At 40.6% G+C, this 576,716-nt stretch overlaps 15 protein-coding genes and 1 pseudogene across 35 annotated transcripts; 9 read left to right on the forward strand and 7 right to left on the reverse strand.

Annotated features, from left to right (window-relative positions):
• Window positions 1–966: 966 nt before the first annotated feature.
• htr5ab (5-hydroxytryptamine (serotonin) receptor 5A, genome duplicate b) lies at window positions 967–8,070 on the reverse strand. The gene is made up of 3 exons (XM_063484031.1): window positions 7,957–8,070; window positions 3,840–4,614; window positions 967–1,652 (listed from the first exon to the last, which is right to left on the reverse strand). The coding sequence occupies exons 2-3, from the start codon at window positions 4,545–4,547 to the stop codon at window positions 1,320–1,322; spliced, it is 1,041 nt and encodes a 346-aa protein (XP_063340101.1). The 5' UTR covers window positions 4,548–4,614; window positions 7,957–8,070; the 3' UTR covers window positions 967–1,319.
• Window positions 8,071–39,094: 31,024 nt separating this feature from the next.
• Window positions 39,095–134,776, forward strand: dlgap1b (discs, large (Drosophila) homolog-associated protein 1b). 5 transcript variants are annotated; one of them, XM_063483518.1, is made up of 13 exons: window positions 39,095–39,276; window positions 71,184–71,269; window positions 86,899–88,014; window positions 91,207–91,421; window positions 98,541–98,718; window positions 99,375–99,500; window positions 100,701–100,956; window positions 124,194–124,579; window positions 124,669–124,748; window positions 128,867–129,282; window positions 130,426–130,517; window positions 131,257–131,409; window positions 131,963–134,776. In XM_063483518.1, exons 3-13 carry the CDS (start codon window positions 86,956–86,958, stop codon window positions 132,176–132,178), a joined length of 3,177 nt encoding a protein of 1,058 aa, XP_063339588.1. In that variant the 5' UTR covers window positions 39,095–39,276; window positions 71,184–71,269; window positions 86,899–86,955; the 3' UTR covers window positions 132,179–134,776. The 5 variants fall into 5 exon arrangements, with proteins under 5 accessions (XP_063339588.1, XP_063339591.1, XP_063339589.1 ...); XM_063483521.1 differs by having other exon boundaries at window positions 133,148–134,776; XM_063483519.1 differs by having other exon boundaries at window positions 86,899–87,918.
• Window positions 134,777–136,054: 1,278 nt separating this feature from the next.
• tgif1 (TGFB-induced factor homeobox 1) lies at window positions 136,055–140,867 on the reverse strand. Its single transcript, XM_063483501.1, has 3 exons — window positions 140,549–140,867; window positions 138,512–138,741; window positions 136,055–137,731 (listed from the first exon to the last, which is right to left on the reverse strand). Exons 1-3 carry the CDS (start codon window positions 140,562–140,564, stop codon window positions 137,054–137,056), a joined length of 924 nt encoding a protein of 307 aa, XP_063339571.1. The 5' UTR covers window positions 140,565–140,867; the 3' UTR covers window positions 136,055–137,053.
• A 3,863-nt stretch (window positions 140,868–144,730) lies between these two features.
• LOC134634583 (OTU domain-containing protein 1) lies at window positions 144,731–146,820 on the forward strand. The gene has a single exon (XM_063483867.1). It carries the CDS (start codon window positions 144,949–144,951, stop codon window positions 146,308–146,310), a length of 1,362 nt encoding a protein of 453 aa, XP_063339937.1. The 5' UTR covers window positions 144,731–144,948; the 3' UTR covers window positions 146,311–146,820.
• A 2,409-nt stretch (window positions 146,821–149,229) lies between these two features.
• Window positions 149,230–266,231, forward strand: si:ch211-285f17.1 (sickle tail protein). 11 transcript variants are annotated; one of them, XM_063483528.1, is made up of 22 exons: window positions 173,382–174,809; window positions 219,944–220,230; window positions 238,374–238,569; window positions 241,687–241,885; window positions 243,178–243,271; window positions 247,431–248,221; window positions 249,746–249,850; window positions 250,371–250,420; window positions 252,757–252,896; window positions 253,061–253,236; window positions 256,020–256,150; window positions 256,376–256,523; window positions 257,146–257,629; window positions 257,843–258,038; window positions 258,129–258,418; window positions 258,720–258,863; window positions 259,187–259,309; window positions 261,003–261,083; window positions 261,192–261,296; window positions 263,365–263,496; window positions 264,596–264,881; window positions 265,005–266,231. In XM_063483528.1, exons 1-22 carry the CDS (start codon window positions 174,467–174,469, stop codon window positions 265,118–265,120), a joined length of 4,617 nt encoding a protein of 1,538 aa, XP_063339598.1. In that variant the 5' UTR covers window positions 173,382–174,466; the 3' UTR covers window positions 265,121–266,231. The 11 variants fall into 11 exon arrangements, with proteins under 11 accessions (XP_063339600.1, XP_063339598.1, XP_063339596.1 ...); XM_063483530.1 differs by lacking the exon at window positions 173,382–174,809 and adding an exon at window positions 149,230–149,427 and having other exon boundaries at window positions 264,596–266,230; XM_063483526.1 differs by having other exon boundaries at window positions 173,383–174,809; window positions 258,132–258,418; window positions 264,596–266,231.
• Window positions 266,232–266,391: 160 nt separating this feature from the next.
• si:dkey-96n2.3 (uracil nucleotide/cysteinyl leukotriene receptor) lies at window positions 266,392–269,721 on the forward strand. Its single transcript, XM_063483536.1, has 2 exons — window positions 266,392–266,452; window positions 267,136–269,721. The coding sequence occupies exon 2, from the start codon at window positions 267,158–267,160 to the stop codon at window positions 268,070–268,072; it is 915 nt and encodes a 304-aa protein (XP_063339606.1). The 5' UTR covers window positions 266,392–266,452; window positions 267,136–267,157; the 3' UTR covers window positions 268,073–269,721.
• A 1,762-nt stretch (window positions 269,722–271,483) lies between these two features.
• Window positions 271,484–307,784, forward strand: nphp3 (nephronophthisis 3). 2 transcript variants are annotated; one of them, XM_063483543.1, is made up of 47 exons: window positions 271,484–271,532; window positions 271,998–272,382; window positions 272,494–272,619; window positions 273,376–273,526; window positions 273,703–273,855; window positions 274,121–274,254; window positions 274,761–274,921; window positions 275,039–275,195; window positions 275,373–275,447; window positions 275,568–275,738; window positions 275,838–275,941; window positions 276,359–276,473; window positions 276,572–276,715; window positions 276,823–276,920; window positions 276,998–277,100; window positions 277,210–277,292; window positions 277,526–277,661; window positions 277,848–278,012; window positions 278,124–278,218; window positions 278,296–278,418; window positions 278,525–278,714; window positions 278,905–279,146; window positions 279,349–279,424; window positions 279,512–279,639; window positions 279,819–280,059; window positions 280,145–280,270; window positions 281,573–281,688; window positions 281,786–281,950; window positions 287,456–287,555; window positions 289,265–289,390; window positions 289,603–289,764; window positions 289,870–290,034; window positions 290,117–290,258; window positions 290,434–290,555; window positions 290,751–290,857; window positions 291,113–291,224; window positions 291,576–291,653; window positions 292,048–292,186; window positions 292,552–292,659; window positions 294,265–294,363; window positions 304,435–304,504; window positions 305,043–305,128; window positions 305,238–305,309; window positions 305,457–305,611; window positions 305,974–306,090; window positions 307,286–307,395; window positions 307,476–307,784. In XM_063483543.1, the coding sequence occupies exons 2-47, from the start codon at window positions 272,059–272,061 to the stop codon at window positions 307,588–307,590; spliced, it is 6,087 nt and encodes a 2,028-aa protein (XP_063339613.1). In that variant the 5' UTR covers window positions 271,484–271,532; window positions 271,998–272,058; the 3' UTR covers window positions 307,591–307,784. The 2 variants fall into 2 exon arrangements, with proteins under 2 accessions (XP_063339613.1, XP_063339612.1); XM_063483542.1 differs by lacking the exons at window positions 271,484–271,532; window positions 271,998–272,382; window positions 272,494–272,619; ... (23 more) ...; window positions 281,573–281,688; window positions 281,786–281,950 and adding an exon at window positions 287,135–287,351 and having other exon boundaries at window positions 307,476–307,777.
• Window positions 281,951–286,925, reverse strand: uba5 (ubiquitin-like modifier activating enzyme 5). Its single transcript, XM_063483545.1, has 12 exons — window positions 286,634–286,925; window positions 286,452–286,497; window positions 285,438–285,527; window positions 285,216–285,325; window positions 285,042–285,128; window positions 284,872–284,956; window positions 284,672–284,776; window positions 284,435–284,562; window positions 284,208–284,343; window positions 284,015–284,090; window positions 283,806–283,912; window positions 281,951–283,458 (listed from the first exon to the last, which is right to left on the reverse strand). The coding sequence occupies exons 1-12, from the start codon at window positions 286,795–286,797 to the stop codon at window positions 283,381–283,383; spliced, it is 1,212 nt and encodes a 403-aa protein (XP_063339615.1). The 5' UTR covers window positions 286,798–286,925; the 3' UTR covers window positions 281,951–283,380.
• ackr4b (atypical chemokine receptor 4b) lies at window positions 299,109–302,875 on the reverse strand. Its single transcript, XM_063483546.1, has 2 exons — window positions 302,741–302,875; window positions 299,109–300,398 (listed from the first exon to the last, which is right to left on the reverse strand). The coding sequence occupies exon 2, from the start codon at window positions 300,389–300,391 to the stop codon at window positions 299,285–299,287; it is 1,107 nt and encodes a 368-aa protein (XP_063339616.1). The 5' UTR covers window positions 300,392–300,398; window positions 302,741–302,875; the 3' UTR covers window positions 299,109–299,284.
• A 59-nt stretch (window positions 307,785–307,843) lies between the features above and the next one.
• Window positions 307,844–317,360, reverse strand: u2surp (U2 snRNP-associated SURP domain containing). 4 transcript variants are annotated; one of them, XM_063483539.1, is made up of 26 exons: window positions 317,278–317,360; window positions 316,404–316,502; window positions 316,183–316,297; window positions 315,912–316,036; window positions 315,761–315,831; window positions 315,532–315,620; window positions 315,355–315,390; window positions 315,162–315,244; window positions 314,828–314,993; window positions 314,510–314,721; window positions 314,126–314,169; window positions 312,408–312,512; window positions 312,244–312,310; window positions 311,972–312,135; window positions 310,900–311,062; window positions 310,712–310,791; window positions 310,522–310,609; window positions 310,265–310,402; window positions 309,950–310,139; window positions 309,770–309,850; window positions 309,607–309,658; window positions 309,345–309,489; window positions 309,127–309,237; window positions 308,847–308,974; window positions 308,528–308,713; window positions 307,844–308,333 (listed from the first exon to the last, which is right to left on the reverse strand). In XM_063483539.1, the coding sequence occupies exons 1-26, from the start codon at window positions 317,320–317,322 to the stop codon at window positions 308,195–308,197; spliced, it is 2,922 nt and encodes a 973-aa protein (XP_063339609.1). In that variant the 5' UTR covers window positions 317,323–317,360; the 3' UTR covers window positions 307,844–308,194. The 4 variants fall into 4 exon arrangements, with proteins under 4 accessions (XP_063339609.1, XP_063339608.1, XP_063339610.1 ...); XM_063483538.1 differs by having other exon boundaries at window positions 308,528–308,737; XM_063483540.1 differs by lacking the exon at window positions 315,355–315,390 and having other exon boundaries at window positions 308,528–308,737.
• A 1,280-nt stretch (window positions 317,361–318,640) lies between these two features.
• On the forward strand, window positions 318,641–329,148 carry pcolce2b (procollagen C-endopeptidase enhancer 2b). Its single transcript, XM_063483544.1, has 9 exons — window positions 318,641–318,857; window positions 319,135–319,243; window positions 319,628–319,883; window positions 320,844–320,968; window positions 321,780–321,916; window positions 322,017–322,180; window positions 323,142–323,225; window positions 326,010–326,177; window positions 326,542–329,148. The coding sequence occupies exons 1-9, from the start codon at window positions 318,724–318,726 to the stop codon at window positions 326,670–326,672; spliced, it is 1,308 nt and encodes a 435-aa protein (XP_063339614.1). The 5' UTR covers window positions 318,641–318,723; the 3' UTR covers window positions 326,673–329,148.
• A 334-nt stretch (window positions 329,149–329,482) lies between these two features.
• Window positions 329,483–345,847, reverse strand: trpc1 (transient receptor potential cation channel, subfamily C, member 1). Its single transcript, XM_063483547.1, has 13 exons — window positions 345,304–345,847; window positions 344,333–344,487; window positions 344,149–344,250; window positions 343,819–344,021; window positions 342,882–343,013; window positions 342,517–342,712; window positions 341,201–341,537; window positions 339,189–339,328; window positions 338,214–338,360; window positions 333,994–334,178; window positions 330,670–330,871; window positions 330,096–330,290; window positions 329,483–330,004 (listed from the first exon to the last, which is right to left on the reverse strand). The coding sequence occupies exons 1-13, from the start codon at window positions 345,467–345,469 to the stop codon at window positions 329,777–329,779; spliced, it is 2,388 nt and encodes a 795-aa protein (XP_063339617.1). The 5' UTR covers window positions 345,470–345,847; the 3' UTR covers window positions 329,483–329,776.
• Window positions 345,848–348,639: 2,792 nt separating this feature from the next.
• On the forward strand, window positions 348,640–352,145 carry chst2b (carbohydrate (N-acetylglucosamine-6-O) sulfotransferase 2b). Its single transcript, XM_063483566.1, has one exon. The coding sequence runs from the start codon at window positions 349,162–349,164 to the stop codon at window positions 350,566–350,568; it is 1,407 nt and encodes a 468-aa protein (XP_063339636.1). The 5' UTR covers window positions 348,640–349,161; the 3' UTR covers window positions 350,569–352,145.
• Window positions 352,146–352,260: 115 nt separating this feature from the next.
• Window positions 352,261–421,017, reverse strand: LOC134634141 (sodium/hydrogen exchanger 9-like). Its single transcript, XM_063483206.2, has 16 exons — window positions 420,915–421,017; window positions 420,347–420,519; window positions 414,452–414,529; window positions 414,171–414,247; window positions 411,791–411,906; window positions 396,622–396,727; window positions 394,342–394,480; window positions 393,238–393,343; window positions 390,272–390,360; window positions 388,832–388,945; window positions 385,841–385,952; window positions 384,826–384,979; window positions 364,058–364,103; window positions 362,585–362,640; window positions 354,155–354,260; window positions 352,261–354,077 (listed from the first exon to the last, which is right to left on the reverse strand). The coding sequence occupies exons 1-16, from the start codon at window positions 420,922–420,924 to the stop codon at window positions 353,883–353,885; spliced, it is 1,677 nt and encodes a 558-aa protein (XP_063339276.2). The 5' UTR covers window positions 420,925–421,017; the 3' UTR covers window positions 352,261–353,882.
• A 1,138-nt stretch (window positions 421,018–422,155) lies between these two features.
• Window positions 422,156–448,127, forward strand: dipk2ab (divergent protein kinase domain 2Ab). Of its 3 annotated transcripts, none has more exons than XM_063483549.1 (4): window positions 422,170–422,652; window positions 428,896–429,779; window positions 441,798–442,101; window positions 445,676–448,127. In XM_063483549.1, exons 2-4 carry the CDS (start codon window positions 429,126–429,128, stop codon window positions 446,020–446,022), a joined length of 1,305 nt encoding a protein of 434 aa, XP_063339619.1. In that variant the 5' UTR covers window positions 422,170–422,652; window positions 428,896–429,125; the 3' UTR covers window positions 446,023–448,127. The 3 variants fall into 3 exon arrangements, with proteins under 3 accessions (XP_063339622.1, XP_063339619.1, XP_063339621.1); XM_063483551.1 differs by having other exon boundaries at window positions 422,170–422,564; XM_063483552.1 differs by lacking the exons at window positions 441,798–442,101; window positions 445,676–448,127 and adding an exon at window positions 434,237–435,320 and having other exon boundaries at window positions 422,156–422,652.
• A 7,150-nt stretch (window positions 448,128–455,277) lies between these two features.
• Window positions 455,278–457,606, forward strand: LOC135933551 (uncharacterized; annotated as a pseudogene).
• Window positions 457,607–576,716: the final 119,110 nt, after the last annotated feature.

The raw sequence follows: 576,716 nt of genomic DNA on the forward strand, positions 1-576,716 counted from the left end.
CAGCGCCGTACCTGCTGCTGCCGCCGCAGCACAACCAATTTATTTTCCTTCTTGCAGACATATTAGCTCAGTCCAGCTGTGAGGTTACTTTCTCTAATAGACAGACCAAAAAAACTGAAAGACTTTTCTTTTTTTTTCTTCCAAACACACTTTCTGGTTATCATTATAGACTACATAAAAATAGATGGGACCTCTGGGTTTTTATGACTCATTTATGCTTGCCAGATTGGTCTCTTTGCACAAAAAGAGTGATGTCGCTACAGCTCCTTACCATCTATGGAGGCAGTATGCTCACCGTAACCTTTAGTGTTTTGCCATTGCCGCAAAATCGTCATACGGCAAGCATAAACGGATGCGGCTGTGCGATTCCTGCCAGTACACAAAGTGACCAATGTGGCAGGTATAATGGGGCCCTTATATAAGTGCTGAGGGCACAAGTACTCGCTGCAGTGTTCTCCTGAACAACAGGTGTCGGCCTTCAGACAGAACCTCCACTTCAGTGCTAGTATAAGAGGAGAGGTCAAAACCAGAAGCAAAGAAGCCTCTCTCTGTAAAATCTGTGAATCGCCAAGCTTCTGTACTTATATATCATTAAAATGCTGCTAAAAGACTGATTTGTGTCTTGACCCTGGCTGCGGCACCTGGTTACAAAAACCCAGAGGTACTCGAACAGCTGAAACAACACCAAAGGGTGTGTCAGCACTGATGATGACACTTTTGGCCCATGGTGCCATTCGTGGCTGTGAGAACTATGTCTAAATGCGCTCTCATAGTGTTTAAATTCCTTAAACCTGCATCTTTCCTACTGGCCAGCAGCGAACAACTTCTCTGGTTGTGACAAGTAGTCAGACTGTACAGCACTCCATGAGAACCCACCCACCCCCACCCAATGTACACTTGAGATACAGCCTCAGTAAACATTTCGCTACTGAGTTCTTGGTCTCTAATGCTATTTTTAAATCCTCTCCAAAGCAGCATGGTGTTCATTTTGAAAATTGTGGTCCCATTTATAGCAAAAATAGACAATAATGCTGGGTACGGTTTTGGGCACTGCTTGCATAGCGTCCTGGGGTTCAGGAGTCCCATCCAACACTTCTGCCACTTCTGGTTTCCAAAAACCAAACTTGCAGTCACCAAAACACTGAACTCCCGGCTTCAAAACATTAGTCTACAGCCCATTATGGTGACTGTTATATACAGTGTTAGGCTACCATCCACCTGATAGTGATGGAGTAGCCGACACAGATTCGTCATGAGAAGTAGGCTAACACTGTGGAGCAGATGCTGGTGTAGCGTGTCGGCTAAGCTTGCAGAACGGCTTATCGCTGCCTGGAAAAGAGGTTCCTCAGGGCATTGTTGTAGTTCTTATTAAATGCGGTGTATATAAGTGGGTTAAAGAAGGAATTGGAGTAGCCCAGCCACAAGAAGATGCTCTTCCAGATAGGTGGGATGTCGCAGGAACACAGCGGGACGATGAGCTCGGTGATGAAGAAGGGGATCCAGCAGAGCACAAACACGCCAATCAGAATGCCTACCATCAGCGCAGCCTTCTTCTCCTTCTGCTCGCGCCACGTGTCCCCATCTGTCTGGAAGGTCACGGTGGCGTGGCGCACAGTAAACACCATCTGGGGCTGCTGTGTCTCCTCCTTTACCTAGGAGACAGCCGATCAGGAAATAAATCACTTAACCCATTGATTTATTAATCAATCTGGGAAATCTGATTAGCTCTTAAATAAGCAAAGCAATTCTTTTACAAAGCAAGCCAGAGATAAGCAAATGCGGAAGTGAAAATGCTGAGGCTGCTCAGCAGAAGATGGATATTAGGCTGGTGGGGAAATGGTGTGTGGATCAACTGGTTGATCAACAAGCCAAAGCTTATTCTTTCATTTTACACGCGCGCACACACACACACACTGAGAATATAAAGCCAGAGCCGTGTTTTAATCTGCAGTTTCCAGAAGCCCATTTTCTCCATTTTCTCCACACAAGCACAGCCAGGAAGAGAAATGTCAACATTTATCCTCTGACTTTCTCCTCTCTTACTGTCGCCTGGTGGATCTCAAGGCCGATGTTATTTCTTGTTCATCCGGTTAAGTTCAGGTCGCAGCATTTATAAAGACAAACTATCTGTCGAAATGTGTTGGAAGAAAAGCAGAAAGGACAACAGTCTACACTGTTGTGTCCTGTACAACATTTAAGCAAGAACCTGCACTCCGGTACAGGAACTTTTACTCTCTGGAGTAAATTTAGTTGAATCAATACAAGTCACTGTACAATATAACGGATGAGATAGACGAAGCAAATCCTTTTACAGCAGAGGCCAGGAGTTAAAAGCATATTGCCACTGGCATGGGGGCTTATAATTTAAGAAATGGTTCAATATAATAGTAAAAGATGCAGCTGCTAAAATGGGCACTTATATAACTGCAAGTATGCCTTTATATACAGCAGGTGAAGGAGTCTAAGATGTGTAAAAAGTTCAAGTTTTTAAGCATTTAATCCAATGATTAATCCTTAGGTAAGTTTAAGCGATTGCATGAGGTAAATATCAGCGTATTAGTTTAGAATCTGTTTCGTGAATGCACAGGGACAAGAAGCTGGCTTACAGCTAATGTTTGTGCAGTTATTTTATGTTTGGGCTAAAATATAAAATGCTGTCAACACAGTTTGACAGTAAATTTTTACTGAAAGCTTGAACACAGTCCAAAAGACTGATGCATTAGGATTTGTGGAGTCATTCAAGCCATTTTCTGGAGCCAAATGATATGGCTTTTGGCATCCTCAAGTTATCTGTGCAACTAGGTCAGGAATCTTACCTCAGTGAACTCTATTTCTGGTGCATTGTGTGTTTATGTATGTGTGTGAGTGGGTGTTTTTAATGGCTCAGTGTAGGAAGTTTATTATCTTGGATGCTGATGCCACTGCTCACATCATACATCGGTGCAGGTACACTGGAGGGCTCGGTGTATGCTTGGAAATGATTAGAGTAAACTTTGGCGAAATACTGAGAGACATAAAACGTAACCAGTGGTGGATATGTCTGTGGAAAACAAAAATCACAAATTAGACATATTCCGCGTTGTATAATTGCTATAGCTAGATGAATGATTGTCTGTGTAATGAAACTTGACACGAATGTTCATCAAAGCAATAACAGATGTGGATAATTTACTGGGTGATCGGCCCTCCTTGACCAAGAGTTAATAATTTTGTCACATTTGCATAACAAATGTGCATTTTGAGGAATTGGGGAAATTATGGACATTACATAAAAGACATTAATAAATGACATAAATAAAATCCCAAAACTTTGCTTTTTTGTTTTGTTTTTACCTCTGTGGCTGCTTGCTAAGGCATGAGAATCCCTGGGTGCTAAATGACTTTATAAGTAGCCTTTCACAGTTTAAGGAAAAGGATCGTTTTTGTAAGACTGTAAAAGTAGCATAATCTATCACTGATGTGTTATAAATCTAAGTGAAAAGAAAAGTTCCCTGATTAAATGTTTGCTTAATGGAGACCTTTTGTATCTGCTGATTATAATAACACCAAAGCCAGATGCATGTTTCATGAAAGATGCCAGAGGTAGTATTTATAGTTTTCTACCTTCTTCCTACGCACATTAACAGTCTGATGGTGATGAGCAGGATGGTTTTATGCTCACACACCGGATACTTATGTTTCCCTGATCACATCAGAGTAATTTATCAGCCAATATAAAAAATAACTGCACAGCAATCCATATTTGCAGGTCAGGGGCAATAGCTGGTTGATGAAGGAAAGGGAGAGCAGTGATACTGTAACCTACGTGAGGAGTTATTATATAAAATTAAAGTAATTACCTCAGCCATGGGTGTGATTGTGTTGGACTTGCGGGAGCCAATCCGAAACTTGGCAGCCTTGTAGATCTTCCAATAAACAAAGAGAACCACACAAAGAGGGAGGTAAAATGCCCCAAAGGTGGAGAAAATGGTGTAGGAAGGTTCCTGGCTCACCTGGCACTTCATCCCCTCTGAGTAAGTCTCTCCCCAGCCGAAGAGCGGTGACAAGGAGATGATAGAGGACAGCAGCCAAGTGAGCGCTATCATCACATTGGAGATCTTTTTGCGTGTCTTGAGTGTGTACTCCAGGTGCCTGGTGATGGACCAGTAGCGGTCCAGCGCAATGGCCGTCACGTTCCAGATGCTGGCTGTGCAGCAGAGCACGTCGAATGAGATCCACACCTGGCACAGGACGCGCCCCAGTTTCCACAGTCTGCCGTTCAGCTCGTGGACTAGGCTTAGGGGCATGACCAGAGCAGCCACCATCACATCTGAGATGGCCATCGAAGCCACCAGGTTGTGGGGCACTCGGTGAAACGTTCTCACCCTCAGGATGGTGACCAGCACCAGCAAGTTCCACACGAAGGTGGCCACCACCAGCATCGCCAGTAAAGTGAGAGTGAGAACGCTGAAGACAGAAAAGGGGCGGTAGATGTTTCCTCCGGAGTCATGGCCGTCCAAAGCTCCAGTGAAGTTGACTGTGAGCGTGCTGGTGTTAGGGTACGTCATGGTAGCTGCTCACAGCCCTGCAGCCAAAGACGATTCAGCGACAGCGTCTGCAGACAGCTCATGCATTCTGCAGCAGGGTGAGAGAAAAAGACACAGATTCAAACCTTAACAGTGCACTAGACACCAAAGGTTAAAGATGCAGTGCTCAAATAATTAGTAGCTTTTACTTCTGGGTTTGCACGAGTGTGCAAATGCACCAGTCTGCACCTATGTGTCATTGACCAAAGAGGTAGTTCAGTGATTTGTTCACAATAGTAAAAGGCACTTGAGCTCCTCATTTCAGTTGTCGAGCAACCTGCCTACAACTTTCAAGTGCAATTTCATCTGCTGTTAAAAAGGCTCAAAAGTACTCGGGGACATCTCTGGTTCAGGAAAAGGCCATAAATATTCAGTTTTATCATCCCACTGCTGTCCTTTGATTTCCATCAAAGTCAGGCCTGTTGCACAATGGACAGTTTTAAGTGGAGTCTTTGTTGCAGACTCATTTGGGAAGATCTCGTTTTCATTTTTAATTGAGAGATCCCACCGTTAAGCATTGCGGAGCTGTGTGCTTTCTGTTGTCGCAGGGAGGGGAATCTGTTTCACTTTGAACGAGACTGTGTGGTTGAGAGACCCTCTGCATTACCATACAACTGTCTCAGTTTCAAGCTCGGAATGAAAAGATTTGACATGCCAGCTCTATCAATAGATTCACAGGAGAGGCTCGGCGAGCTGCTCTACACAATTTTCAACAGTGCAGAAACAATGAATCCTAAAACACCAGCCACTTCAACTCTGACAGCTGGCTGTTTGTAAAGTATTGATCTGTACAGCTCGCAACTACTGTAAACACTCTGAAGAGACCAACTCCCTCACCAGAGAAAAAGTTCGATAAATCGCCACATTACCAACAAACTTTAAAAATATACAAACGCATTTGCCCAACATTAAAAATCTATACTGGTTTGTTTATCCACAGGACTCTGGTATGATAGCCAATACACATCTGACTCACAGGAGCCTCATTTTTAGCAGCATCTCTCGGGGCAATAATGATTTCATGCATCATGTTTTGGGACACATATTCACACAAACCTAATTTAGCAATGTTAATTTTAGTCATTAATCATAAGTCCTTATTTATACATTCACAGTTTAAATTACTCTTCCTGCTTTAGCATATTCCTATGACTTATTCTGTCTTTCGGGAATCCTCCCAAGCTTTTTAAAAGCACAGATCACAGTTTCTGAGCTTGACCCAGTGTACCGGAGCCATTTAAAGCAGATTTGTACCCGTGATGTGGAATATTGAATAAAATCATTCATTTTGCATGGCTCTCCTTCTAGCTCTGGTTTTTTTTTTACAAGGTCTTGAAGCAAAGTGTCGATAATGACCACAACTAATGCACATAATACAGCTGAAATAATTGGCTGTGACTGAGTTTTTTATTAATTTCTTTTTAATTACAGAATTTAATCAGTAGGATGAAGGTTTTCTGGCTGTTTGGCTGCATTACTTTTGGCTATATTATGAAACAATCAATATGATAAATAAGCTAAAGTTTGCCCAAATTCTACCTTTTTTCCTGTAGTACAACCAACCAAGAAGGGTAACTAAAATAAACTCTGTGAAATGCTTCATTCATGCTTCTACACCCAAGGGGCCGTGTCAGATTGAGTTACCTTTTATCAATCACTGGGCTTTATGAGTAAGGCCCAATGGGTAATAACAACACAGGCCACGTCTCTATCAGTTTCTATACATAAGTGACATGTGACACTGTCTCTTAGCATCACAATCCATCCCCTCTAATCAAAGGTTCCACCTCAAGCACACCAATGGGCTCTGTGCTCTCTCTTCTCCCCGCTCCTATTAACAAGCCTAATAGCCATGAAATTGGACAACTGTTATGAAAGGAAGAGGCAATCAAAACATGCGGCATTCGGCAAAGCAATGCTGCAGTTTCTCCAGGGACATCACAGGCCAGGTGTCTCAAAAGACGGCTGCCACTCACTCAAAGTCTGAGACACAGGGCAGAAAGAATAAAAAAGACAACAAATGCAATTGTATGTGTAAGCATATGGGAGAAGAGCGAAGTGGGAGACACTGGCAGAAAAGTCTAAGATAGCAAAATCAAAGCATGAGAGCTGAATAGATCTCGTTTTTAATGTTATTCCACACAGCTGTGTTGGGAAAATGTCAGTTCAGGTCAGATGTTGTCTTAATACTTGTGCCAGCTGGTTCACTGAGCATATTCGCTTGCCATCCTTTTGGGGATTTTACTTGAGAAAAGATCTGTCTGAGAAGATCTGTACACAGCGTACTTTGTGGTAGGAGGACCAAAGTGAAATGATATTTATAACCGTGACGAATTTTCATGATCCTGACAGACCTGCGGAAGATAATGCAGTTCAAATGAACAAATCTATCTGCATTTGAAATCTGTTTCTGAACTTCAGACTCTTTTGAAGGATAACCACACTGCAGCCAATACTGCAGCAATCAAGAAGCCATTCCTTTATTTGATTGGGGGCAGCAAAAATAGGAGAATGCCTTTTTTACGTTTGCTAAGATTGCTTTTTATTGTTGCACTTATTTCTGACCTCCTGCTGTAAAAGGGAAAGAGTTTTGCTTGCCCTTTATTTATGCTGCTTCTGATTATATATGTTTTTTTAATACTACTGCAATCAGCTTGCAATTTTAAACAATATATTCCCTGAATTGCTCCACAAACAGAGTCAGGTAAGAAAGGAATTTGTTTTTTGTTTTGTTTTTTCATCTTTGTGTCCAAAAGCACTTCCACAGCCTTTTGAGTAAATCTGCATGAGTGTGAATGACATACTGGTTGTGTTAAGCTCGCCACTCTGAAACTGTTGTATATTCATTTGTTATACAATTTTCCCCATGGGGAATCTCGGAGCTGACATTTGGAGGTGTATGGAGGGGAGCTATGTAGATGTGTCCTCTGACTTGAGTGATAATAAAAGCACAAGGCAGCATAAAGCAAACCTCTAAATCTCTTGTGCGTTCAGCAGCTCTACCATGATTTCATACCAGTTTAATCTCTCTTTCTCTGTGGGTCTCCTTTTTTCCAAATCCTCGGATCACATGGTCTTTACAACTCTTTATGTGGTTCTGTGAAATTTAATTTCAATTTGACAAAAACAATCAAACTTTAACATTTTAATAGTCAGAAATCTCATCTCAGTGGAGATCACTTGTCCCGTGAGGTTTCCTATCTGCGCTCGTCTCTGCTTGCAAACGATAATTAAGCCAAGACACTTGTTACACATCACCTCACAAAACGCGTCCCCACTTTTGAACTCCAGTGTAAAAAGAAATTATAGCCCCGTTGCTTGTTAGAAAAGAAGAAAGGGAAAAAAAAACCCTGGGCGGCCAATGATTCGTATCAATTCATTGTTAACTCACCCCGTTGCCAGATACGCGTCCAGCACAAGACCAGCTCTGCTCGCTCTCCATCGTATTTCACTTTGCTGCTCTGTCAGAGGAGTGATTGAACCGCCTCGCTCAGTGCGGATGACAGCAGAAGCACACCTCGCACTGAGGATACAGAGGCGCTGGAATGAACCACACTGGTGGTCTGGAGGGGGAACTGAGTGCACTCAAATGATAAGCACTGGCTTTCCGGGCGTGCGAGAGACGTGCGCGCGCGCGTGTTTTTACGAGGGAAGCGCTTTATTTTGAGATTCGCGTGGTGCGCGAGGAGACGACGTCTCGGGCCCGTCAGAGTTTTCATCCTGCTCAGAAAACATTCCCTCTCGCTAATTAGTCTTACTCTGCAGGGATCAGATGTGGCTTGAGGAGACACGGCTCATGCTGCTTTATGATGGATGATATTCGTGCCACCACCTCTCCCGTGGCATTTCCTCTAACCCACACCATCTTGATTAATCCATATTTCGCGGAATGTAATTCAGATCCAATTTGTGTGCAGGATCGCGGCTGTGTACAACTTGTAATCGAGTTTTTCTCGACTGGGCTTTGTGGAATACCCACTGGGAAACTTCATTTGTCCCGCGAAAATGGCCTGAGAAAATGATTAATTTAATTAAATCATCACAGTCAGCACCAGAACACTGCGAGGCTGTTTAGCCGGCCATCTGTCACTTAAGAATCTATTGGTGATGGTTCCATTCGGATACAAAACAACTTTTCTTCTTAATGGTGATTGCCTGCGAAAAAATAATAGAGCTGTAGGTGGACAGAGAAAGGTGCTCCCGTCAGATTTTATAATGTCAGGCTGTGAATGAGACTGACATCAAGCTATCGAGAAATATATTAGAAGTCGTCTGAGCAATGCCTTAGCTATAAAAAGACCAGCAGTCCCTACAGTGACTGATAATAGGTGTACCCATATAAAAATTGTGGTTTCAGCACCATGGTCAGCAACATCACCCCCACATTTATTTATTTATTTATTTTTAGAAAACAATATAGCATCATAAATAAATTCAGTTTGTTTCAGTACAAGATTCAGCAGCTTACAGGTAACACTTACCTCCTCCTAATCCTTGGGATTAGTTTGAAAATGCTCGAGCAGAGTAAGTGTGGTCTATCACTAACCCTGAAATATGCAGCTGTTTACAGCCAGAGGCACTCTTGGAGGTGTTTTTTTTTTTTTTTTAATCACACCATCTTCTGCTCAAGGAAAACATTTATGTGACTCTACTACGTCCCTGCCTCCTACCCAATCACCCCCTCCTCCCCCTCCCTCTCCTTCCTCCTTAACAGCCCCATACAGGTGACGCTGAGGCAGAAAATCAAATCAGCTTAGCGGTGGCTTCCGCAGTCACTGCTGAATAACCTGTTTTGCAAAATTGTATCTTGCTAATTATAGAGCTACGAAGGCATTAATGCAGCCCACTTAAAGTGACACTGCAATGTGCTCCTCATTAGAACAGATGATATACTTGCACTTCCAGCTGTTTAGTTTCAAGCTGATGAAAATACACCGCAGTTAATAAAAAAAAAAAGAGCGCAGGATGGGTCTCGCATCATGCAGTGTAGTCTGTTCTACAGTTATTTTCATAACTGAAATGTGCTTTTGAGCGTGTCACTGGATGAACTACACTGCATCCTGTTCTGAGCTGCTGTGATTCACCTTAAATGTAAACATCAAACTTCCTCCGCTCTCTGTTCCCTCTTATCTGAGGCAATGGGTCCCCTTTTTATTCTCTTTATTCTCCAGGCACTGTCCTGCAAATCACATCTCTGACCTTGTTACGCCAGACTGCTCCCATCCCCATAAATAGCCAGTCATCAATTATTCCCATTACTAAAAGAATTTTATGCTCCCAGTAACTATAACTTTAGGTTGTGGAAAACGGCCAGGGAGAAATTATGATATGGCCTTGGGACAGAGGCTTTGCTGTTAAATCACAGGCTGTGCCTGTGTGTCTGGTTTGCAGTTATTGTGCAGTGAGTGATGGAATGGTATATACAGAATAGACATACAGATAAACATAGAATTTCATTTTAGAGCAACTTCCCTTTGCTATATGATCCTACAGAGTCACATGTGGGTCATTTGTGTCAATGTATTATATATAATAAAAGTGGAACTGCTCAACTGAAGCAGTGAAATGATTTATTGAGCCTTTCAGAGGGTCATAAATGTAATATAGGAGTCCACGTCCCCAACCATCATATTAATAGCTATTCATTGGCTACTCAGTACTTTTGACACTTTCGCATAACTTAACATGCTATAGAAAGGCGAATGTGCAGAATGTCCTTGCCTTTTGCACTGGGGGGGGGGGGGGGGGGGGGGGGGGGGGTGTTCAGCACACTTCCATAGGTGACACTAAATGATGTGACGGGCTAAATATACTGGTGAATGTAAAATACTAAACTTACACACCTGTACACTGTCAAGATTCAGTGCCAGCTCTCCTTTAAAGTTAAAGCTAAAGGTCTGCACTGTAACACCCACACCTAATTAAAGCATCTGTATGTCAGTAGCTGGCGAAGCAGGACTGGGTTCAGACAGGCAAGGTGTTCAGCTACGATGTGCTGAGGCGAGCAGCAAGGACCACTAGATGAAGGAAAGGAAGAAGTGATTCAATACATCAAGAAGATGAAGAAGTGGCGGTTCTCTTTCGACAGGCTGTTGGCACAGTACACAGGGAGCAGAAATTGCTGCTCATGAACAATGGTCCCAGCTTGTACTAAAAATACAGCCACGGTAAAACGAAAGTGCACGCTCCTCCTCTCGGGTTTTACATACCCGGATATGATAAAAAATATATAAAATCTGTAGGTGAGTACAACTTGGCAACACATGCCATATTACATAGTGCTGTTGTTTATTTAACAAAATCCAAGCCAAACTTCAGAAGGAGCCCAAACCATCACCCCTCCGCCACTGTGCTTTGCAGTTTGTATGAGGTGTTTGTGCTAATATGCTGTGTTTAGTTTTTGCCACATGTGGTGAGCAAATATCTCCAGTTTGGTTGCATCCATCCAGTGAGCATTATTCGAGAAGGTTAGCGGTTTGTTCCAAATTTGCTGCCAAAGTCTTTTTAGAGAGAAGACGCTTTATCCTGGCAGCTCTTTTAAACAAGTCATACTTCTGCAGTGTTTTTTCTAATTGTGATGTCATGAATTTTAACATATCAGCTGAGGTGTGTAGAGCCTGAGATGTCACTCCTGGGTTTTGTTGACCAAGGTGCATCTCTTTTGCATTATGACAGCTGCGATAGACTCCGGCACCCCCGCAACTCTGAAATGGATAAGCAGAAGGAAATGGATGCATGTCATAATACAGTCTGACCTTGTGATGGATTTGCTGGGATGTCCTCTCCTGGGAAGATTGACAACTGTCTTGAATGGTTTCTACTTGTGAATAACCTTTCTGACTCTAGAAAGATGGACTTCAAATTGCTTGGGCATGGCATTGTAACCCTTCCTAGATTGATGAGCAGCATCAGTTGCTTCTTTAAGATCATAGCTGATGTCTTTCTTCCATGGCATCCATCCATCTTAATTTTTCTGAAAGCACTAAGGGTGCACTTTGGTTTTCCACACACTGCATTTTGACTTAATTTGTGTTACATAAATAATGACATGCTGTAACATTTAAAAGGTCGTATTTTTACACAGTTGTAGCCTAAAGCTGTTTGAATTTTGCGACATGTTTAACTGAGAAAAAGATTTGTCATTATTAAAAAGCTGCCCTCTAAAAGTAGGTGTAGATGTAAGAGTGGATGCTTGCACGTCTCCCTGCTTTGACCCTGTGACTGACATGTTCAGGTTTATCCCACTTATTTCCTTATTACAGCCAAAATAGGTTCCAATCTCCTTCGAGTCTTCATTCATCTTCATCATGATTAGTGTGTGCTGATCATTGTAGTGACTTCATTTCTTGATTTGTTTGGATCTTTGTGTTTTCTGTCTAATCTTGGATGTAAAGTGTTTTTATTTATAACCTTGTGTCTGCGTCAGTGCAATTTTATTCTGTCTTTGTTTTATAATAGCTTGTTGTCATTAAGGCCCCCAAAGGAATGGCTGTGATATATCATCTAAGCCATCGAATTCAGACAATCACATTTTATTTTATTTCATTTTTTAGATTTTGGTTGTTATGGTTGTTTACATATCTGTGCATCTAGCATTGAATTTTAAGTTGTTATTGACACACTACCTTTTTTATTCCATCTATATGATCTTCTCTGAAATATTTGGTTGCTTGTTAGGCATTGCACATACCGTGGTGGACCGAGGTGTCCTTATTGTACAGCAATCATCATGATAAATTACTCTGACCCTGTGTAGAGCTAGACTAGAAATCCTGTAACACACTCCTATGTTATGAGAATTTCAAGCTGCTGCAAATGACAGAATGAGGCTTTTCTTTTCTACAAATGCAATTTTCAGGGTAATATGATATAAGAGGAATGTTCATATTTATACATTATGACTCCATGCAAGCTAACCATGTAAATCTGACCCCTTTATGCTTTCACAGCTTGTTTTCAAGGGAATAAATATGCACTAAACTGTTGTTTCCCCTCGTGGTTGCTACTAATATATTTCACTTTATATTTAGATCTTACAAAAGGCAGTAAAGAGATTTAGTATATGTCAGTCAGGAAAGGAGTTTTGAAGCGCCACAATGCAGATGATATTCAGCCTTATTCACACATTTAGAGAGATGACACACGGAGTGCAGTGCATTTCAAAACACAATGAGTCAGTGCGAGAACTGTGCATCCTCGGTCACTTAACTCCTCGAGTAAACGGCATTATAGATAGCTGTCAAAAAACGAACCCACATGTCTTCTCTCCAAAAGCAAACCCAGTTTCTCATTCATAGCTTTCAGCTGAGAAACCGATTGTTCCAGCACAGTTTATCCTCTTTGTGAATAAGACTTCTAATTCAAGTGGTTAAATGCCAGTTTGAGTGAAGCATTTTCAAAGCATCTCCACTTCACAATCGGATTATTCCGCAAGACAATCTCTCCTGCGTTTATCTTTTTAAAGTCCTATCTGTAATCCAGCATGGAGGTATTATGCATCCACTTTTTTCCCCCTGAACGATCCTGACACGATTGGATGCTAACCAGACTTTTGTCACCAAAGATCTTAAATAATTCCAACCTTTTGACTAATTGAAAGGGAAGCTTGCACATAAAGCAACGAGGCTAATTTGATAATTGTAATTTAACTATTCTTCAGCAAAAAAAAAAAAAAAAAAAAAAATAGTAATTAAAGCAGTTAATGAACTGTTTAAGTCTTTTTAACTGGAAATTGTCTAATTTGAGATTTAATGCCTCAAGTGATCCCCTGACTCATCTTTTAGGTGAATAGCCCGAGGTCTTGCCCTAAAATAATAAGGAAATTAATAAAGCACTCAAGGTCATGTGCCACGAAAGCATGAGAGAAGCCATCCATACTGCTCCCAGGGACCATCCAAGGTAAAACAGGCTGAAGCTTCATATTATTTTAAAATCACATTAGCATTTTTGAACAGAAGCTTGGGAAACGCTGTGGTTCGGACTTCCACCAGCTCATCTGATATTGTTTTGCTGCAGCCAGGAAATTCATTAAACATATTCTTTGAGGAGGCATCCTTGCACTGCTTAGCGGCTGAGGCACATGCATGCAGTTTGCTGTCAGGGCATAATTATTTCCCTTCATTTTATGTATCTGACACATTGGCTGCTTCACTCGAATCCCCCCGTCACCTTGCTTGGTAAAAAAAATAAATAGTGGGAGGAAGAACTAAAGCCCGCTGCCCTCCAACAAGACACACACTCTGATACACACCCCAACCCTGCCCAGTGCATCACATGTCATCACAGACATCAGCCAGTGTGTCTGGAGCACTTGTGTAACAGTATGAAGGACCCTTTAAGCTGTAATTTGCTGCAATCAGAGACCCTGGACCTTTGGGGTACAGTGAGTCATATACTTGAAATTGATCCCTTGCTTCTGTTGCCAGACACCATACAACGAGGGTATACTGTCCTATTTTTTGCCTCCCTCTATAAGCTCCTTGCCTTGCCTTGTCGGTAGGCTTAATATGTAGTCACCAATGACACATCTAATTTAGAAAGATGAGCCGGTCTTCTTTCCCAGCATTTCTTACGGCCTCTAGTACAGGTCTCGATCCCGTGAGCCTGTAATTTTCACCCTACATTAATCTTACAGAAATTTAAATTAAATTATGCACCACACTGACACAGCTCAGAGCCCTATTTCAAACCAGCATCCACTGAGCCCATGAAAATCGCTATTTACCATAATTCTCCCAGCTAAAGGAATATTTCCCTCGACATTAAAATTCATTTTCAACGCGTAAAACAATAGTGACTGTAGCGGAAATCCATTTCACTTGTAAATTAAGCGGCCGCTTCAACACAATCAGAGAAACTTGCCATATTTGGTTGGACAAACAAAATTTACATTAAGGAAATGTTCCTGCTAAATCAGAAACAAATCCTGCGTTGGTGAAACGAAATGAAACGGAAAAGAGTGAACGTTCACACAAACGCTTTACCTGAACTGGCTTCAATGGAAATGTGTGTCCTTGGTGGCAGATAGGGCTGTTGAGATGCTATCACTTGAGTACTAGATGCTTTTGCAAATATGGCACTGTAATTAATCGTCTTGTGCATAACATGAATAACAATGGGCTACTGGCTGTTAGATTGCTCATGTACCTTATTCTCTGCTAGATGCTCATTTCCTGCTATTTTTAGTGTTTGCTGACTTGGGTTTACCATTTACACTGAAACAGTTACTTGGATTTATTTTATCTTTGTTTCTTTCAGTTTGAAAGAAACCTATTCCAGCAGGTGGTGCCTGGTTCTTCCTGTTAAAAGGGAGTTTGTCCTTCCCACTTTCGCCAAGTGCTTGCTTTGAGGGCATCTAATTGTTGGAGTTTTGTATGTTTTCTCTCTATTATTGTACGGTCTCTATCTTATAATATTAAGCGACTTGAGGCAACTGTTGTTATGATTTGGCACTATATAAATAAACTGAATTCAACTGAATTGGTGTCTGCTTTGATGATGATGATGACCAGAATGCTCAGTTTCACAAACCAGCGGCTGACATCACAGTGGCTACATCCATATTTTATACAACATATCAGCATGTAATTTTCTGCATTCGTTTTTCTACATATTTTTCTGTATGATATTTAAAAGGGTTGCCTATAGTAGAGAATAAGACATAATGGTTGAAGGTATGTAAAGGATGGTTTTATTGCCTACATAGGACATTTTGCTGAAATTTCCCAATTACAGTGGCTTCTAAACAGAAACAATGTATTCATCTGACAGCTTGATTTACTATTCCTAGAATCACAATAACATTAGAGGCCCCATTTTGGCTGCAGTAAGTAATGAAGGTCATCTAAGCCAACTTGTGCCAACATTTCATTAGACAGAAATGACCTCTACGGCTGTGGCATTTGGGGGACTTTAATATTCAAGTATGCAGCATGTGCTGAGGTTATAAGAGAGCAAAGATATTTTTCTAAAAAAAATAAGTACACCCCATGATTCAATAGCTTGGAGAACCAGCTTTATCAACAATAAGTTAAAGTAACTGTTTTCTGTATGAATTTCAAAATATAATGAATGGGGCCATAAAAGACATCAGCTAATCAAAAAGTGACATATAAAAACTTAAATACCCACAAAGTTTACACAACTAAACTCACAATCTCACCTAAACACAAAGACACAGGAGGGTAACCTTTATAGTGGTTTGGCCAAATCATTTATTCACAATAGGGGACAGAACAAACACCAATACTAACTATACTAACTATGTGTGCACTTCATAATATCACTGTTAGGTTTAAGCAGAGAAATTAATGAATTATCTTACTGAAATGCATGTTTAACTGCAAACTAACTAATGTGGTGAATGTGTGGACTGATTTTACCCATGTGTGGCTAAGGCCATCACACCCAGTCTTCTTTATAATGTTGCTTCAGTTCATTAAGTCTTGCAGACATTAATTTATTCACAGCTCTCTTCAGGTCCCACTAGAGCATTTTAGTCAGGTTGAGGTCTAGACTCTGACACGTTTTACACCCTGATTTTTTTCTTTTTCAACCATTCAGTTGTACATTTGCTGCTGTGCTTGTGATCATTTCTTGTTCTATGACCCAGTTTCCAATAAACTTTGGTTGTGCATTATGCCATGCCATGTTCTTTCTCCTGGCCACCTTTCCAAACAACTGTCATCATGATTTACTGTCATGCTTTACTGTCATGAGCTACATCTCAGACTATGTAGGCATCTGAGATGTAGTGTTTGGGTTTTTTGCAGTTTCCCTGAGGATAGCATGCATGCACATTCTGACCTGTCCAGGGTATGCCCCTCTTGCCCTGTGATAGCTGCGACAGATTGCAGCGCCCCTAAAAACCTGACATGGATATGTAAAAGAAAATGGATGCATGGCACAATGCAGTCTGTCCAATCCTGGGTGACTGACAACTGTCTTGAATGTTTTCCACTTGTGAATAACCTTTCTATTTATGAAAAGCTGGACTTCAAATTGTTTGAAAACGGCCTTATAACCCTTCCCAGATTGATGGGCAGCAATAATTGCTTCTCTAAGATCATTGTTGATGTCTTTCTTCCTTGCTAAATGATCAAAACATCTGCTTTCATAGAAATGGCCACACTTTCTGAAGATCAATTAATCAAAGTCAATTTCATCAGCAGCACCTGCCTGCTAATTATCCTCTTAATTACTATGAAAGAAGTAAGGCTATGCTAGTTTTTCACACACTGCTTCTGCATTTTGGCTTATTTTTGATAACAGTATTAAACAATGACACGATGTAATATCGCATTTGTTGCTATTCACCTGAGGTCTTATCTGATTTTAAGAACAGCTAAGAGCCTGATTACTGTTTATTTTGCCTGTTTATATAAAGTCTTAGACTTATAAGAGGGTTTATTTTCTCTTTTACACGAAGGTCACACAACAACAAAAATTATTGACCCCTGCAAGAAAGTTAACAATTCAAGTTAGCAATTCAATCAAACTGTAGATTTTTCTTTTCAGTAGAGTTAAATTTTATCATAGACTTCACATAATAAACCTTACAAAATACTGGCATGCACTTATAATTGCATCACTTCAGCATTATTGGGAATTTAGGCCCAGTTTTGCTAACTTAAAGGGATTCCATCACCATAATGATGATTTTCTAAACAGTGACACATTAAAGTGGTTTGTATTTTGACATAACTTCAACAATTTCAACCCATTCAACAAATTTAGTCAACCATCCAGTTTTGCATGGAAGCAATGTGATAATGAGCAGATTATACTGAAATCAGAGTTGAGGAAAGCATATAAACACATAACAGCATAATTGTCAGCTCTTCAGCACTTTAGACGCTTTATAATGAATGAATTACATTTCTGTCTTTTTAAAGTCATTTAAAGACCACTAGAGAACCATGTTCACTATAATTATTACCCTCTTAATTACAACTGTAAATTAAATCTATATCTTTTGATTAACATCAACATGCTCCTTGTTGGTTTGCCTGCGTCCTAGAAGACATCTGTCAATGCTCATTTGCACAGACAGAGAAGTGATGCCGCTAATTAGCCAGATCTATTTTTTTTAAACCCATTCATTTAAAGGAATAATTATTCCTACAGATTTCACACTTTGGTGTGTGCTGTCCCCATATCTGGACTGAGTGGGTTTATCTTGAGTATGGAGCAATCAGAGTCAAGGATTACCAGCTAATTAGTGCATCCTCGTCATGGGATTAATTAATTCATAGCATTTACACATATATTCTAATTGTCTAATTGGCAAGGTAATTGGCATTACCATGTTCAGTTTTAATACTGAGATCTGGTGAAATTTGTTTGCTTCCAGCAAAAGCCAACATGGCAACCTAATGCAGAGAGTCATGTGTTCAAAGTTTGATCTTTACAGCTTTAGGTTAGGCCCAGTAATTTCAGTAAGGTGCCATAATTACTGCAATAAAAGCAGAACATATAGCGTATTATTATGTTGTTTGCATTGTGCTAATATTATACTGAGCACTGCTAGACTATAATACTGCTAAGAAGTGAGTAGATATATTTAATGTTTGGTCTCAGTTGTACAAAATAAATATAAAAATCATTTTAGTCATAAGTTATTTAATGACTCACAAAAGAACTCATAAAAGTGAGTTTCTGACTGATGAATTTAACTTTATTCTCATTAATAGCAAGCACCAAACAGAAAAAAATTATATAAGCTAACAATGGCTAAAATTTGAATGATTTCTAAAGGCAGCTGAGCTCATAATATTTTGATCTTATACTAATTATCTTTTTAGACTATAAATAAATCATGCAGAGCAGGAATAAAACACTTTCACATGGTTCTCAAAAAGTGTATTATTTCCATAAACTGTATGTAAAAGAGGGAATTAGCTTCCAGGTAAGACAAGTGAAGGTAATCTGGAAATGTTGCTAAATATTTGTATAATTGCAAGGAAGAACAGCTGCTTCTATGACCTTAGAACACTTTACTGCTGAGTTTATGGGCTCAATCTAGTTTCAAGTCTTACTGAATACAACATGGAGTTCAATTTGTAAATGATGGCACCAGCTAAAGTCAGTAAGTCCAGTAAAGCACAGCATTATAAAGGCAGGTCTACTTTGTGATTGATGACCTGCTAACTCATGAACATGAAATGAAATCCACCCTTTGCTTACCATGTCCAGTTTCAAAATGATTTGATCAAATCTTTAAGATGGGACTACACTAACCAGTGGGTGATGGCAAGGAGATCACATCCATCTCATATATACAGTCTACGGTTTCTTTCTCATCCTGTAGCCATCTTTAAACTCCCATCCCTTTTATCAGTTAGAGTCCATTAAACTTTTTAAGGGGTTTTTAAACTGAACTTTGATGGCAAAGCAACAAAATTTAGCAGTAGTACACTGCAGTAAAATCAGCTCAAATAGGCCTCTATGAAGTTGCAAATTAAAAATGGAGCATTAATAAATGCTGAACATAGGGTCACGGGTCGTGTTTGTGCATTCAGTCACTGCATTTAAACTTGCGCTTTTATTGATTTCTACCACCAGCTCACCGTTTGTTGATTGCAAATGCTGAAGACCACTCATTAAAATGTTAGCGATAATTGATGCTCATCTGTGTAGCCGAGCATGCTTCAGTATTCCGAGCTAATTTAGCTGTACCCTGCAGAGCGAGGGGGCTTGAGTGGGAGGACAACTTGGCACAAGGTGCGACTTCTTTTCCAACCCAATCTCTTTTCTCTGCATAATTATGTGAATTAAATTAATTGGGAATGCACATTTGCATATCTAGGTTATTTCTCTTATGGAGAAAAGGGTCTTTAGAGATTATAGAAACAATTACAAGGCAGTCAGACAGTAAAATACCTCCATTTCTTGCTTCACATCTACCATTTCCACTCAGTGTTTTACTCCAGGGAGGATTTGGCCTCTGGAGGAAAGATGCGATAACGTCACTTTGCAATATGTGCAGGAGTCAGAGGCATGAAGCAATTTAATGGACTTCACCTGACATCTTTAAATTACTCGTAGGTATTTATAATTTGTTTTGCCCAGGAGGGAACAGTTGAAATTAAGTTCTAAAGAAAATTTGATTGGAACTGTCTGATCTGATACTGGCTCATAAATGCTGGGAGAAAGACTTTTGTAAGAACACTGGGCTAAAAGCCAGAGCTTTCTAATCATCTAAGGTGGTACATTAGGCTGTCAGAGGCGAATCGACTACTGGAACATGCTGCTCGAAAGGAAGTAACTTATTATTTTAAGTTACTTATATTTTTGTATTGAAAATTGCTCCAGTAGATGTCTGGAGACAGTCACAGAAATGTTTCTTTTTGAGAAACAGTTATTATATCTCACCACAAAAAGGCAATTTTCACTGTACTAATATGAGCATTTTTCTAATTCATTTTGCCTCCATTCTTGCAAAAGTGATTCAGCAACTGCAGACACAACCAGTAGAGACTATAAAAACCGCCGCTCAGCTTCTGGGTCTGAAATGTGAAGCTAGTGTGGAAGTGCACGGTGTGTGACTCCTGTGTTTGCCAAAGGACTTCCCACCTCCCTTGCTCTGTGACCTCAGTAAAGTCTTTTTTTTATGGGCTCAATCACTAGTTTCAAGCCATACTGAATAAAACATGAAGTTAATTTGGGTAAATTATTTGTCATAATTAGCATAAAAAATAAGGATTAATCAGGGTATGCTGATAGACCCCTGATTGAAAAGTTATTAACCAGTAAGCATCTGATCATCCATGCACTCTGCTCACAGCGGGTTTCAAAGCACCAAGGGTACGATCGCATAGTCCAAATATCACCTCCTACCTAATCACTCTCCTTGACCTCAGTGGAGCTTAAGTAATCCTTACCCGTGTTTCTGGTTGTCTACCATATTAAAACTAGAACTAGATGCGCATCTAATTTCACTCCGTGTTTTGTCATACACGCAGAATTTGACTGCCACATCCCAAGATGGCCAAAAAATGCAGTGTGAGGCTTCACTAAACAATGGCTAGACTATAAGAAGTCATAGAGTGGTAATAACTCTGGAGTATAACATGTAAAAAATATTATATATATTTAAAAAAAACTCAAGCCAATGGTCCACAATATATTCTGTTTCCAATCACAGAAACGTGGGAAAAAAAGCTCACAGCTGTAGCTGGAAACAAAGGCCATTGATTGAATGATTAGTCCCAATTAATCTCAAGAGCTAATCAGTTAAGTGACTGTCACTGCTCTACAAAGCTTTCTCAAAGACTTCCTTACGGTAGTAAAGAGGTTCAAACCTCAGTGGTAAGCTTCCTGTGAGCCGCACCGTCGTTATTGCAGGCCTCTACCAATCAATGCTTTTGGAAATAGATTAATTACTCAAACATCCACGCAAAGCTATTGCAGTGGTGTGTCTTCTAATTAGTGATTTTCCAGTTCTCTGTGCTCTAACACAAGCTCCACGTACAATGACCCTGAAAGCGAATCGGTTCTGCTTTATGATGCCAGAGAAAACAATGTTCTGCAGAGCTTTCTCCAAACGAGGCAGCCAAATAAATTGCCACTGTGAGTTTATGATCAGGGTCACAGATGTCCACCCACCACAGAAGGCGGTTTTGCAATTTAATGGCAGTCTGTAAACACCAAAATAACCCTTCACCAAGAGCAGTGAAAAAAAATTACAATTTCAGTAGTTTGTTAAATAATCAAGAAAATGTTTCAAGGACGTACTATTTCTGCCTCTTACACAGAATATATGAAAATAAACAAACAATCGGCATTTTGCGTTTCTTTCTTTCTTTCTTTTCTTTTTTTTTTTTGTCCCACCAAACAAAAACCATGCTGCAGATGGAGATAAATACGCTCAGCTGCGTGGTCATCGTTGTCCACCCATGGCCACATTCATTGTATCCCCATTGTCTTTTTTCCACCCCGTTGCTTTCATGTGATGTTCAGCTCCATTCAGCTCAGCCACCTCATCAAAGGTCGTGCTGCACTTCCCCGCAGCCAGCGAGCATGTTTGATATTCTGTTCTTTAAGCTGCGTCAAGAAAGAGGGCACTTAAAAACTTGAGCGTGTGTGTGATTATCTCTGTGCTCTCACATCACAGACACAATAATACACTCAGATGAAGAAAAAAAAGGAGGGTATGGATTTGGGTTTAAACACACAACCACACAAAACAGAGAGAGCGAGGGAGTGAGCTATGATGTTATTATCTTCTTCCAGGTTATGCTTTGATTTTAAGGTTTAATGTTTTGAGCAAAGGCTGAGATCAAATTTGTCCTAACCCCCCACCCAACATAGTTAGTATGACCCACACTGTAGTATGATTTGTATTGTATTGGGTAAGTGTGTTTTTTTATTTATTCAATTCAGTTTCCTATCTTATGCTGAGAGTTGAGAAAGCTTGAACCAAGGTGCCATCTCTTGGTGCGACACAGTAATCTACCATTTCACGTGAAATAAGTGAATGCTGCCCCCTTTTGGTGACAAATATAAACTGTACAGTTTTGGAAAAAACACAAGAGCAATGTGCTGACTGTAAAATAGAATTTTGTTATAAGTATTAATGACTGAGTTAATAGCCTTTAAAAAAAATCAGATTCAGTTTGGGTCTTTGTATCTGATATTTAATTTAAAAAACTGTAAGTAAGTTAGAGTGCTTGGGTGGATGCTTTAAAAAAAAAAAATTAAATCATCTTTATTGCAACACATATTTGATCCTCAACTGTCCTCCATTCTTGCTGAAAGAGGTTGAATTTCTACAAGAAACTTTTAGCTGCGCTTCCTTGACTCTCCTTGACCAGCATGGAGAGTCAAGGCTTTAACAGCTTAAGCTCATGATGGTTATCAGAAGCAAAATGAAACCTAAAGGTGATAGAATCCAGAATGGTTCCACATCATTTTTTAAAAAGACATAAAGATCAATAAACTTTTATCGATGACACATAGCGGACCGTGTTTGCAGTGAGGTCATGGACCCAATAACTTCAGCTGAACATTGAACTGAAAAACACCCATAAACAGTGAATATGTAGCACACTTACATATTAACGACGAGAACAGGATGAACCTGTGTGGCGCAACGTGTGTTTTCAAGCTTCCTATAAGAAAAAATTCCCCTATATCAAATTTTGCCTTTACCGGTTGTTATAACCGCACCGCAGTTATTACAGTACAGAAACACTTTTAGCCTGCTCTGTTAGAGTGGGAGAAAAGTATAGCCATAGACCTGGGGTTAGGAAAGAACATGGATAGCATGAATATTACTGGTTCAGGCCAGAAGTTTAAGTATATTATTTGTTGTTTTTCAGAATCTCTTACCCGAGACAACAGGGATAGATGGGGGACATGACAGCAACACAGCTGAGTGCATTTCTTTCCATCTCCATCATGGTTTTTGTTCAGTGGGACAAATAAGGAAGTTATATGCAAAATGATTATTACTTGTTTATTTTCATATAGTCTTTGTAATAGGCAAAAATAGTATATCCTTGAAACATTTTATTGATTACTAATCTCTCTCTCTCTCTCTCTCTCTCTCTCTCTCACTCTCTCTCTCTCTCACACACACACACACACAAAACTTGTGTATGTATTTTTTCCATAACTCATTAAATAGAACACATAATCAGTCAAAAGTTTTTAATGTATATTTTATGTTTTGGTATATACATTTTATTTATACTTACAAGAAAATTAAATAGAAGAAAATGTTCATTCCATTAAAAAAGACAAATAAATACAGTGAATTATGTCATGATAGTCTTATCCCTCTTCCTTGTTAATATTCCTTATAATGAGTTTAGCATATTATTCATTTATTTCCGTTTTCATTCATCATTAAAAAACAGCACAATCCAATTATTTATTCATGTTCTACATTTTTAAATCTAAAATTGTTTACAATTCAGTTTTAAAAAATATCAAATGACATTTTCCAGGAAAAACATTAGCACAAACGTAAACACCAACACAACACTTGAACACAAACATTGTAACTATTCAAGCTAGTATTCATAGAAAGATTTTTCTTTGTCTCAAGGCTATTTCAACCGGTGACATAGTCGGTTCGCTGTCTTTGTAAAGTGGAACTTTGTGATGCCTCCATGTGACAAGAGCAATACGAATCACAAACATGATACAGGAAGCACTCAGGATCACAGCTGAGAAGAGAAGAGGAGATCAAATATTTTAATATGAATAATTAACAGTGTGCAGAAAAAGCTTTCTTCTTCAAAAATCAAGAATGCTAATTTCACCTCAGTGCAAACTTTACCTGCAAAGATGTAAATGAAACTTCCCTGAGATTCTGAGTTGTTCAGGGTGCCTGTTAACCACAGGATTACCACAGGGTAGCATGTCACGACATAACGCACGTGCTTCTCCAAGTAGAAGTTCTCTAACAGAAACCTGAACGCAAAGGAGGACAGAAACAAAGGATTGTCCTCTGGTGCCCTCTGCTCATGCCAGAAACACCACTGGTGAAATTACAGAACACAGCGAGGAGGCACACTCACCAGACCAGCAGCTCCATCAGAAGCAGCGTCAGTGCCAGCATTGAACAGTCACATCTCGCTGTTTCGGCCTGATACTGCAAATATATTGTCAGGTTCAGCAAGGCAGAGAGGGTCCCCCATGTTGCACACACTGCCACTCCATTTTGAACCTTGTACAATACAATGAATAAGTATTATACTGCTCACCAAAGCCAGTGCATGTTAATGCTCAATAGAATTATCCATAGCAGCCTGCGTCTAAATCCAAAGAGTATCATAAAAGCTAATAGTGCAAGCAATAATTAAGAGCAATTTCCAAAAGTGATTTATTGTCATTGGTTGGCTAGTCTGTACAATCTCAGAAAGTAATGCAATATGACCATCGCTGTATTGAACCAGGTGTATATGGATTTTTTTTACTTGATGAATACTACTTTATTATCAAATTTGTTGTCAGTCATTTTTTTTTACTGATAGAGTCATCATTTCAGAATTATAAGCAGCCAGTTTGGAAGTTGTGACCTGCTTCAGTGGTTGATCTTGAAGCGCTCGTAAGACTCTAGAAATTTCTCACGTGTGACACTTTTAACATGTTCATAGATAAACACAAGAAAGGAAGCAGATTTATGTTTTGTTTGTTTGTTTTCGGCTGACTTTATTCATTAAATGTCACACCGCTGTCGCTATTTGCGCAGACACCACACAGCCAATAGGACTTATTTATGAGGATTTATGAATATGGTGTTGGCACAGCCAGCAGCTTTTATGGATGAGTGACTGTGAATGGAAAGCTACTGATACATTTATAAAACACGTACAGGTGTTACAGTCTTATATAAAGTGCTGTCTTTACCTCTACTCTGACATAGACTACCTTGGACTGTTTTTAGCCCTTTATATGAAGAACTTTCTGGAATTTACTACTGCTTTTAAATTCTACCTACTTCCATCCTGGATTATGTTACTAGCTCACGTGAATACTGAATGGCGGTGAGTACAACCATATAAAAATAGCTTTTTATAGGTATCATATTTTTTTTAGATAAACAATGACAGGTGACATATTGCACTGTCATTATTTATTTCACAAAATTAGGACAAAATATAGTAGTAGTGTGTAAAAAGCTAAGTACACCCCATGATTCACAAGCTTGTAGGACCACCTTTAGCTGCAAGTTCAAAAAAAAAGTTCTGTTTGACTTTTTCAGTCTCTATTATGGTTGTAGAGGAATTTTGGCATTATTTTTTCTGAATTTAGGTGATGGCATCAATACACACCTAAATGCTTTCAGACCAACAAACAACCAAAAGTGATGATCGATTAATATTAATCAAATGCATTTCATTAGCAACACCTGGCTGCCACTTAACCCTCTTAATTCCAGTGGGAGTAGTAAGGCTGCCCTTAGCTTTTCACTGGACTGTATATATAGTTTTACCAGGATTCTGAAGAGCCAGAGGTCTGTGATGTGGTATTTGTTCAACCAGGCTCCATAGATCTTCAGACCATGACAGGAGAAAAATAGGATAATGTAATCGGTGAGCATCATCAATACTGAGGTTATCAGTGTTGGCAGCAACAATCTATACACACAAACACACAGACACACAGAAAACAGACATTTAAACTGGCCCAAATGACAGTAAATGATACAGCTGATAATCTTGTTTAGAGAATTGGATAACTGTGCTCGTTCACTTACTCTCTGTCATAAAGAAACAGCCATGTAATGTTCAAACAAAGGCTGATTATAATAGAGACATGAAATCCATAGGGTAGCACTGCTGGCATGGTGTACATCCAGTCATAAGCATTCCTGTGGGGAGCATGGATAACATTGTTAGATAGGGAGAAAGAGTGCAGAAAGAGTGCCTGTGGGGAAACAATCAGACTCATAATACAGCGTGAGAACAATCTGCAATATCTAAAGAGAAAATGACTCCACAGAGGCAGTTTAAATTGTCTCTGGACCAGGTGGGATGATTTTCCACATGCAATTTCTCATATATGAGATAAAAGAATACAAAAATAGAATCATTTCTGGAGTGTGATGCAGTTGCCAAACATTGCAGTCTCATGTGAATTGTATGTGTAAATACAACAAATGGGACATACCTTCTGCAGAGTGCAAGTAAAAAGTATATATACATGGTCAAAACCCAAAAGTATGTGAAATCCCACACAAAAAAAGTCCACTGAGCAGGAGTTATCTGTGTTGTATACTTAAGTGTCACATCCTCTATGCTCTGCTTGAATACAACTGTAGGGAGATAAGCATTGCACTGTTGTAAGCAGTTTATTATTTTCCCAGTACTATAATTGAGTTCTTTTTACATGATTGAATTCTTCTGGAAATATTTACCTGATCTGGAACCAAATCTTGAAAGCGAGTTGAACGTGATGGATGCTAAAAAGGTACACAATCCAACCAACATGAGCACCACACGGGCTGGGTTTTGATTTGCCATGCTGTTTTGCTGGAGGGTAAAAGTCCACAAGAGGATAATTGGTCAATTATAAATAATTAGCAATGAAATATATATATATTCTCAAATATTTTTTTAAGTAGCCAAATCTACACTTGTGTAGTCTTTCCCATTCCTTCAACAAATGCAGTTAATGTCCTACAGGTCAGAAAATGCCACAAAATAACAGCTTGCCTTGGGTTGATATATATTGTGTCATATCTTTTTATGATGCCGCAGTGAGCGGCAGGTTATCTGTACCTATCATAAAGAGATTGCTGTTAAAGCAGTTAAAAGCAGGTTAAAGAGTAGCGAACAGCTTGTGAAAAGAATGTGCAAGCATAATTGAGGAGAGAGAGATTTTGCGAGTAAAAACAAACAGCGTTAACCTACCTACAAGAAAAAAGCTTGTAAGCATGGATTACAAGCAAACTACAAACACTGGGCTCAATAACATGTTTTCTATGATATGGTATTTGATATTATAACATGATTTTCATTATTCAAACATATGTTTATGCAGATTACATATATTTTTTAAATTATTTTTTATTTATATGATTTTTTAATAAACTACACTTCCACTGATTATTTTTTATTACAGTGAGAGTATTTTTTCCATATATAAGTCACTTTAAAGATAAATCAGTGCAGGTTTTGTGTGTGCAGCTTGCTTCCACACAGTGGCACCATTGCATGATACTGTGGCAGTGTTTGACTGCATACTGTATAGAAGTGACAGTAACACTATAGCTCATCAGCACATTGTATATGTAATTAATCTGTAATTGTACCATTTTAAAGGAAAGTACATTTTGGGGTTATGATGCTGTTTTCATTCCTACTAGAGAAGTGATCCTAAAATTATGACTTTGGTTGAGGTACGGTGCATGGTAGGGTGTAGATGACCAAACTGAGTTAAAAATAAGCAAGCGATCATGGTGACTGCAGTTTTATTATTGATTAAAAGTGTGGGGCATAAATTATTTTATACTATCAAAATGGGACAGATAACAGGATGAGAGCCACTGGAAAACTGTAACAGGCTATACACAGTCTATGTGAAGTCCGTTGAACTGATTCTTATGTAGCGCTTTTCTACTCTCCCGGAGTACTCAAAGCGCTGTATACAACATGCCTCATTCACCCCCACTCATACAAGCACTTCTAAACACAAGTGCAAACTAATCTACATTCACACTCCGATGAACACATCGGAGGGCAACTCCTCGCCCAAGGATATTTGACATGCAGACTGGGGAAGCCAAGGATCGAACTGCCAACCTTCCAATCAGTAGCTGATCTGCTCTACCACCTGAGCCACAGCCACCCCATAAAATTCAGTTTAGTTAGGCGACTCTTTTGCACCTCGAATACGACAGTTTTCTACCAGCCAAAGCAACACACAAAGTTATTTGACAATTTTTAAAAACTGTCAAATACACTTTGTGTGTTGCTTTGGTTGTGTGTTGACAATTGTAAAGATTTGTAAAAATTGTCAAAAACAGTTTGATATATTCCTTAACTTGTGTGTCATTTTGTGACTGGTGAACGGGTTTACGTTGTTAATTCTGTATTTTAAGCTACTAAGACTTCAGAAAAGAGCAGTCACTTATCCAACTGCAATAGCATGGTTGGAACCGATGCCAATTAACACTGAGTGAGTGGTAGTGGGTACACCTTGGACAGATTACCAGTGTCTCACAGGTCTACTGTACCTGAATTCACAGGTTAACCTAACATGCATGCCTTTGAACTGTGGGAGGAAACCAGCGTAATAGTAAGACTATAGCTGGTAAAATCATATAAAACATGGGTGTTTGTGTCTTTCTGTGTCATTTTTTCGATGATATAATTATTCTGCTGCCAAGGATTGAGATCGTGGGCAGCCGGACTGTGACACGGCAGCACAGCTGAGGTTAAAGGGAGCACTCAATCCAGGAAAACTCCCCCACCAGATTCCTCACCCGGCACCAGCTGTTGTCTAGTGGTGTGTTCCACTTAATGCTCTGCAATAATTAACGCTGAGTTCCCCCAGCGGAACTTGGATTGCGGGCTTTTATGGACAAACACGTGGAATCATAAACACAGGTATGCTATTATATATGGAAGACTCACATTTTTTTGATGCTCATGAATACTAATATGACTATCAAGTCCGCAGGCTCTTTGTTAAGACACTAAATATACAACTATACTACTTTTTTATGATGCTGTTATCCCACAGTGGGTCTGGATGATTCTTTCAAGTTGACTGACTGATTGCTGTGACCCGTACTGCTGGCAGAGGACAAGGTCCAATTTGTCGGCTGCTCATCATCTAATGAATGAAATCATATCCAATTACACGCCCGCCATCTTTGATCACTTACATTATGAGAGATATGTGCATGATGGGTTTTATTAAAGATCACTGTCAGCTTGGTAATACATTATGATTCACTTTATGACTCATGTACGTCTTGGCAACAGTGAATTTTCACCCCCTTCTGAATCACACAGCGATTACATCCAAATACCGCTAAATATTAACATACTGTCAACATTTTTTGGGGGGTGCCAGCATGAAAAGCAATTACCTTGGACAGACAGGGAATCAGATAAAAAGAACAGAACAGTTTGTTGCTAGAATTCGTGATCAATCACAGCAAGAAAAAGAAAAAAGTGTGTTTGAAAAGATCTTAAAATTACAGCTATGCATGACAACAGCTTCCCCAGCATCATTTCTGTTCAAACTAGATTGGACAATTGGGACATTTCTACATGAACCGTTTGGTAATTAGGGACCGTGACTAACAAGCTCTGTGTGTTTGGACCGTTTATCTTCTCGCAGCCCAGGCTATGTGACTTTCACGCTGTATTTATGGACGACATTTGTGGATCCCTCTGGAACCAAGGCGCCTAATGTCACTATTACACTGCCATGACCAATAGTGGTGACTGTGCCAACTAGATTACAAATGAGGATGGCAAAGGACAGCAAAGGTGAGAGTGGAGGATATTAGCCTCCAGATTTAATCAAGACTTACTCAGAGTCCCAGAACTGTAATTTAGCCCTTTATTAGAGAAGTGTTAAAACTGTACACACCATTGAATCTTTAGGAAAGAAAAATAAGATGTTTAAGTCTCTAAAGCACAGGCTTAAACAAAAACATTGAGTTACGCCCCAGTGGGGTTTCTTAGGAATCTAAAAATTACTCACTCCTTTTGACCAAGCAGTAGACTCCATGTTTTCTCTGATATAGTTTTCACATGTATCACATTCAGTGTGATAACCCTGCTTTTTCTCACTCACATAAGTCATACGAGAACAGAAACTGAAATGAAATCATTTTGTTCTGGTGGAGTCTGTTCAAATAAAATTTTCACTCTTTTAAAACTATGCTAGCTACTGTTGTTTACTGTAAGCCTGCATTATCAGTGAAGATCAAGTTTGGACACAGATAAAACTCAGGTTGCTTACAGAATAGACTTACAACCTTTCTAAATGCCGCAGGTTGTCTGCGCTGCAAGTGCAGTGTGAAAATATTAGATGGCTATCAGGCAAGCCATGTGACGGTGTGCTAAATTTGATTTTAAAGATTAAATCTTCTCAGCTTGACCTAGAACTACAATTGGTACAACAACAAAAATAATAGATCACCCTCAAATAAACGTTCTTGTATGAAATATGAAAAGGTTTTATTGTTGTGTTGATAGTTCAGTGGCATACTTGCCATGTAAGTAATGAAAGGTAGAGTTTATGCAGCAGAAAACTGAGAGATGACATGGCTTCATGGACAACTTGCAATCAGAGTGTAACAGCTCTGGTTCTCAGAAATGTTGGTCACCAAAGCAAGATGAATCAGAGAGGCTGAGAGACAAAACCCTGGGGGGAAAAGTACATAAAACACCACTTGTTGCCATTCTAATATATCTCAGACTGTTTGATTGATTGCCATGAAATGTGACGCAAACGTACATCTTTTTTTGAGGTTATCTGATTGAAGAAATTAGATTGTACACATAAATATACATTGATTAGTGTGTAACTGATTCATTTTCATAAAATTTGAATTGATAAAAAAAAATACATTGCAGCAGGTGCCAGTTTGTGGAAGCTGTCCTGTTGCCCCATCATCTTTAATACAGATGGACATCCCTGTTCTGCCTAGGCATGTTTTATGTATGTTGCTAGAGCCTGACTGCATAACTAGTATACCAAAGGCAGAGGAGAAGAGAACTCGTGGGCGTTTGCGGCAAATTTTAATTTACATCTGCATCTACACACTCGTGATATGAATGATCATACCTATGTGTTATCATTTCATCATGAGATATTATTATGATCCCTTTTACCAAAGAAGCAAACATGCAAAGGAAAGAGACGCGACTGGAACTGGATTAAACGTTATCCTCTTCCTCTTCACATCAAGCCTCACCTCCTGAACTGAAGTGGGGGCTCCAAAACATGAAAACATTAATAAACAGGCTCATTTATATTGTTGCAGGTACTTATTGTCAGCAGATTAGACACACGACCCTCCCGTCTTTGGAAAGCTGACAAGAGCACATTATGCCAGCTACTTTTGGGCTTGAGTGTCCTACAAAATTACACCTTTCCTCTGATAAACAGTTTGATTACCTTCTTACATCACATGAGAGCTTATTTGCTAAGTCCAACAGTGTTACATCTACTTCAAAGAAAGTTTCACTGGCACCAGCTAACAGAGGGTAACAACAGCAAGTACCGTCAGAAAAGTTCATCAGATCCTCAACACCTCACCTTATTATTGCTGTCTTTAGACAGGAGGGAGCTACATTGACTTATAAACTCATATTACTCCTTTAACAAAGTTTTACAGCCTCTTCCAAAGTTAGCAGACATGAACACATATTGACAGCTAAGGTAAACAGCAGACTGACAACCCACACTTACCACAGATTCATAAACCAGAGTTGTTTGTCCTAAAGGCCACTTAGCTATGATGTAAAAAAAAAAAAAAAAAAAAAACACACAACTCAGTTCTGCAATCTACAGAGATCTAGTGGTGAAATTTACACACTGTAGGTTTGCGGTATATTTATTCACACAGGTTTTCCTTTATCAGTTACTCAATGAAAATTTTTGACAATATGACTAAATCTGTGCAAAACAATCAAAACTGATATAAGTCTAAGCTTTGTGGTCAGTGCTAATTTGCAAATATTAGTAGCCTATGCCAAATCACTGAATAAAGATGCCGTTAGCATGATCAGTATTTAACTTGTTTCATTGTAAACTATTGTCTTAATTTATCTTCATCTTTAAATCTATTCAGAAAAAACGAGAATGTCACAACCAACAGCGTATGTAACCAAGATGAAGGATGACAAGCAGACATTTCTTTGTCTTTAAAGACGACAGGCTAAAAACAAATCCTAATTTGTTTGACTGAATTCTTTACCACTATCACCCAATCACCCAATTAAGGACCATCTCTCACTCTGTCAGACCTCTGTATGGGTGCTGTCATATTCATGACTGCCCACATATTGAAGTTGACTTAAAGATTTCATTGCTGTCATATAAATCTATTCCTTGCTCTCACAAAAAACATAAACAGTTTTCCTCAAATTACCCATCGTGTCCAAGAAATAATGCATAATTGAACCAAAAGAAAAGCTAATGGAAGGTAAAGTGAACATTTAATATGCAGAAGATTAATTGGTGCCCCCCCCCCCCACCCAAAGGGGACAAATCTATGAAAAGCAGTCACTGCAGAGAGATCCATATCAAGAGAAATAAGATGATGTGTGCTTTGGTATGGCTTGGCTCCTCTGGTCTGTGTCATGATTAATTATACTTCTGTAGAGGTTGTATCTCATTAAGTTACTGATAGTGTAACTGTGGTTACTCTAGAGTAATGATCCTGCACCGATACCCCAGCGTCAAAGCTTTCCTTTTGCAAACTAACATTTAACAGCGCATGTCTTCCCGCAGCAGCATGTCTCTCATTCACCAGCTTTCTTTCTATCCATCATCCATGATTTACTTTCATATCCACCCACCCCCGCTCTTTCATCTCTGAATCCAATACTGTCGGAGCTATAAACTCCCAGCAGCAGAATACACGGTGGTTTAGTGGCATTGTTAGAGTGTTTCAAATGTGAAACTGCTTGATTCCAGGGAAGGTTTGCATGGATTTGTTTCTCACAAAGACATTTTTCCCTGAAACTAGAAAAACTCCATTCTTGGTGCTTTACATTGTATTATCCATTTGCATTATTCTGTGCTGAAATGTTGTAATTACCATGCCATGTCTAATTCTGCTGCAGTTAGTTATCCATGTATTTCCCAGTATCCTGCAGAAATAGAACTGTACTTGTTGCATCTGGGTAATTTGGAGAGTACAGCAGTAGCAATAACAAATCATTTTTCCAATATGTAAAGTTAGTGCCATTTAAAATTTGTAGCTGCAAGAAATCTACACTTTGCAATCTGTAAACCACAGCTTTCAGTCCCTGAATTTGCGCCCTTTTGTTGAAATTAAGTGATGCACTGACAGGTACAACATCATGACAGAATTTTTTAACAAAATAATTTCAATATAAACTCAAAAATACAGCAAATGTACACTGCATTTCTGCTCCTATAGTTTAATAGCTTAACTTACATGAGCATATTTAGGTTTTGTTTTTGTTTTTTGGACTAGTTTGGGCAATAGAGAGAACTCCTGATAGATGTGACACAAACTGACCCTTTTTCAAGGTCGTAGTCTTTAGTCAATATGAGAGAAGGTCTTCTGACATCTGTCATTTCAGTTTGGCCCAGAATCATAGGAAAAGGAAGAAGAGAGAAGGAAAGGGCATAGAGCATGAAAAGGAAACAGAAAGCAGTGCAGTGAAGCAAGGATAATGTAGTCCCTGTTTGGTTCTGTCAGCACCTTCTTACCTGTCAGTGAACAGTTCAGGCAGGAATTGCTCCAGTCTGTCTCAACCAGAAGGACATGGTAGCTACACGGTGACAGAAGGTAACAACACAATGCTATGGTACCAATAGTAAGAGCTTATGCCCAAGAGTAGGACTTTCTTTCAAATGAAAGAAAAGATCTTGTGTAATGAAAGCCCACTGGAATGTATGAAATATGTAGTGTCAAGACTGCTCTATGGTTATTAGAGAGACTATCCCATGGCTTCCCCAGGACTGAAGGGTCAGCGCTTCAGTTTGTGCACCATGCTGTGTATTCATCTGGACAGTTGTCTTCTGTCCTGTCAAGATGTTTCTCAGCAAGCTTGCTTGAGTTAGACACTCACAGCTCAACAGTGAAAATGTAAAATGTAGTCCAGCAATGGTAAGTACAGTTTAAAAGGAAGGGGCAACTTGCTACTCTGGGTCCTCATATTAACATGCTTTTACGTGTCTGTGTTTTCCTGTTTTATGCTATGTAATATCTGGTTTGTGCTGATTTTCACACCACAGGACATATCTGTGGTTTCCCCTTCTCATATCATAGGTTAAGTTATCAATTCTTTAGACTGAGAATTTGCAGAGAATTTAAGAAACTCGAATGATCACAAACAAGGCATACTGAGAAACTGACTCAGTAGTAAGCTCCACTGCCTCACAGTAAGAGAGTCCACATGGGGCCAGGGTTTTACTGTGTTTACATGATCTCCTAGTCAGTCCTCATGCAGGGATATGCTGGTGGACTACTACTCCAAGCTTTCAGGATGGGTTAAAAATGGAGATCAATAACAGATATTTTTATTCTCATCTTATCTCTTCCTTTTTGCTCTGGTGTAGGGAGGGCTTTAGTCTTTTTCCTTTACCCATGAATCTTGTTCTTTCCTACTCATCCCCTGTACTGACAGATGACCGCTGTTACACTCTTACTGGTACTGTTCAATATTTAATACTTCCCCATGAATTTCTTTTGTAAAGTTTAGCTAAGTGTGAAAAGCAAAAGTCCCGTAGAGGGGAATGAGAGGCTAAGCATGAATGGCAGAGGGCAGCCGCGTGAATGTGAGAAGTAAAAAAGTGTAAATGTCGCCTATTCTGTTCTGAAAGATGAGGAGTTTGATTCTTTTTTTAAATCCAGTGGTTTAGAGTGTTGGAAGTAAGGCCAGAGGTACAAAAGAGACTTTTACCAATTTGGTTTTAGTGGTATGTGTTAACTATTTTATGATAATCCTTAATACATGAACTCAATCAATACATCCTAAATGGATCAATATGATACAATTCCAAGATCCGATTTGTTCATCCTGATCTGAAATAATGTTTACCTAATGATTTAATATGTACACACACAAATCACTCACAGCATTGTGATTTTATAATATCAGCATTTCCAGGGCTTGTAATTTTTTAGTTTTTGAAAAACTCATTTTGTATTCCACCCCCTACATCTGAATTATTTAGCTCCAGTGCCATTTCTATTCTTAGTATTTTTTACTAGTGTTTAGATGGCTGCAGAAGAAGACTTAGCATGCAGTAAACACAATAAGCAGCATATTGTGTATGTTCATACAGATCATAAACAAATTCCTCTGGTTTGTGCATCACCTCAGTTCTTTCTTGTGAATATGAATGTTTAGTTATGTGCATGAGGACTTGTAATGAGTTATCATTTCCTTGGGCTAAAAGATGTGCAACATTAACTATGAAATTAGAAAATGCAACATGTTCGTTCTATCTTTAACTTCAGACCTTCACACACAGCATCTGCCATTGTAGTACACTGTATGTGTGCACACTTAAGTTCAAAACTACTGAAAGGTTTAAATTAGATAGTAATGTTTACCTGTTATTTTCCAGCCTGGAATGAATTTTCTCCAAGACAAAGAGGCTTGGGTTAAATCAAGCTGGAAAGCAACAGTCTTGAAGGGAACATCAAAGGTTTTCACATATCCCTCGGGTCTGTTCCACGAGCACCGATCGAAAATGCTGGGTGGGAATGTGCTTACAGTCTCCTATCCAGTGAAACTGATTTCATCCAGCCACGCCTCGTAGCCGAGAACTGCTAATCTCTCAAGTCTGAAATCGTTCTGAGAGAAGCAGCAGAAGAAGGACGAGTGGCAGTAGAGAAAAGGATTGGAAGGTAGAACTGAAATTGGCTGACATCTGGTGCATACTACTGCTGCAATCAATAAGCTGTCACAGATGAAAATATATATTTGTTTTGTTAATTTTTTACAATTTCAGTTGCTATGCAGTCCAGATTCCTTTTACTTTTATTCACCCAATATATTTATCTCTGCAAGCAAATTACTCTTTTAAAAGTTCAGCTATTTGATGCTTTGATCTCATTTTTAAACAGACTCATTAGGATTTACACTGTTATGCTGTCATTGCTGTGGCAGCATCAGCAGAATTTTTAATGAATGATTAATAATTTACATGAATATGGCTTGTGCTTCATCTCCAAGCATCATAAATATGATTAATCAAATAAACTGAAATGTAATCATGAGCCACCAGATTATTCTGTTGACAGAGTCAATACTTAAATTCACATTAAAATACTGAACATTACTAATATTGAATTACAGAAAGGCAAATGAAAAGCAAGACATGTATTCTTAATTTTCAAAATAGCATCTTGGAGTTCTTTGAGAGCTGAAGAGTCTGTGATTCCTGACAGACTATCAAGATGTCATTTTAGGGTAATTGTGATAACAGAACAATCTAACAGTTACTTTTCACTTTCTGTCATTTTTTATATGTTTGCAAACCTCCTTTGGACTGAATTATTGATAAATAGCTGGCTGTTGCATGCTGAGTCTGAGAGAAGGGTAAAACATGGTCCGGATTCTTTCATAGACCGGCTACACAAATGCATACACCAAGAGTAGCTGTTCAGCACAAATTCATTGAAAAATGTCTTCAAACACTGCTCTCTTTTTAAAAAATACAATATTAAATATTTTCCATTTTGCTGATTTGGTTAAGTAAGCGTCATGGATTTTGTTTTTCTTGGCGAATTTTGAAGAAACCAAGCCTCATAACACACTTTAATATGTGGGCCTAGGTAAGCGTCATTGGTCTTCTGCTCATCCGAGATACTGTGATGCAAATCGGACAACACATTCCTCCTCAGGGACTAAAAGCATCAGCACAAGTTCCCTTGAAGACATCACATACACACTCACGCACACACACAGTCCAAGTACAATGCATACACACACACGCTCCTGCGTGTAGATCTCTGCCCTTGTTGTTCTTGAAGGACAGCTCTGAGAGATTTACTGCTGTCAGCTTCGAGGGAGAATTTAGTTTTCCCTTCAGAAAAAAAGTCTGTCATCGCACTGGGATCAGGCAGGCTTGAATCATTACACCCATAATGAACATCAAATGGAGTGAAATGAGAAACAAAAACTGGCTAGTGTGATTTGTACAAATTTCACCTCAGTTCATTCTTAATGCTTCACTAGCAACGTAAATAATCAATCTTATTTGCATACAGAGCAAGTGTGACAACTCATTATAGCTCTATTTATTTATTTTTTCCTCCCTCCCTCTCAGGCTCCGGGTTGTGAGTTGGGTCACAGAAATATTGATTTCACCCACACTTTCAGGGAACGCCTTTATTGACTGACTGCCACCAATAAATTGTTGATCGCTTGTTGATGAAAAGCCTTTGGGCTACAGTAAATCCTCCTAATAATGTGTCAATGCAGCTATTTTCTTGTGCGCTGTCAAAGCCAAAGCACAGCCATGTATCACATTCTACATGCATAAGTGATTTGGTAAACCCCGATCTTTCAAAATCCAACACCAGTCTTTGGTGCTGCTGCTGTTGTTACCAGGGTTTTGCCATTGAAGTATGCAACCTTGTTATCAGATTCAGGCTGCCTGGCAGGCATAAAACACTGGCTGGCATGCTTTGTTGGTTCTTGTTGTTTTTTTAACTAGCGAAGTAGCCTCCAGTCATTCAGCAGTGTCACTGGCAGAGAGAGAGCGTAATGGGAGAAGTATGCATTATGTGACACAGTTATGAATTTTTTTTGTGTATGTGTGTGATTAATTATTACGGGGGGGGGTTTTCTAGACAGATCTATCCAAGAGGACAACAGAAATCGCAACAAATTTGATATAACAGCTCTATAAATAAGTCTGGATTAATTATAATGCAGAACACAGAGTAGATGCAGTAATAAAGACTCATGAGAATGTTTGCAAAACAGTAGTTTTCTTTAATATGTATAAATTTAGCACAAAAAGTAAGGCAATTTGTGTTTGGTTCAATATTTCATTCTTGTAACAATGCTCCTTGCAAATTAATCTTATATCATTGGAAAACCTGTTTATGTCTCCTTTAAATGATGCCACATTTGTAAGAAAAATGCATTTTTGGGTTGAGCAGCATAGCTAAGTAAATGGACTGGGCCCCTGAAAAACAGATTTTCTCTGCCAAATGCATTTTCCTTACAAATGAGATGACATCCACAGTGGTGCATGACCTGTACGACACCTGCTGCGACCGGGCCATATTTCACCCACGCTTAAAATTCGTATTATTTTATTTATCACGTAAGATCTTTTGATATAAGTTGGCTTAAGAACTGAGGCTAAAATGCAGTTCTTGATTCCTTTGGTAAGATGGGAATTGAAAACTTTAGCTTAAATGAGCTGTGTTAGGTTAAATCATTTATCCCTAATATTTTGGAGAACTTCCCTCTCAGATTACTGGCTTAACTGTGGTTCCTAGGATATTTAAAAGTAGAATGGGAGGCAGAGAATTCAGCTTCCAGGTCCCTCTTCTGTAGAACCAGCTCCCAGTTTGGACACCCTCTCTACTTTAAAAATTGGTCTTAAAACTTTCCTTTTTGATAAAGCATGCAGTTATGGCTGGATCAGGTGACCCTGAATCCTCCCTTAATTATGCTGCAATAGGTCTAGGCTGCTTGGGGCTTCCCATGATGCACTGTGTCTTCTCCTCTCACCTTTAAACACCACTCTGCATTTAGTCATTAGCTACTATTAGGCTAATATTGGCTCTCTTTCAGTGTGTCTTTTGTGCTGTCTTCCTCCCCTCACCCCCAGTGGAAAAATGGCTGCCCCTCCTTTAGCCTGCTGGAGGTTTCTTCCTGTCAAAAGGGAGTTTTTCCTTCCCAATAGCGCCAAGTGTTTGTTCGTAGGGGCGGTGCTTGTCTGGGTGTTTGGGTTTTCCTGGTATTACTGTAGGGTCTTTGCCTTACGATATTAAGTGCTTTGAAGCCGCTATTGTTGTTATTAGGCATACCTGTCAATAACTCCTTGTACAGTCTCAGTATTCCTGTTGTTCAGGTAAATGTTGAGTTATGGCAATATTAGCTTCTAGCTGTTAGTAATTAACCTTTAACCTAGCCTGTAAAGTAGCTAATTAAATGCAGCTGTGAGTATATTTATATCTTCCCGCCTTATGCTTATAACAACCTAAGCTTAAGTGTTAATTCAAATGACATCGTAAGAATTTTACAGCTGGTCTCGAATATGTTTCGTGAGCCAAAACCGGACGACTCTACCGCGGAGGAATCCAGGCAGCAGGCTCCATGTCGGACTTTCCCTTTCTCCGTTCGTGTGAAGCGCTGTTTCATACGTTCAGTGATGCCTCTGCAGCTCACAGACGGAGCGATACAGGAAGATACTACAGTCAGTGGGACCTTATCATCCAAGTGACGTCGTATATGATCAATCCCGACTTGTAATAATCTCAAAGCAAAGAAGCAATTTCAGCCGAATTCCCAGGACTACTCTGGAGGCATCTGTGGGACGGTCAGTCTACTGTGTTGACAAGGTAGGGCAACTGCGCAAATTGTTTTTTCCCCCCGTTTCATTCATTCTGCAGTGAGTATTTGTTTGCACCTGTCGTGACTTAAAAACAATCCTCTCTTTGATCAAGTAGTGTTTCGACATCTACTTTTATTAAAACATGCAAACCTGGGATACAATACTGTTTTTTCTCATGTTGTCAGATTATTTTTTTCACGATTTACTGTTTAGATTTTTTTTTACAAGTTTCTTTAAAACATGGGGCAACTAAAAAGGGGGGGAAAAAACAAAAACACAAAACGCCTCATATTTGGGCAAAGTTATTGGGCTGGACGTTCCCCTGTAGCACGTTGACAGCTGTCCCTACCACTTGCCGCAAGTGATAATGAGGCAAAAATATCCAATCACCATTTCCGTGCGCCTTGACGGAACAACCGCGTCTGCAATTGCGTATTTGGGATTTTAATATGACGACAAACTGCAGAATTTCTCTTTTACAAAAACACAGTAAACAGTGATTCTTCTAATGAATGCTTGGGGGGGGGGGGGATCAGAACATGATACTGCCACTTGTTAGACGAGGATGCAGCAGTGACCATGAGAACATGTGCCATGACTCTCCACGTCCAGAGGTTTGGGGGTAGCATTCTGGTCACTTCTTAATATCCAACGCTAAAGCCTTGCAGATGGTGCGAGCTCTACTGGATATTGGGGGTTAAATTCCTTATTTCTATATCCACGTAAAGCTGCTCTGTGGGTTTATTCAGACTATTCTTTGGTCACCCAGTCTCCTTGGAAATTGGCTTTGGTGTTGAATGTATTCTGCACTTCTTCCAGCCTGAATGTGTGATTCCAGTCATTAAAACACTGCCTCGAGTAGTAGCCTGTGTAATTCAGCCAGTACAAATGAACAACGCTACATCTGTAAATTACTCTCTGGACTAACTCCAGATGTGATGTGAATGGATCACTTGTCTGATGTAAAAATGCACAAGGAGTTTGTCTGCGAAAATAAGGCTGCATTAATGGCTCATTATAGATGGGAATGATACACTCAGTAATTATTGCGTGTGTGGAGGGGCACTGATATATACTACAAGGTAACAGAATTCAAGAATGACAGGAAGGGATCAAGGCTAAGAGGTTAACGAACTATGAAGAAGCCATTAATAGACTCCCAAAATGAATTAAGCACTTAACACACACAGAAATGGGACTATTGACTGAAAGCTGCAGCTCATGCAGATCTGCACATTTTGAGGTCATGTGCTACAGAAGAAGAAGCATATTTAATGATTCCCCCCCCCCTCTCCCCGTGTTATCTTCCTCTTTATATTCCTACAGAAATTGAAAGGCATTGCACGGCAGACTTTTTTTTTTCCCCCCCAAGCGCATTCTCTTATCTCAAAGAAGCAGGGAACAATCCCTCAATCTGTTGATCTTCCCTCGGCACATGTGTCACTTCCTTAAACTATAATCATGCACGCTTTCCTTGTTAAACACAAGGGCCCTACATCTGCTCACCTTTCCAACCCAGTCCTCCTTTAGAGACCCTCTGCATCTCATATTACTGACTGCAGTGGCTTCATACCACCATGGAGGAGGAGGAGTGTCTAGTGATCATTAGCAGCATTTCGTCTTTGCCTGTCAGTTAATGATGGACTCGGGGCTGAACTCTAAACCCTATCCTTCATTAGCTTCCCTTTTGTCTTGATGCTGTTATCAGCTCTAGTAGCATCCCCTTGTGTCATTTCCACATATTCAGCAAAGTCACAGAAAATGTGAGAACTGACTGAATTGGGGATGATTTGTGGCCATCACTTTGTCCACATCAGTAATCGAGTGGCTTGTCCTGGGTCCGACTGTATTTTTGTTGATCCTGTTTAGTTAAAATCGCGATGATATCTGCTCTGCTACAAAAAAATACGTTTAAACACTTCCTCGGTCACTGCTTTCTGGGTGCTGCCAGTGGAATATTAAGAATGCTTTCGAGGTGAGATAATGGATGCTGAATATCTGTACTTTTCACACTTCTTCCTTCCTCACCAAGTCTCACTCAATCATGCAAATAATGCTGTCCAGATGTAAATGTATCATCATCGCAGGCAGGCCAAACAAGCTTGCTTTCTCTTCTGCATGAGATTGCCTCTTAAGCCACGGAAGCCTGAAATTAAAGTGCAATTATTAAAGGGGTCATCAGATTTGAGAAGCCTGGGGGGCAGAAGGGAGGCTTGGACTAGCAGTGGGACAAATATTGCTTTCTGACACCTCAAGGGTTTACAATAAAATTAAGGCACGATGACGGCAAAGAAGATTTCGCAAAGCACAGTGATGACATAGCTGTTACTCATGACTTGTCGCCCCTCAGGTTTTATTAGTGAAGACCAGAAGTCACAGTCATATCATAATGATGGTTGTGGATGACAGCAATGATGAGTCAGCTATTGCTGGATTCTCTGATGTGCTATAAATCCAGGCTGTGTTCTTTTTTTCTTTCTTGAATTTTAATTACACTGCACTGTTCAGCAGCGCCGAGCCCTGTCGGATCTCACTACGTCTTGTTGCTCGTCTGTGGTTCACTTATGAGAACAGGACATCTTCTGTTTCTGAGGTTTCACTCTGGCAATAAGAAGACTTACTAGTTTGGCTTGAGGGGACTCTTCAAGCACTCCTGCTCTACCCGTCTAATCTCAGCCTGCGCACTTTCTGGTGCTGCTTAGATTGGTCGTATGGGAGCTGTCAGCAGGCCAATTTAATTTCTTCAGCTTTTCTCCTGTGAATCTTTTTTAAAGCAGGAGAAAAAGCTGTGTGTTAGCTCAGAGAAGCTAAAGAAAGTTATTTTTTAGGATCAAAACTATGAATTTAATAAAGCTGGTTTCTACTAGAGACCGTGCACAGGGCCTCGTGAAGAATTGGTGTGCCATCACCGGTGAAACGGGGGACACTGTGCCTGATGCTGAATGAACGTATACTTGGTGCACGGCAACCTGTACTAATACTACACTTCTGAGATTGTCTGTCTTTTGGCAGGGGTTAAGCCACAAAACGCTTTCTGCTTCCTAGGATTTGCTTGTAATAGCATCTCTGATATTGTACATTTTTTCTATATTCTTGAATGCCATAATTCGTTCGTTTATCTGAGACAGTCACTCAGCTGACAAATATAATTAATTTGTGGGGACCCTGATATCAGACTGCAGCTAAAGCATGAGGCAAAGTATACTGACACTGATAATGTCACTTTGGTGGATATACAGTGCTCCGCTGTGGGATTTCTGTGTGTGCAGCAGCTTTTGAGTCACTGATGAGGAGCATTGTTTGCCATTACAGCTTCCCTTCATGCCTGCTAATGCCTGCAGGTCACACTACAGTCTAAGCCCCGGGCTGCCTTTCTTTCTCACTGTTGACAGCATGCGTCTCTATACACATTTAAAAACACAAAGTAGCGTACAGTGTATCTTTTTACATCCAATCTGCAGTCCAAGGCTTTTATGTTTAAATGCTGTGACTTTGCATCTTTTTTTATTAATTGGGAGTTGCAAAACACAGAAGTTCTTATGTATGTATGTGTGTGTGTGTGTGTGTATATATATATATATATATATATATATATATATATATATATATATATATATATATATATATATATATATATATATATATATATATATATATATATATATATATATATATATATATATATATATATATATATATACACACACACTGTGGGGTGATTGCCTGCTTTTCTGTTTTCCTCACACCACAAACTAGAGCACACATTTGTTAGTATAAAGACATACATTAGACCTGCTTTTGCCAGGGAACAATGTCAATTCTGGTGGGAGAGTGAGAGAAATGGGGAGAGAGTCATGGTCGTTTGCCTTCCAGCTATTGCAGCATGCTCCAACTGTGAAAGGCCACTGCCATTGTTGGGTAACATAATCCACCAGGGAGGCCTTCAGCCAGACACTGGGGAGGACTACCTATACACACTCTCCCTCTCTTTCTCTCTAAGTAAAGATGCATATCCCTTTCAGTGGTGGAATCAGCTGCTGAATGCTAAGCAATTCTGAAGTGTTACCGAACTTGTGTGTGAGGTTACAGCACACACATCCCATTATTGTTGCCATTCTGAGCAGAAACACTCCGCTTGCTACTTGCCTCATTTAAACTGTCTTTTGATAGTGGTAGATCCTGATACTCTCCGGTGATGGCGAGCTGAGGGCCTGGATTAAGAAATACAGACATGCAAATGTCTCCTCTGTGAAAATGTACCCCATAGATAACTGTCTGGATGGTTTTAATCAAGTGTTGTGGAGTGTGTGGTCACCTACTGAATGGATGCCAACAATAATGTGTCTGTGAGAAACAGATTTGTGGTTTAATAGTGGAAGCAGTAGCTCACAATGGATCACATATAGACTCGTGCTCATGAGTATTGGGTTGCTTGCAATCTAATTAGTATGAATGTTTTCCCATCATAGAGGCTACATACTCTGGATGCATATGCACATTAGACAGAGGATGCATTTGATATGCACTTGAGGGAGGTATGCGTGATTCAAACTGCCTGATTAAAGTATTATTTATCTATCCGTACACAATTTAATCCTTTATCAGAAGATAAACAGAAAATGTAGGTGGCTAACTACTTTGATTTCATTAAAAATAGATAATCAAATTCTTTGGTTTCAGTTTTCAATTTCATTCTTAATGCATGCCATAAAGCAATGGAAACATTATGTTATGACCTCAGTGGTACTAGATTTGAGAAGCTGAATCCACTATATGACTGCCTGTACTGGAGAAGGACATTAAATTTGATTCTCCTTAGCTCTGGGTGTGTGTAAACCAAATGTAAGAAGGTTTAACAACCGTGTAGTCTCAGGGAAAAAAAACACAAAACAACAACTGCTACACAGCTGTTATGCTTTCTGTAAATATAATGTGTAAATCTATGCCAAAAAGGAGTCTATTGAGGGAATCCTTCTTGTATTATGTATTCCAACTCGCAAATGTAATTATGTATTTTTTTTTACAGTGCCTAAAGAATGCCCATTGATCCTAAATTCATATTGAATATAATGACTCAAAACATTTTAAATTGGTAGATTAGATTTCTCCACAGGTAAACATGAATCGGGAATTTGAGTAATTGTTACATTTAACCACCGAAGTAGAACATTTAAAAAAGTGGTCCAGGATGACTTGATACATCCACATGGCCTGATTTGAAATTCCTCCACTTTAACATTAGCTGGATTATTTAAAAAAGCCAAATACCAATCGTGTTGTTCCTGAAAAGGTTTACAAATTTGCTTTTCTCACTTACAGCTCCATGGTGTTTTTTCTATGTGTGTGAAAAGCCCCTTACAGCTAAGTGAAGTCCCTAAATGCCCCAGTTGCGAGGTGGGTTAGTAGGTTAGTAGACATGTGTCTCACATGCATGAGAAGTGGCATTATGCCATTGTTATTTAAACAGGATTTCACCCTATAATTCCAAACAACACTGACTGACTAAAATCTGAAAAGCCAGCGGCAGCATTGATGCTATTTTTTTTTTTTTTTTTTTTTTTTGCACCAAAGTCTGTAAGCATGTGTGCACAGTAAAGCCAGGGGCTTTCATTTGCATGCATACTGAAGCTTTAGGAAAGTCTAAATAGCTTGTCTCCCAGACTGACAGTAATGAGAGGAGAGGATTGACGCCTCCTTGAGAAGATTTTGACAAGATCTTGCTGTTTTGGCAGGAGGCATTAAAGATTATGGTATCGATAGAACAGTGAAAGGTAATCCTGAGCAGTGCTTTATTTTAAGCCCATAATAGTGTGTGCACATGTCCATTTTTGCTACATTTTGTCATTTTTGCTAAAACGGGGGTCATTTTTTTTGTATCCAAACAATCCAAAAATATTTTATAACATATATATAGCCTGTTATTGAATAAATAAAATCTGATGACCGTCTGACAGAAGCCTAGCAGCTGTTTTTAATGTGGGTCCTGTTGCTGCAGCACCCATGTTTTCATGGCAATCATCCTCATGAAACCCTAACCACCTGCGTAGGATGATTAGTAGGATCACAATCAGTGTCATGTCAAACTATTTGACCGTCAAATAGCACAGGTGTCACATCTCTGCGGTAATAAATTAATGTGACATTTTCACCGTTGCCTCATACTGATGGAGGATTTTCCAATCCAAGCCTGATGCACAAGTGTGTCCGTGTTGCACCTTTGGGAAGGGAGCGGGAATTTAAGAGGCATTTAAGAAGAAAAGCCGGAGCCTGCTTAGGCATGTTATTGGACCATCAGTTCCTGAAGAAGTTTTGATGTGGGGGCAAACATATTGCACACAGCTTAAACTGTTGTTGTTGTTGTTATTATTATTATTTTTCTTCTTCTTATTATTATTATTATTCATATTGCGCTATAAGGAAAATTTTGTTTTTAACACAGGCTAATGTCATTACTAATGACATTTTTGGATTTTCTCTTTATAGCAAGGACAGAAACTCTCCTGTTTGGATATGTAGCCGACAGAACATCTAATCTTTTTTTTTTTTTTTTCATTTACTTTCAGTAATATTGAAAACTGATCTGCTGTCAGAAGCTGTTACGGGTAGAATTAACTTCTGGGACAAAAGTACTGCATTTGCTGTAACTGCTTCACAATAAAAGCCACTCCATGTTTTACTAGTTGGTTGTTTTTGATGTGAAGCGACAGCAGTAGACAATATTCAGCTTGCCTTCAACTAATGCAGGTCTGATATGGTTATGGAGTCGGCTGTTAACACTGGGGCTTATCTAACTCGGGACATGTTGCTTTTGTCAGTATACTTTTATTTAAAGGATGTCAACCATTAATGACACCATAAATAGCATCAACAGTATCGATAACAGCATTTGATGAAGTTTAAGCCTTCAAGATTAAAGCTTTAAAGAAAATTCCACTTTCTTTTACTTTCATATGTCAAACTATCTTTATCGTTTCAGTTTTTATTGGTTTCCATCAAGGATTTCCCTCTTTTCCCCAGATATCATACAATTGTATTACTCTGCATACTAGTTTTCTGAGGAGTGGCTTAAAGGAACAATAGGGAGGGGGGTGGGGGGGCTTTTCTTGACCAGCCAGCATCCCTTCGTGCCCCAGCTTTCTGCAGTGCCCTCTAGCAGCCGGCCTGGCCGCCTCTCACTAGCTGTGACAGGAGAAGGAGGAAGATGATGAATCAGGGACATGACGAAGATATCCCCAGCATCGACTTCTCCGTGAGTTGCTGGGCAGTGTCACGCAGGGAGAAAGTGTGATCACAGTTTTATTTATCCAGTTTAAAGCTCATGGGCAAGTGTGGTTCCTCAGCCTTGGCAGACTGTTTAATAAGGCCCATGTGTATGTCTCTTATTAGTTTCTGGTTAATGACAGAGCACTTTGCAGTCTCCCTAATAATGGTGTTTTAGTGAATTTTGGAATTCACTTAACTTGCTATATATTCAGTCTTTTTAAAGAATCTCCTCCTTTTGCAGAACGCTCAGCAGTGGGCATTAGCATGTCACGTGCCTGTCAGTCTCCATGGGAGGTCCAGACTGTCATGTGATCTTACGTCGAGGAAAGCCTCCATGAGCAAGGCTCTTGTGTATTTAAAGCAAGGAGATTTATTTAAGAGCCCATTACACAAGATAAGCTGCAAAAGGTACAGCTCTAAATGGAATAGAGGAGCCTATTTGTAAATGTCCGCAAGTGCCTGACTTTAAGTGCATGGCGGGGAGATGAATGGAAACGATAAGCAATAGAGGGTAATTTTAACAATGGGTATTTGAAAGGGTAGATATTTTGTGATGACAGCCTTTAATTGATCTCATCACTTTTGAATGGGGTTTTTATTGAGCTCATCTAAAGGCTGACAGCGCTAGCTAGAAGGATAGCTCTCGTGTCCTGAATGTCGTACAGGAATTCTGATGCATTTTTCCCCCCTTTTTTTTAAATCCTGCGCAGTACACATGCTTATTTTCATCCAATCCTTGATAACAAAAGCCTGCATGAGACTGTCAAAGGCAGGACTGACTGCCCAGGGAGGTTTGACACAGTTGTTTTAGATCCAGAATGGCATCAGTGCAGGCTGAAAGCTAGTTAAAGCATTAAAAGGATGCACCCAGTATAGTAGTTTGTGGTGCTAAACCAAAGTCATATAATCAACTGTTAAATAACTTAGGGTAAAAAAGGTAGCGCATGCGGGGCTTCAGGACAAAGTAGACTTAACTCAATTTCACTAATTAATCCAGCCCTGTCAACAAACATGCTAACATTTCGGCCTACTGGCCTCCATCAACGCGTCAGCGCAGCCTGAAAGCCCCTTTGTGTTTTGGATTTTAATTGAGAGAGTGGCCCTCAAGTATAGTACCAATCTTCCCAGTAAACCCTACAGGGAGCTTTTCCTGCTGTGAAAAGTTGAAATACCCACTGACTTTCAGTGGCAGCTTACAGTATTTTCAGCTCTTCTAGCTTCTCTTATTGGAACAGAGCGTAAGCCGATGTAAATTCAAAATTACACGATTGATATTTGAGTAGTTAGAAATGAGGCTTACAAGTGTCCATCACTGGGTAGACATGAAGTGTATTTGTCCTATTTTGTATACAGTACATGAATACAACATGGGGTAATCTTGATATGGTTGCATGATTCATAGGATTAGTTTGGATTAGCGAAGCTAACTTTCACATGACAGCAGTAATAATCTGTTCTCGAACTAATAACAATAATCAGGTTGGGAACTAATTCCCACTTGAAACTGACTGCAACACTGCAGCACATTTGACACTTAAATAATTGATAAAGAGAGGAGGCAGAGGGTGGGGGTCTAGATGTAATCATAACATGTGCTGGAGTTTCATATAGGACCTACGTACTGTGGAATATCCATGTGAGAAAAGGCAGGGCCCTAAAACTCTGCCAGATTTCATTTCACGCTCCGCAGAGCACAGCCTCTGAGACGGTGACATTTACATGGCCCTCTATACCACTGCCAGTTGCTGCAGGCCCAAGGCACTGGCTAAATCAGGCACAAGGGCCAATGAATGAGGAGGCAATGCGAGCGGGAGAACAAGGAGGAGATGGCTAATGTGCTGTGCAGAAGAGTCAAACAAGAGAGCATGATTTCATGAGTTGTTAAAAGGAGTGTATCACGTCACGACCGTCCTTAAATTAAAATACTTTTCTTTGGAGGTAGATGCAGATGTGAAATCTATTACTTGTGCAGTGCTAATGCATCATGTTTGCTCCTGTTATACATTATTGGGAGTGCTTCCAGTATGACCAAGACCTCTGTAAATGATTCTGGTCTCTTTGTGGGAGTTGTGTTTTGCACAAACATAATAAAGGAGTTCATTTAGGGAAAACTCATTAAACAAATAAATGGCACTGCATGTGCATCACCGGGGTTGAACATTTGTGTGTGAGTAGATGGGTAGCATCGGGGACAGGATTGTTCAGTCCAGTCCGGCTTTTCCAAGGATTATCTGCTTCAACGACCACCTGGTTCTCTCTTAACCAGGAGGTCGTCGGGCTAGTTTGAATTTAAGTCAACCCCCTCCTCCTACTTAACTTTGTCCCTGACTAATCTAATTTGGTTTCCACCCATAGTAGCTTCCCATTTCACTCTAGCCAGTAAGAGTAGCTCAGTCTGTACTGAGCTCTCTGTCACATTTTTTTTTTTTTTAAATAACACTTCCCATGAGAGGTTTCCCAGTTGGTTGAAATAAAAATTCACAGCAGCTGCAAACACTGAGGTTTGTCTGTCTGCTTTCAAAAGAAACCCTTTGGCAATAGGAGAATCTTTCTTTGCCTAAAATCATTCTAGGCTCCTTTTAAAGATCTTCTAGTAAGTCCCCCCAAAAACGGTATAAAGACAATGCACATTTAACTTATATAATCATAGATGCACTGGGCAGTTTCTCATGCTGTATCCTCTCAGGGATTTCTGCTATGGAGCCAATTTGGCACAAATTCTCTCCTCATTTTGGTCTTCAAATCTTGGCGTTTGCTTTTGTTTTTGTTCCCTGGCAAGTCACTTTGCTCTGATATTTCTTTTTTTCCCAGGTGGCGTGAAACTATCGATGTGTTTGTGTAAACACATCAGTCAGCATGTTTTGAATGGAGCCAGTTCAACTCTGAAAGCTGTTGTACATGACAGCCTTTCATTGTGTGCAACAATGCCTTATTGAAGTCTGAACATAATGTTGAGCGGTAACCATTACTGCAGGATTATCAGATGTAGAAGAAGACAAGGCAGATGGATATAATGATGGGAGTAGTTTGAGACAGGTGGAGGTCAACATTGCTACCACGCAGTCTCACTGGTCCTGTTTGTCACGGAACAGTGAATCAATACAATTGTCAAGTGGATGAGTCCACACTGCTAGTTCATTACAAAGTGTTAAATCTAGCAATGGTGCTTACTAACTGCCATAATGAGGTGGTAACAAAGTTATGGAATGATTAGTGAGCATGTGTCCCAGCAGGACGGCGAGGGAGAGCAAGCTTGGGGAGGTTACAGTATGACAGATGGTGACTGTATGTGTGTGTCACAGTGTGAATACGTGAACGCTACTGCTTTGGAGTTGTTTTTGCTCACAAACAAGTGAAAAAAATAACTAAATATTTCATTGAACTTGATGATATTGATGCTAGCAGGGATTTGGACTTACAGGCAGTTTTGATTTCATTCCAGTGTGATTCATGAGCAGGGTCAGCTTTGACAGCAATGCTTTTTCAATATTGTTTTCAGTTTAGTTGATTATAAATTAGTTGTGCTAAGAACAGTATTGTCAGTGTTTGTTTGGCAAAAAAGGATGGTTATTTTTAGCATCCTGTGTTAAAAGTTGTTTTGATGTGTCAAACTATCTTTATTTTATTCTATTTGCAGAATATATTATCTTACCTTTATGCTTTTTATCCAGATTCAAGGCTTCCTTAACAATATCTTAAATAGAAGTAATCCTTTTTGCATTAATTCCTGGATTATTTTGTGCTTTATTGGGACAGTCATTTGTAAATTCAAGTCTATACAGATTAGAGGCCAACAAACACGCTGACCATTATCAGGCTTGTTTTCAGGATTTCACATGATGCTACTACACGAATCTGTAAAACATGCCAGAAGGGGTGTAAAATAAACGCAACTCCGCGTGTGGTGTTTTTAGGTTCTGCCGTAAATCACCATGTTGCACGTTGACTGCAAGAGAAGGAAAGAGAACGAGTGGAGGCAGGGAGGGAGGGGCTGAATCTGTGGTACAAAGCCAAAACACGACCAATGCCAAGGTGGCAGGCACGGAAGGAGGTGGAAGAGAGTGAGAGGGAGAAGATGAGAAGGGAAAACCTTCTTCTCAATCTAATAAGCTGCATGTATAGGCACTGAAGGACAAACCCCTATTTATAACCAGTCATCTAGATTGCCCCCTTTCACGCAACTAGCATTTTCAGGGGTGTTAGGGGTTATTTTTCTACATACACGAGAGGCCATTTTCTTCCATTTCTTTTTGCAACGTGTTTAACGGGCTTGAAAATGGCTCAAACTACATAACAGACCACAGTAAGCGAGTTGTGACAATTTTGGGGCACATGCATCATGCATTTGCTCACTGTTAGTCATTTCACACCCACAGGAAGAAGACAAATTGGTCACATCCATTTCTTTCTTGTGTTTTTTTTTCTCTTTTGTTATGTTTTCTTTACTGGGGCACCATTAAAATCCACCTAAATAGTGACTGTTAAAATTCATTGCATGGGATGTACACTAAATGCAGAGAGAAAAAAAAAGAATATTAATTGAAGATCCACACCCACATCCTGTCAACTCTTTAGTGACTGAGACATTTAGAGGCTAGATTTATTTGTAATTTAATTAGCGGGGGAGAAAAAAAGGTCACACATGCTGAGATCTGTGCACATGGGTGACGGGGAGAGTTCTTTGCTAATTGACCACAAAATGGACTGACAGCTGGAGGTCAGGCATCAGTCTGGCCCTGTGGCCTGGGCGATGGGGCTGATGTGGAATTAGCTGGTTTCTCGTCCTGTTATTGGTGCTTTTTTTTTTTTTTTTTTCCAGGTCACCAGCTACGCCTGCATTCTCGTTGAGCCTTTTCAGGGACATGCCACTTTTAGTATAGATAATCTAGATGTACATAATAAAAGTGGTTTTGGATTGAGTTCAGGACAGCAGATTTGCAGGGAGATCAAAATATGTTTTTGGCTGAAACTAAGTGATGGTGTCTGTGTGTGTGTGTGTGTGTGTGTCTGCATGTGTATTTTTGTGTGTGAGTGAGACAGAGACATAGTGGAAAAGGAAGAGGGAGAGATGAATGAATGTCCCTGACTGAGAGCAAGCTAGTGCAGCTTGGAGGAATGACTTCAGCACCACGGACAGAGTCTCATGCTCCAGGCACATCACAATACTCTTTTATCTGTATCACTACACGCCATCTGTTCACACAGACACACGCACCGATTGAAAAGTGAATGCACGTTTATAGATTAATGAACATTGCAATTCTGCAAAGATCTGAGGGGCAACTTTCTGTGACAAGCTCAGCGAACTCAAAATTGCAGCCTGCGAAAGGAACCGAGCTGAGCATTACCTGATATATTTATCTGCTTTTTTTTCTTTCTTTTTTTTAAGCTTACACATTTAAGGAAATGTAGTTAGATAAATGCAGGCAAACACTCATGGTTCTCGCATGGCATTGCACAAAAGAAGAAAGCATCAGAATAGAGAATACCAATCCTAAAATCACAATTTCTAGTAGTTTCTGGACACAATCTGAAACAACAGCTTGGTTTCAGAACCTTCTATACGAAAGCATATTTGTTCATTTTAGCCTCCAGTGTGTCTTGGCTGGTAGAAACATATTTGTTTCAAAAGGATGACTGCTTGAGTTTGTGTGATGTTCAGCTTCTATGTACAGTAGGCACTGCCTGACATCGCACAGATGAGATAGATCAAACTAGTTTCCTGCCTAACAGTGTCGAGAGGATCTGGGGACACATCTCCAAGCTGTTTCATCCCCACCGTACTTGAATATTCATTTCCGTCTAACTTACTTCCTTGACTCCGTTTAGACAGGCATTTCATTGAACATTCTAGTCTGGGCAAGATGGCTCTCGTCTGAATTACACTTAAAAGTTCTTAAAAGTTCTTTTCTTGTCTTGTGTTTGCACTTGGCACATCAAAAAGAAGATCAAGTGGAAAATACAGACAGACACCTATTTACGCTCTAATTTGAGGTCATGAAGCAAATCAATTAGAATGCATTGTCCCATTTTTGGAATGAGATGTGTCCAATGCATTATGAACGGCAAGCAAGGCTTTGTAGCATAATTAGCAAGTTGTCTAGAAGAGGATACAGATTTTTTTTTTTTCTCTTCACTAAACACTTTCCACGCTCCCAGGCAGACAGGCAGTAAGAGCCTGCATGTCAAAGGCATGAAATACTGGCATTTGTGAGGACACCAAAATCTCTTTGGCTGTTCTGGCAGAGAGAGAGACAAGTGCACAGGCAGCAGAAAATGGCTTAGTCAGGGTCATCACTAGCCAATAGCTTTGGATAGCTGTGACAAGCCAGGGCATTTTCTCAGGCTCCAATAAACCGAGTGAGAAAAGATCTTCTTGGTGCAACTTTGCCAACAAACCATTTTCTCACGGTATTTACTTGGAGTAGTTATCATACATTTGATGGAGTAGTGTGAATGGTGGGGCCACCATGAGTAGAAAATACTTAAAAAATTGTACCTTTTAAAAAAAGAATTGTATGTCACAGGTGTATATGTTTTTTTTATAATTATTTTAACTCTACAAACCTCAATCACAAGTGGTGATTGTATTTTTTTCTAATCTGCATGAACAGCCACATCAGAAAGGGAAAGCTTCAGTATGTCTGGAGTCATCTGAGTCACAATGCCTCTGTTTCCTGCTGGGATTATTCTTTCCATGTCAAAGTGCCTTTTTCTCTTCTGCATCTGTCTTTTCACTGCAGATGCATGTAATCATATATTGTTGTTGAAGTTCAGTGGCCCGCAGAACAACAGATGTACTGTACTTCCTGCCACGCAAGCCATGTCTCTTAAGCTTTTGTTAAGTGGGATGAAAGTCCACTGAAATCTCCTAGCTAAGGGTAAAGGTTCATCATGTTCTGTAGACACTTTGTTTGTTTTATCATAATGTCTTTTTAAAAAAGAAAAAAAATATTAGGTCTTATTTATAGCTCTGAAATGTACAGGTAAACACAATTGCCCCAAAACAGAGTGGGAGATACTGTATTGGCAAAGTACATCCATTTTATGCACATGCACAAAAACACACATACTTGATGATGTCATTTGTATAATCTGATGGAATCTGGGCCAGCTTTGACGAGGAGGCAGCCGGAGGGATGAGCAGTCACTGTCATAATGATTTGGTGTGTAGGAGGGGAGGTATGGGGAAAAGAGAAGTGTGTGTGTGTGTGTGTGTGTGTGTGTGTGTGTGTGTTGTATTGGAAAGGGGTGTCACCAAACACACTATTTTCTTCCTTGTTCACTGGGGGTTTTTGCTTCATACGCAGGCTGCAAAAAACACAATGTACCGATCTGTGAGTCATTACACTTCGTGATGTTGTAATTTATGCAGTCACTTAAATTAAAAGGAAATGGTTCTGCTTCATGTGAACCATTAAGCTATTACTCATTTATTTTTGGCTGATGTGAACAGGTGAGCTGAGGAAAATGTGTAAAACACGAGATAAGAACAAGGGGAGATCATTACTGGTTCGGTGCTTTTGAAGGTTTGTTGGTAAATGCTGCAATTATCGTGCTTACACCCAACTGTGATAAATGGCAGATTTCCTTCAAGCCTAAACACACACATTCCACATTTTTTCCTGTGTTCATCCTTTAAATGTTGGCTTTGCTTTTGGAATACCTCATGTTTCCAAATGGCACACAATTTGGGGCAACATCTTTACACAGTTTGATAGGAAGGGAAAAAAAGCTCAAACAAAAACATTGCGTTTGGTTGCAAGCCATACAATAAATTCTTGGAACAAATCCTGTTGAAGTCACACCAGGCATTTAGATTTCTAATTAAGCTATTGTTTCTTGCCAACCGTTAATTCTGATATTTTTATTCTCTTGATAGTCAAAAATGGAATAAATTAATTGAATGTTTACACGGCAAATGAGGACGCCAATGTCATTAACACATTAAAAGAACACCATTCACCATATTTAACCTTTTTACAGCAACCTGCAAAACATCTGCCAACTGGACAGCTAACGTAATAGGATAGCTAACAATCAATGTGTGTCTATTGATTTAAGCACAGCCCCAATATAGCCAGACCACACAGTAGTGATGCATCAACATCCTCTGATTGCCCTTAAGCAAATGTCAATAAAAATAATTAACTGACTATTCTGTATTAGTCAAGAAGAAGAAGAAATGCACTACATCTGTTGTTATTAGACACTTTAATCTGCTGTTTAAGTAAAATAATGGCCTACTTTTTAAATTTTATAGCCTAATTTTTATATCTTTTTGGGTTTGGTTTTTCTCATAAAGGGAAATCATTTTCTAAGGCTTTTATTTTGATAAGCATTTCAGACAAGCTCTGGCAGACAGTATACAGACTTACTGCGACAATCATTACATGGGATCATCGGATAAAATATATGCTTCCGTCTTAAATTTCATCTTGCACTGCAGTTTTGTTTTTTTGCGTGTCCTTAATGATGATTTTCAGGATCATATTGTGTGTTGCAGTCGGATCAGCCCGCTTTCCTGGTTCCATTTCAAGTGATCGGTTACTGAAGGTTATATTCTATACTCTTTATTCTGTGTCTTTTGCACATCTAGTCAGCATTTCTATGCATATTTAATCATTTACTTGAATCTTTGTGTTGTTCTTTGATGGGAATCCTGTAAGCCCGATGCAGGATAGTGGGGAACTAGACATGTTTGTGTCCAGTTTAGTCGACATTTAGATCAGCAAATAACTGTCAGGCAGTGGAAGCATTCCTGCTTGTCAGTGTAATGCTGCTGGCTCCTGGGACCACGGTCTACTCAGGTGATGGCACTTACTATAAGTCCGATGATATAACTGCCACACTTGCTGCCAACTATAACCTACACTCGACCCATCTCGACTCCTCTCTCAGCTTCTTTGGCACAGCTGGGCATGAGGAGAGTGGATAGCATAGAAGAGTTGGACACTGAGTCATCAAAATTTAAGTGCAGTCAAACACGTTCATGTTGGCATATTATAAAAAGACACACAAGGCCTGTAGAAGTCCAGTTCTGAAGTCTTTAAAAGGCTTAATCTAACAGCTATTGCTTGAATTTTTATTGAATTATTCATCTGAGGACTATTTAATCTCTAACTATGCGGTCTATATAGCAGTTAATATAATTACAGATTTCTAGAACCGACTGATGGGTCTATGGAAAAATAACATCAGTCAATAACATGACTGAGACATGGAGACATGCACTGCCTTTTTGTAAATGTTATATGTATGAGCTTATGCACCTGGTTGTGTAGTATTCTCGCTAAGCCTTAGTTTGTTCAGCATGTGTAATCCCCTTAAAGTCCCCACTGATAGCCTGACTACTTTCACTTCAGATTAGCTGAGGTAGAGATCAAGAAGTGCCCCTCTCACCAGCATCTAGGACGACACATGGTTCCTTACAATGAAACTAGCTTCACGTAGTGTGCAGCTATAGAATTGGATAGGGAATACAAAATAGATGCAGAATATAAAATTCATATGCTGTGTATGGTTGTGTTTATAATTATTCCTTGAAGTCAGTTCCGGTGCACATCTGTATTCATTCTCACACACACTGGAATCTGCTTTGCATTCTTGCATTTGGTCTGTTTGGACATATAAGTATACTTTTCATATCGCAAAAAATAGTTATATAGGCATGATAAAAAAGATGTTTTTCCTTAAAGAAGCCCAAGCATCTTTTCTGATGAGCTATGTTTTTTTTTTGTCGTTTTTTTTTCAGTATACCTAAGTGTGATCCCACGCTGCATTAATTGTGTAACTCGCAGAGAGTTGTGAACAATTATACACGAGCTAACAAGTTAATGGGAGGTAGAATATAGTGTGTACACACTGATTTAATGACTTTATATGCTTCTTATGGGATTGTCTAGCGAGAGAGCGCTAGCGAGTGGAAGCCAGATGGAGGGTTGAGTGTTAGTCTGCAGGTCTGTGATTCACTCTCTGCACACAAATGCTAATGTTTGGGTTCACTGCATGTTTAAATAGACATTATCTGTTATTTATCTGGTTGGACTGATGGAGGGATGTTTAGGCTAATGAGGTTCCATAGTGAAACATTAGAATTACACCTGTTGTTGTCATGATCCCCAGGTTTTAGACCATAAGCTTTTTTTTTCTTTTTTTTTTAGTTCATTCTTTTAGGTTTTGAGAATCATTTGCATTTGGGGTTTGTTCCTTTTTTCTTTTGTAACATAGGTTATATTGTTTATATTTTTCCTGTATGCCATTTATATTTTCTAGCAGTCTCTGTTTGTATTTCTTCCTCTAAGTCCTACATGTTAGGTTATGATTGGGATGGATCTCTAATATTTAGCTATTTAGTTCTAGTCTTGTCTCTGTATTTGTCTTTTTGTCTCTCTTGTCTCCCTGTTTAGTTGTCAGGTTGTTTTTTGTTTTGTTTTGTTTTTTTACTCATTCAGTTGTGTCTCCCTTCCTGTTTTATTTTGATAACTGTTCTTTTATCTCGTGTTAGGTTTTACTTCCTTTGTCTCCTTGTCTTGATTAGTTTAAGTTAATCCTCCCAGGTGTTTCCACCTGTTTCCTCTCCTCCTGGTATCTGGGATGCATGTAATTGTCTTAGCTTTCCCTTGTCTTTTCACATTGTCCCCCATATCTGTGTGTCATCTTGCCCAATGCTTTCTAAGATTTCTGCTATTTGGATTACCTGCGCTGCAAATGTTTTACACTATTTGTATTCCTTTCTCCTAACAGTATTAAAGCCGATTTTTTTTTTTTCAGTGTATTCCTGTCTCCCACTTCATGCATTTGGGTCCATAATCTGTAAAATATATAGTTAAATTATTTCATTTGTTACTTGTGTTAATTTGTAGATTTATTGTCACAAGCTAAGCATTTTTAATTCACTTGATCATAAATTCTAAACTGTTTTTCCCCAAATTTGTCAATCCAATTTATTAGTATTAGTAAGCGAAAGTTGAGTTTGGGCAACAAACAACAAAAGCAGTGATTCAAGTACCTGGGGAAGAAAAAAATCCTGAAGGACTCCTAGACATGTTTACCATCCATCTGTTAGTCAATATCTTATGATAACATAAAGTGAGTGGTGCTGTTATGTCTTGTTGGTTGTCTGTCCTCTTGAGGTCACTTTGTATTACTTTTTTCAGAAGTGCTGCTCTGTTATTTCAAGAGCTTTATTGAAATTAAAAATTGAGTTCATTTTAATTAAGAATTAGATTAGAGAATTAATAAGAATTAAATTTAATTAATTTACTTTAATTTTAATTCAGCAAATATTGTTAGTACAGTTTATCTAGACTTGTCCTGTGGTATGTTGGTTGGTATTATGTTCTCTGGTATTAGAAAAGACAGTTGCAGTGCTGTGAGTGTTGTACTTTACTCTTTGTGACGCCCACAGCCAATACCAGGAATGATTTTATATTTGTATTAATACACACATTAATATGGACAGTATTGCCTCAGCAGTCTCCATCATGGTGGTCCATTGTTAGCTACACTCAACACCACACTTAGTCAAACAGACAAGAAAACACTGGAGCCCATATCATAAATTAACAATAATATTGAGGGACCCAAACAAAATAATTACAATAACTGTTATAACACTGTAATTTAACACACTAACATCCACACGAACAATGCCAGTCTTTGCACGAGTTGCCCCTCCCCTCGGGCCACTACAGTACTTTTCATTTTTTAAAATGCTTTCTTAATCGCTTCATTGTCAAGACTCATAATCAAGACAGAAAAAGTAATAACTCATAACAGTTCAGCTGCGCCTCCCATGCCTCTGAATGGCTAAGCTAAGCTACCTGCACCTGGCTCTGGTAATTAACACAGAGACCTGGGATTAGTTTTAATGCTTTCATCAAACTCAGCAGCAAGAAGGAATATAAACATATTTTTCAAAATATAGAACTATTTCTTTTAAGCATACCTAAACATTAACTAGCATAAAAGGTAATATAAGGAAGAGCAGAAAAATATAGCCTATAGCGTTTTATTCAAACAAGTAAATTACAGTTTGCTCAGATGGTGGCAGTCCACCGGTGCACTGGGGCACAGTAATATTAATGTGCAAGGTAGTTGCAGGAAATTTAAGAGATAACTGAGGAAAGTGGAGCGGGAGTATGAACGTAGTGCCTGAAGCCAAATGAGCTACTGTACAAGGACGTGTGCAGAGTAGTGCAAAATTATGCAAACAGTGTTGCATAATTATTGCAGTTTATCACAGTGAGAGAACAGGTTTTAATGTTTTATTAATCTGCTTAGTTGACAATGGTGTGATGGGCTTTTTTTTCTTTTTCTTTTTTTTTAAAGCAAGAATGTTGGTCATATTGTGATACTCTTATTTATTCAATCACTGTTAATTGAACTATTATGTTAAATTGATGTTTGGGTTGATTATTATTATCTTTCTGAGAACATTGTAAACAAACCTTGTCTCACCTGGCTTCCTCTGCTATAACAAGTCAGAATGAAAAAGGTCCATTGTATTCAATTAGCTAACTGCAGTGCTGCACAAATGACACCATGATTGTAGTTGATCTAAAATGATGGCTGAAAACAATAGGAGCATATTGTTATTTTACATATGGGACTCACAATGTGTTATCACATAGATTGTACAGCAGTAAAGTGCCACTGTTGTCTCTAGTCTTTCATTGCAAAATGAGTCCATAAAATGCAGGAAATTCATAATTTTACAGTTTATTATTATTGACATCTATTTGCATAGAATGCCAAGTTTGCATGATGGTACTGAGACCAGATATGTTGTATCGGTTGCACACAGTGCTGCTGAAATAAAGTGACTGAAAAAAAAGGACCTGGGATTAGTATTGGGAGTGGGAGTGGCAACAAAGGACAGGATTAGTAATGAGTACATCAGAGGGGCAGCTCATGTTCGACAGTTCAAGGATAAAGGGTTGAGATTTAGTTGCTTTGGACACGTGCTAAAGAAACATAATAGATATGCTGGACAAGAGTGAAAGCGGTAGTTTATGGAAGTAGTGAGGGAGCAGTAGGTGTGCAGGAGGTAAAGTATAAAAGGACATAAATTGTAGCTTTTCTTATGAGGAAATTCTCCCTTACATAAAAGTTTAAAGTTGGCTTCTTGGTTTTATGTGTTTTTAAGATCTATTTATCCATTCATCCATTTCCCTTTCACTTGTCCAGTTCAGGGGCACAGAGAGGCTGGAGCCTATCACAGCCCCATCACAACAGTCTCACATTTATACCTACAGCCAAACTAGCATTTTTCCTTTTTTTTTCTTCTTTGTACCGGTGGAGGAAGATAGAGTGCCCAGAGAGATTCCACCCAAACATACAAATCCCAGCCTGGATTTGGACCCAGGACCTTGTTGCTGTGAGGCAACAATGCTAACTGCTGCATCACTGAGCTGCCCTGATGCTTTCATTATAGTAGGGGGAGGAAGAAAACAAGCAAGATGTTTGTTCTTGATGATGTTTTGTTCTCGTGGTTATTGATGCTTTTGTGTTTGGGTTGTAAAGGTTACGTCTGTGTGGTGAGGAAGCCACGGGATTCTCGAGAGACAATAAGTGTGTACTACAGGGCATGCTATGCTTTATTACACTGTATTCAGCCTGCCAGCGAGAGCAAAGCTGTGTCAGAGAAATGTGATTACATGTAACAGAGTACTCGAGCCAAACGAATTGTAGCTTTTCTGCGGCATTTAATACCTTGTCTCATAACAGTGCAAAATTACTCAGTGCTTGCTTGATGTTATATTGCTTGGGTATAAAAAACAAAAACACACATTATTATGCTCTCTCATTTTTCATGTGGTCTTTCAATTTTGCTGAAGATTATAAAACTCTGGCTTTCTCAAATGCCGACCTATATCCCTGACAGACCGTGTTTTGTGTCCAATAGTTTCCCTTTTTTTGATCTAATCTGTTTGTTCCTTTGTGGGCCCTCTGACCTGTATGATACATCTGTCTCTCAGCTGTAACTCATCCAAGTGGCAGTCTAGATGCTCATTCAGTCCCACTTTGCTTGCTGCGGATGACATGAGGGTTTTTCGCTCTCACTCTCTCTGCCAGGCTCACTCCATGTCAGAGTTTAACAGTGTGGTTAAAGATATGCTATGCTTGCTGCCCTACAGTGTAGATAGAGCTTTGCACTTTTACACAGGCTCAGTGATGTGATGTTTACTTCCTTCAGCTTGGTACGTCTGTGTGAGAACTGTCTATCTGTATCTTTCTTTCATCCAATCAGTTTATTCAAAACAGCAGAAACGCTGAGTTGCGTAACCTTAAAAAGTCAAGGAAATATCAGTGAATTATACTTCTCAAGAGGATGTTGCAGTTATGCAAGCACTTTTATGAATTCAAAGGATTAAGTGTTTTTTCAAATAACCGTTCTCTCTCAATTTATGTTTGGGCAATACATGAAAAACAAAACAAAACAGTACAGCACAGAACACTTTGGCACAATTAAATAAACAGCTTCTGACAATCAAACACCTTCTGTTGTTTGGTAGCATGTGTGTGCATGTGTGTGCATGTGTGTGCATGTGTGTGCATGTGTGTGCATGTGTGTGCATGTGTGTGCATGTGTGTGCATGTGCGTGCGTGTCAATAATCCAGCCTGGCAAAGACGTCCCAGAGTTACTTATCACTTTGCTCTTTGTGGTCTGCTCTGGCCACAAAAGCATTAGCTCAAGATGCAAAGCATTTCAAGTCATCTCTGCAATGGAGTGACATTTCTCAGAATATTTGACTCATGAACGCACCACCTTCTGGGTTGCGACTGGTGTTTACCTCTGATGTTGCTGACCAGACAAATTGAATAATGTACAATATAGTCAGACATAAAAATGTTAATTGTGGTCGATTTAGTGGTAAAATACGGAGTTTTAATAGTTTACATTATGGAGGTAATGGTTATTGTGAAAACATACTCTAACTGGTTAGTTCATTAGGCACATCTGTTCAATTTCTTTTTAACACAAATATCTAATCAGCCAGTCAATTCCCCTTTGCAGTAGCAGCAATTTATTACATATAGGCATGGAGACATGGTCAAAATGACCTACTGAATTCAAACTGAGCATCAGAATAGGTAAGAAATGTCATTTAAGTGTCTTTGAATGTGGTCTGGTTGATGCTGACAGACAGGCTGGTTTGAGTATTTCTGAAATTGCTGATCTACAACAGTTCTCTGTAGTTCTCTAGGTAAAAAATACCTTGTTGATACCAGAGGTCAGAGGACAATGACCAGACTGCTTTGAGCTTATAGAACGGTATCAGTAACTTAGATAACCACTTTTTACAACAAAGGCATGCACAAGGACATCTCTAAACCCACATTACATTCAACCTTCAAGCAGATGGGAAACACCGGGTGCTACTCCTGTCGACTAAGAACAGGAAACACAGTGTACCCATCTTCTAATAGCCAGATCAAAGCTTAGATCATCTCAATGGGTTTTTTGAACCTGACAGTGAGTCACAGTACACAAATTGGTCTCCACAGTCATAAGATCTCAAGAGCACTTTTGGCATGTGGTGGAATAAAAAGGTTCAGTCATTTCCTAAAACAAATGAGCACTTGTAACGTGTAAACAGTAGATTTTAAGTAATAATTTCCCTTTGCAGAAATGAGGCCCATTACTTTGATATTAATTTTCTGACTAGGATTCATGATGTTATTGTATTCAAATACAAGCTTTTCCATTTTTTACAGAGCCTTAGTTCAATGTACTCCTGCTTTCAACCCACCCATTTTCTGATTATAGACCTTGGACAAGGAATAATTTGCCATAAGGTCTTTACTTAGGTACAATTACACCCATTAATGATGGACATCATAATGGATGTGGTGAAGGAGGATTTTTTTTTGATAGCCCACTGCTCTTTTTGTTGTAGATTTGTGTATATCAGGTTGCATATCCTGCATTTAAATATGTTATGTAATTGTACAGCTGCTACCTTGACCAGATATCTCTTGTAAACAATATTTCAATCTCACTGGGACTTTCCGGTAAAACAAAGGTAAAATAAACAATGAAGACATTATTCAGTTTCTGCTTACAACCAGTGCTTAGCAGCTGTACAACACTGAACATAGCAGAGCCCTTGTTGTGATATCTAACCCTTTATCTCACAGTGCCAGGAGCTACTTTTAACCACCACAAATTGTTAAAGAGATTTTCACAACAAAGAAGTTTATATTCTGGAAAATTGTGCTATCATAGTCACCATCTCTTTTTCACGTCCCCTACTGTCTCTTGCTCTTGGCAAAAAAAAAAAAAAAAAAAAATCCACCCTGAGTTTCTTGCATGTGTCTACTTCAGAAAATGTTGTATTTTCTTGTGGTGTGAGGAGGAGAGGGCACCTTTGTGCACATACTTCTTAATATGCAGTAAAAGGCTAGAAATGAGAAAGGGGCAGGCTTTTACAAAGAGATAAAAGAAAACCTAGCAAAGAGAGGCTAATCAGGGTGAAGAAAAAGTATCATCACACCACCACCACCATCTCACTTATCCTCACCATTCCCATTTTGCTCCATTTATCATCTCTTCAAAGCACTGCAGAGTCTTGAGCTATGGGTAGATACATTAAAATGCATCAAAATCAATGTATTTCCTGAATACCAAGAGATCTGTCTGTGAAGAGTAAAAAACCTCACATCGCTGTGTTCTTTCACTTTTCTGGCATGTGTCCAGGACTTTCAATCAATTCCTTCACAGCAAGGACTCTGAAAGAAATTAAATTAGGTCCTGGGCATTGAACCACAGTTTCTCAATTGGTACAGAATTAGTTCACATTGATTTGGCCTGATTGGAGTCCCAGGCTTGTGTTTCCACTTAATCACTGAGCACGCCCATCTCTCGAACCACTATTTGCATGCACCCTTCCCCTCAGCTCATGTCAGTCATTCGCAGCCCATGGTAACCTCGGGAATTTGCATGAACTCACTGGCCTGGACTGTTGCTGATCCACTATGGCAGCTTCCGTTGCTGCAGCACAAATGTAATAATCAGATTTTGTTGTGTTATTATTATTATTATTACAGTGTCTTGTTAGAGTTAGCAATAGGCTGATGCTCTGCCAGGTCCAAAATTGTCCTCTGGTTACAAAAAAAAAAAGTTCTGATAGATCGCTGCTGTTATTCTGACTGAGCACTGGCAAGTGATAGAGTGAAAAAAGAAGAAGCTTGGGAAAGACAGACAAAATTGTCTCCAGGGAAAGTAAAGTGAGGACAGGAAAGAACACAGATTATGCATGAGAGCGAACAAAAGAGTGGAAGAAAGTAGGGAAAAAAAGATTGCGAATAAGGTTGTGGGGGCAATAAGCTTGGAAAACGAGCGACAGAAAGAAGATAAGAGAAACGGTTATGAATGGAGAGGCAGAGACGAGTGGAGAGCTATGACAAAACAGCTTTTTCCGCTCCCTCTACTTCTGTCTCTCAAAGCTAAGGCCTTGGAGGCAAGTCCAGTTTATTTATAATTTTTCTTTTTGTCTGTTGAATTAATGCTGAATTTATTGGAAATGTGCAACATTTTATAGACCTTCACTTGACCTTTCGGAATTTGATTAAAGCATCACAGATTAAGCATTTATATAACATATGTAAGGACACATAAGGTGTAAGGAAGTGTATGTACTAGCATTCAGAATGTGTCCCTGACTCATGGGCAATAATTGGATTTGATTAAAGGGCATCACTACAGGTGTGCATATCTCACACAGGAGAACTGAACGCTCAGTCTTTGACAATTTGGGAAAAAAAATGTGGGCTGTTCAAATTTCTTAATTCTGTCAGAGTTGCCAAGGGGAGACTGAAAGATCAAGCTGATCAGAGCTCATATGGAGATTTTTAAAAATTCCTTCCTTGTGTCTGATGTCTGACCCAAGAGGTACACCTTGGACTCTAAAGGCCTCAATCAGCATGTTAAATATCAAAGTTTGTGACAGTACAATTAGAAAAAGACTTAAAAAGTAGGGCTTGTTTGGAAGGCTTCCCTGTAGAAAGTCTCTCTGAAACGAGCATGGCAGGTTAGCATGTTCTTGTTTAAAAAGTGGCATCTGAACAAGACTTCTGGAAAATTATGGGTAGACATGTTCATTATGGTCTCGTCTGTCCGTATTCTATAGTCGGAGAAAACCAAACAAAGCATATCAGTACAAACGCCTCATACCAGCTATCAAGCATGGTGGTGGAGCTGTGATGATTTGGACTTCTTTTATAGCCACAGGACCTGTCAATCATGAACTCAAAGTATTCTAGGGCCAAATGTGAGGGCATCTATCTGACAGCGAAAAACTTGGGGACGATGAGCCCAAGCACAGTATCAAAACTTTAACAAAATGGTTCATACAGAAAAGGATCAAGGTATTGCAATGGCCCAGTAAAAGTCCAGACTGCAATCCAGTAGAACCTCAATCCACCCTGCTGTGGTGAGACCTTAAGAGAGCTGTGCGTAAACATGTGACAAGAAACCTCAATGTTGCCATGGTGAAACACTGTAAAGAAGAGTGGGCCAAAATCTTTCATGAATGATGAAGTCATACACAAAACAGTTTATACCAAGTTATTGGTGCTAAAGGTGATTCTACATGCTACTGAATCGTGTAGTGTACTTAATGTTTCACATGACTGTACGTGTTGTGCGCCACATTAACTGTATGAAATTGTTTAACAGTGGAAATAGTAACACTTACCTAAAGGCAAAGAGAAAGAAATAGTCCGCAGGGCTGTTTTATGCTACCAATCACCATCTACTCAGTCAGACTGTAAGGTGGAGAACTGTGATAGAGTGATTGGTGCTTTATGCTTTTCTCTATCACAGTGGCGTTCACTTTACTTTAAGACTCATTACACTTACACAGTCAGGAATAATGCACCATATGTTCTCTTTATGCTTCCGCTAGATTTCAGCTGCAGTTCATAGCGGATCGTTTTGGAAACTCTTCCTGCTTTGGATGCTGTTTTGGATGTTTTAGGATTTATCCCATAATATGTTTTGACATAAACTCACAAAGATGTCAAAAATAATAACAGGTATAGACAGATGATAACAACAAAAGATAGCACATCTATTTTTATACCTACAGCATGCTTTCCCCCGTGTAGTCAAAGATACATTCATGCTTGGATCTATCAAGAATCAACAGTTGGATAAGGAAGCAATCTTAAATCTAATTTTTCAACTCTACTCTTCTCTCTGGATAGTTTTAAGAGAGGTACTAAATTTAAAACTAGTTGCATAAATATGGTGACATCTGCTGGAATCTGTTGAAATATTGGTGTTACAGATAAGAATATAAAGAAGTAATTTTAAAAAAGAGATTTAGTAAGTTTCGTGCAATATGACACAAATAACCTCCAGCTGTAAAATAAAACTTCTGTCACTTGTAAATAAGCTTGTATCATTCATGGTAAATAAGCTTGTTATCTCAGAAGGCACACAACAAAAGCTTCAAACATTGTCTTGATTCTCCGTCCTGTATTCCATGCATCTTCACACATACTGATGCACGCACAAACACACACGCACAAACGCCTGCTTTTTAATAAATGACTACCTGTCATCAGTGTGCGGTTCTCACATTACAGCACTGTGAATTCATTAAGTGTGCCCTTTGGAAGTCCAACGAGCCAGGTGGGGTGCCGTCAAGCCTCCCGCCTTGCCTCAGAATCACGCCCAGCATTTCAATTGCAAATACTGTACACATCTCAGTGCCCTTGTAAAAACACACATTCACAGTCATGCACATGCGTCTATACATCTAGCCATGCTTCATGTTTAACCCACATCAAAATATTTACCCTGCATCTGTCTCACTGGACAGTAGTGATAACACAGGCTTGTCTATATTTCAGAGCTGTATTTTTGTATGCACCTTAAAATGTTTTCTGATGAGCAGGGAAAAAATGACTGAAACTTTAACCTTGAAAGATGCATCCTGGTTAGTTTAGTCATTCCCTCGATTAATTCAGAATCTGGAATTATTTTAATCACACAGAGATTTGGTTGTATTTTGAATCGGATTAGTTTGTTTTCCTGCAGATAGATGAGATTCTACAAGTTCCCGTCTGACTCTCTATCATTCTTTCTTTCATTATGTAATGCATGGCCCTCAGGACTTTGAGAGATGCTTACTGTATGTGCATACATGACTGGGTTTGCAGCGTTAGGGTAAGCGCTGATAGAAAAGATTGGGTCAGAGCAAACCACTGCTTGGAATAAGTTTCCTGAGCAATGTCAGTTCAAAGTGACCTGACACGGTCTTACTGAGTCATCGCTAGTTTATGTGTAAGTGGTTGTACATGGAGGGGAGAGGGGAGGAGTTAGAGGCACTTGCGGACTGGCAAAGCTAAATCTAAATCCCCCTCTTTTCTGTCAATAATTCTCAGCTTTTTCACAACCCCCTCTAATCCTCTTTCTGACGTGAATCACCTCTATTTAGTGTCTGCACATGCTTTAAACAATCGGGCACAAGTGCACTAGCAGTTTGCTTGTGTGTATTTTTATGTGCTTCCATGCGTGTAAGTGTGACTTTCAATCTGTGCCGATCTTGATCTTCAGCATGATAATGGTCCTTGCTTTTATTTATGTGTTTCTGTGCGCTGTGTGCTTGCAGATAAGAAATACCGCAATGATTTCAGGTTGATGTCATGAGCTCTTGCTCCACAAATTCCATCATTGTCCAAAATGAGCATCAACATCAGATCTGTAGCTGACTGGTGAGAAGTCATGCTGCTGTGAAAATGTAATAAAGCAAAGAGATAATCACTGCTGAAGTTTGAATGATGGCTTTCTGTAGTGGATCTGTGCTACACTATAGTGTAGAGATTATGCACCATGCTGGCCAGGCAGGGAGCCTGCCGCTGCTGCTGACTCAGTGCAGGCATAGCTGGGGCTTGGGGGGTTAATGCAGCAGGGCCACGGGCTGATCCACAGTCCATCCTCATCTGCCAAAACTTCAAAGGATGCCCCAACAGAGTCTAAATCGCCATCTCCTCCAGTCCAGGCTCTGCAGAACACTCTCCCCTCCCCCTCAGTGCACAGGTCAAACTCAGCCTCATCTTTTATGTATTGCTTACCCCATTGATTGTGCTCTTAAGAGATTCATGAATACAGAGGGGCCTATTTCCGTATCACACTCCAGCATATGAAGGTTTTTTCTTTAACAAGAGAGGAGTTTTTCTCTCATTTGTTCATTTTTTTTGGTTTGTTTCTATCGGTTCTCTTCCCCGTCTATGCAACCCTCTTCCAACTTCCGCCTATTTTTGCAGGCAAGGTCGTAGTCATTTTTACTTTTGACAGACGAGTTTTGCCTATTTAACTATTTATCCTGCATACATGAATTATTCACAGTGCAGGTAGTGAATACTGTAAAATGGAGAGCTGCAGTTTACTTACAGAAAGATTAAAGGAGATGTTTAGTTGAAGTCAAATGCGTCATTTAGGTTAAATAATATAATAAATATAACAAAGGTTATGTCGGTAACTTTTCAATGCATGTATATGGTCTTTAGGTCTTTTCTTGTGTCTAATGTATTCATTTATGTTCATCCCTTGCCTGTTTACTCATTCATGAATACATATGTTGCTCCATTTTTAACAAGCCAACCCTCCCCCCATCTGTCTGTTTGTGTACCTGTGTTTTAGTGATGTGTGTGTTATGCACCCCAGCAGAGTGTGAAATTGAAATTCCCATCTTTTCTGACAGAGAAGAGAGGGCACAGAAGATGTGAAATCTCATCTTTGACTTAAGTTTTTGCTATAATGGTTTTTTAGTGGCACAGTATTCATACCAAAAAACATTATTGTGTGGTTGAGAAGGATAAGTTCCTTCATAAACATTTCATATTATAAATGTGTTACTATAAAAATTGTAGCGTATCTATGTCTGTTCCCTAACTCCTCGTAGATACGTTAATCAATCTGGAAGAAATTTATAGCGTAAACTACCAGGATACCAGGATTATCAATATGTATATAAGGTGCCACTTTAGCTCAGTAGGGTGAGCAGGGGGCCATTGCTGCATATCTTCTGCCTGTCTCTCTCCACACTATCCTGTCTCTCTTCACTGCTTCACTGTCTATCAACAGCAAAGAAATGCCAAAACAATAATCTTAAAATAGAATCTTTATAGAAACTAAGTATACATGTAGTAGCTCATCTCAAAATGAACAGTGACATTGTACGTGTCATTACGTCTACGTATACGTTGCTCTTGGTAAATAAATGTCGCTAAACCATTTTTAGCACAGTGGCTCTGGAATTTGTTGTTATGCATATCTGTAAATAAGTGTCCATTACGCACTGACACTAATACTAACAGTTTAAGACTTTGTCTCATATATGAATAAGTAGCTTACAAAAAAGAGCAAAAAAATTATACTTTAATTGTTAATTTGTTTGGTGTTTCTGAACAGCTGTTTTTGATGTCTCACTGTTTGCATTTATGTAATGAGGATAAAAGAATATTATGATAAATTAGTCTGCTTTTTCATATATGAACATGGTGAACAAGCAGACATTTAAATATAGTTTTTATGTCCTACATGGAAAAACATTTAATAAAATACTTCATGGTTTGAATTTGGTGTTCAAGATCATTTTACGTGTGGATAATTCCATCTAATTCTAAACACTCATTTAGCACCAGACCTCAGAATTAGTCTATGATTGGAGCTAAAATGTTTGACAAGCACAGCTTGTTCAGCTGGTTTTATAGGTCAGGTTCTTGATTAGCTTTTATCATACCTGAAGGGCAGAAGTTTTTTTTGTTTCCATTAGTAGTTTTAGATCTGCAGAAATAAAAATTAAATCAGGGGTTGATCAAGGGTTAGTTCTTGGTCTGTTATTCTTTAACCATTACATGCTCCTGGTTGGTACTATCATAAACAATCATGACATTAACTTGTGGATGTCTAGAAACCTTTTTGTAACTCAACAGAGACCAAATGGAAATATTTGTTATTTGTTCAAAAAAGTTACAGATTGACAGTTTGGTGATATTTATCATTCCTAATGTAGTAAACAAATCAGGAACCTTGGCATTGTTTTGGTTAATGGTTTCAGTTTTGATAGCCATTATAATAAGATTACCAGAACTGCTTTCTAACATTTAAACATATCAAAAGTTGGAGAATTATTATCTCCAACTTACTTTTGTTCAAAACAGAATTACCATTAAAACCCTTCTCTTATGTCATGAAGCTCCCAGTGGTTTGGCCCTCGCCAGTAGGTCTCTGAATTGCTCAGTGTACACCAACCAGACCTCTCAGGTCATCAAGTGCAGATCTTTTAGCTGTTCCTAGAATTAGATCTCAGTGTGCTGAGGATGCTTTCAGTTGTTTTGCTCCAGTTTGTTGGAGGAAGCTGCCCGCTGACCTGAGGTCAGTTAGAACTGTCTATTCAAAAACAAACTTAAAACCTTTTTTATTCTCACAGACTTGTATTTAATTACACTGTGTGTTTGTGTGTTGTGCTATGAAATGTGCTACATACATGCGATATCATATAGCTAAGTTATTTAATTTCCTTTTTTAACTTAGCTGTCTGGCATGGTAGAAATAATCTTTTCTGCATTCAGGCAAGTCAAAAATGACCTTCTATACACTTATTTAGCATTTGTTTAAGCTCGTGAATCCCTTGGTCATCTACCAACACAAAAAACCTCAATGAAGAGAATATGATTTATTCCACTTCTGCACCAAATTCTAATGAACTTTTCATTACCACCCTGTTTGGAGTATCCACACATCCTTGTCATGTAAAGCAGACCTAAAGCCCACTGGAGTGTTGGTGCCCTCGCCCTGACCTGTGTCTGTGCGAGTGGGTGTATGTCCAGCCTGTCCAAACCAAGTCCCACCTGGCGAGCGTCAGACAGACCACCATCTGTTCCATGCCCTCGCAATGAACTACCTGCCACATCCTCTTCATCACCTTCACGAATATCAGAAAAGAGATGCTTTCTAGAAACCTAATTTGCAAAAGCTTTGTTGATTCTCAAACGCATAGTGACTCTAGTTTGACAGGATATTACAAGCAAAAACACATCTCACAGTTGTTGTTGTTTTTTTTTCGTACATAAACCTTTCTTTAAAACTTTTCAGAAGCTGAAAAAGAGTGTAGGTGCTCTGCACACTATGCTTTTCAATATGTGAGAGTAGTTACCCTGAAACAAAGACTGTTTTCACCCTCCCTCAAAAGACCTCAAGGACTTAACACACTAGATTAAATAAGCACAAATAGGCTTAAAATGAATTCTGCATATCTCCTCCCTCTTTCCTGAAACACAGCTCCCCAAAAGACGAGTTCTAGGATGAAAACAAGCATGTTAGTGCAGCCAAACAACACGGGGCTTAGCTGATTATGCACACAGTCATTTAATGTCTTAAGCCAACCACTCTGTCCAAAGAAGACTAGAGTTTTCTTATTGGTTCTACAAAAAGGGGGAATGATTTGTGTATTAATTTAATTTTTTATTACATTATTTGTTGTATATCTGAAGTGAACCTAGAAAAAGAGCAGAAAGCAGCAGCACAGCATGAGCACATGGCACAGGGACCAGCATGTTAGCCAACAGAGCACCACAGGAGTGTTTTCATATGTTATAAATTCATTCTGACTCTCTTTATTCACTTCAAGGTGGAGAAATGTGCATACACAGACAACAAGGGGTGTGGAATTAAGCACAGGAGAGAAAAGATGCCGAAGATGAAGCAGTAAAGAAGGTGAGTTACATTCTAAATGTTTGTTCTCCACTGAATCATTATATTGAACAAAGTGCTGCTATAAGCAGCTTTGGATGCACCTTTATTATTGCACCATGGCCAGTGACCACTTAGAAAGTGGCTAAAGTAGTATAAAGAAACACCTTAACATATATAATATCAACTTTATTAAAGCTCCTTCTCAAAGCACCTGCACATTCATAATTCACGCTTGACCTTTTGCAATCACTCTTCTGCACAGCAGATATAACCTTTTAGTGCATCCTTAGTGGAAACACATCTGTCAAGATTGACAGCCTACCATCAGTGACAGCAAAAACAGAAAGAGACACAAACACAGCACAGAGTGGCTGTGGGGTGAGTGGCAGGAAAAAAGGGGGATGATAGAAAGATGCGTAGGTGAGATGAATGGGTAAAAAAGAAAAAAGGTTTCTCTCGGGCTGCGGGATGAAAGTGTTTTTTTCCCTCTTTGTGTGATGATAAGTTGTTACCGAGTGGATGGTGGTGGTGAGATAAACAGTTTTTTAAAAAGTGTGTGAAAATGCTTAATAGTGGGTAAAAGTGCTGAACATGTTTACTCTGCCAGCATAAGCACTCTAGCGATGTGGTGGAGACAACAAACAGACAGGAGGCCAAAGGATTTCCAAGGAGAAAAAATAAAAATGCTAATCCCAGCATTAAGATTAACAACCCCACCTGATCATTTTCTTTTACTTTATGTTGTGATCCATCCTGCTCATGAATTTGACATTTTTGTGCTTAAAAACACAACTATATAGCGTAAAATACAAACAAAGATCTAGCATAGTGCTCGGTGGTATGCCTCATGCATTATATCCAAGTCCCAGTTCTAAGGATTTTATGTCCTAAAAATAATACTAATAATAAATAATACCAAACAATCTGGCAAACCTGTAGCTGTGCCCAGAAAGTACTTCAGTTTGTGTTGCGCACACAAAATTTATTACTGATACATCAGCCAATATTCAGTAGAGTACTTGTTTTGTGATATAAAACTTCATATACCCCAGACTTGTTTTAGTAATTGTTTCAGTTAATTCTGTTATTAATATTAACATTGTGTAAGTGAACATGCAGTAGTTGAAGCTGTAAGATCACGAGTATAAAATTTTAGCTTTCTATATTCACCAGGCATCTTAAAAAGTCAGTCTCCATGCAGTCAGTCGACACATTTATCAAATGTGTCTGTAATTTGATTGGCATGACAAAGCCAATGGACTGGACAAACCTTAGAAACACACACCTGTTTATTCATATATGTTCTTACAGTCCACACTGCATGTCAGCAAAAAAACTTTGAGAAAAACTTTGGAACAAATAGGACTCTTATTCAAATAAACCCTTCATGAAGCTCATCCAATCAAACTCAGGGAGTGGGCATGCAGAGAATACGATTTTCTAGGCTGATGAGTCAAAGGCTGAGTTCTTTGGGCAGATCTCAAACCAACATATTCTGAAAACATGAATTAATGCTAGCTAATTGCTAGTGATGACTTAAGTGAAGCATGTTGGCGGTAGCATCATGCTATGGGGCTTGCTTCTAAGTAGCAGGGACATGGAGAGAAGTCAAAAGTGAAGAAAGGATAAGTGTAGCCAAATCCAAAAACCTGCTGCAGTGCCAAAACCTGACATTGGTGAAGTGGTATGACACTCAACCTGAAGGCAGGAGTGGCAGAGAAGTATGTGAGGCTGGTGCAGGACATCTATGAGATGTACGTATGATCCCTGCTGTGGAGGCCTCTAAAGGAAGCAGCCGGAAGAAGAAGAAGGAGGAATGAGTTCATGTATATGGCCAAGAAGAGCCTTGGCCATGTATATATACATTTACATGAACTCATTCCTCCTCCTTCCTTCTTTCAAAACAAGTCTCTGGTTGTTCTTGATGGGAGCCTAGACCTAAACTCCACAGAAACATCTTTAGAGAGACCTGATGATCACGACTCCTAATCCAATCTGACATGAGTTTGGGAAGATCAGAAAGAATGGGATAAAATCCACAAAGATGTGCAAAGTTTATGGAGACTTGCCAAAGAAACCTTGGGTGTGCACTTTCTGCCAAAGGAGCTTCTACAAATTACTAAAACAGGGTTCTGAATACAGAATCTGAAACCATAGTTTTTGATATTTTTTTTTTCACAAAATTTATAAAAAAAAAAACCATATTATCACTTTTTACTGAGGTTACTGAGTGTAGCTAGATGGGAAACAGTGCAATAATGTAATAAGAAGTGTTTTTCAGAAACTTGTGTTTTTTCATTTTTCCAGTATAAAAAGTGTGTTCTGCAGCTGAATTAGATAGGAACTAGTCCATCATCATTTAGTGGTTAATACAGAATCATGCATGGGATGACATTTTTGGCTCAGCTCTTTTACACAAGCCAACCATGAACCCTAAGGTCTGGGGATACTGCCAAAAAGCTGGATTTACAGCAAGCGCAGCTTACCATTTGAAAACATATCATTGTATTGGCATGGGTCAACATATGAATCTATTTGAAAAGAAGTAATGTTCTTTACCAACAGACTCTAAGCCAAAGTACTGTGAATCCCAGGGAAGCCTGAAAAGGAAGTGAAGGAAACTGTAGCCAGAGGCAGAAATGGGTCGGTGGCTGAGGCTATATCTAAGAATTCCTGCTGTGCAGCTACACTTTTCAATTCACAATTTTGAAAATGCTAAAATCTTGATGTTTTCCTGTGGAAATGACACATTTGGTATCGAGCATCGAGAGGCTTCTTTAGACTGTGTTTGTGGAGATTATGTAGCAAATGAGGACCTAATTAGATGAAGTCAATCTTGGCCAGTGGGAGGAGAGCCATGATGCTGATACTAGCAATCACAGCAGAACAGAATGAACACCTGGGGTTGGGAATATGGAGGAGGAAGAAGAAGAATTGGGAAAGGTTATAAGTAAGGCAATGAGTAGGGAGAGTGCTTGGAAGTAAATGACTGGACATCCAGATGGATATTTTATACACCACTGACAGTGTGTAAATGAGATCTTTTCTTCATGCCACATTCACTCAAATGTGCTTGTCAACGATACTCAGAGATTAACAGAAAACAGCAAGGATGAGATTATCTGCTCAAGTCTCATTAGAAGTAGCACATTTGTTCTGCTAGGAGGCTTCAGTCGTGATTCACTGCTTTTTTTCTTACATAAGTAGGCTGCAGTAGAGACTAGTTGTGAGATTAAGTGTAAGAAATCAGTAGTAAATGATTTAAATAGTAGCACTGTACACATAATAAATTAAGTATACAAGCCCATTGAGTAAAAACAGGGTGCAATTCATATAGACAACAATCTTAATTGAAAATAGTACAAAGAAAAAAAACTGAGAGATGTTACTGTATTTAATTGCATTATGTTTTTATCTACATTTTACACAGCATCACAACTTTTCTGGAAGCTTTCAGTAAATCAGCCTTAATCTACTGTCTGTCAGACAGAGAAGTAGAAACTGGCTTGAACATCTCACTTTTGTAGTTCACAATAAGACATATTTAAACTTTTTCCTGCAAAAATGATTCCTCCCATGATAACATCTGAAATGTAAGTGATTATTAATGTGCTTGTTTGTTACCTCAGTATACAGTACCGGTAAGTTGGAGGCTGTTATCTGTCGGTACCTAAGCAATTTATGAAATGGGAAGCTAATTTAACTTGCTCAATGAACTGCACATTTCACACTTCATTTAGCTGTTCATAAAAGACTCAACAGCAAAGCATTATCAACACTTAATGCTTTGTTTCTAATAAAAACCCTTGACAGTAAAGGACCAACTTAAGAAATACTTCTATAAATGTGTTCTTAGCTCATTGTAAAAATGGAAAAAAATAAAAATCAGTGACTAAGCATAATTAGGTGATATGATTTACATGATACCGTAGTCCTGATATCTGTGAAAATAGATAGTATTCAGCCTCACGCTTGAAACTAAATATTGTAGTTTGGCTCAAGAGCAGCAGTAGTAGATAACTTTTTAAAATTTGCAAGTCACTTACTTGTATTGAAACTTTCTTTAATGGAAAAGAACATTGTGAGCAGAGCAGAATATTCTGAACATTGCTTAATGCATCTCATTGAAGCAAGTAGAGAGGTGACCCTGAAAAATCCCTGAATCGTGCAAAGGGAGGTTTACGTATGCAGAAATACTGATTAAGATGGCCCTATGTGCACAAAAAACACGCAAATTATTAAACTGGGAGTTATTTTGCTTTTAGGATATTGGCTCAAGTAATTCTATCAAAGAGGATAAGATCATGCATCTGGAAAATGGTGCAGTTCTGTTCTGTTCTAATTGTTTGTTATTGATTATAGATGTCGTTGAACATCTGCACAGAGTGACATATGAAGGTGACCACTATCTTATGCAGCTGCCAGCTGCTGAGTCTCGACTAAGGTTGAGTTGGCAGGAGATGCTTTTTCGGTGACATGAGCCTTGTGGATGCTATTTAGTTGGGAATTTGCATGCCCTCTCCGTGCCGCCAGGTTTTGATGCGAGGTCACATGCTACCTGTCAGTGCACAGTACTCACCTGGTCTGACACCTGCTCTCTGTGCAGGCAGCATGTTTGGTTGAGGATCAATTCTCCACAGTGTGCAGGGAGAGCTGGAAGAATGCCTCCTAGCCTCTGTGTGAGTGTGTGTCCAGCATGTTTATTCACTGGCTAGTATCTGTTTTTACGATTGCTTGCCTTGTGCATGTATGTGACACATTGGATTTGCATCCACCAGCACTCATACGAATAGGCAGTGGGTTAGACCCCCCCATCCTCCCCTCTTGCTCAGTTGGATCACACTCCCAGATCTGTCAAGCATCTGTTGACGTGTCCTGGATGTGACATGCCACCCACTGCAAAGGAGAGACACAAATTGCCAAGATTTTTCTTAGAGGTGTTGCACAGGTAGGACTTAAAGATGAACTAAAAGATTCAGAGCAGCATTCTGACACCTTCAATTAATAAGTAATTAAATCTAATAGGCAGGTTAATGCATTTTAGTGTTGAATGAGTTAACTTTTCACGTGCGGCATCCTGGCCTTGCGTCCAGTGGCAGCAGGGAGACACTTGCTCAGTAATAAGAAAATAATGACATCCCAAGGCCCACTTACAGCCTCAACATCCCTTTTACTTTCAGTGTGATGCGTTGCATTGTGCAGATGTAAAGTTATAGTCACAGTACTTGTGCATCTACCTAGCTACAGAACAGGAGCTGACATTAAGTATTAATATTTTGAAGTGGCAAGAAATTTCAGAAGCAACAAAAAAAGCAAATGCACCAACTGTTTCTGTGTGTTGTCACAAAAAAAAATGTGTGAGGGAAATGTACAGCTGCTTTGTTTCCCAGTGGAATAAAAATCATCAGTGTGTAAGAAAGAGGGGAAAGGAGAGGAAGGGAAATTTTATAGGCTGGAAATTTAAAACTTACATATAATGTCCTAATTCATTTTTTAATTTTTAAATCAGACATTGTGGACATTGGATCTCTATTTGGTGTGTTGCTGAACTATATTTTCAACAAATTGAAGTTTACTAATTTTGTGTTATTTAAAGATTGCATGAAAATAATGGCCAGTTTCATCCAGGATAAACTGGCTCATTTGGCTCATTTGCAATATTGGGATAAATTCCTGTGTTTGATTGGTTACATCTTAGGCACTGTTACTAGGTCAAATCAAGGTTAGCAGTCATTAATTTATATTTAAGATGATAATGCTGAGTCAGTGAAGGAATCTAATACTAGCTTTATGGTGTTTAGGGGTTGGAAATCAGTCATAATAGCTCATGAAACATCTGCTTATTGTTGAATTCAGATGGCTAAATCCACAAAGAGCAGTGAATATTGGAGTAGTGACAAAGGCCAGCTGATAACAGCCTTTACACAAAGAAAAATCTACTGGAGCTTACAAAACAAGTTATTCTTTTCCCCATGTTGCACTGCTGCACTCCTGTGTACAGGTAATCTCGCAAAAGGCCTCAGTCAGCTGCCAGCCCTTAATGGAAAGTGTCTACCAAACAGAAACAGATGTTAAAATTAATGCTTTTGCAGGGGCTTTTTTCAGGATGTTTTAAGCTGTTCATGTTATTTCATTATAGAATTACAATATTTGCAAATCACATGTCATTGTTTGGCATTAGGCCTCATATGTTTTCTTTTTGTTTTTTGCAAACTTCAGAGTACTATATTAGCTAAAAGCATATATACACATAGCTATGTGCACTTTATGCCAGCTTTGTTTTCTGACATTTAATTAGCTGTAGAGTCAGTTGCTCGAAGTCACGTGACACTGTGCATGCCTCTGGCAATACTGTGATGCTAATCTTGCCTGACAGTAGCAAGTGACTATATTGTGCATACTGTACAAGCAAAGTGCATGCGCATAACCTGATTTTTACTGCAGTGAATGTGGGTCTATATGCCTTTTCACATCACAAATGCTTTTACAATATGAATGAAGTCACGCACCATGTGGCATCACAGTGTTGGATAACAAGAAGAAAAATCAGAAGGCAGTCTAATATACCCCCCATTTAATGCTTGTTTTAAATGCCCTTCTTCAGTTTATATGTGCTGCTCTGAAGCGTTTGCATCACTTAAATTAGCGGTAACAATGAAGCAGCGTTTGGCTACAAGTGTATTAACACAGCAAAAATGCCACAAGGAGGAAAGAGTTGCAAGCCGTACATTAACATCAGCAGCATTAGCAACTTTTTCACATGTGGGTCATACATGCGCTTGATGGATGAGGGTACAAAGAGTTATGTAGCACATGCACACAGATGCACATGCACATAGATCCTGACTCTCCACGTTTCGATTTAGCTTTCACCGTCATCACTACACCACTTCCACGTAGTCCCGAATTAGGCGCCCCAGATTTCATAGCTCTTAAGAGACAATAAAAGCACAAACATTACTATTGTGTGAGATTGTGTGACACAGGCTATACTTTTTACCTTCTGCTTTATGAGTTTGTGCGTTGGCAGGCTCGAAATAGCTTTTTGAATGTTACAGCGTCCCACTTAGAGGAATTGTTGCAAAATGCAAATTAAGGAGAATGATTGAAGCTCTTCATTTTTCATGCCATAGAAATATATAAATAAACGATGTGTTTTGGTCATTGTAGTGCAAAATCATAAACAAAAATGAAATAATTTGGGTTTTTATTCATTCATCATGTTAAATTAGACGTTTCTTCAGGAACAAAAATAAATAGGTCAGAACTGTTTTTGTCACCACTCAGAAATTCTTCCCTCTAAATGTAGATGATAAGTCTGAGGTTCACACATTTTTCACAGTTTCCCTGCATGCCCTGGGGACACATGAAGATATAAAGCACAAAAAATGGTGACTCCTGTTGCTGTCCGCATGTATGATCCCAAAGCGGTTGGTACATATGAGTTGTCATTAGCTGAGCTGAAAACACATTGTTTTCCACCAGAAAATCCATTTGTTTCCATGGCGATGCTGTCCTCCCTTGTCCAATTTCCTTGACTGCTTTTTATGGATAGCTTTATTGAACTTTATTAAAAAAAGGAATTGAGAGAGGGAGGAGAAAGAAAATAGTAATTTGTCACACTAATATAATATCAAGGTTTGTGAAGGTGGATTATTTGGAACAGGTCAAAGTGACCTTTTATTCTTATAGCCTTATTATCCTCTAAAATTGCTTTTGGGCAACACACATACCCCCCGTAATCAGTTCTTCTTGTTTGTGCACCTGTGTTGTTGCTTTGTATTAAGTTTAATGTTCTAGTCTACATTGAGGATTTTGGACCGAACCCTAATAGCCTATTCTATATTGTTTTACAAAACTAAACTAAAGTTTTAATTTATCAGGGAAATATTTCATCAGCAGTTTTGGCGTTACCGACAGCTTTGTTTAGGACAGCTGCACTGATATAATGTAGCCTGTAGAGTATTTCATAAATCACCATTGCTGGTGTATAAGTCTGTTGGTTTATTGTGCTTATATACTGCGTATATTCAAACAATCTGAGTTTTAATATTATTAGAAAAACTTGCCCTCGGGGCGGTTTTTGGCAGGCCCCCAGCACTTTTTCACTGTGCTCGTGTGTGGCGCAGAGTTGTATTGTTAATTTATCTTGTTCTTCTTTATGTCTTCATCAAACCACAAAAAACAGATGACAGAAGTTGTTTGTTTCTAAACACTTAACAAAAAATTCATATATGAATGAGAATACATATATATAAGAATAATATATATGTACTTTTTCTTAGCAAGCTACAAAGTCAAGCGACATATAAATCTTTTCAGTTTTAAAGGGAAGCAAAACCTTGGGTTTAATGTTTGCGTGGAATACAATAATGTTGGTATAGCCAGACATAATCACCAAATAAACTTACATTTTTTGCCTCTAATTGTAAAAGACCCATTTAAGAAACATAATACACAGTAATATTTAACCTTAAACTTCTGCTTTAATAGTAAATCATTTATATTTTAATTCATTTATATTATAAATCTATTTATAACACATTTAAATAGATTTTATAACACATGTTTTAGAAGATAAAGATGTTAATATCTGCTCTGTGTTTGTGCAAGTTTCATTCAGATTGGCCCTCCCTTAAGGAGGAGATGGGGTACATACAGAGATACATATATACACATTTGCTACAGTCATCATAGAAGATATTTTATAGTAGATATCTTTAAAAAAAAAAAAAAGAGAGAAAAAAAAAAAGGAAAAAGCTGTACCCAAAATAGATATGGGGTTGTTAAAGTTGTTAAAATTACAAATAGCAAGCTGAAGAAGTACCCTTACAGATCACATGACTGCCTTATAAAACTGATTTTATCATATCTGACTACAAACTTACCCTTTAAAAAGAAAGTGGCATCTAGAAGCTGCATCTTCGTCCTTTATTCTTACAGTATATCTATGATAGATTCAACCTGAAGCCATACAACTGCAATCTCAGCGGAGTCATGGCCTTTTGTTATGGAGGCAAAGCAGTGTCAGAGCTACTCGAGCCCCTTTTCTTTAAAGACCAAAAGCTTCCTGAATGAATACATTATTTAAAAGAAATGTCAAGAATCCTATTCAGCATGGGAGCTTTATAGTACTTTTCTATTTTTATATTATATCTTTTTTGTTGTTTCTGTTCATAATGTTTAACGGGTGAAATTCACTTAGAATAGGAGAGTAACAGTTGCAGGACAAAGGTGTTGAACAACACCCTGCTGCACAGTATAAGTGTAGTTTTTCCCACATATAACCCAAAGATAAATCGCAACTAATTCTCAACAAATTAAACATTTCTGTCAACTATTACGTTGTTCAGGCTTTAAAGTGTTAAAAATTCAAGGAGTAAACTTTGAAAAACAACTATTATTATATTTTTATAGCACCTTTTACAGAAGTCGACTTTAATGTTAACAGTAGTAAACTTTAATGTTCCTCCAAAATCTATTTTTTTAGGTTTGGTTGTACCTTAACTGAATTTTACAGAAGGTTTTTGGAAAAAACAAACACGTAAAAACACCAGTTGAACATTTTAATTTATACCTGACACAGAAACAAAAATAGAAGAAAGGTTGAATTAAATATAAATGAGCAAATCAAAAAGTTACACAGAAATGCACTCGCACAATCTACAGTCACTGACATAACATTAAAATGACCTCTGAATCGCTTGCGTAGTTGCCTCCGTTGGGGCATTGTGTACATTAGCTTGTGTTATTGAATTTCTTTGAACATCCTGCAATGACAGCTCTGCCTGACACCAACAACACCAGGCTTTTTCTAAAGTTAATGCATGCGTTAATTTGTTTACCTTCATCAAATAGACCTCATCACCAGAGGAATTTGTCTCTGATGGGTCCTGAGCTATAACTCAACACAGTCACTCCATTTGTCAGAGGGAGCCCTGACAGTCAGCCTAATTAGTTTGGTTGTGACAAAGGAGCTGTCTTGTGGAAACCAGGAACATCAATCCATCCATGACGGCATGCAGGTTTATAATGCAGCCAATACAGGGAAACGCGCTTATTAGACGTCAGGTGAAACTACCTCAATCAGAAGGTAAAAGAATCTGTTAAGCAAAAGAAAAAAAATGCTTTAAAGCTGTGCCTTAAATATGTGTTTATTTGTCAAGTTTTTTAACATGTTTTGATAAGATGCCAGCAGCATATTTCATTCCTAAGTGTTTTGAATAAAGCCCACTAACAAACACAAATTACGGTGGAAACACGTTGCGTAAGCTGTCATTTATTTATATGGTAAAGATATACTGCTTCCTTATCTTCTTGGTGTAACGTCAAGCGTTCTGGGTTGGAAATGAGATGGCATGCTGAAAGCGTGCTATTTCTGTCAATTTACCTTTTTGTGTGACTCCTATCATGTCTGATATTGCTTGTGCAGACATATGTTTAATGAAGAATATCTCATAAACCAGAAGCAATCATGTGCAGCTTTTGTTCAGAGTGTTGTCTTGGTGCAGTCAGTGAGGACAGTCATTCAAGACAGTCATCTATCATTTAAGAGCCATTTTAACAGCAAGACATTAAAGTTAGTGGTACCCAGCCTCTCCTGGCATTCCTAAAAGCCACTTTTACATAATCACAGAAAAAAAAATACCATTTTCCTCAATTTTTTTTTCTTTTTTGGCCCCTGGCTGTCTTAAAAATGTTCTACAACATCGTTCTCTGTGGGATTTTGTTTTTTTCTAAGACACTGTTCACACATTCAGGATGAGAATATCCTCTCTGTCACTGTTGTTTCACTGGCAGCTGCAGCTCTCTCATGGGTGTCTTTCAAGTACATTTAAAAATGTGGGTGAGTTTTGTTGAAGTTGTTAGTGTGTGGCTAAAGTGGCTCCACAGAATTTCTCAATAAACCTTGTATGTATTTGTGTCTGAGGCAAGGTAGAGAATTTAGTACTTTTTAAAATACTCGATATTTTGCAGGCAGCATTTTACTTTCCGTTTCATTGTTGATCTGTTCACTCAGAAAAGCATGACTGTAATTATATTGTTCATCTATGATCCTCAGTAGTCTTTTTATGCTATTTAATGGCTTACTTCACAAAAACAAACTATACTGGATACTTAGTTAGTTACTCATAGTTATTGGATATCAGCTACTCTCAGGATTTTATTGTTGAGGTGTTAAAGGCAATTTATTAGGTTCAAACCTGCAGGTTTTGTTGACTTCTACATTGACTGCTGATTCTAATTGGCCTTAGGTGTGAACGTGACTGACCCGCACCACCTTCTCGAGTAAGAAAAGCCATAAGAAAATGTATGTTATGTTTCGGTTTAAAAACTCCAGCAAGATCTATGGATCGTTCAAATTAACCAGAGCTTTATTTACAGAGAGACACTTTATTTTAAATTGCTTGACATTAAAGTTAAGCTTTTCAAATGTCATCTCTAGAGGCACCACAGCCTTTTGCCTGCTGGTGAAGTGCAGTGGCAGCACAAGTCTCAGAGCTCAGAAACAGATGTTAAAACCAGAGAAAATGAAACCAAAGCTATTACCATGGCTTCATATGTGGGCACACCAGGTCATGCGTGCACGAATACTGACCTGAAAAAAGAGCAGAGCAGGATAGCCCATTAAACCAAAACAAATATGTATTTTGCATTCAAATTTTTATGAAAATGCAGAGCACAGTGTACAGTATCGCCTTACCTTTGCAACATGTAAGTATGCATGCAGGTAATCAAAGTATTGGGAGACAAATATGTCATATTTGAAATGTCAAGAAAATCTTATTTGCCTATTTTGTCATAAACATATTGAATTCTGAATCATTTGGCATGTAGGAGTAAATATTTGTCTTTTTGAGAAGCATGTACACTGCAGTAATTGGGATCAACTGACACATCTAGGGTCAGCGTTACACTTTTTCACACGTTGTCTCATGTAATGAGTCACATAATCAATAGTGGGTCAACCATCGTCTTAAGGGACAACTCCTACTAGGGCTTACATACCTGGGTCTCTCCACCATTTGGTCTTAGAACTGATAAAGCTTCTTGGATGAGAGTGAAGCGTCTTCAAAAAACTTAAAGAAGTCCCATTGCTCTTCTTTCCAAGCTCCTTAGATTACCTTGACCTGGATGACTGAGAACCTACACAGACATACATTGCGGTAGAAAATCACATGGGTAAAGACTTATTGCCCTTTTATGTCTTACACATGGAAAGCAATAAAAAAATATATTTTCTGTGTCTATAGCATCTTCACCTTTACATCCTCTCTGGTCAGTAATATTATGCAGTATGCCTAACTGCAAACATTTGCACGATCAAAGGACAACTTTACTGGACCTGAAAACTGGAGGTAAAGCGCTGAACTCTTTCTTTTGATTAGAAACAAGCACAGACACATACACGCACACACACACAAACACACACGTTTGAGCCAGATTTGCTGTGGTGATTTGATCTCCTGTGGAGAGGAGATTGGTAATGTTCTTTTTTTCTTTGGAGACAGCATTACCCAGGCTCAAGAGGGAAGTGAAGACTGTCTGTAGCCTTGCAGCCTCTAAAGGCTTCATGGAGGCTCTCTAAGCCCCGAGCTCCATCCAGCAACTAGTTTTCAGTGTTGATTGAGGAAGATAGACTGTCTGCTGTCTGTACAGCGGCTTTGTATTTTTTCACCAGCAGAAGCTGCAGTAGTCTTCTCACTCTAATGCTTATTGATTCCAACACTTCCTAAGATGGTGTGCTGTAAGTCAGTGCTGCTTTGCATTTCCATGCCACTTTTTTTTAATTTGTTTAAGTGTGACTCACTAATGGTGAGGTAGAAGAAAATTAAGAGTAGATTTTGCCACTGTGACGCTGCGTCCTTGCCTGCTTACGCTGTTAGATGATGAGGAAAAATCTATTTTACATTCATCTCATCTAACCCCAAAGAAAGCTGGCATCCAAATAGATTTTTTTTCCACTGTGCTGATGCAGCACAGGTGTTAATGAACATTAACATTCATAGCCTGGCTTGTTTTATCTACTCCTGCATTTTGTTTGCACACCTTGCTGTTCAGCAATCACTTTAAATGTAATGAACTCTCTGTGGTTTTTAGAGGCTGTTTACACAAAGTAGAAGGAACAAGTTCTCTCAAATTTCTTGATGTTCTTTTGTTTGCTTGTTGCTTTTTGTGCTGTGGAAGCCATGATTTTAAGCACCCCTTCTCACTGGAAGACCCAAAGCAGCAACTCTACACTCATAGCTAAGCCTTCATCAAGCTTTACATTTCTTTACATATTGATGATTACTGGTCCTGTAATTAGAACAACAGAACATCTGCTATGTAATATTTGCACACTGTGAGGAGTGATGAAGGAGCTTGCACTTTGGTGACTCCCGTCTTTTAGTGTGTGCAAAAATAAAAGAGAAGCTACATGTGCTATGAAACCGTGTGGCCATAAAGACCCCTACTCCACGGTTCAGTTGACACTACAATTAACTCCTGAAGTTGATTCACTCAATTTGCTCAATTAGCTAGTTAACTGTATTTAATAAAATCAAATATTATGAGTTAAATCTGCTACAAAAATCATTACTTCAGTATTTAACTGAAAATTTTTATTACTTTCTTGTTTTGGGGGGGGTTGGCACACAAAATTGTGGTTGGTTACCCAGACAGGTAGACATAACTGGGTCAGTCACCTCCAGTGGACATACAGCATAATACATAACCACAGGTGTCTTTGAGCGCTTATAACTGAAGGCCATACCTGACAAACCCGTTACAACCACGTCCTTTGTGTTGTTGATAAACTGCTCTTTACGAGCGAGCAGCATCAAACTTCTGCATGTATATGCAGTCTGTCAGGTTAACGTGTGTGTGTGTGTGTGTGTGTGTGTGTGTGTGTGTGTGTGTGTGTGCGCGCATGTGTGTGTGTGCATGGGTATTTGTTGCTAGCAGGCAGATAGCCAACATGACCCAACTTCAGCTTTTCAGCTTTAGCGCAGCTCTGTAGACAGCTGTGCCACAAACACGCTGCTGTGGATCACCGCGAGGGCCTTTTATTTAGGTCACATTCTGTGCTTCAGTGGCCAACAGAAGAGATCTCTGTCAGCTGCAATGAATACCTTTAGTTGGACACAGCCCACTTTTTAAGTGCTCTGCAAGAAGCGGACACTGTGCATGTCTTTGTTGTACGCGGTGGGTGCCGCATGTGAATTCACTCTTGTGAGTGCGTTGCGGATGGTGGGTGGGGGTGGGGACTGACCACTGTGGATTTTCCATTTTCACTCATACAATAAGAGAAATCTATTTGCTTAATTCTCTCCCTGAATGATTTAATCCTCTGGTTTAGCGGAGACAAGGAAATTGCATGAATTATTCCCCTAGTTTTTCAATTAATGTAGCACCTAGTTTACAGTCAAAGAAAATAATAAATCTCTCAACAGTACAGCCATTCACTTAACTGCACCTCACATGCACCCAACACCATGTCCTCAAGTGAAGTAAACGCTTGGCATGATATTTAATTCTGCTGCTCGGCCTCCATCATTTTGTTTGTCCTATGTTCATTTCTCCCACCCTAACTCCCAGCCCTTTTTTTCCCTTTTTTTTTTAAATAAAATATACCTTAGTGGCCTTTGGTACTGCATTGTAAATCAGTGTAATGAATTGCCTGCTGAGGCTAAGCCTCACTGCTGTCGCTGTGCTACCCTGAGGTGCGTGGGCTCCGATTATTGTCTTGTTAGCTATACCTCCAGTCCACTGGAAACAGTGTGGGTTCACCGACCAGCCAGCCACAGCCCCACATGGGTAAGGAAGGCAGTTTAAGGGTGCTGATGTATGCCGCTCTTTTCTACTCACCCTGTAAGGGCAAAGCCGTTTATTGCAGTCGCCTCAACCAGCCCAGAAGCTGTCAGCTGGGTTTTACTGGCCAATTGGTTTCCCCCTAGAAGACCTAGAGGTATAGAGGGGATATGTGATCACTGATTGTATTTGTGGGTGTGGGGATGTGCATATTTATTCAGCGAGCAGGTAAGCTGTAAAGCAAAAATAGATGTTTTCTTTTTTGTTTTAGTGCTACCCAAACATGAAAGCACTGGATTAAATTTGTGAGACAGGGGACAGTTGTGGTATTGTCGCTGCATTCCCATCCCTAATTTCTTGTATCTTTGACTTCCATTGAAGTTTCATTTTACAGTAGCCTTGAACAAATTTAGCACACACTTGAAATAGATTTGATCTCTTCTTGCTACCTTTTCTTGCTTTAGTTCTCTCTGTTTCCTTGATTCACTGTCATTTTTTTTTGTTCACTGAAATGTAGTAGACTAAACAGAGAAATGGAGGAAGAGGCTTGAGGACAGATCTGGGTGTCTGGGACAACATGCCAAACGGCTGCTATATTTAGAAATCCTCCTTTTGAAGTTTTGAAGGGCAAAAATCAAAGACTTTGAGGCAAGAATAGGTCCAAGGCCTGTCAACATCAGATTTTCTCAACTGTGAAGGACTGCCAAAAATCATCTTCCTCAAATAAAATCAGATGAAAACATTAAATTGTGCTTTTAAGTGTGTGCAAATAGAAGATATTTATAATTCTGTTTTCTGTCTCTCTCTGTTCTTGTTTGTTTGTCTGTTCTTCCCCATGGCTGTGTATTTCTTTGCAGAGCTAGTTTCTGGGCCTTTGCAGACTTCCTGCGGCAGCAGTTGAAGACCTGGCCACGATGACAATGAAAGGTCTGTCCAGCAGTCGCAGTCACCATCACACAGTGACCTGCGACCCTTCTTACGACTCGATGACCCTGGGACACTCAGATCGTCGGTCCTACTTCCTAAACTCTGGGGAATCTCATCCTGCTGACCACCCTTGCTATACCCAAAGGAACTCCTTCCAGTCTGAGTGCAGTACCTATCCTGATCTGGCCAGCTGCACTTTCCCTCGCAGACATTACAGCTCTCACCATGAGCTAAAGGAGGAGTGTGGTGCTTTGGTGCCTTACACCGGGCCGAGCAGTAAGGGAGGTGCAGGAGGAAACAACAATCGCATCCCCTCTAACCTGCTAGAGCAGTTTGAGAGCCAGGCACCATTGCGGCGTGAAGGCTACCACACACTGCAGTATAAGCGCACTGCTGTGGAGCACCAACGCAGCGACAGCCCCGGTCGAATCCGCCACCTCGTTCACTCTGTCCAGAAGCTTTTCACCAAGTCACACTCCCTGGAGGGGCCCTCAGGGTCTGGTGGGGGAGGAAGTGGGAGGATGAATGGCAGCAAATCCAGTCCTGATGATCCACCATCATCCTCTGGCACCTTAAAGCACAGCAAGCGCAGTAAGAGCAAAGACCGCTCCAAGTCGGAGCCTAAGATGCGCTCTGCCATCTCAGGCTACTGGAGCTCAGATGACACGCTTGACCGGGAGGTGTGCCTCTACCATCATCAACATGGGGGCAGCAGTGGAGGCCTGCCCTCTGGGGTCATGACTATGGGGCGTCATCCAGAAAAATCCCAGTCGCAGTACTTCATGGAGTCCTATAACACTATCAGCGCCCAGTCTCTCAAGACGTCACGTAGCAACAACGATGTGAAGTGCTCAACGTGTTCGGGGGGCAGCGGTGGAGGGCTGCCGCTGATGAGTGCGCTCGATGGCCAAGTTCAGCTGAAGAAGAGCTCATGGTCTTCTACTCTGACGGTGAGCAGAGCAAGAGAAGTCTACCAGAAGGCCTCAGTCAACTTAGATAAAGCTCTGGTGAAAGCCGAGCAGGGACGCACTTGCCACTTCCTTCAGGTAGGACTGTTAACAACAGCCCCACCTCTAATGTGTCAAGCTTCATGCATCATCTGGTGTGATCCGCTCCTCCATGTTTCTGTTTTTATGCACAAAATCTGCATTTGTTTGCTTGCATGCGTCATTGTGATTTAGAGAGAGAGAGATGGAGAGGGACTAATCAGGGTCGCAGCGACCCAGACTCGTTCATCTCATTCCCCTGAGCTTTGATCTCTTGTTGAATTTATTCTTGATATAATCATAAACATTTTTCAGACTCATCACATGCCATCTAATCCTCTGTGGTTGTGGCTGAATGCACTGAAATATTTACAATATTTATAATTATATGGCTGAGGTTTAAGGGCTTAATTCCCCTGTAATTCAAATTACGATGTAATTATATTGAAATACAAATTCTTAAAGGCAGGTAATTTATAATAAAGCTGTAACAAGTTAGATTTTTACAGGAAGCAAAATTTAAGTATGTAAGTAAATTTAAGTAAATTGAAGTACTTAAAATTACTTATGCAGTTACAATTACTTAAGAATTGCATAATTTCCTGGTAATTTCGCAGAAAATTTCCCCATCGTAAATACGCTGTACTTTTCAGGGCACGGGCCTTATTATTAAGTGGATTAATTTAGCCTTTTTACAGCTTTATTTTGTTACATCGTTAATTAATCTTCATTATGTTGATGAATTTTTTATTATTTAATCATCCTTTTTAACTTATACTGTAAGTAATCTTAAGTACAACATAATATGTGTCTCCTTTCCAGTAAAACACTCCATAATACAGCCCTCACCCCAGAAAGTACAGTGTACTTACATTGTAAGCTCAGAAAATATTATTTGTTTTTCCACTAAATTACCAGAAATTGTGAAGTAATTAAAATTACTTATGCACAACTTACATTTACTTTCCATATAATTATTTCTTTGTTCAGTGTAAAAACCTGACTGGTTACCCCCTTATTTTAGTGCAACTACCTTAAAGTAATTGCATGTAAATCTAATTACATTGGAAATGAAAAAAGAATACACTGAAATTAATGTAAATACATTTTACAGTATAAAACTGCTGGTAAAAGAAGACATGAAACACAAATCTAGTCTGTTTGTGGAGCATTAATGACACCTTGCAGCATGGAACTACATTAGTACAGCTGTCAACATTATAATTGCATTGGTCATAGCAGGATTGGCGGGTATATGGTTGTAAATGTCTGAATATATCCTATTTACAAAGAAAAAGTGTGGTGCTACTATGAGATCAGAGGTTAGCAGACAAAGAATGAAGAGAAAACCACTCTACTTCCTAAGCATGGTGGTTACACACGCTCAAAAATACACAGGGACACATGCACACAGGGACCCGATCATGCTTCAGTTTCCTGGGAAAAGATAAGTGTTTCAGATTTCATGCATTTTCATGCATTGAGCTGAGCTGCAAATTTAGGCCCAAGGAAAGAAATGGAGAGACAAGCCAGAGAGAATAGACGAAAGCATGTGTATGTGTGTGCACTATGTGTGTGTGGGGTGTTTTTTTTTGGGGGGGGGGGGATAAGGGCAACAGAAGAGTGCATGAATGGAGAATAGGGAAACATAAAAGATAAAGTTCTGTATGGCCATGCATTTTAACATCCTGAAAAACGGAGTGAGCAGATCAAGGAAGGATGTTGTCACTGCAGTGTGGCAACAATTCTTCTAGCCTAAAAGAGCCATTGCTTTTTCTCCAGAGAGCGAGACGGAAGGGAAAAGTGGCTTTCAAGGAGAGCAGCCTGACAAGTTAGTCTCCAGACACTTTTTGAATGCTTAAAACAAAAAGACATGCTATTTGCATCACCTAGTGGGATGGGATTTTGTAATCTGGTGTTTGATGTTCACACACTCATTTAATTGACCCTTTTCATGAAACATTCAGAGGTTACATCCACATATTAAAATGGGGATGATGTCATCAACTGGTTTCTGAAGTTTTGGCTGACAGGGTAGTAAGTTAACGTCTAACACTAGCACACCTGGTTATCAAGCAGGAGTCATGAATTGCAGTCTGCTAATTAGTTAATAGTAGTAAAAGAATTTGAGTAATCAAAACAGAAGCACAAACTTCTGGGATGGGCCCTACCTCATAGCATGCAATAAATCTTCCAGTAACTGCATTAAAAATGCTCAGAAGACCAAATCCAAAAGGGTGAGTTATAAAAAGTCATCCTTACCTCATCAGTTGTTAAGAGTAACATTGACTACAGAGACCATAAATAGTTTTTTGAGTATGCTGTTCGTTTAAGAGCTGAAGATGACTCGCTTTTGGAGCCAAGCCTCAAGTGGCCGTTAGAAGAACTGCAGTTTTGCCACTTCAGAGTTGGTGTCCTTTTTCCAACCCAGAGGGAGCTGCCTACACCATCCTCCATACTCTTATGCTCCATCAAAAAGCTGATTAAAGCAAAATTAATACCCTTTTTAAAAAAAAAAAAAAATCATTTCGTCTTTTTCACTCTGTGTTAGAATAATTCACTTTTGATGTCCCCATCCACCCCACTGTTGCTGAGATGTTAACACAGTCTGTAGTTACCCCTGACATCAAGGTCAGCTTGGTTTCCTAGCTACACACGAGTCTATTGAATGATCCTTGTGAACTTTTTTCTCGCTCTGTATCTCATTTCTTTCACTTCAGAGCTGGTGCCCTAACAGCCACTCACGTTAGGACTGCAGTGGTTCTGTTGAACAAAACCCCCTTTGTTTCCCCCCACCCTCTCTCTCTCCATGTCTGCTGTCTTTGACTCCCTCTCTTTTAGATTAGGGCTAGAAGATAGCTTTACCTCCTTTTATTTTTTACCTTCATTAGTGTCTGTGAAAAGGCAGGAGTGCACACAGAAGCCGAGGTACTGCAACATTTTGTCAAAACAATTAATTCCCTGAATTTGATATGCAGCATGCATCACAGGACAGACAAAAGAAGGCAACTGGCACTGGCAGGCTTATGGTATGATCAAGGCAGACTTTGCATTGATGCTGTTACTACTGAATCTTTTCAGGTATAAAGTTCAGTGCAGACAACTGAGAAAATATTGGGTTTGGGTTTTTTTTTTTTTTGTTTTTTTGAGTCTGCTCGCGATTCATGTGTAAGTATGTCTGCAGGGGCTCTGAAGTGCAGAGGGTGACATGTATACAATACCTCTTTTCCTAATCTCACCTCATCTCTACAGGTGCCTCAGGATGAGTGGAGCAATTTCTCTCCGCTGGGGAAAGATGACGAGATTCCATGCCGGCGGATGCGCAGTGGCAGCTATATCAAGGCCATGGCTGAGGAGGACAGCGGCGACTCGGACTGCAGCCCCAAACCCTCGCCCAAGGTCCAGGCACGACGAGCCAGCTACCTGAAGGCCACGCAGCCGTCTCTCACAGAGATGACTACGCTCAAGTGAGTGTGTATCAGGGCGCAAATTATTACTTGAAATTACTCGTTGTAAAGATTTGGATTTTTCTTAATTAAATAAATCTGAAAGGTAAGAAAAATGCCAGGCATAAATTAAAGCTGTTTACACAAGAACACAGAGTTGCCCTTTCTTTAATGTAGCATGCAAAAGATTTTAAAAAATCAAATTGGCTCATCTGAAGCAGCAGCTGTGAGTGGTTTTGTGTTTTGACTGTTTGTTGTTAATCTGTGGGAAAAAATCTTGATTACATTTCTGTCCTGGGTTTGAGCCCTAATACACTAATCATTTTTCCCCTGTTTGTGCATAGTATAACTTTAGACCTACCTCTGTATTATAAATGAGCATATGCTACTGAATGAAATGTGTTAAGTGTGCCGAAAGCCTGGAGTCACTCTGCACAGTGTCAGTGAAGCAGACTGGAGAGATGAAGGGAATGAGAGTGAAAGAGAAAAGTCAACAAACAACTGAGATGGAGGCAGTCAGTGTTAGTCAGCGTACTCCCAGCAGCAGTTTGGCTTATGTGTAAGTTCCTGGCTCTTGGTGATCACAGATTAATTACCTTTTCTGTGTTTACAACAATAAAGACATGCCTCTATTTTCATAGCTGGCATACAAATACACAAACACACTGAACTGAGAGCGACTGAGCCCTAATTTGAAATCCACGATGCCAGCTCACCTACTGAAATCTCTTTAAATAAGTAAGTGCTGTGTTCTTCAGAAATGCATTGTGAGTTGAGAACATCATCAGCTATTTCTCTCTCCCTCTCTTTTGAAGCAATTCTTTTCGAATGATCTGAGGTTAAAAGCTGAGCTTCATTATTTGAAGAGTTTCAAGCTGTTGTTTCTTGTTATATAGGGCATTCTCTGCTCTGCAGTCTATTTTTTCACAGCATGAGTTTATAAAGTATTCAGCAGTAACAGAGTCCATCAAGATTTTTATTTATTTATATTTTATCTAGTCCACACTGTCAAGCCCAATGGCAGAACTGAATCTCTTTGTAAACAAGTGGAACATTCAATTTTTGGAATTTCAAATTGATTGAAATTGTATTCATTTTAATTTCATACCACTTTTGTAGTTTTGGCCAGCATTCCTATAATATTAAAACACTGTGCTAATGTTCATGGTAAAGAAGCATGGTGGGAGGTCATCAATTACATTTTGCTGTCCAACCCTTCTTGGCATAATTGTGAACACGCATACACAGATTTGCTCTGCAGTGTGGGAGTTCTATCTGCAACTTTAGTGTAGTCGCTTTAATTTTTCCTCCAAGTGCAGTGGTGTAGGTTATCTATTGGCTTATTTACAACCTGTCTGATTGTCTCTGACAGCTCGTGTTTTTTGCTTCCCCAGCTCCACTGTAGCAATGTCATCCTGTTCCCTGTTACTTCTGGGAGTACCAGTTATTGTAATATCACAGAAAGGACCAAAAACATAAAAACCTGAGTTGTAGTATAGCAGAAATTGCCTTTTTAATCCATTGCCCTGTTATGTACAGTCAGTCAGTGAGTCTAAGGTTTTACATATCATTTCATCGTTAAAAAAAAATCTAATCATTGACAGGTCTTTAAATTAGATGAATGTGACCGCAGATGAACAATAAATCACATTACACATTATTCATTACTTAATGAAAACTAAACCAAAATATAGTCATGTGGAAAACTAAGTGCACCTCAATTGCTTGTAGTCTTTAGCAGCAATAACGTGGAGTAACTTGAGGTAATGACTTTCTGCATGACTATCAGTCTCTTCTATTATTCTAACGTTGTTTCACTTCGTGGAGCTTTGTGGATTTACAATTGGATTTAGCACTTAAAATCCCATTACAATATTTCAGTTAGAGGTCTAAACTTTGAGTCATCCCCTTGAATATTTTCTTTTTCTGCCATTCTGTTGTAGATTTGCTGATGTGCTTCTGATCATTGTCCTGTTGCATAATGCATTTTGGCCAAGCTTTAGCTGTTGGACAGCTATCGGCCTCACCTTTGATATATTTGATATTTTGGATTTTGGTATCCAAAGACATTTGTGGTCAGCGCAGTTGGTGCACAGGTCCTTTGGCTTTAAAACAATCCCAAATCATCACCTACTCTACCACCGCACTTCATAGCTGCTATGAGGTGTTTGTGCTGAGATGCTGTGAGCATTATGGCTTAACATCTTTTGGTCTTGTCTGCCCAAATAACATTGTACCCGACATTTTGTGGTTAGTTAAGATGCAAATGTAAGCTAGTCTGCCTTGTTCTTTTTTCTGGTAACCCTTCCAAACAAGCCATACTTGTTCAGTCTTTTTCTAATTGTACTGTCGCCCTAACTTTAACATTTAACATGCTAACAGAGGCCTGTAGCATCTGAGGTTTTTTTTTTTTTTTTAGTTTCTCTGTACTTTGCACGGCCTGGGCTCTCGGTGAATTTCCACTCCTCAGAAGATTGGTAACTGTCTTGAATCTTTCTCACTGTAGAATAATGGACTTTAAATTGTTTGGAAATGGCCTTATAACCCTTTCCAGACTGATGGGCAGCAACTATTGCTTCTGTAAGCTCATCACTGATGTCTTGCCTCCTTGACAGTGTGCTAACACACCTGAATGCCCCAGACAAGCTGCCAAAACTTGTGATTTTATGGAGGTGCTCACACTTGCCTACAATCAGTTAAAGTGCATTTGATTAGCAACACATGGCTGATGCTTTCCCTCTTAATTCCAATGGAAGGAGTGTGCTTGGCTTTTCACACACTGTTTCTGCATTATCACTTTAGTTTTTATGAAATAAATAATGAAAGTATGTAATTGTTGTTGTTGTTCATTTGAGGGTGTCCTTTCTTTATACCACCACTCTGTATAACAACACATGATCTGACCATTGGAGATATCTTACGTCATACTGCACTGAAACAGTTAAAGAACTGAGGACAGTCTGATGGCGCTGCACGAGGCTGTGACTGATTAGCTGTGTAATATACAGAGATGAGAAGAACACCAGTGGGTGCTCCGTCATTGTTACTGGTTTCACAAACACACACAACCACACATACCCTTACATAAGTGCAAGTGGCACAGCTTGGGGCCCACTAATGACTTGAATTTGGCCCCGGGAACGCCATCATCATCTGATGGAACCCAGTGGAACAAACCAAACTGCAGTGCTGCACATTGGAGATAGAGAATGAGGCGGGAGCAGCTGACATCTTGTTTTCACATGGTGCTTTTGGGAGCTGGCACAAGTCTGTTACACTCCGCAATGATTTAATAATCAGCTTTGTTGTTCCATATGTTTTAGAGCTCATTCTGTGGCCATTGTGTCCTTGACTAGTCGGGAATTGCTCCTAAGAAGTTGTGAAATTTGCTAATTCTCGTCCAATTGCAACCTCCTCCTTTATTAAAACACAAGGCATGCAGATAAAGAGTGTATATGAATGGTTGGGATTATTTCTGACAGACAACAACAAGCTCAGGAGAAAATTACATCCTTTCTTGTTTCGCTCACTCACAAACTCCAAGCTTTCTTTTTGCCATAAACATTTATTTGTGGCCTAGATTTTATCATGTTTACTGTGTGTCTCTAAGACACACCCTTCCATCCCTCCAACCACCGTGTTTAGGCTCTTTATTTAGATATACTAAGAGGGGAAAGCAAGGGAAGGATGAAAGCGGAGAAGGTAAAAGCAGTTAGACTGAGAAATCTTGTCACGCGGAGAGGCAGGGGAACTGGTTGGGAAAAAAACATTTGAAGCAAAACGCAAAAAAAGACATGATGTGAAGATAAAAAACATAGAAAAGAAGAATTATGTAGAATTATGAGAAAAGAACAAGAAATGTGGAGGAAATCGGCAGACGACAGACAGATTCCTGACGTAATGTCTTCATTTATGTCACTTGTTTCATAGTGGAACAGCTTGCAATATGCTGAACTCCCCCCAATCCTTAACTGGTCCTGATTACTGGCTGGGTCTGCAATTTAAGTGGCCACAATAGACATCATTGGTTCTATAATCAGCCCCACAGGGAAATCAAGAGGAGATGTGGATAGAAAAATGATGTGGGTAGATTCTTCCTTGACTTGATTCCTCTGTGAATCACCCACAGCCACAGACACAAGGTGGCTGATATGAATGAGTCACACCAGTTTCGCTTTCTTGGTTTTAGAATATGTACCGTTTCAATTCTATAATCAAGTGAACCATTGCAGTACTGTAGGCAGTGCTGCATAGGGAAGGTAGGAGTACAAACTTTATATTTACTCTCTGTAACATTTATTGAATTGTTTTGTCACATTTTCACTGCAACCATGAATTACACTGACTGGTCGGAAATTTTGGAAAAGAGAGCAAAATTTAAAGCCTGAAAAGTCTCTTCGGAAGCAACAGAGGTTGTGTATGTTGGTGTTGAAGGTTAAATCGCCTGACTGTAACATGGGAGATTGTTGTTTATCTCCTGTAAACTACAGGCTATGATCTTTTAACCATTTTAACCACTTTTTCTTTTCCTTAAAAATATCTAAAATTAATCAAATAACCACCATAATGCTTGATTAGGAAACTGATTGATTTGAAAGTTGGAGTTCTGATAGTAGTGGCAGTATCAGAAGGTGTTCATGTGGAGTGCATGGGTTGTTTAATTTGATAGTTATTTGAATATCTCTGAAAAAGTCTATCATGCATCATATGGAGCAATCATTCAAATGACCTGGAAGCTTGAGGGTCCTGCACAGTATCTTTGCTGTGTACTGTTCTGGACAGAGATCTCAGATGTCATTCCTGGGATCTCCTGGAGCCACTCGCCCAGTTTGGGGGTCACTGCTCCAAGTGCTCGGATTACCACGGGGACCACTATACGCATCCTATTTTGACCTAAGGATAAAGGGCATACTCAGCACAGATGTATGCCCTGCCTGCCAGCATCTTGCACTCTGCTGTTACGTGTTGGATTGCCTTAGGGGCCATAGCCCCCACAGCCACGATTAGTGCCTCTGTGCTGTCTTTCAGTCCAGCTTTGACCAGCCATTGGTAGGATTTCTTTATCAGCTACTTTCTCTTCCGGACAGAGACCTCTGATGTTGTGCCTGGAATCTGCCAGCTTCCTGGTCACAGCTCCTAATGCATCTGTTACCACTGGAACCACTTTGGACTTACACATCTGCTCCAGTTGTTTTTTCAGTCCCTGGTACTTGTTGCTGTCTGCTGGGATTAGCACGTCTATCACAACTCTGGTCTTCTGCTCCTTGGAAACCACCCCTATGCCTGGCTGATTTAGCAGCTACTGCTTGTCTGTACCACAGGACATTAGCTCTGTTGTTCTCAACCACCTTTCGTGGCATCTCCCATCAGGACTTGGGGATTCCTAGTCAATGTGCATATTTTCCTGTACACTATCCCAGCCTCTTGATTGGGCCTGTTAGTCTATGCTGTCCCAGCTTGGATCTTAGATCCTGCTACTATGTGTTGGATAGTCTCTTGGGTGCTTTTATACACTCTGCAACTTGGATTCTGTCAGTTTCAGTCGACTCCTGCTTCTATGGACCTGGTGCTCAAGGCTTGTGCTGTTTTTAACCTGGCCTTTTGTAGCTATTGGAAGGATTTCTTTATGTCAGCCAGTTCCTCTATCTGTCGATGGTACATCCCAAGGATGGACTTGGTTGTCTGTGATAGTTGCTGTTTAATTGACTCTGTCTATGAATTCTCTGTTCAGTTCTGAGATCACCCATTACCACTATATGTTACTCCCAGGCAAGATATAGCTGTGTTGAGTTTGTTTTCTCAATCAAATTCATTTAGCTTTAATAATACAAAAGACATAATAAAACATGACATTTGGCTCAAAAAATTATTTGGTGATTCAGATACACCAGATTCCTCTTTTCCTGTCACCTGGTGGAAAAACAGATTTTCCTTAAAAATACAGTGGAACTATTGGAAAACATTGATGGAAGACCTCAAAATGATCAATTGTGTTGATCAAACAAAGCAGCAGCATAACTAACTCATGAATTTTTCTGTGTCTGTGGAGTAGCTTCTAATATATTATTCTCAATATTAAAGAGCCAGGAGGACAGTCGGGCTAAATGGAGACATGTTTTAAAATTAATAACTGTCCATTCGACACACTTATTCTTATCTCAGTAGTTTATCTATTCTTCCACTTCACCTCGCCTTTCCAATCTTCCATCCAAGAATGAGTAATCTAGTTTGCTTTGCTGTGGTAACCGCGCTCTATTTTAAGGCAGAAATGCATAATTAAAGCTGACCTGACATGAAGGCAGAGACTAAGAGTTGTATAAGCAAAGTATCTATATGCGGATGCTCTTATGTGTGTGGAATAAGAGAGGCTACAAAAAGATGCTGGGCCTGTGGCTCTCACCGTTAATTTTAGAATTTATATATAATCTGTGATGTATTCTTTCCTCACTTGGTTTAGTAGACCACCATGTTCCTCAAGAATGAAGTGAGTCTGCTTTTTAGGTTTTATTTGCTGTGATTAATTAGTTGTTTAGCTTGCATCCAATTGCTATTTAACCTAAACAGCAAGCACCCTTTTTTGCGGGCACGCAAATGCACACGTGCACATAGATGTGAAGCATGCTAAGCAATCAGGCTGAAAGCAGGTGACAATTAATGAGACACCTATTCATACCTTTCATACAGGATGTGTATCAAATATATTTCTGTGTTTTTATGTCACAGTCTCTAAATTAGGTATACCTCACAGGCATACAGAAACAGACGTTCATATCCCTATATACAAGAGTTCTCATGATTAAGCGTTTTAGAAAGTGCTTACAAGGAGCTTCAAGGACAAACTATCTAAGCTACTGTGAGCGGTTCTCAATAGAACTACGCTGTTTGATTAGATAATGGTGTATCCTGAAGCAATTGTGGATTGATCCATATCTTTGGGTTCACACACTTCCAAGTACTTGAAATTGCCTTCTCTTGCATTCTTTTCATCGCGTTATCTCCCCCTCTTTACCTCTGCTCTTTTTCTGCCTTTATCGTCCTTGGTTTTTCACCTTTTTACTAATCTCTTGCTTTTCCTGTTTTGACTTTTTTTGTTTGTTTTTTACCCCTTCCTTTTTTCTTTCTTTCCCTCCCTTATGGCAGGATTTCCACAGAGCACTCACCCAAACTGCAGATCCGGAGTCACAGCTATCTGCGGGCGGTGAGTGAGGTTTCCATCAATAGGAGTCTGGACAGCTTGGACCCAGCAGGGCTGCTGGCTTCGCCTAAATTCCGCTCCCGAAACGAGAGCTACATGAGAGCAATGAGCACCATCAGCCAGGTTGGTGGCACTCTGGGTCCCATGCCTGTTTTTTGTTAGCCTCTACGGCCCTCGTACCTCTACTGTTACATCCGATAAGGCTGTGCAGTGGGAGGAAATCCTATCGGTAGCCATTCTAAGACCTAAATTAGCAATCAGGTCACCATCCGGCAAATTATGAAAAATATGAAAACCCCCAATCTCCTAATTAGTGTGTACGTGTGCATGCTGTTTTCTGGAGCTCAGATGATACCGGTATTTTCAGATTGGCTAATTAAACAGGAGGGGATGCAGACCTCCCTCAGTTCCCTCTTTTGCCATAATACGCTCTTTCTGCATCAGCATATTTTGCGAACCAAAATGACAAGCTTAAACTGTTCTACTCATTTAACATGCAGCAATGTGATTTTTATGAATAATTCAAAGTCGGATAGGTTCCAAATAATAACGGGCATTTGAGGTGATGTGACAGTTATTGAACATATTGAAGAATTGGCCAGGAAACAAGACACACACTAGCCTGGTGGAGGTCTGTTAATGTATTGGCAGCTGCAAAATAAGATGTTAGTCATTTGGGATTTTGAGCAGTGCTTGATACATTGCATTATTTGTAATGACAGGGGAACTTAGTTTACCTTTTTGCCTGGGGTAATGGGAATATGTACTCCCCTCTAAAGCCCAGGGGCAACAGTTTGCCTCACCATCTGAATGATGGACCCCCGAGACATCCCTTCAAGTCCTGGCATGGAGCAGGCCAAGAAGAGAATGTCACACTGGACCTGGCATCAACAAAAAGAATAAAGGTGCTGCTTAGGTTCTCTATTTCACTGTTTGCATCTAGTGTCAGCTGGTGTCAATAGACTGAATCGAGGTCCACAAACCTTCCTGATTCCCAACTCTACAAATGTGCACTTACACCTCTGACTCTACACTCTGCTTACCAAGTCCTGCTACTTTCATTTGTGTCACTCCCTGTGAAGATATCCTGGGAACTTTCCTATTATCTGCCCTCACATAACCCAGTCTGTCCCACACACCCATCTTGCAAGTCTGTCGCAAGTTTTCTGAGTTTGTTTGCTTTAGAGCCTGTTTTGAAGCTGCACTAGCTAATGATGTAGGTGTAATTAGATGTCCTTGAGTCACATTTCAAATCCCAGTAGTCTTAGCTTTGACACTTCCCATTCTCACCTTTAATAACACGTGTAGTATTTCACTGTGTTGTATGGCCCTTTGAAGTTTTATCCTACAGGGATTCTTCCCCCTCTGCACCCCTTGGATAGTCTTTTATTTTTCTCCAATGTATTTCTATTTTAAGTGGGCTATATGTAAATTCCTATAAATGGCTTAAAGCTTCATAAGACGGCGTGGAGGTAAAAGCAGTGACAAAAATGAATTGCTGTACTCTGTACTGACATGGAAATTCTGTGATTTGATGTGCTAAAAAAAAAAAGCTTGAATAGTCTATGATGCGTTACCAAAAGGCACAGAATTGTAGAACATAATTCACTGCAAGCGAATATTTCGATGGCTGGATTTCAGTCAAAAGATTTGAAAAATGCTTTGTTAAAAGTACTTTTGCGGTTTTGATTATTTCTCCTTGGCAGAGATGCATTTATACAAAACAAAAATCTTTTTTTTCTCTCTTTTTTTTTTTTTTTTTTGACCAAATGTGGTGAATCTGCCTGCCATAAATTATGGGAAACGCTGAAACCCCAATGTTATGTTGCAGCACCCAATTTGCACTTTAACTGTGTTTGTATATAAAACTCCTGCCTGGTGAAGCTTTGAGCAGTAGAGTAGTACAGTAACAGCAATTCTTGCAGCACTAAAAGATGTTTCTCTGGCTTTTGCTACTGTAATATATTGTCCATTCACCTTTCTCTTATACTGTGCTGTTATGCACCTGTGCATTGTTATTTTTCAAGGTGTTCTCTTTTTCCTCTATGTGGATGTTTGTGTGCACATACTGTATGTATGTCTGTCTGTTTCCCCCTCCTCCACAGGTGAGCGAGGTGGAGGTGAATGGGCAGATCGAGGCGGTGTGTGAGTCAGTGTTCAGTGAGATGGAGTCACAAGCAGTGGATGCCCTAGACCTGCCCATGCCTGGGTGTTTCCGTATGCGGAGCCACAGCTACGTGCGTGCCATCGAGAAAGGCTGCTCACAGGAAGAGGAAGAGGGGAGCGTCACAGCGGGAAGCAGGAGGACCAACTCACCCCCACGCACCACCACCACTGTTAGAACCATCCAGAGCAGCACAGGTGGGTGGGAACATGTGCTTAAAGCATGCATACTCATGTGCTCATGACTTAGTGAACATACATAACCTATTATAAATTCATATGAGCTTAGAAAGTATATTTTATGGATGCACTCTGATTTCTGAATGAATATCTTAATACTGCACTTTACTTGCTTACTTCACTGGAAAGTTTATCCATAAACATGCAATACACACATGATTGATGGTCATCAAGTCAAATCTTCTCCTTTCTTTCCCTCTTCTGCAGAAACCCAGTCTTGGTTATTTCCATAAAAAAGAGCTGACTCGGTTAGCCAGCTGCAGACTAGTTTCACTTTGCAAACACAGACCCAGACCCTCTATATTATTATCTATCTGACCCAGTTTTCTTCTCTGATACAATAAGATGAATGCCGGACTGTTTTTTCTCCCGCATAAGAGCTTATTTGAGCTGTAAAGCTCACTGACTGCTGGATCTTATTTTAGCCCTCTTGTGTGCCTCATGGTCTGGAGTGCTTAGTTTTCCAGCATTTCTGCATGCAGTATTGATGCTGAGTGGTGCTGGCATCCAGCACTGGGTGCTTCTATGCTTCCCGCTGCAAATCCAAACGTCATTCCCTTACACGGTGCACGTTGAGTCACCATAGCCTGACGCACATTGGTGTTCGCTTCCATTATTATTTAATTATGCCAATTAAAAGACAGCATTTCCCCAAACCAGGTTGACAAAGGTTACAGCCAGCTAATTAAACACATTAACTGCAAATTGGAAGAATTGCAAAACTTGTTCAGTGAATTAAAAGGGCTTACTACTGACTCTGAGCAAACATTTATTTAAGGCTCTTTAAAAACTGCTCCAACTGACTTCTTTGCAGACTATCATTTCCTGCTCCAGTTAGTGAAATTAGACAAAATATGAATTTGCACCCCACTGTTTCTATGATTATATATCAAAGAAGAGGCCAAGTTAGGAATGCAATTAAAGGCAATGGAGGATTCATTTGATTGTTCTGTTGTTTGGTAGTACTTATTGATCTATAAAACGGAGAGAGTGATAAGAGGAAGACATTCAAAGCTCCCTCCTCGGAGGAAGGAAGAGATAATGAAGATCATCTATCAGGTGAAGTGTTGTAGGGACTAAAATGGGGTTTTCATCCTAGACAGCTGCTACACGTGGTACAGGAAGTCTCTATTTCTCTGGCTGTCTCACACACGCCTTGCAGGGCTCGCTCTTGATCTGTAACACAAAGGCAACACCTTTAAACATTTGTCAGGTGACTGGTGACTAAGCAGAGATTTCTTTGCTGTAGCACATAATTTAGAAGCGGTTGCCTCATAGCTGTTGGCATTTTAATGAACATCCTTGTGATGCCTTAGTTGGACAGATGATGGACAGATATTTTATTTTTTGGAATTTCAAAGATGAGATAATAGCCTGGTGTATGGTACTGATGAGGCAACATAACACAACTCCTTCCAGTTGACGGCAATATTCTGTCTCGGGTTTGTGTCATACTTTGTCGACCTCTTGTTACCCTTGACCCTTATTTCCCACCGACCTCCTGGTATCTCAAAATCAGTTGCAACTAAGATTTAAGCACGCAACATGGGTCATTAGAACAGTGATATATTACAAGGTGATGTGGAAAGCATTTAACTGTGATTGGTACTAAAGGTAGGGGATTGCTTCAGATTACTGTCATAACTATACTACTGTACACTTCATCACCTCAGATCTTCACCACAAATTCATCAGTCACTGTAATTAATTATCTGAACCTCTCCTTTGTCTCCCACCGGGGCGAGACTGCGATTAAGAGTAAAAGAAGAGATGGAGACTGGAGAGAGGAGGGAAAAGTCTCTATGTGTTTGCATTTTGAATGGATGACTTTTTTAATGCGATCATCCAGTTAAAGTTAGGTAGGAGTTGTTCTCCTAATGCAGTGTGTAAAGTACAGGGATGGCAGATGGTTTCGAACCACTGAAACAACACCCCCCACATCTTAACACTCCTTAAAATCCTGATAATCAGATTTTACAGAGGTTACGAAGATTTCTGTTTTTCTTCTCAACTATTGAAGGATATTATAAATATCTTTCTAACTGCTGTTTTTGGAAATGAACTGGAAATCTCAACATTTTAGTCATTTCAGTAAATTACTGGCAAATAAACACGGGAGGGGGGATATTCAGAGAAGCAGAAGAAGGTGGGGATATGGTGCTGTTTGGGATTAGAAACAATCAAAAGGCTAGAATGTGTTTCAGCCGTCAAAGGCAGCATATGCGGTAGCTGTAAACCTTGCCTCCTGTCCATATTAATGTAGGTAACATGTGGACATAATGGGGATTTGCTGTAAAATCATTGTAGGCTGGCATTTTACAGCACTCAGTACTCAAAGTACCCTTTACCCACGGGAAAATACAGCAAACAATATGCATTTTATAATTTCATATTCATAACAGACATTTGACATTTGCAGTCTCTCGCTCTCTCTCTCTCTCTCTCAGCTCTCACATAGTAGGCTATAAAGAACATATAACTGTCGGCACGGTGACGTCCTCCTAAGAAAACATTCACAGCTTTTACAGTTTAGTTTATTTCTGTTGTTTCACGATGTGAACGCTCACACGAGCAAACACACGCACACGCACATTAATACAGTTCACAGGAAATCGTCTGGGAGCCCAAAGCGAGAAATGAAGACGTTGTTGTGGTGAATATTGCATGATGTTTCTGAAGGCTGGTTCAAGCACCGGTTCCAGAAAAACAGCCCGCACTTATGGTTTTCAGCTCCCACTTGTCCCCACGGCAAAAAGCCAAAATATCACACACACACGCACAGACACACAGCAGGCAAGAGACCTATCAGCTTCCGCTCATGCTTCTCTCCGGTTTGCCCACTGCACTGCTCCAGCCCATTATTATTGATGATCTTTTTAATCCCGAGGAAGGAGACCGAAGTAAAGGGTTGTCCTTTGATCTCTTCTCTTTGAACGTGAAGTAGCTGTGGCTGCTGTTGCCTGCGTCCGTGCCCACTTAAACTGGCACATACACGCACACACACGTTAACCTGCAAACTCACTAATGCAGACATACTGCTATTGCCTCGAACAGACGCGTTGGCCAAGACATCAGGTCCTTTGGATCGGTTTAACAAAATCTGGAGCAGATCCTCTTTCTAAAGCTTCGGAAAATCCATAGCAATCGGTTAATGTGAGGATTTTACTGCCTTTAAGCCCTGGCTCCTTCACCCCCACGTCATCTCCAGTTAACATATTCATCACCTCCTCACCCCTGCTTTGTCTTGTCCTCCCTTGCCTTCTTGCTCAACAACTAGAGCCGCTTCCTTTATACGAGCGAAGCTAGGTGTGTGGGTAAATCAACCTGTTGTGGCACTTCTTCAGGAAGAATAAATGACCTTGTATTAGAAACCGTACACATGCATATCTTAAGTCTGGGAATTTTGCCATAGCTTCTTATAGTTTCTCTTTCTCTCCCCCTTGTTTCCCATGCTTGCTGACCTACTGTCATTTATCCAACCTCACATTTCCCAGCATCTATTTTTCAGAGGTGCCAAAGGATTTGGTTTAAAAAAAGAAAAAGAAAAAGAAAAAAAGAAAAAGGTATTCACGCCCTAGCTCCATGTAATCAGTTATAGGACAATATTTGATTTAATGGCTGTGAATTTTTTACAGCCCCTACCAGAGGCATTGTGCTGAATAAAGCATTCCTTAAGTAAGCATTTAAGGCTTGCTTGTGTTCCATATTGCCAATGGTCTTGCAAACACTCAAGGGAAAACAACGTCTTCGTTTAGTTCTCTTATGCAGCTTCTAGCATACTTTTTCTATCTGCTTGCACTGCACAAGAGCAATTAAAAACATTTAATATTAATAAAATACTTGTCATATATAACTGTAGTTTAGATTGGCCGCTTTTGTTAAAAAATGTTTTAGTGTAAGTAAAAGACAAAAGAATAATTAAACATGCAAATTAATATAAAGGTTTAGTTGCTCAGAAAGAGAACGGCCGAGTTGCTTTATGTGCTGCATTTAAAAAAAAAATGCAGCACATAAACTGAGAAAGGATTAAGAATTTTTTCATTTGATTAGGTTTGTTCTTAATTACTTCTCTACCACTTTCTAAAGACCTTTGCACACCAAATGTGGTCTTGCTGGGAGTAAGTGTAGGCTAACTTCTCGTAACCAGATCAAATATCTAATACACTCTGCTAAGAAAACCTCTGTAAATTTGGTATTTGCACCAAAAGTCAATAGGGGATCTCATAAAAAGCACGGTATAAATGACAGGGAATCTTATTTCCTGTAAGAAAAGGTTTAATGCTTGAGGAAATATGCTTATTGGCTTTATTTGTTTTTTAAATCTTACTAATAAGCATAGCTTAATTAAAAACACAATTTTTGCATCAGTAGTAAATATTTGTAATTTACAGATATAAGCTCTGAATGGACCAAATATCTAATACCAATGTGTATGAGGGATTTCTGGGAGATTAGAATATAATAACATCTGTGCGCTTACTGTAGTGGCAGTTAATCACAGTAGGAGTTAGTGGAAAGGTGTCACCAGAGGAAATGACAGAAACCTTGTTGGTTTTGGTATTTCCTATTAGTTACAGACAGCAGCATTTCCCACATTTGGTCTTCTGTGTTTAAAAACACTCAACATACTGGTCTGAGTGTGGAACACTAAACTTACTGCGATGTTTTCAGGCTTTACTCTGTCGAAATCACTAGCCCTGCCTGTGTATTCCAAACTCTGCATTACAGTAGAGAACTGCAGGCTGAGATAAATCCTGTACAACACTGCCCCCAGGGGCTCAGTGAAACACAGCACCACACCTCTGCTCTTTCTTCCTTCAGAAGCTCCATGAGTGGGCGGATGGAAAAACTACAAGACAGCTTGACCCAATTAAAAACAATCACTGCCATCACTGGCTTTTTTCCAGGAGCTCTGTTCTGAGAGAGCTTGTGCGAATAAATATCTCTAGATGTGCTAAATATATATGGCTGGGATACAGACCGCTGAAGTCTGGCCGAATCAAGATCAAGCCAAGCATTGGGCCAGATTTCCCCTCACACCTCCACCAGCCCACGCAAATATCCCAGAGCAAGGCAGAATTTTGTGTGTCATATGTCAGGGTGACTCATATGTTATAAAAGGGAAGAAAAATGCCACTTTGGCTCTCTTTGTGTGTCCTCCTATGTTTTTTGTTTTTTTTTTCTCTCTCAAGGTGCGTTTAAGGAGGAATACAGGTGAAAGGCCTTTGTGGCAGCATTAAGTTTGATAGATCCATCAGTCGCGTGAACAATGACCACAGAGTAGGTTTTCTCAGCTTCAGGCTGCGGTAGTCAGTTACTGTGGATTTGGCCATCTGCTTGCCGGTTGTGTCCGTTGATGAGTGATGAGATCAGAGCAAGGTCAGGACTGAAAATGTAGGGCAATCAACTTATTTTTTATTGTGTCGTTGCCATGTATTCTGACTGGTGGCCAATTCTGCAAGTTCATTTTCAATATAAAATGAAAGGGATTAGATATAGACAGATGTTGGGGAGAAAAAAAGATTGTATTTTATATAATCTGCATACAAGAAGATCATAACTTCAACAATCCCACAACCCCCATAGGAACTGTGTGCAATAACAAAGGCTAACCCTCCAATAAAATTGCTGCCACTTGGGTTTAGGAACAGCTTAGTGCAAAGGGACACTTTTTTTTATTATTAAACCACAAGGTGGCAGTCATCACACTGAGTTTATGAATCACATCCTCTGTTTGGCTATTTTTGTGCTTTCAAGTTTTCACATTAAAGGAACTCCAGTTGTATATGTAGGGATGTCAGTGGTGTTGCTTTCAAATTTGGTTGTCAAACGAAGTTCTCAACTTTTGGCACACCATCTCACATAAGGATAGCTAGAATGGGAAGACTTCTAATTGGCTTCCAGTAGGAGCATGAAATTTATTTCCCACTATATTGTCTGGCTATTGTACATATTCTAAGTATTTCCACATTTTTAAGGGATCTCCTGTGGTTTAGGGATTAAATCTCCAAACATATGACTATTTTAAAAAGAAGAAAAAAGGGAAGTGTAACTGGATAAAAGATAACTGTTTTAAAAAAAATGCAACAGTTGTTTTATATATATATGTACAGTACTGTGGAAAAGTCTTGAGCCATCCCTAATTTCTTTTTGTTTTGCTTCCAAGGTGATTTTTTTTTCTGTAATTTTTTTTTCTCAAGCGCTCCGGGCTTTCTGAAGGCCTTTCAAGGTTTTTATTTGGACATGGACTGATTTTTCACTCATTTTTGGTTTATTCCTTGTACCTGACCATTTTCAGAGGAATGCTTTATGTGTGTTTGTATGCTATGCCCTTAACACTGAACTATGAACCATTTAAGCATAAAATAGGCAACTAATTCAAGGGATGAATCAGTGCTGTGTGTGCACATAACAGACAACCCATTTTAAACTGTATATTTAGGACGTTTGTTACTAGTAGCCCATCACAGTAACACAGTTTGACAGATTTAAAATAGCTTTTTTTTTTTTTTGCTTTTTTAATGGGCAAGGTGAGCTATTAGTCAGACGCATATCTTGGCATGGTGTGCAGTGCATTCTTAGAAATTTTGAGGAAACTGGAGAAGTGGAGAACAAAAGAAGAATAGGCAGGTCTAAAAACTAATTAGAAACCCAGTGGTGGGGGCAGGATGCATCAAAAATGTGACACAGGACCTGACAGATGCATCTGGCCCTTCAGTTTATGCAGCTACTGTCTCAAAAGCGTCTGATTGGCAATGGCTTAATTTTTCAGCATGGCAGTGATCCAAACACACTGCCAAGGCAGTAAAAGCATACCTGAATAGAAAAACAGACAATGGGATGCTATCAGTCACAGGGACATCAACATTACTGAAGTAGTGTGGGGTTTGAATGTCCTTCAAGAAGCCTGGAGAACTATTCCTGAAAACTACTTAAAGAGATTAGAAGTAAGCTTGCCTAAGAGAGTTCAGGTTGTGTTGAAGAACAAAAGTGGTCACACCAAACATTGACTTTAAAGCAAATTGGAATTATACACTCTCTTTTTCACCTTATGCTGTAGTTTCTTTAAGTTAGTCACACTATATCCAGTTTTCCTAGCAAAATATAAAAAGATGAGTGGCTCGATACTTTATGCGCAATTGTCGTATAGATAAGTTCTGCAACATATGTACAAGTTAAAAATGAAGCAATAGTGGTGCCAATTTAGGATTTAAAAAGCGATACGTATTTGAATATCTGAGTAAATCCCTGAGCAACAGGGGCATTTATGAAGAGAGAGGGGGGATTTTTATTAGCGTAAAGTTTTCACTGTGACCGTACGTGGGACTGTCCCACCCTTGAATGACTTATTAAGTTTGCTTGCACGGGGCGGAGGGGGCGAAATCAAGGCGCGTCTACATCCTGACAGAAGATCCAATATCGTCAGAGTGAAAGAGGAAAACCGGGAGAGAAGATTCATCTCAGCACAGTTCTGCCGATTGACCCTTCACATGCCGTTACTTCAGTGTTTGTACAGCGCGCTGGTGGCCATGTGTGACTACTGGATACACCTTTGTGAGTACAAACTGTTGTTGTGTTTGTCTGTCGCTTGCGAGCGAGGTGAGACCGAAGGCGAGCTGCGGCAAGAAGCGGGGAAGATGAGCGATGGCACCTTCAAAATAAAAGCATGCGCAGCGAAATGTGAACCCGTAACGCGCTGAAATTGTGTTAGACTATTTGAATAATTCGGATAAGGATATTTAAAGGGTCGAAGTGGTGTCCACAGTAGAAATATTGTACGTAAAACCTACCTGTCAAATACAGGAAGTTATACTTTTTAATTTTAAAGTGCGTCAGTGGCATTTTACTGTGAAGGTCCAGAGCGGAAATTTTATTGTGACACTCTTTACACTGAGATCATCCGTGCCCATCCCGTTCTTTCTGCTTATTCACGCTTCTAATAAAATGACTTTTTAAAACAAACAATAAAATATAACGATGACCAAAATGCTTCATTTAATGTTAATGGAGAATAAAATTAAGTGATGCAATCTTTAATTTTAAGAAAGTACATTCTTACCTTCCAAGGTATTTTTAAACCTTATAAAATCAACTGAAATCTAAAAGTTTTAACAGTTTCTGCTGAGTCATCTGTGTAAAATGCTGTTAAATTAACTTTCAGGCCCTCTGCAGCTACTTTCCCTCCAAACTGAACTCCATTTGAACATCTCCCCTGTGAGATTAGCCACGAGTTACATGCCTTCAGCCTCCGCTCATAAAAGCCCAGAAATGTTGATCGTGTTCCAGCTCCTGGTTTATTTTGGTATATGTCTGATGGGGCTGGGAACAGGTGTGGCCTGAATGGCGCAGAGTAAGCCCTGGCACAGCATCACAACAGTCATCTGCAAGGTCTAGTTATTTAGGTCAGACCAGGGGCGATTCTAAGTTCACATTTTTAGGGGGGGCTCAACTCCCGATCTTAATGAGATGCATGCAGTGCTTTGTAGTTAATATTAATGGAATATGCTGTTTGCAAATGTAATCAGCCCCTTTTCACATTTGCAAACCTCAATTCAGTTGGATACACATTAAAATGTATCCCTCAAAGGCAACCTAATTAGTTATATGACCTATTGTAGTGTCTTTCAGTAAATCAGAGTGAAAATCAGAAATTTCAATATAATGCACTGGTTTTAGGGTGGAGCCTTTAGCTATAAAACTCAAGGCAAAGTCCCAGTCGTTAAAGAAGTTTAATAAGTGTTTGTTGTAGAAACATGCACAACATTATATCCAGTGTTGGGAAGGTTACTTTTAAAATGTATTCCATTACAGATTACAGAATACATGCCCCAAAATGTATTCTGTAACGTATTCCGTTACGTTACTCAATGAGAGTAACGTATTCTGAATACTTTGGATTACTTAATGTATTATCATGCTTTTTACAACTACGTGAATGTACTATTGCTGTGTGATTTATTACTATTACTGAAGGTCCGCGGCTCCGAACCGTAGTAAAGGGACCTCTGGCTAATAAGTCTGGTTCGTGTCGGGCTCGTAGCGGAAAACTAGCTTTACTTTGTTGTCTGGGTCAAGTTTGCTAGCGAGAGACAGAGAGAGGCGTTGAAAGACTGCTCCAACGGAACTTATTGTTTCGGAGGAAAACAGGAACACAGTGTACAGTCGAGTCTTAATAGCTTACTTACAACTGGGCTCGTCAGGCACTCTTCTTGGCTGCAGTGGTTATTATTATATTTACATGCTTCCAGCTCCCATTTCTGCTCGATGTTAACTCGTACTTTTCCACTCTCCTTTTTCTCCCTCCTCGCGCTCACAGACACATAACGGGTATGGCAGTCGATTCTCCCTGCAGCACGGACTACACTGCCCATGAGGCTATATTCTTTAGAGCTATACCTGTAGCATTCTGCCTATTAGCTTAGCACAACAACAACAACAAAAAGGCGCTCTCTCACCCGGGAAACACACAGTCGCAGAGAGAGAGAGCGTCGCCCTACAACCATGGCAACCGTAACGCTGCCCTACTGGAACAACAGAACATAGCTGTCAAACAAAACCCAAACAGTCCTGACCCGCGACAATATGAAACAGGAAAGTATCGCCGTGTAATCCATTTATTTCAACAAAGTAACTGTATTCTAAATACCACCTTTTTAAACGGTAACTGTAACGGAATACAGTTACTCATATTTTGTATTTTAAATACGTAACGGCGGTACATGTATTCCGTTACTCCCCAACACTGATTATATCTCGACCACATAGAGGCAGTTCACCAAATCATCAAGCACTTAAAGTAGCATTATTCAGTACAGACATAGGAAAATCAACCTGCCACTCCACAGACATGTACACGAAGCAAACTGGTTATAGAGTTGTTTTATATTAAAGTTCATGAATTCATACAAAGCCTCCCTTTATTATGCAGTCTCAGCACAGAGCGTCATGTACCCCTATTTCACAAGTGGAGAATAGATTTGTAGTCCATCACATCAGTGTAGTGGCATTTTTTTTAACTTGTTGTCACCTGGATCTGTAGCTGTGCTGTAAACAAACACAGAAGCCTAATTCTACCAGAACAGGAATAAACATTTTTAACACCGGCTCCTGGGCTAGGACACCGCAATGTCACTGCATCATCACAACAGCTTGAACTTTGGCTATATTTCAGTTAAAGCGTGTTTTGAATCTGCATCACTGATTTGTGGCATGAGATTATCTCTGCATCCTTTTTCTGACGCAGCAACGAAAGTTATTATTAGGCTATTAATGACAAACCTGCATCAGAAGCAGCAACACCTCTGTGTGAGCACACTGTAATATCATGATATCAGCAACACTGGACATAAAATCTGTTTGCACTCTAGCCTGTACAGTTTTTAATAGACATGTTAGGAAAATATAACAAATGAAGATAATTCCAGAAAATAACGCTAAAATACGCTGTTATTACTTCTATTAATATAGTTATTTTTAGGGGTGCTCAGGAGTTCATGACAGACTTCTGTGCGTGTTAAAGTGAGCATCCAGAGGGCATAGGAGAACCATGCTGAGCCCCACAGTGAGGAATATCACTGGTGCTACTTACCAGTCCAAGGCCTCGGAGGATAGATGGAGGGCTGCTAAGTCCCCACTGCTTGACAGATGAGCAGTCTGTGGCCCCATGTTTCTTTCCAACCATCTGTGTTTGAGTGAGTCATGCACAGGGTTGCCAGCTATGCTGCCTGCCTGCTCACCTACCATCTTTCGCCGTTCTATTTTCAGATGAGGCTCAGTGTCCCTCCTGAGCGCAACATGCTCTGGACACATGCACATGTACATTACACACATGGCTCCAGTGATCCAACTAGGCCATGGTCATGTGAGATTATGTTGCTATCATGTAAATGAAAGAGGGCATCCTGAATATGAGCTAATGAGAATTCACCTGCTGACATATTATAATCCATAAAGGCCTTCATCACAGGAACACCAGATTATCAGGTCATAAATAACTCAGTTCGTAAAGGCTAATATTTATTTATATGTTAAGCTTGGATTTGACAGTTATTCTGCCACTTTAGTTTTAATCAACACCTCTGCTACACTCTTCTTGTTTTTATTTCTTATCTCAAATATTGCTTTTTCCCTCATACTGTACGGTTTGTGCAAACTGTACCCAAAGGGATCATTTCTATCCATCAGTTTTATTCAATCAATTGTTCCAAGTCATCAGCAGTAACTCAAAATTTGCCCAGAAAATTCTTTCTTCTTGGGAAAAGTTTCACCACTATAAGTTTTTAAATGGCAGTTCTTCAAATGTATTGCCATTTAAACTGATGCAGTGTGATACAAGTTTATTGTTCCCATAAAGTAAGTTAACTTTAAACAGCAGAGTTACAGGATAATGCTTCTCTACCACATTTTCTTGTTTTTATCAGCTCCTCTACAGCTCACTGTAATACCATGTGTTTTATGCTAGATATCTCTTGGAGCATAGGCATAATACTTTATTGCTTCAAGCTGTATGTTCAAAGCTGCTGCTGCAGATTTGTTGGTTGCACATCCATGATGGGATTCTCCCATTAAAGATTAAGATGAGCTTCGAGGTTTGATGTGTTGTGTGTTTAGAGATGCTCTTCTGCATTCCTTGGTTGTTTGAGTTATTGTTACCTTCCTATCAGCTTGAAGCAGTCTGTCCATTCTCCTCTGACATAAACAAGACCACTCTGTAAATCTTCTGGCACCAGCAACCATGCCAAAATCTAAATCCCTTAAATTACCTTTCTGTCCCATTCTGACACTCAGTTTGAACTTAAGCAGTTTTTGTTGAGCATGTCTACAAGCCCGAGTTGCTGCCATGTGATTAGCTGATTAGAAATTTTTGTTATTGAACAGTTGAACAGGTGTACCTAACAAAGTGGCCGGTGAGTCTCTTGTTCTATTTTATGAGTTTGGGCAGAGTTAGGAGTGGTTTAGTGTATTGGATACAAAGCTGCCTCAGGTGTTTTGGGGTGTGTGCGCATCTGTGTGACTAACAGATTCAGTCACGCTTTCTTTTTTCTCTCTCTCTCCTTTTTTACCTTTCAATTCAGTCCTCAGAGAAGCTATTATTAGTCCGCACTGAGTTTGGGTTAGAGACTTAATGAGGGGTTGCATCATGAATGTACACTCAAGGAAAATTAAAAAGTAGAAGCTATGACCTCACTAAAAATTTACTGAGTCATTCACCTGCAGCATTTGTTTAGTAGAGCAACTGACATGTCTTTGGATGCGATGTGCCAGAATTAACCTTCACTTTTAGGTGTTCTTGCTGAGGTTTTCTTAACTCGCTTTCAACTTTTCCCCTTTCATCAGCCTGCTGATTCCTCTGCACTGTGGTTAAAGTTAATTCCAGATTTCTGGTAATCCACTCGAAGAGCTGAAATGAGAATAAAGAACAAAGATAAAGAGGTCAGGTGAAAATGTTGTTAATTAAAACAGCTAAGCACTAAGCCATGAAGCTCTATTGGAGCTCTGCAGAGCAGACAGAGCTAGCCAACTTCTTACCAACACATGATTATTTTTTGGGTTTCGGAGTAGAACTGCATGTTTTAAAAAAATCTCCAATTATTTGGAAAAAGTTGAAAATGCTGTACAAGATTATTTTTACTCTGGTATCTGCTATTTACAACTCTTTGGGTTTCAGAAGATGTTTATACCTCTCTGATTTATGATGCAGTATTTAATAATGAATGTGTATTAGTTAGTAAAGCAGGCTTTTTTGGTGCCTTTTTGAACATCAGCATTCAAAAATATGTATTTTTCTTATTACTCACATTATTCCAGTTTCAAATAAACAGGAAAAAAACTGCAACTCGTCTTCTGTATCTTTGAACTGGAACATTAAACAAGTCAAAGTCTTGCACACCATCTACTTTCAAGATTTAGTAAAATTATGTCTCACAAATGGCAAATACATTTTTAAAAACTGTGAACTTTCTACCATATTTATAGAAATAAACAAAATATATGAGCACATGGCAAGATTTTTTGCATAAAACAGGCTAATACGTTTATGCTAATTATTTTAATGTAATTTCTCTGAAATGTAAATTATATATGAAGCTGATATGTAGAGGATATTAAATAAAAATAGATTTTTGTTTATTTTTATCTTACTTGTAAACAGAAAAACAACACAGGGCAGTGTTTCTAATGAAATGATCATTCTTTCAGTCCTAGCTGGTCACCACTAGAGGGAGCCGAATTCCTAGTCGTAGAATAATTCCTTTTGGTGTTTTACCACAACAGTAGGTTGTGTATGTGAGGCAAGTCATAAGTTCTCCTCTCAGATTACTGTCAGATATTATTTTTGGTGGAGTTTCTGCCTCATCAATGCTACCGGTGTGTTTTTCTGTGTGTGTAACATACACAGGGACTGGGAGAGAGGAATTAGTCATCAATATGAGTTGCTGTACCCCTGAGTGATGACTGACATTCATGCTATCCTTGATGTATATATGCCTCCAAGACACTGACATCAAACAGTGTTTGCTGAGGACGCTGTACAGGAATGCACCTTTGAGCTCCATCAATCCTCCGAACCATGCCTGTTCCTCGGTAACGCACAAACACATATAGTATTCTCTGAATCCTGCTCTGGCCGTTAATTATAGGGATAGATAAAGCCCTGTGTTAGCAACCTCTGTATGTGAACTACACCTGTGTGTCAGTGGATCAAAGGTGCCATCCTCTAAGGTGGAATTATTATTCAAAGAGGGATGTAAATTAAACAGTACTCTGGTGTCATCTGTCTCTGATTCTCTCTTCTGCACCCTCTCTCTCTCTCTCTCACACACGCACACACACACACACCTGCATAATGCTGTCATTCTACTTGCTTTGATGGTTCGAGTAGGTGTGTTTGACAGGAAACAAGGGCTGGGTCAAGGCATGTAGTGACACACTAGCACAGGCGCAGCACACATGTGGGATAAAAAGGAGAAAGACGCCATTCTCAGTTGCGGTTGGCAGCTGTAACTCGATGGGGTTTTTTTGAGCATCAGGGTGTGTGTACGCATGCGACGGTGTCAAAGTGTTTGTGTGTGGCTTCTCCATTTGCAGCTGCGGGATCAAGCCCAAACTGGGAGCTCAATGTGGGTAAACTGTGATTTGGCTATCTCTCTTCCTGGAGAAGATAAATCCTAGCCATGCTGGTGTGTCAGCCGCTCAGTAATTACTTCATCCTGTCACGACTGTCTGAGAATGCAAGCCAGTGGGAACTTGCACTGTCGCTCTTTCACTGACTTGAGTGGAAAACACTGAGCATCTCTTTCACAGTGACAGCTTAAGAGTGTTAGTCACAAGATAAATAGATCCAGAGGAATTGAATTTAGTTCAAAAGTTTTACATCTGTGGATCTGCTTTTCTAGCTTTCCCAGCTCTGTTTTAAATGTATCATCGATGTGCTGGACCGTATACCTTCCTTCCTAATTTTTTTCCGTCAGATGTCTAAAAGAAAATTCAATTTGAAGGAAATACAGCTCTTGTGATTCTGATGTAGCAAAGTAAAGACATGCAATATGAAATCTTTCACTAGATGTCATCATAGTCTCACCTGCTTTGAAGTGTTTTGCCAGTTCAATTTGGCAGTCTGGACCAACTTATAAGTGTTGTCCCATATAATGCACAACCTAAGGTCTGATGCAATGTGATCGTAAGTAACCTTTGATTAAAAGTTGGATCTGCAGGCCCTTTGCTATAACATAGCATCAATCAGGTTTAATTATTATGTGTTTCCATGACCTGAATCATCAGTGATTTCCTGCCTCAACATGCTCTGGAGCAGAATAAAAGTGAATAGGATAAATCTGCAGGACTTAAAGCTTTTTAGGTGGCTGCTGGGTGTCTATATTTACTTACGACTTAATTGGTCCCTGCTTGTTACGGCTTGGAATGCTTTGATTATAGCCGTTTAAGGAGGAAGAGTGGTGCTTTTGACACAGGAAACACAAGCAAAGAGAATGTCATTCATTCCTCTCGTCCTGCCATTGGTTTGGAAAAAAGTTAAGCGAGCGGGGGAAAATGAGAAAGGGGCGCGGGGAGGAGTTGACAGGGCTACTGCAAACACAAAGAATGGCTGCGGCAGTGCACCCCTGCTGTCTCCACTCTGCAGAAAGTGCACATACAACAGTTTCCTGTTAATGTGAGGAATTCACTATTTTACTTTGAGGATTACTTAAAAAGAGTAAACCGCTCATTTGGTGTGTTAGATCAGGTGGATAGGGGCTCCACTGTCAGGTAGGGACTATCCCACTCCCCATTTTTGCTCTTCCTGTCTGTGTTTTGGCATCAGGGGCAAAGGAAAAGCAAAGCCCTGAAAGGATTTCCTTACTGTTGACTATGGATGATCCTCGTGGCTCCTGAATGCTAAAGCTGGGCAGGGCAGGGCCTGCAAACTTAAAGCCCTCAGGGAATGAAAACATAAGAGGGAGTGGGATATATAGTTAAATCTCTTCCAAAGGAGATGGGAGTTTTTTTGAAGAGCAGAAAAACATGTTGTTATTGTTTTTTGCCTTATTATCTTTACAGAATGTTGAAAGTTTTTACTTTAATTGACTGCAAAATTATGTGGTTGAGAGTTCTTGTTGCTTTCACTGTTCTGGAGAGGGGAGAGAATATGTTGGAGCAAGTCAGAGGAAGGGTGCATGGCTGTAAGTGGGTGGTTTGGGCTGTGCAGTGTGGGAGGCCAGGCCCCAGTGCAAATTAAAGACTTCTCTGTGAAAGTCCCAGACTCAGCTACAGTAATGTGTGCGTGTGTGTGTGTATGCCTTAGTAACTGAGCCTGTGTGCAAGCGGCCGGCAGGGAAGACACCCAGCCCTCCTTCTTTTTTTCTTTTTTTTTACCAGTCATTAAAAATAAGCCGCAACTCACCGCTGGTGCATACTGAGAGACAGCAAGCGGGAGAGAAAGAATGCATCTCCTCTTTCTCCTCCCTTTCTTAAAGCTTTGCTGCTTCACTAACCAAGTAAAACAGAGAGGAAAGAGGAGGAGGGGGGAGGCTGTGTCGAAGGGGACTGATTTGACTCAGATTTTTGAGACACATGCTCAGAGCCCTCCCCCTTGTAAAAAGTAAAAAAAAAAAAAAAAAAAAGTAGCAGGAGTTTTTTTTCCAGGAGGGAAGAGAGAGAAAGAGATGAATGGGAAAAGGAATGCAGGAGACAAACGGGTGCTCTCAGCAGGAGAGTGGGAATGCTGGAGAGACCATTGTTCCTCCCCCATAAGATTCGGCAGGGAGTGCATGTAAACACACAGGAAGAAGGGAGAGAGGGGTGTGAAAAGTCACACCTGAGAGAGACACCCAGAGCTCTGTATCATCTTCATAGGTTTTCATATTTGTCCTTGATTCATGCTCGTTGCATTCACATTCCTTTTGGGCGCACATAGATGCCTATAGCGGGAATCTCATCTTTCGTTCTGCCCCCCCCGACCCCGTCAACAGGATGTATAGGGTCAGAAGGTCAGGAATGAAAACCACAAAAGACTGTGCACTAGTGTTGCCTGGTTCTTGTTCCAAATCCCCCCTTTAGCCTCTCTTGTACCTCCTGCCTTCCTTTTTCCTTCGTTTTCCCCTTCCTCTCTCTTAACTTTCCATGTACCCCCCCTCCCAGTTTCTCCTCTCATATAGGAGAAACAGAAGGCCAAACGTTTGGTTTTGGGCCCAGATGGCTTTAGTGTGCCTCTGGCAGTGGATTAGGCCGCCAGTGTCTCCTTTCCCCTCCATGTGCAAGTGGTCAGGACAAAGAACGTCAAAGAGGGGGAAAGGGGGAAGGAATGCGAGGAGAAAAAACCCCAGTGCTGTGAAACAACACCCGACACTGATGTTTCATGGCATTCCTGGAAGAGTAAACTCAAACGCTTGTAAAAACAGCAAGCCAGCTTTCCTTTTACTTTTTGTGCCCGGTCATTTTATGAATCAAGTTTTGACTTTTTTCTTTTTCTTTTTTTGGGGGGGACTTTTAGAGTAACTCCACAGGAAGCTTGTAGCATGCCTTTTCTTGTTGGAGGAAAGAAGAAGTGAACTTTTGACCACATTCTGCTGCATTTATATGTAAATAACAACTGCAGCAAGCAGTGATCCTTCATGTAATGACATGACATCGGTATTGTGTTTCAGGCCCCGAAGCTGATGCCTCTGTGCACGCAAGCGTGCGTGTGTGTTTGCGTATCAGCCTCTTGTGTTTTTTGTCGCCTTTGTGTTTGCTGTTTATGCCCAGTGAGCATTATTCCCAAGGCTTGTGGTTCTATTTTTCTGTGCTTGGCTGTAATTCCACAGGCTTTCAGTTCTAGAGGACAGTCATGTTTTATCTGAACTGTATTCAGCACTTGGAGACAGTGTGGTGGCAACACTGGTGTGTTGTGTGTATTTTTAGTTTAAAAGCCACTGGCCTAAGTGGCTTGTGTTATCCACTTAGCAAGACAAAAAGACCACATCAAGACTTCTCTCTTCTTCTTTAAAAAGAATTGAACAAGTGTCATATTCTTAGACACTGCTCAATCACAAATATAACTTCACGTAATGACTTTTCTGAATTCCCCCTCAGCTACATGATTCTGTTTTTTGGTATGCTAGACTTGTTACAGTTGCCCATGCTGTCATTGCCAGCACATCTGATGTGTCACTGCGCACACTGAGCTAGTCTGCTCTTAAAGTATCAGTCACTCTGTGAGCAATGCTGTGGGAAATGAGTGCAGTGAAAGCATGCGTGAGATGTGTGGGTGTGCTAACGTTTGTGTTTGAGCTAATACTCAGGTTTATGGCCCACAAAGCTGCTGGAATGTACAGTAAGTGAAGTAAACGGCATGGCACACTTTGTCCCATCTCACTTCCCTTTCTGTTATTTTATCTTTATCTCTCTCTCACGCTCTTCTAATTCTCCCCCTTATGTTGAGTGACTATATGCTTGCTTTCAGCCCCTGCAGGCAGGTCTTTTGGACAGAAAGAAAAGGCTGATGTATTTCTTCGTGTGTCTGTTGGCTCATCAGGCCGAGGAGAAGGGGAGAAAAAAAAATATGGCCTGGAGCCATCACAGGGCAGGTCTAACAAGAAAGCCCCTTGATTTAAAACAACAAAAATGTGGGCTTGTCTGAAGAAGACAAGCCCACATGCTTCACTACAGGGAGGAACTTTGAGAGTACATATTTATGTGAAATCCTGGTTGATTATACCTGTCAGTGCAACAAGTGTCATCTAGCATGCATTTACAGTGTTGATGTTGGCAATTACACTATTGTTAGAGTAATTGTTAGTCATTTGATGATTTTTATATACATGTATAAAACAATCAGCTGCGTAGTTCAAGAGTGATGTGATCCTAAAACATTAGATCTACACCTAAAATGAAAAGCTTAATGTGAACTTTCAGTTTTTATTGTTTTTCCCCTTTAGTTTTTAACGTCTCAGTCCACATTGTATCTGCCCACACCTGTCACTGATTGACAGGGCGAGGAGAGCATCAAGCCATAAAAGAGGAATCCAGGTAACCAGGCTTTCTATTTGAACTTGGAACACAGGAAAGTAGGTTAAGTGAAATAAATCTATTGCCTAACAGGGAGCAGCTGCCTGCCAGATTTAGCGGTGGCTGACAGTTGTAAACAAACTCTTATCTAGTGATTCAGGAGACACAAGCCTGCCAGGGCAGTTACCCACTGTTGACACGGGTTTCTGTCAGTAGGGGCACGCTGAGAACACAACTTTGTTGATAGCACTGCTGGTGTGAGGACACTAGAGGCATATTTGACACATGTTTCATACTGATATGCATCCTTATGATAACGTAAAAAAAAATACATTTAAATCAGCAGTTTGTTCAGGATGTTTACAACTTTGGCACCATTTGCACTAAAGACTACCACCCCCAAAAGCACTCACACATGCTAAATATACTCCTTTAAAGGGCAGTCGCAGACCGCCACCTTCCCCTCCTTCTCACATATACGCATAGGCACACACAGTGAGCTATTGTTACTGAGTGCTCAGGCATCTGGAGAGCAGAAACCCTTTCTGCTGACCTTTGACCTCTGGTGGCTGGGAGCTGCAGACTGACTTCGAAGTCTCATAGAAACTTTTAGGTGACTCACAGGCCTGTCAGAAACGTTCATGTTTCATTGTATATCATGTGCCGTGTTTGTTGTGTCTGTAATACTAACTTAACAGTGATAAGTAACAAACAGCTAATCTGCTATCTTAAGTTTTGTTTTTAGCATGTAGAAAATGTTAAAGGACAAGGCTTCTCGTAAACTCTTTCTGTTTCTTTCAGTTTAAAGTAGCCTTCTAGAGGCAGTGTTGAGTCAGGATTGGTATTAGTGCTGCACTGTTGTTCAGAACAGCAGTGAAACGTCATACGGTCTGAACCTTTCAAGTGCTTGTCATCCAATAACACTGTCCCTGAAACACAATGACAAGCCTTTTTGAAAACAGTCCAAGAAAAACTGGTTGGTAGACTTTAGCATTCAGCTGTACAAAGGCAGCTCTTCGAGGCAAAAAAGAAACAAAACACTCTGGGATATTTATTTACAGCGCAGGAGCGCTCAGCTGCCGTGCCTCTGCTGATATTCTGCTTTTTGTTTCACTTTTTCACTTCAGCTTTTAAGTTTTCCTGTTGACTGGTGTAACCTGTCAGAGTAAACAAATGACCAGTGGAAGCTCTTTCTCTGCTTGCTGGTGGTAAAATACCAGGCCTCCCAGCAAACTTCATGTTGCTATGTGATGCCATGGTGACGCTATCACAAAGGACTCCAGCTGGGCCTCTGTGTGAGTGAGTGTGCTTGATGGGGAGTGAGACGGACAAATGGACAAAGTGAGCAGAAGGAGTCGGGCAGTAACTCTGTGATTTACCCGGGTCCCTCCTCCTCCGTCTTGTTCGACTCTTCTTCTGTGTTCGCTCTTCTCTCCCCTCTGGCAGACCCTGATCCCAAACATAGTGCAGCTGGACGCAGCTGTCAATATTCCCCCATACCGACCGCCCCTCATCCCAGTCTTTGTATTTCTTTGGATGGTGGTGGATTTGCCCTTGGCCCCCGCACGGGGGAGCTCATTCCTGTTAGCTAGCCTCTTAAACCAAACCGTCTGCTCTTTGAAGTGGCCTATCCCACAGATATACAGATTGGAGATTACAAGGCAGCTGCCTGCCTTCAATCTGTCTAGTAACATGAACACGGTGATTAAATAAAGGAAACAGCATACACCTATGCAGGCACACAAATGGGGCGCAGTCAAAAAAAAGAAAAGGAAAAAAAAGAGGTGGCTAGCGAGTCTGTTTTTGTTCCTAAGGCCGGAGAAATGAATGGAGACTTGCTTTGTCTCAGGGGAGGGAAGAGGGCTTTCTTTGATATTATCAAGCCCACGGGTGGGGAGAGTGCCCTGCCAAGAAGAACTGCTATTCACACCAACTTGTCTGCATGGGACTTTTGAAGCGTTCGTCAAAAGAGGATTTGGCAGAGAGCCACTAAAGTTTTGTCATTCACAAACTCCTCTCCTCTTGGAGATGACAATGCTTGCAGCAGGCTGCACCTACCTCTCCGTGGGAAGAGAGATAAAATTCCACATTCTTCTTTCCATTAAGCGAGGAAGTTAGTCCTGTTTTGGTTTTGGTTTTTTGCACACAAGAGAATATGAACTTTCTTTACTCTTTGATCAAGGCTGCACTGACCTGATATTATAAAGTGACAGACAAACCTCTCTGTGTGCTCGTCACTGTTTATCTGTGGTTAGTAAAGAGAGGTTTTCACATTCCTTTCTAAGGGTTTGATGGAGTCCTGCATCACATTCCTGCTTTACTCTGTCCTTGAATGCTTGCGAGTGTGGGAGGTCCAGGGCAGTATAGCTGTCTAATGCTTTCATGGCTGTAAGGGGGTCGAGCTATTTTCTTATCAGCTATGTGGAAACTGGAAACTTGGTCTCAGTCTAATCCGGGAAGTTGTTTTGGTCAGATGTTTTTGGCTAATTTTTCTGTATATACAGGCTAAAGTTAAAGGATTCACTTGTTTAATTTCATTATAATTGAAAGTTTTTTCAACATAAAACTAAAATCCTTTATTTTGTTAAATGCTTGACTTCACATCCTTTCACAGTTTGCATACGAGTCACTGGTACAGGCTGGTACGCTGCTGACAACAGTTCCTGATGGATAGAGAGCATATCATTGGCAGGAAGTGTGCGGTCTGCCTTGATGTGGAGAAGCTGAAATGTTAAGCAGGGTTGTGTCAATGTTATTTGTGTGCCTCTCCAGGCCTGTGTGCGCGTACTTGTGCGTGGGCATGTTCAGACTCCCGAGTGTTTACTTAACCTGTCTTGGCATTTGAAACCCCTGTCATTCTCCACTGTGTCTGGCTCTCACAGTGACAGCTAGGGTGGGACACAGCGCGTCGTCTCCAGTTTCATGCAGTCTTTTTCTTCTTTTTTTTCCTTTGAGCAGATGAAAACCCTTTTTAACCCTTCTGTAGGCTTGAGAGGAGTTCACACACAAATACAGTCATCCAACATGTGCACATACACACACATGTGACTTTTAGATGACTTCAGGGAATAGAAACTGAAAGATGATGCATGCTCTCCTTTGAAACCCCATGGTTGATAGGGGCAGGACCTCGCCCTCTCTCTCTGTGTGAGTGCATGCGTGTGTGCGATGTACATTTTTTTGTTCTTATGGGTTTGTACTGTGTGACCTTTCTGAAGATTAGACCTGGATGTCGACCATTTTCCCTAGAAAACTGTTAGAACGAGACAACAGTGCAAATATGGCACACTTAGATAAGTTTGTTTGGTTTTGGCAGTAATTCCCATACATACACTATCTGTAAAGAATTACATATGGTATTTAGCTTCAGAAGGAAATCCAGTAAATCATCCTTTTTTCCCTTTATTGTGGTTTGTTTTGCCATCATCAAAGACACTCACAAGCTGTGATCTCCACTCAGTGCAGCACTCATCTTATCTGAATACTTTCCAGCTTGTCAAAAGGCTCAAATCTTCACTAGGAGGAGGAGGAGGAGGACGAGTACAAACTAATGACTCTGACAAACCAAAAGGATGAAGTCAGCCCCACTGCTCACCTCCAGTATGTTAAGGCCTCTCTGTAGCTGTCAGCGAGATGGCAAGACACAAAGCAAACAAGAGCTCTCCCTGTAATAGTTATATACAGCGCTGCGTGTGCTGGGTGTGGTTGGCAACAGTTGTGTGCCGCGCACAGACTCACGATCTCACCATGGTAGGATGTTTGTCTTTTGTAGGGATTAAAAAGGGATCCAGGAAACCTGCCGTCCTAGTTTTGCCACAGAACGCAGAAAGGGCGACCTACTTTTGATAGTAGCACCAAGCCAGGAAGGAGACTCCAAATCATAATATAGTTAGGAGGTGGCTGTTTATATCTTCCCTCACACAGGCTATGCTTCTTGTCTTTTGGCATGTTTCTAAGGCTTCTGACTCAGAGTGAGTGTGTGTGTGTGTGTGTGTGTGTGTGTGTGTGTGTGTGTGTGTGTGTGTGTGTGTGTGTGTGTGTGTGTGTGTGTGTCAGAGAGGCTCCATTGTCTGCACACAACCTGTAGCTGTAACATGAGAGGGTGAGAATGCTGACAGCAAGAGGAAGACAGTTACTGGGAAAAGCAATGATGATTTTTGTTTTTTCATACATACTTGCTTGCATTTAACACAAAGCCTCGGGGGTGCATGCAGCTCTGTAGCTGGCTTCAGCAGTGTCATTTACCTTCTGTCACATAAGGACACATAAGCAGGGAGAGCTATATTTGGCACAATCACATTGCTCTGGATGTGTACAGTCAGTGCGTATAGAGCTTAACCATCTAGATCAGTGGGTCAAGTGGCTGACATACTAATCCTATTACTAGATGCAGCTTTGATTTGTCAAAGTTGGCTCTAATCTACTGCACATTTTGACTGCAGCACAGAAGTCTAAGACCTCTGGGTGAACTGCCATCAATCTACATATATGTAAAAAATTAATTTCAATGGCGGTTACTGTATGTTTGATGTCCTTCATCTACTTTACATTTACTTCTTTAAATGTCTATTAAATTATTATTGTACTTGCATTTAAGTGGACCCTGCTTCACAAATATCCACTTCTCTCAAACCTCGCACCTTTAGGTTCTAACACAGACTCAAGCACCAAGATATTTCTGACGTCTGTCTTTTTTGTGTGCGTCTTCTTTGCAGTGTCATCATGCATCACCACCTACAAAAAGACCCCTCCTCCGGTCCCACCACGAACTACCCCATCCAAACCTTTTATATCGATCACAGCCCAAAGCAGCACCGAGTCCGCCCAGGATGCGTACATGGACGGGGGTCCCGGCACACGAACGGGTATCAGTTCCCAGCCGGGCCTGTCCAACTCTACAGAGAGCATCGATAGCATGAAGGCCCTGACGGCGGCCATAGAGGCAGCTAACGCTCAGGTGCACGGCCCTGCGAGCCAGCACGTCACCAACAGCACCATCACCATCACTGCCACCGCCACCACCTCCGCAGTTGCACACGTTTCTGCGGACACCAAGGCGCAGAGAGAAGCTCTCCGCAAGTGCCTGTCCATAGGGATCCAGGTTTGTAAATGAGACTGGGTTTCAGTCAGAGTTCTAATCCAGTTTTTCTGGCATGCAGACAGTTTGAGAATTTCTCCCCCTTCTCTTAGGTGGACCCAGAAGAAGGAGGGCCCACAGAGGAGCAGTCTAAATTCCAGTCGATAGGAATTCAGGTGGAGGACGAGCGATGGTGAGTAGAAACAAAAAAGGGAGTAGATGTTCTTAAAGTGAAACTGGATAAGTCTAAGGAGAGAGATGAAACAGGGATATCAGAAAGAGGGTATCCCTGTTTTTTGAAACCAGGGTAGGTTGATAATGTGTGTTACAGGCTCCTCCCCCCCCCCCCGGCTTCCCTACAGCAGCTGTCCACAGTTGAGGGGTGGCTGGCGTCAGAGCCCCCTCAACTAAGGGCCCCAAATGACAGCTGGGCCAGAGGATGTGGTATAGGGAGATTGGAAAGCTGAGGGGGTGAGTTGACAGCCATCTGTTGCTCCAGTCATTGTGATTCAGGCTGTTTGGGGCTGCGTGTTTGTGTATGTGTGGGAGGGAGTGAGGGAGGGAGAAGAGGAGGGAGTTTTATTGAGTTTGTTTAGGTCTGAGAGACCGCTGCGCTGTCAGCTAGCCTTTCATTCTGTTGCATGTTCCCAGTTTGAGGAGAAGAGCCTAGTGTGCTCGCTGTTTCATTAGCTCACATTGCACCACACTCCTTTAAGTTCTCTGGTGGGACACTCAGCCATTTGTAGCCTATTTGTCTGCTTTCATTCCCACACCATCACCACCACCACCACTTTTGTTATTTTTAAGGAACCTTCTGTTTAGTTAGGAAAGCTAGTCCGTTTAGCCAGTTTCTGGTTTTTGCAACTCATTGAAGGGATGCTTCTAAAATTCAAAGCGACATAAGCTTTTATCAAAGGTCACAGAGAGGGCCACGTCCAGCACTTCAAAATGTGCTGGACGTGGAATGTTAGGGGATTTCTGAAAGGAGGAGGTCTCAGCTGATCAACCAAGCTCTGAGTTCCTGGATACGCCAAGCCAAATATTAACTCATCCAGATAGGCTGTAGTCTACCTAGGTTTGGACTTGTTGTTATGCTGGACTGCAGCTAATGCATTTTTCTGGTTAATGTTTGGTGTTGGTTGGCATGTATTTTTGTTGATACATGCATGACTGTTTACCTGTTGGCATTCATCTGTAATGGTGTGTGTGTGGGTGTGTATGAGTGCACACCTGGGAGGTCTGGGCATGCTGCCCCCTACATTAGATTCCCAGACAGTGAGAGTGCCAGACTCCTACGGCCTTCTTCAGTGTGTCTGTAGGTGTGTGTGTGGGTGTGAGTGTCTGTGTGTTTTTATGCAGCAGTCATAGGTCATAACCTCAGCTTGCTGTTTGAACTAGGATTAACTGACGGGGAGTGGAAAGAGATGTAAAAGTGTTGGAAAGAACAAATAACATGCTTGTCTTTAGACAAACATCTTCCTTCTCTCTTTTACCTCTTTTTTTTAATATGATAATATTTGTATATGAAGCATTTACTTAAATGCAAACTGAACAGGATGACTTATTTGATGTAGGTTGGTCTTTTACGGCCCCACAAGTTAAATTTAGGGTATGTTGGACACTGTACAGATTCTTTCCTAATCTCACCACGAAGGCTAGTGCCAGCCCTGATTTTTCCCGTTACTACCTGTCACCAGCAAGAGGAGAAATTAACACTGCTATGGTTTTATGAAGGACTCTCTCTGTATTTGTGTGCTTGTGTGTATTCTTCGCTTTCTTCACCAAACATTCATCTGATGTACTTCATACTCGGCAGATGTTTTGCTCTGAACCTCGTGTTCCAGAAGTCCAGTGTCTAATATGAAGTTGTTTAGACAAGTGTTCCTCATGTTTTGGCTAAAAATTCTTTTCTGACACACTTTCACCACGGTATGTTTTCAGCAGCTTCCTGCCTTTGTCATCAGAGGCTTTAACAGTGTAAAGATGTAACCACGGTGATGTCACTTACTGGTTTGTGGACCGCATTTTAAAGCCCCAAAGTTGACGTTTTAGCGGCCACCATGTTTTTTATGGCCAGAAGAGACCATATTTGGATGAGGGGGTGGAGCAGTAAGTTATCAGCTAGTGGTAGCAAGGGAAGTTAGCAAGCTGCTGCTTAGATGCATCACACAGACCAAGAAACCTGCTAGTTTGGGTTATTAATGTACTACATAACATGTCACTCACCAAAAATGAAGCAGAATTTCCTTAGATGGGCTGTAAATCACATCAAACCAAACTATTTCTCAGATGATTACATTTTAAAAGTCTCCAAATGGCAAAAGTAATGCAAACAATGTACAGAGGTTCAGTTCAGTGACTCGGGTTAGCTGAGGTGAGGCCTAGCAGACACCTCATGTTATGTTTGTATGAAGAAGAAAATTAGCCACAGAGACAAAACTGTTTTCAGTGTTTATTAATTAAAAACTGCAATTTTTGATACTTTTTGACACACTTCATTTCTCAGCCATGGAATTTACCATTTGGCTGATAGCCCGTCAAACTGCAATGCCTTTGTTACACACAGGCACTGCACTAGTCCTGAAAACTTAAAATAAGGGATAATTAGCAATGTTAGCCTTTTTGTTTTTGTCCTAGCTGACTGAAGGCTTTCATTAGACATTAAATCCAAATAAGGCATGTTTCTTTTTTTTAGGGCCATTTCCTCTTGCTTTTAAGTGTAAACCAAGTATCTGCAGATGACAGGAAAATGAAGAAAACGTAGGACCTTCTGGTTCAGAGCAGCAGCAGCATATGGAATGCAAAACACCATCTCTGTGGTGATTTATCACTTTCCATTACTTGAATGTAGGAAGAGGAAAGATTTTCTGTGATTTTTATTAGCTCTTGCATACCTTACTTGTGTTTTATAGTTTTTTTCCTCTTTCACATTAACTTTTATCCTTTAAAACGCCCTAGTTCTTTTTGTTCTTCTGCCTCTTGTCTGTTGATCTAACCGTCTGTCTGTCTGGGCAGTGTTTGGCTTTGCCTGTTTCTGCTCCTGCAGGAAGTTGTTAGCAGCCTGATAGAAAGCAGGCTGTGGTCATTAGATCTGAACACCTGCTTGGAGGAGTTATTCTTTAACTGCTCTTCACACTCGCACAAACATACACGCACACGAAGGGCTGCTGGCATGTACACGTAAAGCGCATACACGCTGTTTGATCTACCCGACGCCACTCCCATCATGCTTTCTTTTTTTTTGTGTTCACAGAAGAGGGGAGATGAATGAGAAAAAGGGGGAAGTAAAGATGAATGGGTAGAGTTCAGGAGGAGTGTGTGTCCGGAGATGGGCTGAGCGAGAGGTGATCATTTGTGTGTCATGCTGCAGGCAGGTCAGGTTGAGGTTTCATGTGTGAGAGGACTGTGGGCAGTTTTTGGTTTAGAGTAAAGCTAACAGGCCTGGTGGAGAGGGTCTATTGACAGGACAATTGCAATCCCATATATGTCTCACAGTAGGATAATGGATTTTTGAATGGGGGCATTTGTGTTGAACTGAAATGAGCACTAATACCCAGTTATTTTCTTTTATCCTTAGAGCCCATGTCCATGAGGGCTTTTATGCCTTTTCATCAAAGTGTATCACTTATTTTTAAAGTGTCTCAATGACCACCACTCTGCTACATTTTTGTATATGTTATTAAATTATGTGCTTTACGTCTTGAGCTGTAATCAATTATTAGACTAATGGCTTGTCCAATCACTGTGAAGTTAGCCTGCCAGTTCCCTCCCCCTCCTCTCCTCCCCCAACACCCGCATCCCTCTAACATCCCATTTATCTCTTGGGTGGTGAGCTGCTCTATAGAACATCGCCAGCTCTGTGTGTGTGTATGTGTGTGCATGTCTCTGCTGTTGCACATAGTGTGGAGAGACTTGGCAGAGGCTGCCCGACAGCGGCACAAAGCCTCTGAGTCAAATGCGACATGGCACGCCCAGCTGTAGAGAAGGGTTCCAGGTGTGAGTGTGTGTGCATGTATGTTTTTGTGCTACCACTATTTGTGTATGCGCAGCGGTCCCACAGCAGGGCTTGCGGTGTGACAGAGGCCTGTACACACTGTTGCTATTGAATGAGCCAGGTGACAAAACATACACGCACACTCACACACAAAAGATGTTCCACAATACAAAAGCTATTCATCGCTAAAATCATTGTGATGATAATTGCTGCTAAAAGGAAGGCTATAAAAATAAACTAATCAGATGTTTAACAGGTGAAGAATCAATAATACCTTTGTGTGTCCCACGTAAACTTATTCTTACATCTTCTCCTAGTCACCGCAGAATGACCCGCTCCAACAGTGTAACCACAGCTGTGCAGGCTGACCTCGACGACCCATCAGACGCTCCGGAGCTGCCGCTGCGTCTCTGCGCCACCATGCCGCGCCAGCACTCACGCGATGCTGCCACTTCCACCGTCAGCATCCAGGGCTCTGGGAACCACTACCACGCTTGTGCCGGAGATGACTACGGGGAGGTGGGCTTTGACCCGTCCATCCTGCCTCCTCCTGACCCCTGGATGGACAACGTACCTGAACCAGAGGGTGAGGCTCTGGAGGCGGTTGGGCGATCGGTGTGCCCGCGTGACGGCCGCTGGTTCCTCAAGTTGCTGCAGGCTGAGACAGAGCGTATGGAGGGCTGGTGTAAACAGATGGAGCAGGACGAGATGGAGAATGAGCTGCCTGAAGAGAGTGAGTTGATTCATTATGTTTAGATGTCATGATAAATTCTACTCTGTTATACAGTGATATTAGGTCTATTTTTCATCCTTTCCTCCTCTCCTCTTTTGATTTGGAGGGTGCTGGTATTTGTGGTATTGGACCACAATAGCTGCTTGTTCCTGTCTCAGGCCCTTTGGCCTCCACAGACATACCGTGCATACTTATCAATAGGCCACTGCTGGGCCCAGCCACGCTTGTGTCCTCTGGATACACTGCATAATGATCTCTCACACAGGGTTTGCCGAGTGCCCCTTCAAGGCAACTATTTCATCTTGATGTAACACACAGAACAGCGCTCGCCTGTATGCACACATCTAAATATGTTTTACACACGTACACTCAAACAGACATACCAGACTGAGTAAACAAGCCGCAGACTGTAAGCACTGTATTCGTACCTGTCCTTACTGCGCAGCTGATTTCATGTTGTACTGAAAATGCCATTGCGTATGCAGCTAGTGTTTTGGTTCCAGGCAAGAGATTTTCTCACAGAACATGGATAACAGGGAGGCTGTCTCAAGGTCATATTTTCCCTGATCCCAGACTACAATGCACACGTGCACACACAGACACACTCGCACGCATCCTGAAGGGGTTGAAGTCTTTGTCTGCAGCACAGGTTCATTACTCACCCTCTCAGTTTCTAATAGCACTAGCCTTATGTACTAGCAGTTGCCTAGCAGTTGAGTCCATATCACTGATCAGTGACATTTAAATTAGTTGTGTAGTCTTTTTTATCTTATGCATGAGGCTGCTGGAAAGTGATTGTAAGAAAAATAAAAGGTTGCTGTTGAGACCAGGTGCTTGATTTGACCATGCTTAAAACATGCAGCGTTTTGCATTGTGTGTTTAATGATTTTGTGTTTTTGGAAAAAGAATTGTGGAATATAATTGGATTTCTGTCATTCTCATCTGATGTTCACAGATGTTTTGTATTTTGAAATGCTCGTATGAAGCAGGTTTCTAGTCCATCCTTTTTTGTTGCATTACTAATGCAGCCCCTCTGTTAGTGGTGCAACATGCCTGCAGTATGCAGTCCTGTGAGTAATTGCATTGTGTGGGTGTGCGTGTGGGTGTGTGTGTGCATGCATGTGCGTCTGTGTCTTTCTGCAGTCCTGGGTAAGATCCGCAGTGCAGTGGGGAGTGCCCAGCTGCTGATGTCCCAGAAGTTCCAGCAGTTCCGGGAGCTGTGTGAGGAGAATCTGGTATGTGTCACCTCATCCTCTGCATGCTCCCCTCAGCCCTCCCCCACACTGACATCATCCTGCACAAATCACTCTGACAGGCCAGGCCAGAACTCGTTTACTATGCATCTACTATAGACATCACATCTTTGCAGTCACTCACAGATGAAAGGAAAGAGCATGGCTGTGTGGATATCTGAATACTGATCCCAGGATTTACATATCTTCATTAAAACCCAGAGATTTGTTTTTTGTGCCTTTTGTTAAAAATGTAAAATTCTATGTTGCATTATTTATAGATTATTTAACAAACATTTAAGCTATTTAAAAACAGCAAGATTTATTTAACTAAAAAATAATTTTTGTCTTTTACTGAGAAAAAAATCCAAAAATATACAATTGGAATACTGCTGTGTTTGTGTTTATGTAGCAATGGATCGCTTAACCTTCTTAAATGAAGGATGACAAGACAGATTAACAAACTGTTTTTTAATCACAGCAGATCTATGATTCAGACCAACTCCAGTACTCCCACTTATCACAATATGATGCAACTGTCTCACCTGATTTATAGAAAATCTGTTCCATTGCAGTTCTAAAAATTGTTTGGCTAAACAGTTAAAGCCAATTTTGTGATTCCTCTAACTCCTATTAAATATTATAGAGCAATAGCATTTTTTCGAAAAAGTGTGTGATAATCTTATAAACCGTATTAATTTTTTTATGTGTGGTTTCCATGCATGCGATGTTTGTGTATCAGAATCCAAATGCGCACCCGCGGCCCGTCTCTCAGGACTTGGCTGGATTCTGGGACATGCTCCAGCTGTCCATCGAGAACATTAGCCTGAAGTTTGATGAACTCCACCAACTGAAAGCCAACAACTGGAAACCTCTGACTCCTCCAGAAATTCAGGTGCTGACACATACAGCAAATATGAGCTTCAACCAACTCCATTTTAAATAATCAAATGACCTAACTTCAGTATTGTTTTGGAATGCTCCACTAACCCGCATGCTATCTTCTGTCATTACTGTATACTTTGAATTGTAAGTCCTAATGATTTACAGTTAAGCTTTGTTGTAGCATGCTTACATGTGTTGCTTACTGTCATGTCGGCTGCCTGACGCCATCACTTGTACTTGTGTGTTTTGTTCTGTCTTGTCGACAGTGAGCCGCTTTTGAGAAGCCACTCTACCTGCCATGCACCGTTGGGGCCTGTCCATCTCCAATGGTCTTTTACCTCACGCAATGGCCACCATCGTGCTGTCTTTCCCCACACAAATGGCTGCCACTGTGAACCATAACCTCATTAAAAATTGCATGCTTATGCCGGCAACAGCCACACCGCTCTTGCTAACCCTCATGCAAACCGGCTGCAGTCGTGTCGCTCGTCCATGTGTTTACCTGCAGCTTGCCATAAGGACTCTCTGATCTGTCTTTAAGACTATTTGTCATTCCTGTCCAGGAGAGAAGGATGCCTCCTCCTGTGCCAAAGAAGCCCCAGAAGGGCCACCCTCCCCTGGCTAGGGACCGCTCCCTGGAGAGCTCTGAGCGCCAGCGTCTGGAGGCTCGCAAACGCCTGCTAGCTGCCAAACGCGCCGCGTCAGTTCGGCAGAGCTCTGCTACCGAGAGCGCAGACAGTATCGAGATCTATATTCCTGAGGCTCAGACCAGACTATGAGACACACAAAGTCATATAACAACACACAGGTCTAGTACACTGTCCCATAAACACAATAGCACTGAATGGTAAAGCTACGGTGCTAACATAATCACATTTTTTGCAGACTTCCCAGATCACTGTGAAGTCAGTTGCTATGGAAGCTGGTTGAAGAAGTAATGTACACTTACAATATTTATTTATTAATTAATTTATTTATCTTTCTGTCTCTTCTTCCCTTCATTTCCTTCTCCCAGCTTTGATGTAGCACTCCCTCTGTTCCTTGTACCTCCACCTGCTCGTTGCTCCCAAAGAATTATCTCACTAATCCCCACGTTTTAAGTGACCTGATATTACAAAGATAAGCCTGGTGTAGCACAGCAGTGTTGCTTCACACGGATATGTTTCAGGAGCCGAGGACGCAATAACATGGTGGAGGGATTCTGCGCGTGTGTAGGTGCTTATATGTCTATACGTGCAAACACACAGGCAGTTGTAAGTGATGTATTTAATCTATCAGATCAACTGAAGAGACCAGACCAGAATCATTCTTGATATTTATTATGTTATATTTTCTATTAAAAAAAATCTAGTTTTTAAAAAGAAATCAATATCTGACTCTAAGAGTACTACAGCCACAAAAGTCTGTGTTTTGTCTATTGAGGTCACATTTTAAAACGTAATATTAAAAAGCGTGCGTATAGAGACAGCTGGTAACACAGTTCACCTTCTGCCTGAAAGTGGGTCCTTCCAGTTGCAGGAGGGCGACTCTATAGGAAAGGTCAAGAGGTTAGATTTTGCTCCTCCAGGTTCAGCAAAGTGGCTCCTCAGACAGTAGGAGTTAGGTTTTTGGCCTCTGCAAAGAGTGCAGTACCCTGAAAGGTTCCCAAAAAATGCCACAAACCGAATATGTGTTGTATGTGTGACAGGATGAGTGTGTGCGTGTTTTGGTTAACTTGTTTGTTTCAAAAGTGCTTCCTATTTTTCTAGGTCTAAAGGGTCCTAGCTGTAATTGAAGATTAAGGTAGCAGCATCAGCAGACTGTAAAACAAATCACCCGTCTTGTCTGAATTGAGACTGAGCAGAACAAGTTTGTATAAAGGATATATAATGACATGAAGTGCATGCTTACACACAAGGTAACTGATATTTTTGTCTTTTTTAACAGATTTATTCCTTACTCACACCATGTTTAAACTCTTCAGTGTAACAGACTAAGCTAAAGGACTCATATGTGGTACAATACTGGTAGTTGTACGATATTTTATTATGTCATTTTTAGACAAGAAGAGTTTATGGACAGAATTGAGACTACGGGACTGAGAAGGGACTATTTCTCCTCACTGTGTGTGCACTCCCTCTGCCTCTAAATGAAGCAATTATTTGAAGGTCATAAAGAAAAAAAAAATCCAGTTTCTAATATTTTGTATTAGTGTTTAATTTATTGATTAGGAGAACAATGACTGTTTATTGCCATTGTTATTATATTATTATTATTATGCACTGAAAACAAGGCCCTTATACTGTGTTTGTGTTTTATTTATGTTCTCCAGCATGACAGGCGCCTTTTTTGTCTTTTCCGTTTCAGTGATCAGCCTTAATTTCTATCGCGCTAGTCGAGCACAACTGCAGTCTCAGGGGAAGACGTGTGTGTGTGTGTGTGTGTGTGTGTGTGTGTGTGTGTGTGTGTGTGTGTGAGTGAGTGTGTGTTTGCGAGGTTCAGAGAGAGAGTGTGACTGACTTCATCTGACTGTATATGACCCATATTGTTGTCTCTTATTGTACATAATTCCTGCCAGCAGGATAGGCCATGATCTTAATAAAGCAACCAGTGTCCATACCATATTCTCAATTATGTTTCTACTGAGCATCTCAACCCAGCTTACTGCAGTAAAACAAGGTACTTCTGTCAGCTGCTTGAATGTGGAGACAATCCCGAGTCGGTTTATGGTCACTTAATTCTTCACAGACTAGCAGAATTTGGTGTGTAGTCCAATTTTCTGTATTGATCTGATAAAGTTGTGTGCCATTGGATAACTATAGGAAACACGGTATATTCCTGTTATTTGTCCCACAATGTTGAACTACTACCTGAGCTTTTCATCGAGAGATGTGTGAAGAAACTCAACAGATGATGTAACCATACAGTATGATTTGTAACTCCTTTAGTTGGTCAATAAATATTTTTAGAGAGGGTGCTTATAAGTATAGTTCAAACTTCATGCCATTTAATATAGACAAAGCTCATTTTAGTACTTTTTCTTTGGAACTTGTTTTAAGTCAAACTGTCTGTCGAATAAACAATTCTTTTATTTATGTTTATTATATTAACATATCAATATAACCCTCCTGGTATAGCAGGGAGTTAGAAACCAGAATGTTGGATTGTGCTTTAATTGCTAAACTCACTCCAGCAGTCCTGGCAAATCTGAAACTTGTGATGTAGTTATATTAAGAGAAAAACCTTCAAATAAACATTTGTACATACATGAATGTTTCCCTATTTAAATGTAAACTAAAAGAACAAAACAACATATTACAAGCAGATATACATTTTGTAATTAATGTTATTACACTCTTGATGTTATGGCACGTGTATGAGCTCTTATCAGCATTAAAAAACCTCATTGCCATAATTTTGTTGTGTTCATTTCTTTGCTGTCACATGTGTTCTCAATTAGAATATAATTAAACCGATTACAAGGCCAGCGTGGTGTGTTTTTAGGGCATTTCCCATCCGCAGGGGCGGATCCCCATAATTAGACGCCGCTTTTGGCCTCGGCTTAGCCTTGACGTTTCTGTACGTGCAGCTTCTGGTGATTTGTCATTCACACATCAGTCGTGCTGAGGCGAGGCGTGCTGGCTGCGGTGGCTAGAGTTAGGGTAAAGGGTTGTGGGGGTGTTGTCTCTGTGTATGGCCTGCCCTGGGTCAATCTACCCATCATATGGTCTACTATGGTGGGCTGCATCTGCCTACTTGTGTGCCTGGAGGTCTGTTTAAACCCTTAGTGATTACATCATTTAGATTAGACCCAACCTCTGCCACAACCGCTGTCACCTCTGACAGGAACCAACAAAAGGTTCAAAAGGAATCCTGCCTGTTCTACCTATTATGCTATTAAATGAGTTAATGTTTCATCAGTTGATCAAAAGTTAGTCTATCAGATATGATAATGCAGCATGTATATAAAATTATCAGGTTGGCGTAGAAACTACAATATTCTCCCTTTAACAATATCAAGGTTGAAGTATAAATGCTGAATTTGTCAGTGCTACATGGTATTAACTGCAGTTCAATTGCATTCAACCCCTAATCTGAGTGGTTAGATATCATAGCCAGCTAGTTAGTGAACAGGTAACTTGCTGATTATCATTTTAATGAAGATGTTTTTAAAAAGATCCCCTTAAAATCCTAAAAGTAAACTGCTGTTCAGCTTAAAAGACAGGTATAATAATAAAAACAGTAAGGTGTACCTGCCTGACCTAATACAGAGAACAACAGAGAAGCATTGCCAGATGGGAACAGCTGTACTCATATGTAAGCTTCCTTACACTGACTTTATTGGCACGTGTAAAACCCTGTCAGCGAGAAAGTGTTGACGTCTGCTGTTTCCCCGTTTTAATTTATACAGGATTATGCTAATGCATGGGAGCTGTTTTAAAGCATTCGCACACACAGGACTGCCTCCTGTAGAAAGACAGGAATGCTACACTTGTTTTCTCATATTCCCTTCTTTTATATACACTGAACAATTAAACTAAACACACTACTCCCAACATTAAGGGATAAATGTGTGCAGTCGAGTTAAGTGATCTGAATGATCCAAAGCAGGGCAAAATACTTGAATAAAAATAATCAACTCTGAGATGTAGAAAAAACAAAACTTTATTTGAATCCCATGTGACCCCTAGTTGCCACAAACATTGCACAGTATGAAAAGAAATCACATCATTGGGCATCATGTCACATTAACTATACACATGGTCCTATTATACAAGGAAATGTTTTTTGGTGATTTTTTTTAAAAAAGGGCTGTTTTTTGTCAGGTTGTAAAACAGCAAATGCAGAAAAACATATGTAGTGTTTAATTTTTCCAGTCCACTGGCCGTCATTTTTCGCTGAGTGATGGGATAAAGGCTCATGCTAAGAACCTGCTACATTGGTCTTATGAAATACCCCTCGGTGACAAAAAGAAAAGTTAAAAAAAAGAAAAGAAGCATAAAGGTTTTTTCCTTTTAAAAATAGCTAAAAGTAAATAACAAAAATCAAAAACTATACTTATGAAAACAAACATTTACTACAGTAGTGAATAAGTTTGTCATAGATGCCAAGAGCAAAGTATTTTTAAGACACTGAGATGACCTTCCTCTGCCTTTAGTGTGCAAACAAACAAGGCAGACCAATCATGAACTGATCTCTGAAATGTTGAACAATAATAATAATAATAATTAAAGAAAAAAAATTTAAAACGTGTGGGTGCGACCAATCAGTCTGACCGATCTGTGAAGGAGGACTGATTCTTGCTCTTGCTCCGTTTACTACAATACAGTATAATGGAAAGACATAAAGACAGGCAGCATTGTTCTGATAACATTTTTGGTCCCTGTGTGCAAATAAAATACACATGTAGATACATAAAGATACATGTATATGAAATGTATAAACAACTTACAGCCAAGGCACCTCGATACGGTTTTTCTTTTCTTTTTTTTGTTCAATAAGAAAGAAAAAAAGCATCCATGTCAATTTGATTGGTATACCAAAAATAGAAATGGTCAGGCTTTCGTGTGGATTTTGTTCTTTGTTACGTGCAGACGAGTCACTGAAACGAAGAGTTCCACAGCTGAGATGCAAAGTCAGTCTCTAGTTCCTCCTCTTCTGTCAACTTTCCTCATTTAAGCGACCAGCTGTTTGGCCTGCAGCTCCATCTCTGCAGCCCGTTTGAGGGCCACATCCACCAGGAGCTGGAAACCGCTGAAGTCTTGTGTGAGGTCTGGAGGGGTGGGGGGAGGGGTGTTGAACAGCCCACTGCGGGGGCTAAGGTTGCCTTCTATGCTGGTGCTGCTGAGGATGGTGGTAGTGGGGGTGGCGTTGGGTAGTGGCTGACTGCCTGGCCCCTCTTCCCGGCACCTAAGCAGCGCTTGAGCCTGCACAGCATGCAACAACTCAGCTGCCCTGTCACAGTTCATGCCGGGCGCGCTGGGGTGGGAAGCTGTTGGGCTGGTTTGCATTGCTGTGGTGACAGTAGTGTGACAGATGACAGAAGGCCGGGTGGGCACGAGCCCAGGAGACGGGGACGCGGAGGTCGGAGAGGGCACGGTGGGGGACACCGCTTTTCTCAGGACGCTGGGCACGGCGGGCTCGAAGCTAGACGGGTGCAGGACCCGTTTGTCGTAGCTCTCTTCTGTGGCTGCCGCTGGGCTGCTGTGTTTCGGGGACTGGGAGCTGTCAGAGAAGCTGTCGCCAGCTTTGCTACCTTTCCTGGATATGGTGAACTGGTTGGGATCTTTGCCATCTTTCCTCAGCATCTCCGGGAGAAGTCTCCGGCGTGCGTTAATGAACCAGTTGCACACCTGCAGAAGACGATAACAACAACAACCCACACAGTCAGAAAGGCGCGTCACATGGCTCGCTTCCATTCTGCCTTGCGCTTTGAAAGAAAATCTGCTGGTACATTTATCCCCAGGTGCAGTCTGCACATGTTAGTAGAGAAATCGAGTGAAAGGTAAACCCCACCTATCACATGCTGACATTTCACACACCGCAACCATTTCCTGTTTTAATCATTTCACCACTGCAGAAATGACAAAAGACACCTCTGATTATAAGCTAACCCCTTTTTAATAAAGGTCAGTTTAGATTTAGAAATCCTGTCTTGAAAATAGTTTTGAATAAAAAAATAAATCTCTTTTGTAATAGCAGCATTCACAGTTCACTCCACTCTCTTTTTCTCAGTCCTCCAGGCTAGTCGTAACTGGCTTAGGGAGCCTTTCAGCTCTAACTATGTAAATGACTCCGCATTGTTCCCAGACAGCTGGGATAGAAAAGGGGCTAGAGGGAGGGAAATTCCTGTCCAAGTGCCTCGGCCAAGCCCACAGCACACAGGGAGTAAGTTTACTCACTTTGTCTCAGACTTTTATGTTGCAACATCAAGCTGATCTGGATGACCTTCAATTCACAGTGTGTATGTGTCATGATTTGTTTGTGATCCAGACAGGAAATGATTCAGTCAAGCTGACACTTGTTTCCTCTTGACTTTTACAGTGGTCTATTTACACTCTCTGGGCTTAATGGCAGAAAAAAAGGAGCTTCAGATGGTACTATCTTTTTTCCGTCAGAATCTGTGCCCGTACCTGCAGTGTAGAGAGCTGGGTCTGCTTGGACAAAAGGGCTTTCTCCTGTTCAGAGGGGTAGGCGTTGTAACGGTGCTCATACAACCAGTCCCTGAGGATCTGAACAGACTCCTTGGGCAGATTTCCCCGCCGTTTTCTCTTCCCACTGCTCCCCGCGGTGGACGACAGATCCAGAGGGGCGTCCACGCTGTCCTCATCGTCAGTCTCGCTGCCTGACAGCATCATCAAACCTAAAAATCACGAGCGAGTGCAAGAGAGGGACAAAAAAAAAGAGCGTGTGAGGCCAGGACAAAGAAGAATTTATATCCTCTAATGTCAAGCCACCCCGTTGTCAGAGCGGCTCTGCCACAGCCGCTCAAGCTGTCTGGGAGGCAGCTGATGTGTCAGAAGCAAGCTGTCAAGTTCAGCCATGTGATTCATATAAGGAGCCAGGGAGGGTGTGAGGAGGAGGAAGAGGGGGAGGGTGGATGTAGAAAGGGGGGGACGTCACAAAGGCTAGCCTGATGCTGTGTCAGTTATAAAACCTGCCTCAACAAATACAAGCCAGGTCTATTCTAGACAGGCTGATAGCTAGCACAGGAACAACCGGCGTGTAAAAGGGGAGATTTTGTTTTGAAGAACAGGAGCGCTGGAATCTGAAAGATTACAGAGTCTGTATTTTTTGTTTTGTTTTTTAAATGGGAGGCTTAGGATCTAATCAAAGTCAATCATGATCAAAGGAAGTGCTCTGAATTGCTCTGAATGTGAAGAATACAGCCCAGGCAAACTGACGTGCTTTTAAATTTGTCCCATTTTCCATCTGGCATATTATATATTACATTTTTAGTCCCATTTAGTATCTAACCAATACAAAACCTAATATGCGTCCCTCCTCTTTAAGATAAAAACACACTGAGGTTTATTAAAGACTGGCTCCTGTGATTTTAGGTCAATATTTACACCTGGACACCAGCACCTAGGCTACTGTACGGGAAGCCAAGCGGTCATAGCGAATAAAACAGGCCAGGATATTTATTGTACAACCGTGAGCTCCCGGGCAAACTAGTGGGAAAGAAGTAAGAAAGTTCCCAAGTCAAGAGTGGCCAACAGGATGAGGTAATTACGTAGGTTGGAGAGGCGAAGGGGGAGGGGAGACCTGTTGCAAATAAGCGTCTCCAGACTAAACAAAAGAATCCAGGGCTGCCTGCTCCTTTGTACGCGTTTCAAAAGTTTCTGCTCGCAAACAGCGACTTTGGCGCAAACTTTCCACCAGCCGAAATACGTAGCTTCCACAGAAAGGCCAGAAAAAAGACATTTTAACCCGAGAAACACGACAGTTTTTCTAAGTTTGAACAACTTGTAAGAGGGTTCTTTTGTGTGTGTGCGTGCGCGAGCGAGCTGCACCACGAGGTCCATGAATGTAACAAGGCAACAGCAAGTTCCCACAATGAGGTCAGGATGAACATTAGCCTACATTTGGATTTTGGTCATATTTTAAAGGCGCTGGGGGCTGTTTCCGTTCGCTGTTCGTGACAAAAAAGATACAAAATACCGAGGGTTTTTTTTAAAGCTTACAGGCTGCCAAAATGTAACAACCCCTGAAGTCACAACAGTCGCACAACTTTTGACTTCTATCGACTATCACCACTTATCAAGAAACAAAAAACTTCTTCACAAATGTATCTTATGAGGTTTCCACCCAAACAGAAAAAAGCGTCTTTTAAATCATTCTGAAAGTTGTCCCAGTTTATACCGCGACTAGGAAAACAACACACATGGCGACACAGTCGTGCGTTAGCCTATTGTGTGAAAACTTGAATAAAGCACATTTCGATAACCTAAAACGGTGGCTAAACCTTGCTATTGTCGACTTTGACATCGCGCCAACACATGGCAGAAAAAGCCCCCCTGTCATGTCTGGAAAGGAAACAATAGACTGCATGGTTTGCATATGAGGGAAACGGTTCTGTTACTCATTCTTTAACGCCGTCTCCGTCTAAAGTCGTTTCTTTTTTCTTCCCTTCTACTTTAATGTTATTAAAAGAAAATCCCACCTACCCTTTTTGGTCTTCATCTTGAAAAATGCCCGCTTATTCCTCGGCAAGTGGAGAAGACAAATTCTCTGTCAGAGCTGTGTTTTCCCCCCTAGATATCCCCAGCGTGTATCCGAAATCTCGAAAATCCTTGTTCATTAAAAAATGCTTCTTTTCTCCCGTTTTAGATGTTCTTCTCTCTTCTAGTCGTCCTTCTTTGGAGACTTGAGGTGGCAGGAGAGGGGGGGGGATTGTGGGTTACCTGAGATCTCTGCGTCCCTTTCTGCTCAAAGCCCCTTTTCTCATTGACTGTGTGTTTGATCCTGAAACTGGGTGACAGCTATCTTTGACAGCTGCGTGACTAAACGCAAAGATCCTCCCACCACCAGTGGAGAACAGGAAAAATCTCTGACATCAGCATGGCTTGTTCCACTGACATGAATACAGTCTTGCTGAGCTTTAACTGCTGCAGACCCTACTAATAAAGTGAATATATAGATATAGATATAATATGCAGAAAGCGTTGTTTAGGCGGGCAATCAGAATGACAACAATAGCAGACTGGGGGAAAGCACTGCGGACCTCGTGGTAACACCTACAGATTAAAAATAACTAAACTAACCACAGTAATTTAAAACATATATATAGCACATTATTGCTACAGGCTATGCCGCATATTTCCGAATGAGCGTCGGTGTGTTTTTGTGGTGCAAGCTTCATCGCCTTATCACAGTCTGTGGTTTATCACCTTTCGTATCGCTTGTTTACATCGTGAAGAATTACCTTCACGTACTTCCAACAATAATTCTTCTGCGTGCGAGTGCTTTTTAACAATGTGGCTTCGTATAGGCTGCTGCAGTGTGTTACAATAGGGGGCTCGTGTTGTGCTTATGGTAATAGCAGCAAATCTCGTGTTTGTACTACTGTGCATCCCCCTCCTCCTCCTCCCGTGTTGTCACTGTAGTAGCCCATTCTTCTGTATCCCTATAGATACGCGTGAAACGTGTTTCTTATGCGCTATCGATGTCACCCCGATTGAATTGTAAACATTATATAAGGAGAAGCTGCTGTAATTTCTCACAGGAATGAGGAAGTGCTTAAAAAATACAGTGTGGACATGGGTGTAGCTGCGGGATATATTGATCTAACCTTGCAGCAGCTGGAGGTTAGTGCACCAGCTCGGCTTACTAAAGACAACAGCAGCACTGCGAAGGAAACGATCAATGCCTTCATTTGTATGCGGTGCACAACCATGCGACAGCTGCTGTAGCATCGTTTCTTTGCATGCATTTGTTCCAGACATGCGTCCAAGTGCTCTTTGCGGAAGCTAAATGTCGCCTCCGCGTGCGCACAAGCGGAACTGTACGTGAATGCAACGCAGCGTGCAGACACGAGGTCCTCGGGGTCCCTCTGGTGGTGATTTAATTGCACTGCAATTCAGGCGAAAATAAGGAAGGAAAGAAATTGCTTTAAATGTGAAAATGTTATATAGTCCAAAAAAATATTAAGAATTAACTGAACAGATTATGATGAACTGCCCTTTTTTTCTTTTTTTCTTTTTTTTACAATGAAATAGTATGGTAACACTTTATAGCACGGCCCACGACTAAGAGTGCAATTCTGCTCGAATTAAATGGAATTTCCACTGATTTTACCATAAAGACAATGTACTTATATTTACCTACAAATAATTAGCAGTAGATACTCTAGAATAAGGGTGTGATAATTAAAAGCTTTTACAAAAGAGAAGAAATAATTTTAATGTAAACAATTTTAAGTATTTCTGGGTGTTTTAGTGGAAAAACCAACCAAATTTCCACATTACATCGTAAATACGCTGTACTTTTAGGCAAGCAGGCCGTATTGTGTAGGGGCTTTACTTTGCCTTGTTACATTTCTATTATGCATTACACTGGTGTGCATCATGGATGTTCCACTATTCGACAAGTCCTCTTGTATTACATGTGACAATGTGATGAAGACTATTTCTCCCTTTCCTAATTAAAATTAAACACTAGCAAACACTGCAGGACCTCTGCCCATGTGATCTTATAATGATGAAGCAAAATCAAACCTTATCTTTTTTCTTGGAAATAATGTTCAACATACAACCAGAACTTTCAAAAGGACTGTGAGAACACAAAACAAAACAAAAACATTTATTAATGTGAAAGAAGAAAGACTCCCAAAGAATAATTTGGGTTTTATTTATATTAAACACAAGAGAAATGACAATAAACGTTTCTTATTAGCTATGAACACTTTTATTTATACTTTTCTGTTTTATTTCTCTTTGGCTCTTTTTCTTATTTTCTCTTTTCTGGTTTTTTGCCCTTTATGATGAAGATGAGGAGAAAGAGGACAGATCATTGGCCCTTCTCTGAGGCATCTTAAAATACCTGGAAATTATGCACTACGTAAAATTACTTAGAGTATAATTTGTGTCTCATTTCCTGTTGAATACACTAGTCAAAATGAATGTATAATGTGTAATGATAGTATAATGATTGATGTAAATACTTGAATTATTACCTCCTTAATCTGTTGTATTTGTAGGTTAATGCAATTACATTGTAATTTCAGGTCAAATATATGGAAAGTCAAGGGGAATATCACCTTTAGTCACAGGGCGTATTAGAAAGTGTTATTATGTTTCAGTATACTATTACAGCATATTAAAACAAAACAAAAATAAACAGTCAACTTTACTGATTATTAATGTTAATGGGGTTTTTTGTTTTTGCTGCTATAAATGTACACCCACTCACTGAAGTAATATCTTTATTAAGCACTCACATTCTTATCAAACACAAACAGCGTGAGTGTGTTTTCCAGCTCAGTCACTGTTAAAAATAGAGACGAGTAAGTTTGGCAGGCCAAAGCCAGCTACTGCCAGATTAGACAGACATTAAAATAGATCAAATGATTTCAAAACAATATTTATTGATTGGCTGATTTTTGTAATTAATAATAGCAGTAATATCAATAGTCATTTAGTGTGATAGACTAGCTGTACTAATGACTAATTTTGAACATTGAGCATTTCATGCTTTCTGTATAATCAACACATTTGGTGAGCTTTTTTGAGTCATTTCTTTTATTAATATTTACACTTACTATGATGGGAATTCAGTGGTGATGTAAGACGACAAATAAAGCTCAGTGTTTGTTTTATATCTGAGATAACACTTCACTTGTTTAATGAATGTTTTTATGTTTATTTTGAAGGATTAATAACAAGAGCCACATAAGTCTGTTTAGAGGGAAAACGAATGTAAAACGCTTTGTTTAAAGAATAGACACGATAATTATCTGAGCGGTAGCTCTGCTGCTTTACTGTTGTGTCACTCGACTCATTTGACTGTGACGCATCAAATCCTTCACATTTGTCCACGAGCGTCGCGGCTTCAATCAGGACGACCGTGGAGAGCTGTGTGAAGTTACAGACAGCCACAACTGTACAGGAAACTGGTGGGTTTTTTCTTTCAAAATAAGATTGTTGTGGTTCAAATATCAGAATCAGAATCAGAATACTTTATGGTTCACAAAATGATGAGGTTCATTTTGTAATCTGGTAAATTGTTCCCATTTATTTGTTTCAGTTCATTCGCAATAAATCAATAAATAAAAATCACAGGCCTAATTACACTAAAACTGAGCTTTACGAACATCTGCTTTAATTAACGCTTTGCTATTCTAAAGCGAGTAATTGGATGTGCTGTTTTTATTTAGATTACCATGTTATTTGAAGTGCTCATTTCATTTCAAGTCATCATGTTAGTAAAGAGGAAGAAAGTGTATTTGATGATTAGGTGGCTATTTGAATGAAAGCAACACCACAATGGACTTTTTTGAAAGCAAATTAAAACCCAGTAAACATGTGGTATTCCTAGTGAACTAGTTATGACACTTCTTAAAACATAAAAATAAAAAACTTCACTATTTTGTAAGGATTTTTTTGCACTTTAAAGTTAAAGCATCATTTCCTGTTTATCAGCATGAAAACATTTTTTAAAAGTTTGCTTTTTTTTAAAGAAACTTTTGCTCATTGCTCTAAGGCAGTAAAGCATGATCGCTCATAACGAAGGCGCACGTGTGCGTAAACCATGAATTTTATTTTGAAATAATTCAACTGAAAAGTGTTTTTTGGCTTTATTTCGTCGGACTTGATTCTGTCGAAGAGGACTGGGTCCTGTTACAGTTTGGAGTCTAAAATTAGGGAGGCACCCCAACTGCAAATGACGCAAGAGGGCTAAACTGGACAGTCTAGTCGTCTCTGTGTGTCAATGACAGCGGGACTCAGGGCCATGGAGACCTTCCCTACAACTTTGCTGTTGTTGATGACATGGAGAGTATTTTTAGCTATTGTTGTCATCTTTCCGTAACAGCCCAGCCGCGCCGTTCAGTATAAAGGACTCTTTCAAAATGCAGTTGTACAACAGTGTGCTGACACACTACCCGAGGTCGTCTCGCAAAGTTACAATAACTTTGTCGACCGCTTCTGCGCGCTTGAACGGGGCAAGTTCCTCTGAGGCTGACAGGCCGGGATTTACTCAACCAGACGCAACTTCGGCGACCAACGGTGATCCGGTGAGCGAGTCTGTGTCTTCCGCAAACATGCCTGCCTTGTCGTGTTACGAAGCTTCAACCATGAGGCCAATTTACTTCACTTCGACTGCTGAAATTTTAATCCGGAGACCTGATGGAGTGGAGAGGTCTGTGCCTGTGCATGTTATGAGGGAATCCAAAGTCAAACCACCTTCCCCAGACTCTCATAACGGTGAAACTTTACTCTGTAATGACTGCGACCCTGATGTGATAGTGGACTTGATAGATCAATTGAGCAATGGGACAGATGAGCTTTTCCCAGACTGCCCAGAACTCACTGGAAATCAGCTTACCAACAGCAACAACACCAGTGGACCCAGAATAGAAGAATACAAGAGGATGGTGGAAACTTCAGGTGGGGATGATGGAATTTCACTGACTATTACCCCCTTCAGAAGCAAGACGTGGGCCTCATTGAAAGACGAGGAGCTGGTTCCCCCCAAGGCAGTACAGCCTAAGGGTCTCATAAAAGAAGACTTTAGTTTAATGAGCACGGCCAAAGCTGCTCCAGCATCAGATGAGAGACGGGCTTTTGAGCTCAGTGTTCTGCAGGAGTCCCCTCCACAGAGAGTCCAGGAGAGAGGGGAGATCAACGACAAAGTCGCCCGATACCTGGCTGAAGTGGAAAAGCAAAATAAGTACCTTCAGGAGAGGCACAAATACAGGTATCAAATCATTCCAGATGGCAACTGTCTGTACAGGGCTGTGTCTAAAGCCACATACGGGGACCAGTCGAGACATGCAGAGCTGAGGGAGCAGACGGTGCACCACATCGCTGACCACCTTGACGAATTCAACCCTATCATTGAAGAGGATGTGGGGGAATTCCTGATCAGTGCAGCGCAGGATGGCACTTGGGCCGGTTATCCCGAGCTTCTCGCCATGAGCCAGATGCTGAATGTCAACATCCACCTCACAACAGGGGGCAGCTTGGAGAGTCCCACTGTCTCCACCATGGTGCACTTTCTTGGAGAGGAGGATCCTTCCAAACCGGCTATCTGGCTGAGTTGGCTGAGCAACGGTCACTATGACGTTCTCTTGGACAGGTGTCTGCCCAACCCAGAGTACGAGGACTGGTGCCGAAACTCGCAGATGCAAAAGAAACGGGACGAGGAACTGGCAAAGTCGATGGCAGCCTCATTATCCAAAATGTACATTGAGCAGAATGGGTCTGTGTAAACGAAATACAGCGCATTACAGAGGAATAGAGATGAATGGTTCTGCTTTCTTTCTACGTGTTTTAAATTATTATTTTTTAAGGATTTTTTAAGGAGCAAAAAGACGTGCAGTGCACATACTTTGGTTCATGTCTATGCCAGCGTTTTGAAATTAGCACTAGTTGTCTCCAAAAGAGTTTGACAGTGTGTGAGTCTGTTCTTGATAGTTTGGGTGATGTTGACATGAGTGAAATTCTCTAATGCTGTTCAGATGTGGCTGAGTGCTTTTGGAGTGTACTATTTTTATTTGCCCTTTCTCAGCTGACCAGTTATTTTTATTTTTTTGTCGTGCTTCTCATGCTTTGGCAACTGCCCAATATTTTCAGACAAAGAGAAATCTGGTTTGCATTTTCCATGTGTTTAAGCTACTCATTTGCACAAAATTCCTCTAAGAGTAGTTCACAGTGCTTGGTTTGTGTCTGCGAGAATGATTCAACGGTTCATTTTCCATTATTCCAGTACTTTTTAGACATTTGACAAAGAATTTCAAAATAAAGTTAAGAAAAAAACACACTAACTTGCAGTGGCTTCATTTTTAATTTACATGCTCGTTGTCCCGCTATTTGTTTATGGCCTACATTTTCATAAATTTGTTATTCAGCTTTAGCGATATCCACTGTTTCATCTTAGGTGTAAGGCAGTCCATAACCACCACATCACCACCACAGTTCATGCTGCAGTCATCCTCCACTCACCAGTGTCCTAAAGTGAAAAGTGATGTTGGGAATTTATTACATGTAGTGACCCTGCAGCCTCTCATTCAGGTCAGGCTGCCGAACTCGGTGTATTAAGGGACCACGGTTTCAATACACAGAGTACAAGGGAATGTGCTCTGTGTACTGAGCTATGTTAAAGCTTAAGTAAAGGGTGCACAGTCACGGTATAGGCCAAAATGTCATTTCTGCTGTAATTGTTTTGTTTTTTATAAACTGTAGATTCTGCTTGATTTCCTAAAAACTATATAAAAGGAAAGCAAACCAGCCAAATACAGCTTGCAAATACTATAAGTTAATCTCAACGTATGGATGTATTCATATTGTAATAATACTTTCCTTTTTGGCATTTCACATTAATGTCTGCTGTTTTAAATACACTTGCCGGTCACTTCATTAGCTACATCTGTTCAGATGCTCACGGATACAAATATCTATTTATCAACACCTGAGTGCATTTAGGCATCTAGACATGATCAAAAACCTGCTGAAGTTCAAACTGAGCGTCAGAATGGGTAGAAGTGTCTGTTGGTGCCAGACTGGCTGGTCTCGGTATTTCAGACTTGCTTATCTAATGGGATGGGATCGCTGGGGTTTACAGAGAATGCTCTGAAAGAGAAAAAAGTCAAGTGAGTTTAAGTTCTCCAGCCAAAATACCAGAGGTTGGAGGAGAAAGGCCAAGGAAGGAAATACACCAGTCACATCAAGGGGTGTCGAACTCCAGGCCTCGAGGGCCGGTGTCCTGCAGGTTTTAGATCTCACCCTGAATCAACACACCTGAATCAAATGAAATCAAATGATTAGTTCATTACCAGGCCTCTGGTACCTCCTCAAGACATGTTGAGGAGGTAATTTAGCCATTTGAATCAGCTGTGATGGATCAAGGACACATCTAAAACCTGCAGGACACCGGCCCTCGAGGCCTGGAGTTCAACACCTGTCATTACAACCGAGTAAGAAGAGCATCACTAAATGTGCAAAACCTTGAACCTCGAAGTGGGTGGGCTACAGCAAACAGAAGACCACACTGGGTGTTACTCCTTTAAGTTAAGAACAGCCAAAAGTTACATGGGCTCACCAAAATGAGACACAGCAGAAAACTGGAAAAACGCTGCAATGAATGAATGCTATGAATCTAACTTTCTTTTGCTTCTGCCGTTTGGTGTACACAACATTAAAGCATGGATCTATCCTGCCTTCTATCAACACTTCTGGCTGGTTGTGTAATGGTGAGGGAGATGTCTTCTTTGCACACTTTGGGCTCATAAGTACAAACTGAGTGTCATTTAATTGCTGCAGGCTGCCTGAGTATTGTTCCTGACCATGTCCATCCCTTTATGATCACAGTGTGCCCGTGTCCTGTTTCGTGAACACCACAAAGACATATAGAGAAACTTATTCAGCTGCTTTTTAAAGCCATATGTGTAATTTATGAAAAACTCATGTACTGATAAATATTGCGCCTTCCTTCCGTTAGGTGGCACTGTATGCTCCCAGATGCTCAGACAAGGTATCAATAAAGGTATTTGTATTCTTTTAAAAACAGATTACAGCGTTGGATTATCGGATACAATACGCAGAGTTAAAGTGACTGCGCAGTGGTCGTCAAAAATGTGAAATGGCATGTTTTGGTATCACGGGATGCGATGACTGTGAGAAATGGTGGAAGAGTCGCTTTTTAAAGTTTTACATTTATAATTTATAAGACCACCCAAGTTAGATTTTAAACACTGATTAAGAGCTTCCTGACTCTGGCAGCTGGAAAATGTTCCAAGTGTCCGAAAATATGATATGTGGTATGAAAATCCAACATTATTATATTTGTACAGCCCCCGATTTAAACTTTATTATGAGGTTATTATGGATTCTTTACAGTGATGACGTAACGCTGCAGTCATCGTCATTTGTGTGTGTGGGGAAAAGTTTTATGATTTTTAATACGGGGGGAGGGATAGTGCCTCTCCCTGCTCCTGCGAGTCTACTACGTTCACCAGGCTTCTTAGAGCAGAGGGGCAGGTGAGAGTTGGACCGAGCTGGCTGCTTCACCGCAGTACTGGCACACAGTCAGCTCAGAGACGCACAGGGGGCAGAGGGAAAGTCATCCACGGACGCCCCTCTCCGGTGTGTAGTGTCGAAGGATTCCCACGCGCAACACGGACGGCGACGCGGTCACCTCGACGCGGAGAAGCCTCCCCACCCCACCAGCCCCCTGCTCGGAAGTTGGCTGTTACTTTTAAAAGAACACAGAGAAGAGCGGTGAAGTCCTGGAGCTCTGACCTGAGAGCCTGTAACAGACATGTCGGGACACCGGGTGCAATTCGCGGACCTTCCTCCGAGTGATCATAAAGGAAGTCCCAAATCTCACAGTAAGAAAACAAATATACATATATATATATATATATCTGTTGACCTTGATTTTAACAGATCTTGCCAAGCCTAAATTATGAAAACTTTGCAGAAAATCTAAAGATGCCGTGTTTAAAGTTTTTACTCACAGTTAAATACTGCTGTTGCTTAACTTTAGTTACCCAAATAGATCCGTTACATTTCTAATTTCCTTGTGCCCTGTATCTGTGCCCTACTGTAGTCAAAACAGTTAAGCTGCCTTCTCAGCGCTGTCTTGCATTGTATTACACTCCTCTTCATGATGCAGTTATCAGCAGAAAACACAGTCAATCCTCGATGATTACATGTATTTTTATTTAAATATGAAATGTTACATGCTGCCTTTTCTGCCTTAAATAGGGTCATATTTTTTCTTGCTCATTGATATCTATGTTAATGTCGTACTGCACATGTTATATATGAGTGACAGTGTGTGGCCTTTGTGTTGAACCCCTGCTTTGCTCCACTCAGCGGTGTGATCCCATTCAGTCTCCACTCAGGACACTTATCTGAAGTGGCAGTTGCCCTTTACGTGCTGCAGCTAACTTTTTCTCCTCAGGCCTCCTCTCATTGAGTGTCATTCTCTGTCTTAAGTAAGGTGACACTCAGGTTGGGGCGCATTTATTGACCACTACAACTCACAGTATTAAAAGCACAACGCTAATGGCTGTAGAACAGAGCCGGATTTGGGGACTTGGATTTAGTGCTCTTTATTGCTCCGCTGGTTGAAAGGCGTGCTTCTGATTGCATGTGAGGTGTGACAGAGTCAGCTGTGCTCGCCTCTGCTGCTGTATGCTGCAGTGTATGCACTCCAGCATGAGACACAGCTCATCTCCATGGTGACAGGTTGAGTGACAGAGCACGTGAAAAAGGATGCAATGGAAAATTGCCAGTTTGCTGCAAACCCCTCCAGAAGGGTGGCATCTATAGCACACTGTGGTTCCACAACGGCACATGTGCACGGCTTGGGATTTATATCTTCGATGGCAGCTGTATTAACACCATGATGTGTGTGTTTGTGTCACGTTCAGTAGTGTGCGTGTGAACAGCAGAAGTGCTGATGTTGTATGCAGGTTAGGCTCAGCTTGTATGCAGGGCATGCTGGGTTTGATGGTGGAAGGACACAAAAGCAGCTTCAGCAGCAAACTACACATTCTGGCTCAGCCCATCCATGTTTTTTGTGGGTTTTTCCCCCCGCTGCTTGCTTGGAACCAGGTGATAGTGGGGTCAAGTTTCAGGCTCTTCTCTTTTTATGATGTGCAGACACACAGCATCCACATTCCACAATAACATAAGCAACTTGACGAGTTTATTGCAAGCAATCATCTCTCATTCAAATATTGTATTAGCAGCATCAAATTAAAAAGAAAAAAAAAGTACCTGCATAGCAGCAGAACAGCAAGTCATTCATCACTCTGTTCATTTTCACAGCTATAACAGCTAATGATCTTGGCATCATATAGAGGGAACATTACAGCAGATGTGAATATGTCAACTCACATTACTGGTACTGAGGAAGCATTGTTGCTTTTGCCGCTGTGCAATTTGCATGAGTCAAAGAAGGAATCAGCAATATGTTTTTGTCGACATTGTCAAAAATACACTGTTGTTGCTGCGGCGTTTCTGCCCTGGATTTATCTTTCCGAAAACAGGCAGCATTGTGGCGTCTTTCTTCCTCAGTTATTTTATATTCATAACGTTTGCTTTGCTATCCAAGCAGACTTTTCACTTTATAAAACTGTATACGATTGCAAGTTATTACTTCAGTTTTTAGAATTATTGAGAATCTGTGCATGATAGCATCCGTTTTATTATACCTATTATCCACAGAGCTATGTGCATACAATGTAAAGTATTTAATTTATTTGAAAACGCTAAACACATCCACCCCAGTGGTCACTTTTGGGGGAAATTCAGGTTATTGAGCTGTGCTAGTGTGTATCAACAGCAGCAGACATGTTTTCAGATGGATGTGGTCTTGAAGACAAGGTCAAGCTCTTAGTTAGTCCATAGGCTAATGTTACTAATGAACACATGGCCCACTAATTTTGTAGTTCTGTGCCACTGCCAGTGCCATCTTTTTGGTACTATCTTTAGCCATTATTCTTCTTCTTATTATTACTGATGATGATGATGTTTGAACTTTAAATACACGGAACATTTTTCTCTATATTACCCACCGAAAAATGGCATTGCATTGTTGAAAAGAAGTAAAACCATAAATCTATTTCTAGATGTCTTCACCTTTTCCTTAGTAAACACTTAATAGAATCTCTACGAATTTCAATGATCAAGGAGTCTTTTAGATTTTACATTGAAATATTACCACGATTTATCTTTTGTCTTTCAGAAATTTCACAATGTATATGATCAATACATGCTTTTGATTCAAAGACTCATCTGTGTTTTGAGAAGGATTAACTGTGACTAAGATGGTGATATGTCTTTCAGTGAGCTATTATATCCTGGACAGCTGCACTCGGGACCATGATGTGCATCATCTCATGTTTCCAACAATATTTGCAGATTATGTCAACAGTCTTGGGTGGTGAAAAGAAGATATCTCGTACTGAGTTCCCATCAAAGTTCTTATACAAAGAGAATTGTTTCACTATTCATCTCAGTCTTTAGCTACGCCTTAGGTGGTCTATACCAACATGTTATGTTAACCAGTGCTGTTATGCTGTAAGACTTCCATGGCATAACAAACTATGACCTCCATATATGACATATATGACCTCCTCTTCATGCCCATTACTGATCATCACTGATCTCACTTTGACAAAGCTTATAGTTAGGGCTGGATCGGGTGACCCCTGTTCTCCTGTTTCCGTTTGCTATCTTCTTTTTCCCATCACCACCAACTGGTTGTGGCAAATAGCTGCCCCTCCTTGAACCTGGTTTTGCTGGAACTTTCTTCCTGCTGAAAGGGAGTTTTTCTGTCCCACTGTTGCCAAGTGCTTGCTCATAATAGATCGCCTGCTCATTGGGTTTTTTACTCTAATATATTAGCGTCTTTGATCCACAATGCAAAGGGCCTTGGGGTGACTTTATTGTGAATTGGTGCTATACAAATAAAATTAAATTGAATGAATACCAAGAACAAGAAACAACTTGTTATGTGCAGCAGTGAATGCAATGTTACGTTTGCTGTAGTGTGAATGTGTAAAAAGCTGCTTTAAATTAAAAGAGCAGGAAGACAACGCAAGATGTATAACCAGTGCTTCACATTTGCATGTTCAAATGCGATACCTTATCTGATCTTGATTTAATTACTTTACTAAGTTCTGAGCAGATGGCAAAATTTGCTTCATATAATGTGAAAAGTTGTTGTTCTCACATAGGAGAAACACAATTTAATAACAACAACACTGTAAAAGAAGAGGGTCAAAGCAAATGAACCAAGAAATATTCAGTCATAATTAAAAGGGACCATGCCGTGTTGTTTAATCCATTAGCCCATTAACTTTTTGTCAGGATGTCCATGGCGGCATGTTATCATACTTTTGGTCTCTGTGTGATCGCCTTGGGAAATTGGCAAATGATGTGTTGGTGCGATAATCCCAAAATATGCTTCTTTACCAGCTCAGGAATGCAGGCAGTGTCTGTGCCAGTGTCAGGCTTTTGAAACCAGTGGGAGATGCACTCTCTGCAGCTTAAAACACTCTGTGGAAACAAATCAAATGAATGTAAAGGTGAGGATGATGCATAGCTTTAATTTCCTCACACAGACTTTCTATCGATAGTTCACTTACTACTATATTAACATAATCTTTGAGTGAATGGCTGTCTAGTAAGGTGTGAAATGCCATATGTAGCGGGCTGATCAAATTTGATAGTCACTTGAACGGACTCTTCTGGAAATGGTCAAGCTCCTGAGATGCTTAACAGCTGTTTTCACAGCAGATTGAAAGCATGTCCCTTAGGGGCTCTTAAGTTTCTTAAGAGAGTAAAACAAAGATTTAAGGGTATGCAGTGGCTTTATCTGCCAGACAACAGTATATTGGTGCTTTTCCGCCTTTAACTGGGGATGCTGCTTTCTGACAAAAGGCAGTAATCTTGAGTTTTTACCCACTGTGCTTATTTTTCCACTGAAAATACTGATACATCTTTGTATCTAAGCTTATGAGCTCCATGGGTGTTAGACATTGTGACTGTTATTACTACTACAAAATTACTGAACATGTATATTTTTAAAGCAAGTTTAATTCATTGATATTAATATGTAGTGCAGTCATATTTAGTTAAGGTTTAATTCTGAACTCTGGTATCTCATCTGTGGACTTAAATACGAGGACACAGGAGTGTGGTGTTATCTGTGACCTTGCAGTGCTTTTGATGGGAGCATCTCTTATCCAAATGACTACAAACTTGACACTAGGATTAGATCTTGAGCAACACATGTGCCAAGTTTTGAATAGAATGGACTGGTGATCAAGATTGGCAAAGAGCAGACAGACTAACATATACAACAGGTACAGCAGGTTGTCCACTCCTGTTATAGATTTGGTGGTTTGATCTCTGACCTCACCGTGAGCTCAAGTGTCCTTTGACAAGATGCTGACCAAGTCCCTCCCAATACCAGGCAAGGTCCTCATATGACAGCTCTGCAAGCATTGTGTGTTTGTGTGTGAAAATGAGTGAATGAGAAACACATTTTAAGCACTTAAAGTTAAAGGGCACGGCACGAGTACAGACCATTTACATACAGAGATTCCTTTATTTAACAGTGAGATTACATGTAATGTACGTGCTCAGTAGTCTGAAAAATTTCCATTTATGGTAAATCTTTTCAAATATACTTGTGTGTATTTGATCTTACATTTCATCCATTTTCTGCTGACATTTTCACGTTGCTCACTTTGTTCAACTTCAGTGTTATTAAGGAAAACTCAAAGCACTCTCTACATCTGAATATCGAAAAGGGGGAAAAAACCAAACAGAAGCGTTGCATTCTGCTTCCTGACTTGTGATTTTTTTTGTTCCATCATCAAGTATTTGTGAGAAGGGCGAGTTAACATAAAGGTCATTTTTGAGAAATGAAGTCAAAGGCAAATATTGTTTTAAAAAGCCCCCACCCCCACACACCCCCCTCGCCGAAAAAAAGGAAATACCACAAGACGAGCGCGACTTATTGTACAGTAGATTGTGGCTAGAATTACTTTTGGTTGAGTCATCACTGCTGTCTCACAGAATGGCTTTGCATCATTAAACGTTGCGTGCCTAATGAATTATCCATCCTCTTCTGGCTTCTCTGTCTATCCAGCAGCAGGACGCTGATGTGCTGCAAAGAGGAACCAGATGTTTTCTCTCCTTTTTTTTAAAATTCTGTGGTTTTTTTTTGTTTTTTTTAATGGTTCCTTCTCATGAGTTCCTTCCTAAAGAGGATGTAATGAAGTATCTACATTTTTCTCTCAGAAGCAGTAGAACTTTGGAAGCGCACGCAAAATTTGACAATGTCAGACGAGACGACTGGCAGGATAATGAAGTATACCTGTGTTCCACAGCAACAGCTGCACACAGGCCGCTAAGCACGATGCAGTTAAAGCTCCTCATTGGCTGCTGCAGCTTAGAGCTCGCAGACTTCTCAACATTGTTGTTCCCGTCACTGAGTTTTCGTCGCTTGCGGAACGAGTTGAGGAGTAAACAAACACGTCTATCATGTTTATAGTCATCTTAAGTCTGGGAAGATGTAAGGCTTGATAGCACACAGGCAGGAAAGTACACTGTTAAAATGATGACTCCCGAACGCGCCATAGCTCTCTGCACAGCTGTCATTCATCCACCCCGAGCAGTGGTTTTTGAAATATCTGTACTTCTTTATTGCTGATTAGAGACAATCTGGTTGCCTTTCTGTGCAGTAGGAACACAGAGTGTAATAACATTCTTTGCATGTTCTCCCCCAAGCACTAATGATGCATGATATCAGGCCTTATGACATTTTTTTTAGCAAAGGGAACAAAAAATTGACTCGGACACAGATGAGTGAGAAGTCAAATAGCCTCTCCTTTGATGTTGCAGTGAGGTCATGTTCAAAGGAAAATATCAAATAGGTAAGTTGGGGAGAAAATGAGGCAGTGTTCATGTGAGTGAGGCTGTGTGGTGATGCTTAATATTAAGTGTGTGTCTTTGTGTATATGAGTGTGCAGGGGTACCTGATAATTAGGCTTTTTTGGGGGGGGCTTATCATCAAACTCCACGCTGATGATATGAAGTCACCAACTGGGATTTTAATGACTTTCCAAATCAATCAAAAGTTCTGGGTCACTGCCACAGAGGTCAGCCTAGACACACACACACACACACACACACACACACACACACACACACACACACACACACACACACACACACACACACACACACACACACACACGCACGCACACACACACCCCTGTGTGTGTAGTCTTTATTGTCTTAATTGGAAAAATACAGAGCCTTTTTTAAACTGATTTTTCATGTTGTGAGAATAGGACACATTCTGGGTGGGAGGTCTGTTCACTTTTTTTTGCAACTAACTTTTAGATCTGCTCATTAGATGTGAAGTTAAAATCCACAGCTAGTTAGCTTAAGTGATCAAAGACTGGAAAATTAGTGATGCACCAATTGCAATTTTTCTTATCTGATTCCAATTTCCAATTTTTCTCCAATACGGATTTTTATCGCTTATCTTTCTAAGAACTAGAATAGAATAGAATAGAACAGCCCTTTATTGTCATCGTACATATACAATGAAATTGTGGGTGCTCCACACCAACTGTGCCAGAATAAAATAGAAATAGTAGACAGCAGGAATAAATAGCAAACAGGAGAAATATATGCAATCAAGAGACACATTAGAAAACAAGCTGCAAAGTGCTTGGAAGTTGTGCAAAGAAAAGACTGAATAAAGTCTGTGTGTGAGTGGCTGAGTGATGGGGGTTACTCAGACCGTGGCTCAGATTGAGGATGTGGGGGGATAGTGTTTATTGACAGTCCGAATGGCCCAGGGGAAGAAGCTGTTTGTGAGTAAGTACTGTAACTGATGTGCGAACAAAACCCAACTTCTCTTCAGTTTTTTTTAATATAATAAAATAAATTGTTAAACTTCTTTTCCTCTCAAACTGCAGTAAATTACAGGATCTGCTGTCACTCAAAATCATGAAAATAAAGTAATGTTCTACTGTAAGGAGGTACAAATAACTGAAAAAGCAGTTTCTTTACACCCACATTGAAATATGACATGACATATTTTACCTTACCAAACAACAGCAAGTGCAACAGATTTATATAATAAAAAAAATGTCAGGTACTTACATAATTTTCCATATTTATAACTTCACCCGACAGCCGGACATTGACCAGTTTTCTCTTTTTCACTCATCTCTTTAATTTTCCTCATAATTACTCTGATTCTTTGCTCATACCGAGGCTGCTGGCTTGTGGCTGGCTCTGAGCTCTGGATAGCTTTAGCTTTCGTCACTTTGCCTTTGTTGCCTTCTTTAAAATGTGCATGTTTAGCTGGGTGAAGGTCATTTCAGCGTCTGATTAGGTTTGTTGTTAAGAACGTTTCCCCCGTGGTTTATTTTGGCGAGCTTTGTGTCTTCCTCACTCACAGTGAAGACTCACTAGCGTCCAATCACCAGTCGGGGCCAAGACCGCTAAATATCTCTCGATTTGGGTCCCTGGCCAGTCAGTCTGTGCTTGAACAATAAGTTTTTGTTGCCTTGGTTTTGTGTTCAAGTTCAATTGAGTCTTCTTCTTCATGTTTTTTCCAGATACTAATATTTTGTGGTAAGTATGCGTTGCATTGACAGACGATCTGTGCAAACTAGGATGCAAAACACACATTTCATCAGGACCTATAAGGTAAACCAAAACTACAAGCACACATGCCTGAACACATTTTCTCACTTACATAGTCTCTCTGACAAGCCCCTCCTGGTTATATGTAATTTATGCTCACTTAGATAAAAACAAGCCATCTGACACCACTCATTTGAAATTCCAAACATTTTGCTTCAGTATCTAATTTGATAACTGAGCTTGTGGATGGGGAAAAAATCCACTCCCAGTCAATAACCACAAGCCACTCCTGTCAGTGTGATAAATGGGAGGTTTAGCACGAGGCTACAAGTGGGTGTTTGTAAGTGGATGGGACGCCGCTGATTGGGTGCGGTCGTAGCAAAGGGCTGTGGGAGGAAAACATCCATCGTGAAAGTGCTGAGAAGTTTGGTGATGACCCTATAGCACATTATAGGAGTTTCCAGCTGGTTGCTGGAAGACTGAAGGGAGAATAGGGAGTGACAGACTAAGCAGTGCCCTGTTGCTTTATCAAAAAACTTTATCAGTAATACTATTTATTATGAGAGAAGGGGCAAATGAATATAGGCATTCTATGCGCAGTAAATTCTTTGCCTTCTTTTCACTTCCTGTGAATTTTCAGGTCAAGTTGGGCTAATCCACTTTGCTCCCTGGATAGTCTATGAAATACCAGCATGCCAGTAAGTGTGGTGCCGGCATCGGCAAATGGCTGCTGATCCTTTGATTCATACTTTAATCTGAAGACAAAAGATTTTTTTTTTTTAATTAGAGCCCTTTCTATTATATTAAACCACCTACCGCATTTAAATCCAGCCATTCTCTATTTGAAAGATGAATAGGGCTCTTACAGAAATTCTCTCTCATTTCTTTTATATAAATGCTCCCAATTAGAAAGGGAAAACAAATTTTAAATCACTCTGTGGAGTTCATTCTTTGTTATGATTGATGACTGATGATGATTTTGCCTCATCATCTTATTCCCCAGCCCCAGCACCTTTCGCCTTAGCTTATCAGAGCGCGTACAGCTGCTTTAGTGGCCGAAAAACTGTGATATTTAACGAGACTCTCTGTTATGCACTGTATGTGACACTGAATGCCATGATGATGCGGACTTGGCTGTCAGGAGCCACTGCAAAGGCCAGCAGTTGTGTAAGAGATTTAATGGCTGTGGCTGGGAGTCTAAAGAGAGGGCAGCAATCAGCAGACCTTTTGGCAAGGTTAGCTCGGTCCTTTATTCTCTGCTTCTCTCTTTCAATCACTCTGTTAGTCATCCTAAAGTAATACTCTGGTGCTTCCAAACTCTAGTCCTTATATTGCCAATAACGTTTTAACAGAAATAATAAATGTAAGCTTGATGATATCTTTGATGCACCAGTGTAAGGAAGGATAAATTAAAGCTTTCATTTTACCTGTTTTCTTCTGTTAGATCTGCCACTTAATGTAAATGTTAAGTATTGGAAATGGTCTTTTATATATATATTGTTTTTAATACTTGGATAAAAATGCTTTACAGCCAGTGACTGTTGGAAGTGTAGAGTCCATGGATATCAGGAAATGTTGAGCTTCCAGGTGCTGCTTGTTTGATTTTGTATTTGATAAATAAAATTCATGCTGTATTGGGTTGAGACTGATTTGGCCATTGAAGAATATCTAATTTCTTTGCCTTGAGAAATTCTTATGCATCTCCTTTGACAGTGCAGTGTGCCATTACATACACAATTCATCCTGCTACATCCCACTCATCATTCTAATTATCAATAAACACTAGCGGCCCTGATCCGATGGGAGCCATACATGCCAATGACGTAATCCAAAGAACTCCTGTCCAAAGAACTTTTTAAAGGCCTGCGTAGGTTCTGTTACATGTTTTCTGACAAAGTCTACTTTGGCCTTTGGTTCTTGAATGTAGCCCGTGCTTTTTGCATTCACAAAGCCATCTCTTGACTGTAGACCTTGACCATGTTACGTCTAACTCCTTGAGGGTATTCTTGACTTGTTTAGAAGTTTTGAAGTTGTTTTTCTTAATCATGGAAATAATTCTGTCATCCTGCACGTTAGTCATCTCGTGTGGTCTTTCCGGCCTTTTGGTGTTGCAGTGCATTCCTTCTTTTAAAGAATATACCAGATTACTGATTTTGCCATGTCTAAAGGTTTTGCTAGCCTGTTTATTTTGGTTTTTACATGTAATGGCAATCATGATTTCCAATGAACAGCTACCAAAAGCATATCCAGCACTCTGGAACCTACTCCAGAGCTTTTATCTGCTTAATTTTTTCATAAAAAGATAAGGGAACAAGCCCCACCTGGCGGTGAAACTGCTTGTCAGTCAGTGAGCCTGTAAAAATGGGGAACTATGAATAATAATGGTTGTAATTCCTGAATATTTAATGCAATACTTTTGTGAAAATCTTTGAATTAAAGCTAAAAGTTAGCACGTCTTGATTTTTTTTTTTTTGATGAAATGAGAAAATCCACCATGGTGTAAAAAAGGCAAAACTACAGAAATTATGTAACTGTCCAGATTTTTATGGAATTAACCGTATGTCTGAAACAAGGTATTGTAACTCTTCTCACTTTAAAGTTGCAAAGACTTTAAGCTAACCTTTCCTGGCTGCCTGACCGTTATTCACAGAGCTCTTTTGAATACCACTTGATGGAGATGACCATACTTAAGACATCCCCTCACTTGACATTAAGCTGAACCATAAAGCACAGAAGTGTGTGTGTGTGTGTGTGTGTGTGTGTGTGTGTGTGTGTGTGTGTGTGTGTGTGCTGTAATTTATTCAATTAATTTATAGGTATTTCAGACTTTGTTTTTTCTGGATTCATGCCTTAACAGAGCCAAATAAAACAGACATTGTTACTGTTTTTTGTCCCCAATATCAACAACAGACGCTGCTGGTTGAGTCATTCTGGTATGATGCAATTAGAGTAAGCCCAGCTGCACATTTTGGACGTCCATGATCAAATGTATACTCATTAACTGTTGTAAACTGTAACTGCGCCATGCACTATTACGGTTAAGAGTCCATTTCTCTAACAATCGACACTTTCAGCCAGTCCATGATGAAGAAATGCCTTAATGCCTCCAGAATCTAATTTTACTGGTGTTTTTTTCTTTCTTGTGCGTCTTTTTTATCCCTTTGTGGGGGGGTTTTTCTACTGCCCACGCATTTTTTTTTTTTACAGTGAAATTACTGTTAGAGCAAATGTCACTGTAACTTTACTTCAGTTAAATAAACTGATGCCTTGTCTTTGCCTTGAAGCTGGTATAATCAGCATTTTGATTATGATAGATAAAAACAGTTGTTTCCCATCTTTTTGAAAATGAAAACACAGCATACTGTGATTAGCATTCATTTCAAATAAAAAGAAAAGTCACCAAGAGTTACCTCAGATGTTCACATCATTACTACCACTGCTATAGTTATCATCTGTATGGGGATAGCTATAAGAAGTAGCACTTGAAGAAGTGACCTTGATACAGCTTCAAAGCGAGAGTATAAATGTTACTGGAAAGTAAAGCTGATTAGTGACTCATGTGCATGTGACTAAACCATTGTTGACTGAGCCAAGAATGTACTCCCAGCTGCTAGTTAACATTATTAACCCACAGCTGCTAGTTATCATGGCCGCCTACTTTTTCTGCCATCAAAAAGCTTTTTCACAGTGGGGAGTGACTGAGGTGAGGAAGAGTTAGCTCAAACTTTCCGCTGACCTTCATAACCTCAAAGTCTCTCTGGCCCAGATTTACCCCAGTCCCTGCGCCTTCCTCAGAACTTGACACTGAATGGTGCCCAGGACTTTTAATATCATGGCGTTTGTGGGTGCTCCTGACTGATAGAGGTTTGGGGTTAGTCTTTGATGTTCTTTGTGCTTCTTAATGAGGATCAGACTCTGGGTTTTTTTGGCCAAAGTCCTCCCTCCTCCCTTTGCCACTTGGAGCAGTGGGGCAGCAGAGATTGAAGAACTAGTTCCACCTCAAGAGAGGAGCATTTCTTCCCCCTCCTTTCCCCCTCTATACATTTTTATCCCTCGCCTTCCTCTCTCTCCCACTCTTTCTTTAATCAGCCTCTCTGGCACCCAGAGCGTCTCTGCGTCTCTGAGTGAGTTCATCATTTCATTAAGGAGGCCTTGGCCCAGATGAATCAGGGCTCTGAAGTTCTTTCATCAGCACCTTGGGGAAGCGGGAGAAACGGTTAGGGAGACCAAGTGCGACAAAGCGCAGGAAACACACCAAAGGGGGTCCAGCTCAGTATTGACTGGACCCGAAGGCTGAACCGTGTGTGTACACAAGCCTGTGACAAGGCAAAGGGTCAGGGCAGATGTCAGATGAGGGTTGGGCCCCGACTAACCTCTGACCTAAGTTCTAAGAACGAAGGCCAACCAAAAACACGTGTGTGCTGGTGCTCTAGTTATGTTCCCTTTCCTCATGAAAAGACACGTTTGATGAATTAACTTTAGAAAACAAAGACCCACTGAAGTGACATTACACTTAGGAGTTATGTAGAGCTTAAGCACAGCACAGTCTTGAAGCTTGTGAGTGAGTCTTGTCGGTCACTTCTAAATGACACTGACAGAAACCCTGTGTTCCCCCCCCCAAAGCTTCTCAAGACTGAACAGATAAATATGTTGCTGCAGGAGAATAGATTTGTCCTTCAGTACATTTCGACCTAATGCACTGTTTCCCTTTAGCTTGGGCTGCCAACATTTGCTGCTAGCTATTTTGTATGCAATTTATTACAATTAGCCTGAAGCAAATGCTATTTCTAGCCCAGGAACTGGACTGTTAATTCAGATTATTGCCATAGAGGAAAACCATAAAGCTTGGAGGCCATTATTTCTGCAGAATTTCAGGCATGACATATTGAAGAGGAGCAGAGCTACTGAATCCGTTTCCTTATGTCTTGAGAGAAAACCCTTAAAACTCGGCCTCATATCTTGCATGAGTGGCCCCTGCACCCCTGTTACTCGTCCATTCAGTCATGCAACTTTACCTCCATCCCATCATTCATGGCGCCATTAACTGCGATTTAATTTAACACCACCCACCTATCTCACACCTCATATTTAGACCCCAATGTGCCGTCCTTTGTGTCTTCATTCCTTTTGTGTCCCTCCTCGTCAGATGCTTATCTCTGTCCCGCGTTTATCCAGGCGGAGCCCATGCTGTTGGTTCAGCAGATCTCTGCTGCTGACTGAAGCCTTGTGTGTTTGTGTGGCAGTGCACGTGTGTGTATGTAGGTCTGCCCACTCGCATCTATGCGTACTGCTGGAGGACTTCCTGTGGTGTTGTGACATGGATGCTGGTGTTTGCTGTCACTGCAGTTCATGTGTCGCTTTGCCCCCACTGTTGCTCCCTTACTGCAGAGACTTTGGGAACTGCACACACGCACACACACAGACACATACATTTAGGAAAAAACATACTTATTATGTAGGTTTTTTGTCTTAGATCTCTGGCTCTCGAAAACTCTTAATGTTTCATCCTCACTAGAGTCAGTTCAATATGTAATATAAATGTTCAGCTGATACTAGCTTGTTCTCCACATGGCTATTAGGTTAGTTGATACCTGAATTGTTAATGATGCTGCTTTTTGATGCTACTGATAACACTCCCTGTAACCAGAACAGTGAGGATGGCCACTTTTGAAAGATTATCAACCCGTGCTTAGCATATTTGAGGGTGTTTGGGTGTTGTGCATCTAAGGTCAAGAGCAGTTCTGCACAGTTCCTGCTAAGTTCAAACTTAGGCTAACTATATATAGGAGTCATTGTTCATTGCTATGCTAACAATTGGGTACAGAGTATCCTGTACCTAAAACAACTAGACTCCACTGTAATGAAGGGTCGTAAATCTTATACAAAAAATTCAGTGGCTACCCTATGAAATACTTTTTTTCCTTTCTTGTTTTTCCCGATTCAACAATCAAGAATGGGTTTGATTGATATCCTAACTGACAAAGATGGATCTACTGCTCATTTAGTGCTCAGTACTGGAGATAACTTTATCCTGAGTTCAGAACAACAACAATTGTTACCATATTACTATGAGCATGCCAGTTCAGTGGCTGTCATGATAAATCAGGAAAACATGCTGCATTTCTTCTTGTAAAAAATGCTTATTTGTCAGCCTTTCCTCTGGCTTCTGGTTTTTATGGCCAACTACATTTTGAAATACATGCACTGCATTTATCTGCATTTTCATTAAATATAGAAAAGCAAATCCACACTCTGAACATTCTCCTTTGTCAGCCACGAATGGAAAGCACAGCACTAACAAACATCACTGGATGACACTGAAAACTTTGTCACTAGACATTTGAAAACACTGATAGCAGCACCACTATAAAATTAGTTTTTGCCGCCCATCCCTTCGAGTGACACATTGTTGCGGTACAAAAAAACATATTTGAAATAACTTATCAACATGATCTACACAGCATAGTTTCTGCCCTAAAATATACCCAAAGAACATCCTCAGTTATTCCCTATGTGGCGACTTCTTGTAACCCCCTATTCCAAACCATTTTTAGCTCTTTAGACTACGTGTTGCTGTTGTCTCTAGTTTTAATTTGGCATACCTCAGCCTTTGTCATAGCTTTGTTACTTTGTTGGTTATGTGATGCTCAAAATTATTATTAGCTTTTTTTTTACAGTGCTTTGTACCACACTTATCTGCTGTCTGTTGTGTCTGCATTAAAAATGTGCATTGTGGATGGATGACTCATGACTGTAGACCAAATCTACCTACGGGTACAAATAAAGTAACCTGAACCTAGTTCAACTCGAGAGCCAGATTTATCTCCGCGTTGCCGTGTCTTTGCTGGATATGACTTTCAGATACTGTTCATCACTTTTTTTTAGGCCTTTTGCTTCCTTTGTTTTTCATTTACTTCAACTTTATTTTCAAGGACACACTGCACAGAATGCTGAGACACTCCACATTGCTAATTCTCTTGGGAATCACTTTGTTAGTAAAAAAAAAAAAAGTATTTTCTTTTTCATGAACTGTGCTATTTTTATGATTTTGCATACATTGAATTTAAAAAATGGGAACTAATTATGTATTTTTGTGACAGGCTAAAAGACACAGTTTAAAATAGGCTCTTTGCTAAGTTGTCTGTTATGTGTGGACACAACAGTGGCACATGCTCTGAGTTAGGTGCCTTTTTATGCTTGAGTTATTCACAGGTAAGTGTAAGGTGGCCTGACAAACAACCAAACATACATCGGAAAAAGCTCAGGTACAAGGTTGGGACTTAAAACCTTTAAAAGACCTTCAGAAAGCCTGAAAAACTATTGCTTATAACCACACATAAAAAAAGAAGGTTGGCTCGAGATTTTTTCTCAGTTCTGTAAGTCACATCTCATGCAAGCACTTTGCAGGATATATGGTTTTATGCACTGGAGGAGGCCCAAGATGCTCAATGAGGAATGGAAGAAATTTAATGCCACTGAAGCTCTGTAGAGCTCCTTGCATGGCTGGCTAGCTTAATCTGTCTTTCCTTTTCCCATGTAGGTATAAAGATTTTGAGATTAAAGCAAGCTTTGAAATTAATTACAGATTTTAATAGACACTGTTAAGTGGTGACAAATAATTTATTACTGATGAGGTCACGTTGTAAACAATCCTATAATGTTTTATGCATGCCTCCGTGCCTGACTCTCTTTACCACTGTAAAACTCCCATAGTGTGTTCCACATAGTCTGATTTACAACTTGTGATATAATTTAAATGACTGATATATTTGTGATGTGGTGCAGAGTGGTTTTTACCAGTGAAAGTGTGCAAAATTATGGGCTGGTAATCGCTCATTTGAAAGCTGTCAGCTCGATTTTGAGACTGAAGCCATGAAAACCTCTAATGAAAATCTACTTTCTTGGCAAGCATGTTTACACACAGACATGCACACATGCAGGATATAGACACAGACACACACGCACAGATTATTCCCAATCCCCCTGAGAGCGCTTAGACAAATGGCATTTTCACATGTTAAAGGTCACAAATGAAATAGCTGTTGTGAGCATAAATTTGGACACACTGCAGCTGTGACAGTAGAGAGGAAGTCATCGATATAAAACACTGGTTACTTCAGGTTGAAAAACCTCCTGAATAATTGCTGCAGGATTTATGGTTGGCCACATTAAGGCTCATATTGTTCTGCCAGCAGATTCTTGAGCAGCATATGTCAGCTAGGATGAAGCATTTCTTACCTTTAAATCATAATATCCTCACCATTGTCTGAAAATATATATTTTTTGTTCTTTGCACCATATAATTTTATTCACGTGAGCTCACTGGTGAATAAAACAGGAGAAAACAAATAAAATATATCAATAAAGATACACAAAGTGGAACCACCTATTGGCTCAACCCCAGATTTGCTGACCTTTGAACCAAGAACACGACACACATCATGTAAGTTTATATTTCCATAAAGTTAAAGCTTGAATTCTGTGCGGTATTTCGTTACTCATGAGTGAATTTATGGTCTATATTTGAACGTGTGCTCGATCCCTCTTTCTTTAAGAGCCAAAAGCAGAAAGAAACCAAGGTTGCAGCTGTCCCAGCACGCCATCGTTCGTCCTCCATAATATATGATTCCCTAAAAGGCTCCTTTAGCTCCTAGCTGTTTACATGCTGCTAAAAACAAGATCTAACAGGCCCTTACGGCTTGGATTCGTGTGCTCCTACTTGGGTGTTTTCATGTGTGTATGTTTTTATATTCACATCTAATTAAGCTGCGCTAATGACGAGCAGCTTGGAGATAAAATTACAGATTTTTCAGATATCTCATCTTGGAGTTATTTGCTTTTAAATATCTTATATTTTCCCAGCTTGTAAGAGAAGAAGAGCCGATGGAAGTGTTTTTCCTGGGTATCCTTTGCTTTGGAGCATTTTCCTTTGACTGCTCAATCTAAAAGAGCTCAGAGCTGATGTTGGAAACCTCATCTGCCTAATTCCTTCACAGAGGTACTATTGTTTTCACAACATAATACATTTTTTGTGGTTTCCTATCACATCTGTCTGGTAGTTTTCCACCTTGACCAGAGACAGAAAGCACTGTACCATAGGAATCTATGCCATAAGAATCTGGTACTTTTTGCTGGATTGTATGTATGCAAGTCCTTACTTTTTCACTCCCATGAGCTTTATGATATCATTTGTCATGAATGTGCTCTGTCTTTGTTGTAAGACAGATGCTGCTCTTTCAGGATTTGGTAACAACACCTCTCTGTCTCTTTTCTTTTCTTTCTATTGCTTCCTCCTCTTTCTGTGTCTCGGTCTGCAGCCAGTGATTGAACTAAAAATCAATAAGCCATAAAGAGAGCAGAGAAGCCTCTTATTTACATCAGTCTGAATGGAGAGGTAGTTTGTCTGTCCTCATATCCTCTTTATAGACTTCAGGCAGAAGCATTCAGTTTTCCTCCAATAACACACTCGACAGGCTGTCCAGATAAGAAGCTAAGCTCTGATAAAATGCTGAGGCGTAAAGGATAGGACGAGGCTGTGAGTTTAACGCTTAGCCGCTGCCTCTGGGGTAAAAGGGTGAAAATATATGTTTGGACATTTCCAAACTGTGTGTAAGGGGCCGGTTAGCATGTGACTGCTCACATGTCCGTGCCCGTCGAGGGTGGAGAGCCGGAGTGACTCATAAGGCCACAGGGGGGCCCCAAAGACAGGACTTGAGGAGGTAGACTTCACAGTGACGCAGAATCAGCATTTTTACTAAAAGCTGTGTTAATTCAGCACATTCTCTTTTGAGCGTTTTAGACAATGATCCTTCCTCTGTTACAAAATGACAAGATCACACCGAAATGACCATAGAGTTTGCTTTCTGTCGGGGTCATTTTAAAGGTAGATGGTAGAGTCCATACAACAGATCAGTCAGCTCGCATCAGGCATTGCTTAAGTCACATTATAATTACATGGAACTGCAGTTGTTTGATGATCTTGTAAACTCTCTGAACGTGCTCTAACGTGCTCTGAAATCATTTGATACGAGAAGATAAATTCATCATTTCCTTTTGAAGAAACTCCCGTTCTGTGCTTAGTGGCTCCAATGAGAAGTTTGAAGTTTTCTATCATATTTCTGCATATTCCAGATGTCCACACCTGGTACCACACCTGAAAAGTCTTGAAACTTTAAAAAACACAATTTGTTTTGAAGGGTTAGTGATCAGACACTTGAAGCATAGCACAACCAGATGAAAATCATAAATTAAAAAACTTGTAAATTTGCCAAAGTAACAAAGACCACTGTGTATTTTAGGCTGTCGAGCAGTGATGTCGTGTGTCAAATCCACCAAGAGTCTCGAAATCTTATAAAAAAAACCCCACTGGAAATATGTCACAGTCTAGCTGTACTTCTTTAACAAAAATGTATCATGTAATTTGTTTGGCAGGACAACTCTGTTGTGTTCTGTGCTCCTAGTTCTAAATCATATACACTCGCTGGCCACTTCATTAGGCACACCTGTTCAACCGCTTGTTAACGCAAACATGTAATCAGCCAGTCACATGGCAGCAACTCAATGCATTCAGGCATGTAGACATGACTGCTGAAGTTTGAACTGAGCATCAGAGTAAGGAAAAATGGTTATTTAAGTGAATTTGAGTGCCGCGTCATTGCTGGTGCCAGACAGGCTGGTCTGAGTAGTTCAGAAACTGCCGATCTACTGGGATTTCCAGAGATTAGTCTCAAAAAGAGAAAATATCCAGTGATCAGTGAGTGTGCTGCTTTGAGCTGATAGGAAGGAAATAGCAATTGAAATAACCACTTATTACAGCCAAGGTATGAAGAAGAGCATCTCTGAACACACAACTGAAGCTACAGTTCACAAAATCTGCAACAGAACATTAAAAAAAAGACCATTGTCTTGATTTCTGCTGAACGATTCAGATTGTAGGGTCAGAATTTAACGTAAACACGATGTAAGCATGTATCTCTCCACAGCCTGACCCTCCTACGGATTCAAAAATCTGTGCCATAAGGAATTAAGGTAGTTCTGAAGGCTTTAGGTGCAACTAATGAAGTGGCTAGTGAGTATATATCAGCTCATCGCTCATGATATACTAACATAACATATCCTACTTATTATCTGTGGCCTTACTGAAAGCTGCTGTGTCGTCCTTTAAGTTTCAGTCTGATCAGAAAAGAGTTGCGAGTGGGCTGTAGCCAGCTTTAAAACATCAAGCCGTGCTCTGATGTTTAATTAGTGCACAGATGAGTCAACAATAATGTAGACTCACCTCCGTCAATTTTGTTTGTTTAAGCAACAGCTGATGATAATGCTCTAGACAGCGGCTCTCCTGACCGGGCAGTCGTCTCTGCTGTCTGTTGAGTGAGTGACAGCCCCTGCTGCTGTGATCAGTCCTGCATTTAATGTCTTGAAGCAGCAGATAATGTGACATGCTAGGTGACTTTCCCCAGGGAGCAGCAGAGCATTGGGACTAATTGGTTCTGACTGTCAGTGAGTCTCATCGTCTTGTAGACTTCTTTTGTTGCCTTTTCTTTACCCCGGGAGCTGGAACCAGTCCAACAGCTAAATCTAAAGAGGAGAGTAAAGGATTTTGTGTTGGAAAGAAAAGGGATAGTTTTAAGTTGTTGATGCTGTTGATAAATTTTAAACAGAGTGTGAGGTCTAGACAGACTCAAATGTTCATTTTATGAGTATGTAAAGTACAGAGAACAAAAATGTGATGGTTTGCTTGGCTGAGGAGCTGTTATTCTGAAGAACATTTACATTTTACTGTAGCTTCCATGAGAGTTTGACTCTCAGTGATGTGGGTTGCCTGGTTAAATCAACTAAACCTGTTCTACACGATACAGCAGTTTCCAATGAGCTGTATGTTTAAAAATTATTCAACAGTATTTCTGTGGCGGTGTGTAATGCGTCATGGACGATGACAGAAAAGCCAGGAGAGAGAGAGCGTTGCAACCTAGTTTGAAAATCTGCATTTTTGCACATAGACACTGTAGCACAAGTTGCCTCCCTGCTTGCTGTTGTGTCTGTGTGTGCCTGTGCGTTCCTGTCGAGCTTGTAGTGTGCCTTCAGTAACTGATTCAGCTGCTGATATTGAGTGAATGTTACAGTCAGTAATGATTCACGATATGGTTGGGAGGGAGCTCTGAGATGGAATGTAGGAAAAGAAACAACCAACCCCCCGAGGGCTTGGAAAACATACTCAACCTTAATCCTCAGCAGAGAGGTACACAACTTACCCTCTCCCACCCCCGTTACCTCCTAAATCCCACAACTCTCAGGTCCACGTCCTTGTCCTTTGTAAGTTACAGATACTGACATTTTTGTTTTGGTTTGTTTTTTTTACATTAACAGACAGTCAAGTCTGTCTGCAGATACTTTGCGGTGATCCGCAGCTTTGATTCACTCTTTTTAGCTCTCATCAACCACAGCAGACAGCTGTTTCCAGGAAATCAGCTCTGATAAACCCACCTGCTCAACGCGAAACAGCTCCCAGACAAAGTTGGTGAACATACTGGAGCTTTTTGCTGATAAAGAGACAGGCATTTTCCAAAATAGTGCTGTGCAAGTCGTGAGCCACAACTTATTTCTTTGTATTTGTTGTAAAAATGAGAAATAGGTGAAAACTATTTTTTGAAATGTGCAAACATACACAGAAATACAAGGCAAAAACAGAGTTTGTACAATTCTAATGCGCTTGAAAGTCAATATTTGGTGTGACTTTACAACCTGAATTATTTTAGGCAAGCTTTTGTGTTGTTTTTATAGTTTTATAGTCTTCAGGAATAGTTCTCCAGGCATCATGAAGGACATTCAAAGCTCTTTTTTTGGATGCTGGCTGGCTTTTGTCCTGTTCTCCCCAAGATGATCTCACACTGCTACACGCTCTGGGGAGGCCAATCCATGACTGATATTGTTCCATTGCATGTTTTTCTACCCAGTTATCCTTTTTAGTGCACTGACAGCGTGTTTGGGATCATTGTTAATGAATGAAGCTGCTGTCAGATGCTTTCCAGACAGGACTGCATGGCTAAAAATCTAACAGTACATTTTCTGCATTCATAATTTCACAGATTTTGTCAAGATTCCCAACACAACTGACTGAAGTACAGCTCCAAACCATGACAGAGCCTCCACCCTGTGTTAGACATGGCGGTCACTCATCACCTCTGTATATATCAATAATGATTCAAACCAAAATGTTAAATTTGGATTTCCTGTTGTTTGGATGGCTTCTTAACAGCCACCCTTCCACTGACCCCATTTCTGATAATGCTTCAGTGAACACTAGATCATTTGAAGGGCCAGATGCAGTCCAGTCTCAGGTCTTTGCTGGATTTTTCCTGTTTCTTAAGGACATGATTTTCAGACACTGTTCAACTGCTATAGATATTTTTTTTGTTTGTTTATTTAGACCTGCACCTTCTTTTTTTGTCCTGCACCTGTTCAGTTTCCTCAGAATTTTTAAGGACACACAGCGCATCATGTTGAGGCATGCCAAGTAGCTCTTGGGGGGAATCACCTTGTTGCTGCAAAAATAAGTTTTTTGTCTGTCAAACTGTTATTATTTTTTGACTATTCGACAAAAAAGAAATTGGAAAAAATATGTTTCTGCAACAGGCTGCAAGAAAGTCTGGCTCCTTTGAGGCAAAATATAAAGAAATAAGGGATACCTCAAGATTCTTGCATAGTAAATAAGCACTTTCTACTAGCAAGTTCATCATAAGCCACGTTGCTGATGTTCACAGTTTGTTTTTGTCATTATTCAATTTTAAAGGCATTTTACTAAAGAAAAATGTGCTTTGAAAGTGACGATAGGGATAAGAAAATAGAGCTGCGTCTGGGTAAAATAAAAATAATTGGATGAAAGTCACAGAAAACTCCAATAACCACCTGACCTATTATGACAAAAATGTTCGTGATAGCAGCTTTAGACTATCTCTGTCAGACGTTTGTCAGGTCTGACAGCAAGTGTTCTGCTGATTATCAAAAACTGTGCATATGCTGGAAAATATACAGGAAGCTTAGGCTACAGCTCAGTTAATGGGGAGTGAGTTTTTAACCTCTGCCCCCAGGTCTAATAATAACTGTCAGATTCTGAAGGCAGTTAATTAGAGAAATACCACAAAGGCACTCAGACAACCCTGCTGAGTCTTCTAACGTTCTTAAGTATGCTGAACAGCCCCTCCTACCCACACATATAAGCCATAAGCAGCACAGCAGTGCTGGAGTTTTCTAGGATTTTGCTCCTATAACCACCCATGCCACAGTGCCACAACTCAAACATATCAGTCCTCCAACTACTGCCTACTCCCTGCTTATATTTGAAACATTGACAGTTTTGCTGTCAACACATCAAATAATCCTCTTTCACAAATAGTGTTTTCTGAAGGTAGAATACTTGTGGGTGATTGTTTTGCTCCTCTAGTTTGAAACGCACATCGATGCCATGTCTGGATATTGCTATTTTATGATGTATCACATTGCAGGCTCAATTGGGAAACTCAAATTACATTCCCATGCCTAAATACTATGTTTTTAAAAGCCTTTGAACCAAGTTCCCGGCGTTTGTCTGCCGTACAGTCAGAACTGGCTTCAAGCCTGGGAGGCATCCAGCCCACAAAGAGGGCTTTCATTTACTCCCAGCATACAGATGCACAAATAGCTTCAACTATAGTATGAGAAAGTTACCATTCAGTCACAGAGTAAAACCTATATGGAGTTGGTTTTATCGTGGTCACTTTTTTTTATTTTTTAGGATTGACGTAATCCTTGGCGCTACGATTTCGTAAACATGGGAGAACTCTGCCAAACGGGTGACACAGAAATATAATCTGACACAATTCTGATGTTTAATCTTATGGTAATGTCTCTAGCTTCTTCACTTTTTCTCCCTTTCTAAAATCCATCAAACATGCGGCAGTTCCCATGAGGTTCTTAGCCCTCAAATTTTTGTCAGCGAACGGTTCATTGGGAAAGTATGTAGGTCAATCTGCTTTGCTCTTTATCTAAAGCAATACAGATATGTGGCCATATAATTATTATTTCATATCTATATGATCAGTAATGTTTCCCATCATGATGAGAGGGCTTAGTAGTGAAAATGGCAAGCCGCTGGAGGGAGGAGCTTGAATCTTCTGTACAGAGAGTGCATGTGTGTGTGTGTTTTACCTCTAAATTGCTATGTAAACTTCTATTGCGCTATTTAATCATGCCATCCGGTTTAATAGTTCCAAGCATAGCAGTGGATGTCACATCTGGCTTTTCTGTATTGGGACTTTTCGGTGTTTTTTTTCGTATCTGAGTGGTGCAGAACCGGTTCAAAAGGAGAAATCGTCACTGAGCTCGTAGCCCAGTCCATGTGGATTGTTGCTCTTTTATAATGTGTTGCCTGGCCACAGTTGATCCTTTCGCTCACTGTAATCCATTTTCTAGTGCTTAGTCAGTACGCACGCAATCACATCCCTGTGCAATATATCACATGTCCATTTTGCATCCTTGTTAATATTACACAAGTGCCACAGCCTCAGAGCTAAAAAAAAAAAAAAAAAAAAAAAAAAAAGGTGACCTGCTGGTAGAGTTAATGAGCCTGTCAGGATCAGCAAACTGTATAGATAGATAGATAGATAGATAGATATAGATATATATATATCTCGAGAGAGAGATGTATATACATATATAAATTTTTTACACCATATAAACAGATAAAAATAAATGACAAGTGTTTTGCTTTTAAGATTGAAAGCTGCTTCTTTATGCTCTTTCTCTGCTTGCCTTACCAGCATTGATTCATACTTTTATGTGCTTGTCTGGCAGTGATCACTGTGTGCTGTAGAAGAAATTTCATGGGTCAGCTGATTGTTTCAAGCACATTGTCAGAAAAAAAGAAAAAGAAATGTGTTTGCTTTATGTGAGAAAAGAGAGTATTTTGGGGGATTCGGAGAGAGAGAAGAGCTTGATGTTCCTGTCTTTTTCTCTCCCAGCCAACTTCTTTTCTTTTTTTTCCCCCCTTGTCACAGCCGATGTCGTCGGTGCGGCAGTTCAGAATAGCTTCACTGTGTGTGTTTTGCACACACACACGCTGTAACATTCCACTTCTTAGGGCTCTGTAATTCTCTGTAAATTCCACCACTGAGTGTGTTGTGTTGTGCATGTGTGCGTGTGTGTGCATTCCTGCCTCTGGAAGCCGAACATCTCATCACGTTGGGAAGGCTACAGGCTGACTGGATGTTAATAACTAGAGACCGTCAGAGCAAAAAGATGAACAAAGAGAGGGAAAAGGAAAAATAGGACGAGGTGAAGTGGTGATTCTACCAGAGCGTGGCTCTGAGCGGTTGGCTGATGACGTGAAGTGCTGCACACACATCTGGAACAGCTTGAGCAGCTGCACCTGAAGAGCAGGGCTCCTCCACAAAGCCTCTGCCGGCACTTTTTCTGTATCCCCGGTGCTCTTTTTCCTCCCCCGTTTTCTCTCGCAGTCTCTAAATCTTTCTCTCTCACTCTCTCTGTTTACCGCCTGCCGGAGCGCTGGGATGGTTACCCGCTGTGCATCAGCAAAGAAGAGCGAGTGAACCGAAGCAAAAGGGAAGAGGAGAGACGAGGCGCAAGAGGACAGTGACATGGGGGAGAAGTATTTACCATGAAGTAGAAGAGAAGAAGTTGACAACCATATTATGAGCGTAAGTGAAGAAGAGAGAGGGCACGAGAAAAAGAGAGAGGGCGATGGAGAACGAGAGAGTGTGACAGACGCGAAAAGAGAGGCAGAGAGGGGATTAAGAAGCCGGAATGCGCTGACACTGGAGACCTGACTTTCTGTTTGCATTTGGCACAGCACATCCTGTCACTCCACAGGTTTATCCACACATACACCCATTTACCAACACATACACACACTTGCACACACATCTACCGTTTGCTTTGGATGATGATCTCAGGAGGCCACGCCAGGAGAAGGCAACACCTTCCAAGGAACTATTAACCTCCAACCACACAGCTCCCCACCCCCTCACCATCATTTTTGCCTCCCACCCAGCTTCCCAAAAGTGCCCTCCCTTCTGCCCTCCCTCCGTCTGGCCCTGTCAGCCTACCTGCACTACCACACAACACGTTGGAGCTAAAGAGCCACAGAGTCACAGTCACTGAGACCTGAAAAACTTCTGGATTGCTCATGGGACATAGCTGCAGTCACGTCGGCTGAGCTTTACTGATCCACTAACCTGCAGGATGTCTAAAGCCTCTAGGCTTTCGCGGCCCCCTCCGGCAGGGGGTGGATCCAAGCTGCCCTCCCCGAGGAAGGAATACCCCAGTGCGGCCGCTGTGGCAGGTCGAACCCGGGTCCTGAGCGTGGGCGAGAAGCTGATGAGAGCAGGTAGCGATGCCATCCTGAGCAGACAAAAGTCTTTAACAGCAGCTGTGGCACGGGACAAAGCACAGAGTGAGACCCAATCTGAGATTCAGGCCCCTAGCCAGAATCCAGGTGAGAAGGGCCAAAATATGGAGGGGGTCCCTCCCAAAAGCAGGATCAGCCCACCTAAAGTGTCAAGTCACCAGCAAGGCTCTATGCACAGTAAGTAATAAACAAACCACACACCGCAGTAATGTTTTACGTGTGAAAATATGATCCGTTTGCAGTAGAAACTAGAAATTACAAATTGATTTTAGCTTGCAAATAGTGCAGTCATTGCTACTGTCATGGTCCAAGTTGTGTTGTCTGCATCCTTATAGACTGTTTAACACTTTAGGTTTATGACTTTTATCTGCTGTCTCTTCCCTGTCTTGTGACAACGGATGTTGACAAGCATTTGCTCCTCATAGGCCTTGACATAAGACTGAAAAAAATGATATATTGTCATTGACGATGCCATGTCCCCACAGCCAATAAGCAGATCAAACAGGAATCAGAGCATGCACTTTGAATTGTATGTCCATGAGTTTTAAGGATTTTTGAATGCCAGACTCCTCCCAGTGATAGCAGGATTAAAAAATGCCAGAGTTTTTGCTGGACACCATGTTGCATTAGTGGTGTTCAATGTTTCTTCTCTTGTGCCTTGTGTAGCCTTAACTCTGCTGTACTGATGTATTAGTCTCACCGAAACAAATGGGAAAGGTTTGTCTTTGGACACAGAGTAATGATCTGTCTGAGCACAGTCTTGATGGAGCTGGGAGAAACAACTGTTTATGGGATCTTTTTTCACTATCGCACTGTGTTGTTCAACTCTGTTGGGTGCACATTTTTCTTTGAAAAAAATGAGGCAAGAGGGTTGAGCAAAGTATCGTTCCCTTTTGGCCTTCTCACTAGATTCACAGCTCTGCAGGGCAGCGACTTTCATGTCTCATCAGGACACAGTCACCTCACACTCTCAACTTGACCAAGATTGCACGAGGGTGAAATTTGTGTCCTCTGTGCATAGAAGCTGTTACTATCTTTAACAGGTTTTTTTTTTCTTATCTTTTAAAATGCGAACTGACAATCACTCTTGAATCACTCTCGACTGCTCAGCCTGTAGTCAGAGGCAGCAGTTGAGGAGTGTGAGGGAGTTTTAAGTGTGGGGGGTGACGTCGATGTAGGCAACAGGGGTGAGTCAAGTAAAAGAGTGACAGAAGGAGGTCAGGAATGTAAGCAGGGCATGCTGGGATATCAACAGGTCTGGAGCTGTTTCTGTGTGCGAATCCCTCCCTGCAGTAAAGACAGGTTATAAGGGGGGCAGTTTGTACTGGAAACCAGATGCTCTTTGTGGTGTTATAGAAATAAATGGCCTTTCTACACAGTGGGTTCCTTTTTTAAGTGTTAAGGTCAGTTTCTACTCAGTTCATTTGCTTCCAATACAAGTAACTAAGCTACTTTTAAAAGAAGAGACAGGAGCAGGAAATTAGACCTAAAATCTAAACTGAGCACACCATACACCTTCAGCTGAAGGACGTAGAAAGCATCATTCTACTTTTTAGAGTATTTCTTCTTTTATCTTCTTGTGCAGTTCTGCTTTTTTCCCATCTCACTCATTATTTTTCTTTTGCTCACTGTCTTGTGTTTCTTTGTCTCAACAACACCCTCTTCACTTTTGTTTTTCCACGAGTTTTTCTCCTCTTCATTCCTTTTTCTCCTGTCTAGCTTTGACAGCATTTGAATCGGTTATTGAAAGATGCCACCATCACCACCCACCCACCCCCCCACACACACGTATAAACTCACAAAAGACCATGAAAAAGAATAGATTAACTGTGTGTATTCTCTATATTTCACCCATGTCCCACTGTGCATTTTCAAATAGCTTTTTTTTTTTTGAAGGCTGAGAGAACTCTACATTTCTGGACAGTAACTTTGAAGTTCTACACTGAAAAGCCAATGCATCAGCACTTCAGTCTCTCTAGAAACTGCCTATACAGTGGAGTGATTCCTCTACCCTTTGATACATCACGCTTTATTTTTACAGGACATGGAACTGCTGTTCACTACATAGAGTCATGTGCTGCCCAAGAATCGATTTTAAGTAGGCCAGCACTATTAAATACCCTTTCATTGCAATCTAATGGGCAGCTCCTCGTGTTCCCTAGTCATTCATAGTCTCTATACAAGCCAGGCTGGTTAATGCAGGGGGTTCTGACTGCAGCAGGTCTCGATCTCCCAAGCTAATTGCAGTTATAGGGCATGACGGTAGCTAAAGCACAGACCCAGAGGGTCAAACAGAAGTGATGCACATAGTGCTGGCAAACAGTAAGTCCGTATGACAGGTGACATTTCCGCCGTGTGAAAGCTTCAGAGCTGACTGCTGCTCACCAAAGGGCCCAATTTCATCCTTAAAGTGGCAGCTTCCACCAAAAAGCAAAATCCGTTTGACATTTTCTGTCCAGGGAGGGTGTAATACAAGTGTCAAGCATACATTAAAGTCCAACTTTCCCTTGATGGTGCAAAACACTGCAGCAAACCACTATCAAACATTTTGTCAAACGCTTTTTTTCTTTAGGTGTCTCTCATCTTATATGTGCATTTATAGATTGGATTTACTTCTTATCGAGTATGCCAAGTTCAGAAAAAAGGAAGCTGACACCCAGGCTTTAAACCTGAATGTGATTGTGAAACCTCCGTCTTTTGAGAAGGCTTTGAAAAAGATTTAGAACCTGGCTGTTAGGATTTGCAGCAACAAGAGCATTAGTGAGGCCTGGCTCTGATGTTGGATGATAAGGCTTAGCTCGCAAAAAATTCTTCTCAAGGATGTAGGGTGGGATGGAGGTCAGGGGTCTGTTTAGTTCAGTCGAGTCTTCTGCCATTCAAAACTAGAAAAGAATAATCAGACCAGGATTAATTAGACCAAGCTGTACTTTGGTGGTGATCTTCAGTTACAGTAAACAATGGTCACTGTGGTGAACAATCCATCCATTTTCTTCCATTTATTCTGCTCATGATCACGGTGTGAGCTGGGTTCTATCCCAGATGTTGTAGGGTGAAAGGGGGGTGACACCCTGGGCAAGTCACCAGTCTATCTCAGGGCTGTAGACACAACCAACCATTCACGCTCACATTCACACCTGCAACCAATTCAGAGTCATTGATTAACCTAACGTGTCTTTGGATTGTTGGAGGAAGTCGCAGTACATGGAGAGAGCCCATGCAGTTGTGAGAAATTCTAAAACATGAAAAATAGAAAAAAAAGTGAGAATTCAACAAGATAACTTCCGTTATAACATCAGTTACACACCAGTTGCTGTTATCAACCGTTATTACTTACTGAGTGTACCAAATCAAGTAAGATTGTATTACCCTAACAGATGGATGTAACTGATGAAGGTATATTTTTATATTCCAGCTTTTCAAGGCAAGATTACTGTTATTTATCCTCTAAAAGTGTAGTCCATTCATCTTCATGCTTTTATTTTCTGGAATTAAAGAGTTAACCATAAACATCAACCCGAACTATTGTGCAAAGCTAGCTGGGAAGTTAATAAAACTTCGTGGAAAGGTTAAAGTCTGGAAAGACTTTGGCTGATAATGACTTAACCTTTCTCTAACTCACATCAGTCGTTGCTATCTTCAAACCTCGCAGACGCTTTTCTGTCTTTCTAACTTGAAAGTTTTGCCTCTTGTGAATAAGCATTTAAATCCTTTGATCCTTTGACCGATCGGGCAAGGATTTGTTCTCAAGATGCATTTGAGATAAAAGTCACTGCTCAGATTCTGGATGACCTCACCGTCTGGTGATTGAGAAAGTGTGTCAATAAAAGGTCATAAATTATGTCTGCATTTGCTTAGCTAGTCCAGACATGGGCAGTACTCGGGTTTTGTTGAGTTTTTCTGCCTCACGTGGTTTTGAAAAATGTGTTACCACATCAGTATGTGAAGAGTTGCTTCAGCTTGTTTTCAAGTGTCAGAGGTTATTAAGACTGCTTCCTGTTGACAACAGTGTTAGTAGCATATGGACGTGATTCACTGGGTTACATGTTTCTGCATGTTATTCTGCTCACCCTTCAGTATATTTCACAGTTTTGCACAATCATTAATTGTTAATAATCTTGAGTAATAGGGACAGTTTGTATCTATGACTGGCTGTCTCACTCCCTTGTAGGACAAACTGTTTTGTGTGATAGGAATGTGTTTCTGAATTGGGATGCGATCATCCATTTCTTTGAAACTGAATCCAAAAGTGGGGATTACAGTAATTGCAGTCTCTCGTGACTCTTAAAGCCACCAGTTGTCCCAGACTTTTACTTCTTTGACAACCATCAGACACACAAGAGTTATTAAGAATACAAAATGCTCCCGCCACCACAACAACTGGCCCAGTAAAACAGATATGTCATTTGAATTCAGGAATTGGTTTAAGTGACTTTTTATATAAAAGTTTTCATTCTTGAGGATCTGTGAGCTGCGTTTTATTCTGCCAAAAGGGGTTTGAGTTCCATTTATCTTTTTCACCATCCACATTTTTGTGATTTACTTGACAAATTGATGTCAGTAAGCAGGGGGTTGATTTTAAGCAACCCCACCTCCCACCCCCAGCACTCCCACCTTGAATCAAGCAATCACAATTTTTCATTGCTGGGATTTATATGATGAGTTGCTGTTCACATTCATTTGCATACGGCTGAGGAAAATATGTTTAATCTTTTACGCCGTATGAAAAAGAAATGCACCACGATATCTCAGTAGTATTCGAGAAAAGACCACACAGTGAGAGCAGTAGCAGCATACCAGCAGAAAATTAAAATACTGACCATAAAAGTCAACATAATTTAAAGGAAGCAGCATTTTTTGCTAAGGTTAGAGCTTTTGTGCCTCTATTGACTGAAGTCAATTAGCAGAGACTAAAGTTTTGAAAGAACTTTTCCTCCAAATGCCGCAAGGGAGGAAGCGACAAAGCCTTGGTGTTTTCTCAGCTGTGGGAGACGGCTTAGCTTTGTCATTGGCTTGTCAATAAGTACCTAGTGACTGAAGAGGAGTCCAGTGAGTCAGTCTGGGAGTAGGTGAGTTAATGGTGTGTTCGTGGACCCGGGGTCTGTGTTCAGAAAAAGAAATGTGACTCATCCGTCAAGAAGAAAAAGCAGACAATAATTGGGCCACTGAGCAAGAACAAAGAGCTTTGGTTATGTGTTAACTCATGAGTGTGTACTGTTGAGTCTGGTGTGTGTTTTTCTTTTGGGGGTTTAGCTCGGGGCAGCGATGCTTCTTCCTGATTCCGGAGGCTGTGTGGTGTGGTTCTCATAGAGAGACAGCAGAGGGGATTGGGTTTTACTGCATGTCAGATTAAGGATAAAACAAAAGCCTTAATCTCTTTCGTGCCGGCCCTGACTTCAAGTTCCAGCATTTTCACTTGTTGATGTCAAACTGGGTATCAGCCCTACATGTCTTTTGCATATTTACTTTCCTCTGTGGCCTGTCATTTGGCTTGATTACACAGACAGTTTCTTCAAAGCTAATACTGGAAATGGGGCATGAAATTCCTTCAAAGTAGACATCTCACTATTAGATTTTTTTCAGTTTAATGCAATGCTTGTGTGTTCTTGCCCAAAGCGTAAATGTGGTTAATTCACTCAGCTAAAGGGATGTAAGCGGATGCAAGGGCTCCCTCAGGGTTTTCTATCAAAGAGTTGACAGAGAAATCAATATGTCTCCACCTCCCCCTCTTACAGCTTTTTGCCCCTCAGGCAAATGTGTATGTGCGCATAAGTGTGTCTGTGTGGTTTTCAGCATGTCTGGGTGAGCATGAGTGAGTGTGCACAAAAATCGCTGTATGCCAAAACTGCAAAATGCTCTCATACTTTCGTCTCTGTAGCTCCTGCTGTGTTTATTTCCTTGATGGTTCAGGGGAACTGGATTTTCATGAATATGTTTCATTAATCGTTCGAGTTATTTAAATAAATGTTATGTCCATGTGCTGTACAGATAAGAAGCAAAGCTGTTTTTGAATTGTGTTGAAGGTATGTTTGAAAGAAACTGTTCAATATGACTTGATGCATTCTCAATCATCCAGGAAAGTAAATCTCCAAAAGTTGATTCTGTTCATCTGGATGTAGCGTTTTGTGGGAGAAACGTTTCGTCACTCATCCAAGTGACTTCTTCAGTCTCTCAGTACAGACTGAACTGACTATCTTTCTTACTGGGACTGTTGTTGTGTCCATTCTCATGTCCATGTGGTGTTGAAGAACAGTGAGAATAAAGACGTAAAGGCAACAATTAAGGGTTAAACATGGTTGTATGGTCCTAAGTAGGTTGTACAGACAGCTTTGCAGATCATCGTCTACATGCTGTAGGTATTTTCTGCCACCAGGGGGTAGGTTCATAAACAACCAGTCTGTGGGCTACTTTTGCTTTGTCTACTGTTGGTGTTTCATCCAGCTGCAGAGAAGAGCAAACTTGTACTGAAGGAGCTGAAACAAGTGTTAAAACAGTGAAAACTGGAGCCACGACTGGCTTCAGCAGATGCCTGACCTTCACTGAGCCTGGTTTTGCTGGAGATTTCTTCCTGTTAAAAGTTTTTCCTTCCCGCTGTCGCCAAGTGCTTGCATGTAGGGGGTCGTCTGATTGTTGTTTTTCTTTGTATTATTGTACGGTCACGCGTTTCCCTTTGTGGCCACATCCGCTAACACTCCTTTCCATGTTCCGGCTCACTTTTAAACCAGTAATCGCTCGACTAATGCACAGCGTCATCTACGCTGAGCTACATGCTGTTGGTCTTTTGAAGGACTGCGCACAAGTATGTTTGCAAATAGATTGCATAAGGCTCTTTGTAAGTACTTCATAGGCAAATGCATACACAAACAGACACAACCATTGCACCATAAATCTGCCATGAGCACTAATCTTGTGGACTGAAAAATTACTCAACATGCAAGTGCTGGAAACTGCAGTGTCCCAAACAGCCACTTCAGGCCAGCTCTATAAATATGTCTCCAGAGAGTCCAAAATGACAAAACCTACAGCAGGAATAAATATGCAACATCTGACACACACAAAAAAAAACCCTCACTGTACACTAGCTGATTTTGTTCCTTTTGTTCCTCCTTATAGTTATGCATGATTAAAAGAATGGCCTCTTTGAGAAGAGTGCTTGCATAGTAACTTCACCCCTTAGCTGTCTGCTACACATCACCGATGCTATTGTTAGCTGATGATCTAATACTTAACCCTGTCATTGAAATATCGTCACTTCTGGCTGGAGAAAGATGCAAGTGGCCACAATGCTAATCTCAAATGCCATCTTTTATATACAGTCTAATGTGGAAACCAGTGGGAAAAAAAGTCTACTAACATGTCACTAAATTAGCTCACTTAGAACTTAATTTGGCCAATGGATATGCTACACAGTCAATAAAAAAACAAACCAAAAAAACAGTAAGGAAATATATAAACAAGCCTTTGCTGTGAAAACTCAAAAATGAGTTTTGTGTTGTAACCATTTACTGTGACTTTACATTGATGACACGACTGCGGAGGTCAAGTCAAGGCACACTCCAAATGTGCTTTGACTTGACCCCCCCCCCAAAAAAAGTTCTCTTTAGCATTGAGAAATATCACCAATCTACAAATCACCAAAACCCTTTAAAGCTCAGCAATGAACCTGGTGGGGTTTTTTTTTTTACCAAAACTAAAATATAAAACATATAAAGCAATGTTTTATTTGCAAATAGATTAAACAAGACAAATTTATTGTCCACCAGTCTTTATGCCTATGTATCACTTTCATGTTGATTTGGCATCATTTCCTCATTTATTCTGGGCAAAAAAAGTGCACAGTCATACATTTTCCTAACTGCTTGTCCAGTTCACGGTAGTCGGGGTGGGAGCTGAAGCCTGTCCCAGCTGTGAGTGTGTGTTGTACCCTGCAGCAAAAGGCAGGGTAGAACTTAGACAGATCACCAGTCCATTGTAGGGTTAACACAGAAAGTCTGTCAGGCACAGGCTGTGTATCAGGAAGGAGTTGGACCCAAAATGCAAATCTCAGGAAATGAGAAATAAACTCAAAAGCAACATTAATGCAGAGCTCTCATTTAACACAAAATAAAGCAGGTCAGGATGAAGTAGTTAATCATTAAGACTCTTGCAAGAAAACTCACACTTCGAGGAAGGACACAAGACATGAGAGAGAACACAACAAAGGACAAAGAAAGACTGAGACAATATATACACAGGATAATGATTGAATGGAAAACAGGTGGGAACACAGCTTGGAGATAAATAACGTAATGACTCTGGAGGAAGTTAACCAAGACACACGATACAGAGAAGAACAGGCAACGAAATAAAACAGGACGAGAGCCACAACTGGAAAGGGAGACAAAAAAGACCAATCCAGACAGAAAAACACAAAGGAGGCAGGAATAAACAGGGATACAAGGAATAAAGTATAAACCAAACTAACACCAAGAACAAGTATACATCTACCACCAGTTACCAGATTGTGTGTACCATACGATCCAATGTGGCTGCTAGATTAGAACATGATGTTGCTTTCAAGCCTCTTTTAAGTTTCAGTGTTTCGTTTGTGCTTCTTCTGCCTTAACCAATGTAGAAATTTGTCGTTCTATCGGGGAATCAATTTTCCTTCCCTGAAATGTCGCTCTCTTAGACACTGACAGTGCTGTCATTATGTTACACTGAGTCAGACATGAAAGTGAAACTGAAGTTCTGGGTTAAGCCCTGCTGACCTTTAGCTGACACTACTCTGGTTAAATGCTCCTCATGCAAATCATTTATCAGAAACATTTAAAACAAAACAATCAGTCACTGTTCTAAAAGTGTGTCCAGACATTTGAGTGAAACCCCAAAGTTTCTCTAGCTGCCAAGTTTGTTTCATTTGGCCTCTTTGTGCACTCTGTGTGGTCTGCATTTGATAAAGCAGGATTTCTAAGCCCACTTACCAAATCAGAAACTTCCAAGATGCTCAGTAGACAGACGGCCCTGTGAGATCCTCCATCAGGTCATACATTGAAGGTCTTTTCTTGAAAGTACATTTTTTGGTTGGTTGTCAGTTAGGGCTGTATTTATTCTTGAGTTCAGAAAGGGTACTTGGTGCATTTGATTTTTTAGTTGACCCTTGATCTTTGTGAAGGGAAATGGATACTTCGTGTTAACAGAATTCCATTTCCCCGCTGGAATAAAAGCCTCCTTTTGCTCAGTAAATGGCAGTTACAAAATCAAAAACTGAAGCATCATCCATGTCTGAAGCACCACAGTCATTTCGGATTTTCCCTTTTGACTTTACCCTGTCGTCATCTGTGCCCCTTTACTGCAACAGCAGCTTTTAGTGCCTCAGAAGTGCACTCTTCTGTTCCAGTTTCCTGCACTAAAGTGACAGAAGACTGTGCAGATATCATAATTGGTGCGACAGTCACAGAGCTCAGCAAATAAACAAGATAAAAGGAAACTTTGATTTCTTAAAGAACTGTTCAACTTTGTTCATTTGTGATCCAGATAGTTATCCACGTATGATAATTTATAAATTATCAGATGTAGATAATTTATACATTTCTTCACTTTTCGTTTATTTATGTCAAAGAAGTGAAATGCTGCCAAACCATCGACTACAGAGCCAGCATCCTGTCTTTTAATATCACCATTCAGCCAGCTAGTGGTATTATATCCTGGCTGGCTGGCTCTTTTTAAAATGTCTTTATGCAATTACATGCAGAAAATAAAGATGGAAAATGAGTTCCAAGATGCCTGATTGGGAGCGTGTGGTTCCAACAGGAAGGCGCTGGCTCGTAAAAATTATTGATGCTGTACACCATGTGATACGAGGGCTGAGCAAGATGAGGCAGCATTAAATCCCACTGATGTATAGGCCTCGTCTTCTCTCTTTATCACTCCCTTTCTCTCTCTTGTTCCTGTGAGAGCGGAAGACAGATGAAGAGGAGAAATTAAAAAAGTTGGAGCCGGGGGAAAAAAGGCGGATATAGCTGGTTCGAACTTTGCTTTTGTATTTTGCAGGTTTTCTCTATATTTTCTTGGCAGCACACATGACGTTTCTTAGCCACAGCACAGCTGTAGCCCTGATACAGTTCATACGGGTACATGTAACAACGTGTATTTAATAAAGCTTGCTGTGAGGTGCGATATGAAAAAGTTTGTTTACGCAGAGTTGTAGTTACCTGCGTGGTTGATATGGAGGTTTCCCCTTCTGGTGGGGGATGTGGGCGACATTATGGGTACTCTACCGGATTCAATGCATGGATGATAAATAATGGTTAGAGTAGCGAATGAGTAAACAGCTCTTTCAGCAATAGCTTGCTTTGGGTTTGCAAGTTGAGACACATGAAGTGTTTTCTGTGAAGCCAACTGTTGCTCAGAGTGAAAAAATCCCCCTTTTTCAGAGTCTCTCTGTGAATGTGAAACTGACAATTCAGGCAATCCCCACTGCTTGAGATTTATTTCAACCCCCATCAGTGTTTTCTCGCTACTAAAATCCCACCTCAGTTTATTTGCAAAAGCCGAGTGTTTCAGTTTCTCCGTAAACCTTGTAGCATGTGTGTGGTTTTACTTTTAGGGGTGAAATGCCAGGAGTCAAGTGAGAGGGGCTTTTTTCCCCCCCAGTCGTTAAATGTTTATGAGTTGTGCTGCTTCAGGCTTTTGATAATCAAATAGTTAATCAAAAACTTGGAGTATAGAGTGCGGACAGTATAGAGTTGACCTTGGCTCATCACAGCACCACTGAGGGTTTAAAGCCAGAGTAATCATGCATTATAAATGAGGTGAAACAGTAGAGAATTATGTTTGTTTCTCACACTGTTCTCATTCACCAAAGCACTAAAGTACAGTGGCTGCTTTTAGTTGGAGTTAGTTTTTGTTTGCATAATTTAATAATTTGACATTTCTACCTAAGTTTGAACCACCAAGGGGCAGTGTTTTACCAGAAAGTTTTGATGTAGCTATCCAGTAAACAAGAAGTACATCCAATGTTTCATTCGAGATTGTGGTGGTACATTAGCAGTGAGTGGTTTTCTGCTTCTTTGTGTCAGCCATGTTCACGGGGCGCTTTATGAATGCTTGGATTGGCTCCAGTCATGTGACCCTAAATTGGATGAATGGTTAAATAAAAACGGAAAAGATGGATGGATGGGTAGATGGTCCGGTACACCCTGGTTAACCGTTTTGTAGATGGTTTTGAAATGCTCATTGTGTTGTTGCTGCAAGCTGAACACTGACCGTATAAGCATGAGGGACTTTTAACAAAATAGCGCTACTGTTAAGCTAACATATAACCTGCAAGTAAAATTATTAAACATTCAAAAAAGCACCAAAAAGTAATAAAGAAGCTAAAAATAACTTAATCAAATATAAAGGAAACTACAGTTACTTAAAGCCATTTTCACCACTGAACTGATATTTGTTTAATTATTTACAGAGAGCCAAAGCCTGGATTAAACTTTGTTATGGACACGGACAGGGAGAGTAATCATTCCTGTTATACTTCTTTGAAGTCCACTTGCAGTGTGCCGCCTGGGCACAGGCATAGTTGGTGCATAGTAATGTAAATTAAATGTAAATTAGTCAACATGCAGGCAGACACGTACCCTCACATTTACTGTCTGATGACGAATTTCACATCGGTGGGACCCTAGTGGACTTATAATCCCTGCTTTATTCATCCATTGTTGTTTGTGAATGCAGTTAAGTGGGAATGGGACCTCTCTCGTCTTCCTCTTCATGCTGGAAATGGGACAACCCACTGTCTCTCTCACCCACTGTGTTTGCACAAGAGGTGGCAAGAGTAGCTTTCTGTTGAGGTTTTCCAGTCATGCTAACCACACGCTAACTTCTCCACCATTGTGGACGTGTGACAGTCATGATGACAGTTTGTGTGAGTGTAGTCTTATTCCATGTTCCATATACTGGAAACAGAGACTGTTAAGTCTTTTGAAAAGTGTTGGCATAACTTTTACTTTGGAGGCAAAAGTGCTTGGTGTCACACATTTTCAGGTTTTCACTATCGTTTGGTTAGCGGTTGGTGAGCATTTGCAGACAAGTTCCCATGCAAACAACAGTTGATCACAACAACTTATTAGCAACCAAAGCAATCCTAAAGAGGGTTTTAGTGCAGCACCCTCATTGTCATCTAGCAACTGCTTTGAGTTATTTGCCAGCCAGTTGAGAAGCGATCAATATTCTTTCACAACCAACAAGCGGACAACTCTTGAGCAATTTGTGCATAACGCCGTGTCAGAAACCTCTGCCTATTAATTTATACTACAAAATTAACTTCATAATGAGGGTATAGAGCTACATTAATCATTTGCTCAGTTTTTAAGGTATTATTACAAGACAGACATTAGTTAAAATAGCTTTTATCTGAAGTCAAGAAGATAAGAGAAACATCCTTCAACAATGTAATGAACCATGTCAGCGACTCGCTATACCATCTTGTGGTATAAACGCTATTACACGAAGCTTCAGCAAGAACCCATTTTAACTGCAGTTGACATCGCTTCGACACAATACATAGATGTGTGAGACATACTTGTGGATTGCTTTTAGCTATTATTTTAAACATATTCCTTACCTATCCAGTACCTTTAAAGGCAACAGCACCGATGAGAGAATACTGTCTAAAACGAACACTGGACTCAGACAGGCACTAGCTCCGTATGTGCAGCCTAACTGTGCGTTAACCAAAAATAATTGAGCCAATTTTCAAATGTACCACTTTTCCTGCAAAACAGATGTGATCTAACTGCCATCTCCTCAGCAGGGTCTCAATCAACCACTTTTAACACAGCGGCTGTCAGACGCAGAGTACACCTTCTTTCTGCTCTGAAGCCATTAAGATGGCGCTAACCCATGAACCCTGAATTATAAACTGGTTTTCGCTTAATATAAGAAAATGAAAAGAATAGATTCATAACACAGACTACTGCTTCTATCATTTTGTCCTGAATGATGTGTCTGACATGTCATTTTACTTGACTTTTGTTTCCTCTAACACAGCAGCTAAGTGTATTTTTACATCCAGCTTTCTTTGGTCTTTTGATATTAATATTAAATGTAGAAGTAGCATGTCTGTTCTTTACACGACACGAGGAATATGTAGAAAATGAGCATATTATATTTGTTTCTGCTAAAAGAGAAGAGATTTATGTCTCATGCATTGAATTTTAAATTGAACTTTTTTTTTTGGCAAGAAATAAAACAGACTTCCTGGTCAAAAATGGCACACGCCATCTTTTCCTTTTGATTCAGGTTTCCTATCACGTCACATAATTACATCTTACAGCACTTGAATCTTTGACTTAGGTGAAAGTGTCTTCCGCTTCACATACTCCTGCTGCTCAGTAGCTCCTGGCATGTACAGTAGTGCCCTCAGCTGTACAGCTAATAGGATTTCAAGTTGAACTTGATTTATTTTTCCCCACACTAGAGTTTCACTTCTCCCATGCTGTTTTGTCAAAGTGCATGATGTGACATTTATTCATTTTATCCCTGCTAGCACAGCTTGTTCAATTACACTGTGACTAAAAACTTCACTTCTCGCCAAGTTTCTTTCCCCCTAAATATGAAACGCTGAGATGGGTTTGACAGCAGCCCTGTGCCTCTGAGCATCTTTGGTGCATTCTTACAGTATTAAACACTAGAAACATTGAATAAGGGATCAAGTGCGCTCCTCCCCCACCCACATTTAAATCTGGGGATTTTTACAAAAAGGGAATAATACAGTTTGGCTGTGTGATGAAGCCATTGGTGAGGCAAGCGTGGTTTTCAGCTAGGCAGCTAAAGCTATCATAAGACTGACGCAGCATTTCAGCCTGAGCTTGCAGGCAGAGAATGAGGGGATTTCTGCTGAACGGGTGTTAACAGCTGGAGGTTTAATATTTCACAGAAAACTGGGAAGAATTCTGTGACAGTCGATTTCTCCACATTTTTTCACATTTTATTTTTATCTAAACTCCTAACTAAGACATTCCAGTTCAGGAATCTAATCAAAAAAAGGTTAATGTGTTGTCAGGCGTTTAAGAAGTGGAAACAAATTAAACATTCAGTGATTCAGTGCAAACTTTAAATCTGATTATTTTTTATTCTGCACAAGTCAATTGTTCATAGCCATTATTTGTTGAAGCTGCTTCCTGACAACGATTGTCTCCTAGAATTACGCCTAGCCGAGTGGCCATTTGTCTTGATCCGTCCTGACCAACAGCTTTGCAAGCCGCCCAGCAGAAAAATGTAGATGGCTTTGATAGGCATCAGAAACCCTTATCTCACATCCCCTGTTATATAAGATTTGATTTCTTATGACCAGAGAGACTGGACGAAAAAGACAATGTAAGGCAGGACAAACAGGATCCATCGTGCTGTTATACAACTGGCAGTGAAACAAGGACAGGATTCAGATGTGACTGTTTTGGAAATGGAGTAGAGTGTGTTTTTGCATGCAAAGAAAGTTTTGGAGTACTCTGGTGTGATGTCGTCTCTTTTTACCCACCTTTGCACAATAACAGGTTCAAGACAAACAAATCCACAGGTGTATAGTGTCAGGAAAGATGGTTTGTGTTATGTTCCTGGATGGTGATGTATACACAGTGTGTTTGCGTCTAGCTCTGTTGCATTAAACCATCCTCTTCTGTGTTTGACTGCTCCCAGTTGTTGAAACCGAGCAGAAATTTTTTTTTTCATCACAAGCAAGTGGTGGTAAAGTTAGAGTAAAAGTGAAGTCAGCATACCAAAAGCGGTTTGGTTTCCACTTTGTGCGTTTGCACGTGCACAGATTTATCATGTATCTTCACACTGTGACCATACGGAGCTGCAAAACTGCCACAGTTGAGATGAGAAAGCAATAATTCTTTTGTTTTCTCTGCACTGTCGTTTTATCTTCTCGGAGGCAGAATATTAATTCTTAGTGCTGCATCATAACACGTTTGTTTGCTGTTTTGTGATCCCATAAAATCCTTTGACAGGCAGACGGGGAGCGTTCTCATAAATGGGAAGTCAACAAGGGTATGCAAAGTTGCTGATTGAGGCCCACAGTTCACAGTGAGACAGCCAGCAGTTAATGTGATGCGTAACCAGCAATCATCAATTATTCATCGTTGAAACATTTTCCAGAGTACCAGGAAAGAGTGCTTTTATGGATAGGCAAATTACTTATATCTTTAGGGCTGCTTTATCTCTAAATTCCTTGCAGACATGCTTTGCATGTTAAATATTTTGCTGCAACGATGCAGCTAGCTTTAAAGCCCTTACTTATAGGGAATACTTATTTGTTCATTTTTATTGTGACATTACATAAAACATCTGATAAATATTTTAGTCTCATTATTCTTGGACATTATAAATGCATTTTATGAAGTCGGTAATTCGTGTCTCGCACCAGAAGGCACAAAAGTGCACTTATGGGGCAAACTCAATTAAGCTAAATGCTTTTTATTACTCTATAAACCTGATTAGGAATCACATTTCTGTGACAACAAAAACATGCATTTACTGTTATTGTTTCCTGGGCTGCACTTGCTGTGATTTGAAAGAGTTACATAATAGAGAGAATGTATGAGAGGCAGGGATGGAGGGATGGCCAGATGTAGACTCGGGTGGGAGAGGAAGAGAGCCTGACCTGACTGACTAACCCAGCTGGTGGCCCAGCATTTCCATCAGTCATCGCCTTTTGTCTGTCTCTCACTTCTTTGTTCACGCGTTAGTCTCAGATTTCTTTCGCTTTGTAAACCTGCATGCCTCAGGTTAATAATCTGATTGATGTCAAGTGAACTCACCTGTTAACTGGGACATTTTTGTTGTGTCTTTGCAAAGTTCAGACCCAAACCTTACCAGAGTTTTGGTGTTAGATACCAGTTTTTAGGGAGTTTAAATTCTTATATTATACATATTTCCCATGATGGAATTTCGGTTCAGAGCTTTTAGGAAGTGTTTATGTAAGCATTCGTTTCCCATAATTTGGCAGTGTGTTGTGTTAACATACTATATAAGGTTGCCAAAATACAAGAATCAGGAAAACACTTGGTACCATTCTGACGATAGCTCGGAGTCACCAAATGAATTTTTTGGTCTCTTTGGTCTTTGCACCTTGCTGCAGATTGCTTCCTTTGCTAACACGGATTTGCACAGATGTGGAGCTGTGAAAGCAGTGTTCTGAAAATGCGATAAAAATCTTCTTTTCCCACTAAAATCAGTGACTAATCTGAGATCTGATATGGTTATCGAGATGATCATTTTGGCCATAATCGTGTAGCCCTAATCTCCAGCAATGTAACTTCTGCAAACTAGCAAGGAATGTACCAAAGACGCCACTATTTACTCAGCTGTGCTGCGTACACTGCTACATGTGCTCCGAGCAAAGGACATGGTACTGCTCTGCTCGATTTTTGATTAACAGAAACAGTTTCTGCATTAGGTTCTGTTAAAAAAAAAAAATTATTATTAATATCAGTGGAAATTGAACAACACACATGGAGATATATAGTTCAATATTTGCCAACAGATCTGCAGACTTTCACTAAGACCTGTTGGTTCATGGGTATAGCAATTTGATACAAAGCGGATGTCTGTGGAGGACAAGAGGGTAATGGCATTACCTTATCTTTGAGCGTCCCTTGTGTCATACTGACAGTTGCTTCATGCTTCACTTACGCTGCGCTTTAGTAGTCAAAATGTTGCTGCAGTAGCCAAAACAACGGGCTGCACTGTATGAAAGTCAGAGTTGCATGCAAGGTCGAACACTGCCTAACATTTGAACATAACATGGACTTTAAAAGCATCCCTAAGTCCACTTTCAAAATACCAATGTTTTGTCAGGCAAAACCGATCATTCACAGTTTTTTATTAAAGCATGAAAAGCTTGGTTGATAAAGAACACGTGTTTGTATATCAAAGTGAGGATCCAGCTGTTTGCCGTGAGTTATTGTAGATTTAAACAGCGGGTTCACAGTTTTTCAAATCGGTCTTGAAGCGAGCCATAAGGATTCCGTCATACTGGCCCACAAGCCGAGAATCAGCAAAAAAAAAAGAAGCTGAAACTTGGCAGGGGTGTGTTGAATCAGAGTTTGGTTAATCACTTTAATGCATGAATGTCTCTTTGTGTTGTATTTGTAATACTTTGCTCACATAATTACACCCTACAGCACTGGAGTCTTTGACTCGAGTGAAAATGGGGTGAATTGTTAAACTGAAAAAAATTGTGGTTTTTAGTCATATTCTTTGCCCGACGGCTCTGATTGGACTCTTTTTTCTATATTTTATGGTGTTACAAGCTGTTACATTGAAACCACTTCCAAAACATGCATTTAATCTTTTTGCCCAAGTTGGGATGAAAGAGCTGTTTTTGTAATATACAGAAGATTTAAGATATATTAACAATTACAATATTAATGCTGATAAAAGCTGAGACCTAAGACATTATCATTATGAGTATCAACCAGTAAAGATTTAAAGGGTGTGAAAAATTAACATAATTCTTTACAACTGCACATGGTTGTAAATGGATTTTCTTTCTATTCTAGATTCTTTTTTTCCTCATGTAAAGCAGTTTTTAAGCCATTCTGACGCTTGCTCCTGAAGGAGAGAACTGCTTGTGTCTTCTCCTACTTTCTGCTACTCCTTTTAGAGGATCTTCCTGTCACGATCAGGTGTGTGGGAATGGAGAGAGAGGACCCAAATGAAAGACTCGGCAAGCCAGCTCGGAATAGACACAGTCTTTATTAACTGGAGCTAGGTTAATAAACGATTGAAATAAACAGAGTGCATACACACGAGGAAATTACGACAGCGTGACCGGAAACAGAGACCAACTGAGTTCTTAAAGAGACAGGATAATAACAGGATAGGTAACAGGTGGGAACACAGCTAACTAATGAAACAGAGTAACCAAAAGTAAACCTAATGCACATAGGACAAGAGACCTTCACAATAAAGCAGGAAACAGACTCGAGAAACTAAACAATGACAAAAAGTCCAAACCCAAAACACTGGGTCAACAACCCAGGTGCCATGACACTTTGTCTGTCTCATCCTATCCCTAGCATCCTCTTCTGCCACACCAACCCTTTGCATTTCCTCCTTCACATCCATGAACCTTCTCTGTGGTCTCCATCTTTTCCTCCTGCCCCAGTTCAACATACTTCGTCCAATATATTAACTCTTCTTCCTCTGCACGTCCAAACCATGCTAGCCTTGCCTCTCTAACTTTGTGTCCAAACTACCTTCTTCTCCTGACTTTCACTCCTCTTCTCTTCAGAGCATACTTTCATCTCTTTTCCACTTGCTCCTCACTCTCACAGCGCACCACGTCATCTGTGAACATCACAGCCCACAGAGACTCTTGCCTGATCTCATCTGTCTACCTGTCCATCTCCAGTGCAAACAAGAAGGGTGTTCAGAGCTGATCCCCGGCATAGTCCCACCTATACCATGATCCTCTCTGTCACTCCTACTGTACACCTCACCACTGGCTCACTGTCCTCGTACATGTCCACGTACAGTACCACAGATTCTCTTTTGGCACCCTATCATATGTTTTCTCTAGATTCACAAACACACAGTGAAGCTCCTTCCGACTTTTAGGTTAAAATTTCCGCTACCCTCTCTCGTAAACATCTCCATACCTCCACATATATATTATAGCTGCCCTCACTTCCTTCTCAATAATCTAAAATTGTAAACTTCCTGATTAACCACTTATGTAATTTACTTTGTATTAACCAGTTTCTTTACTGAAATGTCTGTGCAGTTTTACATTCAGAGCTGTGATCTTAAAATCACAGGCCAGTTTTTCAAACTGTTAGCAGGCTAGCTGACTTTGAAGTAGCTTTTCCTGTCTTAATCTGTGATGACTTCGGTGCCTCGCTCTGGTTGTCTTGTTCTTTGCTTCTGAGTTTTGACTCTGACAGGTCAGTGCTGGCCAGTCTTCACCACAGAATGATGCACATAATGCTCTCTGTAGAATATAATTTCCGGTGCTGCCACTTTAATTCATTTATGCACGTGTGACTCAAGGACAGACAAACAGAAACAGAGTCATGTGACCCCTCTGACCCTTTGTGCTATGTTTCCTGGGTGAGTTATGTCTCATTGTTCCTTTCTGTCACTGTTGCAGTGGGCCACAGGACAATCAGACTGGCCTCATAGTGCCACATTCACTTCTCCGGCCAAGCTGTGATCTCACACCTCTCACTTCGCATTCTCATTATTTAAGGCTCTTATTAATTTATTTAATCAATAGCCGTTTAAGATCTCCTCCCTGGAAATGCATAATGGCAGCAGATTCATCGGGCTGCTACATCAAATTATAGGCTTGACTGGTAGGGTCTCTGGAGGCTCAGATGTGTGTTTGTGATGGGTTAAACACAGGTTGTGATGCACAGTACTGTGCATTGTTTACATAATGATAGCTCATCATCTTCAGACAGTCCCTCAAACCTGAAGGGCAGTGAGCCTTAACTTCAATAAGACTTCTCCTCCTGTACTCTCAGAGTATCTGATGCTGACTCAGAGATCATACTCGTCCAGTGGCTCCATTGTTGCCATAAGCTCAGCTCTGAAGCCTCCCTGTGGAAGATTATGAAAGTGGCTTTAAAATACAGAGCAGCAGCTCAACGGGGCTTTAGATGATTTCAGGCTAAATATATGTAAAAGGCAGCTCGGTCCACAGGGTAGAGTGGGATCTGGGTGGAAGGCAGCCAAGGCCTTTGGTGCCTCCTTTTTTTGCTGTTTTTGTTATGTGCTCTGTATCAGTTTGAAAGATGCCCTGCAAACTAAAACCAAAAATAAGAGCCAACAAAAACTGTCACTTTGAGTTCAGAGTTTTTAAGTAAAAAGAACTCAGCAACAATACCCCTGACTGTAAAAATAGATATAAACAGGTGTATTATTTTAGTTTATATACTGACTGTTCCATCTGTGCTACTTATAGACTCAACATCATGGGAAAACAGTTGCTAAATACATCAATAGCAATTAAAAAGGCTTAGAGTTTATTCATTGTTAACGCTGCTTAAATGTTAGAAGAGAAAAAACAAAAAAAGTACATTAAAATCATAGATGTCAGTGTCACCAGTAGGTTTCAAATGTTTTTTGTTTTTTTGCATTACATTGCAGTCCTTGTATCAGCCTTGTTTAACACATCCAGCAGCAATGCATCAGCTGGCTTAAAGCAAAGGTCACATGACAAGCTGTCCTTTTCAGATAAAAGGAGGTGACACAGTGTATCCAGTACTTTTTCTCCATGTGACTCATCTTTAGATTGTTAAGCACGTTGGCCTAAAGAGGAAAAAAAAGTTAGCTTGTGAGCCTCCTTTCCCGAATCTTCATTTGTGCTACTGAAAGCGAACGGCTTGTCATTTCACTCTCTTTGCTTTACACGAGCACGGCTGAGTTCAGCCTCTTCCAAGGCACACAGGTGGCTCATTCACTGGGTGACTGCAGGTTCGGCTCCTTGGTGGCAGACTGGCACAGGCTGAGCCGCCAGGCTGAATAGCCTCAGGTGTAATCCTCACCTGCTCCTTCGCCGTTAAATCCCGAATGTTTTGATTTATTTTGCTTCCACTTCTATTTTTCTGAATGTCTTTTCAGCACTGGAAGGATTTAGCACTAGAGGATTAGTCAGAGTGGGCCCTGTTTATAATGTGCATGCAGGAAGAGAGTAAGGAAGAAGTATTTCCACTTTCTTATGGCAACACAAGTCCAGAAACATGTTCATGAGTACATGGGCATACAGTTACATATGTGTACACACCCATCCAAGTACGGCACTGTATAGACATCACTGCACCTGCTTTCTGTTATCGTGCACAGAGTCAAAAGCTTTTTCTCTGTCTTTATTATGTGATAAAAGCAGGAGAAATAAATGCTGACGTACAAAGCCTACATGCCGGCACACCTGAGCTGCCGAGGGAGTGACTGAGCACATTTGATCTTTTCATGCCGTTTTTGTACTAACTGCTGCTTTGAAGTTTTGCTGTTTTGTGCATCTGAGCCCCTAAACAATGAACCGCAGTTGTGATTGTCCGGATCATGTCTGTCAGCGCGGGGGTTTTGTGCTTGTGTTCACAAGAGGAGGGGTCCGTGAAGGAGAGCAGGCTCCCCACTCCAGCACATGGTGCCCAGACTAAACAACAAGATGAATGTTTCCTGAATTCGACTTGGCACAGAGGCACCCCCACAATCTACCCATGCTGCTGAACTCTAAGACTGAAAGACTCGCATGCCTAGCTGGAACAAATGTATTTGAAAGAAAATTGCGGAGTTACAGTAGCCTTATTGTTGAAACGATCTATGTAAACACCTCTGAGCAGAATCCGCTTTAATCTGCCAAACTTACGGTAGTTTGGTTTATTATTTTCCCCACTGGAGTGCCGTGATTTTTCATTTTACCATCATACAAAGTGGTTTAGATCATCTATGTTTGTCTCATAATCCAGAAATCGTAAAGTTTATCCTCTGAATGAAATGCTTTCTTTTTATTCCAGTGCAAAGTTTTACCTTAATAGCAGATTATAAGAGGTACGAAGTCGAAATGCTTGCGTGGTGCCTGAGTTGTCTAAGGACTTCCACACCCCGCATGGTGTTACCATCTTGTGATGATAGAACTGTTAACAGCGCCAACAAAAGCTCAGTGTGCTGCTGTCAACCTGTCCCCTCCCACACATCACCTTTCACCTCACTGCCCTGCACCCCCACCCCCCCCCCCCCCCCCCCCCACACACACACACACACATCACACCTCTACTCTTTCTTATTTCACTCAGAGGCTGGAAAGAGCTGGGGATGCATGGGGCTGAGCAGCTATAGTGAAACTGTGAATTGGAGGTTGGCACTTTGAGAGCGCATACAGTACAGTGAAAACCTTTGGCAGGCTATGGTAAAGGGAACTTGCTGTGGAGACCAAGCTTTGAGGTCTGTGACGGGCTGAGCCTCATTGCGGTTTATAACAACAAGCTGTTGGATTTGGAGAGAAAGTTCCAGTCACGCCCCCCAGCTCTCAGTCAACACAGCCAACCCCTTTTTTACCCATGCCTGAAAAAGTGTATTTGTCTCAGTAAGACTGAAGCTGGCAGCCCCCACTGTGCATTTTCCTTCCTATCCTATCCTCCCTCCACCTTCGCTCTTTTAGCTCATAGTTTGCGTCTCCCAAACTCTTCTTCTCGTGACTGAGGAGAGCCAAGCTCCAGATAGTGGCAAGAGGTTAAAAAACCTTAGTCATGAGGGAACACACACACACATACACAGACAAACGTCTACATGTGACAAGCCCCTGCCAAACAATCGCTGCTGGCTCAGAGAGAGTAGGTGGGCGGAGGGGCAGCGGTAGTTTCTTGGAAGGCCTGATTGGAGCATAAACAGCAGCCCAGGAAGTCTAACAGAAAGAGAGAGAGAGAGCAAGAGACGGAGGGAGGGAGGGATCAGTGGAAGTGTAGATCTACCGGGAGAGAGCAAAAAGTTTTGGGACTGAGGCAGTGTGTTAGTTTGTGTCACTCTGGGTGAGTGTGAAGAAAAAAAGACTTGGTTATCAGGACATACTTTACCACAGCCTACCAGAAAGAAAGGGTGAGTAGCTACATCTTGCACAAGAGCACACACCTCTCTTACACCGATACATAAACGCTCACGGGACTATAAACTCCCATCTTCACCAGTTTTTCCATCCATAGATTCAGATTGATGCATTGTAAGGCAGACATCCCTGCACTGTGAGAGAAGTAGCACGCTGTTACTGTTGCATGCAATGTCATTTAAATTTCCAGACAGTTTTTTGGAGTTGCATTCACTTGATATGTGTGTGTGTGTGTGTGTGTGTGCGCTGCTTGCTGATGGTTTCCCCTGGCTCCGAAAGCTGCTTGTTTTCCATAGCTGTTTTCTTTTTTTTTCTTTTTTTTTGCTGTGCCTTGAACTGCAGCCAACCATTCAGTGTGTGAAGCAAAAAAAAAAGAGAGAAAAAAGGGGGAGACCATCTAATGTGTGTGTGGCTGTGTCTAATTAAGCTGATGGAGGGAGAAGAGTGGTGAGGGTCAAACCATGAGAGGGTGAACTTGGAAAAACAGCGCTGTCCCTCTTATAAAACGCATCCCTTGCACAAACTATCAGTTACATCAATTGTCTGGGATCAGAACTTAGAATAAACTAACAAGTTTTCTTAATCTTCTAAAATTCATCTGCCTTTTGAGATCACACAGAAATGTAATCTGTATCATCAAAGTGGCTGTTTGGGGATCAGATTTAGTGCAGATTTTGTGATGCTGTTTGGTCACGTCAAGCGGATTGCAACATTTCCCATGCTGCTGCTTCTCTCCTCTCAAAGGGAACATCAGTATATATCTTGCGACCTTTAAGTTACTGTGTTCTTCACACTACATACAGTAGATGTATTAACTAGGGAAAACGGTGAACTACTACTTTTTACAGTTTGTCACTAATCTTAAAGTTGAGTCGAATTTTAAGCATTTTACTGTCTTAACAGGCCTATATTTTCCTGTCTGGATCTCTTCAGCACTGTGGGAATTGCATTAACTTTTTTCCACTGCTGAGTAGATTTGCATCTGGAAAAGACTGGTCTGCCCAATCCTAGGCAAATGGGAAAAAAATGAGAGTTAATTTCACAGATTTTCACATGCAACTGTGTAATCTCTATTTTTATTACCATAAAGTCACACGATAACTAATCAGAAGTTCTTCTTCTTTTGTTGTTGTTTTTGACAAATAAAGAAACCCTCAGTTGTGCTTTGTATTTAATCCCTAAGCCATATTGGTCCTTTAAGTTCCATCATCCACTTTTTACCACTCAGATGTTTAGTGATGGGTGTGATTTGTTTTGTCTCTCACCAATAAATACATCAGCTTCCCTCCGTCCGCAGGCGGGGAAGGTAAACGGGTCAGAGAGACAAATGAGCTCGCACACTCGCACCCCTTTACAGTGCCCCTAAACCTCATCTTTCATCGCTCGTTTTGGCACTTTCACAACGTTAGACTGTCTCTCACAAGTTTTTATCGCCGCTTTGCTGATGTAGCAAGTTGTCAGTTTCTCACAAGACCAGAGGAAACTGTTATTAACGGGAAGGCAGGGGTTTGGCTGCCAGTATAATTCTACCAAGCTATTCGTCTAAGTGATAGCATATGAGGTGCAGTGATTTTGGCAGTGTTTTTACAAGCAAAGGCACACAGTAGCTCCTGACCGTATGCCTCCATTTGTCAAATATCATTAAGAGAGACTAAGGTTAGGACACGAGCACTTGATTACCTAGCTGGACTAGTCTGTTACATCAGTATCCAGACATAACAGTGCGGATCAGAATCTCTACAGGAGATCAGGCATGAACCTGACCAAATGTATTAGCTGATTCAAATCTGGGGAAGTAGAGTTTGACGGCTTCCATGAGCTAGGGGGAAACACACCTGGGCCAGCGGCATGTGGCCAAGCAGCAGTGAGGCCAGTGGGGGTGGATGGGGTGAGAGGCCTAACCAGGTGTTTCTCTGCACTGTCATCCTTCGCTGGGCCTCAAGCCAGCTCACGCCACGTCTCATTGAGCTTCAAGGTTTGATCAAAACTCGTTAGAGAGCTTTCATTCTAGCTCCCATTGGTGGGTGAGTTATGGATGCGATAAAAACACACCCACATAGTGGAGATCACCAAAATGTTGGTGAAAAAAGAAAGAATGATCGTGAAAGAGAGTAGAAATGGTGCTAATGCGTATTTTTCTAAACTTTAGACCTCATTGTGATCTAGTCACATGGGGGATATTTTTATGGACAGGGAGCTGCAGTTGTTCACTCTAAGAAATAGAGAAATGGAGAGTTTTATTTAGTAAGCCCAAGTCAAACTTGTGACTTGCTGACTTTTTTGTTGTCAGATTAAAAATTCCCAGGTGAAAGTGAAACCTTGTAGCCATCCTGGGTTTTTGAAACCACATGTTATTATGACATTATAACTCAGAGGTCAAGAACACAACATCCTTATACTTAAGTCAATCACAGAGAAACCCCAGTCTAACACATACTTTCCTTTATCATCTATTTGACTATGAATTTGACTATAATTTGCTAAATTTACATCATAATTATAACAAGAATTAAAAGAGTCACTAAACTAGGGTTGAGACCATTAACTCAAGAAATTGTTAATAAGGTCACAAAGCAAGTGATCGGTAGAGGCGCTTTCTTGTATACTTATTTACAGACTTCTTTGTATAACTTGGAGTTGCCCCATGCTGGCCATTAGAAAAGTATTCTATGCTCAAACCTCAAATTTTAAATTGATATATTTTGTTCTTGTTCATCTTTCGACTGCTACTGTTAGAGCTCACCACAGCGGATCATCTGCCTCCATCTCTCCCCTATCCCTAGCATCTTCTTCTGTCACACCAACTGCATGTCCTCCATGAACCTCCGCTGTGGTCTTCCTCTTTTTCTCCTCCCTGACAACACCATCTTTGACATCTCTTATCTAATATATCCACTGTCTCTTCTCTGCACATGTCCAAGCCATCTCAGCCTTGCTTTTCTAACTTTGTTTCTTATTTTGTCCATCCTGGTCACTCCCAGTGAAAAGTTTAGCATTTTCAATCCCAACATCCTGCACTTCAGCCTGTCTCTTTGTTATCAGCCAGCCCTCTCTCTTTAAGAGTCATGGTCCCTAAATTTAAAGGCCCTGCTCTCACTTCCACATTCCTTCCTTTCCTTCTCTCTCGCTGCCTAAGAACACACCTTCCCCATCTCCTGCTCTTTTGTCTTTGCCCAACAGTAGCGCACTTTCCTCCGGCACACGGCTGGCCAACAGCACCGGAGGTGGTTGTTGTTAACTTGGACCAGATGTTACACCAGGCCATCCTGATGATATAATGTACATGTATATAATTTGGATTGACCCTTTAAAGCTAAATTTTCTAGTTTCTGTTATTCAAACCAAGCTAATCTCAATCTAATTCTTGGTATTAAAGTTGATAGAAAGCTTCATTTCTCTGGGACTGTGTCCACTGCTTGTGAAACATCCACAGTATAAAACCTTTTTTTATTTTAGTCATTATGCTTTAAGACTTTGACTGAGGCAGATTACATTCTCAATTAGCTGCGAGTAACATATCTCATCTTGCAGGAAGATGTTCTATCAGTTCAGCAGCTTAGACCAGAAGCTGTCCTTATGGCCAAAACATCTTGAGTCTAATAGAGGTGGGGATTATAAGAAGGTGTTATCACACAGAATCTCTGTCATGTTAATTGACTTCTACTTGTTGTAAATTAACCTCATTGTAAGCCAAATAATTTTCAGTAGAATAGTTAAAGGTGCTCTTTGAAAATCTTTCTTCTTCTTTTTTTTTAAATTCCTGCAGTAGCTGTAAGATAGTAGCGTAAAAACACCTTATCTTGCCGTTCTTTAAAGCGCCAGAAGATATGTCATTTTTTATGCATTCCTCTTAGTCACAAGTAAAAGGCAGCTGGTAATGGCAACATTTTAATAGAGAAATGTGACAGACCAGCAGAAAATGATTTAATAAGGCACCAATGTGTAGTTCGCCTAACAATGATTCATTAACACCAGCCTTTTAAGTTTTTTTTCCTCATTTCTTTACACTCTTTGATATTATAATAGGTCTGGCTTGATGGTTTTTAGCCTTATAACATTTCTAAAGCTTTAGGGAGATGCATAGTTAAGCCACAAATAAAAATCTTGAGATGTGACCACACAGAGAAAACAGGAGTGGTATGGCAAATATCTTCCCAGTCTGTTATTGCGGCGCTATGGGCAATGGTAGAGGTCACTTATGTGGGCGGCTTCTATGCCAGGGATTATCCACAGAGGGAAATAATAGACTTGTAGTGACGTCAGATGCTTGTGGAGCTAACGGAGACTTTGCCAAGATAGAAAACTAAGTTCGTATGTACCGTGAGTCTACACGCAGGAAGGATCTTAGATCAAATCGGGCTTAGAGTAAGAGGGCAGCTATAAAACACCTGGCAACTGGTAAATACAGGTTTTGCTTCTTTCTTTTTTTTAAGGCTGGCTTATTTGCCTTAACTCGATGGGGACAGCTGAAGAGACGCAGGGCTTACCATTCACTCAGTGAAGCCATTTTGTTGAACATCCTCTTCGTTTGGCAACAACGAGAAGGGGGTAGATAGAGGTGGGACACAGTGCCGCTGACAGTTGCTGTTAAATGCCCTTTTCTCCCAATGTAAACACCTACGCCTGTCCCATCCATCTCCTCTGTTAGTTACTAGGTTTGACGTAGTGCCTCCCACAACACAGAAGAACATCCCCGGATTTTGTTTCTCCTTCTGTTCAGTACCAAACATGCTTTGCGTACACATGAAAAGGAGTTGTATGTTTTTATCTACAGGGTCTGGTCTCCGAGCGAATTAACCTTGGGACCAGACTTATGTTGGAAGTAGATGAAATGCAAAAAGTGCACTGATAATTAGAATTTTGTCTCTAATTGGCAACCTACAAATGCCCTGGAGTGTAAGGTCTGTCAAACTTTATTCGCTAACATCATTCTCACTCTTTAAAAGCATATAAAGCATTCAAGGTTTTCTGTCCTCATAAAGCGTTTTTTTAAGGAAAGTATGAATTTGAGTTTTAAAGCTGCCTAATCCTAATAAATATGGATGAGACTTCTGTCCACCACCCTGTTTAACAACCTGCAGTGTCTTGCCCTTGTCCCTCAGATGTTGGCTTTCTATTGTTTTCCATTGACCCAATTGACTGCTCGCTAATGATGCCATTATGGTGGCACGATTTTATAATTACCCCTCTGCCTGACAAACTCGGTGCACTTTCGTTTAGCTATGGTCCACATTACGAAACGCCAATCTCTGTAAATATATTCTGTAAAGCCTGTGACACACAGGATGTTTTTGTTAAGCTGGGATATTCTAGGAACAGTGGCTAAGTGAGCTCTGGAGCTGGAAGTTTTGAGGAAACCTGTCCTCTATCTGGACATGGTCTGTTTGAAGAACTCCGTCCTGCTCTGACTGATAAATAGGCGGCACCATGTAAATACTGGAAAGAGGCCCGGCAGTATCAAATAAAAGCATTCCAGTCAAAAAGTAACGACAGTTGTGCAGAGAGAGTTGAGCGAGTTTCTATTTTTTACTGTGTCTGGCTACGTGGAGGCACAGAATCAAGTCCGTATACTCTGAAGACTTTATTTAAGTAGTAGAAGGATTATACAAGCGTGACACTGCTTAACTTTAAATCCACACTGCATTTCAGGACAGATTTTGTCACACGTACTAAGCATAGCCTTTGGTGGCAGTTTTGTGGCTGTTTTCTGTTTGTATCTAACCAACTGTTTTCCACGCCCGCGTGGCAACATTAGTTTGTTCATTGGTTGGGTCGACCAATTTAGGTGACACTCGAATATCTCACAAGTTTTTGATGTATATGTCACTGCCATTAAGCTTAAACCAGACATACTTCTTCCTCAGAGCAGGAATCTCGATTCTGGAGATGCTCTTTCTTTAACATCCTTTCCTTGTGATGTGGTGTAGTGGACACCTTTGTTTTTCTCCAGTTGTCTTGTCATCATATCCAATACTGTGATACATATTTGTATGTATGCAACATCAATACTCACTTTCTTCTTTCTCTTCTTTACTCTTTTAAATGTTCACTTGTCAGCCATTGTCAATGTGATTACCGAAAGATTTGTAAATAGCTAATGCTGGCCAATAGAATGAGCGTGTTTCCTGATTGATGCTTGTTTCCTGTTTAGCAGAGCTGAATTTCAATTTCAATCGAGTTAGATGTTGCAAACGTTTGATTTACTAAGTCAAAGTTTGGAAATTTTGACTAATGGATGGCAAACAATGTGGCAGCAGTTACTGTTGTAAATCCTATGTCTTTTTGTCCAATCATACCAGCAACTTCACAGTGTTTTGTATTGAAATGTAAAGAAAAAAGAAAGAAAAAAAAAACCTCATTAATAATGAGTTTGGTGCAGAGACCTGTGTGGTTTGTGTGCACGTAAAATAGGGTGACCAACCGTCCTCTTTTCCCCGGACATGTCCACTTTTCACATTCTGTCCGGGGCGTCCGGGGGGATTTTCGAGATTGATGAAAATCTCCGGGTTTTTGTACAGAGGACCCATATGTGTGACGTCATCCCCGAGCTGCTGCTTTGTGAGTTGTTGTTCTGCGCTCACAGACGGGACAGACAGTGCGCAGCAGCGCGCCTGGTGATGTTTAAAAGATGCCAAACTGCAACTGCAGCTTTTCAGACGAGCTGCAAATTACCAGTACCGTCCCGGTACTGGTAATTTTTCTTATAAAGATGAGGCTTATTTCTTTATTTAATTCCAGAGGTTTTTAAGGTTTTTTTTGCCCTTGTTGACTTGTAAAAGCCTATATGACATTTTTGTTTCACCATTCATTAACCGCACAGAGAAGGCATCTTTTAAACATGTTAAAAATTTCTTTAATCAAACAATATTATTAAAGTTCTTCATGACTGGGCCAAGTGTCCTCTTTTTTGGAAATCAAAATATGGTCACCCTAACGTAAAATCCACTGTTAATCGATCCACTATTTGTAATTACCCATCTAATAGCAACGCCACTAGAGAGGCTGTACACTCTTATTAACATATGACTGTCTTTCTAAACAAATCCCATGAAAACACCAAAACCAGCAACAATCAGTTTGTAGTTGCACCAGTCAGTCCTCTAAACTTGCTTAGCATCTCTGCGGCATTCATCCTCAAAGCCTTTTCATTCTTATTTTAGCTTTTTATAAATGTCACCTGTTAACAAACAGGAGTAAATGGTGCATTTGTCGGGGATAGGTTTCAGCTGACACTTTAGTGTGCTTGCTTGTATCAATAGCAATAAGAGCCCACATTCGCCCTAACAGAGAGCATGTCAGCCACTGCAGCTTGTACAGTTTGTTTCTATTAGTGGAGATTTTATAGACAAAACAAGAAGTGCAAGATAGGGATTAATAAGTAAGACTTTGGCCACGTAGGCTAAATGAGCATTAGTGAAATCTATTTGTTGTTGGGTTTGGTCTTGGATCTGTTGACAATACAGATACATACGATATTTCCAAAGGCTCTTTACATAAGAACATTTTCAGTTCCCTCCATATTTCCTGGACCAAGCTCTGCCGGTGAGCTATTCCACCCCAGGCTCCCCTCAGAGTAATAAAAGCCATCTTGTAAAACTTGACATTTTCAATGTCTGAGTAAGTATTATACCTTTCTACTCCACCTCAGTGTCCTGAATGAGCTCTATAATATTATTACTTTTAATAAAAGCAGCTGCTTTCCCTAGGGTGAGAATATTTTAGTAATATTTTGCCATCTTTATTGCTGAAAATCACAATAGCCTTTAGGTATGCTTCAATTTTAGCTTGCCAAGTAGTGGGAAGGCTCTCGTTTGACTTTTTAAGTTCAAAAGCTCAAGATGAGTGCCTGTGTATTCTAAAGCTCATCTTTACTCACCATCTCCGCAATATAGAGCAGTCACAGGGTCTACCAGCCTATCATTACATTCTCCTTAAAAGCTATGGTGGAAAATATGGCTAGCTGTTGGTTTTCTTGGATTTTCCATTCACCCAAGATCCCAATCTGCTTTTACCTAAAATCCAAGGCCAAGAACATTCCTCAGAGCATTTCCATTAGTTTATATAAAAGGCCGGAAGAGCTAAAAATTGCGTCTTTACACACACACACACACACACGTTCACCCACACAGCAACTCTCTCCTTGCGCCTTTTATCACCATTTTCTTAGCACTTTGTTTCGAAGTTTCCTTCCCGTCCGGGTTTCCTTTCACAACCATGTGCATCCTTCCCCGGCAGCGGCACAACAATGCCCTGCTTCATTTCAGCTCTCCAAGATCTGAGACGACTGGAGCCAATGAGCGGCAAGGCACATGCAAAAGCCATTAGCTAGTTGATGATGGTGGTAAGCCGCAGAGGCATCACAAAAACAACCGTCCCAGAATGTACATTTTGTGTTGAAACCCGGCACGCTGCCTGTTCAGCCAGCGGAACACCAATAACGAAACAAGCCTTTGAAAAGGAGGGTTGTGCCTTACATCCCTCGTTCACATGCTGAGCGATCAATTCATATTTGGCTTTCTGTGAATTAAAGCAAAAGTTCCTAAGTGTCTGCTCAGTCTGACAGATGCCTGCCATGGTTGTGGAACACTTTTATTATTAGACGCATCCCATTTGGCCTCTTAATGCTCAGCTCAGGCAGTTTGATTGAGGACTCTCTCTGGAGCTGCAGAACGACTTAATTACAGTCGCGATCTCAATCTGAATTTACTGGGAGTGCATTCATAATGCATGTCTTACTTAGTATCAGTGGCCCCAGTTAGAGCAAACCAATGATCATGTCATCATGCAGATGTGCAACCTTATGTCAACAACTGAACATCAGGGTTGTAAGGGAGGTTGACGTTCATAACGGAATAATCAGTAGATTTTTTGCATTAATAGCTGCAGTGTAGGAGATTTTAATGACAAATATTATGAGAAATGCCCCTCAAAATGCAACTGGGCATGCTTGTATCCAGGATCTATTTAATATATATTTCTCTAAAAAGTCCATTTTACTTTATTTCACACTATTTTTAGATAAAAATAAAGGTTCGATGTAGAGAACATTTCATTTTGGAAGACTAAAACATTTTCTGAACTTAACCAGCAAAATCGACCGTTCACTGACAGAAAGCATGTAAAACTAGGACAATAAAGTTGGCAGACTGAACCCTATTAAAAACTCATATACAGGAAAGTTCAAGCTTCCCAGAAGCTGTTCTAAGTCTCTAGAGATTTCTTCATTGATAATTGCATCCTGCAACCTAGAGCAATTTCTGGCAGTTTAGCCACTAAATGTTCCTCTATCTTCCCCAGATGGTTTTTGTGCATTTTATTGCTGGGCAGGTGGGGAACAGTGAGGTTGTCATAGCCATTTCCCTAAGAAAACAGCTGCTCAGTGCTTGTTGAGTTGCAGGGTGGGGTCACAGATCCACAACAGTGTTGCCAGTGGCTCCATATTTGCATGTTCAGACTTGAAACAAAAGATCTGCACACTATTTGGCTCCAAGGAATAATGTCATTTTAAAACAGTTATAGAAAAGGAACATTTGATCCAAAGAATCTTCCTCAGGCCTCATTCAAGAAGTGTGTAGGTCTTCCTCTTTTTTAGCAACACATTGTGTTTTTACTCAGGAACCAAAAAAACCCCCAAACAAATGTTTGCCTGGATGTGCACACATCATGAAACCTTAAAAAAAAAAAAAAATTAGTATTACTCTATGTCAGGCTTATGAAATTAAATGACTTAAGCTTTTGCAGATCCAGAAAATGTTGTTCTGTATTTCTGGGATTTGGAATTATGTTGTTGTAATCTCAGAATCAAAGATGTATCCGTGTCACCAGAGGAAATTTTCCAATACAATTTCTTTGGACTATTTCGAGTACAGTTTCTAAGGCGCAGCTGACAGCTGCATGCTTCACACTTAATGGCTACACTTAGAGTTCAACTTCAGCTTTTTTTCTGATGAAATCTGTCATGACGATCGGAAGGACACATACAAAAAAGAAAAAAAAAATATCAACTGATCCATTTAAACATCTTTAGTGCTTTGCAGTCGGTGGTCTGTGAGCCTGCAGTATGTACAGTATCACTTCCATGGGGGTTATGTGTTACACAGTATGCCCCAGTAAGCTGGATTCTGCGCTGCTTTGATCAGGGTAGAGTCCCCTCACTAATCTGCTTGAGTTCTGGATGTTTGCCCAGGACACACGTACACACATACAAACACTCTCACAAATTGTGATTAAAAAAACAGATGTGAAGTCAAGCCAAAAAGATGGAATAGTCTGAAAAAATTCAAATGGGGACAAAGTGACATAACACTCGGATGGCTGACTGCACATTTGCACGTACTTACAGTATGTGCCAGTTTAGGTTACTTAGATTTGATTTAAAGTTCACTACATAACATTATAGCACTGTGTCTATTCATCTAAGAGTACAGACTAGTCTCATGCTTTGTATTTACAGAGGTTATAACTAGGATCTAATGACGTAATGCACACCTGGGGTTTTTTAAAGTCTTTACTCACACTCAGCTGGAATAAAACTGGCATGATCTTTGATCCATATTTTAATTACAGCTGCGGGACACAGACAGGATTAGGAAGTGTAAATGCTTCTGTCATTGTTCCTTGTCTTTTTAGCAGCCGTTTAAAATCTCTTAATTGCTCTGGGCTTAACTACAAATCTCCGTGTCCTGTATTTAAGCACTAATAAACAGGTGGGAAAAGATTTTATCTGGCTAAAGCCGATGAGCTGAAATGGAGTGATCAAATAGTGAAGCTGGAAAGGGGAATGAGAAAGAAGAAATGGGAGAAAGGAGTTAGGCAAGGAAAGACGAAAGGGGTTCTACTTGACTGTTTGCTATGGCCCTCCCTGCATTACATCACTGAGATGCTTCGGCACTGATGACATTGTTGAGCTGAGGAGAGGGTTGGTCCTGGAGATGATGTCATTAATAACCAATCAGGGGACTTGGGGGTGGTGGATGGTGGTAGGGTCTGGCTAGCTCCTTAGGCTGAAATATAAAGATCTCTGAAAATGTCTTTTCCCCCCTCCTCAAATCATCGAGCCTTTGTGTCCGGCGCACTTTTCCTGAGGTTATTTTTAGGCCTGTGTTAAAAATAATTTATATCAGAGGCTGTTTCTGCTGCTGCCACAGAGCTTAGGAACGAACTGCAGCGGACTCTGCTGAAGAAGACAGACACGTTAATATAGCCTTAAAGGATTTAGCGTGAAACAAATTAATAGTAAATGAAGTAACTGTTTTGTGTCTGTCTTCTGGAACAGATGAGTGCCGTGCTGCACTGTTTTTGTTACATTGCTGAACATTCTTTTCTTGCTGGTGAGGCTTTTGATTCCCATAAAAATTTGAGATGAGGCGGCGCACGCTTGTAGCTACACTGTTAAGCTACTTTTGGTGTGGCCCTTATTTACAGACTAGCTCGGATTCTCGCCCTGTTTTGGGCAGTGCCGTACATTTTAAGCACCAACATATGATTAATAAAAAGTGGTTATGATGTAAATACTAGCAATTAATATGGAGTTGACACTTTGGCTTCCTAAGAAATGTAAATTAGTACTCTGTAGCTTGAGCTTTTAGGTCTGTTCTGGTCTTTGCTGCCTCCTGAAGTGTCTCGTTAGCTGTGAAGTGCTCTGCTGTGTCCACCAAGTACTTTCTAATTTTGTCAGTGTATTGCTTGCTGCTGTAAAGGGAGCATCTAATCTGTTTATCCGAGAATTTCCCGTGGAAACAGATTTGAAACAAAGCAACAGGAACGCTGAAATTCCAGAACACTAAAGTTGCTGTCTGTGAAACCAAAACAGATGGCTGAAAGACTCTGAAATTAAAGCCCCTTTGTGAGTTCATCGCTAGGAGTGATAGCTTGCACGTTGTATGAAGTCATTGATCAGAGCACAGTTGAAAATCATTAGATGAGTAGCCATCTTCACTTTGCCCGTTGCGACTTTTTAAAGTTTTTATACTGTACAAGAGGACACGATGAAGGTCAGAGGCCAAAACATGTTAGTCAAGTAATAAAGCTGTTCTTTATACTAAAAGTGGAGCTTGTAGTATAAAGCTTTGACCTCTGTAGTGTCCAGTTGCTACAATCGCCTATTGTGCCAACAGTGTGAGCACTCAGGGAGTTTAATATAGTATCAAATCAGATTTAAATACAAATTACTTTCACTGTTGGGGTAAACCAATCACTGGCTGAGAAGCCTTTGCTCCCGTGACCTGATCCCTGCTTTTGCTTGTCACCACACTGTGGGAAAACTATTAAACTTTGCAGGCACTCACTTTTCTCCTGCTCTGCCATGGGAAAGCAACAGCATTTCATCATCCTCCAACCACACTACAATAAAGCTTGTGTTGTTTCTTTTCTTACTTCACCTCACAGTTGACCACCTGAACTTTTGTGATCCCATAAAGCAAAAAGAAAGTCTCCTCTTTCAACTACTGAAAATATTTACAATATGTTTTCGTGGTAAAGCAAAAAACTATATATCTTCAAAATGACCATTTTAGTGAGGGGGAAAGAATGCACTTAGCCTACAGCATTATGGTTAAATCACCCTTTGTGCATCAAGGAATTCTCTCCGTCCCAGTGGTTGGGTCTTCCAGCCTCAGTACCTTCTGTTCCAGAGAGGTTTAAGCCTGGAGTCAGTCCACCACCTGACTGAAACACATATACATACATCAATACAGGAACACATAGCCACAAACACACAACACATGGACAGCAGGCAGCAGGTTTTACAGATAAAGTCTGGGACAGAGGCACTAGTGTTCTCTGGATCTCAGAGTGACTCCCCCTCCAAGGGCCCGTTTCATATACCACCAGCACCTGCATCACTTATCAGCTCGAACAGCACTCACCTCTCCAGAGTAGAAACCCTTTGCAGCTATTCAGCTTCACACAACAAGCAGGGATGGCACCGTGGTACAGAGGCCAACTCACAGTGAGGAGGTTCCTGGTTTGGATCTCCTGGCTAGCTGTGGGTGCTCTGTGTGGAGTTTGCATGTTCTCCCAGGGGCTCTCTGGCTTTCCTTCAGGTGCTTCCTCCTAGCCTGCATGCTGTACGGCACTCCGCAAGTGACCTTAAATTCAACAAGCAGTTAAGAAAAGGGACAGATTGCTCAAATTCAGTCAGATTAAAACTACCTTTGTAATCTGCATTTTTAAAATGTCGGTTAGAAACAACCTTTAACGCCGGTTATGCCCTGCTAGCATGAGCGAAAAACGGAGAAGGAGAGATATGCAGGGCAGAGGGGGAAAGTGAGGAGCACACGACTGGCTGGTTGCAAAAGTCTGGGCCCTAAGCTGCTTATCACTATGAAGAGAGTCAATTGCAGTGCAATCACTTTTTAATGAACTTGAGAGAGAGCTGGCATATTGAAAGGCGTATTTAAATGGATGCCATGTGCTTTCATTTGCTTAGGACTTTGCTGTACTCTAACTAGCGTATCTTCATCTGTCTTAAAATCTGTCTGAGTCCATCTAATAATCAGAAAAGAGTGCTTTGTCTCATCAATTTAAGCCTGTTTGCTCATAGTAATATATATATATATATATATGGAGAGAGAGAGAGAGAGAGAGAGAGATATGCGTGTGTGTGTGTGTGTTTGTGCTAATATGCTTGTGTGAGCTTTTGTATGCAAAAGTCACACATGCATTTCTGCTGTGTGCACTTAATGGTAAATGTGTTGATGCGGAAAACTTGCCAAAACAGATAAGAGATACCTTATCACCTTAGCACACAGTGTGAGAGAGGCCTGACAATTTGACTTTTTATCACTTCATGCATTTAAACTTGCTGCATCACTTATGACTTATGAACACTCTGTAGGCAGACTGGGCATATGTGGCGAAGTTATCATGAGATGCCCAGAATTGAAATGACATCTCTCTGTGTCAGGAGAAAAATCAGCAATGTAAGATTTTCATGGAAAAGCTGATAAAGAATAAAATTCACATGCAATGAAAGGGCATGGAAAGTGGCGTCAGTTCCTTGCCAGTGAGGTATAGCTATGTCAAAAGATATTGAAACCCAGAGATCGAATCTGTGCTGCTTTTCGGATGATACCGAGCTCCAGTCGCAATTGGTAGGGTATTAAACAGATGAGTCACGCTGGGGATCGGTTGCCATTCAATTAACTGCAATGAAATATTTTCTACCCCAGCGCACTCTTATCTCTTTATCCAGGAAGAGAATTCAAGACAGGATAGTCTCCGGAGATTCGGATACAAAGGAAGGATGACTCGAGATTCAAAAGAAAAAAGTTCTCTCAGACAGGCAACAAGAGGTAGCATATACCTCCCCTCTGACTCATGGGTAGTTGTCCTCCTCCCAGTCGCAGCTGTTCTCAGCGTCTCCCCATCCCTCACCCTTGGGACGCCACCAGCCTCACCGTTGGCCCAGAGACTGTTGTCACGGGAGACAAGCAGATATCTGAGCCAGTGGCTAGGTTGACTTACACCTACTCTGGCCAGGAGTTAATGAAGTGTGCACGCTGCTGGCGTTTCCTGGCAAACATATGTGCCTACACATTTATAATTGCGCACACAGGCACACTAACAAACACACCAGTTCATTAAGCAGCTCTTACTGTCTTAGTTAATAAATGACAAAGACAGTATTATAAAACCTATTTCCTTGTGGGTGCCTGAAAAGCTACACAAACACGCAGTCTTCTTCCTGTTCTCTCCATCTCATGCTCAGGCACATGTAGGCGCTGTCATTTTCTCCTAATCACTACACAGCATCCCAGGCGCATGTTCAAGAGCACCCCCTGGTGTGAAGAAAATGCAGGGCATCTTAAAAGTTACCACAACATATTTAGTTAGAGAAGTTTGTTTCTTGCTTTGAAGTAGTCCAGGGCTGATGTCTGTCAGAAAGTTGTAGCAGGTGGCTGTGCCCATGAATGCAGCTTGCCAGTGAACACAGTTGTTAGTTTGAGCTGTCCTCTGAATGCTTTAGACGCCGTTATCTGAACTAATAGGCGTCCTCTTTCCATGGCTCTTTTCCTGGCCTCCCCTCCCCTCTTGTTTGCTTTGTTAGATGGACAAGAAGTAACAAAATGTGTGTGTGTTATCAAGAATTTCATCAGGTCTCAAGTATTATTTCATTTCACAAGAAACTAAGACCATGTCCTGCTTATGTCATAGACCAGGGGTGGGCAATCTCAGTCCACGAGGGCCGGTGTCCCTGCAGGTTTTAGATCTCACCTTGGGTCAACACACCTGAATCACATGATTAGTTCGTTACCAGGCCTCTGGAGAACTTCAGGACATGTTGAGGAGCTAATTTAGCCATTTAAATCAGCTGTGTTGGTTCGAGGACACATCTAAAACCTGCAGGGACACCGGCCCTCGTGGACTGAGATTGCCCACCCCTGTCATAGACTATGGCCCTGCTCACACCATGTACTGAGATGCATTTTGAAGTGATCCGATCACAAATGAGCAGCTCTAAGTGTCGATGAATAGTCTCAGTACTTCACACTTGATTTTTTAAATTTGTCTCGGGCCACATGGTATGTTTATCTGATTGCAACCAAAGACTACTCAGAATTTAGATTACAAAAGAGATGTTTACCTTGCAAGATTTGTTTAGCAAAGGCTATCAAAGAAAATAAAATCATTCATAAACTACTATACCTGTGGGGATTTTTCCAACAGCTGTCCACTTATTCGTCGGATTACCCACGATGCATGTTGATGTCAGACCTGACCTGAGTTAAATTTTATTGAAGCTGTAGTCCATTGAGATGCCATTAACTCTGTACTTCAGTTAAAGATCTGCAAGTCTCATCCACCACTTGCGATAAGCCATTCCACTTCAAGGTAGTCTCTAAGCAGTAAAATCAGTTTGCCATGCTTCATTGAGTCCAGCTACAGCAATAAGCTTTACTTGAACGTTCTCAGCATATCCAGTTTGATAAATATGTATTTGACCATCACTTTGCAATGCTAAGCTGTCACATTCTCTGCTCTTCCATAACTGTTTTCACATCACATCCACTTTACCACACCGCTGCTACTTTTCCCAGCGCTGACAGCCACATACACACCAGACCAAATGTCTGTAACTCATATCTTTTGGCCAACTGCCTGTCAGGTTGGCAGCCCTGTCTGTTTATATGGCTTCAGCAGAGTGGAAAGTCTGGAAAGGCCAGACTACGTGCACTCAAATGCACACAACACCCACAGCGTCTGTATCTGTGCATACATACGTGCATATATCTTAATTGAAAGAGAAAATTGCGATCAGGGCGCGCGCCACGGAAGTTTGAGTATCTGCTCGTTTGAGCTGAGACAGATGTTGCGGTGGTCTTGGCTAACAGGGTGAAGAGCAATGGTCATTGCTAATGACACGGCAGCTGGGATATGCCTCATTAGGTGCGAGATAGCAATGGGAACAGGTGTGGGGGGGTTGAGGGGGAAAAAATGACAGAAAGGCAGAAAATGTAAAGAAAATAGAAAAATAACTTCACGAGAGGAACCTATCTAGGAATTTCTTTGTAAGTTGTAATATGTTTATGTCATATGCAGTGTTTATATCCTCCACGATGGAGTGGACTGTTTTGTATTCTTAATGGGAAGGATAGCCAGAGACATTTGGAAAACACTGCTGTTTATTTACTGTAGGGTGCAATATGACAGGCCCAGTGTCCCGTATGGACACCACAGCTATGGGTGAATGCGCTTCTGCACACAGAGGCTTTGTGAAGCACTCCTGATTTAACAAGTCACGTAAACAAAGGCAAAGGAAGAAAGAGGATTGTATTACACTAGAAGGAGAGCAAAAAAAACAACACATGTATACGGTAAAATTATGGGATAAAAATTTAAGTTCTAATAATTCATGAATTCCAGCTAGATCACAAGATTTTCTTTCAAATATAACAGCCCGTTGTTCTCTGCAGATTGGTGTCATCCTGACCTGAAAATGATATAATCAACCCCTTGAATCAAAACAACAGCCCACTCAGCCACAGGATTTTCAAGGGAAGGTTTTTGAGTCACTTTCTTCACAGAGCCTCTCTGATTGGTGGGCAGTTTGAGCCTTAAGCTACACTGGAAGTGGCATTCCTCCTTATGGAAGTAGTCTATCTGGCCCTTTCTCTGTATCGGGAATCATTTTGCATGTGTTGATTTGCCTGACAAGTTTTCGTTTTTCTGCCTGGTATCTGTAAAAAGTGAAACAGATACCCACACAGGAAGTCAGATATCCCCTGCATGCGAATGCTTGAATGCCTGCGTTTGTGTTCATATGAGTTAGTTTCGAAAAATGTTGCAGAGCTGCATTGCAAAGGGGTTTTATAGTTCTTTGTCACTTACCTCCACGGAAACAGCTTATCTATCAGATCAGCAATCAGCGAGATTTCACTGTAGAAACTGGTTTATTTTCAGAAGGTCACCTCCAATGGCACTCGCATTAGCCCGTGACTGCAGCTTGGCAGTGTCAGTGTGCAGCTCTGGCTGTGGGTGGAGGACGGTAATGTGATAAGTGGAGGACATGGAATCAGGTGGGCTTAACAGAAAAGGTAAGAGTGATAGGAAAAGCAAATGGAAAAACAAAATTTTAGTTTTGACAATAACTATTTGGACTGTTTAATTTAATTTCCAGTACCGTGTAGCATCCTATTTATTTCTTTTTATTTTGCTAGGAAAATGGGAAATAGTCTATAGAATGGTACAGTTTGTACTTAACAGCCTGAACTCTCTTAGACAAGCTTTCTTGTAAATTCTTTAAGTAGTCTTCAGGAATAGTTCTCCAGGCTTCTTGAATTTCATTCAAAGCTCTTCCTTGTATATTGGCTGCTTTTTGTCCTGTTCATTGTCAAGATAATCCCATATTGCTTCAGTAATCTTGAGGTCCATGCTCTGGGGAGGCTAGTCTATGACTGAGAGTGTTCCAGTGTATGTTTTTGTTTCCAGGTATGCTTCTACTTCATTCGCAGTGTGTTTGGTATTACTGTCATGCTGAAAAATGAAGCCATTCTGAATCAGATGTATTCTAGATAGCATTGCTGTCTGGTGGATCAAATCTGATGGTGCTTTTCTGCTTTGATAATTCCATCAGTTTATACAATACCTCTCAAACCACTAGTTGAAACCATGACAGAGCCTCCACCTGCCACTTCTTTTTTTGTCCTCCTAAAATACACTTTTATGTCTGTCAGACTTGTTTTTGGTATTTGTCATCTAAAGAAATGGAAAGTGTTTTTAAGACAGGTTGCTAATAACAAAGTGCCTGAAGATGCAATTTAAATTTGGTTCTTTGCTAAGATGTCTGTCATGTGTAGACAAAACACTGGTTCACTCCTTTAGCATGGTGCCTTTTTTATGCTTGAATGATTGATAGGTCAATGTTAAAAATATCCCTCTCAACGTGGTCAGGTACAAAGGCTGGACTGAGCATGAATGAAGAAGCAGCCAAAGTCTAAAGAAAAACTTTGAAAGACCAGTCTCGGTCTTTGGGAGCAAACTGTAAAAAGATGAGGAATGGCTTTTGAACTGTGCTATATATCAATACATTCATATTTCAGGTCACTGCCACTGTAAAGAAAAAAAAGAGAGAGTTGTAAGCCATAGCTAGTTGCCTACCAGATCTCTATCAATACATTTAATTTAAAACCAAAAGGTTAAAACGCTAACAGGATGACATAAGGGGTAAAGTAAAATAAATAAAATCACAAAATACATTAGGATTCAGACTTAATATTCAGAATTTGTGCAAAAGAAGAAAAAAAAATGAAAAAAATGAACCCAGGAGATGTTGAGGTAAAACATTTGTCTTGCCAGTGGCTGAATGAGAAGTCAGAGGAATTCATGCATGTGTATGCAAAATTTTATATTAGGCCGACTGGCTAACAGATGACACAGCACTGTTATCCCTCACCACTAGCATGGTTAAAAATTTAAAGTGGGTCATAATCATTACACCCCGAAGGCAGTGTTTATTCAAACAAGGATTTTTTTTTTGTCTCTGTAATAGTCTTAATGACTTGTTAAAATGGATATTATTACAACATTAGGAGCCTGACTTACTGTAATCATATTTAAATGAGATCCTCTGTGTATGCATGGCTCAGTTCCACATGAAGGATTAACTGATATTCTAACTCTGATAAATTTTACATAATAAAAATGCTTTCAGATACTCGACAGTGGACCAGAGCGGTTACGTGCATCACCAGTCATGTCTTTAGGGCATTTCTACATGAACCCTACTTTTATTGCACACAACAGGGCTTTGTATCTAACTGCGTAGTTATGGGATAGTAATAGTAGGGGAGAGTGGGAGTGTGCACAGGGATACATTCCTCCATAAATACGTGACAGCGAGAAAGTAACTGCAAACAGTGGGACGCCCCTGCTCCTTGTAAGACCTGGTGTTCATGCACAAGTGCTTCGTGTTGTCTTTCAACTGAGAGGGCCATCATTTAGTCAACATGGCAGCTGTGAAAGAGAGAATTACATTCTTGAGCCACTGGAGTGAGAAGCAATTGACTTGAATATCCCCTGTGACATTCTTAAAGAAGCAGGTCATTTTTTTTGGTCTGGAAAGCTGTCAGTAAAGGAGCGCAGGATGTAATTGTTGGTTTGGAGAAGCTGCTTTAATTATGTGTTTGGTTTAGCCGAACTGACCTGGTGGTTGCTTGGGATGATGTATGTGTCATTGTCCTGACTGAAGAATTTTTCACACATGAACACTGATTTTACTGAGATGGCTAAGCTTGCAACAAAGTAAAGTAAATCAACTTAGTGCTCATTTTGTCATTGCCAGCCAATACAGGCTTTTAAAGAACATTTTACTGCAGAGTTAAAACAGCAGGCTGCATTGACTCACTGTTTTTCCTACTTATCTGCAGTCACACTGGATGAAAATACTTCATTTGCACATATTTCTTTTCACACTTTGACTCAATGATTTCCCTGTCTACTGGCCGGCTAATTCTGACTTTTACAGTGAAGCATCTGGGCACATGGGTGGGTGAAAGCAGACAGAAAGTGGGTGGAAGAAGCCTCGTCTCCATATGTTAGACATTAGAGGTCAGCTGCCGCATGTTTGTTCGTGCACTCGGCCTGGCAGTTTCAGTTACACGGCCCACAAGCTACGCTATTGATCCCCTCACGTCTTCTGTTAAGGTACATCAACTTTTGCCTTCCTCTCTCACATTTAGATCGGGTCACTTACATCAGCAGCTGCAAAGAAATGACATCGGATGTATGTCTTCCCTATCCCCCTCCTTTAACCCCCCCCCCCCCTCCCCACACACACACACATACACGTATGAAGCCAGCAAACATATTTGCTGACAGGCACAGAATCTAGTGTTGCTGTTCAGAAGCTGAAGATCAGGAGCCAGCGTGAGCCTCTGGTGTCTCCTGAGAGCTTCCCAGTTGGAATCAACACTGCCTGCAGGAGTGATGCTTGTCTTATTCTGTTTTGCTGATCAGATAACTCGATCACATATTAGCTCGCTGCCACAGTCTGAGAGACGTTTGGATGTGGCTCAGAAATAGGTTATGACACATTTGAATGCATGCTAGCGTCTAGTGGGCCCCTCAACAGGGACAGAGAGCTAAACAAGAGACAGCCTGCAGACAAAGTCTTGATAAAGAACAGACTCTGTCTGTGAGAGCATGCATATGTGTTTGTGTGTCACAGGCTGTTTGACACCTCTCTCAGTGTCCAGTTTTAAAAAGATCATGTTTCTTGATAATTCTTGTCAGTTTCTTCTTTTGTAGTGCTCTATATACCATTTGCTTTACACAGTCTGTGACCAATGCATGGGAGCAACAGTAGAGCTTTTAGCTCAGGGGTGAGGGTCTAGTCACTCTGTCCTGGAATGCAGTTGACTTTCTAAATCCCCACCAGTCTATCCTGGGGCTGTGGGGCAGGGCCTATCTCAAGCCCCCTTTTCCATGTGAGCCACGTCTGGAATCTCTAAGCAAGCAGTTGGCTGAGTCTCCCAGCCTTGCTTTTTCACGGGCACTGAGCGCGTTGATCTCAGAGCGCGATGGAAGAAGAAATTGCAGATGAAGACAGAGATTGCTCACTTGAGGAAGGTAATGAGCTTTGTGACATGAAACCAGCAAATGAATTCACATCCTTTAGAGGGTTTGAGTGTGTTTTGTCTGCTGAGTGTAATTTGGTTAGCAGTGGGGAAACTGTGTTTGGGAGTTAAAAATAGAAATTGGAAATACATGAGAGGTCTTGCTGCTCTGAACTTGAGCAGGGTGGGGGTGTGGGTGCGCTGGTGACGGGGCCTGAGCGTGACGCACCACCGCACGATAATTATGAAAAAATTAAGCCCGCCTTTTGTGCTTAGTGATGAAAGCAGTTTTATGCTTTGCAGATCTGCAGGTTAGAGCAAAACAGACACAACTCTAGATTGAAAGAAAGGTGGAAAGGATGTAGTAGATGCTGGAAGAAAACAAGCACTTTTTTTTTTTAGATACAAATTACTCCAATAGTTAAATCTCCGAAACTAGTTTAGTCCAAACATGTCTGAGAAGAAAACGAGAAATTCCCTTTTCATCTGTGGCTCACAGCACGCTTTCAAGCTTTCAAAGAAAAAGACAAGAAAAGCTGCGTTAAGCAACCCGCAAAATAGTGGCAAATCACTCGAAATTTCCTCCTTCAGCTGTTGAAGAGCTGAACTCTGTAAGAGGTCCTTTATTTTCCGCCATTACCCTCTGAAAGGTACACATTACAGCTCCAGCTACCTGTCTACAAAACAAGGCAGCAGATCAGCTTGCTTTATTGCTTTCCCCCCTCTTTTTCCACAGTTGAAGAGCCGCCTCCTTCATTCTCTTCTCTTCTCTTCTCTTCTCTTCTCTTCTCTTCTCTTCTCTTCTCTTCTCTTCTCTTCTCTTCTCTTCTCTTCTCTTCTCTTCTCTTCGTGCAATGATTGATTTAAGACATCATAACAACAGTACAGGGCTGTGTTTACCTCAGTTCCACACCACATAAAATATGTGTCTTCTGTGTATTTTTAACATGTGATAAAAGGGTAAAAAAATGTTCCTGATGGCACATAAAAGGTTGAAAAATGCCTGGAGGGCTGCTTGCTTTTCTTTAATTCTGTGAACACATGGAATAACTGGGAACTCCACATGTGCAGGTAGCTCCTCTGATATTCATTTATTTATTTATTTTCATTCCTGAAAAAGTTAAAATGATTGCACCTGGCAGCTTCTGCTCACTCCCCCAGTTTCATGAGGCACTTGATGCATAAACAGATGCTCTGGATATCGTCTCCGAGTTTCTCCATTTGTGCCTCCTTCTGTTACTGGGTTTCCTTGTGTTTCGTAACAGAAAGAAACCTGAACAGCTGTTTCAATTTAGCGTTTTCATCTTCAGTGTTGTGTCTGTCACGTTCAATCCAGGATTTATTGCAGAAATTTAAAACTGCATGAATATGTAATGAAGTGTGTATCAGTGTTTGCATATCAGTGTTGCTAACAGTCATTCAAATATGCATAAAATGTTTGTTCTTCATATTCACACACAGACTTTGTTATACCAAGAAGAGAGAATATTATTTATTTCCTTTTCACAAAGTTACAGATGGCTGATTTGCACTGACATGCCCTACTTTTGACTTATGGAAGAATGACATGCATGCACACACACGCTCTTGATGTCGAAACGTGAGTGTGTCACATTTGACCCCTTTTCTCTTTGTGTGTGTGTTTGTGTGTGTGTGTGTCCCTTCCTCAGAACAAACCAAAAGCAACCTAAAGGTAACCTCCCCAGAGGACGCTGAGCACATAAGCCGCAGACAGGCCTCCCCAAATGGGACTGCCCCTTCAAGAGGGGACGCCAAAGGCAGCCGCACAATCCCCCGAAGGCACACTTTAGGGGGAGCTCGCAGCACCAGAGAGATTCTGGCTATGCAGCCGTCAGATATGGACAAGAAGAGGGAGGCCTTTCTGGAGCATCTGAAGCAAAAATACCCCCACCATGCTTCGGCGATCATGGGTCACCAGGAAAGGCTGAGGGAACAGGTCAGTAGGCTGCAGAAAGATGTGTTATGTTGTTCGACCAGGCGCATAAAAAAAATGAATAAATAAACAAAAACTAGACCTCTTGAGATTTCAAATGCTGGGAAGATCTAGTGTCCTGGGCCAAGGTGCCAGCCACAACTTGCCCAAGTTTGAACCCCCCACAGGTAACAGTGTTATGCATTGAGCCACTATACTTTCTTTCTATACTTTCTTATCTGTGGAATAAATAAGTGCATTAAACTGTCTCAGCAGCATCAACAAGCATTTCAGATCCTATTTAAAAAAAAAAACAAATCTTCTCTCAGCCTTATTTTGAGCTAAATTCATCTGTATGGTAGGTGCTGTTGCTGATGGCACACTTAACAGTTAAAGAACAAGACGTTTTCCTCTACTTCACAAACAGACAGCTTTACTGACTAAGTCCGTCTACACATACAAGGAATTGGGCTCTGTTTTTTTCATTGCTCTCAATGTACTTCACAGAATATTGAAACGGATAATCACAACATGTATAGCATATTTATTTTAATACGTACACAGGTGCAATGCGGTGCAGAGTGAGAAGATGTTGGAATAAATTATATACATCATGACTAGCAGTAAATATTGTCAGTAATAATATAATATTTATTTGTGTACAGTGATATATAGCTATGTACTTATCAATATAGTACATACATGACATTTTAGCTGAACTAAAAGAAGATAATAATACTGTTTTTTAGAATTGCATTAATCAGACTGTATTTAATGTTGCGATTTAGTTCAGTTCATTACAGCACGACCATATTCAACATGATAGTGCAAGTTAGGTCACAAAGTAAATAACTAGTTTCCATAGAATTAGGTATAAACAGATATGAAAATCCCTTTATCCAGTCTTGGAATAGATAGTTTTCAGTTCCTTTATAAACTGCAGTTTTATCTGCACAACTCTTTCCTTCCTGTTTTGTTGCTGCAGGTTAGATGTGAAATGTGTCCAATAAATCTGCCTGTCACATTTCCCTCCCACAGCTGCTGTGGAGCAATGAGGTTGTATTTTTATGAAGGAGTTAGAGGGGGGAAAAAAAAAGAATCCTCCAAACCAGCGGGTCATACTTTCCTGTTTTGGTATCCATTATTTAATTAACAGGTGTTAGTATTAAAATATGCGTTTGTGTGAAATATTCATTTCCCACTGTTATGTGGGAACTTTTAAAGGTTATAAATTCTCCTTGTGGTTCACCTTTCTGAAGTCAGTAAGGACGTAAGCACAAAGGGAGTCTCTAGGTGGACATTTGGCTCACCTGATCTGGTTTGTTTGCTCAGGGTCAGAGGAGATAAAAGATGGAGGGGAGGCTAGCTGGCTTTGTAGTCAAAACAATCGAGGTAATAGTGAGACTGGCACAAAGCCACAGGGAGCTCCAGGAAATGGCACAAGGTATTGTGAAAGAAGAAAGAATTTTGTGTGTGTGTGTGCAGTTTTCGGGCAGGCCCACATGCAAAGCAATGCCTTTTCATGAGGTGCAGTTTCAATCCACTGCCTTGATTATTAACTCTGTAGGTTTGCATATATAGCCTAATATCACTCGTCATGAATGATGGTATCGAATTTGCCCAGGTTGATCAACCGGTTTGTTTGCTTTCTGAATACAGTGGGCTTGCACTGTGCACATGCATTGTTTTCTCCTTCGAATCAATCACCGATTCTCATTGGTGAGAAAAATGGAGGGGAGGGGGTAAGTGTATATTTGGTGGTTTTATCCTGCGCACGAGTGGGGATAAAAAGGAGGACTTCTGTTGCGAAGTTTAGATAGTCAGACAGGTAAGTTCGGCTCTCGGCTGGGTGGAGTCAGAGTTGCTATAGTGACTCGTGATGTCACAGCTGGAAGGGCTCAGTTTACTTGTAGGTGCCTGTCGGAGAGAGCTGGGATCCTGGCGGTGTGAGAGCTCTGTGTGTGTGCGAGTGCATGAGCGCTCTTAATGCTGTGCAGGCTATGGACCGGAAGGTTGTTTGGAAGCATGGCTCTCTGTACGTGAAGCCCGCGGAAGAATAAGAATAAACTTTTTTTTTCTTTTAAGTACAAAGGAATACATTTATCACAACGGAGACGAGAGTCCAGTCAGAGGGGAGAAGAAGAAAAGGTAGGATACATCGGAAAATGTACTGGTTTCTTTTTTTTAGACGTCCAATGCCTTTTCACATATTAGTGCGCGTGGAAGTACTACAAAGATGCATGGATTGTTGCTCTTATGAGCACACTGAAACGCCCTGGAGTTTCACTATTGCGCCAGAGACAGCGCGCACCAGGCTGCTGTCAGGTGCTGCAAACTTCCAAGAGGCAAATGCAAAACTTGGTGCACGAGTTTTTTTTGTGTGTGTTTTTCCCTTCTCTCCCAAGGATACAAATCGACGAAAAGTATTTAACCGCAACGACATATTTAATTGGATCGACGCCTTGAGGTGTAAATTATCCAAAATGTGCAATCCCGTGTGCAGCATCCCCGTAATTTTGCCACTTATGTAGCTATAATTGCAAAGCAAATGATCCATTGTGAACGGACGTCTGGGGTTATACCTTAATAACGTGCTGCATCTTGCATGATAATGATGGTGATGATGATTATATGACAGTATAGCTGTGATTGCTACGCGGCTGGTTCCTGTTGTTGTTGTCGTTGCTGGTGAGTTGAGGTGAAGATTCATACCAGGCGTGTGAGATCTTGTGTGTCATCTTATATTTCTTTTGGCTGTGTGCTTATGCGTAAAAAGATCCACAATTGGAGCTTGTTGAGAGTTGCTGTGTTTTCCCAAACTTTGTGGCTCGTGCTTTAATGCTGCATTTAATATTTTATGCACTAATACGAGTAGACTAAAGCTGTGGGCTTGTTTCCCTGATTAGGCTGCCAGGACAGTTCCAGTTTCTTCTTTATCTCTCAGGGTTTTGGAAAAGGTTATTTACTCAGAAAAAAATCAAGGCTGCTGCTTGCTGCCTGTAAACATGCTATTACATGGTAGTTTCTTTTGTTTTTTGTCTAAGCTTGTATAAGAAATTATGTTATGGGTCATTCCGGAGTCACAGAGAGCTTACTGTCTTTATTTGTAGGTGACATGCAGTTACTCTAAAAATGTCAAGTTTTATGTCCTGTGAAGTTCTTCTCTCAGCTGCTGAAACACTGAACTGAGATGAGAGATCTGCTGGTGCTGACTGTCAGTTTGCAAAACGTGACACCTTTAAATTGATTTTTTTCTTTTGGAGAGAAACTGCATATGTGTTACTCAGACATGTGGGATGGGATTCGGGCGCTGATGGGTCTTGAATACATCGTGTCCAGGATGAAGATACAAGACGCTGTCAAAAAGCAGGCAGCTTTCGAGCACCAGTGCCTGGCAAATAAATTCAACGCTGATAAATGAGAAAAAGATGAGTGAAGAATGCAGTTGGCATGATCCAATTCTGGATGTCAAGAATAATGCAATAACTCACTGCTAACAGAAGCAGCAGAAAATGAAAATAATGACAAGTTTATTGAAGTGTTTGTCATTCGGTGTCCTGAGGGGTGTAATTATTCAGATTTAAAGGAAAAAATAACTGCCAGAAAATGTGTCATCTTGCCCACAACAACATTCTTGTGAAAGTGTGGGAAAAAAATAGACCTGCCACCGTTCTCACGCAGATTCAAACATGCCTACCATACAGGAAAAGCAACATCAGTGGCGATGCGTGCTTCAGAAGGAAGAAGCAGGTTTGAGTTACAAAGGCGGAGATGCTTCAAGGTCAACCAGAGGTTAGGAAGATGATATTGTGTCAGCCTGAAAAGTGATGACCCCAGTCTTTTAGGAATAATCACACAGATACCCTCACACATAGCTACAGACTGCTTGCCTTATGCTTATAAAAGGGACCCCTTGATTCTTCATTCTTCTGTGATCTTTAAATCCGCAACAAAAGCAGAAGTGTTTTAATTTCCTCTGCTCTTCATTGGGTCTGCAAAAAAAACCTGGATTCCACCCAAGGGAGATGAGATAAGATCCCGTTGGCCTGACCGCCACCTATCCTCTCATCCCTCTCCCTCTGCCCAGGGGCTTAGACAAGCACAAACCGAGCTGCTCGACTGGTCACGAACACACACACACACAATGAATTCCCTCCTTCCGCTTGTGTGCCAGTGTCTGTGTTTGATGAGCTGTGACTTGCCAGGCTCCGGGTTTCTCTCCAGAGTGGGGCGGCCATGTTAGGACAGCTGTCTGCAGCTGTGGGCATCATACAGACAGACAGACAGAAAGGTCTGCACCCCCAAGCTGTGATAATCTGTTGGCCTATGTCTTATGAGGGCACATATTTCAAGATGGGCAAATTGGTGCAATTTTTGGGGGAAGGAGATACTCATAATGCAGTTCTCCTGCAACATGAACGGTCAGAGTGTGATCAGTTTGTTCTGTTTTATGAATTTTAATTAAAGAGAAAGTTTTTAGACAAGACTTTTTAAGGCACTCGACGCACCCAAATATACCAAATATACAGGGTGCCATTGTCATGTTGTGTTCTGTACAATTACCATAGGTATTGTATTTATGGCACACATTTTTGATAAAACGTGAATTAAGGGTATACGCTCGCAATAATGTGTAAGTAATAGGGTAAAGTTTTCCAACCAGTCTCTGTCAGTCCACCAACCTGCAGTCACGATATTTGCGCAGGGGTACAACAGAAAGTTGCCTCACTATATATTACAACTGACGGTGGACTCTTATCAGCTACCCAAACACAGGTAGCTGATGTAGTCATCCAGTCGGCCAACACTGCAACACATGTGAAACATCATGCTATGTCTAAACCTCTTTTTAATCCATTTGTCATGTATTGGTGTGAAGGTGGAACCAAATGCAGATTCTTTAGACCGGGGTAAATGAACAAAAATCAAGCTTTTATTCAGGTAAAGAAGAATAACTGCAATAGGCAGAAAACAACATCCATAAATTAAATGGGGAAAGACTCGCAGGGAGGCGTGCAGGAAAATAAACAGTAAGACGCAACAGTGATCTAAGACAGACCGAGGCTATAAATAAACACGTGAGGAAACCGGGGAGATGGGAAACGCCAGGGTAAGAGACACAGCTGAAACAAATCCACAATGACGAGACAAGGGAAGCGAAACAAAATACTAAAAACAAAAGACTACCAAAATAAAAACATAAAAAATAGCAAAACTAATCCCTAAGCAAAATATTAACTGAAAACAATTCACTGATACCAAGAACTCAAGAGTAAAGACAGTGATCAAGAATAATCAATCTCAGAAGCCAATGGAGCATTAAATCATAAAGAACAATTCAAAAGTCCAAAATGGAAAAACCCCGAGTCCAAAATCCATAACATTGACACTAATAATTAATACAAAATATGATTTCTTCTTCTTCTTCTTTTTCAGATAACTCATTTACAGTCAATTGAAATTTTAGCGATCATGATCAAGATTTCTGTTTTGTTCTTCTAAAGTAATATTTGCACACTTTTCCTCCTGGTTGTCTCACTTGGACATATTGTGTCATCATCAGCAGGAACCACGTTTGCCAACAAGCAAGAGGGTTTATAAAGAATGCTATCAAAAATCACAACATGCAACTTTTATGTCTTCTTCTTATGTCTTCTTCCATGTTGAACTCAGCTGCTTAAATACACTCAAGTATACTTGAGTCTTTATGAGGCATTGCAACATTTAGGCACATACTTTTCTCTGTGTGGCCCTGCTACACTCTTGCTCCCTGAAGCCAAGGTCAGCTAGATAAAACTGGCTTCAAACATGCATAGACTCCCTGAGAGAGATGTGACCATGATCAGAGAAAAGAGGAAAAAAACAGAAGAAGAAGTAGCAGAGCTAGTCTTGGGGGGAGTGTTGTTCCTGATTTTAACTAATCTACCCACACAAGAAAAGATCATTTGTCATTGTCCCTTCTGGCACAATAGTCGTGCAGTGACTGGGACATCACCATGCACACATTCAGGTGTTGCTTGCTGAAATATTTAAACCCACGGATGTCTTTTCACAAGACACTCCCTGTGTTGCACCTTGCATCTGAAACCACACAATGAGTTGGTGTGTCCTGCAGGTCTGCGGCAGAACATCTGTTTTTAATTATCAAACCCTGGAAATGGCTCTGGATTGCTTTTTAATAGCATCTGCCACCTCTGCATGAAGTAACACTTTGAGAGCTGCCTTCGGTAACACAAACAAGAACCGCAAGGTTAATGACGGACAGGCACTGACCTGCCAATTAACCGGGGTCACGTGGCGGGGGGGACGCAGCACCCCAACCGAGAGGACAAGTGGTCTAAAGAGTGGCGCCACGGCTGTGTCTAATCCCGAGTGTCGTTGGGGGTTTGGGGTGGGGGGCGGTTAAGCTGCTCTGACAGAGGGCCCTGATGGACCTGCCACTGATCACTGCTGATAATGAGTGAAGCCAGACAGAATTTTGCACACTGTCTCAAATGCAATGCCAGTGTGTTAATCAGACCAGCTAATCAGGTCTGAGCTCTTTTCAGTCTTCTCTTCAGAGCCGTATTAGCCCTTCTTAAAGTCGCACATCAGCAGTTATCTTCAGATGCATTGTTGGCTTAACGTACAGGTAGTTGCTACAAGGATCTGCAACAGTCTGATGTATGGGACACGTTTAACCTCACGCCCTTACATTCCTTTGTTAATGATCAGGAGCATTTCTAATACAGCGGTTGGAGCCCAAGGAGCCTTACATGAGAGTCACTGCTTATATTATTTCATTAACATGGCTGCTCTTTTACAAACCCTAATAACTAAGCTACAATGTACCGGAAAGGGTGATTAGACATTTGCGTAAAGCATAATTTGATATACGATGAGTCCCATATTAATTAGTTGTATTCAGCAATCTTAATGGATTCTCTGATCATTTTCTAATCCACCTTTTGCTGGTTAAGCTTGCTTAAAGATGAGCACAGTATCTCTGAGGGTCCTTTTTATAAGCATGCTTGACCAGTCAACTGTGCACATTCATGTACCTCTGGTATGAAATAACAACCTCTTGGTCATTTGGTGGTATGGGGATCATTTCCATCCTTTATTGGCCCTGCTGACTTTTTGTCCAAACTTGCAAACTTTTGTCTTTAAACTTGCAGCTTTATTAAAATGGAATGTTATCCTGTCAGCGCCACTATGTTGCAGAGATAACAAGCAAGGCTGTTCCTGCAGGGACTCTGTGTACAGGAGAAGGGACTCAACGCCATGCTAGCCTTATCTTACTTAGCACTGACTTCGTTATTATTAACACTGTACCTGGCAATAATGTTAAATTACAGCAGTCAGTGTTTTCATATCATGTGGTCGTGCTAAAAATCAAACTTTCTGCTCTGTCTTTTTAAAATTGTATTTACATATATTCATAGAACAAAAAGGTTTCTGCGAGGTCTTGAATAATTAGCGATTTGCAATGTGGTAAGTTCAAAGCAGGACCCATTGATTACATCCAGCAAACTCTGCAGTACAGTTTTAATTCTTCAATATTAGTAGTAATAATATAAAAATATGGCTTGCAGTAAAGCCACTCACAAAATTTGCATTGCATCTTTTCCTTTAAAACTCCAAAGTTAGAATCATTATTATTTTAGAACAACTTTAAAATTTTAAGGTGTGCTGGAAATAAAAAAGAGGGATGTGAGGTGAAACAATCTGAATTTAAGAAACCTTAACTTTAAATGAGAAGGAATGTCGGGTAATATATTTGGTGTAATTAGATGGTACAATTAAGTGTCTGCCTGTATTATTTTAAAACTTAAAAATAGTCGTATTTTAGTTGCTTTAGCTTGCTTGGTGTTAAAATTGCCAAATGAGCTTGCTAGTGTATACACCTGCTGGGCAACACTTGAGCATTAACATCACCACTATCTGACTAATAAACGGTCCACAACAACACGCCTGATGTGGAAGTTTTTTTCCCTAAAATTATTTCTCCTTCCTCAAAATAAGTCTAGAAACTTTGAAACAGCCATCTGAGAACTACAAACCTTTAGTGTGCAAGATAGCCTCCCTCCTCTATTTAGCATTGCAGATTTATTTATTTTTTTTTAAATTTTCACCTCTTTCATGCTGTAGGAAAACAAAGAAGGTAAAAGCTGCCTTTGTAGTGCTTCTCTGTTTTAAGAGGTAAAGTTGCAAGTCGAGTCGACAAGAAAATGTTCTAAAAAGAGTGTAAATTCAATCTACTTTTTATCTTGTTTATTAGTTTTCATTCTAACTTGATGCTGTAGAAAAATAAAAGGTCAAGGAAAAATGTATTTGCTAGATAAAACATTTTCGTCAGACAGACTCCCGGGCTCAGTTTCGCTTTGGGTGGAAGCCTGAGTAAATGCCAGATTCATTTACAGTGTTACGCTCAATGCAATGTTAGTTTAACACAAAGTTTTTAAAAGGCATTACTCACTCAGAGCAATCTTAACATAATACACTTCAAATTACAAGTAAGGGCATGTATTATCCATTGAAATGGATTTTGAAAACCATCCCAACACTACAATATAAAATAAGCAACATTACTTTATATCATAAATTGTTACTGTTCTTATATATAGGCCAAGAGATTCCAAACATCATGACTAAGCAAAAGGGGCTGTTTTCCCATAGTTTTGGGGTTTTTTCCCCCTTTTTTGTGCCCTTCTTTTGCAAGCCTTTGCATGCAGCCCAGCATCTGGACTCCACCTTAGGCCAAAGGTATGAGCCTGACTTCAAAAGGCACACCGGGAGGATTTTTACCACTGACAGGACCAGTTCTGAGCATCTGGTTCAAACTTCATTTTGATCTCTTGCATTTATTTCCACTTGGCCCTTCTCACTGAAGATAAAGGCAATGCAGTGTTAGGTGCACAGAAGAGAGCAGTGCAGCAACACTAGTCGAAGTCGGTATAGATGCAAAGGTTCACACAGGTTTTACTGTTGCTAAACAAGATGATAAAGAAGATAGGGAACACCTGGAATGTAGAGTAGTGTATAGCAGGCAAGTATGGGCAGATACTGGAATTAATAAATTAGCCGGTTTGACAGAAGTGGAGCGTGTGCTACAGATTCAGTTCTTTACCTTAGCTTTGGATCGTGTTTATACAACCCTTCACACAGTCATGCAACTCAGCCCGTGCTACATTGTGTTTAGCGGGCTGTTTAACACATTGCAGTTAGTGCTAACATGACAGCCAACAAAACAAGTGTGTCATAGAGTGGAAACATGATGGTGACTTAGCACCTTAAGCTTTAATTTCCACTGCTCTCCGTTGAAGAAGAGGACTGGAATTTCACATAGCAATTGCGTAACCTCAAGCTCATAGGCCAGCATTTTGTGTCTATTTATTTGTGTGAATAGCTACTTTTTGGTCTCATTTGCAGCTCAGCAGTAAGACGCTGGAATTAGAAGTGGATAACAGACACTGTACACTACGGCCAGTCCTTAGTGAGGAGGGGGAAGACAGTGAAAACTAATGTGGATCAGGCTTACTGAAAAGTTCAACCTATTACTGATTATCTGTCTTTTTTGTCTGTCTGTGCACACAAACACACAGACACACCAAAAAGCTCTCCTCTGGGAGAGCGGGTATAATAAATCTTAGGTTCGGTGGAGGAGCTGTGTGGTCTTTGGTGACTTGTTAATTAGGCACGAATAGCAAAGCCATTATCAGGCTTGCTTTCATGGGAGTAGAAGGAGACTTGACACTTGACAAAATACTGTGACTTAGAACCAGAAAAAATGGCCTGTTCATGGTAATCAAAAAAGGTGAGGTGGAAGAAAATCAAATTATGCTGCCTTGTTTCTATTAGATTATACAGTGTGTGTGTGACATCATAGAGGATACAGGATTAAAAGTGCTCTAAAGAGAAGAAAGCCCTCTTTGTCATGTTGACCACAGAGCTACACACGCACACGCATCCTCTGATGCCCAGATATACACACAGGGTGGCTTAAATTAGACCTGGAAAGTCCTTTATTTTCCCCCCAGAGAGAGAGATGCTCTGTGTTGACAGCCCAGGACGTGGATGTGGTTTTTAGCCATGAAGGAATACTCTGTTGCTTTTGTGTTATTTTGGGATGCTCCAAGGGTTGGGAACTACGAAACCTGTCTTTCTGTTGATAAAGTCATATTGAAGAGCAAGTCTGAACAGAACGTGTCTCTCCAGCCCTGTCAGCAAATATTTTGCATGTATTTGTTTGGTAAGAGAGACAAGAGGGTGAGAAAGGGAGATTTTTTTTTGTATGTGCACATTTATAGATGTGTGCAAATCGTTGCATGCAAGGCTAGTACATGATCTGTCAGTCTAAGTTTAAGTCTGGGCCTGCTTTCTTATGTAACGGTTTTGAACGAGTGCAAGGCCTGAAGCACAACAAAGCTTTTTAACAAAGCAGCACAAATTGTTTTTGTAATTATCCCAACATTCAATAAAGCTTTCCCAGAAACATTGCAGCAAGGTGATCATACATATATTTTCATGGGTGTGTCCATGTGTTTATACTACTGGATAAGGGCCTGCCAAGCCCTCGAGATCCTTGGAGAAGGGTCTTATCTCCTTGAGACGCAAGTGTCATCTTTCTGTCTTCAGTCGCACCCTCAGGCAGTGCGATGGAAGCTGAGATTGGGCTGAGAGTTTATGCTGAAGCTGCTGTTTTAAGATAAATGTATTTAGTTTTTTTTCTTTTTTATCTCAAAATGGAAACATCATGGAATTTAAAGCTGTTTGCAGGAATTCGATCTTTTGCACCCCTCAGATGTCGGAATGGCCTGGAAGTAAGAAATATTGAGCATCATGACTTGTGCAGATGTCCTTCACTCTCCGATACAGTCTTAGTGTTACACAAATGTAAAAAGCACACAGAAAAACAATGGCTTCCCCCTGCTGTCCGCCTGGTGTGGACTGTGCGTGTTTGTATTGTGTTGCTGGATCGTTAGGGATGTGGGAGAGTGTGTGCATTGGACTGGGCGGGGGGGGGGGGCATCCGCTGTGAGGTAGAACAGAAAGAGAAGGAAGCTGGACAGGGCAGTTGTACTGAGTGCTTCGAGAGCTGAAATAACACTGGAGGAAGAAACCCTGTTTCCCTTAGGCCAGGGAGTTTCCAGTCTCTCATGGAAGTCACCTTTGGAAGAAGACTGTCATTTCTGAAGCATGGTAAATGCTGTCTTCACATATATTTATTTTTTAAATCTAATGTGGAACTTGATTTTTGCTTGATCATATTCATTTAGCTAAATCTGTACTTTTGTTCTTGTATGCAAACTAAACGAATACGACACGAAACAACCTCGTGAAGTTGGCGTTCTCTACTTCATGACCACACATTGCCGATTACATCTGATGGGTTGCGCAGAGTTGCCGTTTTTTTAACCTTGCTTATTCAGTGGAGAGGGCGATGTCTGCTAGTGATAACCCTGGCTCACTTGTATATGTGTGAGCAGATAAAATCAGTTGGGGAGTGTTGCTCAGCTGTTGTCCAGCATGTCCCAAGTGGTGTAAGAGATAATCATCCTGCAGTGCACTGTGGTTATATTTGATTTTTCGGTGTAATATTTTACGAATGAGATGGTAACAGTCAAGGTTACTGTTTTGCATATACATTTTTGGAACTTTTTTTTAAAGTAGTAGGATCTTATCTTTTCACACTTCCGTGGTCAGCTGTAGATGCTATAAATGAATGCAACAATTAACAAATATAACCATCTCTGGAAAGGTCATCTGGGGATTTTGATGAGGGGATTAGAGGAGGAATGCATCAGAGGGTGGGAGGGAGGGAGGGATTTGGTAGCAGTGAATAGGAATGGATGACTGGGGGATTTTGGAATAATGTCATTTAGGCTAAGGTAGACAAAGGGTGATGGTCTGTCCACAGACATACAGACTGAGAGCTGACCAGCTGATTGACAGGGGCTTTATGCTTCGGAGTTGTGTAGAACTGCAGCGGCATTAAGTTTTTGACTCACGTTTGCTAATTAGCTCTGACAATTTGGCGCTTCCATTGTTGAACTCTTTTCTTGATTATGTTTTACTACACATTCATTCCTATCGTATCAACTACGGCAGACTTGGCGCTATAAGCGAGATATCAGAATGAGACAAGTTGCGCGAAGGGTTAACAGTACACCGAGCCACCGTCGTCTGCCATGCAGATCGGACCAGGTAATTACAGTTGGCTCTAGCTCTGCTCCCCAGAGCTCGAGCCAAATTAGCATCTTAAGTGGAAAGCTGTGCTCACAACAGTCGAGTTTGTGTTTAAAGCTTCAACCTCAACTCTCATGTTTACATTCTTTCATGTCCAGCATGGAAGTATAGAACGAGTCAATGAAACCTGTTCCTCTGGTTGCCTGTGTGCATTCTTTGTGTTTGTTTACATAGGACATGACGTGTGAATGAACACTATTGTAGTCGGACCCTGGTAGTGGATGTTGTTAAGGTAAATACATCCACAGACGGGTCGACTTTGGCTTTTTGGGATGCTTGTGAAACCTGCATTGTGTCTTTTTTTTAAAGATCTCCAATGTTATGCAGTCCAAAGGGGAAAATGATCACCATGACTACAGGGAAAGCAGACTAATACCCCTGTTTTTAAGGTGAAAGCTAGGCTAAGCTATTATAACACCATGTTGATTCTATAAGAAGTCAAGCTCCAATCAGTGGGCTTTGTGTGGACTGGCAGCAGGTGGGGTGTATGGCAATTTTTGGACCATATCTATACTTAAATCTCAGTGAATGACACAGTAAGACTCTGATGGTGGCTGCCATTATTCTTAATAATTGTAATTTACTTTAATCGCCCCAGCTCAACTCCGCATGTCAACCTGTCAGACTAAGACCGGGGGACCGTGATATAACATATTCTGCTCTGCTTTGTGAAATCATGTAACATTGTCCTTGCAGTGAAAGTAGCACTGCAATAATCAAGACGGGTTACAGTGAAAAGCGCCCACACTGTACACGCATGATCCCGAGGTGGAACTATAGTGAAAAGTGAATCAAGTGAAGTATAAAGCGCATGGTATGAAAGAGCACTGACCTATAAAGTTTGAATATTACATGTATTTTGTTAATGCAGACATGCAGGCCAATGCTTGCTTTCTCATGACAACATACTGTTTGTCAGACCACTGTTGCATAAATGTTTGCAGGATGTCCTGGGTTCGGGTCAGATTTTCTGGAACAATGGCCTGACTCACTCATGCACGCACTGAGTCTCTCTTTGTATCCATCTTTCTTTGGCTTTCAAACACACACACACACACACACTGGGACAGACAGAGTTTGACTGAAACACTTTTATCTTGCATCTATTTTCTCCGCAAGCATGGTTGTTTGCCTAATTATTGCTTGCCCACACTGTACAGTTTTTGACATCCATTTAATATAATAAAGCTCCAGCAAGTAGTGTTCAAGACAGTTCTTTTTTTTTCCAGCAAGAGCCTGAGGAAAAGAATCTAAGCCACACAACATCAGCATTTAGATGAGGCAAATTCCACTGAGTTATTTCTAGAGCTGCTCTAACATACTCTAATCATGATGACTATTTGACACAGGTTTACTTTAAAAAAAGAAAAAGAAAAAGGAAAAACAGCCTGCTGACACTGGCTGCAGCACCAGACAACCAAGCTGTCGTTGAAGTCGACATTTTCTGATTTCTTTGACAGATTCGAGCTTAATTTTCTAGACACGTTCCTTCCCAAGGGGCTCTTTTCATCAGTTTATGACTTGTCATGTTCCTGTGTATGAGCTAATGTTGGTGTCTCAATTTCACATTCATCATAGCTGTCAGACCCAATGTGGTGTACAGAGGCAGTCGCTGCTGAAAAAGCAGAATCACAGGCCATTTGGTTTTGACTGAAGTGAGGGGAAATTGCTACTGTGGAATGTACTATAGGTATGTGTGGGTAGAAGCAGGTTTTATACTGCTAATCAGTAGGCGGTCTGTGGCTTTCACATTTGGCCCTTAAGGCAGGAAGGGGTAAGCTTGGACAGGAAGCGTCTGTGGCTCAAATACTTCAGGACGATATGATACGTATAGAGATTTTGTGTTGAATTGCGAATCTATGCACGTATGCAAGTGAGGGAGAAAGAGACGGAGAAGTTAATCTGAACTAAACTGTTAACCTTTTGAGGAGACACCTCATTTGTCAGATGTGGAGTGGTGTGGAGTGGTTTAACTTAATTACCCCACCTCTCCACAGGGAGGTAGAAGGTCTCATTTGCAATTTTCTCCATCGTTATGTTTGACTCCTTTCGCTTTAACAGCCTTTCTCTCCTGTGCAATAACTGTCACATTGTACCCATTGTAACATTTTCTTGAAATTAAAAAAAGTACATTTTAAATAAGACAACTTTCCTTTTGAAGTAAAATTTGAGTTCATATCCAATAAATATCCTTTTCTTTTTTTTAGATTCTGTACTATCGAGGGTGTGCCATCCCAGCGTTATCCACTATGTTTAGTGTAACGAAGGAAGCATGCCTTCCATGTGAATGAGATTCATTTGGGATGTCAATTTAATGATGTCTCTTCTTTTGCATAGTCAAGGTAGTCTACTGTCACTGCAAAGAAATGCTGCTGCTGTAACAAAAAAATGTGCCACCATTGTTTAAAGATCTTATCTTGAGTACTATGATGAGCCATGGATACTGTTTATGTCACTGAATAGGGTGTAATACTTTCACAGCCTGGTCGATTTGTTGAGGGCCTGATATTCGACGGTCTATCAGATCCAACGTTTATAATGGTTGATAAATGAAAATCTAAAAAATTAAGAAGAGACAGGAAAAACACCATTCAACCATGTTATCAGTGTTGAGTTGCTTGTTGACCACGAGGCAATCTGCAACTTCCGTTTTAGCAGCATGCTTGTTTGGAATGGCACAAACGCAACAACCAGTAGAGCGTAAACGAATAAATAAACGACTGCACACAAGTTTTGTTAGGAAATTCTGTTTATGTTTTGTGTGTCTGAATGAAAAAAAAAAAAAACAGTACCAAATATCGGTATCGATCCTTAAAATCCCGAAAATCCTAAAATCCATTCTGGCTCTAAAGCTTTAGCCCCTATGCTTCAATGGAAGTTAACGGCTTTTTCAGTGTGATCCTGTCCCATTAATTTAGGGCACAATACTGCCAAGTAAATAAGGTGAGGGAGAAAATTAAATTAATGCAAATATATATCACATAGGTTCTTCCTGTGAAACAGTTATTGTTATTTTTATTGAAACATAAAAATAAAAATCACTTTAAACAGATTCTTCTTTGACACTCTACTGCACTATAGCTATATTGCTATAGCTTATTGTGGCTAAATGTGCTTGTATTAAAAAAAAAAAAATATATATATATACATATATATATATATATATATATATATACATATATATATATATATACATATATATATATATACATATATACATATATACATATATATATATATACATATATACATATATATATATATATATATACATATATACATATATATATATATATATATATATATATATATATATATATATACATATATACATATATACATATATACATATATACATATATATATATATATATATATATATATACATATATACATATATATATATATATATATATATATATATATACAGTAAGTACCAAAAATGATATTTTCTTACTTTAACTATGGTTTTGGTTTTCTATCATTGAAATTAATAGTTTAAGGACCTTCTAATTAAATATGCAGTTGAAGCCAGGAGGGGTTTATCTTAGCATAGCTTAGCTTACCTTATCTTAGCTTAGCATAAAGCCTTCAATCAAGGAGGAAACACTCTGTATGGTAGTCACTCTTCTTAACTAAGTTACAGCAAAGAACAAAATGATCTAATCTTCCTCTGCTCCCCTACATTTTGAGTTCCAGCCAAAACTATGAGTAATTTAAGTTTTTGTTTACTGATATCAGCCTCATGGCCAAGCACATCTGAAACCACGGTATCAATTCGCACAGCAAACTCAGAAATGTGATCCTTAAGGGAACTTAAAGTTAAAGTCTGAATGTGGCTGCCGCTTTCTCCACTTCAGTATTTTTAGAAAACACTGGATTACACTGCCAGACCGCTCTGACATAATTACTACCTACAGGTGATGGAAGAAGCCAAAATGATTCAACACTCCCAGGGGTGACACAGTAGCATATGAGAAGCAGTGTGGGAGGGCCACCAACAGTGAATAAGGTCATGTATCATTCAGTGGTCAGATTAAATTCCAGACACATGACTGGTTTCAGGTGACAGCCCAACTGTGTGTGACCTCTCTTTTTTTTATTATTATTATTTAAGTGGCTATCGTCATGTATTAACAAAATAAGAGTACATTTTTATTCATTACTTTAAATCTCTGAGTCCTGCAGTATAAGCATATTTTAATGGAATTATAATAGTTGAGATGCGGCTCACCAATTTGCCCAGCCGCTGTGACGGTACTTCAGAAAAATGCTTGCATACTGACTCAGCAAACATCACACAGGGATGTGAAGTTTGATGACTTAAATGGTCTTTTTTTTTAAGGATATGGCATTGTATAAATGGCTGCAATTAATGTTATTGTAGACATTTTTAAGAGGTAGGATTTGTAGGATTATCATGTCAGTGCTAATTTTAACAAGTGTAAGCATATAAAAAGTGATGATTTAAAGTAAATACAATCTAACTTTTTAGACTATGTTTAACTTTTGCACTTAGGCTGTCTTTGCACTTAGCCTCATTCCTCTGTTCTATGGCCTGCCGTCGACATTGATTCGTTTCCATGGTTCTTCTATTTTGTCGGATGAACATTTCTTTTCCATTTCAACCTCCCACTGGCATCTCTAAGCTTTTTGCTTTTTTGATTTCTCCTTCTCTCCTCTTTTCTCTCACCAGTCTTTACAGGCCATGCTCTCCTCCCTTCACTCTGAGCTTGACATTCAGAGGTATTTGATGAAAATCCAATTGCCCCACAGAGTTAGTCAGCCTTTTATCTTATCTGCATCATACTGCGGTGTTGTCAGAGTGTGTGTTTGTGTGACCATGTTCGCACACTCGTTAACATCTGCTTTGTGACCATGTTCCTAAAACCAAGTGCCCTCTTGTCTCTCAGTGTCTGCCCTGTCTCTGTCTGTCAGCCAGCCTTGGCTGTCAGGCTAAACTACATCTGGCTATAAATGTCAACTGCACTTATTTTAATATGCTTAAATTCTTTACTTGCCCTTGCGAGTATGAGTGTGAGATAATGGCAGCATGTGCAGGCTGGCTTGTTCAAGATAACCCAAAGGACCTGGCCTGGTAGTCTTGTGTCTTCATCTGCTATGGCTTTACATCACCATTTTTGATGCCAGAAAGGGGAGCAATTTCATAAAGAGCCCAGTGTTCAGAGTTTTCCCCCTGAGGTGGAGCTCACCTTACCTCACCGCACAATAGCTCAGTGAGCTCAGGAGTCAGGTCACAGATCTTCTTATTGTATCCCTAGCTCGAGGATGCCACGCCATGCAGATATGATTACAGAGAAGTGAACTGATCTTCACGTTTTGATGACACAAGTCCTGATGTTTAATCAGTGGTTAGTAGAAATTTCTCTTTCTGGAACAACATTTTAGGAATCTCTTTGAACTCCTTTAGGGTGTTGGTACTTTTAGTAACCATGCATACCTGTGGGTGTGTATTTAATAGCAGCAGAAGATCCTGTAGTGCAATTAAAAATGTCCTCACGTTTGGTAACTTTCAGGGCTATGAGGTACTTGTGGAATAGTGCAGAAAAGTTTTGAGTGTGTTAACATGTGTAAGTCACACACTGTATTAACACTTTGTTGCACATTTGCATGAGTAGACTCATAGTTTTTTGTGTGTTGCTGCAGTCAAAGTCAAAGTCACCATCAAAGATTTCTTTTTCTCGCTTCGCAAAGAATGCGTGTGACTCACGGCACACCTGACATTGTCAAGAAGTGTTATTTCTGCTCTACTAAATGCATGATAACTCAAAGAAGTTTCTTATACTGTGAAAAAAAAAATTTTTTTTTGTTGTGTCCTTGAGAGAATGTAATACTAAAGCATGTAAAGTATCATTTTGTGTACAGTTGTGTACAGGGTATTGCTCTTACGGTGTTGTTTCCATGTGCTCCCATTTCAGAGCAGAAGCCCAAAGCACGGCGCCAGCACCCAGCACAGTATCGGCGACCAGGTCGACCACCTGTCCTTAGCCTCCCTGGAATCATTGGACACCATGTCTGAGGCTGAAGCGCCCACAAACTTCACCCGTGGCAGCCGGGTTCGTGCCAGCCTGCCTGTTGTGCGATCGGCCAATCAGACAAAGGACCGCTCACTAGGTATGCTGGATGTTATATTAGTTTTTGGGTTGATGGCAGTTCTGTTAGTTTGAGAAAATACCTTTCTCCCTGGATTAGGCATGATCACAAAAGGCTTCAGTTGACAATCTTGTAATGCTCTATTTCAAAATCCCCAAATAAATTTGCTATAAGGAAGTTCCTGTATCTGCCCTGTTAAAGACTCATAGCATTAACTAGCATTAGTACTGTTTGACACGTTCTTTTAGCATAACCTTGGCATAACTCAAGAACTCTTTGTAATTGCTCCTAACCACAGTATGATGTCATTGTTTCACTAAAAGTCCAAATCTGTTCCTCTCACTCCATCCATCTGCTAGTCTCCACCCTTCCTCCTTTCTCAACCTGAGCGCACAGTTTTGTTTTAATTAGTATTCATTTCTTCTGTAGTGAAAGATAGGAGGAAAGCATCCACAGTGTGCCATCGTGGTATTGACAGGATTAGAAACGGGTCGTCTTATCAACGTGCACGGTGCTACATTTGCATACATATGCAGGAAAGGCTCAGAGTTGTGCAGAATTAGGTGGCTGCGTTTGGCTGAGAGGGATGCAAAGTCTTAGAAAACTCTCCAAACAAAGTGTAGCGTCAGCGCAGCTCACAACTCGGCGAGGCATCTGCCACGGGATAATAGGAAAGCATCTGAGAGACTTTTGACCAAAGTGAAAATGAATGAAACTGCAGGGTGTCGTATTCCTTTCCGGTGCCAGTAGTGCCTCTTGCTTTGTCTGAAAAGTTTTTCTACACATGCACGTACACATGTCCCATCATTCTCTGTCTTTCTATCAAAAACATCAAGACAGAGTGTTAAGACAGTGGGGGGTTATGATGTGAGGAAAAAGGGGAGGAGAAAAAAAGGGGGGGTGGGGGGCACCACTTCACAACACTGTCCCTCCCACCACTGCCTCTCACACACATGCACACACACAAACAGACAGGCACACGCTTCGCCTGGTCCCAGCGGACATTTGGGACTTTTAAGTATCTTTTTAGTGTAGCAGCTTCTAGCTTTTTGAGAGCATCTTAACAGCGAGCAGAAAAACAGGGATTCCTTAAAACCTCAAACGTGAGTATCAAATTCATCCTTAAGTGTGGCATCAAGTGTATTGAATTTCAAAGTCTTTATTTTGCGGGTGTATTATAGTCGTCTGCCTTTTCGCTGCATTTCAATTGCTGCGATGAGCATATATTTCTAGACTTTATTTGTTTTAGACTTTTGTGTCTTACTGAAGAGATGTGGAAAAACTGTGCCCATTTGGTCAGAAAAACCCGCTAGCTATTTGTTTCCAGTCCTCAGTGAAACCAGGTGCTCAGGAATGCAGCTGTTAAAACTGAGCTATTCAACTTTGTCATAGCAAATAAGAGTAACTTTAAAGTACAGAGGTGTGCACGATGCAATCTCAATCAATGGTGCTTTGTCATCAAATTCTTTCGCCCTAGTTGCGAACATCTGGATGAAAACTAGACGGCCGTTAACGTAACAACTCTCAGGGGAAAGATGAATTTATTCTGCAAATGGGCACTTTGTTAAGTTTTTACAACACAGGAACCCAGACAGACCAGAGAGAGAAAGCAACGGATAGACTCAGCAATTTTATTTCCTGGATTTGCCCTCTCTCTCTCTCTCTCTCTCTCTCTCTCTCTCTCTCACTCTCTGTCTCACTCTGTCTCGTGGTGCATGTAGGATCTTGTATAATATTTCACCAACATCTGGTAGCTTTTACTGGCTAGCTCCTTTTATGGGGTTACACCAAGTAAAACCAAACCCTCCTCTCCTTAAAGCAAGTTATTTCCAGTGCACAAATGCACAAGTGACAATGAAATGAGTTACATCGCGTCTTTTGCCTCTGCAGCTAATGAAATGTGACATTTTGGATGATTTCTTATGAAATATGACCAAAACAACAACACGAGCTGATTGAACTGCTTTGATCATTTCATTACGTTCTATTGTTGCCACTGATTGCCTGTGAAGATCAGCACAAAGCCGTTTGAGGTAATGAATCGCAGATTGAAAATAGAAATTGTTTTTTTTTTCCCTGTTTTTTTCCCCCCCAGCACTGTTTATACAACTGCTCTGTAGGCGTGTCCATAAATTTTGCTCAAGAGCCATCTGTTTTTCTAAAGCACAGTACAAATGCCACACCCAGGGTTCAGAGGTTCAAGCTTTGGTCTGTTTGATGCACAACTTGTACTGATCCACCCCTAGTTTTGTCCTCTCTTCCTGACCCCCCCCCCCCCCCCCCCCCACCAAGCTCACTGCCTGTACCAAATAATTTATCCCGTGCAGCATTAGCAAGAGATAAGCAAAAGATTCAGCGCAGTGCATTAGAAATATTTAGCAAAAACCTGCACACAACATGATTACATTCATGCACTTTTGTTTTTGATGCTTTCCAAGCCACAGTTCAACTGAGAATAAATGCTGAAGCCCAATTCAGGAGCAAAAATAATGACTCTCTTATCCGTTCGGGACTGTGCAGGAGTTGATCCAAATTGCACCAAAACAAAAAAAAGAAGAAAAAAAAACACCCGGAACTTTTGAAAATCTGAGTCTGGCCAGTAATCTGCACTGAGCGGCCATGACCAGACGTGTCACATGGGCCCTTGCCAACTCTTTTTACAAGGCTGGAATTATGCTGTTAGATGTTTATTTTATTTTATTTTTTTCACCATTGAAGGGTTTTTAAACCAACCCAAACTTCTACAAGCGTCCGTTTTTGTTTAACCACCACAGTTTTGGCATTGTTTACTGCACTAACATGAAATAACATAAGCCCAAATGGTGATTTTACTGCTATATATTGAGCATTCTTTGCACAGTCAGTACTCTATACAGTAGCTCAACAGTAAAAGCAGACCACTGGTTTGTAATTGAAATAACACCGACACAATGTCAGTGAGCTGCGTGAAATGTTCTATTTGTCTTGACAGATTAACACTGCACGCAGGGCTGAAATTCTTCAGGCCTTTAGAAAACATATGGGAGTGAAACAATGCGTCACTGCTAATGCAAGTTATGGAATTCAAATAGGGCTGTCTTAGTCACGGGAAACATTTAAAAGGACTAATCACCTAGTCTCCCTGCTTCCTGCCTTTAGGTGTACTGTACCTGCAGTACGGAGACGAGACCAAACAGATTCGCATGCCCAATGAGATCACCAGCATCGACACAATCAGAGCTCTCTTTGTCAGTGCCTTCCCGCAGCAGCTCAACATGAAGATGTTGGAGTCACCCAGTGTTGCCGTGTACGTCAAAGACGACATGAGGAACGTGTACTACGAACTTGCTGATGTCAGGTAAAGATGCACTGTGTTTGCATGTGATAAACATGGTAACAGAAACGGATCGGGAGCATGTATTTGGCATCGCATACTGTGTTTATTATTTCCTTAGGTCGATCTGATATTGTCGTGTTGGTGTTGCTCCTGGATCGATATAACTAATGTTGCAAGTGACCAATCACACGTGATGTCAAAGTTTTATGACATGGAAACAGCGTCACACAACACACCAAACCATGACCCCATAACCGTAACTATAGTCCCGTAACCCTAACCCAAACCACAACACATCCTAACCATCAAACCTAACCCTGACCCTAACCGCCCACCTTTTTGGATGTTTTTCCTGAGTAGACATCGGCGGTTTTCTTCCCCAAGTCACAAAGCTATGACATCATAACAATGTGATTGGTCAGATGCATTGTTGATCCTGTACAAACATTACTATGGAACAATGTGAGGATATCGGATAGACCTATTTCCTTTTACCCACTGTGAACACTTTCCATCCTCTTCCTTCTTGAGCTCTCCCTGAACAGGAAATGTCACTGGTCAGGAAATGGGCTCACTTCCACTTTCCTTCAATGTTAAAGAGAAAGTTAAAAAAAGAGCATTAACTGTAAACAAACTAAGGTTTACTTTTAGCTGACTTTGATACCTTTCCTGGTGGTTGTTGCCAGTCTTAATGAAAAAATTTGACTTTGCAAATCTTTAAGAAATATTTGCTTTTTTTTTTTTTTTTTGCATTTTTAAAGCAAAAGCATTGTGTGCTTCATTTATAAACACACATACCAGTACTATCCTACTTTGATATTCACCTCCATGTTCTATCAGTAATACAGCAGATTCTGTCTTCTGAGAAAGTAGGCAGCCATTTGTTGTAGTTGTTTTTCAGAAGGAAAGGCTTTACTCTTGAAGGCATACGAACTTTGCCCTTTGCCTGCAGAGCTCCTGCTCAAGTGCAATGTGTACTTTGTGAGTAATATTTTATCAGGGCTGTAAAAAAATTGTCTCGTCATAGCTTAAGGGCTGTACGAGCGACCATAATGCCATAGTTAAATTGAGCCCAGGACAGGAAACAACAGGTGTGCTCTCAGTTCATGTAGCAAGATAGTATTAGTTAATATTTTTATGGATTTTGAATATTTAGCGGGAATGTCGTATAATAGCGAACAGTCAGAGCCTCTGTCGGGGTATGTGCCCTTGGTGGGGCTGTTACAGAGAACCCGGCTGAGGCAGGATCGGCCGCTGTCTGATGGCGATATCTGGGCTAAATTCTTACCACTGAGCACCTCTTCCTCCTACAGGAACATCACAGACCACTCCTGCCTGAAGGTTTACCACAAAGATCCAGCACAGGCATTCAACCATGGACCCCGACCTACCAATGGCGATGTCAGGGTGAGTACTTTACTGTCCATAGCACAGCAGTGAAATTGTCTCATTAAAAGCGGCAGCTGAGTAGAGAAAAGATTTGCTGCAGATAGAATAGCGAGCCCAGTCTCCGGTTTCTCACATCTTGTATGCAGTAAAGGGAAGGAATGTCCCCCTGCCTCTTGTTAATCTCTTCAGAGGGGGTCTTGTATTGTTCTCCCAGGGGCCTGCGTTTGGCCCTCCTCTACACGCTCTGGTGCGACTTGTTTAAGGGACAATTGGACTCAGCTCTCAGGACTATTTCCACTCTGAATTCTTCCTCCCAATATCTGCTCTAATCTCTTTTCTTTTATTTTGATTCTATCTTGTTTATTTCCTGCTGATGTAACAAACTAAAACCCCCAAAGAGCCTTTTTTTCGTCTACTGTTCCTCCTCAGATCCGCTCCTCTAATCTGCCCTGACCAGTCATCTATCCTCGCTTTGTCCGTCTGCCTGCTACAGATTTACAGTTAGCATTTTGGCACAATTGCATTGCTTTAAATATTAACCCCCCGCTATACTAACACTACATGCAGTGCTGTGTATGGTCACCTAAGTTTAAAGTGAAATTGGTTAAGTTTAAGGGAGTGATGAGGCAGCTAAGGTGATGGTTTTGAGAGCTCTTCATTCAGATGCCACAGTGACATTGAGGTGCTGAAGAAATTCTTTTTTATTCTTTGCTGCTGACAGGCAAGTTGCTGACTTTCTCCAATCGGGTCCTTCAAAGGGAGGCGAATAAAAGACGGCTCTTCAAAAAAAAAAAGATGGCTAAATAAGATACTGAAAAAGTGAAAAGGGGAATCTTACTTTGAGAGCTTAAAAGTTTCAAAGTACATCAGCAGAAAAATTCCAATTGTGTAGAGAAGTTTTTCCCCAACTTCTTTTTTTTTTTTGCTGTTGTTAAAATTTTGGTTCTTGTCGAAACTGCAGGTGTTAAAAAAAATGAGCTTGGAACTCGATGAACTGAAATGTATGAAGCAACTTCTTAAAGGTTCCTATGCAAACACAGTGCAATGCTAACATAAAGTAAAAGAAAAAGATTGTTGCTGTCATTTTTTAACCCAGCAGCAGTTGACCCAGATACAGAGGATGGCTGTGGGGTGGTGTTTTAAGTGTAAACACCACAGAAAACTACCTAAAATGCCATTTATTGATTCCCACTCAAGAGTTTGCTTCTATTGCAGTCAAGTCGCTTTATTTAAATACAACAACAGAGGTTGATGAAAGCGCTGCGCATCAAGCAAGCTGTTAAGCTGTTGGCAAACTTCCCTTCCTTTACAAACATATTGAAAAGCTCTAACACTCAACACAGTTTTTGACTTTTTATTTAATCAGCTTCTCTATTCTTGGCAGTGTTAAAAATTCAACCTCTTTTATTGAGGAAATAGAAAATTGGCCGCACAAAGGAAAAAAGGGTGGTGCTACGGCTTAATTAGCACCTGTTCAAACACTGTTTCACTGAAGGTGCACCTCACATCTGTTTGGGCCGTAGAGAATGCCCTCGCCTTGCAGGGATGCCAGGCCTCAGATCTGATTCAAATTGAGATCTGCAGTCATCTCGGCTATCGATTTGAAAATTTCTGGCAAGCGAAACTTACATAGAGCTGTCTCTGGTTATAAAAACAACTGCTGCAATAATACGAGGTGGATAGATGTACACATGAATGGACACGTAACTTGATAAACTTCAGGCTGTCAACTAACTCTCCTGCAATTGCATTTTGCAATTGCAAAAGTTTGACTCATTAATCTTTACTGATACATATATTTATGTATGTATGGGATAGTGCCTCAAGCTTTGCTTTGTATTCATACAGTATAGTCAATAGTGGCTGTCGACAGAGACATTGTGTACACACCACTTGAGGAAATGTTTTGGAAACAGTAGCTGAGTTATTAGCTAGCCTCTGATTTGCTCTCCTAAGAACAATCCACCATTTTTTCTTTTGTCTTTGTCCAAAAAAAGATGACAGCTCATCTTGTGTCAACTTACAATTCTAATAATTAGTGTTTTCTTTCACCAACACCATTTAGTGCCCTACAGCACATCCGCATAGTACACTCAGCCATTCGATCAGCTCTTTAAATATTTACAATTTTCTTCACGAACATTGCGGCACGACTCTTCTTTTTCTGGCCTGCTTTGTTCGCTGTGAGGCTCTGAAACGTCTGTGAATCAGTCGGGAAACTCGCTCCAACTCTGACAGGCCAAGAGATTGAGGCAACTTTTGTGAACTCCTACTAGACATCCCGGTCTCATAATTGGAAGCTTAAGAGAATGATGGAGAAAGGAGAAAAAAAAGGTCTGGGAGATAAATTGCATCTTTTTTGCCTGATATGGTTTCGCGTGCGCTTGTTTTTCAAGCTTCTACTTCTTTGTTTTGTCACAAAGCAGGGAGATTTCTGTATTGTAGGGATATTTTTAGATGTTTTGGTCAGTGTTTCAAAGGTGCAACATCTGTTTGGGATTGAGAGCTGATGCCTTTTGGCTAAAATTGTTCTTATATGGCTTTGCAGGGATTGGAAAAGCAGTCAGATGTTATTTAGGGCTTCAGAGAAATTTCCACACGAGGACGACTTTTCTTTTTTTATGAGCCTGTGCACCTTAAAAAGTAGAAGTCTTTATGGTTTCGTGACGGTCAGCAGTGGCTCTTTGCGCTGAAGTCTTATGTTGTGTGTTTTGCTGCTTGGTTGGACTTGTTGCAGTCATATTTACTGCTGCGTGAACTTTCCCTGCTACAAAGTTTCTTTCTTTTTACTGTTGTCACCACAGCCAAGCCTGAGCTCTTTGTTACTGTACTCTCTGTGCATTTGTTGTTTTCCAGTTCATGCACACGCACACACCTACTCTGGCACACACAAGGGTCACACCCACTTTATTGTTCACCTCACTGTGCTAATCTTTGTTGGCACTCTGGGAAGTAATAAATAATGACAAGACTGAAAAAACAAAAACTTTGTGTTACGTTTTTGACTTTTAGGTGAGACCTGTGAGTCATGCGTCGGAGAAACAACAGCTCGTGTGTTTGACGGGAATAGAAAGTTAGACAGGAAAACAGATTAGATTCATACCTACTTGTGACACCCTGTAGGAGAGTGTTATCACAGCCAAATCATCACTTATCCATGAATTCTGTCTGTGTTTATAATTTAGGTTTCAAATGTGCTTGTACATGTTTAGTTCAGTAAAAAAGAGAGAGAGAGAAACAAACAAACAAAAGAAAACCCAATCTAGAATGAAATGACTTTTATTGTTTTGTTGCTTGTTCTTTCTGAGCCGATATCAAATTTTCATTATTGCTTTCACTGCATGGCTGGCCAAGGGTGCATGTTGCATATCAAGTAACTTTTTGTTTGCAGAGGAAATAATTTAATTCTTTTTTTATTCGTTAAGCAAAACACAGTCTTGCTTTATGCAAGGTGTCAAAATAAAAGTAGAGGAAGTAATGTAAAGACTGAACACTGTGTACCTTTAAGACTTTTGCACTGACTATTCTTCTATATCCCTTAACCAAGAAAGGTGTTCCAATTAATTGAGGTTAGGTTTTTGCACATTAGCCTTCAAAGAGCTTTACGGTGGTTGAGCTAAAGAACTGTGGGCTGTATTTGCTATTCAGACAGACAGATACTGTTGCAAATTAGCCAAGGTACTGTCTAACCCCGAAGGCTTCCATGAACCTCTGGTAGAAAGCCATAGTCTTATCTCCTGGAGCGCATTTGCAACACTTAACCTCACCTTCTTTCAAAAAGCAGAAACTGTGCAATTTTTTTTTAACAGGGAGAATAGTCTTGTACTTCTTCATGCAATATTGTTTTATATGGAAGCCTGTGGGCACGATATCAAGGGCTTAGAGTGAAATGCTATGTGTCCAGGAATTGTGTAACTATTTTCTACTTCTGGGAAAATTTGCTGACAGTGTATATTCTTTGAAAAACAACAGTGTAAGATAGATAGATGTTTTTGTTTTAAGGGCAACTCCAGTCTAAAGTTACAAGACCTACACAAAGTAAGAAGTAACTGAAGTTGACAGAAATATGCATCTTTAATTTAAGATTTTCTACTATAAAAAGGAACTTTTTGTGTACTTATATATATATATTAAATTGTTTTTTGTGTTTTTTATGATTTTTTTTTCTTTTTTCTAGATGCACAGTGAAATGGCACTTGCCGGCCATGATGGCCAGCCCCCTCTAAGGCATCCTCCCATGGTTCCCCCGTCCCACCACCCAATGCAAGCAGCACTCCCCCCAACGCCCCACTCTATGCCTCCATCCCCCTCCAGAATCCCATTTGGCCCACGGCAGGGCTCTTTACCTGGGAGCGCCACCATCCCAAGGGACAGAATCTCCAATGCCAACCCACCGGCCCGCTCTAACTCTCCTTGTCCCAGCGCCATCCTAGAGAGACGAGATGTCAAGCCAGATGAGGATATGGCTGGAAAGAGCCACACTCTTTCTAGGGGGAATGAGGGCTTGTACGCAGATCCATACCTCCTCCAAGAGGGACGAATGGGCATTGCTGCAGCACATGGACCACACCCCAGCCCTGGGCTTGATGGTCCAGAGCATGCCATGGGGGGATTTCACCGTGCCTCCATCCGCTCCACAAGTTCTTATGGTGGACCTAGCCCTACAGACACTATAGATCACCCCTCTCTGTACAGGCAGAAGTCCAGAAACAGCCAGCTGCCGACTTTGGGTTCTAAGACACCTCCGCCGTCCCCTCATCGGATGACTGAGGTACGAATGATTGACATCCATAGTGGACCTCCTCATGGCATGCCATCTCATAGTGTTACCATGGAGAGAGGCTCGCCTGTGCGCCAGTCCTTCAGGAAGGAAGAAGTAACGGGGACAAAGCCACGGAACAGCATGGGCTCACCTGTGGTTCCAGACCTCCAGGGGCCAATCCCAGCTGCCAGTGACCATCAGACACGGTAAGCTACCAGAGGACACAGTGTTGCATATAGTAGGCTTGGGGGGGGGGGGGGTTGTTAAATAACTACCGAGACATTGCATGGGAGCATGGACTAACTCTGCATCCCAGTGTCACCCTAACCATGAACTGCTGCTTTCCAATACCTGGTCTGACTCTGTTTCATCATCCATGCGTGAAGAATAAATATAACCTGCCCTCTCACTGTCTTCAGCATAAAGATCTGCACATGAAGCACATTTTGATGAGTTTGGTTTGTGTATATAGCCAGCTCTTGCTTATCTTGCTAACTCGAATTCTGGAGCTGATATTGTTGAGCGTGTAAGCCCAGGCATAGCTACCACTAGTGAAACAGGATAGTATGTAAAGGCTCTATTAATCAGTGTATATTTAAACAAGAACACCCCTTACAGACTCTATTCAGTTTCAGTTAATCTACCAGATATTTTAGTACCTGGGTTAGGTTTGTCTTCTCAGACTGAGAGCGCATAAACACAGAAAGGGTGCAAGAGGGATGCTGGCCTCTTAGCAATGCTTAACTAGAAAGGAGGGTACATAGACTCTGTGTGTAACTTGGAAACCCAAAGCAAATACTGGCCAGGTTGAAAAAGTATTTGAAATGGCAAGTCATGCAGATCAGCCAGACCACCTGGGAAGCCCAAAACCTCCATTAGAAATGCCCTGGGAATATCTGAAAGAGTGAAGGAATTTGATTGGGAAAGTACCATACTTCACTTTCAAAATAAACTGTAGGTGTCATAGAATATACTCATGTAAAATATTGTGGTCATTGTTGTATTCACATAGACTTTGTGTCTGCACTGTGTCCTTAACGTGCCCCGTGCCTCAAGATAAATTATGAATAGAACAGAATAGCCCTTTATTGTCATTGTACATGTGCAATGAAATTGTGGGTGCTCCAAACAGACTCTGCAGGAAATATAAATAGCAAGACAACATAAATAAATGACAAAACAAGATGAAGGCACACTAAATAAGGCACATCTTATGTGCCTTATAAAGCAAAAGTAGTTCTGTTGCCAGTTCCCTCACCTGCCTGCAGTGTAGGCTTTCTTAAGGCAGTGTCATACAGTTCAAATAATCCTTTCACTCTCTTTTTGGCAGTCACCACATGTGACTCAGTCAAAAAAACAATATGACCCGAGCACCTTGGGTGTCAAGCTTAGGCTTGTCAAGAAGTTGCCCGTCTTGTTTATTCCATTTGGACACAAGCTTTTGGGGTTTTTACATTTTTTTTATTTGTAATTCAGAAACGATTCATATTTACCAGAGACAACATTTACTTGTGGCATATTGCAAATCAATTCCAAAACAAAAGAAAAATCTCTGCTGTGTAATCATCTCACAAAATGGCAAAACGTTTCATGGTTAGGTGATTAAAAGCGATTGATTATTCTGTTTACAACCCTCCCGTTTTCATTCTGAGCTAATATTTGCTCCAGTGGCAGCTGTCATATCGAATAGGCCTCGGTGTTGAAAGCAGAATTTTTTGATGTGTCTGCAGAGAACGAATGAAGGCTATGGAACAACAGATTGCCAGCTTGACTGGTCTTGTTCAGCATGCACTTTTAAAGGGCCCAAACACTAGTGGCACCAAGGAGCCTCTAAGGTAAGCAATCACAGTATAGGACAGAGTGGAGGCATCAGGTGAAATGGACTTTTCAAAAGAAAAGCCTGGTGATTCAGTCAGAGGAGGAAGGATAAATTATCCCTTCAATAATGGCCATATCAGACACTCAGGTAAAATAGTGTCTGCTAAAAAGGAAATCGGTTTGAATGTGAATCTGTTATCGAAGCCTTTTGCCCTCTAGATAAATGGCCACTATGGTTCATCTGGCTGCTTTTCAGCTCTTTCTCTTCTTTATTTATGTTGTTTGGAAATGTTTACTTGACACCTAGTCTAAAATGTCTGCTGTGAATTTGAATGTAGCGACTGTATGCACTGATGATGACGCTTGTTAACATCATTAACATCATTTTAACCTTTCTGGTTTGTCAGTCTGCCCCATCATTCTTTATTTTAACTTGTTTGTCCTTACTAATATCGAGCTGTAAATCTAAAGTGCTGCAAAGTGCTGTTTATTTCTGTTACACAAACTCTTGCCCGATAAATTTCTCTCTGACTACAGCGAGAGACCCCCGAAGACATCATCTCCAGCCCACAGTGCTCATAGTTCAGGTTAGTATCTCTTCTATTATGTGGGATTTCTGGTTTTTTTTTTCTTTTTAGTTGATATAAATGCCATAATATCATGTGCAGACAAGCCCACACATCAGTGTCAGTCAGCAGTCTGCAATGAACAGCACTGGAGGGAGGAAAAACAAAGTCAGGCTTCTTTGCTTGTCATCAGTTCATATTTCCTTGCACTCCTTTACCCAGTTCATCCAGTTTAATAGGAGTTAAGAGACGAGAGCCAGCGCAGCTAACACAAGCCCCTCAAAGCACTACTTAAAACAAGATGCTATTACTTCTCAAGCCTGCCAAGATGATTCAGCGATTCAATCTCTGCGCCGTAGCATTCTGCGGCCAGATCCTAGCTTGATAAAAAGATCTGCAACCTCACCAGTGGCGAAGCACAAACACAACACTATTTATGTGTCTTGAAAGCTAAGCTCGTGTCTCAAGAAACATTTCATGGAGTATGTAGTTTTCAGAGGGATTTACTTGTCATGCTGTGTTTGAGCAAATCTTCAAAACATCAGAAAAGTTACAGGGTCTTCTTTGATCTCGCCAGACAGCTTCTAACATGAAAAAACATGAGGATATTCGTTTAATCCCTCACATGCTTCTTGATTGTCACCACCCAGCGTGTCCTTCTTTTGATGGACAAAATATACATTGTAACCAGTAGTTCAGGTCTGTTCACGCTGTAAATAGATTTGGGGGATTACAAAGACAAAAGTGTGTTCTTTCACTGCGCCATGGTATATGTCAAAAGCATTTAGGGAGCACTTGTAAGTTTCTCTTAACTAAAATAGATGGACACTACTTTCTTTGTATTTTTTTGAGTTTAAAGGATTGGCTGCTCTTAATTACACAAGAAAATTTGTACTTGCCTCTTGTGGTATCTATTCTTGCAGATGGTTTTGACATTTGCCTCAAATATACAGTGACAGACACTCATTTCATAATTCTGATAAAAATACAGCACAAATGTGTCCTTTCAGAAAGAATTTCCAAGTTACTGTGGATAATACACAGACCTTGAAACTGCTCTCTACCAGAAAATTGGCCGTACTTCAACTATACTACTACTACTACTACAACTTTATATAGTGAACTAAGATTCCAGGTTAATTGACACACATTTTTGAAAAGACATGTTACTGTAAAACTGAATGCATGCAGTGTTAATTTAGCTACACAGGACACAAAGTCAAGCTCAGCTGACCTCACTGTCATCCCCCATCAGCTGACACCTCTGCTGATATCCTTATGACTAGTTTCAGGTTTATTTAAAAAGGACAGTGCACAATAATTAAGATGAGCACTTAGATCCTGGAACTGCAGTCCCGGATGGCATTCATATATGTTAAAAGAAAAAAAATGGAAGCACATCTGTGTATAGATAAGAGCTAGAAGATGAGGTAATTTCAGCTGTTTATTTCCTAAGGGGTCACCACAGCAAATGAATATGCCCTCCCATTTATCCAGGCTTGTTATCGGTACTAGCTTGTGAAACCCTGAGGCTGGATTTGTGTTTCCTCCCAGGCTCAATCTTTTAAGTCTTTTGTAAGGTAAATGTGTTAACAACTAAACAACAAGGCCCCTAGATAAGAACCAGGAGAACATAAATACTAAAACAAACACCATAACTATATAACCTAGTAAACAAAACTTAAAGACCAAGTAACCTGATCAAGTGGGGTGCAGTATTAAAATTGCTTTAGCCCACCTACAGTTGGTGCTCATTGCAAGCTGCTTTGCAACCCACTCAAGCTCCTCCTTTACATGCTGTGTTTGACAAAATCAGTGTCATCTGTTGTGACTGAACGTATAGTTCTATAGGGTCATCACATTTCAATCTCATGGTGCAGTTTGAAATATTGCTCTTACTTTCTATTTAGGGACTTCCACCATGGATGTAAGTTACTTTGGTTTCCATGGTTTCAGCCTGTTCTTCATCTTTAGCAGTGACTGAAATAATTAGTTGACAGCCATTTCCACCTGCAGCTAATAAGAGTGTTAACATATCTATAGTACATATGAAGTAGAAATGATGCCACAAAAATTAGAAGAAATCTTTGCTGAACATTTGGGACATTAGTTCAGAAAAAGTGTGTTTACAGGCATTTACAATCTGCCTGCTAATAAGTAGTGTGAGTGCTTGAAAAAGGAAAAAAAATTCTACACTTTAAAACCTCCCTAGTAATGTTTACTAGAATTTTTACAGTTCATAAGAGTTATTATGAGCTTTGATTTCAAAGGTTTTAGTATGTACATATGGGTCGTAATTTTCAGAAAACAAACTTAAGCTGTGCTGTGTGGGTTTTTTTCTTCTTCTCTTGGTCCAGGTGGTTCTCCGGTCTTGTCTCCCAAGAACAGTGCAAGCCCATCAGACAAGGGCTCAGTTCCACTCAAAGTAAACCTCCTGCAGTTCAGGAAGAATGTTTCTGACCTCAGGATGCAACTGCATCAGATGAGGCAGCTGCAGGCAAGACTTTGTCTCCATTTTAATTAAATTAAACTGTTGCGTTTGTCCACATTTCCAGCTGTGTATATGCATGTGATTAAGTGTGATAACCAAAAAGCCATATATCTCGGTTTACTAGTCCAGGTCCTCTAATAACTTTCACTTTGCTATGTACATCACTTCAGCTCCAGAATCAGGAGGCATTACGGGTGCAGCTGAAGCGGGCAGAGCAGGAAATCAGTATTAAACTTGCAGAGGCAATGCGGCGTATGGAGGACCCTGTTCAGCGACAGAGAGCTGTGGTAGAAGAGGACAGGCACAAGTACTTGGGTCTGGAGGAGCGTGTCCTCACACAACTCAGGTAAGACTGCTCAGAACTCACTCATTACCCAACACAACAGATGCCGTTTTGTTTTCATTGTGTCTAAAATGGATAGACACGTTTGTTTGCATTCAACAAAGTTTTTCAAACGTCTGACAGTTGATTTAGTGCACATATCTGCAACTACATTTGCTGTGCCTTCGTTTATAGGAAGCCCCCAAAAGGCTTCACTGTTATCAGCTCACCTGAGCCATTCAATCCTAAACGCTTTGACAAGCCAACACCCTCTAAATTACAGCCCACAGGTTTATGCCTGCCTCTCAGAGACAGAGGTCTAAAACAATGGACTCAACTGTGGAGTAATTACTCACCGCCCTGCTCTTATTTGAATTCATTCGCCTCGTCTTGCCAACAGGGAGCAGTAATTGAATCCTTTTTATTTGGATGTTTACAGGCAAGGTCAAACAGTGTTGTCTTGCTAGACAGCGGCGAACATATGCTCCAATAAACACAATCATAGCAGTTCTTGGATTCTGGGAAATGAACAGGAGGGAGTCGGGGCACTGAAGCTGTGTTAAGCCCTTTGTTACACTTGGTATGCAGCCATTTGTGAGTCAGCAAAACACGGCTCCTGGCCCCTTAAATAAGGCATGGCAATCAGAGCTGCTTGGCTTTAGAACCATTTGGAGTGCGTGGTGTGAAAACTGCTGCCCTCTTGAGAGAATTCAATCTATCAGACCATATTTTGTAACCTTTTTTTAAAACTCACACCTTAAATTATGGAAACTCATACCATAAAAACACAGGAAAACCTTAATGGAGTCACACAAAAAGAAAAAAAACGTATTAAATCTGACAGTGGTCATTTTCAGTGGATGAAAGCTTTCACGGAGCAAAAATATAGAGTTGTTTTTTAATCTGAACAACTGCAGTATTTGAAGCTATTTTCGCCTTAAGTGGAATTCTTGGTGTCCCATACTGCCCGTTTCAGTTCACGAGAAAGAATTATGAAAGAAAGTAAGAAAAGTGCCAAATTCCTCATGCAAATGCAACGCAAGTGGTCTTTAAAGGCTGCCTCCTATACTCTGGCAAACAGAGGGATACATTATTGAACAAATAGTATTTTTTTTTCTGTTGGAGGCTTCATGAAAAAGGAAAAATCCATCATTCTCACTACCAAAAAGCCTTTGCATAGAAGGGCATTTAACACACTGTCTCCTTGTTGCCTTTCCTAATCCCTTCAGGGGACTCCTATAAAAGAGTGTTTCTCAAGGGTACCTGGCCACAATGAAATGTGATTTTAGTTCCCTCTCATGCAATCCAACACTGCAGACAATGTTATCATACAGCACATTTCCCTTTGGAACAGCCAGCTTTCTCTAGCACCGGGATGGCTCTTAGGCAGGGTGATATGATTTCTATGTGAGGAAGTGCTTTCTCACAAATAAGCCTCATTCAGTGTGTAAATATTTGGGGGTTTGGGATAAGACCAGATCCAGTCTAGACTAAGCAATCTAGTGTAGACAGGAAAGAGGACTGCACAGTTAAGATATTTATTTGCAGCTTAAAGTATGAATTTTACATATCATATACACTATTGCCTTTCATGCATCAATCCCAGAGACTTTTCCTACCTTTCCCCAGTTTTGGCCTTTAAGAAACATGATTGTATCCTGCCCCCTGGTGTTTATACAGTGCAAATAATCATAATAAGAGCCTATTTATGCAGGGTTTTTTGGCTTGTTTGTTTTGTTTTGTTTTTCAAGTGTACACTCATTAGATGCAAATTTTGGGCTGCAATGGCATGATAGCATCACACAGTTTCTGCACATTTGTCGGGTACGCATCCATGTTGAGAATCTCCCATTTCACCACATCTCACAGGTGCTCTAATGCATTGAGGTCTAGAGACTGAGTACAGAAAACTCATTGTCATGTAAGAACCCAGCTGGAGATGATTTGAGCTTTGTGACATGGTGTGTTATCCTTCTGGAAGCAGTCATCACATGATGGGTACACTGTGGTCATAAAGGGATAGACATGGTCAGTAACAATAGTCAGGTAGCCTGTGGCGTTTAAGCGTTGCTCAATTTGTAGTAAGGTGCTTATACTAAAGTGTGTCACAAAAACTATCTTCTATGCCATTAAACCACCTGAACCACTGATACAAAGCAGTGTTGTTTATGCCCAGTTCTAACCCTGATATCTGAATGTCTAACCAGAAACTGAGACTTATCAGACCAGGGATTGTTTTGTTTTTTTGGGGGGTTTTTTGTTTTAGTCTTCTACTCTCTTAATTTTGGTGAGGCTGTGCCAATTGTAGCATAATTTTGCTGTTCTTAGCTGACAGGAGGTTTCCAGAGATACTGTTGTGTATATCTTGGTCGTAGTGAGCGGTTATTTGAGTTATTGTTGCCTTCCTATCAGTTCAAAGCAGGTTGGCCATTCTCATCAAAAAGGCATTTTCGCCCAGAGAACCTCCACTTACTGGATATTTTCTCATTTTCAGACTATTTTCTGTAACCTGTAGAGATGGCTGTGTGGGGAAATCTTAGTAGATCAACAGTTTCTGAAATATTCAACCCAGCCCGTTTGGTACTAACAACCACGCCACATTCAGATTCATTTATATCACCTTTCTTCCCCTGGTGCTCAATTTGAACTGCAGTAGGTCATCTTGACCATGTCTACATGCTGCAACGCGATTGGCTATTTGCAGATGCGAACAGGTGTACCTATCAAAGTGGCCAGTGAGTGAATTTGCCAGGCAGTTTTTTTTAAAAGTCACTCAACTCTAGATTACTTTCTGTTTTTTCCTGCAGCGAGCTGGAACAGTATGTAGGTTCTCTGCAGAATGACTCAGCCACAACACACAGAGCAGTGACCCTAAAAGATGTGGAAGAGGGAGCGGTAACCCTGAGGAAGGTGGGAGAATCTCTGGCAGGGCTTAAAGGTATGGTGACTGCCTTCACATCACATTAATGTTCCTTACTCCGGTATACTTACATTATCATCCAGCTTTGCGCAGTAAAAATCCATGCCAAATACAAGCAATTTTTCACAAAAAATCACATTGTAATTAACATTTCTCAATTAAAGAGAAAAGGATTGTGAGCAGAAATATTCTAAAATAGGAATATTTTACTTTTTTTTTTCCTCTCTGTTTAAATTTCATCAGGAGAGTTCCCAGCCCTTCAAGCCAGAATGCGGGCTGTGCTCAGGGTGGAAGTAGAAGCTGTCAAGTTTTTGAAAGAAGAGCCCCACAAATTGGACAGTATGCTGAAAAGGGTGAAGAGCTTGACCGACACACTCAGCAGCCTGAGAAGGTAGGGGGAAAATGGAGAATGAAAAGATAAAGCAGGGAAAAATGAGAAGATGTGTTGGAGTATGGGAGCTGAGTGCGAGAGGGGGAATTGAAGATGAAAACAAAAAGCACTTTGCGGGGCTCCTCGCTGGGGTCTATGATGTAGGAGATTGTACCGTTTGATTATAGTGGCAAGCCAGCCTTCATCCCATCAAAGAGGTCATTCTGTGCGGACAGAAGGGTTTGGCGTCCAGCTCGATTTACTTCCATCACCTTCACTCAACCGATAAGTGAATTAATTTGGTGGGCAATGCAGCACCTCATTTCCATTTTAATACAGATGCCAAACTGGCTCTTGACTTTTCTCTTGCTCTCCCTCTGTTTTTTTTTTTAACCAAAAATATGCCCTGTTGCCAAACCCACCTGTTGCATTATAGATTTTGTGGTGGTTTATCCCTCATGTCAATAAATATGTAGTATTATTTGCCTACTTTACAGCAAGGTTTGATGTAGTATAGTCCTAATAACAGTTTTAAAAGACCATAACTTGCGAATACAAATTTCTGAGCATTGTTGCACAAACATTTCTTTCGCCAGTGTTTCTGTATGATGTGTATTTCTTATTGTTTCCCTTTCCTCTGCAGGTGTGCTACTGAGTCTTCTCAGAAAGGGCCTGAGCTTTCCAGCAATGCCACAGTGGACAACAGCCCCGCAGTAGCAGTAGACACCCCTGCAGATGTTTCTCCAGCACCAGGCCAACCTGACTCAACCTCAGCCCCACTAGAGCCTCAGAGCTCCACCATCAAATCCGAGGTGATGCCTTCATCCCCAGTGGTCATCCATCATGTCCAGAGCTCCCCAGTCCACATTCAACAGTCCCAGCAATCTGCGGCTTTGACATCTCAACCTAGTCCCCCAGCCACACCTAGCCCCACTCATATCTCCAGTCCCAACCTTAGCAAGAGTCAAGACCGTGAGCCTCCCAAAGCGGTTGACACAGATCCACCGAGTCCCACCCGCTACAAAAAGACTCATGGGAACAGTAATGGAACAGCCAGCCAGGATCTTGTGATAGAAGAGCTTCAGAGCAGTAAGGAAAAGAACAAAAGCAGAGCTGTTTCCATAAAGGTATGTTTACCCACCTTGTAGTTTCCATTTACTTGTATATGCTGACATTAGCCGTGCTAATACTCAGTTTATTTTATGAGTGTCCTGAAAATCTCTAATGTATTTAATGTATTGTTTTTGTTTAGAAATAATAGTCCCTCATTTAGTTTGCACTTCTGACAACCGTAAACTTTCTCTGAGTCTTTGGTATGTTTTTTTGTCTGCACTGTCCAGGCGGCAGAGAAAGAGTGGGAAGAGAGGAGGCAGAATATTGGTCATTATGATGGAAAAGAGTTTGAGAAGATCCTACAAGAGGCTCAGGCAAACATGATGAAGGGAATTCCAAGTCTAGAGGTGGAAGAGAACACAGCACTGCCTGCTGCTGGTATTGTAGAAGAAGACATTCATAACCCTGTTGAGCTACCATCAGGTAGAAATCACACACAAATGTAACTTAAACAACTTTTTTTTTGCTTTATCTACATACCTTAATGTTGTTTCCTATTGCCCTATATGACAGAAGAGCCCCAGTCAGGCCCTCAATCAGACAAACCAGCAAAGAAGGGGTCTGAGAAACTCCCTAAGCCTCTGGTGGAGAAATCTGCCAAGCCAGCACTGGAGAAACTCTCCAAAACTGCCGTCAAGCCAGCAGCCACTGAAAGTTTGACAAAACAGGGGTCTGAAAAGCCGAACAAGTCCCCACCACCGCCTCCGCCAAGGAAAACCTACCCCAGCTCCAGCTCAGGCATGACCACTACACGCTCTGGTGAGGTCGTCTACACCAACAGAAAGGAGTCTGTCTCGACTCAGGTTGGTGCTTTAAAAGGTTGGAGAGAGTAAAGAAAACCATTCTTGTGTCTGTGCGCTAAGCGTAGAGCCAAGTGGGATTTAGTTAAGCCACTGCATTAAAACTGGAAGAAAAGGGGAAAGAGCTATTTAGGCTTTCTCCAAAGTGTAAAGGTTGCCATTTTCAGGAGAGATACTGTTTAACTTTGCCTTTAACTCTGTCTTTACGCTCATCCAACATGAATGCAGTATTCATTTTCATTTCCACGAACTTTGCTGCTTATTAAAAATAAAAGAATAATTTCCCTCACATTATTTCTCACAGGAGGGCGAGGAGGACGCCCCACCTCCCTCTCCCCAACCCAAGCCCACCAAGGTTGCACTGGAGACCAAGCCGAAGCCAGCCACTCCTCCCCTGGTTACGAGAGAAGAGGAAGATGAAGGGGACAAGATCATGGCAGAGCTCCAGGTTAGATCCATATACAACAAGCACACTCACACGCTCCTTTCAAACATGTGCAAATACAATCAATTTAACCGACATATGGAAATTAGGATGCTGGATTTGATTGATTTCTGCGTTGTGGGAGTGGGTTGCTTATCATTTCTTCCTGTGGTGGGTGACTTCCTTGGAAGTGGCAAAGGATGGGTGCTGACAGCTGCCAAAGAAATAACTTTCATTGAACTTTGCTGCACTTTTTTCAAATTGTGGAGTTTTACAGCTGTGCAGTTGTGAAGATACTCCTCAAAACCCTTGTCCCGTTGTTCCCCTCACCTTTCTCCACTCTTCAGGTTTTCCAGAAGTGCACAGTTAAGGATGTAGGGGTGAAAAATTTGGTAGAGCCCACCGCTCGAATTGAACCACAAATCAGAGAGCTAAGACCGGGGGCTTTATTACCCCTCAAAGAGAAAAAGGTAAAATATATGTCCCGGTGCAGCTGCCCAGCTAACTGCCTGCCTTTGCCAACTGTATGAAACAATCAATGGCTGTGTCTTAACACTCCTCTGCTCTTGCTTTTGCTCGAGAGAAACCTGTAGCAGCTGCCTCCACAAAGCTTCCTTTCCTTGCTGCCTGAGTTTTCCTCCCTCTTTTGATCCTGCTGGATATCAGAGCTTTAATTTTTTTTTCAGGATTAAGTCTGCATAAAATTGAGCTTCTGAAAAGATGCTGTGTCTTCTGTATGCCTGGTCTAGACTATGATGTGTTTCAGAACTCTCACTTGTCTTTTCATCCAAATCAATAAAAACCTCAGCACTGTACCTTACAGGCTATTAAATCGTCTCGTGTCTTTCTTTAATGACATTTGACAATTGCTTGATATGCTCTAGATTTTTGACAATTGAAAGAACAACAGTAAAATGCACTGTAGACACTATCTATTTTTGCAGACTTGGTTCACTAGAGGTCAGCCTGACCACTTTGCATGCTCCTTCTCCTCTCCTATACTTTTCTGAGGAATGACTTTTCCGTTTCTCTTTGCACAACTTCACCTCAGTTCGCTTTTCCCAGCTTTACACCTCCCTAACCAATCATTTGATACATTTTGAGTATTACTTTTTTAGTCGAAATGATAAAGCGAATAGGACTAGGTGTGTGAAGTGCATCAACTTTTACTAGTTTTGAAAAGATGAACTGGAAGTATCCGCTCTCTGAGAGAAACAAATAAGAGGTATGCTATTTGGTTAAGCTTATAATCACAGTAAATAGTACATTAAAGTTTACTGTTTTGCTGAAATTTAAAAATTTAAATTATTTCACTCGAAAAAAGAGAAACAAGTTAGGAACATAAGCTGTATTTAAAGATGTACATAGGCACTGCGATGTCCCCCATTAGATTATGGGGTCCTTTTAAGCCGCCATTTGAGCACTTTGTATTGTTTTTTATTTGTTGTTTGTTTGTTTGCTTGCTTGTTTTTTGTTTTGTTTTTGAAACCACAATAAGTGATGGGTGATTTTTAATCGATTTTTAACCCAAAACAAAAAAAAATAGCAACTTGTCAATTAAAGGTTAACCATACCCTAAAACATATAACAATTTACAAAATAAACTGCATGCACCATTAAAGAAGACTCAAAAGTTCCAAATGAGACTAAGCTCATCATTAATGTGTTTAATGAGGTCATAAATTAACTAAGAAATAAGATAAATATGTCACAGACTTTAAATGAACAGTCACAATTTAGCAGTCTCCCCCTGTTGGTCATTAGAAAGAATGCAGGTTTAAGGCACTTCCACATTTTCCACTTTTTAGAGTCTACAGCTGGCTTTTAAATATAGTATAAGGATGTAAAACTCGATATGTGAAATAAAAAACAGAAAAAATATTCAATTCAGTTTTATATTTATATTATGTTATTTATATATTTATACATCCATCAACATGAATTATATTCTAATTTGGCTTTTCAAAACTCTGCACCATGTGCGTTTTTATGTAGGATTTAATACTGTAACAGTATAAAAAAGCAGTTGTTAAAGGTAATTGACCAATCTTGTAGTTTTGACGCTGCAGATGGTTCTGCAACCAAATGTGATTTCACAGTTAATCCAGCACAGCCTGGCACGCCAGTTACACTGTAATATTATTCCCCCACACACTGTCCTAGCAGAGCTCAGAGCCCAGTCGAGAGGATAAAGATCCAGACACAGATGAAAATGGGAATACAACTGTTCGACAGAGCCAAGGGGTATGTATGACTTTTAACTACACATACTATAATCACATATATTTAACTTATACTCTAGCGTTAGAAAGCTATGAAACATTGACACATTTTTAAATTTCACACTCGCAGGTCATATATTATGTGACGGGCCAGATTCCCAAAGATCATCCACCCCCATCGCGACTGGAAGACACCAACGACCATCACAGAGAGCCCCCACAGTCTCCGACACAGGTGTCAAATGTCAATGTTAATGACATTTCTCCAAGCCAGCAGCAGCAACAACAGCAGCAGCCACCACTGTCTCCAACACCCAAATCACCCCCACCTATATCACCTAAACCTGTGGGACTTAATGCATTTAAACTGCCAAAGAAGCATGTTAAACGCTCTGAATCCTTGAAGACCAGTGCAGAAATGCAGAAGGGAAAAATCCTTAAAGTTCATACTGAAAAGAAAAGTAAGATCATCCAGGAGCCTGTTTCGTCTAGTAAGAATATAGTAACTGACCCAGTGACGACCACAAAAACAGGTGCTGTTAAAGCAGCACCTAAACGGTATGGTGCTCCATCCAAAAAGACTTCTGACGAGGACAGCAGTCCACCTAAAAACACTATTGATGATCTTGATGGGGGTGCTAGTCTCAGTCCTGACTTGCCTGGAGAAGAGGCACCTCCACCCCCAGACAACATTGCATTTATGATCACCAACACCAAGGTTCAGCCACTGTCTTGTGGAGAGTACCAAGAACTGGTCAATGCCAAAAAAGGAAGTGTGCAGACTGTTACTGTAGGCAATGCAGCAAATCGAGGAAACACCACAGTTGATCCTTCAGTGACGCAGGATAACGGCTTCAACAAGAAGCCTGTCATCATCATCTTTGATGAGCCGATGGATATCCGTTCAGCTTACAAGCGCCTTTCTACCATCTTTGAATGCGAGGAGGAACTGGAGAGGATGCTTGCAGAAGAGCGCATTGAGGAAGAGAGTGAGGAATCCGACACAGAGAGAAGTAGTGGGCTGCCAGTCATCGCAGAAGGGGCTGAGATGGTTGGTGGCAAAAAAATCAGCAGCTCACAGGGAGCTACAGATCATGCCAGCCTATCATCTTCATCCTCTTCTTCGATATCTGAACTAACAGACAACGGGGTAAACTTAGATTCAAATGGAGACTCCAAGGATGGGAAGAAGAAATTCAAGTTCAAGTTCCCTAAGAAACAGCTGGCAGCACTGACTCAGGCCATTCGCACAGGCACCAAGTCAGGCAAGAAGACGCTACAGGTGGTTGTGTATGAAGATGAAGAAGAATCCGATGGTACAATCAGGCAGCACAAAGAAGCGAAGAGATATGAGATTACGCGCTCAAAATCCTTTGCAGATACTCCCAGGGGAACAGACACTGCCTCGCTGAAAAAGCAGAACTCCGAAGCTCTTGGCAGGACGGATGAGATTCGGAAGAACACCTACAAAACGCTAGACAGCCTGGAGCAGACCATCAAGCAGCTAGAGACCACGATTAGTGAGATGGGACCACGCTCCCCTGATGAGTCGGTTAACACTGAGGAAGCAAATACAGGGAATGGGAAAAGCTCAGTCGGAGTAGGGCTGAAGAGGTCGTCCTCTCTGCCTACCTCCAAAGGGTCTGGCCCTAAGGTACCTAGCAAAAATTCACTGCAGAAGAAGCCTAAACCTCAGCTCCTTCCACGCCCTGTAATCAACCCTTCTACCACCACCAACACCAACACTGTCCCCAGTGTCCCCAGCACCGTACAACAGGTCTCTCTTTAGCTCTTGTTGTTCCCGGAGGCTTTGGGTTTCTTCTCTTTCAGTTTTCTAACTTACCTCCACTCCTACCTTAACCACTGAAATTACAAAATCATTAATCCCCTCCCCCCACAGGTGCTTGGAAATGGAAATGACTCCCCTCTTCAGTACAAAATCATGGTGACATGATTGGGTGTGGCATTTTGTTTGGTTCCTGGCTACCATCTTTCTTCTTCAGTTTATTGCTAAAACTCAAGAGGTTTTCAGCAAGTGGCACACTCATCATCAGAGACACTGTCATGATGATCAAGCTCTAATTATCCTTGTTCTTGACTGCATGCCTTGTGTATAATGGCTTTATGGTCCCACTGGGTGCATGATCTTTCACTGGCGTTGATTGTTGACGTATTGAATGAACGGGGTTTTTTTTTTTTTTTAAACCTGTTAGTGCCTCGACTTTTCATACTTCCTATTTGGTGTGTTTTTTTCTATCTTTTTTTTATTTTCTGTTTTGTTTTTCATTTGGATCCCCCTGCAGAATACCAGTGTCGCTTCCCCTACTAGTCGGATGCCCGTCCCTTTGTCTGCGAAGTCCAGGCAGTCACCGGGTACAACTGACAAAGCAGGAAAACAGCAAAAACTGCAGGACGCTCAGAGGCAGTTCCGACAGGTAGTTTTACTGTAGGGTCTTAACAGAGACTACAGGGAACAAATATAGGGAATCGAAAGCATGTGGCATATGAGGGAGGGTGGGGGTGGGAAGACTTCCAAAGCTGTGAGGTTTCAAGTGTTGTGAAAAAAATAAAGTCACGATAGTGGCGACTGTGGATCTGTTCACGTTTCTCTCGAGTCTGCTCTGACACGAAGGCATGTTTGACTCTTGACTGTTATCCCCATAACATCACTGTACTGTATGCTTCTGCATGTCCACACTGCTCATGGTTTTCACTGTGTTGGTGGCTAAAAAAAAAAAAAGGAAAAAAGGCGGAGACAAACGGAATCCTATCCTGTCATCATCTGAGTTGTCATCACATCTCCAATTCCCATCACAGCTGAGTTCCTAAACAGTGTTGCCAAGCCCTAAGATGCTTATGGCTATGTTTGATACAAACTTACCTGACTTTTTAAAAACATTTTTTGGCTATGCTCCTCCCTTCTCACAATGCACCTCTGCTCAAACCCAACATCACTGCACAGCTTACTTAACCCCAAGGTGATACATTCTCTTACCGTCAAGACTTCGGCATAACCCACCCACCTTGCATCGTCACTTTCACTGGAACACTGGCCCACATTTTCCCCTATCTGCTATCACTCTTCAAACACCTAACCCTATTACCTAATTCTCTCCGGACCTCTTACGCGTATCTATTCTCTGAAATGTCTCCAATAGCTCCTCCCAAGGCCTAACAATCCCTCTAACAAACAGCCACTCTGTAGAGAGACCCATCCTGTCTGCCATTGCACTGTCTAACCTTTGCCTGGTTCTGTTTCTTGGTAACATGTCTGTCAGTTCAGTTTCTCACCTTTTGTGCAACCCAGTAAAAAAAAAAAGACAGCTTTTGTATCTGTGTATTTTTATTTTTATTTTTTTTTTTTGGTGTCTTTTAGTTCTGTCTTAGTTATATTAATGCTCGTGTAGTCATAGTGTCTGTCCATGTAAATAACTTGTAGTTTTGTTTAACATTGTCTTGCCTTTTTTAAATGTATTATTTTACCAGTTTTCTTTTTTTGACAACAAGTATCTGTTTTGGCATCTCTGTTTACAGGCTAACGGAAGTGCTAAAAGAGTGGGAGGGGATCATAAAACGACTTCCCCTACTATACCCATCTCTAAAATCCCTGCTTTTTATCCTAGCTCTACTAAAGGCAGCTCCCAGTCCGCACAGAATTCAGATGCTACTAACCCCATTAACCCTTCTTCCTCTTCCTCCTTTGTGACAAAGTCCTCCATTCTGTCCTCTCACCCACCTCGTTCCAGCTCCCTACCTTCCACCCATATCCCCTCCCTGTCTAATGGATCCCTCAAACTTCCCACACCCTCACAGCACACAGGTAAAGCTCTCTCGTTTTCCTCGCAGAATGGTCGAGTCCACTCCTCCTCCTCTTCATTCTCCTCCTCCTCCTCCTCCTCATCCTCTTCCCCCTCCCCTCTGTCGCCCACACCTTTGGGCCCAGGTGGAAAGAGCATCCGCACCATACACACCCCCAGCTTCACCAGCTACAGGTCCCACAACGGCAGCAGCGGCAAATCCTCCATCCCAACAGCCACAGCAGCTAAGGACACTACTTAGCCCCATTATCACCCCTCTGGCTTTTACAGCATAGCAGGTAGACCTGATCATATTTTATATTGGTTTTGGATTGTTGTTCATTTTCTTTTTATTAAAGGTTTTTTTTTTTTGTAAAAGTATTAAGTGATGCACTCAAATCATGTTTTTTCTTTGACACTGGCATTCACACACTGCTACTTTTATCTTTATTTTCACATTTTGGATCATGCTTACTTGGATATCGATTCTCTCTTGAAGGCGTTCCAGATAACAGAATATTTTGTAATGTAACTATAAACGATTTAGTGTTGCCACTTTGTAGCTGAAGTGGAAGGCTTTCATGGTGTTCAAAAATGTATTTTCTTGCTGTAGCTATGAGTAGGGAATAGAAAGTTGATGTACAATCACAAAATATCATGTAAAAAAAAATTGTGTTATATTTTTTTGAAACAAGAGATTGAATAACCGTAGTATATTTAATCTTCTATATTTCCTATGTTGCCGGACATTCGACGCTGCCCTTGTAAATGCCTTTTTCTGAATGTATACACGATGTATACAGACATTTTAAACTCATTAGTAACTTTAGTTTTTTAAGAGTATTTTCTCATGTTTCCACCCATTTGAACTGCCGGTTTATTTTACAGATTTACAACAGGTATACTAAATAATAAAAGTTTTCATTTTATTGTGCCTATTTGCCAAAGTTGTTGTATAATGACTCACTTCAAGCCTAACCCAGTCATGACCTTTTAGGGGAATTTACATGCAATCTGTGTGGATGGCTGAAGTGTTGACCTCGGTGTTTGCACTGCTGGTCTCGGTTTGTTAAGTTAACATGTATTGTTGTTTAAATGTACTTAAGTCAAAGTGATAAACCTGTTCTACCACATGTACATAAAAGCTTCTACTAAGAAAAAAAGTAGTTTTGTTAACATACCAAAGTTTATTTGTATGCATGCCTTTCGATTACTTTAGGAGAGTGGTGTAAAAGACGACGTTTGCACAGATAGATTTTGTAAATATTTGATTTTCTCTCTTTTTTTTTGTAAAGCTTTAAATCATGCTATAAAGAAACTATGTAATAAAGACAAAAGTGTGTTGGAGTAGCAAAAAATAAAGACTTGCATGCTTGTAGTGCATCAGGCTTCCGTGGCTTTTTCAAATTCTTTGTGGTTTCCTATTTAATTGTGTGGGTCTGCTTAACACATGGTATTTGTGTGCAAATACAAAAGTGGATATGCAAAACACATGACTTCTCACTTCTTCTTCGCCTGTATCCTGTTCACACATCATTGCTTTTCGACTGGTGGCAAAACACGGTCATACTACAGCTCTGCATTACTGTTACAGGTAAGGAGATGATTTATGATTATTGCCAGTTTGGAGTTACCCTACATTTGGATTAAACTATCAAACATTTAGGTAATTTACTAACAAATATGCTCTAATAATTTTGTGCTTAGAAATTTAGCCATGTTTGGTACACTTTATTGTTTATGTGAATATGCAAATTAATTTTTCTGCAACAGAGCAAAGTGTCTTTGGTAAATGAAGTTACAAAGTCGCTAACTGGGTTTTAAAGGCAGTATCATTATCAGTACACATTTAATTAGCTTGTTATAGTTTATGATCGGTTGACTTTATTCACGTTCTGGTTGATTTTGCCTTTTACGTATGTACACACAGACACATACACAGTGATATGTTAGTTCTACTATATAGCATTTTATATGCTATACTACCAAAAAAGTACCTCTTGAATGTAATTATTCTTTTGTTGATGTTAATGAAAATGTAATCCTGCTTGCTTGTTACACTGACGTTTTGCAAGAGTAGTTCCTCTTTCTAATGTGTAATATACACATGATTCTGCATATGATTTTATGACATTATGTCACATTTTTCTCTTTGCATTCTTAGTTTCATTATGACAATTTAAAAAGTCACTAAAACATCATGTGAGTGAACGAAGGCTATCATGTGGCTGCCAATCCTTATAACAGGCTGTTTGTGTCTAATTTGTGCTGGACCAGGCTGATCCTCTGCGCAACAACTATGAATGTTTCCGGGGAGGAGAGAGAGAGCTTCTATGGCACTTCTGGAGCTCTGTGGAATTATTCTCTTTCCATTTTTTACATCCTGATTTTCATCATCGCAGTGCCTGGGAACATCTTGGCCCTGTGGGCCTTCTTTCACCAGAAAACCACATCTCCATCAAGAGTCTTCCTGAAAAACCTCTCTGTAGCCGACATATCTTATGTCCTCGTCTTACCCATGCGCATAATTTACCACCTATCTGATAACCACTGGCCCTTTGGATACATCATCTGTCAGCTGTTAGGCTTCTTGTTCTATCTAAACATGTACTGCAGTCTCTACTTGATGAGTTTCATCAGCCTGGACAGGCTCCTGGCTGTGGTTATACCTTTAAAGTCACAATCATTCAGGAAGCCTTTGTATGCAAATGTAGCGGTTGGCATACTGTGGGTGATGGTTATTGTTTGCATGACTCCTACACTCTTCTCTGGAAGAAAACAAACCAACTCATCTGGCATTTGTAACAAACTGTACTTAGAAAAGACAAATCCAACAGCTTTAATTTCCACTATTGTGGCATTTGCAATTCCCCTCGTCACTATAGTGGTTTCATACATACTGATCCTGCTGAAACTAAGAACAGTGCAGCAAAAGGAAGAACGACCAGTGAAAGACAAAGCTATAAAAATGATTATACTTATTGTGATGAACTTCCTGTTCGCATTTGTGCCCTACCATGTGTGCAGGATAATCTACATTCAACAGCAGAGCCATGGAAATATTACTGAGGGGCTGAGAAAAGCCAATCAGATAACATCTGCACTCACCTGTATCAGTGGTATACTGGATCCTGTCATGTATTTCTTTTTGAACCGTCTATACAGGAAAACATTTCTTAAGCTGTTCTGTAAAAATAGGGAAGATGTCATATAAAAAATGCAAATGGAAAAAAAATGAAGGTAGTGCATACCATGTTAAAAACATCAGCGTGGTTCCTATAACACCTAACCGCAAATCAGATAAACTGCACTTCCCCTCATTATTAGGCATCGACTTTGAAATTGTCAGAATTAGCCAGTACTTGTTTAGGGAACTATAATAGGTCAAAGATAATTTGTCAGTTTGGGACCTGTTAGCTTTCTAGCACTGAAGACTGAGACATTTTTTTTTTTAAATTTATTTACATTTTTTGAAATTCTGTTTTTATTTTATTCTATTTTTAATTTTTATTCTCTGAATTACTCAGAAATCTTATCCCCAAAGGAGTGAAACATCTAAGCTTCTGCTTTACGATACTTTATTTGTCACACAAAAGGTAACTGTCACGGTCCTGGGTCGGTTCGACCCAGCATTTTGTGTTTCTTATGTTTTGGTTTCGTTTTGCATTAGTTCTTCTCTGGGGATGCTGTTTTGATATTAATTACGTTCTGTTTCGTTAGCTGTCTGATGATGATGATGATGATTATCATTGTTTGAGTTCTGTTATATATATTCTGCCTTAGTCTGTGTCTTTGCCTGTATATGATGTCACCCCGTCTGTTTATGAATCTGTTTAGTTCAGCGTCCTGTCTGGTTCCCCGTGTCTGAGTTTCCTGTTTTATTGTGAAGGTCGGTGTCTTATGTGAGTGTGCTCAGTTTACGTTTCCCCTGTCCCGTCAGCTCTGAGTCCTCCCAGCTGTGTTGCCCTCCTGTTTCTCATCCCCTGATTACCGGTGTGTGTATTTAAGCCCTGTGTGTTCTCCTGCCTGTTGCCGGTTCGTCTGTGTTACTCCGTGTCAGTCTGCGTTACTGTGTTCCTCGGTGTCCTGTTTCTCGTCTGCGTCTCTCTGCCTCTCACCCCGTTCGTATGTTCTCAGGTTTGTCATTTAGCTTTCCCAGTTTAGGTCTTTAGTTTTGTCTTCTCTCTTGCCTGTTTTGCCACCTCACCTCTGTGTAAATAAAACTTCACTAGCATTTCATCTCCTGCTTGCATCTTGGGTCCTCCTTCCTCCAACACCACACGGCTCGCCTCGGCAGCCGTGACAGTAACTGAAAGTCTGTGACATCATTTTCCAAATAAGAGTCCTAAACTTCAGCGGAAGTAAAAACACTTGTTGCCTCTTGCAGTCTATTTTGGTTCCAGAGTTCAAAGTTTGAATAAAGAATCCCGGTTTTCATGAAAAAAACAAAACAAAAAAAAACAACGACTTTAATAATTACATTTCATTGTTAAGAAATTGTGTGTGTATGTGTGGGTGGGGGGTGTTCTGGTAAGAATGCCAAGAGGTTAAATCCACATCAGATGCACAAGCGTTATTAGGCAGCTGCATTATTCAGCAGTAGAACTGTAGGCTAGTTTCCTTCCTGCAGTCTAAATGTGTTACCTAGTGGAGCCACGTGGTACATTATAAAATGAGACAGAGGGTTAAGGATATAAACAGTGTGGTGCTTTCAGTGCCTTAACACCTACAAAATGTTGCTAAAAAGAGATGATGCAACAACATGATAAGCATGCCATTGTTTTAGCTTTTGTGATGTTGCTGGGATCAACACAACAAGAAGAATGTGCACATTTTCAGAATGAGCACATTCTTCTATCAAACAGTAGCATATCTCCATTTCAGCATGCAATATTTTTCTGATACTTTACATATTACACATATACTGTGTTACTGGAATTCAGTCTTCTGGAAACTAAATACTTCTTTACATTCATAATAATTGAAGTCTGAGTAGGGGGAAAAAGTGTCGCTTCTTACAATAAATCATTATTTATGAAATATTATTTTTAGTTTGAGTTTAGGTTTAAATGTCAGATAATCTGACACTACCAGCTGTGTTTTTGCCAGATGTAATTTTCTATTAATATTTATATAAATCGAGCGATGTGATAAATGGGCGATGTGACAGGTTGGCAAGCTGGTGATCCAACGTGTATCCTCGCCTCTCGGCCTATAATAACTGCGATATGCTTCAGCTCCCCCATGACCCTTGGATACACAGAAGAGAAATTATGGATGGACGGGTTCTCAGTTGTTCATGTTTTCATTTTTTGTGGTTAAAAAAACTGATGCTATAACAAAGTGAACAAATATGACAAAATCCTTCATAAATTAATTTTACAACACTATTTCCAGGAAAAAAAAATCCCAAGTATAAAAGAGTTCGGACCCAGAAAGGGCCCAAAATCCCGTTCATATCTCTGTCCTCAAAAATCTAAATGGTGTGTTTGCAGTGGCCTCAGTAGTGTAAAATATGCAGCACAGCTGCACAGGCCTGCCAGATGAAAGGTCGAGGAGCTATTTTACAGTTTTGGTTTCTTTGTGTCAGGAAGTTGAAGGTTCTCTGTGTGTTGTTGGTTTTTTTTTCCACTTTACAAAAAATGTACCTCATTTAGAAGCTTTAGCACCTAATTATTGCTTATTTTGAAAATAAAATTAATCATCTGAATATTAAATAATTTTTTCGTGACTTTCTTCAGAGTATTTGTCTAAGATTGAAGAAGTTTGCAGCAGATCAAATCGACCACTTGATGGTGACAAACACACAGAACAGTTGGTTTTGTGATTGTAGATTACGTCATAGTAAAATAAACAATATAAATACCTTATTTGATATTTGACACAAGTAGAACATTGAACGAACTGATAGAGTAGTTTTAACACAGTTTTTAAAAAAGCAGACACGATGATGTAGACTATAAAGTAAACATATTACATGAAGTAAAATGTAATTTGTTTCAGGAAGGTTTACAAGGTGGTAGTGAGACCTGCTTTGATGTATGGTGTGGAGAAGGTGGCACTGACAAAAAGACAGGAGGTCGAGCAGAAAGTAGAAGAGCTGAAAACTTTCACTTTGACTGACCAGGAGGGACAAGGATTAAAAATGAGCATACACGAGGGACAGCTCAGGTCCCTCTTTGGAGACAAAGTTAGAGAGACAAGGGTGAGATGGTTTGGAAACGCACAGAGGAGGCATAGAGGATGTATTTCCTGGACACGGGGTGAATATGGGAGTGCCAGGCAAGAGGAAAAGAGGAAGACCACAAAGAAGATTCGTGGACGTAGAGAAGCAGGACCTGTAGAAGGTTAGTGTGAGAGAGGAGGATGCAAACTGTAGGGTGAGCTGGAGGCAGATGATCCACTGTGGCGACCCCTAAAGGGAGCAGCTGAAAGAAGAAGAAGACGAAGATGCTGATGATGAAAATAAAAATGTTTTAAGCACTCCGTTTTGGCACAGAATTCATTACATCATAAAACGAGGGTTTAATTCTTTGATTACCGAGAGATGGGCTCTCGGGTAATTCCCATAATTTCGAGGGGAATAAACTTCTGCTGTTTTTGACTTGTGCGGGCACCCGTATTTTCTCCTTGTTACCAAGGCAGCCAGGAAGAAGCTGTGAGGGGAGCGGACCGTGAGTGTAGCTATTTGTTTAACCTTCATATGCCAAACTTGGGCGTGTAGGCAGTTTTCTTCTCAGCTAAAACACTTTACTGTGTCGTTTCTTTAGTTTTTACATTAATAAATGACGCCGTTAGGGTGTTGAACCGCTCCAAAACTTAATGTTAACGAAGCTAACTAAGTTCATCTGGATTAGTTGCTATTAGTCGGGTATGCTTAAACCCATTTTGATATTAACTGCAAACGCGTTGCTTTGTCACCTTTTCATTTCTTCAGAATAAATAAATGAATAAATAAATAAAAATAATTCTAATGCTACCTGTTGCTTTTGTGGAAAGAGCTTAGCTTTTTGCTTGTTGTTGTTTTACGAGACGGCCTGGAAAAAAACAACTTAAAGATCAGAAATGCCAGTGACAAACCATCAACAAAAGGTTTCCTTAACTGACACTCCATCCCCGTCCCGTCTTTTATTACACAGGAGCAGCTATGAGCATCGAAAAAAGTTGAGCAGTTCTTTTTCTCCAACTTATTTGGCCACCATGGGCACCGCATCCTCTATGGTGAGCCCAGGGGAGGTGATCGAGGACGGGTATGGAGGTGAAGGCGGGGAAGCCTGTGAGATACCCGTCGAGGTGAAGCCCAAAGCCCGACTACTGCGCAGCTCTTTCCGCCGAGGACCTCGTGTGATTGGGGCCAGTTTCAAATCCACAGCATCTGTGGATCTAGAGTATGCTGCAGAGTATGAAAGACTCCGTAAAGAGTACGAAATCTTCCGTGTCAGCAAGAACAACGAGATCTCATCCATGCAAAAGAAGGAAGCAAAGCTGGATGAGGAGAACAAGAGGCTGAGAGCAGAGCTGCAGGTGATAATGAACAAAATGCACAAGGCTTATTCTAACCTCACTGAAAAAGTTGTGGGCGTTTGGATGATTTAATGTGATGGTGGGATGCTGCTATTTTCAATGTCACTACAGGCTCTGCAGAAGACCTACCAGAAGATCCTCAGAGAGAAAGAGAGTGCTCTTGAGGCAAAATATCAAGCTATGGAGAGGGCTGCCACATTTGAACATGACAGGGACAAAGTAAAACGTCAGTTTAAGGTACATCATAGATGTAGGCAGATTAATACCAAAGTTGGTATTGTTATCAGATTGATACTAGTGATCAAACATCCTCAAACAGAACCCACTATGGAAAATGTCCAAATCTTTTTGTGTTGACTAGAAAGTCTTATTTTATTTATAGCTCATAGCACATTTAAACAACAAAAGCTGACCCAGATTGCTTTACAGACAGGCACATTTACATTTCAGGTCTCCAAAAAAAAAAGATGAAAGGTGAGTTTTGTAGCATTAAGTAATCATTGTGAGAAAAGTAAATATCTTAGTAAATATCTTAAAGTAAATATCTTAGTCTCAGTATTTTAGTGGTCATTAAAATGTGTTTGTATAGAATTTGTAAATTTATTGACACATTGCTCTCCGCTGCACAATCTGGCTTTATAGGTTAAAAGTATCAGAAATACTGACCCTGTGTTTATTTGGTATCGGATCTGTACTAAAATTTGCAGTATCCCACAGCACTAGTACACCGCATCACGCCTCATTTCACAAGAGGGTGAAAGTTCACCCTAATACCTCACATGTCTTTCTTTTACAATCATCAACAATAAACAAGCATAAAATGATCAAATTTGAAGTAAAAGTCAAAGTATGATAAAAGTACAATAACATCCATTCATCTTAGTTGACCCAAAATTTTGGCTCTGTGCCCCACAGTTTGAGAACGATTGTGGCATTGCATTCTTTCTAGTATTCACATTTGCAGCTTTAACCTTTTGGCAAAATCACCACCAGATTTTCCGGGAGACAAAAGAAAAGGAGATACAGGATCTCCTGCGTGCTAAAAGGGACTTGGAAGCCAAACTTCAACAGTTACAGGCTCAGGGCATCCAGGTTTATGACCCAAATGACTCAGATTCAGATGACAACCAAACCACTGTCACTGGTAAGACAAAAATTCACACTATTGGGGACTTTCTGTTATTAAGCCGTTAATCTGTTCTGCATAACTTTTCCTATTCAGGAACACAGGATTCATTTTCTGTTAGCATACCTCATGTTTAGGCTTTTGTTTCTTTATGTCATGATAAAACACCACAATGATTTATTAAATGTCTTCAGCTGCAGGAACACAGTGCGAGTACTGGACTGGTGGTGTGCTGGGAAGTGAGCCCTCTATGGGCAGCATGATGCAATTGCAACAAACATTCAGAGGACCAGAGTTTGCACACAGTTTAATAGATGTGGAAGGGCCCTTTGCTAATGTGAGCAGAGGTAAGGAAACTTTGGAAGGGAAGAGTCTGTAGAAAGAAGAGTGATATTATGATCTGGACTGCAGTCATTTCATATGTGTGTCCCATTGTGGCGCCAGCAGCACTGGAAAATTTATTTTACTTTCTGAGAACCTGACCTCTAGATGACCTAGTTATTATGATTTTTTTATCAACATCATTCTTTTTGCATGCAGGTATTTTTGAAGCACATATTCTCTTCATGGGCATGACTTGTATATTTTACCATATGTGTCTGTCTTTGTCAGATGATTGGGATGCTGCTGTGGCGAGTCTGTTGCAGGTGTCACCCCACGTTCCCCAGGCCTTGTGGAGCAACACAGTCCGCTGCTACCTGATCTTCACCCAGGAGACCAAAGCTGAGCTGGATATTTTTATAAAGGTCGGTAAGATGAGCACTGTAAAAACTGTAAATATTCTGTTTTCATGTGATGTTGTTGTACCACTATAGTGCTGCTCACTGACGTGCCTTAAAGTAACACAGAGATAGGACTGTAGCGTTATATTATGAAAGGCTGAACTAAGCTAAGATAAAAATGAATGACTCGATAAATATGCCAATAAAATCATTATTTGGATTTTTTTTTTCTTTTTAATTTTGGACATTTTGTATTTCATTAACCCTTTATTGACCGGCCCTTCAAATTTACCTGTAAAATGGGCCTGCCGGTGGGCCCATGGTCAATAAAGGGTTAAGTCAGATCCACTCATAGAAGTTTAATTAAATCAAATTAAAAGAAAAACAACAACTTGATTATATCTTTGAGAAAATTTGTGTGTGGGATTGTGGGTTTAAAATGGCAATTTTTGTGAAAAATACCTTTAACCTTATTATAACCTTATTATTAATCAGGTCTGGGAAAACTGTGCTTAATGTTTTAATTGCAGAAACACACCTCTGTATTGCGGCGAATATGTGAGAGTCTAGGCCATTTCTACCTTAATGTCTTCTTCCCAGAGGAGAATGCGGCTTCATACGCTGTAGAGCGCAAGCTGGAGATTGAAAGGAGTTCTCTGTGTGTTCTTCTTCTCAAATCTACTGTCCCTAGGTATGGTGAGTTTAGGAAATTGATAACCTTATAATAAAGATTGCACACAAATTCTTTTTTTTTCCAGAGATTAATGAAGGTTTTTGTTTAATATTCATGCATAATACATTGCCGTAGCTCTGTGGTGGAGGATTGTGAAGAGGCTTTTGTTAAGAATCCAGATGGCCGTCCATTGGTGCTGTACCTTAGGACCGAAGAAGATCACAATTTAAATGGACCTATCAGGCAACTGCTCGAACGGGTCAATGCTGCAGACAAGGCTGCTAAAATCAAGGTACTTATATGGTTAATAATTTTAGAAAAGTTTTTTTTTAGTTTCAACCCATTTCATGCAATGCATCAGTATAAATAAAATAATAACTGTGGAGGAAAAGTTGATATTTTTCTGTTTATTGTCTTTAAATGCAATCTAATACTGTGTCTGTCCCAAACCTGTTTTGAACATTACTAGGTAGTGGATCATAGTGGCTCTGCAGAGGAGGGGGCCAACCTGATTTATGCTCAGCTAGAGAAAATCATCAAGCAGGTACAGACTGTCATTTAACATCCTTATTTTTATCAGTTCACAAAGTTTAAAGTCTATGGTATAAGAATTAAAACTGAAACCTTTTTTTGTCTGATTTTTTTTCTTTCCTGCTTCGTCCAGGAGTTGCTGGGTCTTGAAGTAGCAGATGTTGAGTCTAAGGACTCTGGGATGGACGAGGGGTGCGAAGAAGACTCGGGAGATGTGCTGTGGGACCTACATGATGAGCAGGAGCAGATCGAGGCCTATCAGCAGGCTTGTAGCGGCACCACCTCACAATTAAGCTTCCAGAAGGTACTTCAGTTCTTATTGATCCCTTCAACCTTATGATTTTGTCTTCAAATCCTATTTTTTATTGATATTACTAACGCTGTGATGCATCAATGACCTCAGTATATAGATCGTTTGAATGACATGATAGCTGCTCCCCCTCCAACACCACCCCTCCTGGTATCTGGCGGTCCAGGCTCAGGAAAATCTCTTTTACTCTCCAAATGGTAAGAACTAATTTCTTCAGTTAATTATAATGTATACGTCATGAATTCCTCTTAATTAAAACTGTTGTAAGTCTTTAATAGGTTTCCAAACTTTTAAGCCATACATTTAGAAATGTTACAAAGTAATTATAACCGTTCAACCTTCTCTGTTTTCTTTGTATTGTTGTAGGGTCTTTACCTTGCAATATAAAGTGCCTTGAAGAAACTGTTGTTGTGATTTGGCGAAATATAAATAAAACTGAATTGAATTATACTCTCCAATCACTTCAGGCCAACACTCTTGCACCCTTGGAAAAAACAAATCTTGTTTTATATTATATATTAAATGGACAAGTATGTTCTTTCTAATGATCTGGAACATTCTGGACCTTGTGCATGCTTTGCCTGCTTTGCTAATTATTCTTGAATTCTCTTCAGGATCGAGCTCCAGCAGAAACAATCCCCCAACACCTTGTTTCTGTATCATTTTGTTGGTCGCCCACTTTCAACAAGCTCAGAGCCAGTTCTCATTATCAAACGCCTCACAGTTAAAGTAAGGGATATCTCTGATTGCTTCTTGTTAATGCTTTCTTCCACTGATGACTCTGTATTATTAAACTACTGTTTTTATTTCTGTCTGTTTTCAAACAGCTGCTGCAGCACTTCTGGTCCATTTCCGGCTTATCCATGGAGCCCAGTAAGATCTTAGAAGAGTTTCCCCGCTGGCTTGAAAGACTGTCAGCGCGCCATCAAGGAAACATTATCATCATCATTGACTCCATTGACCAAATACAGGTTAACAGCCTCTACAACTATATAAAACTCAAAATTCAACTCAGCTGGGTTCACTCTCTCTGCTGTATGTTTTTGTCTGTACTACTGTTTGTCCCCTTTTGCTCTAGCAAGCAGAAAAACACATGAAGTGGCTAATTGACCCTCTGCCTGTCAATGTCAGAGTGGTGGTGTCTGTCAATGTAGAGACTTGTCCTCAGGCTTGGAGGTAATACACACTCGATGAATTCCCAGTATTGGTCAAAATGGCTATTCATATGCTTTTCTGCGACTTTGTGTGTTTAGGTTGTGGCCCACACTCCACTTAGACCCACTGAGTCCCAGAGAGGTCAGGAGTATAGTCAATGCAGAGTGCCAGAGCATGGATCTCAAACTTACTAGGGATCAGGTCAGTGTTGACCCCTCCACAAGGTCCTTCAAAGACATTTAAAAATCCTTAGCAGCAGTATGTTTTTTTTTTAAGATTATGATACCTGAATGCGTGTATTTTGTTTCAGGAGAAGAAGCTGGAAAGGCACTGTCGCTCTGCATCAACATGCAATGCATTATATGTCACACTGCTGGCAAGGATGATCACCAGGTTCGCCACCTCTGCTTTCACAATTATAAATACATTATTTAAAAAATAAATAAAGAAGTAAACGAATGAAAAAAATAAAAACCTTCAAATCCAGCATGTATCCTCTGCAGAGTTGGACAGCCTGTTTTTAAATTATTTTAATTTTAATTGTTCGCTTCACAAAATAGTAACCTTTTTTTTTTCTTTTTGAATAACTTAGATTTTGTTTGTTTTGTTTTGCTGCTTCCTAACAGTAGATCCTGTGGGTTGCTGGAGAAGAGCCTGGAGCAGTGTCTGCAGTGTCAGGACACCATGTCACTTTACCGCCTGGCACTCAAAATGACATTGAACTCTCTCAGCACGGACAGAGAGCGCCACATTATGAGAGAGGTGACTTAAACACAGATTTTCCTGTCCTTATTGCTTTTAGTTTGAAATATGTGTGTAATTTAATTTGGCATCAGAGAAACACATACCCTTTCTGGTTTTAATGTGAATGTGAAAATTTTTCTTTATTTGATGTTTTTTTCCAATGTGTAGCAGAGGAATAGGTGATTGTTTTTTGTCTGCCTTTAGATACTGGGCCTTGTATGTGCCAGCCATAATGGAGTGAGTGAATCAGAGGTACTAGATCTTTTCCCAGAGGTAGAGTTGCCTGCCCTGTCCTCTCTGCTGTACCTCTTGAACAGACTCTGCATTGTAACACTCCGTTGTGGACTCATCAGGTTTCAACATCTACAGGTAATTAGGCTTCTTAGTCGGTAAAATGATACAGCAGCATCAATAAAAACAAAATGCATAATAGAATTATGCTGCAATTTTGCAGTTTTCATCTTTCTGTGTTTCTGACAGGCGTGGGAAGCTGTGAGGCTAGAGTTTCTGGCTGGAGGAAGTAGCTCCACCACTTATAGAGAGAAACTAATTCATTACTTCAACCAGCAACTCAGGTCCTGCAGAGATCCACACAAATCACACGGCTCTGTCAGAACAACTCATATCAATGTGTATGTGTGTGTGTTTTTAGCCAGGACCGAGTGACGTGGCGTGTCGCAGATGAGCTTCCCTGGCTGCTCCAGCAGGAGGAGGACAAACCTAAACTGCAGCTCAGCCTCTTGAACTTGTTTGTCTCTCAAAATCTCTACAAGAGGTACATGTTAGTGTTGCCTGAAAGCATGCATACATACGAGGCATTGTCACAAAGCCTGATGCATTTCTTCAGCTACCTTGCCAAAGATGTGTGTTTTGTTTTTTAGGGGTCATTTCTCTGAGCTCTTGGCCTACTGGCAGTATGTCGGCAAAGACAAAAGCTCCATGGCCACCGAGTATTTTGACTCTCTGAAGCGCTACGAGAAGAGCTGCGAGAGTGAAGACAGCATGACCAGGCTCGCAAATCTGTATGAGACTTTGGGACGTTTCCTCAAAGATCTGGGCCTCCCTAGTCAGGTAGGGTGAATGGCTGTAATATTAAAAACACTATGTTTATTCCTCACCACACATCTTTTCCTGCCTAGTCTTAAAAGGCTTAAATTTTGCCTACATTGTCTGAAGAAGTCTAATCTTTTTTTTTCCTGCTAAGAATGAGCTCATGGTAATTGTGTATATATCTGATTCTGTTTATTTTTTATTTGTTTAGGCTGTAGCACCTTTACAAAGGTCTCTTGAGATTAGAGAGACAGCCTTGGATCCAGACCATCCCAGTGTAGCTCGATCTCTGCACCAGCTGGCTGGAGTTTATGTCCAATGGAAGAAGTATGGAAATGCTGAGCAGCTGTACAAGCAAGCCCTTGAGATAAGCGAGAATGCCTACGGCGCCGAGCATGCCAGTGTGGCTCGAGAACTGGAGTCACTCGCCATGCTCTATCAGAAGCAAAACAAGTAAACAGGACTATCTTGGGGCTAATGTTATGAAATTGCCGTTAATAGTTGCAGGTGTTTCAGTCAGGCTATATCTTCATTAAAGACAAACACCAGCTGTTGTGATTATTAAAAAAATTCAGAGGACTAAATCACACTCTGCCAAGTCAGGATTCAATTAAAGAAACATATTTAACAACTAACACCTGGTGCTTTTGTTCAGGTATGAACAAGCGGAGAAACTCAGGAAGAGGTCTGTGAAGATCCGTCAGAAAACTGCTCGACAGAAAGGTCATATGGTGAGTGTTGTTCTCAGATTCCTACACACTTAGTCATACTCCTTTAATGAGAGATATTGGATGTCTTTTGTCTACTCCTCCTTTCAGTATGGCTTCAGTTTGTTGAGGCGCAGAGCCCTGCAGCTGGAAGAGCTGACCCTAGGAAAAGACTCTGCAGACTGTGCCAAAACTTTAAATGAACTGGGTGTTCTTTATTACCTCCAGAACAACCTAGAGTAAGGAAACAGCACCTAGCATGTCCACAGATGTCGCTATATAAGATTATAGATTCTCAATGCCCTCAATGTATAGTTCTAGTCTAGTACCTGTACTTCAAATGATCAGTAATATGTGTTTTTTTTTTTTAAAGAAATTCCATCAGCACAACTAAAATCCTTCTCTTTGCCCTCACCAGTGCAGCCAAGGTGTTTTTAACCCGCTCTTTGGAGATGCGCCAGCGGGTCCTTGGTCCTGATCACCCGGACTGTGCTCAGTCACTCAACAACCTGGCTGCACTGCACACTGAAAGGAGAGAATACGAAGCAGCTGAGGACATGTACGAAAGGGCTCTAGACATCCGCAAGAAAGCCTTGTCTCCTGACCACCCTTCTCTGGCATACACACTCAAACACCTCGCCATGCTCTATAAACGCAGAGTAAGACAAATGGCACTCACATGATACTTTCTGTTGATGTTGTCTTGAATTAGGCAAATGATTTCACTTCATGTGTTTTGTTCAGGGGAAACTGGAGAAGGCTGTTCCACTTTATGAGCTGTCGCTGGAAATCAGGGAAAAAAGTTTTGGCCCCAAGCACCCCAGTGTAGCCACCGCACTGGTCAACCTGGCAGTAATCTACTGCCAACTGGTGAGACTTACCATGCTTCTGTTGTCTCAACTATGCACTGCAGAATTGCATACCTCAATAAAATAAGGGATCAAATTTTCATCTTACTTAAGAAAAAATAGCTATATCCGACTTTCAAAACATTACATTAAGGAAAATGTAAATCAAAATAGATTATTATGAACATTTATTCACAAAATAAAAGTACTTCTTATACATTATACATCAAGGCGATTGGCAACAGTCAAATCTTTTCTTTCCAGACAGCACGCTGAAACAGTGATCGATGCTTTTATTTCATCCCGTCTGAACTACTGCAACTCACTTTATGTGGGAGTCAGTCAGTCATTGCTCTTGCATCTGCAGCTGCACGACTGATAACAGGAAATCGTAAAAGAGAGCATATAACCCTTGTCCTGGCCTCACTGCATTGGCTGCCCGTGTCTTTTAAAGTTCATTTTAAAATCTTATGTTTGTTTTTTAAATGCTTTCACAATCTTGAACTGTCTTATCTCTCTGAGCTTCTCCATCCCTACACACCCTGTCAGTCTCTTTGATCAGCTGGCCAGCTGCTCCTGAAAGTACAGAGATTTAAAAGGAAGCGCAGAGAGGACAGGGCTTTTTATATCGTGGCTCCTAAATTATGAAATAACTTGTCCTTGCATGTTAGAGAGGCCCCTTCACTGTCCACTTTTAAAACACTTCTTAAAACCCCAGACTTTTGGCCTCAGTGAGACTTAGTTTTTCTTGTAATTAAATTATTAATTAATTATTTTACTTTTTTCTTTTTTGTGTTTTTTATTTATATCATGTGTTTTTATATTATTTAGTTCCACTGTAAAGCGCTTTGCATCAGCTGTGGTTGCTTTAAAGTGCTTTATAAATAAAGATGATAATGATGACTCATATGGGATTTTTACAGTTACTAATGCATGTGAGTACTACTCTTGAGTACTGCATCTTAGAAACAGCTGGTTAAATATTTAGAACTTTATGTTTATTCTTTATGTTGTGATCCTATCAAATGTTATATTTACATTTTTACTCTCACATTAATAAATGTAAAAAGTACAATTTTCTTCCCCCCTCCACATATTATGATGGACATAGAATGAGTATATAAAGCAGTAATCGTAAATAAAGGCAGGCAAGGGCAGTTGCCTCTGTTAGCAAGTAAATTACTTATAATAAGCATATTTAACTTGTATTGAACCAGTGAATTTAAATGATTTGTATAAATTTTTATTTGTCATTTCACTGACTGTTAACATTTTAGGTTAAGCAGAGCAAAACTAACAGGGATTTCTTTTGTGTCTTTGGCAGAAGAAGCACAGTGATGCCTTACCCCTTTATGAACGAGCACTGAAAATCTACGAGGACAGTTTGGGTCGCTCTCATCCACGGGTTGGGGAGACCCTAAAAAACCTGGCTGTGCTAAGGTACATTAGTGAGTGAGATTTAGCAAAAGTTTAATTAAGAATAATATGTTATTGGTTACGTTATAAATTTTATTTCTTAATTTACATTTCAATCTAGCTATGAAGAGGGTGACTTCGAGAAGGCAGCAGAGCTTTACAAGCGTGCAATGGAGATCAAAGAGGCAGAGCCATCATTAGTGTGTGGTAATGCCCCATCTCGCCATTCCTCCAGCGGAGACGCATTTAGTGTGAGAGGACCTGCTCCCCTCCCACATGCTCAGAGGTGACCCTGCTTAGGTGTACTTTGCAGCTGATTAGTAATGGCTGTTTGGACAGCTCTAACTATTATACAGTGTTACTGAAATCCTTTGATTTCACCAAAACTAATTTACAATTCTAGTCATCACATACATCACATGTGGTTGAAGGTACATACTGTACCTGCCAAAAGGAATGTGAAGTTTACAGTATTCATGTTTAAAACCTGCATATCTGCCAGTGGTGTTTTGCATGCAGTCATGTGTAATACACTTCAGAAATCAGCTCTTTAACAGGCTTTAAACTCAGGTCTACACTACACTAAACTCAAATTTCAGCTTAGCCTAGATTTATTTGTGGGTATGAAGTCACTCCAGCCATAAAAACATGCTTAATTATGACCAACATCGTATGGTATAACAGGTTATATTATTATATTCACATTTTAAATGTTAGTTTTTCAATCTAGGCATTCAAATTGTTCCGTGTGAATCATGCTAAACACCCAGTACAAAAAGGTGTTAGTGAGAACGTGCAGAAGAACAAACATTAGAACGTGAACTATCTCCTGATGATGATTAACACGACTGTCAGATCCCAAGCACTTTTTGTTTTTAAATATACATTGTTTACATTATGAATTTTATATATATTTTAACATTTGTTACATACAATGCATATCCAACAGTGTTTTGAGAAAGGCAAACTTGGACAATTAAGTAAAACACATGTCTGAAGAATCATTATCTGTAGCTGATTTAAGGCTGTGTTTATGCAAAATTAAGTGCGCATGCATTTATTCAAAATATTTAAAGGGTCTTACCAAAGACATCACTGTGACATATAAGGCTTCAGGTACAATACATTAAGGCCAAAAGGGACACATTGTACCAAAACCTACTGTGTTGCCACATATACAAGATACAAAATGTTTTTACTGCTTGCATCTATTCATGTATTAATGTATTAATACCATGTTAATAACATCTGTAAAAGCTGTATAGGAAAATAAAAATAAAGTCCAACATGTCCATCTAATAAATACTTTATTGAGACAACTTGAACATTGTTCTGTGATGTTACAGGAAACATTTCTTCTTTTTTTGTGGATGTTGAAAAGTTGGGACACACATTTAGTAAGCAAAACACTAACTGATATCTTCAGGTTTATTGATATGTAATTAGAAAATGTTCCCATTTCAAGTGCTAAACACTTTACCATGTCAGCAAATTACATATCTGATGTTTTTTTGTGTGTGCGTTTTTTTTTTCCCGGTGTGTGAAATACCATAAGCAGCATTTATCATGCATTCCACGTCTTCAGCGGTTAGATGAGCTCATTCTTTAACTGCTTGTATCGTACAGCAATTGGCATTTTCACAATGATGTTGGAGTGAACAGGCAAGAAAAGGTTAGTCTCATATTAACAGCAGAAATGCACCTTCAGATTGTTTCCTACAGTTTTTTCATCTGAGCCATTAATTCTTCAAGGCTCTGTTCAGTCTCCTCCACTGTCTCGCCATCTGCTTTTTCCTAGTTCAAAGTCGAGAAAACAATCCAGAGAATGTAGAATCAGAATTGAGTTGAATTGGGTTCATAGTCAAGACAAACACTAAAACGTTACAACAAAATGCAGCTTTTTTAGAAATTATCTTCGAGCCCAACAGTACTTTCATTTAAAAGCAGTATGGAATGAAAGTAAAACTGAAGAGTTGCTAAAAGTCACTTAGTGCTGTAAATATTTGACTTCACCATTATTACTTGAGGCAAAAAAAAGTATTTGATATAAATGTCAGCAGATTTTTTTTAATTAATGAGTCTACCCATACAGGGCTCCTAGTTAGGCGTTTCAAAGCTGTGGTATCTTAAAGAGTACTAACCTCAGTTGGAATGGTATAAGCCACTGTGATGCCTTCTGGGAGGTCGGGCACAGTACCTGAAGCAGCCTTTAACTCTTCTTCAGTCACCTCTGATACCAGCTCAATACCTGCGCACCACATTTTTGTATATTAACGCACATTAACACAAAAAAACAACAACACACAAACTATGTTACAGTTAGGACACTGTACAAGTTTCTTTTGCTCACCCCATTCATTGTCTTCATGTACAACCTCCTCCTCTTCCTGTACGACCTCCACTTTGGGCCGCTCTGCTTCTTTCCTCTGAACATAAAACCAATGAGTAAGGTTAGCTTTTCTAACACTATATAAAAGCAGTGAGAATGGGACTTTAATCAGTCTTGTAATCCTGTTACATGAGCAAACAGTGAGCACACACACCTTGTACTCCTCCTGTTGTCTCCTGCAGTGACGGTCATTACACTGGGGGTTAGCTTTCATTGCCATGGCAGGGAAGAAGTCCTGCATGGCATTGTAGCCAAGATAATAACTGACAGTACCAAACTTTAGAAGATATCTGGAAGACAAAACATTTAATAAATAATATTGAACTTCACTTTACACTTTTAGATTTGAACCTGCCCAGAAAAACATGAAAATGAACCTACTTGAGGACATTTTGCACAAGGAGACCTGCCACAACACCCATGGTTGTTGGTAAGCTGGCAGCACACACACCCTCCCGTTTTAGGGTTTTCTCATCAATGTTGGCTGCCACCACAAGTGGAGGAGCACACTAAGAGAGAGGGTGTTATATGGTTTTATAATGCAACTACATTTTTCTGTAAGAGCTGGACGTCATCGTATTGCAAAGATATGTTGTTGTTATTTAAGTGTGAGCATACAGCGAAGCAGGCCGTCTCCCCAGGAATGATGAGCTGGATGTGTCCTGACACAGCATTCTCACTGACGCCAGACTCCATCCAGATCTGACCTAGTTCATTGCAGGCCTGAAACAAACACCAAAACGAATTCAACTCCTAAGAGTGACATTTATTTTTTTTAAATCTCTTTTTTTGTGACATTGACATGTATACACACTCACTGTATTGATGGCCATTCTGGCCTCAAAGTTGTCCACACAGCTCAGGACCAAATCCACTGGTTTCCCTTTTTCCAGCCCTCCATGACTGAAAACACACAGAGTTATTTGCTGGTGCAAAATAAAGGGACACAGGAAGAAAACTACATAAAATATACAATATGAATCCTAACCTGATACGATCCATGAAATGTGTAAAATTTTCCATCGTAGTAATGTTGTAGTTATGGGTTTCAAATGACACGTCTGGATTGATGTTTCTGTTCGGGGAAAAGGGAAGTTACATATATTTGAAAGAAACTGAATGGCTTCGGTGGAAAAGTGGATATCTGTTGAAAACAGTGTACCTGAGTGTGTGTTCTGCTGCTTCCACTTTGCTGAGGCCTGCTTGGTGAGGCTGGAAGAACAGCCTGTTCATATTGGCCAGCTCTACTTTATCATAGTCAAAAAGGAGCAACTGGGATGCCACAAAATGAGAACAAGCCACAGTAAGGGTAAAATCAGCACAGATGGACATGGATTTAAATTTAAATCAAGTAAAAGTGAAAGATAATGAAAGCTTCTATTACCTTACCAATGCCACATCTAGTGAGCATTTCAGCTGTCACACTGCCAACTCCCCCAACTCCAACCACAGCTACCGTGAATGTCCGAATTCTCTGTCAACAAGTTTATAAACAATAATTACTCACATTTCTCAACACAAAAGCCTCCAACTTTGCTTTGATAGCTACAGTTGTGAACAGAAATTTACATACACTCATCTTGGGGATGAATGTCATTACGTTTGGGCTTTTCAGCTTCACCCCAAATCAACAGCTAGATGGCTGAACCTTAACAAAATTGGGTGTTCCAGCAGGACAATGATCCCAAACACACATCAAAACTGGTTTTGGAATGGATAAAGGAACTAACATTAGGCTGCTGGAACGGCCATTCCCAAAGCTCCGACCTCAACCCTGCTCAAAACGTTTTAGTTATATATACATGTTTAAAATAAACTCTTTTCTATCTCTCTATTTAAAATTAGTGGACTATGCCTAACGGCTGGGTCTGTGCCACGAAACGAACACATTTATATTAACTCTACCAATTAAACCAAGAAGAGTGGCCAAATATCCAGTGAGAGTTATGGCAAAACCTGGTTGAGGTTCAACTGGCAGAAAGACATTTAACCAAGTATTAGTACTAGTAGTACTTATTTATTTACTTAATGTAGGTTTTGAACCTGTGTGGATTAGACAAAATCCAACATGAATTCAATCTTATGAACTCAATTTTTGTTTTGTAAATGATTAAAGATGTATCTAACAATCATTCCACCCCAGAAAAGAACAGATCAAAGAAATCATTAAAAGCCCCAAATCACCACGACATTCATGGCCATAATGAGTGTAAGTAAACATCTGTATGTAATCATGCTATTATGAATATCTTAATATGAATATGGGTTTCTATAAACATATATCGCAATTTAATGTTGTATCAGCAGTTTGTCTTTATTGCTTATCATGAAATCTGAAAACTTGGAAGGGAGAGCAACCAGAAACTGTGCAGTATTAAAATAAAAACTTTGAACATACCTCGTAATCATCTACGATGCCCATTCTCTTTAAAGCCATGAGGCGACTAAAATAAAAACACAGCTGAGATTAGCTTGTGGTGTATGACTCACAGGAAGGCGTCGGCTCTCAACATAGTGAGCCGTCTACACAAAAATCAATTAAAAGACCATATAATGAATACATTTAAAAAACAAACTTACCTGTACGGGTTGGAATCCACAACTTCGGCGCTCATTTTGTCAATTTTCGGTCTATTTAGTGCCTGACTGTGAGCATCTTCCGCAGCACACTGTTTCTGCTTACACTTTATCAGCTCATTCTCCAACTCTCTCACCCTCAACTTCAGCTCCTCCACTGTCGCCATCAGGAAAACAGTCGAAGGCTAAACTATGTAAAAGAAATAATAATGCTGTAAACAAAAACGTAAATTAAAAAACCCTACAGGAATCGACACAGAAAGTACACGTCTTCGCTGCTCAAACCAGCTGTCAGGATGTGTGTTCCCATTAACAGTGTTCGTGCAGAAAACGAGCACAAACACCCTACAGTGTTCCCGCATCACCAGTGGATTGTTTAAACCTTTATTTTATTGTTTTATTTTAGTATTGAAAATCTTCTAGTCATTAGTTTTTAAAGGTTTGATAATTTTATGAATTTGTGACAATAAATTAACTTTTAAGGGGCGTTACCTCGTTGTGCCTATCGATAAACGGTCCGACCATCATATCAATAATGCTAAACGTAGCTAGCTCAACGATACATCTGGCAATGATTAATCCAGGGTTATAACTGCGAAATGGAGGAACCGACAACTCCTGTACGGCAGCAGCATAAATTCAATGTTGGCAGGCTTCAGAGATATCTGACTGCCAAGACACTTTTGTCAAACAATGACACTCTTACTGTCAGACAGTACAGGTAAGGTAGCCAGGTCTGGCTTCATTTTTTAGTTTTCAAAGTTAATCTTGTGCAAATGTTTCGCCTGCTGATAACATGCTAAGGGCACTCTCTTATCTTTTCAGTGCTGGTCAGTCAAACCCAACTTTCCTAATCCAGACGCCGTCAAACAGTTATGTTCTCAGGAAGCAACCCCCAGGTGAGCTGTTGCCAGGAGCTCACAAGGTAAGGCTTCCCCACAGTTATTATAGTTTTGGTTAAAAAATAAATAAAATATTGTCAATGTCCTGAGTTAGTTTCCTCGTTTAAATTTTTACTATTTTAAATGGATAGGTTTAGTTTGTTTTTATGTGTTCTCCTATAACTTTTATATATGTTTTGCTTCCCAGTCTTAATAAAAAAGCTGCAATGCTTCTTCATGCTGTCTGTGTTTTAGTTTAGTTTGGGTTAACTGGTGAATCACTCACTCAGCATTTATCCAGTTCAGGGGGGCTGGAGCCTGCCCAGCCAGATGTGTTTTCAATTCATTCTTTAATTTATTCTGACTATTTTTGGCAGCAACCACAACCTCAAGTGGTAAACAGCAAATAAATGAATAAATAAAGCTGCGGGATATTTTTTTACATTAGGATTGCGGGTAGGTTAAGATGACCTGGTGAAGTTCATTCCAAGCGAGACAATGGGAAATGGGAGGTGATTTAAGTGACTTTTAAGGTGGTATGGCTGTTTTCACCAGACAGAGTATTTTAGAAACTGCTGATCTACTGGGATTTTCCTGCATATCCATACCTAAGGTTTACAGAGAATGGTGAGAAAAAGAGAAGATATCCAGTGAGCAGTATTTATCTGCTCTGAAGTGCTGTGTTGACATCAGAGGTCAGAGTAGAATAGACTGACTGCTCTGAGCTGATAGGAAGGCATAAGCAACTCAAATAACCACTTGTTCCAACCAAAATATGCAGAAGAGCATCTCTGAATGCACAACACATCGAACCTTGAATTAGATGGTTTACAGTAGCAGAAAATCAAACCGGCTGCCACTCTCATCCCCAAAGATCAGGAAACTAAGGTCATATTTCATGTGGGCTCACCAAAATTATCTCAAACTGGTCTCTTGAACATGACAATGAGTTTGCTGTACTCAAATGGCCCACACAGTCACATTCAATACTATAAAGCATGATTGGGATGTGGTGGAGCTAGAAATTCAATCATAGATGTGCAGCTGACAAATCTGCTGCAACTGTGTGATATCATGTCAGTACTGATAAAAAATGGTTGTATAATAACTTTGTTTTGACCACTGAAATAGTTGACAAATGCATAGCACAGTGGTTTTGTGCATCAGTTAGCAAGTCACAAGTTTATTTTTCAGCCTTGATCCTTTTTTTTTTTAGTAAGAATTGTTTTTTTTATATGGTTTGACTGCAGCATTTACATATTTGACCAGAAATGGGAATTTGTGAGTCAGGGAGCACTCAATGATAAAAATAAGCTCAAAACTTTTACAAAAATGTTCCTGGCCACAAATCTGAGCGGTCATTAGACGACCATGTAGCAGATTTCCTGGAAACAATTATGGAAATGTTTTCTTTATTACGTGGTTAGGATATAACCAAGTTGGCTATGTTGAGTTTGCATATAGTTATTAGTTATAAAAATTAAGCTCTTTTTTTTTTTAAATAACCCGAATGAATATATTTATATCTAATGAAAGCTTCATATGTATTACTTATGTTTAATACTAAATGTTGCTTTACATTTACCATCTGTGCACAAACTCTGTTTTGTGTGACCTTGTAACTAATTGGATTTAATCAAATGAAAGGGCTCACTTTTCCCCAAATGTTCAGTAAAGTAGCACGTGATCATATTAACTTCACTCAGTGGGTGAAGTTTTCTCATAGAAGCGGATTTTTCTGCTTCGTTCACAGGTGGACAGGGAGTATCGAGTGCAGAAGGCCCTCTTCTCTGTTGGTTTTCCCGTTCCACAGCCCCTTCTGCACTGTGCTGATATTGAAGTCATTGGAACAGAGTTCTACTTAATGCAACATGTGAAGGTACTTTTTTTTTTTTGCACTTAGGAGTCACAAGTCCCTTAATCTAATATTTTTTCTAATGGTTTTGCTTGACTTGGCTCTAAGTCTAATCGGTAAAAGGTTTAATTTGCCTTTCCTTTTCTTGCCAGTGTATTTTAGTGCGAGCTTGTGCTTTCATTAGAGATGAAAATATTATTTTTGTTTGACGGCAATCGTGCAATTCTGTTTATTAGGGGCGCATATTCAGGGATCTTCGTCTACCTGGAGTGAGTCCAGCAGAGAGAACAGCTCTGTATGTGGCTGCGGTGGAAGTCCTGGCAAAACTGCACTCACTGGATCTGCCATCACTGAACCTTGAAGCATATGGAAGAGGGCCAGGTTATTGCAGGAGACAAGTGAGTTAACACAACATTCATTAAATCGAAGTCATTTTACTGTTTATTTGATCTGGAACTCAGTCAAGATTTGTGAAATTAAAGAATGTCTTTTTATCTGTAAAGGTTTCCACCTGGACCAAGCAGTACACTGCAGCGGCCCACAGAGACATTCCAGCCATGAATGAACTGTCTGATTGGTTGATGACGAATCTACCAGCCAGTGACAATGAGGTGACCCTTGTCCACGGAGATTATCGACTGGATAACTTAATATTCCATCCAACAGAGGTACACTTTCTCTGATCTTTATTTTTAGACCTTTGCTACATTTGTCTGTGAATACTTCACAAAGTCTGTTTTATGTGATAAGGCGCGTGTGATCGCTGTGTTGGACTGGGAGCTTTCTACCACTGGACAGCCCCTGGCAGATCTGGCCTACTTCCTTATGCCACATTACTGGCCTGCAAGTCTCAGCGTTATCAGCACGATGGGCAGTTTAAAAGGAATAGAGGGTAACGCCAACAACTGTTGATAACTCTGACAGTGATTAACATTTATAGACAGTGGAAAAACAAACAGATTTGTTGTTTTCAGAAATTTGTATTTGATTATGATTTTATATCTGTTATTTATTTGTTTATGTCTGCTCACAGTCTTGTCCCTCTGATCTTATTCCTCAATGAGCAGGTATCCCAACTGTGGAAGACCTGATCTCCATTTACTGCAGGTGCCGGGGGATCCCCCCTGCATTGCCACAACTGAATTTCTACTTGGCCCTGTCTGTCTTTAAAATGGCAGGAATTGCCCAGGTTTGTACCAAATTTCAACACTAGGCTGATTTTCTTTTTTTTTCTTTTTTTTACTGGCATACAGTATTGTGCAACTCACAGCACCATACCTCATTTCCTCATATTTAATTAAAAGTAATAGACAAGCACATAATGTAGTCGCTTAATCTTTCATTAAAATTAAGGTTTTTTTAAATTATTATTTGTTTTTCGTAGGGGATCTACGCTCGTCACCTCCTGGGTAATGCCAGTGCACCGAATGCAGCTCAGTTTGGCCAGTGTGTGGAGCCCTTGGCTAAGGTTGCCTTGCAGCTTGGGCAGAGGTAGGTTTCAGTAATGAATGAATTCATTGTGCAGCAATGCACTGATATCCTTTGACACATTCAGAAATAAGTTTAGCATAAACACTCTGCTATAGCAGGAATACTTTCAAAATTCTTTGTCGCTGAAGGTCAAAAAACTGATAGATCCCACCTGTTGATCATATGTAAGACAGCTGCAGTTGGAATTTGACACCCAGCTGTTGCTTCTGATATTCCCTGTTAGAATTTTAACATTTGAAATGTGTTTCATGCCAGGCCCCTCACAGGTCCAACAAAGGACAGATTGTTTCTCCAGACAGCTAAAGGTCAGGCTGTTCTCCAGCAGGTCAAAGATTTCATGAGACAATATGTGCTTCCTGCTCAGAAGGTCAGTTCCAAGAGCTGCCAAGAACAGAGGGGTTTTGTGTGCATTGATGAAATTTTAACTTGTGTACACAGCAGTTCGTTTCTTCACTGAAGGCTAATAAAATAGAGTCAAAGAACAATGTGTCTCCTGGTTACATAAAATATGCTGCATATGGGCATCATCACATGGCAGGGCTTTGTAGCATTCTCACGTAAAGTGAAACAGATGAAAAACCACAAGCTCTTGCATGAAGCTGTCTCTGCATGAATATATTGTTGAGCTGATGTTACCATTGAGTGCCTGTAATGCTTGTAGCATCAACATGAACTCACTTGACAATTCACTTTGTGGAAAAATATTGTTGTTCCTTAGGAGGTTGCACAGTATTACACCAAACACGCTGAGTCTCCACAGAGATGGCACACCCCTCAAATTATAGAGGATCTGAAGGTATGTAGGGTTGATTTCTTTTGTTTTTGTTTTTGAAACTTAGTAACTGAGTCTCTTTTTTACACAAATCCTACATAAAAAATGACAGGACATAAGGAGAAAAAACCCCAAAAACAAAAAATACAACCACATGTGATAGAGGACTGTCTAAGATCAAGTATGAGTCCAGCAAGTTCACCGCCCAAGTTTATTTGACTCTTGTGTAAACAGCACACCTGAGACAGCCACGCACTGCAACCCATCATTAGTATTTAGTGTTTGAACAAAATTACTATTATTTGTGTCTGCGTGGATCTGTTCCAATTTTTGGAGCTCTGCTTGTTATCAGCATAGACAGGGAAAGAAGCCGTGGCTTGCATTTTCACTCTGTATAATAACACGTGTCTGTGTGCAGATTAAAGCCAGGGAAGCCGGGCTGTGGAACCTGTTCCTGCCTGCAGTCAGTGGGCTCACCCAGCTGGATTATGCCTATATTGCTGAAGAAACCGGCCGCTGTGTGTTTGCCCCTGAAGTCTTTAACTGCCAGGCTCCTGGTAAAATATCTACATCAAAGACCTTTGATAATATTACAGATCAATTTAATCCCTTACTTTGCTCGACTAGGATGGGCTTGCTCTTTGTATATAGAAGCTAGACTGCATTTTCTCTCCAAGGATTCTCTCTAGTCAGGAAAAAGACTCTCCAGATGTCAACATTTCAACCTCGTTTTAGTCATAACACTCCATTTTGGGGTTTTAAAAATATATCTTCCAAACCACACAAAAATCTCCAGATTCAGCTTTTTAAGGTATTTATTTCTTAGAAAAATCAAATCAGTCTTCCATGAGAGCATAAAGGTTCCCAAATTCAGCTAGTAATTACTGGAAGATTATGACTATATATATTTTTTTTTCCACAGACACAGGAAATATGGAAGTGCTCCACATGTTTGGCAGTGAGGAGCAGAAGAAGAAATGGCTAGAACCTTTACTCAGAGGAGAGATTCGCTCCTGCTTCTGTATGACAGGTAGTTCCAAGAAGAGGTCACAAAAAAATGCTTAGAGAAAAACATACCAAAATTTGTGTTGGTGATTGAAAACAAAGTTTGAGGAATTTGTCGTATCTATAAGCATAGCTTTCTTGGTGTAGTTTGGAACACTTTCTGTTATGAATTCATAAAATTTCTTCCCTTTTCCAAAGTATTTCTAAAATATGTGTTGTGGTCTTCAGTCACATTGTTTTCTGCCAAGTGCAGATTGTGGTCTTGATTAGGCTAAGTTATAGAAGGCATGGCTGCTACTGACTGCGTGAAAGGCCCTTCACACGCCAATAGCAAACACGAGATCCCGATGAGTAATTTCTCCCTGTTTTGTTCTCTTTTGCTTTTAATGCTGCCTGGAAACAGCGACATGCTGCTGCCAGAGGTGATTACGGTGGTTTTGAACATCCTTGTGTTTTTTTTTTTTTTTTTATAAACACATAGAGATTAATAGTGTTTTGGATACGTTTTTTTTTTTTTACTCAGTCTGAAGTGCTGAAGGAGCCAGACATTCTTGTCATTTGTTTAAAGTGGTTTTGATGAGTTCTCAAGGTTTTCTGGAGGTCTTTTAAAGTTTTCTTCATTTTCATTGCAGTTCTTATACCTGACCATTTTCAGAGGAATGTTTTTTTTCCTCCCTGTTTGTTTGTTAAGCCACTTAACACTGACCTATGAGTCATTTCAGTGCTAAAAGGCACCCAGTTCAAGGGTTGAACCAGTGTTGTGTCTACTCATAGAGACAACTTGGCAAAGAAACACTATCGCTAGCAGCCTGTCACAAAAACACATAATTTGTTCCCATGTCTTTATTTAAACATGGGTTAACACGGGTTGACAGTTTTGCCGTCAGATCCTGATCCACCATGAAATACCATCTGGAGAGCATCTGATTGGCAACTGCTTCACTTTTTATCACGACAATGATCTCAAACACACTGCCACTGTAGCAAAAGCATAGCGGGATAGAAAAGCACACAGTGGGACGCTATCAATCATGGATTGGCCTCCCCAGACTGCAGACGTCAATATTATTGAAGCAGCGTGGGATCATCTTGACAGAGGATAAAACAAATGGCAGCCAACATCCAAAGAAGAGCTTTGGATGTCCTTCAAGAAGCCTGGAGAACTATTCCTGAAGACTACTTAACGAAATGACAAGAAAGTTCAGGCTGTGAAGAAGAAAAAAAGACAGTCAGATCAAATATTGATTTTTCAAACGCGTAAAAATTGTCAAAATATATTTTATTTCCATGTATGTTTGCACATTTTTAAATACATCACTGCAACCATTTTCCATTTTCCTAGCAAAATCTAAAGAAATTAGGGATTGCTTAGCACTGTTGCACAGTACTCGATTACACTGGATGATGAGGAGAACCCTTTGTCATGCACTGATAAATAATTTAAACTTCTGGTAACGTCTGCTGTATATTTGAACCCTTTGGCCGTGAAGGGAAGCTTAAGATAATTTGGGTTACCAGACGTGTAAAGACATGAGTCTGAGTTGAGTTTCATTGAGTATTGTGATATGTTATCAGTGACTATTGCCGTGGTACTTCCTGTAAAATAGATGTGCTGTGGTCCCCTCCTCAGAACCTGATGTGGCCTCCAGTGATGCAACCAACATGGAGTGCAGTCTTCACAGGGATAAAGACGACTACATCATAAACGGGAAAAAATGGTGGAGCAGCGGTAAGTGTTTCTTTTTTTTTTTTTTTAGCTGGTATTTGTTTGTTCATTTGTCTCTTGGAGACATCAGCTTTGGCAGAACTGCCACAAAAGCAGTTTGGAGTGTTTTTACTGTTTTGTCAACGATGCATCTATGTACGAAACTTGAATGGGGGCCAAGTTTGAAGATGGGTGTGCTCCAGCCCATGTGTACTGAGTTTAGAATGCCGGAAGTAACTGGTTTTGCTGTTAGCTTATAGCGTTGTTTGTTTCCATCGCCATGGCAAATTGTGGCCTTGGAGATTCTTAATGTTGCAGGGAGTACCCCACAGGAATTTTGTAGTATGTTGATGTCAGCTGGAAAATGTCCCAAGTTTGAAAAATGAATGAAATGTTGCAGGTGTGATTTGACATAAACAGCAGGACTGAGTGCAACAGCTACAGAGAAGAAATTAGTGCTGTGGCTCGTGTGATTTCACTGCATTTACTTTAGAGAGCCTAAAGTCTGTAAGCACCAAGCAGTTGTTTTATCACAATCTCTGCTTTAAAATATTTTAGAGCAAGTCCCCATAAACCAAAGAATGTTTTTAAAAGGGTGAACCTGAAAGTGTTGTTGATCATAATTGTCTTAAAGAGCCTTTCTCAGTAAGAGATGAGTTTATGCAATCAAGATGTTACTGTAGCAAAGCAGCGCAGAGATGCATATCAAACCAAAGTGCGAACATATGGACAACAAAAAAGGGCAACAGACTCTTGTGGGAAGGATTATATAACATAAATAATTTTAAAAGCCAGAAAAATCTTGGCTTCATGCCTTTCTGAGAACCGTGGCTTCAGTTTTCCAACAGGTTCAACCAGTATAGGATCATGGATCAACTGGCATTTTATTTCTAAATGATGAGTCATTACACATGAATCAAGTTGAAAAGACAACAAAATGGCCTTAAAATCCTAAAATAAATGCGCTGCTGCAAACAGTTGCAGTGCCCTGAAAAAATATTTGCCTATTTCTCCATTTTTTCCATATTTGTCAGACTTGTGTTTTTTAGATCATCAAACAAATGTGACATAGGTTAAAAAAAATCTCAAAGAGCAACACATCACCCCTACTCTAAAGAAACTCAAGAACAGCTGAGAAACAAAGTCATCAACGTCCATCAGTCTGGAAAGTGTTACAAAGCCACTTCTAAGGCTTTAGGACTCCAGTGAACCACAGTGGGAGCCATTATACACAAATGGAAAAAACTTAGAATAGTGTGGAACCTTCCCAGAAGTGGCCAGCCTACCAAGAGGACATCAATGACTCTTCCAGGAAGTCACAAATGAACCCAGAACGTCATCTAAAAAACTGCAGATGTCATTTCCCTCAGTTATTGTCAGAATTCATGATTCAACAGTAACAAAGAGACTGGACGAAAATGACATGTGTGGGAGAGTTCAAGGAGAAATCCACTGGTGACCAAAAACACACAAAGGCTTATCTCACATTTAACAAAAAAAGCCATCTTGATGATTCTTAAGACTTTGGGGAAAATATTCTGTTGACTGATGAGACAAAAGTTGAACTTTTTGGAAGGTTTGAGTACATCTGGCATAAAACTCAGTAATGTAATGATCTCGACGACTTGCTGTAACTGTTGGAACAATGAATCTGCTCTCTAGTAGAAAATCCTTAACAAGAATGTTAAACCATCAGTTCATTCCCTGAAGCTCAAGTATCGGAAACACACCAGCAAGTGAACCGCTGAAAGGCTAAAAAACCAAAAAACCAAAATGAAGGTTTTGGAGTCCTGACTTAAATCAGATTGAGATGCTTTGCTATAAACTTAAACAGGCAGTTTATGCTCGAAAAACCTCCAGTGTGACTGAATTAAAACAGCTCTGCAAAGAAGAATGGGCCAAAATTCCTCCACAGTGATGTGAAAGACTCATAGCCAGTTATAACAAAAGCTCGATTGCAGTTCTTGCTGCCAAGATTGTTCAAACCAGTTATTAGGTTTAGGGGGGGCAGTTACCTTTCCACACAGGGTTAGGTAGGTTTGAATTAAAAACAAATGTTTTAACCTTGATAAATTAAATGTACTTGGTTTATATTTGCCTAATATTAAAAATCGATTGATGATCTAAAAGATGCAAGTGTGACAAATATGCAAAAAAAAAAAAAATCCGGAAGCTGCAAATACTTTTTCACAGCGCTGTAAAGATCATGGATCCACTAAATCAGCTGACATCAGCTTACTTCTAAATGAATCATTATATACGAGTCATAATGAAAGAGACACCAAATTGGCCTTAAAATCGTAAAATAAACGTGCTGTTGCAAACATTTACAACTGTTGGGTAAATCTTACTAACACTGCATTCATGCTCGCAGGCACGTGTGTGTAGGCCCTCAGTCTGTGTTAATTCTCTGGAGGTTAACACAAATCTGTGACTCATGTGTGAATCACTGTTCTTCTTGGTCATTTGGACTATGTCTTTATAAACAAGCTTGGTGTTTAATATCCTGTTTGACTTGATTTGATCGTGATAGTTAAATGTCAAAAACTCAGAGTAGTGGTTTGGTTTTCCGCTTAACCTCCTTAGACCCGAATGACGCTTGCAGAGTCTGTTTACTCCGAGGGCTTTGCTTCCAAGTTAAATGAAAGCAGTGGCTTGTTGTTTTTATTAATTGGAATTTCTTTTCGCAACTTGAAAGCTTGAGATGCTGCGGTTTTTAAAAAATAAATTGAGCAGAATTTCTGCAGCTCATCCTTTTTATCTAGTTCACAGTTTGACTTTATCATTCATCGGTGGTTATGTTGGCCTTTTCGAATGTTTTTCTTTTGACTGGAAGTGAAAATTCCATCAGGAGAAACAAATCTTCTGGGGTTATGAGAATTTCCTTTCCTCGCATAAATATATCTCTCTGTCGGAAAAGATTGTGGGTGTGATTGTGGGTTCTTTCATACTTTGTGTGACCCATTGTCGCTTTTGTTGCAAAACGTATGATACTTGAGTGGAAATCAGTCTTTTCTTTTCTTTTTTTTTGTTTGTTTTTTGTTTTTGAGTGAGACAAGATTTCCAGATATTCAATCCAACTTTAGTTCGAACAAAAGTAGAAGTGAAACCAGTGGTTATTGTATTCACGTATTTTATTTTTACGGAAGGCGTTTCTATGGTAAAACTCATTCTTTCCAATCACAAAAGTAATATGAACTCCCAGTTCCTCACTGATGTGCTATGGGTGTTTTCCACAATATGCTTTCCAAGGTACTTGGGAATCCTTAAAGCGATGGATCTCTGCCTTTATTTGTGCAGCACTGTTTCCAATAACAGAAACTACAGACTTTTTCATGCTGTATTACGTCATAATCGCAGTAAGAGCATTCCTAGTTGCGATCTCTTGACTGCTGCTTTCTCTTAGAATTACCCATCATAACTAAAACCTACCGAAAATAACCCTTAAATTAAAAATAAAAAAATGCTGTCCGTAATCCACACGCACTATAAGATGATGCCGCTTTCCTCTTTCGCGTTCCCTTTTTCTCTAAAGCTGTGTGGTGCAAAAGGCAGTTTGTTGCTAGATGGGAGGGTCTATAGACATTTCCAGTGCAGCTTTGCGGTGTGGAAGCTATTTAAGCTGGTCCCATAGGCATGTTAATGCACTACAATGATTCCCAGACGTTTAGTGTTTTATCTTCAAGCCATAGGCGTTTGTATTTGCATACACACTCACGAAGCTAATATACATGCTTTTCATTATTAGCAGTAGCTGTGAGATTGTCAGTGGAATTATAGAAGACATAATCATTTTGGCTTCTGTCAGGCCACAATATGAGTAAGTCCAAAAAAAGAAGCACTGTTGTCTCACAGCAAGCAGGTCCTGAGTTCAACTCCAGCACCATCTGGCCGGCCTGGGTTACTGTTCAGGAAATAAAAAGATGAAAACACCTATCCAACCGTATTTTTACCATAACTTTCAAAGGCATTGTTCAGGTAAGCGGAATCATGCAGGATTTGCGGCTTACTTTGGCTTATGTTGTCTTACCCGGTCGTTTCTCTGTTTAGAAATTATTCAACTTGTGTCCTAAACATGTGCTAGACACACCTAGTTTGGGGATCATTCAATCACGCTTCTAAGGCATTGCTCTGGAAAAGAATGACTAACAAGAGGGAGAGAATGGTAAACAATGAATTCATGTTTGTCTTTGATGTTCATGAGGTACTTGTGGTAGTTGTGATCAAGAGATTTTGACTCTTCTTTGTTGCTGTGTAAAAAGGCTTGAGTAAGCTTTGACCTCTTGGTTTCTCACCCTTCCTCAGCAAAGGGCTGAGCCTGGATTCTAAGTTTGAAGCGTAATCTGGAAAAAACTGGATTGGGTTTTACTGCAAACTATAAAACTTGTGTTATTGAAAGGATAAAAAGGAGATTAGATGAAAACAGCAGTCGCTCTTTAAACTTCTCCAAACAATATTCAGCTTTGATAGCATGGTGGGGTGCTTCCTGCTGGTTGCTGTCCTGTCTTTGCTTGCCAAATGTTTTTCCACTCGATGGGTCACCCACCCACTGTGCAGTCAAGTCATCTGTCATCCCAACCCAAAACCACGGGATGTAATGAAATGAGACGCAGATGAGCTCGTTTAAGGCGGCGTAGACAGTGAAGCTATATTAGATTTGTTGCAAAGAACTCGAGAACGAGAGCATCAGCTGCACTCAGTTGCGACAGATGCATGTTATTGAAAACTTTGTTCTTTTATTTAACAAAATACATAATTTATACAAAATACTTTGCTGGTTAGTGCATATAAATTCACTGTACATATACAATTATTAAACTGAGAATTAACATTTATATTTATGGGGATCTGTCTTGCATGTTAGTAAGGGAACGTAAATATATTTATACTGTGTACATGAAATTTTGTATATAAGTTTACAAAAAATAGACAAATATTTTGAGTCTTAAATAGTAAAGGTGCTGGTGTCTTGTTCTTCTGAATCCGACTGGGATTGGGTTTGATTACACGCTTGGAGCGCAATCTCCACGGGCTCCTCGTTGACGTGTCTCTGGTGCCTCCCAAGTCGCTGTCCAAGGTGCTTGGCAGTCTTTAGAACGTGACTCCTGAAGGACGACCCCATGAAGGCGTACAACAGCGGGTTAATGCAGGCGTGGGTGAGAGCCAGGCTTTCTGTCACCTGCATAGCATGATCCAAGCCCTTGCTGACATCACAGTCGGTCACGAGCATGTAAATGATGTCCATCGCTCGGCAAAGCTTGACTACCGTGTAGGGCAGTTGGGTGAGCAGGAATACGGCCACCACAGCCAGGAGGACACGCAGGGCTCGCCACTTTTTCTCTCGTCGCACCGCGACGGCCTTACTCAGCGCCAGTCCCACTCGGCAGTAGCACACCACCATGACCAGGAAAGGTATCACAAATCTCAGGATCACCTCAAGCAGCTCCAGGGAAGCCTTTGCAGGTCGGGCCATGCTATGCGGGTAGATGGCTGTGCAGCTGATCCTGTAATGGGTGTGCTTCACTGTGGAGAAGATAAGTTCAGGAAGGCCGAGAATGCTGGCTATAGTCCACAGCATGAGGCACACCAGGAACCACTGTCTCCTGACTTGGGATCTGGTGCCAGCTCTGCCCGTTGGATTTTTGGTTACAGCGCGGTAGCGATCCACACTGATGCACGCAAGCATCAGCATGCCGCAGCTGAAATTGGTGCTGTAGAGGAAGGATGTGAGCTTGCAGGCTGCCGTACCCAGCATCCACCCGTGGACAGCATCAGCCGCCCAGAAAGGCAGGGTGAAGAGAAGCAGCAGGTCTGAAATGGCAAGGTTGAGGATGCACACATCTGTCAGGGTTCGCAGTTTCAGCCGTGACGTGTAAACCACCACTACCAAGGCGTTTCCCGCCAGGCCTACTATCAGAGCCAGGGCATAGATGACCGGAAGGAAGACGCCGGCAAAGGAACGCACTGTTTCCTTGTCACAGATGGTGTGTTCATAATTGTAGTCGTAAGTTTCATTTGAATCATCGTCGTGGTGATAGTCAAAGTCGGCCATACTTTTTCTGTGGGGGAAAAAATACAAGAGAAAAAAAGAGAAACGTTTCTTTAAAAGCTCCACCTTTTTAGTTGGTAATGCTGTGGTACAATTTACTCTGAGTACTAACAATTCAGTTCTTGTCCATCATTAACATGTATGGCATCATTTAACAGAACAAGAACGAAGAGTATTCGTAAACTGCCAGCACCCCCCCCCCCCCTTTTTTTTTTGTACCAGGAACAGGAAAGGCGAGTTCTTTGTGTGTTCTGCATCAGAGGAATCTTTCCTGCATGGTTTCCCTAATGGCTTTAGCTCAGCCTGTCAGAAATGAGCGTGTGGGCTTGAATAAACTCCGTAAACAACTCCAGTAGGGTAAAAAAGAGAGACAATAGAGTTACACATCTTCTAGTGAAGTTTCTGAATTGAATTACTTTGTATTCCAGTGGGTGCTGAGTGATCTACACACTCCAGAAAATGGTAGCTTTTGATTTGCTAATCCTTTAATTACAGGGAAAAAGATGTTCTGCAAACTAATGATGTCTGTTATGCAATGCACAGGAGTTTTTTTTTTTTGAGCTTGTTAACACCAATCCAATTTCTGGTCTTTTTTTAAAGTTTAGTCAGGAGGAAGTATGCGGAGAAAGACCTGAGGATGTCATGCGAGTGCGGGATCTTTTTCTGCCAGATTAAAATCCAGGATGTTGGTTTTTACTATATGTGGCATTTGCTGGTTCAACAGGATGTCCCATTGATGTGACTCTTTCATTCAGACCCATTGTTGTGTTAGCCAAGCTGTTCCCTGCCAGTAAGGATCTCACTCAAGGATTAGCAAATGGAATACTGTGCCTGCGTGGATACTTTTACTGTCACAAATAGATACTTTTTTTCTGTTAGATCCAATAATCCCTTGAAAAAATTAACTGAGCTCCAAGGACAGATCTTGCATTGTTCCCCTGTATATTAGAAACCATAAATCCTTTTTCATTCAGGTTTTTGTTCATTTCCTGAGGAAGAAGAATTGAGGAAAGTGCGAACTCCGAACAGCAAAACATATTACGTGGCGGATGATGTAACGTCTGGCTGAGGACCAAGAGGTGATGCATTGAATATTTTGCACGTCAAGAGCATTTTTGGCAACTCACACTTGTTACAAAGATGACAGCAGTCCCTTAACGAGCCATATAACAAGTGTCTCTCTCCTGATTTTGGAGTAGCAGTTACTGAAGCAGATGTTCACTGGAATGTTCAGAAAAAATGTCAAATATTGACTTTTGGCAACAGATGGGCTTCGTGTGTCAGCTGGGTTTTTTTCTGATTTTTTTTTTGTTTGTTTTCACAGCAGCTATTTGGCTGTTTGGGTTTCACTAGTCATATTAATTTAAAAAGATTAAAATGATTTTATTATCAATTATATGTGTACTGCACATACATGTAGAATAAAAGGAATTAAGAAAATGTAAAAAAGATAAAAGGACACTCCAGGGAGGATATTTTAAAAAATTGAACCTATGCACAGTAGTGGCATTAGTGCAAATAAAGTAATGCAAGATGATGTAAATGGACATATAATAGATATACATAATATTATAAATTAATAGAGCAGCTTATAATATACACATACAATAGCAGGTATGACACTAGGATATACATCTACAAATACATAGAAAATGTATTTAGGTGAAAACTTTGGTAGTTGACTCAAGTTGTCAATATTGTTTTGGTAACATACATGAGTAATAATATCTCAAATGCAGGTGATTTTATTGTTGTATAAAGAGCGAAAATAAATGAATATTTTTCAGTCATTTTTCTGCATGCTCTGCTCAAAGGTGTCGTACACGGGCATGGGAGTGGCATTATTGTGTACACCTTCTATGAATTTGTGCATTTTATAATCTTCAGTTAAGCAAAATATATGATGCAAAAGTTGATATAGTCCAACAATGCTTATAGTAATAATAATAATATACTACCTGTATTTAGGTAGAAGAGTAAGAAAACAGTTTGTTTACAAAGAGCTATGCACTCAGGAGAAAAGCAGAGCAACACAAACCTAACACAACAGTGTTAATGAGGTATTATAAAGACGCTTAGTCATAAAATATACCAAGCAGGACTTTGACTGTGAGTCAAAGACTAAAGTTAACCGTTCACTAAGTAAAACAACAATGCACAACATGCCACATATCTCTGTGTATAATAAGTATATGTAAAATGTAGCTATGTATTTAATGATGTAGTTTAAAGATTTAAAAATGTAATATTGGAAAAAAACAAAAAGCTCAAGACATATTTTTTAAGGAATATATCTCTTGTCAGCATACGTTACACTAAAGGGTATGAAAGAAAAGTCAAAAATGTTCTTACCGTGTTTCTGTTCCTGTCCAAGAACCGTAAAGTTAACACTGATCCGTTTATTGTTGTGTATTCTGAGGAAAAACGTTGCATGCACTCTGGCACTGCAGTGACTAATCTCTGCTTCAGCCAACCCCACTCCCTTTACTTCTGACACTGTAGGAGCGTGTCCCTTCACCACGTAACACAGACGTAGCATTTGTCAGTGTGAGTGCGTGTGCGCACGCACGTGTGTGTGTGTGTGTGTTTGAGTGTGGATCAGGTTCAAGGAGAGATGTCTAAGACGAATACAAATTCCTTGAGTCGTCTGTTTTCTTATGCTGTGCTGTGCAATGCACCATATAAAGAGAGGCTGTTTTTCAGTCTCTTGTAAATTATGAACTTATGCTCTCTTGAGCCTCTTACACACAGGGAGTGCCTGTTGGTGGTTGTTCTTTTCTTTTTTTTTTTTGTACATACTTCACCGGCCTCATTCCTAGTAGCAGCAGCTTTGGTAATTTGAAATATACAAGTGAAACTAGAGTAATGTTTTTTTGTTTTTTTCTACTATTTCCTTATTTCTGCTTCCTCAGAAACGTTCGGCTATTTTTTGACTCTCCCACACTCTTATAAATATATCAAACAAAAATATACAAGACAATTGGATTTGGGCCAGAAATAAATAATGAAATGTATCCATAAAAATTCCAGTCAGACAAAGAAAAGGAACATTAGTTTTCATTAGAGGGGAAAAAGGGCCTTTAGCTATGTTAAAATTGCATATTAACTTGATTTTTTTTTTTTTTCCGGAAAAATCAACTGCATATCATCCTGTCAGGAAGTCTAATTACTGGGTTGGGAAGGTTTAAATTCATACCAGGAATGATAGGACATGCATGGGCATGCTTTGGATCATGGACCCTTATGTAAGGGTTCACAGGAAAACCTCACCTGCCTCTGGGCCAAACGGGCTTTCCTAAATGTGGTTTATGGGTGGTGTCTGCTGTAAATTCCGTGTTCTTTGCTACAGTCTGAGAATAATCAGTTACTGTTTGTTTGCATTTCTGTAGCCAGAGAGTAAATGCAAAACCTCAACCCCTGTCAAATCAAGTTTAAGCATTCACATGCTCTCACGCGTGGTTTTCGTGTTGTGAGAGCTCTTAAACTAAAGATGTCTGCTGCTGTCTGGTGTCCATATGTCCTGTCTGGAGGGGACAGTTCTGCCAGCTGAACCAAAACCTAAACAGGAAGGCGACACCATCAGTTGGTCACCCTGTTTGTGCCCTTAGGGTTTGTCTCAAAGTGGACTCTCAACCAGGGAAATTCCAAAGGATTCTGCAATTGCTCCTTCTCGCAGATAGGGCACATTTCACATTGCCGCTGTGACCACTTTTGTAATATCTTGTTTAGAGGATCTCTATGATGTTTTTTTTTAATCTCCAACTGGTATTATCTGCTCATTGAAGTAATAAAGTTACTGTATTTGAGGAGAGGAAAAAAAAAGACTAACTCAGGAAACCTGTTGTCGTCATTAACATTATTAAGCAGCCACATGTTGCCGCATCCGTGACAGCAAAATTTGCAGTTTCCGGCCGCGATAGGGGTCATGGAATGGTTAAGGACGGAGGCAGTCGCTGAAAAGTTACCAGCCCCATTGTTTTATAGCACCAGAAAGCAACGTAACCTGAATGTAAATGACCCAAAGGATTTTTGCCTTGTCCCACCAGGTGCCGGCAATCCCCAGTGCAAAGTGGCCATTGTGATGTGCAGGAGCGGCTCTCGGGATGAAAAACTCAGGTCAGCAGAACAGTTATGTGAAAAATACGTCCACGTTTCTTTGTGGGAACAAACACGCAAAGATTTGTTTCTGATGTCATGTTTTTCACCACAATAACAGGATTTTTATTAGTATTGTTCATTTCTAGTTTTGGTTTTATGTGAGATTGTTTTGTGTGTTCCTTTGAACTTTACCCAGCCTACTTCCCAGCATGCCCCTTAGCACCGGCCAAGCTTTCTGCCCTGATGTTTGTATAACACATAGGGGGGAAAAAAGTCAGTCTAATGTTGATGCTTGTGTGTGTTAAATTTTGCTTGAAGTTTAATTGGCATAATTTAGGATATTAATTAAAAGAAATTCCTAACAACCACACCCAGAATATAATAACTCTTCTCCTTGGTTTGTCAGCAGTAAAAGGCACACACCCTTGCTTGCAATGAATGGACAGCAGATTCCCATCAGTATCATATTTATAGCTGCGTGAAAAACCTGTGAAAATGGCAACTGTGCTCAAAGTATAATTCCATCACATGCTTCGGCTGTAAACTTGTCTCTTAGGCACAGCCAGCACAGTATGATCCTCGTACCTATGGACACAGCAGGTGTAAAGCTCATCAGACCGCTCACCGTGTTCGGTCAGGATGGTAGGTTAATGATAGTCATCTGTCCTTGTTTATTTTTCCCACAGTATGGGCGTGCAGAGATGACATCTGAGCTTTCCTGACACGATTTAATCCTTGTATCTGTTCTCAGATGCGATCCATGGTGGCCACTTTGAAGTGCATTTTGAAAATGTGCGCGTACCCGCCTCCAGCATTATTCTAGGTAAAAGCCTTTATTGTTTTGTCTATATTCCCAAGAAACAGAATATGTTTGAACGATAAAGCAGTGTTGCCTTGACATTTTGTGAATGAGATAATTACGGCCTCCTCTGTTATCTCTCTTTCTGTGTTACACTGTTGTGGTTTCCAGGGGAGGGCAGGGGATTTGAGATTGCCCAGGGTCGCCTGGGGCCAGGCAGGCTGCACCACTGTATGAGAGCTGTCGGACTAGCAGAGTTGGCATTGGAGCTACTCTGCCAGCGGGCTGCCACCAGACACACCTTTGGAAAAAAACTGTACCAGCATGTGAGTGAAACTGTATCTGAAGGAGAGGTTCTCAGAGCTTTGATGGCTTTCTGCCAGTTTGGGGTGGCAGCATACAGGAGAAGAAAAATATCAGGAAATGGGGTTTATAGTTGCAATTTTTGTGCCATTTATAGCTAGGTTAAATTCATTTCTGTATTTGCCAGCATTGGAAATGTTTATTCTGCCTAAATAGAAGATATATGAATGACATGTACGGTATTGCAAAGAGAGAACCCAAGAGATATGCGAGATTTAAATCTTGGGGCTGTGGCAGTATGTACTGAGAGATGTCCTACTGTTGACACCTAGTGGACAGCTTTTTAGATGCAGCTTGATGGATCTCTGTGTTATCTGTTGTCCAGGAAGTTATTGCTCATTGGATAGCAGAGTGCCGTCTCATGATAGAGCAGACTCGCCTGCTGACTCTCAATGCTGCTCATGCACTGGATACACTAGGCAGTCGGGCAGCTCGTAAGGAGGTAAAACTATTTTTGACCCTCACATTAAAAAACAAAACAAAAAACAAACACATATAAATGTGCTGATATCTAACTTGGGATGAACAATAACATAGTATTTCTAAAACCAATGGTTTCTATGTTGCATTATGGATATTTTTATTGTTTTTGAAAGTCAGTTTTATCATAACATACACTATATTGTCAAAAGTATTCAATCACTTCCCTTTACACATATGAACTTGAGTGACATCCCATAATAGAGGTGTTTATGGGAATATTTGACCACTCTTCCACAAGTCCATTTGTGAATTCCAGTCAAGTTCTTCTGCACCAAACTCGCTAATCCATGTCTTTATGACCTAGCTTTGTGCACTGGTGCGCAATCATGAACAGGAAGGGGACATCCCAAAACTCACACAATGTTGGGAACTGGAAATTGTCCAAAATGTCTTGGTATGCTAAAGCATTGAGTTCCTTTCACTGGAACTAAGGCGCCCTAATTCCCCCTCCTCCAAACTTTACACTTGTCACAATGCAGCCAGACAAGTAGTTCTCCTGGCAACCGCCAAATCCAGACTCATCCATCAGATTCCAGACATCACTCAATAACTCCAAAGACCAGCCTCGCCACTGCTCTTGCACTGGCAGCGTGTTTTACACCACTGCATCCGACACTTTGCATTGTGCTTGGTGATGTAAGGCCTGGATCCAGCTGGTCGGCCATGGAAACCCATTCGGTGCTCTCTACGCACTGTTCCAGAGCTAATTTGAAGGCCACATGAAGGTCGGAAGCCATTAACTTTACAGAAAGTTGGCGACTTCAGCCTCTGCTCACCCTGCTCTGTGTTTTTACATGGCCTACCACTTTGTGGCTGAGTTGTTGTCATTCCCAGTCGCTTCCACTTCATTATAATACCACTAACAGCTGACTATGGAATAGTTGATAGCAAGGAATTTCACAAATGGACTTGTTGCACAGCTGGCATCCTATTACAGTACCACACTAGAATTCATTGAGCCACCCATTCTTTCATAAATGTTTGTAGAAGCAGTCTGCATGACTGTGTGCATGATTTTAAGTGATTCATATAGATCAGTGAATACTTTTAACAATAGCATATGCAATCCCAGCTTGAAATCTACTGTGGGATGGAAGTGGGAAAGGGCTGTGGTCTTTTGAATTCTACCATTTATGTTTCTCACTGCCTGCTAGATTGCTATGATCAAGGTTGCAGCAGGAAGAATGGCCTGCAAGGTGGTGGACATAGCCATACAGGTATATGGTGGTGCAGGTGTGTCTGGAGATGTCCCACTAGCACAGATGTAAGTTTGGACCCGTCCCAACACAAAAATGGGTATTTGATAAATGCCTTCCATGATGCCAATATTACATTTGTCTTCAGGTACTCATATGTGCGGACTCTGCGCATCGCTGATGGACCAGATGAGGTGCACCTCTCCTCTATAGCCTATTTGGAACTCAGAGATCAACTAAAGAAGGCACAGGCAAAGCTCTAAAAACATGGCCACAGCTTCATTACGCTGCAGTAAACTATTACTGCCCCGATAAGCATTTCTGGCCTTAAAGTGAGATTGCTTGATTTTTATTCACTATTTGCAAAAACACTGAACTTTAAAATGAAAAACCTTACTAAACAGACTACCTGTAAAGAAGCACCCTTACATATGTGCCAAATGAAATTAAAATCAAATAAAACATGATTAAAGTGTCTGCCTCTTTGTTTAAAAAAAAAAAAAAAAAAAAAATCACTTGTTTATTAGGAATTATTTTTAATGTGAACTACAAAAACAGAAAATGACAGCATGAATAAGACTATTGTCGTCACACTCTTTACAGGTGTGGTCTACCACATGGATGAATTCCATTTGGAGGTGATGGGGAATCAGGAAACACAAGCACATTATTTATTTTTTTACAATATAAAACAGCAGTGGCGCCATCTATTCGGTACACCAGATGAAAACCCATGCAAAACCCTCCACACTTCATTGTCCTCACTTTAACATCAGGGCAGAAATCTTCAGCTGCCAAATCAGTCAATTTTTATACACATGGCGCAGAGAATAGGAGGGAGGAGTTGGGGAAGAAAAAAAAAAAATGTCAGTGTTTACTCTTCTTTGACTTTTTGTGAGATCGATGTGGAGATCTTGATTTGGAGCGGGATTTCTTAGCTGATTTCTTGGGTGTCCTGGAGCGCGACCTCCTGGATCGTTTGGGTGTGCGAGGTGATGACGGGGATCTAAATAAGAAAAGGGGGAAAAAAAACAAAAAAACAAAACAAAAAAATGGGAATACCCAGAAAAGCAAATATTCAACTTGTTGAATATTCAGGTCCAGGACTACATATGTAGCACTTTACTACTCTTAGTGACCACTTCAAGCACATTGAGTATGTTAAAATGTTAATATTAGTAGCGCTTAACACCATCTTACCTCTTGGATGACTTTTTGTTGCTGGATCGAGGAGAGTCTTTATGAGAAGAACGTGAGGATGTGTCTTTAGAGTATGATCGGTCGGAGCGCTCTGATCTTTCTGACCGCTCTGAACGAGGTGAGGACGACCGGCCTCGTCTGCTGCTGCTCCGCGTTGGGCTCGGTGATCCACTGTGACGCCGCTTCCTATCAACCGGAGGGGACAAATATCTGTCACACAGGAAATTAAATAAATCCAATGTTCCATGAATGAAAAAAAACCCCCTACATCCACACTTTGAATCACTGAAAGCACGCAGCAACTAAACAAGTGTCTGACCTCTCCTTTCTGGTTGGTGTGTCCTCCTTCTCTTTTTCCTTCTTTAACTCTTTCAAACGTGCCTCAGCTTTCTCCTTCTCTTTCTTTTCCTTCTCTTTTTCCCGCTCCAGTTTTTCTTTTTCTTTTTCCTAAAGGGATCAAAAAAAAAAAAAAAAAAAAATATCTCTTGTTAGGTTTTGATTTTATTTTTCATGGCATGTAACAATTATAAACCAGTAATAAATGATCAGAAGTGTGCATTTTTCATCCAAACTTTAAGCACACCTGACCCAATACACACCTTTTGTAGTAGTTTATCCCTATAATGTTCCACCTGCTCCTGAATACTCTGACCAGGCTTCTTAGGTCTTTTCCCAGACTCCAGCTCATCCTGGAACTTCATGACTTTAACCTGTGTGGAGAAATACAATCAAAAAATGAAGCACAATAATCCAAATAATCAGCCTATTGTTGTATACTGCCATGTGCAGTCTGAGGTCTGTGGTATTTGTAAAGTACCTCTATCTCTCTGAGCTTAGAGCGCTTCTCCTCGTTCATTTCAGACATCTTTGACTTAAAGTCAGAGTCATCTCTGATCGGGTTGGAATAGCTCTGATTATCTTCTGAGCGAGGGCTTCTGTCCTCATCACTGTCCGCATCATCCCTTTAAGAGGTGAACACAATTTTTTTTTTAAACAAAGGCATGCCAAGGAATTCACAAAACATCAAACTCAAAAGGCGAACACACACACCAAAAAACAAAACAAAAAAAAAAACTTACTTTTTTGTTTCTTCTGGCTGCTCAAATATCTCCCACTTGGAGGTTGTCACAGCTGAGGAGCAAATAAAGGCAATTATATGAGTCAAGTAATTGCAAAACCCTCACGCCAGCTATGATAACATAATGTAGGTAACAACTAATCTGACACTTTAAAAGGCCTCACCTTGAGATTCTAACTCTGCCTCATCCACTGCTTCCCATTTCGATGGTGCTACCTTGAAGGGAGCATCCTTGGACGGATCCACTATATTAACCCAGGAAAGAAAAAAAAAAACAGTCACTGGGAAATTGATGGATCAAACAGCTCTTGGAAACATGCTTTGTTATTGTATGCACTACTCACAAGGTATTCCATCTAGGTCTTCTTCCATGGACTTGATAGGAATTCCATCTAGGTCATCCAGAGGGGCTCCATCGATTGGTGCCCCATCAATGGGAACTGAGTCAATGGGCACTCCATCCACATCCTCCAGTGGAGTACCATCTACATAATCCCCGATAGGAGCCCCATCAATGTCGTCTGCTGGCTCAGGCTGATACAAATGTAGAGGAAAAAGAAAACATGGAAATTTAGTAGCAGCATGGTAAATTTTCAAAGCAATATTAATACAATAACTTTAATGGTACTGCAAAGACTAAATAATAAAGCCTCACTTACCTCCACAACAAGGCTTACAGGCTCCTTCTCCACAGCGAGGTTTACTAGACCAAGGAAGATGTTCTGCAGCTTGATAAGAAAAGGGTCAGGGTACACAGCCCAGTCCTCCCATGCCCGGAAACATGACATTACCCGTTGCTAGCACACGCACACACACACGCACAAAAAAAGAATCAGGACAAAAAGAGCTAAGTAACCTGGATGTTTAACTATATAAATTATCAAGGCTTTGAAGTTTACTTAGCAAGACTTGGTACCTTGAAGTTCTCACACTGAAGGTGACCTTGTATTGTTTTGTAAGTTGCGTTTAGGTCGGCGAAAATCTGGCAGAGTTTTGTCTCAAAGCTATTAAGAACAAGGAAAGAGCAATTTATTTCCTGGGAAAAAAGGAGTGACTAAGTGAAATTGATGATAATATGGTTTAAGTATACAAACGACATAACTTACTATTTTCTGTAGTAAGATGCATTGGCTACTTTGGCAGAAGAGTTATACAGCACATCAGAAACTAGATACAACCGTGCAATCTGAAACACAAACAGCAAACATGAGTTTATGATTCTGGAAGGGTTTTTGGGTAATTCTATAAACAGGTTGTTATCAAAGTCTTTCTCTTCTTTTGGTCAGTGTCTTGCCTTCTTGGGTAAAGGGGTCTTTAGGATGGAGAGGGACTCTGTGATACACTCCACAATTTCTTCAGCAGCTTCAGCATGGCTGAGACAGAACAGCATGGCCTCTGCAATATCTGCCCTCCTGGGAGTCAAACCACGCAGCATCTCCTCTAGTTTGTCCCGCTCCCTGTAGAGATGAAGGACAGTGAGGACGGAGTGCATTTAACCCAGCTGTTGTCTGCACTACTGTACTTTTCATATCTGTCTAGGGCTGTTTGATATAACGATATATATCGGATGACGATATAAAAACGTGATAAAAACGACGATAAAAAAAATATGTCTAAAAATGCATCCTTTAATGCATCGGTTAAAACACTCGACTCCAGGTACACGACGCCCAGCTGGAAACACTTCACGCAAGTCGAGCTGCCCGAGATTCACAGAATTTACAGAAAATGTTAAATCTTTGTGATTTATATCGTTATCGGGACGATAGATGTCTTATATCGGGATATGAGATTTTGGTCATATCGCACAGCCCTATATCTGTCACAATAATAAAATAAAAGCCAGGACCAAAATAAATTAAAGCTTCATTTGCGTGGCTGCTTTTTTTCTTAATACACCTAAAATTTTAACAATAAAAGTCAGTGTTAAGAAAAAAAGTATTTCTGTCCACTGAAACTGTAGGGCTCCAGAGGGGGCATGTTGGGGTAGGCCTGGGTTTTCAATTGCAAAGCACAAGTTTATTCCATTACAGTTGACAATTCAGGTTCTCACTTTGTGTTTTTACATTTACTTTCATGTTAGATTAGCAAAACTGTAGCAGTGCGAGTGCAGGCTTGAGCTGTGAGTTGATGTTAAAATTAACGGATATGCAGAGAAACACGACTATCCTGCTGATTTCTAAATACTGAGTCACTACTCAGCAAAGTATTAACAGTTGTAACAACACTGGAGCAGGTGGGAACATCAACAAAGCCAATTAGAAATCAAAGCATGACTCCAGTGTTCCTTCAAATAAAGACCTCAGAACTTCTGCAATTTAGCAAATACAGCATAAATGTAACAGAATATAAACAAATATTCTTACTCTTCTTTTAAGCAGCCTTTCTTATTGGCCTCCTCTTCATCTTCCTCCTCCTCACCGTCATCATAAGGACCATGGAGGTATGGATTAAGAGGAGGTGGGCGCCACAAAGAGCCATTTTTAAACATCCTAAAGTCATCTGTTCGCCATTTGGCTGGTGATTCACCCTGAGGAAGTAATAAATCACAGTGAACACATTGATAAAAAGAAGAAACTCAGTGGAATGGCTGGATCCCCCTGAAATTTTGCAACTTTTTTCAAGATAGAAAACTAACCTGCAGTATGGAGTAGAGCTTCCATCGGTAGTATACATGTGCTGGGCTCTGGTTCTCAAATAAAAACCTGTCATAAAAAGACATACACAACTTTTGTAACTCAGCACATAAAGAATTTTAGCTAACAGAATAACACTACATTTCTATTGTGCAGCTAAGCTCACCTGTACATGGGATTGTTGATCTCTCTGTTCATGATCATGGCTTCAAACATTGGTCCTTCACGCACCACAAACTCGATCATTCGATGGATGAGAGAGAGCAAATTCCTACAAGAAAAACACAGTTAAAGCAAACGGATTCAGACTGGACGGACTCTTGAACACTACTAAAACCTCCCAATTAAAGATTAATTTATTCTTGGTGGTCTGACACACTCAACAGGCTGACTAGGCAAAGACAATTTATGTCACACAATGAAATGCTGCAAGCACAAATGCAACTGTATTGACCGATACCTGAATAGTAAATTTCTACTGTGATATTATATATTTGGCACAGAATGATGCCTAAATCACTCTAAAATCTTACCACAATACCCATTTATTATTTACTATGGCGACGGTTTAAATGACGGGGAATATGAGACAACAGATGACTGTCAGAGTGCGTCACATGACCAGGAATAAATTAACCATCACTGTGGCTACACCTCTGGGCCTACATATAACATCAATGAATACACGCAAAAAATAAAAATAAAAAATATGTATATAAAAACATTTTGTGACAGTACGACATTCATGTCAATTAAAAAAAAAAAAAGGAAAAGAAAAGCTTTTTTTTATTGCGTCTACTAAGGTCATGCCTGTGTTCTTTGAGGCTACAGTGCAACAGCTTTTAATTACATTGCACTGCTCGGAACCTTCATATAAAATATCTCTAAGTTCAAATTTCACAATGTGGGGATGAGTGAAATTGGGAACAACAGGAGCGAGACATTAATAAGACACCGTACTAACAGGAATATTTGTCAGTACAGTGCCTTTCAATTCCCACTCTTTCCTACTAATGTAACGTGAAAAAGCAGTACATGATCTTTGGCCTAAAACGGGTCATCTACTAGTGGAGTTGGTACCGACTTAAAACTGTGCAAATGGGAACGTTAGAAGTTCTTCTGTGATAATTTGTAGAGGAAATAAATTGTGCAGGCTGCATACAATTAGCCTAAAGTGGCCAACAAGACAAAGGATGTCTTTCATTTGACAACACAAATCACATTTACTTGTATTGGAGCCGATCGTACCAATGACGGGGTAAAATTCTGTATACTTTCCCAATCCATCCCATGATGCTTTTCAGGTCCCTCGCTGCTGCAGACAGTTCAACTTGTGCTGCTCACCAAGGCCAATGTCAAAGGTCATATATAGACTAATGATGGCAGGTTTGGATTTGTCAGCAGGAGCCAAATTTACTGAGCTCCTCATAGTGACAGAGGCCAAGGGGGGAGACGGTCTGAGTGAGCAATGGTCAGAGAACAGGTTTTCACAACTACGGATCTAGAATCAGCAGATCATGTATGTAGCAAAGTACAACATCACTAAAGTTGAGAAACACGATTTAATGTCTATATATGGAGTGGGACTGTGAAAGTAATGATCTTTTTCGCTAAACAGCATAGTTATTAAGATCTATAATGATGTTTGGCTACACATGTAAAGAAAATATGAATGATGGAGGGATGTGAAACAAACTTCAGTCAGTATTATTCTAGGTAGTAGTATGAAGACGCCGTGCAGCTGCCTCAACCATTGCTCATCCACACTGACCAGCCCCCTGTAGCATGCAGTGATCAAATGATCAAACTTATTAGTTTCATTATGGGATGTTTTTTTTCTAAGTTTGTACACCAATTTAAAAAAAAAAAAAGAAAAACATGTACCTTTCTGTTGGGATAACCACTTTGACTATGGCTTGCGACAGAGTCTGTATATGAAGTCACATCAGATAATAAACATAGAATGTGAGTATTGTTACAAAGGCAACAGGTGAAAAATATAAAAAATGCATTTAAAAAGTGCAAAAAGACAATAACTTTCCTTTCCTGCTGTCAGTTTTACTAGTGGCCAAACAACCCTGGTACTTTACCATAGTAACACCTCCTTGCACACATTGACATTTGATAATGACACTTTCTTACACACAACAACTAATTCAAAATCTAAATCCTGTACTGACTGCTTATTATGACTAACATCTTACCACCACAATTAACAAAACATTGCCATATCCCATGAGAAAATCCTAGGCTGACTTATTGAATTACCTTGTCGAACTCCTCCTTGTTTTTAGGTGGAGGAAGCAGAGGAGCATTGGGGTTCTTTAGCCTCTCTCGGGGCTGTGCGTTGAATGGGAGGCCAGAGGGAGGCGGGGGGAGTGTATGCTCCATCATAGAAGGAGGGATATAGATGGGATGGGGTGGAATGGGCACACCTTTTCCCCATCCTAATTTCATCTCAAAGTTCATTATCATCTTTCCTATTATGGGAGTAAATGTGCATTAAATTATACACGCACATGTCAACTGGAAAGAAGATAAAAGGCTGTAATATAACAACTTAATAAAAGAATTCGAGATTCGTACCATTTAAGTTTTTGAGTGCTCGCTCTGCATCCCTCCTGTTCATGAAAGCCACAAAGCCACAGTTCCTCTCCCGAGCCCTTTCCTCATCTGTCCTCGGCCACATGATTTTCACACTTGCCAGTGGGCCATACCGGCCAAACTCTTGGCACAGCATCTCTTCGTTCATCTATGAAGTAAATGATACAAATTGAGAAACACAGACATTGCATAAATATTTCCCATTCGGAATTAAGGGCATATATAGCAAATTTCTAAGGAATAGCAACATGCTTAAGCCCCTCCTTTTATGGCATGCTTTACATTACTTCCACTTCATGCATGTTTAGATACAAACCTGCGGATTGATGTTTCCAAGGTACAAGTTAGTAGTGGATGGATCTCCAACGTCATGGGAACCTGGTGCACAGTCATCCAAAACTGCAGACACAGAGAAGAGAAAAGAATTTCCTGCTGCTGTCTGACAGGACCAACATTATTTTCTTAGCAAGATGAAGGTATTCACGGTCACTATATTAAGTCGAAATTACCACTGGACGGACGGTTTCTTCGTGAAGAACCATCCGCTAAAAGAAGCAGAAAAGCAGTATAAATTTTGTTTCAGGGTAGATGTGGACAAAGGGACAGAGGGTGGCGTAAGGCAGGAAAGGGCCCTGTCAGGCCAAGTTAGTGCACATAAGGCAGTCATGTGACTTAAAAACACTTACAGGAGCGTCTTCCATCTGTCCCAGAGAGTGGTTCGAAGCGACTAACACGTCCTTTCATCTTGTGTCTTTCATCTCTCTCTTCCTGTATTCTACAAGACACAGACACATATCACAGCTGATTATAATCTGTGTTTAATATATTACAACTTTAATAACCACACCAAAAGTCTTAGGAACATCTAATCTCTGCCACTAAAATCTTTTAACACCTTCCTGTGTTAAAACTTACTGTTTAAGTTCTTCTTTGAAGAGCTCCAAATTACTCTTCTTCTTTTCCTTTTCACTGCTCTTCTTTAAGCCCTACAATGAGGAAACCAGGTAAGTGTTATTCAGTGCAAAAGTTAGACGAGATGCTTCTCATTCTCAGAAACAGTACTTACATGCCGTTTGTCTAATGCTAAAAATTGTGGCGGGGTTTCCAAAGGCAGGATGCTTTTTGGTTGGGTCTCAAAACGTGACTTAGGCTTGTACAACTTTCCTCTCTTGTCATCAGCAGCCGCTTCCTCTGCAAGGAGAAAAAAATCTTTTAGTTTTCGCCCTCCAATCACGTTACTATTTCAATTTCCGAAGTAAAAAAGGTTTGGTGAACTGTTCTTTAACATTTGCATATTTTGCAATCAGTTTGAGAAATATATAATGCAAAACGTATACCTTTCGTTGCATTTGCAATGCCACCACGGACAAAAGCTTTGACTTTTCCCTCCCCTCCTCCTTCAAAAGCAGCAAGAAACTCCTCATAAATTTCAGCTGCCGCTCGTTCATCTTCCTGAACACACACGCACACAAAAGTGTCAAAGTAAATAAATCATATAAATCTCTAACAGCTATTACTCATGCAGAGAATATTGTGCAAAAGGAAAATCCATACTTACTTTTTTCTTTATTTCATCTTGTTCCTTTTTGCTGAGGGTTCTCTTTGCCACTGCCATCTTGCCAATGCTGAAAGACTTCAGTTTGCTCTCAAGCAGCGCCTGTACATGTCAACAAAGTATGGTTGTTTTCACCAGGTATTTAATAAGCACACATTACGACTATTTAATAACTGGATGGTAAACAACCACGACTTGTTCAAGTAATGTTGAGTCCTGCTATTATTATTATTTATTATGCCTATCAATTATCACGTAAACAGGTAACTTCAGCGCGGACTGTAGCCGCTGGTTTATAAAGTCGGCTGTATTAAATAGGCGCCTGCAACCGTTACTCAGACATTTAACACTAATTATTTAAGTATAATACATTACACATTTACGACCAAGCTGCAGCTGGAGACCAGGAAAGATTAAGAAATTAGCTAAATTAACAAGAGGCCTAAGAAGTCGTCTTTTGGTGCAGCGCCACGAACTGAATGCATTACGCTAAACGGCGAATGACGGTTAGGCCCCAGCTCCCAAATGCTTAATTTACTATTTCCACACTGAAATATGCAACCACTGTACGTCATCCAGAAGACAATGCATGTGTAAAGCTTGTGATTTGCGAACAAGTTTATTCCTGTGATAACTGCTTCCATTAATCCAGTTTATGGTCGCCAACACATTAGCTTAGCTTAGCTAAAACCAGCCAGTGTGGCTGCGGCGCCTCAGTTAGCCGTAGCGCGGCAGTGTTAGCAGACACTGTTGCGCACACTCCCTGTTGTGGTCTTTTACAGCAAACAGTTGGTGCTGTTCAAGCACAAGATTATTCGCACAGTTCTCATTACAACAGGTGCAAGTGAGCTAAAACAACTACAAACTATAAGTTTACCTTAGCGCTAGCTTTCTGAGAGCCACCAGGCGTTCGGTCCGCCATCTTTTGTGGAACTGAAATGAATCGATCGCAGAGCTGAAGATAGTGGCAACTATGAAACTCCAGGCGTCGCAATCAATCACAGAATCGCCGTTGCTTCCCTTCTCTCTTCTTTCAGTTTCTTAAGCGCGACACCAGGATTCAAAATGCTATCATGTATTAAAACTATAAATATGTATAAATTAATAAAATTAATACCACTATTACACCGATCAACAGAGATAATGAATTGGCACAGAAATACTATGAAAGAGAAAAATTAACTAGGTCGACAGGCAGCTCTAACTCTCACTTGCTGCTCTAAGTGACTTCAATCTCACTCTATCCTTTTTGTTTGTTTGTTTGTTTGTTTGTTTGTTTGTTTTTGTCCCCACCGAAAATTCCAATGTGAATGGTGTGTATATGCCATAACCAGCATGCAGGTTCCGTATAATTCAAACTGCAGACTCAGACTAAGATATCAGGGTAAATAAACAAAGAATGAAGGAACGTGTATTCGTTTAACAGGTGTTAGTCAGTGTCCAAACACTAAACGTGTCCCAAACACGTTTAGTCTTATTCTTATTTAAATATTATTTTTTGAATTAACTGAAAATAAAATAAGCATCCAGCTCAGTCTTTTCAATTACATCGTTGACTTTAAGAAGCCTAAATATTACCACACGTGTACCAGTGCAAGCAAATAAGGTAATTTCACTATTCATGAAATTTAAAAACAAATGACATGGACTGAGCATTTCAAGAAATGCAAATGGACAAATAGGTAACATGTAAAATAGAAATAATAATTATATAATCAAATAAACAACATAATATGATGGAGAGAACAGCACATTTTTGAATTGGAATTTGAGCGATAATAAAATTGCTTACACCACAGTTTGTCCAGCAGGTGGTGCTCTCTTTCAATCCTCAGATGACCCCTTTGCTGTGCACAACTCTAACAAGCCATATTTTATGTAATTGTATTTTGTATTTCAGTTTATAGACATATAGAAAATATAAAATAAAAAAATAAGAATGGAGAACCGAACACAACACAAGTTGCCTCATTCACCTTTTGGCACATGCAGCTATTTGAATTCAGAAATATACACGTTGATCTGAATGTGAAACCATGCATAGATAACTTCTGGAGTCAAGTTTATTCATGCCATCTCCTTCAAGGTTTTTAGTTTTCAAGCCAACTAATGCAAGACCCCACTCCCTCCCCTCCCAGCGCGTCTTTAACCCCCCCTGAGGAAAAAAAAGAAAAAAGAAAAAGAAATGTGCACCCTGCGCCCCGTCCCTCCTACCACGCAGAACAAACGCTATATTCATCTGCTTGCTTGAGTTTTCCGTTGCTGAAACTCCTTACAGGAGCTCCTGGGTACTTTTCCCCTCCGTTTTAGCCTGTTGAACACAATGCCATTCACGCCACCGGGCGAAAACAGGCGAAGCTCCTGCTCCGTTTTCCCAACAATGTGGAGAACATGCAGTATTTTTTGCGCATGGACTCTACTGTTCTTGACAGAAGTCTGTGCGCAGTCCCAGCAGAGGTACTTCTTTATTTACTTTTTACCCCAAACTCAAATTTTCTTGAAAGATTTATTAGATTAAAAAAGTAAGGACCCCATTTAGCTTTTTGAAAATCACCGTCAGATGACTGGAGTTAGAAGAATATTGTGCAGTATGGGCTGCCTCGGGACATGTGGCGCACTGGCGAGGAACTGAATGCACTGAATCAAATGGATATTATCAACTTTGTTTTTAAATTTTGCTTTAATGCACCGTTATTATTTTATTTATATGTACAGAAAATATCTTTCTCCTCAGACCAATCTTTACATGTGGCGGAAACATCACGGGAGAGTCTGGAGTAATCGGGAGCCAGGGGTACCCAGGAGTTTACCCTCCAAATACCAAATGTGTGTGGAGAATCACAGTGAGTCCAGTTGTGTTTTTCATTCATAGCATATGATGACAGTGATAAAGCATTGTTCATTAAAAAGAAACCTACAGTATGACAATCTTTGGCTTAGTCCAAACTCCTAATTTCCTTCTAAAAATAGTTAACCACAGCCGCAGTTAGCTTAGGGCAATCTTTGCTGAGTGGCTCTGTGATGTTTCTGTACTTTACAGCAGTGAAGCTGATGATTAGGTTGGAAAAACGGCATAAGCTGGGTTAAAATGCACAATTAGGTTAAAATGTTTGAGAGTATTAAAGTAACAATATTTAGTATTTACTGAAAGGTCTATGCTCGTTTGTTTGTCATGCCATTTAATAATAATAATAATTTAACTAAGCATTCTCCAACTCCCCACCCAGGTCCCAGAGGGCAAGGTGGTGGTACTGTCATTCCGCTTCATTGATCTGGAGAACGACAACCTGTGTCGCTATGATTATGTGGATGTCTACAGCGGCCATGTCAATGGACAGAGACTGGGTCGCTTCTGTGGGACGTTCAAGCCAGGAGCCCTTGTTTCCACAGGCAACAAGATGCTCCTGCAGATGGTATCCGATGCCAACACTGCTGGGAGTGGCTTCCTGGCTGTTTTCTCTGCTGCCCATTCACATGAGCGAGGTAAGAAAACATGGGGAGAAGAAGAAGCTTGGGCATGCTTACTCGTAACACAGTTGTCTTAGTCAAAGGTGCCAAGTTTGCAAGGGTAGCAGAACATCTTGCTGCTATCCAAGCATGTAATGCAGAAATATGCGGAACTTCTGTAATGTTACTAAGAAGTAAATGTTACCTTGTTTGTATGCAGACACCCAGTAAAACAACAGGATGTATCCATTCGTGTAGTGCTCAGTAAGAGCAGGTCTGTGGGCTAAAAGTCTATGTGGACAAAAAGAAAGCTGCGTTTTAACTCTTCTCGCACTGTGATGTGGAATTTCTCATGTTTTTTGGCTATTGTGCTGCAAAGCAAAGGTCAGAAATATCGCTTAGAGCCTTTAGCGTTTTCCTCACTGGGCCATCTACTGTTTTTAGAAGTTTAATGTCTGGTTTTCTGTACCGTAGGAGCTGACAGCTGTAGTGGACAGTGTCAATTAACCAGTCGGCCAGACTCTTACACGCTGGCAGAGAGACTGTTGCTATCCTGTCTTTAAACGTGGTTAAAACTCTGCTGCACCACGTGTCAACCATTTGTAAAGATTTGTTTTCTTCAATTTGCTAAATGTATTTTTTACATGCTGGAAAGGCAGAATCAGTTAAAGTATATGTTATAAGGAAAGCGTGTTTTTAAGCGATTCGATCCTTTGAGAGTTTGTGTTTTTTCTGAACTGATGTTCCTCTGATGGCAGTTATTTTTAAACCCACAGATGACTAATGACAGACTTGCTTTTTATGGTGTTCATAATGACAAAAAGGCAGTGAGAGCCCCTAGACGCAGTTAATAACACGAGCACATTACTGACTCACCATTATAGCCTTTAAAAGATTGCTAAATAACATTCATTATTTCATTCAAGCATTAACAGGAGCAGAATTTAGCTAATTAATTGTGTAATCCTAGCACTAACTTCAGTCATTTCTCCTCAGGGGACCAGTACTGTGGAGGCAGGCTGGTTAAGCCCTCTGGGACTTTCAAAACACCCAACTGGCCTGAGAAGGACTACCCAGCTGGAGTGACCTGCTCCTGGCATATAGTAGCACCAAAGAACCAGGTCATACATTTAATTTTTTACTTAAAAAAAAAAAAATAGTAAATGCAAATGTTTCTTTCTGAATAACCGGCCTCAAATGAGCTGAAATTCCGGGAGATTGTGCAAAAGTTTTGAGTCACTCCTAATTTCTTTATATTTTGCTTCCAAGGAGACACCCTGTCTTGCAGTTTTTTTTAAGTGGCATTTAGCAATACTTCTTCAGGCTTTCTGGAGGGTTTTCAAAGGCTTTCTTTGAACATTGGCTGCTTTTTCACTCATTTTCAGGCCAGTCCTTGTACCTGAGCATTTTCAGGGGAATGTCTTTGTTTGTTTTTTTCTTTCTTTATTAGGCCACTTAACACATATCTGTGAACCATTCAAATATAAAAAAAGACTCGCTTAGTCAAATCTATGAAAAAATGCCAAAGATCTCACAGTTTGACAGGCAGAAAATAGTATTTTTGTAACAACAGAGAGATTTCCAAAGAGTTTTTAGGGGAAAATTGTCATATCTTGACATGGTGTGTATCAGATAAACAAAGTTTTGTAAATAAATGAAGATACAGAAGTTTTTCATCTAGTCATTTTTCCATGCATGTTTTCCCTCTATATCAATGATGAGTAAATGCCAGTGGCGGAATAACACTCTATTGAAATAAAACATTGCAAGTTGCCTGAGCCGTTCTTTTAAAAAAATCTCAGTGAGTCAAAGGTGGAGTATATCTTTTCAAAAATGACAGCATACACTTTAGTCAGATGATGCACCCTAGGGCCTGTTATAAGCTTTTGCTAGAAAAAAGAGGATTACTTTGTAACTTGTCTCCTGCTGCAGATTATTGAGGTGAAGTTCGAGAAGTTCGATGTGGAACGAGACAACTACTGCCGCTACGACCACGTCTCTATTTTCAACGGGCCGGAAATAAACGATGCGAAGAGGATTGGCAAATACTGCGGAGACAGCCCCCCAGCGTAGGTGATTTCTGTCATGCTGTAGATTTCATTTTCACTAAACCATCATGTGATTTCATCTCAGTTCATCCTCAGTCTGCTTTCCCATGCTGCTCTGTAGGCCGGTGTTGTCGGAGGGGAATCAGCTCCTAATCCAGTTCCTGTCAGATCTCAGCCTGACTGCCGACGGCTTCATTGGGCACTACAAGTTCAGACCAAAGAAATTCCCCACCACAACAATACTGCCTACAACTACCACACAGCCAGTCACCACCAGGCCAATACGTAGGTAGCAGCTTATATTCAATAGAAACCATTAAAAAACTTCTAACATCCATGGACTTCTAATATCTGCATTAGCTGATTTGACTGTATTTGCTTTGTGCTGCTGGATTCTTTGATAACATGTGGGATTTTATCTCCTTCTTTCAACTTGAGAAGGGTCTGAAATCTGCTTCCAATAGCAAATGTAGGCAAGAGAAGGAAAGAGCGAGGTTGCTTAAGTAGTAGTACAGTGTGCTGCTTGTGGCCATGCATTCTGCTACTGTCCCCACACATGTGGCTCACATAAGAGCAAATGCTCTGCTCACGTAAAATAGATTATAGCAGCCAGCCAGTGAGTCAATAGAACATACTGGAAAGTATAGTCCAATTAAAGATGCAGCCAAGCACATGTTGTAACACAGCATATGCTAAAACTATGTGTTATGCTCATAAGACTTTTCTCTTGTGTAAACCGTACATAACACAAGGGGTGGGCGTGCGTCTGCACCTGCAATCACAGCTCATTTTCATAGTCAGACTCGCATTCCCACACATTGTTGTTTTTTTCCCTCATTCAGGCCAGGTTATTTTGCCCCCCCCCCCCGGCTATGATATCATGCTGTGTCACTGCTTTCTGGTTGGCCTATCTCCCCCCCTCACCCGACTTTTCCCTCCACAGTAAGAAAAATATTTGCACAGTCACATTGTATTTTCTTCAAGCCTCAGTTCTTTCCTTTATGGATTCCCTTCCATCTTTAACTTCAAAAACAGACGTTCCCTCGCCACATAATCTAGCTATTGTCTGTGATACTGACAGCCATCCATCTGGAGAGACACTTGTGTTACCAAGAATACTCAGTAAATAGGCTGCAGCAGAAGCAGATGGCAACATAACTTACATGCCCGCGTCACTGGCGGGCAAAATTACAGAGGCTGATTTTTTTTTTTGTGTGTGTGTGTGTTTCTTTTTCTCTCTGTGCAGCTCTGAAGTACTCTGTTGCCCTGTGCCGGCAGAAATGCAAAAGACGAGGAACGCTTGAGAGCAATTACTGCTCCAGCAATTTTGGTGAGAACATAAAAGCTTACTGTAACTTATCAAAAACCACATTAAGCCATAGTCACTAATACATTCCAGCCATTTTTGTATCATTTAACATATCTGCTTTCACAAATACTAATCCTAAACAGCTTGAATTGCAGATTCTCTGAAGATATATATGAGTAGACCCCATGCTGACAGCCAAAACTCCCCTTAAGTAGCAGTTTATAGTCCTGATTATGTTGCTATCTTTGCTCTGTGATTGTTTTCCCCTTACACATCTCAAAGACTTCCTTGATAGCCTGTCAAGAAGTGAATGATTGCATACAGTAGGGCACGGTTACCTGTAGTCTAAACACACACTCAGCCACTGACTGTAGGCAAAGTGGCAATAAATGGAGGTGTTTATTCAGGCTCGGCAATCTGACACATGCGGTTTGTGTCGAGGAAAAGGGGAAAAAAAAGGAAAGACGAGTGATGTGGCGGCGAATGCAGAAAAAGTCGCTTTTACGTGATCGGTGCATCTCAATGAAACAGGGAGACGAGACATGACAAGGCTGAAAATAGCTGGTCCAATCAGCGCTCGTAACTGCTGGTATTTTAAAATAATGAAATTATGTGGCATCTACACATTAAATCATCAAACGCAGCTCGCTGGTTTATGTAACAGTAGCAACAGATATAACAGCACGACTAAAACAGGCAGTCCTCTGGCTAATTTCATCCCTGTCAGGAAATGAAACAGGCAGCATGTGAAGTCCAGACGCATTGGTACCATCAGGTTAAAGAATCCTGTTCATGTTGAATGAGCCGTGCCTCCTCCTCCACTCCACCGGCTCCAGTATCACTCAGCTGTCACTGCTAAACGTCACTTCTCCACCAGTCATGGAAACAAACGGCAAAACTGTATGTTTTTCTTTTGTTCTCATGGAGAGCTGGTCTGTCTAAACAGGAAATGGCTGAAACTTCACCCGCACACTGGTCGCATTGTTTAAGCAGAATCAGACAGGAAAATAAACCTGGAACAAAGTAGCAAAGTATCTCTGCTCTGAGCAGTTAAACTGTCAGATGATTTATAATGACGTTATCGCCCCGCTTTCTGTCGAGGGACCTCGATTTCTTTCTGTCTGCGTGACAATAATGATGTCCCACGTTCAATTTCCCCTTGTTTGATAGAGTTGGAATTCTTTGATGTTGTATTAAAGGGAGCTTTTACCTCATAGATGGATAAGGAAGCTTTAAAAAAAGGTCACAAGGGTGTAGCGCTCACAGCCTGAAAGGAAATGTATAGAGCCTATGCTGTTAATCCACATTGACATTTTTAAAGACAGGCTGCACTTCAAAGAAACGGAGTTGAGATGTAGCACGCACATATTGTTCACAGCTCTCTCAGATCATTAATAATAACTATGGGAAACAGATTTCCTCGCTGACAGCAGTTTCTGTGTTGGAAGCATCCCTGTGCAACATTTCTGAGTGTTACATTTCTAAATCCACTCGTCATCTGAAACGTGGACATTTATTTAATTGACTCCACAAGATCAGTCTTCCAGTTTCTCATTTTTATTCATAGAATCTAGAATTAAAACTTTACTGCTTTTCCAGTTAAGCTGCAGTTGTCCCCATGTTTAAGATTTAGTTTAAGAAGTACAGATGAGGACAAAATTATTAGCATTACTATGAAAAGGAAAGTGTTTTTAACCCTCAGGCCTACGGGGTATTGTTGATACATAAGATTGTGAATATGATAACTGAATGTGAATGTGAGGATGAGGGGCTAGTACTGGCAGTTGCCATCATTTATTAACAGAGCGAGGGATGTTCAACATAGCATTTCTGAACATTCTGGTTTTCTTTACAAAGCATAAATTATTTCTTTTTGCACACAACAATTTAATTAATTCATAAAAAACAAAACCCAAACATTTCTAGGGTCAGTATTATTATATTCCTAAACAAACAGACTTTTTTTAATGAACCATAGCACAAACCACTGCTGTGCAGTGATGTGTATATGAATGTGTATATAAATCTCAGCAAGGGTTTGAGCTTTCGCTTGAGGAAGCATCATGCCAAAAGCAAAAGACATCACTTTAGACTTGAGAAAAAGAGTTGTTGAGGCTCACCAAGCAGGAGGTGGACATAAAAAGTTATCACAGTGTTTCTAAGTGTCTAAAACTGGAGTGAGAAGCATCATCAAGAATTTCAAAGAGAGCCACAGAGTACAGAACAATGTTGGCAGAGGTAGGAAGTGAAAAATTTCAAAGAATCTGGAAAGAAAAATAGTGAGAGATGTGCCTAAAGACCCCAGAACAAATGCCAAGACAAAGCAAGACCAGTAAAGTTGGATATTGTAGTCTGCACAGGAATGGACTGCAAGGTTGGAGGCCAAGAAAAACTCCACTTTTGCAGAAGAGACGCTTTTAAACCAATTCAGTTCAATTTTAAGCAATCAAATCACAACAACGGTTGCCTTTACATTGCAAGGTAAACCATACAATAGTACAGAGAAAACAGCGAGAACCCAAACAATCAGATGACCCCCTATGAGCAAAACCTTTGGCAACAGTGGGAAAGAAAAACTCCCTTTAAACATGAAGAAACCCCCGGTTGGGGGTGAGGGGAAGAAGACTGAGGTACTGTAGCACTTGCTGGAGCCATTGCAGTTGTAGTTTTCTGTACAAGAAAATGTATCTGTGGATTTTATATGTATGTATTCTGTCTGTATAGGCTTTTTTGGGGAGTTATATACACTATTTTTCCAAGAAATGTTTCATGTAATTTTTCATCTCCCTTTTGTGTTTACAACAGTGATAACTGGAACTGTTATTACCGCGGTGATTAGAGGTGGAAGTATGCACGCCACTGTCTCTATTATCAACGTGTATAAAGAAGGCAACCTGGCAATCCAGCAGGCAGGAAAGACAATGAGCACCAAAATCGTTATCCTGTGCAAAAAGTGCCCAGTTATCAGAAGAGGTGAGTGTACAGCGTACAGATGAAATTAATTTTTCTCAGTGTCTTCGATATAATTTTTTCCCTGGTTATTATCTGCAATATGATAACATTGTATAGATGCTGGTTGACTGTTTTGAATAACTTATGGCTCTGAGTTTGCCTCCTGTGATGCGCTGTCACTCTCAGTTGAACGAAAGGCATTAGGTGAGTGGCAGAACTCACTGTCCAAACAGTCAATTCAACTCTAAGTACTGTAAGTTTATATGTATGCATATAAACATATAGTATACAGACCTGCTGTGGGCAGATTCTCACATTTTGGCCTCCCTGAATGTCTCTGCCATTCTGCCACTGCATTCAGGTTTTTTTTGTGTGACCTCACTAGGCTTGAACTACATCTTCATGGGCCAGGTGGACGAGGAGGGCCGCGGAAAGATCGCCCCGCACCACTTTGTTATGGCGTTTAAGACAAAGAACCAAAAAGGACTCAACGTTTTGATAAACAAGCAGTGCTGAGTTCCGGTAGCTCTGGTGATCTTCTGTTAACTGGTCTGCCCGAGGCTCATCTGTGGATGGAAATTATTACGTGAAAAAACAAAAGCAATCTCCTTCTCAAGAACACAAACTAAGGATATGAAAACAATTCTGAATGTGTTTGCGGAGCCGCCGCTGCAAATTATGGAAACTACATGATTTATTCAGTTGATGGAAACTTCGTGTGTTCAGTCATTTTCCTGTCCAGTCACGGTAAAAAGAAAGTACATCCTCTGTCACTTCTTATATTTTATGTGTTAGGATAATAAATACATTTAAAAAATGTAATCAAAGTATTTATTTAACAAAACCCAAGTCAAAAGGTAGAAGCCATTTGTAGAACAGCCAAGCTCAGTAGGTTAGTATGATTCAATAGCTTTAAGAACCTATTTTAGCAGCAATAACTAGAAATTATTTGTATGACTTTTCAGTCTCACATCCTTCTGGATGAATTCTCAAGATCCTGTCCAGCACTGGACTTTGATTGGGCCACTGTGTCACCTTGATTCTTTTCTTTTTCTGCAATTCTGTTGTAGATTTGCTGGAATGTTTGGGATCATTGTCCTGTGCCAAATTTAGTGAAAACCAAACACAGCATATAAGCATGAAGACCTCATACAGGCTGCCAAGTACCATAGTGGAGGGGTGATGATCACAGGACCTGGACACTGTGCAGTCACTGAGCTCACCATGAGCTCTCTATACAAAAGGATGACCAGTTTCAGCCCAGCATTAGCTGTCAGAGAGATGGCCTCACATTTGACTGTAGAATATTTTGGGATACAAAGGAGCTTTGATATGCTGTGTGTGGTTTTTGACAAACGTGAGACTGTGGATTATGACCAAACACTCACTTTGGTTTCATGTGTCCAAAGCACATTGTTCCAGAAATCTTGTGGTTTGTTCAGATATAGCTTTCCAAACCTAAGCCATGCTGCCAAGTACTTTGGATGAGAGGAGGCTTTTGCCTTGCAACCCTTCCAAATAAGCTGCACTTGTTCGGTCTCTTTCTAACTGTGCTAACATCCAGTTTTACATTTACCGTGTTTACTGAGACCTGTAGAGTCTGAGATGTAGCGGCCTGACCTTGAAGTGAATTAGCTGGGATGTCCACTCCTGGGAAGATTGGCACCTGTGAATGTTTTTAATGACTGTATAGAACAGGGATGTCAAACACAAGGCCCGCGGGCCAGAATTGGCCTGGAAAGATTCCAATCTGGCCCACTAGACAGCTTTGGAAACAAACACACTTACACACACAAAAACATGCATCCCTGCCGTAGAGCGATGGACTTCATATCTTTTGGGCTTAGAACAGCTCTTAGCAACAGTTTCTTCTCTAAGATCATCGCTGATGTCTTTCCTCTTCGGCATTGTGTTAACACAAAACTGAAGACACCAGACAATAAAAACTGCCAAAACTTGATGTCACATAGGTGCTCACACTCGATGACGATCAGTTAATCGAATGCATTGATTAGCAGCTGCTTTCCCCTCATTGGCCTCTTAACTCACATGTAAGCAGTAAGGGTGTACATACTGCTTCTGCATTTAAGCCTTAGTTTTTGTGTAATATGTCATGTTTTGTAGTCCATCTGAAGCTGTATTTATCTGATTTTGAGCCCTGCTAAGGAGCAGATGGTTTTTATTATGTCCTGATACATAAAACCTTAGAACTGAAAGTGAGTGTACTTTACTTTTTGTTTTGTTTTTTCTTTCTCTCTCTCTTTTTTTTTTTTTTTTTTTTACCATGACTGTAAATTGGATGGTTACAGAACAAACAAGACACGGAGAAATTCCCATCTGTCTTCAATTAAAAAGAACAGTAAGTCTGTTTTGTGTCCTCAGACTAATCAGCAACAAAAATTACTTGAGGTTTTCACATTCATGTCATGATTCTAGCACAGAATTAAACTGACCCCAGTCACCGGTGTCTGAAATAGGCAGAACACCAATTTATTATAATGTTTCATAAGATAAACATTATTCATATTTTAAAAATTCAGTGTGCACATCTGTTCTGGCATTCCATAGTGGCAGTTTTCCTCAGAGTATTCCATATTCTGCCTTTCAGTTTTACCCTTTGAGGCTCTTGAATACAATGTGAATAAAGGATGGGACTGATGCATTAAATAAAGATGTCAGTTTGGCGGACTAGTCATTAATTTAACAAGCTCGCTTAATATCCACAGGGGGGATTTGTTGCAGCTATTTGTCGTAGCTTTAATGATGGTTTAGCACCTGCCATTAAATTCCCAAGTTCGGTTTTAATGGGCAGGTTTGGAAGTGTTAATTGTGGTGATTTAATGTGCAATATTTAATACATGCAATATTCTTTCAGTTCTTCTGGTTTCACGCTAACCAAGCGAGGAGCTTATTTGCTGAAGCTTTTTTCTCGAGCACCATCATCATTATGATATTTTCTTAGTGTCTTTTTTTTAGAAGCAAAGGTATGAAATGAAAACTATTTTCTTATGGAAAATACTTTATTAATATTATTTATATTTTATTTTTGTCATCTGTCCAAATAAAACGCTTTCACCACTTTAGATTGTTTCTCTTTTTGTGTAAGACTTTTCACCTGGGAGAATGCCACATAATATCTGGTCTGTTTAGAGCAGTCGAGGCAAACACGCTCTGCTAAGCATGAGAATGGATCAGGTGTTTGTAGCGCAACTCTCACGTGGAGTGGACAGCTCGGGGATTGGCTGAATAGTTTTCTTGCTTTCAGACCTGTTGTAGCCAAAACGAAAAAAGCCATGAAATATCCAGTGTTTTTTTTTCTTAAATCTTTATTTATCTATTGAAAACAATGGCTTTTTTTATTTACAAAAAAGGTTACATAGCTGAGTAATAGATAGGAGGCCTGAGTCTGGAGGCTTTGGTGGAGGATACATATTTGTCTAGTTAAGTTCCAGGCTTAAAGTGAGGTTTAATAGCCTCTGTGACTCAAAAGAGCAGAGTATTTTTTTCTTTCTATTTTTTTTTTTTTTTTGCACATGCTCGGGTCACACAGCATCCCAGATAAACAAGAAGCAAAGATTTTGTCAAGAGGACAGGAGGGGAAAGAATAACAAGTCTTTTTTTTAGCTCCTTGGGTAGAACATGGCATATTTGGAGGTCCGGAAACCCAACAGGTCCCTCATCTCATTACGAAACTTTGACAGGTCTTGGCGAAGGTCGTTCAGATTTTCCACCGTAGCCTGGTCTGTGCTCTGCATCTTCTGCCGGGTAGAGGTCAGGTAGCGGTGAACTAGACAGCACATGATCTTCTGGTAGTTCTCATCCCGCTTCTGCTTCAGGTTCTTCCACTCCTGTAAGGACAGCATTAACACAGAGGGTCATTTGTTTTAAGATTAGAAGATGGGTTTGAATCAAACTTTTACAATATTGTTTATCTCTCACCTTCAGACTGTTCTGTCTCTTCACTTTGCCCTTCGAGGTGTGTGAACAGATCCACTTGCTCAGGCTGGTCACCAAGTAGCAGACAGTCTTTGGAGAAGGGAGGATGTTTAAGGGTGGAGGCAGCGTGCACTTGTCATCAAAGTAGCTGAGCCACAATTTTGCCCGGGCAAACTTCCACTCTTTATCCTCGTGATTCTACGGGAGTCCAAAAGCCAATAAGAACACTTAAGAACAAAGGAATGTTGGAAAACTTTCATGCATTTAAACTTTCACACACAGTTTTACAGGAGGAATGTTGAAAATGCAAAACCACCACACAGTGGAAACTTAGGGGAACAGATTTTTGTGAAAGATAAGTTGCACTTAGCGTAATCGAAATCAAGCAGGCTTTCAAAGCAAAGAGCGGTTCCAAGGAAAGAAACTAGCTAACATCTGTGCAACAATTCAGGGCTACTTTGTGGAAAATTAAACCTTAAAAGTAAACGAAAACAGTCGGAGCTTTCAGTGCCAGCACAAATTCTAACTGCCCGTGGCAGCAGTGAGACCATCAGTGCCAAAACTTATTTACACTTACAGCAATTTGCCTGAAGCTTTTATGGAGCATGGCCACCAGCAGCTTGGTCAGCACAATAACCACCACAATGTTGTAGGTGCCTATGATCATGGCGCCGACAAAAGAGCGCAGCTCCTCTGTGTAGCTGATGCGGGTGACGAAGAGTGCAACGTGTGCCAGAGAGAAGATGTACCAGAACAGTGCATAGCAGGTCCCCATAAATCTGCAAAAGAGACGAAGCTATTACGTGTTCAGGTCAGATTTGAACATACAACCCTGTCTCCAAAAAAAGATGAGAAATAAATACAAACCTACATTTACATAAATAGAGCTTCCTAGACAGTATTTCATAAAAACGAGGAAAGTTCAGGACTCTTTGAAGCACTATGTGGGGAAATATTTTAAGAATAGCATTTCTTATTGTAAAATTGCTAGGGGGCATGCGGATTCAAGTACCTACAGTCAGGTCCATAAATATTGGGACATCGACACAATTCTAACATTTTTGGCTCTATACACAACCACAATGGATTCCAAATGAAACGAACAAGATGTGCTTTAACTGCAGACTGCCAGCTTTTATTTGAGGGTTTTTACATCCAAATCAGGTGAACAGTATAGGAATTATGACAGTTTGTATATGTGCCTCCCACTTCTTAAGGGACCAAAAGTAATGGGACAATTGGCTTCTCAGCTGTTCCATGGCCAGGTGTGTGTTATTCCCTCATTACCCCAATTACAATGAACAAATAAAAGGTCCAGAGTTCATTTCAAGTGTGCTGTTTGCTTTTTGAACCTGTTGCTGTCAACTGCCAGGATGAGATCCAAAGAGCTGTCACTACCAGTGAAGCAAGCCATCATTAGGCTGAAAAAACAAAACAAACCCATCAGAGAGATTGCAAAAACATCAGGTGTGGCCAAAACAACTGTTTAGAACATTCCCAAAAAGAAGGAACGCACTGGTGAGCTCAGCAACACCAAAAGACTAGGAAGACCACGGAACACAACTGTGGTGGATGACCAAAGAATCCTTTCCCTGGTGAAGAAAACACCCTTCACAACAGTTGGCCAGATCAAGAACACTCTCTAGGAGGTAGGTGTATGTGCGTCAGAGTCAACAATCAAGAGAAGACTCCACCAGTGTGAATACAGAGGGTTCACCACAAGATGTAAACCTTTGATGAGCCCCAAAAACAGGCAGGCCAGATTAGAGTTTGCCAAACGACATCTGAAAAAGCCGTCGCAGTTCTGGAACAACATCCTATGGACAGATGAGACCAACATCAACTTGTACCAGAGTGATGGGAAGAGAAGAGTATGGAGAAGGAAAGGAACTGCTCATGATCCTAAGCATACCACCTCATCAGTGAAGCATTGGGGTGGAAGTGTCATGGCGTGGGCATGTATGGCTGCCAGTGGAACTGGTTCTCTTGTATTTATTGATGATGTGACTGCTGACAAAAGCAGCACAATGAATTCTGAAGTGTTTCGGGCAATATTATCTGCTCATATTCAGACAAATGCTTCAAAACTCATTGGACGGCGCTTCACAGTGCAGGTGGACAACAACCCAAAGCATACTGCAAAAGCAACCAAAGAGTTTTTGAAGGGAAAGAAGTGGACTGTTTTGCAATGGCCAAGTCAATCACCTGACCTGAATCCGATTGAGCATGTATTTCACTTGCTGAAGACAAAACTGAAGGGAAAATGCCCCAAGAACAAGCTGGAACTGAAGACTGTTGCAGTAGAGGCCTGGCAGAGCATCACCAGGGATGAAACCCGGCGTCTGGTGATGTCTATGTGTTCCAGACTTCAGGCTGTGATTGACTGTAAAGGATTTGCAACCAAGTATTAAAAAATGAATGTTTGATTTATGGTTCTTATTCTGTCCCATTACTTTTGGTCCCTCAAGAAGGGGGAGGCACATTTGCAAACTGTTGTAATTCCTACACCGTTCACCTGATTTGGATGTAAATACCCTCAAATAAAAGCTGACACTCTGCAGTTAAAGCATGTCTTGTTCGTTTCATTTGGAATCCATTGTGGTGGTGTATGGAGCCATAAATGTTAGAATTGTGTCGATGTCCCAATATTTATGGACCTGACTGTACATATATCACTTTATTAGAAGATTAAGAGAATCTGGAGAAATCTCACAATGAACACAATGTACACAATGGAAATGGCTGAAAACCAGTATTCAGTGGTCATTATCTTTGGGCCTGCAGACATTAAAAAACAAACACAATTCTAAAGTGCAACAATTAGTCAGTTTAGGGGTTGTTAACATGTGATTCAAGCAGATGCATGTGCCAGATTTTCTGAAATGTGTCACTTCAAATGCAAAACAATTTCTCCTTTGTTTTAAATTTTTTAACTGAATGTAGGATTTAAATGATTTGTTGTTAAGCCCCTCTAAACTGAGGTGTGCTCCGATGCACAAAATGTCAAAAGAGAAAAGCAAGCAGAGAGAGACAAGAGCAATCTGACTGCTGTGCAGACTTTATTACACAACCTGCACATGACTGACTACTTCAGAGCTTAATAAGATTTGCAAAGCTTCCAGGGAACACAGATGTGCTTACCCATCTGTAAAAAAGGTGTAATGTGCATAATTACATAAAAGACTACTTTCAAATTTAAAAAAAGGATTATGTGTCATGTCACCTATCAGTTATTTTTGTTTTTGTACTTTTACATGAAGATGGAAGGTGAGGGAGAGTTTTCTTGTGATGCTTCTGATGTCTTGTCTCATCTTCACAGCTTGTGCTGCAATTTTCTCCAAAAAATCTGACTTGAATTGTAACATTTACAAGTTTTACTCTATGTATTGTATAGATTTCTGTGTATTTCTTGTATTTTTTTAAACACACTATTTGTATTATTAACATTTGTCCCTGCTTATGTTAAAAATCACTGTTTAGTTTCTGTCCAAATTCTGTGCTAAATTAGTGTTTTCCATGTACATGAATTGAAGAATGAATGACCTACACAGTGTTTATTTTTATAACAGTCCTTTCATATGCATTGGCAGTGCCTCATAGGCTTTTTAAACTATGTTGACTTATCTATTTTTTTTTTTAGCTCTGAAGAAGGCACCCTTGTGCTTAGACTTCACAGTACTGAATAAAGTCTGTGCTGCATAACTGTCAAAGTGCTTCCACACTTTGCTGTCTCTTTCAATCTTATGATCTAATTTTACAGTATATAAAGATCATGTATGCATATAAACATATATAAAGGATATAAACATATATAAAGGTTATATAACCTCCAACATCCCTCAACATATACACTAAACAGTCATTGACGCCATCGCTGTCCAAGAATGAGGTTTGCCCATACGTGTGGAATGCGTCATTGCTCTGCTGCTCGCAGAAGATGCCCCCGCAGTCCTTGGGTGGATTGTTTTCCTTATCTTTCTGGTCCTTTCCATAGAGCTGGGTGAGTCCAATGGTGAAGGAGAATAACACAAGCAGGAAGAGGCCCAAAAACTTTCCAAACTCCTGCAGCATTTGTCCCATGGAGATCTAGCGAGAGATTAACATTTTCCCGTTAATCTTGTGCTGCTTGCTCTAACAGCTTTCTCAAAGAAATCTCAATAATCTTCATCAGCCTTTAAGCAGCTGGATTGGATTAAACTTGACTCTGCTTAATGTCTGATCTGAACAACACTGGCCTGAAATGAAAACAACCAAGATATTACAGTATCACATTCTCTGTGCTAACTAGATCTCCCTTTAAAACACCAATCAATCAAGTTTATTGAAAGTCTGGGTAATGTTAGAGACTTAGAAGATTTGATAAACTAGATTTTCTATGTTCTCTAATCAAATAACTTTTGTGTAACTGGACTGTGATATTTTAAAAGTCCAACTACACATTAATTAGACGCACTTACGATTACAGTATATTAGAGTGCAACTCTCTGATTTTTAAAATGTCACAGAAAGTGTAAATTATGTAAAAGTAACACTGTAGTACATTTAAATTCAACTATAGTCCAGCAGAATTTGTTTCTACTTTGTATACTGAATTTTTACTCTAGTACTTCTTTTCAAAGCCATTCAGACTTTAGAAAGACGGATGCTTGCACTGCTTCACCACTCTCTGACCACTCATAGCGTGTTTTTTTCACCCATGTTCAGATTTAGTAGTGGTTCCTCAGGGAAGAGGAAGAAAACCTACTTATTCTGGCTGCTAGAGTTCTCTCAACGTACCTGAAGAAACAGAGACAAACACGGAGGAAGCCAGAGAGAGGACGAGAACACAGAAATCTTCTTAAAGCATTGGAAACCCACTATTTACAGGCTTGTGTGGCATATCTGTTTATAAGGACCTCGAGATGGTCAAACAAGGTCAGAACACACTCCTACCCTTACAAAACACAAACACATATAAAGTGTCCAGTGTAACAGAAAACCACTCTGGCTGCATGACGAATCATGATGTTTGATGAATGGTGAGTACAGAGTTTGTGCTGGAACCCAGGGAGTCTATTTGAGAAAGTTTGGTCTGTTCAGGTGATTTATTCCCCCAGTGTATTCATCTGCCACTTTGTACACATCTGATTTAGGAGATGTGGGTGCTCCCTGCCTGACAGATATCCTAAACTGGTTACTGTACAAACAGAACAGAAATATAGCAGGTTATTACCTCCTCACCGTGACTGGAGGAGGTGCATACCTCAAATAAATCTAACCAAAGATACTCAATGCAGCACTGTTAGATAATGAGAGGAAATTTTATGTTATTTAATTTAGAGACTGAAAATTAAATGCATCTATTTATCCATCCATTTTCTCAACTGCTTGTTCAATTTTGGGTTCGTGAGGCTGGAGCCTATTCTAGCTGTCACAGGGGAAAAGGCAGAGTACCCTCTGAGCAGGTCACAGTACATCAGAGGGCTGATACACAGAAACAGGCAGCCACTGAAAGCCCACATTAACACATACAATCAATTAACAATTTCCAATCCACCTAACAAATGTATTTTTGGAGTGTGGCAGGAAGCCAGAGTGGGCACAGGGAGAAAATGCCAACTCCACACAGAAAGCGCCCAGCCAGTCTGGAGATGTCCACGACATGGAAGTGTATGAGGCCTCATTTAGTCAGGTCAGGATTCACCTACTTTACAGCGGGCAGAAGACTATGTTGGTGGGTCTCTACTGAGTAGCCAATTGAAACAGCCATATACCATTCTAGTTTCAATAGCAGTCTAGTTTCAGTAAACACTGACATTCCCGCAACAAAAACAGCTTTGCAGCTAAACCAAATGTAGTAAAGTAAATAAAAAGGAGGCTACAGCTTTGATGTTGCTGGATTCATCCTGAGATTTGTTCCTGTTGATTTCACTGCAGAAACTGTGAAATCGGTGCAGCAGCTCAGCTGTTTTGGGCCCAGAAAACGGTTAATGTTAAATATAGTGTCATGAGTGACCCAGGGTCCATGAGCAGTTATGGACTTTTATATATCTTGTAGATATGTGTGCTGCACTGTGCTGCTATCCGTGTGTTTTTTCTATGCTTGTGTGATAGGTGGGTGTGTGTGGGTGTGGCTGAGTTCTGGGGTTCAGTCAGGCCTGGTGGGTGTGGCCCTGTCAGGTGGCTGGCCACACCTGAAGATCATCACACACACCTGGAGCTGATCAAGCTTTAGGTTTCCTTAATGGGAACAAAATCTGAAAGTATTTCATAAGCTGTACGTTTAGGAGGCAGACTCAGTTCAATTTAATCCTTGCTTATAACCTCTAAAGTTCATCCGTATACCTTTAGCATGACTTATTTCTATTTCTCTTACACACACTCAAATAGCCCAGCTGACTCTCAGTTAGCCTATGGCACATTAATGATGTCAGTGAGGTTAAGTCTGGGCCGTGATAGACCCACACCACAGACGCATACTCCCACTTTCAGTCACTCTTTCCAAACTCAGTTGGGGGCAATACCCACAAGAAATATGAGCTGGCCTCTTCAGGGCGGACAGAATGAGAGAAACGTTCATTACTCCAACCCACATAGTACTGACTCACTGTCTGTGTGTGTGTCCATGCATGAGCAGGGGCACGCCGCCTGAGTACGACTGGACTGAATCCTAGCATGCCAGATATCACAGGAGTGTGGAAATGTGTGGGTGCGTGTGCATTAGAGGAGAGGTGTGTCTGCCACGTGAGTGCGAGTACGGCTGCGAACACGCCAAACCAAACCAAATGTATTTTCAAAGCTGATTTTCCATCCTGTCAAGCCAGACAGTTATGTCACAGAGTGAAGAAGAAGGGCGAGAAGAAAAAAAAACGAGAGTGAAGCAGGAAGAGCGTAGCTGAAAAATGCTCATTAAAAAGCTACAGAGCACCCTGACTGTTTTATAAGTCAACCACAAACAGCACCTCGAAATAATGACAGGAAGGACTGACCTCACTGTGCACCTCAAGAGTTCTTTATGCTTTAAAAGTCACACTTTGGGAACAATGAACCTCACATTTGCTAACAAAAATTCAGATAATGGCAGGCTTCATGATTTCCCTCTGCCAGCTGGATAATAATATAAAACCTGATACGATAAAAAGGGACACCTATGGCGCCTGAGTAGAAAATATGCAAAGCAGACTTCTGGCTTCTCTGGAGCTACAAAGAAATTTCCAATATTCAATCAAATGTAGTCATTTTGCTTTTTTTTTTTTTTTACATTTCACAGACAAAAGTAACACTACTTGGCTAATAACTTCTATAACCTTTTGCAAATGGCAAGAAAATGCAAGCTAATTCTGGTCGGCATTATAACCTTAAACAGGCTAATCAAGTGAATCCAGTGCAGCTTTTCCAGGCTTCGGGAAGCTTAGGGAATATTTTTCACTTGGATATTGAATATTTTCCACAGTGCTTCATTGATATATTTTCTATGAGAGATGTTCCTTGTCAGAAATGTCAGACAATAAATCCAATTTTGATTTGAAAAGAAAAAAAAAACATCCCACAAGTGTATTTAATAAGAGCTTCCCTTCTCCGCCCTGCATTTATTCCCATGCAGCCAAAATCGTATAGATCGCACATACTTAAATCAACTGTGTCCAATGTGAAGGCAGTCATTCATATAGATGATAGCAGTATGGCGATGTATATGGTAAATAAGCTGCAAATCCTTTTTCAGTTTATTATGAGCACATTATCAGAGCAGAACACATTAATCTACTGCCTCAGTTCACTGTGCTCATACTTAATGCTTATGATGATGGTTATGCTGAGCACAGCTGGTGTGATGCTTAGAGTTGGCTCGTCCTGGAGTGTTCACATCCACTAACAGAGGAAGAGAGTGGGTGGTGTGTGTGTGTGTGGCGTCCGGGACAAAGATATAATAAATAAATAAATAAATAGGCGAAGCAGTTTTATAATCATTACATAACTATAAGGCCATTTTTTTTCTCATTAAAGGGCTTTACAGATATATCACTTAAAACCCTCAGGGATCACAGTCAAATCTCGTTGTTGCCTGCTTGCACTGAGTGAGAATCAAGCCTCTCTACAAAACACTCACAGCTACTTTAATGTATATGCCAATTGTTTTCCTACCTGTAGAGGGCCCAGTATGGAGCTCGTGGTGTACATGAAGAAAAGTCGCAGGTAACTAAGAACGTTGGCAAAGGCAAACAGTCCCTCGGCCACCAGGATGGGATGGAAGGCATCCCAGTCCTTCCTGTTCTGCTCCTGATCTTTAAACTGCAGATCAAAGCAAAGAGATTCAGAGAAAGATACATATCTGAATGTACTGTCACCGTCTTTAAATGTCATAGAAGGCATTATTTTTCCAAAGGACAGCACTATGCAAGTCTTGAGCCAAGTGGAGAAGAAAAGAAGTATTTATATAATGCAGATGAACAGTTCTTAAAAAAGAGGAAAACATCCAGCAAAAGACCTGAGACAGGACTTTAATCTACTGGACCTTCAGCTCCTCCATTTACTGTTAGCCAAAATCTCATCAGAAATGGCCCCAATGAAAAGTTGGCTGCCAAGAAGCCATTCTTAAAGAAGGGAGTAAACGAATACCTGGGTAGAAAACCCACATAATTATGAACTGGCCTCCCTTAAATCAGACCTCAACATAATTGAAGCACTGTCGGATCGTCTTGACAGAGAACAGAACAAAAGGAAGCCAACACCCAAAAGAAGAGCTTTGAATGTCCTTCAAGAAGCCCGGAGAACTATTCCTGAAGACTACTTAAAGACATGACACGAGAACTCTAAACAGAAGGTAGACCTCTATTTCAAAACTGTTTGGCTGTGTGTGGTCTCTGCTCCGTTTACTGCCTTAGGTGAGGCACATTACACCTTTATCAGTCTTAATGGTGCATTAGAAAGCTCAATTCCTAGAATAGCTTTGCCCAGCTTTCAACTTGATCTGAGATCTAATTGAAACAACAGATGAAAACACCTCCCTGGAGTGTAGTGTTAATATGCACAATGATGAATCACAAGCGTTATTCCAAGAAACCTTAAATCGAATTATCTATCCATTAAATGTAAGGAGTGTGCGCTATGTGTCTGTACCTTGCTATGAGCAACAATCTTCAGAGCAAAGGTGGCTAAGTAGAGGGAATTCATCACAAAACTCAGCTGGTTCCTAGACTCTTCCAGAAAGTCTTCCAGTCCCTCATACCATAGACGCTTCACATCTGACCACACCATTCCTATAGGGGGGAAAAGAATCCACCATTACCACGTACACACAGACGTATACACACACACACACACACACACACACACCCACCACTGGAAAAAGGATGTCATCCACAACATTTTAAAATCCCTTCAAGGCTCAGCCATCAGTCATCTCACAGAGAGAGCCCGGGGGAAACAGGAATGTGTGAGACACAGAAATCAAGAGATTAATGTGCTGAAAATGTGTCATCTGTGGGATTTAGGGAGGTGCGTGGAATTTAATTAAGATGGGTTAGCATCTTTTTGTGTTTAAATGGTATTTCATCAATTCTAAATGTACAAAAGGAATAAAAAAAAATTACTCCAGGTGCAAGTTAATGTTTAGCGACGATTTTTCTATGCCTTGATTCAGAAACTGTTACAGTGGCCAAAAACCTGACTGATGTTTCCTTTTGTTTTAACTGAAAAGAAAACAGATGAGCAAAGAGTTTACGACAGAAATCCCATTATGTATTTTTTTTTTGCAGGCTCGCGCGCACACACACACTTAGATAGCGAGAGAAACATCCAAACACATATGCATACATGTAGCCTAGTGCACTCACAGTCTCATATCATCTGAGTTTCCCATTAACGTGAGGCCTCTGGCCCAGGGGAATACCAGGATGGAGGGAAGAGGAGAAAGATGATAGGAGGAGGGAAAGCAAACAATGGAGAGCAAAAAGAAAAAACAAAAAAGTGATGCAACTCTAAGAACTCCCCTTCCCATTCTGATGACATAAGGCAGGAGGCTGTCTGAGAACGGTAACCGTTAGTAATCTCATTCCTCTCATTTAACTCATCTTGGGTGATGTGTTGATGCTGCAGGGATACTGTACACCATTGCCTCTCGCCTTGGAGCAAAGGCTGTTTCCAAAATGACGCAACCTTTAGAAAAAAAAAATGCTGACTTTGGTGAAGTTTATCTTTGATGCTGCTCTTTTGCAATGCTTAAGGAAATGTTCTCCCTCTAGTGGGCTATCGTAGCCCATGGAAAACCCCATTACGCTTCTTATCTAATGACTGAAAAACTGATGTCAATCCTGCAGTGTACAAACTAAATTGACAATTACCCCACAGCACAGCACAACACTTTATATCATTGAATAATAGATGTCAATTGCTTCTAAATCCTTTTACATCCTGTCATATGAAGTTACTGGGAAGATTTATTAAAGAAAGAGCTGAAACCTAGATGCTGTGGTCGTGATGCTTTGTCTCTGGTGGAAGTGGCTCGGATTTTTTGCAACAAAGAGACAAACATGCCTACTGAGGAAGCAGAGCCATTAAAGAGACTAAACAGCCGTGTTAATGGTTTCTTGGCAGAAGGGTAAGGTAAAGAGGCAGAGTCAATTTCCAGCTGTCACTATCCGCCCTTTTCCTGAAAAGATAGCTGGTGTATGTGTGAATATGTTTGCACGGCTGTGTGTTGAGTTCATTGATACCAGCACTCAGAAGGGCCACAGGGGGGAAAGAAGAAGCTGCAGTTTCTTTTCTATTGTGCTCAATTAGAAGCAGGGCTGACGGATTTAATCCGGTCAAGCCGGGCTTTCTGTCATTTGGTGTAGAAACAGCCGTTTGTCATGTAATGCCTGATGTGATTATGGACACGGGATACTGGACTTTAGCCAGATCATAACAGGAAGCGCTCATTTTCACTCCACCATACCATGTTACCGTATTAACCTTTAGTTTGTGGGACTGGGTTTTGACTCTATTTCTAGTTCCTTAAAGTGCATTAGGAGATAGATAAGTATTAAATTATCGAAGCACTGAAATATATAAAGCACATTAACTACATATAATGCATGACACGCCTCTGGAAACAGCATTATGCGTTATTTACGGGGTAAAAGTCTGACCTATGATCCAGAGGATGAGCAGGTAATCAATCATCTCAAGCGCGGGGCCCATCGTGTTCTTCTTGTTCTCGTTGTAGACCAGAGAGTACAGGTTAAGCAGCAGCAGGAAGGTGAAGTAGGAGGCGCTGTGGATGATGAACTTAACGAAAGGGGTATGAATTATTTGGCCAACACGGGAGCGTGGCACCAGAAGGTAGCAGACAGAAAGGAGAGGCCAAAGCATGGCCACGCTCAGAACTGTGGCCATTTTTAGACAGGTGTGCTTGCGTCGGTAGCTGGCCATCTCTCCAAACCAGACAGTGTTGAGGAACTGCTGACAGTTGGACTGAGCCACAAACTGTAAAAGGGACATCAAGAGAGAACGGCAGTTAAAGCATCGGTGGACAGATGTTTAATACGAAAAAAGAAAAACTTTACGAAAAATCAGCAAAGTGAAGAAAGAGTTCAAGATTTTGCGAGAAGAATTCTTAGATTTCTGGGCATGGGTTTGCTTTGATGATCATTTCACTGGAATAAATATGAAGCTACAACCAGAAGATTAGCACAAAGACTGGATCAAGAATAAATAGCTGTGTGATGAGCTGTGGATAGCTCCAACACCCAATCTGCTTCTCCCTGTTTATAATGTAAGCTCTACTAATCAGTTGCAGACTGTAATTTAAGATTTATCGCACAAACATGACAGCAGCATCAATCTCCTCCTCTAACTTTAGGCAACAGAACTAATAAACATTTTCTTTTTTAAATTTCTGATACTCGTTAGGGATCGCCACAGGAGATTATCTGCCTCCCTCTTACTCTATCCCTAGCATCCTCTTCTGTCACATCAGCTCTCTGCACATTCTTGATTCTTCTCTGTGGTCTTCTTCTTCTCTTCCTATCTGACAGTTTTACCGTCAACTTTTTTCCAATATATCCACTATGCCACCTCTATACATGCTCAAACCATCTCAGCCTTTTCTCTCTAACTTTGTCTCCAACAACTCAAGCTGAGCTGTCCCTCTGATGGACTCATTTCTAATCCTCCCTCTCCTCATCACTCTAAATGAGCATCTTCAGTTTGGCTTCCTGTTTTTTTATGCAGTGCCACCGTCTACAAACCATACAACATAGCAGGTTTCACCACCAACTTGTAAACCTTCCCTTACGCTCTTGCTGCTATCATCTGTCACAAATCAGGGCAGCCATTCTAACAATAAATAGGAGGTGGACTCATTTGTTATTAGTCACATTGCCCTATTGCCCTCTGTAGAAATCTTATGAGTGTCTTCAGCAGTAAACAGTATGTTACTACCTGCCCAGTGATGTATGCAAACCTCTTTTTGGTTGTACTTGATGGCCAGTTTAAGTCGACTGAGATTCATGCGCTCCTCCAGTAAGCCTCTCTTGTCAACATGATCCTCAGTGGATGTGTGGTTGAGAATCACTTCTAGCTCTCGAGAGTTTCGAGCCTGAGCCAGCAGGTCTTTGGCAAACATCTTGCACTGCTTTGCCAGTTCCTCATAGTCAGTTCTAGAGCAAATAAATTAAATAAAATAAGAGGATATTAAAAGGTTAAGATTCTTATCAATCTCAGGCTAGAAAAGAAAGGATTTACAGCATCGCTATTCATATTTACATCTGTTTACAGGCAAAGAAATTGGAATAACGATCTGATGCATGTGCAGTACGTTGACTCTACCTGAACTCCACTTCAACGAGACTGAGCTCCTTTAGGTCTGCGCTCAGCTCAAAGGCCCTGAGTATGGGATCTTCCTCTGTCAGCATGATGAGAGAGGGGCTGGCTAGGCAGCGGTAGATGTCGAGACGGAACCTAACCCACCACCATCAACAGAAACGAGGCGGTTAAAAACCCCCCAAAGGGGATAGGTGGAAACATGACAGACTTGTGCAGACGGGAGAAGAAATAAGGAGAAACATTCAGTCCTCTATCTGTTTCATTTATACCTTCTTTCACCTCTATGTTGTTTGGCAGCCAAACTGCAGAGTGATTCATTTAGTGTACTGTGTGGGAGGCCACACTGCCCTGCACAGAGGAAAAAAAGGCCCTGCGGAAGAGATCAGCAAAATCTCATCTGCAAGTCCGAGAAGGTATCAGAAACCAAGAACTCCTTCTTCCCAGAGGAACTGCTGCTGTTTTGCTGTTTTCCCTTAAATTAGAGTTTGTATTGATTTTGTATTTCAGTAAAATACCAATACTGACTCTCTACAGCTAGATCAGTCGAGCTTGACAATAACAGAGAAAATCAGGAGTCCTCTCGGGGACAAAGAGGATACTTTGGGCATTCATAAGACTGTAAAAAATGGCTAAAGCATTCCTAAAACCCAGTGTGTTGATTAAATCATCGACTTCTAGGAGTAGCAGACTGGATTTTCAACCTGATGCTGCTATCGAAACAAGAGGCTGCAATGTTTCACAAGAGCCACTTTACTTGGAGCAAAACTGGGTTGATTTGTTGGGTCAAAACAATCAAAACATCACCTACAAAACAGAAGTGGTATCGACTATTCCAATTTAAAGTAAATGAGCAAAAAAATAGTCCTCTGGTGCTCCTAATGCACTCGTCTGCACAAAGTCAATGCCACTTAAGTATTTTGTGAGCTCTAGTTAACTGTACCTGGAGTGTCGTAAGCTGTCCTTCTTGTTTTTAACGTTGCAGAGCGTGCACTCACAGCCAACAGCGTGAGGCCGGGGGAGAGAGATGTCCTGCTTGAGCAGCATGGTCAGGATCTCGTAGTTGTTCCTGTGGGCTGCCAGGATGACTGGAGCCACATCCATGGTGGTGGAATACTCTGGATTCTGGATGCGCTGCATCAGTTTCTGACAAGAGCATGGATTTAAAAAAAAAAAATCTAAAATACTGTAGGTGAATTATAGAAATTGATGAGCAAGTTTTTGCCTTAATGGTGTTTCTTTTCTTGAAAAAGAGTAATAAGAGCAGACTTACAGCAATAGAGGGCTTAGAAGATCTCCTTGGCCTGTGGTTAAGGAGAATGTCCACGGCTCCTACCACCTCTGAGTCTATGGCCACCAGCAAAGCGTCTGTTGCCTACACAGAAAGAAATGCACAATTTTAGTGATGTAAATGATGTCTTGTGTATATTATTTTACGCCAAGTCTGTGCTTGTTACCTGGCAGCCATACTCCAAGAGCAGCTGAAGGATGTCCAGATTCTCGTTCTCGATGGCGATGGTCACTGCATCTCGGCCCAGCACGTCCACACAGTTGATGTTGAGCTCGCCGTGTCTGTTCTCCTCCAGCAGTTTCTTCACCATGTAGTAGTCACCTGAGAAGCAAGTCAAGGACAAAGCAGCACATCATAAATGTGATCCACCTTGGCAAGTTCTCACAAAGGCGGATCCTTTGAAGAAGCGAAGCATTAGTCTGAGCGCGGTGCCAAAACGACACAAACACACAGCGCCGGTTATCAGGCGAGCTCTTTCAGAGAACAGGCTCGACTCCAGCGGCAACCCTTAATCTTGTGTAACAATAACATCTCCCTCAAAGGACAATTTCTGTTGCTGGGCCACGTTTAGGGAGACTTTATATGGTCACAGTGGCAGTTATTGGCTTAGCACACCTCTGCCTGTACAATGTTCTTAACTTATCAATGAAATATTCTCCCGCCACGGGGACTAGTTGAGAAAACCCATGCCTCTTTGTTATTTTACACTTACACTGTCTACGTCTTGCCTTGCTGGCATTTAGCTTGTTTGCATTAACTTTCCATGTTGGGGTTTGTGAAAAGTCAGGAGACCAGGGAGAGAAACTTAAAGTGGAGCAGATTTAACTATTAACTGCCCCTTGGGTAAATTTCCACAGTATCCAAAGTGTGGGCAGCTGTGAGTGGTATACACTGGAGTTGGGGGATCTGTAATGATTGAGTAGTTTGCCAGCTGCTAAATGAGCCTGTATGACATCTGCCATGCTGTCACTCCGTGTGCGCTCTACCTCCTATATCAGACATGTAGCTTCAGCATCCCTAATGATCACAATAACGAGCTTCCTTCAGATCGTAGTCACGTGTTGCACGGACATCCCATTGCATTGCAAACAGGGAACAACAGCCCAGATATTAAATTAGACGAAACAAGAGCCAAACCTTTCTCGCATGCCAGCAGGAAGAGCTTCTCGTCCAGAGTCGTCTCCTCTTTCACTTCTCTCACGTCTTTCAAGGCCAGGAATTTGTCCGGAGAGGAAGCGTCCGTGCCATGGTACAGAGCTGCCATTACGACGGAGAGCGAGTACGGCAAGACGCTGATGTGCATCCCACTAGAAACCGACGACCATTACACGAGAAATCCCGTCATATGCGATGACATGTGAAGAATGCTTCTGTAGTTGCGCAGCAGAGGTTTAAAGCGGCCGACTTAAACCAGTGTCAGTAATCGCTGGCATTACCGTCCCAGCTCCGGTGCGTTCGCTTTTTCCCTTTTTGGGGGTTAAAATATCGCCTCCTGTAGCCCTTTTCGCACCATCGATCTCAAACGTGGGGTTAAAAAGTGTTCACGGCGACGGCAAGTAGACGAAACAACGCGGTCATTTCTCGCGGCGTGTTTACAAGCACCATCTTCTCACTCGCATCGCAGTGGTCCTGATGCTGCTGGCGAGGCTTGCACTGCGCATGTTTCCTCCTCCACCTGCTTGATCGTTTCGCAGGCGCAAAGCCCCTTCTCTGTGATTACGTAACAGTGCATCTTTGCCGTGTACAGTACACTGTGTAGATTCACAGCGAGTGAGCGTTCACTGTGACAGTGCATGCACATGTGCTGACTCTGAAGCATGAACTGCACACATACAGTATGTTAAGCTGTAAAGACTGGGAGATAAAGACAGAAATCAGCAATAGTTGTGGCTCCTGCTCAGGTCACTTCCTGCAGTAATGTGAAAGTCCTGATGGAAATGCTGTGTTTGGACATGCATGGGTGACATTTAGTGGATGCATGGATATGGATATGGCGGCATATGGGCTCACATAATCCGTGACAGACTGTTAGGAAATACATTTGGTATCCTGATTCAGTGAAATCTCTTTATAATTATGCTGAAATGTAAACGTGTCTGTCTCTAAAAGACCTTATGTGAGCTTCTGTTGTTTAAATGTTCTAGCCTATAGATGAAGTAAACAGTGATCACAAAAAAAATAAAAACATTTTTCATTGGGGATTTCTTGGATATATATTTTATTTCCAAAAAAGTATTTAACACAAAAAAGTATTTAACACATATTGTAGTTAACAGATAGAAAAAAAGTATCAGTCATATTGCGCTATCTGATACTATCATTGTTTTTGATACTTTTGCTATTTGAATCAATCCACCCACTTTTAACAAACTGCAAAGAATATTGCTAAGACATGCTGTAAACAGTAAAAGAAAGGGTTTATTATAGACTGGAATACAGTTTCAGGGCACATGTACTTCATTCAGTTCATTCACTACAGAAAAGCAATGAAGAAGTGAAATCAAAAGAAAACACAAAATCTAACAAGCCTTCACACCCTCCAACTCAATAAGCCATAATGAAGTGACAGTGAGTCAGCGTGCTTAGTGATAAAGCATTGATAATTAATGCTCAGCTCTCTTACGCAGGTCGAGTTAAGACCAAAATCATTATTATTATTAGGTTTTAAATCAGATATCATTAAAGACGGCCTTTGGTTTTTCTATAAGTGTAACACAGTTGGCTTCTAAAAAATAGAAATGTCTTTTTTTCTTTCTTTTTTTAAAATAAGAAATTTGTGAATATTGAATATTGGCTTGCAAATCACCACCACACACATTTCTGATGATGTGAGCCAAATATATTACTTTACTCACCACACTCAGCACTTCCACTGCCAAACAGAACAAATACCATGCACTGAAACAGAAGTAATTTCCTGGGCGGGTTTCTGTCACAGTGTCAATACATGTTGAAAATAGGGCGGGGAGGGAAACGTTCACTTTCAGTATTCTCTTCACTATTTGACTTGATACAAGAAAAACACATTCAATGACGGGCTCTTTGCTTTCCAACAGCACCGAATCCTAATATAGCTTTTGTTTTATGAAGTTTTATAAACATCTGTAAAATGCAGGTGGAATGAAGCGGTGCACAGTAGGAAAGGTTTCATATTAAAAACAAGCTTCCTTATAAAAGAATAAGATTAAAAGATTTTTTTTAAACTAAGCTCTATTATCTATATGCTTGCACACTGAAAAACGAATATAAAGTATGTCATATGTATGATTAATAATGGAAGTCTGCTGTTCGTTTTGAAGGGTGGGACCTCAATGCTCCAGCAGAGGGCAGTCTGCACAAAGATATTTCGCTGTAGACACCCGCATTGGATGAGAACAAAAATAAAAATGAAGATATATTGAAAGCACACGTTACCGAGAACAGGAAGGAAATACTGTATAGTCAACACAAAACCTAATAGGTCGCACTTCAGAAGGACTCACTCCATGCACAGCACTTGAGCAGGGCTTGATGAGAAACAGTATAGTAAAATCACAACGTGGATATTACCCTACATATTTAGAGGTTCCTCGCTGGGGAGGGTCAAGGGAGTCTATGCTCTCCCCACCCCGCTTGTTCAAGGTTGTAATCCCGCACAGGCAAGCCTCTTAGGAAAGATGATTTTCAATCTGAAGAGCATGTGTTTCCCTTCATACAACCACATGGCCTTTCCAGTTCCTGTGGAACAGCTGTCAAATGTCCCATTTCAGCTGATTCCACTTGAGAGGAGTGCTTGTCACTGGCGCTGAGTGTTTCTATCACGTCCAATGAAAAATTATTACATCCTCTACAATCATACTGTAGGCCATCACTCTCAGATCAGTTTAAAATTCAAGTGTTTCTATTTTTTAAAATTAGATTTCATTTTATTAGATAAATAGTTCAGCGGTATGTGCATAGCTCTTTTGTAATGAAACAGGGGTTTTCTTTGCTGCTTTTAAGACAAACCCCGGGCTACCCTCTTGTGGCTGTCGTGAGGGGGGCTAATACATTTAATCTGAAATATTGATTCTCTCCTGCAGTCACACACGATGAGGAGGACGTGCGTAAAAGGAAAAGTAAAGACCGGCTTTGGAATAAAATCACGGCCTTAAGACTTTTTTTAAAGAAATACTAAAAATAGGTTGTTATTGAAAAAAGGGAACAAAAAAACAAAACAGAAAACTGCTAATCGCTTTCAGTGGGTACAAACGAGAGGCTGGAGCACGGTTCAGACAATGTGAGGTGGACTTCACCTAAACATAACAACAGCACCACCACCATCCATCCCCCATGCCCTCCTCATCTACCGTTGCTGTGATCTGTCGGAGCCACCATTAAACTGACAGGCTCGCAGCAGGTCCAATGACGTAAGCTGGCTGACGAGCGTCGACTCGTCCCGCTCCAATGCGCTCTCTCGGAGGGCGGGTCTTGGTCCTGCTATTCAGATTGAATCGGCCCAGTTTGTATTAGTTGGACGAGCAGAAGAACGAGACGGAGAAACGTGTAAGAGCCCTAACTAAAAGCGTTTCTCTGCTCCATCATGGCAGCCGCGGAGTAATTTAGAGGATTCGGCCCGTCGCGCGGAATCGTGACCGACGCCCGAATCCACCGCATTTATGAGGATGTTTCAGCTGGTAACTGCGCGAGGATGCTTCCGCTGAACGTGCCCAAACTGGGCGTCTGTTACAATGCTGAGGGCTTCTTGGTTTTTGTTTTGAACGCGGGCCAAACACAGAATCACTGCAAAGCCTGATATGGACAACTTTAACGCTTCTCTCTTCTGCCATTTCTATGACGAACATTGCGCAGTGCAGTGGAAAGGCTATATCGTTTAGTGGCTGTCGAACTGGTGCCGAATACATTACCTAATTCATCTGGGTGTTAATTCCCGGTGCAGCCCATAAACACACTACCGAGCGTGTTGGTGCACAATCAATGTAAGGAGCTTCGTCCAGCGGTGAGAGCCACTCTCCGATGGTACAGATGAGAGGCAAACAATATCATCAACCACTGAAGTTGACAGCGCCTTGGGAGAAGGATGCAGGCTTTGGAAGGAAGCTTAAAACATACAGGAATCATACCAAGATAATAGCACAGCCTGGGATCGTGATGAAAGTGCTACGCAGGAAGAGGATTGTGTTGTTTATGGCCTATTTGTTACTGCTCGTGCTCACTATGCTTAACTTGGCTAATTATAAATGGACTAAGGAACCGCAGCAGTGTAATCATCAGATGAGGAGCACCACTTATCAGAGCAGATCTGACATTCGCTTCCTGTACAGGCCCTCGCTGGCTAAGAAGAGGCAGCTTATCTATGTGCTGACCACCTGGAGGTCAGGCTCTTCCTTTTTTGGGGAGCTGTTTAATCAAAATCCAGAAGTGTTCTTCTTGTATGAGCCAATGTGGCACATCTGGCAGAAACTGTACCCCGGTGATGCCGTGTCATTGCAGGGGGCGGCCAGGGACATGCTTAGCTCCTTATACCGCTGTGATCTGTCTGTTTTCCAACTTTACAACAGCCCGGGAGGTAAGAATTTCACCTCCCTCGGACTGTTTGGGGCCACCCTCAATAAAGTGGTGTGCTCATATCCCCTCTGCTCAGCCTACAGGAAGGAGGTGGTGGGGATGGTGGATGATAAGGTGTGTAAAAAGTGTCCCCCTCAAAGCCTTAGACTGTTGGAGGAAGAGTGCCTGAAATATAGCACCATAGTCATTAAAGGGGTTCGCATATTGGATGTAAATGTGCTGGCCCCGCTCATGGAGGATCCATCCTTGGATTTGAAGGTGATACACTTGGTCAGAGACCCACGGGCTGTAGCCAACTCCAGGATCAAATCCAGACACGGCCTGATACGGGAGAATTTACAGGTGGTCCGCAGCAGAGACCCCAAACTTCGGCGGATACCTTTCGTGGACCCTGGGCACAAAGCTAACAAGAAGGATGGCTCAGACTACCACTCCATTGGAGCCATGGAGGTGATCTGCGACCGTACCTCCAGGACTTTGAGGACTGCCTTAAACCCACCCAGCTGGCTGAAGGGGAAGTACATGGCCGTACGTTACGAAGACCTGGTCGAAAACCCAGTTAAGACCCTGAGGAGCGTCTACCGCTTTGCCAACCTCACTACCAACCATGACATTGAGATGTTTGCTTTGAACATGACCAGTGGCTCCAGTTCCTCATCTAAGCCATTTATAGTCTCCTCCAGGAATGCCACACAAGCTGCAAGTGCATGGAGAACAGTGCTCAGCATCCAACAGATCAAACAAGTGGAAGACTACTGCCACCACTCCATGTCAGTTCTAGGTTACGAGAGAGTGAGAACAGCCGGGGAGGCCAAGGACTTAAGCAAATCACTACTGACACACTCCAGACTGTGAAAACATCCTCACCACCAAAGACCATTTAATTTAATGTTAATTTTGCATAGAGTGCCGTTTCCTTATATTGTGGAAATAAAGCTTTACTTTAAATCAATGTTCCTGGATCTACATCGGCCGCATTTGGAATGTACCATCAGTCGAGCAGTTGCAGCTCCGTTGAAAAGGACCACTTCTTTTATACCGGAACACTAGACGGACCTTAGACCTCGACACTGCAACGTCTAAGAACAATTGACTCAAAGCTGCAACTATCAGAGAAAAAAAAGGAAAAAGAAGCTACCGTATAATTCATGTATCTTGTTATGATGACACTTCAAAGTGGATGTTTTGGGGATATTTTTTTGAATGTTCAAAAGAAAAAAAAAATCTATGTTTTCCAGTCTTCATACTGTCTGTAAAAGTGAAACTAGTTAAAGGAAGGGTTAAAAAAATCCAACTGATTTAAAAAAAGAAAAAAAGAAGTTGACTGCTAATGTTAATATTTGAGACGTGTCAGAGACAATCACTGGATTGGATTCTTGTGCCATAGGTAGAGGTGTTATCAGAACAGCAGTAGAGCTACGGCTAGATTTTACAACAAGGAGGATGTTTTGATTTTGGGTTTTTTTCCTTACATTTATTAATTTTTTTTTTTTTGTCGCCACGTCCTGACAGGATGATATCATACACTGTGGACAATGTCATAACTCCAGATTTGGAAAAGTCTCTCTGTTGGTGTCAGCAGTCGGTTTGTTCTACCATTTCAAATGTTTACAATTGCTTGCTCTTATGAAAACACATCTGGGAATATTGCATTGAGTAAAGTTCATAGTTAACAATACAGTTTATGCATTTGTGTTGAACTCAGTTATTTTAAAGCCATCTTGGGGGGGAAAAAAGTGGAAGTGGTTCACAAAATTGGCTACAGGGAGCAACCTGGAAGTTAGCACACCAAAATAAGATGCAGGGTTTAATGCAGATTTGAATGATTCGGTTAAATTCAATGCGGTTTTATTTATTTAGCACCAAATCACAACAGCATTCTCTCTTTTATTGTAAGGTAAAGACCCTACAATCAAACGACCCTATATGAACAAACACTTAGAGACAGTGGGAAGGAAAAACACCCTTTTAATTGGAGAAACCTGAAGCAGAATAAAAATAAATGTGCTACATTTATTTTTATTTACAATTAGGATTTATAACAAATTTTGTCTTTAAATGAATAAGCTTTATCAAAACTTTATTCAGTGCACACCTTTTGTCACTGTTTGAGAACCACTGTGCGGGAGAGATGTCATATATTTGATGCTATTTGCTACATAACCTTAAGGTGCCCTGTGGAGGTTTCTGGCAAACAAACTCTGTTTACATTCTGTGTTGCTCACCAGCATGAAGTGTGTGTGCGTGTGTGTGTGTGTGTGTGTGTATATATATATATATATATCTGTCAGACAGGTTGGAAACAACTGCAAGCCACATTTGAAAAGTTAGAAATCGAGTCTGTGTACTTCTGTATTGGTTTAGATTTCCTGGTTTGTTTAGGTTTTTCTTTTTTTGACAAACTAATGCTAGTAAAGCCTGACATAAAACAACTACTGAGTAGTACTTAAAACTCCACATGGTACCTTTAAGTGCATGGCTGAAAAACGTTAGTCACAATAGCTGGGGATATTTTAATAGCTGGGTGGAAGAAGTAATTACAGTTACTGTCAACTTCAGTTCTGTTGACAACAGCACCTTAGCAAAATTTCCCATTTCAAGAGTCGCTGGTAAAAGTAACATCCAAACACATTCATTGTGCTAAATGTCTTTTTACACACCTGACTGTAGTCCTTTGCTCGGGATGCAAAAACGCATAAAAACTGTACTTGAAAGCTCAATGGCTGGCGACTCCCACAACAACGACAAAGTTACACAGAGACTTGAGAGCAGCTTCTTCCTCCCATGTGGAAGTAGATCCTGGTGAACACTGAAATTGGATTTACGTATCATATGGAAACTGACATGTAAAACAAAGTTTGCATCACCTTGAAATGCAAAAGAAGCTTTTTTTTTTTGCATCAAACGGATATGCAACAGAAGCAAACAGATTGTGTTATATACCAGTGATGTGTTGCTTCAAATATTAGCAAATGACATAAAAACTAGCAATTGTGCACCGTGTGAAATATTCAGTAAGTATTTATTTACTTCCATAGTGAGCTGCAGCTGTAAGAAACGGGCCTAATAATGGTCGAAAGCTGTTAATCATCATCTCATGCTTGGAAAAAGCTCCGAAATTTAAATTTGAGTGCATACAAAAAGGAACGCAATGTATATTTTAACAGCAAGTGAGAGCGGAAGAAAGACACATTCCAGAGACGCGCCCATGCATTCACAACATAAAACGAAAAGCCCCCGCTTCAAGGACAATGGCTTTATTAATACACGACTAACAATCTGCATATTCACACAGCCTAACCTTCACAAATCGTATTTGTGCAGTAAACAACACCCCTGTTTCACTCAAGGGGCAAAAAAATGGGGCCCTGAGATTTACAGTGATGCACATAGAAAGCAGCAAAGTGCAATCTTTAATTAAAGCAGTTGGAGCGAAACTTCACATGCAAATAGTCTCTCTTTTTTCCCCCCCCAAAAGCTGTCAGTACTTTTAACCATTTGGATACATTCTTGCACAGCAAAGAATGATAAGGAAGACATGGCAGGAGATGGGGTGGTGGGGGTGGTAATAAATTTAGCAGAATACATTTGAATCAGTTAAAAGGATTGCAGCAGAAAACAGTGCAATAAAAGTTTAATAAGGGGCTGGGGAAGAGCTAAGCAAAGTTGGCAAGAAAATACCATTTCAGCTGATTAAGGGAAATACTGCAGTGTTCAATCACAGAGTACAGTGATGAGTAATTCTCCCTAAAGCTTGAAACCCGGGCATTACGTAACCGTGTATCATGTAGCTGCCCTGCTTATAATTAATCTGTGACTTAACATATTACCTTTATTTATTTTTATGACTGCTGCTGCTTTATGACAAAGGTGAAAGGCACACGTAACATTTCTATTTCAGTTTTTAACTTCGCCAGAGCAGTTTGAGACAAGAAAATCATCAGCAGTGCAACAGGAAGAGCGGTGGCCTTTGTAATTGTTTTTTCTCCCTTCCTGTGTGAGTGTGTGTCTTTGCGTGCATTTCAGCACAGGGGGAGTGCATGACCTTTTGGGAACCATTGAAACTCTAACTCTCAGTCAGCTGTTGGCAGATGTCCTGACCAGTGACCTCCATTCACTGTGGGAGGTGGGGGTTTTGACATCAGGGAGCAATAGCTGATAAGACGAGGTTAGAGCTGAGTACTGGAGCCGCTTGCCTCCCTCGGGTGAGCTGGAGCAGTGCCGAGGCCCAGGTCTCCGTCCAGCAGGTCCTCTTGGTGCTCGGATGCAGAATCGCTTTCGGACGATCCCTGCTGGCTCTCCGTTTTCCCCAAATCCAGGGTGTTTTTTCCTGCTTCTATCTCACACAGCTCTTCTTCTTCATCCTGAATTGCGAGTGGCAAATAACTCATATGTTCCTCAATATTTCTGGCATGTTGTAAACACAGAAAAAAAGTCTTACCTCCTGCACACGGGGGCTACTGAAGACTCTGGCAAATACACCACAACACTGTGGCAGTGACTCAGTCAGCGGGGGGCCACAATGAGTCAGCACTGGCTTTAGATATCTGTGACATTGTTAAAGGACTGTTCAAAACGTGTGTACGTGTCAGTGACTGTAAACAGGAGATAAGGTGAAATGGTCGGTTGTAGTCTAGCCTGTTCTCCAGCTCCACAGTCATAACAATAATAGCTAATAACACTAAAGCACATATCAGATTTTTATATATATATATATATTTTAAAAGAATGAGTAGGACAGTGACCAGGTACGGTGTTTTACCTGTGCAGGATAAAAGGTCAGGGAATTTACATGTTACTGGTGTTACGCTCCAGTAAAGCGTTAACTGGTATGGCCTGTTTTCTATTTTAGCAGCTGATGCTGGAGGGAAAGCCCAACTCTTTGTTAGAAAGAAGTGGTTAAAGTGAATCACTGCAGTTTATCATAAACATAATCACTGAGCGTGTGACTGCAAATTGTTTGAGATCTAAGCCATCAGACTTCCAGTTGTTTATATATGAAGACAGAAATGAGAGATGCAAATCGAAAAAAGTGTAATAAATCATAGTCCCTTTGTGCTCAAAGCAATAAAAAAAAAACATTATGAAAGTGTATTATTTCCCTTATGAGGTCACTGTCAGCTTACTGGCATTCAGTGCAGTTGGCCTTCCGTTTTGAAGATGGCACACTGCAGAGAGCTGGGATATTAGTCATTCAAGCTTTAGGTACTTGAGCTATTTTTGTTCCAGATTCTTAAGCTGTTAGCATATTTAATATACATAGCTTTTGTCAGCTGAGTAGTTGTCTTAAGGAATAAAAGCTCCCATGCAACACAGAGAGATTTTCCAGGAGGGGATGTTGCATGAGAGCCAAAATCGAGATAAAAATAATTTGCTCAAGAAAAAAAAAAGGAAAGGTAGCAAATGGGTCGTTATCTAGTTTCAGCAAACTGGGTCAGCCTTGCATGTGATTGAAACTAGAGGCAAGGTCACGAATGCCTTATAAATGTGATAAAGTGCAGATATGTGCATTTTGATTTTAGATCAGCGTTGAGAGGAGACAGTGGAAGCGAAGCGGTGCAGGTGACAGGTGGTTACTAAACAATAACAGTGGCATATTTATAAGCTCTGGTCTGAAAAGTGGAGGTGAGTATGTTTGTGACATTTCGGAGCCCCGTGCTAGCATCTAATTTATAATCACCTTTCTGCAAGGGGTCATACTTTTCTCAATTTTTGCTTTGGGGGGGAAAAAAACAAGAAAAAAACTGACAAATTCTTATTTTACCAGTGCCATCAGTGTCAACCTTTGTACCTCACTGCCTTTTATGAGTAATGTGGGACTAATGTGGCACACAAGTGCACAGTCCTCTGGCATGCGAACAAAAGAACAAGGGTAAGTGGAAAATAATCTAATATGGAAATTGGTACCAGCTCTCATCATTGGGGTTCTGTTGTTGAAAATGTGTAAGAGGTTGGAATTATAAGCACCATTCTGGCAGCTAACAGGATTTATTTATAAAATGTCTCAAATGAGAAACAAGGGAAAAAGGGGGGAGGGGTCTAAGGAGGGAGAAAAGGAGAGAATAATGTCTTCCTTGGGATGTGCCTGAGTGAGTTGTCTTCCTGTTGGCACTGCGTCCTCCTGTTCCATGCTGGCATGATACTCGACAGTGATGGTAATTATAACTGCTGGTTCTGCTTTCTGCTACACAATGGTGTCAGATTATATGTGTGTGTGTGTGTGTGTGTGTGTGTGTGAAAAGATGCTGAGTAGTTATGTGGGGGTAGAAGACCAACTGCTGCTTCAGCCACCATCACAGCAAGCACAAGTCCCACGCCGCACAACCCGCAGGTAACCTTTACTGAACTTTCATGAGTTAGGGCCAGTATTAGAGGTGTAATACATGTGATCAGCTACTAGAGTTCAGAAACTACAAAGCAGGTTAGTCTGGTTTGGTTAAACGCTTGCTGCTTTTCAGGGGCTTCATGAAATCTTTTCATGCTATGTTTGCCAGGAAACCAACACAGATTTCAGCAAGTCATTCTAAGAAATGGTCTAGCACATAGCAGCACATAGTTTTAGATTTTTTATCTCTATCTGATAAACTTTCCCACTGTTTTAAAAAAAAAAAATCTGTTTTTTATATATATATATATATATATATATACATACACACACACATATATATATATGTATATATATATATATATATGTTAATTTTTACAAAAATGTATTGTTTTATTTTGCTTTATTATTTATTTTTACAAAATGTCATGCTTTTGACAGCTAATTACATGTGAATAAGCAGATTTTGATTTTACTAGCAAACCATTCTATATTCCCACTAATTCTTCTTCTGCAATAGAGATAAAATGCAGATAATGTAAAATTAGCTTCTACAATGCAAAAAATGTTGCATCTGGGTCAGTGGTTTTAGACTTCCTGACATGCCCCACTTTAATGACCCAAAGGTTAACAACGCTGGTGAAGCTGGTCATTTTTCTTTCACTGAACTTCCCTCTGTATTTCCCCTGGTCTGAAGCCTGAAGAGGCTATATCTGTGGCACTGGAGGGGGTTGACCAGTATTTGAACATTTAAGCAAACGCTGTTGTTGAAAATGTCCAGTACAAGCGCTGTTACAGGCAGCCTTATTGATTACACATGAAATGCAAATCAATTAATAAACAAAAACGTCCAGTGGTACAACTAGTGAGGAAACGAGAACAGACAGAGGTTCTAACTCATCACACTCTCAACACCAATGCACAGTATTCTGATAAAACTTTGTAGGGGTGAAGAGTGGGGTCTAGTTAGCAATCCATTAAAATTTCATGTACATCCACCAAGTACTTCAAGGCCCACTTATTTATTTATAGGTAGAAAAATGACAAAAAGGCTTATAAATTAGGAACTATTTCACAAGTGTGGTGTGTACTGTCGACATAAAAATACTGTATAAAAATGTAAAATATCATGTCACATTTAACCTCTGACCTCGATCTGAATTTCAAAGTGATGATAATGCTATATAGAGCTATTTAAAACTATGTTTCTTACCACCATTGTTTGTATTGAGAACATATAGGCATATAGGGAATTCGATGTGTGTATTACTTTGGACCTCTGACCTCTTCTTCAAGGTCAAATTGGGTCAAGCTGTCATAAAAAGTTTTTTATTTTTGGTAAGTTCATCAAAAACTGTGTTTTATCTTTAAAGAAAATCTTGTCAAGAGAAAGAGGATGAGCTGCCTCGTTAGTTAGAAATATACTGTTGTATATTATTACATATTAAGTTCATTCATGTCCAGTTATTTACAAATCAATACCCATTATCTATTACCTACTCCCACAAAATGTTACATCATGTATAATATTAATAATGATGTTTAAAAAGAACAAAGAAAACAAAAGTAAATACTGCCCCGAGAGTGAGCTGCCTTGGCAGTTTGTGCTTTGTGTTTTTTTTTTTAAACTGAGTTGATGACATATCCCTGAGTTTATCTGTCAATCAGCTACAGTGACTCATCCAACCTGGAAGAGATAACTTTGTTAGACAGCAGCATCTACAACAGCGAGTGCAAAAGCACACAGGAGTGTGAAACGTCAAAATATACCTTACTGACAGTACAATTACTGTACAGTTATGGCTCGGAGGAGTTGACTCGGCCTCCTTCATTGAAGAAGACTAAGACCTGCCACATGAGATGCGTGGCATTTTGTTAGCCCCTTCCACTGATACACCCACTGTTCTCAGTACTGCTTATTCTCCTAAAGACATGGGAATTTCCATACACTACAGTTATCAAATGGTAAGAATATCCAAGACTTTGATTGCATTGGATAATGAATACTTATACACGTCTTACATAAGATACAAAATGTAAGGAGGAGATATTTACAGTGGGTGCCACTATGCTCTACTTGGTGCTTCTTTGTTGTATGGTATTGTTTATCCTCGTAATGCTAAAAATATGGGTAACACGCCGAGACTTGATTTTCAAGCCACGGAACACCCATGTAATTAATGACATTGTACTTCTTCAACATGGGAAAAGACATGGGTGGCTTCTGGGATTCCAGATCCAAAACAAAAACATGTGGTTGCTGGGCTAAGTCCACAGTATGCAAACCAATTCAGCTGGAAAGATCAAACAGGCTTTGATGTCCCCCAGAAAGAGTGCTTGTCCTTATGAACCCTAAAGCCAGGCTGACGGGGAAACAGTTAAGGAAGCAGCAGTGTGCCTCAATGATGCAGATGGCGAGCCAAGTTGAGGCTCAATTACCTGGCAGCAGGATTCTGGCTGAGGCTCCTCTCACCTGGTCCACTTCAAAGCATCTTCAGAATATGTTTTTCCTCCTCATCAATAGGAAACACTGGTCGGGCCTTTCATCCTGCTTCTCTCATCTCCTGTTTTCTCGCCCGCTGTCATATTTGCATGCTTTACATGATTCCAAAAACCCATGATATATACACGAGGTCTGGTAAAAACACACAGTCTGTTAAAATGTGCAAGTTAACCCAATATTATAAGCTTTAAATATAGCCATGGCAGGGGTACAGTTCGTGCTGTTTTTTGGCTTTTAATTGTGTGTTGCAACCAGCAGACATATCATACGAATGTTAGCATGCTAGCACATGTAGGGACTGGCTAGCTGGCTCTTTAAAAATAGTGAAGAACAGTCTGTCTGTCACAAGGCTACTGGTGAAGCTATTGCATAAGACAGTAGACAGCAGATTACTATTATTTAAAATTTGGTCAGTGAATATAATTCTTTATCAAATTAACCCACTGTTCATTCTCAAGTCAATATTTAGCATCTAAATATGTCTTAAACATTTAAATGGAAGCTGCAAGACCAGAAAGAAGAAACAGTTTCACATAAACAGAACGGAAATATGTCCTAATCAGATCAGAGAATTTCTCAGTACACTTAACCACATCCACCTTACTTGTGTTTTGTGGTTTAGCAGCCTGAACACTACATGTATTTGAATTTGATTACAACCTTTACAAACTTTATGGTTTATAATCTGTCTGAAATATAAACCAATACTGCCTGTTAAAAACAGTTCTTAGAGTAAAATATGTCACAATGAACTCCTTTGAAATGATTTTCCAAGACTAAAAAGTAAGACACAGACTTATTGAAATGTTAGCAAAAATGACCCCGTTTACACTTGTTTACATGAAATGAATTTAGTCAGAGCTCAACCAGTAAAGGAATTTTAAGACCAGTATTTGGGGGTTTAAACATCTGCTAAATGTGTGCTGCTGGGAAATTGCATAATTTTTTCAAAATCTGCTGGGCAATCTATGCAACACTGACAGACAACATGGCTGAAGGGTGTTTCTCGCATCTCTTCTTTAGTTTTAAAATTTTTGTTTATCAGATAAAAAAAATGATATGTAATATCGGCACATAACATTTGATACATCAGTCAGGACTTCCTACATTGTTAATGTTATCAGTGGCATATGCACAAACTTTGAGCTCTGTTTTTGGTGATTAAAATTTTAGCATTAGCTGTTTTTCCATAGACTGCTGTATTATATTAATGTGCCTTGCTAACAAAACCTGTTAGCATTAGCTGATAACTTAGCACTCTATCCCCTTATCCAAAAATGATCAGTTCTTAAAAAAACCCCTGGGCAGTATAAAAGAATTATTCCCACTATTATTGTGAGGGTTATGTTCCAGGACCCCTGTGATAGGTGAAAAACCATCAATTAGAAAGCATGTTTATTTTATCATTTTATGTACATCTAAAGGCAGGTGGTGCAGGGTGTTTTACATATAAAGCACCTTAAATGTGAGAATAATGCCTTGATCCATAGGCTGGATCAGCAATGTGGTGTTTGGCGGTAAGAATTTAATTTGTACACCTTCAAACAACAGGTCCCTTTTATTTTAATTTAATATTCTTTTAATATAAGTTTAAATAAATATGTGATATTTTCATTTCAATTGTTAGAAAACGGTTATTTTACCACAAAAATAATTGCTCATTTTAGGCCATACATAGTTAAACATGTTTGTTTAATCTAAGTGTCAGACAGGAGGACTCAGGGTGTAGCTTGTTACTGTTAGCCAATATACAGTTTTACAGTCAGATCCACCCTCTCTCGTCATATCTGGTTTCAGAACTACACATAATAGCTCTCACTGTTTCTCATTGTTCATGAGTAACATATTTAATACCTCACAGTCTCAGGCTACTGTTTCAATGTGCCTCACGATGTAACAAGAACACAGACTCTTAGGTGAGGTTGCTCCTTTTGGATTTTAGTTCCAGCTTCAACCCAATCATCCCACAGACTGGCAGGAGTTATTGGTATAGTTGTGGAGATAGATCTCAACAACACCCTTATCCAGAGTGTTACCAACCTCAGCATCATTTAAAAAAGCTCATCAGCTCTCGAATTTTCTGAGGAAGCTGCTTACTTCACTTGTCAGACGTTTACACTAGCAAATGTATATATATATATATATATATATATATATATATATATATATATATATATATATATATATATATATATATACACACACACACACTTTATACTACTTATTTTAATAGTTATGAGCGGACCATGACCGCAGTAAATCCAATTCATTTTGTAACATGGCATAAAGCTAACGTAGACTTCACAAACCTAATCTCTGTATTAGCGTCCAGTGAAAAGAGGGAACAGCAGGAATGTTGTGAGGAGGCTTTTCAGGAAAGGAGGGACACAGAGACCTTCCTTTCCTTTTTGAGCTTTCTTCCTTTTTGATCTCTTTCTGTGAGATCAGTAAAGAAGAGAGAAACATTTATTTCATATTCTTAGATATCCCTATAAAATTTAAATAGATAATTATGTAACCCTTTTGAGTCTTTAGGAGTTACTTATGTTATTTAAAACTCTTCCTGCTTTAATGTAAATTACATCAAAGAGAAAAAGGGAAAAAACTCTGTATTAAACTATCAGTCATGTTTGAACACACTCACCCATTCATTTTCATGGGTATGGTATAAAAAAATGTATTTAAATATATTTTGCATGCTGTCAAAATAATATTAACCTTGTAGCCTGACCTTTATTTGTTTCATAATCAAAGGTCAGCTACGTAGCCGGGATAATGCCATTTCTGCACTCTCATTCATTTTAAAAGCACAAAACCCCAAACAAAACAAACAAAAGCTCAATTACGCATTAAATGACTATTCTTAATGATGATGCCATCAATCCAACATTGCACTGTTTTGCAGAAGAGATAAAGCCCATAAAGTAAGATGATGTGCTCCTTACCAAGCACCAGGTCATGAAGTCATTAGGGGGCAAAATTCAATTAGTTTAAATTTAGTGCAATCCTCGTGAAATCTTCCTGCAAAGAGTACAACTGTTTTCCTTCTCCAACTACACTCCCTGCTTACAAGAACATCTTACCATGTAGTTAACACCAACAGAGGCGGCAATAGTTAAGCATTTTGGGAAATAACACGTACTCACTATTGTGCAGAGTTGGGGAGGGAAGTTCAACACCATTCCCACAGAATAAGATTGCATTTAGTAAACCCTTAACTTTGGTTAGAATAAAGACTGACAGAGAAGCAAACTGTTAGCTTTGGAAATGAACTTTAGAGGTCCTGGCCAGATTTTGTTATCCTCAGACAGTCACTATAGCTGACTGGCCCTTTATTTATTGTTGCTACATACAAGAACATCAACCTTTACCAAATGCAAATATATATATTTTCCAGATTGTTGCAAAATAAAATACAGGTGGACAATGGAGGAATTTATTTCTGAATGCAACCTGTGAATTTATCTAATAACGGCAAAGGAATGTACAAAATGTATTCTTGCACGGAGCAAAGACTGTGGATTTTTGGTCCACAGAAATGAATTATTAATAATTTAAATATTAGATTTTAGATATAATATAATATTTGCTGCTTTTCTATCTGGAAAAGGAGTGCAGTGTTGGAGTACTCTTTTAATAGTCACGATGTTCATAAGAAGTGATTGCTGAGAACTGTCTAAGTCACATGGATATCTAATTGTGTTTCAAAGTTGACTTGAACATTAAGAGCCTCTTAGATAAATGCATCCTAAAGAATAGTTTATATCAGGGAAACTACAATGACAGCATGTGTGCAAATGGTCCTAATATAACTGCACAAAGGAGGTCATACACAGTTTATGTTTGCTAGCAGGCCACACACGTTCCTTCTGAACTTTCTGTTTGTCCTGGTAGATAAGGGTCTTTCTTCAAAGTCCATGTAATGAAGCACTATTTTTTTCTTATACTCACAGAACAGTACGGCTCCACAGAGCGCTGCGTTAATTATTGTGAGCGCAAGCAGATGTGAGAGTGCTTTGGAGAAAAAAGCAGTGAAAGGATACTTGTAGTCGATAGAGTGCCACAGGCCCTGTGTTGTGTCTGGCCTCTCTGTAGCAATCTGTAGACCAGAAGAGAACCAATGTTACTCGCCGACAAACAAAGCCCGTCTGCGGTGGGCTGTATACGGTGCTTGATGGAAATGCTGAAAACCTGCACCTGTGCATGGTCAGCAGGGCCATATCACATGACCACAGCTTGAACAAGAGGGTCAGACCTAATAAAGGGAAAATCCTATTCCCAAAAACTGAACTACCAATAGAGATCCCTCCCCATTACAGTAAGAACAACTGCTCTGGTCTTGCATGCATTCAACTGTTTTCATAAAAAAAGAAATAAAAAAGCTTGTCTCCCCACTGGGATCCTCCTCCAGCTTTACTTGGCCACACTATCTATTTGGCCGCTTGATACCAGAGAGATGCCCAGACCTTGTCCCATTCATAGCGTGCAGATAATAGTCAGTTCAAATAAGAGGATAAAAGAGAGTGAATGGCGAGCTGCTGGGAAGCAGCGATGGCAGGGTGGGTGTATGCACAACAAAAGGCCACACTCAGAGGGCCTCTGTTGTGTTCTGTTCTGGATATTGCGCAGACCATCACTCAAAAGGAAGCGAAACCGCATTTCCTCTTGAAGTGTTCTTCACTTTAATGCCATGTGGTCTTAAAATAAACAGCAGACCCAAGATTAAAGGCTGGAAGCCCATTATGTGTCAGTAGGAGAGGATGGAAGGATATGCTGTAAGTACAGTATTTGCAGAAATTATACATACTGGTAAATCCCTATAATGTACAGTTCTCAATATTTAAATAAAAAACAGCGTACAAAATAGTGTGAAAGAAGAATGTGTTGACCACAAAACCACTCGAAGTTTTATAGTCATGTGACTGCCCTCTCTCACATGTTCAGCGAAGCTTGCTGATTCCAGTGCGACATAATGCGTATGCAGGCAGAATCACTTCTTGTAACACAGTGAAATGTAAGTGACTGTGTGACAGTCAATATTAGAAGCTGTTGGGCCAATACCTGTTTTTTTTGGCATTGAGCATATTCTTGGCAGCATTATTTTCTTAAGTTTAATGTGCACTCATTCTAACTAGAGAAGCCCCCTGAAGCAAATCAGATAAATTTGCAAACAGACTGCAATGATGTTCAAGCTTCAGCATGTTAAAGCACACGGAATGACAATTAACTCGCCGTAACCCATCGATAAACAGTGGCACTAATATACAATCTTCTAAATGGGATTGGAGAAGCGATGCCTGCACATCAATGCAAATTGTGCTGAGAATGATTTAGAAAGCACTGATTAAAAAAAGGATCAATTTGGAATATTTAGCCGAATCCAGTTATTTGACAGTCACATAATATGTTTTGCATAAAGAAGGAAGCTGAGAAACATTTCTATTAAAACAGGCAAAATTTGATCCCAGAAAGAACAAAAACAAGAAGACGAATAAAGTAGAAGCAAGTGCGTTTACCTCAAGAGAGCGGTCCTCCTGGTTTTCATCTGGATCCACCCCCACTCTAGAGTGAATTAAAATAGAAGTACAGTGAAATCCTGACTCACTGTGCAATAATAATAAGAATTTCCAATAAGAAGAAGAATTCTCAGATGCTTTTGCTCTATAAGAATAGAACAAAGGTATTGGAGAAAATCTCCAATACCGGTGAACCTATACATGTTTGAATAGTCTAATGCTGCATGCAGCTTAGCAGGGAAGGTGACAGTCAGTCCCGCAACACGGCTTAGTTCTGAACATGACCTTTCAAACAGTTTCATCAAAATCAGCCTCATCTTCCACATCACACTGGGAAAATGTCAGCTGGGTAAACCTTTGATAAATGACAAACAGCGACGCAATTATGCTCGATATCATGCGCGGCTGCTGTTATTATCCTGTCAAGGTGTGTGGACCCCACTTTGCTGCAACAGGGCAGGGAGGAGAGGCCGACTGGCCGCTTGTTCACTCTGAGCTGAAATACAGTGACTCAACAACAGCCCGAGACAGCCCCCGTGAGCCACTTCATCTCGCAATGAGAGTGTTATTTCAGAGTGTGCATGCATTTGCTGCTTTTAAGCCTAAAACTGTCGGACTTTCTTAAAGCCGCGTGGTGAAAATCTTGATATAACGACGTACCACCCGCAATCATCTACATATATACGACTGCACAAAACAGTGCACCAGCAGCACCATCAGTAGACTGGGAGCTTAAAGAGATGCAGGGAGGGAGATGGCTGTCGATTCTTGTTCCTGCAGGTCAGCAGTTAACTCTAATAGCCTGGCATTACTGCTCGGAACATTTTGAAATAGCCTTCTGTGCGTTTGTGTGTGTATGTGTGCTTTTGCTTTTTTTTACTAAAGCCTTTTACTAAGAATGCGGTGCAATAACACAAAAGAGAGGAGATTCTCATCAGAGCATTACAGCTCTGTGAATGGTTGTACAGATTGTGTCTTGGCAGCCGTTCTTCCATAATCCATCTCTTTGTCAATGTTTGTCTTGACTGTGCTTCAGTTTCTCCCTCTCAGATGACTGCTCATCTTGGTTTTGCTTCTCGAATTTCAGCTTAGTCTTTGTATTTTGTACAGTACAGTGGAGGCTGCTTTGTGCCTCAGTGTGACACAGATGCTGTGGTTTGAAACTGTCATAAAGAAAAATATCTGGACGTGAATGTATTTGTTGTCTCATCTGATATACACTGGTAGCATATCCTATTACAGAGTTTTCTCACTTTGTCACCTAATAAATCTAAAAGCTCTAATATTAGAGAAAGATAACCCGAGTAAACACAACATGCAATTTTTAAATGATGATTTCATTTGTTGAGAGAAAGAAGCTATCCAAACCTACTTGACCCTATGTGAAAAAAAATAATTGTCCCCTAAATCTAATAACTGGTTATGTTGCTCTTGGCAGCAAGAACTACAATCAAGCATTTGTGATAACTGGCAATGAGTTTTTCACATCACCGTAAAGGAATTTTTTGGCCCACTCTTCTTTGCAGAATTGTTTTAATTTGTAGAGTTTTTCGAGCATGAACGGGTTGTTAAGTTCATGCTCTAGCACCTCGATCTGATTTAAATCTTGACTTTATCTATGCCACTCCAAAACCTTTTTAATCCATTCAGAGGTGGACTTGCTGGTGTGTTTCCCAACATTGTCCTGCTGCAAGTGCGCTTGAGCTTCAGGGCACAAACTGATGGCTGGACTCTCCTTCAGGAGTTGCTGGTAGAGAGCTGAATTCGTGGTTGCATCAGTCATACCAACTTGTTCATGTGCTGACGCAGCAAAGCAGCCCCAAACCATCACACTACCGCTACCATGTTTAACTGTTGGCTTGATGTTGTTTTTATGAAATGCTGTGCTAGTTTTACAGCAGATGTTAAGGGAGTCAAAAAGTTCAAGTTTTGTCTCATCAGTCCACAGAATATTTTTTAAAAAGTCATGTTCTTCTTTAGATGTTGTTCTGGGTTCTTTTGTGACCTCCTGGAGGCGTCGTCGAGTAATTTTGATAGACCGGCCACTCCTGGGAAGTTTCATCAGTGTTTCAAATTTTCTCCATTTGTGGATAATGTTCTCACTCTGATACACTGGAATCACGAACCCTTAAATATGACTAATTATTCCTTTCCAGACTGACAGATGTCAATTATTTTCTTTCTGATCTGTTCCTGAATTTCTTTAGACTGTGGCTTGATGTGTTGCTATTTGAGATCTTTTAGCTTACATCACTTTGTCACATAGGTGCTATTTAAGTGATTTCTTGATTTAACAGATCTGGGAGTAATCAGGCCTGTGCGTAGCTAGTGAAACTGGCCTCATATGATTAATCACAGCTTCTATCACATCATCAGTTTTTACCTTACATCACTTAACCCCAGCCGTCGTTCTCCTCTTCTTTTTAATGTAACATTTTTCATATCGCTATCATCTCTACCCTTTCTTTCCCCTTTGTCTTCCAACCCCACTTCATCTTCTCTTTGCTAATTTGTCTCCCCTTTTAGCATTTCAATATCCATTTCACTCTCTCAGATCACTCTTCCTGTCATCACCACCTCTCACCTTCTCTCAATCCTCTTTCTTCTTTCTCACCACCATCTCTCTGTTCTCTATTTTCTCACCACCACGTGGATCAATTCTTTCTCTCAACAGGAACAGAAAGGGAACTGAGATCAAATTTGTGCTGAATTATTCCTAAATTCCCTGAGAACCGCTTTTATCATGCAAGGGCTAAACTGGAGCAATTTATTTTAGCGAGGCGTAAAGGGCTGTGGAAGAACCTTGTGGATGGGGCAGGCTGTGACAGGCACATGCAGCCTGCACTGCATGTGACGCATCCCCTTCAGCTGGTGGAATGCATTCTGTGGCGACAGGCTCTGTCGCTGAGCTGAAAGAAAGAGGAAAGGGCAGATATGTTGCGAGGGAAGCGAACGAGAAGAGAAAGCTGCGGGTGTGAGCAAAGAAGAGATGGCGAGTGCAGCAAAAAACAACAACAACAACAACAAAAAAAGTAGTTTTGAGTTTCTTGAGTATGACGGAAGAATATCTTTGCTGACAGTGTCAGAATGAGTGGATGCTATGCTGGAGAGTGCGTGAGAGAGGCAGGGAGAGTGAGTGAAAGATAGGACAAGACAGCCAGAGAGAGACAAAGAGGGAGAGACATAAAAGAGAATGGAAAAACAGTTATGTGGGGCTCTCACTCAATCCCAATGCAAGAGAGGAACAAGGAGATAACAAGGCAGTGGGCGTTTGTGAGCCGGTGTCCTTTCACGGCCTTGCTTTTCAAATTGATACGCACCCTGTGCACTGTTACCTTAACATTCAGTGCACTGGGAATCAGACAAATCAAGTCCAAACTAACTACCCTGTGACTGTGAGTTCACATGAATAACTCTGTAAATGAATTAAAGTGGACAGCCAGGGGAACACAGCGGGAGAGAAAACAAAGTGCAACAGAGGAGGAAACGCATGTAAACTTTGCATAAATTTATATCTACTACAGGAAAATAGGGGCGCAGACGACAGCTGAGTCATAGCTACTTTTGTAATGAGCCTCCGCAGGAATATGCGATCCTCCCATGGCCCACTTGTTTCTCCAAATGAGGCAGAGTTACCCCCATTCTGTACGGAAATCACATCCCATGCAATAAAAGTCAGTCAAAAAGAAATTCACCGAGGAGTAACTCAACCTCCTGCAATCTGGCAAGATTGTAAGACTGAGTTGGTGCTCCTGTTGTGCAAGTCCTCAGCATTGTCCAAAATCAAAGCCTTTTCTCCATCAGTGGCCTTTTTATGTGCTGATACAATCATGTGTCGCAATAAGCTCCAGTGCTCCTCAAACATCTCTGGACATATTCCAGGATGACACAACACTTTGTACGGGGCCCTTACTTGACGACTCATCCGGTTCTTTTGGGGAACATTGCTATTAATAAAAGCATGTTTTTAGGCCCGGGTTTTTTTATGTAAGAGAATGAACTTTTTTTTTCTTTACCTTATCTTGCGCAGCCATACATGAAAGCTGGAATTACACAGCAGAAAGCACCCTCACACACTCATAAATATCTCCTTACAAGTTAATACTTCCACTGTGCCTGAGAGAGAAGTGGAAGAGCGAAATAACTTGGCCTTGGGCAATGATGAAGTAGGTGGTAGGAATGTGTACGCGCAAATGTATATGTGCCCGCGTCTCCAACGGACTGTTATCACTCTAGCTGACAGTAATGGGCTGATAAAGCTGAGCTCACTGTCTTGCAGGCACACTGAACATGAAGCCCCCTGAGAGACTACAGCTGCTTTGCATGTATACCTCATTTATACACTGGGGGGAGTCTACAGGTAGTGTCTCAATGTGTTTGCCAGAGATTTTGCCCCCCAAAAAGACTTGCAATTGTTTATTAAGGAAAAGAAAATTAGATATAATTGGAAGCTTAAGTTAAGAACAATCAAATGAGCTTCTTTTTAAGTTCAAGAGCTCAAGCATGAAATACTTAGCAGGCAGGGTAAATTAAGTTACAGCACTCCTCCCTTGTGCTGTGCAGGCAATGTACAAGTTCTTTTTTTCACTGCTCTGACAGAGAGGCAGGGGATAAGGAAAACACGGAAGAAAATCGAAATAGGGAGGGGGCGAGACAAAGACAAAGAGGCAGAGTCTCACAGGGACTGTGTTTGCTCTATACTGTGAGTATGGACAAGAGGAAAGCTCATCCTTCCAGTTTCCTGTTTGAAAATCCCATTTGGCTGTTCTTCTCACCGGGGACACACTGATACCATATTCGACAGCTCTCAGCAACAGAGCCTGGAACCAAAACTGACACATACGCAAGGATATTTTCTGGGTTTAAATTTTGCCCCACAGACTTTCCAGCTACAGCAAACACACTTTACCCCCAATCATAACTACAGAGTACTTCCAGAAAACAGAGCACTTTGTTTTGCATTGCCGATCGGTCAATTTCGAAGCCATTTGTTGACAAAGTATTGAATGTAGGTGTACAGGTGCTGTTACATATGCAATATCATATAAAGGCGACTGCAAGCTCAACTGAAGCAAAATACATGTACGTGTGTGTATTTGAATAACAAATAATTTATCGCACTACAGTTAATTCATCAGTAAAAGTGAGTAGATGCTCAGACAACATCCAGTAGAATTTGTGTGTAGATGCAAAAATACAAGCTACAGGTTATACGGGTTATCGCAAAAAGGAATGTATCATGTGCTTGTGATGTATATGACTATACTCCAGCTCTGGCATTGAGCTAAAGAAATAAAATAAAATAAAATCCCAAAACAGTGCAGACATCAATACCTGCAATGACTCGTAGGCTGGTTTTAAGATTTCAATGTAGTGTAGGCTTTGCACTGACAATAAAAAAAGCAGCAGTTCAAGCAAAGCAAAGATTAAATTAAAGACGTGCCCCCCTCTCACTGTGCAAGCATTATGTGTAAGTAAACACAATGACACACATGATTATGACTTCAGAAGACGTGTAAATATATTTGCCTGATCCTTACATGCCATTTATACTTTGCTAGCAAATGTGAATTTAAAAAACCTTGCGGGCTGCAGGAGCTGCCGAAGAATAACACTGAAGTTATCGATATGCGATAACTAACCACAATCACACATTATCCGAAACAAAATCCTGAACTTGAACTGCAGATGTCATGAGAAAGTCGAGCAAAGAGCTCTCTCACACCCACAAAACTCCAACACCCCACCGTGAGCTCTGCAGTGCAATCAGCTCCACAACTATGCACGAAACGAAACCTTCAAGTGCCTAAACAGTCAAGCGCGACTGTTTAAGACATTATATATTGTGCTAGATACTGCAATCTTGGATGTGGACATTAGAACATAATGCCTTTCCAAGCCTTAAGACAGATAAGTTCATGCGAGCTGAGCCCTGTATCGCTCAGTGTTATGCTGTGGATAAGGACATAAAACTGGAACACAAATTTCCCTTCCTGATACTGCAGTCTAGCAAAACAAAGCGTCATAAATGACCAAGTCCTCGACTGTAATATGTAGGTCGATCTACAAAGACCCAGAATGTGCTTTAACCTAAATTTCAAATCACTTGAGCTGGTGTAAAAATAAAACTGGCAGGGTAGTGTAGAGGGACGTGTGTGCCTGAGATGCACGTGTACTGAAGATATTAGCGGGGTACGCAAAGCATTTACATAAGTGCACGGTTCGTTGTCCTCTTCTTATCTCATCTAACCAGACAAAACTTTTTATATGCTCTGCCATTTTGCTCACTGATGAATGATCACCCACTCAGCAGATGTCCAAATATTATGTTATCTTTTCTGTTGTTTGAACTGAGCTATGAGATATCGATGGCCAGAAATAACTCTGGATATGTAATACCAAGTTAGACGTTTGGGCTAGTCATAACCTTAAGCAAATTACTTACAGATTTAGCACAGTCATTGCAATGGAATTTTCCCATTTTAAAAATACATTTGTTATAACTTGGGCTGTATTTTTTATGCATTTAATTTACATTTCATGTAGACAAAAGACTTTATTTAAAATTTTAGTTGATTAATCTGCCTGAGAAGTGATAACTGAACCCCTTTGCCTTTAAAAATGCCTTTAATCATAACATATCATAGATTCAACATGACGCTGGAAGCATTCCCCAGAGATTTTGGTTCACATTGACATGTTAGCATCAGTCAGCTGCTGCATGATATGAATCTCCCATTGCACCAAATCCCAAAAGGTGCTCCATTGGATTGAGATCTGGTGACTGTGGAGGCAATTTGAGGGCAGTGAACTCATTGTCCTTTGAGTTTGAGATTATGAGTTTTTGACATAGTTTGCATGCCACAGAAAATGGGTACACTGTGGCCATAATGCAATAGTGGTGAGCAACAATACTCATACTCAGCTGGTACTAAGGGATGCAAGAGATTATCCCTCATTATACCACCAGCAATTTAGTTCAATTCAATTTTCGCCTCAAGGCTCTTTATATTGTGTGGTAAAGACCCTACAGCCTGAACTGCTGATACAAGGCATGCACTCAAGTCATTTATTCCAAATTCTGACTCCACCATCTGAATGTTGCAGCAGTAACCAACACTCATCAGACCGGGCCATGTCTTTCCAACCTGTTGTCCAATTTTGGCGAGGCTGTGTGAATTGTAGCCTCAGTTTCCTGTTCTTCGCTGACAGGAATGGCACCCGGCCATTCTCCTCTGACCTCTGGTATTAACAACACATTTTTGCCAAGTCAACTACTGCTCACTGGCTATTTTCTCTTTTTCAGACACTAGAGATGGTTGTGTGTGAAAATAACAGTAGATCAGCAGCTTCTGAAATACTCAAACCAGCCCATCTGGCTCTAATAACCAAATTCAAAGTCACTTAGATCAATTTTCTAACCCATTTTGATGCTCGGTCGAACTTTTATTTTTATATTAAGTCTGACAAATTAAAGAATCAATCAAAATGTCTCTTTACTGTCATACATGTGAATGTATGCTGTGCAATAACAGAAAATACAGACATTCTGAAATATTACTTAATCACATTTTTGCACAGATGAGATTAGGAGATTAATAGCAGTCTAGTCTTCCAACAACAACACAATAACGCCACAGCAATCAGCTGCACATATTTCTCTAAGGACTGGAAAAAGGGGAAAACATCTACCACCCTAAGTAACATTACCACCTACCAGCAACTCTAAAGCTCACCAATTACAACCCCAATTCCAAAGTTGGCATCATGTGTAAAATGTTAACACAAACAAAATGCAATCATTTACAAATCTCACAAACACTCATTTTATTCACAATAGAATGTATAAAAACGTCTCAAATGTTTAAATTGAGAAATTTTACTACTGTATGTTAAACATTAGCTCATTTTGAATTTGACAGCAACACGTCTTGAAAAAGTTGGGACTAGGGCAACAAAAGGCTAGAAAAGAAAGTGGTGCTAAAAAAAGAAAGAGCTGGAGGGACATTTTGCAATTAATTAGGTTAAATAGCAGCAGGTCAGTAACATGATTGCGTATAAAAAGAGCTTCTTAGAGAAGCAGAGTTTCTCAGAAATAAAGATGGGCAGAGGATCACAAATCTGCAACAACAACCAAAAGTCTAGAAACTGTGGAACAATTTCAAAATAATGGTCAAGTATCTCATCATCTTGCATTAGTTTCTATCTAGAAAGACACCACTGATACTGAAAGGTATACACAGGTTTCAGAACAACACATGCTCCCATCTAGATGATGTCATTTTCAGGGAAGACCTTGGATTGAATCATATATCAGACAAAAACGGGACAACAATCATCTCCAAAAGGTCCAGCTGCAGGTCTCCTAAAAGTAAAGTAAAAAGTAAAGATGCTCACATATTCAGCTGGGTTCATGCTGAAGGCTGAACTGCTTTATGACATCAACTTGAATAATGACTGTTAATAACTTGCAAAGTGATTGAAAATATATTATTCGCCTCTTGCATTACTGCTCACTGGTGTGTGCGCACTGACAAGTCACCGCGTTGGCATCAGGGAAATCAAACCAGATTTAATCACAAATTTATTAATCTTTCAATAAGTATGTTACTAGTCTAGTGGCATTTGCCGGCAACTGCTACATCATTCATACTTTTGGGGCAGAACTACCCCTTTAACATGCCTTGATTTCTCCTTCCTTCCTGTTCTCACTCCTGCCAAACTACCCTCAAGGATATGAGATCAAGTGCCTTCTTTCGAGCCACGGCAGGCTCTAAGGGGATGTCTTAATCTTTGGTTGTCGTATTTGGATGCTGCCATTTCTTTCTTGTTGAGGATCAAGGGTGATGTCTGCCGACACCACCTAAATACATCAGGAGAATCTCAGAGAAAGAAACCACTGGTAACAAGACTAACTTGACAAAGCAATTCCAATAACTTCAGCCTGTTTTGTATTTTATATGTTGCCCAGGGAAATGGGCTTGTTTCTTTCCACTGCAGAGATGACTGTAGGAATGGTTGAATGGTTAACAGCACTCTGCTTTTAGATTATTCAGTATAGAGTACTTTGCTCCATAATGCTGACTGTATCATGTAAAATTTGTCTCCTACGACTGCAGCCAGCTGGTCTGAACATTAGTCAAATGTACCTGATAAATCGCACGTCCCAAAAACTGGTATACTGTCATGTCTGGAGACGCACAGATGAATGTGTTGCAGCCACATAAGTGGCCTGCGATAGCTGATTCTGGGTTTTGACAGGGATATTATCAACAGGCTATCTTCCACCTGCTCACTCATCTGCTGCCTCATCATCCTCTACCTTCCTCACAATGCTGCTGCTGCTGCTGCTGTGGGGGAGATTGTTCTCTATATGTAGGTGCTGATGAAATTTTGAGGGCGAGTGGTGAATTATTTAAGAGGGAGGATTATGAAAGCAGTTTCTTGGCGCGTTGCTGGCGGGTATGAATCGATATGAGTCCTCCCCAGCCCCAACCCTTCCTTTCTTTTTTATTTTTTTGCCTTTGCTCCCCCTGAAACCACAGACCCTCTGAACAGAAGTCCAGACACATGGCCAGGGGGCCGTGGCAGCCTGGACAGCCAGATGTACTGTGCCCCATGAAATACAGTAGATGAGAAAGCAAGCAGAAAGAAGACGGGATTGTTTAACTCTGTGTGTGTGTCTGAGCGTGCAAGAGATACAGAAGGGTCTAATTCAGACTGACCACATCCACGGGAACAGATGGCCCACTCAAGGGCTGCCAAGACTGTTCTCCTTTTCCTCTGGTTCTGCCTTGGGGCAGGGGTCTAACAGTCAGGAGGCTGTACACTCAGATGCCGGGCACACATAGACACAAACCCACATTTCTGTTGTGAAGTGTCACCCATAGCTATGTGCCGGTTGCAGAACAGTTTCATACAGATGCCTTCAATGAAGATTTGATTGTATGGGCTTGATTTGTGCAGTGCCAATGCTCGGAGGCTTTTGAGGCCGAATAAATGACCATGTTCCCAGCACTCATTCTCCCGTTTCACTTGATTGTCTCTCAGTGAGTTAGTCTGCATCCATTTCGCTCTCTGTCTCTAGCCACCACCCCACACAGACACACAGCTCCCTTCTATCTGCTGAAACAATAAATTTTTCCCTCTTTCCTCATCTGTGTATTGGGAGTCCACATTTGACCAGCGCTTTTGTCCTCTCTCTGGGTGATGATTTCCTGACTCTAGAAATAACAGCTGGGACTAAGAGTGCAGATTTCGGATCAAATGGTTAGGTTTTAGCCTTGTGGCGAACTTTACTGAAAAAAAAAAAGTCCAGCTTATTTATATATCTCAAATTTTACCACTTCCTGACTCAAACTTAAAATAGCCCAAATTTGAATAAATAACTTGATATTTTGAGTTATTTTGTAATAAAATCTAGGCAAAAAAGTGCTGTGTAGGGAAATGAGCTTCCCTAAATTTTAGCATGCTGACGTAAACATTCAACTCGAAGCATCACTTTGGAAAGTTACAGCCTCAAAGAGATGTCCCAGACAGTATATGAAGATGTAGATTTTTAATTAGTCTCACCTTCTTGACTTCAGTGCTGCATTCCAAAGTCTTGCTAATTAAACTGTGAGAAAAATGTTTTAATAGTTCATAAAAATGAAGGCCCAAACTGTGAAAATAAGAACTAGGTTGTAAAGAAAATAATTTTCTTTTATGCAGTACAAAAATAAACTTAACTCAATTGATTCTTTCAATCTTTTCTGGCTGTCTCTCTCTAATTTTCTTTCTCCATCTTTCCCTCCAATGTGCCTGCCGTTAATTCTTCAAGAGGCAGACGGCTGAAATTATAGAGGGCTAAAAATAATGGCTCTATAAATAAAAGGTACCCATTGCGAGTGATTGAGAGGTGAGGTCGCGAGGCAGCTGGGGATGCTGGGAAAGCTGAATTCATTAGCCCTCTCCGCTTCCAAAAAGAAGCTCCCACAACTCTCACGCAAAAACAAACTGCACAGCCTCCTTGTAAACAGCACGCACAGTGATGCAGCCCTGGGATCCAGAGTGCTTCGAACTCTCTTCCTCTCTCTACCTCTGCAGCTCTCTGCAGTGCTGCAAATTTTGGCCCCGTCGGTACCATCCATCAGTCCTCATTACCGCTTTCGTTCTGAGCAGTCCATGCAGTCCCCATTCTTATAGCACTGTTCATCCACCAGCAGAGTGGAAAAATGTGCGTACATGTGCATTTGCATCTGTGAATACGTGAGAGGGCGTGCGGCAGAAGCACCCCACGTCTATTTTATTATTCATACTCATATGTGGATCCTCTTTCAGCCCACAGACACCTACCACGGTTACACACAAAACATACTGATCCAGTCCCAATATATTCTTCCCCACCTGTTTCCCTCTTTCTTTAAAAAGACCAAAAAAATGTTCATCCACAAACCCTGTGTGTATTCCATTTGCATATTTTGCATCCTCATGCAAAATGTCCCTATTTCTGTATTTATAGCATCATTGTTGACTGAAACACTCACATGAATAGAGACACATGTGGCCGCTTCTCTTGCCCTGATGTTCCTTTTAATGGCCCTCCTCCTCCTCCCTCTGTATTGACGTCATATCCATTAGGTCGTGCCTCTGGGCCTTTTTAGTGAAAGCTGAAGCACAGGGCTCCAGTGTATGAGTCCTCCGTCCAGAGTCAATCTCCACCTGATAAACTTGCTGTATTGGCCGATCTGACAGATGCGGTTACCACGGCAATCTGTTTAGTCTTTGCACACTGCTACGACTATCAATCCACTATGAGAGTAACCCATTGAACTGTGCAGGAAAACCAGCACACTAAGAGCAGGTTGGATGCTCCCCTCAAGCTATCACCTTTTTTCGTCTGCATCCACAAACACAGACACACAGACACGCAGACACACACACGCACACACACACACACACACACACACACACACGCACACACACACAGTGTTCAACTATCTACACTCCTATGTGTGTTGATAGGTGAGATAAGATAGGACTATCTGTATCTGGTGCCCGAGAGTAACCCTGGCAGGCTAATGTGAAGAGATAACATTTCATGTCTGATCAGCATCAGAATCATAATTTACCTTCATCTTCCAGCTTCCATCTGTCTCACGATGTTCCTCTTCAATAACATCCTTACCTAGGTCCCTACCTGTTCCAGGAACTAACCTTTTTTAAGACCTCGAATATGGCACTGAAGTCTCATCAACGCTGTAACCTTACAAGCTGAACTCAGTGACTGTTTTTTCTCCTTCATGAATACAGAATGAGTTTGAAATACAACTTCAGCCTAAGCATAGCAGCGATTGCCAGGCTTCAGTGGTATCAGTGTTGTGTTGCTTTGCCTAGACAAAACTGGCTAATGCCTGCTTGAGGTCATGAATATTTGGAGCTGAGAGCTCCCGCTGGACAAGACCAAGGGTGTATTTTGTTGGCAGATCCTCTTCCCTGCAGAGAGTCATCTGAAATGTTAAGTTAAAACCCGGCTCTTGGACACTTCAGAAGCTTAATCAGTGGTTGGTGCGGCTGGCTGAACTCGCAAGTCCCCACTGTGTGAGAGCAATGAGACTAATACAATGAAAAATAAGATTTAACTTCGGTACAGCAAAGGATGGGGAGAACAGGGGAATAAGAAAAGTAAGGATAACAAAAACAATAAGAAGAATAAGAAGTAAGCTGCCTTTTATATTGAAAAACAACAGTGACAAAGTGTTTGGGGCTCAGTATTATAGCTCCAATCCATCACTGGATCATCGGCCTTCATTAATAATGAATGTGTTTTGTTGGCATACAAAGTGGAGTGCAAAAAATGGACAGATGCATATTATGTGCCAAAACAGACTGACAGGGAGACAGCTACCTAACCCCCTCAATCTATTTATTAAAAGGACTAAAGAAAGACGAGTATTCTTACAAGTTCTGAAGTTCACAAGGCTATTGTACAGCTAAGATTGAAATCTCAATACTGAATATATATTGCATTTTTTAAGGGAAGAAATTATAGTATTTGTTCCCTGTCTAAATTTCAAAGTCATTCCTTGTTGTAGATTTGTTTTCTAATACACACTTTTCTTGTGTTTTTCCATTTTCCTTTGTTGCAAAGCAATCACTTTGACTGAACAGAATAAAGAATATACCAATGATGGATTTAAGCTTCTGTCTCTCTGTCCCCGTTGTCTTCTTTCATTATCAGAAGGGGCAAACCTATGCAGGAGCCATTCATCTTTGGAGTTCTTTGAAGTATCTTCCCTCCGATCAGGTTGACGCCTCTTTATTATGGGCAGTGTGTATTTGCCTGTGTACATGAGGATATGTGGCTGACTTTCCTCTCTCCTTCAGCCTACTATGAAGAGGGAGGATCTACACGTGTTAAGTCTTGTTCTAATACTTGTATAAGACTTGAAAAAGGCAAAAACTGCAAATGTACATTATAATTTGATGAAAGCTGCTGTTAAAGCTCCCAATATTGACACTTGAGAGGCAGATGGATGTCAAAGGCACAGAAAGAGAAGGAGAGAGGGAGTGAGAAAGAGATAAGAGGTCAGTGGGGCATGAAGGAGAGTAAGTGACATCAGTTTTCCACCCGTCCATCTGTCCTCTCAAAACAAGCAGGCCAGTCATTAGCCAGACTCCAGCTGTTATGCCTTAGCCTCCAAATTTTGAATACTGCTCATTTGAATGTGCACGCACGCACACACACACACACATGCAGCAGAGAGCAAAGCCTGCCCTCAACAGGCACCATGAAGTATTTTGAAATGGCATAATTTCACAAAGGGCAAATGGGATACATGGGAGCTTTCTTCTCTTCTCACATCCTCGATCAATCATTTTCACGACATGAAGAACGCAGATTGCACAAGTCTATAGCCGACCTAGGCTCTTTGTGAGGCTGTACATTGCAAGAGCTGAGATATTAGTAAAATGCTTACAATGACACTGTTAATAGTGATAGCTGGCAGGTAATTTTCACTATGCTTTCTGTCACAAGTTGGCCTCCTTGTTGTAGCTATGCACAGAGCTTATGTTGATAGAAATAACCTGTGTTTTCCCCAAAATTTGATTCTTATCAACTGGACGTAGCGTTTTCAGTAGGAAAAACGTTTCGTCACTCATGCAAGTGACTTCTTCAGTCTCAGCTGACTGCAGGTTTCCCCAATCTTATAAACAGTACATTTGCATAATGATTGTAACTAGCACTGCTGACGAACAATGGGCTGTGAGGTCAGTTCCTTGATCATTAATATGCAAATTGTCATGACCACTGATCAACATCCACTTATCAAAGAACACTGATCAACAACCACTGATCAAAGACCATTGATCAATGATCAATGGCCATGAGTACCATTCACAGAGAGTTGGGGAATGGCTGCAATCACAGAATTGTAAGATGGCAAAAGATGTACCCTTAGGCCCCCTCCTTGATTCAGAGATGGTCTTTCCCTTTTCACGTAAATGGCCTCCTTGACTCCGCGCTCAAACCCGCGTTCCTCCCTGTCCAGGATGTGTACATCCTCATCATTGAAAGAGTGTCCACTGGCCTGTAGGTGTATAATAAATAGACTGCAGAGTCCTGGCCTGACGAGGTAGCTCTTCTGTGTTGTGCCATCTGCTTCACCAATGGTTGTTTGGTTTCCCCGATGTATAAATCACGACAATTCGCCTGGCACTTAACAGCATACACTATGTTACTCTGTTTGTGTCGGGGGACCCGATCCTTGGGTTGTGTTTTGGAGTTTGAAAGCCACCGAGACGCAGTGTTTACAGAAAATGCGTCCCAACTGCGCCGATTCTCCTGACACACAAGGGATCACTAAGGGTTTTCACTTAGGCAGTGGTTGTCCTTCTCTACTGGATCGGCTGGAGCTTTCTTTAGGTGCCTTCCCAGCTGTGACAAATGTCCAGCTGGGATAACCAGCTGTGTTCCGGTGGATGATGAGAGTCAAACCTTAAATGCTGATCCATACATGTTGGTTTATGGTACACATCAACTTTGTGTGATTGCAGCCATTCCCCAACTCTCTGTGAAGACCATTGATCAGTGATCAATGGTCTTTGATCATTGGTTGTTGATCAATGGTCATGACAATTTGCATAGTAATGGTCAAGGAACTGACCTCACAGCACATTGTTCATCAGCGGTGCTAGTTACAGTCATTATGCAAATGTACTGTTTATGAGAAACCTGCAGTCAGCTGAGACTGAAGAAGTCACTTGAATGAGTGATGAAACGTTTCTCCCACTGAAAATGCTACGTCCAGATGAATCAACTTTTTGGGGGTATTACTTCAAAACTAATTAAAAATGACTGAATTGACTGAACTCACATTTTTATGGCAACAATTTTAAAATGTAGCCTAACATTCAACCACTCAAACTGTTTTTTTCTGTTCAGGAATGAGGGAACTAACTGTAATTTAGGATACTAGTGAAAAATAATCATAATAGGCTTTACTATTTTTCTTATTTTTGTAAAACAGCAAATTTCAGCATTAAAACCTTAAAAACACAAAGAAGTATTCTGGTAATTACCAGTACTGTTAATTTAGGGCAGCTGTGGCATAAACCTTACATTGTATGTTGGTTAAGTAAATTTAAGCACTGTATGTTTTTTTGCCATTAAATACATAAGTATGCAAAGCACCAGTTGACTGCTAGTAATAGATGATCATAAATAATAACAGTGATTGAGGAAAATAATGACATTCAAACGAAAATGGCTTGAAGAGGACATGACTGGCTATTCTTCAAAGCCTACTGGCCCCAGACTGCTCACTGTGACTGGGTTTCAAATCCCCCAAGGGGCGCCCTGCCACCTCCAGCCCACATTAAAGCCGAGGAGATGGACCGAGACTGAGAACCAGCAGTGTGACACACACACTGTGCATCTGAGTGTGTCTCTGTGTTTTGCCTTTTTTTCACAGGCCAACATATAATTATGTCAACTATATATAGCTGTTATAATTATCGGTGCCATGCATCAGATGAATATAGCAAAAATAAAAATGATTTGAAAGCGACTTGTTCTGAAGTCCACTGCAATCTGCCCTGGTGTTTAAACACTGCCTTCGCAATAACAATAAAATTCCTCCTGCTGTCAGATTTTACTGCACTGCATCAAGGTTGAGCTTTCATCTTTGGTTGGTTAGTTCTTCCTGCACTTGATTGCACTTCAGTGAAAACAGAACCCCCTTTTTTGTTCCTTTTTAATGTTATTTTTGGAGTCTTTATTTTGGGAGTTGGTCTTCCAAAATTTGTGTTGCACCTCCTGCTGAGTACAACAACATCTCTGGAGGTTGCTGTTGAGCTTACGAAAGAAGCGCAACAATGCAGAGGAGGAGAACCAGAGAAAATAACGATTACACGGCTTTGCAGTTGTGTCCCAATATATCAATAATTACAAGGGACTGTACAATAAAGAAAAATAGCATTTTCATTACCACGTGCAGTAAGGTGTAAATAATCAGTTTATTTTGTGGCATCATGATGAAACTCATGCTGCTGTGAGTGTGGGCAATAATGTACCCTGAAATTGAGACTGAAATGGAGGAACTGTAGAGAGGGAGAGGAGGACTGGGAGACAGTCTAGCTTTAAAAGCACATTTCATCAAGCGAAGTGTGATGTCTGGACAGTGAGCTGAAAACTGAGGGAGCCTTTTATTACACAGTGCTCATATGGTCCATGGTTTTAACAGTCTATCTAAGCATGCAGCACATGAATTTCACATTGCAGTCTAAAAGACTCTTCACCCCCTCTAAGCTCAGCTCATTCGTGTGTAGCGTGCCTCTATCGCTTTGTGTTTGTGCACTTTGTTTGTGTGTCTGTGTAGTACAATGTAAGCATCTATAGATAGAAGAATAGAGAAAAAACCCCAGTGCAATCAAATACATTTTTCCCCATTTGTGCCTGACTATAAAAGCTACTTTCTTTGTCCTTCTTGAATTCTCGTGTCCACTTTGTGGTTAGAAAACTCCCATGATCTTTTATAATGAAAGATAAAATTCCGATGTCAGTTTGTAAACAACTTTTACTGACAGATAATGTGGTCATTTCCTGTGGGCAGTCATGTAAAAAAAACGAAAGCTTCCTATGAAGTCCAGTGAACAACAAAGAACACCCCATGCCCTCGGTATCTTGTTAAACCACCTTGAGCAGCAGTAACTTGATGTAATCATTTTCTGTCTCTCACATGGTTGTGGAGGAATTTTGGCCAACTCTTCTTTACACCATTGTTTCAGTTCATCGAGGTTTGAAGGCACTCCTTTATGCACAGCTCTCTTAAGGTCCTGCCAGAGCTTTTCAATCAGGTTCAAGTTTATACTTGGACTGGGCAAAGGCAAAACTTTGATTATTTTATTTGTCAGTGTTTGGGAGCATTGTCCTGTTGCACAACTCAATCTGGACCAAGCTTTAGGTGTTGGGCAGATGGTCTCACATTTGACTCTAGAATACTTTTGTAGGCGCCAGACGTCTGCTTTATATTTTTATTTACAATTGAGTTCGTGTTTGTTTTATAATTCATAGATTCATTACATAAGTCATCTTTTTGGAAATTACCCTACAACTTTAGTACACAGAGTTTATAATCAACTCAAGCTGCAAGCTGCCCAAGTCCTATTGCTGCAAAATAAGTCGAAATGGCAACTGTCAAGTGCCCCACCGTGCTCGACAGTTGGTATGAGGTGTTCACGCTGATATGCCGTGCTTGGTTTTTACTAAACATGGTACTGTGCATTATGGCCAAACATCTCTGCTTTGATGTCGTCTGTCCAAAGGACATTGCTTCCAGATGTCTTGAAGTTTGTTCAGATGCAACTTTGCAAAGCTAAGCTGTGCTCCCATGTTGTTTTTAGATAGAAAAGGCTTTCTCCTGGTAACTATCCAAATAAGCCATATTTGTTGAGTCATTTTTAAACTGTACTTTCTGTCATGCACTTTAACATTTAAGGTCTGTAGACTCCAAGATGCACAGTAACTCTTGTGTTGTTGTTTTTTTTTCTGTAACTTCCACGCCTGGGAAAATTGTGGCATTTTGTTAGCACATACCTGATTGCTCCATACAAGCAAAACTGCCAAAGCTTCTGTTTTATCGAGCTGCTCACACTTGCTGATCATCAGTTAATCAAGTGCATCTGATTAACAGCACCTGGCTGCTGGTTACCCATTTAATTCCCGTGGAGGCAGTAAGGGTGTGCTTAAGTTTTTCACAGTTCTACGCATGTAAGAGCACTCGGATATGCTTTTATGCACCCACATATCTTTTCAGTAGCAAATTACCTATAATAGAAGACGATACGATATAAAGAAGTCTTGCCTTAGCATTTATAAATAGCACTTTACGTACACATTTTTGTACCTTTCTGACCAAGAGGCAGTACAGACTCCCAAATACTTCTCCTTAGTTTTACAAGTCATAACTTCTTGTGTTTTTCAATTTCTTTCTAACTCTGCACACCCTCTTGAACTGTATATACAGAACTAATTTTACACAGAGTACAACTTTCAAAGACTCCTCCACAAAACCATTTTATATTTCAAAGATGGAATAGTAGGTAAATTTGCTCCAGGTGAAGAAATGTAATGTATTATTCACCAAAATGAAGTCTTTCAAAATTGCTTCTTGTCCCTTTACTTCATGCAATCGGTTGAGGGGAGGGAGATGAAGAGGGAAGCAGTCGTGGGAGGTTGGGATGGGAAGTGAGGAAAAGAGTTATTCTCTGAAACATGACAGCCCTGGAGGCACGACGCACTGTACTGTGATGCGTTGACGGAATGACTACTCATAAAGACAGTCATGTCATGTGGATAAACAGCGGGCAGATGCATTATTCAGGACAAATATCCACAGGTGCACATGTAGAGTATGTACACAGACACAAAAGCAAGCAGAAGGGAGGGAGTGGGAGGTATAACAGCAATACAACTCAACAGCTCTCTCTAAATGTAAGGGTCTAACACACTGGATAATGTAAAGATTTACACTGCATGCCAGTACAAATCAAATTAAAGAAATGCACATGATTTAATAAAATACAGTATTTGTTACATTAGTGTATTAGTCATAAGGCACTGTATGCTAACTCAATTGCCCTGGAAACAAATTTTCATTTACAATGACAAGCTTGTTACCAGCTAGAGATGGTTGTGGGTGGAAATGAGAGTAGATCAGCAGTTTCTGAAACATTCAGACCAACCATTTCTTTCTCCATTCTGATGCTCCATTATGAATTCAGTAGGTTGTCTTGACCATATCTACATGTGTAAATGAGTTGCTGCCATGTTATTGTCCAATTAGATATTTGTATTATCAGTTAACTGAGCAGGTGTACCTAATAAAGTGTCTGATTTTTGTATATGTTTTGTTTTTTTTACTTTAGCTGTACAAAAAGCTTTACAAAATGTTTCTCATCACACAAATGTTGGCAAATTTGCTCTCCATGGTGCTGGCCTGCCTTTGGTCGCAACTCTGTGTCTCGCTCAAGGACACTTCAGCATGTGGAGTGGCTGAGGACTGAACTGCTTGATTAGTGATTAGTGGACAGCCAGCATTGACAGTTGAGCCAAGTTCTATTAATGACATAATAAAAATGCCTTAAAACCTTCGCAAAGCAGTTCAGCTTGAACCACACAAAAGAGCAGGGTTTGTGAATACAAATCCAGCACCCGGGGAGATCTCACACGGATACTGGCTCTTTCTCTGGTTCATAAACTGTAGAATTACAATTAAATGAAGCTTATTTGACTATAAAAGCTCAAATGAACAACTAGATTCAATTACAAAAGCCAATCTGCAATTCATTAGCAGCAGGCTAGCTCCAGGTTTTGCTTCTCATCACAAATTGTGCTGCTGTGTGTTTCAATTTCCCACCAAAGGAGCTTTTGGACCTACTGTACAGCTGGACTGCCTCTCAGCCTCACATTTAGCTAGTCTTTACTTACTGTATATGGTTTTACTGTTTTGTTTTTTTGTTGGGTTTTTTTTGCCCTTGATCAACATTTGTTTATGGTTTATCTTTTCCACTTAACAAAATTTGTCCATATTCATCGTTTTATTAATTTTTATTGAAGTGTCATTTATCCTTGAAAATCAGGCCATGTTCACTATTATGTACTTCCTCTATTATACTGAACACATTTGCTTTTAGTTGATTTGTAAGGATATCTTTGCATCAGTTGCATCAAGCTGAAATCATGTACACCGCACAGACTTCTTTCACAGACTGTGGGAGTCAATTATACCACTGTGATCTGGGCCATAGATTACCCTTTAATAATATAAGTATCTAATTACCGCCTTGCATCCTTCACGCCTCTTGTGCGCTCTTTAATCATTATCACCCACTGGCCTTGATCGCAGTATACAGACTTTAAATCTTTTGATATGCGCTCCCATATATATATATGAGCACATATTTTACTATTATCTGTATGGGGCACCTGTGGACCTGCTTTCCCCCTGCACTCCAGCTGTGCAAGCCACTAATGGAGGGCACGTTTGCACAAAGGCTGTGTGTGGATGGTGAGGAAGAAGAGGAGGGGGCATCAGAATTCAAATGTGCTCCTTTTACAAAGAGCTGTTGTATTTTGAGAGAGAATACATGTGAGAGTCTAATTAAGTAAATTTGTGGGCACTGGCAGAACAAATGAAGAAGACACAGATGGGCAGATGGAGAGACAGGACGACAGGTCTTTCTCGCATCCCACTATCTGTATCACTCGACAAGGTGTTAGAACCAACCTGATGTCCAGACGCCGCAGCATGGGATCAGCAGCCGTACCAAGTACCCAGATGGTGAAGCCAATCATCAGTAGGGTGGTGGTGAAGATGGTGCGACTCACTTCTGTAGCTGTGTCTTTTACAGCCAGTCTGAAAGCCACAGCCCCCCTCAAACCTGAGGCAAGAGAAGACATTTCTGAGCAAACAGCTGGATTAATGCCTTCCATTAAACCACCAGACAACCATCTACCAACCAATTACACAGAAACTGAGCCAGTTAATAACTCTGTCAATGGGTAACAAATAACACCCTGACAGTCACTATCATTGACCACTTGCTGACCAGCAAATAGCCCTGAAACAAACTCCAAGATTGCTGTACAGTGGTGACATAATGCTTAAAGCCAAAACAATTCCCAGAGCAAATCCTTTTCTGCCACGAGGAAAAAAAAAGATGAGGGAGGTGGTAGCGGCAGCGGTGGGGGAGTTTTGAAAAATAGCAAGACAAGGGCTTTTTATAAAGAAACCTTACGTAAGACGTAAAAGTGGGTCAGACAAGCAGAGAAACATGCTGCTGTGGCGCTACCCCACATCAAAGGTTCCCTTCTCCTGCATCATCAAATCATTCAGGGTGCCAACCGTTAGTCTCAGATACCTCAGATAAGTAAGACTAAGACTATATATGCTTCCACTCACAGGCAACAAATAGATAAAAAGCTTCTTTAAAAAACATAAATCTCAAATTCAGACAGTATTGATTAATGCAAAAATTCTTTCTCCAACAAGGTGAATTATTCTAAAGCCTGAGGTAGGTGCTGGTCTTTGTATTCGCCTTAACTGACTTAATGCGCACACCAACTCGCACTTGTTCCACAGAGGACACATTTTCTCAGCATCTCTACTCATGCCATTAGCTGCAGGCGAGGAAGAGAGTGGAATAATTAGAGCTTTCATGGGATAAATCAGGGTGAAAGTTTTCTTCTTCTCCCCCCCCAGTCTCTCGTAGCAAAAACAACAACTAGAATGAAAAGTGTACCTGCAAACATCATGAAGTGCTGGAACTTGCAAGGTATCTTGTTTGTGCGACCCAGGTTCAGCAGGAAAGATAAGGGGTAGATGTTGAATGCTCTTGAAATAAAGACGGACAGCTGTATGCATTGAATGCATATTAAGGAGAACATTTACGAGACTTGCAGGTTTCATGGAAAGTTGATCATTTGGTCTTATACTGTCGAAAATCTGCCGGGGAATAAAAAAGGGGCGTAAATCACACTGGTTAACTGGATATCATTGATAAGTAATCAAATTTTTTGCTCAATTCTTTGCATCCAGAAAAAAATAAATGCAACACTGTGAGGTCAGGCTATAGACGTCCACCTGTGAATAACACTAAATATTACGCACGTGCGCAAACACGCGAAGAAAAAAAATCTCTGGATATTTTCTGTTTGGGATGAAAACACGGCAAAGTGGCGCCATGCCGAGGCATGAAGCCAATCAGGCTGCGCCAGCTGTCTCTGCCCTCCACACACACTTTGATGTCTCACGTAGGATGAGACTGAATGCTAAGTGTCCTGGGCAGAAGTTATCAAGATGATATCTGTACAATTACCAGGGACATAGCTGCCATCCGGGATACATGTCACGTCATCGGTCATGCTTTTAGAAGAAGTTAGAAATACAGCCTCAGATCCTCTCATAGGTTTTTTTTCCTTTTTTGATAGTCTGATGTAAGTTAAGGGTAAGCTGAGCAGACCAAAGTGAAGAGGGTTTGGAAAGCTCTTTGCTCTTAAAAAAGAAAAAAAAAAGATCCTCTTTGAAATTTGTTGCATAAAAACTAATCTGTGCAGACAGGTAACCCTGCTTTGGTATCAGAAAGAGAAGGGATTTGAGTTTATTCTTAATAAGTCTAAATATAACGGTATAAATAAAGGGACCAATATTTTAGGCAGGACACCTCGGCCTGACAGGGCTATTACTAAAACAGTACTCCCTCGCACCCTGCAGTCAATATTACATCTCACGCACCCTATGGATTTTCAAAAGCAATATCCTGCTCCCAAAAGCAGTCATTTTTCTTTATCAAAGGCCTCTGAGCTATTCGAATGGAGGTAATTAAGCACTTTCATCTCAGCCTCATTTCCAATAAAGCCTATCTCTATTGTCACTGGCAAAGGCTGCAAGCTACGGCGATTAAAATCTACAGCATAACCAAAGAGCGATTAACAGGGTGGAATCACTGGGGTTATTTCTTTTTCATAGACACTTTTAGAGCCGTACAACTGGAATCCGACCTCCACTTATTCATATTTGTACATCCGGGTGATCTTCCTGTATGTGTAGATAGCTAGCCGGAGTTTTTTAAAACTCCTATTAAATTCCTGTGCACTCGTTCCCCACATTTACTGACTTCCATCTAATGAAGGCAGATTGCCAAAAACATATTTTAAAGAAATCAGACCCAATGCTCAAATCATTTGTTTCTTTTCTTTCTTTCTTTTTTTTACTGGCAGTCCCTTTTGCTGGACATAAGAGCACTGGAATAAAGAATCTGCTCAGTCAACTATTTCTACGGCCCCTTTGACCCTATGGTAGAAGATGGATTGTAATAATAATTGCTGGCCATCTGGGCACTGGACTGTGAAAGAACAGCTCCTTGGAGTGCAGCCACTAGAGTCGCTCCTCCAGCATATACTATGGTCGTGCCAGCTCTCAGGAAAGGACAATTGTACAGCAAGCAGCCATCAGTCCATCACTGCCCAATCATTTCTCTCAGAAAGCAAAGCTGACGGATACAATAAAGCTTCTGAACATGAGACATCTGTTATGATAGTAAGATTTTTCTATTTATCATTAAAGAGCAGATCGTTTTTTGATAAGATGACGCGAGTTCTATCGCCATTGTACTCTGGTCTACAAAGGCTGCTGCCAGGGGAGAAACGTATGCATCTCCTGCCTGTGATGGATTTCTTCCTGTATCATATTTGACACTATATGCAAAATATTAAATCTAGACAGAAGCTATGATCGTTGGATATCTCCGAGCTTAGTTTTTTCAAAACCTGGCATTTATTTTTGATATTAACTGTGAATTTCTCTGCTAAACACCATAAATATCTAGATGTCAAGACTAGCTGATTAATGTAACAGCTTTTTGGTCTAACTTTAAACACGTTAAAGTGACAGAAAATTAAGCAAAATGGCAAATTCTCTCATTTTCGTTGCTATAAGATAAACGTGAGGCGGCACGGTGGTGTGGTGGTTAGCACTGCTGCCTCACACCTAGAAGATTTAAATCAGCCAGGCAACTTGGGCTCGTTTGTGTAGAGTTTGCATATTCTCCTTCCCACAGTCCAAACACATTTATGTTAATTGGTGATTCTAAACTGCCTGTAGGCGTGAATGGTTGTCCGTCTCTCTGCATAGGCACTAAAACTTGTCCGGGGTGGGGCTGTTTGCTCTACGATAGCTGGAATATTTTTGCCGATTAATTTTCCTCTTTGTTATTCACATTCACAATATGATTCATATTTGAAATAAAACAAATCAATATTTTCTCATTCTTGCGCAAAAGACAGAACAGAAAGCGTAAATCTTTACATCTTGTTAAAGGTGCAGAAAAAGCTAAAACAGCATCATCTTCAATCCGCTAAATGAAAGAACGGTAAGATAATTTTAAACAGCAAAAAGATTTAAACAGTTTAATTACAGCATTGCTAAAGAAAAACCAAACAAAAACATGAGTAACAATAAGAATCTGTAGAGATCTTGACTGCAGGAAACCAGCTGGATGACATTTGCAGAGCTCTCAAGATCACCCCCCTCCTCCTCTTCCCCAAGGACTGGGGAAGTCACAGTATTGCAATGAGGTAGCAAGAAATACAACAGGATAACCAGTATGATCTACTAAATGACTTGTCATTAAACTAATAGGAGACAGACTGAGTCCTATTCCTGAGATGGGAGTGGAATTCAGAAGCTGCACAACAGGGGGTAAAGTCCTCTGTCATACAGCAGAAAAGGATACAAGTGCCCCAGAAATGAAGACTGGTTCAAATTTATGGCAAGTGAACTTCAACAATATATATCCCATGTAGCCGAAGATGGAAATCTCCCCGAGGAAGCTGAAGACTTCAAAGAGCTGCAAATTATAAAAGGGATTGAGAGGATCGTGAGAGAGAAGGTCATCTGAGATCATCTGTTCGAAGTGGGTGTGTATGCCTGCTTGTGTTGTTAGAAACACATAAATCTATTTACAGAGTCTCATTCTGGGTATCTGCCTCCCCTTGGAGGACAAATGGGTCAAACAAGCAGGGCACAAGTGAGTGTTTATGGTTAGGCCATATTAAGGTTAAGGTAGGGGTCAGAATCAGGCAAGCACTGAGTACACAATGAGTGCAGTCAACTTGACATCCTCTGAAAAAACAACTTTGTGTGCCAAAAGATGGGTGAAAGTGAAGTAGAGGAATGGATAAATAGCCTTAGATCTGTACAAACACGACAAATCCAGTGTTTATGTTATTCCCTTTGAGGCGGCAGCTGCAAACATCTACAGCTCGAGGGCATAATATGGTTTCCTGTAACAGCAGACATGTTCTTGTCATCATCTTTGTGTGAAATAATTTCATTTGAAGCATACTGGGGATAAAACAGCACATCTTTAGGGACCTAAAAAGTCATATGCTAATGAACTCTGCTTTTTATTAGAAGATTATTACAACTCATCGACTCAGGCTCGAGCTTGTCACGTTCTAAGCCAAGCTGAGGAACTTTGGTGTCATATACTGTTCATGCAATGGCATGAAATTATAAGAGTTGCTACAATTTCATTAACCATATTTTTTATTTCTTATATGATTTAGAGCTCTGGTTAAAAAAAAAAAGATATCCAGCTGAATAAGTGAATAAGTGCACTTTTTGGGGATCATAGAAAGAAAAGTATCGGTCCCACTAGCTATTCAACTACTGCCTGTATACACTCAATCACATTTTACCATAAGCTGCATGTATAAACCCTAAAAAATACAGATAGAGGCATTCTGCCAAGTGAACATGCTCTCCTGCAAAGCCAATCCACTTTATAGGCAGAGGCTTCAACTGTGCTGCCTTTTAGGAGTGTCTGTGATAAACAGTTAGCCGCACTATGGTGCTGATAATGAATAATAAATGCACAGATAAGTATATGTGTGTACTTCGGATTTGTTTTGCTCCTCTATAAAGCTTGCTGGCAAAGTGTGACAGTGTGCTAGCCTCCATCTGTGCTCAGCCTTTTAAGTAGATAGCTGGAGACTGATGTCCCACACGGACGCCCGCTGGACAACTGAGCACTAATGGCAATTAATGATCGCTTGCACATGAGCGCGAGCTGCAAATGCTGGCGTCAAGAGTTATTCTACACAAACGAGAAGACTAAAAATTACTGTCAAGCAAAAGGAAAATAAGTTTCGGATGCGCTCTGTTAACCCACCTGCTTGATCCTTGCCCTGCCCTCAGAGGACAAGTTGAGAACTGTGTACCTTGCCTGACTCAAGCCGCAAAACATCACTGCCACAATACCTGAAAGATAAACAATACTTCTGAAATTAATAACAATTCAAAAATGAAATAGCAGCCCCCCCCCCCCCCCCCCCCCCCCCCACTGCCTAAACAACCCCCCAAACATCCACAGCATCTTCTAAATGTGAGCATTTACATTTTGTGGACAAAACTCATAGATGAGAATCCTGTCAACAGCAGGGAGTTGATAATGCGCCGGATCTGATCAGCTGAAAGTATGCAAAACCACTTATACGTGCATATATTAGTAATCAGGATGAGAGAATCTGTATGTTTGGGAGCTGCTTAACACACAGAGGCTTGGGACTTGTCACGCCGAGAATATGGTGTAGGAGGTTCTACCATCACAGGAGGATGATTTCTGAAAAGAGCTTTTGTCTCCATGGTTCAATCCATGTTTTTTTTTGTTAACAAGCCAGAGACGCCGACATTCAGAAAAAAGTGGGGAAATGAGAACAATGATAAATTAAATAAAAGCACTGTTACAGTAATTCATGTAAGCGCTGGTTTATAATATCCAAAAATTAAACCCTCCTGTGTGCAGCCACTCATATAAAAATTAACCGGATCAGACCAGCCCAACCTTGCATCCACCCACTCTCCTGGTTCCAATAATTCTGTAAAAATGTGCTGCCCAACCCAACTCAAGCATCTTTATATATCTGATAAAAACATTTACTTGTCCAGATACATGAGGCTCTGGAAACGATTAATTCAAAAAAAAAAAAATGTTTTAAAAGTGATATAATCACAATCACAATATCAGTTGCGTGGGAGGAGATACTAACAAAAAACAAATGCACGAGACGCAAAGTACAAAAAGGAAAGACGTACAGACAGCAGCCTCTGCTCCTAAGACAGAGGGTGGAGAGAGTGATTAGGCTCACAGGGGAGGCTGGTTGGACCAGAGAGCTGGAGTTTGAAGCACAAAGCATGAAAGGTGGGCTGCTGCCTCGCAGGACACGCTTGGTTCATTGCAGAAATTCAATTTCACATTTTAGCTTCCTTTGCATTGAGCGAATCACAGAAGGTGGAAAAATGTGAAACTGCTGCGATGGGTATAGTAATAGGTAGAAGACAGGGTTGGCTGTAATAAAAATGGCAGCAGAGACAAAATAGCAGCTGTGGTTCAGACTGCTAAATTAAGCCAGTCCATTAGTCTCTCTTCACCATCCGCCTTTACATCGGGATGCTGACATGGACCTGCACTATGCTAGTTCCAGTAATGCTTGGTCAAAATATACCTCTTAGCATTGTGCAACGACATCTAATGGAGCACGCCATCGTGGCAGATCTCATTTTGGTTCCATTTGGTTGGGGGCAACAACATCGTCCTTGGTTTACATAACACTGACAGAGATAACACATCACCTGTCTTCTGCATTAAGTCTCTTTCTAAGTCTTTTCCACACAGAGCACTTTGCAACAGATTAGATGCTTCCCATAATGAGCAGTTGTGAGGGGCATAAGATTAATGACAGCAGGGCTCCCTGCAAGGCTGAGGGTCATTAGACACACCCTCACTAAACTCTAGCAATTAACAGAGACAGAAAGAGCCTCGATTACCAAAGGACGCCAGGGAGGACTCGCATCAGTCATTGCATTCTTTGGTATGATGTGCTGCCTCATCTCAAAGCGACCATTAAACGCCTTTACCGTTAGTGCTGTATAGGGTATAGGGTACCATTCATCACCGAAACAGGAATTTTCACTACCTAGACAACAATATCAGCATTAAACTAGATTTTATAACAGTGAAGGTTTCAAGTCAAAACAAAGTATTAAAACCAGCCCAGGAAATGCATGTAGAAATATACTTCTACTAGAAAACCAGAGGCTCTGAGAATTACCGACTGAGGTTTTGTTGTGGTGCGACTCCCACACTGGGCAGTATTTAAAATGCGCTTTATGTGCAGAATCTGGAATTTAATGGACAAAGGTCAAGCACTTTCATTAAAACCATCTTCTCTGCCTCCACAGGCCACAGGGAGCAGTGCCAAGGAAGAGAGAGCTCATAGCATCAGCGAATTGAGTAGAATGGCCCGGGAACAATAATACTAATGTGTGCTAATGTATACTCGACTTATATTTCAAAACAACATCACACCACATCAGTAAAGAAACAATTCTAGGCAGCAGAGTCGAGAAATGGTCTTTTCCAAACATGAGCTTGCAAAGATACATCATCACTTTGACTTTCTTAAAGAGCAGCCACTCTGGGTAAGTACCTGTAAGACAGGAGTGACAAAGAAAGTTACACTGTAATCTTTTATCTACTGAGACCTTAGCACGTTCTGGCATCTGCTCTTTCCAGGAAACTCACAAAAACAGGTAGGCCAAGATGCCGATATATATTTATTTATTACTACGATTGCTACCTGCAGTGTCATCTCCACACTAAAAGTACAAGCGTTCTCAGGGAGAAGCAGCTATCCTAAAAATGATGTATAGACATCAGGCCCAGAATAGGACTGGTACTTCCAGTTGTCTGTGATGAGAAAATTCTTGGAACAATGCAAAACACTTTGTGGGTTAAAGAGTGCATCTGATGGAGAGATCACTGACTGTACAGGGAGTGTTGGTTGACTGACAAAAAAACCCAAAAAACTGAATCTTGTATGCAAGCAGGGAATTGTGCAGATGGTCATGACTGGACAGCAGTATGTGCGCACATTATTTCCAGGTTTTTGGAGTGTGAGTGGAAACAGAAAATGCCTTGAAGCCAGTCAAACAGATGCTGGGTGTCACTGATACTGTAGAGCAGTATGCGAGCCAGCGCGAGCAGTTGAGAAGAGACGCTTGAGGGGAGAAGGGCAGCAACCCAGAGCACTGACATGGCCACAGACACACAAACAACATAAGTCACACAGTGTTCACCTGATAGCCCGCAGGCTTCAGCCGAGAGGTAGCTGCTCCAGGACAGCAAGAAGAAGACTGACGTTTCCAGCAGGGGATTTTCATGCAGCCGAGTGAATTTGGTGAGGTGAAATGAAAGTTAAAGATACACAAGATAATCATGAAGTATTTAACACTTTGCATCAGACCAGGGTTCATATTGCGAATGCAGGACAAATTTCCCACTGTTGCACAAGTGCATTCCAGTGCTACAGTCTGGAGATAGAGAAACTGCATTACGCTGCCTGCAAAAATAAAGCAACTGCAAATAGTGCTCAACAAGCCAGGGGATCGGCCATACAGAGTAAACGCGGGCTGTGGGCTCCACTGTCCCACATCCCCTCTGGCAAAGCTTCGGTGCAAACCATAGAGCAATATTTTACACGGTGTTCTGGGCAAAACAGTAGACACTAGAATTTTTATATTTATGACAGCCACATAGAAAGAAAAGAAGGGTAAGTTTGGCTACTGGAAATATTACAAAGCTAGGCCTGAAGGGTATTTAAGAGGCTGCGCTTAAAATACTCCTCGGGCATGCAATAATAAAAATACACCTTCTTAAGCCTGATTGTTTTTGTAATTAATAAGGACAGGTGTGGTTATTAATTAAAAGATAAATGAGCAACTACACATCAAGGTGAATTTCTTTAACAAATAGCAGACACAAGAGCAGGATGCTGCTTAGCATCAGCAAAATCTAATAAATGCTCACTTTGAGGTTTGCCTACACCCAGAGATTAGTCACTGTAAATAAGAGCTGAGTCCTGGCCCAAACCCCTCATGACACATTCCCATTTTTCATCCTAAAGTCTAATTACTTGAAGATCAGAGAGAAACGCCGGACAACGGCACAAGTCGAAACTTCATCATAGGCTATTGGCTTGATTGACGACCTCTCTGCAGCCATTAATGTCGCAGGAGCACTTTAGACTTTAGCTGCATCGCTTTTGTTGGTAAAAGTGGTACAGTAGGGGTTTGTTAGAGAAGCAATTACAGTGTTGAGGAACAGGATATACTGGGGCGGATGCTGAGGTGATAATTGAGTCTGGGGTGTAGAGGCAGAGATGGGACGGGATGAAAGGATATGAGGGCTGTTATTACCGTGAAAATGAGACCTAAGAGGAAGGAGCCAATGAGCACTCCGAGAAAAAAAACAAAGGCGTGGAGAAAGGCAGTGGGGTCGAAGATGAGTCCTGCATCCATCCGGGTGTAGGTGGTGATGGCACTAGGAGAAACATGAAGCAAATGCAAAAACAAGCCAGAGGCATAATTACAACAGAGATAACTTTGATTGCTACAGATGCTGAGAATACAAATAAAAAAAAACAAACATTGTTTATGACTCTGCAATAAGAACAGTCATCAGAAATATGACCAACTGGGTTCTTAGTGGAAAACAATGAGCATAAATTTACATTCTTATTATGCTGAGCTAAGTGCTATTTACTGGAGTCATTCCTTTTTTAGATTACATGGTTTCCCTTAGAACTTCCATCTTTTCCCGAAAAAGAAAAAGAATATATATTAGGATTTTTTCTTTGTTTCAGAGACATCTCAATGTAGTTAGTAAGAAACAAGTTAAAAAAAAAAAAGATGGCAGCATTATTCACACTGCTATAAATATTTACTTTGTGAGAGGAAGGGAGGCCTCCATATGGAAGTCATTGAGTGCAAAAGAGGCCTCACAGGGAGGACAGAGGGAAGAAGAAATTGTGTGCATATCTGTGTGTGGTGGGATGGAGGGGGTGCCTGTGGTAATGCAAGCCCAGACAAGCAACCAAGAGAGTGGCTGATGGAGCAGCCTGCCTTTGTGGAATGACACAATCTCTTTAGCCACCAAAGACCCTCCCATGTACTCCCCCGTGGACTTAGATTGTTTTAAATGAAACACAAACTATGGAATCAGCAAAAACGGTATCAAAGTGGCACTTGTTATTGTTTCCCTGCGTTTAATGGGACCCAGAGCTACTGCTCTGGTACACAGTAAAGAAACAAACACACCGCACACAGCACCTGGTAGCCACAGTTGTCTTATACTCCTACTAACATTAAAATGCTTTGTTTCTGGAATTTCAGTACCATCAGGTTAGAATGAGCAAGCACACATCACAACAGGCCCTAATCAGTCAAGCTATGGTAATGAGCTCAGCATGCTGAAAAGAGGAAATCTATTACCCCCTCCTCCCCGAAAAGAAAGACTCCTGTGGTGTTAGCACATTAAATTTGCCCACTAGTCAGTGATCAGAGTGACCTTCTGGAGACTGTAACTTCAGATGTTTTGGGCTGTTATCCCAGTTGGGATCCCAAGATGTTAAAGCAGGACCTGGCTGAATGGTGGCTGGGTCAGGGCTGCTGGAGCAGGACGTTTTGCGACTGTGAGATGGCACATCAGCGTAAGGTTGAGCTGCTCAGGGAGCTTGTTAAAATTCTAGTGCCAGGACCCCGCCTGGCTCACTAATAAGGGCCGGCTTTGTGCATGGGGCCAGGGCGACCGGCAGGCGAGTAACCAAGTCGAGTGAAAGGAGATGGCATGTAGGCTGGTCACGCCACTCTAAGAACAAACAGAACACTATCTGACTCTTTGTCTGGGAAGACTTGCAGGCTCCCTCCTCCACCCTTCAATGTGCACAATGCAACAATTTGCACTCCCCTTCTAGGAATTGGCGAGCCCATTTATTCAATTGGAAAGCGAGATGTCAGAATGTCAGGTTCTGTATATTTGCATCAGTCTTTTTAAAGATAATAAGCACAGATGCTCACGGATCTTGTCATCTCTCCTCCTGCTTTATTTGTGTGTCTGCCTGCTTGTCTGTGACTGCGGAGATGTGAGTTTTCGCCCCTCTCTGTCTCCGGCTTGCCATCTGCTTTCACATCTACACGACTAGCTCTGCTCACTAGCATTGTGTAAACAGAGCAGACAATGACGGCAATGTGCGAGGACAGAAGCATGCATAGTTTTGTGAAAAGCTGGAGAACAGGGGAAAGAATTAAGCAAATGAAATGCATGGAGAATGCATGACTGCATCCTGGCTGCTCTGAGTTTCCAAGAATTTTGTGTTGTATTCTTCCAAAGTCAACATTAGCTATGATAACCAAGTTCGCAGCATGGGACTGTCTCTTTACTCTGGCATTAAGGACCTAAATGAGATGCTGATAGTGCTTGGGGCAACTCACTTATGCAGTTCGCTGCATAGTATTTAAGGGATTGTTGCTGTTTTCCTTAAAGCTGGCAGCACCCACTCAGGCTTCCTTCCTCCACATCCGCCCCCATAATGCCATTTGGAGAAGTCTGAGCACCCACACAATTAAACCTTGAAATAGATTGCATTCTCAGGGCTTGGACAAATACTACAGCAAAATACTCACTGTGTCAGGACGATGGCAACGGCATCATTCAGGACACTCTCGCCAAACAGCAGCATGTGCAGATCCAAGTCCACACGCAGATCTGATAACAGGCCAAGGACTGAGACTTTAAAAAAAAGAAAGAAAAACAAAACAGGAGAAGTGCTGCTATTAATGGCCGCAGGAAGTAGAGCAAGTTGAAAATGAACAGAAAAGCTTCTCAGTTAATTACACAGCAGAAGTGTCCTCCAGTATCTCCTGTGCTATTACAAAGAGGAGAAAGTACAAGAATTAATAAGTAAGCTGACAAAAAACTACAGTATGACGACAGCAGTGGGATAAGGATTTTGACAACTGGTCAAACTAAGCAAAGATTTGTTCAAGCTAAACAGGATGTAGAAATTACACAATGACTTGGGAAAGATAATATCTACGTTTGTTTATGATACATAAACAAATTAAGTGCATTGCTGATCATAATCTTTTTTTCCCCAACTGTAACAACTGGAAATAGGAGTATGAAAGAAAAAAAATGCAAAGTTTAACACAAGTGGAATTTTACATTTCTTTGTGTTTATTAGGGTCCAAGCATTGAGTGGTGTGAGACTTTTGGAGTGCTACACACGTTTGAAAACTCATGAAACTTTACTTTATGTGAGTGGGCCTTAGCAAAAGAAAGACCCTTTAAAGTGTAAGTAACCAACATGCGATATTTCTTATCTACATGCATAAAATTATGTAGCCACTTTTAATATTCAGAGAAATAAAAACAGATTCTTAGATACATGCGTAAACCCAATAAGAAGCCTACCACTTTTAGTTTCCCCATTTCCATAGATTCTACTTTACCCAGCTGCCCCTCAAGAATGAAATTATCATTTCTTACAGTGTATTCTGTGATGATAAAGGCTAAGCCTTTCGAGTTGTAACCGAATAGCGTGTCATTTTCATGGTCCAATGGTGAATTTGGATGTTTTTCTACAAATTATAAAGTTATAAAGACATACAGTTACTAGGTGTTCTCTAATGCTACGTCATGGACACAACGCACATTGTTTTACAAAAAGAAAAAGTAAATTATTTAATTATTATAATTTTATCATAGTTTTTGGCCTATGTGTGTCACTGGATCAATCACCTGTACACTACAGTTATGGTAAAAATGTTGGCTAAGGCTTTATGTATCAGAACATAACAAAAATAATCTGGTCCTTAGCAAGTCTTAAAATGAGGTAAATGTAACCTCTAATGAACTACAAAACATGACAGTAATTTATTTAATAAAAACGCTGTGGATGAAAAACTGGTGTGAAAAAGACTTTGGAGGCACTAAGGCTACGTTCACACTGCAGGCGAAAGTGCATCAAATCCGATTTTTTTGACCCTATGCGACCCATATCCGATCATGGTATGACAGTGTGAACGGCACAAATCCGATATTTTCAAATCCGATCTGGGTCACTTTCGTATGTGGTACTGAATCCGATACATATCTGATATTTTAGAAAGTGACTGCTGTTTGAACGGTCATGTCGCATTAAATCCGTCATTTACGTCACTGACACAAGACAGACTTCTCCAATTATCAGCTCCGGAGAAGTGCCCGATAAGACATCGCGAACGCTTCCTCGCCATCCAGCGTAGATGTTAGTGAAACTGTTGAGAAGACAACGATGGAGAAACGTGAACATTTTATTTGTACTGTATAATCTGCAGATTGTGACAGAAATCTGCAACTATCATTTGAAGCACCGCTCCTCTCTAAAACAGCAGTAAGGATAATTATTAGGTTATTTACATTATTATGTAAATAACAAAATAACTTAAAGCAAAAATTGGGAAACGTAAAGTCCGAAGTCTTTATGTTAAGGGCCATCAGTCAAACAGTACTGTTTGGTCTGGGTCTAAACAGAACGCGCTGTGTGTGACGTCTTCTTTTGCGCATGCGGGCCGCTTTGAGGGTTCACACTAGAGCGCGTTTGCTGTCACATTTTATTTGTAGTTTGAACAAGCAGACAAAAAAATCGGATTTGATCAAAAAAACGGAATTGAGCATTAAGACCTGCAGTGTGAACGTCGCCTTAGTTCTCCCTTAATGCCTCCATAGTGAGGAAGATCATTCACTAGTGGAAAACATTGAACACAGCTGCCAGTCTTCCCAGGACTTAAAGTTTATGGCAGTACAATTAGAAAAATGCTGAAGTATGGCGTGTTTGGAAGGTTTGCCAGGAGAAAGCTTCTCTGGAAATAATGTGACAGCACGGCTTACGTTTGCAAAGTGGCATCTAAACAAACCACAAAACATCTGCAGCAATATTCTTTGGACAGCTGAGACCAAAGTAGACACATTTTGTACAGCAGCGGTCACCAACCTTTTTTGCTCCACGGACCGGTTTAATATCAGACAATATTTTCATGGACCGGCCTTTAAGGTGTTGGGGATAAATGCAACAAAATAAAATGATGCCACCAAGACAAAAACTGTGGTATTTTTTCAGTGTGTAATTGTGTAACATTATTAGCAGCGTCCTCCTGAAATGCACCAACAACATTGAGCGTAACATCCTCCTCTCTGCCCCTTAATGCTCTCTGGTCACTATGGTAACGCGTAAATATTTCTTTCAAAATAAGGCACACAACTACAACACGGGAAAAGACCCAGGGAATCAGAGTTAATGATAAAAACCCTAAAAACCATTAATTTTACATCTCGCGGCCCGGTACCAAACGACTCACAGACCAGAACCAGTCCGTGGCCCGGTAGTTGGGAACCGCTGTTGTACAGTCCCACATTTGTTGAAAACCAAACACAGCACATCGGCATCAACACATACTCTACCAACTCTCAAGCACGGTGGTGGAGGGGGTGAAGATTTGTGCTTGTTTTTAGCCACAGGCCGTGGAGACCTTGCAGTCATTCAGTCGTGCGTGACCTCCTCTGTATGTCAAAGTATTCTAGAGCCAAATGTCTAAAGTTAGGCCCAAACTGGGCTATGCAGAACAGGGCAATGAGCCCAAGCACAGCAGCAAATATATTACAGAATGGCTGACAAAGAAAAGAGACAATAGCCCAGTCAGACCTCAACCTGACCTTACGAGGGGCCAAAATGATAAAGTCACACAGAAAACCATGCATAATTTAATAATCTGATTCTACAAACCGGATTCCAAAAAAGTTGGGAAACAAATTGTGAATAAAAACTGAATGCAATGATGTGGAGATGGCAAATGTCAATATTTTATTCAGAATAGAACGTAGATGACAGATCAAAAGTTTAATCCGAGAAAATGTATCATTTTAAAGGAAAAATATGTTGATTCAAAATTTCACGGTGTCAACAAATCCCCAAAAAGTTGGGACAAGTAGCAATAAGAGGCTGGAAAAAGTAAATTTGAGCATAACGAAGAGCTGGAAGACCAATTAACACTAATTAGGTTAATTGGCAACATGATTGGGTATAAAAAGAGCTTCTCAGAGTGGCAGTGTCTCTCAGAAGCCAAGATGGGTAGAGGATCACCAATTCCCACAATGTTGCGCAGAAAGATAGTGGAGCAATATCAGAAAGGTGTTACCCAGCGAAAAATTGCAAAGATTTTGCAGTTATCATCATCAACTGTGCATAACATCATCCGAAGATTCAGAGAATCTGGAACAATCTCTGTGCGTAAGGGTCAAGGGCGTAAACCCATACTGGATGCCCGTGATCTCCGGGCCCTTAAACGACACTGCACCACAAACAGGAATGCTACTGTAAAGGAAATCACAGAATGGGCTCAGGAATACTTCCAGAAACCATTGTCAGTGAACACAATCCACCGTGCCATCCGCCGTTGCCAGCTGAAACTCTACAGTGCAAAGAAGAAGCCATTTCTAAGCAAGATCCACAAGCTCAGGTGTTTTCACTGGGCCAGGGATCATGTAAAATGGAGTGTGGCAAAATGGAAGACTGTTCTGTGGTCAGACGAGTCACGATTCGAAGTTCTTTTTGGAAATGTGGGACGCCATGTCATCCGGACCAAAGAGGACAAGGACAACCCAAGTTGTTATCAACGCTCAGTTCAGAAGCCTGCGTCTCTGATGGTACGGGGTCGCATGAGTGCGTGTGGCATGGGCAGCTTGCATGTCTGGAAAGGCACCACCAATGCAGAAAAATATATTCAGGTTCTAGAATAACATATGCTCCCATCCAGACGTCATCTCTTTCAGGGAAGACCCTGCATTTTTCAACAAGATAATGCCAGACCACATTCTGCATCAATCGCAACATCATGGCTGCGTAGGAGAAGGATCCGGGTACTGAAATGGCCATTCTGCAGTCCAGATCTTTCACCTATAGAGAACATTTGGCGCATCATAAAGAGGAAGGTGCGACAAAGAAGGCCCAAGATGATTGAACAGTTAGAGGCCTGTATTAGACACGAATGGGAGAGCATTCCTATTGCTAAACTTGAGAAACTGGTCTCCTCGGTCCCCAGACGTCTGTTGAGTGTTGTAAGAAGAAGGGGAGATGCCACACAGTGGTGAAAATGGCCTTGTCCCAACTTTTTTGGGATTTGTTGACACCATGACATTTTCAATCACCATATTTTTCCCTTGAGATGATAAATTTTCTCAGTTTCAACTTTTGTTCCGTGATTTATGTTCTATTCTGAATAAAATATTGACATTTGCCATCTCCACATCATTGCATTCAGTTTTTATGCACAATTTGTTTAGTGTCCCAACTTTTTTGGAATCCGGTTTGTACATGTTGGCTTAGTGTTTGTTAAATAAACAATGACACATTTGTAATTTCTCATGTTCTGAAGTTCATCCAAGGTTGCATTTACCTGCTGAGGACTGGATGATACAATACAATACAGTTTTATTTATATAGCACATTTAAAAACCTGAAGGCACACCAAAGTAAACAAACATAAGTCAATAACAGGGTACAGATCGGGCACTAGCACAGACAGAATGGAGGCACCAATAGACCAAAAGAGTTAAATAAAATAGGTATCAAACCTCAATACAGAAGGAAGGAAGGTCAGATCGTGAATACAAAATATCTACTAAGAAGATAAAAACAGCAGTAAAATTAATAATAAAATAATACATTTAATAAAAAGTTTAAAAAGGGTATTAACTGGTCAGGAAAGCCAGGTCAAATAAGTATGCTTTCAATCTTGATTTAAAGGATTGGATAGAGTCCAAGGCACGAATAGAAGCAGGGAGGCTATTCCAAAGGTTGGGTGCAGCTGAAGCAAAGGCACGATCACCTCTGGTCTTCAGTCTAAACTTAGGTTGGGCCAGGAGTAATTGACCTGATGATCTTAATGCACGACAAGGAGTGTACAGATTGAGGAGGTCAGTGAGGTAACTGGGCGCAATATTATTCAGGATTTTAAAAGTGAGTAGCAAAATTTTAAACTCAATGCGATATTTGATAGGTAACCAGTGTAGATCAACAAGAGCTGGAGTAATAGGATCAGATTTTCTGGCTCCAGTAAGAAGGCGAGCCGCAGCATTCTGAACAAGCTGCAGCCTTCGAAGAGAGAAGGCTTGGAGACCACAGTAGAGAGAATTGCAATAGTCTAACCTGGAGGTCACAAAAGCGTGGATAAGTTTTTCCAGGTCCCTGTGTGGTATATAAGCTTAGCTTTAGAAATCTGGCGCAATTGAAAGAAGCCAGATTTAACTACAGATGACACTTGCTTATCTTAAAGGAGCTGTCCAAGTAGACGTATAGAATCAGAGAGAGAGTTAGCAAGGGGCCCCAGCAGGGCAACAAGCTGGTCTCGAGGAATATGGCTATCGAACACCATAACTTCAGTTTTTTTCTCATTTGAAATGAGAGAATTATCTGACAGCCAATCTTTGACCTCTCTCAGGCAATTGAACAGGAAGTGCAGTGATGCTGACAGATCATCAGTCAGTTGACAATAAATTTGAATGTCATCAGCGTAAAAGTGATAAGAAATATTGTATTTTTCAAATATGCAGCCCAAGGGTAGCATATACAAAGAGAATAATAAAGGGCCCAATGACAAATTAGTGTCAGCACCAATCAAATAAACAAATAGTTTTACAAAAATTACATTCATTTATGCCAAAGTTGAAAATCTTAAACATGAAAATCATGTTTAAATTTGAAATCCACTTATAATATAATTAAAACAAAGTCCAGAACTGTGTCTGTGTGTTTCATGGGTCACATTTCCTGTGTTTAAATATACAACATTGCTGGTTTGCTGGGAGGAGTAGTGAGGGTAGACATATGAAAGACTGAATTTCTTGACATGATTCACATATACTTAGCCACTCACAGTTACCAGCTGCTACAATTACTTGTATCCTGTTTTTTAGAGCTGCAGGTGTTGCTGTTTCATATCATACTCATATTCAGTGACTGTGAATATACATCGACATACACTCTTTAGCTTGAGGCATTAATACAGTTTTCACTACAGAGAGCGATAACAACTAGATTACTGCGAATCAGAAGAAGCTGGCTGGGAAAAAAGATAAGATTGTGTGGTTCTTTAAATAAAAGATTAACTCACTGCTAGAAAAAACTCCTACCTGAATATACTGTTTATACTGACCCTGCTGGCAGCTTTGAGCTTGTCTGTCCCTCCCTGAAGTTTATTCCAGTTGAAGAGCTTTTGAGCATCTCAACAGGAACCAGACAACTTCAGATCTTTTTCATTTTGAACCCACAGGTTGACTGATTACTGCACTTCGGTACACTGTGCTTAATTCCCCAATGCGCAGTGTACTTACAGGTTGCAGTTGAGATTTTCCTGCATTTAAATGGATATGTTGAGCATTGAATTATAACTTCCTTTGCTCACTAGGTAGCATACAAGAACACTTACAAATTATATGTCATGTCACTGTGTATCATGTGTGGAACCCACATTGAAAATTCCATATACACTGGATGATTTTCTAATGGTTCCAAATTGTCAGTAAATAAATAGTTTTCTTTAAAACTGTCAACTGAAACTGCACCAAGTGTGATGCAAGCTTGGAGCATGTTGAATGTTTAATGTTGAATGCAAAGCTCCGACTGGCAGTTGTGGTAAGGCGAAAAAAGGGGGGAGAATGGGGGACAGGTTTTACATTAAAGTAGTTATGAAATAAGTAAGACTTGAAGTAAAAGAAGGAAATCTTTGGAGGACAAGTACCGACTCACCTGTCAGACTAAAATGAAAGATTTGCCACAATTATGGGATAAATTCCCATAAATGGGAGAAAATGAAGGTGAATGCAATGACAGCGCGCATGCATGAATGAGCATTCTCCCAAATGGTGAGTTGTAGGGAAATTCAGCAACGCCTTAATGGCTTGTCTCACCACTCTCCCTTTCTCTTTAGATAGTGAACTCCTGACCACTGAGCTTTACTGAGGTGAGAGACGCCTGTCATTCTGTGCCCATTTTCATTGGATTTTTTGGTGACTTATTAGATATGTTGTCAGTATGCTCTTGGATGAATTATGGAAGGTTGTCCATTACTTTCAGTGTTCTCTATTTTTTACTCTTGTCTTCTCCATCTGTATATATTTGTTTCTTGCTTTGTAACACAGGCCTAGCTGCTCCTGTTACTACTGGTACCAGTTTGGACCCTTCATATCTGTTTTGGTTGATTCTTTAACCCCTCTCAGTCTTCCTTATAGTGCTGTCACATGGGATTCCCACATCTATTACCGCTGTCCTCTTCTGCTCCTCGTCAACTACTACTGTGTCTGCTTGTTTGGTTGGCAGCTGCTTGTGAATCTGGAACTTAAAATTCCATAAGATCTCTTTTTCTAAACCACTTCTGGTGGTGTGTTCCATCAGGGCTTGAGGAAGTCTGACCCACAGTCAGCACAGATGCTCCTGGACACTATCCTAGGCACTTTTAATTCCCCTGTGTGCTTGTTGATCTTACATATTACAACTACTGTCTGGATTTAGTGGCATCTTTACTGTTCTGTTGCATCAGGGGTGTTCTGACGTCACCATGTGTCACCACCACTGTGCTATCCCTTAGGCCAGCCTTTTCTAGTGACTGGCAGTATTTGTTGATGCCAGCCAGTTTCTTTGAATGATACTTCCAATGGATTCCTCTTCATCTTCTGCTATCTGGCACATGTAGGGTTCATTTTTCTAATTTAACCATGGATTTTCCTTCTATTATCCTAAACTGTAAGTCTGACACACATTAATTCTCTGGCCCTCTTTTTGTTGCTCATAGATTCTCAGAGTTCTTGACTTTAAGTTGAATATAGCTGAGGACTTCTCATGTCTTGACATCAGTAGCTTCTATCTCCCCTTCTGCCCAGCTTACTTTAGGCTTTAGGCAATTTGATGTAAGAGCAGAATAGACAGGTGCTGCTGACAATGGCTTCATTCTATTTAGCTATTTCAGTGAACCAGCATTTATAACACCAGGCTATCCATAGGGACCCTGATAAAAGTATGAAAATGAGGTAAATTATATGCTACAATATGACTTTTGCAGTCGTCATATCTCAACCCACTGAACGCCAGTGGGCGACCTTTGATTACCCTATTAAAGCACGACTTCACAACTCTCATTAAAGCAGAAATTTAGGCAATATCTTTGGGAAAATCGGTATTTAGTTGTGGTTGGTTTCCTTTCATCCTCATCACAGCTCTAATTTGCTCAAGGGATCATGAGCAGGAAAAGAGCTGTCCTATATGTCTGCCATCCCGCCTTCTGGTCACTTTAGTCCTGATTGCTTCCCCTCTTTCCCACAATGCAGCAACACTTATATAATCAGTGAGCAGATCCTGCTGAGGTAGATTGGTGAGTCGATGCCTCTTTCACTCCTGGGGTACAGTTTGAAATCATGTATACCCTGTAGGTGGCTGTATTTGTATCAGCAAGAGAACGGCTCATAACACACACAGATTTTTTTAAGAGCCTTAGTAAAAATTCTTTATGAGATTTATGAAATCTGGCTTGCAGGAATCCTAATTTCTCATATCATTTGTGAGGAAATTCATATCGGTGGTGGAAAATACTAATAAACTGATTATTTACTTATTATTTAGCCAAACCCGTCTCAACACAGCATCAGCTGACTTGAACTCCACGGTGAGTTCACGAAGAGTAAATATCACATAGAAGATGCTGAGCATATGAATGAGCACATGCACACACAGCATCCTCAGCTCAGCGGGCGACTAAGTGTCGACACTGAGTGACAGGCAGAATACTGACACTGAAGAGATAGTGACATGCCTAGTAGCTCCAGACTTCCTGACACCTCAAGTATCTCCTGCAAGATATCAGCTCTAGAATTGTTCTATGTTCAGTGACACCATAGGTTCAATTACAGTAGATTAGATTACAGTGTTTTACATGAGATGCAGAGATAGGTGCACAAACTCACAGACTGATATAAACAGATAAATGCAGGCATCTAATAATGGACAGTAGTAACTGCCAGAGAAGAAGTCAGGCCAGGTTCCAAACAAGGAAAACAAAATTATCATAACAAAAAACACTGTCAGATATGAGGAAAGACAACACAAATGCGGAGTCATAAACATACACATGCAAGGATATGTGCGATTCTGAAGGCCAGACATTATCATATTCAAAACAATAACAACCAGTATTCCACTTGTTGATTTCAAAATGCAAAAATAATACTCTGAGTTAGTGATGGAAACATTTCTGTTGTGGAAAAAGAGCCAAGGCTGATTGCTAAGTTTTGCCCTGTGAACACACAGACCAGCGGTTGCAGGACAGCAAGGATACGACCAGACTGACAATACGAGCGGTGGCCAGAGAGCGGCCTCAGGACTTGTTTTGACAGATCTGGCTCTTTGGTGTTTGACAGGTTTAAAGCTCTTTCTGGTTGGGGGAAATCCTTTATATGGAGAGTGTGGGGTAGGCCCTGGAGTAAGGATTGCTCCGTCTCCCTGCTTCCATAATGCCTGGCTGATGACAGTATGTCATGCACTCCTCACACTCCAACACTAAAGGGAAAAAAATAAAAACGCCCACCCTCGCCGCACACACTCACACTCACAAGGTGCTGGTTGACTGTGTTGTCATGGAAACTCCATCCTACAGCTGTCAAGTGTTCATCAGTTTCCACAGCAACACCATAAGGTAGAGAGCCTAGACAATTATTTCAGACATAATACAGTTGAAAGGGTTGAAGGAAGCTTTATTAGGTCAAATTACCCATTGCTGAGTTTTAGCAGAGGCAAAGCTTGCGACCATCTTAGTCAGAAAGCATGGGATTTGCTTGCTGATTTGACCAAATTAGGCAGATATAATACTCAAAGTGATGAAGGATTAGGAAGGAGATAACAGCCAACAGGGAATTACTATAATCTCCCCAGCTCTGTAAAAAAAACCACCCAAAACTGAGGCTTCTATAACGGTTTCATTTCAAGTTGGACTGAACAAGTTAACTAAGGTTCTCAGTGTATTTCCCAGATGTTTACATCTTTAAGATGCACATCAATTTGATATGCTTACACTGATAATATAAAAACAGACAACCAAAACTATAGAAATTTAAGATATAAAAGTCACTACTAAACAGTCACTTAGTTCTATGTAAATTAAAGTAGTGCAGAGATAGCATGTAAAATATATAAAAGTTATTCTAGATAAGAACCAAGTGATTTGTTAACAGTTCACAGTTCAGCATCTGGCAAGGGGCTCATGAGTATACATGGCATGGGTAGCTCGCACATCTGTGAATTGATGCTAATTGTATACTGATGCTACACATGATGGACTGAAGGACAGCTGAGCCAAAAATTCTCATAATTTGAATTAAATACTCAACAAAAACACATTAAACATAAATAACACAACTGAATCAACAAACTAAAGAGGTACCACTTTTAACAATAGACAGTATGACAATAGACAGGGGAAAGAAAAAAAACCCCCCAAAAAAACCAATAGACAGTATGAGGTATGGATATAGCCACTGTGACATCAGCCACTACACGCTGCATTTTGAAGGTTCATTGTGAACCAGTCAAAGTTAGCTAATGTTAGCATTTAGCCACTGCTATGTTGATATTTTGGACCTAGGGGATTACCTCATATGGATGAAAGAGTGGAGTGTAAATACGTGTGTAAATGTACCTAAGCTAGCAAGCGTGGTTAACAACCTGCATTCATAAAGTTGCCTGTTAGCCTTTTTTGTTCACTTTAAAAAAAATGTTTTAATTCACTTTAGTTAGAGAAATTGTCTAAAAAAAATAATACTCATGGCCCTTAGTTAAAAAGAAAAAAGTGATACTGAGGAAACACTTTCTGGCTTTCTCATTAAACACTCGTGAGCTAGTTTTTTTTACTTCCTTTGCAGTGCCAGCTCCCCCATTACAATGTTGTGAAGGTGTTCTTTCTCCACCTTGAGCTAAATGCATTTCCTTAGGTGAAACTGGGGAGTGGCAGGATGCAGACTGTTGATAACAGGCACAAGCTAGCTGATTTGAAATGATTCTGACTAAGACTAAAACGGCAATTTTCTGTGTGAAAATTCTTTTTTCTTGCCTAATAGCTGGAATTGTCTTTTTTTCAACAAGAAAATTCCAAACCACATTCTACATGTATCACAAAACAATGGCTTCAATGTGACTGAGTCTGGGCAATGAAAAGAAAAATAAGACAAAGGAAGCCCTGAATTTTTGACTGGATGAAATCCTACATACAGAAAGAATGAAAAAAAAAAAACCCACATTCCAAAAACCGAAGGGTTATTAAAAGAAGAGGTGATGCAAGACGGTGGAAATTATTGTTGTAAGTCAGTGTCAGTGCACCAAAATGTGCAACTGGTAAAGTGTTTGTGACATCAAACAATGAATTATTGTATATTATGCACCACACCGGTCACAGAATTCAGTATTACATTACTTGTCTTAGCCTGTTACATATTAATAAAGACTGAACACATACTGTGTGTGTGCTTAGTGAGCACCAATTGTGGCCTTCCATGTTTACCTTAATGTTGTACTTCTGCTCCTCTGTTGCAATAATATGCCTAAAATTCTGTGTTTGACGACGCTATGCTGCTGGTATATTGAGCCACACCTATGGTTTGTTTACTTTCTCATTTCTCTTTCAGCAAACTAAACTGCGTGACTACAAACAACATGAGAATGTTCACCTTGGTCATTGGGCAGATGTATCTGGGCTGGGAGCAACAAAAGCAAATACACGAGGAAGGTGCTCTGCACCTGGTAGATGGTTCAGATCGGGGCCTGATCACGTTCACACCATAAAAGAACCGCTCAGGAGTTCATTTGGAAATGGACCAAGACCACCTCCTTCAAAGGCTCTCAGTGCTCATCTCTCTCTCTCTCTCTCTCTCTCTCTCTCTCTCTCTCTCTCTCTCTCTCTCTCTCTCTCACACACACACACACACACACGTCTGGTTTGCTATCCTCGTGGGGACATCCCATTGACATAATGCTTTCCCTAGCCCCTTACCCTAACCCTAACCATTAAAAATGAATGCCTAACCCTAACCCTTACCCTAAACCTAACCATAACCTAATTGTAACCCTGACAGTAAAACTGCATTTTGAGTGTGAAAATTGCTTTCAACCCCAAGGGGACCTGGATTTTGGTCCCCACGGTGCAGAAAGTCCCCACCAGGATAGTAAAAGTCAGATTTTGGTCCCCACCAGGATAGTACGAACCCGTACACACACACACACACGCGCACGCGCACGCGCGCGCACACGCACACGCACACAGAGTATTTATATATCTTTTTAAGGAGGAAAGCCAAAATGGTAGCACAGAAACAGAAGTCATTCCTTTCAGAAGTTAAGTGAGGGTTTCACTGACCTGCTGCCATCCCTGCAGCTAGAGGATACAGCACAGCAGGTGTTCCACTTTGTGACCTGAACCATGCATTTTATTTTGCGTCTGGGAGGAACAGGTTTCATAGCTATGGTTCTGTGGTGGCTTGTATAGAACTAAAAAGTTTTTTAAAAAAATCAATAGATGCCAAATGAAAGGAACAAATAGGAAAAGCAAGACTGTGGGCCTGGCTCTACTGCCAACAAAAAACGATGAATAAAACCCAGAAGAAGCCTCATCTAATGCAACATTAGAGGTGAAATGTTAACAATGAGGTATTGCAAATTTACCTACGTAGATATTTGAACAGTCAGCAGACAGACTCTACCTTTCCCAAGTGTGAATTTTCACAGACAAGAAGTGAAAATGTACATTTGCAGTTTTGAAGAATAGGGCCCTGGATAAGACCCAAATATAATCTCTCTAGGTTTAGAGGTTACTATGCTAATCACATTTTTGACATGTTGAGTCATACTGAGCTGAGCCATGTGTTTGAAAAGAGGATAATACCAACAGAAAACAGAAATATTCATATGACTTTCTGTAATAGTTATGCCTAAATGCTGCTTTGAAAAACCCTCCACACTTACAGGAGTATGACTTTTTTTTTTTCTCGAAGACGACGTTCTAAAGAATATCAGATTAATCTAAAGCTCAAAATCTGTACTTTGCCTATACCTCTAAGATGGTAATTTCAAAGAAACAATACAGGCAACATTCCTTTAGTGTCCTCAGTGGTAGTTGCAGCATAAAATCAGCATCCACTTTAAGCGAGGGTGCTTCAGTTCTGCAACAAATGCTATTACCTATCCCTCCACTTTATTCAACGTAGAATAAACAGGAAAAAAAAATCAAATCAAGTATTTTGTATCACTTTTAAAACCGCAGCTATATCTCTGGAGTCATCTCCAAGCAGAAAAAAACATTTGGGATCAGTCAGATGGCTCACCAATGCCATTATTTTTTTAAAAACTCAAATAAAGAGCACTAAAGTTTTGTGCTTTACAGCATATATGTGGCAGCCAGCTCATATCCTGGATTTCTGTTGCTTGCCCTATTTGCTTTCAGAGAGGGATTACGTTAAACCATTACAGCAGCAACAGGAACCTGGGCTATCAAATATCTGACTTATATTCAATAGTCCAGGCACAAGAAAGTGGCAAATAAGCAGGACTCTCATTTCACTCAAAGCTTGGCTACCACTTTCACAACATTCTCCAGAGCTCCGTTATTTGAATTATACTATAATTTAGTAACACTTATGCACTGAGTCAGTGGCACAACCAGAGAACTGTCAAGCAAGCAAGGGTTATGACATGATGACACGTCTACATTGTTCTGAGTATCACTACGTCTTTGTCTTACAGAATAACAGACTGAGCCTGTTTCGGTTGCGTTCTTCCATTTCAGCCTTGTGACTGAAAGTTTACCAGGAAGAGAAATGAACTGGAAAATTCCGACAGCTGCTTCTCCGAAAGTCAGAAAACCAGTGCTGCAGTACGACGTGGAAACAGGTGAGGCATATCTGAGTTTCGGCCATCCGTGCATCACAGTGTGATTCAAATCAAAGCTACGAGTGAGCCGGAGCCAGCAGAGATGAACGCAGCATGGTGTGGCAAAAATAATGTCGATCAGTGTGACAGCCGCACCATAACCTACAGCTCCTCGCTGACACTCACCCATATCAGCCACTTACAGTATAAATAATTCATTACCAAATGAGGACATTACCACAGGATGCCGTATGACACTCTACATGACTGCTCTTGAGGACCACTGATTTTATTGTGTGTACTCCACTTAGGAGAAAGGTGCAGTGAATTTAAAGCAGTTACAGCTACTGAGTGGGTGTTGTGGCTCTGTTCCTGCATATACAGTAGCCTTAGCTGTCAATGTTTTTGTTATACAAAGATTCGGCTGTCAATCTCAATGTTACACCTTGCTACTTAAAACCAAACAAGATAAGGTGTGAAAGAACAGTATGCACCAGGTTTGACCTTTTGAAACATGTTATCTAATACGTTAACTGCTCAGTGAATCTGCAGTAATAAATAAAAACTCTCAAAAAATTGCAGAAATGAGCAATATGCAGCTCCTCAAATATGCTCAACACATATGGAGTTTATTTCTATAACTAATTTGTATGTATAAGGCAGAGCCTGGTGATGGGCCTTTTATATATCGACTGTGATCAACAGCCAAACATTTCATCTTTTGCTTGTGGTAAGAAAAAAATAAAGCACGTCTGCTTTACAAATTAGAGAAGCACATATGCATAAAACCACAAGATCAATGCTGCCACTGCAAGTGATGAGCTATTAGCAGAAGGTTATTCATAAAGGTTGACTACCTGGATCAGTGGCTGACATAATGGCACCAAAAAGGAGGCAGTGAGTGAGGAGGAATTCTTCTTTTGGTGCTTTGCTCAACAGTGGCATCAGTTTGGTGAAGCCGTACATGCAAGCCCTGGGATTGAGGACAAACAGACAGAAGGAAACACTGTGAGGTCATCAGGGAGCGCCAGCCAGAGCAGGTCTATCAGTCATCCCTCTAACCACAGCAGGGCTTCCCCTAGAGTAGTCTGGGTAATGGGGCCAGACGCTACCAGCAGGTGAGTTGACCCGTTTGCAGGCAGTAGCTCCTTTTTACACAAGCGAACACACAAAGCTGCAACTGTGCCGGGAAACACTTATTTTATCCATGTTAATGCGAATGAGTGTGTATATCCATATGCTCCGAACCCGACCCCACATCCACCTACTAAATGGAACCACCCACGCACGCACGCACACACACCACACAACAAATAATCTCGGTGGTCAGTATCCATCTATCCTTACTGTTTGCATTCTTTTAAGACACTGTTATATACGGTACTCTCCAACATAACAGAACAGCATAAGGAGTGTGTATGTGTGTATGTGTGTGCATGTGTGCACAATGACCTAGAAGACTAAAAAAAACCCACTAACAGTCTTTGTGAAGGGCACTTTGACAGAAATATAAATGACACAATATTTTTTATCAACTCTGGAGCCAAATACAAAAATAAATCTAGTATTGTATCTCCACTGTGTTATCTCACTTATAAAGAAAAAAATAAAACTGTACACAAAGACTTGATAAAGCGTCCAGTCAGCATTCAACAGTTCAGCTCCTTAGTGATAACTGATGTATGCTGAGTACTAATCCAGTTAGTGTGGGGCATGCCATAGTAATCAGTATGCCAGTGTGTCCTCTGGGGAACCTTTCTGTCCACTGGCATAGCTCTGTCGGTGACAGCACGTGACCTGCCCCCTGCAGCCAGTATTTAAAGCACTGTCCTCAGGTCAAGCAACTAAGCTGTGTTATTCGTGTATCTTTAAGGAAGACTTGCGGTTAAGATGATTAATTGTGCATTGTGTGTTTGTGTGTGTGTGTTAGACATCCAGAGAGAGAGAAAATGAGAGAGTCAGGCACAGAAAAAGACAGGAAGAGGACTGTAAATTGAGACAGAAAGGTTCCCGCACTCTCATGACACTAACTCCCTATGGGATATGACACACTAACAAGCAGCAGGACTGGCCAGCTCTGGTGCCTTAGCATTAAAAACAGAGCACATGAGGCACCATGAACAAAACCTTTCCTGCTTCCCAGAGGGAATGGGGAAGTTTGACAAATGCTGCTCCAGGTAAAGGAATAATAGATGGAGCAAGGAAGGAAGGCAATATCCTTTAGCCAATTAATTCCAGGCAATACTTTAAGCACATGACCTTCAAACCCACTTGTTTGAAATGACTGGGGGAATTAAGATCATTTATACATAAACAGAAAACACAATAAGTAAAAATGACAACTAGTAGAAGCTTTAAAAGCCTATTAAGGAAATGTTAGATGAAATAATGCTGTTTTTTTTGGGGGGGGGGGGGGTTGTAAATCCTGGACTGTTCAGTTTCTTCTAACCACAGAACGTCTTGGAGTTAAAGCAGGAAAATAACAACTAAGGAATTCTGAGGTTTTCTCACTTGCTCTGTGCAGCAATTAGTGCATCAGTGACAACTGGTTTAAAAAAAGTCTCAAATTCCTTCAGAGTGTGAGAGTGCCATCTAGCTATGTCAGGCTACAATAGCATCAGTAGATATCTGTACTCTCTCCAAAATCAATATTACTCGTGCTGAGTTTGGTGCACTGTAGTGTTTTTACAGAAGTTTTGATTAGTCGTAGAACCAAAAGCACAGGTGTAAGCACATGATTTGGCTTATTGGGGCATTTACAGAACACTATTTCATATTACTGGCGACATGTGTTAGATAATGTCCATCCACGTATCCAATTCAGGGTCACGGAGGCATCTGGAGTCTATCCTAGCTGTCACAGGCAAGAGGTTGGGTACACCATGGAAAGGTCACCAACCTGTCAGAGGGCTAACACACAGAGACAGACAACCATTCCCACTCACATTCACACCAGCAGTCAATTCATAATCACCAATTAACCTAATCTCAAGCTCATGCATGCTTTTGGGCTGTGGGAAGAGGCCAGAGTACCCAGAGAGAACTAATGTAGAGATGACTTGCAAAATCCATACAGAAAGCCCACATGCTAGATTCAAACCCAGGACCTTCTTGTTGTGAGTCTGTGCTAACCACTGCACCATAAAGCTATGCCTGAATTGTTTAACCGTGTTTGTCTGTCATCTCAGCATTTCTTTTACTTCAGTTTATTTGCATAAATAAACAAAGAATTCTTACCCTATGCACATGCAGCTGATTACGGTACCTGCAAAAGCGTAGGTGAGAACAGATCCCAGGTTTGCAATGAATCGTTTCTAGAACAACAAATAAAAATTAGTCCAATTAGTAACACTCACAAAACAAACAAGACAAAAGTTTAGTAGACATTAAACACATTTGGTGCAACATTCAGTACAGTGCACCATATGGGAAGTCCTTAACAGATGGATAACCCATGTACAGTAAAAGAAATGGCCTTTTACCCCCTTTTGGGAGACGTGTCAGGAGAGCAGTCTCACCTGATTAAGAGTGTAAGCTCCATGGAAGATGATGGGTGGCAGGAACAGATTGAAAAGGACCTGCAGATCAAAGGTCTCCTGTAAAAGACAGAGCTGCTGTGTTGGTGACTGACAATGCTTCACGGGGAGCAAGAGAGGATCCCGTTTACTAAATGTGACTGACTGACAGACAGATTACATACACACAGTTCATTTCAGCAGCCCTGTTTTGGCAAACATGCGCCATTTCTCAATTGTGTTCAAGTACCTGATATCGCCTTTCTTCAAAAAACAAAACAAAAACACAAAATCACATTTTGTAAATAACAAAAATAGGATATAGGATATTTTATCCCACAACTTAGACATTCACATTACTCACACTCTCATTACACATACATATAGGATCTTGGAGGTGGGCACGCTACACGGATTCCAAACTACCATCAGGGTGTACACCTCACCCCTGGCGTCGTTGCCCACCTCTCAATTTTAAATACATGTAGACATTGAGGGCTAGCAGGAGGGGCTATATGCTTACCTGCTGCTCTGGCAGGTGGCTCCATGCCCTCCTGGGTTTTAAATGCACCTTAGAACACACATACATCAACAGTACATATGAGCGGGTGGAGGGAGGTTTGGAGTCTTCCTACACCCCCGTTCTCTGCGGCCTGCTGGAGCAGGGGGGCTAGGAGGAGGAGTTGGCCGTCCGACTGGGGTCTGGTGTATGGGGCCTCCCTGCTGCTGCGGAGTCGGGGCGGTCTGCTTCTCCCCACCGCAGGGAAAAGGGTTACACCACCTGAGTCTGGGTGCAGTTTCCCCCTCCAGGGGCAAGGGTACCTAGACTCGGGGCTTAGAGTACGCTTGGGGAGTGTGATTGTGTGTACAGCGTCTCTCTATGTCTGTCTCCACGTTGGGTGAGTGTTGAGCAATTGTATATGAGAGCATGAGGGTGGGAATAGATGTTTGTATCTGTGTGTGCCTGTTTGTCTGTGTCTATATGTCAGGTTGGGTATCAGACGCCACCTCTCTGAGGACATCTCAGGCCCTCCAAGGTTTGGAGGCCCATCTCCCCCCACCACTTCCCCTGCCGGTGGCGGACGCCCTCAGACATCGGTGCGTTGGTGGTTCTCTGTCTCCGGGGGTGGGCGCCCAGGTACCCACCGGCTCACTCCTTGGCGGCTGCTTATTGGGGCCTGGAGCCTGGGGCTCGCTCGGGCCACTTTGGGGATGGGGTGCCCTCGGCCTCACGGCCCGGGGCTCGGCCACTCAGGCACAGCTGGCTGCCGGCGGAGCTCACGGGCACGTCACTGCAACCCCCCCTGGCTTCTGCTCCGCGGCTGCTGAGTGACCCCTCATCTGGGACTCTCCTCAGCTCTTTCTGGGATAGTGGCGCGGCTGCCCCTCTGTTGGTCTTCCTTGGTCTCTTGTGTTCTGGGGGCCTCTGGATGTCTGGAGTCTTGATCTCCTCCATACCTGCTTCATGCCCTGGAGGTCGGGGCAGTGGCCCCCCACACCCTCTAGCAGATCATTACATGAAGGAACCTTTTAAAAACAAGCGCGTTCATGCTCACAGGTGTACACACGGGTGATCACACACACAAATTACACCCTTTTTGGCTCCTACCTCAAAGCACACTGTGCGCTGTCGATCTCACGTGCTGCACAATAATGTTTAATATTTAGTATTTACTGTCATATTCTCATATATCATTGTGATCTTGTTTATTACTCTGGTTTTCTTCTGCTTGCTTTCTTTTTTCTTTCTCAACAGGTGATCCAGGTGATCGATATATGTATTTTTTGTCTGCTTATTCTGTTGGTTTTTGTTTTTTGCCCTTTTTCCCCGTCCCTCTTCTCAGGTTTTTTTCTTTCCCTCTTTCTTTCTCCACATTCTCTCCTCCAGTCAAGTCTGTCCCGTATTCAGCAAGTGAAAATAAAATAAACAATAAAAAGTTGAATCAAATGGACCATTACGGCAAGGCTGGGATGGTCCATTTGGTAAAGTAAATCCGTTGGGCATCTTTCTTCGCCTTTAGACAATAATTCTGATGGCAAAAGAACCAAACGGGACAGGTTAACAAAAAAAAAAAAAAAAAAAAAAAAAAAAAAAAAAATAGGATATGTGATACTTGCATAGGCGTGCCTTAAACCTGCATTCTATCTGAAGGCCACCAGATGGCGATAGTTTTGCAGTCTTATAGAAGTCTTCTGGAAAAACACATTCCTGTTGAGATTGTGGGCTCAGTCACTCACTTTGGATTATATCAAATGAATAAATAAAATTAGTCTATCGTGGTCATACTATGCTTCACAATGGATGTTATCTGTGGTATCACAGTAAGACCTGCTCCTTCTCATCACATGTGTGTTTTTAAAGGCAGGATTATGATTGTAGAAACGGTCATATCAAGGTATCAAAACAAGTCTGCACAAACTATTGGGTGACATTCATCTTTTATACATGTAGGATTCCACACCTGGGGGCGTGGCTAAGGGAAATCCTACGCTGGTTACCAATGGGTAACCCCACCCCTGGGATCCTCAGTGCAACATTGGAAATGTTTCATAGTAATAAATAATACAAATAAATAATGTTACAATAGACTTTTTGCTAATTATAGATGAAAATATTAACATTTTAACTTTATGATTTCATTTGCTGCCCACTATTCCCTCAGTCCTGGTTTTTGTGAAGATGAACTTAAATCAAAGTATGAGTGAAATACAGTGATTTGCTTCTAATGACCAAAAAGCCCGTGCTGCATGTTGTTAGTTTAGTCTTTATCATGGCAGTTATATTTATACAAACCAGCTAATGCTGAATTTTTAATCAGTTTTCAAGTCGTTTAGTAATTATTTCTGATTGTTTCCTATGGCTCACCCTCACTGGCTCATGGTCTACCCCGTGTCACCCCATTTTAGAAAATCATGGAAACACCCGTGTTCATTCTTATGTACCACTCATCATGTCACTTTTTTTTCTTTTAACTGCTCCCACCCCATGATATGTAGCAAAAGCAGGCTCCCACCTATCTAGATCTGTATGCCTAAAACATTTTAGTAATAAAATGCTACGAAATCTTCTCAAGAACAAACTGAACTTTCAATCTGGCAGCTACAGTGTGGTTACATCACTTCAGATCTCTCAGTGGCTCGATGATATACTCACTGTGTACTGCCCAAGTCTTTCTGACTCACACTGATTAAAGCAAGGCATAACAAGAAAAGAGAGGTCTAACTGCTTCTGTCAATCTTCATCATAGCAGCTCCCAGAATTTATGGTAACCCAGTGCTACATCCACACAGAAAACAAGTAAATGACATTAAAACACAATCTTTAAAAAAACACAACTGCATTACTGTCAATACAAATGAAAACCAGCGCGCACAAGTATTTTTGTACATAGCGTGCTCTTTCGCTGTCTGTTTCTCACCCAAGCCGATGTGATGCAATGCAAGCAGCTAAGCAAGGTAGCCTTTCATGTTCTTCATCCTTGAATCCTTTTTATGTCTATTGTGGATACATTTTGAAGATCAAACGGCAGCGATATTCAATTCAGATCAAAATAAAACTACTTTTTCTTGGTTCCTACATTGCACAGGGTCTTACATTGCTCAGAACCTCACTCGAGTTCAATTACATTTCAGGCCAAAGGAGTGAGACGGGGGAAGTGACGCTTGCTGACATACTGCTGTGGTCACAGACATTTAAGAACGACCTAGATTTAGCTTGCTTTAAGGAAGCTTTAAGGAAAAAACAACAACACAGAAGCATGAATATTTAGATGAATGGATGCACTGCATTTTGGTGAATATTTCCCCTAGTACATGTGGGGGACATTTGGAAGATTGCATTTTTTTAAATTAATATTTCGAATGCTGGAGAGTCCCCTATAGAGTTAGGAAAGCCAATATGCTATCTCAGTAATTCACACTTGAGGTGCTTCTAGAGCTACAAATTGTTCCTTTCTTTGCTACCATAACCCAGCTCAATACAAATTACTATTTTGTGGCTGCAATTACCCACACAGCACTAATATATATATATATATATATATATATATATATATATATATATATATATATGTTCCCCCCCCCCCATTTATGCAGGCAGTATATGACAAATACAAAACTGTGCAACACATACTAATACAGATACACTGTAATCAATAAATTATGCATATGCTGGGGGTTTTATACAAAGGGCCACCTGCACCACAGACTCGAAAATGGAGGTGTGTTGTATGCACTAATTGCCTCTTCAGCTGAGCAGCACTAAATTTAATCAGACCACAAACTTTAATGCCTTACTCCCCAGTGGCACGTAATGGACTCAGTAATGCAATGAAATCCTTATCTCTCCCTGCTAGGACCCCATATGTATCAGGCTTAATGGCGTGAAGGCAACAGAGAACGGGTCTGACCAATGTAATGGCCTTTGTGGTAGCCTCTGCTGGTTTGCTAATGAGACCCCCGCATTCAAAAGGGGCCAAAAAGTCCAAGCCATTAGCGAAGAGTTACACTCGACCGGGATGATTCGCAACATTCAAGCCTCACTGCTGCCTTTCTCTTGCGGTGAAATGTGGCACCGAGATTAAGAAACACAATTTGGAACGCCCTCGTTCCGCGTTCTCTTAAGCTCGTTGGTGCATGTGCGGCTGAAGCTCCGGTTTATCGTTTGGCTTCTTTGATATGACAAATCTCTGATCACGGCGCTAAAATATGAAAGTGTGGCGGAAAAAAACAGTGTTCATGCTAATGACAGCCAAAGGTCCGCTCTTGAGGCTTAGGCTTTTCTGCTTAGAAGTGATGTTAGAGTCTCTGCTAATTCCTTTTTAACAAATAACTGCTGTGATTAGTTTGCAGCCCTGGGGCTTAAGGTTGCAGCATTACTCCTGTTGCACCTCAGTGACAGAAATAACATGAATTTACGGTACTTGAATAATCCAAATCGTTGTCTGTAGGAGCTCAAACCAGATTTCGGATTTCACAAACATCAAACTGGCTCCCAATTAAATGTTTTTTAATCATACCATACCACTATTTGGGTCTTTTTGTTATCATCAGCAGCAAATCTTTATACTTTGGTGTATTATTTACTTTATCATAGCCCCTCATTCTTACATCATTACTGTGTTCTCTGACACAGATTGAAGTGTCCAACTTTATCTAAAAGGAAAATGCTGCAATGCCTGTTGAGATACTATCTTACATCTTTCCTGCACTGCAGAGAAAACCGCTTGCAAGAGTATCTCATTATAAGCCTGCTGCATGTAAACACAAGCAGGGAAATGTCTTGAGAGCGCAATTTTGCGAGAAAGCGCTACAGTTGCTAGCAAAAGCTTAATTTAGTTGTTTTGTTGCTTAGTGATTAAACCCGTGTTGTGTTGCTTCATTTTACTTGACTGGAACTGTGTCCATATGTGGTCCCTTAAATTTAATTTCCCTCTGTATGTACGGCACACCTGTAATCCCCACTATCTGATCCTGACTAAAACCTTAATAAAGGTTAAATTGCTCTCTCGTCCTCCCTTTCCTTGCACCACCACTCTTGACTTTTTCTAAGAACAAACAGACCATGAGAGTTTAAAGGAAAACCAATAACTAAGAACCATTAGAGGACTCTGTTGATGTAAACAGCCAGCATACTCAAGAGGCACAATATGGATCTGATCCAGGAAAAGACAATGAAAACAAAAGCTATTTCAGTCAAAAGAAATTACATCAGAGGATGAAAAACCATCCTGTATGCAGCTATTTGCTTTCAGATATTCTTAATGCAGTTTTTATTATGTAGTTTATTTTTGTTTTTTTGAGAAAATGTTTATTTTAGGGCAGATTGCTGGATTTATTCTGTTTTGATGTGTTTTGTCAGGGAAGGTGAAATCAAACAACCACAGTTACTACTGTTACCTCAGGATGTGAGCTAAACTGGCGTTTTTCATTTCCGACATGTCCGTGTGGCGTGATGTTGACCATCGAGATGTCAGAAGTGTTCGCTTGCTCATTCGCTGCTGTTGTGTTCCCCGGACACTGCTCTCCTTTATCAGTCCATATTAATCTCACAGTTAACCCCAGAAACAAACCTGCAAAAGAATTACAAGCAGCAAAAACTGTTATTAAAGGGGTAATTCACTAATATATTACACTAAAAACAAAAACTTTGAGTTCTGGAAAAGAATGAAAGTGCAATGTGCCACATGTTGACATAAATGTGCACATTTTAAAACTATTTCCATGCATCAAGTATAGGACAACTGATTGCTTGTTACACCTGCATATCAGGAGTCACCTAAAGATGCTGTGTTCTCGTATAAAATGATGAATAAAGCAAAATGAGATGCCGGTGTCCAAAACTGCATGCCTATGAAACCCCAGAAATGTCTTCTATAAACATTTTCGATACATCCCTCAAGCCCCGAGTCCAGGAAGTACTGCTGAATAACGGCTTCCGTAGTCTGTAACTATTTAGGCTACTTACCATAAAACATTGCAACCCCAGCTTCATTTACCAATTTATATTTGAACTGCTTTAACTTCCACACACTGAGGATGGTTATGAGTGCCAGGGTGACAGCAGCGAACACCGGTAACGCTACAGTATCTTGTTTTTGCTGCACAGCGCTCGACATCATCAAAAGCCTGGGTCAAACTTTTCGGAAACAACTCTGCTACTTTTTTGGCTCAGACACAGCAACATCCGCATCAGCAGCGCCCCGAGAGCTCGTGCTGCCTTCAGTAATACTTGGAATTTGCAGTTTTTTCGTGCGAAGGCTTGGAGGGGAAAAAAAGCACCATATTTTTAATTGAAAAAAAAAAGAAAGATAAGATTAATGTAGGGCAATAAAAATGTGTTGGTATGTTTGTTTGTTTTTTGTTTATAAATGACGAAATACAGAGCTGCTTTATGCTTCGTCATTAATGCAACACAAATGTAGGCCGATGAAATCAAATACAATCAAAGAAAAGTTAAGCACACGCAAGAACTGGACATTCAGAGAGAGAGATATATTAAATCCTTTATCGCGTGGGAAAAGAATACGTGTCACAGTTACTTACCTGTTCTGCTGACATTATGTTTTTGCAAAGCAATAAAAAACATATTGACGGTGTTTTCGTAAGCCACAAAAAATAACACACGTTGGGTGTCATCCTCCTATTTTCCAGCAGATGGCAGAAAATGCAAACATATGAAAGCGTGATTCTCAGCTGCTGCGATATTTGATCGTACTGTTTATCATTCTTTATCAGTAAGTGAATCATTCATAGTCAGAAATTAACAGAGAATAAAATAAAATTAAGTGGTTTATGAATTAGTCTTTATTTTAGGCCACATTGACTGAGCACGACATATTTTACCTGCAGTGTATTGTCTTTATTTTATTTTATTGTGCTTTTGTTGACTTAAAAAAAGTATATCAATTAGGCCTTGTATGACTTTTCTTTAACTATGCAGCCGTTTATATTAGCAGTATGGTTTCTTTTACTTACCACCTCTAGCATCTTTCTTCCCTTCTCACATTAAACTAAACGGTACAACAATCTAAAAATGAACATTAATTTCAGGTAATGTTACAAGTTCCTTAAAAGTGTTAGCCTAATTGGAGCGACGAAAAAAAATAGAAATTCTGGTAAAGTTTGCACTGGGGGCGGCATTCCAGACAAGACAATATTAGAATAATCGCTTAGCAACCGCGCCCGTAAACAGAGAACGGTTGTCGTAAAGAGTAAAGAGGCTGGTGTTGAAAAGAGTCGAAACAGAACCCATTGTGGTGTTGGAGAGGAGTGAGCAGCTGCCTGAGAGAACAAGAAAAGAGGCAATACCGTGACCGCGGACGGGACTCGCAACACGCGGACAGATATGGACGTTAATTCACCGCACGGACGCTGTTATCCTTTGTGAAGAGGACTCCGTCGTCCAGTCGGAAACATCCGGTATACGAAGAGTTAAGGACTCGACAGCTCAACTGTTTATTTCAGCGGCTAGCAGGCTAGCTGGCTAGATACCTAAGAGCTAGAAATGGGAAGCCCGTTTGAGTGTGCTTGATAGAGATCTTCGTCGAGCTTTGAAGAAGCAGCTTTCGGCTGAGATACAATCGCCGGTGTTTTAAAGTCCCCTCTCGTCCGCCTCGTAAGTAGCCGCAACTTTGAAGAATGATATCAGCTGAGCGCTAACCATTTCACTACTACAAAGCCGGAGAGGGGGGAAAAAGTCACAGGTTTGTTTCACAGTTGTTTGTTCTCTTTGCAGTCCGTGCTGCCTTTCAACTCTTCTTTTTTGTTTTGTCTTTTATTTAAAGCGAGAGCAGGTAAATTATGCATTGCAGAAGTCTCTCACACGTCTATTTTTGAGCAGTTCAATAAAGCAACAAAACCAAAAACAAAAAAAAAACCCTAAAAGCAATAAAAACTCAGATGTTTTGATTTTTTTTATATCACTAAGAGGATGCATAACAGTTCGAGTGTCCGTCATGTGACCTTAGATTAAGCAAAGATAATTAAAACAAAAAGGACACAAAACCTCAGCGCTTTTTAAAAACAAACTCTTATCAGATGCCCACATCCACTGTGCGGTGACAGGAAGCGTATTATTACCACTATTACTGCTGGTGGTGTCATTTTAGTTACAGCGGAACTGTGTTTTGAGTCTAAGCATAGGTGGTTAGTATGTTTCCCTCTAATTACACGCTGTTTTTTAATCTTTTCGTTATTTGCCTTGCATTAGAGAATATAGCAAGACTCTTATGCACAACGTGATGTAGAATCAAAAAAGGGGAAAAAACATAATGGGGAAAAAAATGGATGAGAATGGATACACTGTAGAGTGAAGAAAATGTGCTGCCCCTGATCTCTATTTGTATGCAGATAATACTAAATTACAGCAACAACGCTGGTGTCCGGGAGGTATCGTGTTTGCCGGAGGCGCTATTAACGTTTTAGTATTTATTTAACAAAACATTGCTTCCCCCCCTGATTCTCACCCCTTAATTTCCCATTGTAGTTTCAGGCTATTTAAAACACTTCATCTCAACAGGTTTGCTTTGGATTCGCCTTCCTTTTGGCAAAAACACAACAGGTTGAGGCTGTTTCTTTTTCTCCATCAAGCCTAAAAACACCTAAAATATAAGCTTAACTTTGAGAGGATTTAAAAAACAAAAAAACAAATGAATAGATCTGACCATGAGATTTCTGTGGCATAGTAATAATTGCACTTTCTTTGAAAACTGCTGCCCTTGATTCCTTCAAAGGAAAAACAGATTAACACAAGAGTTTTAGTGTTTGGTTCCACACAAAGCTCATAATAAGTCCTATGGAATTTCTCTTTACAGTCTAATGAATAGAATGGGCTGCTTAGAATTAATTTTTCTATATCGGGAGACTAATTGCTGGAGCCTTTCTGCTAGGTTAGTTGACGAGGGAACTATGAAAATAGCCTGATACACTTAAGGCGTTCTGCTGGTGGTTGATTTGAATGTTTTTGAGTGCTCGGCAGGGGAACGTCTCATAATTGCAGCCTAAAAGCTCCCACAGCAGCAGTATATTTTTGTTTTTGACCTCCAGACTTGCCAAATCAGTCTCAGATAAAGTAACTTGTAGAGCAGACGGAGAAACAGACAAAGGTGGGAGAATGAATGTCTTTAAGATAATTGATTTCATTTCCTCCCCAGCCAAACGCATTTCCCGATTGTTTAAACTGCAGCTCGCTTTGACAGCTTGTTTTAATCATTTCACTCGGCTGACATGTTTGCCTTGCAGTAGCATTAACATGGGATTCAGATTCATGCCAACTCCTCAAACTTTTCCAGAGAGATCCTGGGTTGTGCAACCGTGCAGCTGTTTAAATTAAACAGAAAAGGGAGAAGCTGTTTTCATTTGGGGAATCCAGAGTAGGTCTTCGCAGTGTGTTCTTAACAGCTGCGTCATTTTGGCGCAAAGCAGATACTATTGATATTCTCATTAAAACCCCTCTTGTGTTTGGTTTGGGCCAGAGATGAATGGACTAATGTTCATTGTGGGGATGCTGCTAATTGGTACTTATAATCCGAGGACTCAATTTTCCATTAGGCGTGCGAATGTTACTGTCATTTGTATCTATCCATCACTGTCTATGTGTTTGCTGTACTGAGGCAACCCGGCTGCGGCTGAATGTTTTTGTGATCAAACATTATTGACTCCCACGGTCGATAATCCTGGCAACAGTAGTTCCTCTCTCCAGCTAGAACCACACATTGCAAAGCAAGTGAGGTAGCGGTGGCGGTGGTGGCGGCAGCGGTGGTGGTGAGGGGCAGAGGTGGCTTTTTTTCCCCCTCCAGCTTTGAGGATTCGGGGGCAATGCCAGCGGTCCTGCAGGTAGACGCTCTCGCGTGTGTGTTTGTGTGCATCCATTCAGAGATGGAGAAGTGCTGCTCTGTATTCAAGTGATCTATTTCCAGTCATTTCAATCACAAGAGCAATAACTCAAAGCTTCTCTTTTCTTGCTGGCCGCTAGTTATACATCAGTTATCTTTTTTCTCTCTCTCTCTCTCTCTCTCTCTCTCTCTCTCTCTCTCTCTCTCTCTCTCTATTTTACCGACTTCTCCACTGTATTTCAGTCCTTTTCCCCACTTCCCAATGTGCTCTCTCTTTTGCATTTCCATTGGAATTAATCAAGCATGTTCTTGTGTGGCTTGACTTCATTATATCATAATGAAGTTTAGCCTCAGGTGCAGTCAAGAAATGGGTTAGCCGGAGAGTAGCCTTGCCCTTGCACACCATTATCTGAAGCTGGTTCTTACACAATGAGCTGTAGGAAAGATTATTCAAGAAAGAAATTTCCTTTTCAATCCCCTCCTCTTTATCTGAGTTTTTCTTTTAAAATCTAAGTTTAATAAAAGTTGAAATATTAGAATATTACCATGTCATCTTCCTCTGTCTCAACCTTTGTCATTCTGTTTTAAGCCAACATGGGGCCTATTGCTTCATCTTGTGCCTTTTCAGTCCCAGTAATGAGCCATTTTGCGGCTCTTAACATCTGCCAAACTTGGAACATTTTGAATGCGAGACTCATCTTCCATGCATGAGGAGTCAGGCATCCTTTGATTTGCCCTCTTTTCTTTGCTTCTCTTTCGAAGCGCTCACCGCTATACTTTGTAGACTGAGTACGCTGAAAAACTTTCTTAGCCCACTTTTGGCAGCGGCCCTGTATCATGAGAAGTAATTTGGTGCTTATTCTAAACAGAGTTTTTTCCCCCCCTCTTGGTATTCTACATCCCTCCCATCTTTTGAAGAGGCACTGTGACAGTTGTCTGATAGGAAAGGGGGTGGGGGTAATTTGAAACACAGTTTTCGGTGGGCACAATGAGGTTTGCCCCAAAGAAAACACTGCTTTAAATTTCAATGCCCTTCAATAAAAACATCTGGCTTTAATTTAGAGCTTTAAGTGAACTTTACCCTCAGCAAGAACCTGAGTAGGCAACCTTGCCATAGAGCCCTATGCAGTCTGCCTTTCTCTCTCGCCACGTTCTCTTAAATAACTCCCATCATACCGCATTAGTCAGTGAGGGAGTTAAATAAATGGTTTTGCAGGTGTAAAATTCACAAGGAAACAGTCTAGTGGGGTAATTACCAGGGAAAGAGATCCCCGTCTTAAATTGCCATGTCATTCTCCCAATAAAGCTGAATGTTTTCATCTTATTCCCACTATTACTGTGCTTGTAGCAGCAGCAGCAGGTTATAAAAAACTCAAATCCAGTATCATTTCAGACTGCACCCGCTCATGCGCCATGCTAATCGTGGCACGCTATAAACCCATAGATGGCCGATTTGTGTGTTTCATTGACAATAATTTGAGCATTAAAGTTGTCTTTCATTAAGAGGAAGAAAATGATCCTTTCGCATTGTGTGATTACTAATATAATGCAGGTAATGCTCTATAGGTAATTGTGGTCTAACGCTTTTTCTGGCAAGGAATACGAAGCTATGTATTCTCTTCATGCCGGCTGCCAGCTTGTGCTTCTCATTACTCGGCGCTGTCCAGGTCTTGTTCAGGGCTTGTTTAAGCTTGCCCCGGCTCTCTGTTTCTTTCTCTCACGGATGAAGAGGTGAAACACTTCTTGGCCTCGCTGAGGTTATGGTTCGTCCTCTCTGAGCCCTTAGCTCATCCTAGATAAATTTCATATCTGCTCCCAAGATCTTGCAGTCACGTCAGTGTCGTGGCTGCCTGTGTCAGATGCTAAATGGCACTTGAATCGAGATTTTATAACAACGGGAAATTCAGTTTTCCCCTCAAGCAATCAGCTTTCTCTCACTCCCTGTAGTAAAAGGCACAGACATGCATCCTTTTGAATCCTTTTGTCTAAGACAGCCCAGTGTGGGCCTACTTTACTTATGTATTTATCCCCCCCTATTCAGAGAGCTAATTTCAAATGCTGTCTAGAAATAAATTGGAGGAAAAAAAAAACAGTTTCTGTTCTGCTTTTTTTTTCCGCTTCTGAGTTATCTTGAGATAATGTGAGAATCAGTAGCACTCGCAATATATTCACGAAGTGCTCTCTGGATGATTCCAGCCAAATATTACCATCATTAAGGATGCACCATTTGTTAATTTGAGGCCAATAGTAAGTCTAATGTTTAAAATAACAATTTAGCCAAAGGCCACTCCAGATACAGATGTTTTGTCATTGTGTGTCTCTGTAGCTATACATTATCCCTTTTGTGCCAGGCAATGACGGCTTTCCTGCTTTTTATTTCACAGTATCTTTAAGAGTCCAACTTCAATAATACGAGTTAGTGAAAAGCTGAATAAGACACACAGTGAAAGTGGTCGATACTGATTATTGTCTGATAAATCAGTGCATCTCCAACTTTCAGTGTAATGTGTTGTAATAGATGAATTAAAAAAAAAAATGCCGTCATAGGACTTAAAATCATTGCATTTAAAGGTTTTTACCCATGTAGAAAATGTGGCTGTAAAGTTTCTCAGTAACTCATTATCTCACTCTTTATTTATGTCAGGGGAAAAAAAAATCATATCCTTATTGCTGTGTTGAGTCACATTGCGCGTGGTGTGGCGAGAATGGGGGGGGAAAAAATGCTCGAATAACATTTTTCTTTGCCTTTTAAAAACATGCGGTGTAGCACTCTGTAGTTCCCTATTTGGATATGGTCTATTTTTACATTAGGCAACTTGGCCTGATCAGCTCGAGGTATTTCCAGACAGAGGTGTGGGGTAAAAGCTTCTCCATTCGGCTCTTATCTGGCGTGCTGCAGGCCCACGTTTCTCACAGCCGCCGCTTTCTCGGTTGCTTTTAGCCCGCGTGTCCTACCAGAATCTCAGCCTCTTCGATCTAAAAGCAAGGGAACCCATCGACACACAAACTAATCACACTACTGTGCCTGCTCGTTAGCCATGCCCTCTCAAGTCAGCTGTCCTAATAGGCATGCCCTAATGAGCTCTAATTGAGGATGGCTAATTTGCATGGTCTGAGTCATTGTATTTCTTAAAGCGACTTAAAATACTTACTGCCTAAAAGCTGGATTGGGGGTGTGGGGGGGGTCTAACATGGTTTCATCGTGGGCAGATTTTAGTGGGGCTTGTGGGGTTTTTCTAAGTGCTTTGTTCTCTCACTGTGATCCCAGATTTTTTTTTTCTTCTACAGATAGGGCTTGCCATCCCCCTTCTTGGCTAAAATTAATAATCTCAGTAGAAATATTCAGATTCATTTTTTCCCCCTCTCGACCAGAAACGTTATTTTAGCGACAGCAGCCATTTTCAAAGAAACAGCATCAAAGCGTGATTAAAACGAAGCAGGGCAGCTCTGATCAAAGGTTAAACTTTGCACGGTGTGACTCTCATCACAATGCAAACCGAGATTCCTCCATCTGAAGCAAGAGAAACAAAATCAAGATTCCTGAGCTTAGAAGTAACCGTTGAGGTATTCAGATGGCAAGTTATTCTGCAGTACATCTTAGAAAAAGTGATGGATATTTTTATTGGTGCAGAGGGAAGGCCCACTGAGGGACTCTTCCTCTGAATGCAGGACATTTTATTTTAATACTTGTGGACGATGTTTTACATTTCCCCTTAATTTGATCACTGACACTTTATTTTCCCTTTTTATTTATTCTTCTTATACTTGGAGTATACAAGATATTATTTCCCAAAGAGAACGCACTCAAACAGGCACAGGCAGGTTTATTGCATTGGCTGTGGGCCATCTCATTTCTGCTCAAAAAGTAATGAAATCTCTCAAATGACCCAAGCAATTCAAATTTGTGCGACTATTTCATATTCCAGAGAAGCTGCATTTTTGTTTTACAATGTGGGATCACATGTAAGGATTTGGGGTGAGAAGGAAATTAAATCAACCTTTTTCCACTGTTACTTAAGGCAAGACACTGGATTTTTGGTATTGTAAGGTGTAGCTTTTATATTTTCCCTCATGTAATGATTTTTTTCCGTCTCTTTGTCTGCTTGATTTCAGAACTGCTGGCCCAAGTTTACATACAAACTGCAGAGAGAACATGACGCATTGGCCACTGCCAAAGTCTGGCACAGTGCAGCTGTGCCAACCTCGCCCCTGTCTGCCGCTTTAGAAGGTTCCCCTTTGCACCATGACGGAGAGGCATTGAGGTTAGCTCCCTGACGATCATCTCAATACCTCTCCTCCTCCTCCCCTGTCCCTCAACACCCCACTCCTGACCCATCCACATCATGCTGCGCTTCCTGCCTCTCAAACTTGGCCGCCTGTATCGCTGTCTAAAGCTCCTGTTGGTGGTGGGATTGTTTGTCATCTTGTTGATGAACACCCACAACCTGTTCGCGTCCTTCCAGAAGAATGAGCTCACGGACAGACGATTCATCAACCTCAACAAGTGTCCCGCCTGCTTTGGCACCAGCTGGTGCCGCAAGTTCATGAACGGCCAGGTTTCCTTTGAGACCTGGGGTCGCCTGCGGTTTCTAGACGTTTTCAATGTCAAGAATGTTTACTTCGCGCAGTACGGAGAGCCCAGGGAGGGCACTCGTCGCGTGGTTCTCAAACGGCTCGGCTCCAACCAGGAGTTGGCCGAGATAGACCAGAAAATCTGCAAGAGGGCCACAGGCAGGCCGCGATGTGACCTCATCCAGGCAATGTACAAGACTGAATTTGCCCGGATCAACGGCGATGTTCGACTGCTTACTCCAGATGTGGTAGAGGGCTGGTCAGACTTGGTGCACTGCCCCTCTCAGAGACTGCTGGACCGTGTGGTCCGCAGGTACGCCGAAACCAAGGACTCTGGCAGCTTCCTGCTAAAGAACCTCAAGGACACAGAAAGAATGCAGCTGCTCATGACGCTGGCATTTAACCCGGAACCACTCGTATTGCAGGTACTGTGTCTACATTTGAACTTCTTAAAATCTGGGTGTTTACAGGGTATAAAGCAGTCTTAGAGCTGATAGGGTTGTTTTTTCTTTTGGTTTTAAATCATGCTCGACAAATACACGCTTCGAGGAGAATATTGCATCTGGATAAAGATGCACAGATCATCTGACAAAGACCTCTTTGTCAGATGATCCGTGGCGGCAGCTGGTTTCAGAGCAGATGATAAAACGCGGCTCCTGGATTACTCCCGGAGATTCAGAATATCAGTGCAACAGCGTGTTGGCCCACAAAGCCCCCACTAAATTACAGGGCGGGAATCCTTTTCCTTCCTCTTGCCTAGATCTGAGACAGGCTATCAAGTCCTCCCTAAACTCAAGGCTACTTCAAGACTGCATGCTGGCTATTTGGAGCAAGAATATTCTTCTGCTTAGAATGGAGAAGGGTTTAAGAGCTGTGGCCTCTGAGAGGGGAAAAAAAAGGCGATTTTTGGCTGGCGGCAGTGCTGCATATTTAACACCATATGTAGGGCAGTTTTAAATTATTCAAGGATGCATCTGTAAATGGTCCAAGTTGTTTTTAATTTTAATATAAGTCTATGTCCACTGGATTGTCATCATTTGTGTGTGACTGGAACGGAGCAGTCTCTGCAGGGCTGCTAAACTGTATCAGTGCCAGTATTCTTGATCCTTAATTCGTCCTGCAAAATATTTTTTAACTTATGTTTTTCTGTGTGAATTTCAGTGTTGCTATAAGAAAAAACAGTTTTAAGAAATTGTTTTTAAAAGAAGATTTTGGGATATGTACTGTTTAGTTTTGATGAAAATGCAACAGGACGCTTTGTTGTCCAGTACAGGGAAGATTAGAACATTCTTGATTTTGACGCATTTTAACCAAACAAACGGTTCATCTTGCCGAAATGAAAAGGATGCTTTAAAAAAATGTTTAACGTTTAGCTTTGACACCAGGTTAGGAGAAAAATCCCGACCCACCTTTATTCAGTCATCCTGATGTCAAAGCAGGCGTATTCCTCTGCATCCGCATCCTTTTCACTCGCTGATTAACAGGCGGCCAATCAATTCCAATTTCTGTTTGGCATTGAGGGTCTCATGAGGGGACAGAACAACAATGGTCTTGGCCCGTGTAGACATTCAATAACTTGTTATGACCTCCACCACTAGCTTCCCCCCCGCCTCACTGTCCCCCACATGTGGTACCGGACACCTCCAGGCATTTCAGAGGACAAAAGGCGGGATCAGCTTTTTAGTCTGGTCAATCTATAAAATCTCATTAGCTTTGTGCGGTCGCTCAACCCTCCCCCTCTCTTCCTTTCTCCCCTATTCTCACAACATCCCTTTTTTTTTTTTTTCTTTCTATGGCTTCCTCCCCTACTTTTTCATCACACATGTGCAGACAATTCCGTCACCTCAGTTATATTTCAGTTCAGAGGCATAGGGAATCACCCCCCCCCCACCACCACCACCACCACCACGGCCTTAGTCTTATCTTGGACACACAGTTTAAGACATCACGCACAAACACATCATGCACTCACATTGTCCACAGCTCCTTCCACTTCCCGCTACGTGGAGACTTTGCATGTTTACAAGGACTCATGAATTGTTGATCTCACCCTGAACTTGTGACCTGTGGGTAAAAGAAGGAACCGTTGGGTCTCTGCTCGCGCAAGGCCGCAGGATAACAGATGGTGTGCGCGGACTGCTGGGATAGACAACGCACAAAGAAATGTGCGAGACGTCTCAGAGACTCGCAGATCCTGAGTACTTTGACTGTTCGTCAGCATCACTAACCTCAAAAGATGAGAAAATTTGCTATGAGACTGAAAGGGCCCTATACACAAGGTTGGGCAGCAGCAGACCATAAAGAATTAATAGCGTCTATAGAGATTGAACAGAAGACGTGCTGTACTACAACACCTTGGTCTACCTATTTTTTTTTCTTTATTTTTTGCTAGAGGTTTGAGCTGCTGTGTGGGGACAGGCTTTAACAGAAGATATAGAGGAATGTGGGCCGAGTTTTATGACTCGTTATTTAATCTAACCTGGGCCTTTTCAACTATTTATCACTCTGCCTTCTTGTCAGGTCATGAGTGATGCTTTATTTTGCCTGGTTGTAGTTAAACACCTCTCCAGTAAGTTGAATAAAGGAAACTCTCACTCATTTTATAATTCAACTTTGCTATATTTAGTGTAAATAATTTCCTTTTGTCATCGGCTAGCAGTGTTGTGGTTTAGGGATTTTTTTTTTTTCTTTTTTCCGTTTTTATTTCTTTTTCCTTTCTCCCTCCTCTGGCTTTATACAGTTGAATAATGCGAATAACATTTCTGCTGTCTGCTCAGCGAGCTGCACTCTCTCTTAGAAAGGCTTCTGTTTCCAGTCTTTTGAAGCCACAGGCAGTAAATCGGCCCTGATTCACTATGAGAAACCAGACCTTCTTTGTCAGTGGGAAACAATCTGCTGTGTTGTTTTGGGTCTGGCCAACAATGTGTTTTCTGTGTTCTCGGTGTCTATGAGTGCACACTTGTGTACTGCACGCACACACACCACCCCCACTTTTCTGTCACGTGGAAGACAATTTGGCTTTGGGGAATAAATATTTTTGGAAGACAAAAATGACGACAGCCAAACAAGGAAAAATCCTTGTGCAATGAGAGTCGTCTTATCCAGTTTCATCCGTTTTTCCCTCATTTCCTCTTAGCGGTGCAGTTTAAGTTACCCTGGAAAGGTTTCTCTTTTACTTTGATAAATCTGCTTGTTCAAGGGGTTGTCTCTTTGCCAAGCGGCGGAATTACATGATGCTGTTTAATTTTTACCTCTTATTCAACAATAACTCGGTTTGCATGAGAAGCGAGTAATTCATTTTCTCATTTCCGTGGCTCGAATCTTACTTGCCATCCTTGCCGTCTCTCCTGCGGCTAGATGACTCACCGATTCATCAGGTGATGGTTGTGTTTGATGGAGTACATCTGGCCCAACCTTAAATTAGTACAATTTAGCCTAGTCCTCGCTTCCAAATCATTAAGCTTAGCGAGTTTGCCAGAAGCATGTGACTGTACTCGCACCCTTTTTGGTCCTCAGCCCTGTCTTGCTCAGTGGAGCTGAGAATAGGATGTGACAGGCCTGTGGGGTTAACTCAGTCAGCGGCGCTCTCATCTCCTCTAAACTCAAATCTGTGCACTCCCAGACACCCCACCTCTCAGCTCTCTCTGCCTCTTTTTCTATTACAGTCTCTCCCCACCTTTCGCAGATCCACCGACTCATTCAACACTCTCGCCCCACCTGACAAGGAGACACGCTCCTCTCACGTAACACTGTATTTTTTTCCCCAAGAACTCTGACACTGATGCTAAATCAGAGGAGAGATTACATGGATGACCTTATCTCCTGTTCTTCCTAACAGTTTTGACAGCAACATTTTAATGCAAATATGGAAGGAAACATTCACAGCTCTCTGAGCAAACACACCAGTAGCTTGTTTGAATCTTTAAAAAATGGAGGGGGGGATGCCTCTTTGGTATGCTGCTGATTAATGAAGCTCTGCATAATCCATTACAATGTTCCGTCACTTCAGGAAGCTAAGCCAAAATAAACAGTTTGTGTTTGGGGTTTTTCCTGGCACAACGTGAGGCAAATGTGGTACCTCAGCTGCGACCTGCAGAACCTCGATTTATTTTTGTGTTGGTAACATAAATTTAAATCCCTCAGTTTAAATGACTATAACTGTAAATTTAAAATGGTGGTGTGGTTTTCAAACATGCTCCAAGAGTCTTGTGGGGGAGATTTCTTTTTCTTTTTTTTTTTTTTTAGGACTAATATGCACATAACTTTCCCATGTAACCTTATTTGTTACACAGAAGCAATTATTTTTACAGTTTGCTGTTGAAAAGAAATGAAATGAGGAATTTTTTTTGGAGACAATATTGAAGTTTATATAGACAGGTTGTTGTGATGTTTGGTGCAAATATCAAGAAAAAACAAGTAGAAAAACTGTTTTTTTAAGATTTATGTGGGTTGTAAAAAAATTTCAATTTATGGAGGGGAAAAAATGTCCTTTTTGCAGCATATGCTTGCTCTGGCAAAGTATCGGCAGAATTTAAGCCTTTATAATTTCCATGCAGGAAAACCCTTACGGTCTGGTTTTCTGGGTCATCGTGCCTCTTCACAAAGAGGATCAAAACCTGTTTTGTTTTTAGTTTTATTTATTTCTTTTCATTTAATCACACGCTGCACGCTATCGCAGCTTAAGTGAGAGCCTTCTGTCTCAAAGGCTGGCTCAGTGGCTGAGGTCGGCCAGTAAATAGTATTTAAGTTGGTAGTCTGTGATTAGTACCTTTGTTTTTGGGTCTTGGGGATTGTGACGCTCTTAGCACATAAGAGAGGAGGTTGTGTACGCCGCTTAACCCTCCTTCAACTGCTCCCAAACCCCCTTTCATTATTCTTATAGGCCTTTGTGTACAGACTGAATCCTGTTAGGATAAGACGGGGAGTTATCTGGGCTCGACTCCCCTCTTTTTGGCTGCCCTCGCTGGATGGAGGCCCTGGTGGAAAGGCGAGAAGAGAAGGAGGAGAGGAGCCGAGGGTTTGTGTGACTGTGTGTGTGTCGTACAAGCCAGAGCCTTGTGGTGTTTTCCTCTGTTTGAATGAGCCAGACTGCTTGTGTTACCATAATCCTTTCTCTCTTTCTTCCTCTCTCCAAACACGCGCGTGCACACACACACAAGTACACACAGACACACACACGCCTGACAGCTGTGTTTGGTTAGGTAAATGCCTGTGGCTAACCCCCCTCCCATCCCACCCACTAGCTTCTTTTTTAGATTTGTCCCTCAACACCCCCATCCAAGCTTCCTACTGTTACAGTGTGCACCCCAGCCTATCTTATGCCCTGCTCCTGAAGATACAGTTCTGCAGTGCAGGAGACAGTCATTCACAACTCTCCCTGGACCCCTTAAGATAGCCAATATTGATCCGTAACAAGCAGCTCTTTACTATCCTCTGTCCCCTGGAGAGCCTGGGGCCTAATGTTAGCAAGAATATGCCTTTTAGCACATCAGTTTGCTTGCAGTAATAAAACTGCCCACTGCATTAAAGCAAAAGGCACTTGGTTCCTGTCAGAGAAATTATAAGAGGTTAGGGATATCTGTAGCATCTGTACAGTTTTGGCATTTCCACCCCTGCTAGTTCTAAAACTCTTGGCATTTTAACTGCTCACTGTATGTAAAGGGAAATGTTCACAGGCACCTCTTTTAATGTTTGACTCTTTTTCTAGCATGTCGAATAAATGAATAAATATATATATGCATGTGTGTGTGTATATGTGTATTTGCTCTTTGTAGAGGGGAATTCTCTTCATGCATCCTCTGGTCTGTAGAGAGGTTAGAGTGCAGGGGCAGTGACAGCAGTCTCCCTGCTCAGTATGCTTACATGGTTGCCCCTGAGATAATTGGCGCCTGCTCTGAAATATACAACCCTTGATGTAGGCCTCAAACCCACAGCCTTCAGGTCTGAGGCCAAACTGTGTGGGCGGCAATACCACCTAGACTGAGTGAACACTGCTGCCTATGACTTAATACATTCCTCATCTTCCAGCGGAGGGGATTTATGAGGTGACTCCATGTGCAGTGGCTCAGGTTCAGGTCGGCAAAGGGTTTCAGCTATCAGTAAGCGGCGGAGTGTGTACTAGCAACCCCGAGCTGTGCCGTCCTGTGCACTCATTCCTCATCCTGCTCTCATTCTCTCTGCAGAGCAAAGGCCTGCAGAACTCAAAGAGCCAGCTAACCCATTTCTATCAAGACTTGAAGTAGCTCACTGAATCATGTGCATAGTCTTTCTGTCCTGTACAAGCCAATTCTGCGTGGTCTGATCGGTTATTATACTTGATGTCTTGGTTTTGTTTGCTCATATGAGCCTAGTGTCTTTTTTGATCTCCCACTTGGCACAAGCAGTCCTTTCAGCTTTTATACATTCAAAGATTTCTGATATTCGTAAGGCTGTTCATACGCTTGTCTAGATTGACATTATTTTTCATTTAAAAATCAATTAAAGGCTGTCATAGCATATATAATAAGATATTAAACCAGTAATATGAACATCATCCATTGTCAGACGAAGCCATGGGAATGGGAAAGGAGTACTCAAACATAAAGAAGGAAATTACCAAACCCTACCTGTAATATATTGGCCTAGTTTTCAGTGTTTCCTGCAGAACTGCATGGTATTTCTGGTGGTATCAAGACAGTGGCGCTCCCATGATTTCAAATCCACCACTTTTGATTGCAGCTGGCGACATGTAGAGCTAGTGGCACTAGCTCTACATGTCGCACTCCCAACCCCCTAACCTTAATTCAGTCACCGGCCCCAGTTCAAGAAAGTGTAGTTAGTCTGTTTGACTGCAGAATAAGACAAGAGACAGCTGATTGAGATCAAGGACTGCTCAACAGTAGCAAAATAACAGTGAGGGCACTAGAAAAATCTATCACATTTTTTTCAGACAGAATCAAAAATAAAAACTAATTCCAGCTATACTTGGGTGGCCACAGCAAGTATAGTCTTATGAGTGGGGAAACAAAGACTTGTGTGACGCATTAAACCCAATCAGAGATTAGTTGTCTTTGTTATCCTTCACAAAGGTATCACTTTTTGGCCGTCTGTCCAAGAAACAGCCAGATCAGCATGTTTTCCAAAGCCTCCTTTATAAGGGTTCTGAATGGTGGAGTTGTACACCAGTGGATGTGGATGTTCCCCAAGACTGCTGCCAGTGGAACGCTCTGTAACTTTGCAGCCTTTGAACCGTACGCCTGGATAAAGAAAGAGGTCAGGCCTATTCTAAATTCAGAGATCTACACAGTTGGCTTGTCTCAACCAGCAGACATACATGCACGCACTCCTCAGTGTCGTGCCGTGACTCGGCAGTTCCTGGATCCGATGTCCGGAACATGCGGGATCACTGCCCTGTATTGCAGGTTTAGGGGGTGGAACAAAGGGAGAGAGGGAGGGGAAACTAGGTTAGCAGGAAATGCAGCAGCGGGAGACTTGCGACACGGAAAAGAAGTTGCACCATGTGTGCTAGGATGAGGCTGGTTCCCCTGTGGTGTCTGAGCTCTCACTGCAGACTAACTGACTGGATTTTAAACATAAATGGCCAGCAAAATGCCAGACGGGGCTCGCCCCACTTCCTCCAGACACACAAGGTCAACAGGAGAGCTGCACAGAAAAGCAATATTTTTTTGTTTGTTTGTTTTTTTTTTTTTTGTTTGGGGTTTTTTTTTTTTTTTTTTTTTTTTTTTAAATTCGTTTTTTCCCCAGGTCCAGCTTGGCAGCTCCTGCCTTTCAAGCCTTGCAAAACAGATGTGGCTCCTTCTTAACACTAATCCCCCCTGATAAACAGACTGAATAATGTTCATTTTGTAATACTGAGGTTCAAAGTTGTTTGGGTTTTTTTTTTTTTTTTCTGTCTCTCTTTGAATGTGTCTATCCGCCACGTGTCATCAACTTTACAGTTTGATCCCAGGACTCTTTACGAGTCTTGTCCTGGCTTGTTTGTTACGAAGCGGCGAGGTTTTGTTGAAGACAGAAAATGTCGAGAATTTACACCACGCCCGGCTCAGGGTTTTAACAAGCTGCACACTTTGGTTGCAACTACTAATTTCCTTCACGCAGAAAGTAGCTGTGGTTGCAAAGATGAAGGCAACTGCTTCCTTTTAAACTCAACTCTGCGTCCAACATATACGTGTGTGTGTGTGTGTGTGTGTGTGTGTGTGTGTGTGTGTGTGTGTGTGTGTGTGTGCATGTGTGTGTTTGATGGTCCAGTGTTCTCTGCGAGCCAGCCAAGGCAATATCTTGGGAGCCACTCATGTTTACTCGGCCCTTGAATAGAGGTTGTTATCAGCCCTGGTCACGTTGCGTATTCTCATTCACATGCACTTGGATGGAGTTTCACATAGACACAAACACTCACACGCACACCCAAACAAGGAGCCTCTTTTTGAACGCTCTCTCTCACACGCACGCCCACGCCCTCCCCAAGTGGCCCTGTAGAAGGGCATGCCTTTGTCAGCAGATGTCAGGACGCAGGTGTGTGTTCCTGTGCCTCTCGCTCCATTCGTTTCATCCTCTTCTCCAGAGGCTGCCCATTTGTCTGTGGCCCTGTTACATTTCAGCCCAATCCAATCTACCCCCGAGAGAACGCCAGTGTGTCTGTTGTATTACAAGGGAGGGGGTGGAAAGCACAACAACCCCCCCAGTCACTGCTACGGTGGCGAATTGGCACAACCTTAAAGATTAGATTAGTCAGACTTGGGCCTAGAAGTCACTGTGAGGTCGTCTTTAATGAGAAGAGTCTGTTTTCCACCCTTGCTTTCATTGTCTCCCGAGCCCAGCTCATTATTTCTGTAACACGGCAAAAAATTTTTGCAGGGGAGGAAGGGGGAAAAAAAAAAGAAGAAGCATTGGGCTCCATGTTTTACAAGTTCAAGGTTTTGCTAAGCAGGAAATAAAAGGTTCTTATCCAGTGAAGGGAACAAGAAGTGATAAGACTTTAAAAAGCAGTAAAAGTTGCTGGGATGTGTCATTGGCAGTTTTGCACCCTCAGCATTTTTAAATAGCATAACATGATTGGGTGACGACTGGTAAAATTCACTACCTGTGCAGTAACCACACACACACACACACACACACACACACACACACACACACACACACACACACACACCCACCCACCCACCCACCCACACCAGAGTACCTCCCAGGTCTGCTCAGAGATAGTGCAGTGGATGTAATATTAGGCTGGGCTTTCCAATTTATCCCCCCCTCCCCACTCAACGCCTCATTGCGGACGTTAATGACTTCTGCAGAGTAACCGTTTAAAGAGCGCTAAGGGAGAATGATTGGTGGGACACGTAGAGTATTTATCAAGCCTTGCAATAGGCGAGTTTGAATCCAAAGCTCAGGTGCCCACTCTCGTGTGCCTGCCCACGCTGTTCGGTAGTTCTCACTTTCAGACTTATTGTGTATAAAATTTAAATACAGGAAGCTCATAAAAATGGCACCGAGGTAATTGACGCAGCGCAGTGAGCCTTCCAGCACCGCGAACGAGCAACATCTATGTTAAGAACCACGAACGAGGGCCAGACAGACATGAAGGCGTTCTCATAACAGCCGTTGACAGTATATGAAAGTAGCCGTAGGGCATTCATCCTTCTCCTCCCTCCCATCAGCCATCCCCCCCATCTGCTGTCGCTCTACTTTTTCCTCCTATTCAGGGCTGTAACCTGACAACAAAGAGAGAGATGTGTTTAGCAGGCAGGTCTTTGCTGGTTTATTCCTCCTGTCTACTGGAGCGTAGAAGTGAAAGACACTCTGTTTGTCTCTTCTGTTTGCTGTCTCCATCGTATTCTCTCTTTTCTCCGCTCTTGCTCTCAGGCTGCCCCCGCAACCCCACATCTCACCATCCACCCTGCAGGCGTGAGAGAAGAGGCTGATGCTTGGCAAAGGAGGTTTTAGTCGTAATGTTGGACAGGGCAAGTTTTGTCATTGTGACAGAGAGCCGCTTAGGTTTGCAGCAACATAAAGGCTTGAATTTGGGTCAAAGGGAGGCGAGCCTAAGAAGGATATACCCTTTAACTGATCAAGCTTCAACTTAATCATTATATACCACCCTCAGAAATTAGAAAGCCATTTTAGATATTTAGCCTATTAAATCTCTAATCCTAATTCTCTTAGCCCAGTGGCTAATGGCATCTCAGTAGTCTGGGATTGTCTCCCCTCCAGCCAGTATTTGGGAGTGCAGTCAGCCCAACATTATCATTCATTTCTGAGCATGTGATGGACCTCCTCTAATTTCTCTACTTGTCGAGTTTGCTGTATCTAAAAGTCTAGGCGAAGTTTATTGAGGCACAGGCTTTTGGAGAAGTTTGGGTGAGTCATTGCCAAGTCTAGTGATGATGAGCACAGACAGACAGGCAGCAAGAAGCAAGTAGTGCTTCATGGACAGACTGTTGTCTGGCCCACGATTGATCGGGTCACCTCAGGGAAATGGGTTCGACCTACACTGTATGCAACTTATCATTGTCCTCCAGTCAAGCTTGTGGCTCTTTCTTAAAACTGATGGGAACAAGAGATACACCTAAGGTATAGATTTACGCCACTTAACAGACTGATAGGCTGGAAAAAGTTTGCTGCTGTCTGGATTCGTCGCGTTGTCATCGCTTGACTTTGTTGGGCTTAGAATTGCCTTGACTTCATTGCATCATGCACAGCATAGTTTGCAGAGTGTTCAAAATAAAACACCCCAAAAATAGTCAGTGGCACACAAGCAAAGCTGCAAATCGCGCCATAGTCATCACCTGAATGCCTTTTGGGTTCCAGATCACTTGCATCCTCCCAGTGCCACAGTCTCCATGTGGCAGGAGTCCAGCTGCTGTCTTTGAGATAGCAGCTGCGTGGTGTGCGGGAGGAGGAGGATGGAGGGGGTTAAAATGTATGTCTTTAAATAATTTGTATTTCATTAAAGTTTAAAGAGTTGGGGCAGCCATGCATATTTAACCTCCCACCCTCATGACAGAAATTGAAAGCTGGTAAAGTATTGAATTACCTCGAGTGTAAAGTGAGATGCAACACTGATAGTAGTTCACACCTTACCTGCAGTGTCACGATGTGTTCCCTGCCTTATCGCAGGTGCGATTGGGTTTCAGAAAGGGAGGGCGACCGAGGCTGCTGTGAAAGACAAGTGCTCCCAATTCTCAGTCTGTGTCCATGTGGCGGCTGCCTGCCAAAAACTGCAACCCAGGAGAGATTTGTTACATAGGAAATGCAGGCAATCATTAGGCTAGCATATGGCCAGGTGTTTATTATAAAAGATGGAGTCCTATGGCAGCAGGTTTATAGGGTGGAGGGCGTACCGCTTGCAGCAATACCCATGTGTTGGGGGAAAAAAAACAAAACAAAAGAAAAACAGGGCTTTCATTCTATTATTTTCTATTAATTTGTCTGACCATTGTGGCAGCCTGCGACAATGAAATGGGCCCCAGGGAAAAGAAATGGATGCAGGGAAAGTGTGAGACACCAGAGCTCATGGAGGAAGATCGAAGCGGTAATGAGACTTAGAGATTCGAGTCCCCCAGCAGCCTGCAACATTTGCCAGATACAGCTGCTTCATGCCTAACTCATTTAAGTTTCATGTAAGTTTGTATGTGTACAACTGTCCACAGTTGTGTATGTGTTTGCCTGTACAAATGTGACCACTTGATTAGGCAATTGCAGATGATAGGTCACACATGCATATCTGACCCCAGCAGAGGCAAATAAATCCAAGAGAGATTAGACTCTAGTGCGCTAGTACCGCCTTCATCTGGTGGTATTACCTTATTATTAATCAGTTTAACCTATAATACACAGCGATTTCTTGTCAGCATGCCCAAGCTGCATTAACTCAGTTAGTCGACATCACACAGCAGTTTAAATCGCCCCACTGCTGCATCACAACACATAAGGCTTTCCTGCTAACTGCTGTTACCACAAATCATCTCCTATCAGTTCTCTGGAACCACTGAATATAGCGGCGTACATCAACTCATAGCTGTAGGGCTTTAACACAAACTGGCTTTTGCTTTTATTAAATTTAATCCGTTATACCCAGTGCTGGCTCTGTTTCACGTGATCCTTGGCAGATTTTCAGCTATTGTGCTTAGAATTGTGTATAAAACATCACCTCAGGCTCCACACAGAATCTTTGTGTTTGCTTTTTGGGATTTTTGTTTCATCTGTCCGTGTTAAAGAAGCTGATTCGTGTGCAAGTTAAACAAATATTTTCTGAATATTTGAAGGTTCTTCCAATTCATGTGTTAACCTTTGCTGTTCAGAGCCACTGTGATTGTTTTGTTTTTGGGTTCTTTTTTTCTGTCAGCCAACTCGACATTACACAGCCTGACTTCTTTTATCTGTTTTTTTTTTTTTTTTTTTTTTTTTTTATAAACTGTCTTCCATGCTCATCTGTTTCTCCTTCCCAGAGCTTTCCGTCAGATGAAGGGTGGCCATTCGCCAAGTACCTGGGAGCATGTGGGCGCGTGGTAGCTGTCAACTACGTAGGTGAGGATCTGTGGAGCTTCTACAATGCGCCGTGGGAGAAGAGGGTAGACTTGGCACGCCAGCTGATGGACATTGCCGAGCAGCTCACCAACAATGACTTTGAGTTCGCCCTCTACCTGCTCGATGTCAGCTTCGACAACTTTGCGGTCGGCCCACGTGACGGAAAGGTCATCATTGTCGACGCTGAGAACGTTCTTGTGGCCGACAAAAGGCTCATCAAGCAGAGTGAGTGGCACTGCCTATAAATTTCCACACATTCACTTTGTGTGTGTGCGTGCACGGACATGTACATCCATAGGTCTGTGAGTAATGCCTCACAGAGTCTGTCCCTCCAGTTGCCATGACAATAAGTCATTGTTCGTGAACATGTATGCATTGACACCTTTAAACACAACCACTTCATAAGAACTGCTGCTCATCTTTACAGGGCGTTATTTACATTAGCACATAAAGCAACATGCAGAAATGATGGACCTGTCATTGATGCTTCTCTAAAGTTACGAACCCCCCGATAAACCATTATTTTTATTTATAACATAATTACTCGTGAATCAATCCTCCATCTGAAAAGTTTTTCCAAAGCCTGAGTGTGATTTTAAACGCTGTCCACAGTTTGTATTTTCTAGAAAACACTGCATTTGATGTCAGAACTATACCCGCAAACTGTAGCTTATGAGGAAGTGATGAAGGTTTGAGGAAAGGCCTCAAGGGACACGCATGCTCGAAGCCTCCTCTCTTCTAAGAATATACACTCCTCCAGCACCCCTTCTGCCTCTAACGCGCACGTCCCCATCAAAGCTAAGATCGTTCGGATAACGAGCCATCTCCGCTGCCCTAGTTTTTTTTTGCCTCTCAGAATAAACCTCATAACAAGGACAGAGATAGTTATACATCACACGCTCAGTGCTGCGGTTTCCTACAATTCTGTCCCCCTTCTAGGGGCCACTACAGAGAGAGGCAAGGCCACCTAGTCAGGCTCTTAGATTTGTCCCTTCCTGCAGAAATCCTATTAAAGTGATAAACTGTTGTGTCGCTGGGTGTTGAGGTTCCACCATTATGCCCGGTGACAGATATGAGCTAGTGTGTGTGTGTGTGTGTGTGTGTGTGAGGGAGAGAAAGAGAAAGGGGGTGTGTATGCACTTTTTTAGCTGCAGGCGAAAGTATTGTGATGAATTTATCCTGAGATAAAGTGCCATTTTGCCAAATTACAAGATCTGACACCAGAAAACCGCAAATTGATGTACAACATGGGAAGGTACTCCAACATGCCCTGGAGTTTTTGCCCCTTGAGTTTTTCCCTCATTTGGTGCGTGATAATGTTGATATGTCAATGCACCACACTAAAGTGTGTATATTTACCTTGGTGCCAAAAGCTGCAATTTTCCACCCTGTCACAAGTAGTCCTTTTTGCAAGCCCTAAAGCACAATCCAGGTTGAGACTCCCTTTGTCTGGCCGACACATTTAGAGCTTGACATCTCAAGCTGCTTACCCTGGCTATTCAGAGTTTAAGCCTCAAGTTTATTTGCTTCTTGCATGTTTGCGCGCCTGAATCTCTTTGTGTGCGTGCCAAGTGCCGGGGCGCAGCAGGACGAAGAGGGACGACAGCGATAATGAGTATTACGAGGTCAGTGCCATGTGTTGGACAGCGGTAGGAAATAGCCACGGTAACTTCCCAAGGCCCGACAAACAGAGAATTCAATCCCTACAATTAGAGCCTGAGATTGAAAGCGAGCTAAGGAGTGTGATGCGAATCTCATCAGTCTAAACTAAGGCCAATTGATTTGCAAATCAAACACGCAGAAAGCCATGTGCTGTTCCACCCTCTCATTAGGGGCATCCATATTGATGTGATGGGTTTCGGCGAGATAAAACGCATGCCATGTTGAAGTTGTGCTGTGCGCTGTGTTTGCACAGTCCAGTGGTGCGAAAGGAGCCATTCCCCATCATTGAGTTTATAGCATTTGAGGATGTTTTCACCCCTAGTGGCTTTTGGAAACACATGCTGTATAATGTAACGCACACTTCACTCACTCTCTCATTCTCCCTGACGCTCGCTGGCTTACACAAACACACACATGCAGCAGCACACACACACACCACCGTTCTCATTCTCTTACATTCAATAATGCACTCTAACACAGGCATACATTGTTAAAACCGGCTCGTACTCTTGAATGCCACTAGTAAGGCCGCGCTAACAAGCATTTCAGGCCCAATGTCCCCTCTCAGTGCAGCCCAGTGAAGCCAGAGGTGTGAGGAGAATGTATACAAGTCAAGCCTGAGCTCCTTAACATGGAAGGTACCAGATATGCAGGAGACAAGTGAGGCTAGGCAGCCTACCTCATGTGCTGCTCTCCGCTCATTTGAATTGGAAATTATTTAGTTTGTGTTGGAAATCTTCTAGCTTTGTTACACTCGCGCTTGCAGGAGGAGAGAACTGAAGGCATTGAGGTGCAAGTAAATAGACCTCGTAGTTCTTTTTAGCCTTTAGTTGAGTCTCAAAGTACTTTTTTTTTCTTCACTTTGCTGTGCTCATCTTTGTCCTTGAGAACAAACCTATTGCTCTCTTCTTCTTTTTAGGTGTAGGTGTGTGTGTGTGTGTGTGTGTGTGTGGGTAAAAGAACAGGACATTCTCCTGATGCCATCTGTCAATCAGTGCTGAGGTGTGATGCATGGCCAGCTCCAAAACATTAATTGCTTTCACCTCACCTTGCTGCTTTGGCGTGTACGTCTTTATATGTGTGCGCCTGCTTGCGGTATATGCATACGCAGGCATATCCATCTTCATCACCCACACTGATTGAGGTTGATGTGCCCCTCCTCTTCGGGGGGCCACAGAGGCCCCTTGCTAACAGGGCAGAGTTGGATGTTTGATTGAGTTGTACTGATGAGCCAGAGGAGAAGTGCATTACATCGCTGATACACTGATTATGTGTTTGCATCCTCTGGGTCCAACCCCCCCCACCCCCTCCCCACCATGCTATTGATCTGGCTTTTAATGCACAAACCAATAGCTCTCTCATCATTCCAGGTTATTTTCTTGGCCCCCTTCTTTCCCAGCACAATCCTCTAAAGGGGGGAAAAAAGCAATGTGAAATGAGCTGGAGAAAGAATTTTATTTGCTCAATAAATCTGGAAAGTGGTTCATTTCTGTCAAATGAAACTGTAGATGAGTTGTTTGCCTCTGGGCTTTGAAAAAAGTATTTCGCGTTAGGGCCTGTGGGGTGTCAAAAGTGGCACCTTGGTCTTGTCAGCTTCTGCTGAGGCTGATTTCATGGGTAATAATTTTCACACACTAAAAAAAAAAAATATTCTTCTTATTCTTCACGGTCAGATGCGGTGGAACAGTTGACTGTAATTACCAAAGTTTCAAGTTTTGTTTTTCTCTTTAGTTTCGAAAAACAGTTTGCTGAAAGAGAAATGCTCTTACTACACCAGGAAAGAATTCATCTAAAACTGCCTGCCAAGATCTGAGGGAGCTCTTTAGCAGAATACCCCAAATCAAAGATTGTACCCTTTTTGCATGACACACCCAACAACCCCCCAGGTTTCCTGTTTGTGTATCACTCTCAATAAAGGTGTAAATGCTAAAAGATTAAAAATGCTCTTGATTTTATAGCTCCAGGAGTTTCTCAAAGGTTTGCAAGGCCTACATAACCCAGTCTCACTTCATTACATTCACCTGGGGAAAAACAAAGCTTATGATCCACTAGATGCTTTTTATCTGTTTGAACTAAATGCAGTTAGTACGTTTTCATAGCAGTGGATTCATTTACCTGTGTATCTGTTCTCTTGCAGACAAGCCGGAAAACTACGACGTGTGGTACGAGAGCCGGTTTGAGGAGTGCGACAGGGAGGCCTGTCTGTCTTTCTCCAAGGACTCTCTTTGTTCCAGGGTCACTGTGGACCACAACTACTATGCCATATGTCAAAACCTGCTGTCACGGTATGCTACATGGCGGGGCACCACTGGAGGTCTCCTCCACGACCCGCCTGCCCACATAGCCAAAGATGGACAACTCAAGGCTCTGTTGGACGAGTGCACCAAACCCAAAAAACGTTACGGCCGCTTTCAGGCAGCAAAGGAACTGCGCGAATACCTCACACAGCTAGCTGCCGCTTCCTCCTCTGCCATGGCCAGGTAATGAATGGAGTCGGCGTTAGCCTGACGCAACGAGAGACTGAATTCTGTACTTTTTGTCTCTGGACTCTTGAGATCCTGGTTCTTGTTCATGATGTCATTTGTTCTCCTTTATGCTTTGGAGCTGGAAGGTGTTAGCTCTTGCATCAGGAAGGGTAAGAATCAAACTTCAAAGCTGATTTCTCAAAGCTGTAGCTTTTACCTTACTTTGCTCCTGTGTAAAAGAGGAATGTGGCGCTATAAAATTCTGGTTAGAACCAGGATGGAGAGGGAATCGAGGTAAATTCTCCCCTCCCAGGGTGGGCTGCCATCTCTGGGGGATGGGAAGATGAGAAAGGGCTCTGGTAAACGCATCCTTCACTGGACACAGGCTTACACAAACCAGAGCGTCCAAGCAGCCGCGGCAACATGACATAGCCCTGACCACGTCCATCCTCCTGCCATTCCTCAGTCCATCCGAACTGTTGTGTTTGATCGTAACACTTATTTCTCTTGTTTAAATTTGCTGTTCTTTTCAAAACTGAATCCAAGTTTAAGTTTTTCTTTTATTTTTTCCTTCCTTTTTTGCTGTGCCATGGCTTTGCCCCCCTCTGTAGCATTGCTGCAGAGAAGGTGGAAGTAGCATGAATCTGCCGTCTGGCAGCAGAAAAGGCCAGGCTGCATCAAGTTTAGAGGATAAACAGAAAGTTTGGAGTTTTCGTTTTCATGCAGGATGAAAGGAAAACCCTTGATGTCTGTAGAAGTATAATTTCCTGCTATTCCAAACAATCACTTGATCTCCAGGTTATAGAATTGATGCAATCATCCTGGACTGGGTTTTTGTTTTTTTTTTTGTTTTTTTTTTCCATCTTTCCCTTTTAATGGGACCAGTGAGAGCTTGAGACAGCTGTTTTTAGGAAAAAGAAGATACAAATTGGACATTGGTGGGTCTCTTGACTATACCAAAGAGGCTAGTTGTAACATTAGGAATTCTAAGCAGTACAGAGAGTTATATTTTTGGTTCCCCACCAGAGCTGTCCAGAAAAACTTTAATGTGTACACACATCTTATGTGAGCTGTCAGGCCTGCATACTGATTCTCCTCTCCTAAGAACCAAAACTCTAGGCAGATCTAAGGCATAAATTAGCCATTTTATATGTCACAAAACCCCCTCTGCTTTGTTAGCCTCTTGATAGGATAAATCTTTTTTTTTCCCCCCCAAACTTGATAAAAGTGAATAGTAGTGGCCTCTTCTTTCAGATTCTGTTTTTAAAAAAAAAAAATAAATAAATCTGTAATTATAAATGAATTCTTCTGTGCTATGCTCCCACTAATGTTGAGTTCAGTAAGCTCCATCAAGCCAACGGTATAAAAAGCAATGAAGATAACCAAATTACTTCCTTGCTCCAGAAATGGCTTCTGACCTGCACTTTTTGAATCCCAGAAATGTCTGCTGAATATTTAAACACTCGGCACCACTTAGAGGTTGGGTTGATTTTACACTTGGTGGGCCAACAAATTAAAGCGTAATTGCAAATGTAGGCTCAGCTGGTAATGCATTGTGAGAGATCTTACTTTAAAAAAAAATCAAATAAACCCGTCTCTGGCTCCATATGTTTTATATGTCAACTGTTTTGATGTTGTGAATCAGATGCCCAGTGGAGTGTTGTGTAGCACAGTCAACAGACAGGTGAATAATCAAAAGTGAGCCACTCCACCTGTGGGGAAAGGAGAAAGCACAGCAGTTTTTGTTTGTTTGTTTTGTTTATTTTTGATTTGTTTGTTTATTTTTTGGCCTTCTCTGAGACCTGGAGAGCTGATGTGACCTTTTGCCAGTTTGGAAAAGCAATAAAGACAAGTTTGGCTAATGGATTTTTGTTTCTGAACCCCCTTCTCCTTTGTTGTGTCAGCTGTATTTCCGTTTCCCCGAGTCTGGAGGATGGTCAACTTGGAAGGATTTGTTCATGCGTAACTAACTGTCCTCTTTTTGTACTGTAATATATTTTTTCTTTTGAGTATTATATCAGCATTGTCTGATTTTTCCTGTGCCTTTCATTCAAAAGTTGTATTTACAACTTTTAGTGGGTTTAAATATTAAAATAAATGAAGATCTATATATAGATATATACACACTTATGCTCTGCGTGGCCTCTCTTTGATTCTGCCTTAATTTTCCTTTTATTATTTCCCATCTATTTATCTCGCAGGTGATTTGGCTGTGGCTCATATTGCCTTTTTAAAATTTGATTCACTGTGGCACAGCTGGATATCGGTGTTTGCCAATTCCCTTTCCTTTTTTCTCATTCCTCCTTCTTGGTTTTGATCTTTCATGTCTTCATCTTTCCTCTAATTTGGATTCCAACCAGAGTTCCTTTTGTTGTGCTCTCCACTCAACTGCGGATGCAAATCCTCGTCTTTTATCTACGTTTGAATAGATTGTTTTTGAAATAGTTTACTATAGCTACGAATTCTTTTGTGAAACGTTTGTAAGGACGTTAGATTGCTCAAAATAAGCCATTCATGGAGGAGGGCTGTACTTGTTTAAATACATGACACAGAATTTTCAAATATACTCATCACCACTTGGAGTTTATAGTTTTTATTTTTATCATAAGTCTCTCCTCCTCATTGTATTTGTGTGTAGTATATTTTTAGTGTGTGTGTGACTGTGTGGAGTGTGGTTTTTGCTAATTCAATAGCTCTTCTGAGTCTCTCTGTCTGTCTTGAGCCTGCTCATGCTTGTAGCATAAAAGCCTGTGGTGGAACAAAGTAGTGCTCGAGCCATAACCAAAATTAGAAGCTACATGACTGACACTCTTTGCCACTCTTCCTCTTCCTCTCTCTCTTTCTTTATTTCTTCACGGTCATTTTTCCACCTCTTCCCTTCTCCTTCTCCTCTGTAATTGTGCTTCTCTTTGACACACCCGCTGGTTTGTGTGGAGAGCTGATGTCACACTCATTGTGGTGAAGTGCTGTTTAGCCTCCGTGCTGTAGCTACACTTAGTCCAGCTGATGAATGGCTCCAGGGTTGGCTGGCTATAAGAAAACACCACAGAAAATGAATGGGGCACCAGGCGCTCAACTGCTGCCCCTCTAAGTTTAAATAAACATGAGGCCATTTCAGCGTGCAGCCACCAGGGATTCTAGACACTGGACATGGAGAGGAGGAAGGTGTTCGTGTCGGAGGGGGAAAATTAAACAATATGGTTTTGCAGAAAGGGCAAACTTGTCCAACTACAGCAAATAAATAAAACCCTCACTGCATTATCCAATTTGCTGTGAGTAAGCTTGCTTCCAAAAACTGCAGCCCAAGTTGTCAAAGTGAAAGCAGAGGAAAGAGCAGCTTACTTCTTTTTGTGAGTGTGTGTGTGCATACTCTGTTTTGAAGCTTTGCAGCCACTATCCAAAAGGGAGACTAGATATTGTTGTAATTCACCTGCCAGTCATTGAGCGGGATGGGTAGCGTCACAAATGGGTAGGAAATAAATGTGCTGTCATGTGACTACCTTTGCAATATCAGCAGGCTCTTTGCAAATCCAAAGCATTTTGAAATCCACCCCCGAATTCCCGCTTATCAGCACGGGGGAAGTTTGAAAGGCAGAGGTGGAAAGTATTGTATAGTGTTCAGCAGTCACATTATCTAAATCTCTACATGAATTTAGCCGCGCCTGTCATATTCCGAACCTGGCAAACTGCTGATATCTTATTCAGGTCATAAACTGAAAGAGAAGGAGGGGGGAGTGAGAGAACTACCATATGTTTGATTACAGCAACAAAGAGGGGATGAAAAATGAGCAATGACCAAAAAAAAACTTTGTTCGTCGCCGTTACTCATTCTAACCTGATGTAAAGTCTATTTCATGCTCTGGCAGGCCCCAGAGACAGGCAGCCATTTTTAGAACCATTTTGACCCACATATATTTTTTTCTTATAATAGTAGGGGGTTAGGTATAGTTGGGGCTAAGGGTTGGTTATCAGCAGAATGTGTGAAGTTGAGTCACTCACCCGTGTGCACGTGGCCTGCTGTTTTGGGCCTCTTCCGGGTTGTGATGGGACTCGGGAGAGTGTTCTGAAGAGTCTTTGTGAGCGCCTCCTGGAAAATCATCACTAATGCAACACAGGAGTTGCTAGAAGCAATGTTCCTGTCGGGCTGCTTACATCCCTTCAACATGGTTGTGTCACTCTCACATCTATTATGCCTCATTTAGATAGCGCTCTGGTTCCAGGGGTTTTCTTTTTTTAAAGCTGTCGCACACTTCAGCCCAGCACAAAAATCCACAGTGGAAGCTATGTGTTGTTTGAAAATGCAGCTCAAAGAAGCTTTGACGAAGACCAAAAGGAAGGCGTCGCGGGAATCTGGATGCTCTAATGTTTTGTAAGTCAAACTGGTTTTTAAGTTTGATCTGCTATTTATGTGCATTTGACATCAGAAGCACTTCGAGACAGAATTTGTTGAGAAAGAGGAGAGTGTGAATGAACGTGGCTCTCAAACTTTTTCTTGGGTTTCAGAAAATGCCGAAGAAAAGTCGATGCCTGGCATCCCGCAGTTTTTATTGATTGTTACCAATTTTAAAAAAGGATCCTAGCCTTTATCCTAGACGGATAAAGGTCAGCACCATAGAATCGGCAAACTGTTCCCTAAAATATTACGTGCATCTAGCTTAGTTTTACCTTATGTAATTTCTCTTTGTCTTGTGGCCCGCTCCACAGATCGAGAACCACTGCTGCAGTTCTCAATCTGATTCAGGCAGTGGTTTTCCAATCTTTTGTCCACTTTTCACGAGCGCATCTGAGTCCTGTTTTTAGGAAATGGTGACATCCATTGTGGTCATCTGCTGCTGTAGCCCATCTGTTTCAAGGTTTAAAGTACTGTGCACTCAGAGATGCACTTCTGCATACTTTGGTTGTAGCGAGTGGTTATTTGTGTTACTGCTGTCTTCGTAACCACTCAAAGTAGACTGGCTCTCTCCTCTGCCTCCCTGGGTATCTTCTCTATGCTGGACCATTTTCTGTAAATCCCAGATATGACTGTGTAGGAAAATCTCTGTACATCAGCAGTTTTTGAAACACTCAAACCAGCTTGCCTGCCACCAGCAAAAAGGCCAGTTTCAAAATCTCTTAAATTACTTTTTTTTTTTCACCATTTCTGATGGTCGGTTTGAACTTCAGCAGGTTATTTTTCATCTTTCAATTTGATTTTAAAAAATAGTCTCTAGTTTTGAAATCAGTTTTATTAGCAAGCAATTTAGCCTGTTAGCAGTAATTTTAGCAAATTATTGCTACTGTCTTTTTTTCACCTTTTGACCAATAGTTATCTACTTTAATCATTTACTATTACTTTATGTTTACTTTTCTGCTCATATGTCTATAGGACTACAAGTTATTTAAATAATTTGTCATTTCAGATCATTCTGTGTCGTCTTCTTTTGGGTAATTGTACAACTGGTTGGGAATGACATCCTAAACTGTTACCTTTAAAGTGATGGTCACACCATACTTCAAAATGTTGATACAAGAAAGTATGGAGCAGAATTTGATAATACTGACATGAATCAAATTTTAAATATTTATATATATTTGCATTAAGCTGATTTTAGTTTTTCCCTTGAAGTTAAAGAGAAATGGCTTGAATTAACTGTAAATTAATCAGATTGGCCCAGTGCTTTATATTCATCTGAATGCTAATTAACACTGTGTCAGGTCTTGCAATGAGCAGCTTGATATGCAAGTTTTCAAAAGAACACCAGGCAACCAACGGAGCTTCAAAGAGAACAAATCATGTGTCAAAATCGGGAAAAAATTTTGAGCATTTCTAAAAAAGAAAAAGAAAATTTCCCGAAAAGAACTGTCTGGAAAGTCATTACAACACAGGCCGCCTGAGATGAGCTGCATTCACAAAGTGGAATAGCGGCCAAGTTGAAACTACCCAACAGAGAAAATATAAAGCTGCTAATCTGCATGCAATTCAATATTACTCAGTGTTATAACAGTGTTTAAAACATGATCATATGGCTTTAGTTTCCATGACTTTAATGTAAAAAGTGGATTCCTAGCAGATATGACCCTTCTGCCACTTTAATTCCTAAACTATCCTTTCCCCTTTATTTATTTTCCGTCTGTGGAAAAGTTCACGCCTCCCACCTGCACACCTACCGTTGCCCATTTGTCTCATGCTTGGCGCCTTCAACCTAAACACGCAAACAAAATGAGCCCTTGCTACGATTCCCCGTCCCAGCTGTTGGGAAGGAGGTCAGTGGCACTATCAGAGCCGCTTATCCAGCAAGACACCAGCGTGTTCACAATCCCATTACCCACCCATGCAGCAGTTTAAATGCACATTATCCTCCGCCTTGGAGGGGCTTGCTCGGACAAATGAGAAACTCAACACCACTCCCCCCTCAGCCCGCCCCCTCACCCCCACCCCATCTCCCCAGGCACATTAGTTGACACCCAGGGCTGTGATTATAAACATCATTTATTCAGCAGACTCACTTATCCAGGCTTGCATTCATCCCTTCTAAAGACAAATATTATCCACCGTGCACAAAGATCAGTACGAGCACCAGCAGTCTAGATACCGGAGGATGCCAATCGCATTTCCAAGCCCAATAAATCAAATTTTGATGTGCACATCTGTTCAAAATCATCGCTTTATTCCATTGTATTTTTTTCTCAGGCTGTCTGCAGTGAAGCTCGGATAAGATTTTTTTTTTTTTCCTTCAAATCTTATCACTTGCCATATGGTATGCTGTGACTCAGACAAGATGTAATAAGCATTTAACAAGTTGGAGATGATGCTAGGTGACATTTGCACTGATTGTGATAACTGTTCATGCTTCCACTTCAGAGGCAGGGTACAGAATTTTGGCAGGGAGGGAAGTTAGCACAAAAAGGCAACCTAGATAAGACAAGTGATATATCGCTGCATAACATGGAGAGAAAATGCTACGTCCTGCTATAGCAGTAGGTCCACTGCTTGCCCTTCTCCAGTCCTCGCTTAGTTGAAGCGCCTTTGTTCCCTTTCACTCCAGAGCTGGAGGAAGGACAGCATATCTGATGTGAGCCTGGACCGAGGTCCTTAACACTCTCTCTGGGATATATTTACAACTTTGTGACCTCACATGGCATCTCCACTATGCCTGTGAAAAGCAGTGCTAAAATCCTTGGTGCTATTCACATTTGCCCTACAGGCAGCTCCGCAACTGTAGCCAGACTTACTCTGGAGGCATCCATCACTTAGTGACACTCGAGTGGACAAAATTTTCCCCTGATGACTGCTCCCCACGTTGAGTGACATTTGACTAAAGCTGATAACACGATGGAAAGTTTCACCCTGGATTACGTCCCACTTGCTGAACTTTCTGGTTGGGCGTGGAAAAGCAATTAAAAGTATGCAGGTAGTACAAGAGCAGATAACCGAGATGCAAAACGGCCACCATCTTTCACCATGCTTTCATGCTGTGATGGAAGTTTTTTTTCTTTCTCACTTTCAGTGGAGCAGAGTGACCAGGGATGATGAGAAAACACTCATCTGCTCTTGTTTTCAATCACCAGGCATTTATTTCATGAACAACAGTTCCTCTCTGACAAGAGCAAAATGGATGAAAAGTTGATTACAGTTATTTAAAGGTTTCCATCTTTCTACAGCTTTGATTGGAAGCACTACAGGAGTAAATGTTTAAAAAAAAAACATGCTTGAATAAACACTAGACACATCTATCATTAGGGTCGATAGTGAGCTCTGAGGCGATTTTACTTTCTTCAGCTTGTGATTAATGCCACTGATATTTTTTTTCTTTCTTTTTTCCCCTTTCCCCCCCTTTTTTTCTCTTTTTTTTTTCTCTTTTTTTTCCACTAATATTTTCTACTCAAATCAAAGAGTCAAATGTTGGGGAGGGGGGAGCTCGGAGCAAAATAGCAACACATAAAACATCCTATATTGTATACTTACAACAGAGTCTTTTGCACATCTGCAATTAAAATATAGGAATTTTCCACTGTCACTGCTGTGTGCACCAAACAGTGGCTCACACACTCTAAATGGTAACAAAGGCTTGGCTGGACAAAACAGCCTGCTATTGTCTGAATGTTTGGCTTGTCTCAAAAAGAAAGACCAAGGATGAGATTTGGTGAAAAAAAAAAAAAATTCTTTTCAGCAGCTGTCTCGTCCATTTGTTGGGGTCAGACCTCTAGCTTTTATATTCAGCCTCCGCTCCAATCTCATGTCTTCCCACTAACAAGTCTAACACTGTGTGGCTCGTGGAATTCGCTACAGATGAGAACTAGCATGTAGCGCACGTTTACGCCATGCCTATGCCCAACATGCTGACAGAGACATCGAACAACTCTGTTACTGCCCCGCGAAGGGATTGAGCAGACGTCAAAGCAGCCAACAAGCAACGACAGACAATTATTTCCACACTTTACCCAGTCAGCCGCTGCTACGCTGAGATTGTGGCTTGCATGTGCAAGCAGATCACTCCAGAGAAACTGCACCATAAGCGTTTCAAAGCTGTCGTCTGAATGCTTAGACGTGATACACAAGGCCTACTGCAGGCTGGACAGCAATTTATTGAGTAGTTATGATGTTTGGTTGCCAAGTTTTGACTTTGAGACATAAAAGGAGAGCACGGGTGGATCTACAGACAAAACATAACTGCTGCTGTCTCACAGTCCATACATTCATTTTATTGCTTCCTTTGGACTTTGAAAAAATATCACAGGGAATCAAATCAATTCTTCCATCCATCCACCAAATTTCTTATCCAATTCATGGTCAGCTGTCATTGTGCGAAATGCAGGGTACACTGTAGACAGACCACCAGTCTACAGCAGGGCTTTAAATAGTTCTTTTTACTTGCAATCAGTTCTTCAGGATAATAATACACGGTCTACAGCTGAGGCCCACATAGATTCTTTTTAAAAGTTAAAGAATAGTGGGCCAGGTAAGAGTTCCTCACAGAAGAACAAAATGCAAAAGTTCCCTTTCAGTCGATTCAATCGGTACAACACATAAGTATGGGATATCACGCCCTCGCATGTCCTGGCTGAAGAAACCTTTATTCACGCCTTTAAGGCAGATGACATGTGATGACACGCGCACGGCCCCGCCTGCACATATAGCCGCTGTCATCACAATCATCCTTCAGTTCTTACGCTCTTCACCTTGCTGAAAACACCTCTGCTAAGTTGGGCTAGCTAGCTGCTGCTATTTAGCTCCGTTGTCTGCCGACTTGAACTTAGCTTAACTGCCTCTGTTGGTGTTAAAAACTGCCTTCCCATGTTCCCAGACTTTGTCTGCGAGCTAACAGCATCATGGGACAAACCTCTGTCTACCCGCGTCACTGTGCCCGGCTATGGACAGTACATGGAATTGGACGGCGCCGAGGGGGCTGGCTTAGTTAACCCACCCCCTATGGAGCCGTCTCTGGCTGCTTATCTGGCCCCTTCCCATAACCATGGTGACGGCGGCCCCGCAACTCTGACGTCCAAGCACTGCAGATTCTCTGCTTCGCAGCTGGAGAAGATTTATCGGGCTCAGGCCGGCACTGCTCACGCCATGAGCTCCGTCACCATGCTCCAGACATACCAGTCGATGTGCCTGGCGGAGCTCGGATCACTGGTTCCTGATGACAGCCCGCTGGCACCTCTTCTTAACGAGGTCAGAGTCGCCACAGATTACATCCTCCGTGCGTCCTGCTGTGCAGCACTCTCCCTGGGCAGAGGGATGGCTTCGACAGTAGTGGCGTAGAGGTCAACCGGCTGGCTGCTCACTTCCCCCTCTCCATGGGTGCTGCGAACCGTTGCCATGGGTTACCGGTTGCAGTTCCGGGTCAAGTCGCCTCGTTTCCAAAGAGTCGTAAACACGACTGTCAGCACCGAGGCGGCCATGATACTCAGAGAAGAAATAAAGGCGCTATTGCAGAAAAGAGCAAGAGCGCGAAGTGGTCCCCACTTCGGAGACAGACAAAGGTTGGTACAGCCGTTATTTTGTTGTTCCAAAAAAAGGGGGAGGGCTTCGTCCCATCCTCGACCTGCGAGTCTTGAACACGTATCTACGAACGTACAGGTTCAAGATGCTAACACTCAGACAGCTCTTGAATGCAGTCGGCCCGGGAGATTGGTTTGCAACAATCGATCTAACAGATGCTTATTTTCATGTGGCTATACACCCGAAACACAGGCAGTTTCTGAGGTTTGCATTCGAGGGCGTAGCCTATGAATACCTAGTGCTGCCGTTCGGGTTGTCGCTCGCTCCTCGCACCTTTGCGAAATGTGCAGAAGCAGCGCTAGCGCCCCTCAGAGAGAGAGGCATCCGCATCTTAGCCTACCTAGATGACTGGGCTCTCGTAGCTTGCTCCAGAGAGCAGGCGGAGACACAGCTGTCACTGGTTCTGTCACACATTCAGACCCTGGGGTTCTCTGTGAACTTTCTAAAGAGCTCGCTAATCCCGAGTCAGCAGATTTCTTTCCTCGGTTTGGAAATATGCTTGCTTTCCAGCCGCGCGCGTTTCTCGGAGCACAGAGTGGCCGCGTTTCATCGCTGCCTTGCTCAGTTTCAGCTTGGACGCAGACTGCGTTTCCAGACGATATTACGCTTGTTGGGCATGATGGCATCTATGATCGCCGTAGTGCCACTTGGACTGTTAAAAATGAGAGCGTTTCAACGCTGGACTCTCTCTCACCACCTGTGTGCATCACGTCACCTCCGGAGGAGGCTGCCACTAACCGCGTCTTGCATGCTAGCTCTCCGTCCTTGCAGGGAGCCCAGGCTGCTGCATCAGGGCTCTCGGATTGGGAGGGTGTTGTTTCGCAAGGTGGTGTCCACAGATGCTTCCCTAAGAGGGTGGGGAGCGCTGTGCGAGGGTGCATCAGTGAGAGGGATCTGGTCCGCAGCCCAGCGCCAGCTGCACATCAACCACTTAGAGCTGTTAGCAGTGTTCTTAGCTCTAAAAATTTTCCGTCCAGTCGTGGAGGGCCAGCATGTCTTAGTCAGGACGGACAATTCAACAGTGGTGTCTTACATAAACAGGCAGGGAGGAACATGCTCTCTTCCCCTGTTGAAGCTGTCTCGCTCTCTGCTGTTATGGTGCAGTGTTCATTTTCTGTCTCTAAGAGCCACCCATGTCCCGGGCCACCTGAACCTGGGGCCGGACCTTCTCTCCAGGGGGGGTCCTCTGGTGAGAGAATGGAGGTTACACCCTTTAATAGTGGCTCAGATTTGGGATCTATTTGGCAAGGCACAAATAGATCTTTTTGCTTCCAGGGTAAATACTCACTGCCCCCTGTTCTTCTCCATAATCGACCACGATGCACCCTTGGGCTTGGACGCGCTAGCGCACCAATGGCCAGACGTGCTCTTGTATGCATTTCCCCCAGTGGAAATGATATCTCCAGTTCTAGAGAGAGTGCGTCGGCATTCCCTCTCTCTGATTCTAGTGGCCCCTTGGTGGCCCACAAGGTCGTGGTATGCAGAGATAATCAGCCTGCTAGGAGCGAGTCCTTGGCAGCTTCCTCTCCGCAGGGACCTCCTCTCTCAGGCAGGAGGAGAAGTGGTTCATCCGCGCCCGGATCTGTGGCGCCTTCATGCTTACCTGCTGAGAGGTTAAACTTGATTGCTAAGGGTTTGCCACCTATTGTGATAGCGACAATTCAGAGCGCTAGGGCCTCATCTACTAAAGGCTTGTACGCTTACAAATGGCGAGCCTTCGAGCAATGGTGCCAGGACCGCCACACTCTCCCATTTCAGTGCTCTATGTTTTGACATTCCTGCAGGAGCTGCTGGATAAGGGCCTTTATTTTCGACGATTAAGGTTTATTTAGCAGCTATATCTGCTATATCTGCTTGTCATATTGGCTTTGACGGGGTGACACCAGGTGCACATCCCCTTGCCATACATTTTCTGAAAGGGGTTCGCCGGCTGAGACCCGCGCTTAAGTCCAGTGTCCCTGCTTGGGACTTGTCTTTGGTGCTGGAGGCCCTTTGTAGCCCCCCGTTTGAACCCATTGAGTCTGTGGATATGAAATTTCTTTCATATAAGACTGCATTACTTCTCGCTTTGGCTTCGGCAAAGCAAGTGGGTGACCTTCATGCGCTGTCTGTGCATCCCTCCTGCACACAGTTCTCTCCTGATGGCCACAAGGTCGTATTGTGTCCAAATGCTGCCTATTTTCCCAAGATCATCTTATAGCTCAATGGAATTTGATTGCAGAGCTTTTGCTCCCCTCCTTTTGCATCTGAGGAGCAGAGGAGGATGCATTCTCTTTGTCCAGTGCATGTGCTACGCACCTACATTGAGCGCACTAAGAATGTGTGTTTATGTGACCAGCTGTTTGTCTGCTTCGCTAATCCAAATAGAGGTAGAGCTCTGTCTAAACAGAGGCTGTCCCACTGGATTATAGAAGCTATCTCACTGGCATACGGCACCAAAGGTCTTGCTTTGCCCCAGGGGGTGAGAGTTCATTCCACCAGGGGGGATGGCAACCTCATGGGCTCTTTTTAAAGGGGTGCCTGTAGCTGATATTTGTGCGGCAGCTAGTTGGGCATCACCGCACACTTTTGTGCGATTTTATCGGTTGGACTTTACAGCCCCTTCGGTGGCTCATGCTGTCCTTTCTGCTGGGTCTACCGCTCACTAAGGATGTGGTGGTCCGATTCCGGTTCGGTGGCTGCTCTGTGGGGCGTGTGTATATATGTCCCATACCTATGTGTTGTACCGAGTGAATCGACTGAAAGGGAACGAATAGTTATGTCTATAACTTCTGTTCCCTGAAGGAGAGGAACGAGGTACAACACAAGGTGGCCCCACTGAGCAGTTTGGCTCGGTGAAGAGCGGCTATCGAACTGAGGGATGACTGTGATGACAGCGACTATATGTGCAGGCGGGGCCGTGCGCGTGTCATCACACGTCATCTGCCTTAAAGGTGTCAATAAAGGTTTCTTCAGCCAGGACACGCAAGGGCGTGATATCCCATACTTATGTGTTGTACCTCGTTCCTCTCCTTCAGGGAACAGAAGTTATAGACATAACTATTCGTTTCATCTTGTATGTGGCATACCGTGGAGTCTGTAGACCGGCCAATCAAAGACTTTGGGTAACAAAAAGAAAATGAAAGGTGCTGAAAGCAACTACAGACATCACTGAGATGGGTAATTAGGATAATACTTAATGAGGTATCTATGCCCCGGCTGTTAGTTATAAATGTGTTCTGATTGCGTTTTACATGTTAAATGTTAAAGTTCCCTTTTATGCATGCAAGGCTGGACAGTGCTGGGTACAATTATGCAGATTAAATACTGGTTTTCAGTATTCATTCTCAGGTTTTCTACATGAATAAATCCTTTGTTGCAAATGCCTTCACATGACATGAAAGATTAATGATTTCTTTTTTTTTTTACTCACCAGTTGCAAAGGTTCTTACTTGAGAGTCAGGAAATATGGAAATCGGAAAATAATGTTATGAATTTGAGCTGATTGATATTATGAACTTTAAAAAACTGACTTTGTAAATGTCTCTCTCTCTCTCTCTCTTTCTTTTTTTTTTTTTAGACAAATCTGTGGTCAGCATTTCCAGATCATTACAATTTATAGCAGACAATGTTAGGTCTGCATGGTATCAAGCAGTATGCATTGAGTTTAGCAAGTACCTGTATATATCTGACACCCTTTGTTAGGTGTATTAAACAGCTTGTTAATACATATATCTGCATTTAGGCATGTAGGCATGGTCCCGGATGATCTGCTGCAGTTCTGGCACAGACTGGCACATTTATTTTTAAGGTTTACAGAGAATGGCCTGAAAAAGAGAAAATATCCAGCGAGCAGCAGTTGTCTGGGAGAAAATGTCATGTTGATGCCAGAGGTCAGAGGAGAATTGCCAGACTGCTTCGAGCTGACAGGGAGGCAACAGTAACCCAAATAACAGCATGAAAGCATGGGTTCATCCTGCCTTGTATCAACGGTTCAGGCTGCTGCTGCTGGTGAGGATTTTTTTTGGCACACTTTGGGCCCCATAGTACCAAGTGAGCATCATTAAACACCACAGCCCACCTGAGCATTGTTGCTGACCACTCAGAGATGGTTGCTTCCAGCAGGATAACATGCCATGTCACAAAGCTCAGATCATCTCAAACTGTTTTTTTGAACACGAAAAAGATTTCACTGTAATGGTCTCTAATGGCCTCCACCATCACCAGATCTCAAACCAGTACCTTTGGGATGTGGTGGACCGAGAAAATCACATCACTGGTTGTGTAACAGACAAACCTTAAGCAGCTGTGTGATCTGAGAGGAGTGTTTCCATCACCTTGTTGAATCTGTGCTATGAAGAATTAAGGCAGTTAGTAAAGTTAACTTGTTACTAGCAAAGTATACCCCAAAAAGAAAAACAAAAAGTGTCTGCTGAGTGTAGTTTGTAATGTGCACGGTGGCCTCTTATTTAAACACTTTCCAAACCAAATAGCCACTTCTATATGCAATTGAAAACTGCACACACTGACTGGCTTATAATAATGCTTTAATAATGACCTAGCTTTTCTCCAGGCAAAGATGCATTCCACACATCCTATATTATTTTATCAGGCTACAGAGTAAAGGGAAAAACAAATTTGATGTCAGACATTTTCCCTGATGTGTGGAAGCTGTTCTGTTCAGCTTCTGCTCTGTATTAGATTTGGATAAAGTAACAAAGCCACCCCAGCCAAACACATTGGTTCACCCTTATCCGGAACGCATTCTCTCTCCACAACGAAGCATAAATCAAAGCTTTGCATCTTGCTTGTCTATGTACGATAGGAAGCAACAACAACAAGAAAAAATGTCCTCATTTTGTATAGTGCTATAGCTCTGTGCATTACAAGAACAATGCTGCAGCTGTAGCCTTTCAGTCTTAGTATGTTACCACATACGTAGCCATCGGGTGAATCAGTGTTATCATAATCAGTTAGGAACCTGATGATGAATTAATTATTTCAGAAAGTAGATTTTGAGGTGGGGGTGTAGAAATGAGAAGATTATTTTTTTCTTTTTCTACCTGTGAAATCAAAGACCGATTTTAAATAAATAAGTGAAAGCAGCTGATCTGCCAGTAAGATCTTTCAGAGAATTCCTGCTAATCTCTAAAGTGTGTCTTACAAGGAAGATTGAGTGCAGCTACTGCTCTTGCCGGCTGTGGTGGTGTCACATGACACTGTTGCACCGCTAAGAGGCGAAGGGGCAAGTGACAAAGGTATAGAGTATATTTCATGCATTTACTAGGGGAGAGTTAGGAGTCTGTGAGTGTATTTTCACAGTCACTGGTCATGAAAAGCCCTGAAAAGACAGATATAAATGAAAAGTTGAGGAGAAGCTAATTTTGCCAAGAGATAACAGAGCAAATAGAGGAGAAACATTTCACAGGATTACGGTGTTTTTGGTGGCATACTGTCATTACTGCACTGCTTTGTAAAAGTGTGCATCTTATTCCTCACCATCATAAATTATCCATTCAATAGCTCAATCTACAGCTCAGCATAGCATTTGCTTAATTTGTACTTTAGAGTTCCTCCTCGTGTCTATAAGTGTCTATACATTCATGCATAATAGCTGCAGAAGGCTTTATTTGTTAAAGTAGATCCCGGGTTAGTTGTCGAGGAAGCTCCAAATGCCTCAAGGGTCTCTGACCAATTTAATTGTGGAGTGTGTGTGTGTGTGTGTGATTGAGAGATGGGAATAAATATGGCCTATTTTCTTTGTAGCATCATTAAAAAAACATTAAAAAAACATTAAACCTGGGAGCCACTATGATTTGAATCTCCACCAGAGACGGAAAAACCAATCCGATTACTGTAGCCAAAACAAGAAGCCAAATCTTTTTCCCACATTTCATTCCTGCTCCTGCACTTTTACAAGGAGAAAAGTGAATCAATGCTTCAAGCTGTATTAACCCACTTATTTACCTGCTGTAGAGGTTAACAAGCTTAGATCCACAGTTGTGACGTGATGTGAACTAACAATATGCTGAATATACTGAAGAGTTTGGGGAATAAGATGCATCAGTTTCCCATCTGGAAGTGACTGCTGACAGGTTCAGATTATGAACATATGCCTGATATAGCAGGCAGTATAGTAGCTGCGTGTCCGCTAATCTTTTGTATTTGGGGGTTATGACAAAATGAGTTCACAACACAGCTCTTCAAATGACCAGAACTGTTTTCCCCCTCCTTTTTGAACTGGCAAATAAAAAATTCTACTCACACCCTGCAACGATTGATGAGGGGACTGAAGGGTATCGTCAGGAAGACGCTTGGATGAGATGAAATCTAATGCTGAAATAAAGCAGCACAAAGGATTAGATGTGGCTAGGTACTGTGCGATTGCAGGAACAAAAGGATTAGCCAAAGAGAGGGATGTGGGTCACAGCCGGCAGACAGTGAAACTAGCCAGTCAACCGGCCCTGAGGCCTTCCCATAATCCACCATGGATAGCTCGATGGTGGAAGCCATGTGTCAGCAGGAGGAAAGGAGAGGGAGGGTGAGTGGAGAGGTGTCATTTGAGTCAGGGCTACAGTGAGCTTTATATAGGCTTAAGTACGGGCTGTGTGGCCTTTACAGGGGAGCATATAACGTATTTGTTTTCACACCTTTCTAAATTATTCATATGGCACAACTCGCCTCAGCTTTTCATTGAATATTTCGGAAGGGTTTCAATTTCCTGGGTCGTGCACTTTGACCTGCATCCCAGAGGATAAATCACTGAAGAGGATTATACCACATTAAGCAATTGGTTAACCCTGCAGCAGTGAACAAACCTTAGCATGACAAAAATGGGTGCATTAAATTAAATACATCCAGCTTCATAATAAAAGCTTGTCACTTCTAGGGACAAAGCAGAAACAAAGGTGGGTACAACCCGTGTCTTTAGCTTCTGTTGCTATCAGAGGATAAATGGGGGTAGATGATATCATGATGCAATAATTGCTGTGACATGACCTCTTCACAACCCTCAAAAGTCACAGCTTTTCTTCAAACACAGGAAGTAAGATGGGGCTACAGATCTGATAGGTTGCCAAAGCTGAAAGCGGCCACAGAAACAACGTCCTCTTTATCTGATGGGATCAGTGTGAGTGCAGGAAACTCGGTGACCTACATCTCCTTCAGACAGACATCTGTTACCTTCCAGTTCCTCCCTGTGCCAAAGTGGAAAGCACCTATTACTTTGATAAACCACTTTTGCAGCAGTCTTTGCAGCTACTGTAACTATGAATGTTCAGGTGGAATATTACTTTCTGTAGTCCGGAGAAATGTGTATCATGGGGGATTTTTGCTGAGGAATTTATTCAAATGTTAACATCTGCAGCGGAGGGATAATTACAAAGATTCATGGTGGCATGTGGCACAGTCAGGAGAACGGGACAGAAGGAGAAAAGATGATTATTGTTATTGTATCATCTAAAAAGATTGGTGTGTTCAGTCTTGTGCTCTAAACCCTAGAGGTCAGAGTATAAGAAAGAGGATTACAAACCAGGAGCCAAGTAGATTAAACAGCAGCTGACTCAAGAGTACCTTGTCTAAACTCATTCCTTCATCCTAACTCAGGATCAACATGCACAGTGATTGCAAAACGGTTGCATTGATTACTGCAGGTCATATTCTGAAGAAGTTACATTGTGTAAGGAGTTCATCTGTGTGTGCTTGGAGCTGCATCTGTGACTGTGCTCGCTCTGGAGCAATCAACCAGCCATAATCAAAAAGAACTAGAAGCTCAAAGAGAACAATCAACCAATGCACGTCCGCCACGTCGCCATGGCCTGATTGTGCCCCAGTGATCGTGCAATCAGTGGCTATAAATAGCCACTGGTCATCGCTGGAGTATCTAAAAATATCTATAAGCATCATCAAAAAAGTGGACTGATGTCTAAAAAAATACATTTTTCATTAAAGAGATGCCATACGAATAAAATGGTGGGACTTTGCTAGGTATAGACAGGCTCTTTTAAAACGAGCTTAGCCCTGACCCTTCCATCCCTCAAAAATTTAGACTTTTATTTCCAAAAGTTGAGAAAAAGTAGTTTCCAACCAACTTATAGAAGGTGTAATAACACATAATATTTCACAAAAGTTTCAGTTTGGTTATTGTCCCCTACTGAAAAAGCACTTCTTTTTCTTTTTAAATATGCTGCATATTTGAATAGAGATGGAGGTAAATATTCGGCTCGTACTGTTGGATCTTTCTGTTGCCTTTGACACAGTTGATCATTATATCCTGACTGACACTTTGAACATGAGTTGGCATCTCTGGGTCAGCTATAGATTGGTTCTCCTTCTATTGCTCTCACGGGAGCTTGTCAGTCTCTGCTGCTAATTTCATGTCCCCTTCCACCACTTCATCTTGTGCTGTGGTCCACGGTTCGGTCCTGAGATTTTGTCTGCTGTGTGTATGCTTCCACTTCGGTGACTGAAGACATCTCTTAGCGTTGCTGCGTAGATGTTATCCAGCTGTACATGCCAAACTTGTCCCCATGGTAATTGAGAATATTGGACCTATTTCATCTTCAGTCCTCCCAACTGTGAGAAATGTAGGTGTTACTTTTCATCAGCCACTCAGTTTGGATAAACGTGTTGGTTATCTTGCACAAACTTATTTTTATCATCTGAGGAATATTTTCTATCTTAACCCTTTAAAGTCAAGTGTGTCATATTTGATATATGAGTTTTTAAGACTTCAGTGTGACGAAATAAACTACACAATACATTTTTAAGCAATAAATGACAAAAAATGATACGTGCAGCAAACATGATACAATATCTGCAAATAAATCTTTAATTTCTTTTTTTTATTTGTCAGAAGGTTCAATAAAGACTCAATTTACTGGCAATTATTATCATATCATGGGTTAGGCTTTAAATATTTAAATAGAAATGATCATACATGTTTTTGTTTAATCAGCTACTCGATAATTGCGATTTGTTATTCCTTTGCATGAGCATATTATCCCCGGATCACTTACAAATGGTTCAGAATGCTGCTGTGAGGCTTCTCAAAGGACCTCTAAAATTGGTCCCATGTGACACCAATTACACTGGCTGCCTATAAACCTTAGGGCTCAATTTAAGGTTTTGGTGATCACTTTCAAAGCTCTTCATGGTCAGATGCCTCATATGTTACTGAACTTCTACATCCATATGTAACTACTAGGTCTTTGAGCTCAAACTGATTAGTGCTTGTAGATGGTACCTTGGACCAGGTTAAGGACAAAAGGTGGTTGTGGCTCCCAGACTGTGGAAATCCCTTCTGCAGTCTGGATTCTAATTTGACTTAAGGTTTGTGGACCCTACTGAAACCTTTAAATAGAAGCCCAAGACCCACCTGTGCAGGCCTGATTTTGTTCAGTTTTATCCACTTATACCCTTTAAGTATAAAATATCTTACTTTTATTCTTGAAAAGTGCAAAATAAATTACCTTTACTTAATTCTACACACCATTTTTGGGGGGCTGGGGTTGGAATTTGACTTTTTTAAAAATGTATTTATTTTTGCATTTTCTAATTGGATATTGTTTTGGCAGTTTTGCACTTTGGTTTATCCGAGTGGGAGTGTGCAGAAAAATTACCAGGTGGGGTCATGTTTGCAAACCTCTCCCTGGTCACTTGAAAAGTAATTCCATTAATGAATAACTACCACATTGCAATTTTGCTTGTGCACTTAATCGCGCTCTGGCTTGCGTGCTTGTGTGCATGTCAGAGGGCATGGGGAAGTTGATGCATCTGAAATAGGAGGTTGGAGTTGTCCTCTTAGAGGACACAGGAGTCACGCTTAGAAGGATATTTACAGCTTTGAATCAAGCACAGAAGTGATTCAGAGCACTCTAGATGATGGGATATCCTATCCTTCAACTTTGCAATTGAACGGGGTCTGATGGAATGGCTCAGAAATGATAGAGAGCATGTATAAACAAAGCAGAACTATATGCCCCGAGGCTGATAACAAGGTTAATAATAGGATAAGATGCCAAAGAATTCCAGTTGAACAATCTCTTTATATTCATCTAAGGCCGGTCTCCCCTTAGGTTATTCATCTGGTGTTACTGTAGTTATCCAGAATCTCTATAAATGACAAACTGTGACTTTGGCAGGAATGAAATATCATCCATTATGTAAAGCAGTGGCTCTCTCCATTTTTTTCTTTTTGCATTCCTCACTTCAGAAGCTGAAAAAAGTTCTCTTTCATTTTAATCAATCATTAACATTAAAAAAAGTATCCAAATTGAATTTTAGTGACATAAAGGTCAGCACAACACCACTACTTTGTTTATTTTCCAGCAAAATTCATATAAATACAATTGAAACCACCTCCATATTCCTCCAACCTGCAGTGGCTTCAAGCCCCACCAGTGGTTCCCACCCCAAGCTGAGAGCCATTAATGGATGCACCCATTGTATTAAACAGTCTACTCATGCAAAAGCAAAGAAACCGTGCATTTCTAATGGAGTCTTGTTGCAAATTTGTTCTAGAATAACTTGTCAGGAAATGAAAGGGTTAAGATATTTAGAAGGGTTATTGTGTATATGGAAAGCAAGTCTGAGCCATGGTAAACACTTCAACACACTCAAGTGACTTCTTATCTAAGCATGGCAAGTGTGAGGGTTCATCTTATTAGACTTTCAGAAATAGACTGGAGTGAATCTCTCCACTCATATGGAGAGATTGGCAGTGCAGTCAGGGAAGTGATTTCAGCACTGCATAGAATTGAATTGCTGGAGGGAGGTTGGTTAAGCAAGGGGTTTAATTTGCTCCGGAGTATGTATTCTCATACTGATACGCCAAAATGTAATTGGAGTCGGTACAAGAGCCGGTCGTTTTCATTTGAGATTTGAGAGTGTTCATTTGAGATTTTTTTTTTTCGTGTGAATTGTATCATCTAAACAGTATGTTTTACCCTGTGTGGTGTGCACAGTGGATATCGTACAGTTATCTGATAGGGAAGGTAAATGAACAGCGACTCTGGAGATACAATCTTGTCTGGCACGATAATACATGTGTAACATGCAACCACCACATGCAACATCGTGCATTGCACCTAAACCAAAGCCAGATACACATCCGTGGCTTCTGATAGGCTGGGGTCATGACATATGGAGATGAATGTCAGTAAACACTGGTGCACACACTGAGTCGCAGCCACTTCCCACACACCTTTCCCAGTGTGATTCCTGTGTAATGATCTGGGGAGTCTGGACAGCCGTCTGCTTAGCCTCACCACACCGTAGGGTGCTGAGCTGACTGATAGGAAGAGAACAGGGGGACAAGACAGGAGGAGAAGGTTTCCTTTTTTCATCCTGGCAACTCTCTGCATCCTGTGCAGAGATGTGAGAAATTAACAAACACCGCCTCCTGCAGAGACTAAAAAAGGTACAAGCAAAAATCCTAATGAATGACGGCAGTTCACTGAACTTGCTAAGGAAATCAGCAGCTGCTGCTAAGATAAGAAACCACAAAGAATCGTCTTACTGTGACTTATGTGTGTGATTTCATTCATGGCATCATTAAAAAATAAAAAAAATAAGCCTTGTTGTGATTGTAGTTTGAACCAATTACATGAATGATACGAATCCCATTATTCTAGCTGAAGAACAAAGAGGAAATTCCTTGAGTTTGCTGATGCAGAAACTCACCCCTCTGTTGTAACTCTCAGTCCCTTTATGAATATTTTATATGCATTGTTACAGTGAAACCAAAGACATTAAGGATAAAAAGGCATCAAGTTGATCTTTTTGTGGGGTCTGGACCCTCAAGACCATTCAGCGGGGTTAAAAAGTCTTTCTGGAACTTGCAGCTGAATTAGTCAACAGTAGCACATAACTGCTGTCTGAAATAGGCCACTCCTGCTGAGCTGATGTATTTTTGTACTTTGCCCTCACATGTAGTCTACTGGTGAAGCTGCTGGTTTAACAGAAGGAGATTTTGTGGTGTGAGTGTTTTTATTTGGCACAGCTAGATAGTAAAAATATAACCACTGATAACTGTTTACACAGTGGAAGGAGTCCTCAGAGGGGTGGAGACTTCTGCCCTTTCTAACGTGAGCCAGTGATGCATAAAGACAAAAACACAGAGTATCATACTACGGGACCCTTTCTCGGATATCATGATTTTTCTTCTCCATTCATAAGAACACGGAGAAGGATGAGGTGAGGGTTTGGAGTAAGAAGCTTATTGGGAATAGGAGCCATTGTCTCAGGAGAAAAAGAAAAAAAAAGTGAGTGAGAAAGTTAAAGAAGAAGAACGGTGGAGGTGGGGTTTCAGATAAAAAGCACAAACCCTGGAGGGCTCTGTAATCCAAAAATGAGAGAGTTGTGACTCTGAGACACTCAATCTGACAAGATGCATTAAAGCAATGGAAGAAAGGGAAGAGGCAAAGCCTGATAAGAGGGCTGCTTCCAGGAAAAAAAAAAGACAGAGATGGGATGATGAGCTGGAGATGTGACAAAGGAGACAGTGCTGGAAACCAGCCAACAACAGATCCATGAAACAATGGCATCATCCTGGGCAAAGCACACAATCACTAGGATTAGACTTGTGTGATACACTCTTATTCACTCTATCTCTGTGCTATGAACCTTAAAGGAACATGTTGTGTTGCTTCATTACAGCCATTCTGAGCATGTCTGTAAATAGTGGGTTCACAACACAGACTGTGAATAAAGGAAAATGCACTCCATTGATTACTATGGTGCTGCTAATGCAAAAGCTTCTTTAACATAAAAAAGTATAAAATATGAGCAATGTTGTGTAAAATATACAAACAACAAAACAACAACCTAACTCTCAACTTTATACCGATAAAAGTCGGATGAGTGCCACAAGGATTAATACCTTGAGTCCATATCAACAGGAAATTCTAACCGACTTCCAGGAAATTGTGGCTTATTAACAGGAAATCCTACCATTCTAATTGACAATGCATGGCGATATTTTTATAGTACTGGGTGATTAGTGAGCTAACATTTGCCAATTTGTACCAGAAAGTACCGCAAGTATCAGCCTCATCCTTTGCTTGGAAACGTTTGAAGACTTCACAAGAGGACAAAGGTTAAATTTTCTTAAGAGAAGCAAGAAACAAGATTTTGGGTATTTGAACATTTCTACATTTCTCTTGTAGTCTGCTTGTAATCTGAATACTGCTGACCTTGGCTGCATGGATGTAAATGGTGTATATAGAGGGCTTTTTAAAATAATCTGTATTTGTAAAATATTGACCATTAACCCAGAAAGGCCAAGTGAATAAATGAACCATAGCTTACATGTTCAGTGGTCATAGTTTGCTAAGTCTTGTCAACTGCTTCTGGAAGGAGCCTAAATAAGTAAAGCTTTACATGTGTGTCTAGGTGGATATAGTATCTTTTGACATGGTTAACTAAGTAAAGTGGTAGACGATTTCTTTGTTGTAACAATGCTTCTTGGCAAAAAATGTTATACCGCCGGAAAGCCTGTTTACTTCCTCTTAAATTGTGCCACATTTTTAAGGAAATTGCATATGGGACTTGAGCAGCAGAGTTACCAGATCTTCTCTGCCAATGCCAAACAGCTTATTCTAGTATTGACTCTTGCTTGTTGTGTTTATTGGATTGGATACATGAACTCTGAAGAAAAGACATATTGTCAATTTAACAATTTATTCATTTAACAACCAAAACCACAGTAGAATGTGGAAGAACCATACACAGCTATAACAGCCTGGCACCTCCTCCTCATGCTGGTCACCAGCTTGGTCACACACTGCTGTGGGATGGTATCCTATTCTTTAACTAGCATTTGTCACATCTCAGCTACTGTGGTTGTGTTGGTCACTCTGGCAAAAACAGCACCCACAAGCAGATTCCACAAATGTTTAGTGAGGTTGAGGTCAGGACTGCAGGCAGTCCATACCATCCTCTCTACTCCCAATTTCTCAGGGTAGTCTCTACCCCACACTCTATGGGGGTAAGCTGTGTCATCTAAGAGGATAGAGCTCAGCCCTAGACTGCGGAGATATGGGATTGCCACTTGTTGCATCTCATCTTGATATCTTTCTGCATAGGGAAAAGCTCTGCAAACACTTTTCCTATCAGTGCAGCAATCAGCATAGAATTTTAAGTGTCTTCACTACACTTTGACCCAACAATCTATCTGCTATAGGCAGAATCAGGATTCACTGCTAAACATAAAATTTCCCCACATATTCAGTTTCCGGTGCACTTGTTACCAACACCAGTGCAAACGGGCCTGACAGTGAAGGGCAGTCATGGCAGGTCTCCTGGCAGTCCAGTGAGACTGGAGATTGGCTGTGTGCAGTCTGGTCAGGACTGTCTGGGTAGAGAGTCCTGACCAGACTGCCAGACGGCCATGTTGCCCTGCAAACTTTGGCTGCAAATCTGTAGAAGACTGCCTACGGTTTCTAAGTGCTGACAGGTTAAGAAAACAATCTTCTTGTGATTTTTCTTCTTGTCTTTTTCTCACTGTTTCGGACATCCCCCGTTATATGGAAATTCTTCTATTTGAAGATGGTATTAAAGCTCACATAGATTGTATAACGCAGCTTGTTGCTTTTGCAGAACACCAGTTTAAAGGTACCCTAAACCACAGGCTCTGTCCACATCAGTCAAACATGGCATGCTTGGAGCAGACACCATCTCACCACTATAGCAAGGTCCGTGCTCACAGGTGGTGCTAATCAGACACCTGATTGGCAGCACCTGTGGTACCAGAGGCTCAAAACAAGAATCGATAGCAGAATAAGTTGTTTTGCATTGGCATTGAAGATTTTTCATGGGTGCAACCCACATACTCAACTTTCCAGTGCTATGAGATTTATTACCAAGAAGCATTATAACAGCATAGAAATAATCAACCAAATCCAAATTCTCTAAGTTTTTGTGCTACGATTTATATTCTTCCTGTAGCTTTACATTTAGCTTTATTTTAAGCCTTTGCCTTTTTCTCTCTCAAATGAATGGCATCATATTGATAGTCAGATTGGTGTGCTTCATTTTCAAAAGGTCAAACTTTTTCTTTAAGCATGCATCAATGTCAAATCGTTTCTCATATTTGTATGTCCTTGAGTAACATAAAACCTTCATTGAAGGCTTCACTTTAAGTCGCTAATTTATATTTATAGAATTTCTCCTTGGAAGAAAAGCCAACTAGAGGCACTGAAAATTTCAGACCGGCACTCACATACTAATTGAGAAAAAGACTCGCATTGAATTTCTCTCATAGAATCTTTTCACAGCAATACATACGACCTGAGCTGCTTCTAGCTTTCCTGCCCTTTAATCAGCAAAGTCAGCCCGTGCTAATGTATTGCTCCACATGGAGGCTTAAATATAAAATAAAAAATAACAAATTCTGTCTATGTAAAACATTACGTTGTCTTAATTTAATTTTCCAGAGTGGTAAATATGCCATTTTTTTCCAATTCAAAGCTCAGCTTCTGCCTTAGTGCTTAAATTATGTTCCTTTTTGTCGAAATTTCTACCTGCAAAAACTAACATGAATAGCTTCACAGCTGTGATGTAATTATTGTGTCATTTCAATTAGTGGGAGGCTTTTGTGTCTCCCAAAGGGGCGCCTGATCACAGCTGAGCAGAATATCACCCGGAAAAGGAGAGAAAAAAAAGTTTACTTTGGTTTGATGTTAATTTTGAACAAAATACAGACCATAGGACGTCGACAAACCAAACCTACGCAGAAGTTTGCAGGAAAGGAAAACAAGCATGCTGAGGTTGAGGGTCAGGCTAGAAAAGCAGAATCATTCTGTCACAGCGTTTTATTTACTCTGCCCACATGGTTAGAGTTGTTGATGTTTTAAGTGGGAGCAGAAGGATTTTCAGTCCTTGTGAAAAGATGACAGTAGACACTCATTGCCCAAAGAGCAGTGTCTGTTTATTCCAGATAAATCTTGCCCACCCTCCAGCATCATTTTATATTAATTTGAAGTGGTAGATTTTTATTTAAAAGAAAGACGTAAAAAAAAAAAAAACAGCGTAGAGAGAATGTTCAAATTAAATGCTGAATATTTAATGTCATTCTTATGTTGGGCTTTCCAATTTATTATGCAATTATTTGATATGAAGCCTTTTCTTTTGAAATACAGCCATTTCATTTCGATATGGCGTAGCCGTCAAATACAGCGGTTAAAGCAAGGTCTTTTCTTGGATTCCAAATTATATTACACTGACAATTACAAATTATATCTGCCAGGAAGTCTTTACAGATGGATGGAGGGTCACTAGACTTTAAACGGTAGGTAAATTAAATTTCATAGCCTTTCCAAACTGCATTTTCAAAAAAAAAATAAATTGCATATTAACATTTTTACAGTGTTTGAAAATTAGACAGTTGATATGAGAACAGTTGTGGGAAAATGAAGCCAGACAACTTTGCTGTTTTACATCAAGAAAAAACAGAAAGTTACAAACTGCTTGGATGACTGCGCTTACTGAACATACACATCGTCGGTGTAATCCTTTCCCCAGAACAATGCTGTTGATGCAGATCTGGCTGTCGGTGACATGCAGAGAATGTTTTGTATTCATTCCTGCGTGAATTGGTGTCAAAAAGCCTCGGAGGCTTCTTAATCCGTCTACATCAAAATAGGACACGTTCCCATAAATTACAATGGTGTACTTGCATAATTATTGTGGCCCCATGTTACATAAACAACTGCACGATGTGTGAGTGTTTATGTATAAGGTTTGACTTAAAGGTGGATTTTGAAGCGTGCTGTAGGAGTCTGTCTAATAACCGTGTGCTTATTGGACTTATACTGGGGACGGCTATAAACATTTTTTTTCATATTAATATTGTCTCACAGCCACTTGAATATAACAGCTGCTGCTAGTAGTGATGAACCTGTTTAAGACAGTCACTGGATTTCTGTGCAGAGCAGTTCAGTGCATTTGAAATATGATTTTATGGTATGACAAATTTAAATGAAGAAGATGCTGTTACATAAACAGATATGCAACAGCCTACAGCGAACCGGCTAATGGGCTACAAGCTAAATTGGAGACTAAATTGGACCAGTGATTAGAAAATCTAATGGGAACCACAATTTAAAAGATCAAGTGAACAATGAGGTGATTTTTGTACAACCAAGAATCTCAAGTCTATTTGGAGCCAGAGGAGTCGCCCCCTACTGGCAAATAGAAGTTGAACAAATGTAAGACTGTTGGTCTCCAATTTCAGATCTCAAATCTACAACTGTCCTTTAGGGCTTGATTATACTTACGGAGACCTGGAGTGTGCTTCTGAGTGACATAAATTTGGTCTTCACACAGTGAGTTGATGGACTGCTTCTACTTTCCAGTGTCCAGCTATCCAGCTGCCTATGTCCGTGTCTGAAACTGAGTGTAAAAATATAAAAACTAGCTATAAACTGATTCGCAATTGAGCCTGGATTATTACACGGGTTTTATAGTTTTTGCATCTGTCCACAGAGACTTGTAATATATTGCTATGCATGCGCACTTTAGGATGACTTCAAAGGAGTATAACAGGAATGACTACTGGCCGTGGTGTCCCCATCTGTCTGTGTCTGTGTTCACAACAGAGTATAATTGCCCCTTTAAGAAGAGTGTGAGCACAGGCCAGGGATTAGAGGGGACATTTGATTATGGTACAAGGCACCATGCCCAGTGTGTATGACCTTATTTACAGTCTATGATCTCATGCCAATCCAAGATTGCCGTTATCCACAACCTTTAGCCGTTAGGGACAGCAAAAGGGCATAAAATGTTTACATAAATAATAAATTTAAATTTAGCAAATGTCTTTTTTTAAAAACCTTTCCATATATCATCAGTGCTGCATTGTTTATTTATGCCGGAGTTACTTACCATAACTTCAATGAATAGACCAACATTTTGAGATATAAGCCCACTGTATTTGCTTAGAGTTACATAAGGAAATATAACCCTCTCTCACATCTGTATGAGCCTTGAGCTCTGGCTTTGAATAAAACTCACTAACTGACACATTAGTCATCCGCACACAAGTAAATGCAAAAGAAATCATTCTGGTTTTATGAGGAGTTATTTGCTTTAACTAGTTCTTGGTGAATGGCGGTGAAGCAGGGACCTTCAGAGGTTTTATGATACTTAAGGTTGCCAGGCAACCAGCAATGACTCTTAATCTTTTATTAAGTAACCAAACCATGTGATAGTGAAATTGCAATATGTAGGTTTTGAAGGAAAGACCTTGTTCTTCCTCTTACTTATCTCTTCACAGGACACATTTATGTTGTATTATGTTTTACTGCCAAGTGTTGCCGAGAGTCTATGGACATAAATCGTGTATACAACATCTTTTTGTCACTGTATTTGTGTACATGCCCTTTATCCACTTTCAAGGAGTTTGCAGTAGCACGCTGTCAATGTCAGGGCACAGCTGGAGCGTTTTAAGTCCACTGCAGATATTCATTTGATGAGCGTTAATGCTACACTACCATTACTCAGGAAAATATCCTCTCTCAGACGTGTCAGACTGGAGGGATTGATCTGTTTTATTTCTGATATGTCCCTCTTACCTTACGGCGGCTGGTATTATATGTTACTGTCGTTCTCAAATTACTAATTTATGCTGTGTTTATGCTTCTTAGTGAGCAATGTCAATCCCCAGGCTTTCCAGGGAACCTGATAGGTGTCCCTCTCTGAACAGCTTTATGAAAATCAGCCACCTCATAAGCAATGCAGAAAAGCATGACAGATTTTTGTATAATTACTTGTCTACAAGGAGAAATCCAGAAAATGCTGGCATGCATCATTAGCTGTAGATACACGGATCCGGTCTCAGATTCATAATTTGCAGTAATAACGATCATCAAGGTTTGCTTTTTTTTTTTTTTTTAAACTGGTTAATTTTTTACCGTCTTTATGCTTCCAGGAAAAACAGCATATTGTTACAATGCTGGTTGTTTGGATGGTTGCTCAAGATGGACTATTTTTATCAGCTCCAGTCTTCACTACAGTTAAAGCAAAATAGAAAACCTAAACCTTTTGTTGGTTTTATTTTATCAAGCATATTCATTTTGCTAGTTTGCTGGGGAAAGGTTATAGATATTTTGATGATTTTCAGCAGTACCACTGAGTGAACCTCATGACACCCTGTTGAATAGTGGGATAATGGATGCTGGTAGGTGCCACTTAGAAACAGATAGGACCTTACTCACACTGACGCGAAACACACATCTGCAGGCTGAGTCCATACATTATTTCTAGGCTGACAAACACAGAGACTTGCAGTCCCCCCCCCCCCCCCCCTTTTTTTCGGCAGTGTACTAAATTTCAAGCACTTTATTTATATCCATCAAGCTAATTAGTGTGCACAGATCCAAATACTGAGAGGTTCTTACAATGTTTGGACAATTATAAATACATAAAGCGCCATCTGCTCTACACTGCCAGGCTAGCAGTGGCAGCTGAGATGGAGCAAAAATACTGCCAACTACCTACTTAGATCTGGGTTATCATCATATGAATTTATAGGCTGTTGCAAAATACAGTGATTTATGGCAACTAAACCTTGAGAGTTACAGCCCCCAGACAGCTTAAATAAGTTCTTTCTTAAGGATATACTTTCTGCACAAACACTTTAACAATAGCTGAATCTCCCCCCAACGTTAACCTGTTTATTAAAGCATGGGCATGCATTGTAAGTACACAATAGAGGTCTCTTTGTGCTTAATAATCATTTCTCTTATGAATAATAAATGTACTTTCGGGAGCATCAAGAGGAGACATTGTAAAACACACAAGGAAAAGGCACCAGCATTTTAGTTAAAGTATCCATGCAAATGCTCCAGTTGCAGGGTACAGATAATATTGTGTGCTGGATCTCATTTAGCTCCCAGTTTACAGAGCACTGTGTTATTCTATGTTGCTTTGCATATTCTGGCTCTTGGGTATGTGTCTCATATTTCAACTTCCATCTTATTTACCAAATATATAATACATAGTGCTTTTTTTTTTTTTTTTTTTTTAGCTCAGTAGTGCTACATTATTGCAGCATCATGGATTCATTTCAGTTGTAGTGGATTTAATCTACAATTATTTATTTTTCACTGATGCTATTCTCGTCATGTTTTATTAGCATGCACTCACTGACCATTTTATTAGCTACACCTGTTCAACTGTTTATTAATTCAAATATCTAATCAGTCAGGGGCATGGCAGCAACCCAGATATTACCAGATATGATGACGATGACTTGCTGAAGTTCAAACTGAGCATCAAAATGGGGAAGAGAGGTGACTTAAGTGACTTTTAACATGGCATGGTTGGTGATGGCAGACAGGCTGATCTGAGTATTTCAAAAGCTACTGATCTAGTGGGATTTTCCCAAACAACCGTCTCTAGTGCTGACAGAGAAAGGTCTGAAAAAGAGAAAATATCTAGTGAGCTGCAGGTCTCTGGGTGAAAATGTCTTGTTGATGCCAGAGGTCAGAGGAGACTGGCCAAACTGATGGGAAGCTACAAGTATCCACAAGAGCATCTATGAAAGCGCAATATATTGAACTTTGAAGCAGATGGGTCAAGCCTCACAGTTTAAATCATCACATATTGCTTCTCGAACATGACAGTAAATTCACTATACTTAAATGGTCACAATCACCAAATGTCAATCCGGTAGAGCATTTTTGGGATGTGGTGAAATGAAAGATTCACATCATGGATGTGCACCTGACAAATCTGCAATACCTGAGTGATGCTTTCATGCTAATATGAACCCGACTGTTTACATCTATGCCACAAAATATTAAAGAAGTTCTGCTCCAGTTTTTAATTGGTACTACTGATGTTTTATTTTAAACATGTACAAAGTCATTCATTATTCATCATCATCATTTCTGATCTTCCTTAATTGAAATAATGCAACTTATGTGTTATTGATTGTAAAAAAAAATTGTCTTTTTTTTTTAACATATAAATCAAGTGACTGCTGACTGCAGCTTTCAGTAAGAAGGGTGCAGCAAAGAGCTCAGTGCACCTTCATAGCCACAAGCCAAAGAGAATTTCTGTGCCATCTTCGGTTGGCCTTGACAGTATGTTTTTCCTTGCAAAGGGATTTTTCTGCAAATCCTTGCTGTAGTTTAGTTACTTCATTTATATCTGAATTACTGTTAAAAAGATAGACCCTGTCCACTGATACAGGTTGTAAAGATGCCTACCGCCATTCACTTTCCAAGTGATCTGAACAGACCTTTTAAATCCTACAACTGATGTAAAAGTCTAGAAAAGTTCACAACACTTAACCACAATCTGATAGAGACCTTCTAGCTTTCAAACTGAGGAAAACAACACCATAGAGGAAATGACTGTTGAGGAGGACTGGAATGGACATAATGGACTTATGAGAAGACCTTCAAACACTAAGTGCCTATTTTAATTTTCATTACATTGTGTGGGCTGCCATGTCATATAGCTGTGACATGAAGAAAAAAATACAGATCTGTATTTTTTCCTTTTCTTCTGGACAATCACCCTCAGGCCTGCATTTTCACTGTAGCATATTATTTTGATGAGCTAAGTGTGATGTGACGGCCGCTGTGGTTTCACCATCTTAGCCCTGCTTCACTGCAGACACCATGCTTTTCCTATTGTGCCAAGTAAAGATAAGACAAAAGAAGAAAAAAGAAAAAAGTTAACTGTACCTGTTAATTCTACCTGTAGGAACATAAGCTACAAGGCCATCTGTGAAAAGCCCCACTACAGTGGCTTGCAAAAGTATTCGGCCCCCTTGAACTTTTCCACATTTTGTGACATTACAGCCACAAACATGAATCAATTTTATTGGAATTCCACATGAAAGACTAATACAAAGTGGTGTACATGTGAGAAGTGGAACGAAAATCATACATGATTCCAAACATTTTTTACAAATAAACAACTGAAAAGTAGGGTGTGCGTAATTATTCAGCCCCCTGAGTCAATACTTTGTAGAACCACCTTTTGCTGCAATTACAGCTGCCAGTCTTTTAGGGTATGTCTCTACCAGCTTTGCACATCTAGAGACTGAAATCCTTGCCCATTCTTCTTTGCAAAACAGCTCCAGCTCAGGCAGATCAGATGGACAGCGTTTGTGAACAGCAGTTTTCAGATCTTGCCACAGATTCTCGATTGGATTTAGATCTGGACTTTGACTGGGCCATTCTAACACATGGATATGTTTTGTTTTAAACCATTCCATTGTTGCCCTGGCTTTATGTTTAGGGTCGTTGTCCTGCTGGAAGGTGAACCTCCGCCCCAGTCTCAAGTCTTTTGCAGACTCCAAGAGGTTTTCTTCCAAGATTGCCCTGTATTTGGCTCCATCCATCTTCCCATCAACTCTGACCAGCTTCCCTGTCCCTGCTGAAGAGAAGCACCCCCAGAGCATGATGCTGCCACCACCATATTTGACAGTGGGGATGGTGTGTTCAGAGTGATGTGCAGTGTTAGTTTTCCGCCACACATAGCGTTTTGCATTTTGGCCAAAAAGTTCCATTTTGGTCTCATCTGACCAGAGCACCTTCTTCCACATGTTTGCTGTGTCCCCCACATGGCTTGTGGTAAACTGCAAACGGGACTTCTTATGGTTTTCTGTTAACAATGGCTTTCTTCTTGCCACTCTTCCATAAAGGCCAACTTTGTGCAGTGCACGACTAATAGTTGTCCTATGGACAGATTCCCCCACCTGAGCTGTAGATCTCTGCAGCTCGTCCAGAGTCACCATGGGCCTCTTGGCTGCATTTCTGATCAGCGCTCTCCTTGTTCGGCCTGTGAGTTTAGGTGGACGGCCTTGTCTTGGTAGGTTTGCAGTTGTGCCATACTCCTTCCATTTCTGAATGATCGCTTGAACAGTGCTCCGTGGGATGTTCAAGGCTTGGGAAATCTTTTTGTAGCCTAAGCCTGCTTTAAATTTCTCCATAACTTTATCCCTGACCTGTCTGGTGTGTTCTTTGGACTTCATGGTGTCGTTGTTCCCAATATTCTCTTAGACAACCTCTGAGGCCATCACAGGGCAGTTGTGGAGCTGTTTTGCAAAGAAGAATGGGCAAGAATTTCAGTCTCTAGATGTGCAAAGCTGGTAGAGACATACCCTAAAAGACTGGCAGCTGTAATTGCAGCAAAAGGTGGTTCTACAAAGTATTGACTCAGGGGGCTGAATAATTACGCACACCCTACTTTTCAGTTATTTATTTGTAAAAAATGTTTGGAATCATGTATGATTTTCGTTCCACTTCTCACGTGTACACCACTTTGTATTAGTCTTTCATGTGGAATTCCAATAAAATTGATTCATGTTTGTGGCTGTAATGTGACAAAATGTGGAAAAGTTCAAGGGGGCCGAATACTTTTGCAAACCACTGTATGTAGTAGGTTATATTGTACAGTACTGTGCAATGGTTTGCAATCCATCCATCCATCCATCCATTTGCTTCTGCTTATCCTTTTCAAGGCTGCGGGGGGGGGGGGGGTTGGAACCTATCCCAGCTATCTTAGGGCGAGAGGTGGGGTACACCTGGACAGGTCGCCAGTCTGTCGTAGGGCTAACACATAGACAGAGACAACCATTCATGCTCACATTCACTCCCACATTCAGTATGTAGTAGGTTATACCGTACAGTACTGTGCAATGGTTTTGAACCAAACCTTATGTCTTATATATATTTCACGAGGATGTAATTAAAAAAAAATCCAAAACTTAAAAAGAAAAATTTGGTTCAAATGATCATAAATAATTATGGTCAAAATTCACATTTCCTTTAAAACTGATGGAATTATAAATGCAGAAAAGTATCATCAGATTTTGATCCATCAGATTTGGATGAGATATAATTGAGGTTTATCAGGAAATTCAGTGCGAGATCCGTTTATAGTTTGCAGTTGCCATCAGTAGATCTAAGTGCTTGTGGCTTTGGAATTAATTAAACTCTGTTTAACATTTTATTGCAAAGAAATAGCAGATGCATCATAAAACACATTCTGAAGCAATTTCACCTCATCTGGCTTACTTGCCTGCTCACAAAAAGTTTTTGCAGGTTTTACAATGTTAACAGTGGTTTTTTTTTAAAACTGTTTATTCCTCTGTGCTTGGTAGATCTAAATTATAGAGCTTGGTTGTTTGAACTGGAGCCCAATAATTTTTGGGGAGTGAATCAAATACTGATTTTTAGAGAGTAGAAAATTCTCATATACCGATTTTCTTTACTCATTCCCAAACACACATACATATACATACAATATGGCAGTGTCATAAAGCATATAAGGATCATCGTATGCTGACTTTTCAGCAATACAACACAAACTATTTTGCAGCTTACTGTGAATACACAATTTCAGGGTCCCTGTAAGGAATGCATTGGTAGTCCTTTGGTGCTATGAAGTGTTTTCCAGAGCTACGCCTTCATGTTGTTACATTAATGTTATGTGGATGGTGTCAAAAATATGGAACAGCTGGTAATGTGAGTTACTTTTGTGTGTGTTTGCACTGTTTTGGCTCTTTAGCTTATGCTCCTGCACATGTATAGAAGATAGAAGTCATACAATACTAAAAACTGCTTTGCAAGATCTTTTTTTCACTTCCTCCTCTTTGTGGTGACCTGCGATCTCATTCTCTGTCCTGTTCAAGCCAACGTTTCAGCTAGCATTTTATCTAGCGCCATCCATGTGAAGCACAGCCATGTTGGCTTTGTGGAGGATGTTGGCACACATGTGTGTCAACAGATTTGCATTTTTTTCTCTGCCTAGCCAAAGAGCATAAATTATTCATGCTATATTGCAAACTATAAAGTTACGTCTAAAATACACAGCTTCTTTGTTATGTTAAAAACAAACAATAAAACATATAGGTGCATAAATGGTAAATGGGCTGGTACTTTTATAACACTTTTCTACTCTCACTGAACACTCAAAGTGCTTTTTACTAGAATCCACATTCATCCATTCACACACGCACATTCTTAGAGCTTCAGTCAATGCCTATAAGTGCTTTCCAATTTTCACACACTCACTCTGATGGAGGCATTAGGGGCAATTTGGGGTTCACTATTTACCTCCTTAGCCATAACCAGTGCATCAGTATCGCTACATCTGTAGGCCAACACTGAATGACTGATGATTGCCAGCCAGTGTACCAGTTAAAAAATTAGGGATATTTTGAGCATGATGATAGATTAAAGAATAACAGAGCAGTATCCACATCAACTCACGGCATGACATAGATTTGCTTGAAAAAACCCATCAATTTTACAGGTTTTTGCAAAATCATAAAGCTCATGATTTAAAACTAAAATTTCATGACTCTCGTGTAATTATTTTCATGACTCTTTGATTGTTTATTTCACTGGAATTGAGATGGAATTTGCTATAAAACTATTAGAATAATTTCCAGCCACATAATTTCACCTGAATATTTAACCATAATTAGATTGTTAAAAGTAATTTTCAGCCTCAAGGAAGAAAAATATTCTTTATTTTTTTATTTATTTTTAATAATATCACCACAAGTGATTTGCAGCCACGTTTAACTGTGTGGTTTTCATAAAGTAATATAGCTGAAAAACATACTTTTTGAGATATATTAACTGTACATTTTTTACCCAAGGACTACTTTAATTGCCTTGAAGCCTTTTTTTTTATAGTATTAACATTCATTGCAGACATTTAAAACCATAATGACAGATTCTTGTAAAAGTAGCCCTTTTGTCCTTACACTTGAGACACTTTTGTACTATGGTCACGTCAAGGTTTTCTAACTCTTTGTGATTCCCTCTGAGCCTGTTGGGTTACAGCTTTTGATTGCTTGATATTCTTTGTCATACTGGACTTAATATTTGCTTTCATTCAATACATACATTCACCACAGACTAGTTACTCTGTGGTACTGGAAACATTCATTGGAGATTTTGGTCCATATTGACATGATAGCGTCACAAAGTCAGATCAGGTGATTCATTTTTACTATCCAAATGTCGCAATAGAAATCGAGTGGGACCCGTTGTGGTCTTCTGCTGCTGTAGCGTTAAGGTTTAACAAGTTACGCTTTCAGAGATGCTCTTCTGCAAACCTTGGCTGTAACAAGCGGTTAATTACGTTATTAATTACTCTAATTTCTCCTCTGACATCAACAAGACATGTTCTACCACAGAACTGTTGCTCACAGGATATTTTTTTGGACTATTCTCTGTAAACCCTACATATGGTTTTATGGAAAGCTCCCAGCACCTCAGCAGTTTCTAAGATTCTCAGACCGGCCTGTGTGGCACCAACAACCACACCACATTTAAAGTCACTTAAATAACCTTTTGTCTCCATTGTGATGCTTTGGTTAGTCGTCATGACTACATCTACGTCTAAGTGCATTAAGTTGATGCTTTGTGATTGGCTGATTAGATGAATAGTTGAATACCTAATAAAGTAGCTGGTGAGTGTAAATTATTTTGCATTTTGAAGCTGAACTAACCAACCAAAAATCACATTTACATTACAGTTTTGTGCTTTGTGGCTGATTAATGGAGGCAAAGTCTGTTAGACACAATGGAGTTCATTGACAGTTAAATGTGTTGCATATTTTATTATAAAATATTTCATTGCTCTCTCTTTTTAAAAATTCTGCATTGAACACTATGTCCGTTAGTATGATATTCAAATGAAAGGACATTCTGATAATCAAGTTAATATGTAAATTTATGTATATAGTCATAGTCATAATCTAGGTTTATTATGTTTAAATCAGGCATTCACAACAGCCGGTACCTTGTCTGGCTGCTGCCTTGACCTCACCTCACTTCAGCTGTTTTTGCCTCAGCCCTGTCTCACCCTTTTTGCTTGTAGTTATGTAAATGAAAAACACAAAACAGTGAAAGATTTAGAGCGAGACTTGTCTCTGTCAGAGCACGTTTCACTTTATTACATACCAATACAAAGCTGCAGTTATAATTTCAACATGCGGTATAGTTCTACAGCACCTTTTACTTTATCGATGCAAATGCTGCTTTTGCATGTCTCTCTTAAGTCTGCTAAAAATGATGAGAAGACCTGGAATCCTGTGCGAGGCACAGTGCCACCTGATATTTTCGACTCAACAATGTTGGCCGTGCCAGCTTGTCCAGGCTTGGCCAAACAAAGAGAAACTGGAAGTATTCATTGATTCCAAAGGGATTATTTTTTGTCTTGCTGAAGAGGTGCAAAAAGCAAATTTCTGATAACACTTCTTAGCAGGGATTTTTTTCTCAACCCACATGTGAGCTGAGTGGTGTGAGAATGCCAAAGTGCACATAAGGCAAGTCTGCAACCCAGACCATATGGTCAGTATGAGCCAAGTCTCATGTCCACATGTCCACTCGTGATGCTCCCACCACTTGACATTGATGCACTCAAAACTTAAGATGCTGCAACGGCAGGCGGAGAATCCCATTTCTAAATTTCAGCTGCTACATTGTTCACCAACTCCCCCAGTTTCACGTGCCTCTTTCCATTCTGATGGAAGAAGCTGCTTAAAAAGCTTAGGCCTGCAAGAATTATTTTGCCTTTTGGGGTTTTTATTTGATGGCAGACTATGTGCAAAGCAAGGTGGAAGTTAGGGACGTTTTCATGAGCAAAAAGGCACCTGGCAGTTCATTAGTCAACAGCTCTCTCAGACTGCCTAAATTTCCATAGACAACATGAGCTCTTTTTTTCAGCATGTCCCTGTTGCTACTTTGCTTGCACCTACTTGCATCTGCTTTGCTTATTTTCCCACAAGCCTTTGCAATACAACTCCATGAGGCCCTGAGCAAATGAATAGGAGTGGGGATTTCTGCATGTGAATCTTTTTCCTAGTGGACTTTCACCACTGGGTTTCCTTAGATTTAACTTCATAAACCCTGCAGGACCCACTGGGGGGAGGGAGGGTCATCATTAAGATGCATGGTGTGAGGGCACGTGTGTTTAGACCCACACAAGTTTTGTTTTAAATTCAAGTCACAAGCACAAATGCTTCCAAAGCCTAGAGTAGTCGACTAAAAGATTTAAGCCCTTGCAAGTCGGCACCCACCATACCAGTTAGCTAAACTAATTTTTCATGTTGTAATTATGTAATGTCTGACATGTTATCATGCCACCCGACACTAGCTGGGGCTGCCGTCCTGACAGATGGGAGTGCTTCTCTATCACTGTCTGTGATGGGAACTTTGTAAACATGCAAAGTGAAAAATAAAAAAGAATGCCAGCTGAGCTAACTGCACAATCCTGCAGTACTTTGATCTTTAAAGTGGACGGTTTTGTGTCGGCTGTGTCAGAGTAAACTGATGTGTAACCACTCGACTGGAGCAAAGTGTAACCTCACTGGATGCTAGCCTGCAAGGAAAGAAGGCTGTTGGTGTTAGTAAGGTGCTAAAGTTAGCCACATGCTGCAAATTACTGATTGACTGAATGTGTGCAATGCTATACAAAGGGCCACACATTTCACCTACGTATAAAGTGCGATTTGTTCATTCAAGCCTGTGATTAAGTGTTTCACTTGGCTTGTAAATTCACAATATTTGTACCCTACAAATAATTACAAAATGTTATTGCTTCCATTAGTTTGTGCTGAATTTTGACTGTTTTCTGAGTTTTTTTTGGTTTTGTTTTAGACTAATTAATGACTAGTAAATTAGGCCAGGTGTGTGTGTGTGTGTGGCAAATGTGGCAAAATGGAACAGAGCATACTTTATACAGTATGTAATCTCAAAAGTGTGATCTAACATGTCCTTTCTGGCAAGACCTTCCTCTCCCCACTTCTCTCCACTTCCTTTGGCTCGTCTGGGGTGACCCTGTAAGCATTCCCATACAGCTGAGAGACTTAATCACTCCTGCATGTCCTGGGTCTAAACCTCCCAGTAGGACAAAACATTTTATTTACATGCACCATGACTGTGACTTGACTGATCAGACCTACATCAGATAATTGTAGAGACTCTCCTAACATTCTAGGACTTGGCTGACTGTTCTCTGTTTGTCTTTTGTTTCTGTGTCTTGAGCTGCAGCCTCTCCTCTCTGTCTGACACACACAAACACAGACAGAGCCATGTGGCGAGTTAACACACTTCAAGTAAAAGATAATCTTTTTATTGAGTTGACAGCATGCGTGTTACTGTAAGTACCTTCACAAGTAAGAACACAAAGAGTCCTGTATCAAATTACCGGTTCAACACATTATTTTTTTAATCAACTTTAAAAAAAACCCTGCTTTAATCTATTTCCTGTATGTTATACTCTTTGGCTCATATGAACTGCTATGAGCAAACCAAAACAAATCTTTTTTGTATGTAGAATTACGGCTCATATTAATATGTAATGTCATGCTGAGACCAGCCTCTCTCTTTCTAGCAGCAGTACCCGCAGGCAGTGAATCCACAGCATGGCACAAACAAGCTAAGATGGACAAGAGATAATGAAAGTAATTAATAGTGACTTACATAGCAAGAACTCTTTGCTAATAAAAACACACAGTTAGCATATGGATAAAGAACATAGTAAGAAGCATTTTATTATTAGACTAAAATTATAGCCATTGCCAGTAGCGTGTGAAGGGGATCAAGTGGGTTGGACTAATCCAGAACAGGGTTTTAATGGAGGGGGTAGGAAGGTAAAAGCCTTGTATACAATCAAGGCGATTAGAAGAGCATTTTTCAATAGACAATATATTGAACCTTGAAGCAGATGGGCTACAGCAGCAGAAGACCACACTGCGTGTCACTGCTTCGGAATAACATCGAATAATGTTTCCTGGTCTGATGAGTCTTGATTTCTGCTGCAGCATTAACATGGTAGGGTTAAAATTTAGCATAAATAATATGAAATCATGGCTCCATCTTGACATGAATCAGTGGTTCGGGGTACTGGTGGTGTTATGGTGTGGTGGATATTTTCTTGACACTCTTCTTAAAGCATTCTTTAAACAACACACCTTACCTGAGTATTGTTGCTGGCCACAGTGTACCCATCTTCTGCTGGCTGCTTCCAGCAGGATAATGGGCCATGTCACAAAACTGAAATAATCTCAAAGCTGTTTCTTGAACATAGCAATGAGTTCACTGTACTCAAATGGTCTCCACAGTCACCAGATCTAAATTCAACAAAGAACCTTTGAGATGTGGTTGAACAGGAGATTCACATCATGGATGTGCAGCTGGCAAATCTGCCGCAACTGTGTGACGCTATCATGTCAACATAGAGCAAAATCTCAGAGGAATGTTGAGTTTAAAGTAGAGATGGCACGATACCACTTTTTTATGTCCGATACCGATACCGATATCATAAATTTGGATATCTGCCGATACCGATATTAATCCGATATAGTGTGTTTTTTAATCAATAAAACTGTTTTTTTAATATCTTGCTGCATTTTGTATAAGTTCATACTCAAGTTTAAATAAACAACAACACTAAAGCTATTCTGTTATACCTGTATGTAAAAAATACACTGCACCCAAAATATTTCATAGTTCAGCAATACTGATCAATCTAATAAACTTAAACCTACTCCATCCTCCCTATTCTGGTATTTTAAAGACTACTTAGCAGAAATATTAAGCAACCTAACTAATAGGGTTGCAAACTCCCAGCAAAAAAAAAAAGGGAACCACCCCCACCCTCCACCTCATGATGCTTATTCGACATAATCAACTTTAATTTAATGGAGTGTGAAAAAAAATGCACAGAAATAAATTATTTTTCAAGAATAATTAAATAGATTCAACATCTTTCTTCTACAGAATTGCAGACTGCACAGATGGTATCTTCCCAAAGGAAAAAGTACTATAGCTTACTAGGGTATATTAGACATTTAACAGTTACTATATACAGTAATGGACTTCTATACATTTTACATCAGATTAAAACTTTGGGTGTAAGATTCAGATAATTATTTCTTAAAAGCTAGACATTTTAAATGAGAATAAGAAAGAAAAGTATGTCTTTGTGCCCCCTTTTCCCTTTTAATGCCCTATCGGCCCCCCTGGCTAAACTTTGCTAGATCCGCCCCTGCACAGTTACCAGCTGTCAGCTACGTAGAAAAGGATCCTGGTGTAGAAAGTAATATTAAATAAATTCTAACGACAGCTTATCAAGCTTAAACGCGCTGCTGTTGTTCAGCTGCTGTTTTCCTCCTTGTGGTGCAAAGTAGGCCAAAAACAAACAACAGAGACGGACTCGTGACAGAAAAACCGATCAGCTGATCATTAAGGAGTTTCATGAAGTAGCGGCAGGAGAGGGAGAGAGAGAAGAGGCAGACGCTCCATATATCGGTGGTTAAGCTTAACGCAGGTACGCTTTACAAACATTCAGAGATGAACTTACACACTTGCTTTACTTCTCTCTGGGATAACTTCCTCGGAGATGAAATGCTGGATTGCTAGTGAGGCTACAAATACACACAGCCGCTCTATCACGTGACGCATACTGCTCCGACCTGCTACGGTTATGAGCCGAGTTACGCCGTGTCGCAAGTTTTGTGCGGTGCTTTTTTGATATTTAATGGATCGGATTACATTTTTTATTTCTCGCCGATATCCGATCCAGTAATTTAGGTCAGTATCGGACCGATACCGATACCTAATATCGGATCGGTCCATCTCTAGTTTAAAGTAGAATATAGTTGGCTATATCCACCCATAACAGTAGCGCTCAGAACCAGCAGCAGCACAGGTCAGCTGATCACAGCCTTTACACACACAAAAAAATCTGCTGGAAGTCACATTACAAATTACTACATGACTTTGTTGTAAGTGAGCCATTTCCCCCGAATGCACCATTACACTATAACACCACGACTCAGCTACTTGATAAAGCCGACTTCGACCCCTGGAGATAACCTCTACCACCTTACCGCTGCTTCGGCTTCAACACCTGACACCATCAGAAACTATGAAATGCCTGGTTTTGTATAGTTATTGTTCCCACTTTAATAATTGTTTATTTATCACTGTTCGTCATCAGAATCAAAAACAGCGGTATTGCATATTTCAGATCGAGTTTAGTAATGTAATGCCATCATATTTGGTATATTTCTATATGTTAATTGCATTCAAACAAGTATTTAGCACACATTACACTGCCTTTGACAAAGATAGTGCAGCCTTTCTTTCCTCCACCATTCTTCATAGAAGCCCCACCGGATTATGGTATTAATGTGAAAAATTGAAGCTAAGATAAGCTTAAATAAGATTTATAAGATCAAATATGTTTTCTCTGTGACCTTTACTTTTTTTTATTAATTGCATAATCCTATATAGAGCCGGCCTGATTAGTTAATCAGAGTGTGCCAAATAGCATCAGCCATCTGAAATGTCTCCTCTTGACAAGCTGACCTTTGTTTAACTCTCGGAGATGGCAGGACTGTTGTCAAAATCGATTTGTTTCAGAAGTATTTTGAAACATACAAAAGTGTGAAAAGCTTAGAGTGTAAGGAGATTTCAGTAAAAAAAAATAAAAATGGAGTGTTGTGTCTGTGATGTGGAGATTGCTTCTTCACAGAGATTTAAACTGCACAGTCCATTGGTGACACAATATTAGTCTGCATTATAAAGCCATTTGGAGTGCTATTCTTATCTGCACAGGCACATGCAGCAAACGCTCACACGCTGACTGCAAAACTCAGGTTAATGTGTGCCTTTTGTCCTCGAATTGTACACCGTTTCCTGTGCTTTTTGTTGCACCGTGAGTTTGCAAGCCAAGACTGACAGATGCTTTGCTGACGAGACAGCTGCCAGCACTCAATCCAGCAACTGGGTCAAGTCCTCCTGACATCCATGACAAGTCCCTGCCACGAGGGTCTGTGCCACTGTCCCCTCAGGCTCTGCGACTCTGTGTCACCTGTGCTCCCCGGAGGCCTTCGAGAGCACCCTAGAGGCGTTGTAGAGTCTCCTGTGGTTCAGATTTGGCGTTCACATGACCACGGACTGGAGAGGAGACTTTCTCTTATAATTAGGCTCTGCGGCATCCAGGGGCATGCTACCGACGTCTGCCATTTAGGGCTGAAAATGACTGCTCCTTCCCTATCCCTGCTGCATTATTAAGCGTGACAGGACTGGTTGCAGAGTGTCTCTACCATTCTCTTTGTACAGCTTCCCCTCACTCGTTACCTCCACCCTCCACTCCCCCCCACCACCCTACCCCCCTCCCCCCCACCACCCCTCCTCACGGGCCCTCCTCGACATCCCACCACCACATGTGTCCTCTGTGAAATGGAAATGCCGCCCTATTAAAAACCGTCAACCTGAAGCAGATCACTGCTGCACTTATGCTAATGTAGACACAGGAAAATATCACACGAGGAGAGGGAGGGAAAAAAAAGTTAGAGGGGGAAGCAAATCGGATAAAAATCTACCAGTTTCACTTGAGGGATGAAAGTATAGTATCTCTAATTGGAAATGAATACTATTCTAGTGTGTATTTAGGAAATATTTACAATTGTGCAGGAGTTGGGGCGGATATTAAAGTAAGAGATGGGAATGTAGCAGAAAGGACGAGATGCAGAGAAAACGGTGAACTCGGATGGGAGATAATTAGGCCCACAGTTTGGCCCTGCATTGAACAGCCAAGGCATCAGCATAGCTCAACATCTGCAGCTGTTCACAGTATTTTGGTTATAAGCATGCAGACAGGCTTTGCCTCTGTTTTTACTTTAAAATGATTTTCATTCATTTTAAGTGTCCATTCTAATGTTTGAAGCAGTTTCTATGTATTTACCTCCGTGCAGAGTCTGAAAGTGCAACTGTAGCTGCTCAGAAATAGGCCTTACAATCGCTTAACAATTAAAATTTAACAAGGCTTCAGAGTCTAGGTGATGCATAAAATTAAAGCAGAAAATAAGGGTCCTTTTACTAATCTGTTTGGTCGCGTCTTGGAGGCCTGGGATCAGCCCCTCTGTCACCATGGAGAGTGACAGTAATGATAAACCGTAATCAAATCTGCTCCCGCGAGGGTCTGCCTCATTCCTCAGTGCACATAATGGGGAGAGGGGAGGAAAATTAAGTGTCCCTTTGATCCATGCCGCTGAATACTGAGCATGTAGCAAATTAAAAAGAGATGCCTGCTGCACCTGTCTGGAGAATTGCTGCCAACCAATACAGTTTTTCTAAACACTGTGACATGCTTGATTGTCAGTCTCGGGCGTTAATTTTGCCTAAATGCAGCAGGCGTTTCTCTTATCAGTCGGAGATGGGATTGCATTATTGAAAAGGTCAAGAAATGAAACCATTCTTGGACGAGGACAAAACATGCACACTTTTCACTTAAAAGTGTGTGTAGCAGTAAAATTATACAGCAATTATGTTGTGTTTTCCATTTACTTTGACTGGTTCGCTCCTTACCTTACTAAACCGCGGATGTTCATCACAAATGCACTCGCATATGCAAACAGCGGTGGTTAAATTTACATAATATGCTTTTGCTTTGCAAGTGAGGAAAAGGCGTTACCAGTGTTTAATTTTAGCCTGGTTGCAACATCAGTACCTGTCACTTCCAAATAAACAATGTCCCGATCAAACATGTTCTTTGTTGTAAAGGTTACCTTGACTGGAAGATAGCGCTAATCAGATTAATTGATAGAAATTTACCACGTGATGCGCTGCGTCGCATTAGTCTGATATTCTAAAAGGGGCTCTTTTTGTGGGGGTAAGCACATGGGTTTTAATTCCTTTCCTTCTTATGCACATGATGATGGAGATAATGATGAGCGTAATGATGACGTGTTGATGACAGTGGTAAAGATAATGATTACAATAACAGCTGTCTCTTCCCAGATGCATAATTCTGTATGCTCTAATTGGATTCATGCCATGGCTGGAGAGAAAATTCATTTCAGATCTGAATGTTATGTTCATTCATTATTTTTTATAGGTACCTCCAGTTAAATGCTAATCACAGTTTCCGACCGAAGATGTGACATATGTGAGATTTCAGCGCGGTAATGATTTAATTTCGAATTCAAGATGCAGTGTACAATGTAGCTTCTTATTAGTAAGTTGTTTTTGATCCAATAAATGACCCAAAATTATAAAAAAGAGTTTCTTATCTGTCTTACTAAAAAACTATACAAATCAATCCAACCCTCACTATCTAAATGCAACCATACAATCCAGCTAGCCCAAACTAAATAGGGTTCTATATTTAGATTAAGGGACGCAGTGATTGTCCATGTTCTGGTTTAGATCTTGTGCAATACTGTGAGCCACCTCTCATTTCTTTATATCTAGATTTTCTATAATTGATCAGGAAAAACAAAGTCATTTTTGCCTTCAGTGTTAAACTTTCCTCTACAAATATAAGCTGCAAGGCCAACAGTGAAAAGACTCACTATGTAGTATGGTATATAGTACCACACAAAAAGTCTTGAACCACCCCTCACTGGTCATAGTATGGGACCACATTTCAGCCAGTGGTTTTAAGGATCTAACAGAAATTGATGGAAGTATAAACTCTGAAAAGAGTTCGATCGACTACACAGCACCACCTGGCAACGGCTTCCTTTTTCAGCATGGCAATGACCTTGATCAGCCCAGTATCACAGCAAAGCATCTAATAGGCCCGCCAGTCCACCAGTGCGTGACGCGTTGCCTCTCCAAAGCATGAAAAGGAAACACATGCAGAAATTGCAGTAAGACTCAAAAAACAGCAGTACAAGAAGAGCAAATTTTATTTCAAGCCAACATGAAAATAATCATGGGAAAACGTTTAAAGAGACATTACTGACACACTTACATGCAGTGATGGGAATAACGGCGTTACAAGTAACAGCGTTACAAGTAACGGCGTTACTTTTTTCAGTAACCAGTAATCGAACTAATTACTATTCCTATCGTTACAACGCCGTTACCGTTACTAACAAGAAAATGCGATGCGGTGGCGTTACTGTTTTTCAACAAACAGACGGTTGAAGCAGTGTTCAGCTTACCGCATCTTATATCAGTTGCCCGGAAGTAGCTTTATGCAGCTGCACGCACTTCCGCTGATGGCAGTCACTTTCTGCCTGACGATCACTTTTTGACACAACACCTGGAGCTAAGGGGGCAAAACAATCGCATGAGATCTGCTGTCTGACTGAGGAAGAATAAAGTAGTCGCGGTAAGCCAATCACACGACCACTTTAATGATATGGCAACATGACATTTGGTTGTTTAGGAAGAGGGGGAAGTTTTAGGAGTGACAGCGAGAGAGAGAGAGAGAAAGAAAGACAGCAGAAAAAGAGAGAGTTTTGAGATGTGAGTTGGAGTGGCACAAATAATTTATGCGGCATCTTATTAAATGCAGAACAGCTGATTGTTATGTAAATAGTTTGAAATGGTTATTAAAAAAAGGGGTAAAAGGTAAATGGCTGCAAATAACTTTGTTGTTTGCAAAACTTGTGCATATGATTTTAAAATTTACAATTTATATTTGCATTTAAAGTTATGAAATATGATTCAATAAACATGTTTGTGGTTGTTACAGTAAAAAATAGAACTTTTTCTACTCTGATTTTATGTTTTTTGTCTGACTTTAGATCAATTGTGTTAATACAGTTTGTCAAAATGAAAACATGACTGTAAATTCAGACACGTGAGGTTGTGCTGAAAAGAATGATACCAAACAAGGCAAAGTAAATAGTTATTAAAGGTGAAATGTAGAGGGAAAATCAAAAGTAGTTAAAAATGGCCAATTATAACCTGGACACCATGGTTAAACATTTTTTTTAAAGTAACGCAATAGTTACTTTTCAAGTAATTGATTACTTTTAGAATCTTGTAACTCAGTTACTAACTCAGTTACTTTTTTGAAGAAGTAACTAGTAACTATAATTAATTGCTTTTTTAAAGTAACTTGCCCAACACTGCTTACATGTAAATACATATTAGCCACCTAGCTTAATTGTTTCTGGCACAGAAGGACCCTGCAATGTACTTCACACCTTCTTTAGTCACTAGCAGCTTCTTTGCTTTAAATATATAATCTCCCCCTGCTGCTACTGCAACTTCTGCATGCATGTCCATTTCATGCTTTGGAGAGGCAAAGTTTGACATACACATGATGACCGGCATGTCTACTACAAGCTTTGCTGTGATATTTGGATAGAAAAACGCATACTGGAACACTTCAAATCATGGACTGGCCTCCCCAGAGTGTGAACCTCAACATTATTGAAGCAGTATTGGATGATCTTGACACAGAACGACACAAAAGTGCTGCACAGTTTTTTATTTTCTTAGCAAAATAGACATAGACAGATTTTTGCACATATCTCCATATTGAGCCATGGTGGGGGCATAATTAAGATAAAAGGATAAAAAAAAGGATAGAAATTCTTTTGTTGTCATAGGCATGTCCACTCGATCATGATTGGAGCCCAAACAAAAACTGAGCTCTCCGACTCTGGCATATTTCCAGTTTACTTTCTACTTGCATAATCTTTATAGCTCTTACCACCCAGTCATGCTTTGGATCAGATATTAACCTCTCACAATAGTCCATCATATCTCATTAGCATAAGCAACACCATCTCATGTATTTGCACTCAACTGCAGGCCATGAACATTTGTAGTTAAATATCTACTTTTATTCATGTTGTGAGCAATGGAATCAAATTAGTTAGGATTAGTTTGTTGCTAAAAGATAGACTAATCAGCCACAACCAGTGTGGGAAATTAACACCTGCTAAATGAGGGCAGATATTCCAATTGCTGAATAAATCTCAGAAGGCTATTTGCCACACTTGCAGATCAATATTTGTATTAAAAAAAATTATGTAATAAAGCATCAGTGCTGAAGGTCTCTACTCTAATTTGGTGCATTTTTCCAGATTCTTTCTTTTGTTCTCTGCTGGCTGTTTCAAAGCTTAACCCTTTCATTGTCCTCTAGCCCTAACCACTTTAACAGCAACCCTAACCAAACCATGTGGTAGACTAGGGGAGGGACATCATTGACCTCGCAAGCAAGTCCATAATTGCAGTGGAGCCAAGAGATAGGGGGGTTTAAATTGTTTTAAATGACAAAGCAACAGATTGGTTTACAAAACCTTCTAATTAACTTGTCTGCTCAAATAGGACATGAAAGACATGAGGTATTTTGGAGCACTGTTGAACCCATCATTTATAATAGTTAATACCAGCCATAGGCTCTGCGCTTGCGTGCTGTTGACTTTGAAAGGCCTGCAGTTCAGATACTTCTTAACTAGGTTTTAGAGTGATGGGGTGGCTAAGTATCATGGCCCAGCTTTGTCGAGCGGTCAAACCCTTCAGGAGGAACAAATTACTCAGAGAAATGTAGGGGGTGATGCCCAGCCATATTACACATTACACGGGTGGAGACAAATGTAGCACCGCACATAAGAGTCATCGAGCCAGAGTTTTAATTATTGTCAGTGTCAGACTTGAGCACAGCCACTCAGGGAGGCAAAAAATAGGATGGGATTTAGCCTCTTTTCACTATCCCTGACAGCTAATTACATATAAAACGGCTAACACCAGAAAACAAAAGCAGCCGCACAATTACACTTGGCTGAAGCTTGAGCTCAGCTGTGAAGACTCTAACATGGGTGCTTAAACTTTGAATTTCTGAAGAGGACTTTACACTCTGAATGCATGAGCCATCATCAGAATGTGTGCATATTTTTCGAGATCAATATAAACCTGTTCAGGCTGGCAGCAAATGGGTGCTTTCTCGATGCAGCCTTGAGCACATTTCAAAGTGTGTGCGTGCGAAAAGTCAAACGCAATGAATGTTGAATATGAGTTCAGCCAGGAGGACTGTTTCACTGGCCAGTCTCCAAATGAACATTGACTTCTTCATCTATTTGATACATTTCTAACTTCACCCAGGAACGATGAAGAGGTAGCACCACTCCAGGGCATCGTGATTGGATGATTCTGCCTTGGGTGTCTTATTTTAGTATTTTCCATCAATCATATTCAATATGGTCTAATCAATCTAATTGGTGGTCAATTACTTTTCCCCTCTGCTCCAGTCCTGAATCTTGGCAGATGGATGACTAAATGGGAGTTGGTTAAAAAAGTGGATGAAGGGCTGTGTGCTTGAGGGCTGTTGCTTTGTATCCTTTCCCAGCCTGGCAGAGGTTCCCTGCTCACTGTCCTCCAAGTCAAAAGCCAGCGCACCAGCCAGAGATGGATAGAAAAGGGGAAAAGACAACGATAGTGAACAGTCCTGACTTAATTTGGCCTTTGCGACACTGAGACACCGGAGCCTTTTCCAGGACACCTTTTGATGCGCTGTATGTCTGTTTGTCTTTCCATATGTGTAAAGATGAGGATCTAATCACCCTTATCCCTGTATCCCTGACTCTGAAATAGGATACTGCAGGTGTGTTATCCCAGATGAGTATGCGTGTGTTTGTGTGTTTAAAAGGAAGAAGCAGCTGTATGCGTGCGTGCAATCCCAGATCAGCTGTATCACTTCACTGTTCATTCGGGCTCTCTTTGCTTGATGCTGGCGTAAACAAGCAGGAGCTGATCTGTGACATCCACACATGACAGCTTAACAAAAGGATACAAAAAGCATATGTGGGACCTGATGACAGCCAGCCGCCCACCCTGAATTAAATTTTCAGTCTACAGCTCCATGACTGCTTTGGTTATTTCTAAAACGTGTTTGGTCTGACCTAAGCTGAATCAAGATTTATAGGGAAGGTAAAATCATTTGTGCTTTGAATATTTTTTGAAGAACCAGCTGGACTTGAAACAGCTTTCGTGCTTTGAGTCTTTGTTATCACCCAGCTGTCACCTCACCTAAATTGCTGAGGTTCGAATATTAGCAACGACTGCACGGTTGAGACCCGTAGAGTAAAACTCACATGGAGTAAAAGAGTTTGGCACCAGCTGCCCGGTTAAAACACATTTTAAAAGCTAGGAGTTCGTGAGTACTGTGATGGCCTATTTTGTTGTTGTTAATAAGAATGTGCTCATGCCTCAAGCTGGCTCTCTTGCTGCCAATCCAAAGAACCTGTGACAACGCTTTTAATAAACAGGATTATTCAGTAGCAGAAAGCCTGGACTTCTTTATGTTCTTTCACAATTTCTCAATTTTTGGGGCTATAACTGGTGATGAAGTGACATATTTAACAGCCATGCTGCATGGAGCAGTAATGATTGACATCAATCCCTCAGTGCTAATCTAAGCTTCCTAAGTTAGTGCATGAAATAGGATAAAGACATAATCATAAAGTTTGTGTAAGTGCCTCTGTTCTCAGTCAATTTTCTTTCTTTCTTTTTTCTTCCTTTGCAAGTCTTTTGGGCTTCTGGGTGAAATTGTAATGCATTTAATGCACAGAGTGAATGTTTCTAACTGATGCAAAGCAGCAAAATTGTAATACTTGAAAGCTTTGGCAGTGATTGAGGCACAGTCAAGCACAGCTAAATGTGTCCTGCTGATAGACGTTTAGGGGCCCATTAATTTGAGAAGAAGCAGTTGTGGAGGTGGGAAAATGAGTTTCACTAAAAGCCTTTCAAAAGTGCAGCTCTAGGTAACATCCAGGAAAAGCAGAATAGTCTTTCTTTCTTTTAATGTCTCACGGGAGAACTCGCACCACACAAGCAACAACACAAGAATACGCACTCCATGTGGAGATGAAACTGAGTCTTGTCCTAGTAGCATCTGGATGAACAAGAAATTTAGTGATGAGGTTCATTTTAAATATCAGTTAGTGGTTGGTTTACTCATTTTAAATGTTTGAGAGTACAGCACTGCTTTAACTAGACGAAGAGCGATTCTCCGAAAATCGAGTTCAGTGAATTCCGGGAACTGTTTACACTTTAAATAAATAGCATCAATGATGACGTCAGCTTTGAAGTAAAATAGGAAAAAACAATATCTAAAGAGAGCTGCATTAGATGGCACTCCACAGGTACTCCAGCACTGCCAGAAGTCCAGATAATTAACCTCCATGTCTGTGGAAAATATTCTTGATTATTTTTCAGTTGTCTCTTAGCAAGAATATATCTGCTGATGTATGCTCTTACAAGGAAATAATAAAGTCTGTCTATTTAGAGACCAACAGAGTTGGAAACATTGGCTTCAAATGTTATGCTACGGCTTGTACATAACAGCAAAATAACAGAAGAAAATGTTAGTAGACATTGCATTTTTTTTTTTACCATTTGGACTGACCTTCTGACACAATGTCAGGAATTTTTTTCTAATTCTGGATCTTTCTGACACCTCCATCCAAGACGATCGTGGCACAAGAGTTGGCAGTTTGTCTTGTAATCGGAAGGTTGCCGGTTTGAGCCCCGGCTCGGACAGTCTCGGTCATTGTGTCCTTGGGCAAGACATTTCACCTACTGCCTACTGGTGATGGCCAGAGGGGCCGATGGTGCGATATGACAGCCTCGCTTCTGTTAGTCTGTCCCAGGGCAGCTGTGGCTACAACTGTAGCTTGCCTCCACCAGTGTGTGAATGAATAGTGGAATTGTAAAGCGCTTCGAGGGTCTCGAAAAGTGCTATATAAATGCAATCCATTATTATTATTATTATTATTATCCATCTGGATTGTAGACTACAGTTTTTGCCATTGCAAATTGCCAGGTACCACGTTAACATTGGTAAGTCAGTATTCAAAATGTGCATGGGTCTGCCTTCAAAAACATGAAAAAAAAAAGCCCCAAAACAAAACATGAAAGCAAAAGTTTTCATATTGTAAAACAGAAAACAGCCATGACACTAGATACACGCAGAAATCCCCCCTACAGAGCTGCCTTTATTAGGTTATTTAAACATTGAGTCATTTAGTGTTTATTGCTAGTTTATTGATGTTACCACACCTGACAAGGCATGACTGAGGGTGGCCTACGAGGGCCCTACACTTCTTGCCACATCCCACCTTTCCTTCCTGGCTGGAGTTTTCAGTATAGTTGAGGTCAGGGTTTGGGAATGCCATTCTACAAGCTTAATATTAGCCAACCTTATCCATTTGAAAACCAGCTTCGAAGCTTGTTTGGGATCAGTCAAATATGCTTGCTGTTATAACAGATTCATGTTAACTTGATATCAGCTATAATTACTAACTAGGTGTTGAATTTAGGGGAAGTTGAAGAGTATGGAGGTTCATCCAGACCTTGGCACAGTGATGACACTTTAGAATAACTTGTACTCATGTACAGTTGTTTGAGACATCACTCCAAGCAACCTTTGCATTTTGTGTAAATCTACAATCCTCTTTCTTATATCTTTGAGTTCCTTGGACTTTCCCATTGTTCTTGTATTGGTCGATTAAATGAGTGCTGTCAGACAAATCCTTTTTATGCTGGCAAAAAAAAAGTTGAAGTCAATCATCATCACTAACGAGAAATTAATAGGCCTTGGGCTTGTCAAGTTGTAAGACACTGTATCATTTTCAGTAGCACTTATTAAAAGATTTAGGTGATTGTATGTATAATGTATATATGTGAGCCAGTATGTATACTTTTGATCAGAGAAAATAAAAAATAAATTGAAACTTGTGCACTCAATTTTTGTTTTTTAAAGTCATTAAAAATGTATGCTGTACAGTCATTCCACCCTGGAAAAAGAACAGTTCAAAGAAATAATTAAAAGCCTAAAATTACCATGACATTCATGCCCATGATGAGTTTATGCAAACCTCTGACCACAACTGTGTATTATTAGGTCCTAATAATATTTTCAAGTAGTCTTCATCTTATTATTGCTAGATGACTTGCCTAGATGCATCTATCTACACACAGTGGGTGATGAGAGAAAGAGAGAGAGAACGAAGACCTTATTTTCTGCTTTATATCAGCAGGCGAGCAGCAAATCATTGAGCCATTCTCATACAGCAAAGAATGATGTAGTCTATTGTAATTTGTACAATAAAGTGGACAATATCAGCAAAAATGGACATTTTCAGCTGAATAGACAATACAATATTAAGCTGTGACATTTAGTTGGTTCTTTATGGTTTTTCAAGCTGTTTTCACATATGTGAAACAGCAGAACTAAGCTAATAAGTTATGTTATCTAACTTAACAATTGTAGCTTTTATGTTAAAAAGAAATCCCTCGTACTTAGGCCAGGCAGTCTGCCGACTTGTATGTATTGGCAGAAACCTTTGTTGAGGAGCATAATTAGAGAAGACCTCAATTAACTGCTTACCCTTTTTAGTCATTGTTCTAATTAATATTCTAATGAAAATTAATATAACAATTGTTTTATATTAATTTTGATTACAATAACACACAACTAACATTCTGCAACATGGGAAACCTCATGATATGAAATAATTTATGAAAAATAACCACGAACAATTCCACATTTCCAAAATACACTAGCAGATGGCATGCTGGGTAATGCTACCTAGCTTGGTAGCATAACGCTGTGTTCACAGCTGGCAGAGGCTCTATGGCTACATTTAAGAATGGGCAAGACAGCTGGAGGATGAAGAAAAGAGACTTTGAAATGCAACCAAGCAAAGTGTGATCACAAGAGAAACTGAGTGTAATGTTTGGAAGTTTTTTAAGAGGCTTGTTTTGTTGTCATTTCTGGTCCTGTTGCATCTGTGCTGGACTTTAAAGTGGGGCTCAACTGGGAACAGGTGGAAGTGATGATCAAGCGTTATACAAGACTAACAGGTGGCAGAATAACGTGCTCCAAAATTTGGAAGATGTTCATATGGACTTTAAGTAATGAACAAGGCATGTTATCCTTAAGTATAACAGGTAGCCTGTAAGGACAGAATCACTCTATATAGCCCTGTGCCGAACAATACACTTTAGTTCACAGAGCTCAAATGTCGATTGTTTACTGTTTTGATTGTGTGGTCTGTTGCATGTTAATAATTCCTGTATTTTCTTAGGTTGGAAGGAGATAGGATACATACAGACATATACACATATACGTACATAGTGCAATCTTAATAGTAAGATAACTGTGTGACAATCAGGTTCTGCAGTTATACGATCATTACCTACATGCTGTTAATTGTCTACCATTTGAAGCTTTAGGGTCAAGTGACACAGACTTAGAGACTGTTCTGCAGCCAGTGGGAGCAGCTGAAATTTGAAGTTGGTCACAAAAATGTCTCATCAAAAACCTTCTTTTGGATATTTTTGGTCACTAGAATATTCCCACAGTCCACTATAGCTTCATGAAAGACACCAAGTTGTCTTCAACTTGGCAACTACTCTCAGAGCAGTAGTGAAACTTTTTGAGAGTAGTAAAAAAATGGGACACAAAGCAGAAATAAAGACTGAAAAGCAGAAGCTGTACTTTTGGAAAATGCAACACGTTCTCATTCCAAAACCTAACAACATAGGTTAGAGTTAAGGTTATGGTTAGGGCTGGAATAGACGGCTGGAGCGTGTGTTACTGCCTGGAGCGTCATTCTATTGGATTCCATCCACAATCCGGAGCGTATCATAGGGACGTGGAAGGGTACCTTTTACTATGAGACGTTACTATGAGATGCCTTCGGACGTGACAATCTGGGAATGAGAATGCTCTGGGAAAATACTGCCTGCAGTGCAGAGGTACAGCTTTTACTTTGAAGGTGAACATTCTCTGTTTCTTTCCAGTTATTTTCCGGTTTTACTACTGGGTGTTTAGTAGCTGTGAGTGTTTGTAGACTCTTCTTGTCCTTGATGACTGATAAAGTCGGCAGTGCAGCAGAATGTGTATTGAGAAAAACATATATAAAGGTTATGTCAGTAGGTTGCATCAGGTCCAACATGCTAAACAACTCTTAACTAACATCACACAGGAAACCTGAACATCATATTTGATGTTGTACTTGATGTAGTGTATTATAAAGAGGCAGTTCTGGTGGCTGTTGAGGTGAGAAGCCTTTTTATTAGGAACATTTCTATATATATTTCCTATATATATATGAGAGAGGCATATAAAGAAGCCTCTATTTTGTATTGATTTCTTTGTATCTTTCTTTTTCTTTTAAAATGTAAGTTATTTATTAGAATTACTGATTGTTTTAATTGCTGTTTTGGTTGTACTTTTGCTGGTACCTTCTTTCAATGACAAATAAATCAACTGTGATTGGACTGAAAATAGCAACGACTTAAAAAAACCATCTGAAAACACACAAACATGAGCGATATGCTCTGAGTGTGCAGAAAGAATAAACTATTAAAGTCTAGAGGTTGCATTGATTTATCACTGACGTATATTAGGTGCCACATGTACGTTTACCGAGGTTACTATACAAAAGACACAAAAGAGGACAGACGAGTACCGCATGCCTGCATGCTTGTTTGCTCAGCAGGTATAATATTGAATGAGAAAAGTCAGTCCACTGGAGAGTAAATACAGAATGCTTGAGAGCTTTGCTGCACTATATAGCCTGATATTTATGTTTTATGTTTTTGTTTTTTTTTACATAAATGAAGACATTTTTACAACAAATGTCTGTAAAAAGGTAAAAACTGGTGAATAAAAAATCACCAAAATGCAGGTTAAAAAGTGCCTGATGCTTGAAATATGCTAGGGGATGACCCCTAATAAAACCTATGCCATGTTTTCCCTTCACATTTTGTTTGTTGGTGTACAGTCACATTCATTTATTTTAAACATTTCACATTGCATGCAATTTTCCATTAATAATTGGTTCATTTTATCATCCCTCCTATACCTTTTTGTCAACCCCATGACACATTTCAGGTGGTAACATTTTCCTTTTAAACTGTGATAATAAATCATGGCATATTCTCTGGACTTTCATTTGCTAAAAGCACAAGAAGATAACGTTTAAAGTATCTTATAACATGCATAAAAACAAAATTCCTGATATGTTCTTCTTTTATATCAAATACTGACTCTGATAAAGAGCTATCTACGATTCCTCTGTGGAAGACGACGTGTGACGGCTCAACACAAAAACACAAAAGTCAGCGCAGAAAATGGAAAACGTAGCTTCTGTATAAACCTGTGAGATCAGACCCCAGGTGCTGCAGATGTACAGACTGTCAAGTATTTGTGTTCTACAAAACGATAGTCATTTCTCTAAGTTTATAAGGAAAGATTATCATCCCGGTGAGATGATGCTCTTTAGGTGTGCAGCTGTTGTGTGTGTAGCCAGGTATAACTGATGAGGTTCAGTATAAATGCTGCACTCCTGCTGAGTTCACAGGGCACTGCTCCAGTTTCAGGATCAAGATTGCACCACAACAGCTGAACATACTTCCTTTCCCTATAAATCTGTGAGTGTAAGCTTAATGGGATAGCATAGGCAGCAGACCTTAAATAGAGGTAACTAATTCCTTGGTTGTTCTTGGCCCACAATTTTGCTGAGGCATTTATAAAAGGCTGCACCTGCCAATACCTGAAGAAACAAATGTATGGCTGGTAGTTTGGTCACCATTTAGCAGACTTGAAAGCCCCAACTAATGATTGGTTGACAGAGTCATTTATTAAACCCTAGACTCTCCAGTTTATAGATAGTTGCATTAAAATGGTAAATGCTGGGGTCCTGAAAAATTAACCTAATGATTCTTTATTCTTCTCTCATGGTTAACACATTCTTATGATATAAAGAACAATGATTGGTGCCAAGCTAAAATGGATCAATGTGATGCATTTATCTTTTTTTCCTCAAAAAAATGTCACTGAACTACACCATTGTGCTGGGCAGAAGATTTGCATTAGAGTGAATATGGGCTCTGTAATTTGTATTATTTTATTCCCATGTACTCCACCTTGGTGCCATAAATAAAAGCTGAGATGTAAACTTAACATCTTTGAGTTTAATAAAGTATCAATAGTTATTTTAACCTACTAGGATTTCTGTTACAGACTACTGAACAGCATTGTTTAGACTAAAAATAAGATGGCAGCCTTCTCGCAAATAGAAAATTTAGTTGCTGGCCGGTGATTGCATTGAATTTTTTGCTGTCAGATAATGACTGCATGTAGTTGCGATGACCAACTGGTTGTGGATGTTGCACACTCAACATCTAGGCAACCACTTTTGGTCACAAGGGATTTTTTCAAGCCTTCTGGTGCTCCCAGATTTGGACTGCCTGCAATCACTCTCAGACAGATTGGTATAATAGTAGACTTGGTGGCTATCCTACCAGAGGACGTGAAGCTCTCTGGATCAGCTGAATGAATCCATAATCACCACAGCATCACCTCAGCACGCCTGCTGTTGGGGAAGCTTTATACAGGAAGGTCTGAAAGGTGTTCAGCCGAATTAATGTCTCGACTATAGCAACTAATTCACTTAATTTTCATCCTCACCCCTACAGAATCAGATTGTATTTGTAGTAGTGGCAGGAGGCACAAGCATGTGCATGTTCTGGTTAAAATGACCCCTCCAGCTCACAGCAGATTTCCTGAGTAGAACAAGAACTGCTGTCGCTGCCAGCAGTCCTTTATGGTGGAACTGGCAGCTCTCCAACCGCAGGACGTGAAGCTCTCTGGAGATCAGCTGAATGACATCCATGATCTCCACAGCATCACTGTATGTATGCCTGTTAGCGGGGAAGCTAGAGAAGCAAAAGGCTGGGGATGGCTGAAGGAACTTTCAAATAAGAATGAGGGGACTTGTATTTGATGAAAATAAATTCATGGTACATTGACTTGCAAAGCATATTTGGGTAGGAGTTAAAATAAAGTGTAGGTATAGGAATTCTTGCACTTCCCCCCTATGTACCCTACGGATGGAGACATAGGATTAGAAATGGTTTGTCATAGAATAAAAGTGATCAGTCAACAACAGCTTAGTATTGATTTGCAGTGACCCTTCCCTTTAACAGGACAAGTGGATTCAAAGCTACCTGAGGGCACTTTTCCCCTATTTAATTTGTCACCCATGTTTGTGTATATAAACGTTTGCCACGATTTACTTTCTGCATCGCATTATACTTTCCCATTAGGTGTCCCTCATACATCATTTCTGGCATTTCTAATCATAAAATGGAAAACTATATAGTCCAGTAATGTCATTTATTCCTGATCAAAATAAGTGCAGGTGTACACTTTGATGGGTTTTTTTGTTTGTTTTTTAGTCTTTCAACAGTACATAATGATTTATTACTCCGACATCCTGTATTGAAACGGTAGATTGTGACGAGGGTTTGTCACTTAGAGAGGTTATGTTGCTGTTTGCATGGACGTAATCGATAAAGCATTGCATTTTTCACATAACAACGTAGCATAAAGACGTTTACATTTTTCTGCTGGGTCTATTTTCTGTCTAAGCATGTTTCATATTCTGAAAGACTATTTATTTCCTTCAAGAGCTAATGAAAACGGTCCTAATTTACATTTTATTTTTCTGACATTTCAAAAGTGCAATTCAGATTCTCTTGACAGTTGGATGGAAACAGTAATAGAGTCACCAACTGAGGGCAGCGTGGAACGTACTGGCAGTTCAAAAGAACAATTAAACCTGTAACAAATTGGAAACGAGAAAACGGGCACAAAAATGGGTAAGGAGGAACATTTTATGATAAGTTGTTAAGCTTATAGTCAGCCAAAGACAGATGAATACATCTCACGGCTGTGAGGAAGATGGAAAAATGGAACATCAAAGCCCTGTAGGACTTTACCATATGTCACTACTAAAGACTCAATATTTTTGCAAGCAAAATGTGTTGTGAACTGAGAGGCACACTCGGTGTCCTGAGGAAATGAAGTTCCATGACAACTCAGAGGAGTCAATTAATCGTAGGGCCTTAGTTCAGGCAGAATGATGAGGTGGGGTTAAGTCCGCTGGGCCACTAATTAAAAAGAAGCAAAGCTCATCTCTGTCTCTGCAACACAATGGTATTTTAGATGGATGCTTGCGCTTTCTAATGCGAATAAGCGCGCACATACACACACACATCTACACAGATGCATGCAAAAGAGCACATAAACAAGGACTGGCACACACACACCCACACAAAATTGAATTCTTGTTAGATTGCACCATGCAAAGGCTGCTGTTGCACTGTGCTAAGCTTCCCAAAGCAGGAGAATTATCCTCAGCCCTTGGTCTGAAATGCTCTACGTGGGAAGTTAACAGCACAACTCACTCCTGCAAAATCTACATGATTATCCCAATCAAAGAGGTGATGGAGAGCCACGCTGATTTTGGTTAATCAACTCCATTAATGCCTAACATTAATTCAATGGCTGTGTAAAACACAGTTACATGACATTGAGAAAGCAATTATCAGCGAGACAATAATTTGGTTAATAAAGATCTCATTAACAATCATTATGCGACTTTGCTGATTCTTTTATCTCGAGGCAAGCAGGACGGAAAGAAGGCAGATGCCCTAAATGCTGACAAAGACCTTATTTCATTCCCATTGTTTGAGGGAAAAGACTGTATTAGAGATAACCATGGTATTTCAGCCCTTTTATAATGTATCAGTTGTGTTCATTTTCTTCCAGGGTAATAAGGCTTAGAGAAGGACACTGGAAGAATGGCTCACCTCTTCCTCTTCACCTCAATTTACCTTGTCCTCCACAAGCTCTGCCCCAGAGCGCTAGTGCTTTGATTTGCATTTATGCAGCTAAATAATGAAAGTGTGGGGTGTAGTACATCAGCAAAGCGCCCAGATTGCATTTAGGCAGGTGGGCTGAAATACAACCAGCCATCATAATATGCTTGGTTACACAGAATCCAAGCGCAGCCCTGTCAGTCATGTGCTGGGCTCGGTGGACGCTTTAAAAAGCTTTAAAAAATGTGTGGAATTTCTGACCACAGGCGGTCGTATTTAACAGCGTTATGCTGAGCAGTCCATGTTTGTATCTCATGCTCTTCTAATATACAAGGAAACCATTGCAGGTGGATGCATTTAAAATACTTTCACCGATCAGCAGTTGGTAAGGTGTTAGGAAATGATAAAGCACACCATAAAAGAGAAAGAAGGCTGCTGGCTAACTAATAAACAAACATCTGCATATGAATACTAGAATGCATATCTGCATATGGTATTAAAAGGGGTAGTCATGTTTGAGCAGACTTTGGTTGTATGTAGCAGATTAGAGAGATTTTATCGAAACACAATCATGAAACCATCATTTTAAAATATATATCTTTTCACCAACAATGACTGGCAGACTAAAGAAGAAGAAGTCTTGACCTGGATACCCAGTGGGTACACCTGAAGAACAGGATGTTTTAAATTTAGACAAGCTGATGGGTTCCCAGGACACCAATAAAAAACAGTCATTACCTTTGCAGAGAACTACACGATGAAAAATTGGTTTTCCAAATTCATTCAGTGAGTTTAGAACAAGTCTGCACAAAGTAACTTTTCACATGCTCAGAATGAATTTGTGTTTTAGATTAAGAGATAAAAAGAGAGTGATGGAGGGGCTCTGCTAATGCTAATGAAGCGCTTAGGATCTGATGCTGATAAATTATTTCCTTCTCCATACAGTATATACGGTTGAATGATTGAGAGAATCTCTTTTCATTGGCCATTATGTCCTCGCTCTCATTTCCTCTGCTCAAGGCAATACAAGAAAATTTCAGCATGATCCTGAATGTCCTGTTCCATCAAAAAGTCCAAGGACGCTGTCAATCAGTCTGAAATCATAAGATTTATATGTTTGTGGGCCAGTCTGACAGTGGCTGAAGTCCCAGTGTCAATATTTTTTAAAGGTCAGTTGTAGCATAGATTTCAAACCTGCTACTGAATTTGTGATCAAACAAATCCATCTTTTGTGGCCATAAGGCAAATTTGCACCTTTTAGACGAAATTTACCTAAAGCTTCACAGAATCCCACAGCACCATGTAGCTGTGAAGGAGTTCAGTGGCACAGAAACAGGTTTGAAGCAAATGAGAACGTGAAAAAAAAGAACTGAAATGTCAACCGAGACACAATGAACCAAAAGGCATTAAAAGAGCACATAAGCAAAAGAACATGTTACTGAAATTAGCAAAGGCAAAAGGTGTTTCATCATGTGCTGCTTCTACTCCTTACTAAGGACAAAATTCCAAGTATATTTTTTTAGCCTAATAATGCCATCCAGCACCACCACGGCCATGCAGCACGCAGCCACACCACACTCTGAAGATAATTTAATTACCAGGGTCATCAAGTATGAAAGAATACAACTGGAGGTAGAGTCGCCTGGTAGTTTTCAGAGACCGAAATACAGAGGAAGATAGAGAAACATGAGAGTGGAGATAGAATGAGGGGAGCTATTATTCCCAGTACCCAGGAAGACACTTCATCTGAGCATCATCTGTGGTTTTCTCCTGGGGGCTATAACTGGTTGGCTAACAACAATGACAACACATCTCTCTGGAATGGAAAGCCACTGCCTGGAAAAAACCCCACAATCTTATCACACACCAGTCATCTTTGTCATGTAACTAAAGTGCTCAGGGTATTGTGACACAAAGGGAAACAGGAAAGTGGTGTTCCCTTTGTACTCTGCATCGTTGTTTGAAAGGTGGGAAAAGCCAGGATAATGCATTCCGAGTTAAAATGGCACTTGATCTTTCCGTGTACTGCTGAAACAGACTATAAAGCAATTGATAAGCACTTCAACAGGAAATAGTTCTGATGATATGATATACATTCAGTAAGTGATTAAAGATGCCAGGCATTTGCTGCCTGCAGCTTTAATCCGAGGCTTTGCTACTTGTTTTTTAAAAGTTATTATTCTAAAATGGATACATCTAGGGTTCAGAATTTAGGCGGTGATGCAGTGGTTGGCACTGCTGCCACTTACCATGAAATTTCTGGTTTCAATCATTCTTTAGAAGTGCTGTTACTAAATTTAAACTTAAATTAAGAAAAGAAGAGTGCTATATAAATGCCAATCCATTACCTTGGGCTCTAGAGAATTGTAATGAGGATGTTTTACTATTTTCTGACATTTTTTAATGATATTTGACAAAAAAAAGGGTTAATTTAATTAAGAAAACTATCAACAATTTAAAAAATGAAGTAATAATAGTAGCAGATTGATTGCTAATCTGCCAATATAATATACAATCTGTCCTGATCAAGCATTGACACTTAATCTCTGTTCTCTTTTTGTTGGTCCCTGCTGTGGACAATATCAGTGCTGTCTCCCTGCCACCTCTGAGCTGTTGTTCACAGTCAACTTAAACATATTGATGGTGTTCAAACACCAAGTAAAAATGACCCTTTGATAGTTTGATAAACTGTGCAAAAGGATCCAACTCAGGTGGATTTGGGACTTTATGCAGTGTAGGAACACTTTGGTGTATGTTTTATTGGCCTAAGAAAATATTTCCTACGGTCCCTCCTCCTTCCAAGTATGTGATGCACAAACACAGCAAGATCAGCTAATCTCAGCTAATATACTTTTATTGTTCCTTTCATGGGTCTCTCCATGTTGCTTTTACAGTGTCTGTGTTGTGTCTGAAACCGGCTAAATTTCACTGAGGCTAGGAGGGGATCTGTGTGAAGCAATCGATTTAAAATTGCCACTGAGCGAGAGAGTGCAATTGATGTCAACGCTGCTCAGAAATGAGTTTTCTTGGCTTTCCGATTGAAATGACGTGGGGCCATTGTGACTGGAGGCAAAGTGGAGCCAGGCAAGGACCTATTATCTCGAGCTTCCCAGGCCAAACCAATGCCTTTCAGATACTGAATCACTTCCATCTCCATTTTCCTACTTCTCTCCCTCTACTTACACACACATTTCCTCTATCCACTGCATATATGCACACACAACAAATGCTAAAGCACATGGTTTAGTTCCTAATGTGCCATTTTTGGGCTAGTCTGGGTCATGGCATATGATTTCCAGAGGTCTCCTGAATGCACACAGTCAATTAGAATGCTCTCCCATTGCACGGTCCATGGGGAGCTTGTGGATTCTCCCAAGCGCACCTGTCAATATTTACTCTTCTAACAAAATACATCATTCATTGCCATCTGCTCTCAGGGAGCACGCAAAGGGGCGCTGCTGCTGCAAAATTAATAGCACTTCTAATGCTCCTTTCCTAATGGGCCTAATCAATTAATCAGCCCTTTGCAATCTGGAAGCGTCATTAACCAGTGCATATATCCCTAATGCTGTCAAAAGATATGAGTTTGCTCCACTGTGGTTTATGACCAAATGGGAACGAGTGCATTTTTGTGCATTCGAAGTTGCTTAATTAACTATTTAAATATGTTTCAAACTCCCCTACGCCACAAATAACGTGCAGGCAACAAAACCTCTTTTACTGCTCTCATTGTTGTCATCATTGCCTTCTCTGCTCGGCGATAACACATGCAATGCAAGCTCAAGCTGTGTACTCAGAAATATTGCATAGGCAGCCAGAAGCTAAGGCCCAGAAGCTGGATGTGATTGTGCATTCTGATTTTCCAAAATACCACGTCCTCGAAACCAGCGTGCGTGTTTTTTGGTTGTTTTTTTTTTGTCCGTGTACATCTGCCTGTTTCATCAACTCCAGTTACATTTCTCATGCAAACACACCAGCGCGAGAGAAGACGGAGATGTAAAATGATGTTTGACAAACATTCTTCTCAGGAGGCATCTCATTCTGATTTCACGACCTCGGGTACCTGGAGCAACGGAGGTCTATTTCAAAGCTGAACACCACATTGGAATTTTCAGCACACGCCTTACTTTAACATGTAGGGCAAACAGTCTGTGGATTAGTGTGTGTTTCTGAGTGTGCGCGCGTGGGTTGCGCTCGTGGTGACGGTGGGTGGGCGGTGTATATGTGAATACAAAACTGTCATTTTATCCGTGCACTCTCAAGCCATCAACAGTATGATCACGCATCAAAGTGGCTGCTGTGTCTGACTGCATAATCACCGGAGCAAATCTCACTCCCATTCAGCCCCGAGTTATCAGAGAGGATATTATTTTAACCCTTTGTTTATTTGGTTCTGAGCGAGGACACACAGTCTTTGGTGCCAAGCTGGTTGACACATCTGTAAAGGAGCTTTGAATGAAAGTAGATAACCTTGAATATTATGTTAGTGCAACGTCCACATGCATATGCATACACATTTTTTTAGATCTACACATATTATAAAAAAGACACGCCCACCAGTGGGCTTGTGATTAGAATGATCATTTTAGCCGGTCAGCCATGACCGATGATCGAGCCAGCCTCAGATATATTGATTCTGTGCAGATTTAATTAGCCCACGCCACTGCTTGATTTGCACCTCTCCAGAAATGTAACCACATACACATCATTGCTGACTGCAACCATAATTATTTGGCTTGGAAGCATATATACTGTTAATTTAATCAATAAAAACATGACATAATTATTCACTCAAGGCTGTTGAAGCTGTGAAACAAAGTGCAATGTGCAGTTCCTCTACTCTATGTACTACTTGAGACCAGATCTGAAAGTGAGTCAACCCCCAAAGACACCCTTTTGTTAAAAAAACTAAATTTACAACATTAAAAAGCATATTTACAGTCTGGTGCACAAAAAAATGGTTGAAGTGAATTAAAATACATGAAGATGGATACCAGAGTTATTGGCTGATACTATGTAAAGGATAGGCATAGATAATGTGACGTCACCAACTGGAGTTTGAAGCCTTGAGATGAGCATATTCACTGACTTGTGATCACAAAATAGACTTATTGTTTTATTAAATGTGGTCCAAAATGAGTGACTGAATCCATAACTTCATCAACAAAGAACATAGAGACCAAAGCTGCTTTCTCATGGACTTTTGTGGGATGAGAAATAATTTTGTAGCTCCACCTGTTCCCGTCTGGTGGCTGTCAGATCAACGCAGGTTTAAGCCACTCTTGTGTTTGCTTCATATTTCCGACCTAGTAGCTGTTCATGTTTGATACCTTCGATGGTCCAGACATAGGCTGCTGGAGATGATCACTATCTGCTAGACCTAACCCCTGCAAGTTTAAGCCACTGAAATGGATCTGATGTTTTTCCTACTATTGTCTTTTGGAGCATTTATAATGAATAATCTAACTAATATTATGACTTGCTGTGTGGTAGGCACAATACAATAAGTCTATACTTCAGTTTTGGTGTTTTGCTAATCTTTTACTTGCTAGCTAGCATTAGCTAACAACCCTTCACTCACCCTCTCATCCAAATAAAGTAACTTTTGGCTCTAAAAAAAACACTGTTGCATCAGCCACATTGCTGATACAGACTCTTCAAAATGTGGAGCACAGAAGCAGTGGGTGATGTCACAGAGCATCCATCCATCTTTTGTGCTGTTTATCTAGCATTTCACTTTGAAAGCTCTGCAGCACCTGGGCCGATAATTTTGGTTGAAGTAACTGATGTTGTTCATTATTAATCGGCTCCAGCTTTGACACAAGCTGCTCAGCTCAGTCACGTGTGTGGAAAAGCTCAACACAGCATTGAAACCCCAACTGCCAACATGCGTTTTGGAGGTGTAATTACATTGTTAAGCCGCTGTGCAAACAGGACGGATAAAGAGGGATATATTGCAATTTATTTTTATTTGCACTGAAAAGGCTCTGTCTTTTAACTGAGACAGAGCTTTTTGATTTTGGGATTTGTTTGGGTGACCTGGTGGAGATTTGGTTGAATATAAAACGCATCTGTTTTGCTTAACCAATACAAGCGCATTACTCTCACACAAAGCTTGTGCTCCTGCATCTTCTTGCCTCATTTTTTTTAATGCACATAAGCATTCAGCTATTGCTCTCTGTCTCTTCCAAATTTTTTACATCTACCTTTAGCACGCCTAAATTCCCATTGTTATTCTGTAACACTCACAGAGACATAAACACATGTGGATCTCTCACCCACAGCCTGATTCACACGTATGACCGATCAGATATTCACATATCATATTTTGCTCTTTTTCTCTGTCTTTCGCATATGCCACCCAGACACACACACAAACACACACGCACACGTGCCAGGTAATCCATCCCAGGGAGAGCATTCAACATCTGGTGGACAAGGCTTTGTCTCCTGCTACATCTCCTGGGTTGCCCTTTACTGGACCCTGGCGCTTCCTGATGGATCACCCTCGGACCAGGATGAATGGTGCCTCATCTCCCCTTCTGCACCTACGATGCCATTTCATTCTATCTACGTTACTAATCTGTCATTCTCAGTGGCCATTTGTTACTTCACTAGAGCTGCTGTGCACTTTACATATGCACGCGTGTCTGCATATGGCCACACAAGTGATTTCCACCCCTCACCCCCCCAAAGAGGAGGCATGCTGTCTCCAACAGTGATTTGTGTCATCAGAGTGTATATTTCAAGCGTATTTAAAAGCCGTATTAAAAAGTGAATAAAAAGGTGAAAATTGTTTTGTCTGCTATGATGAGTAAAAAAAGTATACTACAAGGAAGCGGGATGTTTATTTTTTTCATTTTCGTGTGCATAAGGTAACACTTGGTTTGGATAGTCCAATGGTGCTGTATCATGTGAGAAAAACAAATATGCTGAACAAAGTGTCACTTGGCGGCGGCGCTGCGGACTGTGACATATTGTAGATACTTAAATAACCGCAAGGGGGTGGGGGGGGGGGGGGGGGGGGGGGGGGAGTGTTTAGTAGTCATGCTTTATTAATTATACAGTGCATCATTATAGAGTACACTGCAATTATACAGTGATTATCAGAATGGACTACACATTGGAGAAAACTAAAAGAAGTGAAAGAACTCAGTACAACTGCAGCTAAAGACAAAAGAACATTTCCAACAAAATCAAAGCAATTCCCCTCAGTTTTCAACCTTTCCTGTTGAGCTTTTCCAGACTCTCCTCTGATGCTCTGAGTGCTCGTACGTAGAAAGGAAGGATACCATGGCCAGAGGGGAACCTGTCCATCAGTCAAAAACCTCATCTCTGAACCAAGGGACCTCCAGCATCACACCAAGCTCTTCAGCACAAACACGTGTTTAGCCCCGCAGCTGTGCAGAGAGGAAACTAAATAGGAAATCAAGGAAACGGTAAACAAAGTTGAGCCGATCTGTGTCAAACAAAAACGCTTTGCCTGGGGAAAGACAGCGCAGACCTGTCTTGCTCTTCGGCCTTGAGTATAAACACATGAAATGGATTGCCTGCCTCGCCCCGTCTGCAAGTACCCAGGCTGTTTCCTTTCAGTAGCTTATTACTTAGGGAAGCCTGGATGTGATTCTAAGCGTGGGCCTCTTTATCCACTGGAACCTAGGAGAGATGTGAAGTTAAACCCACCCTGGAGGTGCCTATAAAATACACGCAGTTGTGTTTACACAAAAGTTTCCCTGGCTTTTCTCATTTTATGGTTCATGTCGGTCAGCAAGTCCTGTTTTATCCGCTTTTGCCATGGTAGCTAGCCTCCAGGCAATGTCTTGGCCACTTATTGGAAGCAGCGGTGGAAGGAAGAGTATAGATTGTCAGAGCACCAAGGTAGATTGCTTGCAGTGTTTCTATCATCTAAATAGCTGCGGCATTTCTTCTGAAAGGACAGAGGAAGGGTGTGTTTCCTTCTGCTCTGGTTTTATCAAAGCAGAGAGGACCAAGTGCTCCACTATCGAGTGTCTCAGTGCTCTCTGGAAGAGTGGTACAAATCAGCAGCACACACAGCACACAGCATTAATCAACGGTCTGGGAGGTCAGTTAAGCATACCTGTCCCCTCACGCATCCTCCTTGAAATCTAGGCTGCAGCAATCAATCACAGATAATTCCCACGTGGAGCCTAGATGATAAGCCACTTTTGGTTGTGTGGAGGAAAAATAAATGAGAAAAAGTTTGCAACCGAGTCTCAGGGAGGTTTATTCTGAGTTCTGTCAACCACTGCCTCTACACTGATACTCATGAAGCAGGGCCCCGAGGTCAGCCGCAGAGGCTGTCAGAGCTCTGCTCCAGCTCCCATCGAGGCTTTGTCCATTGTCTGACAGTATAATTAAGGGGCTTGGCTGTGTGAATAACAATAAGATGTTAATTATACAGTGACACATCTCACTTACTTATTTTATGTATAATTTATGCGTTTCCCCTTACTTTTGGGGTAAAGTAGGACCCTGCAGTTTTAATCTAAGCCCTTCCTTTCTGCCTAAAAATCTTTGGAAGCATGAGCACATTCTTAAACATTACACTATATCTTTAAAAAAAAGAAAAAAATTAACAAATAAGTACCTCGCTGGGCCCAGCCATAGCTGCATGAGTCATTAATTAAATTCACAGGTTATTACAGACATATTTGATAAGAACAGTGGGGAAGCTTAAATGCAGTTTTTCTTAAATATTCTGTCTGATTTTTATCATGTTTTTCCCTTGCCACCTGGCAGGATTCTTTCCTTTGATTCTTGATCTTGTAGCCAGATATTATCACCAGCCTTATCTCAGAATTGCACAGCATTGAAGGACAGGATCCTGAGGTATGCTGGGACCAACCTCATACTGGAAAGATGTGGGAGGGCACAGAGAAGCGCTAGCCTTTGATTGTTTCAGCCCCGAATTATTCTATTCAAAGGAGAGATGTGTATTAGAATTAGTGATACTGCTCATGCACGGTTTTGTTTGTTTGGGCCGGTGTATTCCATATTGCATCTGATGTCTTATCATTAAATTGCATAAACCTGATCCCTTTGATAAAGGATATTGATTAATGTAATGACTTGCATGCAGCTTTGGGGGCCGAGACCACTTTTTAAATCATTAAATAGCTACAGTATGTTTTATCTTGCTGTCAGATCAATATTCTGCACTCCTGGACTTCAAACTGAATTTTGAGCCAGCACTTCCTATGTCTTTTTGACCTTTTGTTGTGCCAGATTGCACACTGTAAGACGCGAAACAAGGAAAATCAGTATTGATTCACAATTCTTGTTCTCCAGAGATAAGGCTGTGTAGATGTTTCCCTCGTTTCCACAGTAGTTTCTTGGTTGTTGGGGATTTGTTTTGTGCGAGAAGAGAGAAGGAGCTGCAAAAACTCAACGGTAAATACTGCAATGGTTTCCATTTCCCTACTGGAAGCCCAGCAGGCTAACAGCCACAGCCGGAGCCTGAGTTCCTGTCTCATATCACAGCACGATGTCACACTTTTAAAGGCATCAAAACCCAGGTGCAGCTGTGACTGACAGGTGCAAGCTTTCCATCTCTGGGACTTGGATGGAGGGGCGAGAAGGCTTATAAAACAAAAGCCTATTTGAGTGATTTCCCTTGCTTCTCCTTGGGGGGTCGGGGGTGGGATTCTATATTGACAACATAACTGGGTGAGGCTTTGGGGTTCTGCAACAGTTAGGCACTGGATACATTTCTTCCCTTTCTAAGGGTGATGTAGGCGGAGGAGATGGGTAAAGTAGCGCTCTGCTGCTTTCAATCATTAATCAGCGTGGTGACCCCCGTTCTCCAACTCCCACCACTTCCTCAACTCTTTTTCTCTCAACACGGCCCAGGCCTCTAATGCAGATTCAACACACCCTTGGGCTCTGACTGATGAGAAGAAATCCTCTGCCTTAACTTAAAGCTGTTGATACAGAGGAGGAGGAGGACAGGGGAAGAGAGAAAAACAGTCTCTAGCTGTGATCGTCCATCTGTGAGCTCAGAGAGTCGGCCTGATGAGGCTGACGCTGCTGCTGCAGCTGCTGAGGCGGCGGTGTCACTGGTCTGAAGGGCTTAGCTTAATGTATTCCTTCAAATGCATGTTTGATGACCATCAAATATATGGTACAAGAGAACACATATTAGGTCACCACGGTGGTGTTGCCGGTGCAGGGGTGTAAAAGAAGGAAAAGGAATAGGAAAGGAGAAAAAAAAACCCCACCACATGGCATCCCTATAAAAATAGCTCTTTCTCTCACATCATCCTTATTTCCTAGTTCCTTTCCCTAGCAGCTGCTTTGATGGATCATTTTGTCTCTCTAATAGCAGCTCCAAATCCCTGGATGCTCTCCATTTATGTTCTGTGGGAGACTATAACAATTTAGCTGAATCCATCTAAAAGATTAGCGCAGAAGCAGAGGAAAAAGAAAAGACAAAAGTCTAAGCTTTACCCAAGAGGCAATCAACTTGTACTTTATTTAGACTTTCCCTCTGCCTTTAATTTTTTTTAACTCAATGCTTTGTCAATATTAACTGTAGCTGCTCCTTGCCTCTTGATTTTTGAAGGAGCCTGGTATAAATGATGCAGTCCTCGAAGCTGGCAGAAGCCTTTCAATCATGCATGAGTGGTGGATAAGTGATGGAAGCTGCTGTGGCCTGCCACTCTCTTTTCCTCCCCGTCTGGTTTCCATTTTAACTGGGGGGAAAAGGATGAGAGAGATTTTCTATCACACCCGCCGCTTCATCACAAATATCAAGAGTGAAAAGAAAGCTAGTGATGTTTTGAGCAGTAGTCGCTGCCAGCTTGTAGATATATTTACAGTCTCTGAGTCCTACCGTATCAGCCAGAGCAAATCATGTACAATAACTTTAGTCTGTCAATCAGTGACATGTGGCTAATTTATTCCTTGTTCAGGGTTTGTACGCATCATGACAGTTTTAATCAAACTTTCTGACAGTTTAACATTTATAACAGCCTCATTACATATTTATACAACATTTCTGGGACATGACTGCGTATTTGATTTTAAATTCTCCCCAGAAAAAAAGCCCTTTTGCCTTTTGGCTTCAAACGTAATTGACAGGACTGTGGTGTTTGTGGTCGTCTTTTTAATGCCGTATTGTAAACTGACATGAAAAATATCTGTGAAGTTTTCAGTTTTTTTTTTAAGTTACTTGGCAGAGAAGCTGTTCCTCGCATCTTGAAATACTTGCTAAAGTTTTTATGTGGATAGAGTCTCTCAGCTGCACTACTCTCTCTTCATGTAATCCCAGACCATTTGCTTTGTTTCTAAAGATGATTCTTCACTTTGCAGTGGAATGACTTGGAGCTACAGTTTTAACTGCTGGTATTGTCTGATGAATCCACTTTTCTAGCTCTTCATAACATCTTTGGCTATTTAGCCAGTTAAAAAACTGATGTGACAAAAATGAAAATGTTGGCCACTGTCATTAGCTGTAAATTGGCTGTAAATTCACAAATCTAAGGTAAATAGCATATGGAAAGAGCCATGCGTTTTTAAATAAAAAAGCTAAATGTTTTAGGTTATGACATAAAAACAGAAACTGAAGGACCAGTGGTTAATTTCTCCACTTTGCAGTAGATACGTGGAAAATGTAAACCAAGACTACTCTTGTGCAACCTTTTAAGTGACCACTGTTAGAAAGTCTGCCTTTTTTGTTTGAAGATCATATTTTATAAAGCATTCTGATTACCGTATTTTCTGCACTATAAGGCACACTTAAAATCCTTTAATTTTCTCAAAAATCGACAGTGCACCTTTTAATCCGGTGCACCTTATGTATGAATTCTGGTTGTGCTTACTGACCTTGAACCAACCAATTTTATGTGGTACACGGCACTCAAAAATATGTCAAAAATGTTTCAGTACGACTTTGGTAAGCTACGAAGCCGCAACGCTCGATCGATTGTCGGAGCATTACGGCTACCGTAGCTTTACCAGGTGTAACAATTACGGTAAGTTTAACATCCAGGCATCCATGAAAATAGAATTAATTAAATTTAACGGAGTTAGAAGTTAGCATGAAGTTAGCTCGCTAGTTTCCACCTAAACATGATATACCATGTTCTGACTGAGAGATTTCTGAAAAAAATAAAACGTACAGCTCTGCTATCACTTCCAACATAAATGAAGACAGAAAACTAAAAAGCCATGACTTTTGTAGTGTTACTGAAGTTTGGCTAGCTGGTATATAATGATGTGTTACATGATCACTAGCAACACACTGGAGAGATTATGTCACTCAGCTTACCCATATAAGCTGGAAGAAGTAGCTGGGCTTTTCTGTGCAGACTGCTACCCTCACAACCTGAAACCAGAAGCAGAGAGGCAGAAGATGCATGGATGGATGAATTGATGGACTGATATTTGGTCCATTTATGGTGATTATTAGGCAGGCAGCCACATATTCTCATGAAGCTGATATTGGTTCTGTGTTGCTACCTAATGATAAATATTTGTCATGCTCTTTTACAGTATTGTATTTATTCTTGGTTCATACAAACAGCAATCACTATGGCATTGTACATAGGCAGGTTTAAGATGGAGTTTTATGATCTCTTCCTGGTAGCTGTTCTTGAAACATTTAGTTTTAGCTTACATCCCATTAGTGTGATGTAAGGTCAACTTTAGTCGCAATAAACTTGTCCCTCAGCTATTTTTGAATATCTCTCTGTCTGCCATTATCAAAGACCCCAAGTCCTTGCAGATCAGATGTATCCTGAATGAGACAGAATAGGACTGATCCAGTGAGAAGAGTTTTTTCAGCCCCCTTTTGATGGCCTGAATTGTTCCTGTTGTTTAGTAAAAATTTCATTGATTTATCAGATATATTTGCACATCTAACATAGCTGCTGCTTTATATTGTAGAATCTTGACACGCACAGGTGTGCAAAGTGGGGCAAAACGTCAGCCTCAAAGTAAACTCCACATTTACCATATGTATCTGGGGTGGATTCCCTTTGAACTGTACTTCTTTTCAGCTCCTCTAGTGAGTCCCCTCAGTTTCCTCTGTCTGGTCTCAGTCACAATGTGCTGAGAGAGCATATTGTCATTGAACCTCATTAACTTCTAGTTAAACATACAATTGCCTGTATAGAAGTTTATTATGAACAGACAGGTGATAACAGCAGTAGTATCAAGTTACTGTTACCTTATATTCCAGACACGGACACCCAAGGTGGTGAATGCTGTCTTGTGTGTAGCAGTAAGGTTGGTGTCTGAAATATAAATTAAGTTCTTGAAGGTGGTCCCTGACAGTGTCCATGCATATCTTACATCCTTCTACAAGTCCTTGCTGGTAATCTGTGTGTAACACAGTCACAGCCTCTGCTTGGAAAGATGTGTGTAAGTTGCCTTGCAGCCACATTCACATACTCTCAATTTCTAAAGAAAAAAGTATTTACTGATAAATAAAATGATCTCACTTCACATGGGTATAAAATAATTGACTGTCTTAAACACTGTATCATCAGTCCCGAGTCAATGGAGTTTTGTTTGTTGGTATTTCAGCCGGGAACAGCTGTCATAACAGTGTCTGCTTTTCCATCGGCAATAGGGACCAGGTCAAAAAATTGATTAACCACAACTCCCAAGTTATAGCCAGTTATCTGAGAGAAAGCATAGACGAGGATTTAGTATTCACTGTTCATTAACAGGACTGAGCATTTATTGGATTTTGACATCAAACAAACTAAATGTTCCCACATCAGACATGCAAATCAAGTTGCTTGGACATAGATGCATCTGTTCTCTAACTGACTTTCATGCTAATTCCCCGTGGTGATTGGATTTTGAAATCAGCTTCTCGATGACTGATAAAATCTAAATCAAGCCTGTTGTCAGTGAAATAACGAGACCCATGATTATTCCATTGATCAATACTGAGTCGCTGGAAAAGAACAGAAGACAATAATAATTGTAGTCATTGATGTAAAGCTTTCATTTAATTTAAAATAATGTTTAGCTGACTTTTTCTTTTGAGTTCCTGCAGTAGTTGGACATTAGACGCTCAGCCAAGCTTAAAGGTTTGGAAAAAACATGCGTTTGTAGAGATGTCAAATTTAATTTCACCAAGGGACACAGCAGAAAATGAAACTGCCAGATGTATATAGCTTATTGACATGTTTCAATTTAAATGAAAATGCATGTCTCACATATCTTGTTTATTTACTATTTGGTCCACATTACCTGTCAATAAATGAGTGTATTACCCTTTATAACATTAATTCAAGCAAAGTAGCCAGTCTTCGATCATGTAGTTTAAAAGTACCATACAGAAACTGGCTGCTAACCCCCCCAAACTTTCTGTTAAAACTCCATCACTTTGGGAATGAGCTTGAAAACAACATGCTCGAGTCGCACGGCTGTTCTTCCCTGCCTTTGACTCCCTGTCTCTGGCACTATGTGGTTTCAGATATCAAAATGCCTGAAATCTGTTCATTGCACATGGTGATTTGGCCCTTTCTTTGCATCCAGTACAGATATGAGCTACTCAGTCTCCCACCTCAGTTGAAATTGTTTGGTCCATGCTCTAAAACAACAGCTGGCTTAAAGGCATCCATAACAGAGTGTAATTAGGAATGATCTGAGTGTACTCAAGTGATGCTATTAGTCACGTTCAATACGTGTTTATCTATTAGTTACGCATTTTCAGAAGTTTTCACAAATATGTGACTAAAGTGGAATCTTTCAACTTTAATTAATTCATTCAAATTATTGCACTTTGAATTAGAGCCGTTTTTTATGGCGCTAAAACAGGGTCAAAAGTGGTATTCATTTGAAATAGATTTGAAATTGAATTTCTATGTTTAGATATTTAAAAATTATTTTATTTTGAATAAATTATTTCTTTTTATGCAAATCTCATTTTTTCAGTTTCAGGTATTTTTTTTTCCAATTTCTGACGTTTGACCCTGTTTTTCTGTCGTGGGCGTGTATCAAGGAGGAGAGGCGGGGCTTAGAGTAATGACTGACAGGTCCTGAGTTACAAGTTAAAAATGAGCACTTTAGTTATGGATTGCCACCACTCTTTCTCAGGATGCTGCCAGCACCAGCCAACAGGTAAGAAACAAGGTTTCTGATTATCCTATGATGGACGATATTGACAGGTGAATGTTTGTAACATACTGATATACACTAAGGTTAAAGATGTATTAAGGTGGGGGATTCTAATTTCAACATAATATACAGAAACGAACAGGCGATTCTTACATCATTACTTCTATTTTTGTTAAACCACTTGAATTGAAATGGTCTACACTTCAGTCCATAAGTGTGGTGTTGTGGTGTACAGAGATTCGTAGTCCAAATAGTTATAAATTTAACAGTACCTGCAGTTGAAATAGCCTCAGAAGTCTAGTATCTGATGCTGTTTTGGTAATGGTCTGTAATAATCTGCTTTCCTGAGTAATCTTTACAATAAAACTGCTGGAACCTGAACAAAAGGCCCCGGCGGTGCCAGCATTCCTGAAATGGGTCAGAACCATTTTTCAAATGTATTAAAAAGTCACACATGCCAAACAGACAATAGGATCACATGTAACACGTGTCTACTAATAAGGATGAGAAAAATAAAGAGAAGAAGGAGAGAGGAATTACTTATTCATGATTGTAGAAATTATACAGATATTAAATTTACAATGCTGTGAGCAGTAGAGCCGAGTCTCACAGAAGAATATAAATGAATTTCCTTTCCTGAGAAATCTGATTTTCTATGTTTGCTGTCAGTCTCACCTGTTGCTGGCTCTCCCACAGTGGTGTGTTGGCTCCTGTCCTCCTTCTCTTCTACATCTCTCTCTTCATTAGCTACATCTATCTCTTCTTGACCCCTTCTTGCAGTTTCAGCTGCCACAGCAGCATTGGATTAAGCCTAAAATATTCAAAACAAGTTAATTGGATGGACAGTCACACTTGTCGGACTGTTTAACTTTCTGTTTTGCTAATACCTCTGATCCTGAGTCTCTCTGCACCTCCTCAGGACAAGCCCCTTTGAGTCTTTGAAAATACTTTTCAATATTCAGAATGTGAGTTAAATATTTAATTTTGTTATTCCCTCGTCCACAAAGCCTGTCTTCCTGTACTTGCTGTGATGTCAGCATTTCCTGCTTCCCTGCATAAAAAAGCAAAGCATATAGCAACCTTGCCATTGTTTAAGTCGAGCTCTTTTTAAAAATACAAACATTCTGATCAGATTTTCGGACATGCTGCTCTCAGTGGAGACAGGCAGACATACGTGGTGAAACAGAGAGCAGAAGAAAGATACCAGCCTGTCTGTAAATGGCAGCAAAATGCAGTAGAAACTCTCACACAGAGATTCATTGAAACAAGTGCACATACTTAACAAATGAAGTGTTTAGTGATTAGTGTGGATGGACATAAGGGGTGAGTTACAGATGGCCTGAGAGTCAGTGACAAAGAGAGAGTAAAATAAAACACAAAAAAATAGAAAACCAATATTCTGAACCCCCCAAAACACAGTTGGTCTCACAGTTCTCCAGGTTTCTTTAAAGACATTCAAAACTCTTCTTTGGATGTTGGCTGCCTTTTCTTCTGTTCTCTGTGGGATCAAAATCTGACTGTGTTTGTAATGTTATCAATACCAACACCAGGACAGAACCTCCACCGTGTTTTATAGATGGCTCGACACTCACTGCCGTACCTCTCTCCTGACCTTCTCTGTACATATTAATGATAATTCGAACCAGAAATTTCCACTGATGTGCCACTAAATTTCACTCTGGTTTTTCTGTAGTTTTGCATACCTCAGCTTTTTTTTCTCTGTTTCTCTTCCGTAATAATGGCTTGCGGAAAAGCACTCTTCCACTGAGATTGTTTCTGATGAGGCTTCAGCGAACACTACATGGATCAACTGAGCGGCAGATGCAACTCTCAGCACCTCTGTCAGGTCTATCAGCTCAAAATGGAGGAAAGAACACACTGCATACCATGCAGTGATATGCCAAATTGTTGTTTTTTTGTTTTGTTTTTTTGTTTGTTTGTTCAAGCTAAAAACTTGTTGTTGGTGCAAAAAATACTAGTTTATGCCTGTCAATTTGTCCTATCTTTAGCATTTTGTTTTTTGTTTGTGTCTAAAGAAAGTTAAAAACAAAACAACAAAATCTTCAGCAACATCACTCTAAGAATGGTTAAGTAGAAGAACCGAGCTGTTCTTCAAAACCACCTTAAAGAATTACAAAAAAGTCTGGATTCTTGGAGGCTAAATATAAAGAAATGAGAAGCTCAAGATTTTTGCACATTACTGTATCTGTCCAAAAATGAATAAAATAGCAGCTTCAAAGTTAGACTTGAAGCTAAAACTTTAGAAAAAACACATACTGACTGACTGTATCCCACGTAAGCTTAATAATATTGCATATGAAGTCTGGAGGGTGAAAGGGTTGTGTGAAATGGAGTGACAGAGTAGCAAAAAAAAAAAGAAGCTGCGATAAATATCAGTTCATCATCATCACATCACATTATGATCTCAGCATTCACCATACCAAACATCTGTTATGACATGTTTGTAACTCTGTAGTGCAAACCCCCCAAAACAAAACAAAAAAATATTAAAGTTCCTTGTGATCCGTGTGTGAGTTTAAACATAGATAAAAAAGTTTTCATGTCATCACTACTGTACAGGTGATAATTACTGTTCTCTCTCAATTAGCTGTTGGCTCCCTTGTACTGTTTGACACATAATATCACTCAAAAAACCCCCAAACAACTCGGTTATTAAAGAAGGTGTTGCACCAAAGCTGAAAGGTTTACAAGCTCACTTTTTCCATTGTAGTGTTAGGCCAAGTTATTAAAAAAATGAAAGAAGGAGAAACAATAAAGCCATGTTATGTTATAATTTTATGCAGCGGCAAAATTTAGTGTTTTGTTTTTAAAGTTGATATGTTGTTTTTCTTCTCTTTGTATTCTAGTAAAATATTCAAATAACACCTGGTGGAGGATCGCAAAAGGCTTATTTTTTACTTCACACCAACAGTGAAAGCAGCTTTGGGTGTTGAAGAATATCACAGCTTGTCTGTGGGGGTGGGTGGAGACACAGGACATTGTGGAGCCGCTCAAATCGAGCATGTTGAGCGGTGCACCATGCCGTCACATTATATTTTGGACGAGAAAGAAATGACAGGCCAACATCAGCATGAAAACCTCTCATGCAAAGGAACATCGTGTACAATGCCAGGAACATTGATGGCATTGCTCCCCGATGGGCAGAAATTGCAAAGAGAACAAGGAGGCAGAGCTCATCTTCCCGTGTCCGGGGAATAGATTCAGAGTGTACTGTAAACACACTGACAGATAACACAGGTCACTATCAGTTTTATTCTGTTCAATATGACCCACAGTGTCAGTGGATATGCTCAATCACTGAAGAAAAGTCTTTGAATAACCGCACGGCTCTCTTATAATCATAATTGTGCTATTCGTCAGAGATTGAAGGTACTTTGTGTGCGTTTGAAACAACAATGTCGTAATTAGTTTTTACGCTTGCATTGCTTTGCTTAGTGAATGATTGTACCCTGTGATTGGACTAAGCCATGGTTTATGGAAACAGTTATACTTGTCAAGTGTCCTTCTCCAGAGATGTGTAAGGTAATGTGTGTAAATCATGCAATTCATGTTGCACTTCTGCACTTATAACTGACCTTGGTGCTCAGTAACATTGTTTTCATATAGGAATACAATATAACCAGAATACAACTGGTCTCCTATCAGTTGAGTTGAGTCACTTGTTTTAAAGAGACTCAGCTCTTTACAAAGAGTGTTGGCAGTTAATAAATTAGATGGCAGTTCTTTGGCAATCTGTCTGAGAATGACTGCGTGATTCCATGGAGACAGGTTGCCTACCACCAGGCAACCTGTATAGTTACCTTGTGATCGAAAGTGGTCATCCAGGGGTTGAGGGCAGTGCACGCTCATCCTCAAGGCAATCAGTTTGTCACAACAACTACTTACAATCAGTCTCTGACAGAAAAAAAAATCAATGCAATCATCTGGCAACCACAGATTTTTTCTTAAAGCTGGGAGGCTGCCATCAAGTTTTTACTCTAGTGTGATTGTGCCACTTAGGATCCGGGGCTGTATCTTGAGTTTTGAAGATAAATATGGTAAAAACTATTTACATTACAATTAACTTTCCAATACTGGAGATGCTTGACTTTGATGTGTGAAGGTAAAGTTATGGAGTTGTAAAACCATGATATGACCTTAAAAAATGGTGTTTTATCATATATATATACATAAATATATATATATATATATATATATATATATATATATATATATATATAAAATTGTTTTCATTGTATGTTATTTATTTATTTATTTGTCATTTTTCCTCTCTTACTAAACTCTCAGCCTTCTGTTGTCTCACCCCTGCTGCACCTTGAGTTCACTCTCCGTGGCCTCACGGAGTCACACTTCCAGTCCAGCAGAAAATAATATCTGGAAGTTTGAAGGTATATGTTAACTTTATGTTATAAGTGCATGTTTGCCAGCGGTTTACAAAGTTTCTTCCTTTGTGTAAATAACTCTTTTCAAAGCTACCAGACTGAGTTGACAAAAAACAGCTATTTTGAAGAAAAACCTTGAAGAAAAAAAGGGTGGCTGGTCTATAGCTGTGTGACTTCTATGTTTTAACACATTTGTTTGGCTCCAAACAACCCCTTTCAAATGCCAAAGAACCACAGTAACAAAGGGTAGAGTAAAATAGCAACTCCAATGTTTTGCAAGGTAAAATGACCATTTCTCTCAATAGAGTCTGGTGGCTGTAAGTAATGTGTAACAAACAGCCCTTTCTCATCTGACAGGGCTGTTTGCTAGAAGATAAAGCACAGAAGATGCTGTAAATATAGCCTACACTTAACTAAATATTAAACTAATTTCACTGGCTAAAGTATAATTTTCTGACAACCCCGTACACAGCAGGACATTGTTTTATTTTTGTATGAGTACTCCTGTGTACTTGTTGGTGTCCTGACTACCATCTGCCGCAGACTATACGCTTACTTTGGGTCAAGAACTCATAAAACCCCACTTTAAAGACACTGAACCATTAAATTTAATTAAAGCATGAGCATCCCTAACCAAGTGAACACTGTATAAGTAGTGCTGATTTTATTTAAAACATGTTCTTGCAAATTTTACTCAAAATTACGATGGCTCCTGAAATTGTTTGTATTTATACTCTAAAAGGGTGTCAAACATAAGGCCTGGGGTCCAGACTACAATCTGGCCCATTGGAAGATGTGAAGGAGGGCATAAATCTTAAACTTTTAACTGTGTTTTTATGTGTTTTGTGGCCCCTATATTACACCAAAGTAAAAACTAATAGATAAAATGACAGGAAGTTCCTGTTTCTCACTATCTGATTAAGAAATTTCTGATTTTACAGTGGGTTAACAGGAAAAATAAAACAGGTCAGGTATCACAAATTTCCATTTTATAATTATACTAAAACCTAACTGAAAGCTTTCTGTAAATGTACATGTGTATTTCTTATAAGTCCAAAGGAGAATTTCTTTATTATTTAAACAAACAGATATGTATTGTTGAAATTGTACTTCCTTTTTTATATTAAAATAACTCATGGATTACATGTGTAGTTAAACTTTTTTACACTGGCAGGAAGAGGAGTTTCACTGGTCTGTCCCTTTTACAGAAAAAAACAAAGTGTGCTGTAAGTGGCTCACAATGTAAAATGAGTTTGACATCACTGCCCCTGCAAATGGCGGTGTAATTTTTGAAGCCTTGCGCACTGCTCAACTGGTTTGGAGACAAAAATTTATAAGCGCTTCTGTCTTTTACACCATTTCAATGACATATCAGTGCAGGAGCTCACAGATTCCCAATTTACAATGTGGGAGATGGTGCAGCAGTGTGTGATGACCTCACAATTAACCAAAGTGGTGACCAGAAATGAAGCTTTATACTTTCCACGTCTTCAAGGGTCTGCTCGGGTGCCCTTGGGTCAGTGTAAGTGTAAGGTAAATTTCATCACTAAAGCATGAAAATGAGTCTGGATTCTCCAATTTGTTTTGACTGTGTGGATAATGCTGCAGTTACTGGAAAGACCTTTTAAACATGACCTTTGAAATTTCAATTTTTGCCTTTTATTTCGATCACTTCGCTTTAATGAAAGGCATGTTGCTTTTGAATAAAAAACCAAGTTCTGGGCCATATTTTTCACCCATACCAATAGTCTGGCTATGCTTAATGTTGAAAAATTTAATCAGTTACATAAGTAATTTACATAAGTGACAGAACAAGCTATCTTACAACATGTTTAAGTACACAATTTCTTGCCCAGGTTTGTGAGAACTTTGCCCAATAGAAGACGATGAATTAAATTGTGTTTACGCTGCCAAAAGTATTAATAAATGAAATGTGGAACCAAATCAACAACTTGTCCTTCCAGAAACAGCGCTTCGGGCAGTTCTTTGTTGTTGTTTTTTTCTTAAAAAGCTTTTTTCAGCAATAATAATAATAATAATAAAAAAGACTGTGGATAATCCAGAGCATATATCACCTTTTTCCTGTGAATTATTGTTGCTGCTTTGCTGTTCAGATGTAATTTTAGTACTCTGAACAAAAACACAATTCCATTCCTGTTCTCTTGTATTGTTTTAGAGGCTATCAGCATTGCTACATAAAACAGGTTAGTTGGGTGGGGGGTGGGAGTATTTTAAATTCTGGCAAAATTACCCTTTATAAAAGCATCAAACACAGGCTCGGGATAAATAGCATCATTTACACAAAGTCCTCTTCCTGAGTGCTTCCAGGGATACAAAGCCAAAACAAAAGCCAAGCCAATTTAGATGTTCACTCACTGTAGCAGCACAGACAAAGCAGGAAGCAAGGGAGCCAGGGCCAAATCGCTGGTTTGAAGAACGCGGGTCCTTTTCTACAATAAGTGACTGCATCTCACTACTCCCACAACCTCTTCTAAATTAGGCCGTCTCTGTGGTAACCCAGGGAAACTGCCAAAAGTTGGGGGAGATTGTGGGACACAGCAAGGGCTGAGAGATTGAGGTCAATGCAAGAGGTCAGCATGTCATTTTGAGAGCAAAGTCCCTCTTACCTTTGGCAAACAATTTCTTGTCCCTTGGCTACCAATCAGAGTAGTTTGTGAGCCCTCTTGCTTCCCTCGAAAGTATTTGGGGCTCATTCACGGTTGAGCCCGTGGAATTTAATTAGAGCTGGTGGGCTTGTGATATTGACACATCTGTCACATCTTTCCCTCAGAAAACTATTTCCTGTGCTTTACAGGTCCATTTGAATCCTTTGAGACTTAGATTCTCTGGACACCCTCTTAAAAAATGACACGATATAATGACTAAGCATGTTTTCAGCCGGCCCTTAGTTTTTAAGTGGTCCCCGGGGAGTGTGACGATATATCTGTGGTTGCAGTTATTAAAAAGCTGGAGGGTGGCATTTAGAAATGACATACAGTCTTGCCACTGGTAGAGCCTTCAGGACCGGGCTAGCTACTTAAGCATGAGATGCAATCTCCTGTCTGAGGCTTAAATAAGTGGGAGCATGTTGTATAAGAAGGGAACTTGTAAATATTTCATAGCAATAGGTCAACAGGGTGTTAATGTTGCTTTCCTTTGTGTTACAGCCCTCTGGTAAGGTTAGCTGGTGACAGATTAAATGTGTTACAAGCAGCCACTTATGCAACAATACAGACCTTGTTAAATTCTTATGAGACCCGACGAGCCCTGGTTGGTTTGAGTTAATAAAACCGACCCAACGGGACTTAAGAAACACATACATGTCATGTCTGCAGTACTGCGCAACACTTTATTACACATCTGCTCAACTATGCAATACTCATTATGAAGCCTCTCGATGTAATATTCTGATGAGCCCTTTGTGTTCTGGTTGGGCTGAATATTATCAGAGACCCAAAGGAACTCTGAAACATGCAGAGCATGTCATTGCTACAACACTTTATTAAAAATCTACTTGAGTATGCAAATAAAAAATTATCAAAGCTCACATTTCTAAAGCTGTTATTTGTTTTTCATGCCACTGCTTTATGTCTTTTTTTTCTCATTCCTTTTTAATATTCCTTATTCTTTCCAAGTGTTTGTGGCTGGTTTGTTTTGGTAGTAATGTTGGGCCCAGCCACTTGACCACATTTCTTTTTGCATGTGAAGCACTTTGCGAATCAGTTTAATTGTGACCTTTGATTACTCGAATGTGAGTGCAGCACGAGGGTGGATGGCTATGGCGACGAAAAAAGAGACTAAAGAGAGATAAACAGAAAACAAACCTTTCATAGAAGGAAACAAGCTTCCAGTGTCTGACCAAACCTTTTAATTTTCCGCTTCATTAAGAGCTCCAGTGCAGGTGCTGTGAGACCAAGGCCAGAGGCCGCTTGAGACACAGGCAGACCCTTTAATAGCCTGTTTACAACCTGACTTTGGCAGGATAGAGAGCAAATGGAAGGACTGTGCTTGTTAACAATTTAATGGCTGCACTGAATGATTTAAGGATTTGCATACTCGCAAAGGTCATGTTTGTTAGGTTCTTCACTGGGCGAGACTTAAACCCACATTGACTGAGGTTTATGATCCACACCGATCATTTTCAGGGATGGGTGGTTGTAATGAAGCATAATTGGAAACTGCTTCCCTCCTTTGTGGCCGCATGATAGGTCAGAAATTAATGTTGATAAAGTGAGCCGAGACAAGTGTGCACCAGCAAAAATTACCGTCATGACTAATCAGGTCGTGCCTGTACTACAGTAAACCGCAAACGCACAACAGATGTTTATGAATAACTTAATTTTCATGCTGATTTCCAGTTCTTATACATGTAAGGTACTGATTATTGTTGATCCATGAAACCAAGAGAGCCACAGTGGCTTGGGAGTTAAGGCACTGCATTTGTGAGTGCTGCATATCCAGACATTTCATACATTAGAATAGATCTATGAATAATGCAGCTGGAATACACAAACCAGAGATGATAGTACAAAAAAAACTCAGTTGACACAAAATAATGAAGCAGGACCTTGTACTTTTCCATCAGAAGGTAAACCCTGACCTTTAATTTTAAATTTTGACTGTATAGAGACCTTACCTTCTTTTTAGCCAAATTGAGGGAACGAGGCATACATTAAGTTTCCCTCATTTCTTCAAACTGCTTTCTTATCTTTTGTATTCAGCAAAAAAAGGAACTAGAGATGGTGACATTATGATTTAATAGTACCCTGCGTTTTAGCACCTTAGTAACTTTTGACAGCTCTTTCTTTCTCCCTCTGCCTCCTTTTTTTCTCACTTTCAGCTAGAGTCTGTCAGACCATGTAATACATGCAAGGTTACACGTTGTCTGGACAAGGACTAAGGGCATACAAAGTCAATGGACCTTGACTGAAACAAGTGTGAAGTTGCAGCAGAATGAGAAAACCAAAGCGGCCGTGTGTGGCCAAGGCTGCTGCTGTTGTGTTGTGAATTTATTTTCTCTGAAAGCGTGAGCTTCACCTGCAGACTATAACCAAAGGTAGAAAATCCACTAATACACTCTGACGTCGGATTGCATACCAGACCAAAGGCGCCACTTGAGCAGCGGAGGTGTTTGAAGGTTGCTGAATTACCCTACCAGCAACTGCATCCCCTTGTTTCGCATTCCTGTCTTGCTCTCTTAAACTTATTTAGATATGGATTAAGGAAGCCAGCTCCGTACGTAGCCTTCAGATGACCTGGAAGGAGGGGAGGTCACAGACAGAAGCATGTCTGTGGGCTTTTTGTGATGCGCTTGCTCATTTTGTTGCTTCCGACTGGCTGCATGCCTCGACCAATGCATTGAAAGTCCTTCCAAGTCACTGATCATGACAGGCTTTCCCTTGGCTCTTTCGGTTGCCCAGAGGTGGCCCTATTACCCTCGCATACCACCATGTGGAACTGAGGCCACATAGCTAGGGCAGCAGTAGAAGGAATTCTTGAAATTGATGGAAGAGATGAAGCATGACAAGACTGGAAAACATATTTTATACTTTAAGCCTAAAACAAAAACTAGAAATTTCTAACATGTGGGAGAGTTTAACTGGATATGAATGCAGAAAATGTTCAAGAGGTGGTGCGTAGAAATCATGGGACAGCTATAGAGATGGTGATTCATTGTAAACTAGGGGGAAATTGAAGCAGCACTGCAGGGATGTGTAGCAGCTGTATCCTTGGCCTTGACCCTTTAAACTATTATGCATCAGTGCTCTGTCTGTCTGTCTGTTTGCTGGCCTGCCTGCATCCTCTTGGCTCCCCGTTAGGCTGCAGAGTCCCAGAGGAAAGAAATCCTGACCTCCCCCAGCTGGCTTGCCTTTTCTATGGCCTACTGTCAACATCCCCATGCACAGCAGCATTGCCATCTGGAGCATTCTCCCTCCCACTCTCTTTATTGTATTCTCCTGTGTGTTCACAGAGATACCGTCTCTTTCTTATGTGCAAACACATGAGTCTGTGCACGAGGGCGTGCACAACGCAGTGCATATTTGGTGAAAACCACAGCGGACAGCAGGTTTCCACGGATGCACACCCAAACAACTGGAAGGCAGGCCCATTTGTTTTCATCAGGAGATGAAAGCCCCATGTGTGATAGCATAAAGTCAGTGCACAGGACAGTACATATTAATAATGGATATTTATTCTGTTTGGTATTCTTTCCATGCGCTCAAAGAGACTGTCAGACATGGGAATAATTTCTGTAGTTGGCTGGGAGGACAACGGCCTTTTACAGGTCAATGGACATTTATTTTCGTTTCGGCTGTGCCAAGAAAATTCAGCTAGATGTAAATAAAACACAGCCATCCTCCTGTCTCATGTAGGACATTGCTACAGGTTTATATTAGCATAGTAAAGGTCAGAGTGGCTGCTTTTCATAATTCCCTCATCTCTGTGCTGTGATTCACTTGTGTTAAGTAGATTTGGTCATGCATTCATACTGGAGGGCGTCCGCATTGAGTCCAAGGTGAGCCCCCCTGTCTTTGTCATGTTTTGACATTCGATTTAGTGCTCCATATTTGCATATCTACCTAATAAAGTCACACTGTCTGTGAAACAGATTTGATGCCTAATACTTTACACACATGAGTGGCTGATATCACTTCCATTAGCTAGAAACCGATATGAAAGCAGCACTTAATCACCTTGTTCTACCATATTGGTCACTTCATGCATCTTGCTGCATTATATATTGACCGCATGATTGAAATGCCAATAAATACCAATCCCTCAGTGTCAGATCAACCAGAAACAATCGTGCGAGTGCAGTGATGGCTCCACGAGTAGTATGCTAGCCGCTGTTGTGTTAGGATTTCATCAGGATTCAGCAGTCTGCGTGTGAGCGATGGTGGGACGCCACAGGAGGGACAAGTGGAGGAAAGAATAATTACTGGGCCTATTTCCTCCCCAAGTCATTCACGCACCAGCAGCCCCAACAAAGAAGACTCTCCCCCTGCATTGTTATTATGAAATGAAAAATGGGCAACAGATCAGTACAGTGACAGGCCGTTTGGTGTATTTACCTGTCATTTGTCTCCGTTTGGACAGGAGTGGACACTGTGCAGTTTGAGGCGGCGCGTTCCCACTGATGATATCGGTTTCAGAGCCCCTCCTTTGTGTTGTAGATGGATGTGCTGCACTGTAAGCATTGGGTGTAATCTAGCCGCATGCTGGTTGTCGGACACGGAGAGGGACAGAGTGTATTTCAGATGTAATACGTTTGAAAGCTGGCCTAATTAAAAAGCGAACAGGCACTTGGCAAGCATTGATTGTTTGTGTACCTGCACATCGAGGATAAGGACAAGACCATTCAGCTCCACGGATACTTGGTATTAATTAGTGGCTTGAAGCAAATGCTACATTTAAACATGGAGAAAATGAATACCCAGCTATCGTCATTTTTTATCCTGCACTTATGTTACCAAGTCAGAAGAACCCCTGGATTTCTGCTGATATTGACCATAAAAAAATAAATTAATAAATAACTGCGCGTTTAAAGGAACGCACATCGAACACATCATCAGTACACATCAGCTAGACTGAAGCTCTTTTATTAGGTTCCAAAATGATCAAGTTAAGCCACTTCCAATTTTCATGTTTACTGGGTCAGTTTGCACCAGCTGTCAAGCGTGTGAGGACTAATGGAGGTGTCACGCTGGGTTTATTCATGAGCTTAGAATTAGATGATTCTATCTGCCTTCAGGATAGTTCACAGTTATTGAGCTTAAAGGTTTTGAACATCCATTGAGTTAAATTCTTAAAAAAAATAACACCACAGTCACAGTAATTGGTATTCATAGACTTGGTTGATATAAATGCCTCAATCGGGACAATAAATAAATAAATAAATAAATAATAACAGAAGCCTTGATATTCCAAAGAGACATTTAGTGTGTGCGCGCTGAATGTCTCCTTATTTATTCAACTGATGACTTTGTAAAGTTAGTCTTTCCCCTTTGTTTGACTTGTTTCTGAACAGAATTTAATGGTTCTATTCACCCAATTTATTGGTAAATGTGTTGAGGGTGAGGTCCTTTGTTTGGGACTAGTGCAAGTATTTGTGACATTCCTCACATAGCTGCTACTACCACACCTAATATTTGCCCTCTTCCTGATTTCTTAGTTTCATTTATTTATTTATTTTTTCATTTTGTCTCACATGTTTCAGATAATCAAACAAACAAATCAAATATTAGATGCAGAGAACTCAAGTTAATACAAAATGCAGTTTTTAAATGATGATTTCATTTAATAAGGGAAAAAAACCTACCTGCCCCTGTGTGAAAAAATAATTAGCCGTCTTGTTGAATCATGAATTAACTGTGATTAACCACAGTTTTTGGAAAGCTGAGTTCAATTTCACCAGCCACACCCAGGCCTGATTACTGCCAGACATACTGAATCAAGAAATCACTTAAATAAAATCTGTGTGACAAAGTGAAGTAGGCTAAAAAATCTGAAAAAGCAACACATCATGCCACGATCTTAAGAAACACCTAAGAAACAAAGATTTTGACATATGTCAGCCTGGCAATCTTTGTCTAATATTAAAACCTGTCTGATTATCTGAAACACATAAGAGCGACAAACCGTCTGTGTCTTTTAGCTCAACATTGAGGGTATATTAGATGTGATCAAGGCTGAATCACTTTCACATCTAGGGCTGTAGCATCTCAGAGGTGACCAACACGCCCCTGCCCATTTTCATATATTTTATTTTTTTTTCAAAAATTGATCTGTACCAGGCACCAATCAACCTCACATTGAATTCAACCATTTTTATTGGTTTTGATGAGAGCAGAGTCCCCACATCCAGCCTGGTCTGGATGGAGCTGCTGCCACTGACAAATGCTGGAGCCAATAAAGCTGTAACTGGGTGCTTCTGCTATTATAAAACTGAACAAAACCTCCAGCACAAAACCTGTCAGAACACCCTGCTGCAGACGAGTTAACTGCTTTTACAATCTAAGTCATGTGTTGTTGGTGTGTTATGCAAAGAACAACAAAGTTGACACTTAACTTCTTTGAATTAGTGTTATTCTTTAAAATGCGGACAAAAGTAGTGTTAATTAGTATAGTTTAGTTAAATTTTATAGCATGAATGTAAGCATAAAACAAGCTAGACTTTACTGTTTCACTTTAGTTTTTCACAGGTTTATGAAAGTAACACTGATGATATGGTTGGATTAAATAAATGGATTACTCAAGAGATTTTGGTTTGTACTTGAGTAAAATTAATGTACTGTAGGAGTACCAGAATCCATTTCCTTACAAACACAGGTCTGGGTATACATTTGAGTCTATCAGGAGATGCTGGAAATCAAATGAAAAGATCTGTGTATCATCAATAACTTTTACCCTAGACCAACCTAACTTGTTCCTTTAAAGTTTTATTTTTTATAGTTTTCTTATTATCTTTTGTAATACAGTATTTTTTGTGTTCAATTTGATTGACATTTTAAGCATTTTAAATCTACAGAAAATATGTAAAATAATTCACGTCGATCCATCTGTCAGTGTTAAGATGCCTTCACTTTGAATACCTACTAATAGACCTTTGTAAAAAAAAAAAAAGTTCCATGTTTTAGTTTTTAAATAGGAAAAAGCTAAAAGACTTATATAAGATTTTGTTAGACAGACAGTGATGTAGTCAACTGGAAACACAGGTCAGTGAAAACACTGGTGTACTAGTTTGGACTCCATTTTGCCTTCAGAACTGCCTTAATTCTTCATGACATAGATCCTGGAAACATTTCTCAGAGATTTCGGTTTATGTTGGCATGATAGCATCACACAGTGGCTGCAGATTTTTCAGCGGTGGATCCATAATGTTAATTTCCCGTTCCACCAAATCCTAAAGGTGCACTACTGCTGGTGACAGCTAGTCCCTTTGAGTGCCGTGAACTCATTGTCATGATCAAGAAACTAGTTTGAGATGATTTAATCCCTGTGACATTGCTCGCTATCCTGCTAGAAACAGGCATCAGATGGTAGCTATAGTCATAAAGGCATAGCCATGGTCAGCATGTTCAGCTGCTACTGTATTCTGTCTTTGGTTAATTAGTTTTGCAATTAAACTATTTTAACTTTTAAATAATCTGACTGGACACATGTTTTTGTTTTAGTTGGTGTGAAATGCTGTGTGGAGCAGGAGTGTTTTTACCTCCAGTGTGGTTGTCAGCATACTAATAAGTGGTGTTTGTGACTCACCTCGACAAGAAAACAAGATCAAATTGATCATACTGTCGGTATAAATGTAGTTCTTACTGTTATTATTTTACCCTTGATTTATTATTATTATTAATATTATTATTTATTTATTTATATTTCCTTTTTTCCCTCCCTGTTGCTTGCAGATAACCACTATTACTGGCTGCCTGCGTGATAAGAAATAGCTATGCCATGGATCATTTAAAAAACCACAATAACCTGCAACCTGTTTGTGATGTTAACTGTCAAAAGTGAATTTACTGTGATCAATTCATGACTACTGTTAGAAAAACAAATGGCTTGTTATATCCTAGCATTTTGCTGCAATACTGAAAAAATAGTGCATAAGCTCAAGAAAAGTCAGTTTGCATGAGCAATTTGAAGAAAAAGCTCGTGCCAGTCGACCAGCATGGTGTTGTCTTTGATGTCACCAATCATAGCGCCAGAAAGACCCATCCTAGGAACCTTCTCTTATGAACTCTGTGGTGGGTGCTTTCAGGTTTGCTTTCTCTTTCCCCTTTACCACCTCCTGTCAATAGACTCGCTGCACACATCACGGGCGCACTCTCCTACCCTCAACCCCTCAAAACACAGTCATTAAAAAATAAATACATGACGCCGATGGCAGTGAAGCAGGTGGGAGTGGTAGCTGTGTGAGCCTTTAGACTGACTCACACTGACTCATATTCTACCCACCGACTGAATGCATTTACTCAAAACCACTGCTGACTTTATGGATCTCAGGCATTGATTTTCTTATTTTAAAACTTAATGAACTGGGGGGTGGGGGTGAAATAAAGAAATTCTCCTCATCTAGTGGACTGCCTTGCCTTTGTGGCTGACATTAATATGTTAGTTTGCCATGCATAATTGAAAGCTTTGTGATTTCATTACTGGATAGTGTGGCTTTACAGAAGGCAATCATGATATACAGTGAAGGCACAAACAGTAATCTATAACTATTTTATAAGACTTCCCAAATGCACATATAACCCTTACTAGTATAATCAGCACAAAGTCCTCATATTCTGTACTACATATTTGCTTGAAATGCCAAAACTATAGACCACTTTTATTTCTGCCCTCTACAGGTCATTTTGCTCACATGCTATGATCTCTGAAATACAAATATATTTTATTCATGAATTCTCTTGTATTGCTCTCTGAGCTGGTTCATAAAAGACAGTGCAGCCTGAAAAACTTGACTAAGCAGTCCAAATTCAAGGTTTATTTAGATATGGGAAATGTAAAAGTATAAATTTCCACATTTTTATCGTGATTGGCTCAAAAGTTCAGATTCAGAATTGAGTATCGATTTTGCAAACGGCTGTCGAGACAAAGGTCTCACCTCAAAATCCAAATAGCTACTTAGGAAGGCTTTCTCCTGATGAAGACTGTATAATTTTAAGTCTTAAATTATTCAGAAAAGTCGAAGGCTTAAAGTGATCCATCATGGTAATTCCCAACTTTATTTTACCTTTCCAAGAATAACTTTGCATTATTCAAAGTTAAAATTGACCTTATTTACCTTTTACTGGGCCTTGGCACAAGTCCTCTGAAAAACAAGCATGTTTTATTTATGAATTCCCTTGTATTGCTCTCTGAGATGGTTAATAAAATACAGTACTGCCTTAAAATCTTGACTAAGCAGTCTAACCTCAAGGTTCATTTAGCAGCTCTTCTAAGGCATGGGTAGATATTAACTGTTGTGAAATGTAGAAGAATACATTTCCACTTTTTAGCATGATTGACTCAAAGTTTCAGATTCAGTGTGGGCCTTGCTATGGCTTCTCCATTCACCCACTGTCATCTGATTGGCTGGATCTCTCACACACAGAAAAACATCAGTAAAATGTAACAGTCAGGACTAACAAAACAACCTGAAACTGATTGTTTGGATTATTTGAATCATAGGTATTAATTTGCCGATCTCTTTATTTATAATGTTGGCCATGTTAAATATTAACACTCTGCACTTTAAGGTTATGACAGAAAATAAGGCAGCTTCACTGCAATGAAAATATTTAACACATTGTAACATTATATAATCTAAACAGCTCTAGAATTGCACTTACAGTCATGGTAAAAAGAAAGTACACCCTTGTTTGTTTCTAAGATTTTATGTATCACACATAATAAAGATACTCCTGGTTCTCGTCCTTAAAATAAGCAAATCTTAAAATCAGGTCAGTACAAGTTTTATACTGACAACATATGATCAATGTGTTATACTGACATAACACGCAGCATTATTATTTAAGAAAATCTAGACCAAAACCAAGTACACCCCAACATTCACAGCTGGTAAAACCATGTTTAGCGGCAATAACTTCAAGTAACTTCAAGCAGTCGTTTTCTACATGTCTTCATCAGTGAAGGAATTTTGGCCTACTTTTCTTTACAGTGTTGCTTCAGTTCATTGAAGTTTGCAGGCAACCCACAGCTCTCTTAAGGTCCTCCCACAGCATTTTGATCAGGTTGAGGTCTGAACTTTGACTGGGCCACTGCAAGACGTTTAATTTTTTATTTCTTTTTCAGGCATTCTGTTGTAGATTTACTGCTGTGCTCGGGATCATTGGCCTATCGCATGACCCAGTTTGAGCCAAGCTTTAGTTGTCCGACACATGACTCCACGTTTAACTCTAGAAAATTGTTTGGTATGCAGAGAAGTTCATGGTCAAATGAATGACTGCAAGGTATCCAGATCATGAGGCTGCAAAACAAGCTCAAATCATCAGCCCTCAACCACCAAACCACATGACCTCATGTTTTCATCAAACATGGCTAAAAATGTCCAACTTTGTCTCATCTACCCAAAGCACATTGTTCAGATTGTAATTTGTTCAGATGCAGTTTTGCAAACTTAAGCTCTGTTGTTTCTTTTTAGGTGGAAAAGGCTGCCTCCTGGCAACCTTTCCAAACAAGCCACACTTGTTCAGTCTTTTTCTAATTATACTGTCATGTGGTTTAACATTTAACATGCTAACCGGGGCTTCTTTTTGTGGTTTCTCTGAGCACTGAATGGTCTGAGCCTGGGGCAAATTTGCTGGGATGTCCACTCCTGGGAAAACTGGTCATTTTCTCAAATGTTTTCCACTTGTGAATAATCTTTCTCAAGTTAGAATTATAGATTGATTTAGAAATTGCCTTAATACCCTTCCCAGATTGATGGGAAGCAACAATTGCTTCTTTAAGATTGTTGTTGATGTCTGTACCTCTCAGCATTGTGTTAACACACACCTGAATGCTTCAGACTACTAAATTTCTATAGAAGCAGTAAGGGTGTTTCTAGTTTCCATACACTGCTTTGGCATTTTGGTTTCATTAAGCACCAAATTATCTTTAGTATGTTCTGATACATAAAATGTTCTCTTTACCATGACGGTATATGAACCACAAAAGGTTTTCTCATCTGTTTACAACGTCCGGATGAACTCTGAAAGTCAAAGAAAAAAAAAGCGTAGTATCTGTTTTGCATTGTATTTCATTTTGTTGCATTGCCTGTTAAACTGACATCTGAGTAGGAAGGATAAAGATGACAATGCTGCAGGTCCTGCTAATATGAATCAGGCAAATCTGTCCTTATTTGACTGAGTGATGTGGAGAGTTACAGAAAAACATAATCATTACAGATGTTAAGCACTGGGCTCATTTGAACAATCATTACAGATGACTCATTATTAATACATAAAAAGAGAGTTTATTGGCATTGTTTGAAATAAACACCTCATTTGGAGACTTACTTAATGGGCTCAGTCTAGTAAGGAGTAAACTCTGTGTTAACCCCTCTCTAGGAACCCTCGGCTTTAATGACTTTGTTTGTGCTGCAAATAGATAAGAAATAGAAACAAAAAAAAGAATTTATTATTACTGCAGTATTTATTTTAATTTTGTCAAGGATCCAAGGGGAATGAATGCACTATTTTTCTCATTGTCAGGTATCTGCGTGTATCCTTGAACGTTTTATCTGAACCTTTTTTTCCCTCTCTCTGTGAATATGTAGTCGTGGCCTCAGCTAGTCCTAATTATTGTATTCTGAACTGTGCAGCACAGACAGCCACAGGTTCACTTCTGGTGTTTATGCAGGGCCTTCTAAATGATTTTGTTCTACTTGGCTGAACACTTTAATGAAAGTGTAAATGCTTTTGGAATGGTGGAATCAGCTGAGTTGGGCGGATTAGCACTTCCTTTTTCCACAGCCTTGATGTTTAATTACCACAAGTTTGTTGTTTTCTTATTCATCTGTTACTTTTTCTTCTTTAACTTTTAGACAGCTCACATTTAGCCGAGGGCCTGAGTAATTGGTGTAGTCGGGAGGGGTGAGGGAAAACAAGGGGGAAGAAGCTGTCTGGCGTCTGTCTGACAAACAGAGGATGTGCAAAGGTACTTTGGGGGCAGCCGTTAGTTTCGTAACATCAACGCTTTTCACACAAAGACATCCCATGAAAACCCTTATCAAAACAGCTCAGCAGATATTTATATTCTCACTTTTAACTTGTCTATCAGCTTGTCTCTACTTTTTCATCTTGCCCATCATGCACTGCGTAACGCTTATACAAACACGCGAGCACATATCCTGCCTCTGCTTTTCTCTGGTGTCATCAGGTTCTGGTTTATCATTACACCCAGCCAGTGGAGTATGTTTAGGTCACTGGTTTGGCTTTGACCTGTATTTAGCATTTAAATCAGGCCAGGCTTGGCTGTGATCTCATTACCAGGGTACCTGACTGTATTTGAAGTAAAGCCCCGGCATTAATAAAGATCCCTCAAGGGTTTGACGAAGGAAAGATGAGGCTTGTCCTGCAGCACAGGTAATTTACTGCAGCAGAACAAGATGGAGAGACTGTGTTATTATAGACTTGATCGCTTGGCAGGCCGGCTCGTAATTGATCTTTGCTCTGCAGAAGTGCTCAGCGGTGGTGATGGAGGGTGTGGTTGTTGGAGGAAGAATTCGATGAAGAATGTAATACATACTGTACAACAGTGAGGGGATCCATAGTTTGAAAACTGAGAGGGCAGGAAGAAGAGGATTAGACAAGTCAATATTGATTCAAAATATTCCCTGTGACACATGTTTAGCAAATTATATTAGGGCTTGGCACCTGCTCATAGCTCCTAATCCAAAGCATCACTGAGAGAAATACTGACTCTGGCTATTTTGCAGGAAATGGAGGAAGAAACTCGACTCGGTGCTTCACCACAGTATATAAAGTAAATATCAAAAATGTTTGTGTTCACAGAGTATCTCTTCACCTCTCCATTAAACCTCAAAAGGTCATTCCCATGACTACAAACACAGCAACTGATTGAAAGTAATCCCTTAACCTCACTTCTATATGAGCAGTGGCTTTATAGCTTGCTTATAAAGGTTACAAGTCATTATTAAACAAGACGGTTCTAATGATGGCAGTAAATTTCAATAAAATGCCACTTTGTCATTTTTATGAAACACTCAAACTCTCATTAGTAATTTAAAAGCCGTTCATGAATTGGGTTTCATTGTACTGAAAGCTGCATCATCAGCTGATCGGGCCCTCGTCGGTGAAATATAATCCAGGTCAACTCCTTGAGTATCTCCCGTTTGTTGGGCTAAATTCTGCTGCTGGCGAGCCCATCACAGAGTAATCCAAATGAAAGCAGAAATACAAACAAATGAATGCCGAAGCACAGCAGAACATGACTGCAAATATTCCCCTGTCTTCTTCTGTTTAACCATTCGCTGTGGTCCAAAATGATAACCTGTTTTTGTCATTCTCATCAGGAAACTATGAAACATGCTGATTCCAAAACATCAACGCCACCCGTCAATGCACCGGGGTAATACATCTTGTTCAGCAAAAGCACAGATGAATACAAATCCTGAAGGGCTCTTTGTAAAATTGCATATCTTGCCCACAATCTCTAACGCACAGTGTAATGTCTTTTGCTTCATGCGTTTAAAGTATTATCTTTACAAGAGACAAAGGAACCAAATGAATCCTCCCTCAACATTTACCAAACACTGTTTATCACGTTAAACGAAGAAGGCAGAAATCTCCAAAGTCTGATATCGGAGCAGTTATAACTGCTTGACAGCCCTTTCTTGTCCTTTCCTCAGCATCTGCAACAAGACACAATACTGATCGTTGTGCTCAAAGGACTCAAACCTGCAACAAACAGAACATTTTCCAGAAGCTCATCTGAGCTCCTCTAAATAATTTTGCTGTCTTCATCATGGCTGGGCACAGCAGGGTCCTTCAGGGAGCCCAGAATCAATCCAGCACTGTGGAGGTCTGCTTATTATCCGCCAATAGAGGTCAGAGAGTTATTTCTGGTGCAGTGGAATACAAGGCAGTAATGTAATATCTAGTGGGATGAAAGCTTTAAAGGAAACACTTATTGAAAGGGAAAAAAAGATCAACCAAATGAGTAAAAAGTTAGAATTGAAGTCTACAAGCTGTTGGCAGCATTCTGCAAAAGTAGAGCACTTCCTGTGTGCAACAGCATTTGGAGTTAGTCGTAGTGTGGCAGCGATGTCACTCCGTATTTGTCAGCCCATTCCAAAAATGTTTTTAGAACTAAAAAAGAAATGTCTTTTTACGTCAAGCATGGCTTTGGCCCTCAATTCACACGCACATAACCCCACACCACCCGCCTCCTCTTTCTTCTTCTTGGTCCACTGGTTGTGCTGAGTGTCTGGTGAGGGGGGGCAGAAGGGTTGCCATCTAGGTCAGTGTGAGTGACTCAGATCTATCGCAGGAACACAGGGAGTTGGGTTATGGGAAGGGAAGAGGAAAAATAAAATCATGCAGGCACAAACACATACAACACATACACAAAGTTTTCGTCGCCCTTTTCTTGTCCTCTTCTATGCTTACTTCGCAAATCGGATGGTTAGACTTGAATGTTCTTTTACCCAGGATAATAGTGGTGAAACGTCTGCTTTAACTATATTATCTTTGTGCTTTATTTTACTGCTGGATGTAAAACAAAAGTAGAGTTTTCGTCTTCTTTATTTTATTTCAAACGCGTCACTTTTTTCACTGATTACATTTAAAAGCCCATGGCCCTCCATTATGAGCTGGATAGGCTTAAATTGCCAGTGAATCTCACAAGTTGCTGTAAGAACAATATTTCGTCTTATTGTTCCAGAAATTCATTAGTGTTGGGTTCCTGTTCATCTGCTCTCCTTCTTAGATTGATTATTCTATGACACTCTCCATTAAAGCCCCATTAGCTACCATTATGGCAGGGTATTTTCATTGCCAACAATAACACTCAACCAGAATGCAATTGGAAAAGCGCATGAGACACTAGCACGCTTTGACAGTTACAGGATTGTTCATTATTAGCTGACATTGTCTAGGAGACAGCGGAATATGCCATTCACTGAAGGGCCATGGTACATCCTCCCCAGCTGAATGGCTTTACATGACAGAGGACATCCCTCTTGCATTCGTACAGGATTCTCTATCTGCAACGTCAAAGTGGGGGGAGGGGAACAAAGCAGGACTTGTTAATGACAAAAGATGCGATTCATTTAGTTTAAGTGCAAAACATCCATCCTAAATATCCTCTCCTGCGCCGAGGCTTTGATTAAGAGATTCAGTGAAGTCGCTTTAAAAGGAGAGTGTCAGGAGGAGAAATATAGACCATTTCCCCCACGCCTGCAATCCTTCTCTCTCTCATTCTCCAGCTGTATGATAGATTAGCAAACAGTGGATGAATGGACATTACTTGAAGCAGAAAGAAAAGATTGAAAATAGTTTCTTTCTGAAGTTGCCAGTCTTAGTAATGATTGGGTAAACTTGCCTATTAGTTCCTATTAGTCGTAAAGGCCACAACTCATACTAAGTCTACATAAATAGTTACGTATGTATATTCCCATAATATCCATTAGACTGACCAAAACTTTAGCAAAGTGAAAGCACTTTTTTTCCCTGTCAGAAGTATTTCCTATTCTCACTCTTTTTTTCAGGTCTTCTTTGTAAGCCTTTTCAAACACCGGAGTAAGGATTGATCTGAACATTATGTTACATTATGGTAATGGAACCTGTGCGCTGGGGCTGTCTTTCTCTTCATCTTTGACTATTATAATCTGTTTTATTCTCCAGAAAGTATAATAGTTTCTGACAATAATGAGGAGAAGAACAATGGGACTTTTAGAATGCCATTTAGAATGTCTGTGATAAACTAAGTATATACTATGTAGTATGCATTAACAATTCTAAAATAGAGCAAAAAATGCACTTATATAATGCAATATGTAACAATGTGGAAAACTCAGGAAAAAGAAATAAGCACAAAACACCAACATCACCCTGTCTTCACAATTCCTGTGATTTCCCTTAACTACAGAAATACAACTTTATTAGCATTAACACAAGCCAAATCAAATCTAATCAGCGACCTGAAGTCATTAATTACCAAAGCAGTCTCAGTCATGACGGTTCATTTCTAAATACATCTAACACCATCCTCAGACAGCAGCCAAGAAAACATCCGTACCATAAATTAACAATAACAACGAAGGAACAATGCAACATAACTGCAATAGCTTTTATAACATTGTATTTTAACGTATCAACACCGACACAAGCAGTACCGTGAGTCTTTGCACTAGAGGCCCCTCCCCTCAGGCTGCTACAATGCAATAGTCTTGATTCTTATATTCCTAAAATATATACAGCATCATGACTTGCACAAAGATATTTCTTCTGTGATGGAAAATGCAATATGTAGCAATAACGGGCTATAATCCCTTGGGGATTGTGTCAGGAAGGGCATCCGGTGTAAAAATCTGCCAAATCAAACATGCATTGCTACCCGCCTTGGCAACCCCTTGTGAACAAGGGAGCAGCCGAAAGTAGCTTCTTAATTGTGTCTGGCTGCCTCATAATGCTAGTATTATAGCCACTAATCTCCCAGATTAGCATCTTCATTCATAGGTCTACCAATCTGTTCCAATTCAGTCAGTTTGGAAGTATTCCTTCGCTCCTAGTGGAGTAATATCTGTCGAAGTAATGGTTGTTCAGCATTTGTTATCTCCAACTCTAACACGATCTGCTCAGATCACTGCTTAAAGTGCATGGATAAGCTTGACACAGCACAGTAAGCCCCTTGCCAATTCACAGTTTGAAGGTTTACTTAAAAAGCTGTCTTTTCATTAATATTTTAGATATACTCTATATTCTGTATATTCTATATTACCAGAAAGCTCAGACCAGTTTCCTAGAGCACTTTCTATTGATATCTGAGAGACCAGAGGTCCTTTAAGCCATTTTTCAGAAAACGTAAAACTTATGAAGTGGTCATTTATCCATTGAAGACAAGTTGCATAATTTATTGTGTAAGCAGTGAGTTATTGCAGTCATACTTAAAAAAATTAAGAAAAATGTAATTCATGCATATATATTACACAATTTTGAAGAAATTATTTCCATACAGACTAAAGAACCTGTACACATACACTATGTAGACAAAAGTACTGGGACACCTATACATTGCAACTATATGAGAAACTTCCAGTGCACAATGCACAAGGTTTGCACTTATGCAGTTACTGAGTCAGCAGAGCGTTGGAGACTTACACACTTTGTGCCTCAGCATCTTATTCTGTAACTTTACATGGTCACATTGTGTCCGAGTTGCTCACAGCTGATCGTGGAATATTCAGGAGGGAAGAAATTTCATGGGCTGACTTGTGATGGTAGCATCTTACTGCGGCACCACAAGCTTTGGCAATGGGACTGAAAACACCTCTTAATTAGGAGATGAATAGACTTGACCCAGTAATTTTTTAATATATTGTCAAGTAAAATTTCTGTGTGTGCTGCATGTTGCTTTACAATAATGTGGATGCTTTTTATAGAAGCACCAGAGTGCTACAGAGTCGGGATCTGGCACGCTATAATTGCGCGACATTTGTATCAGTGTTTAATATGCATTTAACATATTTTCCTGGAGAATAAATAGGGAATAACAATGTGAAAGCAATTACATGGTGGGTGGCTCCCTCGCAGCATGTGTCATTTCAGTCACTGTGTTGAATATCCTCATGCCTGTTCCGTTTCTCACCCTGAGCAAAGACTGAGAGCTTTAATTTGCATTGCGTCCAGGCCTGCGCTCTCACACTCATCTACAATAAGCCAGTAAATATAAAAGGGATATTCAGGAAACGTACATACATAGAAATCGGAGGCACAAGTCCCTTATGATTGGGCATTAATAACTTTCTGAATGAATTTCTTAGTGTAAATGGCAGCCAGTCACCCGGGGAAATTGGCTCAGTACAGATATTGACATTGTGATCAAAGGAAAATGACAGAGCAAAGATGACAAACTGAGCTGCTAGAACATTGGGCGGTGGGGATGTATGGGGGGAAGAAAGTGAATTCTTATCACTTCTCACAACCAGTGTGGACTCAACTGCCAACCTGTGTCAATTGGGTGTCAGAACTTGCTAATACTCTAAGATAATTTGAGCTAGGCTGTCCTGCAAGGAGTTTTACTGCAGCAACATTCTCTAAAATATTGTCAACGCACAAAATTAAAGCTGGCACTAAGATCTCCATTTACTTTTACACAGGTTTAAGTGGAGACTGCACAAATTTTGATTAGTGTTCTGTGATAATGTAAATTCTTTTATGCACCATTAAAAGCATAAAGTGTACCTATAACAAATAGGCTTGTCATGAATCTTTGATGCAAACGCTGTACTTAAACTAATTGTGTTTCTCTGCGGCAGATAATACCAAAGAGCCATTTATATAAAGAGTGTGTTTGTGGTGCTGCTGACTACGTATGAGTTGGGGACTAGGGATGACAAATGATGCAGCGTTGTGAATTTATTGATGTGCGATACTGACTTCAGCACTTCAGCAGTCGTTGCTACATGGATAAACTTCAATGCAGTGCTCACGAGTGTAAACAGGCTTTGATTTGCAGGGCATTGCTGTGGATGGTGAAATGACTATAACCAATTTCTCTCTCAGACATTGATATTGATGTTTCATATGCAGCGCTCCCCCCTTTGAGAATAATTGATTACTGCTGACTACAATGTGCATGCACATTATTTAGGAGTGAAATTCTGTTCTTTAGGTCAATGTTGTGAGAAGGTGTGCCATAGTTTTATTATGGTGATTACCTCAAGACATACTAATCATGCTCATGTGTCTTACGTCATCCAGCTAATAATCTAAGCAACTTGGTGGTAGCATTCATCTGCAGTGCCAATAAATTAATACCTATGGAAATTTATGAACTGAAAGTTTAGATTCTTTTTTTATGAAGTCTTCCTGTTGGGGTATATTTCCATGAAAGATTCATATCTGAAGTTTAAACTACATCAATCTTTTAAAAGGCTGGACGGGGTTAAACTGTTCTAAAACCTTCAGACTCGAGATGAATATTAATTAGTGAACCTCTTGATACTTTTTACTGGTCTGTTCCTTCCTCATATTCTGAAGAACTGTATTTTCTTCATTGGGATAATTAACAGTTTTTCCGTGATGTTGCTTTTGTGAGAGAAGATTAACAAACTCAAATCTTTAATTTTCAAAATGTATTAAACGGTTGAAGGTTATAACATGACGCCATGGACCTCGCTCTGTCCGGTAGTCCAGACAAAGACAGGGTGCAACTCCCTAATCAACATAGTTTTTCTAATGTCATACTAACATGACACAACTGGTCAAAAAGTTCATGAGGAGCCACAGTTTAAACTTAGCTCTCCATATTTGGAAATTGGTCTATTTCCTGGCTCATCTTACATCTTCACTCAAGTCAGGCGTCTTCTCCCTGTGAAGAGAAAAAGAGGAAAAACTCCTCCCTACTTACACACACACACCAGAATCTGTCCTGTCCACTGTGTCCAATAATTTTTCGCTACAGGATTGTGTTGTATGGGTGTGGCATTTTCTTTATATCACCCTACTTTATATCATCCTACAAAACACAAATGTGTAATAAAAGATAAAACATAAAGCAAGTATTCAAAAATATAACATAAACCTAACATTGCCTAACAAACTATAGAAATTCTAATTATCACAGTAATAAAGGTTGGCATTTATGTCCTTTTGGTGCATGCCTCAACTAAATTTCAGGGGCAAGATTATATAAATTCCATGTGGTGTGATTAATGCGTAAAATAAATCACAGCACACATTTTAATTAGCTTTTCAAAACCAAGATGTGATTGTGCAAAACTCTGGTTTTCAACAAGTATATCACAGAGCCTGCTGGCATCTCTTTTAGCATTCACTCAGCATGCCCAGTGGAGGCCTGGCACTCCGAGCCACTTCTTCTAGTGCCGAGACAAAGATGCCAAGCTGACTTAATTACCACACAACTGTCTGTCGACGCCCTAAACTAAACTGTTCTCCACTTCTTACCTTTCTGTTCACTTGGATTATTGCCTCATACTAACCCAAGGAAGCACTGGTGAGTTTTCTAAGTTAAAGCTACTTTGAGCAACATTATTCATCGTATTATATCTAATTGCTCCCTCTAATGCTGAAAGCAGTTAATTTGGCACCTCTGCATACCTTTATTGAAGGTTACATTTGACTGTACGAGAACAGAACACATCATAGTCACATTTTAACCAAAAAAATAACACCTAAGATTTATATTCTGCGGAGGAAAATACAAAGGAATACAACAGAGTTACACAGAGTAACAGAATATAACACCTACACTCATCATTATATTCATAATAGAAAGCCACAGTGAAATATTTTGTGAAATGGATAGAGCACTTAAGCAAACTCATATACAGTTCTTTGCGGGGGTTCCTTATTGGTTTGAGAAGTGGCTTATGACATTTTAGTGTGGAGTGCTATTATTATTTTTTAATAACTTGTTTAAAATATCAACTGTGAAGTGTGGGTAGAGGTATTGCCTCCCTTTACAGATCCAAATGCATGCATCTGTTGTATAGTGGATACTCCAGTTTAAACATGAACGGTTTGTCAGTGACTTCATGTAAACTTTACATTTCTTGAACTCAAGTATTAGTCCGTAGCTACTAAACACATCATGTAGTATATGACTTAGTATGATATATTTCAGTTTGTACAGGTTATAATCCTGAATAGAAATATTTTGGGGGAGGTTCTATTAATCCACATTTCATTCTCTTAAGTGTAAAAATATAGACATCACATGTCGCACCTTTTTCCAAAATGCATTACTGTATGTTTGCAATCAATACTGAAAGACACAGTCACTCTAAACAGGTCAGTCTTCCATGAAACTACTGTACAGAGGGTCGTGGAAATCTGTTAGCAACCAGAGCGATCGATTTCACCCAGCAACAGTTAGCAACATTTTGGAAAATGGTCGGGATTACACATTTTTCCCTTATGATCAGAGGTTGCTAGGGGGGTCACTGATCAGTGTCTACACCTGTGATAGATGGCCTCATGCTGGTTTTATAGTTGAGCAGAGATAACACGATTGCTGACGCCTTCACTCCAGGTACTGCCTGTCTACCTGCAGTGAGCTCTGTTGTCATACAGAGGCAATGTACAAAGTATGTGCTACAACGGGTCTGTGGGCCACTTGTGCTCGTGTTGCTATTGGTCCATCAGCCAGCCATGGAGGACAGCAAAGTTATAACATACAAATAGCTGAAACGAGTGTTGAAACTATGAAAAGTCGAACTCCAGTCACTGTCTATGTTTTTCATACTGTATTTTTTCACTGTCACGTGCTATTCGTACAACGGCTAAACAACAATCGAGGAGAAGTTAATACCGCTTCTCTCAAATTCTCCATGTCTGTACCAAATGACTTCCCCAAGCTACCACAGTACTGACATTAAAGAAAATGCTTGAAAGAACATTTTGTTCACCATTGATTTAACGGTTGTAACACATTACCATTGTGGATATTCCCAATCACAGCCTTCAAAGTATCTGAAAAAAAGCAAACCAAAAAATCTAAAAAAACAAAAAAAAATTGTAAAAAAAAAAAAAGAATATATAACTATTGAGTTTACTTTATTTGGTGGTAAAAATGAAAAAATAAAAGCAAGACTGAAATTTTGAGTGTTGTATCTACAGCTTGGGTAATTATTGAACCGTTTGCTTTTATTTTCTTTCACATTTAAGATTTTTCCAACATGGGGATTTATATAATCCATTATTTCTTATCCCTTCAGGCTTTCTTTAAACAATGAAAATGTTTTTTTACTTCATCATCTTTGGTAGGAATGATGGCAAAAGCTCCAAAAATAAGATCTAAGTTGTATTCATAATCGTCCTTTGTGCAAGTGTTGATATTTCTTATTGGTTATGTTTGATTATGAAGAAGCAGAAAAAGAGAGTCACAGAAGAATTACCAGAAGTGTGTGTGTGTATTCATGCCCAACAGTGTGTTTATACTGGTATACTGTGTGAGTGAGTGAGTTAGCTTGACTAAGAACACAGTTAACATGCACAGCTGAACCCTAAATGCACTCAGGGCCACGATAAGCAACGTCATGGGCCATTTACTTCATATGCAGGAAATGAAATCTACATTTAAATCCGACAAGTTAAAAGGTAGCAGTAATCCGACTCGCTGCGTCAAAGTAATAGAACAACAGACAGTGCCACATCTGCTTGCAGAGATATCACATGATTCCCCAATTTACATCCTTTGTCTGGTACTAAAGAATTAATTGGGAAATTTACTGTAGGATTTTGCCCAAAGCATTAAACACAGACCATATCAGAGCTTTAACAGGACTTCTGTAAAACTATGTAAAATTATGTCAAACAAGTGACACAAATCCAATTCGCTTCATCTTGAAACTCACTGGAGACTATGTCATGCCAATGTATTATCAGTCTGAAGATCATAATTCAGAGTTGCTATTACTCAAATGGTGTAGCTTTTCTGTCAAGAGGGAAAACATCTTCTGAATGCCTGTGACTGAACCGCAGACATTTGTTCCCATTGCTTTAGCAGTGGCCCTGCTTTACACTGATCATCTTGTCATTTAAAAAAGAAGTCAGTTTGAAAGCTGTGACATTAAGGTCATTTTGGTGCAGAAATTTCTTCAACGTGAGATACCATTTATGAGTGATAAGCTTCCCTGTTGGCCTGTGAGTGAATCCCACCTGAGTTTTTTTCTCGTGTGTCTGTCTCTTCTCTTCAGCATCTCAGAGGAAGCTGGCATCACCAGAGGTTCATTAATTTATTATAGAGCTGAACAACCAGGGAAATATGTCCAGTGTGGTGAACAGTTAAAGGGGTAGTTCATCCCAGAATCATTATCCATCTAGAATGCTTTGGTGTAAGTTGTCTTAAACCTGCCAACTGTATCACTATGTAGAATAAACTGTGCATCTGCTTGTGATGAGATAAATGTTGATGGTGTCCCACTTGGCTGACCTCCAAAGTTAGCTAGCTGCACGCTTCTTTAGGTTGGCAGATGGTATTTGGTACAAAGAAAACTCATCCTACAGAAAATGTTTCTGAGTTGTTGTTTTTTTAAGTAACAGGGTCATGATTTTTGAGAGGAGACACTTCTGTTAGATTTTTCAAATTTACTTTCAGGCACCATGAGAAACACAATGCCACTTGGTTGCAATATGTTCTAGAGAAGTTACACATCCATATACAGCAGATATCTCCAAAAATGGACAAGTTACACCAACATAATCTAGATGGATAAAAAGTGCTACAGGCCAGAGAGAAAATACATCATTTTGACAACAGGATGAACAGTTCCTAGCCTTTACCTATGGCCATGTGTTCTTGGTAGTGACCGAAAGAGTGAGATCTTAAATACAAGCGGCGGAAATGAGCTTTCTCCAAAGGGTGGCTGGGATCTCTTTTACAGATAGGTTGAGGAACTTTGTCATTCAGGAGGGGCTTAGGTGAGATGAACATCTAGGCATTTCTTCTGACACTGCTGCCCCCATAACCCAAACTCAGTTAAACAGCAGAAAATGGATGGTTGAATGGTGACCAGCCCATTTTTTTAAAAAAGAAAATGACTTAGCCATCTCTTTGGTACATTAGATTTTTAAATGAGTTTGACATCAAACTCTGTGATCACTAGTGAGACCCTGCTAATTTCCTTACTATCTATTTTACATGCAGTACTACTACCTACCTGCTAACTATACCAAACAGTAAGATAATACTAAATGTCTCCAAAGGAGTGGGTGTTGCAGCTGCTGCCCCTCTTGTCAGGTGAGATCCTTATGGTTGCGATGAGTCTGCCACTGGCAGCTTTGCAGATCCTGGATCACATGGGATTCTCCCAGCAGAGAGGTGGCTGCAGCCCGTGCTGACACAAGGGTAAGGGTACAAATGTCTCAAAGATGTTTGTGAAGGGGATCCCAGGGGGAACAGCAGAATGGATCACCTGCTGGCGAATCTGGAAGTGGCAGTAGCATTGGTCAAAGACCATCTGGCACTGCGGCCGGAGGTCCCACCTGCGAGATTGCTGCCGGGGGAGGGGGTAGGCCAGCCAGTCTGGGCCCTGAGGAGGAAGCTCCCCTGGCCTACCCCAGCTCCACCAACCACCGAGGACCGTTGGCCACAATCCAACAACCTTTCTTTGCTGCTCTCTAATCACCGGCTAAAGGCACTGTATCCATCTCACCAAGGAATTACCTACATTGGGGGGAGGAATGCTGGCGATGTGGGTGACCAGAATACTTCCACTGGGCGTGCCCGTTCATGGAAGTTGGCTAGATGTTGCATGTCGCAAATTCCCTCCCTGCTGGGAGCGACATACAGTGTTCTGGTAAGGTCCCTAGGGGGTATACACCAGGCTATGGTGGACGGGCTGCACGCAGATCCTGGTCCACCAAACCCTGGTTCAACCAAGGGCATTGTTGGAGGCAGAGTGGGTGGAGGTTAAGTGTGTGAATGGGGACATTTACAAATATCCTACTGTGCCCCTCCAAATTTAATTTAAGGGCAAAATGCATAGTGTGAAGGCTGCAATTAGCTCAGAATTAGCTCTTAATTGTGGGGACAGATTGGCCAAGGATTAATAACCTAGTGGGGCAGTGTGTGGGGATGCGTTCATGACCTTTAGCAGCTTATAGCTTCTGTGCTGCACTCAGCGGTGACACATAGCCTTCTCATGAGGCCCCACTGCCTCCATTCGCTCACTCCACGGGAGATTTCCTGCTAGAGCAGTCGTGTAATGACACCCTATGCTCAGCCTTTGATCAGGTAATAAAAATTAATGGTCACATGGTGCACCCTGAAGCAGCGCTGACCTACCCGCATTTTGTATTGATTAAATATAGGCTTTATCGAATAAGTCAAAAGACTCACATTGAAGAAGAACACACCCAGTTGTTGGTGCCTAAAAGCTGCTGGGAAATGATTTTCCAGGCAGCTCACTATAACCCCATGGAGGGGCAAATGGGATATGCCAAAACTTTGAAGCAAATAATGGCCCATTTTACTGGCCAGGTATTGGCCAGTAAAAGGCTTGGTGGATGTGCGCTGATGGTGTGCACCCTGCCAGGAATCTCAGCTGGTTAACCAGTTGGCCATTCCAAAAGTGCCGTTGTGCCCACTACCATTTAAAGACGTCTCCTTAGGCATTGGTTCTCGCATTGGCATTGTACAAGTCTCATAGAGCACCATTTTGAAATACACCCTGGTGCGATTGTGGGTTCATGGCTCTATCGGCTACCTGAACATAATAGACAAATTGTTCGGAGAGGACTGGCTGAAATTATGAAAATGGGAGTATTAGAAGAGTCACACAGTACATGGTATAGCTCCATAGTTCTTGTGGTGTAGAAAGATGGCGATGCTGACTACCGCAAGGGGAATGAAGTGGGTGGAGCATGTGTATTGGGTGGCCACGGTCCTGGAGTCCCCGAGGCAGGCGGGGCTCCCGAAGAAGCATGTGGTTGGACAGAGGGAGATATAGTATCTGGGACACCACTTGGGAGGTGGGCAGATGCGCCAAGACAGCAGCTGTCACATCCTGCCCAAGATCAGAAAAGAGGTGAGACGGTTCTTGGGGCTGGCTGGTTATTACCGCTGGTTCGTGCCCAGTTTCGTGGAGCTGACCAGCCCCTTGACCGATCTCCCCTGAAAGGGTCCATCAGATCTGGTCCAGTGGATGGAGCAGTGCATTGCAATGTTTGTGCAGGTGAAGAAGGCTCTCTGTAGGGAAGCCCTGCTCCACACTCCTAACTTTTCCCTCCCTTTTACTTTACAGACTGTTGCCTCAAATTGAAGACAGGGGACCATTTTGTCCCAGGGGGGTCAACCTCCCCTGGTCTACGTTAACCGTAAGCTGTCATGCTGTTACAAGAAGCTTGCAACAGCATGGTGGAAAAGGAGTGCTTGGTGATCCACTGAGCAGTCGACTCTCTTCGTTATTACCTCCTGGGCAACCCTTACACCCTCTGTTTGGATGTCACATCCGCCACCTGTTTCACCCGTATCAGTGACTCCATCACATGAAGGATGCTAACACCCGAATTACTTGTTAGTATCTTGCCTTACAGGCCGGGTGATGGGGGTATTTGATGAGATGTGGTTTGTGGCTCAGCTGCAGGGGAGGGGTGGAGCAGTGGGTTCAGGGGACAACAGCGGATTTTCATCATACTAATCACGCGTTTCCTTTTGTAGCGGCTGGTGCCGGAGGTAGCAGTATGGACTAAGAGTAGACTGTGGAGCAGAGCTGGGCTGAGCAGGAGAGAGATCCAGATGTGTGTGTGTAAATAAACGTCACCAAAAAGTGCAGCTGAGAACTCTGTATGTGTGTGTGTGTTGGTCAGCGTAACAAAGTGTTAGAGTCTTATTATGTATTGAATTCACATAAACTGAACCAGCAGATGTACAGCTTGTTAACACTGAGGTACATTCAGCTAATCAAAAGTAGCTAACTCTTTCCCTTCTGTCAGTTAGTTGAAAAATTATGAGCAACAAAGTGCTAACTTAAAGTTCTGACTGTAAAAGGTTCTTTGGGAAAGGGCTGTATTCTGCACCAATGTTCCCCCTTCTTTCATCTACCAAAATTAGACTTCAGGCACTCATTTTATCCACAGGCTTCAGTATTTCCTCTATCTATATTCCCAACTGACTGAGGTCTTTTTTTGTCCTGGCTGGGAATGAGAGAGCTCTTGTAGAGGTGGCCGGCGGGCTTCCTGATTGATTAGAATTCTTCAGAGGGAAGAGCCGAGTGGTTCTGAGGCTTGGGCTTTGAGTGTGAAACAGTAGGTGACACAGGCCATGTAGGTTGCAGCTGAAAATGCACACCATGAAAATCTTATTACTGAAACAAGCACAAAGTGTGCTGATTTGGTTTGTGTTGAGGGAAGCATTTCCTAGAAATTCACAAGGGATCTTTTGCAGGTGTCTGTGCACGTGCTTTTGAGTCCACTGGAGCTTTCTTTTACTGAGCCTCGGAACAATCTGACACCGAACTGCATACTCTTAAACAGAAACATACGTAGAAAACATCGCTGACCTATTATTTTTTGTCATTGCAAATAACGGGGGAAAAATTGTTTTTTCCCCCGTTATTTGCTCTTTACTTTTCAGTAAAGGACAAATAACTGTAACATAAACATTATTCAAGCAAAACACAACACAAAGGGAACAAACAATATCTACTTCAAAGCCACAATGTTCCCAACAATAGCAGCTCTATTAATACAAAGACATCTAATTGACTTTAATGATTTTCTTATACTTGTATATATATTCATAATCCCTGTCACTATATGCCTCAAAATCAGAAGCTCTGATTCAGTGAGTTGTATCCATTGGGGCCCTGTGCTGGCAGTGGAAAGCACAAACAAAACAGCAACCATGATCAAAAGAAGAAGAGATCCATTTATTCATAGTTTTCATCATGTGACCAAAGTGAAACCCGGGAGAGCAAACACCGGCCCAGCGTACCGGTTTCCACTGAGTTTCCAGTCATGAATATTAAGATCAAATCTCAAAAGATGAAAAACAAATATGTGAACAAACTGCAAATCTGGACACTTATGATCCACATACAGCACCCACCCAAGTATTTCAGTCACCAAAAACTGCAAAGTTTCTGTTAGAACTCCCCTTTGCAAATGGTTTGCATGTATCTTATATATCTCTCCCTATGCACTGCTGTCAGGGTGAAAAGGTTCAGTGCTGTATATGTTTTTCATCGAGATGGGACCAAACATTCAGCAGTTTGGTGCAGGACATTTTTTGAAATTCAAAGCTATAGTGAGTGCTATAGCTATTATTAGCTAGCTAGCTACTTTAATGCCATATGACATGAGCTACAAAACTCAAATGTTTCAAATCAGACACATTTCCAGTTTCAGTTTAAATTATTCATTAATTAATTTTATCAAATGATGACTTCTGGCTCCCTGTCCTTCAGTGTGTCTTATGCTCTGTCTCCCTCTGCCCTATTTCTTTTACCCCCACCTGGTCACAGGAGAAGGCTGCGCCTCCCGTGAGCTTCTGCTGGAGGTTTCTTCCTGTTAAAAGGGATTTTTCCTTCCCACTCTTGCTAAGAGCATGGCCATGGGGAGCCGTCTGATTGTTGACGTCTTTAGCTTAAAAAATTGTCAAAATCAAATCCGAATGTATGACAGTGTTACATGAATGTTGGTTCACATTTGATGGTGTACTCTTCTTTGTTAGCAGTTGTGAACAAAGCACCTGACTTGTGGCTTGGCATGAGATTAACAACTGTCTGGCATTTTGGCTAAAGTAAACAAAAGCCTTGACTTCTAGGTGAACATTCTTATTATAGCATATGATGCCACATGAAAACTATAAACTGTGGGGCTAATGGAACATTATACTGCAAGAGGATGCAAAACGTATATCTAGCCTGTTTGTTTTTTATAGGGAGGGCAATATAGCATCAAAATTTGTATAAAAACATTTCAAACAATGTTTTATCAGTTTTTGCAGTTTGCATGAAGCAGCATTTATTAGTGTAGACAAAATGAATTACATTTTCCATCCTTTTTTTCCAGTGATCTGCTATAATTGATTACAGACTACCGAATTCAAATTGTGAATCTATCAAGGTGCCAGGTGCAGCAACATGATAGTGCAAAAGTAGTGGCACAGAATCATATACAGTGATACAGCATAAATCAAATATAAGCATAAAAGTAGCCCAGGTAGTGTTTTCTCTTGAAATGATAAGTAAAAGTGTAACATAACTGCTCGACATTTAGTTATCAGTATGTAACTTAACCTTATAAGTATATGGGAACCTGCATAATATCGTCACACATTAGAAATATAATTAAAAAATATTTTCTACTGTCTACTCTCTTGGATCTTACATTTTAACCAGCTGCTCAAAGCCCCAGTTTTCCATGAAGTTGCATAAGTAATTTGCTTCTGTATTTGCTCTTCTTGTAATATTGAGTGGAACTAGGGAGTGTTCCAGTAATGCCTGGCTGAGTCATTTGTTTACAGCCCTCTGTAAACAAATGACAAATGTAGTGTTTTTGCCTCAAATGGTGAAACAAATTTGGTTTTTCCACCTTAATGAGGGACAGGTTTCTTTCATAATTGCAAAGGGTTCTAAACCTTGATTGGAGGCTGACATATTGCTCTCGCACTCAGACATGTGTGGGCTTGTGTCACTGTTCTGCAAAGGAATGTAAACACTTGGTGTTGCTTTATCATTGATATTGCAAAAATAATACTGTATTATCACATATCATTTTTGTATGTGATATCTATGTCACATATAAAAATGTATACTGATATTAATGTGGACGTTATGACATGGCACAGCCCAAGTAGACTTAAGAGTACAATTTAGAGATTTAACCATAGAAGCTGCACTTAACAGATGGCAATTTGAATAGGCGTCTTGGTCCATTAACTACTTTGGTGTAGACTGACAGTTTTTACTTCTTCAACAAAATGGATGTTCCCAAGACAGTGTATATATTTTTTGTCTCCTGACTTTGGAGGCAATGCTACAATAAGTTCAGTTTTAATTCATCTAGTATTTTATAATCAAAAACCTACATGACTTAAGATATCTTAACGAGGCTGAAACAGTCAACACTGGGTTGAATATTTCTGATTATGTGGACACAATACACACTTTCAGTGTGAAGCCTACTGAATGTTGGCACATTAGCATTATCATTAAGACCATTAAGAATTAGGACGCTAATATGAGTATTTAGTTGCTGAAATACAGTCTTAGCTGTTGAATATTGGTCTGGTTTCTGAAATATTTATTTAGTTTATAGTTCAAAATTACAGTTTTTCAGTCTTACAAACACTGGAATGATTAAAGCTAATAACTTGGTTACAACCATCCTTCCAGGATTACAAGCTGGTGTTCCTTATGACCTTCTGTCAGTGCAAGTAATTACCAGAAATGGGTATGATGTCAGGCCAAAAGGAAAATCCTGGACTACACAAACAGTTTTGGCTATGTTTGTTGATGCGTCTATGAAACATCTTTCAGAGCTTCACTTAAGGGTGTAGCAGCTGCTCAAACACTTACTGTTGGTGGCTGTACAAATGACATCATGTCAAATATTGAGGAAGAGCCACTGTACAAGAGAATCCATAGCTAATTAGAGCAGCTGGCTTTTAAGCTCGACAGTTTGACGAGGACATCAAGAAAGCGTGTACGCTGTGTGTCGATACAGTTTATGTTGCTCCCTCTTGCACTGACACGCCATGCTCAGCAATATTGGATGGTTTCATTACCAATAAAACAGACAAAGCGGACAATGAATGAATGCTACGTTGTAATCAAGGTTGGAAACTTCACCTTATCTGATTAAAGTAAAAGCAACACACTAAAATATTTCAAGGATATATCTTTTGTTGCTCAACGTGTTCCATAAGAATGGGAAAGTACTGTCTATAACAGCAAGTGGAGACCATGTATTTCGCCTGACTTTAAATTTCCACCCGCTTTTAACTTGACTTAAGGGTTTCTAGATACGAAAAGGGATAGCTACTGTTACTGAGCTAATTTAAGTAGGTTATTTACTGGTATCAGCAAGAATGATGGATCTAAGTGCTGTGAAGGACCAGAGCTCTTCATTATTTCCAGGAATTGGATAATTTAATTTATCTCGTATGTACTTAGATTTATCAATATATATGTAATGAGCCTCTAAAGCTCTGTCTGTAAAATAGCTTTGATCAATGTTGACATTTTCTGGAGCTCCGAAGACCAGCTCCATCATGAACACACCCAAGCATACAGTGAAATAATCTCTAACATTAATGTGTTTTTGATTTGATCGGCCTAAGATATTTCAAGGACTGTCAAATATTTTGATAGGTTTCCGGATTGTTTCACTGCCTTCTTGCCTGGAGTAAAATTCAGAGGCTGTATTACCCTTCAGTCTATTAAATGTAAAATTTATCACCTGGTTTCATGCGCTCTCTTCTTCAATAGCGTTGCTCTCATTAAACCCTAATGTTCCCAAGCCACATCATTTTCTCAGTGTGTTTTTAGTCCTCAAACAGAAGTGAGATGTTAATTATCAGGGATACGTTTTATTTTTTAATTAATCATTAATCGTAGTTTTAATTTTGGTTAAATTGGATTTGTCTGAATACATAGAGTGCTACCATTCCAAACTTATTTTTTACCCACTAAGAGCATCGGTTGAGGATAACACAGGAACATTTTTATTAATAATAAAAGCTGCAGTTCTTGTTTGTTTAAATGTGTAATGTTTTTTTCTTGGAAAAAGCTACTTAATATGTGTGTCAAATAGGCTAATAGGTTACCAAAATATTATGTTATTTGCATAGACTGTTTTAGAATTTTATTTCTGTTGTACAAAATAGAACCCGGGTAATTTTTTAATTTTGATTGATTAAAAAATGTAATTTTCCAATAAATCAGCCCATATTTTTTTCTGTTAGACACACAAAACATAAACAGATTTCCCTTAAATTGAATGTGCAATCATTTATTTACTTATTTGCACTCTCCCTGACTCGGATCAGCTGGTTGTTGTGCTTTGGAATTCCAAGCAGGTGGCGCCAACAGGTTATAGAGCGCCCTCAGGTGGACAACCTATGCAATGTCAGCACTCGAAACATGGTTGAAGGGTGTTTCTCTGGTCTCTTCTTTAGTTTTAATTTAACAACCATTATAAATGCCAGTACAGATTGACTGACAAAGGGTTAATATTTGCTGATAATGTTTGCCCCTTGATAGGTTGGTTGGTCTCTAGTACAGAATACCAACATGATTGAAAATATTCTGCTCTGTGGGCAGAAAGTCAGCAAATTACTTATATTTATATGTTGGTGGATGTCGGTGCTAAAATGTGAATCTTTAATTTCTAGGGTTTGTCTTGATTAGAATATCTTTTGAGTGTTCCATTAAAAGAGAGTGCTGATGTAGGTTTCACAGAGAGGGAAATCGTCTAATCATGTTTGCAAGGTCTGTGGCAAGAGCATAGCTTCTCTCCTTTCAATCTGAAGCACCTTTGTAAAAAGCAGAATTCATGTGAAGGAAATGAAAATGCAAGAAGAGTGGAAGTGGACTGACCTTGGGCTAATGATGCTTTTATCGGTTAGGGGGGAAAAATAGCATGCATAACTGACCAGCCTTCCACATCATAGCCATTTCCGTATGTTTTGCCAGTAAGGCTGTCTGCCTTTTTTTTTTTTGGTCTCTTTTTCAAGGACATTGGAGGTAAAAGCAATGCTTTGAAAGACTGTGCTGTGAACTCAGGGCTCAGTGCAAAGGGCTCAACTCCATCTGTTTCATTTTTGTCCAGTTCCAAACCGAAGTGGGATTCCTCTACCCATCCAGTGGAATGAGATTCGTAACTATCGATTCTGGCAGCTCGGCAGCTCCCGTAATTAAAAAATTCTATGTGGAAGATGGTAAACACTGCTCAAAGCCAACTGTGGCAGGGCTCTTCATCCTTAATGAGATTTCAGTGGAATAGTTAAGCAACCAACCCAAAGAATCAATAGTTTCTCTCTCTTTCTCTCTCAAATGCTTTTGATAATCTTCTCTAAGGCCCTGATCAATTTAGGCTGATACAAGTCATTAATAATACTTGTCCAAACCCACTTAGACTATTTTTAAGTCTTAGAAAGGCATCAGAAAAAGTATCTTAGTTTTATTACTCAATTTTAAAGAGAAAAAAAACTGTATTCATTTGAAAACACTGTACTTCCTGTAGAGCTGTGCTGAATCACTCTGAGGAAACTAAAACTGAATGCATCACCCAGCAGGTGCTGGGCAATGTAGGTGCCATCTCATTAAAGCTTCAGTCTTTATTAACATCTCGTTTCATACTATTATGTTCTGTCTTAGGGAGGGGCAAAATCAATAAACCATTTACTTCATTTTGTACTTCACAAAAGCCAATCTGTACACAGCTCCCTCTGGTGTGACCTGAAGCTGTACTCTCACTTTAAAGAGGACATGTGAATTCAGCTGAACATTGCACTTCCCTGTAAATTCCCCTTATCTGTTTTAGGCCTATGGATCTGTGCCAACAAGGTGGTATGGCACAAGTATGCAGCGAGGAAGGAAGAAACATGTGCTGTTCAATGCAGAGTCTGGCTTACTGTAATGATCAGTTTACACTTGTACATGTATCCATATGACTGACATCTTCTCTGCAGGGTGTTTCTCATCATGGTAACCAGCCCACTAAAAGTGCAAAAAGCTAGGACAAAAATACATTTGTCATCTTTGGACCATTAGCTCCCTCAAACTTACCATAAAATAAAGATGCTGGAGTTGGTTTTCATTTTTGATTTTCCATCCTCTGCCGAGTGAATTTTTTTTAACAAGGAGCAGAGCATTTATTAACTCCAGTCCCAATAATTGATGAGCGATCTCACATTCCTCTAACAGTGAAAACAAAACTCACTAATTTTCATGTGGGTGAGGCATAATTTCCCTGAGGTTAACAGTACCAGACAATGATGAGCAGGATTCGTTCATTTAATTTAGAGACCTCAAAATCATTTTCAGCTCGGCGCGGCGAGGTGAGGGATGAAAAGAGTGTGACGTGAATATTGCTGTGTGCTATATTTAAGCCTAAACATGTATGATGCATCACACAGAATTTGCATTGAATTGTACGAGAGCAACTGCGCAATAAATTGAAAAAGATAACAGGAGAACAACGGAAGGAATTCCCAGCAGACCCTGAAATGCGGAAAAACTACAGCAGCCCACAGCTGGAGATAATATTGTTAGTAATTACTCCCCTCCCTACTGGGCAGAGGACCTCAGTGTTGTCTGTTTCTGTGTCATATCTGGGCCAGCAGCTCATCTCATTCCAGACAGCACTGGCTCTGTCAAGCATCAACGAGGAGGGGAAGGCATTAGTGGACCCTGGAGAGGAGCGGGATGAGGTGATAAGAACATCACAGGGAATCCGCCTCATTTAATGCTACACACTGCTGAAAGTTAGCCTCCTCGTAAACAAGAGGTGTGCAGTGCTTTGTTTTTATGTATGCGTGAATGACAGTTATGCAGTGTGTATGAGTTTCTGTTTGTTTAATCCTATTTTGTGCTATCTGTCACCTGCATTTCAACAGCATGGTAACAGGGCATGCGTAAAATAGTGTTTACTTTCAGGACGTTATCTCAATGCAAAACAGGCTCTTAACAGATTTTGAGGGTGGAAAAAATGCATTATCCATTATGCCTAGTGATTGACTGTAACATGATATAAAAGCCAAAATTGGCTAAAGTATTTTAGTAATTGAAAAACAAAAACTTTCAGAGTCTTTTAGCACAATCATGATGAAATAATAAGCCATGACAGCGTATAATTTACATTTAAATAAGTATTTCAAGTGGCATTAGGCATAACGTGAAACAGAGTTTGAATTTCTAAAACAGGTTTAGCACACCACTGTATTAAAATAAATGAACTAAAGAAAATGCTCAGCAAGCCTTTTAATAATATCCCAGCTCCAACATCAAACAAGTCATTATCATTATCATATAAGCAACTAGTAATTGTGAAATAGTGTGAGTAAAATAAAAAGGCTGCACAGGAAAATGGACAGAAGTACGAGGAGTTGAAGAATATAAAGCAAAAAATCGGAGCACAAGTTTGAAAGTATTTTGGATTTTCTCTAATCTATGGGTCAAACGTATACATACAGGATTAAATATATACATTAACCCCCAGATACTTGCTTAAATGTCCCATAGTAAGTTGCACTTCGACCACAAATAAATCACAAGCTTCTAACTCTCGCTGGACATTTGACTTCTCTTCTTGGCAGAATTAGTAGAATTTATTTAAATTTGTTCATTTCCTGGCACGGACTCGGCTTCTAAGTGTAGTCCACTCATTCTCAATTAGGCTAAAGTGAGAGATTTGGAAGGCTCATTTGAGGGGGTTAATGTAAACATGCTTTATCTATTCCAAAACCATCTCTGATGTGTCTTTGGGATCATTGTCCTGTTGGAACACCTGATTGTGTCCAAGTTTCAACCAGTTGTTAATTTGATATGAAGTTAAAGGATTTTTAGGTAGACCTTTCAAAAGTTGATTCTGTTCATCTGGAAATAGCGTTTTCAGTGGGAGAAATGTTTCGTCACTCATCCAAGTGGCTTCTTCAGTCTCAGCTGACTGCAGGTTTCCCCAACCCTAAGGTTTCTCCTCCTTTATTAATCCCTCCTCTTTCTGATACTGTACTACTACCACTGGCAGTAAAACAACCCCAGAGGTTCATGCTACCACTACCATGCTTGACACTTGGTACAATCTTCTTAGATTTGAAAGCCAGACCTTTATGCCTTCAAGCATACTTCTTGCCACTGTGGCCAAATACCTCAATCTTTGTGTCATCTGACCATAAAACCTTACTCCAGAAAGCATATGGCTTTTCCAAGTGGAAAGCTGCAGTTTTCAGTCAAGTTCAGGTATTTATTGCAGATCAGGGATTTCTTTTGTGGTTGGCACCCTCTCAGTAAATGGAGATGTAAAACTTGCTTCACTGTGGACATTGCTTGTGTTCCAATAGTTTCCAGGTCATGGCAGGCTTCAGCCTCGGTGGTTCCTGGGTCATTCCTGACTATCCTAACCAATTTCCTTTGTCTGAAGGTGACAGTGCTCATTGCATTCACTGAACAAAGAGAAAAAAAACATTTGAAGTCAATCATGATCACTAACAAGAAGTCAATGGGCCTTGGACTGGTCAAGTTAAAAGGCACTGTAGATCCTGCAGCACCAAATATTAAAACACTGAGGTGAGTAGATGTATATAATTAAAGCTGTGTGTATACTTCTGAATCTGTGTACAGGGTGGGCCATTTATATGGATACACCGTAATTGAATGGAAATGGTTGGTGATATTAAAGTCCTGTTTGTGGCACATTAGTATATGTGAGGGGCAAACTCCTCAAGATGGGAGATGACCATGGTGGCCATTTAGAAGTCAGCCATCTTGGATACAACTTTTGTTTTTTCAATAGGAAGAGGGCCATGTGACACATCAAACTTATTGGTAATGTCACAAGAAAAACAATGGTGTGCTTGGTTTCAACCTAACTTTATTCTTTCATGAGTTATTTGCAAGTTTCTGACCACTTATAAAATATGTTCAATGTGCTGCCCATTGTGTTGGATTGTCAATGCAACCCTCTTCTCCCACTCTTCACACACTGATAGCAACACCGCAGGAGAAATGCCAGCACAGGCATCCAGTATCCGTAGTTTCAGGTGCTGCACATCTCGTATCTTCACACCATAGACAATTGCCTTCAGATGACCCCAAAGATAAAAGTCTAAGGGGGTCAGATCAGGAGACCTTGGGGGCCATTCAACTGGCCCACGACGACCAATCCACTTTCCAGAGAACTGTTCATCTAGGAATGCTCGGACCTGGCACCCATAATGTGGTGGTGCACCATCTTGCTGGAAAAACTCAGGGAAAATGCCAGCTTCAGTGCATAAAGAGGGAAACACATCATCATGTAGCAATTTCAAATATCCAGTGGCCTTAAGGTTTCCATTGATGAAGAATGGACCCACTATCGTTGTACCCCATATACCACACCAAACCATCACTTTTGTTGTTCCAACAGTCTTGGAGGGATCCATCCAAAGTGGGTTAGTGTCAGACCAATAGCGGTGGTTTTGTTTGTTGACTTCACCATTCACATAAAAGTTTGCCTCATCACTGAACAAAATCTTCTGTGTGAACTGAGGGTCCTGTTCCAATTTTTGTTTTGCCCATTCTGCAAATTCTGTGCGCGGATCTGGGTCATCCTCGTTGAGATGCTGCAGTAGCTGGAGTTTGTAAGGGTGCCATTTGTGAGTAGCTAATATCCGCCGAAGGGATGTTCGACTAATGCCACTTTCCAGTGACATGCGGCGAGTGCTATGCTGTGGGCTCTTGCTGAATGAAGCTGGGACAGCCACTGATGTTTCTTCATTAGTGACAGTTTTCTTGTGTCCACATTTTGGCAAATCCAACACTGAACCAGTTTCACAAAACTTAGCAAGCAGTTTGCTAACTGTAGCATGGGAGATGGGTGGTCTCGTAGGGTGTCTTGCATTGAAATGTGCTGCAATGACCCGGTTACTGTGTTCACCAGATATCAACACAATTTCGATCTGCTCCTCATGTGTTAACCTCTTCGACATGTCAATGGCTGTGAACAAAGAGAAACTTGTAAATAACTCATGAAAGAATAAAGTTAGGTTGAAACCAAGCACACCATTGTTTTTCTTGTGACATTACCAATAAGTTTGATTTGTCACATGGCCCTCTTCCTATTGAAAAAACAAAAGTTGTATCCAAGATGGCCGACTTCTAAATGGCCACCATGGTCACCACCCATCTTGAGGAGTTTGCCCCCTCACATGTGCCACAAACAGGACTTTAATATCACCAACCATTCCCATTTTATTACAGTGTATCCATATAAATGGCCCACCCTGTAGATTAGAGAAAATCCAAAATAAATTCAAACTTGTGCATCCAATTCTTGTGTTTGAAACATATGCTGTATAATAATTCTGACCAAGATGAGTGTATGTAAACTTCTAACTAGAGCTGTAAGTAACCAGAAATTATTTTATATATGCATATGTGCAAGTTACACTTTTAATGTTTCTAACTTTGTTTCAGGAAAGTTTGTCATTAACATTCCTCAAATTAACATAATTCATGCTTAATAATTTTAGCATTTATCAAATTGTGTCAATAATGTTTTTTTCTTCCAAGCATAGATGGACCACTGCTCGAAACACATTATTAATATTCACTCTGGCGGACTGGGTTTTCACTCAGTGCACGATGAGAGAGAGAGAGAGCACGGTTTCATTAGCAGTAGGTTGGTGCAATAAATTCTGAGCCTCATATGCACAGAGCTGCTTTACTTGTTAAGTGACTGAAATATTTGCCTTTTTAAGGTTGCACATGAATTAACCACCAAGGTCGCGTGGTTACGCATTTGACTGGTTGTACCAGTGTGACGAGAGAAAGCATAATTTTAGACGGGTGCACTGACTGACCTGAATTTGGCTGATGAACAGGCCTCGCTGTTTGTGGAAGTATAACTTTTCCCCCAAGTTACTACCCTAATGTGCACTGCAGCTGCCTTATTATTTTACATATATGAATTTTACTCTAATTGCCTTTTCCACCTTAATTATTCTAACTGGCACCTGATACAATCCTTCTACATTAACCCTTGTCATACCCTTCATTATGTTAAATGTTGCAGCACTTGTAATTTCATATCTCCAGCTAATGAAAGCTTGTGGATCTTTCATATACAGCACGTCTTCTGTGCTGAGGTTATACTTTCAGTAGCTCCAGTATGCTCTGCCTCACATAAGGTTATTCCATTCGAAATATATTTACTATTTGCCTATGTGGGTTAATAAAAAAGTAGCTTCAATGTTTAATCTGTCAGGTTAAACAGAGGTATTTGTTTCTGACAGCTGGTCTTGAAATTAGAGTATAATGAATTCCAAAGAGGCAATTATTTTTCTTTCCCGCATATGTGTTTATACAAATGTCACAATGTTTCACAGTCAGTCAGAATTTGCAGAGGAGAACTGTTGCTGAATTAAAAAAAAACCCCAACAACAACAGAAAAAAAAACAACTGTGCAAAGAAGTGGACAAACTAATCACTAAACTTAATGTAAACTGTCAAGCTGATTTCGCTGGTGTGAGAGCAGAGTGTTCGGGCCTTGATAAGAAGGTGGAGAAGTATGAGAAGAAATGATCTCCTTGGTGTCTCGTAGGGCAAATTGCTCCATAAATCCTTGATCATTTTTTTATTAAGCCAAAATTTCTAGAAAACATTTCTTGATAAAATTGCTTCAGGTTTTAACAGAAATCCAGAACCTCATGCTGTCTGTTAATGGCGATGGCGTCACCCAAACAGGTGGATGTTAATTACTGAGACACAGAGGGACTATGTATATCGACACATTATAACTCTACCATGTGGTAGAAATACCACAGCAGACAGAGGCAGTCTTGGCAACCTTGCTGTAGCTGAAAAATAAAAAAGTAGCTAAGGGTTGGGGAGCGGGGTTGATCTGAGAGCTGTGGGCTTCACTGGCCTGAGTGTGTGGGTGAATCGATGCATTGACACCAGGTTAGTTCTTGCATCGTCAGTCAGCCGGCCCATCTCATCACACTGTGTATTCATCCATGGTAAACAATAACAACCTTCATGCTAGCCTGAGCCTCTTCCTATAATTACTCAAGCATATAGGGCTGATATATAGGCACCTGAGGAGTGTGAGTTTGCTCTGGCTCACACAGAAGAGCAGAGGGATGCTCCAGAGCAGCTACTATAAATGTATCCTCACAGACTTGTGAATGAGCAGATAATAGGCTCATGTGCATAATAATGACAAGGAGTTAGATTGTACTCTTCCTCCTCGGTGACAGCATGTTGTGATCCACTAAGCAGAAGCCTGGATTCAGGTGAAATTAATCAGTACGTCTTGCTTAAAGGTCATGGGGCAAGCTCAATATTGCCTCTTGAGAACTGCATTTTGAACTTTATTACCACTTTTCCTAGACCTTATATAATAACTTGTATTGTTGCTCAGTTTTAGATAAAAGCAGCTGACACGTTAATGTGCAACCTTGTTTGAATCTGGTCAAAATAAACCAAAGATCTCACACTCACAAGGAGAGCATAATTTATTTTGACAATCCAACAAAAATCTAAATTAAGAATCAAGAAATATACTGGTGCATTTATGCATTAAACACAGCATTTGGTCCATTTGTTGAACAAGGTGATGTAAACTACATGGCCCTTACAGTGTCAGATGTGAAATACCAGAGCATGACATTAGAAAGGCTAGATTAATATAGACAGTGAAATATGTTTAATAGGTAGAGTAGCTTTCCCAAAGGAATATCATGTGACATGAAGTCAAGCAGGTGACACATGAAGACCAATTACAGAACCTGCACCGCCTAAAACTTGGTGTGTTGAAGCTCAGCAGTGAAGATCCGCCGCTATTAATATTGCACTTCCTGCTGAACAGCAAAGGACATCACCGCCTCAAATTGACAGAGGCACACAAAGGCTAGTAATCAAAAGCCCTTATACTCTAATGAGGCAGAAATATTAAACAGTACATCCTTGCGTTTGATCCAAGGTACCACCTTTGGGTATGATAATAAGTCAGATGCTAATGTGTGAAGTGCTAACAATAGAGATTAACTGCTCTGGATAGGAGCTGAATGCTGAATATGAATTTAAGATCTGGCCACACAAAGTTGTTGCAGTGCATACATTCATATCTGAGAGGCATGGCAGTTCCTTGAAACAGGGCGATGTTTGAGAAATCTGACTGATTTTAGTGAAACGCAATGTACCACTGGGGAAAACATTGTCAAGTCAACAAGGAAGCGAGAACTGGCAATGAAATTAGTTTCTCTCTCTCTCTCTCTTTTTTTTCTTTCCATTTGATAAACACACAAATTCATTGCCAACCCACGGAGAAATCTTGACATACATGAGGAGCATTGCTAATGAACCAAACTAAAAATTTGGATACATGCAAATATCAAAAGAATCTGCTGTCAGCCTCCATCATCTTTTCACCACACGGAGCATAACAAAACAACATCACATCATTTGCCACATCACTATAAAGCTGCAAAAAGGCACATCATTTGAAAAAAAGCTGCTTGTTAAGTTTAACAGCGACACATTTCACTGCTCAATATAATGCATAACACAGCAGATCATGATACTCTTGCATCCATTTACAATGTAGATTAAATGTAGATTTTCAGTCGAGAGCCTAATCTGATAGTTAAGGCGGTCATAGATCTTGACAGAAATCCAAAAACGAAAAAGTCAGCTGTTACTTCAAGCATCCTCATCCCTAAGTTTCAAATGCCAGTTCATATCTGACTGACCAGTGCATTTAGTTAAAGGTAGCAGGTCATTTGATCTTTCAGTCAGCCCTCTGTAGAGCCTTGATTGTGAGGAAAAAAAACTGTCTCTGAGTAAAACGTAAAAGATGGGCGTCAGCTGTACAGTGACACTCCACTAATTCTGACTGTAAAAAGAAAAAGAAAAAAAAAAGCCTAACAATCTAGACACCTTGAAAAATACAAGTGGTTAGACTTCCTGACTGTTTTGGGGCAGACGTTCTATAACCTGCATGCAACAACAGATCCTTCTTCATTTTGCTCTTTTACTCTCAAGCACTGTTCTGGATTTATAGTTTCTTTGTTGTATTCGTGAGCAAACCGACTGATTGATCACCTGATTTGGATCTCCCTAAATCTAGCTTTATTGGCAATCTTTCCTACTGTTTTTTTTTCTTTTTAAACATAATTTGTCAGTCATGATCTGTTTGCCGATGCCTAAACTAGCTGTGACTAGTCTGCCAGGAGCTCTGCTATTCTCCTACTACAGATGTTGCCTTTAGGCTGTTAGCTACCTTTGTTACTTTAAGGCTGTGCCTGGACTAGTAAGCAAGAAATTCACACTTAACCAGAATGCTGAGCTTATTTCTTCATCTAAGTGGCTGCAGTATAGCTCTGTAAATTTCCTAGAGAAACACAATCTGTTCATCTTCTAGCACAAAACCATCACTACTAGATTTTCAATCTAGATGTGGAAATGAACAGCTATAGTAAGTATCCCTCAGCTTCCTGGTTTGCTGTTTGTCAGTCTTTAACTGTTACAGATTCACTTCTGTCCAGTGTGTTCTTTGCAGTGGATGCAGATATTATTTCTCTTACTTCCACCTCTTTCTGGTCGAAAAACTGTTCTTGCAGCGTGAGCATAAACAATTGACCGAGCACATTCATGCAAACCTGGAACCAAATTATGCAGCAAGAAACCCTGCATGGTTCTAAAGCAGTTTTTCCACTTCTTTGCAGAGGTGAAGTCTGTGTGATGCGCCAGTATAGATAAAAACCATCTAAAAAGCAACATCTGTATTCCCACTTCAAAATATATAGAGATGTAAAAAAAGAAAAAAATAGCTCTGTGACCAAACTTTTACCTTTAAATGCGCGGATATGTTTTGTTTCTTCTATGTTCCAAAGCAAAACTTTTTTTTTTATATGTCTTGGCATGGGCACAGATATTTGATTGTTAGCATTTAATGGCTTGGTAATTCACTGAGGTGAGACCAGGGTTGCACATATCTAACTCAAAAGAAAAGAAAAGAAAAGGGAGGATGATGGTGAAATAGTGCAGAAGAGGCTAACAGGGATGGAAGAAGAGTTGCCTCCTGTTGCTGTAGCAGCAGGCGAGTCTGGCCAGTTCCTTGCCCTCTTTGGGTGGAATAGTGCATCAATGATTGGATTTTAAGGTTCAAATAATTGGCTGGATGTGCTTTCATAAAAATGTTTATGGTTTACTCATCACACCGAAGAATAAGAGCTTCTGTTTTAAAATTTTGATGGCATGTGCTAATTGCGTCCCTTATTAGGAGCATGACAGGAAGGAGGAGAACAGGAGGAGAGAGCAGAGGGTACGAGGGCTGTGACAGACAGATGAGACACCAAAAGAGTTACTAAGGAGGTGACGAAGAGGCGAGTTAACACCAAGTTGGTCAAAGTTTCTAAGGAGCACTTGTCATGTAATAGAAGCAACATCTATAAGACCAGGGTTGAGCACAGCACTTAAAAATATTTTTTAGGTTATACGCCTTAATCTAAAAAAGAAAAATAATACTGATGTTGCACAAGAACTCTGCTTGTAATATATTCTGAATCCACGTTGCGAAAACCACCTCACCCATCAGACCAGAAACATCTTCGGCAGGGCACGGTGACTCATATCAATTTTATTTTGAAATAACTTGAAAATAGTGCAATTATTGTTTGAAAATATAAAGATTTCTGGGGTTACAGTGTGTGAATATCCTAATAACACCTGTGGATGCATGTACTGTGTCTGTTAGAGAGTGTGGCAGTCCCTCTGGGGTGTCGCTGTGGGAGGTGTGTGCATGAGGCTGCGAGAGAATCATAACTATATTCCAACCACAATAAACTACACCACTGCCTGTGAGTTCAAAACTCCATTTCTGTTGTGGGGCACCCAGCAGTGATATAGCAATGCGCTATTGTGCTGCGTTGCATCACATTTGGTTGCTGATGAAAATCTTTGACTCTGTCACTTTTCTGATACTCTGCATGGTCTCTGCTATTCAGAAAAAAAAAATCCTCACATTAGAGGATTTTTGTTTAGGGCGTGCGCTTTTGGTTTGCAGATATCAGAGTGGGAACATATGCTAATAATCACTTGATATACCATCAGTAATCATTGACAGTTAGCCTTTCACAAGGATTTGTGCCTGATTTGGGAGATTTTGGCAAATCCTCTTTGGCAAGCGTGAACAGAAATTATTTCTCAAAAGCACAAAAATATTTTAACAAAAAAAAAATCTGTAATAACTCAAACGAGATTAATGTCATTGTGCAATTAAGTGGCCACTCACATTCTGACCCTCTAATTAGGTTGTCGTCTAGCTCCATCCACTGTTAAGAATAATTATTATTATCAGCCTGCTCCAGATTTCAGCCAACAAAGAGCTATTATAAGACTTACTTTGATGCTGTCATGTGACCGTTGTTTGGAGGCTTTTGTAGGTTAATAGGAGGATAATCAGGAGTATTTCATCTCAGTGGAGTAGCTGGTATTAGCCTGCGATAGACATGATTTGCCTCTGCAGTGATCTGGTATGTTTTTCACTTTGGATTAATGGCTGTTTAAGTCCTATTTAAGTCTCTATTCCGAGGTCAGTGTGTGTAAATTTGCATTACATGCTGGCACTATAGATTATGAAAATCCTGCACAAATACTATATCCGCACACTGCTTCATAACAATATTTACCATATAACTGTTCTACTATGATATACACTATACAGTTTCATGGCACCTCAATGCATTTAGACATGTAGATATGATCAAGGTGACCTGCTGAAGTTCAACCAAGTATCAGAATGGGGAATAAAGGCCATGTAAGTGAGTTTAACCATGGCATGGTTGTTCATACCAGAGCCGCAACTGGTCTGAATGGACAACATGTTGATGCTGGAAGCATTTGGGCTACAGTGGCAGAAGACCACACCAGTTGCCACACCTGTCAGGTAAGAACAGGAAACTGAGGCGCTCCAAAACTGGACATCAGAGGTTTGGAAAATCATCGCCTGGTTTGATGAGATCTCAGCTGCCTGGTCTCAATTTTTGCTGCAACATATTTATATATTATGGTCATAATTTTGCATAAACAACATGAAAGCAAGGCTCTATCCTGCCTTCTCTTGGTGGTTCATGCTGGTGCTAATGGTGTAATGGTGTGGGGTATATTTTCTTAGCACACTTTGGGATCCAGCACCAGTTGAACATAATTTTTTTGCCCCAGGCTATCTGAGAATTGTTAATGACCATGCCCATGCTTTTATAGCCACAGTGTACCGTCTTTGTTTTCCACCAGCAAAACTTAATATGCCTCAAATCATCTCAAACTGGTTTCTTGAATGTGACAATGATCACTGTGTTCAAATCGCCTCCACACTCATCAACTTTCAATCCAATCGTACACCTTTGGCACCTTCTGTTCCATGAACAATTAAGGTAATAAGGTAAAGTAGATGATATGGAAATGCCATCGATGTACGGTATTTATTTATTCTTATTGAATCACGCAAAGATTTAATTTTCATTAATATAAAATGAAAAAAATCACTTAAATTATTGCAAAGACGTTCAAAGCCCTTAATTACTGATATTTGCTTATGTTCGTTTACGTGTAGAGCTATACTCAGGATAGTATTTTTTTTATTTAAAAACATGGTTGGTCTGTTTAGCATTTTCATACCACTTATCACCTGTGATTCTGTGAAATGAAACAAAGCTAAGGAAGAGCTAAGAATATATCTAAAGGTTTCAAATAGCACTGTGAAGTGTTGCTTTCCACTCGCTGTTGTCAGTTGGAGATGTAGAGCTTGTAAAACAACAAAAGAAAGAAAAAGTCTCTGTGCAATTGCAATGAAAAAGAAATATGTCATTCTTATATATTTCTGTCCACCCTAACATGTTTTTGTAAAGCCTTTATTGTATAAAGCAGCACCAAAGGTGCAGAGATGGGATTTCAGTTGCTTTGCCCATAATTGAAAAGCATTCCACATAACTGCCCAACCTTTTTCTTAAAAAAGAAAAGTTGTTGTCACTTTCGGACAGCATTGTCTTTCTGCTTGACTAAACTATTACTATCACTATTTTTATTTTTTTTCTGTTAGTCTTGTAAAGCTTAAGCATCCATGTCAACAGCTTTTGTTAAAATATTTGTTTTAGGAAAGCAGTTCTATTCTTCAGACATGGGTTGGAAAGTCAAGAAACGCTGCTAATAAAAAAAACAACAACTACCAAATCCAGGCGGCAATTAACCCCTCCTCCTTTTTCTTTTATCTAAGCACTTGTTCACATTTTTTGGATTTTGGATTTTAATTTTCTCATTTACTTCTTTAATTTCTGAACAGTATCAAATGAGCTTGTTAGCGTCTTTTTTTTTTTTTTGCCCATCAGCTGATTTGTATTCTTACAGCATTCTAGCTTTAAATCAGATTCTATTCAACTACTAGAATGAAATGCAGCAGGGCTCTGGGTTATGATGACTGTAATTATTAACTGGTGTTGAAAATACATACACCACTTTATTATATAAAATTGCATGCCTCCTGAGTACAGTGATTTTCATGTCTATTCAGTGTCTAGACATTTTAACAAGCTCTCAGAATACCATTTATTATGTATTTTATTGAATTTCAACAAAAAAATAGGAATTATATTCAAGTAATTTAACATTTTAGGTTTAAAAGTTAGGCGCATTATGCCTGATTTGTTGGTATAAATATGTATATTTGTGAAAAAGTGGCATAGAAAAAATGTTAAAAGGTAGGGAGCCTGAAATTTGGATAAACCCAAACCGAAACAAAACACTGTTATTTGGTGCGCACACACTTTTTTTCTACTGTATTTGCGCCAAATGAGGGACATAACAATAAATGAATAAATAAAAATTGTGAATATTGTCTACCTACATGTTTCGACTGTAATGTCTCCTCTAAGTTTGACATGCAGTGATTGCAAAGAAGCAACAGTGGAGAGAGTGAATTTAGACAAAGTTTATTTCAGAAGCCAAAATCAGTACATTACATTCCATTTTAGTGCCAGACGTTCTTGTCATTTTTAATGAAGGACTTGAACACATTAAAAAATGTGTTTTTATTCAATTTCAGTCTAGTTCTTGTACCTGTTCATTTTCTGAAGAATGTTTTTTTCTTTTTTTCTGTTAAGCCACTTTAAACTGACCTTAACAGGACTGACCCAAACAGGTAACTTCGTGAAGTACCAGTTTGAAATGGTATCTTAGAGCACTTTGTTAGTAGCAGCCTGTAACCAAGGCACATCACTTGCTCCTATTTCCCCAGTGGAATCTACTAAAAATGCCAAAGATAATACAGTTTTGCAGGCATAAAACAGTATTTTGCACCAACAAGATGATTCCCAAAGTGCTATTAGCTGAAAACTGCCATGTCTCAGCATGGTGGGCATTGTGTCCTTAACAAATTTGATCAAACTGGAGAATTGGAGGACAAAAGAAAAAGTGGCTGACCTACAAAAATGTCTGTAACAAAGGAATAATATCTGAAAATCATGTTCATAAGAAAAAAAAAATCCAGCAAAGACCTGACACAGGACCTAAGAGATAAATCAGGCGTTTCAGTTGATCCACCTACTGTTCACTGAAGCCTCATCAGAAATCGGGTCAGAGGAAGAGTGGCTGTCACGAAGCCATTAGGAAGGCAAATGGAGAGAAAAAGTGGAGGTATCCCAAATTATGGAAGAACCGGACTGAAAATGAGCAGCAACAGGTTTGAGTTATGAATATAAATTTGAAGTTTTTGCTCCAAATCCCTATTAGGATGTACTGTACAGAGAAGGTCAAGGGACAGGTACGATACTGAGTGTAAAACATAGTGGAGGCTCTGTCATGGTTTAGGGCTGGATTTCAGCCAGTGGTGTGGGTTTTTGTCAAAACTGATGGAATGGAAAGTAGAAATGTTAAAATGTCAGATTCTTTTTAATCTGCTATTCAATAGCAATCAGAAAATGTCCGATTGACCACCACTTTTTTTCAGCATGACAATAACCCCCAAAGACAGAACCAGTGCTTCATGCATACTTGGTTAGAAAAACCATACCAGTCACGGATTGGTCTCTCCAGAGCCTTGACCTCAACATTATTAAAGATTGTGGGATTATCTTGACAGAGAGCAGAAAAAAAGATGGACAACAGAAGAAGAAGAAGAGCTTTGAATATCCTCCAAAAAACCTGGAAAAATGTTCCTGGAGACTACTTATTGAAGAAATTCCAAGAAAGCTTGAAACAGTTCAGGCTATGTTGAAGAATAAAGGTGTCTAAATAACGTATTTCAAGATTGTTAGAACTGCACACACTGTTTTTGCCTTATATACTGTACATGTATGTTTGCGCATATCAGTAAACTGATGCACCTAGACTTAAATCCAAGCTATTTGTTGACAGGACTTTTCTGTTGTATACACAAATTCTAGCAGAGCTTCTGGCAAACCAGTCACAGCTAGTTTAGAAATTCTTTCTCTAAGAAACTGTAAGGACTCATACATGCGGCTTTAACATAAATATCAATTTATTCAACATATAACTATATGTTTCAACCTTGAGAAAAGTGCTGTTGGTGTCTATCCACATGGATTTTATGTAGTTATGAAGATTTTTCACACCCTCACATATGCTGTACTCTCATATAGGTTGCACACACCAGTGTTTTTTTTAAGTTTTTGCTTTTTAACTAAGAATAGGAAATAAAAGTTGCAGTTTGAAACACTTTTGTTAGATCCCTTTTACAAGTTTGTTGAGCCATCCCTGCCAGAAGCAAGTCTGGGAGTGAAAAGAGTTCCATACATCATTGTGCTGAGGCATTACTGTGGGTAATGAAGTGTGAACAAGGAGCAGCACTTCGTTTTGTCATAAAGAGTGGGAGGGAGCTCACAGTAGCACAAGGAGATTGTGGACAGTCTTCAAGCGATCACAGCCAAGTGCCTCAAATTACAGTTGTCAGTTAAATGAAAGAAATTACCTCTTGCTTCACATTTCATTTAGAAGTTGAAGGCAACATGGTCTGTGTCTGTGTAATATATTTCCAAATGAGCTAAAGTTAGAGATAGCTGTGTTATATGGTTAATTGTATTCTGTATCTTACAGCAGATTTGGCAGTAGTGGTTGCAGACCAAACCACATATGGGAGGAATTTGAGGAAGCTACAGAGAAGACTTACAGTTCTGGCAAGCCATTGAAAAGTCAAAGGTTTTCCTTTGAGAACTAATTTTGTCGTATTTATGCTCAATTTGGAGGCCGAAATCAAACTTAGACCAATCTTCAGTTTTACAGAGAGGCAGAAATGAGTTAACAGCAGGCAAATGGCTTGAGAAGATGGTGTTTTAACACAAACATGGCCAGGAGCACTAACAGAGAAGTGAGACGGACTTAGGTTCGACAAGACCTTGTAATATTTGTTATTTGTTTCAGTTGTCTTACGTGTTTACTTCTTGAACAGATGCTCTGGAGGAATGAATGGCTGACAGGTGTAAATTAAAAGTGGATGGGTGAGTAGGGGTGGAGAGTGAGCAGGCAGATGGCGTACAAGTAAGTACTTTGCTTTGCAGGTACAAAGAGTGACTGACTGGTCCAGGCAAGAGTGGCTGGTGGTGACTGCAAAACTCCACTTGAACGCAGGAATTGGGATGAACAGGTTTATAGGACACAGTCTAAATGTACAACACCATATTGGCATTAGTAGTCTGGTGTAGAAATGCAGCAATAATCCATCCTTTAAATACCAAGAGCTTGATGAGATAACTTTGAGCAGGTGCAAGAAGAACAATGTGGGTAGAAGAGACTCTGCCCACAGGTGGACCAGTAAAGCAGACCAGACTGAAACTTCACCTGAAACTTAAACATTGCTAGGTACCATATAGAGAAGCTCAAACAACTCCTGAATTTGAGAAGCTGCCAAGTTTTCACCTTTGTATTAAAAGGAGCTAGTTAAGTCAGATGGAAATGGAAAAAAATGCATTCCCTGACCAGTTGACC

This window comes from Pelmatolapia mariae, linkage group LG9, assembly GCF_036321145.2.
Source record: "Pelmatolapia mariae isolate MD_Pm_ZW linkage group LG9, Pm_UMD_F_2, whole genome shotgun sequence".
Lineage (NCBI taxonomy): Eukaryota > Metazoa > Chordata > Actinopteri > Cichliformes > Cichlidae > Pelmatolapia > Pelmatolapia mariae.

Coding starts and splice junctions, on each gene's coding strand:
- LOC134634583 (XM_063483867.1), top strand. CDS start 144,949: ATGCAGTTGTACAACAGTGTGCTGACACACTACCCGAGGTCGTCTCGC.
- nphp3 (XM_063483543.1), top strand. CDS start 272,059: ATGGGCACCGCATCCTCTATGGTGAGCCCAGGGGAGGTGATCGAGGAC. Junction 274,255..274,760: donor AGCTGGATATTTTTATAAAG/GTCGGTAAGATG, acceptor TTTTAATTGCAG/AAACACACCTCTGTATTGCG. Junction 291,654..292,047: donor AAATTATAGAGGATCTGAAG/GTATGTAGGGTT, acceptor GTCTGTGTGCAG/ATTAAAGCCAGGGAAGCCGG.
- pcolce2b (XM_063483544.1), top strand. CDS start 318,724: ATGCCATTCACGCCACCGGGCGAAAACAGGCGAAGCTCCTGCTCCGTT. Junction 319,244..319,627: donor AATGTGTGTGGAGAATCACA/GTGAGTCCAGTT, acceptor CTCCCCACCCAG/GTCCCAGAGGGCAAGGTGGT. Junction 323,226..326,009: donor TTACTGCTCCAGCAATTTTG/GTGAGAACATAA, acceptor TGTTTACAACAG/TGATAACTGGAACTGTTATT.
- trpc1 (XM_063483547.1), bottom strand. CDS start 345,469: ATGCACATCAGCGTCTTGCCGTACTCGCTCTCCGTCGTAATGGCAGCT. Junction 344,251..344,332: donor TCTTGGAGTATGGCTGCCAG/GTAACAAGCACA, acceptor CTTTCTGTGTAG/GCAACAGACGCTTTGCTGGT. Junction 330,291..330,669: donor AAAGCTTCAGGCAAATTGCT/GTAAGTGTAAAT, acceptor GGACTCCCGTAG/AATCACGAGGATAAAGAGTG.
- uba5 (XM_063483545.1), bottom strand. CDS start 286,797: ATGGCGACAGTGGAGGAGCTGAAGTTGAGGGTGAGAGAGTTGGAGAAT. Junction 285,129..285,215: donor GCAGCAGAACACACACTCAG/GTACACTGTTTT, acceptor TTCCCCGAACAG/AAACATCAATCCAGACGTGT. Junction 284,091..284,207: donor GACAACAGGAGGAGTACAAG/GTGTGTGTGCTC, acceptor TTTTATGTTCAG/AGGAAAGAAGCAGAGCGGCC.
- LOC134634141 (XM_063483206.2), bottom strand. Junction 364,104..384,825: donor CTGCGGCGTCTGGACATCAG/GTTGGTTCTAAC, acceptor AATTCACTCTAG/AGTGGGGGTGGATCCAGATG. Junction 362,641..364,057: donor AGGAGGACCGCTCTCTTGAG/GTAAACGCACTT, acceptor TCTGGTCTACAG/ATTGCTACAGAGAGGCCAGA.
- chst2b (XM_063483566.1), top strand. CDS start 349,162: ATGGTACAGATGAGAGGCAAACAATATCATCAACCACTGAAGTTGACA.
- htr5ab (XM_063484031.1), bottom strand. CDS start 4,547: ATGACGTACCCTAACACCAGCACGCTCACAGTCAACTTCACTGGAGCT. Junction 1,653..3,839: donor CAATCACACCCATGGCTGAG/GTAATTACTTTA, acceptor GCTGTCTCCTAG/GTAAAGGAGGAGACACAGCA.
- dlgap1b (XM_063483518.1), top strand. CDS start 86,956: ATGACAATGAAAGGTCTGTCCAGCAGTCGCAGTCACCATCACACAGTG. Junction 99,501..100,700: donor CATCAACAAAAAGAATAAAG/GTGCTGCTTAGG, acceptor CCTCCTCCACAG/GTGAGCGAGGTGGAGGTGAA. Junction 130,518..131,256: donor AGCTGTGTGAGGAGAATCTG/GTATGTGTCACC, acceptor TTTGTGTATCAG/AATCCAAATGCGCACCCGCG.
- si:ch211-285f17.1 (XM_063483524.1), top strand. CDS start 174,467: ATGTCTAAAGCCTCTAGGCTTTCGCGGCCCCCTCCGGCAGGGGGTGGA. Junction 249,851..250,370: donor GGCACCAAGGAGCCTCTAAG/GTAAGCAATCAC, acceptor CTCTGACTACAG/CGAGAGACCCCCGAAGACAT. Junction 253,237..256,019: donor CGTGTCCTCACACAACTCAG/GTAAGACTGCTC, acceptor TTTTTCCTGCAG/CGAGCTGGAACAGTATGTAG.
- tgif1 (XM_063483501.1), bottom strand. Junction 137,732..138,511: donor CCCAGCTCTCTACACTGCAG/GTACGGGCACAG, acceptor CGTCTTCTGCAG/GTGTGCAACTGGTTCATTAA.
- u2surp (XM_063483538.1), bottom strand. CDS start 317,322: ATGGCGGACCGAACGCCTGGTGGCTCTCAGAAAGCTAGCGCTAAG. Junction 312,136..312,243: donor AGCTCTACTCCATACTGCAG/GTTAGTTTTCTA, acceptor TTACTTCCTCAG/GGTGAATCACCAGCCAAATG. Junction 308,975..309,126: donor GGGATAAACTACTACAAAAG/GTGTGTATTGGG, acceptor TGATCCCTTTAG/GAAAAAGAAAAAGAAAAACT.
- si:dkey-96n2.3 (XM_063483536.1), top strand. CDS start 267,158: ATGAATGTTTCCGGGGAGGAGAGAGAGAGCTTCTATGGCACTTCTGGA.
- ackr4b (XM_063483546.1), bottom strand. CDS start 300,391: ATGGCCGACTTTGACTATCACCACGACGATGATTCAAATGAAACTTAC.
- dipk2ab (XM_063483549.1), top strand. CDS start 429,126: ATGCTGCGCTTCCTGCCTCTCAAACTTGGCCGCCTGTATCGCTGTCTA. Junction 429,780..441,797: donor CGGAACCACTCGTATTGCAG/GTACTGTGTCTA, acceptor TCTCCTTCCCAG/AGCTTTCCGTCAGATGAAGG. Junction 442,102..445,675: donor CAAAAGGCTCATCAAGCAGA/GTGAGTGGCACT, acceptor GTTCTCTTGCAG/ACAAGCCGGAAAACTACGAC.